Here is a 576716-nt window from a genome sequence, read left to right as displayed (position 1 = left end):
GTCTCCATCATTTGCTCAAAGAGCTCCAAGTGTTCCCACACAGAATATTTGGCGTTCTTGTGATAAGGCGTGATGACACTCCTTATTGCCTTAATTTGTTTTAAGGGGTCCTTAAGCAAGGCCCTTTTTGCCTTATTGGCCTTCTTGGTTCGGGTAACCCTGGTCCATTCATCCTCTGACTCAGAAGCACTGCTCCCAGAGGTGCCCGTCTGATCTTCCAGGTTTTCCCGAATTCTGCGAGCCTGGAATGGCCGGCAGAATCTGGGGACCTAGTCTCTTGTGTCCTGGGACACGCGGAGGAGTCTTCAGATTCCTCCTTGCTGCCCGGATTTGATGGGTTTCCCCCCCACTGACATAACTTGGCAGAGGTTTTCACAATGCCCTTAGAGGGCCTACTCTCCTGGGGTTCCCCACTAAATTGCACTTTACTTGGGTGCACATACCTGGATGCCTGCCCATCCATTCCTGGGAGGTACTGGCCTATGAGCCCCATACCTTTGGCCGGATAGTAATCTGCCGTCCCTGTGGCCCTGGGCTCATGTGCACCATGGGACATGGGGGTGGCATAGTCCAAGAACTGGGAGAGATGAAGGCCTCTGGTACTAGGGCTCCTGAGGTTATGCTCACGTGTTTCCCTTTCCCAGCGAATCTCATCTCTGTCAGCCCCTGCTCCCTGTTGCCATGCCAGAGACTGTGCTTTCAGTTCCTCAATCAAGGCCTTACTAGACTCTATCAGTCTCTCCTGCATGGCTACCTGTTGCTGGAGCCTATCATTGTGCTGACAGAGAGCCTCATTTTCCTTCTGTGCTTCCTGGTTTGTCTTGGAGTACTGGCCCAGTCTTTGCTGCAGGAGGATTACCCCGTGAGTCCCATCCCTACTGGCCTGCTCCTTTCTTGCCAGAGCATCTTCTACCCTCCTGGTGTGCTCTAAAAAGTTCTGATGCTCTTTTTGGAGGTCACCCAGTCCCCAGTGATTTTCTTCCATTTTCCTTTTTATGTGGCAGACTTCCTGGCCTAAGGTATCCCTTTCCTGAGTAAGAGCCTGCATATGTGCCGCCAGGTCGTCCCCCTTTGAAGGGCACCAGCTTTCTGGCGCTCTTCATCATACTCTGCCTGGGTATCCAGGTCTTTCGAAATCAATGTATTGCTCTCATCTTTTTCTCTATCCAATTGGCTTTGCAGGGTGGCTACCTGCTTTGTGCATGCCCTGTTGAAATGTATCTGTTGCTCCAGCTTTTTCTGGCTCTGCAGTAGGGAGTCCAAACCTTCTTGATGCTCCTTCTGCAAGGCCAGAATTCTGGTATCCTGGTCTGCCTTTTCCTGTTGCAGGATATCCATATCCTCTTTTATTTTAATGATATACTGTCTACTATCATTTTCTGACTCCTGGCTCCTGTTCAGCCTCTGCTCAGAAGAGTCCAGGTCAGATTGGGCCTTCTCTAAATCCATCAGTTGCCTCCTTGCCAGATCTTGGCCTTCAGCACATTTGTCCTGTATGGCTCCCATATATAAATATAAATATGCCGCTATCCTAACAATCTTGTTGTGCTCATCCTTCGCTTTAGGGGTCATGTATAGTTCACTCAGGGCCACATGTAAGGGGCCCTGATCTCTCCATCTATCTGACCCTGTTGCAGTGATCTGGGGTGTGATTGCCTGCGACCACACCGTCTAATCCTGTTCTGTCCATTCACCTCTCACAAATAGCTTATGTAAGAAGTGCTCTCTGGCTATTTTGATGTCTACCAGTGTCGTCATTCTGGAAATTGATTTCCTTCCTGATTTACGGAAGTTAGTATTTTATTTTGCAAAACAGACCGTTTTCTTAGAGCATTCCTTTTAGGAGTGCTTTTACAGCGTAACACAGCATGGTGATCCAACAGGATTTTTGTATCCTGTCAGTTAGCACACTGTATTAAGCTGCACAAGTGGAAAAATTAAACAATATATATATCACTGTTCATACTCATAATTTATTCATAAAAGTGTGATATATTTTTGTGATTATGTGATTTAATTTTTCCAATAAACCTTTTAATTTGCAAAACAAACCTACTTCTTGGCTCAGTGAGGTCAGGGGGATTCAAAGAGAGGGGCGTTATATAAGGGTTTATCAACCAGATTTAAGAACTTGACATACAAATATATAAATAAGGGCTTCCATTGGGCATCCCAGACTAGGCATTGACTTAGTTGGATTGCTGAATTGAAGTCACTTGCACATCTGTCCAAACAACCCCACAGGTTTCACAAATGCCTATCCCTTACAGCAATGAGCTCTCCTGTGTACCAGAGATCATATCTTCCCTTTGCCCTCCAGCACTTGAACCATCTGCAAACTGACCTCAACCAGCCCGTTCACCAGTTTTTGAAACCTGTTCCTTGGCTGTTGACGGGCCTTTGCCATGATTGCAAAAATACTCTTCTAATTAATCCACAATACGGAGACCCATGATACATAGAGCAACCACACCTCATATATTTAATATCTTTTACTAAATTTGAAAAATACTTCCCATACATGTATACCATTATGTGTGCATTTTATACCTAGTATGATCTCCTCTCAGGACCACCATTCATACAGCTAAACTCCACGTGCACATATTGATCGCCTGCTTCACCTCAGTGTGGAGGGGCCATCTGTGTGACAATGTTTCATCGTTATGTTTCTGCACGCATGCAAATGTACAAATGTATTGCTATACACAAAATAACACAAAGTAACCTAAATGTGACACTTATCCCATTTAACATAAATATTGTAATATTTGTAGCAATTTGCGAAAGTGACAGAAATGACCATTATGATGTGTCCACCACCTTAGTCAGTGCCATGGCGCGCAAAGTTCAAACTTTTCCAATTTACCAAGAGTAGAGGTAAGTGAGGGTACAGAGAATGGGGGTAGGGTAGGTGGGTGGGGGTAGAGATGGTGGAGATAGTGTGGGCAGTAGGGTTAGACAGGTTGGATTTAGTGTGGGTGGGGCTAGAGTGGGTGGGGGTAGGGTGGATGTATGGGGTAGAGGTATTGGGACTACAGTGGGTGGGTGGGGGAAGAGAGAGTGTGGATAGGGTGGGTGGGTGAGGTTAGAGAAAGTGGGGGTAGGGGTTGCAGGGGTAGAAAGAGTAGGAGTAGGGTAGGTGGAAGGGTGGGAGTAGAAAGGGTTGGGTTAAGTGGGTCGCTTGGGGTAGAGAGAGAAGAGGATAGGTTCAGTGGGGATGTAGAGAGTGGATTAGGGTGGGTGGGTAGAGAGAGTGGGTGTAGGGTGGTTGGGGCTAGACTAGAGAAAGTGGGGTAGGCTGGGTAGGAGGGTGGGGGTAGAGAGGGTGGGTTTTGGGTTGGTCGGTAGGGGTAGAGAGTGTTGGGGTAGGGTGAGGGTGGGTGAGGGTAGAGAGGGTGAGGATTAGGTGTGTAAGGGTAGAGAGGGTGAGGGTAGGGTGATAGGGTCGGGTAGGGTGAGAAGTTGGGGTTAGGGTGGGGTGAGTGGGTGGCGGGTAGAGCGCATGGAGGTGGCATGTTTTGGTTATGCTAATTGGTTGCAGCGAAAATCAGGAAGAACAAAGCAGCCTCAGGAGGATGCATCAAAAGTAGCCCAAAATAGCCCAAACAAAACCCCAACCAACACGAAGGGGTGGGTGGTTAGGGGTAGAGAGAGTTTTGTGGGCGGGTGGCTGGGTGAATGTGTGTAAAGAGTGGGGATAGGGTGTGTTAAGACTGATTTCCTTTACCCTGGCCTGGTGGACAGATGTATAGAAGGCCAACCTATATTGTGACAGGGACAACTCTGGGAAGCTGTAGCCAAACCAGTTTAAGGTAGCAGTGACAGGCAGTCTAAGCTAAGTTCTTCAGCGGGGTGAGAGTGTAAAGGGTCCACAATGAGGTCACACAATGGGAGTCACAAATTACACTTAGACAGGATGTATAAAAATACAGTTATGTAATTATGGACAAACACACTATAAGAAAAATGACTACAAGCAGATAGACTTAGCAACCAATACCATCACTTTGGTATAAAGCGCTATATAAGAATAAATACAATACAATACAATCAAACTAAAATACATATATACAGTCACAGGTTCAAGTGCATAAAACAAATCACAATACTCCTGTAAGGGAATGAATAGGTGAGTATCACACACAAAAAGGTCCACAGAGAAGATCCCTTACTAATATTGTCCATCCCTAAGTTGCCTGGGGCCTTGTGCCCTATTGTTCAGCATACAAAGACACAGAACTCAGGAGGCAGGGGAAAATGTAGGTAGGGTCTCTGGGGTCCAGTGATGGATTCTTCGAGCCAGGGTTCAATATAGACAAGTGTCCAAAATTATCCCCAACAGTCAGACGTCTTGCCAAGGCAAGTACTGGCAAAGCCAATAGGTTTAGGATAAAGGATATTATATGTCCATTGACTTATAATGGGAGTGTAGGGGTATGTTAATAGCTCAGTAACTTACCCCCTCACTCCAAATCTTCCCAAGTCTTTCCAGAACAAAGGAAGGGTGTCCTGGCTTGCTTTTCCGACCGAATTCTGCGGTCCTCGATTTTCACGGCTTGCAGGTTCGAGTGATTCTTTTGCTGGTGCAAGGACTCTTGATGAAGAAATGCAGAAACAAACAATTCAGCACCCTTCTCGGGACTGCAGGTGGGCCAGAAAAGTAGGTTTCGGACCGTGCATGCCACGCACAGCGATGCAGCAGGACTCAGTAGCCGCAGTCAGACTTTCTAGTCTTTCTCGGGTCCCCTTGGTACTAGGACACCGAAATTCTGCTGAAGGTGTCGATGCAGTGGCAGCTGAGAGTGTGCCAAGTTTCAGGCAGAATTTCAGAACGGCAACGAAGATAACCCGGTAGCCCAGAAACAAAGCTGGTGAGCCACAGGACGATTCCCGGGTGCTTCCGAAGGCGGTTTTTGTGCTGGGCACCGAGTAGGCTTTGGGAATGGATGGTCCCTCCACTCCTGGTGTTGTAGCACCTTCTCAGGCCTACTGAAGATCATGAGACAGACAGGGATCCACCAGGACTGCAGTAGAAGTTGGTTGGCAGGCCTCCTTCAGATTGGTTACAGGTTTCTTTGCGGGTCTTCTCAGCTTGACAGATTCTTGGCTCCTTCAGGTTCTTCCAGGATCTCTGAAAAATGCATGCAGGGGCCCTCTTCTTATCTTAAAAGCCAGGTAGGTGTCAAAACTCCCACTAGCCAATGGCAGACCTAGCCCACACACACCCCCCACAGTGGTCCAATCAGAACCACTTGCGGGAACACTCATGCATACCACTCAGACACACAGAAACCAGGATGTGTATTAGGGTCAGACTGGCCCAGCCCACATCCTGCTTGCAAACACACAAAGCCCTCCAGTAGCCTGCCAAAATCTGCTGCTTTACCAGGCACTGGAAGTCCTTATAAGGATCTTTCTGGCCTCTGAGGCGAGGAAGAAGGCTAAACAGCAAGATGCAAAAATAATGGACGAAAAACCTTGTGGCACACCCATGTTTGACCAGTAGCCACAGTAAGTAGCCAAACGCGGTAAACACGGTTAAGCTAAAACGAAATTCCCCAAAAAGTGGGGAAAAGTCACTTCTGCCACCAGCCCATCTTTTAAGCACCTCTAGAGTAACCAAAAAATCCTTTGAGTGTTAGTCTAGAGTGTTAGTCTAGGGCAAAACAAAAATGAACCCCATTGCACTGCAGTGTAAGCTGCTGTGTGCAATGATAAAAAGTTACCACATGTGATACAAAGGTAACCACAAGTAGCAACATAGTCACACGACTAAAGGAAACACTGTTTCCCAGTACTGATAGCCTTAAGGACATATCAGTTTGCCCATAACATGTGAGCAAAAGCCAGTACTGCAAAAAGTACAGGTCAGATTTAAAAATAAAAGCAAAACGTTTGGGGGTTCCATAAAGATGAAAGGAAAGGTACAGTAAAGAGAATCTTTCCTAATACACGCCCCCCCCCAGACTAAGGGACAGGGGGAACCAATCCACCCCTGGATGGATCCTCTGTTCCAATCAGTTAACCCTGTTGGACAGCCAATCAACATTGCTATATTTGGAATCTGGCCTATGCCCAATAGTGAAGTTCAAGGCCTGAAGTCTCATGAACCACTTGAGCCACTTTGGATTCTCTCCCTTAACATCTATCAACCACTTCACGGTTTGAGGGGAGCACACACTGTGAAGTGGGTCCCATAGAGGTAGGACCTCAACTTCCTAAGGCACCATACAATGGAAAAACAACTCCTTTCCACCTGAGGCCAACTGAGTTCTCCACTCCTAAACTGGTAGCTGACTAGTCAAATAGGGTGTCCTCACCTTTGTCATTTAGCTGTGAAAGTCTTCCAATTATCCCAGTGTCATAGGCATCTGTCTGCACTAAGAAAGGTCTCTTCCAATCAGGTGCCCTTAGACCAGGGGCCTGACTTAGGGATGCTTTCAGGCCTTCTCACACTCAGGAGTCCATAAGAACTTTTTAGGTCCCATATGAGTAGTGAGGGCAGTCAGAGGGACAGCTATATTTCTATAGTCTGCCACTTTACTCCTGTATTTCCCAGTAAGGCCCAGGAAAGTCCTCACTTGGGCTTGGGTAGTGGGGTTGCCCAGTTTTGTACATGAAGTACTTGACTGACAAGAGGTTGCATCTTGTCCCCACATACACCAACTTCATGCATGAGGTAGTCCAATGGCTCCTGTTCAATTTGACACTTGCTGTCTTTCTGAACAAGTTGGCCTGATGAAGGTCCTGACACCCAGTCTCTTGAGTCAGACCCAGTTCCTTCCAAGTGGGGGTTGAATCTGCCATGTCATCCAGACATGTATTGCTGAGATCCATTTTCCCATTCAGAACAGGGGCTAAGCACAGTTGACAGGTGTCAGTTGCAGCCACCAATCTAGAATACCTTACACTGAATTAGGGCTCTGAAAAGGCCTAAACTGCTGTCTGTTCCTCAGCACAGACAGACAGGGATGTGTTGCCATACCCTGCAGAGAGACCATAACAGCCTCTGTACTTTTCAATACAGAGCTGACCCACTAAGGTGTTACCCTGTAGTGAAGAGTGTGCTTCTGTCTTGGGGACAGAACCCAGAGCTCTAGTGTCCATACATAATCCAAAACTGGCTTTGCATGTATATCCCTCCAGTTCCTCAGAGCTGAACTCTTGACAGCTAGAATGCTCAGACACTCTTTGTTCCAACACAGGGTGGATCTCACACCAACTGTCAGAACTTTTTCTTGGTTCTTGGTTCCAATCTTGGTGGGTTCACTTATTCCCAGTATACAGTCTGGTTCCCACCATCCTGTTATAAAGGTTGTCAGTGACAACAAGAAGGGAGATTGCCTCAACAAACTCTCCAGCTCACCTTGCTGATGTGGGGTCAGGTGAGAAGACACTAGGCCATCCTCACTGAAGCCATTTGAAAGACTACTTTGACACATGGTTGTAAGTGACTTCAATCCAGCATTCCAACTAAGTCAATGCCTAGTATGGGATGCCCAAAGGAAACCCTTATTTATATATTTTTATGTCAAAATTTCTTTACATCTGGATGATGAACCCTTATATAACGCCCCTCTCTTTGAATCTCCCCAACCTCACTGAGCCAAGAAGTAGGTTTGTTTTGCAAATTAAAAGGTTTATTTGAAGAATTGAATAATATATATATCACACTTTTATGAATAGAATAATATCTGAACAGCACACTTATGAATATGAACGGTAATCAGCAATTGGTAATATTACAATATCAATAATCTCTTTAATCACTTAGGAGTAGGAATAGGAAGGATAAGGTAGCAGAGAATACTTTGTATGGGTTCAAGGAAATGCAAGACAGGAAAATTGCAACACAGAAATAAACTTGATATGATTTCCACAAAAGACAATATAATCACTCTTTCCCCTGTGACTACTCACTCCCCCCAATATGCAATATGAAGAGATGGAAATGAGGGCACGCAGTTTTTAGGAATATTAATCAACAATGCAGTTCAATCCCAGTTCCCCCAGCAAGCTTAGAGAGAATAGGTATGATTTTAAACAGGTCAATTACTTTTAATGTGGTTGGCAATGAATGGGAAAAATGCTAAAAATGATTTTAATTCACTAAATGGGATTCAGAATTAGTGAGAGTTACTTTGGATTGGTTCAGGTCAATACTAGCAATGATTTATGAATGATTATCAGATTGAAAACGAAATTCAGCAGTTGAAAACAAGAAACATCTATTTTGACATGTGGTGAAATGGAGCTAAATTGCAATTCGCAGCAATTTGTCTGCGTGCGTGAAACGCGATTACAGCAAAACTATAAGGAATGTCATTTTAGGTTCGTTAGAAATCTTAGGATCTTAGCTTTAAAATTTCAGTTCTAGGACGTGCGGTTGAAAAGTTACAGAGGTTTTTGTGAAGGTAGATTTTTCAACAACAGAATCAAGATTTCAAAATGAAAGATTGTGCTTTAAAGACTAGGAATCAATATGGACTTATACTAAGGGGCTATGAAGAAGCAAGACACTTAACGGGCAGCCACCAGAACAGGGCTGCTTCCGCTCTGACTTCTGTCCATCAAAACACTTGTCCCTCTTCAGAAAATATCAGCACAAAGATGATTATTGCTACAATTATCACAGACAATATAATGAGAAGAATTCAGGATGGACAAAAGATTCTATAAGGCAGTTCTGGATAGGTTGAAATGGTTGGATTGGGTTACTTAATACTAAGAGGTTGGTTATGGAAAGTTCTACACTAAGTACTTACAACTATGGCTTTGAAATGGAATGGGCCCGTCACAGATCAGGTCAAGGGTTTGGCTGGGATTCGCTTGCCACCGGACAGGTCTCAGGCACTGGGTTCTGCTCTCAGCATGGCACTCTGGTCTGCGCGGCCTCTTGGACTGGATCTGACGGGTTCTGGATACAGCTCTGCTCTCTGGGTCTGGATCTGGGTTCTAGCACAGGGTTCTTAGCTAGAATAGCAAAACAGCTCAGCCAGGCTGTTGAATGGTTTGGTTAGGTGCTCCTTGGAGGTTTAGGGGTTAGAATCAGGTTGCAAAAGATTCTGAAGGCCTGCTGAGAAGGGTTCAGCTTTTGGGTTAGGCCTCTCTGCTTCAAGGTTCTAGAGTTTGGTTCTAGAGCTTGGTTCTGGAGTGTGGTTTCTGGATCTGTGTCAGGATCTTCCTGGAGCCCAGATCTTCCTGCAGGGTGCTTCGCCAAGAAATCAGTTGAGGAGTGGAAGTGTGTGTGTCCTGCCTGTCCTCAGCAGTCCCTATTTATGTATTTCCAAAGTCGGTGGGGAGGCTGATTCTCTATGCCCAACCCTCTAAGGATCTGATAGGTCATAGGATTCCCTGTCCCCTGATTGGAGAAAGGAGCAGCGTGTCATCCTGTGTCATCATGTGTCATGTTTATGGCTTAGGAGAAAGACCCTCCCTTTGTCTCTGTACAGTATATCTTATTTTTCATAAAAAAACATATTTACAATATACACAACGTGTTAATACTACGTAAATTACATGACAGATTGCCTAAGGCACATTCTGTTTCTGACAACTTCTTCGCACTTTTGGTGGGTTTCTCAATATTAGGTCTGCACCAATTTTTATACATGCATGCATATCCAATCTGAACACATTTCTGTAATTTTTCATGTTCCTAGCATAAACACAGTAGCTACAATATGAATAAATTCTGGATCTCAGTCTCAGAACATCGCACGGATTCCAGCTTAGTCTTAAACTGTGAGCGAATTCTTCATTTTAACAATCTCAAAGTTTCACATTTTTGTCAGTTCAGTGCAATTTGTTATAATCATTTTTCAAAAAACATACATTTACTCCAATGTCAAATCCACATTTTCAGTCTGGTCCGCCTCCAGAGCTGGGCTGACTCAGAGAGTCACATGTCATTCTTCCTGCAAGCAGTTTGTGTCAGTTACACCCAAATTAGCATTCCTATTCAGCCCAAGGACTCCTTTGTCTTTACTCAGGGCAACAGGCCAGGGTGCCCCTCCTAGTTCCTTTTCACAACCACCTGTCAATTTCTTAGTCAAGGGCAGGGGACAGTTTCCTTTGTTCAGGGAGAAGGTGTGAAATTTGTTTGAAGCACGGTGTGGGAAACTTTAATTCTTAAACCCAATGTCTAAAAATTGTCTTGTTTTATAATATAACTCTCATTTTTAACACATACATTAACCAATTTCTTACTTCAAGCCTTTTCAGAATATAGTTTTGAATTGTATCCCCCTCTTAGGCTTCTGATAGCAAGTCTTTCTTTGGCATAGTTTGAGTTCAATGTCAACTTTACACATGATGGTTTTAAATCGCCGGCTTCTGATAGAGTTGAGTAACGGTATTACACCCATTTTAAACAGATTTCTTCCAGAAAGCAATCCTCAAAAGTGGACTTTGTTCAGATAACACATACTTCTGTGGACCTTATATTTATGTAGATTCTTGCAGTAGAATGATGTTGACCACCCAACAAGGAGGTTGGATCTTTTTGGGTGGTTTGTGTGCCATGATTTTTGCAAATTTGACACCAAATAAAAATGGATTTTGAAAAAGCTCTGTATCACAAGACAGACAGGGCTCCACTAGGACTGCAGCAGACGTTGGTTGCCAGGCCTCCTTCGGACAAGTTATTGGTTTCATTGCGAGTCTTCTCAGCTGGATGGATTCTTGGCTCCTTCAGGTTCTTCCAGGATCTCTGAGAAATGCATGCAGGGGCCCTCTTCTGATCGTAAAAGCCAGGTAGGAGTCGAAACTCCCACTAGCCAATGGCAGAACTACCCCACACACACACCCCACAGTGGTTCCACCAGGACCACTGGTGGGAACACTCATGCATACCACTCAGACACACAGAAACCAGGATGTCTATTAAGGTCAGACTGGCCCAGCCCACATCCTGCCTGCAAACACACAAAGCCCTCCAGTAGCCCGCCAAAAGCTGTTGCTTTCCCACGCACTGGAAGTCCTTATAAGGATTTTTCTGGCCTCCGAGGCCAGGAAGAAGGCTAAACAACAAGATGCAAAAAGAATGGACGAAAAACCTTGTGGCATGGCCATGTTAGACCATTAGCCACAGTAAGTAGCCAGACGCGGTAAACGCGGTTAAGCTAAAACGAAATTGCCCAAAAAGTGGGGAAAAGTCACTGCTGCCACCAGCCCATCTTTTAAGCACCTCTAGAGTAACCAAAAAATCCTTTGGGTGTTAGTCTACGGCAAAACAAAAATGAACCCCATTGCACTGCAGTGCAATCTGCTGTGTGCAATGAAATGAAAGGTAACCATAAGTAGCAACATAGTCACCAGACTAAGGGAAACACTGTTTCCTAGTACTGATAGCCTTAAGGCCATATGAGCAAAAGCCAGTATAGTGAAGCTTAAGGCTTTACTGCACTGCAAAAAGTACAGGTCAGATTTAAAAATAAAAGCAAAAAGTTTGGAGGTTCCATAAAGATGGAAGGAAAGGTGCAGTAAAGAGAATCTTCCCTAACAGGGTAGGTGGGGTGGAGAGGGTGGGGGTGGAGAGAGTCGGAGTAGTGTGGTCGGATGTGTAGAGAGGATGGGAGTAGGGTGGGTTGGAGAAGAGAGGCTAGTGGTAGGGTGGTGGATGGGGTAGATAGACTGGGGGTAGGGTGAGTGGGAGTAGAGAGAGTGGGTGTAGAGTGGATTGGTGGGTATTGAGAGAATGGGGGTAGGGTAGGGTGGGTGTTTTGAGATAGAGAGAGTGGGGGAGAAGTGGGTGGGTGTAGAGAGAGTGGGGATAGGGTCAGTGGGGGTAGAGTGGATTATGGGTAAGGTGGGTCAGATGAGGTTACAGGGGGTTTTCTCCTTAGATAGGTTGGGGGTAGAGTGGGTGAGGCTAAAGAGAGGGTTAGTGTTCATCAGGTGGGTAGGGGTAGAGTGAGTGGGAGTATTGTGAGTAGTTTGCTCCCCCTCAGTCTCCATCGTTCCCATTGTTCCCCACTCATTTCACTTCACCCCTTTAGTCTCCATCCCCTCTCAGTGTCCATTATTTCTCTCATTCTGTCACTCCATCAGCCTCAAGAGCCTGCACTCTCAACAACTGCTTAGTCCCTTTATTGCACACCTTTCTCCACAATACGCCTCTATCACCCCTACCTCTATTTCCACCTCGGATGCATCGCCCCTCTCTACTTCATTAGCATCTCTCCATTAAAGACACTCTCACTTTGTCTTTCACTGTCATCACCACCTCTCTAACTCTCTATCTACCTTTCTCCCTCTCACCGCCCCTATCTCTAACCACCTCTCTCACCACCCCCTATATCAGCACCCCTCTCTCTCAGGCCCTCTCTCGAACCCTCTCTCCCCACCCCACTCTCTACACTCTCTCCCTCAACACCCTCCTCTGTCTTACCACCCCACTTTCAATCACCACCCCCTCTCTCACCATTCCCTCTATCTCAGTACTCACTATATTTCATCCCACCCTCTATGTCAGTACCCCCGCTATCTCACCAGTGGTCTCCCTCACCACCACCTCCCTCTTTCCACCCCTCTCTCACTCTCCCCACCCTTCTCGATCGCTCTTTTAACAACCCTCTCTCCCTCGATCTCTCTCTGTCCCCGCTCCTTTCTCTCACTATGCCTCTCTCACACCACCACTCTCCCTTGCACTACCCCCATGTCTCTCTCTTTTGCTCTCTCACTTACACTCACCCTACCTCTCAAATCGCCCTTATTTTCAGGGTGTCACCTGCAGTGGATTTATTTTCACCCTCCCAGAAATTCATATGCATGCTCACTCTCTTCTTCTCCAACTCTTGTTTTCTCCCTCCCTCACACACTTATACCCAGTCTGCCTTGCTGCTTCACAAACACCATTTTCCTTGCAGGCTGGTTCTCTCTCACTCTCATCCCATAACTCCCACTCTGGCCCCACAGCTCTCCCTCTCACCACATAGTCATTGCTCTCACCCTGGCACCATAACTCTCCCTCTCACCACACAGTCATTGCTCTCACCCTGGCACCATAGCTCTCCCTTTCACCACATAGTCATTGCTCTCACTCTGGCCCCATAGTCATTGCTCTCACCCTGGCACCATAGCTCTCCCTCTCACCACATAGTCATTGCTCTCACTCTGGCCCCATAGATCTCCCTCTCACCACATAGTCATTGCTCTCACTCTGGCACCATAGCTCTCCCTCTCACCACATAGTCATTGCTCTCACTCTGGCCCCATAGTTCTCGCTCTCACCACATAGTCATTGCTCTCACTCTGGCCCCATAGATCTCCCTCTCACCACATAGTCATTGCTCTCACTCTGGCACCATAGATCTCCCTCTCACCACATAGTCATTGCTCTCACTCTGGCACCATAGCTCTCCCTCTCACCACATAGTCATTGCTCTCACTCTGGCCCCATAGATCTCCCTCTCACCACATAGTCATTGCTCTCACTCTGGCCCCATAGATCTCCCTCTCGCCACATAGTCATTGCTCTCACTCTGGCCCCATAGATCTCCCTCTCGCCACATAGTCATTGCTCTCACTCTGGCCCCATAGATCTCCCTCTCACCACATAGTCATTGCTCTCACTCTGGCACCATAGATCTCCCTCTCACCACATAGTCATTGCTCTCACTCTGGCACCATAGATCTCCCTCTCACCACATAGTCATTGCTCTCACTCTGGCCCCATAGTTCTCGCTCTCACCACATAGTCATTGCTCTCACTCTGGCCCCATAGTTCTCGCTCTCACCACATAGTCATTGCTCTCACTCTGGCCCCATAGATCTCCCTCTCACCACATAGTCATTGCTCTCACTCTGGCACCATAACTCTCCCTCTCACCACATAGTCATTGCTCTCACCCTGGCACCATAGCTCTCCCTCTCACCACATAGTCATTGCTCTCACTCTGGCCCCATAGATCTCGCTCTCACCACATAGTCATTGCTCTCACTCTGGCCCCATAGTCATTGCTCTCACCCTGGCACCATACCTCTCCCTCTCACCACATAGTCATTGCTCTCACTCTGGCCCGATAGATCTCCCTCTCACCACATAGTCATTGCTCTCACTCTGGCACCATAGCTCTCCCTCTCACCACATAGTCATTGCTCTCACTCTGGCCCCATAGACCGCGCTCTCACCACATAGTCATTGCTCTCACTCTGGCCCCATAGTCATTGCTCTCACCCTGGCACCATACCTCTCCCTCTCACCACATAGTCATTGCTCTCACTCTGGCCCCATAGATCTCCCTCTCACCACATAGTCATTGCTCTCACTCTGGCCCCATAGATCTCCCTCTCACCACATAGTCATTGCTCTCACTCTGGCCCGATAGATCTCCCTCTCACCACATAGTCATTGCTCTCACTCTGGCACCATAGCTCTCCCTCTCACCACATAGTCATTGCTCTCACTCTGGCCCCATAGATCTCGCTCTCACCACATAGTCATTGCTCTCACTCTGGCCCCATAGATCTCCCTCTCACCACATAGTCATTGCTCTCACTCTGGCACCATAGCTCTCCCTCTCACCACATAGTCATTGCTCTCACTCTGGCCCCATAGATCTCCCTCTCACCACATAGTCATTGCTCTCACTCTGGCCCGATAGATCTCCCTCTCACCACATAGTCATTGCTCTCACTCTGGCACCATAGCTCTCACTCTCACCACATAGTCATTGCTCTCACTCTGGCCCCATAGATCTCGCTCTCACCACATAGTCATTGCTCTCACTCTGGCCCCATAGCTCTCCCTCTCACCACATAGTCATTGCTCTCACTCTGGCCCCATAGATCTCGCTCTCACCACATAGTCATTGCTCTCACTCTGGCCCCATAGATCTCCCTCTCACCACATAGTCATTGCTCTCACTCTGGCACCATAGCTCTCCCTCTCACCACATAGTCATTGCTCTCACTCTGGCCCCATAGATCTCGCTCTCACCACATAGTCATTGCTCTCACTCTGGCCCCATAGATCTCCCTCTCACCACATAGTCATTGCTCTCACTCTGGCACCATAGATCTCCACTCTTTCCCGCATCCAATCTCGCACGCCTTTGTTTTCAGACGTGCTCCATTGTTACCTCTCACAAACACTCGCGCTCTTTCACACCAATTCTCCTGCACCCTCACAGAGACACCCTTTCTCTCTTGCACCCAAGCTCTCTATCTTGCACTTTGAGGCTCTTTATTGCACACTGGCTCTCTTGTATCCTTGACTAGTTAAAATTGTGGCACAGAAACGCTGCAAAATATGCAATTTTCTTCTGCAAAATGTTGTGTATTGTGCCATAGAATTTCCAGGAGAGGCTGTTTAAATGCATTTTATCAATTATTAGTATAAGCTTTAATGCACTTTCTCAAAATGAGGGCACCCCACATCCTGTTCGGTCATCTCACGCAAAGTTAGATCATGTGCAGAAAGAGGCAATTCACACCAGGCACTTAAACTCAGTGGTAGAAGTGCACAGAAACAATTAGTGGAACTGTGGTCTCGGCAAGGGAGAGGGAAGGCAGAAACCCAGTGCAACATATGGTAACTAAAGTTCCTATTCCAACTTTACACTTGCACAGGGACATGAATGGACTAATCCTCTATATAGAATGGTGAATATGGTCGTACAAAGTAGAGGAAGGTTAAACAGAAAAAAAGAGAATTAGTGGAACACTGCTCCCGACCGTTCCCACTCACTTCGATCACTGCAAACTAGGAGATGAAACCAACATACATAAAAGGCTTCTTAAAGCGGACAAACTCATTGTTGTCATGAGTGAACTGCCACAGAATGTATTTCTGGGATGTTGTCGCATCTGTAATTACAGAGGTTTCTGTATTTTGCGAGGACGGTGTGCTTACAGCCCGCAATTTCATGTTCAAGACACATCTAATGATTACTACCCTGCAATGAAACAACACACACTAATTAGGGAGGAGGATTTGCGTTGTAATTTGCTCCCAGTCACACGCTGCTTTCGTTCCCACCACACAGCGAAGCTCCCGGCACCCCGATGTATCGCTAGCCGTCTTCAACTTCTAAACAGTTTGCCGCAAAATGATAGGCTTGGTGACAGAAAAGGTGATAACGTGATATGTGGGGGATACATTTAATTGCTTCACTGTTGTTTCAGTGTGACAGCGTGGCATCTCAAATCAAGCCCCCTGACAGTGCGCAAAGGGCACCGTGACTAAGAGCTGCTGAGAAGTGCAAACAGCTTCATTTTACAATGCATCGTGTAATCTCAAGTATGTATTCTCCAGATTTGTGATCTCTGCATTTCAGAAAAATGGAAAGAAATTATGCCTTTGTGGATACAGTTAGGGTTCAATTCATGTCAGCACTTTCAACGCCATCACAGTTGATATATCGAAAACATAGCACTGCCATCATGCCGCATGTGTGGTGTGGTGGGGGAGGCATACCGAGCCTGTGAACTCCCCTTTCGTTCCCTTAGCTCTGATTCCTGGCATCATGACCGGATACCGCCCCACTTTGCTTCACGGTCACTTTTCCTTTCCCACAATATGTCTGTAGGTCCTACCCCATTTTCTGTGGCTGTTGCCCACCAGTCATCAGTGTGCCGTGGCTGTGTTCTTCCCATCCCTCTTTCCGTGGAGTATCCCTTACGGCTATACACCTACATGTTTCCTCTTCAAACTCTCCACATTTCTCATTAGGTTTTTGCCACATCTCATATAGACACATTCCGCCTTATTCGGTTTGGGTCTATTTGACCTAAAACATTTCACCTAATCACATTTGATCCCCTGCAATCCCCCTCCGGGCTTCCCCTCAACATAATCTATACCCTTACCCACCCCCATATATAAATATTTAATAAAAATTTGACAGAAAAAAAGGTCAAAGAAATTTGATCAAATGTTTTAGGCCAAATGTTTTTAGGTCAATTATGCTAACACCCCTTATTAACACATTATTTCATGCGAGGACATTAGAAGATCCCTGTGACAATTTCTTATTTGCGTCTGCTGCTTTACACCGGAATTACAAAGCAAAAAACACAAGCAAATCTGGAGATGGCGGGAGCATCTTTGAGATCCTCGGATCCTCACCCGCAAAATGTGATTCAGAAAGATTTGCTCAAGAGCATTTAAGAGTTTATCCACTAAACCACCTGATTTCCCCAAGTGCAGATCTTTGCTAATCAGGCAATATGTGCACTTTAGAATTGAGCATGTCAGATCTGCGCTTCTGTCACAACTGTTTCAGAGTCTCCCAGTGTTCACTCCATTGGGCACAAGTCATTTGATCAGTCATTTGTGAGCAAATCCAGGCCTTCCAATGTTCTTTGGAACTGAAATATAGGTCTTGAGCATGCCTAATCACCCTGTCAATGGAGGACTCCTTCCTATTATTCAATTCTTTTACCTAATGATCAGTTATTTGATACTCCCCCATTGTAACCTAAACTTTTGAGTACGTAGTTCAAAATTTGGCATTAAGGTTTCTTCAGTAAGTTTCCCATTAATATTCTGCCTTTCCCTTTTTAGCTCCTTTATGACAAACTAGTTGATCTCACTGGGCCTCATTACAACCTTGGTGCTAAGTGCACCAACTTTACCACCATGGTGTAAACTCTGTTTACACCATGGTGGATGGCGGATTTACCGCCCCATTCCAAGGTGAGTGGGGCGGTAAATCCCCATTTCCCATTTTCCCTTCCCCATTCCCATTTTTGCCCCATAGGGCATAATGGGAGTGGGGAAGGCGCTAATTACGCCGCCGTAAATTACGGCGGCGTAATTAGCACCATGGCAGGTTAGCGCCATGGATTTTAACGCCTGCTAAAAGCAGGCGTTAAAATCAGAATCAGGCGTAAAGGGTTAACGGTGGCGTTAACCCTTAACGCCTGAGTTGTAATGAGGCCCACTGTCTCGAGATAGCCCTTTATTTACAACTTGTTGATAGATTGTAGGCTCTATTGTTTTGTTTACATTACTAATGTCTGTTATTTTTTATATTTCCACATCTAATTGGGCTTATATTTCACCTTATCCCAAGTCATTTATTTTTTATTTTATTGGCTTTTTATAACGCACTTAATACCCGAGCTTTTTTTCTAAGTGCAGATCCGGGATTCGAACCTCTGTAAGTAAGGCAAAACTCTTTTGCGTTCAGGCTAGTATTTCATGTGTGCCACTCACTACTATGTTTACATAACTTATACGTCCATCTCACGGTTCCCTCATGTTTGGAACATTGTTTTTGATCTGGCTCGTTGCCTCCTTCTGATACTGAGTATCTTTCTTTCGTTTTTAACGTTATCTGCAGTATATCTGAGACATATCATTTCAGATATGTTTACTGTAGTTGTCCCAGAGGAGAGCATAGTTGCTCACGGATTGCTGCCTGTACCAAACTCTTGCTTTATTTTGAAGTACTTTCTTCATGATTGTCAGACCATATTCACACTTATCCATCTCAAATACTCAAAGTTGTCCAAAAATACTCAAAGTTGCTCACCTTAACATTTAACACACCTATATATTTTCTTCTCCCAATGAAAACAACAATTATGTGGGCCAGTTCTTTAGTCTGAATCTTTTCTGCTTTTCATGATAATCCTGACCTTATCCATGCTGACAATGCCTGACTTTTAAAGGAGAATCGCATATGATCTGATCTGCAAACAACATGGTGATATGCACTTTTTTTCCCGCCCCTCTGACATCCACACAAAATGCTGTTGTGTGAGGTCAGTACTCTTTCCAAAACTGATTTCTCAGGATGGTGCTGCCAAAAGCTTGCCCTGTACAGTTTTTATGGGGTTGGATGAAGCCCTCGCCAGCACATCCAGCATTTACACATACAAAAGAAACACACAACATAAACTGGGTATTGAATATAGAAAGAAACAAATTGTATTAAGAACAGAGCGAACTAGAATATTAGCGTTTGAAAGTCTATCACAATATCAACAAACCCATGCACGTTTAACCTCTCTAAGCCAAGCAATATCAGATGTAAACGCTCACATAAGTTAACATGTACATACACTCATAATGAACTGAGATTTCAATGACTTCGAAAACTTGTAGGGAAAAAGTAGTTTTCAATTGATAACAATTAAATGTTGCCATTATATTTTATTTGCTCTTTCCTTTCCCCAACTACCCTTTTACTCTTAAACAAATCACGTGCCCCTCTTGTGTTTTGCTCTTTCTCCCCTTTTGCCCTCTTTTACCCTGTTACTGACATCAGTACCATTCTATAAGGTGTCCATCGCACTGGCGCACCTCATGATCCTCTCCCGTCGGTACTTATTTCCTCAGCATTTCCCCATCATCTTCCTTACTTTTTCTTTCTTTACCTCGTCATTGGCTCCTGGAATATCTACCCTATAGTTTAAGCATGATTTCGCCCTCACTATTTTTTTTTTTTACACCTTCTCATTTCCCATCTGTTCTCTCTTGTTGTTAGCCAGTCACTATCTTTCCCTTCGAAAATACTTGGGCAAGCTGCTTACATGTAACTTTCTTACTGTCTTGAGTCCATGCCATTAGTGCCACCTCTACAGTCCGCATAGCTCTCAACCATTTGTGTTGCAAAGGCGGGTGAAATCACCCGATTTTGTTTTTGGCGGGTGAGACACCCATTGGAATCAATGGGCGTGCAGGAGGCTTGGCGGGTGAGTCAGCCCTTTACAAGGCGGGTGACACCCTCCAGAAGCGTGTGAGTTGAGAGCTATGAGTCCGGTTCCATCCAGCCCACTCCGTTGATACGCCCTTTAAGAAGGCACTCATTTTATGAACTCTGCTCGACCAAAAAAAGTCCTCTCTTTTACTATTTGGATTTCTCTTCAGCGTTTGACACAGTTGATCACTCTAGATTATGCTCATCTCTCTCTTCTCTTGGCATGTCTGGTTCTACTTGTTCCTGGCTTTCTTCTTGCCTGTCTAATCGCTGCTGTTCAGTATATTGATTGAGGTATTCATCTCCCCCTTGAATAACTCTAGAGTCTCCCACAAGGCTCATTCCTTGGCTCATCTATTTAGACTCCATGCCAATCCTCTGTTGTCTATTATTCGTCTGATGATTTGAGTTGCAAATTGATGCTAATGATTCCCACATTTTCTTTCCTTTTACTCCTTTATGGATCACATTCACACCCCCATCAAGGATTGTATTTTGGTTGTTAAGCACTGGGTGCTCTCTGACTCCTTAGACCTCCTAACATACAAAATCAAAATCCATTTCATCCCAGCTCCTTTCCCTTGTTGTCCTCCCCTCAGTCTATCATCGTCTCACCTCCTTCGTGGTGGAGTAATTTTGCTGAAAATGTTGGGGGCAAGGAGGTCATGACATCTAAAAGAAACGGGCCCCTGCCAAATAAGGGGGACAAAATGGTGTGCCTCGAAAGTTAGGGGGGAAAAACACCCTTGTGCCCCCCTAAAATTACACCCATGCGCCTTCCTCTTCTGTTCACATTCCAGCTTCTATCTTTGATACCTGTCTTTCTTTCTTAACCCATGTTTCTTCTCTTGTCTACACATGCCCGTTACAATTCTAACCCGCCAGTAGCACTGGCAGGTCACCCGCAGACTCACCTTACCATTTCTGGCACCCGATATCCTGGTAATACTGGGATCTTATAGGCAGTGGAGGAACTGTAAGTTCCCATTCCCGCAGAGTCCCTTAGGACTCAATGGGAATCCGAACGCTGAAAAAATCAGGGACAAATCTTCCAGTAGCGGCCTGAACTACTGACTGGTTAGGCCTTCCAGCAGTTCACATCGTCTACCGGCAGACTTGTAGTTTACCTGTCCAGAAAAGGTGCTGGTAACCGTTTTTACTGACACTCTTTTACGCACCAGCAAACTTGTAACAATGGTAATTGTTCCAAAAAATTCATCCCTTTCTATCTTTTCAGGTGACTAAGGCCCTTATTCTCGCATTGATATATTCTGCTCTTGATTACTATTACTCTCTTTTACTTTGTCTACCTGCTTACGTGTCATGCCCTGGAATACCCTACTTCACACAAAGCAATCCCAGCAGTTCCTGGAAGCTGCCCTGGCATTTTTCCCAATGCCAGATTGGCCGTGGGTGTAATCGAACTACAGTTCCCAACAGGCCCAGCTCAATCCAGTCACGTGACGCACCCGCAACGTGCCCTCTGCGTCTTCCAGCATCGTAACTATTTACACTGTTCTCAGCCACGGTTCAGGTGCTCCTTAACCGTTGTGTTTAAAACTTCAGAAAAGTTGCATTTCTTTGTCTCCTGTATTCTTCCTGGTTACCTGACTTCGGATTGTTTCCACGGACCTTGCTTTTGTCTTGTCCTTTTTGGGTCCTGACGTACGGCTCCCTCTGATTGTATGCCCCAGTCTATTCGACCCTTGGCTATGTCCCGTGACATTTCTCCTGCCTTGTCCTTTATTACTGACGCATATCCCAGTGTTTGTCTCCCTGTCTGAGTTCTGCTCTCGTGACAACGTCACGCTCCGACACTTTCCGAAAAGCACGCAAGCTCTGCACTGACACATTGTTCAATTTTCTTACCTTTCTCTTATACTCACATCACCAGCTTTCTACAAGGATACTTTGCTGCACTTCCACACAGATTTGGCCACCGAAACTGGTTACGGCACCCTGCCCCGAGGCAGATGGAGAGCTCGGCGTTCACTTACCTAAGGTGAGGGCGTTAACCTTTGGGGTTCTACAGGAGAAGAGAAAGGGAAGAGAAGAGAGGCACCCAATAACCCCAGTTCATTAATCCCATATTTTCTATCTGCAGACATCTTACTCTTCGAGTCAGACATACAGTGCACAGAGGTACAGCCCAAAGAGCCAACCGTGTGTTACACATCACCTTTGAAGATACGGCATTCACCCAGTCAAGACCGGCGCCTCTGCAGGAATCAGGTGAGCGTTACAGAGGCACGTTGCTGTTCATTTGGTTTAAAGACGCTCTTGCTGCTTTTCACTTCTCCCTCTAGTGACTTGTCGGACGCTCTGCTGTAAACAAACACAGGTCACTAATGGGATTGTTTCTTGGGCTTTCTTTTGGGATCGTCTGCTGTGTTCTTCAGGACTTTCGAATTCCTTTAGCTTGCGCCCTCGTGCCGTTCGGGTCAGGCTTCACTTTAACAGACACTCTTCTGGGGACTTAGGTCTTCTGACATCATCATCAACTGCGGTGAACTACCTTGTGACACCAAGTACGTTTCCAACCTCTTCACATTACACAGCAGGTAAGGGTGGGGTTACTGATGGTGGTTGCAGCTGGGATTTCTTGTGTACTGTAGACACTCATTGAACCCATTTGTGTTGTTTCTTTCCTTAGCGCTGTTGCTGCTTCTGCCCTTTCACTCAAGCCCCTAGCCCGACAGGTGTTTTGCAATCCTGCAGGCCGAGCTCTTGGTGGGAAAGTCTTTTTGTCATCGGTTTTTGTGAACCGGGGTTCACAAAAACCGATGACAAAAGACTTTCCCACCAAGAGCTCGGCCTGCAGGATTGCAAAACACCTGTCGGGCTAGGGGCTTGAGTGAAAGGGCAGGAGCAGCAACAGCAACCCTGTCTCCTAGGGTGTGTGGGTTCCTCTGACTACCCTCGGAACGTGACAGATTAAGGAGCCTTCCTTACGCCTGTATAGTATGGATCCTTGGGCTGATCCGATGGCTGCACTCATGTAGGCGCTTGCTGCTTTGCGTACCGACATGGCAACCGCCCATGCGACCTTGCACCAGCGCATGGAAATATTACAGAGCTTTGTGCAGCCTTTACCTCATGACGAGGAATTTGGTGATGCTGCAGCTGTCGCACCACCTCCAGTTCCACACACTCAACCCCCTGCTCCGGCACCGGTTGTTCTACCAGGGCCTTTTCCTTTGGCCCCTCCTGAACACTTTACCGGGGAACCCAAGGCCTACCAGACTTTTGTTAACCAGTGCCGTTTGCACTTTCTTTGTCGCCCTTTGGAGTTTCTGGATGTCACCACTAAAGCGGCATTCATTTTGTCCCATTTAGGTGGGACTGCTGCAGCCTGGGCCAATCCACTACTGGAAGCCAAGGACCCGGCCCTATCTGATTTTTACACATTGATTCAGGCTATGAATGCCATATTCAATACATGGTACAAGGCTCAGGACTCTGACTTACAGTTCCTCGCCATAAGTCATGGAAAACAGGACTTCTTGACATATCTCGTTCGTTTTAGACAATTGGCGCAAGACTACGTGGCCTGAGCAGAAACAGGCAGCTGTCTTCTATAAAGGATTATTGGAGGAGCTAAAAGATGGGTTGTCTGTGGCGCCATCTCTTCCATCGGGATTTCCTGAGTTATTGTATTTGGTAATACAGGTGGATGCTCGGCTCCAGCAATGGCAAGGTGAATGTCGGGTTCCTGAAATCCATTCCTCTATGTCTGATTTGGTCTCTCGTCCCCGTCGGGAGATACTGAACCTATGCAAATAGGGGCAACGCAAAGCCCATTGACAACGGCTGAGCGGGATAGACGGATGGCTAACAATCTATGCCTCTATTATGGTCAGTTGGGCCACTTCATCCGAGTATGCCCTAAAAGACCTGTTAAGGCTGCGGGAAACGCCAGGACTTGTCCTTGAACTGAGCCGTCAGGATGAGTCAGCTGATGGATGGCTCGGGAGGACCTCCACTTTGCTTACACATTTACCTATCCATGTTTTTCGCAACCACTGGCTCTGTGGCCTTTTTCAGTCCGGTGATGATAGACTCTGGTGCCAGCGGTAATTACATGGATACCCAATTGGCTAAATACCATGGACTGCCTGTTGTCCCAAAACCCAGCCCTGAGGAAGTCCATGCCATTGACGATTCACATCTGGTGTCAGGGCAAGTAACAAACAGACCGGTCCTATCGAGATGTCAACTCCTGAAGGACATTCCGAATGAATCACTCATAACCCCGTCATTGATTGGGTCAAACAGATGGTTCTGTTTTCCTCCGTTTTCTGTACCACACAGTGTCTCCGAACCCAGGATGTGGCGGCCTTGTCTCCCTGCCTAGCCATGGTGGCTAACGTTCCTTTGATTAGCGCCACTCTGCAGACAGAGACCCCGGAGTTACCTCCGGGTTATGGTGATTACACTGATGTTTTTGATAAGGGTCTTTCCGAACAACTCCCTCTACACCGGAGTTATGACTGCCCTATTGATTTAGTGCCTGGGGCAGTCATTCCCCATGGTCGTATATACTCTCTTACCCAGAAAGAGGAGGACCATCTAAGAGAGTATGTGGACAAGGTGTTACGCCTGGGACACATCCGACCATCCCGGTCTCCTGCGGCCTCCCCAATATTCTTCATACCGAAGAAGGAGGGGATTTGCATCCATGTGTGAATGACAGAGCCTTAAACAGGGTCACAAGTAAAAATCAGTACCCACTACCTCTCAGTTCGGAGCTACTTGATAAATTGTCCTCATCAACCATCTTCACCAAGCTCAATTTGAGGAGAGCATATAATCTCGTACGGATGAGATGAGGGGACGAGTGGAAGACTGCCTTCAAAACGAAATTCGGGTTATATGACTACTGCGTCATACCCTTTGGGCTTTGCAATGCCCCGGTCACCATCCAGCATTTCATAAATGACGTCTTCCAGGACGTGTGAGACTGTTATGTGGTAATATATTTGGATGAAATCCTGATTTTTTTTCCAGTTCACTCCAATAGAACGTACAACATGTCCGCTTAGTGTTACAACGTCTTTGAGAACACTCCCTATTCGCTAAGCTAGAAAAGTGTGTATTCCATGCGCCTTCAGTTGAATTCTTAGGAATCCAAGTATCTGCAAAAGGCATACACATGTGTTCTTCCAAGGTTCAAGCAGTATTAAATTGGCACGCCCCGACATCTGTGAAAGCCCTGCAGTCTTTCTTAGGCTTTTCCAACTTTTACAGGCGCTTAATTGCTTCATTTTCAGAGATTGTGGCACCACTTACACGTCTTACCAGTCCTCCCGTTCCTTTCCTCAGGGACAACAAAGCACAGTCTGCATTCCGAGCCGTAAAGGAATCATTAACCTCTGCTCCTATTTTCAGCATCCGAATCCTTCTCACCCATTTATAGTGGAAGCGGACATCTCCGCTATTGCAGTAGGGCCATCCTCTCTCAAATCTGTCCCTCCACACAACGCCTGCATCCAGTGACCTATTATTCCCGCACGTTGCCACCAGCTGAACGGAATTATACTATCATGGAGGGAGAACTACTTGCTATAAGAGCCGCATTCAAGGAATTATGGCATCATCTCCTGGGGGCAAGGCATCCGGTCACAATCTACAATGATCACAGTAACCTTCAGGCCTTGTCTCATATCAAATGTACCAATGCTCGATAAATCCGTTGTCATTTATTCTTCACACTGTTTGATTTTACAGTCACTTACCATCCTGGCCCTTTGCATGGCAAAGCTGATGCCTTGTGTCGCCTTGGTACTGACCTCGACACTCCAAAACCTGTGACACCTGTTCTACCCTCTGGGTCGGTGATTTGTGTATGTTCAGTCTCCCCCTCTCTTCTAGACAGGCTGGGACAATGGGCTAAGGATCATGTCTCAGTTCTCGGTAGTCTGGGAGCCAGGCTTGTTTCTGGTCTCCTCTATGTGCAGGGGTTACTCTACCTTCAGCACAACTATTCCAGGAGGAAAGCCCTCGAATGGTCCAATGATTCTCATTTGGCCACGCATCCGGGTCATACAAAGATCTACCTTCTGTTCCACAGATGGTGCTGGTGGCCCGATATGAATAAGGACATCAGCCTGTACGTCTCCAAGTGTGCTACATGCGCCCAGTGCAAAAGACAACCAGGAAAACCTGTGGGTCTATTGCAGAACATGCCTTTGCCTCCGCACCCCTGGTACATGGTTACCCTTGACGTCATGGTGGAGAAACCACCCATCAAAGGCATGTCGGCTGTCCTTGTGGTGGTTGACGTGTTCACTAAAATGACGCGTTTTATCCCAAGCCCCGGCATACCATCAGCAACCTTTTTGGCAGTTTTGTTCTTTGAACTTGTGGTGCGGTTCTTTGACCTTCCCACGGTAATTATATCTGATTGTGGTTCACAGTTCACGTCGCACTTTTGGCGCACTCTGACCAGCTCTCTGAGCATTGATGCTCGGCTATCGTTCTCTTATGACCCCCAGACCGAGGGGCAGACTGAACGCACCAATACCAATATGGAGCAGAATCTCCATTGTTTGTCGGCAATACCAGTTGGATTGGTTATCAGTCTTGGGGGCGGCTGAGTTTGCATATAATAACTCCCGGCATTCCCCAGTGGGTTGTTCTCTGTTCTATGCCTTGTATGGGTAGCATCCTAGGGTCCTATTGCTGGTTCTGCCCTCCTTGGAACAGGTCAGTGCAGCCGAAACATTGCGCGATTTGATCATTGCTGTATGCATGACGGCGGCCCAAAATATGCATGCTGCTCAATGCCAAGCCAAGGCACAAGCAGATAAACACAGTTCTCCGGCACCCTCCTATAACCACAGTGATCGTGTCTGGCTCTCCACCAAACACCTATCCATCCGAGAGAAACGCAAACTGTTACCCTGTTACGTGGGTCCTTATAAAATCCTTCATTGTCTTAATCATGTTGCTTTCCGCTTGGACATTCTGGCACATTGGCGATACAGCCTGTATTCCATGTCTCCTTACCCTGTCATTTAGTATCCGGAACCCGGCTTCCTCCTGCTCCAGTTCCGGTTTCTGTACAAGGCGAGGATGAAGACGAGGTACGGGCTAACTTGGACACCCGGTTGCATCGTGGGGTGTGTTCTTATTTGATTGACTGGAAGGGCTATGGCCTGGAGGACAGGAACCTGGGAACCGGCTTCCAATCTTCAAGCACCCCTTCTTTTGCATGCCTTTTGGGTGGAACGACTGCATAACATCAGGGGAGGTAACCCTTTGCGGAGGGGTACTATCATGCCGCGGGTGACCATACCTCGACACCAGGGCAATCCCAGCAGTTCCTGGAAGCTGCCCTGGTGTCTTTTCCCAATGCCAGATTGGCCACGGGCGTGGTCGAACTACAGTTTCCAGCAGGCCCCGTTCAATCCAGTCACATGACATGCCCACAACGTGCCCTCCACGTCCTCCAGCATCGTAACTATTTACACTATTCTCAGGCGCGGTTCAGGTGTCTTAACCGTTGTGATTACAACTTTGGAAAATGTGCATTTCTTTGTCTCCTGTATTATTCCTGGTTACCTTTCTTCGGATTGTTTCCATGGACCTTGCTCTTGGCTTGTCCTTTTTGGCTCCCGACGTATGGCTCCCTCTGATTGTCTACCCCAGGAAATTCGACCCTTCGCTAAGTCATGCGACAATTCTCCTGCCTTGTCCTTTATTACTGACGCATATCCCAGTGCTTGTCTCCTTGTCAGAGTTGTGCTCTGGTGTCAACGCCGGGCTCTGACATTGGACACTTTCCAAAAAGCACGCCAACTCCGCACTGAAAAATTGTTCAGTTTTCTTACCTTTCTCTTATACCACATCACCGGCTTTCTACAAGGACGCTTTGCTGCACTTCCACACGGATTTCACCACGGGATCCACACGTTGCTCTTCACTGGTTTAAGGACGCTCTGCTGCTTTTCACTTCTCATTCTAGTGACTTGTCAGATGCTCTCCTGTAAAGACACACAGGTCACTAATTGGACTGTTTCTTGGGCTTTCTTTTGGGACGCTCTGCTGTGCTCCTCAGGACTTTTGGGTTCCTTTAGCTTGCACCCTCGTGCTGTTCGGGTCATACTTCACTTTAACAGACACACTTCTGGGGACTTGGGTCTTCTAACATCATCATCAACTGCAGTGAACTACCTTGTGACACCAAGTAGGTTTTCAACCTCTTCACATTACACAGCAGGTAAGAGGGGGGGTTACAGAGGGTGGTTGTGGCTGGGATTTCTTGTGTACTATGGACACTTATTGAACCCATTTGTGTTGTTTACTTCCTTAGCTCTGTTGCTGCTCCTCCCTTTTCACTCAAGCCCTAGCAGGACAGGTGTTTTGCAATCCTGCAGGTTGCACTCATGGGGGGAAAGTCTTTTTGTCATCGGTTTTTCTGGACCCCAGACTTCCTCTGAGTGACCTGTCTCCTAGGGTGTGCTGGTTCCTCTCACTACCCTCGGAACGCTACATTACATTAGTTGAGTCCATTTTAATTCTGCATTTCATTACTTTTCCTTCTTTTTCCAGCACCATGGCAATATAAGGTAAGCTAGAGTTGATTGGCAGTTGCCGAGGTCCACATTTGGGTTTCTAAGTAGAAGAGTTGTGATGGAATGCTTCAATGACTTGTCAATATCAACGGACCTAAGGGATACTTTAAAAAGAAATGTTGGTGAGGGAGGTGATGGGACAAGGAGACCCATGTTGATTACTTTTGAATTTCAGAGATCAGTAAATTACAGAGACTTTTTAAAGGAAGAGATGATTTTGCTAGTGTCAGCCTTCTCCAGAGGAATGGACCATGGGAAGGCAGCTCAAGACTCTAGAGTGGTCATTCATTTAAATGTTCTCATTCAGAGCATTTGTTCTATTAGTGAATAAAGCCATTAGACTATCAGCCTTTGTCGCATGATGTGCTGTACTGTGCATGAGCTCCCCAGTTTCTTCTAAATGCAGAAGATTTTCCATTGGAGCTCTATGTTTCGTAGGGGATCATGTGGCTAGGTGCATTTTGCGTTTGAAGCAGGCTGCCCTATAGCTGTAAAAATCGAATGTGACATTTAACATGCATGGCCCTCAGTACGAGGTTGGTGGAAACCCGCCGGTGCTACTGGCGGGTTGCCGCTGACCTCGTAACACCATTCTCGCCACCTGATAGCCCAATGCCACTGGGATATTACAAGTCCCTGTTTCCAGGGATGTCAGGCAGCGGGAACGGTAAGTCCCCATTCCTGTGGAGTCCTATAGGAGTCCACGGGAACGGGTACACAGAGGCACTGGCACTGTTGCTAATGGTGCTAGTTCTTCCGTGAAAACCATGCCTGCAGTGGCCGGTGATCCTGTCAGGTCAGTGTTGGCCAAGATTGTATGTAGTAACTCTGTGGGAGACTACACCAGCTTTGTCCTCTTGGCAATAGATAATCCATCCTTTGGAAGATGACTGTACTACACAAGTTGGTAGAGTGACTGAGCAGCCAGGCTTATCTCAAGAGCGGTCAATGTGAGCTGTAGGGTTGCAACATAGAGATTCGCAGTGGCATGTATTCAAATAACACTAATACTCAAGGTTCCTTGATTAAAATAATTATTTATTAATTTAAGAGTCAGTTTTAAAATAAGCCTTCTTTAAAAGGGAGCAATATGCAACACTTAAATACACTTCAAAAATACACTGCTCCAGTTCAGTTAAGTAAGTAGATACCCTTTTGGGATGGCACACAGATACTTCCTACACCCTGAGGTTACTTCAATAATTAGGACACTGTGGACATTAATATATCACTTTTCACACTTAAATTGTCATACTGAAGTTAAGGCAAAAAGGAAAAGGTTAGGGAAGGAAACAAAGGTCAACAAGTTTCTCAAACGGGTAAGCACTCGTCAATCCCCCCAATGAAATATAGGTTAACCCTTTCCCAGCTATACATGACTTTTCAGATGGATATTTAAATATAAAGTCACAGGGTAAGAAGAGTCTTCAGGGAGCCAGGACAGCCAATGTCATTTGAACAGCGTGTAGGGGAGCTGAGGCACTTCTTGTAGCTTGCACAAAGTTAAAGAAAGTTTTTGTAGTAGAAGAATCACTGAAGAGCCACAAGCTGGCAGGCTTCTTAAAGAGCAAGGATGCAAGCAACTCTGCAAGGGGCAGCCCATTCAAGTCTCCAATGAGAGCAAGCAAGCTACACACAACAAGAGGTATGTACCCCTAGTCACACAGTACCTTGAGTCTGAAGAAAAGGTTCCAGCTGGCTTTTGTTTCTGTTGTAGTCCTGCAGATCCAGTTGTTCCCAGCCCTCAGTCGTGGGGACAAGAGGGAGGACATCTGGGGACTCCTGCACTAGGGTTTGAGGAGCGGCAGCAGCAATGGGCACACTCCAGATCAGCGGCACTTTGCTTATCAGCTACTCGCAAATAGCAGCACTGCGGTTCTTGGACACCTTGTGGACTTTCCTTGCTTCTGGGGTCCAGCACTCTGTTGAGGTGACTCAGGCCTGGTTAGTCCTGCTTCGAGGGAGTCCAGAGAATCTTCCTGGTGCTTGGGTCTGGCTTAAAGAGGATTCACTCAATTATGGTGTTCCTGTCACCTGGCAGCAGCAAAGAAGTACAGCCAGTAGAGAGAGAGAGGGTTCTCAGTCGAGTTTGTCTTGGGGCTGATTGGTCCCACCAACCCTGGGGGAGAGGTTGTCCATTTGGGGCTTCTCTAGTCGATTGGAGCTTCAGCAATGCAGCAAGGCTTCACTGGGCAAACCAACGGTCCAGGAGGTTGCAGCAAGCTTCTCTTCCAGTTTCTTCTATGGTTCCTTTGTCCAGTGGTCGACTCCTTGCAAAAGACCTCACCTTTTATGCAAATTTCTCCCATTCATTCACAGCCTAGCTGTCAGTCACACAGAAGTGTGGCTGTCCTCCAAGGACAAAAAAAGACAAACGTTCCCTATTAGGAAACTCACGTCCCCTGCACACTGTCTATACATTTATAAGAAGTAGAGCAAGATGCCAGCATATAGGTATCTACTCCACTACCTCACATTTTAAACAGGAACTGAATACAATTTTATAAGTTTTCTTCTTGACAATCAGTGATTTGTTGAAAGTCTAAGGAGAGTAACCTCAGACTCTGCCAATTTACAACAAGAGTATGATGATATGAAATCAAGATTTACAGCGAGAAGTTCCCACGAGGACATACTCAATAAGGCTATTGTAAGAACGCAACCACTGAAACGGGAAGAACTGCTGAAAGGCAACACATGAAAGAAGAACAGAAGCTTAATACACTCACTCAAATACTCTAGACAGAGCTATCAGATTAAGCAGATTATCCATAAGAATTGGGACTTAATTAAGTCTGATCCCAACCTCAATCTTCTGTTCCCTGAAGCACCCATCCTGGCCTACAAAAGGGGCAAAAACTGTTGAGATATACTCATCAAAGCTGAAAAACCTAAGCAACAAGGGCAAAGCACCCTGAGCAAACCTAAATATGGCACTTTTGCTTGCCTTAATTGCCAGCATTGCTCAAGTATCCTTAAGGGTGTCTACATCCGTCACTGGCAAAAAAATCCCACTTAAAGATTATGCGGTTTGTGATACTAGAAATGTCATATAAGCGCTACGCTGCCCATGTGGCAAATACTGGGGGGAAAACAACACAGAGGGCCAAAGAGAGATCGTCACAGCATAAGTCAAGTATTAGAGCAGCTATCATTAAATCACCTGTGTTCAGACATTTCAATGAAAATCAGCACAATATATCACTGTTAAGATGTATCATCCTAGAAGTCATTAACCTACTACCTAGAGGTGAGGACTTATCAAAAAAACTTTCTCAACGAGAATTATTCTGGATTCACAGACTAGATGCCATGACACCATTAGGGATTAATGAGGAGTACTACCTGGCTCTCTTTCTTTGAGTAACTGATCTGAATCCAACTTCATTTTTTCAAGTTGATACAACCTATTAGAATGTAATTGGTTATATGTAACACATTGAGATTCCTCACAGAATGTGAACTCCTGATGAGTCAGAGAAGTGATTTTTTTACAACACCTCACACACATACTTCAGTGCCTTAGGTGTAAATTACTGTGTAAATTGCCATCTAATGGTTTTTCATCAAACATCTCGTGAACTGAACCAATGGGGCCCTATATGCTGCAAGGTCATTATAGACATTTTAGGACTATGCTCCACTTAGCCAGTTGGCAATTATGTGTAAACTTTTTTAATTCCACTTTGTAGTGGCAGAGAATATGAACTCCATATGGGGAAGAGGTTCCCCCACAGTACCACTGCCACATTATGGTTACAATCTGTATTATATTTCTATCATTAAATAGATGTTAAGCAGCAATGGTATAAGGCACATAACTCGTAGGTTTACCCATGTGGGTTCCTTGAAGTAGGTTTCCCTACACCTAAAATCCATCTATACTTTTTTTGGGATTACAGCCATGAGTTACAATATTAGTAAATTATTACCATCACACTACTATTCACAGAGATATTCTCTCCATAAATGGTCATCCTTGAGTCGGGAGACTTAATACACCCGTCCACAATCTCGCCAAATTTTGAAGCTCTAGACTAATTGGTTGCATAGATAGATTCTTCAAATGTACCCTTTACCTTGGTGAGAGTATAACACTATGTAGGATAGTGTTTTTAGTGTACCACTCACCCTCTATTCAACAAGCACAAGCTTGCATCATCAATTATTCAAGCTACTTTTTACAATTTAGATATGACAGCATACGATCTAGCCATTAGTCACGTATTATCATCTCACTACTATTCATAGAGTTATTCTCTTCATAAAAGCTATCCTTGACTATTTGTCAGGATATTTATTACCCTCATTTACAACCTCTCCGGATTGAATTCTGGAACCCCAGACTAATTGGTCGTAGAGATGGCTTCTTTAAATTTACCCATCACCTTAGTGAGAGGGAACTCTATCTAATCTAGTGGTCTTTAGACTACCACTCGCCCTCTATATAAAAAACATGAGTTTGTTTCATCTATTATTTGAGCGACTTGTTACAGTTTAAACATGGCAGCATAATATCTATCTGTCAGGCTCTGCCTTTAAATCCATTATCGGGTACATTGAACCTCAACTACATGAGTTATTCTCTGTATTTCTTCTTTTGCATTTATTTTTCACACTCGCTTTTAAGATTTGTGGTGTTACTCGACTAAGTATACTTAGTAGTTCAGGATACATACCAGATTAGATTTTTAATGACTCATTGTCTTCTTTAGGCATTTGGGCATACTAGCTTGGCCCAACATCCCCTTGGTAACCCTGATTTTATCTTTAAGAGTCTTTTTTCATTGAACCCGAGCGCTAGCATTTTTTTCAAATCACTGTTTGTTTACCCATGATGTCACACGTGTACGCACGTGATGATGTCCGTGGACACTGGTACAAATAGCGGCCATTTCTTTGCATGACAACAAGCAGCACGGTGTGATCCGGTTTGTTCCCTGTTGCCTTTCACCTCTGCTGGACCATACTGATAAGTAAGTCATTCTTGATCTTACAGAGCAAACCTTAAGTATACTTACCGTTGGATTTTTGCAGATACACTTGGTCCTTTTTTGGATACACATAAGACTGCCAACAGCTCTAAATCACCTGAACACATGTATATAAAAAGGATTCAGATGGTAAGAATTCCAGATTCTTTTTGGACAGTGTATCTAACATAGAATTGGTGTTATTTAAGATTTAGGTATTGAAGTCAAATATTTTTTTTCTAAACAGTGAGAGCTGATTCTGACACTGTGTGAAAGAACTTGAACACTGAACTGCAAATAGAACTATTCTCATGCTATGGCACTATGTGGACAACATTAAAGGTCAGCATATCATTTGTCTTATCGCACGTGTGTTATAAAACTGAGTGTTAGCACCCTAATAGGTTAAGTACCAATGAGAGAAGCTCAGTACTAACTACTTCATATTCACCAAACCTCGATTTAGTGTGATGGTGAATAACCTTGAGGTATTCATTAAGAATATTTACTTGCAACTAGGGTATACGAACTATAGAGGGCTGAGCATCTGAATGGGCTCACTAAGCATACTGTGAAGAATTTGTGATCTCAATGTGAATGCTTGTCAAAGTAATACGGTTTATATATATCAGCGATGAATGTTTTATTGTTACAAACATTAGACTCATTAAGTTTTGTTTTTACTTTTTTGTATATAAAATTGTGATTATTTCGCCCCTGATGAAGAGTTTACTCAAAACGCGTTGGGCCACATGTACAATAAATCTTTTGGAACTATTGAATGCTCATTTAAATTACTTGTTGGATTGTTGGCGCAGTTTTCAACAAATCATTGATTGTCAAGAAGCAGACTTATAGAATTGTGCTCTCTTTCAGCCAAAGACAGTGTGCAGGTGATGTGAGTTCCCTAACCTTTGTATTTTTTTGCTTTTTTCACAACCTAAATTCCAAGAGCTCAGAATGGTATTGGAAACATACTCAAACATGAAAGGTAAAAGGTTGAACACATGAAACGCTTAAATCAGTCGATCTTGATGTTCCGGGATGCCAACCACATCTTAGTCAGAATATTTTCATTAAAGATAGATGCAATATCACATAACAAGTTGGGCCAATTTGCCGAGTAGTATGGAAATGTCAATTTATCTAAGCTGTCCTTTTGCCCCAGAAATTCTAGAAAGCTGCTTTTTGTGCCCAAAAGCACAGTGCCTTAAAATGCAAATAGCTTTGTCCTGTTTTCCAAAACAGATATTGGAGGCAATGCATTCTCGCATGTCTTTTTTTACTTTGGGCTAATGGCAGAGCAGCTTTGTGGGCTCATGCTCCTTTTAAGGGCAGCATTTTAGTTCAGGAACAGGCTAACCAAGATTTTGGAAATGGAAGACACACGGAGGCTCATGAAGAAAGACATTGCAGAGCTCAGGAGCAAAATCAAGAGTCTGGGAAAAATAGCGGAGGATGTCGATGGCCGGGCGCACCTAAATAATATAGGCATCCTTAGCCTAACAGAAAAAAATCGAGCGTCCATTCTTTTAGCTAGCCCCTCAAGTAGAGCTCCGTCTACTTGGAGGACTAGTTAAAAGAATGGACGGGGCCCACTGGACTATCAAACATTTTTCTCAGTGGAGAGATCCCACAGGATCCTGAGCAGTGGGGCTACTCCAGGGGACCATCCAAGACCCTTAATCGCAAACTTGTTAAACTACTGAGACCGGGAAGTTATCTTGCAGGCGGCCCAGAAGAACGGTACCATTCAAGTGAACAGGTCGAAGGTGGCAATATATCCTGACTTCACCAGGGCAGTACAGGCCGCACGAGAGTCATTCGAAGCAGTGAAGAGAAGGCTCAGAACGGGGCCTATAAATACGCTTTGCTATTCCCGGCCATTCTCCACGTGATGGGACCCAGGGGAGTGAAGTTTTTTGTGGATCCTGCAGATGCCTGACACTGGTTAGATGGAAAACGCTCTGCGAAAGGAAAGAATAGGTGGGAAGGCAGAGAGATCCCAGGATGAGCATACTCCTCCCGCAAGGGAGTAAAACATGACATAAGTGACCCGAGAGGCAACGATCAGCAACTCAGTGATCAAGAATGATCTTGGAGATAGGAACTATTGCAGTTTGAATAGTTGGAGAGGAGCTAGCTCCCATTTCAATGCACACTCCCCGAATATCCATCAGTGGGTTTATGGAATGTTGATTGTTTGCAGAGGAACGTTGGGGCAACAGATGCTTCAGGTTGGCGGGAAGCATGGGGAGAGGAAGGTTTGAGTTGCGGTTGTTTAAGAGTTGGGTTTTTAGGGTACGTAGGAGGAATATTTTTGCCAGGATGGTTCAGGGGTCACTAGAGGCACCATGGGCACCGGCAGTAATGGGTTGCAATACGCACAGGGTTACCAGGGGGGTTGGATAGGGCAAGGAGAGAATCATTAAGCTGCATGCCGTGGAATGTGTTTGGGCTCTTAGACAAAGTCAAGCGGGTTCTGGTTTCCAACTTCCTTAATGATCACTGGACTGACATAGGGTTATTACAAGAAACGTACATACTTGGATCTGTCTATACTTTCTTGGGAAGGGAACATTCTCACTTTACCGTGGGGTCAAGGGAAGTGGCTATATTGGTCAGGAAATCCCACCCTCTGTCCTTCACTGTAGTGGAAACGCCCCCAGGTGGTAGATACATACTTCTCAAGGGAACGCTGTGGGAGGAAAAAATCAGTATAATTAATGTTTACTTCCCACTGACCCTCCAGTTTGATGAGCCCAAAGCGATACAGGCACTGCTGCCAAGCATGGGGAAGATTTTACGATTTGGGGGGGGGGGGGGATTTTGCTGACACAGCACTACCAGAAAAGGACAAATCGGCATATGCAGGGAGGCAAGACCATCCACACACAACACTATTTACATTTATTGAAGCAGCAGGGCTGAGAGATGCATGGTGAGATTTACACCCCTCGGAACAGGGCTTCTCATTGTATTCTAATTCCCAGAAATCCTTCTTCAGGAGAGAGTACTTTGCTGGTAGAGTGGTATCATCTCACTTTCTACTGAGAGGTATTTCTGACCATACACCCTTGATTATGAAAATTGAAGGGAGGGGCAGCAGACAGACCGGGGGCTGGAGGCTAAATGCATATTGCCGCAATTATTCCAAGATCCTTGAACAACTCACCACAGTTACAGAAGACTATTTCCACAATAACAAGGGGTATAAGGTGGTGTTGAGGGGGTGTGCAATCTCCACAATCAGAAGGCACAAGAGGGACAAATGTTCCCCGATGAAACACTTGGAAGCAGAGATGAGGGAGGCAGAGGCCAAGCACGTTGAACAGAAATTGGACAGGACTAGGAGGGAACTGGCCAGCAGCATAGCACGGTACAGAGCATTAGCAAGGGATTAGGTGAAGGTGGCATACTGGGAAAAAGTACAGGCTGTACGAGATGGGGATAAGTGTGGGAGGTTGCTCGCATGGTTTGAAAAGAGAGAGCAGGGAACCAGGTGGGTACGCAAATTAGAAATGTTGACAGTAAGGTGGTTACTATGGGAGAAGAGATTGCAGAAGCCTTCGCACAGTACTATCGAGTGCTCTACAGGAGAGAGGCGAAATGGAGACGGCCGAGATCAGAGAATATTTTGCAGATATAGATTTATCATGTATGGAGATGGAAGTCCGACAGTGGTTAGAGACAGACCCTATAGAGAAGTAAATCCAGGGGGGATAGCTCAATTGCAGGCAGGGAAAACACCAGGACCCAATAGGTTCACACTCGAGTTTTGGAAAAAGGCAGGTAAGAAGGTGGTGGCAGCAAAGGGCAAAATGTTCACTGATAGCTTCGAAAATGGTGAGATGCCTGAAGATCTGCGATAGGCCACCATCATGATCATTCATTAAAAAAGGGAAACCCCCAGAGAGATGTAACATTTACAGGCCCATTTTGTTGTTATACGGGGAGTCCAAAATCCTTGCAAAGGTCTTAGCGAGCAGAATGTTTCCCATGATAAGCACGTTAATCCATAATCAATGGGGCTTCCTGCAAAGTAAGGCCACTAGAATGAATCTTAGGAGAGTGAATAATGCCTTGGGTATGGGTGCTGGGTTAACCAACCTGCACGCACTTATTGCCCTAGACTCAGAGAAACCGTTAGTCTCTATTCAGTGGCTTACATATGGGCAGTCATGGCCAAACATGGATTTGCTCCTAGTTTTATGAAATGGATGAAATTGTTGTATACCGGCTCAGTGGCCAGGGTAAATGTCAATGGTCACATGACGGAAGGGCATCTGATACAAAGGGGAACCAGACAGGGAACCCTCTTTTACCCCTTCTAATCCTGCTTGCCATAGAACCACTGTGGAAGAAGATAAGGCCGGATTAAAGAATCACAGGATTTAGGTGGCCAGAGGGAAGCGACAAATGTATATCATTATACGTCTACAATATTCTGATATATTTGGGGGGTCCCAGAACTCTGGTCCAGTGGTGATGGAGGTGGTGGGGAAATTTGGGGAATCTCTATGAACTGGGACAAATATGAAATACTACTGGTGAAAAGGGGTGAGGAGGCTATACCAGAAAATTGCCCTCTCGCTGTAGCCAAGAGTATGATTAAATACCTGGGTATGCGGATTATGCAGGTGCGGGCTGACTTCATCAGAAACAATCTAGACACGATTCTATTGAGAGCACAAGAGGATGCCAGACATTGGGCAAACCTCTGGATCTAAATCCTTGGCAGGGCTAACTTGTTCAAAATGGAGATGCTTCCAAGATTACTCTATGTTCTCCAAAACACTGTGATCAAAATTCCCCAATGTACTGGAGAATAGAACACTTGGTTATAGACATAATATTGGGCAAAAAGACTCAGACAATAGCACTTAAAAGAATATCAAGAATTGGTGTGGGAAGGCATGGTGGGACTCCCTGATATTATGAAACATTCTTGGGTATCCCAGCCAATAGCAGCAAACGAGTGGGTATTCAATGATAGAGAGTCTGCCCACATTAGATTGGAATGGCCAGCAATGGTGGACCATCTCCCTGAGCAAGTGCAATATGGAGCACCACACGGGTTCCAGCTGTCACGACGGGGCCTCAGAACACTGCAATAATGGAAAGTACCACCCAGGGCAATTGGTTGGGGTGGGTTAGTGAAAATGAAAGTGCCAATTTGGGAGAATCAGGATCTCCCTGCGGTTGTGAAAATAAGATACCAAACCAGATGGTTCACATTTGGGATCAGGGAAATCAGACATAATTGAACAAAAGCAACTGGTCACCTTTCAGCACCTTTCAGACACTTATGGGATGACGGACTGGGACCTATTCACATTTATACGCCAGAAACACGCAATGACACACAAGGGTAGGATCAACTGGCATAGCCAGGACTGCTCTCCTTTTGAAGCAAACCTCATGGAAGGACACATCAAGGGAAAATCATAACAGTTCTCTACCATGTGTTAAACAACTTCACCTCACCGCCCCTGCATAGGTTAAAGGAAAAAGGGGAAGGGGACCTGGGCACATTGGAGGTGGAGGACTGTTGGGGCCTTGGGATCCCCCAGGGAGGCAAGCATATACAGCAGGCTGCAACTCAATCAATATAAAATATTTTACCGTGAGACAGGTTACATCATAAGGGGAGGGACACAGATCCGTTTTGCCTGAGATGTAAGACGATGGTAGGCACGTTCATGCACATGATATGGGAGTGTCCCAAAATAAAACTGGGGCTCAAACCAAGATGAGTTATCAAGAACGCTAGAGTCCTATGTGCCGGAGTACCTTAAACTGGGTCTATTGCATATGTGGGGAGACACAGATTTTAACTCAAGGGCAAAGGACTTGATCAGAATTGCCATGATAGTTGGGAAAAGGGATTTGGCAGCGGGATGGGACAGCCCTGTGGCTCAGAACATAAACAGATAGCGTAAAAGCATGAATCGCTGCTGGGAGCCAAAAGAAATAATATTTAGCGAAAGGGGTTGTGCCCAAAAACATCACATCTGGGGAAGCTCGCTCGCAATGACTTGATCAAGGGCTGGGATGAAGCTCAGAGAGTGGAGCAGTGGGGTTGGAATAGGTGTTTACGGGTTTGGGGTGCCGCTTGTACGGGGATGATAGAGTGGAGGGTAAGATGATGGATGGAATGGTAGTTAGTGGAAGAAGAACTATGAGGCACGGCTGGGTGGAAAACATACTGATTTGAAACGTACCGATAATTTGTTATTTTAATTTACCTGTTATTTTATTTCATGCTGTACAAAACCAATACAAATTGTTTCATAAAAACCAAAAATCTATGGCCTGTCATTAGATCAGGCAGTTTTGCCTATGTTACTGGCTACATTACTGGCCCCTTCTTGTCATCCACCTTTTGTTTAATATAATTGTGACAAATCAACTTCCCGGGTACCAGTTGTCCAGGGTTGAATATCAGTTTCTAAACCATCAATCAGCCCCTCACCTTTAATACACCAGGAGGGAATCCGAAAAGATTGGAATAACAAGCAAATTATAAACCGCCTTGTACAATTTTGGTAACGTTGATGGAATGGCAGGCTCATCTCTGAAAGGTCGTGGATCGTTGGTTAGTTGCAACACAGCAAAAATACAATTATTACCCAATGATAAAAGGAGTGTCAGTCAAGGTTGTATAAAAAAGATCTACTTTATTAATCACAACAAACAGTCTAACCACACTATGAAATACAACCTACCCATTTTAGGAATACAGAGGACAGTTTCAAATTAGGAAAAGAGATGCACTCTGGATACTGACAGGAGGGGAGCCTGTATAACCACAACAGTTTCTTAAGGTTTCTTGGCAGTTTCTTAAGGTTTCTTTCTTACAAAGGGAGCAATGGATCTTAAACTGTCGCTAGGGGCCTTCTGGGAAGGACCAGGGGGACAGAACCATAATGTACCTTGTGCTGTAGATGTTCTTGGTGCTCCATAGGGTCTAATCGGCATCAGGACGCTTTGCATGCTTCTGTGACAGAGTTTGAGATGAGTCACTGCAGGTATCAGGTGGGACGAAGGTTCAGCGAGCGGAACCAATCTTAAGGTCCCTACCAACAATATCCTGTATGCATGAGGTCATAACCAGAGTGCTTTGCAACAGGAAAGGGAAAGGGGTGAAAACAGGAACAAGGTGTGCCCAAGAACTATAATGGCAGAATCTTTCTTTCAGCAGTAAGAGCTCTTGGCTCACTCCTTTGTGACACTAAGACCCACCCATCTTCCTCTCTGTTGTTTTTAAAGAGTCTCTCTGCTTACTTGTTCTCCCTGTGAGGTCCCTGTTAAAGTGGCAGGTGCTTCTTGAAGCTGGGGTGAGACCAGACTGTTCGGCTCCTGCAAACCACATTCTCATACCTAATGAATGGGGTCCCCCCATTGGGATGGCCTTATGTAAACAGCAGTCCCACACATGACAGATCACTGTCATTGATACTGAGGGTGGGAACTGGCTTCAGGTTGAGAGAGTTACATATGAAAGGTTGTTGAATTTCCTGTCTACTTTGTTAACCTCTGCTGCCAGGCCTCATGTGGGCCCAACAAACGAGCAGGCCTGATCCATTGAGCCTTTGTTATTTAATCAGGCTGGCCATGGAAGAGTGAAGGTAGCAGCTCCCCCTTCCTGTAGTTGACATTGTGCACTCCTGGCTGTCACATTCCAACTAAATATGACAGGGCGGACTGTGCCTGTAGGCAGTGTCCACCCAGAGTACACAGGTCTATGCGTTTGTTGTGGTGTGAACATAGCAAAATGTGTGTGGATTAGCCCCACACAATTTCCTGAGGTTGGTCTACCTTCATTCCATTTAATTAAAAATGTCAAAAAGCCCAGGTGAACGCATACCCACCATGTCGATGGTTGAATTCCTCACAATAACGATGATTGTTTTCCAATGTGTTGCTTCTATTTCTTCTTCTTTGGCAGTGGCAATTGCCTTCCCACTCTCTCTCCACCGTATATACAGTTTTTCTTTTATTTGTCCACTTCCCTGTTCCCTGCTCTTAAAAGAAGGCAATTCATATTTTATTTGTATGCGCTCTTTCCACCTTTCTGTTTTTTGGTGCACAAAATGCTGCCTTTTCTCCACACTTTTATGTTTGTATCAGGTTTCTTGGATGTGATATGTTTATACATTAATTTCATGTTACTGTACATGGTCTTATTACAATAAAAGCTTGTAGTCAAAAAATAAAAGAAAAAAAAGCAAGTATATTCTTCCCTTGCTAGATCTGAGACAGGTTTTATTGACCAAATGTTAGCAGCATAATTCGTTCCTGCTACTGCCTTCCCTTTTAGACATGACGGTTTTCAGGTAGACTAAACCTGCAATTTGCCAGAAAAAGCCCATCATGCCCCCAGCATGCTTCCTAAGAATTCTTACACCCTTGACACAATGGCCCTCATTAGGACCCTGGCGTTAAGGGGTTAACGGCACCCTAAAAGGTGTTGGCGCCGTTAAACCCTTAACGCCTTACTACGAGGTCTCTTTGCGGGACCCGACCTTAACGGCTGGTCTAGACCATGAAATGAAGCCCATTCGAGGAATGCTGTATGATTAAGTGGAGCATACCGGGGAAAGTGAAAACTGCTTCTATGCTATCATTTTACGTAGAGAATGGCCTCATTATAAGGTTACCGGACCGGCAAACTATGAATTCTGCTCGCGGGTGCCTTACTGCAGGCCAGGTCTAACCTGCCGGTGGACCGGCGCCCGCGAGCAAACCATGTTGGATGCACCGGTACCATTCATAAATGGTGCCGGTGCATCCGGCCTCCCCAATCACATTGAGTCCAATGGGAATCAAATGGGAATGGGGAATAATATTTTCTAGTGCCTGGGAATGGGAAATTACTGAGTCCACCGGGGCTGTTATGCCTGGGTAATTGCCCATTCCCGGGAGCCGGAAAAAAAATTATTTTGCCTCCCTATTGTGGAAACCAGCATGTTCTCCAGGTGATTGCTGCATGATTTATTGGGTGATCTTCATTTTGGATGTCATCTATTTGTAGGTATCTGTGCCAACTAGTTCGATCTTCAAACGAGGATTGGAGGCAGAAATTAATTGTGCAGACGAAAGTCGCTCACAGTAGGCTTAATATTTAGATGTGTGCCCCGCTCACAGGAAAAGACCTTTTTTTCGGATTGAAAAGCAACTTGTCACGTGCCCCACAGGGTAATGTTTCAACAATGAAAAGGTAATAACATGATTAAATCATTGGTCAAAAATAAACACAACTTTAAATGTTCATGTTCATGACTACCACCAAGGAAGCAATCCGTATTGGTTCCTCATGCTACATCTGAAGAATGTCTTTAAGTTTAAAGTCATATCTTTTGGGATCTAGCCCTGGCTAGTACAAATCTCCTCCACTACAGTCTGGAAAGTAGGGTTTTCATCATGGTCCTCCATTTCTGACTGTGACAACCCCATCACATACCTTACTTTTATTCTGAGTTTTGCCCTCATTCCTTGTTCCAAGTACACCCCACAGTGGTTTATTGTCTTCTTTGCAGCTCCAACCCATTGTTTTTACCAGTTCCTTTTTCTTTTGCTTACGGCACCGAGACACTACTTCTCTGTTCGCTGGTCTCTCTTCCAAGTCCAATCAGAGCTTTTTACATTCCTAGCAAGTCTTTCCAATTAACTGGAACGTTTCAAGCTCTAAAATAACAGAAAGAGCTCCCCTTGCACTATCACTTTTCCCAGCTTCACCAGGACATATTTAAGCCCCCATTCCTTTACAATGATTGTGACAGTGGATTCTGCATCGCAGGAGTACCCGGGTGACCAGTGGGCAGGCTGTACTCCTAAGAGGGGTGTGAAGGTGAACCAGTAGTGACCCAAACACCACAGTATCACAGTCCAAAATAAAGGGAATGTCCAATCAAGGTTCTATAAAAATATAAACACTTTAATAAAACACACCATCTGTTATGTTATGTTGTCCTAAACCACGCACCTTTACCACCAATGGGGTGATCTCCAAGCACTCACGTGGGTCTGCAAAAAAGAGGTCAGGGTGGGTTATTGGCATCTGTGTCTGTTGGCTTGCAGATGGGTTGATTACGTGCACTGGCTTCCATCCGTAAATGTAAGGCCCAATGCCTTGGTGGTTTGTTGTATGCAAATGTTTGTTATGTTGGGTGTATGCAGTTTGGCTAGCCCATCGGGCGTGTATAGTACTCGCGAGGTGTGTTGGAGGCGAGCAGGAGAAGAGTGATTTGTCACATTGGGTACGCTCCAAATTCTTCCTAGTGTGTGTTCAGAGCTCATCTACTATCAACTCAATGGTACCATTCAATTCTCCAAGTGCAATATACTGGCCGCCGCCACCACCCCTCCAAGCTCAACACACAAGCCACTCACACAAATTCCTCTAAGTGCAATACCTTTGCTACTCCTGGGCCTGTAGTGCAGAAAGGGGGTCTCAAGCTCCATGCCCAGGGTTTTGTGTTTCTTTTTCTTCCTTACTGGGTATCCAAACATGCACCAGGAGGCATCTGCTGGTTGAACGAAAAGAGATTACTGTACAAGAACCCACACCAGGGAAAACACAGAGAAGATGCGGTTGTGAAGTGGTGATCAAGGGGGCATTGAGGTACGAGCAATGGGACAGCGGTTATGGGGCTAAGTGGGCCGAGCCATGTGGTAACCTGGTAGGATCGGTAAGTGACCCATTAGAGATTCTGTATGATTTCCGGCATTGAGCAGATGCTTCGGGCCTGGCAGTTGACAGGCCCTGCTAGGACACGATTCCGTGTCAGGCTGATGGAGATGCAGTGCAATTGTTCTGGCTGGTTGGAGGAACGCAGATAGCAGCACTGGCGCTTTCCGTCTCGTTCCGAATGTGGGGAACACAATGCAACCCTTTTGGTGCTGGTGAACAGGGGGCTTCGGCTGGTCTAGCCCTCTGGTTTGCTCTGAGGCCGTCACAAAGGGATTGAGGACATGATACTCCACTTCAGGGTTTTCTCTTCTGGCACAGAAGGCCCGTTGCAGATTGGTTGGTTCTGGTCTACAGCACTGTTCACTTCAGATAGTCCCTGGTATGGGTTAGGGGACAGATCTTAATTCTGTCTTGTACGACTCCTTTAACTCAGGTGGAGTGCTTTGAACAGCGCAACTGTCCCAAATGAAGTCCAGGTGAGAGTCCCCAGAACGTCTCTTCAGCCTTAAAGTATCCTCAAGGAAGTGAAGGTGTTCTGTTGAAGGGGTGTGAGACTCCTTCTTTTAATGTCATGAGTCCTCAGGTGATTGGTCTAAAGCTTGAGGGGACCAATTCCTGCACCTGGCCGGATTGGACTTTGCCCTCTTGATCATGAACCCAAAGCGATTTTCTCCAATGGAAGCAGATGAGACAGGAAAGTGAAAGAGAGACAGCGAGAAACAAGATGATGCAAGGCTTCTTCAATTGTCCAGAGCACTCCAGCCTATCTGACTCCTGACCCGTTAACTCCTACTGACAACAAAAGACCTTTAAACATGCAGCACTCTGGTGTGAGGCTACTCCTCCTGAATGGGTGTGCTTCTTTGATACCTGGACCCAGGGCCGCTGCCTGCTGTGCTTCGGTCTCTGGGGCATGGGTTTACCCGCCCACACAAAGAGAATCAAAGAGAGGCTGGGTCCTTTGGGTTTCTGTCCTGCAGGATGGAATTATTGGCCCGTCTGACCATAATACACATTCCCTTCCACAGCAGAGCTGACTTACAGGAGGCGACACATAGGAAATATCAATTGGTTTGTGGTGGCCCCGAGCATACGTATCACCATTCCCTATGCCTAAATTTAGGCATAGATTACTCTTAGAGATTACCCTTCCACCAGCATCAGGTACTCATTATCGTCATAGCTTGGGTACAGGCAGTATACGCTAAATGCTGCCCTTGTGCTGCAGTGACTTTGCTGTCACCGCAGCAGCCGAGTGGGCATCTTGCGACCTTAGTACCTGCTCTGCTCCACAAGCAGAACGGGTGCAGCGGATCAGGCTACTGATACAGCAGGGCACCAGTGCACTATGCTTTTGTCATGGAGTTGTGATAAAGGGAGATCTGGTTAATAGTTTACCCCTTTGGGAAGGAATCACCCGCATCGTTTTAGGTGCTAAAAAAAAAAAAAACAGGACTTTGCACCCTTGTCAGATCGCAATTCCTCTGAATTATAGAGCTTTGTGTTTCCGATTTTGTTTTTCTTTTTTTTAAACGAGATGTTGCAGGGATTACACCTTTGTTAGGCTAACTCATATTTCTAGCTACTTGCTTTCAAGCACAAATAGGGCCCTTCCACAGGGAGGTATATTAACACTGAAGCAGAATTCTCATTTATAGCAAAGTGCAGTCTGATTATATGCTAAAATGTGTGAAAAGTACTTATTCTATTCGGTAAACCTAGGAAGTGATGGAACATTCACCACCTTATGCATTTGCTCTGATTCCATTTGATGGGGTGCTAAGGGGAAATGCTTGTTTGGCAAAATTAGGAATGCTATTTGTTTCTTTCTATTTGATTCCTTCATTTAAACTATATTTTGCTGTGTGTGTGAGAAAACTTAAGTTTAGGCATAGACAGAATATGGGTTAAATTTGATTTACCCTGAGTTGTATTAAGTGATCTGTCAGATGCAAAAGGACCTATTCTGAAGATGCGGGCAAAATAATAAGCAAGTTCTTCCTGACTGAGAAGTGCATACTTCGACTATGTCATCTGAAAAAGCTCTAAAGAGCCGGATAAGTATTCACTGTGGAGCAGGGAGAAAAGCCCATTTCCATTGCTTTTATGTCTCCCTGTTTCTTTAGGTTGCATCCATTTCAGGATTGTCACACTCATGTCCTTAATGACATGTGCGGGTCCTAAAAATGTTCCCCTTTAGTACTGTATTTATTCCAGAGGCTAATTCTGCAGTGGTACATCTTCGCTTGTTGCCTGTCTGCCCTGATTCACCAGCATAGAATGTGTCAGTTGGACATTTTTTGCATGCATTCAGATAGATCAGAGTGATAATTATATATTTTCTCAAAGTTCCCATCCTTTCTGGTTTCCAGGCATTACGCTCATTTCCTTGCAACCTTTGGAGCCACACAGGGAACCAATGCAGACAAAGCACTTCAGGTGTTATTGACTTAGAATCAAATACAGGCATGCTCTCTGAAGTGCTCTGAAGTGTTAGCAGCAGTTAAGCAGTTTGGCAGCTCAGAGCCTCGAGAGTACTCTTCGCTACACATGAGAGCAAACTGCACAGTGATTACGTCACAGTTCGCCTGGCAAGAGAGAAAGACAAGGGGCCACATGTCTGTTGCCGAAATCGCATCCGGGTTCCCAGAATGAGGAATTACCCGGCCATTCCGAGTTCGGAGGGCCCGGTAATTCCTCCCTCCAAGAACCCAGACCCGGACCTTTCCTCATTCCCATTCCAGCCCCCATAGGGCTGAATGGGAATGGGAATGGGAGAGGGAGCAAACAACGGGCCGATTACGAGTGGCCCGTTGTTTGCTCCCTCTTCCCCTCACGGGACCCGGTAAGCACACCTGGTTTTACCAGGCGTGCTTACCGGGTCCCGCGAGGGGACCTCGTAATGTGGCGGAACGGGTTTAACGGGTCCGCATCCTTTTGCGGCACCCGTTAACCCGTTCCGCCAGGGTCGTAATGAGGCCCAAGGACTGTAAGTGTTGCAACTTTTTTTCTATTAAGCTACTATGTATTCAAAACTATTGCCGAACATATGTTTGAGAGGGCAACAGAGCTCCCTGCAAATCCCAGAGATGGTGGGAGCGAGCCTGAAATGTACGGCTCCCCTAAGGTAACAGAATTCATGAAAAGTTTAATGTCGGGAAGAATATGCCATCTTCTTTCTTGGTAATTAATTCCAGAGTGCACTTACCAGCAGAGGAACGAGAAGAACGAGCCGAGGGTTCTGTGAACGCACCTGTAAACAATCATGAGTCTGATGAGACATGGCGTGTATCCTGGACGTTCATAAAAGAAACATTACAAGCGACTATTGTATTCACTCTCACTCCTATTTTGAATTGGAAGGTGACAGTGATGGCACTAAAATAACAGTCACGTCATACGTCTCTACTCCTCGTCCTCAGCTGTATAATCGGCCTGCTACAACAATACAGTCCGGCAGCAAACAATATCCTAGATCATAAAGCTCTGATTGCTTTAAATGACGTGTTAATCACCATTGGTCTCACTCTATGAAGGTATCAAGTGAGAGGTTCAAATGCATATTCAAGAAAAGTTGACAAATGCCTCCGATGGAGCTGAGTTAAAGGCGTTTTTCAATCTAAACAGACACATTTGCATCCAGAATTGACTGATCTCTCGCAGGCTATTCTTATTCTTCAGAACTCAACTGGTATAACAAAGCTGAATGGTAGATCCATGTGGAGTACTCTCGATCGATCAAAAGCTCTGAATACTCCAACTGCAGTAGTCACTGCTCATTGCATAGACTCACTCGTACTTCTTCTTTACCCTTACAGAAATGTAAAGCTCAGAATAACAACAAGAAATCGCTAATTAAATTCCTAAAATCTCACTATGCAGGAATCACGAGCAAAGACGAAAAAGAGCTTACCGGCAGTTAAAGATAGATATGTCAATTCCCAAGGTGATTATTGATAGTTTTTCTGAAGATGAGGCTGAAGATGCCAACTTGGTTCTTTCGATTTGCCAAATGAATAATGAGGTGGAGCAGGAGTTCCCCCTCCCCAGCCCACCCCCCGCTAACAGTAACGAAAACTATGGCCATGCAATGTGAGCAATCTGTTAGTATTGTAATGAAACCCAGCACAGAGTCCAATATTTCTAAAAGCAGGGTCTGTGTTTCGGTACAAACTGACTCTACTGCTACTCAAACTACAAATGTGTGTAATATGACTTGTTTAGAGTCCCGTAATATGGGGAGGGCTCAAAACCCACCACTGAATCAGACAAAGTGCTACTTATGCCATGGACATCAATAAAGCTCAATTGCAGTCAGATATAGCCACTCGAAGGGGGTCATTACGACCCGGGCGCAAAGGGATACCGGCATCGTTAAGGGCACCACTGCCGGTAATACCTTTGCGCCCTATTCTGAGGTCCCTTTGAGGGTCCTTCCCTTAACGCCTGGTTTTAGCAGGCATTAAGGACGGGACCCGCAAAGGGATACCGGGGTCCATAACATTACCGTAATTTACGGTACCGTTATTGCCGCCTTCCCCCTTCCAATTGAGCCTTATGCGGGCACAAATGTCAATGACATTTTCAATGGGGATTTACCGGTCCCACAAAGGTCAGATTAGACCGGTAAGTCCCCATTGAAAAAGGGCGGAGACGGTATCGGTAATGGTGCTAGTCATGGTGCTAATAGCGCCATGACTAGCATCAACCTCGGAATGAGACCCTAAGAGTTCTAATGAAGTTCTAATGAAGTGGACGTGGCAGAGACTAATGTGTATATCGTTGTCCTCAACAGAGCTGACTTTACCCCTATAAACATTTATAAAGCAGACCATTTGCACGCTCAACTGCGAGCACTGTCCGCATCACAGAGTATTAGACCCAGAGTAGTTGGTTTGTGTGATAAGTCTAATGCGTTCAGTATACTAAGGGGTGCACGATGGCAAGGAGACAGGGTGGCAGGCCTCGTTAACTCACCTCTCTTCAGTGCTTTAAGTGGCATTACAAATCGAGCCGGGGCTCATCGAGGGGCGCGGCCTAACAACGGGGGTCTTCAGGGCCCGTTAGGCCACGCCCCCTTGACGAGCCCCAGCTCAATGGGCTACTGGCACCCCTGCCAGGCAGCCTTTTGTAGAGATTAGCACCCTCTCCCCAATGGAGGAGAGGGTGCTGATCTCTGCATTTATTTTGTATAGGCTTGCCTGGCAGGGGACAGCGCCTCGCCTATTCAGCCTTAATGGTGGCGCTGCCCCTCGCCAGCTGGGGAGGGGCAGCGTCACCATTATGGCTGAAAGGGTGAGGCCACTGGAAGCAGAGGCCTTTTTCCTAAAGACTGAAACTCCCGCGAATCCGCGGGAGCTTCAGTATTTAGAATGCAAGGCCTCTGCTTCCAGCGGCCTCACGTTTTCTCCATAATGGTGGTGCCGGCCCACGTGCATCACTTGATTAAAGGGATGCCTCGCAGGTGCGGCGCCACCATTATGGCTAAAAGGCATTTTTTCTGAAGCCTGAAGCTCTCGCTCACGAGCGAGAGCTTTAGGCTGTAGAAAAAAAATGCCTTTTTGTGTAGTGGCCGGGGCTGCCAGGGGAGATTAGTGGGCCCCGGCAGGGCCCCGCCTCAAAACGAAATTTCGGAGCCTGCCGGGGCCCAGCCCCGGCAGGCCCCGGCCCACTTAAAGCCCTGCCTCTCTTGATGGGCCAATTTGGTGGTAGGGGAGGCAAGTGGGGTGTGGATTTCGGCTCACTCGACGGTACACAGGTTCCTTGTCCAAAGTGTCATTAAGGAGGATAAATGCCTAGTCCTCAAAAGGTTGACTATTCTTACTTTATTTTTGGAGATCCCTAAATTGCATGCAATTTCAACTAATGATATTGTGAGCACAGAGTTCAACTGTCCATTTTGGACTCATTTTGTTATATTGTATATTGAATCTAACATCATAGCGGAGGTAATTAACAGAAAATCTCCTTCATGGAAACAGTTGGGTTTCAGTATTACTGAACTCACTTCCCCCTTACAAGAAGGGGTTGTGACTTCACCAATCTGCGGTGTAGAGAGAAGGAAAAGGAAATTATCATCACAGTTCCCAATAGGGAAACTGACAAAAGAGCAGTTCATTTCATGGAACCTTCTATTTCTGTGAACTTTGTGGGGCAAGATTGGTCATGATTAACAGGAGCCCTGACTGTAAAGAACAATGACCTTACTTGTACTAAGTTTCTCTAGCAGAAACCCCCTTTGGCCATCTCGTATTGGAATTCAAGAGGGCATACCTCCTTTTTTACTAATCCACAGTTGGTGACTATGCTGGGAAAGTATGACATTGTTTGTATACGGGAAGATTGGCTAACAAAACGTCCTAGTTTGGATGGGTACTAAAACTGCTTTCAGGCCGAATGAAAAGAAAACCGGGGGCACCCAATGGGCGGACTTTTGAGATTATTTAAATCAGGCTGTGGTATCTCAGATGTGAAAGAATTGAAATTACAGATGGGTGGACTAGCTGTTGAGTTTGCAATAATGATACAGCTAGGAAAACACTTAGGGCCTCATCTAAGGTTTCGTGGTATCCCAGTGGTAAAATTGCCAGGATACCGCCAACACAATTAATGGTTCTGCAACTCAGTACGGTGCTATTAGTGCCAGACCCCGAGTTGCGGTAAGGCTGTCAAGAGTCCATAGGACTCTATGGGGCATGTTGGGCGCTATTACCACCAAGCTTATAGCACCACAAATGGGCAGAAAGTGGCAAGATTTACCTCGAGCTCAAAGCTGAATTTAAATCTGCTGCTTTCTGCCCAAACTGGTGATTCAGCGGAGCGGTAATGCTGCATTAACGTTATTACTGTTGCAGTTTTACCGCTCCACTCACCCCATGATGAGGCCCATAGTATTGTTAGTCAATATATACTGGCATGAGGGGCTCAGAGAGATAGATCCATTCTTGGAGACATTCATATCTTATATTGAACATTGGTTGAGTATGTATAAACCTAGGCATGTAATGACCTTGGGGGGAGGCTGAATTGCTCTTACCCTGAATTTGATAAGGATTACATTGTACACACTTACGCTCACAGAATATGGCCCGTGATGGGGCTAAATGGCTGCTTTTATGCAAGCATGAGGCCGATTCATGGAACAAATGTGCGCCGAAAATCGTGGCGCAAGCTTGAAAAAGCAAGCGTATGTGCATGCGTGCGACACATGGAAGACCCTCTGTGTGTTTACCCCGGGATGTGCGCCAAATCCTTGCATGGCCCACACAGGCGCACACGTCATTGCAACATCCAGAAAGCTGTGCGTGACGCGCACAGCAAAAGCGCATAAAGTCAGCACACACACCAAAAAGAGGGCGGAACACGGGGCGGAACATGCGGAATGGGGAAGAATGCATGAAAAATAAGGCGTAACTGGGGAAGTACTGCAGGGAAATACACGGAACGCCCACACGCGAACTACACGTATTCATGAAATCGAATAGGGGAAACCCGCGCATGGCCAAAGACACGCAGAGGCATAAACACGTTCGCCACACGAAGGCAGGCGGTAGCGTCCATGCGCATTACAGAAGTGCACGCAAACAACAAACATTTATATACAGCTACGATGATTGTCCCATTCGGTGGTCCCCTAGGAGAAATGACGTGTCACGCAATGCTCAGGCATCCCCAAAAAAGCAAGAAAAAGAGATATGCGACCCGTGTAGCCCACATGCATGTAAAAAAACACATGCAGTACGCTGTGGCAACCAGGAACACAAAAAATGCGTACGTGATCAACATGCAGGCTAGCATGCCCGAAAAAAGGGGTACGCGACTAACAGGGACACCCGCAGTAGGAAAAATAGTGTGTGCGACTCACCGTCTACCTTGCGTATAGGAGAAGAATGCATAGCCAACATCCACGCCAAAAGAAGAAGTACGCACTGTAGCCGCTGTGAAGTAATCGCGTGTGAACGTCTGGAAAACACACGCACCGCTTTCCACGAAAAGCACATACAGTGCGATGGAAACCCACACGCACCACCCCCGGAATACACGTACCCCACTCGTGCCAGGCCTATTGCGTGTAAAACTTCACACACACCCTTGGAATACACGTACCCCACTCCCGCCAGGCCTTTCGTGTGCAAAACTTCACACGCACCCCCGGAATACGGACAGGTAGCCCATCAACCCAGTCCATAGCCCGCAGGCAGCCCATCCACCCTGGGCCTGCTCTGCAGGCAGCCCACTCCACAGGGGGGACTTTTTCCACATGTTTTCCCTAGCGCGAATGAGGTATGTGTATTCCGGGCGTGCGTGTGAAGTTTTATATGTGATAGGCCTGGCGCGAGCGGGGTACGTGTATTCTGGGGGGTGAGCAGGGAGTTTTACACGCGTTTTCGTGGTTGGAGGGCTGTATGCTGGTCCACTGGCCTTTGCGCCATGTACTGGATTTGTGCAATGTCTTTGGTGCGCGGGTTTGGGGGCGTAACTGGCGCTGCTGCAGGGTCGCTGCGCCACTCTGTGCCATGGCTGCTTATGGATGTATAAATCCAAGAATACGCTGTGCGCCTAAATGGGTTTTGGCGCACGCGGATGGCGCAGACTGCCGCACGTGCACTCTGTGCGCCAGTCGCGTGCGCCACTTGTGCGCCAAATTCTATGAATTACGTGTGTTCCAAACAAATGGGGCTGTGAAAGGGGACGTTCCAGGAAATCACACCTGGTTTAGAGGTGTACCAGGTCAACGCTTGACTATATTTTTATGGACGAGTTCTTATTTATTAGATGTTTAGAGCTGCATCTGGTACCCACTTCATGGAGCGATCACTGTATGCTGAGTTGATTAATAGATGTACAGACAAATGACCATAAGGAAACATATTTGCACAATCTCGGTGTGAACCCTGGGGTAAAAAGAATCTCATGGAATGAAAATGCCATAACCATATTCAAAGACAGGATTAATGTTGTATCGCATTCCACTAATTTTTAGTGTAAGCTTTGTATATTTACTATTGATAATATTGACCAAGTATTGTCAACCAATCTAAATCTTGTGTTGCGTAGTGACGTTCTTAAAAAAGAATTGAGATTAGAAGTAAGCAGTATTCTCATGTACAACTCCACTCTAGCTAGAAAGAAAAGGCAAATCAGAGCGATTGTCAGGCCATTTAAATAAAATCAAATTAGATGGTGAAATACAAAGGTTGCACATTTCTAAAATCACCCAAAGTTATAAACTGGGTCAAGAGGCAAAGAACACGTCTACTACAAATGGACGTAGAGCTTAAGTTCGCTAGTTTAAAAGCTAAAAATGTGGCTAATTTCTGGAGATTGGTAAACTCTAGGAAGAATGAACATATGGAAACACAAGTTAATGCAGTCTCAGAGACACCATGGGTCTCTCATTCCGAAACTGTATATGCAGATGATAAAATGGACTCTATTTCATTAACTACTTTTGAGGAATCCAATAACACCTCAGTGACAATAAATATAGATCCTGACCTAATCCTTGGCATTATTCTTGGGACCAGTCCATCGAGCGCCACTCGTTCCAATAATTTATCAAATACATTATTTAAGGGTAACCCTCACGGATCGACCATGATTATGTCATTTCTTTTTCATGATATAGAAAAAAAAGAGTGTTATCCAGCCTTCTGAAAAACGTCGTACATCATCCCCATTTATAAGACATGCCCCTGCTCGGATCCCAAGAATTACCATCCCACAATTGTCCTAGATGCAGACAGTAAGATTCACGCATCCATATTATTAAAACATCTAGAGACATGGGCCGTGAAAGTGGGTTGTTTGAGTAAATGTCAAACTGGGTTCCGCATACAACACAGGACAAGTCGTAATGGATTCGTATTGATGTGCTGCCAAGATGTGGTTATGTGCGATCACTATGATTCTATTCATGTAGCAACTTTAGATCTTTCGACTGCCTTTAACCTCAGGAGTATAAAACTCTTATGGCAGAAGCTCCTAAAATGGGGTATTCTGGATGGGCTTCTAAAATTAATTATTAGATTGCACGAGTCCAACTACGTGCAGGTGAGGCTAAATAAGTCTGGCACACTGCCACATAAGACCTGTACAAACAATGGTTTAAGACAGGGGTGCATTCTTTCCCCCTGTCTTTTTAACCTATGTGTATCAGATGTTAGGGAAGAGATTGAGGGCCTCATCATGAGTTGGGTGCTATCCCGCCGCAAATTGTGCGCGGATATCTCCCAACGCAGTTAGCGTTACCGGCACTGGTTCCGGCAGAACTTGCGCCTGATCCTGAATTGTGGGGGCATTGTTAGTCCCTGGTTGTTATGAGTCCACAGGACGGTGGTAATAGCACCAAACATTTGCAGAAAGCTGGAGATTTACCTCCAGCTCAAAGCTGGAAGTAAATCTCCAACCTTCTGCCCAAACACGAGATTGGGAGGAGTGGTAATGCAGCAGTAATTTTGTTACTGCCACATTTTTGCTGCTCTGCCCAACCCCTGATGAGGCCATGATTCTGTTGCTTTTCTCGCCCCAAAATTAGGAAATTTAAAGTTTAGACAGTTAGCATATGCTGACGATTTCATACTGTTGTGCTGTATGGCAATGGACTACAACATTTGTTGGTAGCGTTCGAGGGTTATGCGACTGCCAATTGTCTAAAAATGTATGTTAACAAAGGTATTAACATTCATTTCTCACAGAAAGAACATTAGACACCATTTGGTATTGAGTGGGATTCCACTTGAGAGGGTTAGAGACCTGATGTATCTGAGTTTGTAAATCTCAAGTGCTCTGAACAATTTGAATATTACAAGTTACTTTAGACACCTAACTGAGACGCAGATGATATACATTAAGAACACATACTGCAAGTATTCCCTTATCTCGCTAATTAAATGCTTTGGGCTTGATCACGAGTTGAGCAGTATCCTGGCGGTAATACCACTGGGATACCGCCCAATGTTAATTGCGTTAATGCCACCTGGTCGGCGCTATTAGCTCCAGATCAAGGGTTGGGCGATGTTACGCTCACCTGGTGTCCACGGGGGCGTTGATCTGGACCGGCCTGATGTTACTTCTTCCAGTGATACACGGAGCGCCGAGATGACGGAGTGGACTGGGCCACCCAGCTTGGTCTGTGTGGTTTGTATGAATACTCTTCTGTAATGCAGAAAGGGGGAATTAACCACCTGTGAGGTTTAAGCTTAACCCCACCTTCTAACTGGGGCTTTTGGGCATGCTCCAAATGGCGTGATGCCTGCTTCCGGGGCTGCTGGGCCTGGTCTGGTTTCCCGGGGGCAGGCATCATGACAGCACTCCCCCTGAAGGCCCCTCCCAAAGTCGTTCCTCAACTTGGCCGTGGTTTGTCTGGAAATTCCCGGTGGAACCTCTTCACCAAACGAGGTGCATGCACGTGGTCACTAGGTTCCCAAGACCTTTCCTGCGGACCATAACCTTTCCAGTCAATTAGGTAAAAGAGTTTAGATCTCACTCTTTTTGAGTCCAAAATATTCTTGATTTCGTATTCGGGTTCTCCGAAATTATGAGGATAGGTTCAGGTGGGTCGGTTAGCCTAGTTCCCGGTTGCACTGGTTTCAAAAGAGACACGTGGAAGACGGGATGGATTCGCATATGAGCAGGTAGTTCCAACTCGACAGCCACCGGGTTAATAATGGCCTTGATGGAGTAAGGCCCCAAATACCTGGGATTAAAGGTCCGTTTTCCTTTGAGAGGAATGTGCTTAGTAGATAACCACACTTGGTCCCTTATCTGGTAGTGTGGTGCTTCTCTTCTAAGCTGATCAGCGTTTTTCTTGTATTTTTCCTTGGCTTTTCGTAAATGTTCTGTTGCTTCCTTAAAGGTTTGAGTAATGACTGTGTGAAGATGATCTACTGTGGGCATCTCTAAATGCTGGGGTGAATCCAAATCCGAGGTTCGAGGATGATGTCCGTATATGGTAAAAAAGGGACTGTGCCCAATTCCTGAATGTACTGAATTATTGTACGCATATTCAGCGATCCATAGGGTGTCCTTCCAATTGCCTTCAGACTGATGTAGCATACAGAGTAAATATTGTTCGAGAGTCTGATTAGTTCTCTCTGTTTGGCCGTCGGTCTGGGGGTGGTGGCTAGTGGAAAGCCTGACATCTATTTGTGCCAGTTGGCAGCATTTTTTCCAGAAATGCGAGATGAATTGACTTCCTCGGTCTGAAATTAACACAGATGGAAAACCGTGTAGACGAACAATGTTTTCAAGGAATTCCTTGGCCAGGGTTGAGGCTGAGGGTATCCCTTTTAAGGGAATAAAGTGGGCCATTTTAGAAAAAAGGTCCACTATTACTAGGATAGTATTGAAACCGTTACACAGGGGTAGATCCGTGATAAAGTCTAATGACAAGGTGTGCCAAGGAATAGGCTGTAATAGCCCAGCTGGTTTTCTTTTTTTACTTTTGCTTTGGGCGCAGATGCCACAAGATAGGACAAATGACTTAATATCTTTTCGCCAGGTGGGCCACCAGAATTGTTTCTTGATTTTAGCTACGGTCTTTGTAATACCGGGGTGTCCCTCTAGTAACGTATTGTGATAATGAGAGATGACTAGTTCTTGTAGTCCTTTTTGTGGCAGAAATAGATTTCCTCGGTAATATGGTAGTTCATTGGTGATGCAGAAATCTGGGCCTTTCTTGGCCCAATCTTGTAAGGCTTGAGGATCAAAGAGCTGCTGGACAATCCCTTGAATGTCTTCCAGTGTCTGTACTGAAGTTATACCAAGAATTCTCTGGTCAGGGATTATGGGTACAGGTTCCAGGGTCACTTCAGTCTCTCCCATTCCTATTCGGGATAAGGCGTCCGCTTTACTATTTTTACAACCGGGCCGATAAGTTATTACAAAATCAAATTCGGCAAAAAACAATGCCCAACGGAGTTGACGTGAAGACTGGGCTTTGGCTGTTTTTAGATATTGTAAATTTCGATGATCGGTGATAACCGTGATGGTGTGCCTGGCTCCGAGTAGATAGTGTCGCCAAGCTTTGAAGGCGGACTTGATAGCTAACAGCTCCTTATCAGTAATGGCATAGTTTAATTCAGGAGCCGAGAACTTTTTTGACCAAAAGGCCACTGGGTGAATCTGATTTGTTTCGGGATCTTTTTGAGAAAGGACGGCTCCCATTGCTAAACTGGATGCATCAGTCTCCACTATGTACGGGAGTTCAGGACGTGGGTGTCTTAGGATCGGTGCAGATGTGAATTTGGCCTTTAATTCTTGAAAGGCGCTTTCAGCTTCGTCTGTCCATATAAAGCGTTTGTTTTTTCTCAAGAGTGCTGTGATGGGATGAACAATCTGCGAAAAGTCTGGAATAAACCTGCGGTAGAAGTTGGCAAAACCAAGCATGCTCTGTACCCCTTTGACAGAGCTTGGCGAAGGCCATTTGAGAATTGCGTCCACTTTTCGTGTATCCATCCTGATTCCTCCCGGGGTTAAAATGAATCCTAGAAATTCCACTTCAGTGGTGTGGAAAAAGCATTTCTCCAATTTGGCATATAGTTTGTACTGGTGTAGCTTTTCTAACACTGCTCGGACGTGCTTGATATGATCAGATTCTGATGAGGAGTATACTAAGATGTCATCAATATAAACGACGACACAAACATCGATAAGTTCTCTGAGGACATCGTTCATGAAGAACTGGAAGGCTGCCGGCGCGTTGCATAATCCAAAAGGCATCACTTGGTACTCAAATAATCCATACTTCGTGCGAAAAGCAGTTTTCCACTCGTCGCCTTCTTTGACACGTACCAAATGATACGCCCCCCCGGAGGGCTAGTTTAGTATATATGCGGGCTTCTTTTACTTGGTCAAGTAATTCCGGAATTAAAGGCAACGGATACCATTGGAGGATTTCTCCTTGCCCTTATGTCCGGCGTGACTTTACACGGTTTCGCTGGAATCAGTACAAAACACAGGAGATCTTGTTCAGATATAAGGAAATAGGTCCTGACACTGATAATTGTATTTCTGCGGAGCCCAAGAAACATTGGAAACTCTTGAGCATCTGCTTTGACATTATGATTATTTGAAATCCAATCATACAGCATTTTTGGTACTCATTTTAAACAATAAGGGATTATGGATTATGAGTGGTGCCGCAGTTTTGCTTGCTTTAGCTGTTGGGTTGGAGGTGGTAAATACATGTTTTAAGAATGTTACCACTGTCACTAAATAGGCTGTTCATTTGTTTAATGATAACAGTGAAATATTTTATTGTGGAAAGAATTTTTTTATATATATAGATCGTATTTTTCCAATCTTGGTATCTATTTGTTATTTAATTCCTTTTTAATCTGGTATGTGAACGTTTGTCTTGTTTATGCACATTCCATGTTTTAACCATGTATACATTGGGCCTCATTACGAGGAAGGAGGTAACATGCCGCTTTTAGCGGCATGGCTACCCCATACCGGGTATCAGGTCCGGGTTCCTTGAATGGGGAAATACTGGGCCATTCCGACTTTAGAGGGCCCAGTAATTCCCCATTCAAGGAACCCGGACCTGTACATCCCCATTCCCATTTCAGCCCCCCTAGGGCTCAATGGGAATGGGGAGGATGCTAACAACGGGCCCGTTGTTAGCATCCTGGTCTGCTCGTGGGACCCGCTAAGGAAGCCTGGTTTTACCAGGTTTTACTAGGCGTCTTTAGGGGGTCCCGCGAGCAGACCTCATAATGAGGCGGTAGGGCATTAATGGCGCCGGCAGCTCTACTGGCGCTTTAACCCCCTACCGCCTGGGTCATAATGAGGCCCATTGTGTATATATTATGATTGTTAAGGTTGAACAACGTTTTCATATACAACCAGCCTCAATTTGATTTAGTGCACGTGACATTTCCTGCGTCTGCACTATTAAGAGTTCCATCATTTTGCGTGAACTCATAAGGAACTTCCAAACTAGAGTTTCATGTGGGCTTGTCAACTCTGGAAAATGCAGGGGAACCATTTCAATGATATGCGTATTCTGATGCCTGCCAGGAAGCTGGGTCTTGGCAGACTGGGTTTGCTTTTGTAGTGATGGACATCATTACTGTTCTCTGCTGTGCGTGCAGAGAAAGACATCCCACTTGTGCTTTTGCGCCATACCATAGGATACAAATCCATTTGCATGTTAGTCGGCTCCAGCTCACAACGCCATTTCAGCACAATAATGGCAGGCAATTCCCTTCCAGGCAAAAAGTAATCCCAGAGTATTTCTGTCCTTCTGGGTTGAAAAAAGGGGCGCATAAAGGGCAATTTATGGTATTGTGTCAATCATTTCGATGTGTAGTTTCAACAAATGATAATTGAAAGCATTCTCATTTCCAATTTATTTTCCGATTTGTTATCAGATTTTTTTGCCATGCATTTATGCCATTTATTTTAGTTAAATTCGTTATTTAAAAATAGGTACACATGTTTTACTTGATTTTTACAAATTAGATATTATGCATTCAGCATTTTGATTGAATGCATTTTTGCCCTGCCATCATTAGGTTGCCATATACATTCAGAGAACCTCTGCTTTTCATTGACTGGTGCTTAGTTTGTTTGAGCTCAGCCACTTATGAATGGCCCACATGCAGTTGCCTTAGGTGATCAAGGCCTGCATGCAGTGGACTTAGATGATCAAGGATATGTCCTGATGTTCAGGAAATTGACCAATACGTCCATACTGTTTGATCAGTTGTAAACTGACAGGACAGAGTAACTGATCAACAGTCCTGTCGATAGGTCAAACAATTATCCCTTTGATGATAGAAGCATGAGTTTTGTTGTATTATTAGACCACAACCCAAGGAAAATCTTTGGCTATAAGGCCATCTAATTGTTTCCCTGTAACAAAGTTGGCAGCCCTTTAAAAAAACAATGATGACTAGTTGTGAGTTAGGTATCTTAATTTTTGTAGATATTCATTGTTCAATCATTTGCTTGTGGTCATGCAATGTCTATTGCACAGTTTAGAAGTATAAAAGAATCCTAATAATAAATAATAATGTTTTTTTTTCAATACTTTTTATCAGAATATACAAATTCATTGATTTAGTTAAGGGAAGAAAAACAAAAGCATTAGCAATGACTTATTGGTGTTTATGAAATGCAAATACAGTGTCTTATATTACTGATTTTTATGTTATTGTTCATTATTAACTTAATACTGATACTATTCATCAAACACATTATTTCAGTCATTATAGAGAACACCACAAGTACAAAGAGCAGTACACTGTAGGGCAGCCTTACTACACTTTCACTGTAGTGTGCAGCCTTTCTTGCAGCCAGATCGTAAGAGTTCCATACAAGCTTGCGTAGCCTATGGCAGGGTTGCCCAGGTTATTTCCCATGCACCTTCATCCTTCTTCTTCCACCCCAATCACTTGGTGATGGAAGCTGTGGTGTTGCGACCGGGTTGTCCAGGTTATTTCCCATCCACCTTCATCCTTCTTCTTCCACCCCAATCACTTGGCAATGGAAGCTGTTGTGTTGCGACCCTCCTTTAGGCCCAGCAGTAACCAGCTGGTAAACAGCTCTTTTTTGATGCTGAGTGAGCGCATGTTGCCTGGGAGGTAAATTGTCAATTGCTCTACCTTTCTGAGTAAATAGGTGTTATCTTGCCTCCTTAACATGTTTGTCGCTGGTAGTACAGTCATATAGCTAAACTATACATATGTCCAATGGCTTCAGCATTTCTTCTACTGCCTGCTGACTAGGCCTGTAAGCCAATCCACAAAGATCTGAGGTGACATCTCTGTATGCATTCCAGGTGTCCCATGCAATCCTCTTGCTTCTTCCCCCAAAAAAGGACAAAGTAGGCCTCATTACAAGTGTGGCGGTCCGCAGATATGTGTGCCTGTCTGACCGTACTGGCACCCTTTCCGTACCGCCACACCACAACTCTGTGGGCAGGGGCAGTTGTTCCCAAAAGGTCTGACCTGCGGGAGTTATGACACTCATGGGACTCTATGGGTTTGGGGACTTACACTTTATACCACACTTGTAATGTCCCAGTGATATGGGATCTCAGGCGGCCGAAACAGTGTTACGAGTCTGGAAGCAACCAGCTGGCAGCACCGGCGGGTTATCACTGTACTTGTAATGATGCCCAATGTCCAGCCCGTTTATTGCAGGAAACATTATTAAAGCAGTACCACGTTAAGGACCCAAAGCTCTTGCTAACTCATAAGCAGCAAAGAACCAGAAGTTCTTTTGAACTTCAAAAGCAATCCATTGTTCCTCAATGTTCAGATGTTGTGCTGGTGTTATGGCGAGAACTATAACATTGGTGTCCACAGTTTGTATTTTGGCTTTGTCATATTCTTGCTGCACCACGTCGCATAAATGGAGTAGAATGCGAGTGTCTGCTTCTTCGTGTGAGCATGCAGCCATTCCCAAGATATCTTGATGATTTATAAAAAGAACATTGGTACTTTTTGTGGTAATTACCTGCTTGTTCATGTCAATAGCTGTTAAGGTTTTTGCCAAGAAAGGCAACAATTCAGTCTTATTTTCATCAACCCAGAGAAAATCCTGCTAGTTTTTAGGAAGTGCATTTCTTGTTTCCACACATTTCCAAACACCTTTTCCCCTTTTACTGCGTGTGTCACTCTTCAAGTTGTCAGGCCTGTACACATCCCAGATGATATTTAGCCTTGTAACATATTGAATCTGAGATTTGACATAGGGTATGAACACATTACTGGCATAATCATTGAATGTATTCACAAATCCTGGTCGGAGCATGTTGACAATTGCAGCACTGTCACGGAAGGTCATTTGCACTCTTGGTTTGGAAGAATTGTGTTTTCCGGGTGTGAGTTCTTCGAGACAAATCAATAAATCAGACTTTGTTCTGGTTCTTAGACTCCTTAACTTCGACCGTGCTAGAGTATAGATTTGCTTTTCATGTCAAAAGAAATCATCCAGATCTCCATTAGATATCTGTAATGCAATGTAGAGTCTAGAAAATAGTGAGCAGTCATTCCTCAGCGATGTCAGCTGCAACTGTTCACTTCACTTTTCACAAACTGGGGGATGGCTGAAGAGGTGTCGGAATAACACACACACACACACAGACACACACAGACACACACACACACACACACACACACACACTAGGCTTCAAAACACACACACACGAGTAGGCAAGATAAAGACATAGGGGGGTCATTATGACCTTGGTGGTAAGGGGTTAATGGCACCAGTAATTGTGCCGGAGCTGTCAACCCCTTACCGCCCCATTACGAGCCTGCTCGCAGGACCCACAAAGGGCGCCTGGTAAAACCAGGTGCCCTTAGCGGTTCCCTCTAGCAGACCAGGCAGCTAACAACGGGCCCGTTATTAACGGACCCGTTGTTAGCTCCCTCACCATTCCCATTTGGCCCTATGGGGGCTCGAATGGGGATGTACCGGGTCCGGGTTGCTTGAATGAGAAATTACTGGGTCCTCCAAGGTTGGAATGGCCCGGATATTCCTCATTCAAGGAACCCAGACCCGGTACCCAGGCAAATTGCGGCATGTTTACTTCGAAGGTCGTAATGACCCCTATAGTGCTTACCCCAAACAGCAGTAAGAGCTTTTATTGAAAGCACTGAAGGTAGTAATCATACATACATAATAAAGTGCTTCTGACATGTATTAGTTATTTAACATCTAGAACAGTCCTCAAGGCAAAAGAAAAACACAGCTTCATAAGCCATCAAGAATTATTAAGCCTCAGAAATGCATGGAGTATTCAACACAATAAAATATGCCCACTTCAGTTCATCTCAGAGAGACACACACACAAGGTCAGTGGTCTCGAACAGGGTGTAAAGTTGTCCTGCAATTGGTCAGAACAGAGAAGCACAGCTCATTCCCAGGCTTTTGAACAGAAAGCAGTGATTCAATTAGATGTTGAAACTTTGAGCAGACTCCCTTAGGGAAGCAGTAATAGCTGCACAGGGATTGGCTTGACGTAGGGTTTGCAGCAAGTTCCCTGTCATGAAACAGGTGAAACATGTAACAAAGATGTGCTCACCATGGCTTTGGAAATTTAAAACGACGAAGGCTCCAGCCGGATGTGAATGAAATAATGAGGAGAAGGATACACAAGACAGAGTTGATCAGGGAAAAACACTGTCCTGTGTAGGACATCTACTTAGACGTGAGATGATGAACACTGAGAAACATGAGCAATCCCACCAAGTAAATGAAGAGATAGGTATTCATGATTATAGAAGCAAATAATTCATTAAATATTACAGGAATATAGTGAAGAAGACAAGAGACAATCTGACACTGATTAACTCATATGTGTTCACAAGTACTAGGACCACTCACGCCCACCCACACATAATACACAATTTAGATGTGCACATGGGCTCAAAGCAGAAGGCCAGAAGCACACCCCTTGAGGTCATGCAGACACGCCATGGGGAAGGCTGAGAAGGGCAACATGTTTCCAAGTTGCAAAATAAACTGTCAATTGAACAGTCACAAGGGTGAGCACAGTAAGTTGATGCCAACCTTTGGGTCCCATGAGAAAGGATGTGAAGTGTTCTTTTTGTTGCCACACTGTTCACACCTCACAAAGGGATTGGTCTATTGTGGTGGAAGCTACCAACCCATGAACACTTGAGACAGGGCAGCCATTTGTGAGCTGAGTTATATGTTGCAAATATTTAACCTGTCTACTGTCTGATTAAAACTTTGAGAAATTAGATGACTCCCTCATTAGCTCATCATCAAGAGGAAGTCATTAGCATGTTTACGAGGGATATTATAGGCCACTAGAGCTAGGTATTGGATAGATTCACCTATATCACAGCCAAGATAGTCCAATCAGCGAATGTGAATTTACATGCATCTTGTAAAATTGTGTGAAAATCAACTCCACCTCTCACTATATAAACCACCATTTATTGATGTAATGTTGAATGATTTATGAATTGTTCCCGGCCGGGGTTGCATGCAGCACACTTTTTGTTTTTCTTGCTTCTGCTGCACTTTATTGACTCACTGGATTATTTTTGGGGTTTTGGGCCTTGCATATATTTTGTGAGCACAAGACGTGATTCCAGGCCATCCCGGGCTAGGAGCTTCTCTACCACATTCTCCTGGCTAAGTGGCACCTGCCTGTAGGGAGCAGAAACTGCGCAAACCACAAGGAGGCCAGTAAGCACCATGATTGTCCAGAGGTTTGCCTGATCACTGAAGGCTGTGGCACCGCCCCCAAGTTTGCAGGCCTTTTTGGTGAGGAGAGACAGCATTGTTGGTCCTTGGAAGAATGTAGACAACAACACATGGGAGAGTGACTACTAGGATGAGGGTGAAGTGTGTGAAGGAGTAACCCACGTGGTGTACTTTCTTTAACTTTTAGTACTTAGTCGAAATCCAGTAGTAATAGTATTTTTTGTTATGTTATTTTATTTGTAAGGTGCCAAAGCCTGAGGCATCCAGACATTGAAGGGAAAACTTCCCTCGCTAGATGAGGGAGGACAGCACTGTTTTAATAAGAGTGGGAACTCCTGCACTAGCGCAGACTGTATCCGCCCGTTCTATAGTAAGGGAGCAATAGGAGGAAAAATAAACCATTGTTTACATACATGTTGACTTTTTGGTATTTTTGTACAAAGTATAGATAGAGAGGTGTTGGTTGTACTCACACCACACTACTGTCGTCTCTAATCAGAGAGTGTAAAAGAGTTCGGAGTGGACAACGTAGTGTGGGAGGGAAAGAATTTTGTTGCACTGTTGTCGTGCAGAGACCCCCAGTGATCTGTGTTTCCCTTGTTGTTTTTGTGGTAACCAGTGGGTGCCCGTAGGGGGCAAATTTTGGACAGTCTAATGATATTGGTATTTTGTCTTATTGTGATAATCAGTAACTAGTATTGTCTAAAAATGTGTACACCGATTGAACATACGTGCAAGTATCTCCCGACGTATAGGGTGGAGATTATTAAATATAATGACGAGTGGGCGGCAGGGACAGTAGAAGGCACACACAATAAGGGGATAATCGAACATATGTAGACGCACCTGTTGTCAACATATACAGGTAAAACACTAAGAAAATGCAGAGCATATTAGAACTATGCAAGTTGTATGATGAGGTAGAAGGTAAGTCAGATGGGAAGGTGGGCAAGAAGAAATAAAACTGGTGTAGCCAAAGCCCCACATTCACCCAGAGACAGCACAAGCCTGACACAGCCTGCAAAGCCTGCACAGTCATTGATCCCACCAAAGAAGACACCAATTTGGCACAGGCTCCAGCGCTTGCACAGCCGACAGACCCACCCACACATGGAACATATCCTGTAAGATCCACCACAGGATATGCAAATCCATGGTAGAAACCCAGAGCAGAGCCAACAGTACCATGGGACGCTGCAGCGACTAGTAAAAGTAGAGACCAAATTATAATAATAAACAAGAAAAACACACATGTAGAAATCTAGAAGCAGCTCTCCAGAAGACAGAGGAGGAGTTTCAAAGGGTAACGAAGAGAAGAGAGAGAGAAAAGCCATTTCCAATAATAAATGCTAATATTTGGCCTCAGGAAAGACCCTACTGAAAATGAATAGCACAGTGATTAAGGATGTGAAATTACAAACAGAAGAAGGGATACACGCAGGAGGAAGATATAAAGAGGGCATGCCACAAAGGGATCAAAATCAGAAGAACTTCGACTACGAGAAAGAAGCACCGGAAAGTGAAAGAGAAGAGGAGGAAGGTGAGGAGAACTGGATAATACAGGATGGATAGAGAAAAAGAACTCCATGGGTGAGAGGCTCAGACCATGCCCACAATCAATGGCAGTAGTGAGAGGAAAGAAAAGGACACACATACTTAACAAGGAGAAGAGAGGGGTCAATGTCCATTAATACTGAAAGGAATTGGGAAGTCACAGTATGTGTCTTGGACACACATGGACAAGAACAACTTGATAAAGGCACCGCCCACACTTATTGCAGGAGCGGGAAAGTGGATATATCATGGCACACACAAAGCGATCAGACGAAGACCCAGCATTATACTTTCATTTGATTCAGAAAATGTGATGAGAAGAGACAGGGGTAGCGTGGGATTAAAGCATATCAATATTTTACCACGTGTTACACAGAGGTCCCCCAACAGAGGTACAGGAAGACCTAGACAAGATAGTGGGCAATGAAGCAAAAGGATGCGGTGAGATACAAGTGCATATAGTGAATTACTGTAAGCAAAAGCACGAGAAAGAAAGAAAAAAGAGCAAGCGCAGTGAGTAGAAGCAAAGCAGTTACAGAAAAAGTTAGCAAAGGTAAGCATGGAAGGTGCAGTGGTGACAAATGTTGCAGATGGGCGACAGGAACAGGAACCACCACATGGGTGGACAGGTAATGGGTAACGGAAGGCACATGAGGTAATTCCCAGAGAGGATGAAGGGGGGGGGGAGTTTGGAGGACTAAGACCAAGATTCAGAGGGTCATGTTGGTCATGTGGGAAAGTAGGACACATAGCACGAGATTGTCAAAGTAGGCCTCCTATGCAATACCATCCAGGTGCGCCCCCAAACCAGTAACCTGCTTACGAGTCTTCATACAGGGCACCAGAAAATGTGGCATATGCGCCAGGGTCCGCACAACCACACCATCTAGGTCCAACGTAGGTAGCATCCTCCACTCAGTGATGGCCCATAAAGTATCCAACCACATATGCCATGCAGAATGGCACACAACAAGCACCTTCCCAAGGTACCACACTGCTGCATTCCAACAAGGGACATTAACAGACTACGCAGGAGCAAGTGTCCTGGCAGGCAACATATTCCCGCTCCCTGGGACAAATATGTATTCACAATAGGTCAGCCCACAGCGAGCCCTGACATGCCCAGTCCTATCAGTCACACCGGACCCAGAAAAGGAACCTAAGGTGGGAGTGAAGATAAGATACAGGAGGTTCACCTTCATGGTGAATCCGGGGGCCACCGTGTCCTTTCACAGAACATGTACCCATTACCATAGGGACACAAGAAATGTTAGCAACATTATTGTAAAGCACCAAAAAATGCAAACCTATTGGGAAGAGATAGCTTGAGGAAACTGAGCATGACAATTTCATTCACAGACAAAGGGTCAACACCAGGCATGCACTGCACCAGAGTAGCCACAGTAGTACACTGACTATGCAGACCAGTGCAATTGGAGCACTACCAGTGCACAAACATATGTTCATGGAGGCAGTGACAGTCCTAATAGAATGCCTCCCAGGGGTGCAGAACATGATATTTTGCTTGCAAGCATGATTCCCATTCAGACCAGCAGTTCCACAAGAGAAAGCACCTGGAGAAAAGTGTTCCCTAGATATAGAAGCAGTGATTACTAGAAAATATATCATAATTCTAACAGGAACGGATGAGGAAGGAATAGAATGGCGCATAGTACTATGTATACACCCAACTTTGGGATTGAGAGAAATAACCGATGAACATTTATTTGCAGGCATAGAATCAGAGCAGGAAATACTGTTTGAGATGTGCATTCCCTGTTACATGGTAGTGCAACACAGATAAATACCACAGACAATACTAATAGCCTCAGCATCACAGTCATGATTATACGAGGACTTGACAACAGTGGCCAGTTGCCTATGAACAGGAAATCCCCATGATGTTGTATTATTGAACAGCATAGGAGCAGTGAAAATAAAACTCAAACCAGGTGCAGTACTGCCTAGAGCAAAGCAATACCCCCTACCTAGAGATAAAGGAACATATAATTATAATACAATGAATTTGTATTGTTCTTTGGCACCATTAGAGCATTAATAGAACAAGGCATCATAGTACGATCCACCTCACCATTCAACGTGGCCATATACCCTGTGAAAATAGCAAAAGGTTAATCATGGAGATTCATACTGGATCTCCAGCATCTGAATAACATAGGAGAAGCTGAGTATCCCTTAGTGTCCAAACCAGCTTCGATAATATCATAATCCCTGCCGATGCAGCCTATTTTACAGTTATTGATCTAAAAAATGCCTCCTTTTCAGTGCCATTGGAATCAAGACTCCCAATATCTCTGTGCCTTCCTATCACGAAAAGAGATACCAACATAGTTGTTTACTACAAGTGTACTGTAAGTCTCACAGTGTCTTCAACAGGGTCCTTCAGATGGACCTTGGAAACATACAGATGACAAGGGCAGTACTACAGTATGTAGATGACCTGTTAGTATGCAGCAAAACAGAAGTACAGTACAGAGAAGACACAATCAAGCTCCTAAAACTCCTTGCAAACCAAGGATGCAAGGTGGAAAAAGAGAAGTTACAGTATTACCAAAAGGAAGTAGTGTACTTAGGGCAAATAGTATCCTCAGCAGGGAGAAAGGTAACACCAGTCAAAGCTACAGCAGTGAGGAACACCCCCCAACCCAGTACAGTGAAAGAGATGCAACCGTTTCTAGGATTGTGCAATCACTGGACAACATGGATATTCAATTAATCCACATATATCAGGCCCTTGCTACAAGCACTCAAAGATGCCCAAATGAGCCATTGAATGAACAGACGAGATGACAGAATATTTTTATGATATTAAAGTGGCAATCAGCAATGCCCCAGTGCTAGCAACACCAGACTATAAGAAACAGTTTTATTTGTCCTTACACTCAAATGGATAGGTGGTGACAGCAGTCCTTACACAGTGGTCATCACAGAAACATAAGCCCTCAGCATATTATAGTGGGCTTTTAGACCAGGTAATGCAGGATCATTTCCCAAGTGAGCAGGTTCTAGCAGCTGCCACATTCGCAATTCAGAAATCTTCCATAATCATGATGGGATGTCTGAAAACATTATATGTAGAGCATGCTGTTTTCACCATTCTGGGGAGAAGCAAATCTACCCTCACTACTCAGAGAGCTTCTGGTTACAAAATAATATTATCCAACCCAACCACTACCATAGTCAGGTGCCACATCGTAAACCCAGGGACATTTGCAGTCAAACCAGTTGAATCAAAAGATCAGGTACATGTGTGCAGTATATGAAAGGAACTCTAGAGGAGAGCAGCAAGGTGAGTAAGGATGCTCTCGATACAAGAGAAGTACTTTACGTTGATGGGTTGTCAGCGATAAATCATTAGAATGGACAGATGTACACAGCAGCAGGAGTGGTAAGATATGTGATGTGTCAAGAGGAAGAACATCAGACAGTAATGTAAAAAAGACTACCCTCACATTGTTTGTTTGTTTGTTTTATTTATATAGCACTTCTCACCCGGAGGTATCTGGGCGCTGCCAGAGTATGCAGGAAATATATATACAGTACAAGGAGATTGAAGGCAGAAAATATATACAGTACAAGGAGGTTACAGGTAAGGTAATATTATTTATAATACAGGCAAGTAGCAGATACAGGAGCAGCACAATAATAGTACAGTGTGGGCTCGCAGGATAATATGATTACATTCAGATGTCGTTTGAGACCAGCCAGGTTTTGGTGTTTTTCCTAAAGTTTATGAAGGTCAGGAATTTGGGGACTGTGATACAGCAGGATTGGGCAGCCCTAGTGGGACGGGAAGATGTTTTTATGATGATTTTTTCTTGGAGGTATTGTGGGGCAGCATTGTTTAAACATTTGTGAGTGATGAGACTAGTTTGATGTGAATTCTATCTTTGATCGCTAGCCATTTGTTCTCTCTTCTGGCTTCGGATATATGTTCTTCATCGGGAATGCTTAGGGCAGTTCTCAACGCATTATTATGTAAGGTTTGAAGTTTGTTCGTAGTCTGTTTTCTGGCTCCTGCATAGAGGGCATTGCAGTAGTCTAGCGTATACAATATTAATGCTCTTGCTAAAGTAATGCGGCTCTTGGTGGATAAGTAAGGTTTGCACGCATAAATCAGCTTGCATGTGTAAGCTGTTGCAGAGGTGTTGTGGAGGAAGTGACCTTAACCTGCTTACCCACATTCAGAGTAACAGCCAAGTAAAAGCCTAATGTTTTGGTTTCTTTGGCCACTTTAATGGCAATGTCATCAATGGTGAAGGAAGTGTATTGTGCATTGAGTTTGTTCAGATGGGCTGGGGCTCCTAGAATTAGGATTTCGGTCTTGTCGTCATTCAGGCACAGGCCATGGGCCACCATCCATGCCTGAATTACTCTATAGATTTTGTTAAGGAGGGCTAGATCCAAGTCATAGTCTCGAGATAGGGTTAGGAGTATCTGGGTATCATCTGCATAGTTCGTGTGGATGACACCCAGATGGTCCAGTTTGTCAAATAGCGGCTTAGTGAATATACTGTACATGGTGAGGGACACGCAGGAGTCCTGGGGTAGTCCACGTGTAATCGGAGAGGGGTCCGCAGCTGCTGACTGGGAGAAGACCCTCATTGACCTGTTGTTAAGAAAGGATTGAATCCAGTCGGAGGCTTCTTGTGAGACGTTATCTGTAGAGGACAGGTGCTTGCAGAGGATTGTGTGGTCCACCAGGTCAAAGGCGGCTGACAGGTCTAATTGGAGGAGCAAGGTACATTGTCTTTTGTCCTTGAGTGCATCAATTTGCATTTTCAAGTCGATTAGTGCCATCTTGGTACCATGGAGTGGTCTGAAGCCCGATTGTGTTAGACCTAGAAGATTATTAGTCTCAAGGTAAAGCTGGATCTGGAAATATGCTGCCCTGTGCAAGATTTTAAGGAGGAATGGGACCGTGGTGATCGGTCTGTAGTTGGTTGGAATGGTTGGATCAAGTGAGGCTTTTTTTTACTAAGGGTAGGACCCAAGCGTCCTTTAGGTTCGTTGGGACACTGCTCATGCGTACATTGCTCAGCTTAAGCTGCAACACTCATAGCACTGATAGAAGCACTTGAAGCGTCATCGGATGATTATGTTACCATATACACAGATTAACATTATGTCCACAGTATATTCAGGTGTATCAAGATGGAAAAGGAGGGGGTACAGACGGTCAGATGGGTCACCAGTTCAGCACACGGTACTATTATCCATGTTAATAGAAGCACTAAAACGCCATTAGCATGTAGCAGTTGTGAAGTGTGCAGCACATACTAAAAGACCAGACAAAATTTCATGTGGAAAGCTGCCAAAAAGACAGCCTAGATACCCTCTACAATGGAAAGTAAAACGCCTCTCATAGCAGTACAACAGGAAAAGTTACTTGTACTATACAACTCTGTGTCCATGGTGCACATTGTAGAGTTGCAGGAACGGGCATCAACTGAATAAAAGGCGCTATGAGCAAAGCAAGGATGTACACTATTGCCCACTGACAAGGTCTTAGGACAAGATAGCACAGGTAAAGTAGTGATGCCTTTGGAGCTACTAAACATCGCCCTGGATCAGCTCCATCATCTGACTAAGACACCCAAGAAACACATTGCTGCTGATATCAGTGAAGACTGCTTCGTACCGAACCTGGTAGAGCATGTGGATTAGTTTGTGGCCAACTGTAGAACATGCCACATGTTTCACCCTGGCCACACACTTAAAACACTAAGGGCCTCATTATGGGGTCGGCGGTAACCCCGAAACACCAAATTTGCCACCTGACTTCCTGGTGCTTCCGGGACATTATAAGTCCCGGAGGTGCGGGAAGTCAGGTAGGGTATTCGGTAAGTCCCTATACCCGTGGAGCCCACGGGAATGTGAACTTGGAAGCACCGGCACCATTAGCCAATGGTGCCAGCGCTTCCATGACAACTCTGCCTACCAGGGCTGCTGTACCCAGCATAGTCATAACTGCAGGGCGCAGCGGCACCAGCAGGCAGACTTGTAGTGTGGCAGTCTGGAAACAAGGTTGCCGATAAGGTTACCGGCACCCTTGTTTCCAGGCTCCCCGCACTTGTAATGAGACCCTAAGAGTGACATTGCCCTGCGATTCTGGGCCCTTCAAGAAACTCCAGGTCGATTTCATTGACATGGTGAACAGGTGCAGTACTTATCGTTACATGATTGCAATTGTATGCTCATTTTCCCAATGGAATGAGACTGGTCCATGTGTGCACACTGATGCAAAGTCTGTAGCTAAATATTTGATCAGAGAACTATTTTCAAGATGGGAGATATGCGACGTCCTGAGGTCCGCCAACAGTCCTCCATTTGCAAATGAATTTGTCAGTGGGATAACTGAATTGTTAGGGATCAAACACAAGCTCTTCACAGAGTACCACCCACAAGTCAACGGCGACATGGAAAGATTGAACTGTTTGTTGAGAAATAAGTAGGCCAAAATATGTGCAATGCTAAACAGAAGATGGCACTATTGCCTGTCTTTAGCACTGTTCAGTTTGTGCAACCAGCCAAGCAAGGACCACCACTTGTCACCTCATGAGGTGGTGACGGGTAGGAGGATGCACATGACAGTTGCCCCAATTGTGAACAAAGACAGTTGCTCACAGGAGTGCAGATATCCTTGGGGAAGAGTTCATTTTTTTTTAATTGGTGGTTTGTTTAATATAAACCTTTGACCCAACATGTATAAAAACAAAACGTAAATTCATCATTACAGTTACCCAATCGATCTTATATAGTTTATTCTTAGCTGAAATTGGGTTAGACAATATCATTTCCTCAGTGGTGTGTAAATCAGCTATTATATTGTGACATGCCCTTCTCCATTTTCCGGTAGGACTTGTTCGCCAGAAGTATGCAGCAATTTTTTCACCAACCCAAATCCTCTCACCAATGGCTTAGCTATGCATTTTTGGTAGATAGACACTGGGCCTCATTACGAGTGACCCGATACGGAAATAAAGGTGCTGGTAACAACATAACCAGCACCTTTACCGGACGGGGTCACTCCGAGTCTGCCGGTAGGGGCACTGAACACCTGGCAGGCCTGACCTGTTGGTAGTTCAGGCCCCTACCAGCAGGTTTTTCAACTGAAGCACAAGCATCATTAACAACAGTGCTGGTGCTTCAGTGTCCCCATTTCCATGGAGTACAGAGGGATTCCATGGGAATGGGAACTTACCATACTGTTAAGTATTTGAATCAGGTGATACACCCTGGTCTCCGCCTAGTATGCAGCGCACAACCGAAATGCTTATTTTGTTATATATGTAGGTTCAATATTTGAGAGATGCACCACTCATATCACACCCCTTTTTAAATACCCCGGGTCACAATGGACCAGGAATTAGGCTGGTTGGTAAAGGTAATATTTATTTATTTATTTATTTATTTATTTAAAATTCAAATCAATTATATACTTTTTAATATATGGGGCAGCAATCACCAATGTGGTGACAATAACAAATAAGAAGGTATGTAATGCACTTAAATTCACTCTTTAGTGACACAAAATAGAAAACACAGAGAAATAGGAACACTTAGAATTTTTGGAAAGATAGCACTCAAGTTAGAATTTCCCCCTGCAATATTCCTCAACCCACAAATAATCAATTCTAAAGAGATATAAGGAAGCAGCATGTAATCAGGAATGAGGAACAATAAACACAATTTGAATCCAACCTTCCCTCCTCAAACAAGAGAGAAAAAACAGATTTGAAACCTTACAATGATAAACTGACACTCGAAAATGGCTGAATAAAACACTGAAAGTTTGCAAAAATCCCTAAATCAGTGCAAATTTCTATAGGAGCAACATTGGAAAGATACTAGCAGTCATAAGCAATAGTTTGAGCAAAAATAAAGAATTCCAATTTGAATGGAAGTTTGAAAATAATTTAGAATAAAAATGTTGATTCCCGCCTAAAATTAACCAAACGGTTTTCAATATAAATGGGTGAAATGCACTGATTCTGAGTGCGGTCCTTTGGGTTGGAGTGTAGCTATAGGTCTTAGGTATAATCAAGAATTGAAATTAGGTCTCTAGCTGTTAAACTGAGGGAGATATGCAATGTAGAATGAGAGGCGTTTTTAGAAAATCGGGTAGTGAAAACAGAAAAGAAATTCAATTGGGACAATAACAGTTTTACTCTATGTTTTACTCTATACTAGAGCATTCTGGCTAGAATACCAAAGAGGGACACAGTAAGCTCTAGAGCTGATTCATGACTTCAACCCCAGATCCACAGCGCCCACCCTGGTGAAACCAGTCACATCACTCGAAAGAGGAATGATAGTTTAGGATACATACAAGATAAAAATGACTAAAGAAATGGTGCATTTAGCAAGATAAATCAAGGACAAGATTGCAATAAGTATTCTGACAATGTTAGAAGTTATTAAGGTAAGGATAGGATGGTTTAGAGATTGGGATAGGACAAGGCAAGTAAGGTATTCTATGGTTTTCTATGATCCTATTAATACTCACAGTCTACTTTAATTTAGGATTTTGGACCATCAAGGGTTCTGGTCACCACACGGATCTGGTCTAACACAGGACAGCTGGGCATATCTGGCGGGACAGGATCAGCTGGGCCGTTCTGGTCACCGTACTGCACTGGACTGACACTTGTGGTTACTGGATACTAAGTTTGCAGCAGGCATGCATCTAGTAGCAGAAAACCAGGCTGGATAAAGATGCTTCCCTTGGGTTTTTGGGATTTTTTAAGAATTTGAGGCCTGGCTGAAAATGGGGTCAGCAATGCATAGGCCTTGGCTTTGTAATGAAAATCTGGAATCAGGATGAAACAGGATGAAGAAATCAGGAACCCGGACACCACGCAGGAATTCAGGAAAAAAGTCATGAATCAGTGTGGGTAGTGCTGTCAAGGGCCCTTATGTATCATGCCAGATGACTTAACTAAAGTATATGACCAGGGCAGGCTTATTACGAGTGCCTCTAACAACAGGATTGGGCAAGGTAGAAGTCTCCTCCTAGCTCTTCACTGATTTGATCACAGCAAAAGGATGTCATGTTTATGGGGTGATTTGTATGTCTAGAACCCTCCCCTAGCTATTGGAACCAAAATATAATTTTGACAGAAACACATATTTATACAGTTGCAACCTCTGAGAAAATCAGATACCAGGTTACATATATTGTGCATCATATTTCAATCCAAACCTCTGGGACCTGTTTGTGGGACCTGGTTTTTCCTTGCTGACACATTTTGTTAATTTTAAAAATGAAAGATTTGGCCTAAAATTCAGATGCGCTTTTACCCCAGGGATGTATGTACAAAATGTTATGTTCGCAACATCAATACTTTCCCTGTAATCTGTCATTTTTTGTAACTTATGTTCCTTATGCAGTAATGCTTTCTACCAAGTTTTCAAAGAATGGCATAAAATTACATTTAGAACTACACACTTTTCATATTTTTCCTAATTCTTGCTGCAAAGTTAAACGTCTTTAAAGTTCAGTTACAAAATAGCCTTTAAAACCAAGGAAATCCATTGTCACTTGATTAGGTTTTTTTTCTTTCCTTCAACTGCTGTCAATTGTAAGTTTCTTTGAAGAGGATGAGGGGCTTCTCACTTGATTGAGGGTTTCATTGCCCCTCACATTTGACAGGTGAGAGTCTCAGCCTGCTATTGTCCCAGCCTGGAGCAAAGACAAGTGTCCGATGAGCTTGTGAAGTTTCTTTCTCCTGGTGCATTCAAAGTCTTTCAAGCTGGCAATTGGTGCTTTCCTCTGCCAGAAGTTTATGATGTGTAACCCTTTCTCGAGGCTAGCCACTGGCAGAGCAAGTTGTTTTTTTTTTAGCTTACCAACTTAGCCTATGAGTTTTACATCTTGACTTAAACCTGTGGAATACAAACAGTTTGTATGTGTACTTTTACCAGCAACAAATCCTTTTACATTGCTAAGTAAACAGGCCATCCCACAACAATTTACTTTTACATAGGCGATTTTCTCTCTTCAGTCAGAAAAAGAACATTTTACTATTTCTTTAAATTCGATTTTCCTCTCCAGCCAATACACACTTTATGCAGTTATAGTTCTTTTCTCGAGTGCTGGAGTTGTTTTGAAGCATGATACATTCAAGCAGGCATCTATTTAGAGTCATTCTCTGAACAGCTGATTTAGATACTTTTGCAAAGAAAATAGATGTGTTTCCCGTGTAAAATGAAAAAAAGCACCTGGTTGATTTTTCAAAGATACTTTTGACAGGAGTTGTCATTCAAATGAGACCTGGTTCCTCTGAGACACAATGGATGATCCTGGGCATTGCAGGGCCTTTTTAATCAGAGTGGTTCATAAGGACTGGATAGGTTTAGTGCCAAGCAGCACTTTTAAAGGTTGAAAGAGGCGTCTTTTTAAAGAGGCATTTTGGGTTTTCAGCAAAGTAATGCTGTCTCTTTCACTTCACTCCATGTTAAATGTTGCAGAGCACACTGGCACATTCCTGCAGTGAGTACTCTGTTCCACACCTCCTGAAATGTATGTGGAAGGGTGGTGCCGCCATTTTCTGGTTGTTACAAAAACTCAGCTTAGAGATCCTGGTGCGCACAGGAGTCAGCGCGGTCATTTTGCTGTTTCTTGCACCACTGCAGCAAAGTGATGTAGTAACACACAGCTAAGTGGGTTAATTTATCCCACAATACTGTCACAGCCTGTGATATTCCGGTAACATCAATATGTCAGGTGGCGGTAACGGTAAGGTGAGGTTGCCAGCAACCCACCGGTAACACCGGCAGGGTTACCGGCAACCTCATAATAAGGCCCAGAGTCTTCCACTGGACTATCGCATAAAGTGAGATGAGGCTTAGCTCATGTATCATAGCATGCATTGGGGTCAACACTGGCCTCCAGAAAAGAACCTCAAGTACAGGCCAATTTATATCCAATGGAATGAATTACCTGCCAGATCTCTCTTAAATTCTTGTTTTTGATTTGTCTCACCATATTTTCTGCATCTTCCTGGGCTAGGCTGCCCCTGTGGGCTTATTTGACATCGCTGTTTCAAATTGCCAGGCGTCTCCGGTCCTAAAGGCAATAGATAATCTTTTCAGATTAGCTCTAAACTCCATTCTAGCTGTGACCAAGGCAGCATTGTAAAAATGTTTGTCACCAAATTCTTTCCAACTGCCCATGCCCATGGAGACTTTTAAATCCACCAGGAATGGTGCATATTCAATAGAGGCTGATGAGTCAGGACTTCTGTCTCTACAAATCCTGAGCAACATGTTGTGGACTATTACTGTTCAGTGATATCATGGGCTACTCAGCTCTGGACTGCTATGGCATAGTTGAGTGAAAAGGTTCCAGAGTAGTCAGTTGGTGAGAAGGATGACAAGAGTTAAGTGCTGCCTACACACATAATACAGTAACATGCCACCTGGAATAAAAAATGACTTACCAACTATGACAACCTGTCTTTATAGTGTGATTGCGAGCATGCCTCAACCTTAACACAACACTTTCTGATGCACTCTAGTTATGATCTGGGCAGTCATCCTTTAAGGATTATGCCCCTGAGACTCTTCAATACTTAAAGGGTACACCTCTCTAGCTCTCATTTTTTCCAGTGGCCAACTAATTTTCAAGATGTTGTGGTCACTAGCGCTTGAATATACCACTTCAAACTTTAATATCGCTGGCCAGAAATTCTCACTCACAAATATATAATCAAGAACTACACCCTGATTGCCCCGTTTCCAAGTTGAGTGCCCCAGAATGTGACCCATGATAGCCCTATTTGTCATGTGTAAATTTCTAGCACTCATTTCTCTTAGCCACACAGCTCTCCTTTTAGCACCATGACTTAGGTTAATCTCATTGCCCCCCTTTATATAATTTCTACCTGGTATACACGCAATATTTAAATATTTAGATATGTCTCGGGAGGATAGCTCAGGGGAAACGTGCTCGCCTCGGAAACAAGACGACATGGATCAACACAGGTTTTATTCCCGGGTCCACGCATAGAAATCTCTGGGTATTAAACGCGTTATAAATAATCTATCATATCATATCTCCATATAACACAATATTTGCGGCATATAAATATTTGGTAAACTTATCCAGGGTATCCATAAGATTTCCCATAAAATATGTATCATTAATGCAACTCAGGTTTCAATATAAATTAATAATCACATGCCATACGTCCTTATTGGATGTGCTGCCTTTTCTCCTGATCACCAATACTTGTATAAACTGATTAGTCTTATGGATCGAAACTACCTCTAACTCAAGACCAGTTTTAACAACCATCAATAGACCCGAACACGGTCTCCCCCTAGCCCCTTCGTAGCAGGGTTCAAGAAAACTGCATAACTTTTAAGGAGCAGTAAAGAACTAAACCAAGTCTCCTGGAAGCACAAAATTGTGAACTGCTCAAATCGAAATCCACCCCATGTAAACAGGTGCTTAAAGCCTCTTATGTTCCAGGAGACCAGGCAAACTTGTTCAATCACAGCTAAAACTCTGTTTATTTGTATTCCTTGTTGATAACGAAGCCAGGGGCAGCCAAAACTATGAGTCTTTACAATGTAGTTCTCTACGATCATCGATTTTACGTTCCACAATTCTATGTGCACCTTCAGGCCCTCCCACTGTTATGGTAAAGGGGGATATCTGGTTCAGAACAACATCAATGGTTGTATTCGTATACCCCTGTTTTTCGAATATTCTTGTGTTATTGGTCTCTTCTTCAACTTCTTTTACCTCACATCTTCTAGATGGGTTCCTCTGATCTTTATGATCAAGCCCCTTTCTATCTAATAGTGAGAGTAACTCCTGATTACTCTACATTATACCCAATGGGAGTGATCTCTCTGCCTCAACCAAGAGCATCTTTTTTACCAAGTTTGATGATAGATGCAGCAGTACCCTATCCAGATGGTTGTCATAGGGGAATTCCACCCACTCAATATCTCTTCTTCCTATGGACCTTAATTGGGGCAAGTGATGCAAAAGCTTCAGGACGTTACCACGGTTTAGCACAAGGGCGTATTTTATGTTTAACAATCGTCCTAGCCTAACGCTATGACATTGGTGATCTAGATCCTTGTAATACACCAATGTCTTCGATAGTGGAACGTGGCTTATATCCCACTCATGTAATCCTCGGTGTCTAATATTTGAGATGCATCCTTTACTGTTAATTCATTATCCACTCCGGATGCCTTCATTGCAGCCATGCATCTTTGTTCTAATGTTTGGAATCTCACATTAGAAGCAGTTTTCAATCATCCTGCTTTGTTTGCATTAGTCGCGTTAGTCAAGGATCCCATAATCGTCTTTGTTCTATTGTTCTTAAAGTGACTTTAGATGTTAATAACTCTGTCTCCTCTGATCCATATGTGAGTTGGTGTCCTCCTCCAGTGTCACACACAGCCTTGTTCCTCGCTCTAGCAGTGCCAGTTGTTGGTCTGGCTCAGTTTGGTTGATCTCAATAACCTCTTCCATTGAATAAGTGTGGAGGTTCATGCCCTTTGTCAAAGTGGTAGGTGAATTGGTCTTCCAAGTGTCATTCTCCCAATTAAATTCAGGGACTTCTTTCACTGCCCTAGCAGATCACCCAACCTCCCCAAACTGTTTTGCCAACTTATCTTTACTTGTCCACACTTCTTCCAGGCTTGGAGGGATTTTTAAATTCTTTACACATTTTCTCAAGTCGTTTGATTTAAACGTTTTACTCTGCTCCAAATTATGTGTTTTCTTTATTTGTTGTTGCAGATGTTTAGACCCCTGTTTCTTTTTATTTTTACGTATAAATATTGGATAATCTCTCGTTATAGACGAATTGTAAAGGGAGTCAATCGTAATTGTTAAGCCCATATCCTCCATTGATATTTCACTAAATGGCTATTCTTGAAGCGTATCAGCCATTGCAGATTGTATCCCAACTAACAGGATAACTTAATCTGGTGTCACTTCTGTTGGAATTTGATTCACGCTACAACCTTTTAGAGAGTTATGTCTAGGGGTCTGAGAGTTCATTAAGCTCCCACCACTAGACCCAGGCTTTGGCAATATAGATTCTACCCTTTTCAGTTCTTCTGAGCGCATTCTCTATTGTTTTCGGTCATTGTGCTCCTGAATTATAGGGTCCAAAAGACTCTGAAACATCTGCATCTGCGAGTTTCTATCTATATACCCTGAACCGCAGTCACAAAGCCTTTGATGAAGTACAGCTTAGTCTGAAGCATAGCTAGCATAGTTGACTGATCCTTTAAATGTTCCTTTAGAACTTCATATAGTTCAAGAAATGGAGCCAATGTAACGCTTAAAGCCAACATACTAGCTATTTCGATAGCCATCTTCCTCCAGTCCAATGACCTAAAACCATCGACCTGTGTGATGGATTTGGTCTTAACACTCTTCTAGTTTGAGCTGAAGCTTCCTCAACTGAAGATTCATAGGAGGAGGAACTGTCAATTGATCTCCTTACTCTAAATGAACTGTTTTGACAATTTGTGTTCTGTATTTCACTCATCTTGTCAATCCTTATTAAGGACCACTTAGATTGTTCTCTCATCTCCCGCGCTGAAAGTAGGGGAGTTGCAAGATTGTCAAAGAGTTCTGTTCTCATCTCTTAGTGGTCTGACGGCATATCCCTTAAGTGTGTGTCTGGATTTTCTTCTTCATTAATTAACTGATAGTTCAGACCCCGAACACTGCCAGAACTGGACTCCATGGCTTCCATGATCCTCGCAATCTCCTCTATGATGGATTCAGCCAAGCCATGGTTATCCTTTTTCTGTAGGGTTTGGGTCATACATGCACCTTCAAACACCTCCATTCTTAGATTTCTAGTTTCGGGGTCTACTTGTTCAAAATGTCCAGGTCAGCAAGAGTATCACTGCTATATCAGCCCAAAGATAAGGACACTAGCCTATTTTTTTTGTCTAGTTACTGAGTTATTTCTAACATTACTATAGGGTCTCATTACAAAGTCAGCAGTAACCCACCGGCGCTACCGGCGGGTTGCCAACGACCACTGGGATATTACAAGTCCCGATGGCTCGGGAGGTGAGACGGTGGAAACTGTAAGTCCCCATTCCCCTGGAGTCCCAAAGGACTCCCTGGGAATGGAGACACGGAAGTACTTGTAACCGTTACTAATGGTGGCCGTGCTTCTGTGAAAAACCATGCCTGAAGGTTCCACTGCTCCTGGCAGGTCATACCTGCCGGGTGCACAGGCCCCTGTAGGCATTCCCTTTGTCTCCTGGAAAAGGTGCTGGTACGTTGCTACCGGCACCCTTATTTCCAAACTGCCAGACTTGTAATGAGGCCCTACGTCAGTGATTTCAGCCACTTGATCCAATTTTGAGATTGTCATCCTTAGTGGACCTGGTCCAACAGATGGAAACATATGTGTTCCTTACAAATGTTTGCTTTTATGAAAAAAACGTTGCTTTGAGAATTATTCCATCGGTTCTTTTGATGAATTAATTGGAGCTGGGGTCAGGGGTGGGTCAAGGGTTGAATGAGGTTTCATGGTTGACAAACTACTATGCGCTTTATGAGTTGGTCCAGCAACTTCCTTGTGTATTTCTGCCACAATTTCAACTTCACGGCTGGCTTTCATGCCATTCTTCCCTTCATAAAGTGGTATAGGGGCTGTTAATGCACAATCAAAAGAAACTGGATTATTAATGGCAGTCATAGGGTTACCCTTTTCTTGATTACTTTTTTGTGATGTGGCAATTTTAGCTGTATGTCCATTTTTCATTGCAAATCTCACATCAATAGCGCTATGTGTTGGTGCCTGTAGTGCGTTGTTTTAATCTCATCAACTCAACCCGTAGCCTCGAAACAGCAGGTCGATTTAAAATATCTCCTGCCATGCTCCCTTTATCAATGACGCTAATCATAGAAATTATGGTGTGGGTGGAGGTGGGGTCTCACAATCCGCTACCAATGCTAAACACACCCTCCGACATGTCCGCCATCTCCGCTAAGTCACTCAGAATAATATGGGGAACTTGTTTATGCACAAACTGGGCTTCTTCTAGCTGCGCTAAGGATTTGGTGCTACAGGTGGTCCGACGGCTGCTAGAATCATATCCTTTATTAAATTTCAATGTTTTTACTAACGTAATCTCACTTTGCAAACTATACGTACCCCTCGTACATGGAGCCTCAGCCATGCCCATAGATATTTGTTGTTCCTTCCGTGGGAAGGACAAGCTCCCAAACTCCCAAAGCACTGTTCTCCAGACCCCAGCGGACCACAGCGAACCCAATCTGCTTATGCATTCCATGCTGAAGATGCAATAATGAAGACACTGCGTGTTGTTACTCTGCCTTTCTCAATAGACACTGAGAAAATGCTGTTCCTTTTGCGTTACCTCCTGTCGTGCTCCACAGAATCCGCCTAGGATTTTGGTGAGGACTCCCACGTATTGCCACTGAAGAGATTAGACTTTTTTCCTGAGAGCACCACCTGCAGGGTAATAAAACCTGTCAAGTTGAGGGCTCAGGCAAAAAGGCGGAACAAAAACAGCTGAGCTAGAAGGGAGAAGAAACAAGGCAATGGTTAAACACTTTTGTCTGGTGGAAATCCCTTCTCCCACCCCCGCAACTTCCCCAGTCTTACCTGTATATGTCCCTGGATGAACTTTGTACCTACTTGTGTACAACACAAGCTGTGCTTCATGGGGTGTCCGAGGAAAGTTCCAGAAGAAATGCCAAAGATGCTCCGGCAGAATCAGGACCCCGCTGGAGGTAAGTTTGTAATGAACACAGAGGGATACGCAGAGCGTCCTTACAATTGGTAATGTTCCACAAAGAGGACCCTAACCCAGACGGAACGAGGGCATGGCTAAGGGATTTCACAGGGGGCTCTGATGAAACAGCAGAGCGTCCTTTTACCTTTCGCAGTGTAGTGTTCCAAATAGTCTTTGAAAGATGATAACCCGCACTTCAATATATATATATATGCAAAGCGTTCAGTTATTGAAGAGTGGGCAACAGATTGTTCCAGGGTAGTCGTAGGCGAGGACAGAACACAATTCACAGCTGACAAAATCTAGCCGGGATATGAAGGCACAGAAGAATACTTAAACTAATAACTGTGTCAGCAACAGGAAACACAGAATCACAGCAATCACCACCTTTTCAGGATAAAGGGAGGGGGATGAATATGGAGTGGGACCAGGTAAAATGACATGGAAGTCGGCGTGCAATGCAGAAACAGTAGCAGCCCGTGGTCGATCACCGGGAAGGCAAAATGTCGAGGCACAGAGACGTAATCCACCTGGAATTCCAAAATGAAAGAGAGATAGCAGGACACGAAAGCAGGACAAGAAAACAAACACTACTACCGAAATACGGTTTAGTAGCAGCGAGTTAAGAGGGGGCGTGGCCTAAGTAGGAAGCTGATTCACATCGAGGCTTGAGACGCTCGTAGGCGGTGCTTGATGCCTGAATTGAGCGCAAGGCCAGTTGGGTCCTGTAGTTTTCTGGCGACATGTGTGCTAATGGGCCAGGCGCCAAGGTAACTGCCAGGTCTGATTACCAGTGCGCTGACGTTTCCACCTCCAGATCGTGACAGCTCCACAGCGAACTACAGACTACACTATACTTCTGTACTGCAAAGAGTTCAATGTATATCTAAAGAATCTGTCAACATGTGCAAACGTTTAGCCTCATTAGATGAAATCAAGAGTGCACCAACAGGCCACAGTGAGTTCAAGAAACACAGATCACCCAGAAAATGCAGCTGCTCCCAGGAGATTGAGTATACACAAGAGAGGCATGCCTGGGTCCACTTGACAGTTGTCCGGAGAGACACCAGCACAACAGCAGAGTCTCAGCAAAAGCAAACACCGGAGAAAACACCATCAACCAAAGTTGAGTAGCTTAAAGACTATGAAAGCATGTATAGAAACAGTACAACCATTTGGGCGTGCATAAACTGAAAGATCAACAAAACATCTAGAGGCCCAAGCAGGAAACAGCAAATGAACGAAGCAGCTATGCATAGGGATATGCTGTTGTATTTCTCTCTTTTATTGTCTTATTCTATAATAAAAATGGTAGCCCTAGGGAGTAGGAGTAGGAAAATGAATTTAATGAAAACAAAGAATGTAACAGCACTTAGAGGTAACTTTGTGACCAGATATAGAAGAAAAATACAAAAAGAAGGAAGCATAAGTGCCAATATCATAGATGAGCATCATTCAGAAGGAAATCATATTTGGTAAAACACAATGAAAGAAATAGGCAGGGCCCAGAATAATGATGCATGTTATGTTTGTGGGCTTATTCGGTTGGCAACTCCAGAATATTCGTACCTATGGAAGTGTTGACATTAGAGGCACTGTCCTTGGCACATTCAGTACTCTGCAAGCTACAAGGGCAGTTCCAGGGAGACACAGTACAGATCAGACTCGAAGAAATAATTGAAAAAGAGTGTATAGGAAAAAAAAGGGCACACATACAATAAGCTGTAAGACCACAGATGTATATAGAAGGAGCAACATACTTGAACAAGAAGTGGGTGAAGGGGTGAGCTGTGTTCCAAGAAGAGGGACTGGTGGGATATGCAGAAGATGCCAAAAAGAATGTTGATGAAAAATGTATGGGCATCGCATGTTAGTAGATTGATGAGCCTGCAAAAGCATGAGCAACCAGTAAAAGCACAGAAACTCACTCGATCTTCATTTTTTTTCAGGGGCAAAGGAAGCCCAACTGTGGGTTAGAATATCAGATACAATAAGACTCCCAGCCTGCCGGCATTACATGGTGGAACAGCAACAGTGATGGACATGTTCTGGCAATGCGTAATAAAAGCCTACTTTCATCTACCACCCTCATGGAGTGGGCTATGTTTCCTGGTGACTGTTCATGCTCCAATACTTCTTATCCCAGGAAACCACCTTTCACTCTCAAACAAAATGCCCCAGTCCCCTACAGTGCCCCCAGCGGAGCAAGGACAAAACAACCCACAGACATTATCATGCAGGAAGAGGTCAAACTACTTCAACAAGGAAGCAAATGGTGTACTTGGTAACATACCCACTCAGTTTCTGCTCTTCACAAAGACTGAATTGTTCTTTGCATCTTATCTGGCCCCTGAAATACAAACAACCACAAATGCCAAGTGGCTACACATAGTGAGGTGGGATGAGGTCCAGCTTGCTAATGCCACCGAGCATGCTCTCAACGCTGTGCAAGAAGAGTTGAGGACCTTGCGAATAATGACATTAGACAATCGTAAGGTACTTGACCTCATCAGAGCCATGGAGGGAGGGGTCTGGTTCAACATGTTGCACATTTGTGCCTCCAAATGACAATGGGTCTCGCAGCATAGCAGTTAAAGATCTACACCATGTAAAGATAGGCTGCCTGTTGCCTCCCCACATAAAAAAATAAAAATAAATGGCACCACCCAGGGAAGGACTTTGGGTGGCCGGAACAGCAGGTGGAAAATGTATATACTTGCACGGTATTCCAGACACCTGATAGCTAATGGCCATTACCCGGGTGTGAATATGGTACATGGCATCTTGTGCAATAAGATCGCCTGCACTCAGTTTCACAAGCTGGGGTTTTCCTTCTAGTTTAAGGGCACAGCGACACACATGAGTATCAAGACCGAACGTAGATGCTGTACAAAATGATCTTCCAACTGGAGCAAGCTTGTCACAATAAAGAATATTGGCTTTGGAACTTTGTGGAACTCTTTTTTTGAACACTCTGACGGGTGAATATTGTAGAACTATTGGCATTTTCTGTTGTTGTTATTTTCCTTTTCTCTTCTCGTTGCAGTTTTGTTTTATTGAACAGCAATCTACATGATTTGTGAAACCGAGCTTTACGCCGTACCAATTTTTTCTGGATACTTCCACCTTCATACAGGCGTGACAGATTAATTGTCCTTGGTAAACACCCAAAACTGCTAAACTCCACAAGCAGAATGGATATTGTCTTATAACCAGATCCCTTTGTATCATGTTCAGTCTCTGCTGAGACATAAAATAACATCTGAATTGTCTCCTTGGCAGATGAAACACGTTACACTCTGTTTTTGTGATTTGTCTAAAAGTACCAGGCATGAACGGATTCATCAGCTTATGTACTTTCTCCATATTTTTATCTTCTTTTACTTCTTCTTAAAGTGTCCTACAAACTCTTTCATCTGTAAACCAAAAATCATAATAAAATTACTCTACTTTTTTTTTGGATTATGCAGTGGATTCGAAATTTATAATCCGTGCGCTAGTAATCACTTATAGAATTTAGTTGAGATAAGCTGAAAAATATATGAAAGAGTGTAAGCAGCAATCCCACTAATCCCACCAACCAATCCACCTTGGTTGGTACTGATAAAGAGTACTTGTATGGGCTGGGAAGGTAATGCGCTATACACCATTACATTAATAAATCACATGAGTATGTAAAGGTTTTAATAAGGTCATGAACAGCCAATGCGTGTTTCGACACACAGGTCGTCTTCAAGGCGTGCAAGGTAGCAGTCAAATTAAGTAATGGTTGATCCAATGAAAAAGCCGTGACTGCTGCACAGCAATAAAGATCAATAAGTGTCATCCAAATAGCAAGCACCGGGAATACAGGCCTCAAATGGCAGTAGCAGCTATATCGCTCGTGAAATCGAGCCAAGGATGTTGAAATGGACTCCTGTTTTGTGTATGCAGTTTTATGAACTATTGGACCATTTGCACACATATCTACACCATAGGTTCACAGAAATTCATATTTAATATGGAAGTAACAGCATCAAATAACAAACGAAAGAGCAAATTGTCGATTTTCCAAGGCCACCATTCCTGTTAGGGGAACAATCTGGGATGGCCCCCTAGCCAAAATACAACCTTTCCATATGTAGTATATGTGCCCCAAGCTTTATGCTTCTATCATCAATAGCACAATTCTTCCAAATATTTCACCTTATCTGCTGTACATTCATGGATGTGTTGTTATAACTGGAAAGTCTTTCTCAAGGGGGTCCACCACTTAAACAGAATTACACAATTTTCCAAAAATGTTTATATAGTATGAAGAACACTACATGCAATGTCAAAGAGAAAAGGCTAGGATATTCACAAATATACAAAAAGGCATCCACATGGAGAAAAAAACGGTGTCCCAAAATAAACGGAGAACCACTGCCATGGGCATCCTATCTAAAGAAAAGACTAGATATATGAACAGTCACGCACAAAGTATACTGAAAGTCGAATTTTGGAATTATTTAAGAATTATTTAATACTGAGATTAATATTGATACATTCTCCTAACAGTGAAATGCAAGAATATTTAAAAAACTGGGATTTATATTCTACTGAAACGATTACCAACAGATAACACCATTAGCATGAAAGAGTCAATAGGCCTCAATATAGGTTTGGTGGTAGCTACCGCCATACTCGCTACCGGCCCCGGCACCCACAAATGGGCCGTTACCAGCCCATTACGAGATGAATGTGCCAGTAATTGCCCATTCGCGGGTACCGGCATGGCCGTCCTCCCGATCCCCATTCTGTCCCACAGGGCAGAATGGGGGTCGGGAGCATGGTTGCACTGGCACCGTTAATAACGGTACCGGTGCAATCGCGAGTTCTGCTTGCGGGTGCTGGTCTGTACGCGTGGTCAGACCACACGTGCAGTCCGGCACCGGCGAGCAGAACTCGTAATGTGGCGGATAGGTAACAACGGTGCCGGTAGCTCTACCAGCGCCGTTGTTGCCTTTCGGCCACATTCATAATGAGGCCCAATGATTCACAGATGTATACAACCCAGTAATATGACCATCTTCGAAAAGGCCATCATTGATTTCGCAAGAAAGCTGGGAATGGAAATAGAAACGCAATTTGGGTGAAGGCTCTGAAATACATATGTAAAATAAATGCTAATCTGCAGCACAGGCTGATGGGAATAATGACCTGTCTGCAAATGCACTGGAAAGGTATGTGCATGTAGAAACCCAAACTCAAGACAAGGCATGGAGATGTTCTGAGGAGATGGGAACTTAGAGCCACGTGCTTAAGACCTTCCCAAAACTCTATGATCTGTGAAACCAGATCTAGATCTGAATCCCATTGTTGAAAGAGCAATATTGCACGATGCATCTATTAAAAAGTGGCCTTTAGTAAGGCTCCTCTTTTTGCCACCCCACCACACCGCGCCCCTGTTCCTGCTCTGTGGCCCTCTCCCATCCTACCTCCTCCACCCACTATCATAACCCATCTGCCTCACCACACGTACCTTACCCTCCGCACCACTTGGTTGCATGCCACTGACTTCCACCTGGGGAAACGTGGCACACTGTTGTGAATTCGTATTTTTCTGGCTCTCTTCTGTGTGCCGTGCTATGTATCTGTCTGGTGATAAAAACACTTGAAGTGGGAAAAATAATTCAAAGATGCTGGAAACTGATAAGTAAAGTTACTGTGGTAGAATGGCTGGAAGAAATTACCAAGTTGGCAAAGGTGGAAAGGGTGACTTTCAAAAAAAGGGCAATAGAGGAAGACTTTAATGCAATCTAAAACTAACTATATTGAACTGCCTATTACAAAGTGCTGGAACCATTATGAGAAACAGTTCTATCTTAATAGCCCCTATCTTTGTGTGAATATGATCATTTGAGTTGGAGCCATGAGTCTTTACGGAATACCAACTAGCCACAATATGTTTATGTGTATTGTCCTTTTGAAAATCCAATAAATATGTCAAAAAGAGTCCAAATGTGGAGTCCTTTTGGGGACTTCACAAGTTTGAGGAGTGACCTCTGATTTGAATGGAGCATATACCAATACTGGTGATCAGGCAGAAAGAACAGGCCTGCAACAGGTGAGAGATATGCTCTGTGTGCCAAAAGTTGCAAGTTGTTTGACGAAGATTGCACTGTCGACTATATCAAAAGGCAGATGCTGAATCTGAAAGGACACGTGATGGTCTTGCTTTTGACAGCTGACCTCAAGTTCTCTAAGAGGAAAAGAGTAACATATTTTGAGCCCTATCCTGCCATAAAATGTGTCTGGTAATAAGTATTCAAGAATACATTTTGCTTAACGAAATGATGGAGTTGATTTATTTTCCGTTTCCTTGAACATTTGTAAATAATAAGGGAGTTAGGTCAGAAGGATCCATCAAAGGCATTAACAGAAGTTGTGGGACCATCACATTTAGGAGATTCTGAGTCACAATCCCACTGCTGAAGCAGGAAGGAATAGGTCAGTAATGGCCTGGTAATCTGCGAGCTGGTTGCATGCCAATGAGTGATGAGAGTAGCTAATTAACTGCTTAGTTCCTGCTTCAGCTACGGCTAACTCAGCACTTGAAGCTTAATGGAAACATCTTTTTATGGTTGTTGGTATTTTCTTCCAAAGTAGAAGTGTTGAAGACTCTTTACTGCTATCCTTAAGTAAACCAAAGGATTTGAGCAGAAACATCCAGGATTATCTGAACCCACCACCTTCATAAAAAGCCCACATGCTTAGACAGTGTGACATGCAAAAGTCATACATGTAGTAAATCAGTGATGTTACTTTTTTTTAGGGTGCAGAAGACCCTTTGTTCTCTCTGGACTTGGGGTTTGGCTTCTTCAAGAAGCACATTTTAGACTAGTAAGCTGGGGTTAATGACAGCTACTGGGACAACACAGAATTTAGTTTGAACGTAAAGACTGCTCCTTAAGGCAACTAGTAGAAACTCCCCCTTCATAAAGAGCCCACATGCTCAGAAACTACACTAGTAGAAACATTAAAAACATCCAACAATCTAAGGGCATTTGGTATGACAGAGTACATGACAATGGCAGTAGTGTTTTATCAGTGTTGAGAAGTTTCATAAGTCAATCATGCACTATTCTCGTTTAAACAGGCAAGTGCTTTGGGGCAGGGCAGCCTAGTGAGAGCCTTAAGCCCAAATGTCATACACATTTGGAGGCACTCTTAATGCAAACTGATTTTTCAGGATGCTATAAAAAAATCATTAAAATAAAATGGCAATATTTTAATATACTTTCAATACCTAGCTAAGGAGAATATGGGCCAGTCTAATAATGAAATTAGGAGACCGTGCAATATCAAACACATGAAAATACTTTTTAAAATTATTTATTTATTGTGTGTTTCAGTTAAAATGTAACTATATATACATTATGCAAAATAGTACATGCAATTCCAAAATAAACTATTTAAAAACATTGTATAATTTACATGGTATACATTTGTTATATTTACATACTATATAGCCTTAGTGAAATTCAACAAAACAAATACAGTAACATTCTTCAATGTGTACAATAAATTGTAATGTAATGTATCTTGTCACTTATCAACATCCACCACTTAGTTATTGCAATGATAAGTGAGAGTTGATTACCCACTAAGCATTGTTTCCAAAAATCATATGTAGTTTTAGCATCTAATCAATGTACAAATCTCAAAAGATCTAATTCTCTTGCATGAACAAATTTGCTGCAATGCAAAAGAAAGTGACTAGTGGTTTCAAGTTGACCTGGGATCCCACAGAATCTACAGATACACTTTTACCTAACCAGTCCAAAGCGTGTACGAGTTGTCATGATGCATGGTAATTGATGTAATCTTGGCACAAAAAAAACCCATTCTAAGTGTGGGGGATGGGAACTTTAAAGTATAAGGTCAAGGTTTAATCGATGAGTGCATGAGACCAATTCCTGAACAGCACATTCAGGGTTATGGATGAAATCCCATGTGCATGCTTTCCTTGTAAAATAATGTTTTAATATTTGTAATATCATCATTCCAATATATCTTCATCTCGATCTTAAACATAAAGTCGATGTTTGCTTTACAGAAATTGTTACATGCCCTATACTAGGCCATTGCTATGGCTTCAAGTATGAGTCTCTATAGTGGGTTCTTCTAACTCGACCTTGAAAGTGGAAAATTAACCAATCATAGTGTAGGAAAGCCCCCTAGGAGCTCACAACAGAAAAAATACAACCCATTAGGGAAAGAGGCCAAATTTCAAGGATAACACAGTTTTATTTCCATTGAAAAGGAACAAGTGGCAACAAAGAATTCTGTTGCCGTGGAACGTTCTGTCAAAACCTGTATGAGTAGTACATTATGAAGGTACACAGCTCCATCAATGACATTATTACATACACTAGGAACCTGTGTGGCTGGTTGGTGCAAACCTACAGATAGGTTACCTGCTCCGTAGGGGATGCTGGGCCAATGGTCACAGTCGCGTCCGTTCATCTTCTTCCACGTGGGTGATGCGGCAGTCATCATCAGTCAGAAGGCGGCCAAGTGACTGTCTCTTTCGTAGACGCTGGCATTGAAATGCTAACTACACCATGATCGAACTGGCTATGCAAGGTTGTAAAACATCTTATCTGCAAAACTGAAGTGGGCTTTATTGAGGACAGATTTGTATCGGGGGAATTCTAGTAGACCCCTTTAGGCTGACAGAGGGAAAACACTCACACATCCCTTATGACTTAACATGGTGAGAGAATATTTCACCTGGTATAATGGAATTTGTTTTTTCTAGTCTTCAACTAAATTAATTTGAGTGTCTTTTGTGTAATACCCTTGCTACCCTTCACAGTGCCTGGATGCCATATCCAGGACTAATTGAAGAGGCACCAAGCAGGGCTGTCCATCTCCCTACTTGTTTTTGACATGGCACTTCAGACTGCACATATTTCAATTTGAGCTGATTTAGGAATACGTAGGGCTGACCTGTCGAATGTCCAACCGAAACAAATGGTGTTTTCATATGACAAGCTTACTTTCTCCAGTCAAAACCCCTCCATTCCAATTCTTCTTAATGTGATCAATTATTTTAGCACATTTGCAAGATGCAAAATTAATTTGACTAATTCTAACTTGTTCCTCAATAATTTTCTTAAAAGCAACTTCTCATCCTTTGAGTTTAAATGGTGCACTTCACATTTGAAATACTATGGTGTTATCTTCAATTGTAAATGGTGCTCACTCCCCCATAAACTTTTTAAGGATAATTGTGAAACTCAAACATGATGTTACATGTGGGTCAAAAATGAATCTTTCATTCAAAGCAGGGTTAATCCTCATCCTTCCCAGGCTCTGTCCTATGAAACCTAACACTCTGGGGTCAGGGGTTATATGTACATAAAAAGGGGATTAGAATGCTCAACATCTTGACACAATATGATACTAGGAATTTCTTGGAATTAATACATGGTATTAACAAACCCCAGGGTTGCCAACAGAGCAACCCATTATCTGAAGGTGAGTGGGTTGCCCACTTTCAACATTTATAAAGGAAGCCCCTTCAAGATGTTGAAATGGAGAAAGCTCCTTGGGTTGATCAGAAGGTCATCAAGCTCTAGGGTGGCTGGACGAAATACTCTATCAAACACAGTCTTAAAGTCTTGCCTGGAAATGTGGTCATCGATTCTGATGAATCTATTTGGCTTTGTGTTGGGAGCCTGTGAAATCCAGTCTCCTGCAACAGAGTGCTGGTATTACCCATCTACAAGAGCGTAGATAGAGCTAGTCTGAATAACTACTGGCCTATCTCCCTTCTGGACATTGAAAGCAAGATCTTTGCAGGCTTGGTACTGGGAGGACTGGTGGAGTGGGCCACAGCATCATGTTGCCTACAGAAATACCAAACAGCCTTCCGCAAGGGGATGGGTACGGAACCGAAGGGTATTGTAGTAGCCCGGTTGAAAGAGGAGTATGTGAAGCTTGGGAGTATTCCGCTGTTTACGGCAGCTGTGGACTAAACACAGGCTTTTGATTGTATAAACAGAAATATGTTGTGGTGTAAGCTTAGAGATTGGCATTTACTATTGATATTGGTTAACTTACACAACCACACTTTATTACAGGTGAGATTGAATGTGCAGGGAGCACTGACGGAGAGCATTTGGGAGGAGAGGGGGCTTTGTCAGGAATGTGTCTTAGCTCCTTGCCTGTTTAATTTTCACCTGTCAGATTTGGGAGAATTTCTGGCAAGGTCAACTTTTGCACCTCTTAGGCTTTCATCTTTGATAGTCCCGTACCATACGTACGCGGACCGGTCCTCCTTCCTGATAGAACCCATGTTGCCCTACAACAGAAACTTGATTCTATGTTGGAATACTCATTACTGAATGAAATTAATGAGAAGATGACCAACATTATCAGGTTCATTAGGACCCCCAAAAAGAACATGGGTTATTATAGGCAGATGGGTGACCAAGTGTTAGTACCCACTCAAATGGTTACATACCTGGGCTTTAAGCTGGATGCAGAAGAGAATACAAAACTGTTTACCACTCAAATTATGGATAAAGCCAATCAGGCTGCTGCACAGATGAAAAAAAATCAAATCCAGGTTATGCAGGTTCTGGATCTCTCCTCTTATAACTTTCTATAAAGTGAAAGTGACTGCAAAGCTGCTCTATGGAACAGAGATTGCTGCAGGCAGGTGAGCTCTAGCATATGAAAGAGTCAAATCCCATGTCTAGAAGCATGAATTGAGTCCTCCTGACTGTGTACCAATGACAGATTTGAAATTTGAACTAGGTCTAGCATCGCTGGTTTGCATACTAGATTGGAGGATCTTCACCTTGTACAGAAGGATGTTGATACCTACGGTGGGTTCATTATATGAAGATCTGGCAGGTATAATGAAGTATGCTACTGTTGAATCTGTGGCCAAGTTTAGAGAAAGAGCTGACCTAGTGTTAAGAAGAATTGAGATATCCATAGGAAACCTCATGGACCAACCAAATGAGGTTAAGAAAATCTTGTTTAGGGATAATTGGATAAGAACAATGTCAAAGACGAGGGAATATAGGCTATACAAGAGTCTCTCACCTTTGGAAAGGTCCATAGAGGTAATCCTCATCCTTCCCAGGTTCCTTTCTGTCCTGCAAAACCTATCACTCTTTTTCAAGTCAAGATTGATGCTGACTTTGAAAGATGGACTAAGGTTTTCTTGTGAAATACAGAGAAAATAAGCACTTTAAGCTCCAAAATCTACTGGTCACACACAAGAGCTTAGCAGAGATTCTCATGAAATATTTTTACAATGGGCAAAGGTATGTTTGCAAAGCCCTTTTCTTTGGTCCATGGATTAATATAGAGCAAACCCAATCAATGTATTAACCACCATGAAAGGGCCCTCCTATGGCACAGGCAGAACCCAAGTATTTTAAGTATGTTATTAAGTTATTTTGCTCTAATTCAGCATACTCAAATGATGTTGGTTACATAACTTATGCCCTAATTCAATATGTACAGGATAAATAAGAACGCGTCTGTATGTTTATGCTACAAAGATCTGGCAGATTAACTATGAAATATTCTTGGGTAAATGCTACATTTTTATGAAATACTAGTATAGATTACTAATCTCTTCAGCTGGAAGATTTGATAGTATAAAAATAGTAATATTACCAAAAATGTGTATGCTTTTTTTCATTCTATCCCATTGCACATCTTTATTCAAGACTTTAGACGCTTTCATTAGCAAATTTAGGTGGGGCATCAAGAAAGCCCCTGACATACACTTAATTGATTGAGGGCATAGAGGATGGAGGGGTCAGGTCTTTAGTGGAGTCTGCACTTCAATTCTGGTCTATGGGGGCATAGTGAGTAGGTTTCTAAAACATTTATTGTTGAGACTTAAATTAATCACTGACATTTTTCTGATACAAATCAGCTATTGAAACTCTAATTGCACATCCTATCAATGATGAACATGTGAACCATTTTTTTTAATTTGAATATTTTTAAGTATTTTTAAAGTAAATGGTAAGACAAATATTATATTAAACATGTCACTTTGATACAATCTGAAACTCATATAAACAAATGTCAGTGTTTCCTTAAATTATGACTGGCCATGTAATGGCAATGCCTTTTTGCATACTCCAGCCTACATGTATTTCCCTGTGAAATTTGTTTTGTCACGGCCATGTTGTGCCAATGTAGACTTTCATAGCTAATTTTATCAACCAATTTGAAGTCTCAAATAGATCAAGTTTAAAGTTACCAAAGATCTGTCTTGATCTCTTGCAGATGTTAACAAAGCAACTTGTTAAGTTAGCAATAACAATTAAATAGAACATAATATTAGAAAAATATTATAAATCATTATTGGGGATAGAATGCAATAACACTAGGTATTAAAATAAATATAAAATTAATTCATGCATGTATATTAATGACATGTACATGATGTTGAACAAAGGGTTAAGATTGAAAGAAAAATAACAAAATATTTAATATATAAAAACATACTTTGGTTAATAGAGAGAAATGAAAGTTGATGTTAATGGCAAATTGATATTGACATTGATATTGACAGCCTATACGTATGTGTTTCAAAGTTCTTCAAGACAGGAGAGGGAGCAAGGGAAAATACAATAACATTCTTACAAAGTATTGAGACAATAAGAATGGGAAATTAACTATCGTACTAGGCCTGACAACATACCAGGTAGTGCAAGACCATTGAAAAAGATGAAAGGAGGGGAGGGATGGAGGAAGGGGGAGGAAGGATATGAGACAGACAAGCGACTATCGTACTAGGCCTGACGACATTTCTGGTACTGCAGGGGATGGACAATCGGGGAGGGGAGGGAGGGAGGGAGGAGGAAGGAGAGGGACATAACAAGCGACTATCGTACTAGGCCTGACAACATTTCTGGTAGTGCTAGGGATTGAAAATAGGTGAGGGAAGGGTGGGGGAGAGAACATAAGCATTGACTAATGTAATAGGCCTGATAACATTTCTGGAAGTGCTAGGGATTGACAACAGGTGAGGGAACGGGGTGGGGGGGAGAGAACATAACAAGCGACTAATGTACTAGGCCTGACAACATTTCTGGTAGTGCTGGGGATTGAAAATAGGTGAGGGAAAGGGGGGGGAATAATAAACAGATTGAAAACAATGTATAGTAAAACAATATGGTACCTCTGTAGTCTAACATACTAAGACATTGCATTGTTATCTTTATATATTGTTAGGTCATCGAACCTCACCCTTAAATTTGATTGGAACATTGTGTTAGTTAGCATTAAGCTGATCTATCAGTTTGCTCCATAAATCAATTATTAAAAAAGGCAAGTTATACCATCATGAAGGAATAAAGTGTCAGGATGTGTAGGTTTGAGGACAGGGATCATCTGCAATTTCTGGTGAGTGGCGTTCCTAGCTATTATCTCGTTTGGAGTCTTCTTTTGTGTACGGGTCGCGTGACGGGAGGGGCGAGCCTCCCTAGACACCACCCTGCCAGATTGGTAAACAATCCAGCAAGGGAACTCTGGGGAGACAGCCCAATAGGCAGGAAACCCTAAGCAAGGGAAACAAACCTTTACAAGTAGCCCGTGGGAAGTCCTGAGAATGGTGGAGGAAACAGCAAAGAAGTTCCAGGTGCTTGGAGAGGCCGATGGCAACAGAGGATGCAACGGGAAGAGGAAAGGCCAGGAAGAGCCGAGAGGAATGACCAAGCGAGGAAGGGAATGCAATGCAGAGGAGGGGGGAAGAGCTAATGAGGTGCGTCCTGAGCAAGGCAAAAGGTTAGCCAAGCGTTGAGACGTGAAGCAACCCGGCAGCGTTAGCGTTCATATGCAGGCGCACCTGATGGACTGCAAGGACTAAACCATGTATGGAATTGCCAGGGAGAATAAGTGGCAGCCATCTTGTGAGGAAAAATAGTCCGTGTGAAACGTGAATGGTGTCTCCAATTGGACCAGAGAGTCTTGGGATGAAAAAGCATGATATAAAGTTAAATCCAATACATTTATAAGTGTGTAAGACACTCTACTATATAAACTTATTGTTGTTATTGTTCTTCAATGTTGAGATCTGGTCAAAATATCTAATGCACAGGCAAGTAGAAAAGTCAAATTGAAATTCAAAATAATAAAATGTCACTGAATTTTTGATGGCGCTATATGAAAGTATGGGAAGCATTTTATTTTATACAGATGTTTTGATATTTCATACCTCAGTGAAAATCAAGGTGTAAGCCCTCAGGCTTTGAAGCTGTTATATTTCTGTCAGGATGTATCTGCAATAGTATGGAATTTAAGATTTTTACCCATGGATACTTTTGAAACCACAAAACAACTACCTTTCTGAATATGAACTTACTTAAAAATAAAACGGTTGGCTCCTATCCTTGGTTCCAATCAGCGTGTGTGCCTTACGGAAACCCTTTTGTCGAATATCACCCACGAGTGCCATGCTGTAGTGGAGATTCACTATGTTTACACAACGTTGTACTGGAATTTTAGCACAGCATGGCACACATAGTGCGTGACAGTTCATGATAGATAAGGTAATTCCCTCCCTTGAATAGTAGTGCTTAGGTATATCCTTGGCCTTATCCTTGGCCTCAAGCCCAGGGACCACATCTCTCCTGCCCTGCAAAGTCTTCACTGCCTCCCGTCGCAGCATGGATTAAATTCAAATCCCTCTGCATCATCCACAAGGCTGTCTGGGGCCAGGATCTACTCTATCTGCAACTCTTTCTGACTAAATATTCCCCCTCTAGACACCTGCGTTCCTCTGAACCAACTCCTTGTGTGTAAAGCCGTTTGCTAAATAGAGGGCAGGTGATCAATCACTTTTCTCAACGGGTCCCCTTCTTTGGAACAGCCTCCCCCTCCATCTTCGTCTTGAGCAGGATCTCCTTAAGTTCCGGAAAAAGCCTGAAGACTTTCCTCTTTACCTCTTCCTTCCCTCCCTCTCTCCCCTGCTAATCGCACAGTAGCTTGATTGGTGTGCACGGACCTTATCCACCCTCGGGGTCCGGACCTCCCACATCTTATCATCCCAGCTGCTGTCTATCCTCTGCACTTGCCTCTGCTCACCCTCCACCACTGGAGGTTACACTTACCTTTCTTCACAGCACTTCACCTGCTGTTCTCCATGAGCCTCACAGTACCTATCCCATGACCCTCACCCCTCTGCACTTGCACGTTCTTGAACACTCACAAGTCATAGTAGGTTGGTCTTCCCATCCCCATTGTCTCCTCTTATATTGCTGTATTTAATTATTTAACATTGTTGTAATTACATTGTCTATCATCCCCTGTCCCCTCCCTGTTGCCCTGTGGGCACTTACTTTCAAACAGTATTTGCTTCCTGTATAAGTACCTAACAAGTGAACAATAAATAAATATCAAATCTGGCAGTAGTGACAAATCTGGAACTATAATGAAATATGTGGGTCGACATGTTCAAACTTTTTATATTTGAAAAAAATAAGCATCTGATTGATGTTGATGTTGAGAGAATAGAAGGAAAATGAGAATTAATCATAACCTAATATTGATTAATTTTCACCAGAAATTCTTTTTATAGGACTACATTCATTGGTAATGTGAAAAGGAGAGTTGTGATGTGATTGTTTCTCCCAAGAACACATTAAGTTCATGATGTACATTAAATTCATTCATGATTTTTTTATGTTTAAAAAAAATAATTTCAATTCCTCTTGTCTTAGTTGTAGTCCTGGATATTCTTTTTGTCAGTGTGCTTAAAGTAGATATCTGTTGTCTTAGTTTCTGTTTGTAGCTGTTCTCCAATCCTTGTTCTCAATTCCCTGTTGGTAGTACCTTTCTTTGCAACAAACACAGTGAACAACATAAATGACATAGCAGAGCCTGCCATTGATAAACAGATTCATGTTGAAACTGTATTTCACATTTCGTTCTTGTACTTTGTCTCTTGCAAAGTTGTATATTTTACACTTACCACACTAAACCGATCCTTGACTATCTTGTTTAACCAGGTCCTATCTTTCTCTGTAGGGACATGTAAGTATCTAGGAGTCGCATTGTTCTTCATTGATGGAATTTTTGTATACAACATTGTAAGATACTTATTTATGTATCGTGCAATTATGGCATCTGCCATAAATAAGTGCCAGAGTTTTTCCAAAATCTTTCTAATTAATTGATTATCTGAGGAGCATTGTGTTGTAAATCTGACCTTCTCAGGTATTTTAGAAGTTATTATAGATTCTGGATTGATTAATTTATCTTGATCTTTACTCTTTTTTTCCATCTTAAGCATTGACTTGTTGCTGACAACTTTGTATTTTATTACTTTGGATTGGTGTACAACTTCTGTTCATTTCACATTATTTTCAACTGGATCACTGAAGATATGTTTTACTCTAATAAATTCTCATGTTGGGATGTTCTTAATAACATTATTGGCATGACAACTTTTGGCTTGAAGTTCAGTTGTTTTTCTGTATACCTTAGTAGTCATGATCTGTGCACCCTGCATGGAGATCTACATGTCCAGAAATCTCATTGGAAAAGGGGGTTGACCACTACAGTCAGGTCAAGGAACAACATCAGCAGTGTCCTCCAGGGTTTCAACTCACTGGTAATGCACACTACTCGCCAACAGCAGGATGCATAGCATAGTACCCTTCTTAGGTGTCACCTGGCCCTTGCATGCATGTCGGATCCATCCCAGTAGTGCGCTCCATGGTTATCAACAGATCTATAGGCATTGCTACTTGGAAAATTGATTTTAAACACTTGAAAATAATGATTTTGCTTCAAAAATCCCCACAGGCAAATGTAAAAACAAGTGGTTCTCGATTTTGGTATGATGAAGTGTTAACCACACAATAAAGTGACAGCCCTCAAAAAACATCACGTAAGGATCAACACATTTCAAGGATCAAAAAACAATTAACATGGCATGATGATGATGATGGTGATGATGAAGAGTGGAAAGAAGGTACAGGTGTATATGAACTTTGTCTTTTTCCCTTCTCTCTATCTGTCTGTCTCTATTTTGCACCCGTTCTCACTGATCACTCAATCACTTGCTCCAGAGTGGATCCATTACATTCATTGTAAACATTCTCTTCTAAGCACCATGGACTTTACTTTTGAGAGAAAGGGCTCTATGTGATACAAAAACCACAGAACTCTGTTTTTCCTGTCTGTGTGTGAAGAAGAGCAGAGAACATGCTCATGCATCATGCTACCTGTTTTCTTTTGGAATGGTCGCACCAAATCCTCTTGTAGTGACTAGGGCACCACCTTATAAATAGTGAAGATTTGTATATATGCAGCAGTGGTGTAACACAGAAGCTTGACTCCCTAGATGCTCTCAGGAAGCCAAGATCATGCCACAGTCTTCTGGGCCAGCCTTGGCCACCACGGATGTGCAAGCCATATGATGACCACACTCACACAGGTGTGTGTCATGCATTGCTCTAGGCAATAGATGATAGAGCATTCTGTAATCAAACATTCCATTTTCACTAAGCCTTGAAACAAATGGAGCAGTGCCTGGCCCATGATGCCCCAAACCTACCAGCCGCCACTGTGCGGAGCCTGTAACATTGTTATGCACTTGCTAATGGGGAGGCATCTTTTGGTGCTGGGAGAGCAGGAAGGACCCAGGGGAAGCACTGGCACTGTAAACAGTTCAAAGTCAGGCGCTGAACATTTCTGTCGCCAACTATAGGCAGGAGCATTTTCCAACATTTTCATGATGACTGGGTCCACATATATGCCAACATTGCAGTTCAAAGTCATTTCCATGCAACTGTGCCCACAATATATGTCCACATTGCCACTGTAAATGAAGCTGTGGTCTTAATATATGCAAGCTGTCCAAGTCTAAATCACGTTCCTAAAGCTGCATCCTGGTGTCCACAATCTATGCCAGTATAGTCACTGTACATGAGTTGAATGCTGGTAATGATCACTGTAATTTAGTTTCATGAAGATGAGATGACAAACTACATAATGGTCATTGTAAATCACTTTCATGAAGCCCCAGCCACAATCAATGCCAGTAATGGTCACTGAAAATCAATAAACTTTCAGACCCACTTACCCGCCACCAAACATATACATGCCACTCATCTCTCTTGCACATGGCACACTCTTTACCCATACAATCTCTCTCTCAAGCACATACAGACAGACACCCACGTACACACACAACTGCACACACATTTAAAATCTTGCAAACACACATGCGCAAACACACACAAGCACACACTGCAATACAAACATAAATCCATAAAACACTTTTTTTTAGATTGCCTTGACTTTGGCAAACAAACTGCTGCTTCAGTTGTGTGATATTTTTTCCCTAATCCAGGTCCAGGCAAGGCATTGAATTGAGAGTGACACACTGCACCCGAACAAGTTGTGCCAGGCTTGCAGGTGATCTCTTGGTTGTTTAGCAATCAGTGCCACATAGGGCCTGGGAACCACACGTAACTGATTTATTTGTGTTACTTTTTTAAGGCATTGTGCTCAATGGAAGCCCTTACCCACAGTGCACCGATCTTTTTTTCTTTTAAGGGCAGAGATTTTTGTTTGTACTTGAAGACGCAGTGTGCTCACCCGGCACATCCAGGACACAGGGCCTCCCAAATTGCAAGGTCTGCGGGGGACCCACTATGCCAGTCATTGAAGTAGCTACTTAAGGAGAATTTTTGCGAAACGTGTCCATCACTGGATCCAAAAAGCATGGGTCTAGGTGAGGGATGTCCAGTTTACCATATTTGTAGGGCACAAGGTCAAAGACATAGGGCCTCATTCCGAGTATGGCGGTAGGGGGTTAACGGCACCGGTAAGGATGCTGGTTCTGTTAACCCCCTACCGCCACATTCTGAGGTCCCTTAGCGGGTCCCACCAGGAATGGCTGGTCTGACCAGGCGTTCTTAGCGGGACCCGTTAAGGGACCTTGGACTAATAACGGGCCCGCAATTTGCGGGCCCGTTATTAGCTCCTTCCCCATTCTCATTGAGCCCTATGGGGGCTCAAATGGGAATGGGGAATGGTTTTCTGAATGGGGACTTACCGGGTCCTCCAAGGTTGAAATGACTCAGTAAGTCCCCATTCAGACACACCGGACCCGGGTTTGGAGGCAGCCATGGTGCTAAAAGCACCATGGCTACCTCCAAACTCAGAATGAGCCCCACAGTAATTAAACCTTTTCAGACACTGACTTATTTGATCTCAATATGGACCTAATGCTACAAGAGATCAACTTATCACTTTGCAATTCCAAATCTGCTTACTTAAAAAAAAAATGGAATTTCTTATATCTCTCCTCTAAGTAAAATATGATAAAGGCGATAAAGTAAGTATACACAGGGCCATATGCGGCCTGAAAACTGCAGCAGGGGATTTTCGGAACCTGTCCGTGTGGAAACAGTGATTATATTATTGACTAGAGCTCGCTGATATAATCATGTTGGCATATCTGAAGCAAAGTACAACTAGCAATGAGGTTTACTTTATGCCAGTAATACTCCATAAAAAAGCACTGTCAACATGTTCCAGACCAGTCTGGAACACTATGGATAGGGTGCACTAGAAGTGTAAAGTTATAGTCCTATGATTGCTGGTAAGAAGGGCAACTCACAGTGTGCGAAGATGAGTAGGATTCCAAAGCTACACCTCGTTAGATCAAAGATGTATGGGTCCAAACATTCATTAAAAAAATGTCTAAGTGAGCAAGAGAGGCCTTGGAATATCGCCTGGGACACCTTATGATTAAGCCATTAAACCACAGTATGCAGACAGGTGTTGCACCTCCTTATGTCCCTTTGGACGAAGAGGGGTTTATCTTGAAATGGACGCGGATATGCATGGATTGACATTTTCTCAGAGGCTGCTTTTGCCTATTCCAGAAACTCAGCGCTGGAAATCTGCATGCATCCCAACCCACATTGAATTTTCATACGTGTAGACAGAGTCGGACTGGGACAAGAAATAGGCCCAGACACCCCAAACAAAATGGGCCACCCCATGCCTCAAAAAAGTGGCCCACCCCAACCCCCCAAAAAGTGGCCCTCAATTCCCTCAAAACATCATCCATGATTCGTGAATTGCGTCAATTCACGAATTTACAGAAAATGCTACTTATGGTGGGTTCATGTGTGTTACATTACAACTTTGCATACATTTCTGTGACAGGGTCCACTGCTCGGAGGCGCAGGGGTGGCATGAACACGACCGTTCACGCCTTGACAAAACAGGAAGTGGCATCAAATAGCATTTTTCCTAATTACACTACGAAAAAAATTGTTTATGATTTCACTAATGTGATATACATTTCATACAAGAATGGATCACCATATGTATCATTAGTATCTGTGTGTATAGATCCATATTGTCAAATTACTGTTAATGCAAGCAGACGTCCAAGGCCAAATGATAATATGTTATTATATAGCACTTACTCTTAAGCTCTTTTTTATAGAACAAATATGCATACAGTATCACCCAACCTGTGTTGGTACTCATTTCTCGACCTCAGAAGGATAAAAGGCTGAGATGGTTCGAACCTGCAACCTGCAGATCACACACTCATTGCAGCAGTGATCGCTCAACCCACTGAGCTATCACATTGGCTATAGTAAAATTAGCAATTATTCTGTAGTGTACCCTGCACTGAAGTCCTGTTAGAATCATTGGCAAAGCCTACACTTTTGCCTTGTGAATATTAGTAGATAGGTATATGCCAGGCACCGCTATCATATGCCTCCATTTTAGAACCAGTTAGCAGCAGAATGGCAATGCCTGGCAAATGGCTATCACATGCCTACAGAAAGGTCCAAACTGTTGACTTTGCCAAAGCTTTTTTCTTTTGTAAGAGGCCACAGCGTTTGTATGTGGGGAATTTTTAAAGCATAAACTTAGCAGGGAATCATCCGAACGCTGTAACTCGGGGACACAGCCATAGGTTTACAGGTAGGGTTCTAGGCAAACAGGGAATTGGAATGAATAGGGAGAGCAAGGTGTTCTAGCATGTATGGGATAGAAATGTGAAGAGCATGGCCATAATAAAGGCAATTTTCACAACAGTTCGACCTGCAAGTTTCTTTCTCAATGTACTCTTATTGCTCAACATATTTCTATGACGATGTATAGAGTGTAAAGTTAGTTTATTATGAAAGGCTACTTTATGTAATGTAATGTAATCTCCAAGGCATTGCTATAAAGTATTATTTAAGCAAACGAAAATGCAAAGCAAAACCTAAATAAATATCTATATCAAATAAACCTGGGAAGATGTGTTCAGTTGCTTAAATTGTCCACATCCTGGTTTCACCATTAAACTAAAGTGTGTGATCCTGGACAAATCATTTAATCGCAATGTGTCTTATCTGCAGCTCTGTAAACATAACAAAATTAACAAACCCGGCCATGGGCAGCCGAAAAGCTAAACCTCAGCCCGCAGCAGTGTAACACCCAACCAGTCAAGGCTGCCAAATGTGGCCCAGCGATGGCTCACACACTCAATGAGGGTTGGCTGGACCATGGCTCCTGAAAGACAAAGCTCTAAAACAACCGCGAATGAGGGAAGCAAATAGCTCCCACCCGTCTCGCCCTTGGGTGAGATGCTCTGTTAGTGCTGTAAAAACAATCAGGACTTACTCCGACTTCTAGTTAAACAATGTGTAGCATTTCTAGCATGCTTTTTTCCCGCTTCTTTATTCTAATGTATTCGCTCCAGAAATGTAAATTTAGCCGAGGCGGCGTGGCACTTTTAATCGCAAAATGTAAAAAAGGTTTTACAGTCCATTTTGCATCATCCAAAACAGTTTAAACATTTCACACAAACGAATGTTTAGCTACATTCAAACCGTATGACGAACACTCAGATACATGCGACCTTGGCCTCAGCCATATGTTCTGATAGGCCCGGACACATGTGGCGCATTCGCAAGTAAACGCTTGTGTGCATGCACAATACACGAACACATGGAAATACGAACTATGTTACCCTATGTATATTGATATGAAACACACGTGTGCAGATGCAGCCTTCCACCTGCGTAAAAACGCAGAAATGCAGTAGGAAGCACAGAAAGTATGCTATATATTCGGGTACATATAGAAAACAAAGGAAAAATCCAGAAATTATGAAAAATACAACCCACTTCACCTCAAAAAAAAAAAAAAAGAGAGGGAACAATTAACTTTAAGAGGGAATTACGGTTTTACTTATAAAAGGTACAGGTTATAAACGTTGGCAATGTCAACATTACAGTTACTAAAAACATTCAGTTAAAACAACATCCGTGGCAGTATAAATCTAACCTTACCTCACTCAAGCGACACTTCTACACACAAAAAGTTGCTTTACATGACAGGCAGCTGACAGTGTCATGGCAGTAAAAGGGAGTCTTGTGAAATTGTGTGGAATCGTACCTCCCTCGAGTTTAGAAATGTTGCACCAATGTTTGCCACACTTTAAAGTTGCTTCAAAATTCACTTTTTACAAACAGACTCGCGCTCCCAGTGATGTACATAAAGACAAACGTTCTGCAAATACCACTTAACAGAACTTTTCAATCACCTTGTTTTAAAAGTCAGACTGACCTCTGGCATTTACACTCAAAGGAGGGCCAGGCAAACCACGCTAACAGCAGGTCTCATTATAAGCCCCACGGGTCGCCCCAGCAGGAGACGCGTGTGTTGCAAGAAGCAGAAGTGAAGGCGTGGGTAATGCTTGACTGTGATTAAAGATGCATGAAGTGTCATGGGAGTTTAGTAACAATTTTGCCTATAATGGATAGGCCAAAGGACGCCTTCGAATGTGTATTGTATATTAAGTTCCTAGCTGAATGCACAGGGCAAGGCTTACCTTAAAAGGGGCTGCTGCTTTGGCATGAATCCGAGGCAAATCACTGGCAATGTTGGAGCTGGAGGGTGGAGAGCAGAGTCTGTTACTGTAACAAAACACTGGGAGGGAGCAGGCCTGGCTGAGGCAGCCCCACTCGACCCTGCCACTTCGGTGTTACCTTTTTCTGCAGCGGGCTGGCGAGGCTGTAATTGCAAAGGGTCTGTAACAGATTCTTTGCAACTTGCATCCAGGGCCGCTGCGCCGCCGCCGGCCTGGCGCGGCCGGCCCTCTCATATGCATGATGCATCATGCACCATGATTATAATGCATGCATCATGCATTGCAAATCATCAAAGCAAGGTAACAATGTGTGTGTTACCTTGCTTTGATGAATATGCTCGCTTCACCCTCCAGGTCAGGAGGACCAGCAGCTCAAGGCAGAGCTGCTGAGGCTCCCCCTGGCTGAGTGGGCTGGCGGCCTACCCCTGCCCTGAGAGTGAGAGCGTGCGTGACTAACAGCGTGTCAGTTTCCTTTGTTTCCTTTTCGGGCCCGGCGCCCGAGGCGAGCTGGCTACTCGGGCCACACACTGTGATCTAAAAATAAAAAAAGCCCATCTAAGCTTGGGCCGCGCGGCGCCGACCTGTATGAACACAATAATAAAAAAAATAAAAAAACAGCCCAACTCAGGAAAAAACTGGCCCCAGGTCCCAAAGGTCATCGGTCAGTGGCCGATCGACCGATACGGCCAGTCCAACGCTGCGTGTAGTTATGCAGGCATCCTATGTATTCCACCCGTTGTTCCACCTGCAAAAACTCAGGCAGAATGTGTACGGATTCATGTTAATCAATCCGTCATACAAGTGCATTGCAAGCAACATTAATGATTGTTTCTTAGAAGGGCTGTAAACCAGCATAGAAACATGAGAGTGCCCGTATTTCCATGTCTGTTTTACGACCCTTGAAAAAAACAATCAATCAAAATAGTACAGAAAGGACATGTGTTAGCCGTCCTCTCCATGCTATTTCCATCTTTTATTAATGAACTCCAAATTATGTTAAGGATATGGCAGTGCTCATGAAAAACAATATGGTGTCCTTGGAGTGCACCAGAAATGCACCTCACGTCCTTTGTCTAGATACTGAAGTGACAAAGCATAACGGCCGGCTAGAAGTCAGCAAGCACCTTCATAAACTTGCTCCACATCTGGGCAATCAACACAGAAGACGAAGTACCCTTTGTTGAGGCATGCAATCCAAGGACTACACCTTTAGCCTTGAGTGGAGGAGTGACCAGATGCAAGAATGTTAAAGTATATCAATGTGTCCGTAAATCATTGTTATTAGTTCAACATGAAAATGCAATTTCTCCACTTATAAAAAACAGAAGGTAGTGTAAGAACATTTAATTGGGTAACTTCTTATGTGATGTGCAATAAAGTATTGCATGCTATTATTACAATGCAAAATATCAAACGCCACAAACTGAGTTCCCAGATATGTATCATTAACCAATAAGATAGTACCACCACCAAGTGTTTAAGATACATGTTAGTGAAAAATCCTCTGATATCTGGAAAGGTCGGCATGTGTTCATGCTTTTGAAGGCATGTAGGGGCTCCCACTGTCAGATCACTTTCGGGATTTCGTCTTTGCAGCATGAGTAGGTGAAGGCGATAGCAACATTTGGCTCGAATTTACTGGATGCAAGAGTCATTATCCTTTTAACACTCAGCGCTGGTCTCTGCAGCCGAAAAGGTTTCCTCGTTGTCGGTATAGGGCGAGGAGAACCAGAAGGCAGTGATGAACACGTTGACGGATGTAATGACCAAGATTAACCCAGTCACTATGTTATTCAGCAGGTGAACTCTACAAGAAGAAAAGAAAATAACATGTCAATCAAGACATTCCGTCTGGGAATGTATTTATTTTATTTATTGGACTTTTGTATGGCGCCTATACAAGTGTTTCCAGGCGCCACAAGACAAGATTGGGAGGGGGGAGATGGGAATAATAAAGTAGAGCAACAAAAAAACAGTTATATTGTCCTTGTGACAATCCTACTGTGCAGGTGCATGAACAAGGAGGTAGGTGCAGGCGCCAGGGGATAAAGAGGATCAAGGTTGAAGTGCAAGAATGGGGTGCCTCCAAGGGTGGGGTTGGGCAAGTGCTGGGGGGGGCAAGGTGGCAAGTGCCTGGGGCAAGAGGGGGGAGTGAGGATGAGTGCAGTGGACAGGGAGAAGGGCTGGTTTGGGAAAGGGTGCCCAAGGGCAAGTGCTGGTAAGGGATCCTGGGGGGACTGGTAGGGGTGGTTTGGCCCCTGTATGACTCTGAAGGGACGAGGCCCCAGTCCCAGCAGCAGAGGGAAAGTTAGCAATGGAGGTGGAGAGGGAAAGAAGAGGTGAAATGGAAAGTCTTGAGAAGTTTCGGGAACATAAGAAGATCCAGCTCAAGTCTGAGGGGTGGAGGGAGGCAATTCCAGAGGGGGGAGCCAGCCAAGGAGAGGGATATACATCCCACTCTCTGGAGAAACGTTTGACCTACAGAGAGTTGGAGCCTGAGGCCGGTAGGCATTTAAGGAGGGAAAGTTGGATGCAGAGTGGTCCTAGGCCCCAGACAGCTTTGTGGATGATGCAAAGGGTTTTTAATTTGATCCTTGCGGACACCGCGAGCCAGTGGAGAGATTTTTGGGCAGGAGAGATATGGTCCCTGAGCTTGAGGCAAAGGATAATACTTGCAGCCCTATTCTGGATTAGTTGAAGGGGGCGAAAGGAGGAAAGAGGTAGATTTAGGAAGATGCTTCAGCCTAGGGAGAACTAGGGCTCTGGAGATGTTGAACTTCTTGGGGAAGGTGAGGAAAGGTAGAATACCCCTGAGGAGGTGCAACTGAAAGTTGGACTTCTTGGCAAGGTCTGCGATGTGTGGAGAGAAGGTAAGAGAGAAGTCACAATGATCCCAAGGTTGTTTGCCTCACAAGGGGGTGAGGGGAATGGACCCAAGAGGCTGGCTGGAGAGTGGTGGGGAAAAAAGGAGCAGGCGTCCCAATGAGAAGGATCTCTGTCTTAGAGGCATTAAGGCAGAGATCATTGGCACAGCACCATCCTGAATAGTATTCAGGCAGGCAGCCAGGTATGAAGGAGGAGGAAGAGGATGGCAGCTTCAAAGAGAGCTGTGTGGCATCTGCATAACACTGGAAGTGGGGAGAGAAGGTGGAGATCAGATGGGCCAAAGGGGCCAGGTAGATGTTGAAGAGCCATGGCGGTAGGATAGAGCCCTGAGGGACTCCACAGGTAGAGAGTGAGGTGGAGGAATGAAAAGGACCCAATTGCAGTTGGGATGGTCTATCTTAAAGGAAGGAGGTAAGCCACAGCAGTGCCCTGTCATGATGCCTAGGGTATCATGGAGACCGTTTATGAGGATGGAGTGGTTGACTGTGTCAAAGGCATAAGAAAGATTGAGGAGGATCAGAACAGTAGGAAAGATAGAGTCCAGATTAGAATGTAAGTCTTCACATGTGTTCAGGAGAACTGTTGTTTCTGTGCCTCTGGCTGCCCTGAAAATGGGCTGGTGGTTGTGGAGGCAGCCAGCCATTTCTGTGTGGAGGGTAAGTTGCAGGATGATCAGATTTTCCATGAGTTTGCCCAAAGTGTGATACAGATGGAGCGATAGTTAGCTGGGCAAGAAGGGTCAGCAGGCGGCTTTTTTAGGAGCGGGTGCACAAGAGCGTGCTTAAGGGTTGAGGGAAGGAGCCAGTGGCAAATAAGTGGTTGCAGAGGTTGTCAAAAGTGAAATTATATTGTGCCTCCTATTGCAATAAATATATTAATATTGGCCTAGGCCAAGCTGCTCGAAAGTCGCTTGCAAAAGAATCCGTGTTGCAAGGTCCTGACCTTAAATCAATGTAAGCCGCCATTTTAGGGAGATCCGCCATTTTAGGATTCGCTTTGTAAAAGTCACCCTGTGAGTTAAAATGGTGGACAATGTCATTCCAGAATACAACATGGCCGTCTTGACCTCTGTACATAGCTAATATGTAACTTGCCTGCAGGCCACTTGTTGAGGTTGTGAACTGAGACCGTGTCCTTTGTTGACCTGTGTGTAGAAGGATTACTCGTGCAATGAAAGTAATCCATGAGCATATGTTGAAACAATGAATTCAAATACTGAACGTAGAACATCTGTTTAACTACATTGTATTAATGTTTGAGAAGGCCTGCATGGAAAATCTTAGAATACACAGTTATTGAATAGGCTTGTTGATACATGTATTAAAGGCAAACCAGTTATATGCGGTTGTTCGAGACTTGGCACGAACCTTAGATTGGTGATGTATTAAGTGGAATATTAACCCGAAGTGGGGCTGGGCATCGTGCCCACCAAGTGTATAAAAAGCGAATGCATTCTAATGTACAATGTCTCTCACTGAACACACTGAACCACGCTGGAGTTCGTTGTGTTGTACTGAGGGCCGATAGCTATCTGATTTTGCTCTTTTTTTGTAACTGGATTCAGTATAAAATAAAGTACTTTGTATGTTCCTTTGTAACCCGTGTTCGGTGTATTTCCTTTTGGGGTACTCAGCCTCGATATTTTGATTTTGTTTTCACAGTTGGCGCCCGCATAAGGACCCTCAAGATTGATGCCGGATTGTTGAAGGTTGACGCACGCTATCGGACCGGGATCGGACGGTGTGACTGTGACATAATGGGCCCCACTGAACGAGACGGGACACCTCAGCAGCGCTGCACGACCTGATCCTTGGACGATAAGCGTGTGGTCGGAGACGGCATCTTGACGAGGGTCCACTTATCGAGGCGGGCAGATTTGCCGAAATCACTATACATGAGGTAAGATTAGTTAGGTAAGTTCTTGGAAATCCGATCGGACCTCCTTAGGTTTGATCAGGTGAGTCGTGACCCGATTCTTAATTTATCCTGACAATTTGAATTTTGGCGCATTGTATCTGGAGACACAATTATTGACCAGGTAACAACAAGAATTTGAGATATGCCTGGGAAATTGTCTACCTGCTTTAGGGCATTATTCCGCAGTGATAGACAATCTTTGGAATTTAACCGTCCAGCACCACAGGAGGGGTCGCCGGCATGTACTATGTACTGTAAGTATAACATTGGAAGTATTGTATTTAATGACATTTGGCACAGACAAACAAGACATGCCTCCAAACTTCAGTGGCCAATCAATTGTAGTTTTGAAATCCCTCGTATTGAGTATTTAGAGTGAATTCTATTAAAGAAAAAGGCTAGACCTGCAGCATTTGATGTTTTGCAGAATTGGAAAAAAGAAGCGTTGCAACAACTTAAAAGTAGAGAGTATTATGCGTGCCGTCACAAGACAAACGCCGAAAAAGAACTATTGTATGACCAAGATAAACATTCTGAATCGACTAGAAATATGGATAGGGCTTTCTCACTCGGTATTCAGAAAATCTATCCTTCTAAAGATCTTCATGTTTCTGATGAGTTTATAGACAAATTATTAAATGAACGAAGGCCTGGTGCTTCTGCGCCACCTCCGTATGTTCCTCTTCCTGCTGCTTTGCCTCTTCCTCCTGTTATTCCTGCTCCACCTGTTGTTGTTCCTGTTGTTCTTGCTCTGCCTAATGTTCCCTTTCCTCCTGCTCCCCCACCTCTTTTTATCCCACCAGTTACAGTACCTCCATCAAATTTGCCTGCTCCCTCTCTTCCAAGTGGTCCTGAGCTGCTTGTAATCGATCGAGGTGCAGGGTCAAAGGTTGTCACTCGCAATACTGTACCACCGGAGAAGAAACATGAGTTAATTGCATGGGCTAAGCATTGTATTGAGAAGGATGATCAAGCTAGCATTTATGCCACACTTTATAATATGGATAATTTTCCTGAGAAAAACTTTTTTATTGAAGGTTTAGGGATTCAGTTATGTATAATGTGGGGAAGATTAAATTATGCGGATCTCCCGCAAGGGTTAATGGATCTAAATACTCTAGCGTTTTCTAGAGACACTATGGAGAAGGTAAATGAGCATGTCGAGAGGTTATTTGGGTATAGAAAGGAGTTCGAAATGTTACAGAATGAGGATGATGAGGAGGAAAATATGTATGTACAGAAACGGTCCCTTCCTTGTCGTAATTCGATATCTGAGGAAGCACAAATTTGTACGAGAGATGCACCTAGATGGATTTCGGATATGTCGATAACTCTTGTTGAAGTATATGACACGTATAGTCAATATACGCTAGAAATACAGAGGTAAGTGATACAGGTAATGGTAGAATACCTGCAGGATGAGTTTGTAAAAAGGAAGATTAGTTGTCCCACAGAGTTATTGAGTATTTACAAGAGAGCTTTTTCACTTGACACTTCTTCGACTGCTTTAGCGCTCGACTTAGCTCTGTTGCTTAATAAGCATTCGGAGTTGCCTATATCTCAGTTGCCTATGAGAGAGGTACCTCCGAAATTTGTCCCAAAGGTTGAGATTCCTGCTAATGTTGCAGCAGGTACACCTGCTGTGGACATTCCCGCACATTATGTATCGCAGTTTGTCCACGTCCCGTTTTCACGACAGGAAGTGAACACTATTAGACAATCCATTCCCGACATTAGGAACATTCCGACAGGGTTCTATAAAGAGATAGAGTCTGTTTTGCAGTCCTCAGTGTTCACCCTAGGCGACATTGATTTGTTGTTTCCTGTACTCCTGCCCGTAGATTTATGGAAACAAGTTAGAACTATTGACGACGTACCTGGGTTGGGAGATACATGGGTGAAAATAACTAGACTCGATGAAGAAAGGCCAGCTGGTGAAAGACCGCCTCAGGTAATACTAACTTTGCCTGATAGAATTGTTGCAAAATTAAAAACTATAATTCCAGAAAAAAGAATTATATGGGACAAACTTATGGCCTGTGTCCAAGGAAAGTCTGAGGGTGCTACTGAGTTCTTCAATCGGTTCGAAAGGTATTCTCGGATTTCAGTGGACAAGACTTAGGCACAGAGTCTGGGAAAAGATTATTTGTGGACAAATTTGTACTTGGATTTCTGCTTGACATCCAGTCACAAATTATGTCCTCTGAAAGCGCTTGGCAGACGAAATCACAATCAGAAGTACTGCACATGGCTCAGTACTACGAGAACTGTGTCAATAATGAAAAAGATAGGGTTGAAAAATGAAAAGGCGATTTGAAAACTAAAGTGCTATTGCAGCAAATTGTTAGAGGCCCCAGAGGGGGTAGTTCTCAGGTTAGAGGTCAGTATGTCCCACAGGGGAATATGCCCTTGGGTCCTGTGAACATTAACCAGTGCACTTATTGTCGTTGAGAGGGTCATTAGCGAGCACAATGCCCCGTCCTTCAACAATGGTCAAATAATACATTTGAAAATATGGGTGGGCGATCCAGAGGTCGCCCGGGTGAGGGGGCCCTAGTAGAGGTCATTTTACACAGGACCCTCAGCAACCTTTCTCGCAGGACAATCAGACCCCGAGTGTGGACACCAGGAACATATTTGATCATCCTTCCGCTGCATATTTATCTGAAGAGCTTCCTTTTGATGATATTCTGTTTCGTTTGGATTGCCCGAAGCAGGGTTTGGGACCTACACCTATTCCCGTCAATCAGAAAACTCCCTTCGTTGAAATGGTGGTGGTAAATAGGAAACATCAGTTTTTGATATACACTGGAGCGCAGAAGTGTTCCATTGATCATTCACGGGTTCCAAACATTCCACTGTCAGGGCAAACCAATGTTTCTGTATGGTTTCCCGGTACACCAGTTGTTTGTCCGGTTTCTTTGCCGGTACCTATTTCTTGGGGTCCCTTTACAGACCATTAACCATTTCTGTTGACTTCGGGTTGCGGAGAGAACTTGCTGGGGTTGAATTTGTTGAAAGAATGAAATGCAGTGATTTATTGTTCTTCTGATGGAGTACGCTTGACGATTGCACCACAGCAATTTTCTGTCTCGCAATTCTTGACTAGACCTTTGTTCAAGAATTCATTAATGTACCAGAGAGCTTGTTGGCTGTCGACAACAATGATGTCGGTGTTTTACAGATTGAACCTGTCAAGATAGTTTTGAAACATGGAATAGAGCTGCCACGCATTCCCCAGTATAAGATTTCAGTTGAGGGCGAGCGAGCTTTGAAATGCATTGTTTCCGATTTTGTGCATCGCGGGTTGATTGAAGACATTTCAGGAAGTTTGTGAAACGGTCCGATTTTACCCGTGTACAAGAAAGACGATAATGCAATTCCATTCCGTTTCATAATTGATTTACGTGCCATAAATAAAGTCGTGGCACCACAATTTCCAATTGTGCCTGATGTAACAACAATCCTAACCATGATTCCAGCTACAGCTACTTACTTTAGTATTGTGGACCTCAAGAATGCTTTCTTTAGTATTCCTTTACATAAGGATAGTAGATATTTGTTCGCGTTCACCTTAGGGGGACGCTCGTTCACATTTACTCGTGCACCCCAAGGGTACACAGAGAGTCCTAAAATGTATAGTAGGGCTTTCAAATAACAACTTGATACCCTTGAATTGCCCTCTACCTGTACTTTGCTTCAGTACGTTGATGATTTGCTTCTAGCTGCTGACTCTGAGGGCACTGTGTTATTGCTTATCCATCTAGCTAAGCATGGTCACAAAGCTTCCCTTAAAACATTTCAATATTGTTGTCAGGAGGTTGCCTATTTAGGCTATCTCCTGTCAAAGAAGGGAAGAAGATTGACACCTGAAATAATAAAACACATTTCTGGCATGTCTGTCCCAAATGCACAGAAGGAAGTTAGAGTCTTGATAGGTATGGCTTCTTACTGTAGGTTGTGGATCCCAAATTTTTCACTAGTGATCAAACCGATGTTGGCTTTGACATAGAAGGGCATTTCTTCACCATTGCCATGGAACGCGGCACACCAGCAATCATTTGACTTGCTTAAGACTGCATTATGCTCTGCACCAGTTTTGGGCACACCAAACTAAGAAAAGGCCTTTGTGTTGTTTGGCATTGAATGTGATGGATGTGCTTTGGCTGTATTAACGCAGGAACATGGAGGGAAGAATAGGCTGTGTGGTTACTTTTCTTCTACCCTTGATCCTGTAGCATGCGCTTTGCCAAGATGTTTGCGAGCTGTCACTGCTGCTGCTGCGTCTGTAAAACAGAGTGAGGGAATGGTCCTAAGCCAACCGGGAAAATGGACAAAATGCCTGGGCCCCGAAAATGTATTGCTGTATTTTTATAATGATATTTGGTTTTTTAATAGTCGTTGCCTTAGGATTGTGGTACCTCGAGGAAACTCATTCTTTAGAACTTTTGTTGCCTACTGAAAGTGTACCTATTGTTCCTACTCCCTTTATACATTTGCATACTCTATCCACTAGGGATTCTCAGCACAGACAAAGGTACCACAATAATACTCTACTGCTTATCATGAATGCTACGCATGCCATTTTTAATACATCTAACTGTTGGGTCTGCTCACATTTACCGCAACACGGGGATAAGGGGCTAGGTTGGTATATTCATCCGTTACCTTTGACAACTGCTTGCTATGCCTCTCTTAGAGCACTGTTCTTTGGCCGGGGGAATGATAGCATCTCAGGGAACTTTTATGGCACCAATTTGAATAGTTTTGAGAAACGTGTTTTGACTCCCCTGGGATGCTCACTTTTCGCAAACAGGAGTAAACCGAATGTTGCTTCTATTAGGCCTTCTGATAAACTGTCGCGTCCTTTCCAATCTTTCATTTCCTTTAAAATGGCTCCAATAGGCAATAAGGATGTCATGCCTCCTTCTTACACTGTTAACCATAGCCCCAATTCAGTTTCTTTTTGCATACAGAGGAATGGAACTCAGTCGATGGGAAATGTTCTAGGTTGTGCCAACGTTGCAAATTTGACTGGGGAAAACAGACCTTTGTATGTAGGTCAACCTGTCTACTTTGTCTGCAGTAATGTAGCATTCCCATGGTTGCCCAGGGATTGGTAGGGAATCTGTTATTTAGGGATCCTGTTACCTGGAGTATTTATAGCTAGTACAAGAGAAGTTTAGAAGGCTCGTCCACGGTGGGACGAGAATGGTGACACCCCAGCACAAATCTTGGTAGGTATAGTTAAATCAGTTGTGCCATTTTGGGGGCAGATAGCGAATTCAGAAGATATCAGAAAACTAGCGAGAGTACTGGAGAGAACCATCAACCAGACCACGGACATACTCTATAATATGACGTTAGAACAAAAGGCGATAAGATTAGTAGCACTTCAAAACCGAATGGCATTAGATGTCATTCTGGCTGAGCGTGGTGGAGTGTGTAAATTAGTGGAGTCCGCTTGCTGTGTTTTCGCACCAGATTCCTCCCCAACTATCTTCAAGGCAATACAGAATCTGCACATCTTTAGTTCCGAAGTGCATGTTCCTGAGGAAAACTGGGATCTAAGCGCTTGGTTCTGGGACTTCTTGCGATCTTGGGGTTGGAAGGTACTTTCGGTCTTGCTAATTATTTTGGGAATCCTGTTGTTTCTTTGTTGCTGTTTTCAGTGTCTACCTGGTATGTGTTCGATGCTAGGGGGATGTTGCGCACAAGCGATAGGTTCGATAGGACATAAAATGTATGCCCCGGATAAAACTTCCAAAGAATATGTGTTGAAAGATATTTTAGCAAATGACCTGATGGCAATAGATATTTCCGATACTGATTCAGGGTGCATGGATGATGATGCATGGAGCTATTTGCAAGGAGATCCAAAGTAGTTTTAGCACTTGGCATAGGCCAAAAGGAGGGTTTGTCAAAAGTGAAATTATATTGTGCCTCCTATTGCAATAAATATATTAATATTAGCCTACGCCAAGCTGCTCGAAAGTCGCTTGCAAAAGAATCCGTGCTGCAAGGTCCTGACCTTAAATTAATGTAAGCCGCCATTTTAGGTCAATCCGCCATTTTAGGATTCGCTTTGTAAAAGTCACCCTGTGAGTTAAAATGGTGGACAATGTCATTCCAGAATACAACATGGCCGTCTTGACCTCTGTACATAGCTAATATGTAACTTGCCTGCAGGCCACTTGTTGAGGTCATGAACTGAGACCTTGTCCTTCGTTGACCTGTGTGTAGAACGATTACTCGTGCAATGAAACTAATCCACAAGCATATGTTGAAACAATGTATTCAAATACTGAACGTAGAACATCTGTTTAACTACATTGTATTAATGTTTGATAAGGCCTGCATGGAAAATCTTAGAATACACAGTTATTGAATAGGCTTGTTGATACATGTATTAAAGGCAAACCAATTATATGCGGTTGTTCGAGATTTGGCACGAACCCTAGATCGGTGATGTATTAAGTGGAATAGTAACCCGAAGTGGGGCTGGGCATCGTGCCCACCAAGTGTATAAAAAGCGAATGCATTCTAATGTACAACGTCTCTCACTGAACACACTGAACCACGCTGGAGTTCGTTGTGTTGTACTGAGGGCCGATAGCTGTCTGATTTTGCTCTGTTTTTGTAACTGGATTCAGTATAAAATAAAGTACTTTGTATGTTCCTTTGTAACCAGTGTTCGGTGTATTTCCTTTTGGGGTACTCAGCCTCGATATTTTGATTTTGTTTTCACAAGGTCAGCCAAGGCTAGGGCGAGAGAAGCTAAAGATGTCCTTAATGGTTGTGGAGGAGCAGGGGAGCAGCTGTTTAGAGGAGACTTTCATAGAGTGAACAACTCTAGAGATCTCATTTGTTGAAATGGGAGAGGAGGAGAGAAAGGGGGAGTAGAGGGGCCCAAAGGAGGTGAGAGAAGGGGTTCGGGGAGGAACAGATGACAGAGAGGACAGGATGTCCAGAAGTCTGGAGGGGAAATGGGCAGCCAATGCAGAACAGAGGGCCTGGGAGGAAGGAGGAGAGGAGGAGACTGTAAAAGGATTGGCCAGTACCTTGCAGATTTTAAATAGTTCTTCCGTGTTATTGGTGCAGATGGCGAGACGATATTGCCTTTGGAGAAGGGGGCAGGCCAGTTTGTCAGAGGATGGCCTCGATGTCTGTCATTTCCGTTCTGCAGATTTGCACTTGCATTTCAAAGATGCCAAGTCGGAATCATACCAATAGTTTTATTTCGAGGCAGGCTTCATGTGGATCCTCAGGATGGGGGCAAGGATGTCCATGGTGTTAGAGATAGAGAGATGAAGGTTTTCTAGAACAGAATCAGAAAGAGAGCCTAATGAAGCAGGGGGAGGCGGGATGAAGGAAGAGCTAAATGTGTTGACTCACACACACTTCATTGGCCAAATGACAGAGAAGGAGGCTGGCAGTGTGGGTAGGGGCATCATCAGGGTACAAGGGAGGTGAAGTGGGAAGAGAGGAGAGAGTGGTCAAACCAGGAGAGAGGGGTGGTAAGAGTGTTGGAGAGAGTGATATCAGTTGAGATGAGCACATCAAACGTAGGTCTGGCAGAGTGGGTAGGGCCAGAGTGAAGGCTAGTGAGGGAAAGAATGTTGCAGAGGTTGCAAAAGAGAACCACAGCCACATCAGGTGAGTTGAGATGGATGTTAAAGCGGGAATCAGCTGGTTTTTCTGATCAAAATGATGAGTATTTTGCATTGTTGAGTGGCCTTGCGTCAGCTCAAATGCACTTATAAACCATAAAGCATTGAGCGTCCTGTACTATATTATCTTTGTATTTGAATATTGCATGAGTGACAAATCAACTTCCGGGGCACCAGTGGTCCAGGGATGAATATCGGTTTCTAAACCATCAATCAGCCCCACACAAGAAGAGATTCAAACAGATTGGAACACAAGTAAATCATAAACCTCCTATGTCCAATTTTGGTAACATGAATGGAACGGCAGGCTTATCTCCTCAAGGTTGTGGATCATTGGTTAGTTGCAACACAGCGAAAACACAATTATTACCCAATGATAAAAGGGACTGTCCTGTTAAGGTTGTATAAAAATATCTACTATTGTTATTACAACAGACAGTTCTAGCCCACTACAAAATACAACCCACCCAGTAAAGGAACTCAGAGGACAGGCAGTTTCATGAAGGAAAGGGATGAACTCTGGATACTGACAGGAAGGGAGTCGGTAAAGCAATCAGTCTTTACTGTTCACAGTTATTTGGTTTCAGCACCTAGTGAGCAAGGAGTCGTAAATGTCACCAGGAGCCTTCGGAGAAGGACCAAGGAGACAGAACCACAATGTACATGGTGCTTGAAATTATCTTGATGCTCGACAGTGTCATGTCGGTTCCAGGACACTTTAAAGCTCCTGTGACAGAGTTCAAGACGGGAGACAGCTGTGGGTATCAGGTGGCAGGCAGTTCGGCAAGTGAGGCTGGACGGACAGCTGCAGGCTGGCCTACATGGTGGTTTGGGGTCAAGAATCGTTGTCTCTGTGCTGGTTGGTGGATCTGGAACGTTGTACGCGGCGTCTAAGATGGCTTTACTGACTGCAGCAAGAAAACAGTCAGTGGTGTAGCTGGTGGCAGTTCGAGGGATCGACTGCCTCGAAAATGTCCATAAAGGATGGATGCTGGTTGATGCTTGTATGGCGCTCCTCCTAGCTTCCTCGCAGGGCTTTTGTTGTCCTTTAAGGCAGATGGCCCAAAGCTCAGGTGACTGTTTGCAGGCAATGGCCTTGTCCTTTGTTCAGAGACTCTGGCACTTCCCACCTAGGAAGCTTGCTGGAAGAACATAGCAGGGCACACTGTGTGGTGGCTGGGTACCGGTTCTGGAGCTGCTGGACGGGTCCTCTGAGTCCTCTGAGTCCGATATCGCCCTCTGTTCCCTGGGAGATGTTTAGGGCAGGGATCATGCTTCCCTCTTGGAAATCCCAGCCTTCTTTCACTGGCAGAATATGTAAGGCAGACTGCACCTTCAGCCAGGGTCCAAATGAGTCCTTCTTACTCTTTTCGAAGTTGTCAGATGATTTGCTAAGTGAGGAGCTCAGCCCTCTTTTAAAACCAAATGGGCCCCAGTAATTGATGCAGGTTCAGCCTATCTCTATCAACCAATCCTGGGTCTTTACCAACAATCTTGTGTTATGCGTGAGGTCAGGACCAGAGTGTGTTGCAACAGGAAAGGTAAGAGGTGACAGCATGTACTCCCAAGTCCCACCCATCTTCACATCTTTTGTAGATCGAAGTGTCTCTCTGGTTAACTGAGCCCTCTGGGGCTCTTCATCAAAGTGAAGGGCTCCCTTGATGTTTGTGGTGAGAACAGACTTCTGTCTCTCTCAAATCACATACTTCATGCCTTTGAAAGTTGTTTGCTCTTCAGGGGTTGCCTTCAGTAAATAGAGGAGCCAGACATGCCATTCACTGTCCTTCGTACAGAGGGGTGGGAACTAGCTTTAAGTTGACACATTGCACATTGCATATCGAAAAGCTGTTAGTCCTGACTTCCTCTTGTCCATTCGGCGATCAAGCCTGACGCTGGCCTGTTACAATTAACAAATTTTAGTATGCATTGCCACCAGCAGTTTAGACAATAGGTGGAGCCTTTGATATTTTAATTAGGCTTCACATGACCGGAGGACGGTGTCGCCTTTCCCCTTCTTGAAATACTTTAATGCGCCTCTAGTTGTCACACTCCAGCTGTACATGACAGGGAGGACGGCGCCTGTAGGCTGTGTCCTCCCAGAGTACACGTTACTATGCATGCAGTGAGCAGGGAAAATGTGTGAGGAATGGCCTCACACATTTTCAGAGGTTATTTCTTTCTTTATTTTTTCAGTTTTGTAGAGCGTGCATCAGCCCGTGGCGCTTGTTAAGGACAAATCTTAGTTACAGGGTTGATCTCCCATCATTCATTTTCATTTCCAAAAAGTCAAAAAACACAGGCGAGCGCACATTCCCTGTGCGGATGGTCGAATTCCTCACAGCATGCTTTAATGTGTTCTTGCTAGTTCCATCTTGGATACATTTTTGTATAGTAGGTGGTGAATTTCGCATCGCTCCTCGCAGCCCTTTGAAAATGTACCTGCTGACTAAGCCTCTTCATTAGTTCTAAAGCTAAATGAAGGCCTCGTGAAGTGAATGCTTCTTTTAATATGTGTTAATGTGTGTTCTCATCACAATGTAGGAGTATGTCGATTATGACAGTGATTAAGTCTAGGGATCGACACGCTGTAGCACTTCATCTGCATGAGTTCTGTTAACGTGCCGCGACATACAATTTCATGATGCCATATCAGAGCTTGGTTCTTTGTCATGTTGCTGCTTAATTACAGTCACATGACCATGATGCGACATCCCAACACGCTTATCCACCACTTCACTTTCAGAATCTTTCTATTCCCGCCTGCTCCCTTTCTTTCTCACTCTTCCTGCCTCTTTCCATTTTAGGGGGCATCCTAAATCCTCCGTTGACGACCGCATTACATTTCTGGGGGATCTGCAACATGAGCACTTGCTGCCTTAACCCCTGTCGAGATGCCCAATTACCCCTTCCAGACCTCCCACCCCATTGCTCTACCCCAAAACAGTTTCCTCATTGCCTTGACTTATCAAATTCTTCTGTAGGCTGTCTGCCTTGCCCTGAATGACCTGCCTCTTCACCACGCGCACCAGATTCTGCTCTGCTGGATGCCTCTTCGACGTGCTGCATTTGCCAAATGCTGCTTTTTCTGTCCTGCCTTTTTCCGGGACCGCTTCCGGAAACGTGATTTACAGACCCCATCAGAAATACTCTGCCCTACGAACTTCAGTTATTAGGTTCAGCAATCAATTAAGAATCTTTACGTACAAACAGGGGTTTTACTAGCAGACCTCCTAGAGGGGACAGGCTGTGCAACCCTAATAAGGAATGACAATGGCCTCAAAACACCCCTGATTATCTAATTATTGGGAAAATATTTAACTTTTGGACTGGGGGGACTTCTGTCATGGGCTCTCCTCCACGGGCCATCATCTGTTCACTGCTAAAACCCACAATCTCCCTCCATAGATGAACTCAATTCAAGCATGTTGAGTGTTTGTCAGAGCAGAACTACAATGTGCTGTCTGGAAAACTTATCACAGACAAAACCAATAGTTATGGCTTATGCAGAGCCATTGTTCAGGCACTGGCATTCTTTGCCCAGGTAATCCAAGCAATTGCTAGCTAACATAAGACCAGGGAGTACCATCATTTATCAGATCGTATTTATCATGATGAGATATCAGAGAATGTATGGGGTAAGTAATATATAATAATAACAAGTAATATAATAGAGATACTTGCATCATGTCCATTCAATGCCAAATTTCTCAAACCATTGTCAAGGGAATAGTCACTTAGCATAGCAGTGCAACGTCCCATAATGACCAATAGGCATAGCAGTGCCATTATCCATTTTGCCCACTTGGGACACCAGTACCAGGTTCTACGATTCCCTCTTTGGCCCCACTAAAATGTTTTGGAGTGGTTCTTTGTGAACAAAGCGAATGTGCCATTGGAGTGTCTTTCCAGGAAAACGTTTTTGTTCAGTTAAGGGTGGGGGGGGGGGGGCTTTTATGCATTCCAAGATGGCCACAAGCTTTTTGGCAGCAAATTGTGGAATGATGCATGTATTATATTCCATGCAAAATTAAGTGTAATATCAGTTATGATGGCCTTTCATAATCTGAATACAAAGGAGTAATTTTAGTATGGGCTGGAGAGTAAAATGAAAGAGTAAAAGCAAGGTATAATGCTTTGACACCTTCATGTTGTGCCCCAGCCCATTTTCCTAATGACACAAGGCGGTGGAGGGGAAAAGAGTGGAATTAACCTGCCTGCCGTGCTCTCCACCTCCGTCTTATTTTGCTTCATGCCTGCGTGAGATTATCACGCAGGTGCAAACGAATTGATTCCTGTGGAATCCACCTCACATTAGCACCTACAAATGAGCAGATACTGTAGGAATTGATTATTAACGACAGCTGCAAAGCGTAATTTGCAGGCAGCATTTACTCTGCTCAAAGTGGAGAGTAAAAATAATGGGTACAGGCGACTTTGCCTCGTTTTAGCTTTTCTTGTGGACCCTGCATTGAAAAAGTAAAGAATTGTATGCAGGGGACTCAACACCCCGTAGGTATAAGCAATGGTTTGCCCTGCATGTACTTTGCATTTCATGCAAAATGAGGGTGAAAGTATTTATTTGCCAAGATGGCCAAACGCTTTTTGGCAGCAAAGTGTGGAATTCATGCGCACATATAGAATATTGTGATCTTCCCCAGTGCCCCTCCTTTCCAGTTTAGCCATGTTGGCATGGGAGCACAACGTTCGGAAACAGTGCACCATAAACGTGTTTTAATTGTGAAGGTGTGGTACTGGAATTTGTATATTTGAATTGCATTAACAGCACCGAGTCTCCAAAGAAAACATGTAGAGAAACCATAGGAGTTTCATAGTTATTTTGAATTGTTTATAGTGTAAATATCCAAGTGACTTGCATTATGCTAACATTGTAAAGTGCTCTGTTACTCAAAAGTTATAAATTCCCTCAACAAAACCAACACTCAAAGTGTGAGCACACGGAATATTTTTCAAACACTCAAACACCACAATACATACATGTCATCTAATATTATATCATATAGATAAACAAGTAATGCTATAGTCTTCTTACAAATTGAATGCATACAGTGCCTTAAACCAAAAGCTGCAACGTTGACCTGTAAAAGTATAGGATAATGGGAAACGTTGATGAGTTTCCATGTTAAGTTCTGTTTATTGTGAACTAGATGAATGAGTGTGTTTTAAAATAGTAGCTCAAAATAGTGAAGCAGATCCTGTGCTTTTATGTTGTTGTGAAGGACCATGTACTCGTTGCAGATCCGGAAATAGAGCCACATACTTTGCAACACATTCAGACACTCACGCAGCTTTCTATTCCCACACAATCAGCAGTTACATAGGGCCTTATCACGACCTTGGTGGTATGCTGGCGGTAAGTCTGGCGCGATAACGCCAACACAAATAGTGTTAAAACAACTCGGTCAGGCGCTATTACTGCCGGATCCTGAGTTGTGGTAAGGCTGTACACCCCATTTTCTGAAGAGCCCATGGGACTCTATGGGGCAGTAACAGTGCTATTACAACCATCGGTATTAACGCCATGGTAATAGCAATGCAAAAGGGCGTAGAGTGGAGAGTTTTACTTCTAGCAAAAAGTTGAGGGTAACCTCCAAATTTCCGCCAAAGCTTGCAATTGGGCAGAGCGGTAATGCAGCAGTAATAGTGTTACCGTTGCATTTTTGCTGCTCCGCCCAACCCCTGTTGAGGGGGCTGTGAAGGACACTCCCTACCGTGTAAGGAGCTGTTGCTCTTGAATCTTCCAACATAGCCCAGAAAAGAGACAGTCTTACCATCGCCACCCTTCTAGGCCACCAATTTAGAACAATGTGAGCCATGCCAAAGTTTTTACCAGCTTTTCTTCCTTTCTATGTTCTGCTTTACCCTATTTAAAAAGGCGTCGACAGCTCCATCTAGTTTGAATGAACGCATGGCAGCAAGGAAAGAGGAGACTACAATGATGTATGCTTACACTAATACAGAAAGCACTCGAACAACATTATTTTGCAACCTCTGAGTTAATGATAAACTACAAAGAAAAATATTAATAACTTTAATCTTATTTTGTACTGTTATGTATACTTAGTAACAATGACAAATCAGGAGATGCATTACTTGACAAACATCATAAGCGAGTATTGATTTATTTATTTATTGTGCATTTGTAAGGCGCTTATCAGGTAAATTGTATTTCAAAGCGGCAACAGGGAGGGAACAGGGGAGGAAAATTAGATATAACACTGCAAGATAGAGTCGGACCTACTAGGCCTTGTGAGCATTCAGAAAGTGTAAGTGCAGAGAGAGAGAGACGGGGTGAGGGAGTAGGGGGTAAATGCTAGGTATCAAGTGGGAACTGGTAGGGAGTGAGCAGCTGTACGTGCCTGGGTGGAGTGGTCAACCACCAATAAATAGTTAAGTGCAAGCCTGTGGTGGCAGAGACCATTGGGTGCCAAGACCAAGTGCTGGGAGAGGCAGAGGCTGAAGGCGATTGGGTGTGGAAGGCCAGGACCCAGGGCACACATAAGGGCCCTGGTCACCAATCTCAGCGGCTGTGGGGTTTAACAGAAGAGGGAGGAAGGGAAGGAGAAGGGGAAAAGGAAAGTCTTGAGGAGCTTCTGTAATTTTAGGAGATCTGACTTAAGACGAAGAGGAAGGGGAGGCTGTTTCATAGGAGGGAGCCTGCTAAGGAAAGAGATTGGCCACTGCTCGCTGTTCCGTGAAGCGTTTAACACAGAAGGCCTCATTCCAAGTTTGCCGGTCCGGTAGTGATGGTGCCGGTACGCTACCGGGGACATTGTTGCTACTGGACTGGCAAACTACAAGTTGTGCTCGCGGGTGCCTTTCTGCCCGCAAGGTCTGACCTGACGGGCATACCGGCACCCGCGAGCACAGCAGGTCAGATGCACCGGCACCATTCTGAATGGTGCCGGTGCATCTGACCTCCCCATTCCCATTGAGTCCTATGGGGATCAAATGTGAATGCGGAGAATTTTTTTCTGGTGCTCGCGAATGGGCAATTACCGGGTCCGGCGGTGCCATAATGACTTGGTAATTGACGATTCGCGTGTGCCCGAAAAAATCACAAGTTTGGCGGCAGCCTGCAGGTTTTACCAGCAAGGCTACCGCCAAACCTTTTATGAGGCCCAGAGTGTTGGTGCCAGAGGAACGTAAAGATCTGGAGGAAGAGTATTTAGTGAGAGCAAGTTGCCGATAGCGTGGTCCCCGGCCCCAGATCGCCATGTGGATGATGCAGATGGATTTGAATTTGATCCTTGCAGCAAACAGGAGACAGTGGAGAGTTTTTAGCACTGGAGAGATGCGGTCCCTAGGCTTAAGGCCAAGGATAAGTCTTGCAGCCCTATTCTGGATTAGCTGGAGGGGTCATGGCGAGGAGGAGGGTAGATTAGGGAAAAGTCTATTGCAGTTGTCTAGCCGAGAAAGAACTAGACCTCTAGTGACATTCAGAGGGAGTAGGAGTCCCAATAGGAAGGATATAGGTCTTGCTGGTATTGATGCAGAGATCATTGGGAGTACACCTAGACTGGATGACAGATAGACAGTCAGGCATGATAGATGAAGTGAGAAGAGGACAGAGGGAAGTTTGAAGAAGAGTTGTGTGTCATCTGCATAACACTGGAAGTTTGGGGAGAAGGTGGAAATGGGGTGTGCAAGCGGGCAAGATAGTTGTTAAAAAGAGAAGGAGAGAGGTTCCAGCCCTCGGGGATGCCGCAGGTGGAGATAAAGGTGGGGAGGAGAAAGAGCCCAGAATGACCTGGGAAGGACAGTCACTTATGAAGGAGGCCAGCCAGTTCACTGCCCACTCCAAAATATGTAAGGTATCATGGAGTCGTTTTATGAGGATGCAGTAGTTGACCATATCAAATGCAGAGGCGAGATTGAGTAGAATGAGAACAGCTGGAGAGTTGGAATCAAGCGATTCAAGCACTTCCTCACGGGTGTTCAGAAGAGCAGTTTCCATGCCTCTCAATGGTCGGAATCCAGATTGATGGTTGTGTAGGCAACCAACAAGTTCAGTGTGCTGGGTCAGTTGGGGAAAGACCAGCTTCTCCAAGAGTTTCCCAAGGAAGGGGATGATAGACATGAGGTGGTAGTCGGCTTGATAAGACAGGTCTGAAGAAGGTTTTATCAGGATGGGGCACACAAGGGACTGTTTGAGCGAGGAGGGGAAAGATCCAGCAGCAAAACAGTGGTTGCAGAGATCAGCAAGTGCAGGGACAGGAGAGCCAATCTTGTCCTTAATGGTTCTGGAGGAGCAGGGAGAAACCTGCTTGGAGGAGGCGTTCATGGAGTGGACAACTCTAGTGATCATAAGGTGTGATAGGAGAGAAGGAGGAGAGAATGGTAGAGGATGGAAGGGGGCTGTAGGCAGCATGGGGTGTGAGAAGGCGAGGAGCAGAGGGAAGCAATGTCCTCAGGATGTTCTTAGTTTTTGTAGTCAAGTGACCGGCCAGTGCGTTGCAGAGGGTCTGGGAGGGCAGAGGTGCAGAGGATACTGCGGAAGGGTTGGTTAGTTCCCTGCAGATTTTATAGAGTTCAGCTATGTTGTTGGATGCACCAGAGACGCAAGCCTGGATGTGGGCACTTTTCTTGGTGTGGATGGAAAGTCTGTATTGCCTTTGGAGAAGGCGATAGACCAGTTTGCCAGAGGGTGAGCCTGAGTTCTGCCACTTCCGTTCCGCAGCACTGAACTTGCGTTTTAAGGCTGCAAGTTCAGAGTCGTAGCAGGTATTATGCTTGGATGCATGTTTCAGGCGGATCCTCATGACTGGGGCAAGAGTGTTGAGGGAATTAATGGCAAGGTAGAGTCAGAGGTTGAGTCAATAGTGGTGGGAGAGGGGAGATGAAAGTAGATGTGAAGGCAGCAGCTGACACTCGTTCCATCGGACGGATGTTCATGAATGGGGTTGGAAGGGCCGGTGGAGGAGCGGTCAGAGGGTCGAAAGGACCCAGGTGAGAGGAGAGGAGAGAGTGGTCTGACCAGGAGCGTGAGGTGGTCAGTGGGGAGGAGAGTGAACAATATGTATGGATGAGGGAATCAAGAGGGTGTCCAGCCGAGTGAGTAGGACCAGAAGGAAGGATGGAGACGGAGAGCGAGGTACAAAGGTTACGGAAGAGAGTGGATGCCGTGATTGAGGAGTGAAGGTGGATGTTGAAATCACCCACAAGAAGGAGTTTACAAGTGGTTGCAAGGAGAGAGGAGGAGAAATCAGCCCATTCAGAGTGTAATAGGGTGGTAGAGCCACTAGGCCTGTAAATAGTGGCAAAGGTCAGAGAGGAGGAAGGAGAGATGACCAGCTTGCAGACCAGGCTCTCAAAGGAAGAGAAGGGCTGGGTGGGTATGAGGGAAGAAGGGACCCACTCAAGGAAGATCAGAGCAACTCCACCACCAGCACAGATAGGGCGAGGCTTGGAGGTGATCTTCTAGCCATCAGGGAGAAGGGAGACAAAAGCAATGACTGAGCTGGCATTGAACCATCTCTCTGTAAGACCAAGGATATAGAGGTCAATGTCTTCAAGGAGGAGGCAGATGTTGGCAGAGTGTTTGATGTTTGAATGAGCATTAAATGCGGCAAGATGTCTCTGCCTTCGAATGTTTTCCGAGGAGGGGTGCAGGGGCTTGGTACACAACTTTCAGAGGAGGACAGTGAGAGTGGAGAAAGGAGCAGCAAGTGTGGGGTGAAAGTTGGTGAGGGACGTGTGGGATGTTTTTACCCATGCATCCGAGCCCTACCACAAAAACTGTGCCGTACTGGTATTGAAAACATCATGATGGCCAGAGCTTCCCAGAAAATGCCCAGGGAAATGCATGAAGAATAGGCTGCCACCCATTTTTGCCGATGTTATGGGCACCGAAGGGCACTGCCTAAAACCACCATTGGACTACCCACACAGTAGCCTGAAACCATTGGGAATGGCAATGCTGATTGCCAAAAGCAACCTAGAATTGTGGGGAATTCATTTTCTTAAATCCCAAAAATGGGTGCATTACCAGTACTCACCACTATCAGAAAGCCGGCGTTTTAAAACCACCAGACTTTTTTTTGTGTAAAACTGAATAAATGAACCCAAAGCAGGCCAAAGAAAGACTTACTGAGAGGTGGATACAATCTAAAGTTATATTCTGAAGTGACTTGAATGTTCATAACAAGACTGGCTGAGCTCTGCAGGTCTGCAGCAGCCTAACTGAAACTGGATTTAAAACTACCAAAAATCTAAATGTTTAAAAGAAATGAGTGACCTACTTTTGAGGGTCACATAGGTTGCAATTGTTTAAATGTCATAGTTTTAAACTTAGAATCAGCATTCTAGCTGCATATGTAAAAATTGTTAGTTTTATTTGAATGCAGAAAACTGGGTAACTAAAAGTGACATTAACTGGGGCCTGGCTTAAAGAACTGGATTCTGCTTGACAACTTCCCCCCAATTGGAGTGAAACTGGATCCACAGCAGTTCTCAGGCCTGGCTGCATTCTGAGGGAAGGTTACCCCTCTCTGATTGAATTACAAAGGGACTGCTAGAGACTAAACAAAGGACCCAGGCAGAGGGTTTATTGGGGGAGGCCATAAATGGATTCCTCTTGAACAATGGGCCTTCCAGGGCCCAGGCAGATGGTTTATTGGGGGACCGTGAAACAGCTTCCTCTTGGCAGGAGCTGGGAGGGGCAGGGTCTCTGAGCTTGGCAGAACTGGAAAAACCAGAAATTCAACCTTGTGCTGGGGGGAAACCACACCCCTTTGGGGCCAGAACATAAATCTAAAAAGATGGATCATTCATATAGCGGACTTGTGAACATTGTATAAGTGGTATCATTATTCTTGTGATTTTTCTGTGCACATTTGAAGACGTGTTAGGACCCGGTGGTATGTTCAGGGGGGTTTTTAGCAGAAAAGAGGATATTACTCTAAATGTATGTATGTTAAAAATCTGACACTCCACCACCTAATGCCCACATGCTTTGCGAACATTTGTGTAAATGCGGGGACAAATCCAATATTGGTAACCCGACCAAAAAGTGAAATGTGTTGCCATTTTTGAATGCAAGCCCCCAGGAAGAGCAGAGTTGGAACAGGGGATACCTCATGTGATATGTGATGGGTGCATGTAATTTTAAACAAATGTGTACCTGTGCAAATATGCATTTGGATCAGATATAGAGTGTGTGTAAAGTTGACAGGGGTGGGTTCTCTGTATCATAAACAGACCTCATCATGATGACACTTCATTTCATTCCCCCAATCAAGGGGAAGAGGCGGAAGTGGCCAATGACAAGTGGAGAGGGGTAGGGACTAGAAAGCTAGCCTCTCCACCCACTTTCAAAACACATAAAAGCAGACAGTCAGGACAGATAGGGACATTCAAATCCATTTGCTGCGGAGCATGCTGCCGGACCATACAACATCCAGAGATCCAGACTTCAAATCCATCAATCTCCAGAACCTGTAGCAGTACCTAGAAATCAGAGCAGTATCCAGAATCCAGAGAGGCTAGACCAGCAGAGCAGAGCTGACCCAGATCACTGTGAAGTGCCGAGACCAAAACCGGAGTCCTGTCCAAAACCCGAGCAGATCCGTGGCGTGGCCTATTTCTAAATGTATTGTGACTACCTAGCAGAACTGTGCAGAACCCAATCTCTTGGTTAAAATAATATAATTCAAACAATTTTAATCTAACCAGAACTGCCTCCTAACTGTCACCTGTCATTTGCAAAGCTGTCACCTGTCATTTTCTGGCTGCAAGCTGTAACCTGTCGCTTTGAACTTTTAAAATTTCAAATCCGAAAAACTACCTTTATTTAATCGTCCGTATCTCTGGAACCGTTTGTGCTAGGAACTTGGTTCAACTTCCCTCTGAAAGCTTAGAATCGTACCTTTCCAACAAGCCTAGAACCGACTTCCTACTCCTTATACTTTCTCCGTAATCACGATTCTCGCACTCGCGAATTTTACCGCGATTTGTAATTTGGTTAAAAATTCAGCCACGTGTGAAAACAGCAGTTTCCTTGCTTTCCTTTGCCAAAAATTCGTTTAACCTGCTAGTTGCACCTAGATCCTTGCTAAAGTGAGCCTGAACTCATCCCAGGTATATTTCACTCACCCTGAACCTCCTAAAGGGAATTAAAACCATTTTCAGCGTATTCCTCACTTCATTGCCAGCACATATCAAAGCACTTTTGCCTGTGTTTCAAACTTCTGTAGTCTAAGCTTGCTGGGGTGAACTGAATTACATTTGATTGCATTTCTGAGAACTGTGTGCTTTCCTTCCATTTCCTTGCATTGCATAAAGGGGGGGAGTGGATTGCCAGAGAAAAGTGATTACATTGTTTTGTTGAAGTCATATTGAGTATTTTCTGTATTGCATTTTCATTCAACATTGCATCCATCTGAACTTATATAAAGCATTCTCTACCACCTTATTCTTCTGTTCCTATTCACAAGTGTGCTAGTGCCAGACTATCCATTATTGATTACTGCTCAGATTAAGTGTGATATCCTGATATCCAATTATTAATTTATCATAAAGTGTGATATATATATATATATATATATATATATATATATATATATATATATATATATATATATATATATATATATTGTTTAAATTCTCAAATAAACCTTTTAACTTGCAAAACAGAACTACTTCTTGGCTCAGTAGGGTCAGGGGGATTCCAAGAGAGGGGTGTTATATAGGGGTAGTCATCCAGAACGCATGAACTGGACATAAAGATATATCAATAAGGGTTTCCATTCAGTATCCCAGACTAGGCATTGACTTAGCTGTAGTGTTGAATTGAATCCTCTTACAGACGGCAGACAACAGTCAAAGAGAAGGACGTTGGGTTGAGGACCCTGAACCAAGATAGTGCCAGTGTGATAGACATAAATGATACACCAGGATGATGCGTAGCCCGTCAAAAGGACTTCCCATTTGGTGCCACCATTAATGCGAGAGCATGTGTAAGGCGAGTGTGTAGAGATGAGATGAGGAGTCCAGAGATCTGGGGAGGGGACAGATAAGAGGATATCAGTAATGACCTGTCTGGAGGTTGCGCTGACATAGGTGTCTGCGATGGGTACGACAGGGTGAGTGGTCAGGATGTATTGTTCATGCTTTTTTCTTCCAGACTTTGTGATTGTGGGAGGATAGGTGATAGTGTTGCAGTTTGAGAGGATTGGGAGATGGTGGGTGCCATAGGGGCAGAAGAGGATAGTTGAAAGAAAGAGGAGTGGCTGCACAGCACAGTTCTAGCACAAACTCACCAGGTGGCCTAGTAGTTGCAAAAGGACACAAAGTGCAATGCAAATTACGGGGTGCAAAGATGTTAAAAAAATACACACCAAAATTCGAATTTAAAAAAGGGACGCAAAAAGCAATGTAAAATGGGGTGCAAAGATATTCAAAAACACCCACCTAAATTAGAATTTTAAAAAGGGGCATAAAATGCAATGCAAAATGTTTAATCTCCCCTCTCTTCCCCATCCCCTCCACTGCTTGGTCACTTCTTTAGCTTAGCTGATTAGGGACTATAGCGGAATTTACTGTGACCACGATGGTTTAGTGTTCAGTGTAATTTGCATACTTTTCTGTGAATATTTCTATTGTATTGCAGGTTAGGCTACCAGGATTATGTAGGTTATGTTGACCTTAATGTTTGCCACTATTTCTACAGTGCAAGGCTTCATTGACTAGCAGCGTGTATTGAGCAGTTCAGATGTGTGCTGTTCATGTGAAGTCACTGCAATAGATCTCTGTGTGCTACACCAATCAGAAACGTAACACCCACTGATCAGGCTCTAAAACGGGGGACGGGGGGTGGGATTGACTGAGCACTTGCATTATATTGACTCATCTCCCAAGCAAAGAAAACACTCAGATTACAACTTAGTTATATGTGTTTCTCCATTGCCTCCTGTCATTTGATCAGTGAAAAGAGATAAGCTAGTGAAGATATAGAGGTGCTTTTTGAAAATATTGAAGGATCATGCTATTCCAGACATCCATACCCAGGTAGCTTGCCAAAGCTTGTCATTGCTGATGTAATGGGTATTTTGCAGGCCTAATAGAGAACTGTGGATGCCTGTGACTCAATTTCCTAATTGCACTTAGCCACTTGACTTTTATTATGTCTTAGTTTTTGTTTTGTTTGGTGTCCTTGGTATGGCTTACCTTTATTTTAACTTTCAGCTGGCTATATCCAGTAAGCTTAATCTTTTGATCAATTATTACTTTGGCCCCTTTAACCACTGCTGTTTGATTGTCTTACATGTCTCAGTCCATTGCCCATCACTTTAGGATATTTAGAGCCACGAGTTTTCTATGAGTGCTGTAGTGCCATCCTCCCTTCCATCCACCTTCGCGACAACTACGCTCGATGATTCAGTCAATGTATCAGCAGGTGTCTCTGAAAAATCCTGAATACCTATGGGATACTTGTATTACATGAATTACATTTTACTTGGTTGGGTTGGAGTTCAACAGCTATGCCACCACCTTACTGAGCAGTCAGACCATGTCCCACATAATATGCATTACTAGTGGGCCAAGAGTCTGCCAAAATGGCAGAAGTTGAGTTATTAACGCCCACTCAAAATTACATTACATATATTAATCCAATGTGCATTGCTTATATATGCATTTAGAAATTCAATTACCAAGGAATGGGGATTCATTCCTTGGCAACTGCCCCATCTCAATCTGTAGGTGCTTTTCCAGTCCTTTGTTTCATTTCTTTGCATTCTGGGACTTGTAGTATCACTTTTCCCATTATTAAACTTGGACAACAAGTCCCAGAATGCAAAGAAACAAACAACACTGGATAAGCACCTACAGATTGGAACGGGTCATGTTGGCAAGCATGTATCAGATTTACAAAGTTACAATGATAAGCTAAAGGCATACATGTAGAGGTAGGCAAATTGGTTTATCATTTACGATTGGGGTAAAGTAGTGACCCTGAGACACGCGTGAATCTAAGATGCTCTTAATTATCACCCTCACTCATGTTAAATGATTAACTAGTATGCCCCCTGCAACCTCCCACTTTTCCTTTAGAAAAAATAATCTCCCACATAACTGGAGATGTGAGGTGTTCACTATACTGAGAGTTAGGGAGACACAGCCCTGGCACAAAGCTACATTTCTGGTCTGCGGGCATTGGATGATGCTGGGTATGGGCAGACAATGAGGAATAACCTTACAGACATAACACACTTCTCTTATGGCTCTGGGGTAAGGCATTTACTGACGAATATATTATCAACACAAAGCTCCATTATTCTGAATCAAGGGGTGCGAGGAGGCTGGGCAAAGGCCATCAATGAAAAATAGCTTAGCAGGCACACAACCTCTTTCTCGTGCTTCTGGCTGAGTCAGCCAACGAGGAATACCATCACAGCATACAGCTGCTTTCTTATGAATCGGGCCATGCAGTTAGGCTCAGGAGGATCAGACAATGAGGACTACTTTTAGAAAAAACACAACACTTTTCTCGGAGCTCTCGGGCTATGAAAAATAATTTGCAAGACATAACTCCTTTCTTCCAGCTCATAGATGAGTGAGAGAAAGAGGTATGGATGTTGGGGACTTTGCCCATGAAGAGGGTGGGCTTAGGGTACCTCATTCAATTGTGAAGAAATTAATGCAGACCAGAAATGAATTAGCAAAACAAATGTTGATATCCTATCTTAAATGCAGAAACCTTTCAGCTAGGAGAGCTTTACTATTTGATCCCAGCTGCTGCTTGCAAAGCAGTATAAAATCCAAAATCGTCGCGTTCAGCGGAAAGTCAAGAAAAAGTCTTAGCAGTTCGGCCGGTGAGGCACCGGGCGTGTGGGCACTCCTGTGAGATGTCTGGTAAACTGTGTGAGTGCCATCTTCATCTGTTTTCACTCTTTTTGGGTGCTAGAATCTTCTACGTCATCCTATAACTACTGTGGGTAGTTAATCCTTGAAATCAATTCATCATGGAAAAGTGACTGTTAAAACCAAATCTTACAATTTGAACAAAAAAACCAACCCTATGGCAGCACAGCCAAGGTTTCACATTCAAAATCAAAAGTAAATGTTGTCCATCAGCCGGCCTTGAACTTTTCCCATATTGTTTTAGATGAGTGGCAATATTAATGATTTAATAATATGAGGTGGGGACCTCAATGCTGGATGTTTAGACAGAAGTAGGGTTGCAGTGCACCCTCACGTGCTCAATAAAAGTGAATTTGCGCCATAAAGCCTCGAATAATCAGGGCTGTCACTGCATGGCCTGGGAGCTCACTATGTTGAATGGCCGAACCTCAGGGGACATCTCCAGGAGGGGATGGGGTAGGAGGGTTTGATTGCAGTAATGGAAAAGCCAGTACCATTCTGGACTATTTATTTGAACCTGAAAATATGTTGAGCGAGGTATTGAACCTAGATGTAGGAGACATTGAATGGAGAGACCATGTCAGGGTCTCTCTTGATCTTAAATGTCCTAGTGATAGTATAATAACCACAAAGATTGGAGAGGTAGATATAAATCATGTGGGAAACTGCGTGTTCTGGTCGGAAGCATACCTGAACAAGTTTTCCCAGTTTTGGTCTGAAGAACTTGTGCACTTGCAGAAGTTGAGAAATTACCCAGTTTACCAAATGGAAAATTGGCCTAAAATTGTAACAGCTGATTTTGGCTCAATCCCTGTTTATCATATTGTACATCAAACAAACCCAACAGGTAGGAGCTTTGAAAAAAATATCAGGGACACCAAAAGATGAAGGTGCAGGGAAATCAGACAGGCTACACGGAATGAGGTAAATAAGATCTATATGGCCACAATTATTGTCAATATAAAATGCAAGTACAGAAATTGGGTGAAACGGTGGAGCCGTTCCGTAATAATTGTACAATGGCAGCACATGTTTAAGGCTCCGAAGAGTGGCTCCGCCAGAACCATGTGGCAGGTGCTAGGAGATGCCAAAGGCCAGAAAGACTCCCTGGTAACTAACCCAATCAGTGAGGAATGTCAGTCTAAATACATCTGAGCCAAACTATTTACCATGGAAACGTTTACTTATGAGGGGGACATGTCCAACATTAAGTGGAACTTGGACTGGGACCAGATACCATCATTGGGCAGTTAAAATCCTCGAGAGCCCAGGGCCCAAATGGGATGGCCAATATGGTATTAAAAAAGACCCTGAAGGATGGGCACAAATCTTGATGGTTTTGTTAGCTATGGTTTGTGAGCCTCATTCTATCCTTGAATCCTGCAGACATGCATTTCTGATCCCGGTCTTTAAGAAGGGCCCACGTACCTTACCATCTAACCTTCGATTATTATCCATGTTGGAAGTAATGGGGAAGATTTCTACCTCTCTAGTGCTCCATAGTCTCCAGCAGTGGGTAACAGCATCAAACATTCTGGATGATTTCCAAACTGGTTTTAGACCTGGCTCTTCCATTATGCATAATTTGGGCCTAATCGACAGCTTGATAGGCAGAGCTAATATTGGAGGCAGCCCAGGTCTATATGTCACCTTTGTGGACTTTCGGGCTGCCTTCAATATGTTATGTTATGCTATTGGTAGGTTGAACGCCCTCGGGGACCGTGGTCCAGGTCAGTTCAGAGAGTAGGGTGTCGAAGGGTGCTTGGGTGCACCAGTTAAGTGTGCAGCTAATGTAATTGCCTGATGGTAGCTACATCCTAGCATTAGGTGTGGTGGTATTGATATCAGTTCTATGTGTGCAGTCAAGCGGGTGGACACCAAGATTGAGTTCTGCCTGTGTTAAGCCTGTGAGACGCTCATGTGTGCAGTTAGGCTGGTTTGTCGGGATATAGCTGCGTTTTATTTGAATGTTGAGGTGTTCGTCAGATAGTGTTCGCATGTGAACAGCTAGGTCGAATTGATCAAGGGGTATAGTTGCACTCTAATTGTGTGATGGTGTAGAGTAGAGAGTAAGCATAGTGATATGATATGGTAGTCCATCCACACAGCGCCCACACACAATGCGCTTCAATGCGCCTGGTGACATGGAGGCACAAGGGAGGGAACAAGGGAAACACAAAAACATGCCCACAGGCCATGCATAGCAACAATGCCAGGATCAGCCATCGCTCTCAGCCTAGCGACACCCCGTACAGTGCAAGTGCCAAGACACAGACAGGAGGGAAACAGGATTAGACAGGCGACCACTGCACTAGGCCTGACGACATCTAATGAGAATCACACAAGGTGGGGGAGAGGGGAGGAGAAAGGAGGGAGAGGAAAAAACAAGCGACCACCACCACACCAGCCCCCACGACACACCATGGGTATGCAGTGATAAAATTGTGGCAAAAATGTCACCTGTGCCAAAAATGCTGTAATTTGACCCGGTAAAGGTGTACCCTATTATACCATTTAAGAGGAGCGGGGGTTGTGGGGGTGTCCCCCGTTCCCCATAAATGGTATAATGGGTCCGGGGATTGCAGGGGTGTCCCCTGCATCCTTTACATGGATTGCAGCGGCAAAACCACTGCCTTTTTGCCATGATATTTTGTGTCCACTGCCATTTTTACCGCAATTTTAACATATGGAATCATGCCATGCAGTGCCGGAGGGGGGGTAACAACCGAGGGGGGGAGGAGACAATTGAACCATCACACTAGGTCAAGGGACAACTCAGGGAGAGCAAGCGCAGAAAAAGGCAAGGGAGGGGGGAGAGATAGAAAACGGAGATGTAGGGGGGAGGAGAGGAGAACAGAGAATAAAACAGCAGAAAGAGCAAAGAAGCAGAGGGGAGAGCAAATGCAGTTACAGACGTCAGTAGAACACATAGGGCCTCATTACGACCCAGACGGTAAGTTACCGCCTGGGCCATGACTTTACCACCATGGCGTAAACTACGTTTACGCCATGGTGGTTGGCGGACTTACCGCCCCATTCCGACCTTGGCGGGGCGGTAAGTCCCCAATCCCCATTTACCCTTCCCCATTCCCATTTTTGCCCCATAGGGCATAATGGGAGTGGGGAAGGCGTTAATTACGCCACCATAAATTACGGTGGCGTAATTAACTCCATGGTCCCTTACCGCCATGGTTTTTAACACCTGCTAAAAGCAGGTGTTAAAACCTCCATGGCGCTAAGGGACCTCGTACTCAGGCGGTAAGGGTCGGCGCTGTTTACGCCAGCGTAAAACCCTTACCGCCTGAGTCGTAATGAGGCCCATAATGTTGTAAGGGAGCAGAAAATGTAGGCGAGGATTCACGGTGACGATGGGCAGAGCATGATTCAGGGCCGACCTGAGTGTGGGATCCAGGGGAGGTACAGCATGAGAGTAGAGGGGGTGAAGCACCACGAGTCAATAGGCCTCATTACAACTCAGGCGTTAAGGGTTAACGCCGTCGTTAACCCTTAATGCCTGATTCCGATTTTAACGGCTGCTTTTAGCAGCCGTTAAAATCCATAAACCGCCTTGGTGCTAATTACGCCACCGTAATTTACGGTGGCGTAATTAGCGCCTTCCCCACTCCCATTATGCCCTATGGGGCAAAAATGGGAATGGGGAAGGGTAAAATGGGAAATGGGGATTTACCGCCCCACTCACCTTGGAATGGGGCGGTAAATCCGCCATCCACCATGGTGTAAACATAGTTTACACCATGGTGGTAAAGTTGGCGTACTTACCGCCTGGGTCGTAATGACCCCAATGTGTCCAGAAGTCAAATCCAAGCGTTGGCAAAAGGCTATTGATGGTGAACCCTTTGTGACTCAAGACGAATACGGAAATTAATGGGATGGGGAATGGAAGAAAAGGATATGGGGGAGGAGGAGGGAAGCCATAAGGGGCAAGAAGGGGGGCCCACAGCAACATTACAGGGACTAGAGGGGCTGGGGCATACAGCAACAATGCAGGAAACCAGAGAGGGCTGGGGCACAAAGCGATAAGATGGGGGCCAGATGGGCTTGGGGGTACCCAGTGACATCAAGGGGGCCAGAGGGGACTGGGGAACGCCGCAACATCACGGGGGACCTGAGGGGCTGTGGCACACAGTGGCATTACGGAACAAGAGTGGCTGGGGCATGCAGCAACAGCATGGGTGACCAGAGAGCTGGAGTTTACACAGCGACAACACGGGAACCAGTGTGGCCGGGGGACACACCCCAACATCATGGGGACCAGAGGGGTCTGAGAGCATGCAGCCACAACATGGGGCCAGACGGGCTTGGGGGCACACATCGACATCATGGGGAGCAGAGGTGGCAGTGGGCATATGACGACATCACAGGAGACCAGATGAGACTTGGCACACAGCGACAACATGGGGACAACAGGGCAGGGGGCACACGTCATCATCATGGGGACCAAGGGGGCTGGGGGCACACAGTGACATCATGGGGGTCTGCGGCACATAGTGAGTTCATTTGGGATGAGAGGGGCTAGAGGCAACAGCAACAACACGGGGACCAGAGGGGCTTGGGGCATATAGCAACATCACGGGGGAAACCATAGGGGTCTGAGGGCACACAGTGAGAACAAGGGGACCAGGGGGCACACAGTGACATCACGGGGAAACCAGAGGGATTGAGGCACACAGTGACAACAAGGGTGCTAAGATGGGCGTGGAGCTGGGGCCACACATCAACAGCAAGGGGACAAGAGGGGCTGAGGCACACAGAGACAACATGGGTGTCAAGATGGGCAGGGGGCTGGGTCACACAGCAACAGCAAGGGGGACCAGAGGGGCTGGGGCACACAACGACATTGCAGGGGGCCAGAGGGGCTGAGGGCACACAGTGACAATACAGATGCTCAGAGGGGCGAGGGGCACATAGCAACATCATGGGAAACCAGAGGGGTGGGGCACACAGCGACAACACAGGGACCAGGAGGGCTGGGGACACAGAGCTACATCACGGGGAACCAGGGTGCCTGGGGGTACACAGCAATATCACAAGGAACCAAAGGGCTGGAGGGGAACACAGCAATATCACAGGGGACTAGAGGGTCCAGGGGGCACAGAGCGGCACCGCAGGGACCAGGGGAGGGGCTGGTGGGCACATAGGGACATCACGGGACGAGGGGGGCAGGGGACAAAAAGCAATATCATGGGGACCAGGGGGCTGGGGGCATACAGCTACCACACAGGGACAGAGGTTCTGGGGCATGCAATGAAATCACTGGGACCAGAGGGGGATGGGGCACTCAGCGACAACACAGTGGACCAGAGGGTTTGGGGCATACAGTGAAATCACGGGGACCAGAGGGTGCTGGGGACACACATCGACAACATGGCAATCAGAGGGGTTAGGGGGCACACAGCGACATCATGGGTACCGGGGGGGCTGGGGCATAAAGCGATAAGACAGGGAATTGGAGGGGCAGGGGCACACAGCGACATCACGTGGCACCAGCAGGTTAGCAGGAACACAGCAACATCACGGGGACTGGGGGGTAGGGGCACAAAGCGAGATCATATGACCAGATGGGGCCGGGACAGATAGGGACTTTGAGACATCACAGGGGAACAGAGGGGCTGGGGCACACAGGAACAAGGGGGATGAGAGGGAAACGCAAGGACATCACGGGAGTCCAGGGGGAGTTTGGGTGAATGCAGCGACATTATGCTGAACCTGGAGGCTGGGCCACACAGCATCATCACAGGGATGAGAGGGGGCGGGGGATACACAGAGGCATCACAGGGGACCAGAGAGGTTGGGGCATTTAGCAACAACACAGGGGTCGAGCAGAGCACAGGGGAACATGGCGACATCACAGGGGACAAAAGGGGCAGAGGGCACACAGAGACATCACGGGGGACCAGAGGGACTGTGGGCATACAGCAACAACACGGGGGTCGAGCGGAGCACAGGCACGTAGCCACATCACAGGGGACCAGAGGGACAGTGGTGTACACAGTGACAACATGGGGACTGGGGGGCTGGCAGTACACAGCAATAACACGGGGAGCCAGAGGGGCAGGGGGTAAACAGCAACATCACAGGGAACTAGAAGAGCTGGGGGCACTCAGAGACAACACGGGGGACCAGAAGAGCTTGGGGGGCACAGCAATATTGCTGGACTAGAGTGGGCTGGGGGCATGCAGCGATGTACAGGCATGTACACAATGACAACACGGGAGCCATAGGGGAAGGGGGCTTACAGCAACATCACGGGGATCAGAGGGGGCAGGGGGCACACAGCGATGACACTGGGGACCAGAGGGGCTGCGGGGTACATAGCGAACATCACGGTGGGCGGGAAGCGTACCTCAGGCGGAACGGGAGCAGACAGAGGCCTTTGTTGTGGGCCTTGTTTGGTGAAAGGTGGCAAGTGTATTGGCAAGGTTATGTGAATATCAGAGAGGAGAGAATTTGCATGGAGTTATGATCTAAGGAGATCACTATTCTGCATTTCAGGCATGTGGTTGCTTAATAACAAATAAATGACAGTATTCAGTGATGACATTGTTGGGGATCTCATTGAGCATTAGTCATCAGGTTGCTAGGGTTCAGTCACTTTAGAAGGTGTGGTTGGTATTAGGGAAAGAACCACGTTTTTAGAGCTTTGCGGAATGTCTTATAGTCTTGGGTGTGTCGAATATGAGGGGGAAGCGAGTTCCACAGACATGGGGCCAAGGTGACAGTATTCAGTGATGACATTGTTGGGGATCTCATTGAGCATTAGTCATCAGGTTGCTAGGGTTCAGTCACTTTAGAAGGTGTGGTTGGTATTAGGGAAAGAACCACGTTTTTAGAGCTTTGCGGAATGTCTTATAGTCTTGGGTGTGTCGAATATGAGGGGGAAGCGAGTTCCACAGACATGGGGCCAAGGTTGAGAAAGTGAATCCTCCGATCCTGACAGAGTTACAGGCTAGAATCACTAGAAAGAGGGCAGTGCTTGATCTCAGGGTGCGGGATGGGATGTATGGTTTTATCTTTTCTTGTAGGGATAATGGGCAGGTCTTGTGCACTGCACAGTGAGTGATGCACAGAGTCTTGAAGGTGGCCCTTCGTCCAACTAGGGGCCAGTGGAGGGTTCTGAGTGCTGGAGAGATGTGGTCTCTTTGACCCAGGGCAAGGAGCAGTTTTTCAGCAGCGTTTTGGGATCTTTGGAGTTTGTTAAATTGGTATGCTGGGGCTCCTAGGTATAGGGAGTTGGCATAGTCAAGTCTCAACATCACAATAGATATAACGGCGGCAAGTCTGTTCGGGTAGGAGAGGTAGGGAAAAATGCATCTAAGAAGTTGGTGGTGGTCGTGACAGCATTTTGACACGTTGTTGATCTGACGGGAGAGGGTCAGGTCTGAGTACATCATGCAGCCTAGGTTTTTTACTGTATCGATGGTGGGAGGAGGGCCAAGGGATGAGGGTCATGAGAGTGGATGTGGTAGCAGGGTAGCATTCCCGACACCATGATTTCAGTTTTAGCAGGGTTCAAAAGGAGGGAGGGTCCTGCAGAGTCCTTCCTGTCCTGCTGGCTGCTACGTCTCTTTTCATTCCTGCTCTGTTTTGGGCAAGAAGGGGTTAACCCTGCCTGGTGAGCCTGGAGGTGGAGTCTACTGGTTCAAAGAGACCCAGAAATGTGGAGTGGAGCATGCAGAGTCCCGCAGAGTCCTTCCTATCCTTCGTGCTCTGTTGTGGATATTGTGAACTGCCTCCTGTAATTAAGTTGCTGGCCACTGCTGCCTCCTACCTACTGCTGGAGAGCATCCGCTTTCACCAGCAGCACACAGTGAGAAATAGTGCCATTGAGTGCAGTGGGTCTGGGGAAGAGAGACGGACTCTGGCTGCTCCTCGAGCTGTTGGGCGTTCCCCGCCTCCCACCTCTACTGCGCTGTTAAAACTAACCTAGCATTTAACATTTAACCCGAGCAGCGCTGTTCGTGCCTTTATTTACTATTCCCTGAACTCGGCCGGACCTTTGTGACCGTTTCCTGCCTGGCGTGTGTTATTGCGAACCTAAAGCTTGCTGGAACTTCTGCTCGAGGCGGTGAGATCGCCTTGTTTTCTTCGAGTTTCCCCACTCCCACATGCTGAATGCTCTGTTGAGGGAGCACTCCCCTAGTAGTGCGACTGGGGGCTGTTTGCATAGTTTGCCCAGCGTTTCATGGTGGGACACGGTGGAAATTTGTGGACATTTGTGGACAATTGTATTAGCGGTCTATTGACCTTTTTAACCACTAATTGGTCATAACCACAATGAATTCCATTAACTTGGTTTTACATCTGTTCTTATTCATGTTTTATTAAAACTCCGGTTGGGGTTGCGAGTTCCTTATCCCCCCACCGGCGTTGCAAAGAGGGCTGTGAGGGTTGTGAGGGTTTCGCTCCTCTACCCCTCGGGAATAACTATCCTAGTTCTAGTTTTTTATTTGATTTTAATTCATTTCTATTCAACATCTGATTGTGTAATATCCTTCATTAGTTCATCTTGTGACCAAGGGTATTTCTTATACCATTGATACGGCTAACTACTCTGGAAGGGGCTGCAAGGTCGTTTTTCTTTTTCCTCTCCCCTCACAAGGGTTACTCATTCCCTCTTTTCCTTTCACAGTTGGGCATAGCCCACAGACGACTGTTTGGTATAACGCTAAGCTACTTTTTTCTTACAGTGGTTTTATATTTGGGGACCCATATATTGCCTTTGCCTGTTCCGTAGGAGAAATTGTTTACTGTCCCTTATAACATTACCCATCTTAAGTTGAAATTGTGTTGTATTCTAATAGTTAGTGTTTCTGCACTCTGTATTTGCTCTTTGCACTTTGGTCATCTGGTTGCTCTGCCATCGGGTTATCAGCTATAGGGTTGTGGTTTTTCTGGGCATGCTGTGACCCCATTCTTCTCCTTCCTCTCTTTAATCCCCTGATAAACATTATTTTGATCTTCGTGTAGGATAAGCCACCCTCCTCACAAGATGGTTAAATGCAAACTAGTAGAGGTGGAGGCTATGGTCATTAGTGCCAAAAACATAAACACAACAGAACACCAAAGACTACCATTAAGCAAGTAGTGTTTTTTTAAAAAATCGAAACCAAAAAACAAAATCTACTATCCCGGGATTCCTGTCTCAAGACTATGGGTGGGAAATTGGCTGAGAGAATCCAATTGACTGAGAAAGCGATTTAGGATGCTGCCTCCTCAATTGGGGTTACCGGCGGGGAGTTGGAAGTAAGCTCACATGCCCCCAATAGCACCCATATTGAAAGTTCTGTTGGGTATATGAGGGGAGGGGTCTTCTGTTGCGCTCCAATTAGATGAGGATATTGAACTTTTTATTACCCCAAGTGCAAGAGCCACACCAGTGAATGTTCCCGTGTCAGTTGCTGAGCTCCTAGCACCCAGGAGCCTTCAATGTCTTCTAGGGACGATTCTTCAGCATTCTAAAACCTGGACAGAGGCACTATTAGATCGTAAACTAAAAGCCCTCTTTACTGGTGGAAAAGGATGGCTATCCGATAGGGCTTGCCCCCTCGGATTCCCACGAACAAATTAAACTGGATGCCACCTTTGCGTTATTAGAACATTTCAAAAAGGGGGTTACCCTGTCAATAATGGATGACTCAATTAGAGATTTAAAAATAACATTTTCATCCAAAATAGCCCTGGGGTTGGTCCGTGCCCAGAGCACACCACAATCAGACCCTCTGATCAGACAGGGCAAAGGGTAAGGTAACATTGTCAGTCACACTGACCCGCAGCCTCATCCTATGGTGGCACCTACAAATTATATTAGCCCAGGGACATCAATGGTCAGGTGAAGTGAAGCTAAGTTTTATGTGGTTCTTAATCTCCCTCCGCAGGCGGCTCCCCTGGTAGGTGTGAGTATGGGAGTCCGGAGCTGACCAGTGGGTGTACTAGAAACTCTGTCATCCTTGATGAATAAAGCTAGTCACTAAATAAACTCAAATATAATGGACCCTAGCATAAATCCAAAATCTGTATTGATGGCCAGAAGAGTGGGATGAGCAGGCCCCACTAATCAATCTATTATGAGTGATTGCATAGTGGGTTCATTCTCTAACTCCATTTTAGTGAATCACTTGCTTAGCTCCAATCTGACAAGAGGCTTGAGGTCAAATGGCTCTAAACTTGAGAACAGATTGGTGGGCCTGGATTACTTTTATCCTCAAGGGAGGGTGTTGGTAGCAGCACCGGATGGGCGAGGCCAAGGACCTCCAACAGGGTTTTATCACATGGCAATGCTGTTCCTTTGAGTGATCCTAGCAGGGCGCATGTCTCTTCCTGGACCACAGTTGGAAGGCGAGCCACTAATCACCTAGGGCGGGCTGCTGTAGTTCGGAATTGTGCAGTTGCTAATCGTTTTGCGCATGTTGTGGCAATGTATGACCAGGATTGACAGAAGGTAAATCGTGGTTCATCTTTGGCGTTGGAGGCAGGGATTAACGTTAGACCCACTTTAGAGGAAGTATGTTGTATTACTCAGGCGGGAGTACTATCTAACACCCCCGGCCCGGAATCTTGTGCGGTGGAGAAGTACTTTAAACTAGTTTCTTGGAACATAGCAGGCTCAAGGAACAAGTTGCAGTTGGAGGAGAACTTGGAGTTTATGAAACTTCACAAGATCATTCTACTGCAAGAATCTTGGGACTTGGTACTGCCCCGTTTGGATGGTTATGCCTCGTATGGCATTCCTGCCAAAAAGAACAGGAGAGGGCGGAACTCAGGGAGTTTGGTAGTGCTGGTCAAAGCATCCTTCCCTGGTAGGGTTGAGATGGTAGAGACCGGGCTGTCATTTCTACAATATTTGATGTTTATGTTCCTAGGCATTGAGGGGTTTGATCTCCTAAAACTGTACAATAGTCCAAATGGGGCAGTCAGGGAGGTATGGTGCAAAATCAAGGAATTTGTGGACCAGTATTTTGAGGACCCTATGAATTCTAAGAAAAGGCTCATTTGGGGAGGGATTCTAACCATACAAATGGGGTGTCGCCTCCCTAGGGATCTATATGAACCTGCGGAAGAACACATTTTTAGGGTCCTCGAAACAGAAATGGCTGATAAGAGGGTCTGCTCTAGGGGTCTCCAGATGAGCACTTAGCTCATTGAGTGGGGTTTGCGCTCAGTTAATAGGCAATTTAACCCAGACATCCCCGGAAAACATACCTTCAACAACCATGTGGGGTCCTCCACGATAGACTACTTCTGCCTTACGTTGAATTTATGGATATACATTGAACGTTTTGACATGGCCCTGGTGGGGAACAGTGACCACTGCCCATTGGTCCTAGCTTTGAAAGGTTTAATATCCGTGGATCCCAGCACCTCTAGCTTCTCATGTCAAGTAGAGGCAGGTGTGGTGTCCTGAAAAATAATTAAGTGGGGGGAGATTTTGGACTATGGCCTGCATCGTAAAATATTAGCTAGTCAACGACCTCACTGTTGGGGATCTTAGATGAAACTAATAATCATTGGGCAGTGGCAGACCTTTTTATGGGAATATTGGAGGCCCTCATGGGGCTTTTTTCAATGGTCCCGAGACCTACAGGTACCCCTACAGGTGCAGCGGGGATGGTTTGATGAAAAATGTAGGCTTGCAAAGCTAGCACTTTTGGCTGCTCTTAGGCGTCCTGCGGTGGACAGACGTTGCATCGCACGGGCACTGACTGCTTAACGCAGGACGCTTGAGCAAAGGAAATGGAAGCTGGACACCATAGAAGAATTCTTAGAGGCTATAAGGGTTAAGGATGCAAAGGGATTTTGGGAATTTGTATCAAGGGGGTCTCGCGATAGCCCATTGGGGACACATGTGGGGGCTTCAGACTGGGCTTCTGATTTTGGCACCCTGTACGACGATGGCAGAGCCAGAGATGAGACTCAGAGTGGGGGAGTGGTATTATGTTTCTCTCTGGAGGAAGTTACCAAGGCAATTGGGGCACAATCTTGTAGTCGAGCTCCTGACCCTGATGCCCTACCTGCGGACCTCTTTATGAGCCAGCTTGACCTTGGACCCCATTGTTGACGAGTGCCTTTAATGCCTGACTGAGTTTGGGCCATTATCCCCCATCATGGAAGACATCAAAAATATTCCCCATCTTTTAAAAAGGGGACATCACAAAACCCTCCTCTTACCGTCCCATTTCTCTGTTGGACACCATATTAACATTTTTTGGATGGGTCTTGCAGGGGCATTTGGAGTGTTGGCTCTCGGAGAGCAAAGTCCTTATGGACATTCAATTTGGTTTTCGCCCAGGTTTGGGGACCATGGAGCAGGCCCTCAACTTGTATGAACTGATATGTAATGTTGTTTTTTGCAAGGGTGAAATGGTTTACCTTGAATTTATGGACTCAAGCACGACATTTGACAAGGTTGATCGCTCCAAGTTGTGGCCCGTGCTTGTGTCCATGGGTTGTCCGACTGACATTGTGACAGTTTTGCAGGAGATCCATTTGAATACCAAAACCAATGTTCGGTTTGTTCCAGGGGGGAGGTGCACCGAGTGGTTCAATGTGATATTAGGAGTATGCTAAGGGTGTGTACTGGCCCATTACTCTTTATTTTATACATCAGTGGGTTGCTGCAGGTGCTAATAAATACTGCTGTGGACTTTTTGCGAGTGGGGGGTAATCCATTCCCCGTTTTGGCGTACACTGATGACACGGTGCTCATGGCCAGAACACCTAGGGTATTACAGACCTTGGTGGATGCGCACACCTCTTTCATGACCAGCTTAGGTTTAAAAATAAATTCAGTAAAATCAGCGGTCATGCAGTTTCTGCTCCGATGGAGCGTTAAGTTATTCACTGCTGCGGCCAGTCCGCTCTCATCAAATGCGTCCCTGGAGTCTGTCACTTCTGTGAAGCTCTACACTCCACCCTTGCAAGGGAGGGGGCTTGATGGGGCCTTTGCTGCCAACTAGGCCCTGCCCGTGCAAGGGAGGGGGCCTGTGCGTTCTTCTCCGGAAGGGAAACGGGGCCCTGTCAGTGTCGGAAATGCGACACAGGTCCTGTTTCCCATCCCCTTGCCGTTAATCTTACTATTTAGTTCTTGTTATCGACCGCGCACTGACTGCTAATGAATGCGCTGCATTCCCTGGTGGTGAACCTTTAAAAAAGTTCAGCATTACGATCTGAACTCATCTCTGTTCCTAATCTTGTTATAGCCTCTATAACTATCACTTAGTATGTCAAACAGACAAATCAACTTAATCTGAATGAATACATTCCACAAATAAACTGTAAACTAATCAAATTTGCTCTGTAGCAAAAAAGTGTACTCATCTTGCTGAAGAGCAAGAAAAGAACAGGAGGAGTTGATGGACAGGAAGTGACATATAGACAGAGTATGCACTGCCAGGGACTACAGAGGAGCAGCGAACAGAGGGAAATGTTGTTCGAAAAAAAGGAAAATGAAAAGTTCAGTCATTTCCAACGTTTTTTTCTGTTATTGTAGTTGTAACTGCTGAAGAGTGGTATTAAAGAAGTTGAAGCATAATGCTCACCTTCTGTCTTGAGATAGGAACTTATCTTTTTCCCAAACACGTAATAATAAGCAAGGGCAAAGCCAATATTTTCTGACTGTCCTATGTCAGGCATTGCCTTAAATGCCCAAATCACTGTTATGCATTGACTAACGGACAGCAAAAAAGTTCATACTAAGTGACAACAGGCGCAGACTTCAAGTAGTAGATGCAGAGCAAAACAAACATTGTATTTATCGAGCCTCGGTTATTTGAGGCTCTTTCAATGGAATTGACAGCAGAAGCAAACAAGCGCTGCTATGCATAGAGAGAAGAACCTTGTTTTGGAATGGCACAATTGCTTGGAGTTGTGCCAAATCTGTCATGGTGTCCAACTTCATTTTTTTTAGGTATCACAAGAATGGCAGTACTTGCCCAAAAATGACATTCATACTCTTCAAAATGCCGGTTCTGCATCACCCTGCAATAGCTTGGCAAACATGATGGTGAGTCATGGCAACTGGCACTTTGATGTCACTCATAAAATCAATCTAGTTTTGCACTCCATTTTGAGTGCTCAGCATACCATATTTCCAGGTGATTTTGTATTGCAGCAGTGCACCACCATAGAGGTGGTGGCCTGCGGCTTTAGAAACACATATCACATGTGCCAGTTAGAAGATGAGTCTGTTTCCTTTTTCGTGCTGGCAAAAATCTGCCTCCCAGAGCGTGTTCCTTTCAAACATTTCGTGTCTTTCCCATGCTCTCTTCCTATAGCCCATCTCCTAGAGGGCAGGGGTGAAACCTGGGCAATAGAATAGTGCCAGGATTGGAGTTGTCTGGTGTAAAAAAAAAGCTGAGGTGAAATGTGCACAAATCAAATTATTAACCAACCTGTCAAATTTAAATCGTAGTAACATATTGACCAAAGAGAGTATAATTGTAGCTTTCCCCCCCATCCCAAATGGTATCTGACAAAAAGTGAATCTGCTTTAGAGGTCATATTGCTAACCCTCCTTTAGTGAAGGTTATGAACAGCTCCACACACTCATAGATCAGAAGGGGAACCTGGCTGACAGTCAAGCCCAAATTAGGCAGCATTGCACATTTAGAGCCCGATTCATGGAAAAGTGTGCATAGATAAAGCAAAGTCTGCATGCCAAGAACGAACCTGAGTGGCCCATCATGCATAAGAAAATCTGTGTGTCATGCGTATTCACGGAAGTGTCTACCCAAAGTAGCCCCATTCGCAAGTTGCGGTTGGAATGCCCATGACACGCCCACACGCAGAGCCATTCCATCCATGGAAACAGACCTTTGTTCACTCCTCGCTTGTGCAGCAATACACCCTGGAAAAACAGCCTGTGTACCCCCCAACCATGACAGCACCCCAACAGGGGTATGTGGGTTCCGTGTAACTATTTGCAGCACCCCTTTAACATGCATATCACATATCATAAAAATCATAATTTTCCACTTCACAATCGAGCAACCCCCCATAAATGGTTCCTGCACCCCGCTACACTGCTTAAGAGTGCCCCCAAGTGCGATCGGAACCCCAACTGCATGTATTTACCCCTAAATCTGATGCCTGATACGACCTCAGCGTGGAGATTCCTCTGTGTAGGTGTCTGTATGCCTGCCGTCGGGTGGCGGATAGTTGGAGTGCATTGCGTGGCCATTTGCCTGCCGAGAGGTTGCATGGTCGGATCCATGAATAAGTATTGTGCCATGCAATAGTGGGACGTCCTTCGTAACGCCCTTTTTCGCATTGTTAAACAGGATATTATATCGTGCCTCCTTTATTGTACATATTGCCCTAAGCCCTGTCGCTCTGCGAAGAAATCCGTGTTGCAAAGTTCTGATCTTAGTTCGATTTAGCCACCATTTTAGGTTTATCCCCCATTTTGATTCTCACTCCAAGTCACCCTGTGTTTTAAAATGGTGGACAGTGTTCTTCTATTTGTAACTTGCCCGTCCTGACCTCTATATGTACGTTAATGTCTAAACTGCCCGCAGGCCAAATGTTAGTGTCGTGTAATGAGACCTTGTCCTTCATTAACCTGTAGATCAAGGATTACCTGTGACAGCGAAATTGATCCGCAAGCATATATTAAGCACAATATTGTTTAAATACTCAATGTGAACACTTGTTCAACTACATTGTATAAAACATGTACAAAGGCTTAATGTTAAATCCAAAGATACACTGTTGCCATTGTGACTTATTTGTGTATAAACTAGGAATAATCCATATGCATATAGGTGAATAAATTAGAAGTGAACTCGGCACGAACCCCTAGCCCAAGGAATAATTAACCTGTAGATGGGTTGGACATCATGTTAGAAATTGTATAAAAAGAGTGAGTCTTCTGACGTACAGCCCCACTCACTTCTCACACCGAAAGGGCTGGTATTCGCTGTGATGTACTGAGGGCCAGATAGCTATCTGATACTTTGTTCCTTTGCAAACTGTTCAGTTGTAGAATAAAGATCTGTGTATCTTTGTAAGCCTGTGTTTGGTGCATTTCCTTTTGGAGTACTCAGCCTCGATATTCTCTTTTTGCTTTTACAGATGGCGCCCGAATAGGGACCCTCAAGATTGATGCCAGCTCATTGAAGGTTGACACGGCTATCGGACCGGGATTGGACGGTGTAAAGGGGGCCCCTTTCTTGGATGAGTCGCGACACCTCAGCAGCACTGCACGACCCGATCCCTGGAGGGTGAGCACGCGGTCCGAGTCGGATCCTTGGTGAGGGTCCATATATCGAGGCGGGCAGATTTATCGAAATCACCAACCACGAGGAAATCTTTGTTAGAAAACTTTGTAATCTGATCGGACCTCCTTAGGATTTGATCAGGTGAGTCGTGACCCGTTTCTTAAGAATCCTGATAATTTGTTTTGGCGCATTGCACTCGCGAGTTCAATTATTGACCAGGTAACACCAGTATTCTGATATGCCTAGGAAATTGTCTGCCTGCTTCAGGGAATTATTCCACAAGGACAGACAATCTTTGGAATTTGGCCCACCGGCACCAATGGAGGGGTCGCCGGCTTGTACTGTAAGCACGGCATTTGGTAGTATAGTATTTAACGATATTTGGCACAGACAAACTAGACATGCTTCCGAACTTCAGTGGCCAATCATTGGTAGTTTTGAAATCCCTCGAATTGAATACTTAGAATCTATATTATTGAAGAAAAAGGCTAGACCTGCAGCATTTGATGTATTACAGAATTGGAAGAAAGAAGCTTTGCAGCAGCTCAAGAGTAGAGAAAAGCATGCACGCCGTCATATGACGAACGCCGAAAAAGCGTTGTTGTATGACCAAAATAAACAGTCTGAGTCAGTTAGGAATATGGATAGGGCTTTTTCACTTGGGATTCCTGAAAATGTATCCTTCTAAAGACTTTCATGTTTCTGATGAACTTATCGATAAACTATTAAACGAAACGAACGAAGGCCTGGTGCCACTGCGCCACCTCTGTATGTTCCTCTTCCTGCTGCTTTGCCTCTCCCTGTTGTTATTCCTCCTTCCACAGTTCCTCCTGTTCCTCCTATTGTTCCCCCTGCTGTTCCTCTTCCTCCAGTCGCTGTTCCTCCTCTTGTCGTTGCTCCTCCACCCGTTCCTCCACCTTTGCCTGCTGTACCAGTAATAGCACCTCTGTTCCCTGATGTTCAAAACTTGCCACCTCTCCCTCTTCCAAGTGGTTCTACACCGCTTGTAATAGATTGGGGAGTGGGATCGAGGGTTGTAACTCGTAATACTGTGTCTTCAGAGAAAAAACGTGAGTTAACTGCATGGGCTAAGCGTTGGATGGAGAAGGGTGAACAAGCTGATGTTTTTGCCACACTTTTTAATATAGACATTCTTCCTGAGAAAAATGTTTTTATTGAAGGATTAGGAATTCATTTATGTGTAATGTGGAACAGGTTAAATGATATAGATCTCCCACAAGGATTGAGGGATCTGAATACTTTAGCGTTCTCTAGAGATACTGCGGAGAAGGTGCTAGAGCATGTTGAGAGGATTCTTGAGTATAGAAGGGAACTGGAAAGGTTACGGAATGAAGATGAAGATGGTGATAGCTTGGACGTTATGTTCGTACAGAAATGGTTCCTTCTTTGTCGGAAATCGATAACTGAGGAAACACGAATTTGTACGAAAGATGCGATTAGATGGATCTCAGACATGTCGATAACTCCTGTAGAAGTATATGACACCTATAGTCAGTATACGCCAGAAATCCAGAGGAAAGTGATACAGGTAATGGTAGAGTACCTACAGGATGAGTGTGTAAAGAAGAAGATTTGTTGTCCCGCAGAGTTAGTGAGTATTCATAAGAGGGCTTTTTTGTTTGACACTTTTTCAGCTGCTTTAGCGCTCGATTTGACTCTGTTGCTTTGTAAGCGTACGGAGTTGCCTACTTCGCAGTTGCCTTGAGAGAGGTCCCTTCGAAATTTGTCCCAAAAGTCGAGGTTCCAGTGGATGCCAGAATGGGTGTGCAGGCCTATGATATTCCTGCACATTATGTGTGACAGTTCGTTCACGTCCCGTTCTCGAGATAGGAAGTGAACACCATTAAACAATCTATTCCCGACATTAGGAAAATTCCGACAAGGTTCTACAAAGAAATAGAGTCTGTCTTGCAATCATCGGTATGATATCGATTTGTTATTAACCGTACTCCTGCCTGTCGATTTATGGAAACAGATTAGAACTGTAGATGATGTACCAGGGCTAGGAGATACATGGACTAACATGGTTAGATTCGATGGAGAAAGGCCAGCTGGCGAAAGACCGCCTCAGGTAATACTAACTTTGCCTGACAGAATAGTTATGAAAATGAAAACGACCCAGGCGGTAAGTTACCGCCTGGGTCGTACCCTTATCACCATGGTGTAAACTATGTTTACGCCATGGTGGTTGGCGGATTTACCGCCCCATTCCAAGGTGAGTGGGGCGGTAAATCCCCATTTCCCATTTTACCCTTCCCCATTCCCATTTTTGCCCCATAGGGCATAATGGGAGTGGGGAAGGTGCTAATTACGCCACTGTAAATTACGGTGGCATAATTAGCACCATGGTCCCTTAGCGCCATGGATTTTAACGCCTGCAAAAAGCAGGCGTTAAAATCACCATGGCGCTAAGGGACCTTGTAATCAGGCGTTACGGGTTGGCGCCGTTTCCGGCGCCGTTAACCCCTTAACGCCTGACTCATAATGAGGCCCTATAATTCCTGAAAAGAGAATTATTTGGGACAAGCTTACTGCCTGTGTCCAAGGGAAGTCTGAGGGTGCTACTGAGTTCTTTAATCGGTTCGAGCAGGTATTTTCAGATTTCAGTGGACAAGACTTAAGCACAGAGTTTGGGAAAAGATTATGCGTGGACAAATTTGTGCGTGGATTGCTGCCTGACATCCAGTCGCAAATTATGTCCTCAGAGAGCGCTTGGCAAGCAAAGTCTCAGTCTGAAGTATTGCACATGGCTCAGTACTACGAGAATCGTGTCAATAAGGAAAAAGAAAGAGTTGAAAAGAGAAAAGGAGACTTAAAAACAAAAGTTCTATTGCAGCAAATTGTTAGAGGCCGTAGAGGGGGTAATTCGCAATTTAGAGGTCAGTACGTTCTGCAGGGAAATGCGCCTTGGGTCCTATAAACATTAACCAGTGTGCTTATTGTCGATAAGAGGGTCAGTGGCATGCACAATGCCCGATCCTCCAACAAAGGTCAAATAAAATATTTGGAAATATGGGTAGATGATCCAGAGGTCACCCAGGTGTAGGCGGTCCTGGTAAAGGTCAGTTTTCACAGGAGTCACAGCAACCTTTTTCGCAGGACAATCAGGCATCGAGTGTGGATAATAGAAACATTTTTGATCATCCTTCTGCTGCTTACCTCTCTGAAGAACTTCCTTTTGACAACATTCTGTTTCACTAAGATTGCCCGAAACAGGGTTTGGAACCAATGCCTATTCGCGTTAATCAGAAAGGCCCCTACATTGAGATTGTAGTGGGAAATAGGAAACATCTATTTTTGATAGATACAGGGGCACAGAAGTGTTCCATTGACCATTCACGGGTTCCAAACATTCCACTCTCAGGGCAAACCAATGTTTCTGTAGGGTTTTCTGGCACACCAGTTGTCTGTCCGGTTTCTTCGCCAGTACCGATTACCTTGGGTCCATTTTTGGACCATTGTCCATTCCTTTTGACTACGAATTGTAGAGAGAATTTGTTGGGGTTGAATCTGTTGAAGGAATTAAATGCGGTAATTCATTGTTCTACTGATGGAGTGCATTTGACGATTTCATCACAGCAACCTTCTGTCTCTCAATTCTTGACCAGACCTTTGCCGCGCAATTTAGTGATGTTCCGGAGTGTTTGTGGGCTATTGATGATAATGACGTTGTGTCTTACAAATTGAACCCGTTAAGATTGTTTTGAAACATTGAGTGAAGTTGTCACGTATTCCCCAGTATAAGATCGCGGTCAATGGTGAGCAAGCTTTGAAATGCATTGTCTCCGATTTTGTGCATCGAGGGGTGATTGAGGAAATTGCAGGTAGTTTGTGTAATAGTCCCATTTTACCAGTGTACACAAAAGGCGATAATGCAATTCCTTTTAGTTTCATAATTGATCTATGTGCCATCAATAAGATCCTTGCTCCACAATTTCCAATTGTGCCTGATGTCAAGACAATATTAACCATGATTCCGGCTTCAGGTACTCATTTTAGTGTCGTGGATCTAAAGAACGCTTTCTTTAGTATTCCTATACACAAAGACAGTAGATACCTGTTTGCGTTCACCTTAGGGGGATGTTTGTTTACCTTTACCCGTGCACCGCAAGGTTACACGGAAAGTCCTAGTATCTATAGTAGGGCTTTGAAAGAGCAGCTTGATACCCCTGAGTTGACCTCTACTTGTACACTGCTTCAATATGTTGATGACTTGCTTTTAGCTGCTGACTCAGAGAGCGCTTGTAAGGAGGGCACTGTGTTGTTGCTTATTCATTTGGCTAAACATGGACATAAATCTTTGCTTAAAAAATGTCAATACTGTTGTCAGGAGGTCGCCTGTTTAGGCTATCTCCTGTCAAAGGAGGGAAGAAGGTTGACGCCTGAACGGATAAAACTCATTTCTAGCATGTCTGTCCCAAATACGCAGAAAGAGGTTAGAGCCTTGATAGGTATGGCTTCTTACTGTAGGCATCTGAACCCCAATTTCTCACTAGTGATTAAACCAATGTTAGCTTTGACGAAGAAGGGCATTTCTTCGCCATTGCCATGGAACTTAACACCAGCAAGCATTTGATCTGCTCATGAATGCCTTGTGGTCTGCACACCAAACTATGAAAAGGCCTTTGTGTTGTATGTGCAAGAATGTGATTGATGTGCTTTGGCTGTATTAACGCAGGAACATGGAGGGAAGAATAGGCTGTGCGGCTACTTTTCTTCCGCCCTTGATCCTGTAGCATGCACTTTGCCAAGATGTTTGCGAGCTATCGCTGCTGCTGCAAGCGTCCATAAAACAGAGCGAGGGAATGGTCCTAGGCCATGCTTTAACCCTGATGGTACCTCACTCTGTAGATGTTCTATTAAATAGAACACAAACGCAACACCTCACCTCCGCTCGATTAACGAGATATGAATTGATCTTATTTGCACCACACATACAAATTAAGAGGTGTTGTGTTCTTAATCTGGCTGAACTTATGCCTTTCCCGCAAGGTACTGCTTGCAGTGACGAAGAGTCACATGACTGCCTTTACACTACCGAACAAGAGACAAAGGGTAGAATCGAAATGAAAGATACTCCTTTGAACAATCCACAAGGGGAGCTGTTTTGCGATGGCTCCTGCTTCAAACTTCCGGATGGTACATCCACAGCTGCTTATGCAATCACTACATTGAGCACGGTTGTGGAAACCAAGAGAATCATGCATAACTCCGCGCAGGCCACAGAGATTATAGCATTGACCCGAGCTTGTGAACTTTCCAAAGGGCTTACAGTAAACATATATACTGACAGTCAGTACGCCTCTGGGGTGGTACACAACTTCGGAAGACTTTGGGCAGAAAGAGGTTTCTTGACTTCACATGGTACAAAAATTCAACATGGATCCTTGATAGTACGGTTACTCTCAGCGCTTGCACTCCCTAGTCAGCTAACTATCATAAAATGTGCAGCGCATCAGAAGATTGTAGATCATGTAGGAAAAGGGAACACTTTTGCTGACCAGATAGCCAAACAGACTGCCACTGATCTCTCTTCAGAAATGTATACTTGAAGGGAATCCACAAATTCATGTACTTTTAATGAGGGTATTGATTCCGTAAGGGATATCCAAGCCGATGCCACATTAGAAGAAGCTAAGAAGTTGCCTGAGGGTTTGGGAAAACTGGATGATGATGGGTGTTGTGTAGACAAAGTTGAAGGGAAGTGGTTACTGCCTGACACATTTATTATGATGATGGTTGTTATGGCTCATGGTCCCACCAATATATGTGCTCCTAAAATCAATATATGTGCTCGTAAAATCACTAAAATGTTGCAAAATGTGTGGGTAAATGACAAAATCCCTAAGGTAGCTGAACGCTTCGTTCAGGGGTGCATGATTTGTTTGCAGCATAATGTGGGAAAGGGCACATCAACTCCTTGGGGTAGTTTTGGTCCAACTTCTGTCCCCTTCGAGGTTATTCATTTTGATTTTATTGAGATGGAGCGTTGCAACAATTTCAAGTATGTATTAGTCGTCATCTGTTGAAGCCTATCTTGTCAAAGATGCCAGAGCTATGACCACGGCAAAGACTATGTTAAAGGAATATTTTTCAAGATTTGGGTTGCCGAGAGTCATCTGGTCGGACAATGGTCCACACTTTATCGCTGCTGTAATTCTGGGGATATGCGCGGGGTTACAGATCGATAAGCAGTTCCATTCGGCTAGACACGCTCAGAGTGCTGGACTAATAGAAAGACACAACGGCATCATCAAAAACAAGCTCGCTAAGATGTGTGCCGGCACCAAACTAAAATGGCCGGACGACTTACCTATCGTGTTGTTATCTATGAAGACAACCCCTCAAACTAAGACTGGGCTCTCTCCCTTTGAGGTGGTCATGGGTAGGCCAGCTAATATTTGGAATGTTCCGAAGTCTCATTCTTTATGAGATGTCGAAAATGTACTCCTCTCTGACTATTGTGAACAGTTAACTAAAAATCTGTATTTGATTTATCATCAGGTGCGAGAGGCTTTACCTGTACGGTACGAGGGCCCCGGTCACAGCATACGACTGGGAGATTGGATCCTCACGAAATCGTTTGAGCGGTCTACTTGCCTCGCACCTCGCTGCCGGGGCCCCTTCCAAGTTTTGCTGGTCACACAGACTGCGGTGTGGGTTGCAGGCCGGAAACATTGGATACACGCATCGCACACCAAGAGGATTCCACACCCAGTGCCACACGATACAGAAGATACAGAACCCCTCACCAATGCTGTAACGAACGATCACGAAACAGCAACCAGCATCGAGAGTGCATCGGAGACTCTGCCTGAGCCCGTGAGAGTTTTGTTTCCGGAAGTTGTTCCGAATCTTGTTTCTGATCTTGTTTCCGTTCATTCGCCACTTCCAGTGGGAAGTGACGACACGTTGTTCACAGATCACTCAGTACCAGGGATCACAAGGTACGATCTGCGTCCGAGAAAATAGACTTACTGCACGGTTCGGCTGTGCCATCAAGGAAAATCATCGAAGGGCTTGTCTTTTTGGCCCGATAACTTGTACAAAAGGGGATTCTGTTGACTAGGGTTTGTGAAAGGACTAAGAAAATGCTCGGCCTGGAGGTTGCCAGCAAATAACATTGGTGCTTTCGTTTGAAGAATACAATGCCTGCAACCGCTCCCGCATGCACAGAACAGATAAGAAAATGTGTGACCACCTGCGAAAATGGACAATCCTAGGTGTGGGGCCCCAAAAACATATTGCTGTCTTGTGATAATGTTAATTGGTTTCACAATAGTCATTGTCTTAGGTTTCTGGTATCTAGAATAAGTACATCCGTTTGAGAATGTGTTACCTACTGAAAATGTACCTACTGTTTCTACTCCTTTCGTGCATCTGCATACTCTATCGCCTAGAGACTCTCAGCACAGACAGAGTTATCACAACAACACACTATTACTCATCATGAATGCTACACATGCCATTTTTAACAAATCCACGGGGATAAGGTTCTAGGTTGGTATATTCATCCTTTACCTTTGACAACTGAATGCTATGCTTCTCTTAGAGCACTATTCTTTGGCCGATGGAATGATAGCATCTCGGGGAACTTCGATGGGACTAACTTGAACGAGTTTGAAAGACGTGTTCTGACCCCCCTGGGATGCTCAGTTTTTGCAAATAGGAGCAAGCCAAATGTTGCTTCTACTAGGCCTTCTGATAGACTGTCCCGTCCTTTTCAATATTTGATCTCTTTCAAGATGGCTCCTATAGGCAATAGGGATGCCACGCCACCTTCTTATACTGTTAACCATAGCCATGATTCAGTTTCTTTCTGCATACAAAGGAATGGTACTCAGTTAATGGGTGATTTTAAAGGTTGCGCCAACGTTGCAAATTAGACTAGTAAGAACAGACATGTGTATGTAGGCGAACCTGTCTACTTTTTTTGCGGTAATATAGCATTTCCATGGTTACCCAGGGATTGGCAGGGAACTTGTTATTTAGGGATTCTGTTACCCGGGGTATTCATTGCAAGTACTGTAGAGATTTCAAAGGCTCGTCCATGGTGAGATGAGAATGGTGACACTTCAGCACAAGTTCTAGGAGATGTAGCTAAATCCTTTGTGCCATTTTGGGGGCAAATAATGAACTCTGAAGATATCAGGAGACTAGCGAGAGTAATGGAGAGGACCATCAACCGGACCACTGACATACTCTATAATATGACTCTAGAACAGAAAGCAATACGGTTAGTAGCACTTCAGAACCGGATGGCATTAGATGTCATCCTGGCTGAGCGTGGTGGGGTATGTAAATTGGTGGGGTCCGTTTGCTGTGTTTTCGTACCAAATTCCTCCCCAACTATCTTTAAGGCAATACATAATCTGCATGTCCTATGTTCAGAAGTGCATGTTCCCGAGGAAAACTGGGATCTTAGCACTTGGTTCTAGGACTTCTTGCAATCTTGGGGATGGAAACTACTTTAGGTCTTGCTGATGATTGTAGGTATTTTGTTGTTTCTTTGTTGTTGTATACAATGTCTTCCTGGTATGTGTTCGATGTTAGGAGGATGTTGCGTACAAGCGATGGGTACATTAGGACATAAAGTATACGCCCCAGAGAAAATCTCCAATGAATAAGTGCTGAAAGAAATCTTAGTATCTGATCTTATGGCAATTGATATCTCTGATAGTGATTCAGGATGTATGGACATTGAGACGTGGAGTTACTCGTAAAGTGACTAGAAGTAGTTTAGCGCTTGGCTTAGGCCAAAAGGAGGGTTTGTTAAACGGGATATTATATTGTGCCTCCTTTATTGTATATATTGGCCTAAGCCCAGTCGCTCTGTGAAGAAATCCGTGTTGCAAAGTTCCGATCTTAGATCGATTTAGCTGCCATTTTAGGTTCATCCACCATTTTGATTCTCACTCCAAAGTCACACTGTGTTCTAAAATGGTGGACAGTGTTCTTCTGTTTGTAACTTGGCCGTCCTGACCTCTACATGTAAGTTAATGTCTAAACTGCCTGCATGCCAAATGTTAGGGTCATGTAATGAGACCTTGTCCTTCGTTGACCTGTAGATCAAGGATTACCTGTGCCAACAAAACTGATCCGCGAGCATATATTAAACAAAATGTTGTTTAAATACTGAATATGAACACTTGTTGCACTACAGTGTATAAAACATGTACGAAGGCTTAATGTTAAATCCAAAGATACACTGTTGCTATTGTGACTTATTTGTGTATAAACTAAGAATAATCCATATGCATATAAGTGAATAAATTGGAAGTGAACTAGGCATGAACCCCTAGCCCGAGGAATAATTAACCTGTAGATGGGCTGGACATCATGTTAGAAATTGTATAAAAAGAGTGAGTGTTCTGATGTACAACCCCACTCACTTCTCACACCGAAAGGGCTGGTATTCGCTGTGATGTACTGAGGGGCTGATAGCTATCTGATACTTTGTTCCTTTGAAAACTGTTCAGTTGTAGAATAGAGATCTGTGTATCTTTGTAAGCCCGTGTTTGGTGTATTTCCTTTTGGGGTACTCAGCCTCGATATTCTCTTTTTGCTTTTACAGCATGTTTTCCCCATTTTCGGTGTTTCATCCCCTTCTCCGACCTCTGCGCAAGCCACGCCCACGCGGTGTGTGGTGTCTCATGCATGGCACTCTGACACTCACAGTGGCGTGCCAGGCTGCCGCGAAATCCACACAAGTCCATGGGAAATCCCACTCATTCGATTTGATGAATCGACGAACAGGATTACGCATGCAGTTTGGGACACAAATTCCCTAATTTCCATGCAAATAATTCCATTAATCGGGCCCTAATGAGGTGGAGCTCATGGCCACCACCTATAGACGGGTAAGAAAGAGAAGCCCTGTTGACAGACGAATACGTCTAACCTCACCCTCACTTAAGTTAGGAAATTAAGCACAGCTCCCCTTGCATCAGGAGCCATGAGGAATAGTGTCTGTTTTCTAACAATTTCATGATTGCTTGAGCTGCCACATGCGCACGCCCAGCCACAACCCACAAATGGCGAGCTGCAGGGGGAGGCACATGCAGTCTTCATTGAATCATACTCATGGATCGGGCAAAACACCCTGCTGCACCCACTTTAAAATGAACTCCGGAAGTTTCACCTTTCAGCAAATCAAAAAAGCTTGCTGCTAGAAACAAATAAAAGAAATAAATAATGACGGATAATGATAGACGCTACCATAACTGGCTTAAACTATCATGGCATGATGAGGTTTATAGATCTAAACCGACAATGCACACCCAGGTCGAAGTAACTAACAACGGCTGCCGCTTAAAAATGAACGGTCAAGCAGTAACACAACTTTTAGGTCCCTATCAGATAAGATGAATGTGAGAACCATACCTGGAGCATGGATTCCCGTGGATTGCACTTCTATCCTGATGAGGTACCGTGTTAAAAATAAACAGCAAGATAAAGGAAAACGACATCTCCACTGCTATGACTGCGTTGGTCAAGAAAAGAATAGAGCTGAGAAATCTCTTGCGACAACAAAAATATATATATATATATCTGTCACCAGGGAAACAGTAATCAGATGGCTTAAGTCCAACTATAAATCCTGGTATATCAGCCATAGACGCATCTTGTACCAGAAAGACGCAGAACTGATGTTACGTTCCCTGACTAACAAATGCTTGGCAGAAACCTGGAACCCTCATGAGGGCATTGAAAAGGACTCAAAATCAATGCAGATGAATTGTGTATCGGAAGCACTGCGGTCTGTGTTTTTTGATTCATTGTATGCATCTTTGGCCGTAAAAGCTATGCAAATGGCAAAAACATCTTTTCCTTGGACCTACCTTATGATCATGATGATTTGGTTGCTCTAATTAAAGGTCTGAGTTCTTCGCGAGCGCCTGGTCCTGGCGGCCTATCTAACAGTATATTAGGAGAAAATCCTGACCAATGGGCTACTATATTGGACCTGATGCTTAAAAATGTCCTCCTGACCAAATCTATTCCACTATCATGGAAGGCAGCGCATATTATACCTATATTTAAAAATGGCAGCCACTCCGACCCAAACGACTATAGGCCCATGGTGCTATTAGACGTTTTGGGGAAAATATATGCAACCTTGCTCCTGCTAGGGAGTCATGGCAACTGGCACTTTGAGGTCACTCATTAAAATCTAGTTTTGCACCCCATTTTGAGTGCTCAGCATACTATATTTCCAGGTGATTTTGTTATGCAGCAGTGCACCACCATACAGGTGGTGGCCTACTGCTTTAGAGTCTGCTTCCTTTTTCGTGCTGGCAACAATCTGCCTCCCAGAGCTTGTTCCTTTCAACCATTTCGTGTCTTTCCATGCTCTCTGCCTATAGCCCATATCTTAGAGGGCAGGGATGAAGCCTGGGCAATATAATAGAGCCAGGATTGGAGTTGTCTGGTGTAAAAAAAAAAGGCTGAGGTGAAATGTGCACAAATCACATTGTTAACCAACCTGTTGAATTTAAATCGTAGTAACATATTGACCAAAAAGAGTATAATTGTAGCTTTTGCCCCCATCCTAAAGGGCATTTGCCAAAAAGTGAATCAGCTTTAGAGGTCATATTGCTAACCCTCCTTTAGTGAAGGTTATGAACAGCTCCACACACTCATAGACCCGAAGCGGAACCTGGCTGACAGTCAAGCCAGAACCAGGCCGCATTGCACATTTAGGGCCCGATTCATGGAAAAGTGTCCATACATCCTGCAAAGCCTGCGTGCCGAGAACAAACCTGCTTGGCCTATCACGCATAAGAAAATCTGCGCGTCATGCATCACGCGTATTCATGGAAGTGTCCACCTAAAGTAACAAGTCACAGTCGGAATGCCCACGACAAGCCCACACGCAGAGCCAACCCATTCATGGAAACAGACCTTTGCGCACTCTTTGCATGTGTAGCAATACACCCTGGAAAAACAGCCTGTGTACCCCCTAAACAGGACAGCAACCCGGCAGGGGTATGTGGGTTCCCTGTAACTATTCACAGCACCCCTTTAACATGCATATCACGCATCTTAAAAATAGTAATTTTCCACTACACATGTAGTGAACCCCCATAACCGGTTCCTGCACCCCGTTGCACTGCTTACAAGCGCCCCTAAGTGCAATCGGAACCCCAACTGCATGCCTGCACCCCTAAATCTGATGCCCGATCTTACCTCTGCATGGAGATTCCTATGCGCAAGTGTCTGTACGCTTGCCTTTGGGTGGTGGATAGTTCATGTGCATTGCCTGTCGAAAGGTTGCGCATTCAGATACATGAATAAATATTGTTCAATGCAATAGTGGGCCGTCCCTCGTAATGCCCTTTTTTTCTGCATGTTCTTCCTCATTTACCGTGTTTCGCCCCTTCCCCGACGTCTGCGCAAGCCACGCCCACATGCTGCGTGGTGTCTCGCGCAAGGCACTTGGCCACTCGCAGTGGCATGCTGGGTTGCTGCAAAATCCACGCATGTCCAAGGAAAATCCGGCTCATTCTTTTCCATGGATCGACAAACGGGATTACACATGCAGTTTGGCACACAAATTCCCTATTTTCTATGCAAATAATTCCATGAATCGAGCTCATGGCCACCACTTATAGACTGGTAAGAAAGAGAATCCCAGTTGACAGACGAATATTTCTGACCTCACCCTCGCTTAAGTTAGAAAATTAAGAACACCTTCCCTTGCATCAGGAGCCATGAGGAATAGTGTCCCTTTACTAATAATTTCATGGTTGCTTGAGCTGCCATATGCGCACGCCCAGCCACTACCCACAAAGGGGCGCTGCAGCAGGAGACACATGCAGACTTCATTTAATCAACCTCATGTGTGAGGCAAAACACCCTGCTGCACCCACTTTAAAATGAGCCCCGGAAGTTTCACCTTTCAGCAACTCAAAAAAGCTTGCTGCTAGAAACATGCACAAGAAATAAATAATGACAGATAATGATAGAAGCAACCATAACTGGCTTAAACTATAATGGCATGGTGAGGTTTATAACCGATAATGCACACCCATGTCGAAGTAACTAACAACGGCTACCTCTTGCAAATGAACGGTCAAGCAGTAACGCAAACTTTAAGTCCCTATCAGATAAGGTGAATGTGAGGACCATATCTGGAGCATGGAGCCCAGTAGATTGCGCTTCTATCCTGATGAAGTACCGTGTAAAAAATAAAAGGCAAGATAAAGAAAATACTACATCTCCACAGCTATGATGCTGCGTTGGTCAAGAAAAGAAAAGAGCTGAGAAATCTCTTGCCACAAACAAATATGTATATCTATTTGTCACCAATGAACCGCAAATCAGACGGCATAAGTCCAACTATAAATCCTGGTATATCAGCCATAGAGGCATCTTGTATAAGAAAGACCCAAACACCCACATTTGGAGACATGAGATTAATCCACCTTCTATACGCTGATGATTTAGTACTGATAGACCATACTGCAGTAGGGCTCCAAAGACAATTAAATCGGCCACAAGAGTATGCGGAGGGAAACAACCTGGCTATAAATATCAGCAAAACTAAGATCATCACGTTGAAAATAAGGCTGCATGGCGACGAAAAAAACGGTAAGATGGTTTTTGAACCATCTAGAAATTGACCAGGTAAGTGCTTTAAATATCTGGGGATCTGGATCACAAGAAGTCAAAAGGATTCTGATTCCTTCTAATATCAAATTTAGAAAGCTGATATGCTGATATGCGCGCTTCTCAGGCGAGCATATTGAAAAAATACTGGAAATTCACACTTAAGCCTATTATAGACTTCTAGGTTGCGAAAGTTGTGCCGGTGCTAACCTATGGTGCTGAGGCCTTTGCTGATCTACCTGCTAATCTGTGTGTCCAGATGGAAGGGTCCTTTTGGAAGAATGTGCTTGGCCTCCCCGATCAATCCCCATCCAGGTGGTGAGGAAAGAACTGGGATTGCACTCACTGAAATCCTCAGCTGATTGGAAGCTAATAAGCTTGCTCCGAAAATACAATTTTTCGAATCCGCCATATATGATAAAAAGGGATCAGTAAGGAGCTCTGGAAGGACTCTAATCCATATCTAAGTTCATGAGCGAACAAATGCACCGATCTTCTTAAAAAATTAGCTGCTTGATGGAAGACCTTCTCATCAAACCGGGTATGGTGAAAAAAAACCTATTTGAATACAATTGGATCCATACCATGGATGAAGTTGCAAAACGTAAACTCCAAACGCAACCAGCCACAGACACAAGGAAACAAGGTGAGATCCAACATTACCTTCTGAAATGCCCAAACCTAAAACTTTGGACAGCCTTCATGAGGATCTGATTTAATTTATGCAGATCTAATGAAATCCTTGCAGTCCGATCCCATGGAGCGATAAGTAATTCGGATGTAGGTTCTGTAAAAGATCTGAAACTCAAAGAAACCCTTACAATCTTTTTACTATCTCTCCGTCTTTCACCTTGAAACGCACAGAATACTTTGGCTGTTTCATAGAGAAGTTTAGAACTCTATCATCAGAACTAATAGGAGGAACTCAAATGCCTCTACCAATTGCGACGGTCCAATACTATTGGGATGTATTGGAGCCACTGTTGTAAAGGATGCAGATGTTTTAAAGGAAGTATTAATGCAGGACTAAAATAGCCAAAGATATGAATTGTATCGAGGAAAGAATTGGCTATTGACGATTAAAGGTATGAAGTTTGTTTTGCTAAAATGTTTCATGTGAACATAAATATGCAAATAAACAAATAAAAAAAAATAATGACAGATAGGATATTTATTGCTACACATTTTCCCTGAGATGCCTACCACAGTCAATTGTTTTTCTCTTCTAGGTCTCAAATTGTAATGGCAATTCAGTGCTATATTTCGGATGATCATTGTGGTAAAGACACTTATGCAATATTGATCAATTTTAGGCTCACGCTTTTCCCAGCAACGGGCCATGGAATATCATGATGACTGTGGGCCCATTGTCTCTGCCCAAATGCTGTGCAGCACCGGTATTTTGTACAGGTGCTGCATGAAAAATATGCCGGAGGAAGCCCTGAAGGAGCACTGCAGACTGCAACCTGGAAAACCTGCATAGGGGGCAGAGCTTAGGTAATTGACATATGATACATATGGAACAAACACATATTTAGCACAATCGCAGCACAATCCATGGGTTGACAGAGTTGTCTTTTGATTGTGTTAAGTAACTGTTTTCCTCCGTTGTAAAGTGTGCTGTCTGACAACAAAATGAGCTTTGCCCTTAGCTCTGCTTCTGAGAGCTCGAAACCTGGTAGAACAGCCATATTTATTTTTCTTAGCTGAAAAAACTGCTACTTTTGGGCATTATTTTGGTGGCGCCTTTAGGCCCCACCTTCCTTGTAAAATTCAATAGAAACACGCTTGCTCTAGGGATCACGATTGATCACTAGCCCAAAAGTGTCTTTAGGAAGAGGTGGCACAATTTCTGTTGAGCTTTTCTATTGCGTTTCATAGCAAAATAGTGACGTTGTTGGGGCACAATTTTTGTAATGAACCGGGACAAGGGTACTGTTTAAAAGGCCAGAAAAGTAGCAAATGTAAAAAAGATCTGAAGGCACCATACACCTGTTCATTATATTCTGGCAGTTACCTCCCATGGATTTGTGATTTTCATTGGATCTACTTTCTCCTATTAAGAGCTGTAGCCGTGAAAAACTGTCTCCTTAGAAACCATCAGTACTCCTTTGAACAGGGGAGTAACTTTCCTGAAAATGTTGTGGGGGACATGACATCTAAATTAAAGTGGCCCTGCCAAATGAGTGGGACAAAATGGTGTGCCACAAAAGTTGGTCGGGAAAAACACCCTGGTCCCTCCCTAAAATTATGCCATGCCTTTGAATCCTGCCACCTGCTTATTTTTTGTTTTTATTACTTTACACATATGAACATTTTCCGCTCTTCCCCTAAGCCCTGTCCGGCAGTGCAATGGGAATGATGGTGGCTCATCCATACGGGTCAAGGGGGCACCAATCCGCCAGTACCCTCGTCCATTATGGCAGAGTCTCAGCTTAAACTGTCAAAGGGAAAATGAGTTTCCCTTTGACAGTTTCTGTTCCCCGACTTGCATGTTCAATGGGCCATGCAAGGCTGGGGCGTTTTGCCTCCACATTTTTGCATGGCCCATTAGGGGTACAGGCTGGGGAACGGAATAACACATCTGAATGTGCATAGGGCTGCTCCCACATCTCCTCGCACATTCAGACAGTCTGGGGAGGTGCATCAGCATGTGCAGGAAACAATAAGCACTCTTTACTTCCTGATTCCTGTTCATGCTGTGGGAGCCAAAGCACTTGCAGTGAGATTCCAGCGGAGAGGAACATCCGGGCTGGGATAGAAGGTTATAATAACTTTAAAGGTTATGTATGTATGAATGTAGGCTTCTGCAATAAGTGGATGTATGATGATGAGTGAATGGTGCATAGGTGCACATGTGAATGATCAAGTGAATGTTGTGTGAGTCAGTGTGTGTGTGTGTGTGTGTGTGTGTGTGTGTGTGTGTGTGCTTGTTTGCTGGGTTGGGGAACTGATTTTGGTTGGCATAGAGAGTGGAGGGAGAGGGAGAATGCATCACATTTGTACTGGCCATCTAAGATAAATCCATCATGACCAGTGTTATGACGTGGCAAGACTGGCATTTTGGTGCAGTCAGTCTAGCCATTTCTTTCTATCGCATGACATTTCTTACCGGTCATCTTTGATAAAGCAATCATAATAAGTGTTTGCACATGACTAGACTTGCATTTTGGTGCAGCCAGTCTAGCTCTTTCTTTGGCAAGGCAATTTCTACTGGCACTCCACAATAAAGCATGATATGTGTTATTACATTGCTAGATTAGAATTATGGTGCATCCAGTCTAGCTATTTCTTTGGCATATTATTCTTTTATAAGGAATCTACAATAAAGCATGCATGATAAGTGTTATTGTGTGGCTAGACTGGCAAATTGGTGCAGCAAGTATAGCTATGTTACTGTGACATGTTATTTTTAAAGGGCAAATATGATAAAGCAATCCTGACTTGTTATTACATGGCTAGACTGGGATTTTGCTGCAGTCAGTTTGGACGTGTTTTCATATTGTGGCATAGCATTTTTAATGGCAAAGCCAAGAGGAGTATGTTCTTATGCGGTGATAAGGCCCAATATTGGCAGAACCACCCTGCACATGTTTTCTTATAGTATCAATACTGGTGTTATGCACAAAGCAAACATGAGTATTCTCTTACATTGGAATACTGGCCTATACTGGTGCAGCCAGCATGGAAACATATGGGCACAGCCCTAGTGAAATTGTTTTATACTGCCATATGTTATGGGCAAAAGCATGAAAATACATTTGGAGATGCTCCTGTGCCCATTGGTGACTTGCATCTCATATATTGAATGTTTTCATGATTTACACTCAAAACGCATTTGCAAACTGTCTGTTTTCTTACCCAATGTTATCCAATACGTAATGTATGTTTTAAAATACACTAGTTTAATCCATTATTCAAGAGTTTCTTGGAGGGAGAAGCCCCCTCGCTACACTTGGTTGCTCTGGCATATTTGTGGGAAATATTTACCCCCCTCTAAGTCAAAGATTTACCAGCTGCCACTGAGGCGCAGTTAGCCCTTATGCCTCTTCCTGAATCTGTTCTCAGAAGGCTGGAAAATCAGGTACAAAACCTTCCATTGCAAATCCCTCAGAGCTCATATGCAGTACTTCTATATGCCCCTCTGCCTCGACCCCCTTGTGCAAGGGCCTGATCAAAATTCGTGCCTTTGTGGTCCACCGTACCTGCACTATTATCGTGAACATGCTGGCAGTTCTGGGGGCATAATGGGCGCCCTGGCAAAATAATGCCAGAACTCTCCAATATTCCCCATCCAGCCCCCTTCATTCTTGGGCCTGCAATGAGAGAATACAAATCAGCCATGGTAGAACCCCCCAGTCCACAGACGGCATGCAGATTTCACCCACTGTCATGCAAACAACATGGAGTCATTAACATTGGTTGAAATTATCAGCTGCACAATGCACTAGATAGTTATTTTGCCTGCCTTTGACCAGAAACCTGTCCTACACGTAACTGTTGGGACAGCACTCGTGTTAATACGCTACTGGACAGACCAAATCAGAGTATTGCCTCGGTTACAGGTGGTAATCCTCATTACACCGAGCACTACTCTTCCTCATCACTTTCTTTGTTTCTTTATTAATGAAGTAGGACTGCATCCTTACAGATAGGCTTTTACTTTTTTTTTAAATTGTTTTTGGCGTGGACTTCTGGTCCCCTCCCTTCTGCCCTCCCCTTTCCCTGTGTTCTCATAAGTATCGCTCATGAGCCCTGCTGCAGCCTGACTGTACCCCAACAATGCAACACTGCAGCACATCGACCTGATTCCCGGGGAGGAGTGGGTAGGAGGTTAAAGTGGCGAGTAATGATGATTGCCACCTCTAATCACGGCATTACCCCCTCGGCCCACTCTCTCATCACCAGCATCCCCAAGGGACAAACCAGAAATAAAAAGAAAATAATGTACACCTGAAATACTCAAGAACCCTGCAAATCAGCACTGTAAACATAACTGTTTGTTTAAGGAGGATGAGTAAAGCTCCGCCAATAGAACCCCCTCTCCAAATGTAGGGGTACACTCTCCCACCCTCCTTAAGCAGTAATGGGACACAAATGGGTGCTAAAGGCCCATGTGGCCGCCCGGCACACATCTGGACATGAGATGCCCCTCACCTCAGCCAAGCATGCCCCCATACCTCTAGTAGACCTCCCCTGCACCAACAAAGGAAGGAGCACCATCGCAATTCTGTATGCCTCCATAGTGGCCTCTGTGACCTATTTGCTCAAGGTGGCAGAAGAAGGGCATACACTCCTACCTGACATACGAAACGTGACCAGAGGAGAGTCACACCCCAAGGGGGAGAAATGAGGACCACCTTACCAACGTCTTTGGTATGCAAATGGGGCTGCCCCTCTGGGTCAGGTAACAATGCAGGTAAAACATAAGAAATGCTGGTGGAACTTTAGGATGAACGGAAGGCCATGTGTGCAGATTCAGCCTATCAAGGAGGACCTGAAAATACGTCTGAGAAGCCAAAAGGGACAGCATTTCACCCAAGCATCCAGCAGATGTCATTACAATCACGAATGTGACCTTCCAATAAAGGAACTTTACGGCAACCTCCTCCAATGGCTCCAGCTGAAGCACTTCGAGCACAAGAGATAGATCTCATGGAGCAACATCATCTTGAGGTGTTCAAAAGTAGGAGGCAACTTTGAGGCAGGTCTCCCCAAATGCCTGAATGACTGCCCACTGAACCCCAAGGTTGGGAATCAATAGCCTATTCAAGAAACATCCATGTTGGAAGGCCAGAAGCTGAATAGACATATGTTTTTCTGCTGACACTAAACTGAAATCAAAGGATTGCCAAAGCCTCAAATATGTCTGGAAAGTGGAGGGGCGCCTGAAATATTGGATCACAATGGCCAGGTCTTGAGACAATCCTTACTGCTTTAGCCCCTACTTTCAACCTCCAGTCCGAGAGGCGCATCCTCAAGAGTGACACTTGGTCTAGGTGAAGAAATTCCAGTGGAGACGGGCCCGAGTGAAGATCCAGGATGATTCCTGGGACATCGTTTTCATTAAAGGGAACCAGGACATCCTTTCCAAAATGGCAATACCATGATCACATGACCCCTTCCTTCTAGACCCACATCAGAACTGCCCCGATCAGGGGAACTGGGGGAAATTGCATACAGAAGGCATGGGAGCCACCCTACTGACATGATATGATGATATGATATGTTTTTTCTATTTATAAAGCACCTGTACACAAGTGTTTCTAGGCGCCAAAAGACAAGGGAGGGAAGACAAGACAACAATGTTACTAGACCTTGTGACATTCAGAATGTTCAAGTGCGACAACACAAGGTGCAGAGGAAGGTGAATGGGGGAAGTGCAAGGGAGAGGGTAGTGGGAAGTGCGGTCAGGGCCAGTAAGACTCTGGGTAAGTGCGACCAGGGCAGCAAGGCTCTGGGTAAGTGCAAGTCAGCACAGGGGGGCTATAGAGATTACAGATTAGAGCCCTTAAGTGTGCAGTAGGCCAGGCAGCAGAGGGCTATTCATAGAGGATCCTGTTACCCAGTGAGACTCTGAGGGTACCAAGCAACCAGTTGGTGCATAAGACAGGAAGTTTAGCAGGGGATCGAGAGAGAGAGAGAGAGAGAGCGGGCAGAGAGGAAAAAGAGGGTCTTGAGCTGCTTCCAGAACTTCAGCTGGCCCAGCTCAAGTCTGAGAGGGGCAGGGAGGCTGTTCCATAGGGAGGCACCTGCAGAGTAGAGAGATCTACCCCCCGACTTTCTGTCTGGAGAAGCGTCAGACCCTTAGAGTGTTGGAGGTTGCTGAGCAAAGGGCTCTAGAAGGAAGGTACTTAGGCAGATAGAGTTGGATGTAGTGCGTGCCCCTACCCCAGAAAGCCTTGTCGACAATGCAGATCGTCTTGAACTTGATCCTTGCAGCCACCAGGTGCAGTGGAGGGATTTCACGGCTGGAGAGATATGATCCCTGGGCTTGAAGCCAAGGATAATTCTTGCAGTCCTGTTCTGGATTAGTTGCAGAGGGAGCAGAGCAAAGGTAGGCAAAGTGAGAAAGAGGCGGTTGCAGTTGTCCAACCTGAAGAGAACCAGAGCTCTGGAGACAATGAGTTTCTGGGGGAAACTGAGAAAATGTATAATACCTCTGAGGAGGGGCAGCTGGAAGTGGGCATTCTTGGCAAGGTCTGTGATTTGAGGAAAGACGGAAAGAGTGGAGACAAAGATGACGCCAAGGTTTTTTGTCTCACAGGAAGGAGAGGGAAAAGGGCCCAAGGAGGGCAGCAAGAGTGAGAGGGGGAAAGCAGGAGCAGGGGTCTCAATGAGAAGGATTTCCTTCTTACTGGTAATAAGTCAGAGATCGTTGGAGGAGCACCAATCCTGAATCACGGATAGACAGTCAGGCGTGAGCAAGGCAGGAGAGGCGGCTGAGGGAAGCCTGAAGGAGAGCTGAGTGTCATCGCATAACACTGAACGTAGGGAGAGAAGGTGGAGATTAGGTGGGCCTAAGGGGCCAGATTGACATTCAAGAGCCAGGGGGAGAGTATAGAGCCCTGGGGGACACCAGATGGAGAGAGAGTGGTGGTGGAGAGGAAGGACTCAAGTGGGACCTGCAAGGGTTGTTCCAAGAGAAAGGAGGTCAGCCACGCCAGTGCCTGATTGATGATGCCCAGGTTCTCACAAAGTTGGTTGATCAGGATGGAATGATTGACTGTGTCAAAAGCAGAAGAAAGTACATGGAGGATGAAGACAGAAAGCAAGCTAGAGTCACGATTACAGAGCAGATCTTCACAGCTGTTCAGGAGAGCAGTCTCCATGCCTCTGGCTACTCTGAAGCTAGACAGGTGGTGGTGGAGGCAACTTACTGATTCAATGTGGAGAGTAAGTTGGGAGATTGTCAACTTTTCCAAGAGCTTGCCCAGGAAAGAAGTGATAGAAATCAGGTGATAGTTTGCTGGACAGGTAGGATCGGCAGAATGCCTTTTTTAGGAGGGATGCACAAGGGTGTGCTAGTGGAGAGATGGGAAAGATCCATTGGGGAAAGAGTGATTGCAGACATTGGCCAAGTCTGGAGCGAGGGTTTCAATGTGGTCCTTGATGGTTCTGGAAGAGCAGGGGAGCACCTGTTCAGATGAAACATTCATCGATCAGACTTGTCTCGAAACATCATCAGGTGTTGAGAGAGAGAAGGAGGAAAAAGGAGGAGGAGAGGGAGAGGCGGTCAGGGGGATCCTGAGAGAGGAAGAGGGTGAGAAAGAGGAATGTGAGGACAGGATGTCCTGAGTTTTAATGGTGAAATGAGAGGCCATTGCTGTGCAGAAGGCCTGGGAGGGGACAGGAGAGGTGGAGACTGCAGAAGGATTGGCCAGCTCCTTGCAGATTTTAAAGAGTTAGGTCGGAGATTTAGAGGACGCATTGACGCAGGCTTGGATGTGGACTCTATTCTTGGAGAAGACAGAGAGTCTGTATTGCCTTTGGAGCAAGCGGCAGGCCTGTTTGTCGGAGAATTCACCCAAAGCCCTCCACTTGCTCTCAGCCTTCCTGCACTTGCGTTTCATTGTGGCCAGGTTTAAGTCATACCAAGAGTTGCACTTGGAGGTAAGCTTCAGACAGATTCTCATGACAGGGGCAGTGATGTCCAGAGGTTGGAGATAGAGAGATGCAGGTTAGAGAGGGCTGCGTCAGAGAGTGAGTCAGCCCCTGGAGTAGGAGTAGCAGAGAAAGTAGAAGCAAAGGTGTCCACTGACACTCGCTTCATGGGCCAAATGACAGAAGGAATGTGGCAGTGCTAGGGTAGGCTATGCATGTGGGGGACACAGTGTCCAGCTGGGAGGAGAGCAGAAAATGGTCAGTCCACTAGAGAGACGTGGTGAGAGGGATCGAGAGTGGGATGTCTGAGCAGATGAGAGCATCCAAGGTGTGGCCGGCAGAGTGTGTCGGAAGAGAGGGAAGAATGGAAAGAGAGAGAGAGTCCCAAAGGTTGCATAAGAGCCCAGAGGAGGGATTAGAAGGATCCAGGTGTATGTCGAAGTCTCAGAGGAGGTGATGCTGAGAGGAAGAGGCAAGGAGAGAAGAGGAGAGGTCAGCCCATCTAGAGAGGGAGAGGGCTGCCTGATCAGGTGGCCTGTAGATGGTGGCAACAGTCAGAGAGAGGCCAGGAGAGATAGAGAGCCTGCAGACCAGTCCTTCTAAGGAGGAGTAGGCCTGCGTAGGAATGACAGAAGCAGGGACCCACTCCAGAGAGATCAGGGCCACTTCATCACCAGGTCGGTAGGTTCTGGGTTCGGAAGGGATCTTGTAGCCCTCTGAGTGGAGAGTGTCAAAACACATGACAGAACTGGCCATGAACCATCTCTTGGTCAGAAAGAGGACATTTAGGTCAAGATCTTCAAGGAGGCGCCATGTGTCAGAGGAGTGTTTGATAGCAGAGCAAGAGTTGAGAGTAACGACGTGGAGCAGGTTGCCACATTTGAAGGAGTTCTGCGATGGGGTACAGGAGGGAGGTACACACAGCAAAGGTTTTAGCGGGGCCCTAGGGTGGGCAGAGGCAATAGATGGAGCTGGTGGCATGGGGTTCAGAGATGTGAACGAGGAAGGGGGTGGCAAAGAAGCCAGAGAGGTGTTGGAAGGAGAAGCAGGAGAAGAGAGAAAGTTTATAAGACGCTGGAAGGTACCTGGACCAGGATGGTCCCATCCAGATAGACATTAATGATGGTTTTGGAGGAGTGGAAGGAGGCCAAGAGGGCTGCTTATCGGTTGCAACCATTAATGGGACAGGAGGAGTTAGGAGAGAGAACAGAGACCATATAAGGGGAGGATAGTCAAGAGATTAGCATTTAGAGAAGATGTGAGAAATAGAGAGCATCATAGGGGGTGCGAGGATTAAAAGTCGGGAGGGGGTGTGTGAGAGAGAGAGAGAGAGAGAGAGAGCACAGCCCAGCACCGTGCACCACAGGCTTGGCAGGAGGAGGGTGGGTGGGGATCACACGGGGAGCACAACAGTAGGGAAACAACAAGAAGCAAGGAAGGGCACACAACAAGGGGGGCAAAGGCACAGTAACAGCAGTAACCACAGTGGAATGGGGACCTAGAGAGTAAGAAAGAGCCTTTTGGGACAGCAGAGACACACCAAACAGCAGTAACCACAGTTAAATGGGGACCTAGAGAGTGGGAGAGACCCTAGTTGGACAGCAGAGACATAGTAAACATCAGTAACCACAGTGGAATGGGGACCTATGGAGTGGGAGAGAGCCCGCTGGAACAGCAGAGACACAGTAACAACAGTGGGATGGGGACCTCGAGAGTGGCAGAGAGCCTGGTGGATACAGTAATATAGTAGAAGCAATGCAATAGAAGTAGGAACCTTGGGGGGAGGGGCAGACCTAGAACACAACATTTAACAATAGCAGACTAGGGACACAGCAAGGAGTCAGAAACACAAAGTACGGCTAACAGCAAGGGAGGGGAAGCATAAGGTTACGCAGAGTATGGTAACTCAAGAGTATAGGCAGAAGTAAGCAAAAAGACTGGGCAGTCCAGTGGGGAGCAGTAGTGGCTGTTCTCACTGCCCACACCTTACTTACATTACCATCACTGCTGGTCAATGGCTGTTCAGTGTACTCACATTCTGAGCCGCTACCCATTCCTCGCCAAACACTCACAGCGCACAACACTGTGGCCTTGATGTATGCAGGCTTTGCTGATCCGACCCTCAGTTTTTAAAGGATATGCTGCGTAGACGTAGTGCAACATGTGACGTATCAAATATCCAGAGTCTCCTGCGTCCTGCAGCGCATAACACTGCAGCCTTCTCCTGCATTGGCTTTGCTGCAGAGGGTCCGATCCTCGTTTTTTAAAGGATAAGCTGTGTGGTCATAGAGCAAAGTGTGACATCAAAAGGCCAATGTCTCCTGCGGTCTTGCGACACACAACACTGTGGCGTTGTCTTGCATGGGCTTTGCTGCAGAGGGTCTGATGCTTGGTTTTTAAAGGATACGCCCAGTGAGCCTAGCGAAGCGTGCAACAAATTAAACGGCCAGTGTCTCCTACAGTCCTGCGGCGCACAACACCACAGTCATGTCCTGCGCAGACTTTGCCACAGAGGGTCGCATCCTCGGTTTTTAAAGGATACGCTGTGTGGACGTAGTGCAATGTGCAACGTATCAACTGGCCACCGTCTCCTGCAGTTCTGTGGTGCAAAACACTGCAGCCTTGTCCTTCACAGGCTTTCCAGGGGCCATGCTTGGGGATCCAAAAACCTTGAGCTGTACCAGGGTCTCTTCGTGTTGTGGGAGGAGGCAAAACATTTTCCAAACATGGAACATATCCTCTAGAAAATCTGCAAGGCTAGGGACAGAGACTCCAAAAAGGGGAAAATTCAACACCAGCTATCTGCCACCTGGTTGTCTACCCCTCGGATGTGACTTGCTGATAACATTGATACATGAGCCTCTGCCCACATGATGATCCCAATGGCCAACTTGTTCAGTGACCCTGAGCTCATTACCCCCAGATTTACAGAGGCCATGGAGAACCTGCTGTCCATCTGGACCTTTACACATTGACCCTGCAGGTAGTATTGGAAGTACCGTTTTGCTCTGGAAAATCCTGCAAGCCCCTTCCAATTCGAGGTTCGTGCCCACTCCCACTGGTGCCACCTGCCTTGAGTCCTCTTGTTCCCCGGTGTAGCCGGGCACCCACTTGTATTGGCACTCGTCACCACTTTGCACATAGTCAACTGAACCGCTTTCCTTAGATTGCTCACATCCAACCACCATGCCACATCCAGTCTGGTAGCTGGGGATAAGGAATGAGGGAATCCAGATATTCCTCTGAGGGGGTCCATTGATGCAGAATGTGTTTAACTACAGTGTGAGGTGCCAGCGAGCCGAAGGAATCACAAAGACGGCAGTTGCCCTACCGAGCTGAGTACACAAGCACAGCCTCGCTGGGGTTTGACGGAGGACTATCGGCTCACTAAGATGCAGATTAACCCCTTCTATGTCAGAAACCTGGCACTGTTGAACTTGAGGTCCTGGGATAGTATTACAGAGGTCTTTCCCCAGATCAGCAGTATCCTGAATAGATAAAGTGTGGCGATCACAACATGGATATTTGCTGATGCTTCCCCGTGGCTTGGGGCATGTATCGTCCAGATATCCAAGTACGGGTGACAAAGTATGCCCTATGAATTCATTTGTACCACTACCAAGGCGAGAGTTTTTGTGAACACCAGGGCAACAGATTCCAACATGAAGGGAAGCGCACACATCTAAAAAGCTGCGACCCTCACTGCAAATCTTTGAAATGGACAATGTGCAGGTGGATGTGTAGATGTGGAGATATGCATCCTGCATATCTACAGCAGGCAGATAATCATCCCGACTCACCATGGCATTGATTTGCTGTAAGTTAGCCATTTTGAAGCGAATGGTCCTGATGAACTTGTTCCAGTCCTTCAGATCCAAGACCGGACGCCATTCTCATGTTGTTTTTCGGACCAGGAAAATATTTAAAAAGAAGCCATCCTTCCTGGTTCCCTGAGGCACTTTCTTTATGGCCCACTTCTGTAGTAGCGCACTTATGCCCTTCAAAAGTGGTTCCCTCTTTTATGGGAGTCTGGGCAGGGGCGTCTCTAGAAACCTTGAAGGTAACCCTCTATGAATGACAACTGAAACTGCCCAGGTGTCCATGACCTTGGTCACCCACGTTCTTGCAAAGTAGGCCAGACACCCCACAACCGGGATAGTCTGGAGCGTGAAGTGAAAGGAACCGACCGCTGCCATGGAAGGAGTAGTCATAGGGGTCCTTCCCTTGGCATGTTCTGCTGATATCGAGACTTGCTTGTTTGCTGGAAAGGCCGCCTGAGGCTGTACTTGGAGGACTGAATCTTGGATGCCACGTCAATGTGTTCTCCCAGTCTTTACCAAAGAACGGGAGCTTGATCAGGCTGCTGTATGGTGAGCGTTCTCCCTTCCAGTCTCTAGTCCACGGGTTCCCCTGCCTAGAATCTATGCATCAGAGGCTAGAGCTATCACGATGATGTCAAATGCCAGAACTGCGGTCCATTCCACTTGGTTCTGCATCATTTCACGCGGCCGACTGAAGTGCCAGGCTTGAACATCCAAAAGTCTTTTTAAGGCGGTCTCTACTCTGCAATTGATTGCATCTGACTGGGACACTTCCTCAGCAGACACCACTGTTTGTCCAATCAAATCCAACAGGGCTATCTCAACTTGCACTGACATGACGAGGACTAATCCTCATCCGCCAGGTCATACGTCTTCGTTAGGAACTTTTGAATAGAGGCCTTTTCCCCTTCTGCCCATTCCTGCAAAATAAAATCCAGTATGTCATTGTCCAGAGACAACACTGCAGGGCTTCCTTCTCCTATAATGATGCCTAAAATGGGATGATAAAGGGGGAGTGTGTGTGTGGGGGGGGCATCAATATGTTCTCTGAGGTGCACTATGGTGTCCATCACAGTCTCCTTGGGCACACAGCCTCCTCTAACATCAATGTCCCTGGATTCCTCCCCCGAGAAGAAGGAGGAAGAAGTGGATGGGGGCATAAGAAGAGTTGCTAAATCTTTTGTGGTTCCTCCTTTTTGGTTTCCCTCCCTTTGCCAGAATGTCCATAATCATATGCAGCTGTTTCTGGAACACTTCCTGACCATGGGGTGCATGTGACTTGTGCCTCGTTTTCCTGTCCCTTTTACCCTCCATCATAATACAGTGTGGAACAACATCTCCACCATTCCTCACTGCCACTAACCTTCTCCCTTGTGAGATTTTGCACTCCTGACAGAGAAGGCCCCTGCCCCGCTTTCTCCTTCCTGCAGAACTCGGTCTCTGGCCAGTTTTGCTCTTTGAGGCATGCCCTAGCCACCACAAGGCACCACACTGAATATGAAAGGGCCACTTCCTGAGACAGCCGTGTTCAGGGCTCGTGGCGCAGCCCAGCTCCATATGGAGCAGCATCTTGTCCTATCAGAACAGCCTTCATTCATTACAGGCCCTGTTGGTAACAGTATGTACCAAGAGCTCTGCCCACAGTGTGTCTGCATAATGAGACAAAAAACAGGCTGTAGCCAGGGCTTTAAGTGGGCCAGAGCTAGCCTGGGCCAAGCCCCGGCAGGCTCGAAAATCTCGGGGCTGTGGCAGGGCTCACTAATCTCCCTGGCAGCCCAGACCGCTATAAGGGGAGAGGGTGCTGATCTCTACAAAAGGCTGCCTGGCAAGGTTGCCTGTAGCCCACTAGCCTGGGCTCGTCAAGGGGGTGTGGCCTAACTTGCTGGCAGGCGACCCACCCACCATTATTCCACACCCCCTTGATGAGCACTGGCTCATTTTCCAGTGCCACTTAAGGTACTGGTTGTAGCTACTTCCGAGCACGCTGGGAAAGGGGAGGTGAGAGGGGAGGGACTGGAGGTCCCTTCCAAAAAAATAAAGAGGAAATGCTGGTCTGTAAGGATGCGGGCATCCTTCATAAATAAAGAAATAAAAAGATGACGAGGAAGAGCGATTAAGAGGTAATGCGCTATTAAGAGTCTTTAGCTTTGTAGATAGCAAGTACATTTTTCTATAAGTGCAATAATTATTCACAGAAGCTAAATCGGCATCTATGAGCCAAAACATGAAAGCGGATGCATCTATGCAAATAGGCACATCACTCTGAAAATGGCTTCTCGTAAGAAATGAAGCTTTCCCAGTTCATAATGACCAAAAGCTGTCAGCTGAATGCTAAGCGTTTCTTTACACTGTTAATGTTTTAAGGATGGCAGGGCATCATCCTAAATAAATAGGCGCACGTGCAAGTCCAACTGTGCATGGCTATATCGGAACGTACAGGGTGCGTCTAATTATAGCCAGGCGTTCTCAGAAACATCAGCTAGCATATGGTCTGTCGCTCTCCTCTGGAAGGTGTTGCCATTGCCAATGTGGCAAAATACAATTGCATATGCTAGCGAATAAATAAGCAGCAACTTCTGATATGATTGTGTCGTGTATCTTTCATCATTTCAAGCTGAGCGGCTTCGCGAGTGGCCCGTCTTCCAGAGCAAGATGCGGTATCGACTGCACACGCATTGCACTCACTGACTGACAGCGATGCCACGTGAGCGCCCGAGGGCAATGCCACGTTCCCTTCCACCGCGATAAGTCACCGGGAGGAGGACAGCGCGTGCTCTCCCCCGAGCTCGTCTGCCGTGTAATTGTGTGGGTTCAGCAACTCTAGGCAGAGACCCGTGTCGTGTTTCCGTAAATGAGTAATTATTGCAAAGTATACGCTGTCCGTGTGTCGAGCTCACCACTCCATGTGCTATCTAAGCTGTACATTAGCGTGTAATTTAGAACTGTTCCTTTGATGCCTGCAATGATACCTTTTTGAAGGGTCAATGGTTTGGTCCGTGGGTAATTGAGCTGGGATTGCGGCTTTCAGTCAGAAGTATGCATTGATTAGGATGCTGTGTGTTTTACTGGGATGTGAGCAGCCGGGTACACTACTGTCTTTATTCCATCCAGAAGTCAATAATGTACCCAAATGGCGGCACCTAGTCCCACTGATGCGGACCTTCGTCGAAATCCTGCCTGCTGGGAACTTTATGCAGGATAGATATCATTTACAATATATTCTCTATGGCGCCCGAGAGAGAAAAGGCTCTTCACCACAATGTGGACAGCAAAGCAACAGCTGAGAGAAAAGCAGCTGATTATTTTTTTTTTTGTTTACCGAGGATATTGGCCTCACTATCTTCTATTGCTTCCACAACCAGTTTTCGCTGCTGTCAAAGTTATTAATAATTACTATTATGGAAACATGTACTTGGTGAGTATCTGCCACACAACAGTTAAATACTTTGGTTTGGACTAGGCCATAGTCAAGAGATTTGAGTGGCTTGGAAAATCGAGTTGCGGCTCACTAAGGGGTGCTTGGCCTTAAAGGGGTGTGGGCTAATAGGTGGTAGGCGACCCACGCCAGGCAGCCCTTTGCAGTGATCATCACCTACTCACCTGGGGTGCAAGGGTGATAATTCCTGCATCTCTTAGCTAAAGAGATGCCGGGTGGGGGTCTGCATCACAATTGTTCACCCTTGTTTGTGGTGCTGTCCCCCACAAGGCGTCCCTTTAACTCAGAGATGCAGGGATCATGACCCTCACACCCTGGGAGAGATGGTGCTGATCCCTGCATTTCTTAGTTAAAGGGATGCCTGGCACGGGTCAGCACCACCCCTTCTCTTCCTTAATGGTGGAGGGGGGGAGCTGCAGGGGGAGTTAAAGGGATGCCTGGTAGAGTCTAGTGCCATCATTATAGAAGAAAAGGAAAAGCTGCTAAAAGCTAAGTCCTTTTTTTCTGAAGTCTGAAGCTATCGCACATGGGCGAGATCTTCAAGCTTTAGAAAAAAAAAACCCTTGGCTTTTAGCAGCCTAACCTTTTCTTCTATAAGTGTGCCGCTAGCCCCACTAGCCACCGTACTTTGTGCCACAACTATCGAAGGAAAAGCATTTTTTTGTAAGGTCTGAAGCTCTCGCGCACGAGTGAAAGCTTCACGTCTCAGAAAAAAAAGTGCCTTGTTCTCTAGCGGGCTGATCGACGGTGGCTACTGGGGACTTTAATGAGCCGCGGCAGCGTCCCATCTCAGAGAGATTTTCCGGAGACTGCCAGGGCTCGTCCCCGACTAGCATTGGCTCACTTAAAACCCTGCGCATAGAACATTAACCCAAGTGTTGTCCCACTAGTTCAGTGTGGGACGATCTTGTAGGCAAAAATAGTCACGATAATGATGCCGGCCATTGAACACCTGGTAAATGGGCTTTAAACCTACCAGTTCACACAACTTTTCACCCAGAATTACATGCCCAGGCATTATGGGGAGATGTGTGAACATTCTACTTGCGCTGAGGACGATTCTATCCCAGAGCACGGGGGCTCTTATGCGCTTCTCTTTTCTTTATTTTACAATAGCAGAAAGATAAAATATAGATTTGACAAAGAAAGATAAAACTACAGCACCCATAGTCCCTGCAGCTGTAACTTCTCACACCAAAGGTAAACTGTCTCTTTTTTTTCATGAAACAGTTTATTGTTTTTCTGGAACAATACATAACAGACAAACACGTGACAGTGCATGATAGAACGTCTTCCATCTTACACCCACAGAATTACAGTACATCGGTAGAGGCGACACACATTGGTGGCAAAACATCTGACTACAAGGCCCCAGGGTGACGGTGAAAACAATACCAACCTCAGATCTCATCCCCCCCCCCCCCTTGCCCCATCCCACACCTTTTTTAAATGTTGGCGGGCAACCCTGAGCTTTGTATACGCGCTTCTCAAGGGACATACATCAATCAATTTCAGCAGACCAGTGACAGAGCCGTGGGCGGTCCATTGCACCCCACATTGCAGCAGTAGACCTCTATGCCAATCCCCAATGTAACAGAGAAAAACACCTTTTCATGTTTGGTGAACCCTGCTTCCCACCAAATTCCAAGTATTGCCAGTTTGGGATTGCAGTGGGCTCGAGACACAAGCAATGCGGTTAACCTGAGGAAACACTTCCCCCAGAATATTTGGATTTGTGTGCACTCCCATAATATATGGAAAAAAGAGACCCTGCTATCCCACAGCGCAGACAGTTGTGTTGGTCTGTTGCGCCCCAGCAGACCAGTGTAGTTCACGAGTAATATACACAATACAGTATTTTATTCTGGATAAGGCGGAATCTGGCAGCAATTGCAACCTGCCCTGGTAACATGAGTGCCTCCACCCATTATTCCGGGTAAAGTGGCCTGACATCCCTCTCCCATTTGTCCTTAAGTTGGGACAGCTCCTGGGCCGCACATGCCGTTAATACCTGGTACAGTGTTGAAGTGCCCTTGACAGCGATTCCGATAGGGAAAATGTTGGCTTCTATGGGTGAACATTTAGGAACCTCTTCAGGGTGGGGAATTGGGATCTGATGGCGTAAGCCAGTTGCATGTGTGGTAATGTTTGCTCTCAGGCAACCCAAATGTGTCCTTCAATGACTCGAACGGGATGAGCCACCCCTCCCCCACCACATCGGGCAGGACCTTTACCCCCTGTTCCTTCCAGTTCCTGAAGTGACCAATTTTTCATATTTTAGGGAGGTGTCTGATGTCCCAGAGGGGTTGGCCCAGCGTTGGTTTCCTCCCCCACCCAATGTACTGATGTGCATCGGCCCATAATAAACTCCCCTGAGTTCTGCCCGCATATAGCACTTGTTTGGGTGACCGCTCTCTCATCCATCCCCTTTCAATCGCCACAAGTGGAAACCTTGTGTCCCCATGTGACCAGTCGTTCACTACCCGCAGTTGCGTGGTCCAGTAATATTTACGAAGACAGGGCAACCCCAAACTTCCCTCTCATATGGAACACAGCAGCGTTCTGAGAGCAATGCACGGTTGCTTCCTCCCCCCCCACAACAGGCCCTGTAGGGTGTTCTCAATCATAACAAACACTGATTTAGGAATCGGAAATTAGGGCATTTTGTAGCACGTAGAGAAATTTAGGGAGTGCTAGCATTTTAAAAAGAGCTGCCCTGCCCGGCAGAGACAGCAGGAGAGCTTGCCAATGGACTGTGTCTGAGACAAATCTGTCCATCACTGGTTTAAGGCTAAATCGAAGGAAATCTGCTGAGCTTGGGCTCAAGTGAATACCAAGATACTTAAATCCTGAGACCGAGACTGGGTAAGGGCAGCCAGGGGGGACCACCCCCACACCCATGAAGCAGAAAGAGCACCAACCTCAGCCAATTTACCTAGACCAACCCCCCGGTATTCCGCTCATATTCTGGTCACGATGAGACAGGAGACTTCAGGTTTGCTCATGTAGATTAGAATGTCATCCGCATAGAGCAAGTCAGGTCTCTCCTCTCACCCAGGGCCATTTGAGTCCTGACCAGTCCAGAGCTGACTGCAGTTTAATCGTGAGAAGCTCTTTATCCAGGGTGAACAGTGGAGGGGAGAGGAGGCAACCCTGCCTCGTCCCTCGCCCCAGGGTGAAACCCTTGGATGATACCCCATTGACCTGAACTACTGCTTATGGGGAGGTGTACAGCAGTCAAACCCATTTGAGAAAGCTCTCCCTGAATCCCATGCGGCCCATGATCTCCCAGAAGAGAGACGCCCAGCTGACTGAGTTGAACGCCTTCGCGAAATCTTCACCCAGGAGTGTCACCAACTCTAGTATTACTGAGGCTTGGCTGATGACGAATTTGACCCTACAGAGGTTCATTTGTGTGGATCTGGAGGGCATGAACTTGAATGGTCCGGGTATATTAACGAGTTTATTACCCCAAGTAGGGTTTTAGCCAGGACTCTCGCTTGGACTTTGGCCTACCCATTAATAGATTATATCGGCCTATAAGAGGCACAGTGTTCTGGTGGTTTCCCAGGTTTCCGCAGGACCTCTATACAGGCTTCGCGCAGGTCCGGGGGGAGATACCCATCTAACATTGCATAAAGAGGCGGTGCATGGGAGCAATAACCAGGCCTCCGAGTCGCTTCCAGATCTCTAGAGGGAAGCCATTTGGCCCTGGGGTTAGGATTGCAATTATGTTGGCGCTGCAGCCACCACCTCTTCCATAATGCCTGTCTCCAATCCTGATGTCTGTTGTGCTGTAAGGCGGGTGAGTACCGACCCCTTGTTCATGGTGAAATATTATGTCGTTTTACGGGACAATCCTTCCATGATGTATGGGATTCCTAGGAAATACGCGTTAAGGCGCCACATTGCACTGGTCCTTGCATGCCCCACTCTTAAGCTCCTGGCCAGGATTTTCAGATAGGAGCCTATGTGTGATGTCCTGGGGGATGAAGAAGTAGTGAATATGTGACATGGAGCCATGCATGTTAGAGAAGAATGAGTACCCCACCTCAGACTTCTGTAGCATTCTCCATGAGTCAACCAGCCTCACTGCAGTGGCAAAGGACTGCAGCTTGGTGCTGAGGATTGGGTTACTACTACCAATATGTCTTTGGACCGCCCCTGATCCATGACCTCATTCAAATCTCCCCAATTACCCACACATCAGCTTGGTATTCGAGCACAGCGCTTGGAGCTTGTTCAGTAGTTCGCGCTTGAGAGGGTGAGTAGCGTAGACAGCCATGATGCCCCAGATGACTCCCCCACAGTTCCCCCAGCACTAGAACATATCTGCCCCAAGGGTCTGCCCGGATCACTTTAAGCTGAAGGGGAATCCTCTTGTGTCTCAGTATCAGTGTACCTCCCGCCCCCCCTTGAGAATCCCTCATGAAAAGCCATGGTAAACTGTCTCTTGACATAAAACTTAAGAACCCCTGCCGCAAGTCCTCTTTTATTGCTGCTTCTGTTTGTACTTAATATTCGAGCTAGCTCTCCCTCAGAGAGTGTGTATCATTGGAGTTCTGGTTCCTCTGTTTGTGGTATTCTCTAAGCTGAGCATCATACGCTTTGCCGAGATTGGCCATTAGGCCAAGTAGGCACTGGCCTATGGGCCCCACTCCTTTTAGGGGCACTGCAGCAATATATTAAAATAGAGCGATGCAGAAAATTAAAAACATATTACTAGATAATTTGCGAGGGGGGGCCTGACATTTTTTGACTGCCTAGGGTCCTCTCCAGGGTTTAATCCGGCATTGGATAGGCGTACTAACTTCATTCCCTTTTTTTTACGGAAAAGGAGTACCTTTTCAGAACACTCACCAGGTTCTGGATCCTATTCGACTTGGATGGAGCTTCACGAAGTGAACGCCTTGATCGTCAGGGGACGTCAGGAAGTTTCTGTTTGTTCCAATAAGTAAGTAGATTGCAACTCGCATTCCCCATCGCTATCGAGAACAGAGGCTCTAGAGAAACAAGAATACCACAGCAGGGCGAGGTATCCTCTGGCCCTAGCAAAGGGGAGGCCTGGAGGTCAGATGTTACCACCTCCATGACGTAGGGCATTTCAAAGGCAGGGGCATGGCATCTACGCTCCCTGGTGCAAATGGCCAACCAACAGTATATCTCTAGCTGTGCTTTCAGTGATTGGGGGAGGTGGAGGCCACAGCAGTCAGCAAGGGACTTTCACAAAGAGACCAGCATCAGGGTCCTCTTCTTGATAATAACTTTGTTGATGTGGGGTAGTGATCTCATTATAAAAAGCCAACTCACAAGAGTTTGCATGTGGCAGACCACCATGAAGGCATGTATTGGGACTTTGATCAGTCTGGTTGCATCAGGACAGCACTTTATCCTCTTATGTTTTTGGCAGGTGACTTAGTTTCACCACATGGAGCCCCTGATGGAGGGGATGCGCAATATTGACCATGGCCACATCCTGCTCTACTCTCATCCTCATATGGCGCTACAGCTTTCGATAGCGCCGCCTGACAAATGTTGCTCCATTTTCATTTCAGTTGAATCATACATGCCCTTTGATTTCACTTGCTACCCACGTGACCTTGGATGAAAGTTTCCTACACAAAGCTGTTTCTGAGAAAAAAAATGGACAGCTTTCTCTGTTTCAATGATGCGTATGATGTACTCTCACTCTGTATTATCATAATAGATCCAACATTAACTTTCCTTCTTTAGCACCTGGTCGCTGTTTGATGTGTGCTTGTTGTGCAATGTAGGTAATTAATTCCAGATTTGAGTCCTCGTTTGCCTTTGTCTCATTTACACATTCTTGCATGTATCGAAAACAACATAGGGCCTCATTACGGCTTTGGCGGTAGCCATGCTGCTATTGGCGTCATGGCTGCCACTAAAACTGAGTCCGGGTTCCCTGATTGGGGAATTACCAGGCCATTCTGAGTTCGGAGGGCCCAGTAATTCCTCCTTCCAGGTACCCGGAACCATCCGGACCTTCCCCATTCCCATTTGAGCTCAATGGGATTGGGGGAGGGAGCTAACAACGGGCCGATTACGACCGGCCCGTTGTTAGCTCCCTCTTCCCCTCGCGGACCCGGTAAGGACGCCTGGTTTTACCAGGCGTCCTTACCGGGCTCCGGGAAGGCACCTCGTAATCAGGCAGAATGGTGTTAATGGGCCTGCCACCATTAGCGGAGCCCGTTAACCCATTCCGCCTGACTTGTAACGAGGCCGATAGTCTACTAAGCAGCATCTTGGCTATTTGGGTGGATAGGCTCATTGAGTTAAGCAATGGCTTCTGACACATGGCCAAGATGCACTTCACAATCCTGGCAGGGCAGCCTTTGCGCTTCATGATTCTGCAGCCAATACATTGATGACCCTTAAGTGGGTTAAAAAACAAAGCTATGATTAGAGATCTTAGAAGGCAGAGGAATCCAGTGTGAAGTGCTACACAAGGTAAAAATAAGAACCAGAAAAGAGTGACATAACAACAAAAGAAACTCAGTTTACTGTACTTTGAGGTTCAGGTCCAATTCAAACACTTCCATTTGCAGTTAAGTGCAAAAGGTCACCTGCGTGCAATTTAAAACCTTTCAAGCATGTAGTAGAAAGGTGAACAGTACAACAAAGGCAAAATCACATTTACCCTTCATTTTTCAAGTAGGTTTGTGGAAACGTGTAAATGCCTCCTGCAATTAACGATTATGAGAGGCATTTACAATGTATTCCAATGGAATCCGCCTGCTTTCAACAGGAGGCGATTTCAGGCAGATTTCCTAGGAATCCCTAGAAAAGGCACGCCGGCAGTGCATTTGTCAGGCAGAGAAGCAGCAACGTGTGGAAGTGGTTTGCCCATCCCTTTGCCCAACACTGCCAGCAAATGTAAGAAGAAATTCAGCGGATTGGATGCAATGGGCCCGAAAATGACTGCATGTAACTTAGGAACTGAAGTGTTATAAAACACCAGCATTAACTATACTGAATTTAGAAACATCCAAGAGGACAAGGGGCATCTCCTCATACAAGCGCTATAGGATCTCTTTCCACTGGCTCTGGGCACCCACTCTCAAGGGCAGTCTTTAAAATGTAACTTTGCAAGGAGGGGACCATTTATGTTTGCGCTACTGTGCAATTTAAAATTTTAAATAGCGTAGGGGGAAAAGTAAGATATGCTCCATGCAGGAGCTTCTATCAATAATGAAGGGTATCTGAGAAACGCTAAAAAGTCAACACACAATTTTCAAAACAACGTTTTTTTTAGAGAAACAACAACAATTACATAATACACATTATAAACCATACTTTGAGCACTCTGTGCTACCAACCTCAGTATTTATTACACAAACATTGACAGAAATGCGCATATCCCAGGACACACTACATTATATCTGAATGACGACCCTGGCAGCGACTAGTAAGGGACAGCCTACTGTATTCTGCCAATTTAGTATGCTTGGCTACAATTGTCGTTATGTTAATGATAATTTGCAAATAATACATGTACGCCAAATTGGGAGCATTCTGCAATATCTTAGTCCATGACAATTACTGTGCAACAAATTAGCACCACAGGCTAACTGACCAGTCCCATTTCTGTTGCCACTCGTGTCAACAACGCACTCCAAGCCCACTGATACGCACCATCACACTTCTATCAGAAACTGGAGTTGCCTATAGGCAGGGACGTCATTTGGGAGTCTCCAGGGGTCGCAACTGCGACCCCTGAGGTTTCCCTTGCTACTCCTGTGGTCATCCTTGCTACCCCTAAAAACATTTTTTTGAAAGTTTTTTTTCTTTTTACATTGAAGCTCCTGGGCTGTGGCCAGTGCAATGTGGCTCTTTGTTTTTGGAGTGACTTGAATTTATGTTGAGGCCTCAACATACAGGGGGTTCCACAAGTGTAACACTTTGAGCAGTGACCCTATATAAGAAAGAATAGGAATAATAAATAATTTCTCTTTCTGGAATTCTATACAATAATTGCTAGACTCATTAAAGGGCTGAAATGTCATGTTCTATTTTTTCCCATAATGTCACTTCGGGGTAGGGTCAAATGACATCACTTCCTGTGATGTCACAAGAGGTCAAGGGTCATGTGATGTCACTTCCGCTACTTCTGGCATTTTGGTGAAATGACGTTCTTGCCTATAGGCAAGGTTGAGTTAACCCTAAGGATTCAGACAGCGAGAGAGCCACAATGGTGAAATGAATGAACAGGGAGGCATGGAGATGTAATCAGTAAAACGTAGGATAGCAAATGCGCATCCGAGACCCTTACCCCAGTGTTGGTCAGAGCAGTAGCTATCAATAACATCTTGATTTTCTGGTTTTCTCGCTCTACTCTCCTATTTCGCAGCATCAGCAAGTAATATTTATCAAGTATGTAGCATACACCCACAAACTGCATTTTATCTTGGTGCTTGCTAATAAGTATTGTGATCCACCTCAAAGGTATTCAATTAATTCATGCAGGAATAAGAAAAGAATTAGTAGACTAAACTGGGAATCTAATCTGTGACTGAAGGTTTCACTGCATCAGTCCATCACTGCGCCAACGAAAATGCTGAGCACGAAAATATTGAATTGCAAAATGCACATTTCCACGCAACTATATGTGGGGTTGGGGAGGTATAGAGTAATACAAAATATAAGGGTGGTATAGAGGGGCTGCAGGGGTTCTCCCATGCATATAATTGCTGTAAATGTGTGGAGAAAAAAAATGAGTATTTTCATATTAAACATTTAAATTTCGAAATGATTACACAGATCCAGGTTTCACACCATTGTCAGAGGTAAGCAATTAACTTGCTATGCTATCAGACCACCATGAACCTGTATTCCTATAATTTTGTTTTCTTCCTAACCCCTCTATATGACTGTTGCTTCTTGTATACAGCACCTTGGTTGCTGCCACATGTGCATTCGGCTTGAAGGTGGCCTCAAATATATTTCTCCTAGATTAGGGCCTAATGTGTGTCGCTCCTTGATTGACTTATGTCTCTTAGATGCTGCTCCTAAGATGTTGCTTCATTTATGTGCTTCCTTTATTGTTACCTTATGTATTTTGTTCTTCGGTAGACTGCTGCCCTAAATACGGTGCCCCTTTTTTGCCTGTTCCTTCTTATATATAGGTGCTTGATTGTGACCTTCACTAGCCTGCACGCCACTCCCCTTTCCATCTAACACGACACACATCATCTAGCCAATCGTGTAGTGCAGGTGAGCAATTGCCGGTACCCTCCTCCCCTGCTTACACGGACACCACTTAATTCAGTGGCTCTCCTACCACCTTGTCACACATGGTGCTCCATCAACTCATAACCCATCGTCACTACCAGGATAGGGCCCACAACTAGCAAACCGAGCAGCTGGTTCTACCTTCTGGAAACACATAACCCAAGTGCTCTCACCAAAAATCTTTCAGAAAGATACAAGCTCATCTAGAATGTGTCCTTCCTATAGACCATCATCACCATTTCAGGTTTCATGCCTTGCCTCCTTGATTCCCATTAATTTACCCAACCCCCCTCTCCTGTTAGCTCACAACAAGAGGTCAGCAAAATGACAGCTGCTGTGCTATAGAGGACTACTTAACATAGGCGTTAAGACAGATCAGAAAGTTAGACACTTACTGCTGAGATCTGGGTGCGATCTATAAGTAACACGTTTGCATTCCAACAAGGCTGACTCAACTTTAGAAATTGATAAAAAAGAGACCAATAACCAAGTTATAAGCCTGAGAAAAGTTGTGACAGCGTGCAACCTGTCGATTCATACAAAAGCATCCTTACCTAACATGGCCGCAATGTGAATGGAGCGGGTGGTAAGATGGCTGGCGGGTACCTCTGCTGCTCTGGTTACTAATGGACCGGGCTTGAATCACTAGATTAAGACCGGTTTTGAACAACCTAATTGATGCACTAGCTGAGGGTACTGCATATTTATACATACATACTAGATGTACACTAAGATGCAGCAAGGAGATCTTAAGCAGAATTAGGACTTTGAGTGAAGCCCTGTTAGGCTGTAAGTGAAATAAATCCAAAAACATAGTTCATAATTTAATTCTGAGAAAATGGCACGGTAGGAATATGTTTTTTGTGCACCATGCTAATTTTAATGTATTGATTTGTTCATAATTTTGACATTTGCTTCCTTTTAATTAATTTTGATTTATACAATTTTTATGTATTAGCTTTAATGGAATGAGGTAAATGTTTTGTGGATTTAAACACATGTATTAGTTGCTTTTATGGACCTCATCCAGAAAGAAATATATTTCGGATTCTGATTCTGACAATGCAGGGGTTCATTCACTATAATGAGACATTACTTGCTGCAGGTCAAAGTAGTCACAGACATTTAAAATGCATGCTCAATAGAAACATTATCACAGATCTGACAAACATAAGTGGCAATAACACTGAGGCATGTCCTACAATTCCTATATGGCAGCCATGAAAATACTGGTATAGTTATGAAACAATGGCCGAATTAAAGACACACTGATATGATCGTTATGGATTGAGAACCTTGTTATAATATTCTTTACCCAAACAGTAATACAGCGCAAAAGTGAAAATACATCATTGTATCAAACAGCATGCAAACAAAAGAAGTTCTTAAAAGCAACACTCACTAACTCTTCCTATAACATACAAAGTTGTATTAGCTTCAATGCAATGCTGACAATATAACGTATCTTTCACCTTAATGCGTTCTTTCTGCATCACAAATCAGCTGATTGACACCCGGCTTCCCATCAAGCAAGATACAGTCACAGATATGAGTGTCTACCTCCCTGTTACTTTTTGTATGTGGTGGGCCATGTTATTTGAATGTCTGTAACCAGTATGACAAGCTAGGTAAGTTCACCTACTCCAAAGCTAGATCTATGGTTAACAAAGCCATTTATTTTTTACTCCAGTGGAATCAGTTGTTAAATATCAGGAAACGTATCATGACCCCTTTATTATCTCTTTCTTAATTGGTGTATGTAATACCTACATGGCCAGATATGTGAGTAAACCATCGACCTACAGACATGCACTAAAAAAGGCAAGTATTTATTGTGCTAAAATTATTAAGACATTGTAATTCATCTCAGATATAGAGAATGCAATGTGCTCCAATCTTGTGATTGCTTCTGACAGAGATTAAAAGCACTTGAAGATATTTTAGAAAATACCAATTCTTTATTTACAGCCCTGGGTTTAGAGAATTTCTTTTTAATCAAAAGAAGGATGCACCATTGTACTCTGAAATGAAGATTACATAAAGAGTTCCAGATTTTGTGGAAATCCAGGTGCTTAAATGTGATAAATGTGATTAAAGTACACTAATTGGCAATCAGTAAGGATAAGATAAGGTGATTGGGCACTGTTGTGTGGCAACTAAGATAGCTGCCTCCAGCTAAAGCTCTGGCACTGCTACATGGCACTATCCTTTGTAACCGATACACCCAATCAGACCGCTTGAATGTGAGTGGTGAGATAACTGCGGAGGACACCTGCAGCGGAAGGTTGTTCCCCAAGGCCTAGTGGCAGTGGCACCAGAGACTCTTCGTGATGGCCTGGGCCGCATGGTGAATCAGGCCACGCTGTGCTGGCTGACCGCATCCTCTTGCGTGGCTGCATCAGCTGCGATTTCAGGGGTTGGTGAGCCACAGCAGTGATAAGGCTCCCTGTGCAGAGGAAATCCCTACTGTTATTTGAATGTGTATTGTACGTACTTGTTACATGGTTTAATTATATTGTGGTGCTTGTGGCCATGCCACCAAGAATCTGGCCACTGGCATCAGAGACTATATTAATATGTGTATAGTAATTATAGGTCCTGCACAGGGAGTATACCATATTTGTAATATGGTGGAATGATATAATAGAAGTGTATATGGTATTTATGATTGTAGTGCACTTGAGGATAGTGCTTATGGAATATGTTTTTGTGTATACTTGATATGGTTACTTATTTGCATACAGTTATGAAGCTGGAATCTGGTTCTTTTTCTGTGAAAAAAACAGTATAATTTGTTAAGCAGGATAGCTTGAAAGCTTTAAATGCAAACCGTTTTACATACACATTAACTTGTTTTGAGCCTCATAAACAGAACATTATATGTGCTTTGTTTGGTACATCATTAGTGTGTGCTACACTGTTGTTGTATTGACATGAAATAATCAATAGGTCATTGGGAAAAAAAATCCATAGACTTTTATAATTATGTGAGTGTAAGTGTGATTGTATGTTTGTTTGAAGTGTGTTGTAATTAAGGTAACGTTTAAAATAGTTAGATACCTGTTGGCCTATTCTAAATACATTAGTCTTTACAAGAAGTGTGATGGCGTTTTTGAAGTGTATTGCAATGAATGGCATTTTTGAAGTAGTTAGATACCTGTTGGCGTGTTCTAACTATCTTGACCATTAAAAGTACTATTGTAGTATTAGGGATGTATTTAGCTACCTGTTGGCATATTCTAATTGTTTATTGTGCTACAGATTGGTGAGTAAATTCGGGTTGAAGGAATATTAAGTAGGCGTTTGTTAAATTTGCTTGTTACCTATGTTTTGGAGTAACAATGTGTTGTTACATTGAACCACCACTTCTTTTTTGACATATGCAGTATAGTTCCCTGAAGTGGTTGTGGCACCAATGTGGTATATTATGTCTTCTGCTGTGAAAGCGTTCTTACCAAGAGATACTTGGCCATGTGTAAAGCTACTGAGATTACAGTTATTTTTGGTATCATCTGCATTGACCCTTAGAAGCATTAGTATGACATATTGGCAATGTGAGTTTATTTGTATGCTGGAACGATTGTCTGAATTGCAAAAAGGGCATAACAAGCCTTGATTTGCATTCTGCAGAAGCTGTGAAATTAAAAGGATAAACATTTTGGTATGGATACATAGACACATTGTTCATTAGGGATGTGCTCTTGTGTAACATGGTTGCAGAGAGTGCATGTATGTTTCCATGAATATGAAATCTGGAAGATTTAATTGATAGGGATGTTTTTGGTTTCCAGTACCAGTAATGAGTACATTAGAAATTCGTATGGATCTTCCTGTGTGTTTATGGTTAAAGTTACCATTTCAGCCGCATTAGTCCAATTCTTGCCTTATACCTGGTACACTTTAAGTGCTGTCAGGATTATTTGTAGCATTTCTATGAAGGATGAGCCTTTGCAAGCACTACTGTACCAATTGCTCCATTGGCCAAACCTTGTTCTACGTCAAGGTTACATTTTAGAATTATTCTGCAGTTTAGACATAACAATAATATTTTCTCCAATCCAGCTCTGTTGACGATATATTTGACTTTGCTATTTATGAATGCTGTTACTTGTTGACACTTGTTGACACACAGGGAGTGTCATGCCGTGCACTGTTAGTGTGTATGTGATGCTGATATACAGTATGGGTTATATTTATGTTTTAACATTGTCTCATTGAATTGACTACTGGTTGCAAGAGTTGGCACTAAGGACATGAATTTTATATTTTGTCGAGTAAATTGTTCCATGACATCAGGAGCAGATATGTTTAGCCCATATAGCTCATGGCTTAGTCAACTATTTAAGATGGATTTTGCATCTTTAGTAAGCAGACCAGTTCTAATGCTTTTTAAAATGTTAGCATAGGTCATGTCTGCGGAATGACACATGTTTTGAGTTCTCTGGTGAAAATGTTGCCAGAGATTTACATTTCTGATGCTGCCAAGTGTCTTACGGCATTGTTTGTGCCCTAATGTTTTGAAAAATAGGTTGACCTTTTATTGGTGTTAACTGTACGAAGTCTCCGAAAACAAAAACGTTCTTCCTCCTAAATTCTGAGGTGAATTCAAGCCAACATGAAGTTGGAAACCATGCTTAGTTGATCTATTAGGAGAATTTTCATTTGTTTCAGAATTCTGCATACTTCAGTAGCAGCTTCTGCTTATAATGTGTAGTATTCTAATTTGTTTTGGTGTTCTACTGGAAGGAGCAGTAGTTGGTGTAAAGTTACACCTCCTATGTTATATGCAGCTAAACCTGTGGGGGCTGTTACAGCATCCAAAGGGCTGTTATTTGTTACGTTTTGAAGAAAAGGGCTGATTATTTGAATTAAAGTACGTTTTACCAGAACCAGCTTCACCACTTACATACAGAAGCAGAGGGTTATAATGTTTACAGCTACAAGTTTTAGTTTCATGTTTAAAACCATGTTCAATTTCTTCAGTGACTTCTAGATAAATGGTGAGTTCTTCATCATTTAGCTGTGATTTCAGCACTGACATGTCTTTTGCAGATTGTTTCGATTGATACATGGTATTTTTGAACTCAGTAATGGCTATTCCGGCCTCATTTAAAATGAGTGGTTTTCCAAGTGGCTCTTGGCTTCCTGTGAGGGAAGGTTGACTGCCCTCAGGAGTGTCTTTATTTAGTTGAGCTTCAATGTCTTCCTATTGTCGGCGTTCATTATCCAACATTTGTTAGTATTGTTTGAAATTGACATTTGTTATACCGCTTTCATTTGCTTTGAATGCAGCTTGAAATGAGTCTAGGTGATCTAATAAATCTTGTTCTTTTGTCCAAGATTTTAAAAGTTGCAGTAGGGTCATGTAATAAAATTAATACATTAATGCATTTATATGATTAATTAGGCTGCATTTGGTCGGTTTCACTAGGCTTTTTTCGCAAGTTGATACAGAAAAGTTGCCACTTGTCTCATATGGTTTGACATTTCTTTTGTAGGAGCAGTTGTGAACTAGGTCATACAGGCACATGTTTTCCAAATCAGTACTTCTGTTTGGGTAATATGTGTCAATTAAAACATGTTTTAAAATGTCCTGACTGTTGGGATCATTTGTGGCTATTGTTTCTATCTCTTGGTAGGATTTTAGTACTATTTTCTGGGATGAAGCTGGACCAAGGTTTAGCCAGACAATGTGTTCAGATTTGCCATATAAACTGTACCTGTTAAACGGTCTGCAGCCTCATAGTACCCACATGCTCTATGCGAGAGAATTTTTATACTGAAGCTGTAAAATTTGTCTGACAGTGTTTTGTCAGATTATGTGTCATCCTAGAGGTCTTTTAGATCTGTTTTCTCAGTTTTGGTGAGATAGGCGGTAACATATCTTGCAACTGCAGTGGAATTGTCTGCAAAGTATTGTATGTCTTTGTTTGCATTCCACAAGAGGGCAATCATTGCATTGTAATCATTGATGTAATTGGATGGTTCTTCCCATTTTATGTTCTATGTATTTTTAGGGGAGTTGCCTTTTACACTGTGGGCCTCATTACACGGTAGGCGGTGAGCCATGGCGCTATTAGCGCCATGGCTCATGCCGGTAAAATACCGGCACCGCCTTGGCAGAAAGGGGATTTACCGCCCCATTCCAAGGTTGGAGGGGCGGTAAATCCCCCTTCCGCCATTGCCCTTCCCCATTACCATTTCTGCCCCATAGGGCTCTATGGGAATGGGGAAGGCGCTAATTACGGCACCGCAATTTTGTGGTGCCGTAATTAGCTCCGAGGTCCCTTAGCGGGTTGGATTTTAACGCCTGCAAAAAGCAGGCGTTAAATCCCCCAACCCGCAAAGGGACCTCGGAGTAAGGCGGTAGGGATTTACCGGTACCGGTATTTTACCGGTACCGGTAAATCCCTAACGCCATCCGTGTAATGAGGCCCTGTGTCTAACAGAATACTTCAAGCTATTTCATTGTCCTTTTTTGAAAACTGGTCTAGGGAAGCCAAAGCGAAATTTGGTATAGTATTTAACTTTGTTTGTATATCCACTTTGGCAGTATTTGCCACACTTATGTTTTTGGAAGCATAAGATTTATTTATGTAGGTCACTATCTGTGGTTTCTGAAGGGATGTTGCAGCAAATGCATTTTTCAATAAACTGTAAAACAGTGGCATCGGTGTCATGGGCAAATTTGTGAGCATCTTTTATTTACAAAAGCATGTGGATGTGTGGTGCTCCTCTGGATTGAAATTATTTTCTCCAAAAGACGTGTTGCACTTCTCCGAGCGGAGCAGTCATTTTATTGCAGATGAAGTGAAGCATGGCAATAAAGCGATGAGGAAAGTACCTTGATACATTGACAAGGCCAAGAGAACAGAGTTCTACTGATGTTTTTATATCTATTCAGTCTTTATTTTGATTGCAGTGCGTAAGAAGTCATGCAAGCCATAACATGCGTACTTTGCACAACTTAAAGTAACAAACAACCTGGTGGTTTCTAGGTTCCTTATCATGCATCATACATCAGCGTGACATCAGAACCCGTATTATTTTGTACCATGCATGTTTGGCAAGAGATTTGTAATACTTCACTGCAAAATTTCATCTTTGTCTTTTATTTTTTTAATCAGTTTGGTAGCGGACATGTTTACAAAATGAGAGCCTGTCTTTAATGTGTGTGCAACTCCATAACATAGAGTTGCTGGTTCACTTTCAAACAGGAGTTGGAAAATGTATTCTACATTTTGTCTAAATCTGAGGTCTTCAGAATACATTTGTAAAGAGCGATATTCTGATGTACTCATTTGTGTGGACCTTTCATCGTATCGTCCTCCTTTTCCTGTAGGAAAGAGTAGAGGAAAAGAATGTGCTTCTACACGTTTTTCCGATATGCTCACTGGTGATCCTTTAGCTTTATGTATTTGATATGTTTTGAATGCATCTTCAATGGTGTCTTGGAGTGTATTGGGTGAATTGTATACTTGTCGTAAATGTTGGCTGCAGTAACAGTATCTACATCTTCAAATTGACCGGTTGCTGGTGAAGTTTGAATTATTTGGGTGGTTTCTTTTAAGTTTTCCTCTATGTTTATATTTTGGTAGTATTCATTGTTTTCTTTCAGATATTGTAGGGCTTGTCTAACTTTGTTTAAGTCAACTAGTTTTTGCCAATTTTTGTTGTTGTTTGTTGTTACACCATTAACTAGCACAATCAAAGATTGATCTATTGCCCATTGTACTCATATAGATTCTATATTTTCTTTAAGATCTAGTGGCAAATATACTACTTTACTGTGGAAGCCGTTTAGTAACTCAGATGGAGCCAATTTGGCTGTTTTCAGTTGAAGGCTTACTATAGCTTGAAATGGGTGTGCTGTTTGAATTATTATGTTCTCATACAAATTGAGTTGCTGGAGAGCTTCTGGAAGTGGGCATATTTCTAAGTTATTAGTGAGAGCATGTGATGGCATTTGGCTATTGTCAAGCTTTGTGTTGGAGTATATGTAAACTATTGAGGGGTCAGATATTTTTTATTTATTTTCTGCTGTTAGATATAAAGCTAATTGGAAACATTGGGATTCCTCATTGTCCTTTTGTTCTTTTTATAAAAAGTTCTGCAACAACAAACACAACCTCTGTATGGTATTTCAGCAGATGTGCTGTGAAACTTAGCTATTTCTTTTTGTTAGGAGGTTGGTGTTTGTGAGGTGTTTGCTAATGTTGTCTGAAGTTACTTGAATTCCCAAGTATTTACTTTGGATGTGCTCTATTTCTTGAAGGAGTTCTTTGGCTGTTCCATGTAGGAGAACATTATTTAAATTGTGCAGTTCTAGAGCAGGACTTTTTGCATAGTACAGTCTAACATTTTTAATGTGGTGGACCATGCTTTTGCAAGCAGTTCCTAAATGCAGGCTAATTAATGTCCTCAAAGTCCAGTGTGGCTACACACTGGACAAGAGTCTATGGTTTGTAAAGTTTTCATTTTACTTTTGTTTTTTAGTTTCACATAGTGATTGAGGAATTGTGGTAAAGATTTAAAGGATTGTTGGTGTACGTTACACATGCCACCAAACCTTTGAACTTGTAACTGGCATCCAGCACTCCTTGTGAGATTCCAGGTCTTTCGAACCCTTTGAATGTATTTGCCTCTTGTTGCCATACTGCGGCACATAACCGTTCCATGCCCAAACCTGCATAGCGCAATTCACCACTTGTTTGGTCCGTAGGTCCTTCTCTATATTGTCCTGCAAGTTGCTAAGTATATAATGTAGTATATACTGTACATATTGCTGCTATTTGAAATGTCACTATTCTGCGCCCTCGATCTGTAAAGTGTACCTAGCCTCCATAAGCCTTATTTTATCACTCGCAAGTAGATACTGTGGCGTCTTCGGTCTCTGGGCACTAATGAAGTACCTAGTCTTATAAATTGATATAACTAACGTTACGACTGCCCTATTTAGCTGAGTATACCTTGCCTTTACTGCATTACAACATATCATGATCAATGTGGCTGGTCTATTCCAAGTCGAACTCACCTGTTAAAACGTGATTGTGTCTAATATGTTGACATGCCCACTAGCCTGTTAAATGTTTTACTCATCTGATTGTGAACATATATTTGAGGGTCATTAGCACCCCATTGCACCAACAGAATTCTAGCTGATACTACCTGGCCGTGCCTATTGTTATCCGAACCTCTCACACCCTTGTTCCAACAAGTTGGTAGTTGCTGTGACTTGAAAGAGCCCAACCTGTCGTGACGTGCACGTGTCTTTTAATGCTCTATGTGACTGTAACATTCGACAGCAATTTACTGCTTCGGGGCTGCTAGTACGGTACTGCACCATTAGAGCCAAATACATTTGTTGTTGGCTACTGTTCTCACCACCAGCAACCTTAGCTGCGCTTCCTGAAATGTGCCCATTGTATTCAACATGCCTAGGCTTTTACTTGACTGCAATTTAGTTAGCCGCACCCATCTCTTAGGTACCCGTACTGCTAACGGTTTTGGCAACTAACAGTCCATTCTATTAATATTCTGCTGCCCCATATCACATCCTAACCATGAGTGTTTTTGGCCTCGTGCTATGAAACAGAATCTAGATGTTAGCACATAGCACCTCCTAGGTACAATACAAAAGCATACTCTGCCCTCCTTCTGAAATAATATTTAGATGCTAGTACAATAGTATGCTCGTGGCTTAACCTGAAGATGCCCCTTGCCTACTTTACTAAATCAACTCAGACCCTACTATTCACCCTTGCCATCCTCACCATCATGGCTGTTGTCACTAAAACAAACCCTCCCAAGGATAGAAACTTGAGACTCAGGTCCAGACTGCCCTGTATCTACGAACCTAAAAGAAACCACCTTATCAACTCCAACAGACATACTACCACCCAACCTAAGAACTCTCTGTCCATATCAATGAAGACTACCAATTCTTGCGCTCAAAACTCTACCAAGAATCATACGATCCAGAATACCCTCTCACCCAAACCTTCTCTAATAGCCAAATCCAAAAGTACTCTAACGCTAACAAGGTCCCTCATCAATGCTAGATCAGTGGTAGCCCATGCTACTGAAATTGCTGACATCCTGAACAATGATAACTTGGACCTATTGACCATAACTGAGACTTGGTTACATGAGGCTGCAGGACCGACTCTCATGTTAGCGGTACCTGACAATTACCAGATGATCAGAGTAGACCGGCCCAATGCCAGAGGTGGTGGCCTAGCCAGCATTTTAAAAACGACCCTTCCTATTAGACTTGCCACATCAACACCCTACTCATCCTGTGAAATACTCACAGCCAAACTGCCTCTCTCCAATAACCGTACACCAACAATCCACTTGATATATAGGCCCCCCGGGCCACTAGGCACCTTTGAAGATGACCTAACCAGTCTTATTGCCAATAATACAAAATGGGAGACTTTAATCATGGCTATAATGATACAAATAACAAACATGCCGAATCCATAGCAGCCCTGCAAAATGATCATGGTCTCACCCAAAAAGTCCTCTCTCCCAGTCACATTAAAGGAAGGACCCTTGACTGGGTATCCAAACTAAACTGCAATATTGATATTACCGATATTGTTACGCAACCATGGACATATCATCACCTAATAACCTTGTCAGCCAAACTAGATCTTCTCAGCCCTAAGACTAACAACATGGTACCCCCTCTCCCTACCAGAAGCAAGAGGGATATTACTGCTGAAAAACGTATACCGCTCCTCCTTCCAGACATTTCTGGACTGGAAAGCAACACCAACCCAGACATACTAGTAAATACCTTCAATAATGCTATGACCAAGACACTGGACATGATCGCCCCTGTCAAACAGCGCAAAGCCAGACAGGAAGCACACTTGAATGCCTGGTTTACTCCCCAACTTAAAGCTCTAAGACTACAAAAAAGAAAGCTCCAATCCATTTGGCGTCACTGCCCTACTGAAAACAATAAAAATAATCTAACTGAACTGGTCAAACTGTACAAAAAAGAAATAACCAAAACTAAAAAGAATACTTTCAACGATAGAATTGCGAAAGCTAACTCCCATACCAAATAACTCTTCCCCATCCTCCATGAATTGGAATCCCCTATCTGACCGGTAGACAATGCCCCCAATGACAAGGTACTAACATGAAAAATGCTCTATCGAACAAAATCTCTTCCCTCCAATGCAAAATTGCCAATAAAAAGGCCTCACTTCTGCCACCCGATCTACAATCCACGCAACTCCCAGAGACCAGGATAACTACACCCTTTAGTTTCAAGACCATCTCCATAATTGACACAGAGAAAATAATACTCTCCCTCAAACCTTCAAACTGAAAGGGCGATACCTGCCCAGCGCAAATAATAAAGGACGCAGCTAGAGACCTAGCCCCTTTTATTTGTAAACTCATAAATTCTTCCTTTAAATCAAACACGGTACCCGCCAATCTCAAAGAATCCTGGGTCCTCCCTTCACTTGAAAAAACAAACCCTGGACCCCACCGTCCCCACCAACTACAGACCTATCACGACTGTGCCATTCTTACTTAAGATCCTGGATAGAGCTGCCTACATACAAATCCAGGACTACCTGGAAGTTAACCACCTACTAGTCTTACGGCAATCCGGCTTCCGTCCACTTCATGGCCCGGAAACAGCCCTGCTGGACCTTAAGACACACATTGAAGAACTAAAGGACAATGGAAAAACAGCCCTTCTATTTCTACTGGATTTGTCGGCAGCCTTCGACTTGGTGGATCATGCAGTTCTATGCAACCACCTTAGATCAGCCGCCAACTTCACTGGACAGGCTATAGCCTGGGTCCAATCCTTTTTAGCCAACCGTACTATGAAGGTCTTCTCCACTTCAGCCTCCACCGACCCTATCAAAATAACCTGCGGTGTCACACAGGGCTCCTGTTTCTCCCCCACCATGTATAACATCTTCACCAAGCCTCTGTTTGACAAGTTGGACAGACTGGGTATCACCTACACTAACTATGCAGATGACACCCACATCCTCATACCCCTTTTGGGCAACTTTGTGGCCGACTCAGCCTTGGTGAACAAGACCTACACCATCATTCAGGCATTGATGGCATCACACACCGCTGCCTAAATGACGATAAAATGGAGATACTAATCCTAGGTTCTGAAGCTCACATCAAAAAACTAAGCCCAAACTACACATCCTTCAAAATTGATAACAACCCTATCAAGGTGATGTCTGTGGTTAAAACATTAGGATTCTATTTGGACTCCTCTCTCACTCTCAAAAAGCAAGTCAGCTCCCTTGCCTCTTCTACAACCTATACTTGCAAACTAATCCGAGCATCTAGACTGTACCTCTCTAGTGCCAGCCATATCACCCTAGCCAATGCTCTTATTATGTCGAGATTAGATTACTGTAATGCCCTGTACTCAGGAGCTAACAAATATATCACAGATAAAATTCAAAGATTGCAGAATAACGCACTGAGAGGAGCGTTGGACGTCTCCTATAGAGAGCACATTACCAAATTCAGAAAAGAGGTCAACTGGCTGAAAATAATGGATAGAATCCTCCTCAAAACATCTTCTGTTACTTCCAAATGCCTGAACCACCTAGCACCCCCATATTTAGTGGAAAAAATCAGTAGGAAAACAACTACCCGCCCTACGAGATCTGCTAATACATTCATGCTGGAGATTCCAAGGTTTAAACAATCAACTGCGGGAGGAACCAGCTTCCCTGTTAAAGCTGTGCAATGCTGGAATAAGCTACCACTTGACCTCAGACTAGAACAACCTTACCCTAAATTTAGACACAAGGTACTTAAATGGTTGCGCACTAATGACACTTAACCTGATTCACCCTACTCCTACTACTACCGGCTCTCACCTGACCCCTGCACCTGCTGAGCCATAATGTACTATAGGCGAGTATGTATGTACTATTATATATGTCTGTCTCCTTGACCCTCCAAGGTTACGCTCTGTATTATATGTACTTATGCACCTGTTGTACTTACCTGTATGCACCTGTTATGCACTGTAACCAAGCTATAAGACTTCTTGTACTACTGCGCCCGGCTACCAAAGGTTTTGGCGCGCATTACCAAATAAATAAACAAACAAACAAACATTGAGTTTCATGTCCATTTGTACAATGGATGGTTTGTTTGGGTGAAAGCTACATTTGGTTCAAAATATGTTGGGGACGTTTTTTCTATAAGGGTTTCATTTGCCATAATGGTGTCGCCTACAATTTCATACCGTCAGCTATTACTGTCTGTTGCAATTGATTTATTTGGTTCTTTTTTATAAGCCTCTTCATTGAAATAGGGTTATGTGCTGCTTGTGTGAATCCATTCATCTTCACAGTAGTTTGAAAAGGTTTCTATGATGACATTGCACATGTTTAGAAGTACTTTTTGTAATATGTTTATTCATTTAGTTAGTGGTTTCATTCTGTTTAAAATAATATAAACAATTTTCTCTTTAGTAGAAATGTGCTGTGAATTAGAGCTTCGTGGTTTAGTCTCCTGCAGTAGTTTTTACAAGCGGATTGTGACTTTTCAGTTGCCTTTAGAAGATTCTGAAAAACTCTACGGTGGAACTTTTTTTGTAAAATTATTTTTTTATTGCTTTACAATGGCTATGTTAACATTGGTAGATATAGTGTTAGGTTCATTAGTAGGTCTGCTTTTTTTTGTACATCTTTATTTAATTTTAGTTTTTCAAGAGGGGCTTTACCTTTTTGAGTGGTTGCTGGTTTTGATTTGTTGTGTGAAGTTACTAGCTCTTTTGTTTCAATGTTTTTATAAAATGTTTTAGAGGTGGATCACTAAATGGCTTGCTGTTCTTATTATCTGCTCTATTGTATCTTTCTTTTCTACAGAGTTGCTTTTTAGTAGGCATTTCGATATGTCTGTTGGGAAAAAATACAGTTTGGATTTGAAATTTGTGGAATGTATATGCCTGGATTGTGGATGGTGTGTGGGTGTGATTGCAGAGATGAAGAGAGTGCTTTGTGATTGTGTAGTGGGATGATAGGTGTAGTTGGGAATGTTGTAAGGGTAAGAGTCGGTACAGGTGTGATGGGCTTGTGTTAGTGAGTAAGGGAGTGGTGGTGTGATTGAATAAGTAGGGACATTATGATGTTTTGAGGAAAACAGTGGGTTTTGTAATGATGGTGTTTAGATGGGAATAGAAAAAGTGAATGTTGCAATATAATGAGTAAGAGTGAAATGGATGTTATTGATTCGAAAGAAATGCTATAGACTAATATATAGTGAAAATACATGGTTACATTTCAAAAGGTATACATGCTATATTAATGTTCTTACTTTGTAGGATGTGAAGAGTCTTCTTTTTCGGTAGCTGCCTTTGTCAATCTTCTTCTTTCCTGTAATTGTAAAATCAGTGGGTATTTGTGGTAATGGTGAAGCACTTTTAGTAATTGAGGTTGTTATTTATTAAGGTAGGAGGAGCTGTTGGGAAAAAGCTAATGAAGTTGTGCTATGGGTGGTGTACTAAAGTGTGTTAGATATCTTGTTAGAATAATTACAGTATTTTTACTGCTGTTTGGCACATTAGAAGTAACAGGGCAAACATCCGTGTGAGAAAACGGTGCATATCCAGGTTATTTTTGTGCTGCTAATTTTAATACACGAGGTGCTGTTTGTGGTGTAATGTATTTGTAATGTGTTACATTGTTTATAAAGAATAGGAAAACTGTGGCCCAGTGGTAATGCAATGGTGTATTGTTATTGTAGCAGTGTTTGGTGTCTTATAGTAGAGGTTGGGAAACAAGAGTACTTTATATGTAAGATGAAGGGTTATAAATAGATACTTTGGTGGTATACAAATATGTGTGAGCAGGTGGAGAATGGTGGCAGTTTAAGGGATGCAATGAGCCAGGTTGGAAAGTGTAACATTTATATGGAATGGAAAATGGAAAATATGGACCATTTAAAACATTTTCTTTTTAGGAGCATTTTGCTGAAAGCAAAACATTGAAATATGCATTTATAGCAGCACTGTGTGTACCTTTTCTTCAAAAGAAAATAAAAGCAGATGGAGAAGATGTGTAGCACATCTTTAAGTGGCAGTTGGTGAGTGGAAGTTTAATTTGCTGGCAGTTCATGCACACTTGCCAACCTGACCGATTTAAATATGTAGGTGCTTATAACAATGGTCTTTTTCTTTGCATTTTGGGAGTTGTACTTGCACTTTTTCCATTAGAAAACCTGGAGTGCAAGCCCCAGAATGCATAGAAGAAACTAGGAGTGGGTATGCACCTACAGATTGGAATGGGTGTTGGTAGCAAGTATGCATGTACTGTGAAGATAATGAACATCCACAAATTAAGTGGCACTTACAATTGTTGGAGAAATGTTTTGAATCTGCATTGTTTTGTTTTAAAAAGATGTTGCACACAGTGCTGATGTAAATGTATATGTGCATTTTGTAGCATTAGTGAACATTTTTCATTTTATTTAAATGTGATACTTTTTAATCTTGCAATCTAGGCCTGTTTAGAATTTTTTGCATTCTGGGACTTGTAGTCCGAGTTGTGTAACGGGAGAATTGGTATTAGAAGTCAGAGAATGCAAAGAAAGAAAACAAGACTTGATAAGCAGCTATAGTTTGGAATGTGTCATGTTGGCAATTATGCATGTACTGCCAACATATGAAACCTGCATGCAAGTGCCACTTAAAAAAGGTTGTACACATCTTTTTTATCTGCTTTCCTTTCCTTTTAGAAAAAAAGTTACACACAGTGCTGCTACAATTGCACACATGGTGTGGAGTTTGTGAATGAAGTGCGCGGAATTCCTCCCGTTTGTGAGAATATGATTAACTTGAAGCATCTAGACATCATTGTAGTGCACTGCGGAGGCAACAGTTTGGGCTATGGTATCGGAATTTCATTACAATTTGCAATGAAGGATACATTTGGAAAGGTGATGGAACTGTTTCCACATTCAAAATAATTTTGACACTGATAGGTCAGAGACAAATGTGGATGCGTTAGAATTTATTTTGTTCACAAATTGAAAAAGCAAGGTGCAATATGAATAAAGTTGTATGTGCTTTTTTGTGGTATTTTGTTGTGACATCTTTCCATAATGAAAATATTTAATTTGATATTAACATTTTTTGAAGAGATGGAGTGCATCTCACTGATGTGGGAAACCCGATTTTCTTGAAAACATTAAAAAATGCATTGAAGCAGTTTTTGTGCACATATAGAAAATGGATTCAAGTATTCTTTAATATTTGAATCAAAGAAAAGAAGTTAGAAAAAATAATTAAGTTCAGTAGAATAATTGTTAGTTGAGTACATAAAACCAAAGAATTAAAAAAAATATAAAACCTAAAAAGAGCAAAAAAGGTTATTTTAAGAGCCACCATTTTTGCACGAAAAACAATTTAAATTATTTTAACTCTCCCACCCCATGCCTGGAATTTTCCAGATGTCAGCTGACTATTTTGCTGTCTGCGTACTACGCAGAGTTACAAAGGGGACTGTGAGGAGTTTTTTTCAATTCTATCTTTTAACTGTGAATGGTGGCTCCTAAAGGAACCATTTTTGTGTTTTTGTATTTTTTGGGCTGCTTTTTGTTATTTACAGGAGAGGCAAGGTAAAATGGGGCAAGGGGGGGTAAGGGGCACCAACCACAGAGATGGAAGGGCAGGTGGAAAGAGAAAGTTGTTAGGCAGGCCTTACATTTAAGGTGGGGCAGTGTTTTTCATGCTCCTCGAAAGCACTACTAAACTGCTTCCTCCTGCAGATTGGTTTGACACAGTAGATACATAGTACTTTGACCCTCGGACGGTAAGGGTCAACAGCATTCTGTATGGCCTGCAAGGCGGCCTCTGGGATCCTCTGTCCCACAGGAGTAGTCTGTCTGGTGACAGGAGCATTCAATGAAGATGGGGTAGAGGCAGTCAACCTGCTTCTCCCTGAAAAAGGCGCTGCCTTTTTCACAGCACCTGAGTGGTTGGATCTGGTATGGCATCGCAGGGAGGTGGTCCCTTAGGAGTACAGCCCAGGTATACGCTTGGTGTATTCCATTACATTGTGTTATAAATAAATAATAATGTGTACATTTTGAAGTAATCATTTGTACAAAAAGGTATATTTGTATGCCGTAAATATAAGTAATGCTGTTTATGACTATCTGTTTGCTGGCTGATGGGTAGAACAGTTTCTGATGTCCCTTGGGCTTCTGGGATTTGTGAATGCTACCTTCTGTCCGCACGCTATCGCACCGTCCACGGAGTCTCCAAATGCTACATTGGGGTTGAGTATAATATAAGGAACTTGTAGCAAATTAAGGTTGCACTGGTAAAAACCTATGAAATTAAGTGCACAAACATTGTTATAGGGATATTATGGTTAAGCTGCCTTAATAAAAACCTATGAAATCAGTGAAACAACTTTGTTAAAGGGATGTTATGTTTAAAAGAAAAACGAAAAAGCTCAAAAATTCACCAGTTATGGTAAGCTAAGCAACCATAACTTGTTCCACCACTGTGCATTGCTAAGAATAACACCCAGGACATCAAAAATGACATCACAAATGTGGTTCATATGCATCCATTCATGAAGTTATGCAGACATTTCAGTTTATTGCAGACTAGCTGTCCCCGGCCATGCGTTGCTGTGGCTCAGTCTGGTTAAATGGAAAAGAAAGAAAAGAGAAAGTGCACGTTTGTAATATGTTTAATTTCACAATGCTTGTGGGTAGTTTGTAATGGCTCTGGCGGTTCTCCAAGTTGAGGCAGTTTAATTTTCCTGGTGGCACAACACATTCCTTTTGTTCCTCCATCAAATTTCATAGCCTTCCAATAAGGACACACTTCAGTCATGGTGCCGATGAGAACATGCCGGCTCAAACTATAATCAGCAGCTGGTTTGATCAGGAATGCCAGGCGATTGTAATCGTGTGATTTCGGAGCACGGAGTCATGTTTGACGCTGATCTGCTCAGCCACTCTCAGCCTGTCACGTTCGAAGCAGATCTGAAGCTGCAGAATGTGATTGCCGTGCTTGCAATTGTGCATCCTAAAGTCTGGTTGCAGGTCACTCTGCTGCTTCCTCGGCACGTATTTGAGCCAGTGTGTGTTGCTTTTACATCCAACAGATGGTGCTGTTTTTCAGAAAAAGCATGTTTTTTACCTGTCACAGGTGTGACATCAATGTATAGTAGGTATATGAAAACACACGCCTATTCGAATGCAACGTTGTGTCAAAATTTCAAAGCAATCGGTGAAGAACATTTGGTCTTTTAAGGTTCTGAACAAACAAACATTTACATTTTTATTTATATAGATAGACACAAAGGATATGCTTCTGACTCACATAGCTATAGATGACTGACACACACACATATACCCTTTTGCTGAGCACGAACACACATAAGAATACATATGAACAGTTTGCTGACACTTAACGCAACTAACATGGGCAGCTTTGCAAATCAAGATGGAAGCGACAGGTAAATTAGACACAGAGAAAGCCGGCAGGGTGATCCGGTTACGGCTGGCAGTACAGGTGTCAAGTGCTATCTCAGTGGACAGACAGCCAAGGACACAGAGAGAAGGAACGTATCCCAAAAAGTAGAGGGATTGAGCACCTGCAAGAAACCCAAGCTAAAATCCTCATAATTACAGGCAGAGAGGGTCCATTTCGTGGTGCCTACACAAGAGTCTCACACCTGCCAGACAGTGCCTATTCATTCGGGCTAGATAGGGATGCCTGTTCCAATACAGCTGAAGACAGTGGGATACAAATGTAACACAGGTTCAAAGGCGAATGTCCTGTCTCACGGCCTGTAAGATTTAAGAAGGTAACTTATTGGGAACACACAGCACATTCGGAGTCGTTCCCATTACCTTGAGTTGTTGCACTTGTCCCAGTGTCTGTCCAAGGCCAAAAAGCTGAAAAGAGGTTTTTTGTCCAATCTCTGTTCACCATTCACTCTAAGCTTACACTATGCTGCATTGGCCAACCACCTTTCACTAACCTATAACTCTATATTTAGTACTTTTGGAGGTGGTCTCAGATGAGACCAGCAGATATTATTTATCCAATAAGTATACTAATCCAGTATAGAACCTATATGTAGTGCATCTCATTAACCAATCACTTCCCCTGCCAAAATGTAATTAATCTGGGAACAATTGTTTCTTGCAGCATTGACACAATACTACCGTAGAAGACGGTAACTAGCATAACACAGCAATGATGATGTATGTTAAAGACTGTTGCAAATGGTTTCATGGGCTCTATGAACAATACAAAAGATCTGGAGCAGCACAGAACGCTGAAACTACTACAAGGTTCATGTGTTGATATTTTTTGCCTTCTGCTGTCTCTACCTCTTTACCCACATCTGATGCATACGCTTTGATGCATGCTACCATAACCCGTATCCCTGCCATCACGGAAACCATATCTGGTCAAAAGAGTAGCGCTGCCAGAGAAGTAAAAAGACTCAGTTGAAGTGCAGATACAGATTTTGAACATGTAAACACTTACATTGCAGATTCAGCCCATGTGCCTACCAATGTGTGGTACAAACACATGATCAAGCTGGGGAGGGAGGCAATGAAGGAGAGCTGCTATGTCTATGAGTGCCTCCAGAACATTCGTTGCCTCAGAAATTACAGCAGCTATAACACAATGCCTCATGCACTTGGCTCTCTGCACCTCAAGGGGTCGATTTTAGGGGAGATGGGCCACATTAAGATGGATGTCACAGAAGACGTTCCTGTACACAGATAATAACATCAACACTCAAGAAATGATACACAACTACTGGAGCACCGACAACACCACAGAATACATTCCGACGGACCAAACAAGGGGGAAGCTAGAATAGTGACACACAAGGAATTACAATGCCCATATACAGGAAAAAGGGAGATAGGAGGGATGGCCAGATGCTGGAAGAGACCTCAGTATATGGACAGATATTCACAGGAGAAGGATGGAAAGAGGGGATGTTAGGGAGTAAAACACATGCACTCTTGACCATTCCAGTTGAAGTGGCACAGAAGGAAAATGATGATTGTCTCAAGGAATGGGCAGCAAGTGCAAAATTGCTCCCCTTGGTGGAGAATGAAGCAGGCCCTTTGCCAATCATAGCACTCCAGAGTGCTTCCTTATTCTAACAGAACGATGGTCCAGTGACAGTTGGAGACAACAAAGGATGCAAGCGCATATCGAAGATACCAGGCATTAAGGTTGGAACAGCAGTACTGATGGACCACTATTGGGCCTGTTGATCCAAAGCATAGATGAAATTGCCACCCAAATGGGGAGGGATATGTTCTATAGTGCAATTGAACACACAAGCATTAGTTGTGCCTCAGAAAGACATACAAATAGATGGATTTGCCAAAATAAATACAAACCAGAGGAAGAGGAGGTCTGCAGATCTAGTGAGAGCAAAATAAGGACACTGTGTCATCAAAAATGGAAGACAAACTGGATACAATACCACAATAGCACAGACTGTTCAGTAGAACCAAAAGGTTATTTGCATCAGTAGTTCCAGGAGTCTAGGCCAATGTCAAAGCCAAGTGGCTGCAGATGACCAGATACAAACTGTTACAGATGATGAACTCGACAATCAAAAGGTTTTCCGCCATCAAGAAAGAGCTGAGAGTCGTCAGATTGATGACCTTACAGAACAGATTTGTTCTGGAGCTACTCACAGCTATGGGGTTTGTGTCAGGATCAGGCCTTCCTGTTGCATGTACGTGCCTGCTCACGATGGAGAGAACAGGACACTTATTGAGGAAATCACACAATTATCAGACCTACATGCTAAGATGGAAGCAGAGACAACCCTGATAGGGGAAGATGGATATTGGCTGTCGTACATCTTTTCGTGGATACGATTGTGGACGGTAGCGGACTGAAAGTGCCGATAGCAGCTATTGTACTAGTTTTATTTGACTTCTGTATTATCAGAGAAGCAATAGCACAATGCAAAAAAAACACTAAAAAGATAATAGAGATGAAAATCTTACTGGATGTAGAGGCAAAGGCCGACAGAAAAACACAGACTCTTGTATTACAATCATACTTGAAGCAGTGTCTTCTGTTCCCGCCAGGTGCAAGGTTCTCCTTTCCCCCAATGAACACAACTATTCAGAAAAATGGGTGTGGTGTAAGCCCGATGGAGATTGCAGTTATATGACCTGAAGCTTAGATGAACAAGTAAGTCATGCCGGACACCTAGGAGGGGTTGTAAAGGTATTGATGCCAAAGCCGTACAAGACCAGAAATTACGATTTGGGGAGTGTAGTCGACCAGTCTATGAGCTGGAGGATTGAGAGGGACCTAAGAAAAAATGAGGCAACCCAGCTGGAGTCCTCTGGAGAGAAGTTGGCTGACAATGTCAACTGATGGCAGAGAATTGTATGATCCACTAAGTGAAATGCTGCTGAGAGGTCCAGTAGGAGGGCTGATTTCCCATAGCCCTTAATTTCCTCTAACTGACTTTTTAAAATCAAGCAGGGCAGTTTTTGGCCCATGTCCTGGGTGGAACCCTGATTGTCGGGTTCCTAGTTTGTGATTGGACTCCATATACTGCTGAATTTGGATACAGGCTGCTCTATCCAATATCTATAGCAGTAAGGCAACCGTTGTGGTGGGATGATAGTTAGCTGGGCTAGTGGGGTCCAGAAATTGTTTTTGTAGCAACAGGAGTACACAAGCTACTTTCAGGCTGGTGGGACTTGGCAGGTGGTGAAGGAGGAGTTGATAAAGGTGGTAATGAAGGGGACACATGTTTTTGCACAGCCGTTGATAACTGCAGCTGAACAAATATCTCCTTTACATCTGGTGGGCTTAAGACTTTCAAGCAAGGAGGTGACTTGGTCCTCCGAGATGGTGTTAAGGCAGAAGGGGGCTGGGTCTTGTAGGGCAACATTGATAGGAGGGGTCTGAAGTTGGAGATTATTAGGGTTAGCATAGGCATGCTTCTGTAGTATTTTATCATGTAGTGTGGCGATTGTGTACAGGAGGGCATTTTGGACCTTAGTGCAACAAGTATCATCTTTGACGAAATCAAGTGGTGGTGGGGAGGGCGTTTCCAATTCTCTAAGAATGGTGAAGATGTCTTTGTTGTTGGATTCAGCATTGGTGATTCTTGTGTTGTAGGTGGACGATTTTCTCGCTAGCATGGCTGGTTTGTAAGTTTAAGCTGCTAAGTAGAAAGCAGTTTTTAGTAGGTCAGAGGGGGCCTTTCTACATTTGTTCTCTGCTTCTCATTTGTTGGCACATAGTGAGAGGAGGTGAGGTGTGAACAATAAGTTGAGGTGAGTAGTAGGTTTAACTTTACAACAAGCAATGGGTGAAATGGTGTCGACTGCATGCTGCAGAGTGTTGGCCTATGGGTCAGCGAGCTTGTCAGGGTCGGGTGGGCTGAGTGAGCTGGTTGTAAGATAGTGAGCAGGGGAAGGCTATAGTAATTGGTGAGTTTCTGTAAATTACATTTCAGGGTCAGAGAAAATGGGCTGGTGAACAGGAGGCTGTGCTGTTCAGGGCAGAGATGAAGGAGTTGATGTAGTGGTCAGTCCAAGGGCACGGGTGGTTGGACTTGACAGATTTAACAGTAAAGAATGGAAATCCAGATCAGGATGCAACCTTTTTGGTGGGTAGGTGCTGAGATACATTGCTTAAAGCCTAGTTAATTGAGGGTGTTCGCTACAGGGTTCATGTTCAAGTTATTGCGGTCATTAAGATCTAGGTTGAGGTCGCACAGTAGAATAGTTTTAGAGGTCAGTTTGATATTGGTGCTCAGTAGGTCGAGTAGATTCTTCTTGAAGGAATTCAAGGATCCTCGGGGATGGTAGATAATATGAATAGTGATAGTCTCCATGTAAGATAGAGGTATTTTGAGGGAGAGTACGTTACAGTGTTCCATCTGTATCAGGGTGAGTTCTCTAATAGAGAGGGCATCTTTTGCTATTAGTGTGAAGCCCCCGCTGCCCCACCTCTAGAGTCGGGTCTGTCACAGCAAAAGATGGTGTAGTTAGGGGGAATTACAATAGTGAGACAAGGGCTAAAGATGTCATGGAGCCTAGATTCCGAAATTTCAAGCACATCAAGGTTATTATTGGTGATGAGGTCAAGAATATCAAGAGGGTGGGCTTGAATGGACCTAGCATTAACTAGTGCACAGTTTAGTATGGTGAAATCCTTTCGGGAATGGATGTTCTTGTGGATCTGTATGGTCTTGTGGTGTCCATTGACAAGCAAGGGTGCAGGGACAGGAGGCATCATTCATTGTGTGGTGATGTGGTATTGGAGGCAGGTGAGGATGAAGTGGTGTTGGGGTTGGTGCCTCAGCCTCTATTATCAAAGGCTGGGCTAGGCGGTGCCGGATGGGCTTGATACTCAGTGCTGAGTGCAAAGGCTATCTTGGGATAAGGTGAGACGGTGGACGGAGCACTATGTAGAATATCCTGGAGGAGCGAGTTATTTAGGTGTTGTCTCATAAGGGGGGTGTGTCCTGTTTTATTTTGGCAAGGTGGTGCAAGGTTTGAGAGTATGTTGATGTAATTCCCAGGTGGACTGGAGAGACACCCATCAGCCACAGTGCATGGCAGAGTCATTGTGGAGTGAGCTGTGATCAATGTGGAGCTCGGATGAGGAGTGCTAGGGTTCCTACGGGTAGACCTCGTCGTAGGAATGCTGGAGAGCATCTAATAATCTTAGGGGCAGTTCTGGATGGCCTTGATGGCACTGTATGGAGTGATGCAAACTCGCTAGAATTGTTGGGCATGAGCGGTTTCTGCAAAGAGTTGCAGAAGTGAGATGGCATAATATTAGTACCGAGTCGGGCATTCCTAGTATGCAATGGCATTTCAGAGGCAAGCGGTAGGAGCATAATCCAAATTCTGAGACAGCAACATTGATTGGCCACAGTAGGCCATGATATAGCCATTCCTGGGCTGCTATTTCCTTCCACAGCACGATGGGTATGTCGGGGGCCGGGGGGACAGAGCTGATCTTTGAGGTGGATTTGCATACATAGGGCAGGGAGAAAAGGAGTGGGTTTGATTTCACATGGGCGCGGTGTGAGCAAGGGCAGGAATCGGGCCGCAATGTAATGCAGGCAGTATGGTAGCATATACCTTAGATTTCCCTCAGGGCGAGGGCTGTTTTGGCATGGACAGGGCCAGACAGGATGTGTGGGCCTCAGGTTGGGGCATTTGGAGGGGGCCGGCTTCGCCTGCTGGCTCCTTTGGTTTGACCCTATTGTATCATGCTATGGCCAATCCACAGAACGCAGGGGCATGTTTGATATCAGACATATTCGGGCTGCACCAGGATGCAAAATGGCAGAGGCCATTTTTGACTGGAGCCGCTGCTCCAATTTCCAGCTGCGTTTGAATCCATGCATCTGGAGAATGGCAATACCTGTCCTCACAGTGCAGATGGACATATTGGTAGGTGCCAAAATTCAATATAGTACATGCCATTGTGTAGCATGAAGTCATTGTTGTCCAGGGATTTCAAGCAATGGCACAGCATACAACACAAACATAACTTCACAATGTTTTTATCAAGATTCACAATATAAAGTCATGGATTGGTTTGACATCTATAGATACTCCGGACATTTTCTAAAAACAAAACAGAACATGTTAATAAACTAGTGTTTAGGATGGGATAACTCGAAGTGGTGCTCTGATGGTGCTCCTTATACCTAAGAGAGAACCCAGTACTTGAATCTGTGTTTCAACCAAAAGGTGTCTTATTCACATTGAATAACTTTTATAGAGGTGGAAGAAACGACCCAGTCCATAGCATGTTTGTGTATCAGTTTAACAAACAAGTTGTACAAGGAGGCTAAAAGAGAAATTGCTGTTTGAGAGCGTGAAATGCGCCTCTCCTCCTACATACCAACAGTATTTTCCCCAGTTGGATTATATTTAGGTTAACAAGTAAAGAAGACCCCTAGAACAATTAATTGACTTTAAATAATTATTTTGTGCAGACAAGAAATCCTGGGCATTGATTGCTTGTTCAGCTACAATGTCCATCAATATGCCCAGAAAGACAAATTGGACTTCAGGGCTCCATAGCTGTTTTCCATCTGTTCAGCACTATTATTATTCAAACAGCACTTTAACTGTTCCTAGTTGGCCACATTATTAAGAGCAGAAAGGTATTCACCCATCTTTTACTATGGATTTTGGTGTTCAGGCCCACTACATCTCTTGTGTCCCTTGGATTCCTACTTACAAGTCTAATTATCTTGTGATATTATGAGAGAGAGCCACCCCATTCAATCTATCCCGCTCTCTAGTGCGGAGCTCCTGTTTCCTTTATTTTATATTATATTGAACTCTTCAGAAAAAAACTCTAGAAAAAAACAATGGTTTTGGAAAACGTTATGTGTTTCATGGTACTATCTAGTTGTGTCAACAACATTTTATCAAACAAGTCTATGTATTAAGAACTGCTCTCAGTTTTGTGATGTGGTTGAAATGTTAGAGAATTCTTATTATATTTCCATTGGAAATACTCACACCCTAAAGTAACACTCTCGGAGCTCATGTTCAATTGAGCCGTAACATGCATAAAAGCATTGAATAAGGCTTTAAGACTTGCCTTCATGCCAGACGGCTAATGTTCCAGGATTTGTACAGAGGGGATGGGTGTAACGCAACTTGCAATTCTGTCACTCCCTTCCTTTCTGCCATACGAATTCTCCAGCATCTGGGCTGACATGGATTTTAATGCTGGCGCAAATGTTGGAGATCCCTATGGGGTTAGCCTGTTTCATGTACCAGGAAAAAGATAGCAGACCCTATAGGGATCCAGTTTGCACATGTCAATTGGAAACACTGCTTACTGTGCATATATGGTAAGTAGTGTTTCCAATTAAAATTAAATGCTCCCTGACATGCTCGGATGTCAGGGTGAGTTTCATTTTATTTGTGAGCACTGCTTGCAATGAGAGCATGTGCTCACAGTGGAAAGTAAACGCTGCCTGGCAGTGTTTACTCACTTTGCACTACAGAGGGCAAATCGAAAGTGCTACATGCGGCGTACACCCTTGTACGCCACCTTTTTCGGTTCACATTTGTACCATGTGGCGGCGGGGACCTGCTTACATTACAGTGTAAACATGACGGGTCCCTGCCACCAAATTACGTGCAGGAGCAACATGAGCTCAATCTGGAGAAGAGTAACAAAAATACCTACAATTCATGCATACAACCTTTGTAAAAGCAAAAGGAAATATCGAGGCTGAGTACCACAAAAGGAAATACACCAAACGCGGATTTACAAAGATACACAGATCTTTACTCAAAGTAACTGAACAGTTTTCAAAGAAACAAAGTATCAGATAGATATCTAGCCCTCAGTACACCACAACGAATACCAGCCCGTTCGATGTGAGAAGTGAGTGGGGCTGTACATCAGAATATTCGCTCTTTTATACAGTTTTGTAACATGATGTTCAGCCCCTCTGTACGTTAATAATTCCCAATCTAGGGTTCGTGCCGAGTTCACCTCTGACTCGCCCAGCTATATGCATATGGATCACCTTCAGTTTACATGTTCAACAAATCACAATAGCAACAGTATATTCTCGGATCTAACATAAGCCTTAGTAGAAATTTTAATACAATGCAGTTCAACAAGAGTTCTTGTTTAGTATTTACACAACATTGCGCTTAATATATGTCAGGGGATTAGTTACGTTGGCACAGGTAATCCTCGATCTATAAGTCAACGAAGGACAAGGGGCCTCATTACGAGGTTGGAGGCAGCCATGGCGCTTTTAGCGCCATGGCTGCCTCCAAAATCCTTCCGACTCCGGCCTGGTGAATGGAGTAATTACCAGTCCATTCCGAGGTCAGAGGGACCGGTAATTCCCCATTCACCGGGGCCATTCCCCATTCCCATTTGAGCCCCCATAGGGCTCAATGGGAAGGGGGAAGGCGGCAATTTGCTGTACCGTTATTGACCCCAGTGTCCCTTTGCAGGTCCCGTCCTTAACACCTGCAAAAACCAGGAATTAAGGAAGGACCCGCAAAGGGAACTCATAGTAGGGCAGTACGGGATTACCAGCACCGGTGCCCTTACCTGTGCCGGTAATCCCTTACCGTCCACCTCGTAATGAGGCCCAAGGTCTTATTACATGACGCTAACATTTGGCCTACGGGCAGTTTAGGCATGAACTTGCATACAGAGGTCAAGACGGCCATGTTAGTAACAGAAGAACATTGTCCACCATTTTAGAACACAGGGTGACTTTGGAGCGAGAATTAAAATGGCAGATGAACCTAAAATGGCGGCTTAATCTATCTAAGGTCAGAACCTTGCAACGCAGATTTCTTCGCAGAGCAACTGGGCTTAGGCCAATATATACAGTAAAGGAGGCACAATATGATTTTCCATTCAACAAACTCTCCTTTTGGCCTAAGCCAAGCGCTATACTACTTCTAGTTACTTCGCGAGTGACTCCACGTCTCAACGTCCATACATCCTGAATCACTATCGGAGATGTCAATTGCCATACGATCAGATACTAAGATTTCTTTCAGCACATATTCGTTAGAGTTTTTCTCTATGGCGTATACTTTGTGTCCTAATGAACCCATTGCCTGTGCACAACATCCTCCTAGCATTGAACATATACCAGAAAGACATTGTATACAGCAACAAAGAAACAATAAAATACCCAAAATGATCAGCAAGACCGAAAGTAATTTCCATCCCCAAGATCGCAAGAAGTCCCAGAACCAAGCGCTAAGATCCCAATTTCCCTCAGGAACATGCACTTCTGAACTTAGGACATGCAGATTCTGTATTGCCTTGGGGAGGAATCTGGCATGAAAACACAGCAAGCGGACCCCACTAATTTACATACCCCACAACGTTCAGACAGGATGACATCTAATGCCATCCGGTTCTGAAGTGCTATTAACCTTATTGCTTTCTGTTCTAGAGTCATATTATAGAGTATGTCAGTGGTCCGGTTGATGGTCCTCTCCAGTACTCTCGCTAGTCTCCTGATATCTTCAGAGTTCATTATTTGTCCCCAAAATGGCACAAAGGATTTAGCTACATCTCCCAGAACTTGTGCTGAAGTGTCACCATTCTCGTCTCGCTGTGGACGAGCCTTCGAAATCTCTACAGTACTCGCAATGACTACCACGGGCAACAGGATCCCTAAATAACAGTTCTCTGCCAATCCCTGTGTAACCATGGAAATGCTACATTACCGCAAACAAAGTAGACAGGTTCGCCTACATACAAAGGTCTGCCCTCACCAGTCAAATTCGCAATGTTGGCGCAACCTTTAAAATCCCCCATTAACTGAGTACCATTCCATTGTATTGCAAAAAGCAAGCATCCCAGGGGCGTCAGAACACGTTTTTCGAACTCGTTCAAGTTAGTCCCATCGAAGTTCCCCGAGATGCTATTGTTCCATCGGCCAAAGAATAGTGCTCTAAGAGAAGCAAAACATGCAGTAGTCAAAGGTAAAGGATGAATATGCCACCCTAGTCCCTTATCTCCGTGTTGCGGTAAATGTGAGCAGACCCAGCAATTAGATTTGTTAAATATGGCATGTGTAGCATTCATGATGAGTAAAAGTGTGTTGTTGTGATAATTCTGTCTGTGCTGAGAGTCTCTAGGAGATAGAATATGCAGATGCACGAAAGGAGTAGAAACAGTAGGTACATTTTCAGAAGGCAACACATTCTCAAACGGATGTACTTCTTCTAAATACCAGAAACCTAAAACAATGGCTATTGTGAAACCAATTAACATTATCACAAGACAGCAATATGTTTTTGGGGCCCGCACAGTGGATTGTCCATTCTCGCAGCTGGTCACACGTTCTCTTAACAGTCCTGTATGAGCAGAAGCGGCAGCAGGCATTGTAGTCTTCAAACGAAAGCTCCAGTGTTATTTTGCTGGTGACCTCCAGGCCGAGCGTTTTCTTAGTCCTTCCACAAACCCTAGCCAAAAGAATCCCCTTTCTATGCAAATGATCGGGCCTAAAAGGACAAGCCCTTTGATGATTTCCTTCGATAGCACAGCTGAACCGTGCAGTAAATCTATTTCCTCGGACGCAGATCGTACCTTGTGCTTCCTGGTACTGAGTGGTCTGTGAACAACGTGTCTTCACTTCCCGTTGGAAGCGACAAATCCAAAGCAAGATCAGATGCAAGATTTGGAACAAATTCAAAAGACGAAACTGTTGGAGAATGTGGAGACAAATGGCTGTTTCCCCAGGCCTCACAGGCTCAGGGAGAGTCTCCGATACACTCTCGATGCTATTTACTGCTTCGAAATCTTTGGTTGCAGTTCTGGTAAGGATTTCTGTGTCTTCTGTAGCGTGTGGCACTGGGTGTGAAATCCTCTTGGTGTGCGTCGCGTGGATCCAGTGTTTCCGGCCTGCTACCCGCACCGCAGTCTGTGTGACCAGCAGGACTTAGAAGGGGCCCCGCCATCGTGGTGCGAGGCAAGAAGATCGCTCAAATGATTTCACGAGGACCCACTCCCCTGGTCGAATGCTGTGACCGGGACCGTCATACCGTACAGGTAAAGCCTCTAGCACCTGGTGATCAATCCGAATCAAATTTCAGAACATTCCAAATATTAGCAGGCCTCCCCATAACCACCTCAAAGGGAGAGAGCCCAGTCTTAGTTTGAGGGTTTTTTCGCATAGATAATAACACGATCGGTAAGGCGTCTGGCCATTTTAGTTTGGTGCCGGCACACGTTTTAGCAAGCTTGTCCTTGATGATGCCGTTGTGTCTTTCTACTAGTCCAGCACTCTGAGCGTGTCTAGCGAAATGGAACCGTTTATTAATCTGTAATCCAGCGCATATCTGCAGAATTACAGCAGCGATAAAATGTGGACCATTGTCCGACCAGATGACGCTCGGTAACCCAAACCTTGGAAAATATTCCTTTAACATAGTCTTTGCCGTGGTCATGTTGGAATCGAAATGATATTTTGCCTCCTATCGCAGTATTTGAATGTGTGTTGGCCTACGCCAAGTTGTCTAAAATATCATGTAAATAGACTCCGCGGCAAGGTCTTGACCTTAACAAAAAATTGTGTAAGTCGCCATCTTGGATTTAGCCACCATTTTAGGTTCTCTTGTAAAGTGGAAGTCACCCTGAACATCAAAATGGAGGCCGAATGACACTCTGAGTGAGATTCTGGCCGTTGTGACCTCCGCATACATGAATAAGTAATATGCCTGCAGGCCACTTGTCAGGGTCGCGAACTGAGGCCTTGTCCTATCCCTGACCTATGTGTAAATGAACAACTGTATCAGCGGAACTGATCAAAAATACATACATTATGGGATTGACCTGGCAAGGAACCCTAGGCCTGGTCTTAAGAATGGTTAACCCGCGAGGGAGTTGGCCAGAGCTGGATAAAGAGTATAAAAGCATAAGTATTCCAATGTACTGTCTCTCTACTAATGCATTGAACCTTCGTTGAAGTTTGTTACGTTACTCTGAGAGCCGAATAGCTATCCGTTTGTCAATTGACTTTTTGGTAACTGTTGTAGCTTTTAAATAAAGCACTATTTATGTCCTTTGTAACCTGTGTTGGTGTGTTTCCTTTGGGCTTCCCAGCCTCATATCAATTTCTTTGTTTTCACAGTTGGCACCCGAACAGGGACCCTCAAGATTGATGCCGGATCATTGAAGGTTGACGCAGTCTATCGAACCGGGATCAGACGGTGTGATTCTGCGGGCCCGACCGATCGAGACGTGATACCTCGGCAGCGCTGCATGATCCAATCCTTGGACGATAGTCGTGTGGACTGACACGGCATCTTGACGAGGGTCCATTTTGAGGCGGGCAGATTTGTCGAAACCACCAAACACAAGGTAAAATTCGTTAGGTAAGTTCTTTGATAAACCGTACGTCCTCCTTAGGTTTGGTCAGGTGCAGTCGTGACCCGGCTCTTAATTTAACCCTGACAATTTGAATTTGGCGTATTGTATCTGCAGGCACAATTATTGACCAGGTAACACCAATTTTTTGTGAAATGCCTGGGAAATTGTCTTGCTGCTTTAGGGCTCTGTTCCACAGCGATCGACAATCCTTGGAATTTAGCCGCCCGGCACCACAGGAGGGGTCGCCGGCATGTACTATGTACTGTAAGTATGGCATTGGTAGTATAGTATTTAATGATATTTGGCACATACAGACCAGACATGCCTCCGAATTTCAGTGGCCAATCAACAGTAGTTTTGAGATCCCCCGTATTTAAAACTTAGAATCAATCTTGCTAAAAAAGAAGGCTAGACCTGCAGCCTTTGATGTTTTACAGAATTGGAAAAAAGAAGCGTTACAGCAGCTTAAAAGTAGGGACAAACATGCACGCCGTCATAAGACAAACGCCGAAAAGGCGTTGTTATATGATAAAGAAAAACATTCAGAATCAGTTAAAAATATGGATAGGGCCTTTTCACTTGGAATCCAGAAAAATTACCCCTCTAGAGATTTCCATGTTTCTGAAGAATTTATTGAGAAATTGTTAAACGAACGCAGGCCTGATGCCTAAGCGCCACCTCCGTATGTTCCTATTTTGGGCACTGTGCCCATTCCTGCTGTCGTTCCTGCCGTTATCCCTGTTCCCCCTGTACAACCTATTGTTCCTAGTCCCATAGTTGTTGTTCCTCCACCTATCGCACCGCTCCTTCCTTCTGCACCGATAGTTGCACCTTTATTAAATTTACCTACACCTCCGCTCCCGAGTGGCCCCGTATTGACTGAAGTTGATCCAGGTGCAGGATCGAAGATCGTCACTCGTAATACTGTTTCTGCAGATAAGAAACAGGAATTGTTTGCATGGGCTCAGCATTGTATGGAGAAAGGTGATCAAGTTAATGTTTTTTCCACATTATCTAATTTGAATAGTTTTCCCGAGAAAAATGTTTTTATTGAAGGTTTGGGGACTCATTTATGTGTGATGTGGAGTAGATTGCAAAATTCGGATCTTCCACAAGGAGTGAGAGATCTGAATGCTTTGGCACTTTCGAGGGACACAGAGCAGAAAGTATACGGGCATGTTGAAAAATTGTTTGAGTTTAGGAAAGACTTTGAAAAGTCACGAGATGAGGACGACGAAGACGATAGAATATATGTACAGAAACGGTTCCTTCCGTGCCGTAGATCGGCACCTGAGGAAATACGAATTTGTACTAAAGATGCAGTTCGATGGATCTCGGATTCATCGATTCCGCCAGATGAAGTATATGACACGTATAGTCAGTATACAGTAGAAATGCAAAGAAAGGTAATTCAGGTAATGGAACAGTACCTGCAAGAAGAATGTGTAAGAAAGAAGGTTAGTTGCCCCATAGAATTATTGGGGATTTGTAAAAGGGCTTTTTCGCCCGATACTTCTTCAGCTGCCTTAGCGCTCGACCTGGCTCTGTTGCTTAGTAAGCGGCTGGAGGTACCTATATCTCAGTTGCCTATGAGAGAGGTTCCTCCGACCTTTGTCCCAAAAGTTGAGATCCCCGCCAACGCTGGGACTGGTGCCCCCGCTGTGGATATCCCTGCACATTATGTATCACAATTCGTTCAGGTCCCGTTTTCACGACAGGAAGTGAACACTATTAGACAATCAGTTCCCGATATCAGGAAAAACCCGACAGGGTTTTACAAAGAAATAGAGTCCGTCTTGCAGTCTTCTGTGTTCACCTTGAGTGATATTAACTTGCTATTTCCTGTACTCCTACCCGTAGATGTATGGAAACAGGTTTGGACAGTAGACGATGTGCCAGGGTTGGGAGATACGTGGGCTAATATGATTAGGATTGATGGGGAAAGACCAGCTGGTGAGAAACCACCACAGGTAATACTTACTTTGCCTGATAGAATTGTCGAAAAATTAAAAACTATAATTCCAGAGAAAAGAATTATTTGGGACAAGCTTGCGGCCTGTGTTCAAGGGAAAACTGAAGGCGCCATCGAATTCTTTAATAGATTCGAGCAGGTATTTTCTGACTTCAGTGGACAGGATTTAGGTACAGAGTCTGGGAAAAGGTTGTTCGTGGACAAATTTGTACGTGGACTGTTGCCTGACACCCAGTCACAGATTATGTCCTCTGAGAGCGCTTGGCAGGCAAAATCTCAATCTGAGGTTTTGCACATGGCTCAGTATTATGAGAACCGTGTTAACAATGAGAAGGACAAAATTGAAAAGAGGAAAGGAGATTTGAAAACCAAAGTATTATTTCAGCAAATTGTTAGAAACCCCAGAGGAGGCACGACACAGACCAGAGGTCAGTATGTCCCAAAAGAAAATGCTCCTTTGGGTCCTGTGAGTATTAATCAATGCGCTTATTGCCGCCAGGAAGGTCATTGGCGAGCACAGTGCCCCGTCCTTCGCCAAAGGTCAAATAGTGCGTTTGGGAGTATGGGTAGACGACCTAGGGGCCGCCCTGGAGCAGGGGGCCCTGATAGAGGTCAGTTTTTACAAGATCCTCAGCAACCTTTTTCACGGGAAAATCAGACCTTGAGTGTGGACTCGAGGAACATATTTGATCACCCTTCTGCTGCCTACCTTTCTGAAGAGCTTCCTTCAGCCGAGGCTCTATTTCATTAGGATTGCCCGAAGCAGGGTTTGGAACCTTCACCTATTCCCGTTCATCAGAAAGGCCCCTACGTTGAATTATTAGTAGGGAATAGGAAACACCAGTTTTTGATAGACACTGGAGCGCAGAAGTGCTCCATTGATCATTCTCGGGTTCCAAACATTCCACTGGCAGGGCAAACAAATGTTTCTGTAGGGTTTCCTGGTATACAAACTGTCTGTCCGGTTTCTGCACCGGTGTCTGTTTCTTTGGGTCCCTTTACGGACCATTGCCCTTTTCTTCTCACTTCAAACTGTGGAGAGAATTTGCTGGGGTTGAATTTGTTAAAGAAATTGAACGCAGTAATTCATTGTTCTTCTGATGGAGTACTGCTGACGGTTTCACTACAGCAACTTCCTAATTCTCAGTTCTTGATTCGACCTTTACCTCCTGAGTTTAGCATTGTCCCGGAATGTTTATGGGCGGTAGATGACAATGATGTCAGGGTATTACAGATTGAGCCCGTTAAAATAGTTTTGAAACATGGAGTGAAACTACCACGCATTCCGCAGTATAAAATATCAGTTGAGGGCGAGCGTGCTTTGAAATGCATTGTCTCCGATTTTGTGCATCTTGGGGTGATCGAGGAGATTACGGGTAGTTTGTGTAATAGTCCGATCTTGCCTGTATATAAGAAAGGCGACAATGCAATTCCATACCGGTTCATAATTGATCTTCGTGCTATTAACAGAGTGGTCGCCCCACAATTTCCAATTGTGCCCGATGTGACGACGATATTGACAATGATCCCTGCTGCGGCTACGCACTTCAGCGTTGTGGATTTAAAAAACGCTTTCTTTAGCATTCCTATACATGAGGAAAGTAGATATCTGTTTGCGTTCACCTTGGGGGGATGCTCATTTACATTTACCAGGGCACCTCAAGGGTATACTGAAAGTCCTAGCATTTATAGTAGAGCTTTGAAAGAGCAACTCGACACCCTTGAATTGCCACCTACTTGTACGCTGCTTCAATATGTTGATGATTTGCTTTTGGCTGCAGACTCTGAGAGTGCTTGTAAAGAAGGCACTGTACTGTTGCTTGTTCATTTAGCCAAAAATGGTCATAAAGCTTCACTTAAAAAATTTCAATATTGTTGTCAGGAGGTTGCCTATTTAGGCTACCTCCTGTCAAAGGAGGGGAGAAGATTGACACCTGAAAGAATAAAACACATTTCTGGTATGTCTGTTCCAAATACACAGAAGGAAGTCAGAGCCTTAATAGGTATGGCTTCTTACTGTAGGTTGTGGATCCCGAACTTTTCGCTAGTGATAAAACCGATGTTGGCTTTGACGAAGAAGGGCATTTCTCTGCCACTGCCATGGAAATCGGAACATCAACGATCATTTGAGCTTCTCAAAACCACGTTATGCTCTGCACCGGTTCTGGGTACTCCAAATTATGACAAGGCCTTTGCGTTGTTTGTGCATGAATGTGATGGATGTGCTTTGGCTGTGTTAACACAGGAACACGGAGGGAAGAATAGGCCGTGCGGCTACTACTCCTCCGCCCTTGATCCTGTCGCATGCGCTTTGCCAAGATGTTTGCGAGCTGTCGCTGCTGCTGCCGCATCTGTAAAACAGAGTGAGGGAAAGGTTCTAGGCCATGATTTGATTTTGATGGTACCTCACTCTGTAGATATCCTATTGAACAAAACCCAAACACAACACCTCACCTCTGCGCGGTTAACAAGGTATGAATTAATTATGTTTGCCCCTCACATCCAAATTAAGAGGTGTTGTGTTCTTAATCCGGCTGAACTCTTACCTTTCCCGCAAAACACTGTTTGCGGTGACGAAGAATTACATGACTGCCTGTATACCACTGAACAAGAAACGAAGGGCAGGATAGATCTCATAGATACTCCTTTGGATAATGCAGAAGGGGAGCTGTTTTGCGATGGCTCCTGCTTCAAACTTTCGGATGGTACATCTACAGCTGCTTATGCAGTTACTACATTGAGCAAAGTTGTTGAAACTAAGAGAATTTCGCATAACTCCGCGCAGGCCGCAGAGATTATAGCGATGACCCGAGCTTGTGAACTCTCCCAAGGGCGTATAGTAAATATATATACTGATAGCCAGTACGCATTTGGGGTGGCGCACAACTTTGGAAGGCTCTGGTCGGAAAGAGGGTTCCTGACCTCACATGGGACCAAGATCCAGCATGGCCCCTTGATAGTGCAATTAATCTCGGCACTCTCACTCCCTAAACAGTTAGCGATCATGAAATGTGCAGCACATCGTAAGGTCATAGTTGATGTGGGCAAAGGGAACGCTTTTGCGGACCTGATAGCCAGACAAACGGCCACAGACCTTAGCACGGACATGTATGCCTTGAGGGAAATGAGAGATGCTTAGATAATGGATGAAGGTATTGGGTCTGTGCGAGATATTCAAACTGATGCCACAATAGAACAATCTAAAAAAAAAAAGGTGGGCTGAAGGAATGGGGAAATTGGATGATGAAGGGTGTTGGGTGGATACATCCAAAGGAAAATGGTTGCTCCCTGATTCATACGTATTGGCAATGGTTACGATGGCACACAGTCCTACACATGTGTGTGCCCAGCAGATCACGAAAATGTTAGAACAAGTTTGGGTGAATAACAAGATTCTGGAGACTGCGAAGAGGCATGTCCAGAACTGTATGATCTGCTTACAGCACAATGTGGGTAAGGGGACAGTAACTCCAAGGGGAAGCTTTGGGCCCCCTTCTGTTCCCTTCGAGGACATTCACTTTGATTTTATTGAGATGGAACGATGTAATAATCTGAAATATGTTCTTGTAATTATTTGTGCCTTCAGTAAATGGGTCGAGGCTTTCCCCGTTAAAGATGCTACCGCCATGACCACTGCAAAGATTATGGTAAAAGAATTCTTTCCTCGATTTGGGCTCCCGAGGGTAATTTGGTCAGATAATGGTCCCCACTTTATTGCAGCAGTAATTTTGCAGATATGCACAGCTTTATGTATTGAAAAATGATTTCACTCAGCCAGACATCCTCAAAGTGCTGGGTTGGTGGAAAGACACAAGGGTATCTTAAAGAATAAGCTTGCGAAAACATGTGCTGATACCAAACTGAAATGGCCAGATGCCTTTCTTACCTATTGTATTATTAGCTATGCGTACCACACCTCAGACTAAGACTGGGCTTTCTCCATTTGAGGTAGTGATGGGGAGACCTGCTAACATTTGGGGTCTCCCAAAACCTAAAGCCCTGAGAGAGGTGGAAAATGTATTGCTTGTAGACTACTGTAACCAGTTAACTAAAAACCTGTATTTAATTTTCACCAGGTGCACTCAGCTTTACCTGTACGGTTCACGGGCCCAGGACACGATATACAGCCTGGATGTTGGGTCCTAGTGAAGGCCTACGAGAGGTCTTCCTGTCTCGCGCCTCGCTGGCGGGAACCCTACCAGGTGTTACTGGTCACCAGGACAGCAGTGCGGGTGGCTGGAAAGAAGCACTGGATCCACGCGACGCATGTCAAGAAACTTCCTCACCCGACGCCACACGTTACAGAAGAAGCAGAACCCCTCGCTGATGCTACAGTCTCTGATCTTGGAGTAGCAAACAGCGCTGTGAGTGCGTCGGAGAATTTCTCTGAGCCCGAGGAGCTTGGGGAACAGTCCATTTCGTCTCCGCACTCTCTTGAAAAATCACTTCCGGAAAATACTGTTTCAAGCTCTGCGACTTCCGTCGCCTCCGATACGTCGCTTCCCTCAGGAAGTGACGACACCTTATTTCCGGATCAGACAATTTTGGGTACCACCAGGTACAACCTTCGACGAAGGAAATAGAACTACGGCACAGGTTTTTCCGTGCATCTGGGAAAAGGAAGTGATTGGAAGTTTTCCTTTTTATAAGAAAGTTCTGTTGAACAAAAGGGATTCTGCTGGCTAGGGTTGGGAAGGACTAAGAAATCGTGCGACCGTAGCGTCGCCAGCAACGAACATTGGGGTCGTCGATTGAGGAACTACGATGCCTGCCACCTCCACTGCTGCTCCCCGCACTGGACTTGTGAATAAGGGGGTGACCAACTTGGACAATGAACAATGTGCCTGGGCCCCGAAAACGTACTGCTGTGTTTTGATAATGATAATTGTTATTTTTGCAACTGCTGCTGTAGGACTTTGGTATTTTGAAGAAATCTATCCTCTGAAACCTTTACTACCGACCGAGATTGTACCAACTGTTTTGACTCCCTCTGTACACCTTCACACTCTGTACCCTAGAGACTCCCAACATAGACAAAAGTATCATAATAACACTCTAATGATAGTAATGAATGCAACTCATGCCATTTTTAATAAGAGTAATTGCTGGATTTGTACTCATTTACCGCAACATGGGAACAAGGGACTGGGATGGTATATACATCCTTTACCCTTAACGACTGCTTGCTATGCCTCTCTTAGAGCACTATTCTTTGGCCGATGGAATGATAGCATCTCAGGGAACTTTGATGGAACTAATCTGAATGATTTCGAGAAACGTGAATTAACTCCCCTGGGATGCTCGCTTTTTGCAAATAGAAGTAAACCTAATGTCGCTTCTATTAGGTCATCTGATAAACTGTCTCTTCCTTTTCAAACTTTAATTTCCTTTAAAATGGCTCCGATAGGCAATAAGGATGCTGTGCCTCCTTCTTACTCTATAAATCATAGCCCTGACTCAGTCCCCTTTTTGTGTACAAAGAAATGGCACTCGGCCAATGGGAGATTTTGAAGGTTGTAAGAACATTGTAAATTTGACTGGAGAAAACAGGCCTCTGTATGTAGGGGGGCCTGTTTATTTTGTTTGTGGTAGTTTAGCATTTCCCTGGTTACCCAAGGATTGGCAGGGAACTTGTTATTTAGGAATATTGTTACCCGGGGTATTTGTAGCAGTTCATTGGAGGTTTCTAAGGCTCGCCCACGGCGAGACAAGAACGGAGATACCCCATGGCAAGTATTGGGAGATATAGCGAAATCAGTTGTGCCCTTTTGAGGACAAATAACAAACTCTGAGAACATTAGGGGATTAGCAAGGGTACTGGAGAGAACGATCAACCGGACCACGGACATACTCTCCAATATGACCTTAGAGCAAAAAAGCAATAAGATTGGTAGCAGTCCAAAATCGGATGGCATTAGATGTCATTTTGGCAGAACGAGGTGGAGTATGCAAATTAGTGGGGTCCGCTTGCTGTGTTTTCATACCAGATTCCTCGCCGACAATTTTTAAAGCAATACAGAACTTGCATACTCTTAGTTCTGAAGTACATATCCCTGTAGGAGATTGGAATCTTAGCACCTGGTTCTGGGATTCTTTACGATCTTGGGGTTGGAAGGTGCTTTCTGTCATTCTAGTTATTTTGGGGATCCTGCTATTCCTTTGTTGCTGTTTTCAATGTCTTCCGAGTATATGTGGAATGCTAGGGGGATGTTGTGCCCAAGCAGTGAGCACAATAGGGCATACAATATATATGCCCCAGATACAGCATCTAAAGAATTCGTATTACAAGAGGTTCTGATGAACGACCTAATGGCTATAGATATTACAGACAATGATTTGGGATGTATGGATGACAACACATGGAGTTATTTGCAAAAGTATTAGAAATGATGTTAGCACTTGGCATAGGCCAAAAGGAGGGTCTGTTGGAATCGAAATTATATTTTGCCTCCTATCGCAGTATTTGAATGTGTGTTGGCCTACACCAAGTTGTCTAAAATATCATGTAAATAGACTCCGCGGCAAGGTCTTGACCTTAACGAAAAATTGTGTAAGTCGCCATCTTGGATTTAGCCGCCATTTTAGGTTCTCTTGTAAAGTGGAAGTCTCCCTGAACATCAAAATGGAGGCCGAATGACATTCTGAGTGAGATTCTGGCCGTTGCGACCTCCGCATACATGAATAAGTAATATGCCTGCAGGCCACTTGTCGGGGTCGCGAACTGAGACCTTGTCCTATCCCTGACCTATGTGTAAATGAACAACTGTATCAGCGGAACTGATCAAAAATACATACATTATGGGATTGACCTGGCAAGGAACCCTAGGCCTGGTCTTAAGAATGGTTAACCCGCGAGGGGGTTGGCCAGAGCTGGATAAAGAGTATAAAAGCACAAGTATTCCAATGTACGGTCTCTCTACTAATGCATCGAACCTTCGTTGAAGTTTGTTACGTTACTCTGAGAGCCAAATTGCTATCCGTTTGTCAATTGACATTTTGGTAACTGTTGTAGCTTTTAAATAAAGCACTTTGTATGTCCTTTGTAACCTGTGTTGGTGTGTTTCCTTTGGGCTTCCAAGCCTCATATCAATTTCTTTGTTTTCACAGTCATAGCTGTGGCGTCTTTGACTGGAAAAGCCTAAACCATTTGCTAAATGCACAGATTACTACTAGTACATATTTAAAACAATTACAACGCTCCATCTCAATAAAATTGAAATGAATGACCTCAAAGGGAACATAAGGTGAACCAAAACTACCCGTAGGGGTTCATGTGCCCTTTCCCACATTATGCTGAAAATAATCATGCATCCCTGAACAAAGCGTTCAGCTATTTTAGGGATTTTGTCATTTACCCATACTTTTTGCAACATTTCAGTAATCTTACAAGCACATGTGTGTGTGGGACCATGAGCCATAACAACCATCATCATAATGTATGCATCAGGCAGTAACCATTTCCCTTCAACCTTGTCCACCCAATACCCATCATCAGCCAGCTTCCCCAAGCCCTCAGCACATTTATTAGACTCTTCTAATGTGGCATCAGCTTGGATATCGCTTACAGAATCAATACCTTCATCCAAAGTGCAAGCATTTGTGGCTTCCCTTGAAGTATACCTTTCTGAAGAGAGATCAGTGGCAGTCTGTTTGGCTATCTGGTCAGCAAAACAGTTCCCTTTTCCTACATGAACTACAATTTTCAGATGCGCTAACCATTTTATGATAGATAGCTGAGTAGGGAGTGCAAGTGCTGAGAGTAGCCGTACTATCAAGGAGCCATGTTGGATTTTAGTGCCATGTGAGGTCAAGAAACCTCTTTCTGCCCAAAGTCTACCAAAGTTGTGAACCACCCCAAAGGCGTACTGACTGTCAGTATATATGTTTACTGTAAACTCTTTGGAAAGTTCACAAGCTCGGGTCAATGCTATAATCTCTGCGGCCTGCGCAGATTTATGCGTAATTCTCTTGGTTTCCACAATCGTGCTCAATGTAGTGATTGCATAAGGAGCTGGGGATGTACTATCCGGGAGTTTGAAGCAGGAGCCATCACAAAACAGCTCCCCTTGTGGATTGTTCAAAGGAGTATCTTTCAGATCCATTCTACCCTTTGGGCCTCAATACGAGTCCAGCGGTAACCTGCTGGTATTTCCGGCTCGGTTACCGCCGGACTCGTTTTACCATTCTGCCTCTGTGATTCCCGGAATTACCGGGGAATTACGACCCCGGTGTCCCGGGAATTCTGGAGGCAGAATTCGGTAAATCCCCATTCCCATTGAGTCCAATAGGACTCAATGGGAATGGGGAAGTGGAAACACCGGCACCATCTTGTGATGGTGCTAGTGTTTCCACGTCCGCCTTCAGGTGGGCGGTGTTAAACCCGCCAGGTGAGACCTGGCGGGAATGCCACCTCCCACCTGCAGGACTCGAGATCGGGCGGTCCGGAATTAACAGTGGCAGCGGGTTTACCGCCACTGTTATTTCCGGACCGCCCAACCCATAATGAGGCCCTTTGTTTCTTGTTCGGTAGTGTAAAGGCAGTCATGTGACTCTTCGTTACTGCAAACAGTACCTTGCGGGAAAGGTAAAAGTTCAGCCGGATTAAGAACACAACACCTCTTAATTTGTATTTGTGGTGCAAACAAGATCAATTCATATCTCGTTAATCGTGCGGAGGTGAGGTGTTGCGTTTGAGTTCTGTTCAGTAGAACATCTACAGAGTGAGGTACCATCAGGGTTAAAGCCTGGTCTAAGACCATTACCTCGCTCTGTTTTACAGACGCAGCAGCAGCAGCGACAGCTCGCAAACATTTTGGCAAAGCGCATGCTACAGGATCAAGGGCGGAAGAAAAGTAGCTGCACGGCCTATTCTTCCCTCCATGTTCCTGCGTTAATACAGCCAAAGCACATCCATCACATTCATGCACATACAACACAAAGGCCTTTTCATAGTTTGGTGTGCCCAAAACTGGTGCCGAGCACAATGCAGTCTTCAGCAAATCAAATGCATGCTGGTGTACCAAGTTCCACGGTAATGGTGAAGAAATGCCCTTCTTCGTCAAGGCCAACATTGGTTTAATCACTAGTAAGAAGTTGGGGATCCACTGCCTACAGTAAGAAGCCATTCCTATCAAGGCTCTAAATTCCTTATGCGTATTTGGGACAGACATGCTAGAAATAAGTTTTATCCATTCAGGTGTCAAGCTTCTCCCCTCCTTTGACAGGAGATAGCCTAAATAGGCGACCTCCTGACAACAGTATTGACATGTTTTAAGCAAAGCTTTATGTCCATGTTTAGCCAAGTGAATAAACAACAACACAGTGCCCTCCTTACAAGTGCTCTCTGAGTCAGCAGCTAAAAGCAAGTAATCAACATACTGAAGTAGCCTACAAGTAGAGGGCAACTCAAGGGTATCGAGCTGCTCTTTCAAAGCCCTACTATAAATGCTCAGACTTTCCGTGTAACCTTGCGGTGCACGAGTGAAGGTAAACGAACGTGCCCCTAAGGTGAACGCGAACAGGTATCTACTGTCTTTGTGTATTGGAATACTAAAAAAAGTATTCTTTAGATCCACGACACTAAAATGAGTAGCTGAAGCCGGGATCATAGTTAATATTGTCGTCACATCAGGTACTATTGGAAATTGTGGAGCAACGATCTTGTTGATAGCACGTAAATCAATTATGAAACGAAAAGGAATGCATTATCGCATTTCTTGTACACGGGTAAAATCGGACTATTGCACAAACTACCTGCAATTTCCTCAATCACCCATCAATGCACAAAATCGGAGATGATGCATTTCAAAGCTTGCTCACCATCGACCAAAATCTTATACTGTGGAATACGTGGCAGCTTTACTCCATGTTTCAAGACAATTTTAACAGATTCGATTTGCAAAACACCGACATCATTGTCGTCTATTGCCCATAAACACTCCGGAACATCACTGAATTCCGGCGGCAAAGGTCTGGTCAAGAATTGAGAGACAGAAAGTTGTTGTGGTGTAATCTTCAAACGCACTCCATCAGAAGAACAATAAATTACTGCATTTAATTCCTTCAACAGATTCAACCCCAACGAATTCTCCGCACGATTCGTAGTCAAAAGGAATGGACAGTGGTCCGTAAATGGACCCAAAGTAATAGGTACCGGCGAAGAAACCGGACAGACAACTGGTGTGCCAGAAAACCCTCCAGAAACATTGGTTTGCCCTGACAGAGGAATATTTGGAACCCGTGAATGATCAATGGAACACTTCTGTGCCCCTGTATCTATCAAGAATAGATGTTTCCTATTTCCCACTGACATCTCCACGTAGGGACCTTTCTGATTAACAGGAATAGACATTGGTTCCAAACCCTGCTTCGGGCAATCCTAATGAAACAGAATGTCGTTAAAAGGAAGTTCTTCAGAGAGATAAGCAGCAGAAGGATGATCAAAAATGTTTCTTTTATCCACACTCGATGCCTGATTGTCCTGCGAAAAAGGTTGCTGTGAATCCTGTGAAAACTGACCTCTACCAGGACCCTCTACACCTGGGCGACCTCTGGATCATCTACCCATATTTCGAAACGTGTTATTTGACCTCTGCTGCAGGATCGGGCATTGTGCACGCCAATGACCCTTTTGTCTACAATAAGCACACTGATTAATGTTTACAGGACCCAAGGGCGCATTTCCTTGTGGAACGTACTGACCTCTAAATTGCGAATTACCCCCTCTAGGGCCTCTAACAATTTGCTGTAAAAATACTTTCGTCTTTAAGTCTCCATTTCTCTTCTCGACTCTTTCTTTTTCATTATTGACACGATTCTCGTAGCACTGAGCCATGTGCAATACTTCTGACTGAGACTTCGCTTGCCAAGCACTCTCGGAGGACATAATTTGCGACTGGATGTCAGGCAGCAATCGACGCACAAATGTATCCACGAAAAATAATTTCTCAGACTCTGTGCCTAAATCATGTCCACTGAAATCTGAAAATACCTGTTCGAACAGATTGAAAAACTCGGTAGCACCAACAGACTTCCCTTGAACACAGGCAGTAAGCTTGTCCCAAATAATTCTCTTCTCGGGAATTATAGTATTCAATTTCATAACTATCCTATCAGGCAAAGTTTATATTACCTGAGGCGGTCTTTCGCCAGCTGGCCTTTCTCCATCGAGTCTAATCATGTTAGTCCATGTATCTCCTCACCCTGGTACATCATTTACAGTTCTAATCTGTTTCCACAAGTCGACAGGCAGGAGTACAGGAAATAACAAATCGATATCACTTAAGGTGAATACCGATGATTGCAAGACAGACTCTATTTCTTTGTAGAACCCTGTCGGATTCTTCCTAATGTCGGGAATATATTGTTTAAGGGTGTTCATGTCCTGTCTTGAGAACGGGATGTGAACAAACTGTGACATATAATGGGCAGGAATTTCTCGAGCAACTGTACCTGCTACAGCATCAGCGGGAATCTCCACTTTTGGGACAAATGTCGGAGGAACCTCTCTCATAGGCAACTGAGAAGTAGGCAACCCTGAACGCTTACTAAGCAACAGAGCCAAATCGAGCACTAAAGCAGCTGAAGAGGTGTCAAACAAAAAAGCTCTCTTATAAATACTCAATAACTCTGCAGGACAACAAACCTTTCTTTTTACACACTAATCCTGTAGGTACTCTACCATTACCTGTATCACTTCCCTCTGCATTTCTGGCGTATAAGGACAATACGTGTCATATACTTCGACGAGAGTTATCGACGTATCTGAGATCCATCTAATCGCATCTTTCACGCAAATTTGCGTTTCCTCAGTTATCGATTTACGACAAGGAAGGAACCGTTTCTGCACGAACATAACGTCTAAACTATCACCATCTTCATCATCATACCGTAACCTTTCCAGCTCTCTTCTATACTCAAGAATCCTCTCAACATTCTCTTGCACCTTCTCCGCAGTATCTCTAGAAAACGCTAAAATATTCAGATCCCTCAACCCTTGTGGGAGATCTGTATTATTTAGCCTGTTCCACATTACACATAAATGAATTCCTAATCCTTCAATAAAAATGTTTTTCTCACTAAAATTATCTATATTAGAAAGTGTGGCAAAAACAGTAGTTTGTTCACCCTTCTCCATGCAATGCTTAGCCCACGCAGTCAATGCACAATTCTTCTCTGGAGAGACAGTATTACGAGTAACAACCCTCGATCCCGCTCCCCGATCTACTACAAGCGGTGTCAAAACACTTGGAAGAGGGAGAGTAGGCAAATGTTGAACATCGAGGAAAGGAGGTACTATTACTGGCACAGTGTCATGATGCCTACCCCCGGGGACCCAGACCTGGTCCAGCAACCCCGGAAGCAGGCATCAAGTCATTTTGAGCAAGCCCAAAAACCCCTGCTAAGGGCTGTTTGGGTGTGGTCCTGGCGCCTATGGCGCCAGGCTCATATGGAGAGTCAGTCCTGGCGCCATAGGCACCAGGCTCATAACGTAGAACTTACCTGATGCAGACCATGCTGCAAGAGCTGCAAGCCAAATGAGGCTTGGAAGGGACTATTTTACCTAGGGACTATTTTTTTACTCGGGTGGGGCTGGGTAGGAATACTTACCTGGGACTACTTTGGGGGCTATTTAAACCACGCCCGAAGAATTCTGCATCCAGCAGCGTAACGCTTACCGTGTCTGCAAGCCTGCATCCAGTCTTCTGCCACGCCCGCCTCGAGTCTGCAGATCCTAGAAAAAGGGAGGAACAGAAGGAGACAAGGTCAGAACAAGAGCAATATCTTCGATCCTTACCTGAATTCCGGATCCATCGCGCCTTCGAACTGGAAGAAAGAAGTATTTTACACGCGCCGCCTCGCCTGCTGCAGCGCCGCGCTGAACTCACCGGCCTTCACAGCATCCTCACAATCCACTGCATCCTTCTGCACGTCCCCGCCGCACTCCGGCACCTAAGGGGAACACAAGAACAGCAAAGGTGAGCCAAGGGAATAAACAGAGGCAATAGTAACTACCCCCATAGACTTACCTGATTTACCACCATGGGTACTATTGCTCTTCACGGGTCGGCGCAGTCTCCATTGCATCCTCGCCGTACCCCGGCCCCTAAGGGGAACAAAAGGACAACAAGGTGAGCCAAAGGGACAAACAAGGGGAATTCTTCTCACCACAATAGACTTACCTAATTTTACCGCCGGAGGCATTATTCCCCGAACTTCATATTTTCTCTCTGCACCTGAATAAGGGAGCAAGCAACAGGTTACATTCTGGCCTTATTTTATTGAACTGTGTTGGATAAGACAAATCCTTACCTGAACTTCGTCAGCTACCACGAGGAACTCTTCGCTGGGGTCAAGCTGCAAACTGCAAGGAATCGGACAGAGTGAAAGTCAGACATTTTAACTCTTACAAACTACAATGTTCTGAAACTCGCCAATTCCTTCTAACCAGTGAAGCAACTGGTTATCTACGCGCCCCTGCGCTCGATGCAGGATGGAGATCTCCTCCTTCCAAACCATCAGGTGAGACTTTAAGAAGGGACATTAGAGGCGATCAGTGGGGAGAACAGCAGGTGAAGGTGGGGGTTAACTCTCAACTCCATGGGTGGTTAATTCCCTTTCTCCATTTACAGAAGTATACTCGTACAGGCCAAACAAACCAAGCTGGGAGGGCCAGTCCAGTCTGTCATCTCGGCACTACACGTCACATTGGTGGAGACCGCAGCTGTCCAGTTCGGATCAACGCCCCTGTGGGAGACATGTGAGCGTAACAGAACGCGAAGCCTACCCACAAATTCCCACCCGGCCGTTATGGAAAACTCAGAAACTGACCAATTGGCCCAACTACTAGTGGAACTGAGGGCAGAAGTGCATTCCGCCCGTCAAGAGACCAATGCTCTTAGGAGAGAGCTGATTTTGTCAAAGGAGTGAACTGATGATCTTGCTGGGCAATTAGTGCAAAGCCAGGCTTGACAAACACCCCTACCAGGACTCAGGGGGAATCCGGCTCCTATTTCATCAGTTAACCCTGTGCAAATAAACCTACCAGGAACTATTCCATTAGCTCCGCCCGAACGCTTTGCTGGGGACCCTAAAAGGTTCGCCGTGTTCATGAATCAATGCCGCTTGCACTTTTTATGCAGACCTGGAGCCTTCCCAAACGATCAAGCCAAGGTAGCCTTTGTATTGTCATATCTCAGTGGCAGTGCATCTGATTAGTCAATTCCACTAGTTACTCAGGATGACCCAATTCTTCGAGATTTTCAGGGCTTTCAAATGAGCATGGAAAGACTATTTGCCCAGCACTCCCAAGGACAGGCCCTGGATAACAAACTTTTGTCCCTACGACAGGGTAACCAGGACCTTCTATCCTACATAGTGGAAACTGGATGGCCTGGAGTAAAACTAATCACGTTATTTCATCGAGGGCTTCGAGGAGAACTCAAGGATGTCTTGGCTCAAGTCGTGAACCAACCTCAAGACTGCGCTGAATATGTAGACTTAGTGGTCCAGTTAGATCACAGACTTCAGAATAGAAAGGCTGATCGAGCCAAGTTTGAGAATCGGGTGTTGGTTAAAACCCATGCTAACCCCAAAGGAGCAGATTCTTCAGAACCCATGCAAATCGGAGGGGTGAAAGGACCCTTAACCCAGAAGGAAAGAGAAAGGAGACGGCAAATGCAATTGTGTCTTTATTGTGGAACTTCTGGGCATTTTCTACGGGATTGCCCTGTGAAACCACCCAAGAAGGTGGTAGGAGCTGCTGATAAAAGCCATATGGAGTCAGACTCGGGAAACGACCACGCCCGACAAGCGTAGAGGTCAGCTTGCCGAGCTTGAAGAAGGATACTCAGACCTCGCATTTCATTATGCCAATGGTCCTCGTAGATCCAGAGCAGCCATCGCGTATGCACGCAGTAAGGGCATACATTGATAGCGGGGCCATAGGAAACTATGTGGACTACGAATTGGCTTCCAGGATGAATCTACCTCTCTGCCGGAAAACCACCTCTGATGTCATCACCACAGTCGATGGAACTGAAATAGCCCCTGGGCCTGTGACTCATTCCACCGCAGAGATGACACTACTGGGTCAGGATGGCATCGGGAGACTATTGTGTTTGATCTAATCAAAGCCCCACAGTTCCAAATAATACTGGGGATACCTTGGTTTGAAACACATAATCCTTGTATTGATTGGCGAGAGAAGAGAATAACCTTCCTGGATTGTGCACAAACCTGTTACCCAAAGAAAAATCTGAACGCAGGCCTGGCCACAGTAACCACAGCAGTCATGCAACTACCTGCAGAATACCAAGAATTCCAGGATGTCTTCCATGAAGAACAGTCAAACACCGTACCACCTCACAGATCGTACGATTGTCAAATCGATCTCATACCGGGTCCACAACCGCCTTGTAGCAGGATCTATGCCCTTACGGAACCTGAGAACCTTCACTTATGACAATACTTAGACCAGTACCTTGCCAATGGCTTTATCCGCCCATCCAAATCCCCTGCATCTTCAGCTTTGTTCTTTGTGCCCAAAAAGGAAGGTGACCTTAGAACATGCATAGACTACCGCGCATTGAACCAGATAACTGTTAAGAACCGATACCCATTGCCTCTGGTCCCTGAACTACTGGACCAAGTGAAGGGTGCATGCATATACACTAAATTAGATCTCCGGGGGGCATATGATCTGGTACGTGTAAAAGAGGGCGACGAATGGAAGACTGCTTTCTGCACTAAGTATGGGTTATTCGAATACCAGGTGATGCCTTTCGGGTTGTGCAATGCACCAGCAGCCTCCCAATACTTAATGAACGATGTCCTTCGTGAACTCATTGACGTTTGTGTTGTCGTATATATCGATGATATTCTAGTATACTCCTCTTCAGAATCTGACCATGTGAAGCACGTCCGAGCAGTCCTTGAGAAATTGCACCAGCACAAGCTATTTGCAAAACTAGAAAAAAGCGTTTTTCATGCCACAGAAGTTGAATTCTTTGGGTTTATCCTTACCTCAAAGGGAGTCCGAATGGACTCACGAAAGGGGGACGCAATCCTTAAGTGGCCATCACGAAGTTCAGTTAAAGGAGTACAAAGCATGGTCGGCTTTGCCAATTTCTACCGCAGATTCATCCCAGATTGTTCACATGTTGTACAGCCCATCACAGCACTCTTGCGAAAAAATAAACGCTTTATGTGGACTGAAGAAGCTGAAAACGCCTTCCAAGAGCTGAAAGCGAAATTCACGTCTGCACCTGTATTAAAGCACCCGCGCTCTGACCTTCCATACATAGTGGAAACTGATGCATCCAGTCTAGCCATGGGAGCTGTCCTGTCTCAAAAGGACCCTGAAATTGGCCAGCTTCACCCAGTAGCATTTTGGTCCAGAAAGTTTTCGGCACCCAAGTATTGGGTGCCGACTAGGAGTTATTAGCCATTAAAACCGCCTTCAAGGCTTGGCGGCTCTATCTTCTCGGTGCCAAGCATACCATTACTGTGATCATCATCGGAACTTACAGTACTTAAAAACAGCCAAGGCCCAATCGTCACATCAACTCCGATGGGCATTGTTCTTTGCCGAGTTCGATTTCGTGATAACCTATCGACCAGGTTGTAAGAATGGTAAAGCAGACGCCTTATCCTGAATAGGGACGGGAGAGGCAGAAGTGAACCCAGAACCTGTACCTATAATTTCCGAACAAAGGATTCTTGGCATGACTACTCTACAGACACTAGAGGACATTCAGGTAAAGATCCAGCAATTCTTTGATCCTACAGCCCTGCAGGACTGGGTAAAGAAAGGCCCGGACTACTCTGTCACCAATGATCTGCCTTATTACCAAGGACGGCTATTTCTGCCACACAAGGAACTACAAGAGCTAGTCATTTCCCGTTATCATGAAACCCTAATGGAGGGGCACCCAGGTATTGCAAAGACTGAAGCTAAAATTAAAAGACAATTCTGGTGGCCCACCTGGCGAAAGGATATTAAATCATTTGTGATGTCTTGTGGCATATGTGCCCAAAACAAAAGTCAAAAGAAAAAACCAGCTGGACTCTTACAACCTTTAGACATTCTGCCTACACCATGGCACACCTTATCGTTAGACTTTATCACTGATCTACCTCCTTGTAATGGATTTAAGACCATTTTAGTTATTGTGGATCTTTTTTCCAAGATGGCCCATTTTATTCCTTTAAAAGGATTACCTTCCGCCTCAATCCTGGCCAAAGAATTCCTGAAAACATTGTTCGTATGCATGGATTTCCGTCCGTATTGGTCTCTGACCGGGGCAGTCAATTCATTTCCCATTTTTGGAAGAAATGTTGTCAATTGGTGCAAATCGACGTGAGATTATGGACCAGTCACCACCCCAAGACCGATGGTCAAACGGAGAGGACCAACCAGACTCTTGAACAATACCTGCGTTGTGTGTTACATCAGACTGAGAGTAATTGGAAGGAAATTCTTTGGATCGCCGAATATGTATACAATAATTCAGTACATTCTGGAACCGGAGAAAGCCCCTTTTATACCCTATATGGGCACCATCCTCGAACCTCAGACCTTAACTCACCCCAACACTTAGAAATGCCGGCAGTGGACCATCTACACGCTACGATTACACAGGCCTTTAAGGAGGCAACTGCACATTTAAAAAAGGCAAAGGAGAAATATAAGAAAGATGCTGATCAGCATAGAAGTGATACTCTGCAGTACCAGATAGGGGATCAAGTATGGTTGGCCACAAAACACATACCTCTCAAGGGAACACGGACCTTTAACCCTAGGTATTTGGGACCTTACTCCATTAAGGCCATAATCAACCCTGTGGCCGTCAAGTTGGACTTACCTGCTAATATGCAAATTCACCCCGTCTTTCATGTGTCACTTTTGAAGCCAGTGCAACCACGGACAAGACTAACCAAGCCAACAGACCCCATGCACCTCTATTGGTGAAAAGATTCCACCGAAATTACCCAGACAAACCAAAACCACGGGAAAGAGCGACTTTAGGAGGGGCCTTGGGGGGGAGTGCTGTCATGATGCCTACCCCCGGGGACCCAGACCTGGTGCAGCAACCCCGGAAGCAGGCATCAAGTCATTTTGAGCAAGCCCAAAAACCCCTGCTAGGGGCTGTTTGGGTGCGGTCCTGGCGCCTATGGCACCAGGCTCTTATGGAGAGTCAGTCCTGGCGCCATAGGCGCCAGGCTCATAAAGTAGAACTTACCTGATGTAGACCATGCTGCAAACTTACCTGATGCAGACCATGCTGCAAGAACTCCAAGCCAAATGAGGCTTGGAAGGGACTATTCTACCTAGGGACTATTTTTTTACTCGGGTGGGGCTGGGGAGGAATACTTACCTGGGACTACTTTGGAGGCTATTTAAACCACGCCCGAAGAGCAGCACACGCTTTGCGTTATTCTGCATCCAGCAGCGTAACGCTCACCATGTCTGCAAGCCTGCATCCAGTCTTCTGCCATGCCCGCCTCGAGTCTGCAGATCCTAGAAAAAGGGAGGAACGGAAGGAGACAAGGTCAGAACAAGAGCAATATCTTCAATCCTTACCTGAATTCCGGATCCATCGCGCCTTCGAGCTGGAAGAAAGAAGTATTTTACACGTGCCGCCTCGCCTGCTGCAGCGCCGCGCTGAACTCACCGGCCTTCGCAGCATCCTCACAATCCACTGCATCCTTCTGCACGTCCCCGCCGCACTCCGGCACCTAAGGGGAACACAAGAACAGCAAAGGTGAGCCAAGGGAATAAACAGAGGCAATAGTAACTACCCCCATAGACTTACCTGATTTACCACCATGGGTACTATTCCTCTTCACTGGTCGGCGCAGTCTCCATTGCATCCTTGCCGTACCCTGGCCCCTAAGGGGAACAAAAGGACACCAAGGTGAGCCAAAGGGACAAACAAGGGGAATTCTTCTCACCAAAATAGACTTACCTAATTTTACCGCCGGAGGCATTATTCCCTGAACTTCATATTTTCTCTCCGCACCTGAATAAGGGAACAAGCAACAGGTTACATTCTGGCCTTATTTTATTGAACTATGTTGGATAAGACAAATCCTTACCTGAACTTCGTCAGCTACCACAAGGAACTCTTCGCTGGGGTCAAGCTGCAAACTGCAAGGAATCGGACAGAGTGAAAGTCAGACATTTGAACTCTTACGAACTACAATGCTCTGAAACTCACCAATTCCTTCTAACCAGTGAAGCAACTGGTTATCTACGCGCCCCTGCGCTCGATGCAGGATGGAGAGCTCATCCTTCCAAACCATCAGGTGAGACTTTGAGAAGGGGCATTAGAGGCGATCAGTGGGGAGAACAGCAGGTGAAGGTGGGGGTTAACTCTCAACTCTACGGGTGGTTAATTCCCTTTCTCCATTTACAGAAGTATACTCGTACGGGCCAAGCAAACCAAGCTGGGAGGGCCAGTCCAGTCTGTCATCTCAGCACTACACCTCACATTGGTGGAGACCGCAGCTGTCCAGTTGGGATCGACGCCCCTGTGGGAGCCAGGTGAGCGTAACACACAGCAGGAAAAGGTGGAGAAGCAGATGGAGGAGCAACCACAAGAGGAGGAATAACAACTGGAGGAAGAGGAACAGCAGGAGGAACAATAGGAGGAATAACAGCAGGGAGAGGCAAAGCAGCAGGGAGAGGAACATACAGAGGTGGCGCAGTGGCACCAGGCCTTTGTTCATTTAACAATCTATCGATAAGTTCATCAGAAACATGAAAATCTTTAGAAGGATAGATTTTTTGGATACCAAGTGAAAAAGCCCTATCCATATTCCTAACTGACTCAGACTGTTTATTTTGGTCATACAACAACGCTTTTTCGGCGTTTGTCAAATGACGGCGCGCATGCCTTTCTCTACTTTTAAGCTGCTGCAAAGCTTCTTTCTTCCAATTCTGTAATACGTCAAATGCTGCAGGTCTAGCCTTTTTCTTCAATAATATAGATTCTATGTATTCAAAACGAGGGATTTCAAATCTACCATTGATTGGCCACTGAAGTTCGGAAGCATGTCTAGTTTGTCTGTGCCAATGTGCCAAATATCATTATATACTATACTACCAATGCCGTGCTTACAGTACATAGTACACGCCGGCGACCCCTCCATTGGTGCCGGTCGGCCAAATTCCAAAGATTGTCTGTCCTTGTGGAATAATGCCCTGAAGCAGGCAGACAATTTCCCAGGCATATCAGAATACTGGTGTTACCTGGTCAATAATTGAACTCGCGAGTGCAATGCGCCAAAACAAATTATCAGGATACTTAAGAATCGGGTCACGACTCACCTGATCAAATCCTAAGGAGGTCCGATCAGATTACAAAGTTTTCTAACAAAGATTTCCTCGTGGTTGGTGATTTCGACAAATCTGCCCGCCTTGATGTATGCACCCTCACCAAGGAACCAACACAGACTGCGTGCTCACCGTCCAGGGATCGGGTTGTGCAGTGCTGCTGAGGTGTCGCATCTCATCCAAAAAAGGGGCACCCTTTACACCATCCTATCCCAGTCCGATAGCTGTGTCAACCTTCAACGAGCTGGCATCAATCCTGAGAGTCCCTATTCGGGCGCCATCTGTAAAAGCAAAAGGAAATATCAAGGCTGAGTACCACAAAAGGAAATACACCAAATGCGGGTTTACAAAGATACACATATCTTTATTCAAAGTAACTGAACAGTTTTCAAAGAAACAAAGTATCATATAGCTATCTGGCCCTCAGTACACCACAACGAATACCAGCCCGTTCGATGTGAGAAGTGAGTGGGGCTGTACATCAGAATATTCGCTCTTTTATACAGTTTTGTAACATGATGTTCAGCCCCTATGTACGTTAATAATTCCCAATCTAGGGTTTGTGCCGAGTACACCTCTGACTCGCCCAGCTAAATGCATATGGATCACCTTCAGTTTACATGTTCAACAAATCACAATAGCAACAGTATATTCTTGGATCTAACATAAGCCTTAGCACATATTTTAATACAATGCAGTTCAACAAGTGTTCTTGTTTAGTATTTACACAACATTGTGCTTAATATATCCTCGATCTATAGGTCAACGAAGGACAAGGTCTTATTACATGACCCTAACATTTGGCCTACGGGCAGTTTAGGCATTAACTTGCATACAGAGATCAAGACGGCCATGTTACTAACAGAAGAACATTGTCCACCATTTTAGAACACAGGGTGACTTTGGAGCGAGAATCAAAATGGCGGATGAACCTAAAATGGCGGCTTAATCTATCTAAGGTCAGAACCTTGCAACGCGGATTTCTTTGCAGAGCGACTGGGCTTAGGCCAATATATACAGTAAAGGAGGCACGATATGATTTTCCGTTCAACACCTTCACATATGATTTATACCCTGCTCCACATTTTCATTCATTTATATGGAGCTGAGGGGCCATGGAATGGAATTACCATTTCTGTCATCCCCCTCCTCTATGCAATTCAAATGGACAAGCATTTACACGAGCATGGCATTTTCATGCCTCAGCAAATGCAAAGCGTTTCTAAGTAATCCACCTGCTTTTTACACCCGCAAACAGCAGTCTGATTCCAATTCTATGTCAAGATACAGAGGCTCGCTTTCTCATAACTTTACTGTTCGAGCAGCATCATTAGAATGCAATAACTCAGAAAGGAACAAAACATCAGTTTATCGTTTTTTTGTAGTTCATCTGTTAGTGGACTTTTAAAACATGTGCCATTAAACACCAATAACCATAGTCCATAATGCATCTCTATAAATCCAGTCCACCATGTTGAGTCCGCCTCTTTCATTGCTGCTCTGGCAGCCAGTTAAGTACCTATTGTTCTTTACTTGATTATTAATATGTATATGGATTGATGTCAACTGCAGGCAGTCAGGTATAAAGAAAGCTATTGCGCGCTGCATATAGAATTTGTGGCGGAACATATCCACAGAGTGCAATGTTGTTATAACAGTTTATTACACGTGGTTGCGATGGGATAAACAGTTTTGATGACGACAGTGACTTGCTAAGGTTCTGGTGCTCCTCATTGACACTTCCGTGACTTTACAATAGCCCAGAGTGAGTCAAGCTTATGTTGGCTTAAAAGGAATCACTATCCGATCCTCTCAACGATCGGATCACACTGAAGAAATCAGCTGTCGCAGAATACACGAAGCGCGGACAGTGAGAGGTTTCCCTGGTAACAAGACATGAAGCGTATGAGGGACAAAACTGCGTTATTACACACAGATCAATAGAACAGTGCCAGCTAGGATATTCTGCCCTCATAAAAAATATAAAGACGGGTACAGGCCCAAGATACCTGTGGGATTATTCAACAGTGGCACATCTGTCCCCAATAACATAAAATAATTTCCTGCTCAAGCGAAGAGGGAAGAGCTCAAGTGAGCCAGAAAAGAATCCAACCCAGCATGGGGCACAGCTTACAACAGCAAGCAATCCTGCAAGACTAGATAAAGTTCTCCAAAGGGATGGAAGAACTTAGAGGGACAGCTGGTCTAAGAATGGGGAAAGGGGGAAGAAAGGGGAAGAAAGGAAGCCTGCTAGGCCAAGAAGGCCAAGATCTCCCCAACCCCCAGGCTCACCACTGAATGAAAAGGACAAGAGAAAGGCGGTAAGCCAAAAAAGATAAAGAGCGCAAATGGCGTGATGCAGCTTTTGACAGTTCAGAGGTATATGATGAGGATGATTGGGGAAGTCAATCATCAGAGGAAGAAGTCGAGATTATATTCTCCGAAGAAGAGGAAAGTAAGAGAGCTTCCAAGAAAAAACAAATGGAAGACAGGGAGGAGGACACCGGGGATGAGTTTGACCCAGACGCCTTGATACACCCACATTCTTTTGAATGGGAACCGCCAACGAGGATAGAGGCATACATAGAAAAAAGACTTAGAACCCCGCAGGCAAAAGAAGACAGAAATAATTTGAGGGCAGAGTGCCCGAGACCACACTTGCCAGAAGCCATTGCAGAGACCCCATATATTGATGACTGCATGGTCACATTCATGGGGAGATACATAAAAGATATTAAAAAAGATCTGGACAAAACCTGGCGTTCATTCCAGAATAAAATGCTAGACATGATTGGTCCCCTTACGAAAATCATGGAGATGCCAGGCACGGCGAAAGAAAAGAATGAGGCTATAGATCCAGCTATACTGTCTGGTGAGCCCAGAGAGCAATATGTTTGCTGGGCAATGCCAATAGTGCGATTGTAGCGGAAAGATTGATCCCAAGCTGAGCGAGGTGGCCACATCAGAGGCGGCAGCCTCTGCAAAAAGGGAAACTCTTTGGAGATGCATTTATAAAAGAATTAACAAAATGTGCTAACTCATATGCAGCGATTCATTAAGCCCAGGCTTCTATAAAGAGACTATTTGGCAGACAGGATTTTGGCAGGCTGGAAGAGACAGGCGCAGTTCCGCCAGCTGCTTCGCAAACAACAGGTTCCAAGCCGACAGACACCATTAGAAGCAAGAGGAAAGGAAACCCAACTCATTCTTCCCTTCGAGAGGAAGAGGGCGAGGATGGAAACATGCAGGTAACCGACATCAACCTAACACAGGTGAGAATGAATGTGAAAGTGCAGATAACACAAACTCAAACTCTTACAGTAGCGGTAGAATAGCAAAGTTTGTAGAGAAATGGACATCGATTTCTACAGATGCTTGGGTGTTAGACACCATACAAGGTTTTCACATAATTTGGCTAAGTTTGCCACAGCAAGAGAAATGGCCAAAGAAACTTGAGCTCAGCACAGCAAGCAAAGAGTTATGTGACACAGAAATAGGAGGACTAGCATGGCAAGATGCTATAAGGCAGGTAACAGATATGAGAGACAGCTTTATAAGCAACATGTTCATAGTGAGAGGCAAATACAAAACAAGAATGATAAAAAATCTAAGAGAACTAAACACATTCATAATATATAGACATTTCAAGATGGATGGTATACACCTCCTGAGAGACATATTACAACAAGGGGATTGGTTAGCAAGGATATATCTCAAAGATGCTTACCTGACCATTCCTATGGCAGCAGCACAATGGACATTTCTGAGATTTCGGTGGCAGGGGCAAAGTTGGGAGTTCACTTGCCTACCATTCAGGCTAGCATCGGCCCCATGGTGTTTCACGAATGTGCTGAAACCAGTAGTGACATTCCTCAGAGAAAGAGGGGTTCGACTGACCAGTTTCCTGGATGACAATTGCATAATATGCCAGGATAAAATACTGATCAAGGAGCAAGCAGAAGTTACTTTAGACCTCGTTTAACTAGTGTTTTGTTTATAAATTTGGAGAAATTAAGCCTAGAGGTGGATCAGAACATGGCATTTCTGGGCTTCAGATTAGACACTGTGCAGGGAATGTTAAACCTCCCTCTGAACAAAGAGAACAATATCAAGAATGAGATAGAGAGCAGATTAACATCAGAGACGATGGGCCTCATTACGACCCAGGCGTTATGGCGCTATTAGCACCATGTTTTACGCCGGATTCCGCCATGGTGAATGGGGGAATTACCACCCCATTTCAAGGTTGGCGGGGCGGTATTTCCCCATTCACCATTGGCCCTTCCCCATTCCCATTCTTGCCCCCATAGGGCTCAATGGGAATGGGGAAGGCGGTAATTACGGCACCGCAAATTGCAGTACCGTAATGACCTCCAAGGTCCCTTTGCGGGTCCCTCCCTTAACGGCTGGTAAAACCAGCCATTATGGTAGGGACCCGCAAAGGGACCTCGTAATTGGGCGGTAAGGGATTATCGGCACCATTGCCCTTACCGGTACCGGTAATCCCTTACCGCCCAGGTCGTAATGAGGCCCGATATCTCTGAGAGAGCAAGCAAGGCTAGTGGGACGCCTGGCTTCATCAATTCCGGTGATATTCACAGGCCCACTACATTACAGAGTCCTTCAGTGACTAAAAATCCACCACCTCAGGAGGGGCACATCCTATGAGCAAAGGATACCCCTCTCTATAGAAGCGAAGGGAGAACTGGAATGGTGGTTACAACCAGAGGCGTAGCCAGGATTGTCTAGCAAATGGGGCCTGATGCTAATGTAGTTGGGCCCACTGCACTGACAAAAATATCTGTAAATACCCACAAAGCACTGCTCAGTGGGCATTTACAGATTGTGGGTAGGCCTTGCCCCTCAGATCCTACCCTGCCTACACCTCTGGTTACAACACATGGATGCCTGGAATGGAAGGGCAACATTTGGCTCATTGCCGGACTTAGTGATAGAATCCAACACCAGCAGGTGAGGATGGGGAGCCAGATGCAGAGATCTGTCAATAGGGGGCAGATGGTCAGAAGAAGAATTGAAACTTCACATAAATTGCCTAGAGCTCATAGCAGAATCCTTTGCTGTGAAATGTTGGACATAAGAGAGCGCACGATGCTGTGTGCTCCTCAAGAAGGACAATGTGTCGGCAGTCTGTTATATAAACAGTCTAGGCGGCATGAAGTCAAGAATGTTAGGGATAGTAGTTAAAGAATTTTGGCACCTTTTACTGCAGAGAGGGATATCAGCAATGGCAGAATTTTTACCAGGCCAAGAAAGCAGACTCAAACTCTAGATTCCTCAGCAACGCCAGCGTTTGGAAGCTGGACAAAGAGTTTTTCCAGACACTGATGGAGAGATGGGGTCCATGCAAGATAGCTCTCTTTACATTTAGGTTGAACAGGCAAATTGCTTGATTCTTAAGTTGGAGACCAGACCCGGAGGAGGAAGCGATAGATGCATTCTTGCAACAGAGGTGGCTGAGCAAAGAATATGCCTTTCATCCATTTGGGATGATCGCAAAGACAGTGAGTATCCATGATACTAATCATGCCAGATTGGAGGGGTCAAGCATGGGTCTCAGACCTGCTAGAGATGACATACGACAACCCAATAGCATTACCAAGGTTAGATCTAATAGTGAGGGACCCCACAGGGGGGTCATCCTCTGTTGAGAAAAGGCAGCCTCAATTAAATCTGGTGTGCAATTTCAGGGGATCCTGGGCTAGGCCAGGATTATAGGAAGAGGCTGAACAGATTATCGATGAAGCCTGGGCGCCTGGTACCAGGAAATCAAACGGAATGGCCTGGTCAGGCTGACACAATTGGTGTGTGGAAAGGAACGTACATCCCACTGGAACAGATGTAGTTCACGTAGCCAATTTTCTGGCACAGCTAGCAGCTCAGGGCAAAGCATACAGCATGATCAACACAGCCCGCTCAGTTATTCCTGTGGGACATCCGAGAATAGAAGGGATAACAGCGGGAGAACATCCTTGAATTTGCAGACTTTAGACACCCAAGACAAAAATATGATCAGGCATGAGACGCAGATAAAGTACTCGTGCCTTCCTGCTAGTTTGTCCAATATACAGTAGGCCACAACATTATTAAAGGCGATACAGTCACACACCCCAGAACTGGAGAAAAAATAAAAATTAAGGACTACTCTACTTGCATGTCAGAAGGAGTTATATACTGTATCAAATGCCCTTGTGGCCTACTGTATATTGGACAAACTAGCAGGAAGGAACGAGTAAGATGGAATGAACATAAATCAAATATTAGAACCAATAACCAACACTCACCAATTGCTAGACATTTTAATCAAGGAAAGCATCAGATAGCACAAATGCGATTCCAAATTCTCGAAGTAGTGCAAATGAAGAACATTAACATAAGCGCTACCAAAAGACTCGAGCAACGTGAAGCATATTGGATCGAAAGACTTAAACGGTATCGCCCCGAGGGCTTAATGAAGAACTGAATCTACACTGTTTTATATGAAAGAGTCACCATCCAGTTGGTTTTGCCTTTTCTTAACTTTCTCTCTTTCTTTTACAGCAAATGCGTTTAGTAACTAATGAGACTGGCTGTTGTCAAGCCAGACATAAGACCCTAAATCATGCCATAAGGGGTTTACAGCTAAGAGAATGACATTGATGAGAGTGGCACAACATTGTAAGTAACTACAAGGAATGATTGGTTCAGTTTCTAGTACTTGTGCACTCTGTCTCTTCTTGGATAGGTATATTTGTATGACATATGCACATAACCCAACAGGACTCATATGTTGAACATCAGTATTAGTCAAAGACTTTGCTTCTGAACCTCTCTATTGCGCTTTGCATTAATAGATTTGGTACTTGCGGTCTTTAGATGTTTAGAATATGCCATGAAATGTTCATTACTAAATCTGTATTCTTTTGTAATCCTTTTTACTTACAGCCCATTATATCCGACATGACAATTTCTTTTGGTTTAATGTCAAGTTTAGATGACTCCATCAGACTTATTTACTCTTTTCCGTTACCTTGTTGCCTTTATTTTTATTTGTTTAGATATACTGCAAAAAGATGTGACTGCCTATGTAAACCGTTTGTTCACCTGCGCATATTTTTGTCAGCATTGTAGTTACTCAAATAATTATTAGCCGCAATCTACTCCCTGTAGTTTTGCTGTCATTTCATACATTAACAAAAGCGCATTGTATTGCTATTACATAAGTATTCCATACACAAGCATTTCTTAGATACGCTCGCGCTCTCCAGTACACTACCGTTATTTTTCTCTACTTGTAACTCCTCGCCGTTGCTGTCCTTGTCAGTAGCCTATTGTTTTTGGCTTTCAATAACCGCTGATGCATACATAACCTAACCCGTTGTCACGTCTCTATAGCATCAGACGGTATTGGCTTGTTTCCATGACTCCAATCAACATCAGCGTAACATTACGCAACCACGTCACGCGTCTAACAAAAGAGTATCCATGACAACGCTCGCATTTATTCACTAACAGATTGCGGCCAGAGTAAGACCACGTCTGACTGTGTCTCCGCTTTCATTTCAACACTACGGGGTAGGTGACCTATTAAAGTGTATTTATGCCCATGCATTTGTGCATGGCCAGCTAGTGAATGCCATTTTGACACTCAGATTGCCTTTGTTTGTCAGGTGGGATTATTCGCGCTCTGGTAGTTTTTGAACAGAGTGTAAGATTACACGCACCTAGCTTACAGCAACGCCGCTGACATCCTCAATGGCTTCCATTACATTCCTGCAATAGAATGAAGAAAGCCTTATCTTTCTATGAGGTAAGCTTTCTCAGTGTTATACCAGTTTACTTTAAGCAATATGAGGCACTTTTAAATATTTTACCACGGCATCTTTCCAACCTATTTTTGCAGATGGAATTGTTATAAGTGGAATTTCATTGGAATAAAGGCTTTTAACAAGCAGTACGGGCAGCAAAACTAGTAATGAGTGTGCCATAATAGTTTCTAATACAACAATATACACAAGCAGGTATGTGTTCCTTTACCGTCATAATGTAGGATGCAAAATTGCAATTTTAAACGGGATGACTATTGTTTGTATGTTGATTTTAGGATTTGGGTCGCATTTAAAAGGATTACACTTGAATGTTTCATAAATACACAGCTGGGCATTTTTCAGACTACTAGAGATTGTATACAGAAATTAGTAGGATATTTCCGGTACTTTTTGAATCCTGAAAAATAATGGCGTAACTTATGGCTTGATGGAATGGAAACATGACGAGGTCATTAGTAGCATTATTATGATGCAATAGTGACAGGGTCAGGCATAAATGCAGGTCTTTGCTCTACTTGGGTTGGTTACTTGTGGTAAGCAGCTTAATGGATTTATGCAAGTACTCGATATGACTGTTTTCTTGTTTTCTCTGTTTGTGTTCTTTTCCTTGTAATACAGAAATTCACCCTGATGAAGGACCAAGCATAGGTCCGAAATGCATTGGCATATTATTTCTGCTGCTTCTTCTTAATAAATGAAGTAAAGAAGTTATTTACTAAAAGTTCCGTTCCGGACATATTTCTTTCAGAAATGTTTTGGTGCCTTATGAGGCGCAATAATCCACAATTTATTCATCTACTACATATGAATGAACCTAAAATCCTTCAGTATTTTTTACTACAATTGGCGACCCAAGGTCTGATGATAATTTTTTCTCATCAGACATTTATGCGACTTTCCTGTATACCCAGTATAGTGTATACTGGTTTACTGGGTGACGCCATTAATCGCCTGCTCTAACTAACTAAGAGTTACATGAATGTAAGACAAACTCAGCGGTGCCCGCCCTAACCACTTTCTCTTTACAGTTTACAAGAGACCAGTCAAAGAAAGAGGAGGAATCAACATGGTGGACTGGATTTATAGGGATGGATTATGGACTATGGTGATTGGTGTTTAATGTCACATGTTTTAAAAGTCCAATAACTGAACTACAAAAAGACTATAAACTGATGAGACTTGGAATTTATTCGCTTTAGAGTTATTGTTATTGCGTTTTAATGATGCTGCTCGAACAGTAGAGTTGTGAGAAAGCATAACCTTTTGTCTCTGTGTCTTTAATAGAATTATGAATTTCTGTAACGTATGTATGGAAAATCTGAATTGCGCATGGCAGGCAGCATTTACTCAATTTGCAACAACAAGGCTTTAAGGCGATTTGTCCACTTTTTACTTCTATATTCTTCACTTAGTAGTGCAAATGATTAAAATTGGAAGGAGGGGACCTCTTTTTACCTAAGTCCAAATATCACAGGACCTCTCTGGAATGTGCTCTTTGGAGGCATGTTACCTACGGTATTGTGCTAGTTTTATTCAGATCCGTACCTTATAAGTGAGTGAGGCACACGTTAGTTAACAGGCTCTATACCAGTCTTATTCTTGAACTATGTTCCTCAAGTACATTAAGAAACACCCCTCGTTCAGGTTTCACTATATATGACAGCTTCAATGCTGTGATAGCTTGTATAGAAAATAACATAGATATGCACGGAGCAAGAAAGCGATTAGAAAATGAGAGGTAGTGTGCTAATTTGTTCTCTTATAAAATGCTCTAGAGCTTTGTTACAAATTAAAGTGCCCAAGGGTGAGTTATTTTTTATCGTTACCTGTGTTTGTGCAGATTGCCTTTCCCAGGTGGTCATTATTATGTGCAGCTTACTCAGCATGCATAATTTTTAAAGACCCTCTCTCCTGCAATAGCGCTTAGAGTGTGCTGCGTGATGACAGCATCAGCTGCGCAAAAGTATGGTGAGATATTAGTCGGAGGAACAGAAAATTGGCAGCAATCGTTTAATGTAGTGATTATGCATGAACTCCATATTTTCTAGTGTTAATCAAAGTACATCATTGTTATTTTTATTATTATTAAACAACATCCTTTCTTCAGGATACTTGTATTCAATGTTGAAACCATAGTTTATTTATTTATTTTTCCATTTGTATAGCGCATTAAGCCCTCAGTCATCAAGGCACTCTTCAATTACCAGTTACTTGCAGAAAACATATAATGAAAGTGAATAGAAACACAAAAGGACATCAGCAGAGAGGGGCGTTGGGCAGGATGTGGGTAAACAAAATAGGAGTGTTTTTAGCGACTTCCGGAAGGTCCGGTAGGAAAGTTCTGCTCACAAGGAAGGCGGGAGTGCATTCCACTGTTTAGCTCTGATGGTTGGCAAGCTTGTACCTCCTGCTTCAGCTCGTTTCAATTTGGGCATGATGAGGCTATGAGCATAGGCAGATCTGATGGGGCTAGATGAGGATGCTTTAGTGATTTTCTGTGAGGTAAGGGGGCCGGCAGGTAGAGGCATCTGTGAGTGATTGATAATGTCTTGAAGTGAATCCTCTCGCAGATGGAGAGCCAATGTACCTTTCTTCTCGCTGACGTGACGTGTTCAGGTTTCGAAATGTTCAGTGCTGCTCTGAGTTCATTGTTCTGAATGATGTGCAACTTCCTAATGTTATTTACTTAGGTACCTGAAAAGAGCACATTGCAATAGTTAAGTCTTGACCCTATAGTGGCTCAGGCAATTGTGAGGCAGTTTTTGGTGGATAGGAATGGTCTAGCTGCATTGATCAGCTTAGTAGTGTAGGCAGCAGAGGAGGCAAAGGAGTCCACATTATGCGTGAGGGAGAGAGTAGCATCCAGGTAGACTTCAAGCTTCTTTACTGACTGAGGGACTTAGATCGGGATGCCCTCAATGATAAAGGCAGAGTACTGGGGGTCAAGCTTCTTAAGCATTGCACAGATGGCAAATAGCGCCATGACTACCACCAATCTCGGAATGAGGCCCTATGTGATGCCAGCACACGAGCAATGGAAAACATACAGTACCTATGAGTGAGATTTGTAAACTCACTTACAGGTACAAACACTCCACAAAGCTCAACACTTAAATGGCACTAAAGTATCTAGAATTCAAGATGCCATTTTATCAATGGGTAGCTCCTTGCCATTTAACTGTGGTGGGGGCACCCACAACTTCATGTGCTGTCCATGGTCCCATGTGCTCTGCGAGTGGGAGGAGAGTGCAATATAGGTGACCTTTCAAGCACACAAGTATTTTTATATGTCTGTTGCTGCCTGTAGCACCACTGCTTGTAGGGTTGAACCTGGTGCACCCCTGGTAGATTAGGATCTACTCCTCAAACCTGCTTTTAAATTTATGAACTGAGTGAACCCTAAATATAACCCACCAGTTTTACTTTCAATTAATTCAGTACGTTCTGCATTTCACACTTGTGGCATTGATTTAGCATTTATTGTTTTCGTTTTGATTTCTGCCATGTGTTTTTATACACATGGAGTGATTTTTGGATACTGGATATAAGCACCATGAATAAGCACTTGTGAATGTGTACAGTGATTATTTGTACTTGTTCTGTACATATTCTCTTGTATTTTGAAAGCATGAGGCACATTTGCTTGGAATTCATACAGAACAAATAGAAACAACCTACCGTATGGTGAACTCCATAAAGAACACCGAGTCCACCAACTTGCTCGAAAGAGCTCTCACCTCGAGCTGTCCTCCCCTTGACCCTCTCCACCTCCCCAGCTGTTCTCACATCACAGTATGTAGAGAACTACATTTTTGATTGAATCTGTTCTACACTACTTGGTCCAATGGCAAAGCAACTGGGCCCAATTTCAAAAGGGGTAAGGTGCGAACCCCTTGCAACGAAGCCAGTGCTGGTATGAAGCACTCTACAGGTGATTATAATCTCCATATGAGTGGTTTTCCCTCACCCCACAGCCACCAAAACCCCACATTCAAACAAACTGTAAGAAAGGTAACACATGAAAAAAAGCTTTTGCAATGTGTAGCACACCCTTCCTTATAAAGATAATAATAGAATATGTAAACGTTGAATATGCTAAGCATGTTGTGGGGGGTGTTGCCATGAGCCAAAATACGTCCCAAAATTAAAAGTACGTAAATGAAAAAACGGCAGCGCATCTGTCAGATAGGAAATAGAACAAAGCAACAGGGATGCTTGTAAAGGAGGTCCGAAACTGTACTATCTGCTCCCTGGACGAACAATCTGAACCGCCTGGGTCAATTGTAAATGCAGATGCATACCCATAGCTCACAGTGCACCCAGCCACAACATGACAATCACATTTCAGGGCACTTCATTACACAAGGCTCATTGCTCTCAGCGCATTTCAGCTTCTATTTTAATTTTTACGGCCACAACCGTAACAAAAAATCCTTGGCTCGGACAAAATCTTGTGCATGGGGAGCACCGTTTCCACTGGCATGTGCATACCAGAACCTAAAATCCGAGGTCAGTCACTGAGTCAAATGGTCTTGTCCCGGGACATAGGGTGCATTTTATGCTGGCAAATATTTCAAATATTGTTCACAAAAATTGCATTCTTACTGTTGTACTTGTACCATAGATAGTAATAACATCAACTGTTTTCCAGCGATCTGTATTAGGTCACACAACCACCACCCCCTGCCAGCAACACATTTACCACTGTTCTGGGGAGTTATTAAAGTACTTGTTTACAGAACTTCTGTGGGGGCATCACACTCTTTTTGTCTCTTATCACGTCATCCCAGCCTTTTTCGCATGCCCCCCACACTTGAAGGTTCTCCCTTTGGCTACTCTTACAACTGGCAAAGCGATGCATTCACATCTGAATTCATTCCAACCTCTTTTAGGGATGGGCCTTTATTAGTCCCTTACTTGCAGCCAATTGTGGACCTGAAACCATTTACTTGGCCCCCACCCACTCTTGCGCCATCTACTATCAGACCAGTACCTTCACATTGGTGTTCAAGGAAATCAATTGGTACCATTGCTACCATTTTTCTGCCCCTGCCCCCAAAGACATCACAGTCACTGTGGTATCCAGTTTTTGCCAAAGGTGTCTAGAAAACTTGCCAATAGCACTTTGGAACTGCTCTCAGACAGCCTCTGTCGTCATGGATAACGCATGGTTAGAGTTGTAGGTGGGTTGCCATAGCAGTTGGCAGTTTTGGTCGTAAAAACAGTAAGTATGAACAGTTCATCTGTTATTGAGTACAACAGTTTGCAGAGCAGGTGCTCCCACAATACTGTATTTCCAATCACAGATAATGCAACATTAAACATTGACCAGTTATAGATTACATTAGCTTCTCTGAGTGGGTGCCCCTATAGTACTATATTTCCATATAAATACAATAGTGCAGTAGAAACTGGCAGCTACTGAATTACTGTTTGTACTAGTTATTGTAAGCTGTACTCTTGGGCACACAGTGGCTGTTCGTTTGAAAGATAAGATGAGCACAGTGTCTCCGATTGGTTGACATATGGATGCCACGTAGCCAAAGATGCTTCTGCTTGGTGTTATCAAGCAGCAACACTGTCATTCTGGGACAGCATACGTGAAACTATCAAATAACCTACCATCGGGGTCCTTCTTGTTGCCTTTTATGTGATTCACCATTGGGCACACATTGATACACTCAGGGGTCTGCAAACCTAGGCTGTTCAGAGGTTCAGTCTACAAATGCCATAATCCCAGAATTGTCAATTTGGGGGCACATGGGAGATGTAGTCCAAAACATCATGGCAGTCGCAGATTTCAGACCACTGCACAACCTCTTAAGACTATGGTGTGTGATTACTGTGAGTGCTTCAGGCAGAAGGATTGCATTCCTGCTCTCGGTGTTAGGGGTGTATTTTGAGCTTCATGAGCTAAGATCTGGAAAGTACATGTGCCCTTATTATGAGTTAGTAGTAAATGTGACGGTACAGTTAATCCCACTTGTATCATATCATATCATACTGATGAAATACAGCTCATCAAAAATTTCTGCTAATTCCGCTGATAGCATTACAGTCAACGGAAATTCGACCAAAATGTGGCAGAATTAGCCCCAGGAGAATTAAATTATCACCAGAAACACACATTTCGAAATCCACCATATTATTAGTGTAAATACCACCAAAATACCACCAAACATATGCAGCGCAGTTACCTCCAGCTGAAAGTTGGAGGTAAAAGCATCCAGGTGATGTGAATATGGCAGAGTTGCCAATAATAGCCCCCAAAAGTATATTTAAGGCAGACACCCTCCACAAATACACTTCCAAGCAACATGCAGCCACAAATGTGAACTACAGCATCCACAACATACTGCTGTTCATTGAGCTCCAGTAGCCTGCAATGTCACTCAATGGAAGAATACAGGCAGTGCAAAGACAGAGGTGATGTGTGTTGTGGAGGCCGACCATACCACATGACTGTTTGTCCCGCTGGGCACTGACTGATGGACAATTGGTCTCGCTGTATCTCTTGGAATGGAACACACTAGCAGACCTGCTGACCCCGATAGAGGAAGATTGTCAGAGCAACATACACATCAAAACTGCAATCACACACCTGCTGATGTTGGTGTCTGCCATTCACGTCTATGCCACATGCGCATTCCAGCAGACTGTGGGGATGCTGCATGGCATGTCTCAGCCAACATTCTCAAAAGTGCTGGAGCAAGTGTTGGATGCACTCATGAGACATGCAATTGACACATACCACTGCCCAACAACCTTACCCAGGCACATGCAGCGAAGGCACAATTCTATGCCATCACCCATTTCCACAATGTCATTGCAGCACTTGACAGCACACATGTGGCATTGGTGCCCCCAGGCAGTAGAGCCTGTATACTGGAATAATAAGCAGCACCATTCCATGATCATCCAGATAACCTGTGATGTGGATCTGACCATCAGTCACTGCAGTGCACAATTCCCAGGTTCTCCACATGATTCCATGGTCTTAAGGAAAAACGCCCTGCCTACATATATGCACACACACAGAGAACAGCGTACCTGGCTCTTGCAGAAGTATGACATCTGATGAAGATGATGCAGAATAAAGGCACACATAGAGACAGGCATGAGATCATATGTGAGGAAACTACAAGTTCCATAAACCATAACTGAACAAGTGTTGTCCACTACATTCCCTCCTTCCTTAAATTGGAGAATGCCAAGAACCTGGGTACCATTGTTAATATAGTAGCAGTATACGACAGATGGCAGAAGGATATGGATACCTCACTAACCACTACCCCAGCTAACACGATAAAAACTAAGCTTACACAGAAATTCAGTCTTTTTGCATGAGAGTTGTATTGTTCGACTGGCCTCTAATCGTAACGGCAGCACTTTTATTGGTTATGTAATGGAGCAGATCAATAGATCATTTACCTCATGGCATATCCTAAAAGTGCAATGCTTTGCCAGTATTTACTGCTAAAATTTGTCATCTGTGACACAAAAGAGGCCAAGGGTAGCAGAATGGGCATCTCAAGGGATAATCACAACTGCTGCCTATGTGGTGATGGTACAGAGGAAAGCCTGAAACATGTTGTGTTGATATACGAAGGCTTACATCCACTTAGAGCCAAGTACATGAAAATGTATAATAATCAAATTGAATACTCAGACTTGTACTTATGGTCAGTATTTATGGAGGCGAATGATTTGAACCTCATTTATTATCTTGTCATAATTTACTGTAAACATATTGAGATTTTACCGATTTTATTATCTTAAACTGTGATGTTAAGTCACTTATTTATGTTAACCAATCATATTCTGTCCATTTTAAGTTGGAGATGTATACCAATTGAAGGAAGGAAGAGTTGAACTTTTATGTGATTTTATGTATTATGTCTTAACTATCGTGCTTAAATGTATTAACTGTTCATATTATTTTTAACTTGCTCTGTTTTGAACTGTAAAACGTTTTCTGTTGTATATACAAGGCTTCGTTGCCACATGTTTATTAACCTAATAAATACATTAATAAACCATATACCATGTGGCACTAAATAGCCATGGCCCATAATCCAATAGCCACAGAGACACCCGAGAATATACTGCATACTCCTGCCTGTGCCCACTCACAGCCACTACAACCCCTCCAACCCCGAGCAGTACAGGGATTCAGTCCTATACACATATGAGCTCACAAAGGCCTCCAGAACAATAGTGAAAGAAATAAGCATTCAGTAGCAAAACAGTAATATTGAACACTCTCCTTCTGACCTGTTGAAGATGACTTCGGCCATCTGCTGCTACCATGGCTTTTGACACCGCTGTTGAATCATGGTACACCGCAGGAGACAGCCTACAATGATGCACACAAGAGGACCAAGACATGCATAGAACACACATTTGGACTACTTAAAGGAAGGTTGAGGTACCTTCACCAGACAGCTGGGGCCCTAATTTACTCACCAGCAGAAGTCGGTAAGATTGCGGGTAAAATTGCTCACTTGCACTATGCTGCACAACATGTGTTTATGCCGGAATATACCTAGGCCTCCAGATGAGAACATTGCACACTCTGAATCTGATGATGAAAAATATGCAGGTGAAGACAGGGCACTTCACAATAGATGTGAAGAATTTGGAAGAAGGACGTATTGTCTGGCAGGACATTATGGACAACTGTTTCTGAAAGCACATATTAACATCAGTCATTGTACATTTAACTGCTACTGTATTCACATGTATCACTATAATAAAATGAGCACTGGATTCACCTGCTGTAGAACAAAGTGATTTATTTTACAACTGTGCACCTAATATCCAACACATTGATCCTCCCCCACACCCTCATCCCCAACACCATGACACTCCCCACAACCTCATCCTCAACACCATAACCCTCCACACACCCACACACCTTTACATTTAAGAATTACTGTTCATAGGCCTAGTGAATTGTTGAATGAAATTATGAGCATGAAACATATGTCAGTCATACTTATAATGACTGGTGTAAAAATATACTTAGGTTGCAAATATGCTATGTTATGTTAGGTTATATGGCACTTGTATAGCTCCCACTGCCATTGGTATTCTTTATGAATCGGATTTATAAGACAATATTTCCATTTGCCCTGAAGAGGGCCTTGTAAATTTGAAAAGCATGTTGGCTGTAGCGAGGAATAAAATGAGGATTTTTTCAAATGACATAATCAAAAGAGACTGGACCATTTATTGATCTATTGAAGGCCAGCAGTCCTTTATTTGTGCATTGATTTTGATAAAAGTGTAGCAGGTGGAGCGCAACTGATCTAAACCATGCTTGTGTTCAACTGTCCTGTGAAATTGGACTAAAGTCACACACCTGACCAGATCATTGCAGCTAGCCTTCCCCTAACTAAATGTTACCTTATTAGCAAACAAATTAGCTCGACCTAGGATTAGCCTTTCTGAGGTAGACTGTGATTTGTGATTGAATAGGGGATCCGGAAACAGTGCCAACTAGAGCAGTTATAATGGACGGTGTCCCCATATGGGCTAAGAAATGATATAAGGACCCACTGGTTCCCTTTTAGTCAGTAAAAGACCTGGATAGGCGTATGCGATGAAGTGTGTGGTCCCAGTTAATAGTAGGGGAGCAGATGGGTCACTGAGGGATGAAAATCTTATAATTGAACGCCATCCCTTCGGGGAGCAAGCGTGTCATTTGGTTAAGCATACTGTGATTTCAGAGGCTGTTGCTGATGTTGAAATCACAGTCAAAGACTTGTGTGACAATGCAAATATTATTGAAAAGACTGTGGTTAGTATGTTAGTATGTTCCTTTAAGTAATACATTCTCAGTAATAGCAGACAAGGATTTGATGGAGAAAAGATTAACTCAATGCTCCAGGAGGTCACGTAATATGAAACACACTATAAGGGAAGCCAGTGGTTAAATGAAAAGGTCAACAAGCAACTGTTGATCCTCCATATTCCCCTGACACTGAGATTAGGGACAGCTTACTATCACTATCATTTGAAGCCTAGTCAGGTAACAGGGGCCCTTCAAAGGATTGCCACAATCGTGAACTAGTGAATAGCCAGCAAGCTCTGATGTTTAATTCGAGCAAGCCCAAAATTACATGATAAAACGAGTAACCCCTGGCTCCAGACATGCAAGCCTATTTGGTAATCATGAAGGGCACTCAAACAAAAATATTTTTCTTGCTAAAACTCCAAGTGATAGATTAATGGAATCACCTTTCGTCACTATGGTCAACGCACCAAAAACGTCCACAGAATGCCTTTGAGGTTGAAGAGTCCTTGAAAATTAACTGCATTTATTAGATCTGGAATGTTAAGGGTTGCCTATGCATCATAAGTTTGGATATTGTTAGATGCACTTGATTCTCGAGGCCAGATTCCAGCAGTGAATGTATACAGGTTTTCTTTCAGTCATGGCATCTGGTCGACAGAATCATGGCCATAGACTTCAGGGCCCTCCCACCAAAGGGTACTCAAATTTCAATTGGACTTTATGCTACAATCCATTGTATATAGGAAAGAGCTCCATCCTCACTTTTTCACCCGACAGTTCAACCCTCTGTCCAGGGTTTTAGTTTATCTGAAATCAGGTACGATCGGGAGACTACTGATAAACGAAAATGTAGTAAAGAACCTGATGAAGTAGACTGATTAGTTCAGGAAACTATAAACCAGCCTCCAGACATGGGTTACTCTGTCCTCTCATGGAATTTTGCGGTAATTGCTAAAAACCTTGAGGACACCTGTTGTAAGGGGATTCCAGGTGATCCTCTTGCAAGAAACCTGGCTCTTGCAACAAGTGGCTTTCCAGGGATATCAATTTTTCCAGATTCCTGCAATTAAGGGTCTTAAGGGCAGGCCAAAGTGAGGTTTACTCATATTATTGAATCTACATTTAACTGGGAAGTTATTGACATTCCGACAGGTATAGACAATCTCCAATATATCTGTGCCCGTATTGGGAGCAAGGATTGGATTTTAGTATTTAACTTCTACATCAGGCCACTAGGAGCCGGAGGATTAGTGGTTGTGGAAAAGATCCAAGAAATTATGAATTTTTGGGCAAGATCTAACCCACCGAATCCTTGTTTTATAAAGGTTGGGGACCTTAATTTGCAGCTTGAACCCATAAGGGAATTGGATGGATTATGGGAAGAAAAAGAAATTGCCTGGGACATCCCTACTCTGAAAGCAGTGCACCCTAAGAGTATTCACAAGCATCCTATTGATACGGCCTGTGTATTCCACAATTTGGAATTGAGGGTTTGTAATGGTCGTTATACTGATGATCAACCAGCAAAACCAAGTTTTATGGGGTATAATGGTACTAGATTAATAGAATACATAATGATCACACAAAGGATTAGCATAGAGTGAACACATTTATGATCCTATAAAGAGGTGAAAGTGATCACAAGCCCTATGTGCTGTTGTTCAGATTAACACATCTTTGACTCCCCTAATTCAGGCTGTAAAAGGGGTTGAAGGTATTACTCTAGTCGGTCACTTGCGCAAGTCAGTAAGGTGGTCCAGGGTTATTGAACAGGATTGAAAGCAAACTGTACATAAAGCAATCCTGGACAATCTCCAAATCATCTGTGCAGATAATGTTCAGAATACTACATTATTAAATGAATTTAAAATGTACTTTATGTAACATGCATCTCACTAGAAGTCAAAAAGCATGCTACTACTAACTCTTATTGGTATGATAAAGACTGGAGGGCTGTGAAACGCAACATTGTGGAGTGTTTCAATATATCAGGGGCAGTAGATACATTTAAACTTTGGCTGTTTAGATTTGACTACAAGGTACTGTTGCAAAGGGAAAAAAAAGAGTTTGCCTCACTGAGATGGGAGGCTCTGCTGCGGGACATGAAAAAGGTGATCATGTTTTTATTGGAAATTGATAGTAGGTGACGAGGTCAACTGAAAATTAAATTGCCACTGCTGTATTACAAGAGAAGCATGGAGACATAATTTTCAAAAATTATATGTACCCCTATGGATGATGTCAACTGCACAGTGACACTGGCCATCCCTTAAGATTATCCATTTTAATATAGAGGAGGTATGGAGGGCAATTGCTAGCCAAGAGAATGGTAAAGCTTCAGGGACAGATAGAATCCCTGGTGATGTGTATAAAGATGAAATTAGGACCTGGAGCCCGTTACTGTGCAGAATTTGCAATGTGTTTATGGATATGGGCACTGTACCTCCCTTTTGGTGAGATGCTGTTATTGTCCCAATTTACAAAAAAAGGGGATGTTCTAGATGAAGCTTTGTGCAGTATTTGTGGATTTATGGACCGCATTCGATAGTCTCAAGGGACATTCTTTGGCAAATTACGAGGAAAAGGGGAGTACTCCCCAAACTGCTCTTTGCAATCCAACTTTTGTACTCTGAAAATAGGGCAACTGTGCATTTTCGATTGGCGGGGCAGTTATCAGCCCATTTGAAGTTCAAAGGGGGGGTCAGACAAGGATGTGTCCTTGCCCCCTTCTATTTAATATTATATTGAGGAAATTATTAAGGCATTGGTTCAAGGTTCTTTAGATTGCCATAACATGGGTCACAACATCTATCTGGCATTATTTAATGCAGATGATGCTGTGATCCTATTTACCTCCACGCATGGTTTGAGAGCGAATTTGAAATTATTCCTCAATCAATGTAAGAAACTGGAGTTACAGCTAAATACTGATAAAACGAAAACTATGGTCTTTAAACCCAGTTTGCAAAACACAGTATTTTGAATATTTATGTTAATAACTGTAAATTAGAACAGATGTGGTTTTATGATTATGTAGGTATTAGGTTTCAAAAATTGTGGGTGAATCCCGCACCTGGACAAAGCTTGCACTAACCTTGGAAAATTTTCTGAGGCTACAAAATCTTTTTTAGAAGACATGGCAGCGGGCGATTTTGCCTGCCCTTCAACTTTATAGTAGGCAGGCTATCGCAGCTTCGAACTTAAAAGAATTGAAGATAGCTTTTTAAAAAAACTTACTTTCAATGCCATTAAGTACCCCATCTGCTTTATTACATCTAGAATTAGACGTAAACCCGATTGATGAGCTACTTGCTTGAAAACCTGTATATTACTGTCTCAGACTATGGTACACTGAGGGTCTGGGCAGGTATCGCAAATCCACTGAAGCACCTTATCAGTCTGGGTGGGGGAAGTCTATTCCGTGGGTTGCTCATGTCAAGAAAAAAATAATCAAACTAAATTTAGCTGAGCTATGGGAATCCCCTGACAAGATTGAAGGAAATGTATTAGCTAAAATCAAATATGCTGCATAATTAAGGCGAAAATAATTAATGATACAAGCTGCAATTAAACTCTTTTTGGGCCTGGATTACTTGAGGGTGCAATGAACTCCCAGTTCTTTACTAAATCATGAAACCAAGGGAGTACAGGGATTTGCACCCATTTGCAGAATGGGGATGGAAACTGTTAACCACTTTCTGTTCATCTGCCCAAAACAAAGGGATTTAAGGTGCTGTTATCTAAGAACTTTTTTTTAAAGCTGCCAGAATACGGTTGACTTCTGAAGCACTAAAGTTCTGCAAACATTTTTCCAAGCAACATATTGTATTTGCCGTTGCCCGTTATATTCATAGGGCCTGGTTGCTTAGAACAAAATTATTAGAGAGAAATGAGAGAACTGCCATTAGAACTGTTACTTTAAAGTAAGGCGGCCTTAAATCATGGAAGCTGTAAAACAACAGAGGCAGTAAACATGCTCTACTCTTATGCTGAAGGTTATCTTCTTATTTATTTTGATTTTATGAATGAGTTCACAGCCCAGCATATTATAACCGTCAATAAGATTTTATGTATCTCTGATGAAGTTTTTATGTAATTGACTTATACCGCATTTTGCCATATTGTATTTTTTGTATTTCTTTTATGGCTCTGAGCCAAAATAAATATGAAGTGAATTAAATGTAATTGAATGGGTTATGATTCTAATAGCTCCCTTATTGTTTTGAGAGGAACAATTGTACCATGCATACCCACAGATCATGTCCATTCTAGTGATGAAGTATTTTAAGACCATGCATATTATCCTTTGCACATGACATATGTTTCTGTACAAAAGGTGGCACATGTTGCTCTATGTATTGAGTCACAGCTACCATGGGGATGCCAAAACCATGCATATGGGTCTTTATAGAGGAACCAGACATGCTATACATTTTCCCTATCTTGGAATATTTGTCATTTCCCTCATCAACTGAGATTACGTTATTTTTCTGTGACATTTCCAATATGTGAAATAGGTCACTTTGATTATATATACATGCTCTACCAAAATATTCTTGTAGAAGGTGGTGTCAATTAAGTGTTTTGAATATATGTTCTATTCAATCCATTAGAACAATGTTACCCCTTGTCCTTGAGTTAGAGTTTTCTCAAATAGTTGAATTATATTGATGAACACAAACATGAATTATACATTTATCAATAGACCAGTTAGAAGTTCTCCTAGTATGCTCCCATCAACACAGATCATGTTGGACTTCTTATATTCATTCCAAGGTCATGGCTCTTAAAATATGCTGATATTCCTTTAAAAAAGTGCTACTGGTGTTGTATCGAGGGATATGACATTAACGTCATAAGCAAATTAGGGTAATTTGGACCCGCAGAATTTAAGCAGACACCTGGAAACGGTCTCACAAGCACTTGAAATATCTGCTATGTATTGACTGTACACCATATGTGCCGAAATGCAACAATGTTTTAGGCCTATATTTGTATCTATGTACCTCGCAACAACTCTGCCCTGTGTGACCAACCTGACTTTTTCGTCAGTGTGTTCATGGAGAGATATATTCATCATTAAAAGGCCTTTGTTTATGCCACATTTTTGCAGTTAACACAGTGTATACATATTCAGTCGGGCAAATGCTCAAGTCCAGTCTTGGATAGCAATGTATAACAGGCACTGTGTTGGTCTCAATGCTCTCGTAACCACTAAATACAGAGCAAAGATGTTAATTCAGGTTAGAAGTCTTTGCCCGAAACCTGTTTGACAACATGCTAATAATTGTTTTGGGTCAACCCAGGCAGTTCTGTGAGGCAATAATTTGCAGGATCTGATCGTCAACCTCTGTGTACAGGGGCACATATATCTTTTTGCAGGTAGATGGGACTGCATCTTTCCCTTTAAAGGAAGTAAAAATATATGATAAAGGATCTGTGTCCATCGCCATGGATGACTTTTTCTTAAGAAGGCCTTACATACCCCACACATGCCGGAAAATCTAGTATTTTCAAGTAAGTAACAGATTTCTTCATTTCTGCTATCATTAAGGTTTTTCTCTATCAATTTGCTCTCTGCTCATGCTTAATCCATCCTGAACTGTGTTATTTTGATATATATTGGTTATATATTGATGCCAGTCATCCTATTCTACAGTATTGGTTTCAACTATACAAAAGTGAATATCTGTGTTGTTAATGATCTCCCATAACCTATTGACATCCTGGTTATATAAAACCTCTAGCTTGTGTTTTATGATGAAACTTACACCACTTGCAATGTGTTTGTTTGGGTTTTCCTATGCCTTCCAGTCTCTATGATATTGGCATCTTGTATTTTATATGCTTTTGTGTGTATGCTTTCATGGTAGTCTTGGCCCTCGCAATGATATTATCATACCTAGTTGTTTCAAAGTTTTTTACTTTGATCACTTTGGTCTTATTAGTAGTCAATTTCTGTGCGAGCATCTTGTAGTCGCTCAAAGTTCTCACAACAACTTCCGCTTATTCCTTCAGCTCTATCCTTTCTGTTGTAGACTGAGATTTCCATTGGTTCATATAATCCTTGTTCCATCTTTATTTACCAATTTGTCGCCATACACCATGGGTGCATGCACAACAGATGCTCAAGGTTTCCATTATAACACTCTGGCAAATGGGCCATTGAGCACTCTCGATTCTGGGTTGAACCTTTAAAGACTTTGGGCCTGATTCACAGAGCGTTTTCCTATAGGATTGTGCCATTATAAAACATTTCTTTGAATCCGGCCCTTTATCTTTACATAATCTTTACCCAGAGTGAACACATAGTACAGTCTTCTGGCAGTCTTATCCATCATTTATGCATATTCAGCTGGATTGTGGCCTTTTAGTCTTCATTTTCACATTCTAAAGTCAGATTTATCTATTATTAGTAAATTGCTTTGTGGCTCCATATTGTGTGTCTCTATACACCCTGGGTCACCCATAACACAAGGTTCAGTGTCAGTGTCAATGCATTTTGGGCATTTGAAATTTAGTTCTGTAGGATAGTTTTAGACCACATTTGAGTCGTTTGACACACTTCAGTATTCCATTTGTAATTGTAATGCCTGATAGATCATATATGAGACATGATTCATTTTAATATTACAATCAGTTGCTTTATGGGTTTTCCCTATTGATGTTGCACTCTGTATTCTCTTTGTTGGCTCAACTACCACGTGCAAACATATTAATAGCTTCCCCCATCACCATACACATACTCTGACTCTAAGAGGACTAAGAGTCAGCTAGTCTGCCACTCATTGTCCTACAAGCTGAACATCCTCACCATCAATGACCATATAACTGCACTGTTTATTCACTACATGCCTGAGGGAAAACCTTTGGTCTGACATGGCCTGAACATTCCATTTTTTGTGTGCTGTCCGCGTTATTAGATATTAACTTATCTCTATTGTTCTTCTTCTTATTTGTTTTATTTACCAGCCTTATCATGTAATATATGGTCAGAGCAGGATTTGTACATTTTAATTAGACTAATTGATCATATTCATTATGGAATTTTGTTGCAACTGGTCTCACTAATTATATTTTTGGTCCCCACTGGTTTTATTGTATAGCCTTTGTTCATACTATTTGGTTTATTTTTAATACCAGGATTGCCAGAATCTTTTATCTTAACTGCTCTGATTATTTTATTTAATTTTTTGGTTAATGGCATTATCTTGTAAATTAAAAATTGGATTCCTGCTTCTTTGTTTAGTACCTACCCAAATGTGTACCTTTGTAAAGGATGTACCCTAATGCCTAGGACCTTTCTTGTCTGCTTACCCAACTCTGGCTACCTACCCACCAGTCTACTTGTCGTTCGCCTACAATTAATATGATATAGTTCATCAAGTTTCACTTTTATTTTGGGAATAGACCATGAAACACAACAATCAACAAAAATAAAATATAACTATGTTACACAATTCATCTCATATCAACACTGCCTTAACTCTAAGGTAGGTGCAACACATTACAATCATCTCAGTAAAAACATCATAACTGGCTAAAACAAATGCAATAGTTGAAAGGGGAGAGTTAGACCACAGTTTTGCCCAATACAACACTGGTTTTATGGCTGCAAGACTATCAATGGTAATCCATGCCAGCTCACAGTAAACTAAATATGAGGGCACAGAGCTCTGGAGCCCCAAAAGCTGTTTCAGAAATGTGTTTTCACTTATAACCAGATGTTTTGCATCAGTGTAGCCCCTGGGTTTTGCTTCATAAAGTGTGGCCTGTTGTGCTTGCATTTTATAATTCTTCACTGGGTCCCAGTACCGGCTTGCTTCAATGAGCAATAACCAGTTCGTTCCGACTTTGGAAGACCCAGTAATTCCTCCTTGAAGGAACCCATTCCCATTCCCATTTGAGCCCCCATAAGGCTCAATTGGAATGGGCAGGGAGCAAATAACGGCACGTTAATAACGGTGCGTTATTAGCTTCCTGTTCTCCTCGCGGGACCCGCTAAGGACGCCTGGTTTTACCAGGCGTCCGTACCTGGTCTCGCAAAGGGAACCTCGTAATTGCGCATCTAGTAATGAACGGTGCTGGCACCCTCCATTACGGGAGCGCAAGCCTCGTAATGAGGCCCCATGTCTTCTTGCAAATCTGCAAAGCCTCACCATATTTAGGTTCAAATTCCTCTTTGCTATTTTCATAGTCCACTTCACCATACACATGAAACGTAAGCCCACATGTCATAACAGTGCACTGCATTTAGAGGGTGGCCATCAATATGTGTAGATAATTTCCTTAAACCTCTTCTGTTCCCAATCCACATCATCACATTTCTTTTATTCTGTAGTGGGAGTTATGCTGCTTTCATAAGTGCTTTGTGTGTGCAGCTTGCGTGTCTGCATTTAGGTTGCCGTGAATAAGTTACTGTAAATAGATCATTGTAAGTTATTGTAAATATGAACACATTATTTAAGAAAAAAGACAAGGGGTCACCCGCGGGCGAGACTGCCATAGTGCTATGATTCCAAGGATGAGCTTCTGGTTCAGGATTAAGTGAACCAGGGGGTGAGATCCTAGGTGATGGGGAAGCCACAGAGGTTTCAGTATTGAAGGTAAAAGAATTAGCTGCACTGGAAAGGTGGGGTGGATTCTCTTGCATGCATACACAAAATGTACCAGAGGACTGTTGAGTTGAAGTAAAATATTTTACGATTGGAAAAAAAAGTTAGCTGCTGAAAAGCACGTTGTGTTAATGCAGCAGTTTACAGATGAAGCTTTGGCATGATAAGGCAGACAAATATCAAGCTGTGTCTCAGCAGGAAACCATAACAGTAGCACGATATAAGTACAAAAAATGCTGAGGTAACATAAATAAGAGGAAATTGGCAGAAAATGCCATATCATATCATAGCTTTGATTGCAACAGCAGGGTTGGACTGGGACCCAGATCGATGGGACAGTGATATATGTGATATATGGAACTCCACCGACTCAGAGTGTAATTCCAGGTTGGACACAGAATCAGAATCCTAACATGGCGAAAAGACAGTAAATGCTAAACCGGTAACGAGGCGTAGGGCTGGCCCCCATTCCCATAACCCGGAAAGGAGAGTTGTGGATCTGAATACACTAGAGGATTATGAACAACAGGAGGTTGGTGAGATTATCACTCAGTTAAGGAAGAAAACAGGGGAACCTTTGCTCACCTGGATGGTGCAAATGTTTGATGGGGGTGATGCTGGCTTGTTGGTGGACCCCACAGATTCACAGCATTCTCTGTCCCTGTCAAATGACACCAATGTAAAAGAAGTATTGTGATCAGGGCCTCCTCCAGGTGGGGATGGCCAGGCACAGATGTCATTGTTGGACTGAGTGCCCAAGGGTGTAAGCGTAACTGTAAGGATATTTGGCGTGTTACAGCACAGAGTACAGCACTACTGCACAGGTAGCAATTTTTTTTTTAATGCAGCGCCACCACATGGGTGCGGTGCATTGCTATATGTGTTACCAGATTAACATGACATATAAGTAAAGCCAGGCTATTCAGTCAAAAACGATTTTAACATATAAGATGCAAATCTATTTTTACAGTTAAAAGCACACGTGCACATTCAAAAATGCACACTATTTTTCACCTGAAATGCCCATGGTGCAAGAGACACATTTGAAAATTAATAACTAACATTATTAATAACTAACCTGACTAATAAAACTGCATTTAACATAACCCACTAATAAAAATGTGTCTCCACTGCAGAAATAGGCCTACTCTGAAAGTGAACTTTTAAACGCACATTCATTTTTTTTCTTTTTCTCTGCTGCTTTGTCCACATAACTCAGGAAGCCAAGGGCTCGAGGATACAGGAAATCAGTTGGTTACAAATGGTTACTGTAAAAAGGAGCCATTGTGTAGAGAGGGAGGAGATGGCATGATTAATTTCTGATTGGAGCAGCGTCATAGCAAGTATCATGCTAGAGGCAGTGATGAGAGTTTTTGCTGGGGGGAGTTTGAAGAGAGGGGGAGGACAGTCGGGATTTGGAGAGCTGGGAGAAGGACCTGTTTTCCTGGTTGGAGCATTTTCTGATGAAAAAGCTGAGAGTTCCAGGCAATAACCCCGGTTTGAGAACGAAAGACGCTTGTTTTCACCGGGGTTAATCTTCAAGGGAGCCACATTCAGAAAGAGAACAGCTGAAGAAAACTCAGGCTGAACAGATAAGGTAATTACAGAAGTGTGGGGGCTGAGTGTGTACGAGAATATTCAGTCAGTGTAGGAAAGGAGATTCCTGTGCTTTAATCACATGTTAATGTTGCAAATTGAGTTCTCGTCTCCGCCACTCTCTTTTCAGTGTATCACAGACAATGCTGTTACTGTGCTATTTTATTTATTTCTGTAAAGAGTGAGATCGTGTTTAAATGCAACTTTTATAATACACAAAAATATTTGAAAGCAGACGGGTGGTGTGTTTTATATTTACCAAAGCAGTGCTGATGATGTGGGGAGATGTTTAGACAGTGCAATTGTCATTTTCAAGGTAGCTAAACATCAAATTTGGTTGCAGCCGTGTGCACAATGTAATTTAGTATGAGCAGTTATAACTAACTGTGTGTGTTGTAGTTTGTCGGAGGTCTATGAGTCGACAAAAAGGGAGGCCCGGGACATAGTTCACTACCGTATATAAGATAGTGAAAATACCACATGATAGCTCGCTGCCGTAGATAAAACAGAGAGAAATTGCCCATGGTGGCACACTAAAAATGAAAATGTGGTGTTCCAGAAATGCAAGCCTGAGGTCTCTCTAGTGATTACACGAAAAATCTAAGCAAAAATAAGGGATTCTGGATATTGGGGCCACAAATAAAACAAGGGAATTATGCTCACCAAAATACCACCAACCACGCATACCAACTACGCATACCAAATATGCATGTCTGGGTGCTGAAATAATGCATGTCCACTGTATTATTGTTGTACATGGCCCAATCTGAATACAAGGAGTGATTGTTGCTAAGTTATTTTTCGGCGGTAAGAAAATACCGTCAGGCCCCAAATCTCCACAAAATACCCTAATATTTATGGTGCATTGGCTGGGAAAGTGATCATAGAGTACCTACTGGGCGTGGCAAGCGTGTCTCACACTGCCATTTGCACATTAAAGGGAACCCATTTTATAATAGCAGTGTGCCACTAAAAACGAATTTCAGAATGTCACAAAGGCAAACCACATTCTCAGATCTAGTGCAATATTTAGAGGCAAAGTTGTTTGCACATGGAAATTGGTCGTCGAATAGCACGTTAGAATGGCGTGAACGCATTCAGGGTGAGGTGCAGAAAGAAAAACTAGACAATATTTTTGCAGAAGGCAGCATAATTCAGGACTGCCTTACAAGTTTATTGAATGCAGCCGATAAAAGTGCAGAGAAAGACTGTTTAATACGGCTTTGCGGCAAAATATGGTTTATTTTAAACAAGTCCCTGCGAATGCAAGAGAATGATACTCAGCTAATTAACAGGTTAAAGACTGAATTAGATGGGGCAAGTAAAAATCAGGAAATGTTGAGAGCAGAATTGGATGAATGCCAAAAAGACATGCAATTAAAATGCAGAGACTTTGATACTCAGTTATCCAAAAGCAAGAAACAATTTGAGGATAGTGAGCAAGAATTGGTACACTTAAAAGCCTTAGTGGATCACATTAGACAGGATAAAGATGAGGTTGTTTCAGAAATGCAGATTTTACAAAAAGAACATTGTGAAAAAGAATGTGATCTCCAGAGCGCAGAACAAGAAATGATTAAAATGATTCAAGAAAGAGACAAGAGAAATAAAGAGTTCAATGAATGCCAAATGCAAATGTGCGACATGCAGGAGGTGATTAATAAGATGAGTGATGAAAACAACTATTTGCAAGATGAAGCCAACAGACTCCTTAAAAAGTGTAAGGACTTAGAACAGCAAATGTGCATTCCAAGGTCCCAGGAGAGGCGGCAGGGTACCACATTCAATGGAGTGAAGGTGAATTCTAGCTCTGCCCAAAGAGCTAGTGCTCCAGTGACTGGGCCGGTGACTGAACTTGGTTGCAGCGCCCTTGGGGGATTTGATACTCCCATTGGGGGCAGCCACCAATATCATACACCTGAAAACAGGATTGAATCACAAAATAGTGCAATTCCATGCATTGCAACAAATAGCCCCATAAAAATAATGAAATCCATTAAAGCCCTGATCAAACCCTTTAAAAAGGGAGGTGAATGCTGCATTGAGGATCATTTAGAAGCGGTGCAGGACATTTTTAAAGCACTCCAGATACCTAAGGAACAGTACAGACAATATTTTCATTTAACTTTAGATGCCCCGACGGCCAGCATCATAAGGGTATTAAATGAACAGCAGAATATGACATGGTTGGAGTTTGAAAAAGAAATTAGGCGTCATTTTTCTCCTTTTCAGTCATTGCAGGAGGCAAAGAAAGTCGCTTACACAATTACTGCTGGACCTAATACATCCCCTCGCCAATTTTTACAAGACTTAAAAAGAGCATTTTCTCGCTTTGATGTATCTTTTGACTCAAATTCCAATGAGTTTAAAACTGCATACTTCTATGGGCTACAGAAAGACATCATATCCCAATTGGTCCGTGAATTTGACCGTGACAAGTCCCTTGAATGGATTGTACATCAAAGCACAAAACTATATGAGGTACTTTATTGTCAGGGTAGAGAAAGTGATAAAATGAAAGATACTAGACCTAAATCTAAAGAACCCTCAGCCACAGTAATGGAAATCAGGTCAGCCAAAATGTCCCTTGAGTCTGCTCAAAGCCAAGGTAAAAATAATGTGACACCTGAACAATGGGGTAATCAACAAAGATCGCCATTTCCTGTACCAATGTTCCAATCACATGATCCTAGTAATAGAGAGAGCTACATCAGCCCTAGGTATTTAGGGGACAGACCCCGGGTAGGATATCGGCCTGATATGGCAGGTATGAACAATAACCAGAGACAAAATCAAGATCAAAGAAATGATGGTCCCTACCAGTCATTGGGGACCTAGAGCAGATTTGATCCCAGCACCATGATATATGGTAATCAGGATAGGCCCCGATATGTGGATCGATTTACTGATAATGGAAATCAACCTAGGGGCCAGTACCCACAATCTGAGAGACAGGACATGAGGCAAAACGTGAACTACAATCCACGCCAGTACAATGATTCCCCACCAGGGGATTATAATCAAAGGATGGGTGCAACCCGCTCCCCTCCACAAATGAATCAAGAGTTCAGAAACCATCCCAACCGACATCATTCACCTGAGAGGTATCAGAATAGATCCAATCAGGGGGAAAACAACCAATATCGACCTAGACCGCAGAAAGAGGATCCTAGAGAGATGGAAAGGTTCCAGTGCCTTGAGGCCCAAGTGAAAATGTTAGCTGAGCAAATAGGAAAGCTCTGTACAGCGCAAAAACAACCTTCCAAAGAGGGGGCTGATGGCCATAGCAATGACCGGGGGGCTTCCGAAAAGTGACTAAGTACTCATGATAACTGCAGTGCCAAAATGACAGATTGCTCTGATATAATTTTGCATAACGACTCTGAGATGCCTAATGGATTAAATGTGAAAGTGCCAGTAAATGAACTTGTGACAGAAAGTGCAAATACTTCTAAAAAAGAGGTACGGTTTAACCTAGAGCTAAATAAAACAGTAAAGATTTGTACAAATGAAAAAGAAACATTAGGAATTCCAAAAGAAAAAGGGGACAGACTTAAGAAAAATGACTCATGCATGGGGAATACCAGTGGACAGGGAGTAAGTGGGGATGCTATAGCTCCTTCCCTGGGCAAGCAAAACAATGACCAAACATAGACAGAAAAAGCAAATACTCACAAGGAGGGTACAAGTCAATCACCTGAAGAATTCTTTGAGCCAGATATTTTTGAAGAGGCTGAAAGGGCTGGTATCACACTAAATGATCACAAATGCACAGAATTAAAAAATGACAAATTGATGAATGATGTTGTTACACATGTTCAGTTGGAAGGTTGTAATGTGGTCTCTGATGTTACCCAGATGGATGGGCGAACAGTGGCCACACTCCAAAAAACCTCTGATCATGGAGAAATGAATAAAGTCTCTCGCGCAGAAATGGGTAAAAAGGAGGGAAAAATGTCTTTCCATTTAGCAATGTGTTTAGCCAAAAGTGAAAAAGACCTGAGAAAGGTGAGCCCTGAAATCAGTAAAAATTCACATTTCTTATGTGTATTAGAGGAAGTTGAGGACAGATATTATGCACCCATCACTGTAGAAGAGAAATGCCACACCTTTGCTATGATTGACACTGGCGCACAGGCCACAATTATGTCCAAGGAGCTGGTAAAGAGTATCAATGAAGGGAGACCCCCACGGAGTCAGATCACAGTGAAGGAAAATCAAGGCCCAGTGCATAACTTTAATGGGGAGGAGGTGCCCATCATAGGTGTAACTGAGGTTGACATAAAAATAGGAAAGCACAGAATGAAACAAGAGGTATTGATCATATCTATTTGTGAAATTCCATTTCTGATGGGGACAGATTGTCTGAAAAGATTGTCTCCTCTAATAGATGGGGTGAATGGAGTGCTGTGGTCCTTAACCAAAAAACCATTGAGGCCTAAGAAACTAAAATCACAAAACAGCAATATAAATGAATGTCACACCGTTGCCAAAACAAATGATGCTGTGGAGGTATATCTCCAGAATAGCTGCATACCTAGTGTCACTGTTATATTAATGTGTCAAGACAAAATGCAGAGCGACAATGAAAAACTACCTGTACAAATATACTTGGACCCAAGGAAAAATTGGCAGACTGCCATAGATGAGCACACATTACGTTTTTATTTAAAAGAGAAAACATGCAAACAGAATATTACTCCTAAAACAGATTCAGAAAAACACATTACCACTCTGGCAGAAATACACATGGAAGATGAGCAACCATGGGTTCATGTTGGTATAAATGACTATTTTAAAACAATAAAAGCCACTTTAGCGCTTGAACATGAAAGGAGTTTCATTAATGAGAAATTGTTGCAAAAAATAATGGAGAGGGAAGAAATCCCGAGATTTAGGATTAAAAACCAATATGTTTCTGGCTTGGACAGTCCAGACTTTGAAAACCGAATTGCAGGCAGATGCATGGTTAAAATTAGCATTGGGCAGAAAACAATTTACCATAATGTATGGATAGTGAGTGGAGCACAAAATGAATTTTACATAGGCAATGACATCATGCACAGAATGTGTATGGTGTTAGATTTCCTTAATCAAAAAATATGGTCACGCCTAGGTGGTCCGGCACCTGAATTTGAAGACAAAAGAAGGGCTTATCATTGTGCACAACTGGTTCCTTATGCAATCGAATTACAAATGAGGAAAGATACTATTATTCCTGCATTTACAAAACAGTTTGCAATAACACTGAAATGCAAAAATGGACAGCAGATGAAAGGCTCTGATGCATTTGTATGCCTGAATGAATCCATAAAACAGCAAGGCCTGGATTATGAATACATTCCATTGGTAGATATTGGTGAAGGATCTGTAAACATTATGGTAAATAATAAAGGTTGTCAGGATATTCATTTAGAGGAAAACTCCCCATTAGGAATGGCCATACAAAAATCACATTATACGGCAGATTTAAATAACATGGTGATTGGAAATATTCCTGAAAAGTATGTAGATGCCAAGGGTGAGTTGCCAGAACACCTGGACTCTCAGCCCAAAGGAATATTTAAAATTCATTCTGTGTATCCTTATGATTCAAATGAGACAGTGTGCTGCCATCAAGAGGATTGCATAATATTTAATTTAAATGAAAATGAAACAGAAAATCAGCCCATTGAAGTGGAAGCTGATATGCCAAAATATTTAAAAGTGGCAGCTTTACAAAAAGACACAGCCACACAGTTAGAGGAAAGCGCCGAGATTTCCCTTACCAGAAGATTTTCCAGAATTTTCCAAAATGGTAGAAGAACAGATCTCCTTAGCGAATGCGTGTGAAAGCAATGAAGAGAGGGACAATCTGAGGGAGATATTTATGGAGTTTAAGGATGTATTTGCAAAAGATGCTTATGATTGTGGTTTAACTGATTTACATGTGGCCACACTACCAGAAGGGTGTAGCAGAAATCCAGTGTTTGTACGCCAGTATAGACTACCGCTGGCATGTTTAGAATCATTGGCAGAGATTATTAAAAATTTGGAATCGCGGGGAATCATCAGGCCCATTCATAGCACATCCAATACACCTATTTTAGGTGTGTTAAAGCCAAATGGTCAATGGCGGCTGTGTGCAGACTTGAGAGAGTTAAATAAAAGAGTACCAGTATCTAGATGGCCACTGCCATTCATTGATTAGGGCCTAGCTCAGGTACATGGTTCAAATGTATTTACCACATTAGATCTCACCTCTGGATATTGGTGCGTGCCATTGGCAGAGGAGATACAACATTTATTTTCCTTTACATTTGACAGGACTCAATATGCCTGGCTTAGAGCTCCGTTCGGGTACATCAATAGTGGGAGTGAATTTGGCATATTTTTGAGAAAGGCCATGCCGGATGCAGCGGAAAGAGGAACAATAGTTTATGTGGACGATGTCCTGATAAAAAATAAAAGCCTGAAAAGCCATTTTGATGAAATAAGACATGTACTTGGCCAATTGCAGAAAGCAGGCGCCAAAGTATCTTTGCAAAAAGCACAATGGTGCAAGAAAAAAGTGAACTTTCTAGGGCATGAAGTGACTGAACATGGGCTAAATCCACAAAAGAAGACCATACAAAGATTAAAAGATCCTAAAAATGTGAAAGGAGTAAAAAGTTTATTAGGGATGACAGGCTATAACAGAAAGTTCATTGAAAATTATGCAGAAATCACTCAACCATTGACTAAACTGCTTAAACTGAATACTCCCTGGAAATGGGAAAAAGAGCAGTCTGATGCAGTGGCTAAATTAAAGGAATGTCTTGTAAAGGCACCATGTTTAGCATACCCCATAAAGGACAGGGATTTCTTTATAGAAATAGGTTTTTCTGAACATTGTCAGCAGTGTTATCACAAAAACACGATTTGAATCACAAAACCATTGCATATGCAAGTAAGGCATTTTCCCAAGTTGAAATGAAATTTAATGAATGTGAAAAGGCCCTATTAACCACTGTGTGGGCGCTACAACATTTCCGCCCCATTGTTCAGGGAGAAAAGGTGATTATTGAAACAAATCACCAACCTTTGCAATTTTTAGAGAGTAAAAGAATTAGATCAGGTAATCTAGCGCAATCCAGAATCACTTCATGGACGCTGGCATTACAAGGTTTTCCCGTAGAAGTGAGATATGGACAAAATAAAAAGAACCCAATTGCTCAAGGGTTAGCTGACTTACATGACTGTGCAGCTGAACAAATACCAAATTAAATGGAAGTGGAAACTAGTTTGCAGGAATTTGAACAATCACCACACAAAGCTTTTGATGAAAAAACATGCAAGGATTTGCCAACTGTATATGTGGATGGTTGTGCTTTTCACATTGAAAATGACAGTAATAAACAGTTAGTGGCAGGAATAGGAAATGTCTGGTTGAAATGTGAAGGTGTCCCCAGTATAGGGATGAGGATTGGAGATAGGAGCAGTCAGGTGGCGGAATTGGCAGCCATTTATAAAGCAATTGCTACTGCAGTTGATAAAAAGTTCAGTGAAATTGTCCTGGTGACTGATTCTGACTATGCACGGAATAGCTTTGTGGAGTATTTGCCTGGTTGGAAAGCAAGAGGCATGGTTACATACAACAAAAAGCCACTTAAGCATGGAAAAATGATACAAGCCATAGACAAATTGGTGTCAGAGAATAAGTTAACAATATACTGGAGAAAAATTCGTGGGCATTTAAAAACACCAGGAGAGGATAAGGAGGGAAATGATAAGGCAGACCACCTGGCTAAGATTGGGGCTGTGATGGGAGAATTGCTACCTATTGATTATTTAATGGGTGAAATACAAATTGATGCAGTCACACGTTCTAAAGCACCAAAGGAGGTAGATCAACCGGTGGTGCAGTGGAGTCATGACACGCCAGACCAAGATTTGATTGAGGCACAAAAGAATGATCACATTTTGGGAATCTATTATAATCATTTGATAGATCCCGAACAAAATTCTTTGACAGAAAATGATTGTATGGGAAAAGAAGAGTTGAGGGTGTTATTAAAGAACAAAACACGAATTAGATTACAGGATGGACTCATGATTAGAGAGTCCATAACAGGACAAATACAGTGGGTAGTACCCCTTTCATTCAGAGGACTAATGCTACACCATGCACATGATGCCATAACTGCAGGCCATAGAGGTTCACAAAAAACATTAGAAATACTAAAAGATTATGCTTACTGGCCACATATGTCCCAAGATGTGGAATTATATACTAGAGGATGTCTAGTATGCGCCCAATTTAAACCTGCTTCACCAATGCATAGAGCACCATTGATGAAAAGAGGCCTAACTCTCCCATGGTCAGATTTGCAAATAGACTATGTAGGTCCTTTAAAAAGGTCGAGCAGGGGACACCGTTATATTTTGAGTGTGGTATGTTTGATGTCGAAGTGGATTGAATGCATTCCTGCACCAGATTGTACTGCGCAAACAGCAGCCACATTGCTGGTGAACCATGTGTTCTCAAGGTTTGGGTTGCCACAAAGAATTGAGTCAGACAGAGGAAGTCATTTCACAAGTACTCTAATGAGTAAGGTATGGCAAATACTAGGTGTGAAAAGGAAACTACATATCGCATATCGGGCGGCGTCTTCAGGTACAGTTGAAAGAAGCAATAGGTCTGTTGTGGATATTTTAAAGAAATTTGTGGCAGAAGCAGGTTCCAGCTGGGATTTACGTTTACCGTTGGTTTTGATGGCAATCAGATCAACTCCTGCCAAGGCAACAGGTGTTAGCCCCCATGAGGTCTTGACAGGTAGGAAAATGGTGTTACCACAACACCTACTATACAGAACACATGAGCAGACACTTGTGAGTGCATCCACAGTTCATGAATATATTGATGAACTGAGGAGCCATTTGCAACATGCATTTGCTTTTGTGCAGAGAAATCTGGAAAGAGCTGCTGACAGTGCAAAGTCTTATTATGACAAAAAGACATCAGTAAAGGAATACAGTGTAGGGGATCAGGTGTACAAGTTTCATTTTGGAAAAAGTAAACAGAAAAATTCTAAATTTCTAGCAGCCTGGCAGGGGCCATTTCGAATTATAGATAAGGTCTCTCCTGTAGTTTATAAAATTTTGAAAAATGAAGGTGAAACGGCAATAGAGCAGTTTGTCCATGTAAATCAAATCAAACCATGCCATCCCAGACATGAGATCAGGCAGCTTGAGCATGTAGAAACAGATAAAGTCCCTTGAACACAAAAAGAGAAAATAAATGGGTACAATCAGGAGGCAGTGACAAAGAAGTTAAAAAGTTGATTGTTATAATGGCACATAAACACTGTAATATATGTAAAAATATATAATATACAATAAATAAATAAATAAATAAAAATATATAATGGAAGCTCATGGTTGGTGTGCAGAGACAAAATGTATTAAATATTGAAGGCTATTTTATATGTGTTTGTTTTCTTTTAACTTGTGTTTAATTTCAGAAAAAAAATAAAAAAAAAAAATAAAACGAAATATTTTTACCAAGCATGTTTTATTTTTGGCAAAAGGGTGAAGTTAGTATTGTGCTATGTACTTAATTTGTTTATTTTCTATTTGATTTAGAAAATTAACATTATTTGGTCGGAGGTTCCGGGATCAGAGCCCACGGGAGACGATGGAGTCCTGGAGCCCACGTGGACGGATTCCGGGAAAGCCCCAAAGAGGGGTGAAGACCAAGGCTGCAAAGCGATCAGCACTGAAGATGATACCGATGATATGGTTAATGATGATGATATTTGGAGGGATCTTCAAGAATTCAGAAGCACAGGTTGTCATTGAACCTGGACCAGCATCTGGTATCGCGGTGGAAGAGGCACCAGGATTCATCATGAGTGATAGAAGGATGATTTTCCAAAATATATACATACCATTGAATCCTGAGATTTTGATTGAAAAACACTTGAACAATACCGGAATTAAGATTGAACAGACTAAAGAGTGGCTGGAAATAAGAAACGAGGACACTAAGCAGTCAATAAGAGATATATTAATGCAATTGGAAAAAACATTCGTGAATTCAGCAGACATTAAGAAGAAGAGAGGAAAGAGAGGTGCGGTGATGCTCGCGATATCATTGGTAATGTCTATAGTTGGAGCCATAATAGGTACCACAATATCAACAGCCAATTCTATTTCGGTAGGAACACTGAGTACTAAAGCGCAACAACTGAGTATTGACCTGGAAATAATACAAAAAACATTAGATGGAATTAGAGGGGGACTGGATGAACAAGTAAGATTCATAAATGAAACTGCAATCATTCTAAATGAACAAGCGGATGTAATGCAACGGGCGATTAAAATAATACTTAAGCATGACAGAACTTTAAATGAAATATTGAACATAATGAGTCCTGTTGATAGACTATTAACGAATTATATGAGAGAAGTTCAAACTGCAGTTTCACAATTGATTCAAGGACATATCCCCTTGTATTTTGTTTCGCAGGATATTATTCGTCAAATGATAGAAAGATTGACCAGGAGGGAAATTGATATAATACAGGTAAAAATTGCATTCGAAATGGGTAATGCAATGCCGTTATATGTGGACTTGGAAAGACTAGAGATCGGATTTTTGCTATGCATCCCATATGTAGCCCCTGAACTTATTTATCAAACGAAGTGGGTACACAACGTGAGATTTTGGCAAAAGGACAAATTTATTAAGATTAAGACTCCAGATGGCATTTCAGTCATGGGAACCTGAAGTTTATTTAATACCAAACCTGGAAACATGTGTAAAATTTAAAGAACAAAATTATATGTGTCCAGGTAAACCGTTTGTTCCTGATGCCACAGATGCTATTTGTGGTTTGAAATCTGACCCAAGCATATCAGAGGGATGTGAAGTGATTATTAGCAATATGGGGAGTGAAGAAATGGCACAGGCTAAGATGGTCAGAGGTAAATGGTTGATCAGCACCTGTTTAAAGAACATGACGGTAGTACATTTAAACCATGGAACATACGTGGTTAAACAGGTGAAATATAATGTTTTTTATTTACAGGTTCCAAAGGATACAATTGTGTCAATTGGGGGGTTAACATTGTTTCATGTAACAAATGATGTTTGGGAAAGCCAAGTGGAAAATATCGATTTTTTTCAAAGGGATACTTTTCCAATAGATCCGGATGTGGAATATTTATTGAATCACAAAGAAAGACATGTTATAAAAATGAATTTGAGAAAAAAAGAACAAGTTGTTTTTAGGAATTGGCTTGGATTGTAACCAAGTTCTAAAAACAAAAGGAGGGTATGTAAGGATATTTGGCGTGTTACAGCACAGAGTACAGCACTACTGCACAGGTAGCAATTTTTTTTTTTAATGCAGCGCCACCACATGGGTGCAGTGCATTGCTATATGTGTTACCAGATTAACATGACATATAAGTAAAGCCAGGCTATTCAGTCAAAAACGATTTTAACATATAAGATGCAAATCTATTTTTACAGTTAAAAGCACACATGCACATTCAAAAATGCACACTATTTTTCACCTGAAATGCCTATGGTGCAAGAGACACATTTGAAAATTAATAACTAACATTATTAATAACTAACCTGACTAATAAAACTGCATTTAACAAAACCCACTAATAAAAATGTGTCTCCACTGCAGAAATAGGCCTACTCTGAAAGTGAACTTTTAAACGCACATTCATTTTTTTTCTTTTTCTCTGCTGCTCTGTCCACATAACTCAGGAAGCCAAGGGCTCGAAGATACAGGAAATCAGTTGGTTACAAATGGTTACTGTAAAAACGAGCCATTGTGTAGAGAGGGAGGAGATGGCATGATTAAATTCTGATTGGAGCAGCGTCATAGCAAGTATCATGCTAGAGGCAGTGATGAGAGTTTTTGCTGGGGGGAGTTTGAAGAGAGGGGGAGGACAGTCGGGATTTGGAGAGCTGGGAGAAGGACCTGTTTTCCTGGTTGGAGCATTTTCTGATGAAAAAGCTGAGAGTTCCAGGCAATAACCCCGGTTTGAGAACGAAAGACGCTTGTTTTCACCGGGGTTAATCTTCAAGGGAGCCACATTCAGAAAGAGAACAGCTGAAGAAAACTCAGGCTGAACAGATAAGGTAATTACAGAAGTGTGGGGGCTGAGTGTGTACGAGAATATTCAGTCAGTGTAGGAAAGGAGATTCCTGTGCTTTAATCACATGTTAATGTTGCAAATTGAGTTCTCGTCTCCGCCACTCTCTTTTCAGTGTATCACAGACAATGCTGTTACTGTGCTATTTTATTTATTTCTGTAAAGAGTGAGATCGTGTTTAAATGCAACTTTTATAATACACAAAAATATTTGAAAGCAGACGGGTGGTGTGTTTTATATTTACCAAAGCAGTGCTGATGATGTGGGGAGATGTTTAGACAGTGCAATTATCATTTTCAAGGTAGCTAAACATCAAATTTGGTTGCAGCCGTGTGCACAATGTAATTTAGTATGAGCAGTTATAACTAACTGTGTGTGTTGTAGTTTGTCGGAGGTCTATGAGTCGACAAAAAGGGAGGCCCGGGACATAGTTCACTACCGTATATAAGATAGTGAAAATACCACATGATAGCTCGCTGCCGTAGATAAGACAGAGAGAAATTGCCCATGGTGGCACACTAAAAATGAAAATGTGGTGTTCCAGAAATGCAAGCCTGAGGTCTCTCTAGTGATTACACGAAAAATCTAAGCAAAAATAAGGGATTCCGGATATTGGGGCCACAAATAAAACAAGGGAATTATGCTCACCAAAATACCACCAACCACGCATACCAACTACGCATACCAAATATGCATGTCTGGGTGCTGAAATAATGCATGTCCACTGTATTATTGTTGTACATGGCCCAATCTGAATACAAGGAGTGATTGTTGCTAAGTTATTTTTCGGCGGTAAGAAAATACCGTCAGGCCCCAAATCTCCACAAAATACCCTACATAACTATCTCATCCCTACTGACTGGCCCAGTGAGGAAAAGCAGTGGTATACATTAAAAGAGGCAGTTCCAAAAAATCAGGGAAAATGCCCTGAAAGCGGCAATTCATATAGTGGATCTGGCACATATGAGGGTGGTGTCACTGTCTGTGGCAACAAGAAATATGATTATAAAAACGACCCCACCCACATATACAAGTGTCATCATGACGTTGTTAGTCGGTATGACTGGGAAACTGACTGATGAGGTGGTTGATGCAATTCGGCAACTGGAAGAGCTGGATGAATGGAACAAAGGTGAGGATAAACCAAGATAGAGAGGGGCACAGTGAGAGAAGAACAGAGGGCAGGAGACAATATAGCAGAGACTCCCGGGTGCAAGAAAGGACATGTTTTTGGCATTGTTGAAAGATGGTGTATCGTGGGAGGAGATTGACGGTATTGAAACCAGGGACATGTATGAGTTATGAAAGAAGGGAGGACTTGCAGGGAAAGAGTGCTATAAACAAGTTGAGAGGCAGGTGGTGACCAAGCCGCAAAGGAACACTTCACCCTCAGCTCCTCCTGAAGAGGAGCCAGGAGAAGGGTGTATGGGAGTCCCTTACCAGCCAAGGTATGCAGATTTGAGAAAAGCAGTGAGTGCAATGTTAGAGTCTGAATCTGCATACACTCACTCTAAATTTGACTAGAATGATGCCAAAGCCCCTGCAGCTTCAGCTATATAAAAGTTGAGAGATGACCTCATATTAATGTTAAGATATTTTGGAAGCATGGAAACACACGAGAGGTCCGAGCTTTAGTAGATACCGGGTGAAGGACTCATTGATTCATGGAAATCCTTCTAGGTTCAAAGGTTGACACATTACCATTACGGGACTGGGGGAAAAGGAGACATCAGCAGTACAGACAGGAGTGGAAATGAAGATTGGTAACTTGTCAAAGCAGGAATATCAAGTGTTGATTGTCCTGATAACTGAGTATATCATTGGTTTTGACATTCTGGAGGGGTTGACCTTAGGACTGGGAGGTAAAACCTATTAGTCTGGAATGAACGCATGAATCTGTTTACCAGTTAATTTAGGCAAATTGAAAATGCCCTGGGTACACATGCCTTTGTCCACAATACGGCATTACTGGGTACCATAAGGACATTTCAGACACCATAAAGGAATATGTAGAAGCAGGCGTATTACATCCAGTTATTACTGCTTGGAATAACCTGGTTTGGCCTGTGAAAAAGGAAGCTGGAAGTTGGAAAATGGGTTTTTATAGAGAATTGAACAAATACACTCCCCCTTTAGTCCCCACAGTCCCAGATACCATCACCTTGATTGATAACATACAAACGTTTGAGGGAACCTGGTGTCCTGTGTTAGATTTAGGGAATTATTTTTTCTCTGTGCCAATTGCTGAGAAGTACCAGGAACACTTTTAATTGTCTTGGAATGGGCAGCAACATACCTTTCACGAGGTTGCCTGTGGGCTACTTGTATAGCCCAACAATTTGTCATCGGCTGGTGGCAGATCATTTGGAAGAAATACCATGTAAACCTGATATACAAATCTTGAATTACATTAATGACATTTTGATTCAGGGTAAAGATGAGCGAAGTGTGCAAAATCAGTTGGAAGCAATCATTGAGGGGCTGAAAAAGGAAGGGTGTGAGATTAACCCTCAAAATATTCAATGGCCAGCTGACACAGCAGTATTTCTGGGAATTCATTGGCATAAGAGGCATTGAGAGTTGGTGCCGAAAGCTCAGCAAAAGATACTTGAGTTTACTACTCCTGTGAACAAGAAACAAACTCAGCAGTTCATAGGGCTGTTTTTGTTTTGGAGACTGCATATACCACATTTAGGGCAAATATTGGCTCCACTCTACAAAGTGACGCGAAAGAAGTATGAGTTTGAGTGGGCAGAGGAACAACAGAGAGCGTTTGATTTGACAAAAGACACTGTGCAGCATGTGCTTGATTTGTGGCCTTTGAAGTTAGGGGAAGTGAAATTGAATGTGTCTGTACAAGAAATGTACGCTAACTGGAGCTTGTGACAAAAACAAGCCCCCTCTTTTTGTCCCCCCTCCTTAGCTTGGTCACAGTTGTACCACTTCATGTACTTGCACTAGGAGAAATGCCGTCAGGCCTAGTATGCTAGTTTTTTCTGTGAGATCATTCGGAAACGTCAAAGCCTAAGAATGATTACTGTACTCCCCTGTTCCCTTCCCGCCTTGAAGTGCTTTGAAGCACTCCATGTATGTAAAAGCGCTGTATAAATAAACAATTACAATTACAAAGCGGGTTTCCTTGGGATTTTGGAGTCGCAAATTACCCGATGCTAGCGACAGGTACATTCCGTTTGAGAAGCAATTGCTAGAATGTTATTGGGCTCTTATTGATACTGAACAAATGACAGTGGGTCATGATGTACTGATCAGGCCCAAAATCCCAACTATGCAATGTGTTTTAAGTTCTCCTAAAATACACAGTATAGGACCCACCTAAGAGGCCAGTATAACCAAGTAGAAATGGTATATCTAGGATAGAGCAAAATCAGGAAAGGGTGGGGTTGCAAAACTACATGAGCAAGTGGCTAGTGTACCATCTGTAGAGTATATAGCACAGGAAGTGACAGAAGTGCATGAGTCTCCAGTAAAATTGGGAGTACTGTATGTCGATATGGCTCTGCTCACCATATAGGAATTTAGTGCTACTGGAAAGCTGTGTCATATAATTACAAGACAAAAAAACATCCTAACAACATCAGGTAAAAGGAAAAGCAGCCAATTTGCTGAACGTTATGCAGTGTATCACACTTTAAAACAAGAAATACCTACTCAATGTCACCTATACACGGATTCATGGTCAGTGGCTAATGGGCTAGCTATGTGGCTGCTGACATGGCAAAAGAATGGGTGTAAAATTCATTCAAAAGAATTGTGGGGAAAGGAACTGTGACAAAATATCTAGGAAATGCTATTACAAAGTGTGGTAACAGTGTATCAAGTGGATGCGCATGGTACTACTGACTCATTGGAACGCTGGTTCAATTCTGTTCCACACAAACACATCAAGATTTCCTGTGTGGACAAAGAGGCTCAGGAGTGCGACTGTGAGCAAAGTGGGCACAGCAGAAAAGTGGACACCTGTGAGAGAAGGCTACCTGCTGGAGGGTTGGGGATGTTTTCTTATTTGTTAACAAAATTAGAAGTCAAATCCACCCGAGCCAAGAAAGTCCATAATAACATGGAATAGGCTCTTAGGTGTCATATTTATGGTTCGTACTAACAAGGGATTAGATGTGGTATAATGATGTTTTATATTTGAGGTTTTACTGAGGATACATTGTTTTATCATCGTATGGATTGTGATTGATTTTCTGAATGATTAGTGTATGTATGTGGTATGGTTGCAGTGTGGTTGGATGTGATTTATGGATGAGAATGGTGTATCAGATCAGTCCATTAATGAATTGTAGGGACTGTTCTACATGAAATATTGCTGATACTAATGTTGTTGTATGTTTTTTATTAAAATATGACTTTTTCTAGTGATTTATTTAATAAATGTTAATAAATAACAAACACTTAATTGATTGAGCGTCCATTGGGTTGAATTTAATTGTTTCACCTCATAGAATCGTTATATGATAGACGCATGTACTTTACGATTGTTGTATGTACTCAGAATTTAGTCTGAGTTTGTAGGTTTTGTGACTACACCAACAGTGGCCACCGGAACACTTTACTACTCTGACCTCTTATGTTAATTTTGTGCTTGTTCTTTCCAGGCCAGGTCACAGTAATTGGATATTCCTGGTATCCCCTGTTACTCTAGTTTTTGGTACCTGCTGGTGGAAACAAACTCGAGGAGTAGTATCCCTTTAGAAGTAGTGAAAATGGTAATTTTGCAGTGTCCGATGTGTCAGCATCAGCAGAAAAGACCCATCCCTCACATTGTTCAGAGCCCTTTACAAATAGGTAAGTTTCTGGGTCAAATCTGGCAGATCCATTATATTGGGCCTCTGCCAATCAGTAAAGGTTGTCAGTATGCATGTACGATTGTCGACATATATTCTGGATATTTGAAGGTACTGTCATGCAAGAGGGCCACACAAATGAACACTATTCAACGGTTGGATTAGCGTACATTGTAATACAGTGTACCCTTTCAAATTCAGAGTGATATAATGGCTGAAACTAGATAAGGTAAATTAATTCGGGAATATTGTCAAGAAATGTACACAGAGTGGCTTTATCATGCATCATGTCATCCCCAAACGACAGGTTTGATGGAACGCATGAATGGTTTGTTGAAAGAACAATAGTGCAAAACGGCCAATGGCAGTCTGGTTGGCTGGTGTGATCGTGTGTTTGACACTGGGCACATTTTGAATAATAGACCATTGGCTGACAGTAAAACACCATTGATGCGCATACTGACACCTGCATTGCAAATGCAACTCAATTCAGTTGCAGAGACTTTATTGTACTGGGAGATAACGCCAGGTGATTTAGCTCCATACAGCGCAAACCCCAGAATCTGCAGGGGTAGACCTGCATTCTCATAAAGAAATCAGGTTAGAACTCAGAGGTATGATAGTGATCGAAACTGGGAATGGAGTACAGATTCCACCGGAACACATGAGATTGATTGCCCGCAGATCTGGATTAGCATTAAAAGGCATCCAAGTACTGAGAGGAGTAATAGATGCTGATTACCAAGGAGAAAACAAGGTTATTTTGATGAACAGCAGATACCAAGCACTGCATATTCATGAGTGAGACAGGATAGCACAATTGATTGTTATACCTGTTAAATTGTTAGAAAGGGTGAGCCCCCTACGGTATTAACTACTTATGTGTACCGTGGTTTTGGCTCATCAGACAAAATAGTGCTGAGTATGAAGGTGTTCGTACCTGCAGATGTCATAGCATCCAACAAGGACAAAGTAGTTTTGGTAATAGAGCCTGGAAAAGAAAAATGGGACTATGTGCCCGCAGACAAATTCTACTTAAGAGAGTCATATCAACACTGATATGTTTTTTTCTGGGTTTGCCTTGTAGAACCTGTGCCTTTCTGGTGTAATTGTGATACTAAGTGGACCCCATTGGGGAGAGTCAAGCAGCGCGAGGTGTTGTATCTGTGCAGACGATCAATGTGAGTCTGACAATGCTGAGGAATGATGTCCAGAGGCCGCCCAATGCCGACACCGAAACACCAGCCACCACAGGCTCAGAGAATAGGATTTGCAAAGCATTGAGAATGTGCCAGGTGCAAGCTCAAGAAACAATGACTCCGGCTATAAGAGAGATGTCTTTAGCATGGCAGAAATATTTGGCGGTGATTGACTAAACAGAGAACATGTTTTGAACATTTCACATTTCTGTTTGACAGACATGCATAATGCAGTAGACTTGCTGACCACATGTCTGTTAGCAATGCCAACGCCTGCATCAATTTTGAGCCAGATTTTTGTAGTTATGCATAATGATTTTTTGGTGGTCGATTCCAATGTGCAGCAGTCATTTTCTGTCTGCAAGTATTGACAGTTTTGCTAGGAAAGGGACCAAAAATTGAGAAACCGTAATCAGATAGTGACTTACAATGTCACCCTAGGCAATGTTCGCTATTGTATGACCTGTGAACCAAAAGAGGTTGGGAAATGTCAACAGATGAACGCAACCAAGAGAAAAACCAAACTGTGATTGAGAAGCAGTTGTGTTCACGCGCTCCAAGCACATGAACCAATGTAAATAATACATTGGGCTTCATTACGAGGCTGGCGGCAGACGTGCCTGTGGTACAGGCATGGCTGCCACCAGTATTAATTTTTTTCTGGCACCCAGAAAAGGACAATTACCAGGTTATTACGACATTGCCGGACCCCGTAATTGCCCTTTTCTGGGCGCCAGAAAACATTATTCCCCTTTCCCATTTGAGCCCCATAGGGCTCAATGGGAATGGGGAGGGTGGTAGCAACGGTACTGTTAATAACGGTACCGGTGCTACCATCACCAGGTGCTCGCGGTTGCCGGTATGGCCACCAGGTCAAACCTGGTGGCTGCAAGGGCACTCGCGAGCAGAACTCATAGTATGGCAGTACGGTAGCCACGGTGACGGTAGCACTACCGGCACGATTGTTGCCTTACCACCATATTTATGATGAGGCCCATTGTAGTGTAATCACACAGTCGTGGCTGGTAGTCATTTAAACAATGTGAAATTTCCAACATGGTGTCTTTTTTGTGTGGCAATACTACATATTCTTATATTCTGGCTAATGTTTCCAGAGGACCAAGTGCTCTAGCCTGGCTTGAAATAATTATGTATTCTTTGTAACCAATATTACATTGAATGAGAAGAACAACTTTTGAATCTGAAGGGTTATCCCCAGACTGTGATTTGAATGCGCACTTGTTATCAGAATTAGAGGTTTTGGCTCTTGCATTTTCATTGGTGGGAATTTGGGGATTAGTTGCTGGGGGCTATACATCTTTAATTCAGTTAGCATGTTTGATAGTGAAAGGACTCAATTATACTTCCCAAGCTTTAGAGGAGCTGCTTCTAGATAGCCAAACAACAAAAAGCACAATTGAGCTGCCATTGATTACTTGCTGTTAAAACATAACCTGAGTTATAACGCAGTTGAAGGCATTCAGTATTTTAATTTGAATGACCATTCTCAGTCTAGTGAAAATCATATCCAAAATGTGGATAACTTAATGAAACAGTTAATGAAATACCACACCGGGAATTGGTCGGACTGGTTGTTTTCTTGGATTCCAGAAGTTGGAGGAACTCTGCATTACGCCTTTGCTTGTATATGTGTAATTGCTGTGATTATACCTTTTTACTGTTGTTGTATTCAGTCCACCCCTAATGTAGCTATGATATTTTGTCAGTTTCAAAACCTGACTTTGATGTCACTGAGTTATGGAAGTCAAATGTCTGAGGGTGGATTGGAATGCTTTGGACTAAAACATGGTGCTTTTGCGCAGTGCATTCTGGTGCACGCAAAACCATAGTGGAAATTTGCTCCAGACCTCAGTGGAATCTGAACTGGATGTGAACTATTCAGTGGGAAGAGTTCTACTCCTTAAATGTAACCATGGGTCACTACGGTCAGGGGCCCATAAGAGCTGTAAATGGGTAGAAACTTTGGGAAGAAGAAGGATCTAGAAGGTGCCAACCCGCGATTGTACAGGGCTTAAAATGAGGGGCGCCGGGGCAGTCAAGTAGAAACCTTCACTTGGAGGATGAACGCATCGCTCCAGGGCCGTTGATGCTGAGATCTCTCTCATTTACTGTTCAGGGCTTTTCAGTGACTCCTGGTGAGTAGAGGATGTTTTTAGCTGCTCTGTCAACGGTGATGTATTTTATTTATACTTATTTTATTCTTTGCGTGTATAGCATTAATTTACCAATTTTGTACGTTCTGCTGCATCTACCCATAAATGTATTGTTTTTGTTGATGCTATGAATAAAGAGACCATAAAGAGCTATTTAGCAGTGCAATTGGGTGTCTGTGTGAATAATTGCTCCCCAGCGTCCAAGGTTTTAATTCAGTGCACTGGGGGAGAAAACAGCTAAGAGTTCTGTATAATGTAATGAACCGAATTATAAAAACTGGTGTGATTCCATGTACATTTTTAAGAAGGGGGATTAGGTGCTTCACATATCATACTAGCCAAACTCCCTTTCCCAAGACTGCAATTTTGTTGCCCCAGTCAATGACTTTTTGATCACATTTTATGCTGCAAATAACCGATAAGGTGGCTCATTTTTGGCCCGTCTTAGCATAAGCTAAATGTGTGAAAGGCGTCGGTAAAGGTTTTTACTCATTTTGCTTATGCTACGATCGATTATGAAACGCAATTTGTGTTTCTGCTGTCTCCCTTTCTCTCTATCATACAAATGCCCAACGATTGTTGGGGATCTCTATAGATCAGTTGTAAATGCTGTCTACTAAGCCCGCAATGCAGGCAGCATATGCAATTGGAATTAAATGCTGCCTACCATGCACACATGGTATGTAGCATCTACAATTACAATTAAACGCGTAAGCGCTCACTACCATTCAGGCATGGTAGGCAGCATTTACTCATTTGCATGGCGGAGTGCAAATATGCAGGTCAGAAGTCGGCATAAACACTTTTACACTGCCTTTTGCCCTGCACCTTTGCACTCTGTTGTGCCAATGATGTAAATTCAGCAGTGGAGACATATGCATCCCGAAGTGCATACGTACAGCTCCCCACCACTGAATTACGTGGGGACTCTAAAATGAGCTCCAATGAGCTCCAATGTATTTAACATGAACCCATTAATACAAAGCAGTCATAAGTTAACTTTGTATTCATCTTAATGTTCCTCGATGTGGAAGCAGGAAGAAAAGGATATATGGCAGGAAGAAATCAATGAGGATATAGCCCAAGATATTTGGGATTTGGACATGGACTGAAACAGGAAGCGGTCAGTAGCAAAGGGACTGTAGTAGCATTAGTTCTCTTTTCTGCAAAAGAAAATGTTGTTTATTGCTGCTTAAAAAAAAAAAAAGTGTGTAACAGTCGCCAGCCTGCCATAAATAGAATCATGACTGTCCGTCATAATTGCCAGGGCCAATTGGTGTTTGTTTTCATTAACACATTTTAAAAAACTAAAAACTAAAAAAATTAAGTTGTGGCGGAAAGATTTATGGGGATGTGAAAGTGCACAGTGGGTTTGATGGGGTACTCCAGAATGCATGTGATAAAAAAACAATGCAGTATGAAGGAAAGAAGGTTCATACTGGAGGAGTAACAACTTTCTTAGAGAAGTGTTTTTTTTAGTTCAGATTGTGTCTGATTAAATATGAGAAATTGTAATCATTATTTCAATTGTGTACACTCACCGGTCGCTGAGTCTGCGCTCCGGATCATCATTCTCTATGTTCTTTGATCCTTTGTAGATCAGTAGGGCTGCCACGACGAGCTGGAGAGAGATGGAAATGCCCTGCAACGTGAAAACCATAGTATTTTAGACTGTGGAAGGAGCTGGAATTATACAATGCTTTGGCGAAAGTAGGTCTATGTTTGCTATGTCCTTTGCTGTCAATAATGAGGTAATTTCCAACCCTGTATATGTGTTGAAGAAAGTCAAACATCCTTGAAAAGAGATATTGTGGAAGACATTGTTTGAACTATTAAGAAGTTGTGGTAAAAAGGACATTTGTTATTTCTACTGCCTTAATGCCGGTAAGACAGATATCCTTCTCATTATGATGTCTGTTCCTTGTCCTCTCTGGCCAGACTCCTTGGGTCCTGTCCCCTCATCCACTTGTGAGGCAAAAAAAGACTTGGGATAATCTTTGACTCCTCTCTCTCTTGCTTTCCACACATCACACACCTTGCCAAGAAGTCCAACTATCAGCTCCACCATCTCAGGGGCATTCTACCTTTCCTCACCTTCCCCCAGAAGCTCAATGGCTCCAGAGCCCTGGTTCATTCTACACTGGACTACTGCAACAGTCTATTCCTCAATCTGCCTATTTCCTCCCTTCGCCCCTTCAACTAATCCAGAATAGTAGTGCAAGACTTATCCTTGGCCTCAAGCCGAGGGGCTGCATCTCTCCAGCCCTAAAATCTCTCCATTGACTCCCGATGAATGCAAGGATCAAATTCAAGACCCTTGGCATCATCGGCAAGGCTGTCTGGCACCTGGGACCCCTTTGCATCCAGCTTGGCCTCCCTAAATACCTCATGGCCAGAGTCCTTCGGTCCTCTGGCTCCAACTCTCTGCGGGTCAAACATTTCTCCAAGCATAGAATGGGAGGCAGATCCCTTTCCTCGTCTGGCTCCTCACTTTGCAACAGCCTCCCTCCCCTATCAGACTTGATCAGCTCTTCTTAAGTTCCGGAAACTACTCTAGACTTTCCTTTTCTCCTCTTCCTTCCCTCTTCCCCTCACGTGCTAACTCTCCCTCTGCCACTGCGACTAGGGCCTGCTCCCTTCAGAGTCTTAAAGGGGCCATACAACACCCTATCAGTCCCCCCGGCATCATTATCCTGCACTTGCCCTTGGGCTCCCTTTCCTGGACTAGCCCAACTTGGTCCTCACTGTCCACTACCCTCATCCTACCTTTCCCCTGGCACTTAGCACTTTGGCCCGCCCAGCACTTGCCCAACCCCCTTCCCTTGGGGCACCCCACTCCTGCACTTCTCCCTCTAACCTCTTCCCTTGCACTTCCACCTTTTCAAGCACTTGCTGGTAGGATTGTCACAAGGCCAATATAACCATTTTATGTTGCTCTACTTTGTCATTCCCATGTCCTCCTCCCCACCCCCATCTTGTCTTGTGGCACTTGCAAACACTTGTGTATAAGTGCCATACAAATGTCCAATACAAATAAAATAAAGTCTAGATGAGGCAGCAAAAAATATTTCCAATTTTTGCAAAATGGTATTGTCATTTCAGGTACGAACCATCTTTTTATTCATGCTGGAGCTAAGTATTTTGACGTGGAGATGCAAACTGCTTCCGCCTTTAATGAAATGTGTAAAAGAAGCGTAATAACAATGGCATATTTCTGTGTAGTGCTTCATGCCTGATTCATCCTGATTCTCAGCACTAAGCTAATAGAAATCAGTATGACTCAATGTAATGCTACTCAGCATATCAATATCAGACTGATGAAGTGAGGAGCCAACCCTGCTGGGATTCAGACCTGCAAGTGGTCAGGTGACTGTGCCAGCAAAACACTGCTAAACAAAAACAACATACATGGATACAACTGTGATGTTTAGATAGACTACTTCCGAATAACCACGTGAATTCTCCTAGTTATAGCTTCCCACATAGGCTCTTATGGTGCCATGGCAAAGAGTTCCGAGCTTTCACTGCACGCAGACAATGACACCAACATTCTACTCAGCTCAGATTGGAAAGGTTTTCTCATCATTTTATGTCCGAGGAGTGACTTCTCTGTAGCGTTTCCTCAAATGCTTCCTCCCTTCCACAGAGCCTGAATTAAGCTCCACCTGACAACCAATGGCTTAAGCAGCACAAAGTAGCCTTCCCTCGGACTTCCTTCTGCACTCTAACAGGGCGACAATATATAGAAATCTAAACTGCGGGTATGTTAAGAGATACATCAAGTGCAATTTCGCGAGATTGCTTTTCAGAAAAAAGGGAATAGAAGTACCGCTGCCTCTCAAACACTGCAATGGGGCTCATGTTCAATGGGGAGCGTGATATTAATGGAAGGCTTGTTGAGTTTCCATTAACGTTTACCCCATTTTCAATTATTTGTATGGTGGAGAGGAGGGCAGAACGCAACTTGTGCTTTTGACACCTCTTTCCTCTCCACCATACAAATACTCCAGCATTTACGCTGGCATGGATTTTCATGGCAGGAGACGCGTACAATTGCAAATGAATGCTGTCCGGGATTTTCATTGTGAACACTGCTTAGCATGCACACATGTTAAGCAGTGTTCACAAAAGAAAATGAAAAAATCAGTGTCTAATTGTAATTGTAAGTGCTGCTTGCTGTGCAAGCATGGCAAGAGGCGCTCACAAGCAAAAGTAAATGCTGCCTGGCATGCAAGCATGCCAGGCAGCGTTTACTCACTTTGCACTGCATAGTGCAAAGGTAAAGGGAAAAAGGCAGCATACATCTATGTATACGGCCTTTTGCCTTTTACATTTGCACCCTGCAGTGCAAAGGGCCAGAATTTGGCAGCAGGACCTGCTTACGTGAATGTGTAAATGTAACAGGTGCCCGCCGCCAAATTACAAATTTTTTTCAAAAGAGCTCCAATGTGTCTCATTCTTCTGTTTGCAGATTCACCCACAGTATAGTTCTCAATGCAAAGTGGAGACCTTTCACTGTTTTAGAGAGCAGTACCCTATTCGGTGGGAGACTGATCTGTGCCCATGTGCCTCAGAAGGCTGGAACCATGCCTTTTTTGTTTGTGGCTACTCTTACTACTGGATTAAATATTTCATAGTTTGCAGAAGTGTGAAAGTGTTAATGAGCCTACAGATAATGGTGTAAAAGAAAAAATGTGAATTTGAGAGGAATTTCGATTGTTGCCTTTAAAAAGTATTTTGAGACTTTTGCAGACTAGAGGAATTTGCATATTCTGAAATATCTGCTGCATATCTTGCTCTGCCATAAGACCTGCAAGTACATACCCTCAACATATGGTCAATGGGTTAACAGCCCAGCCTGTAAAACAAACATGCAATGCTCCCATTTAACTGTGAAATGTTAGTAGCCTATTTTATTAAATGGTCATTCCAGTTATTTTTACACAAAAAGCATAGGCCGAGATAATCACAGTGTTCTGGGTGTGATTTCGTCTCCATGCACCATTATGGAGCAATTGTTTGCAGTTTATTATCATTCCTGTAGTTTACATAAATGAGATAGAAGTATAAATAAGGTCTTGTAAAGGGCTTTTTGTTTTAGCTATCAATAGTATTTAATCAGCATACAACAAAATGGGGATCCACCTACCTCCCATGAGGGGTATGTCTTGGGCCACGCCCTACTGGTGCTTTGCACATACATTCCTATATGCATTAAAGTGCAGAAAAGACAAGATGCACTCCTGTCTGATATCTCTCCTAACCATGATCACCTCCATCATATCTCCGTGAGTAGTGTACAGTCCCTTGGCTTGTGTGTCCAGATAGAGTTTTATTAAGATGAGTTTGGTAACCCCATACCAGCCATGATATTCCAGAGGGAGGATGAATTCACTGAATCCAATGCTGTTGTCAGGAGCTTTAAAGCTAGAAGGACCCAACCCTAGGCACCCATCACACAATTAGCAAATTAAGGTTTAGTCACTGTAAATTGGTTCCGAGGCTCTCTTGAAACCATACTGTTCATTAGTCAAGACTGCCAAATCAGTTCACCACTCAACCAAAATCGAATGGATGACCTTCCCAAACATTTTAGATGAGGCACCCAAAAGTGAAGTTGGTACACATAAGTGGACATCTATCTATCCCCTTTTTTAACATATATAAACACTTGAACTATTATGCCAACTGAGTGGAATTCCACCCAAGTTCAGAATAATATTAAATAATTGAGCCAAAATAGGGTTCCAAAGGTCCAGACATATCTTGAACAAATCATTTAAGTGACTGTTTAGACCCAGAGATGTATAAGAGGATTACACCTATTTAACAATAATTGGTGGCAACATCCAAATAACTATATATCCTTTGATACCTTCAATGAAACTGTGCTATCTACCCTAGCTGTTAACCATGTGAGTGGTTTAAAGTGGGAGACTAAATCTGCTGGCAAAACGTGTGCAGATGGTGGGTCTTAGTCTGATCTCTCTGATGTACATGATGCAATGATCCTGCAACATGTTTTTGAATCATTAATAATGCTAGCAGAAGGGTCTCCCATATTCCTTCCAAATGCGCTTTTATGTTTTAGTACTGTTGTTTTCTTATACATAGCTCTCATCTCCTGTAGTCGCTCACGGTCAGTTGGACATACCATTATTGCCTTGGATAGTTCATCCTTGATAAACCAGGCTTCTTTTTCCTTATATTGCTCCTGGTGAATGAATCGTCTTAGTTAGCATCATCATTGTACCCACGAATAAATGTATCATAGGCTAAACATCTATCTTCATCACTCGCCCTGCACGCTAGGGAAATGAAAACACCCCAATACATTTTTGGAACTAATATTGTTGTGTAAAGACTGGTTTATTCCTACCCGTCAAGCTGATCTTCCTGTTATCGTTCCTGTTGGTACTCTCTGCAATATAGAGAATATCACTTCTAATTTCCATCTCAACATGCAGCTAGTCATTGTCAATCTCATTATTCTGTATCATCAAACAGTTACCAATGAAGCATGCGGACTCCAGAGTCAATGGTACTTCTCGATCTCCGATTACTTAATATTAAACTGCCTTATTTGTCAGCAGCAAGTCTGCTTTTAACCTGGTGCGGACCTATTTCCCGACTATACCCCCACTAAAGAGTTTACAATGTTTAAATACTGTGAAGATAGAATATAGAAGACTAATATCTTGTCATCCGCAAATGATTCCATAACATCAATCACATTATCCAGTCTTAAGAAACAAACACCAGCTACCAAATACTAGTTATTGTAGTTGTAGATAAAAAGTCTTATAATTGTTGGTAGGCAAGGGGAGATTACATAAACTGTTCAAAACTGAGCCTGTTGTTTTTAATGGACATCAAAATACTTGTAGCAAACACAAATTCACATTAGGCAGGAGGGTTATGTAGTGTCTCTAATAGATTGCATCATATTTTCATCACCATTTTATACAAGAGATGTGTGAAAAGGTAATGCATGTCTTGGTAGAAGATCATATTGAGTGGCTGAAACTGATAGTGCTGTTGTTTATTGGCTATATCAAATACTTGTTGTAGAGAAAAAGTCTTATCATTCAGTCAGGAGAAGATTGTATTCAGTGTCTGTAACCGTGTCTTCTTTTACTGACGATACCAAATACTAGTTGCAGAAAAAAGAAATCTTATATTTCTTGTTAGGCAAAAAGAGGTTATAGTCCATGGCTCTTAATGACTGTGTTGTTTTTATAGTGCCCTTCTCAAATGCAAGTTAGCACTTGCAGATAAAATGTTCTGCACATTTCGATGAGCTGTATGAGGTTATGCTCAGTGGTCACAAGTGACAGCCTTCCTCTGGTGTCCAGGCCAGTACTAGGTATTAGTTGCAAACAAAACCTCTTAAAGTTGGTGGGCAGGAGGTGATTTGTAGCAAGGCTGGTCAAAGAGCATTGAGAAGCCTCTGCTCCTCATTGTAGTTCTCCAGGCAAGGATAAGTAGACACCAATATGCACTGGTGCAAATAAACTCTCTGTATGGCCCATGGGCCACTTAAGACCCTTAAGGCCACTTGATGAGGCCCTTCTTGTCCTCACTTTTGCTCTCATTCTGCTACAAGGCCAGGCACAGCAGTGATGATTCTAAGGGGCCTGCTCAATCGTGTTAGCGCATATCTGCTAAACCTTCAAATTTGTATGTATTTACCTTCAACTTTGACTTCAGGATTAAGGCAGAACGTCGGTCTGCCGCAGTAACAGGTGTTAAGTGTGAGAATTTAACATGAATTAAAAATATAAATATCACATGAAAGAAGAATATACATAATGCAAAATTATCGACCAGGTAATTTAATTTGGCTTATGAATTTAATGTATTTGGTATTGGAACCTATGAAGCACGTTTAATTTTAAAGGTGCAGCATTATATGTGTCAGTAGTACCATCATATAACAGCACAGCCTCAAATGCATTCCATGCAATGCTACGTAAATATCTCCCTGATATTTTTTAGTCACCAAATGTAATGCACAGCCTCGCATGTATAGTTGTTATCATCATATGACATGCCCACCTTCGGATGCCACAGGATTACTAGTTAATGGGGTTCACTCTCTGAGTTTAGCAGTATTTCTGCCATTCTTTGGCAATAATACAGCCAGGTGCTGTTACCAACCCTCAATCTGGAATCTAATGGGAATTTATGATGGGGTAATTCACCAGGGTGTAAACCCACCACTTTGTGGCATTGAAGAGTTGTGTATGCCACAAGCACCTTGCTAGAGATAAATCATTCACTTCAACGTCAAACTGTGATTTTGAGGGTGTAGTAAATCTCGTGGTAGGTCTATTACTTGAAAAACATTATTTTTTTACATTTTTTGGTTTGTTACAAACCTTTAAAATACACATTTCACATATTACAGTGTAGGAAATATAAAGCAGAAGAGAGACATCAAAAATAAAACAGTATTTTTCTATCTACGCAAATCAGCCAATCCAAAATCCTCAATTTTATGCTTTGAGTTCTGCTTCTGCAAAAAACCTTGGGGTCATCTTCGACTCCACACTCACTTTCTCTCCTCACATATCTGACGTCTCTAAGAAGTCATACTACCAGCTACACCTCCTCAGAGGTATCCTTCCTTTCCTCTCCTTTCCCCAGAAGCTCACTGTCTCTAGAGCCCTGGTTCTCTCGAAGCTGGACTACTGTAACAGCCTCTATCTAAATCTGCCTGCCTATACTCTCCGCCCTCTGCAACTCATCCAGAACAGGACTGCGAGACTTGTCCTTGGCCTCAAGCCCAGGGACCGTATCTCTCCAGGACTGAAATCGCTACACTGGCTCCCAGTGGCTGCGAGGATTAAGTTCAAAACCCTCTGCATTGTCCACAAGGCCTTCTGGGGCCTTGGGCCAAAATACCTTCAGCTCTCTCTTCCTAAATATCTTCCTTCTCGAGCTCTTCGCTCATCCGCCTCCAACTCCCTCAGGGTCAGCCGCTTCTCCAAGCAACGAGTTGGGGGTAGTCTCCGCAGCAGGGGCCTCCCTCTGGAACAGCCTTCCTGCCTCCCTGAAACTTGAGGAGAACCATCTACGGCTCCGGAAGCACCTCAAAACCTTCCTCTTTGCTTCCGCTTTCTCTCCCCCTCTCTCCTGCTAAAATAACTGAAACTTCACTGAATCTGCAACTGGGCCACTCACCAATCTCAGTCCTTGGCCCAGCCACTCTCCCCTGCACTGCCTCCCTGGCAACCCCTGCACTGCGGGACTGTCTCTGTATCCCTACAGCCCCCCTTCCCAGCACTTGTCTGCACCTACCTTGCACTTGCCACCAGCTGGCCCTATTATTTATCTTGTATTCTACTAATCCTGTACTGCACTTTCCCCTCTCCCTTTCCACCTTGCACTTTTCCCTTCCCCTCTCTGATCTGAATGACACCTGGACTATTAGGATCGTTATCTGTCTCCCCTTTGTCCCCACCCTGCCTCGTCGCGCCTTGAAACACTTGTGTATAGGCACGTTACAAATGCCATATCATATCATATCATATCATATCAGATCAGTTTTTTCACCACTTTCTCTAAAAAGAATGTGAATTTGATTGTTATCTTTCGATCAGAGCCATTGAAAAGTTCTCTCCACCAGTCATCAGCATCTAGCGAGGGTCTTGCGACCAAGAAGCTACCCAAGTGACTTGTTCCTTCCTGTCTCAAGTTTGGACATAACAAAGTTAAGTGCTTCAATGTCTCAGGATGTTTTCCACACAGGAACACGTCAATAATGCGGTTCCATCCTTTATCCAGAAACTTTGAGTTTCTCTTGTTTGAATCTGGTTCAGCCGGAACTTCATGAAAATCGATCTTCAAGCTCTTCCCGGAAAGTTTTCCAAGTATGTCTGAATCGTGTTGTACTTTCTTACTTGATTTGGGACCAGGCTCATGGCTCTATGTTCAAAGTGTGCATTCCCAGTGTCTATCCAATCTTGTACCCACAGCATGGATTTGACTTTATCATGGTTGGTTTGCAGGATGCAACTATTGGTGCCTATATCAGCCAGTACATTTTCACAGTGTTTAGCCCACAAAGTAAGTATGCTCTCACTGTTTCCACTTGCTGGGTCTTTAAGAATCATTAATTCGAGATCCACCTGCTCTGTGATCATTTGGCGATACATGTTGAGGGTGTTCCGTGTTATCGTTGCATTAATAGACACCAGACTGAGCTCATACCTTATGCATTGTAAGAATAATTGGGCATTATGAAATATCTAAATGCAGCCATTTCAAAATAGGTGCACAATAGGTGCAAAGCAGTTTTCAGTAACAGCAAGCAGGCAATTTTTCAGAGCATTTAGTAAAACGTTTTAGCAAAGTGTGCTGTCATTTTAAAATGCAGAGGTGCACATTTTTTTTTACAAAGTGGATGTTTTCATGTGTGCGAACTGCATTAGAAATACATAATTAATTAACATTATACTAATTGTCATACTTATATATTAACTGCCTCTCTAACATGTTAATGCAATTTGACATACTCAGTTTAAAAGCCACTTTATTTTTTCCATGAAGAAATGCACACTCTGAAATTCATACCATGTTAGTGTTTTCTGTGAAAGCAGAAATATGCCACTGGCAGGAAGGCAAACGGAAACAGTTGCTTTGTAGGGCTGTAATGTTCATTGTCTTGAAAAACAAGGGCTGGTACAGGGCACATTCTTTTATTCTGATTGGTAGGATTGGAGGTGGATGGGCCACGTCAATAGACCTAAGGGTGATAGACAGGAGGAGTTTTCCTGATGAATAAGGCAGTGGGAAGAGTTCAGTTCGAGCTGAGATGGAGGTACAGACGGTGCTTCCAAGGAAATTCTGCCGGACTCCATGTGGGTGTGAGCGCTGGCTACAAACTTAAACAGCTGGCAGCTCTCCACACCAGGAGGTCGAGTTGCTGGCTTTGATGCGAAGGAGTCCTTAGTACTGGGTCTGCGAAGCGACTAGGTTGTGCAGATAAGGTCCTGACAACAAGAGTTTCAAACTTTGCTTGTCTGGGGTGAGTTAGGTGCCAAGTGAGGAATGAGAATGAATGGGAGATGATGTAATTTGTTGACAGTGCAGGGAGTTAGAAAAAATAATACTGCATGTTCATGTTGCTCTCTCCATGTTTAAAAGTGCTGAACACCAAATTCGTTTTTTTTGCAATGTGCCTGTTGTTTTCTGTTCTCTTTTATATTTGGTAGGCCTGATGCTGTGATATCATGTGGTAAGATGTAACTATTTTTATAATGGTTGTGTAATACATACTCTACAAAAAACAAAGGCTGAGATTTTGGTGTCATTTTGTGCGTCTGTAAATCACAAGGGTTTGATGTTTATACCAGAACGGTAGAGCATTTTCTATTTTACCACTGTAGCTAAAGTAGCAAGCAAGGAAGAGTGAATAAATACCTGAAAGTTAGGAAGGTGTGTGTATGTGTTTTGAATGGGCTTTTCTCTGCATGCATTAGAGAGAGTGTGGTGTCATCAGGACACATAGATTACTGGATGTAAATAAGCGAGTAATACAAGGCACATACAATAGATGACATTTTGAATAAACTCACTGGGTTCTCTAAAAGTGTGATAGGTCTGGGGGGTTCTCTACAGGCGACCAAGAGACATTCTTATAGAGAGGAAAGGTTTGTTTTATGATGGGGCTGTAGTATGAAAAGATATGCTCACCACTATACCACAAAAATAAGGTAATTCTGAAAATACCACAAGGTAAGATACCACTAAAATTACCACCAACACAAGCTAACACTATATTATCACCAAAATAGGGTAATACTGAACTATCTCTAATGGTAAGGCCAGTTTACCGCCAGTTTACCACCAAAATATCACAGTAAGAAAATACTGCCAAATCCTGAATTTGCTCCAATAATACAAAACCTCCTACAAAATGGTGCATTGGGCATGTGGGAACAGACTGTAGAGCAACTACAGGGCATGGCAAGTTTGTTCCACACCGCCATAGGTGCATTAAAGAGAACTCATTTTTTGAAAGCAGTGTGACACTGAAAGTGAATTTTAGAATGTCTCAAATTGATGCCACATTCCCAGAATTATATGCACATGGAACATGGTCATCAAATAATGCCACAGAATGGCATGACGTATCTATGGAAAGTTCAGAAAGAACCACTGGGCAGCATTTTTCAAGAAGGTAGCATAATTCAGGTGGGTCTTCTGAGATTATTTAATGCTGCTGACAAACATTCAGAGAAAGACAGTTTGATACGGCCAAAACATGGTTGATTTTAAATAGGTCTCTGTGAATGCAAGAACATGATGCCAAGCTAAAAAGCAGACTAAAAGTCGAATTAGATGTAACTAGTGAACAGGAGAAAAAGTTAAGATCGGAACTGGAGGTATATCAAAAAGACATGCAATCAAAGTGCAAAGAATTCGACACTCAATTGTCTCAAAGGAGAAAACAGTTTGAGGACAGTGAACAAGAATTAAAACATCTGTAAGGGTTGGTAGTTCACATTAGACAAGATAAAGAGGAGGCTATTTTAGAAATACAAGTTTTACAAAGTTTGAATCTAGAGAAAGAAGGTGAACTCCAGACTGTTGAACAAGAGATAGCTAAAATGTTTCAAGAAAGGGACAAGCGGGAATGTCAAATGCAGATGAGCGATATGCAAGATGTGATTAATAAAATGGGTGATGAAAACACTTACCTGCGTAGACCGACTCCTTAAAAAGTGTAAAGATTTGGAACAGCAGATATGCGATTTCAGGTCTCAGGACAAGTGACAGGGCACCACATTCAATGGGATTGAGGTGAATTCTATTTCTACACAGAAAAATAGCATCCTGGTGGCTGTGCCGGTGTCTGGACTTGGTTGCAGCGCTTTTGGGGGGTTTTACTCACCCATTGGTGGTTACCACCAATTCCATACACCTGAGACAAGGGTTGAACCACAAAGTAATGCAATTCCAAATATAGCGCCAAGTAGCCCCATCAAGATAATGAAGTCAATCAAGGCCCTGATCAAACTGTTCAAAAAAGGATGGGAGCGCTGTGTAGAGGACCACTTAGAACCGGTGCACCATATATTTAAAGCCCTAAACATCCCAACGAACAATAAAGACAATACTTTCACTTAACTCTGGATGCTCGCACAGCAAGTATCATCAGAGGATTGAATGAACAGGAGAACATGTCATGGGCAGAATTTGGAACAGAGGTTAGGCGTAATTTTTCTCCATTTCAATCATTACAAGAGGCGAAGAAAGTTGCATATACAATCATAGCTGGGCCAAATACATCACCTCGCCAATTTCTTAAAGACTTAAAAGACTTAAAAAGAGCCTTTTCTCGTTTTGATGTATCTTTTAATCCCAATTTTAATGAGTTTAAAACTGCATATTTTTATGGTTTGCAGAAAGACATTATATCACAGTTAGTCCGCGGGTTTGATCGTGAGAAGTCCCTTGAATGGATTGTGCACCAAAGTACCAAACTGTATGAAGTGCTCTACTGTCCGGGTAGAGAGGGTGATAAAATGAAAGAAACAAGATAAAAAACTAAAGAATCCTCGGCAACAGTAATGGAGATCAGGTCAGCTAAAATGTCATTTGAGTCCGCTTAAAGGTGAGGCAAAAATAATATGACACCCGAACAGAGGGGTACTCGACAGAGGTTGCTGACCTAGGCACCGATGTTTCAGTCACATGATCCTAGTAATAGAGAGAGTTACATTAGCCCTAGGTACCTAGGAGACAGACCCCGGTAGGATACAGACCCGATATGTCAGGCATGAATAACAATCAGAGACAAAATCAAGATCAAAGAGGTAACAGTCCCTATCAGACATTGGGAACACAGAGCAGATCTGACCCCAACACCATGATATATGGTAACCAGGACAGACCACGGTATGTGTATCGATTTATTGAAAATGGGAATCAGCATAGGGGACAGTACCCACAAAATGAGAGACAGAACACGAGGCAGAATGTGAACAATGCTCCACGTCAATACAATCAATCACCGCCACCAGGGGATTACAACCAAAGTATAGGTATACAACGCTCCCTGCCTCACATGAATCAAGAGTTTAGAAACAATTTGAATAGGAATCATTCTCCTGAGAGATATCAGACTAGATTTAACCAGGGGGAGAACAACCAATACCGGCCTAGGCCGCAAAGAGAAGGTTCCAAAGAAATGGAAAGGTTCCAGTGTCTTGAGGCCCAAGTAAAAATGTTGGCTGAACAAACAGGAAAACTCTGTACAGTTCAAAAACAGTCATCAAATGAAGGGGTAGAAGGTCATAGAAGTGACCAGGTGGCTTCTGATAATAAGTGACTAAGTATTGATGACACCTGCTATGATAAAAAGACAGATTCCCATGAGCCGGTTTTGCATAATGGTCCTGAGCTGCTTGATTATTTAAACATGAAAATACCTGCAAATGAACATGAGACAAAAGTTGCGAACACATCTAAAAAAAGAGGTTTGGTTTAACCTAGCGTTGAATCAAACGTTGGAAGTCTGTACAAATGAAAAAGGAAAAGGGGAAAAACATAAAGTTCCAAAGGAACAAAGAGACAGATTTAAGAAAGACAACTTATGCACTGATAAAATCATTTGTGAGGGAATAGATGTGAATGTTAGAACACCCCTTCTAGACAATCAAGATGCTAATAAAATGCGGGCGGTAAAAGTAAGTACCAAAAATGAGGGTACAGATCAGTCACCTGGAGAGTTATTTAAGCCACATATTTTTGGAGAAATTAAAAAGACTGATATCATGCCAAATACCAACAAATGTCCAGAATTTGAAAATGACAACCTATCAGGTGAAGTTTATATGCATATTCAGTTGGAGAATTGCAGTGTGAACTCTGTTGATCCCCAGATGGAAGGGCAAACAGTGGTCAAACTCCAAATAACCTATGAACATGGGCAAGGTTTCTCAAATGGAAATGGACAGAAAGGAGGGAAAAATGTCCTTTTATTTACCGATGTGCTTAGCCAAGAGTGAGAAGGGTCTGAGAAAAGTGAATCCTGAAATCAGTAAAAATTTGCAATTTTTGTGTGTATTAGCGGAAGTTGAGGACAGATATTATGCTCCTTTTACTATGGAAGAGAAGTGCAATACATTTGCAATGATTGACACAGGTGCACAGGCCACAATTATGTCCAAAGAATTGGTAAAAAGTATCAATGAAGGGAGATCTCCACAGAATCAGATCAAAGTGAGACAAAGTGAAGGTCCAGTACATAACTTTAGTGGTGAGGAGGTGCCTATTGAAGGTGTCACGGAAGTTGTCATAAAGATAGGAAAATACAGAATGAAACAGAAAGTATTGATAACATCTATTTGTGAAATTCCATTCTTGATGGGAACAGATTGCCTGAAAAGATTGCCTCCTCTCATTGATGGGGTAAATGGGGTTCTCTGGTCTTTAACCAAAAAAACATTTAGGCCTACGAAAATTAAGTCACAAAACAGCAGTGTAAATGAATGCCATATTGTTGCCAAATCAAATGATGCAGTGGAAGTGTATCTCCTGAATAGCTGTGTGCCTAGTGTCACTGTTATTTTAATGTGTCCGGACAAAATGCCAAGTGAAAAAGAAAAACAATCTTTGCAGATTTATTTGGATCCTAGGAAGAAATGGCAAATTGAAATAGATGAACACACGTTGCGCTTCTATTTAAAATAAAAGAAGTGCAAACAGAACACCCTCCCTAAAGCCAACACAGAAAAACACATCACCAATCTTGCTGAAATACATATGGAAGATGAGCAGCCATGGATTCATATTGGTATAAATGGCCATTCTGAAGTGGTAAAAGCCACTTTGGCACTTGAACAGGAAAGGAGTTTTGTTAATGAGAAATTACTTCAAAGGATAATGGAAAGGGAGGAGATCCCAAAGTTTAGAATTAAAAACCAATACATTTCTGGATTGGACAATCCAGATTTTGAAAATCGAATTGCAGGAAGGTGCATGCTAAAGATTACTGTTGGACAAAAAACCATCTACCACAATGTGTGAATAGTGAGTGGAGACAAAAGGACGTTTACCTGGGCAATGGTGTTAGATTTTCTTAGCCAAAAAGTATGGTCCCGAAGTTTGAAGACAAAATAAAGGCTTATCATTGAGCACAATTGGTGCCATATGCAATTGAGCTACAGTTGAAAAAGGATACTACCATTCCTGCATTCACCTGGCAGGTTTCTATAACACTAAAACGCAAAAATTGACAGCAAATGAAGGATTCTGATGCATTTGTGTGCTTGAATGAGTCCATGAAACAGCAAGGGCTGGACTATGAATATACCCCATTGGTATATATTGGGGAGGGGTTCGTCAAAATCATGGTGGATAATAAAGGATGTCAATATGTTAATTTAGAAGAGAATTCCATGCTAGGAATAGCAATACAAAAATCACATTATACTGCAGATTTCAACAATATGGTGATTGGAAATATCCCTGAGAGATATGTAGATGCACAGGGTATGTTTCCATAGTCCCTGGATTCTCAAACCAAAGGGATGTTCAAAATTCAATCTGTGTACCCTTAGGATTCCAATGGGACAGTGTGCTGTCATCAGGAGAATTGTATATTATTTGATTTAAATTAAAACTAAACAGGAAATCAGCACATTGAAATGGAGGCTGATATGCCAAAATATTTACAGGCTAATTCATGGAATAAATGTGCGCTGAAAAGGGGAGCGCAAGCGTGAAAATTGCAGTGCATGCATGCTAAAGCCGCGCACACAGCCGTTCATCGAATCATGGAATGTGCTGCACGTGTAAACCCTGGGATGTGCGCCAAATCCGTGAGTGGCACACACGGGCACACACATCACTAATCGCCGTGCGCGACACGCACAGTGAAAGCACACAATGTGTAGCGCACACAAGAATAGGGAGCAGAACACGGGACGTAACATGCAGAATGTGGAAAAACGTGTGAAAATGTGGGCGTCACGGCGGAAGTACCGTAGGTAAATGCTCGCAACGCCCACACGCGCACTAACAACACGTATTCATGGAATCGAACAGGGGAAACCTGTGCGCCAAAAAAGACGCCCTAAACCGTAAACACATACGCCAGCAGAAAGCAGGCGTAAGTGGCCCTGCACAGCATAAAAGCATAAAAGTGCACGCAAACAAGCTCATACGCTACAATGAATATACCGTTCCTCGCAGCAGTGGTTGTGGGACACCGCAGGAGGAGGAGGATAGCCAGGCCCCGCATTTTTTTTACCCAGGACCAGCCTTTTTGGGATGCCTGATGACCAGGTCTATGAGAGGTACAGGTTTCCACCACTAATAATCCTAGAAATGGTCAGGGAGTGGGAGGATGACCTCACATCACCCACCCTGTGCTCCCAAGCACTGAGTCCCTTGGAAAAGGTGCTCAATGTCCAGGACTTTTATAGGATGACACACTTCACCAAAGTGCTAGGTGCCATTGATTGCACCCATGTGGCTCTACGTCCTCCCAGGGCCACTGCGCACATCTATTGAAACCGCAAGCACTGGCATTCCATCAACATGCAGGTTGTATGTGATGTCAAGGGAATCATCACCTCAGTATATGCCAACTGGGTCCAGCCATGATAGTTTCATATTCTGAATGTCACCCCTAAACCGGGACCTGGAAGCTGGGAGGCATGGCAACACATGGCTCATTGGTGAGTACAAATGCCTCTGCACATGCATGCATGGGAAAACCCAACTAATGACAACCATTATCACCTCCCCAGGGGACAGTGCCTACCCTCTGAGCACCTACATGATGACGCCAATATGGAACCCCACCACACCACCCGAGGTAAGATACAACACAGCCCATATTGCATCCTGGAGTATAGTGGAGCGCACATTCGGAGTGCTCAAGTCACTCTTTCGCCCCCTTTGACCGCTCTGGTGGCCAGCTGCTATATGCGCCCCCAGTAGTGTGCAGGATCATAGTGGCAGCATGTGTCCTGCACAACATTGCAAACCGGCGGGGTGTGCCGGTGGACATGGTGGTGCCCCCACATCCCCAACCACATGCACGCCCCCTGCGCATGGGAGGTGAAAGGGCAGGTGGTGAGGCAGCCCATACCCAGCTTGTGGCAAATTTCTTCACCAAAAATCCCACCCCTGCAGAGTGCACACAGGCCTGGCACATACCAGCTGACAATTTATGATGATGACAAAAGGGCCAGTTAACTGTCACAACCATACCACACTGAGATTGTTTACCTGGAAGTGCTACTTTGGGCCTCATTACACGGAAGGCGGTAATCCAGGGTGCTATTAGCACCCTGGACCATGCCGGTAAATTACCGGCACCGCCTTGGCGGAAAGGGGATTTACCGCCCCATTCCAAGGTTGGAGGGGCGGTAAATCCCCCTTCCGCCATTGCCCTTCCCCATTCCCATTTCTGCCCCATAGGGCTCTATGGGAATGGGGAAGGCGCTAATTACGGCACCGCAATTTTGCGGTGCCGTAATTAGCTCCGAGGTCCCTTAGCGGGTTGGTACTTAACGCCTGCAAGAAGCAGGCGTTAATTCCTCCAACCCGCAAAGGGACCTCGTAGTACGGCGGTAAGGGTTAACGGTCACCGTTGCCATTAACGGTGACCGTTAACCCTTACCGCCGTCCGTGTAATGAGGCCCATTGTGTGCATACCTAGCTATTTAAACACACCCAATGCTATGTCAGTAAAAGGCGCACATTCATGCAGCATGAAGGACTACACCCTTGCAAAATACTACAACCAAATAGTGGCATGTCACCCAACCCCTCCCTAACCCCATCTCAGCTACCCAACACACCATGGCATGGCATGCTATGTGAAAGCAACCAAATGAATGCACAACACTTGACACAAGTGTCACAAAGTGCATTGTCCCAAATGGAAACAGGCCAGAGGCAATTTCCTCTCACTAATGAAAATAAAACAGCACACATGAACAAATACTTACCAGCAAGACAAAACATTAGTACAGGATCCAACAGTGGCAACGTATGACAGTAAAAAAAGTAGTGCAAGGGTCACAACCTGACAAAGGCAGCACATCAACCCCTTGCAACTGCAGTGTGTTGCTGGTAGGCAAATGTGGCAGTGTACTGCATACAACATGAACTGCATCTGCAATGGAGACGGGCTCATTAAGACATGAAGAAGCTACTTGTATATATGCAAAAAGTCCTATATGTAATACTATATACAAATCCACCATGCAGTGGAGAAATCAACACCAATCCCCACTAGAGATGCATACACAGTTTGGACTACAGACTGCCCACACAACTTATGGGAGCCCAATGCCTCTGTGTAAGTTACTGTCACTTGGTCACACCCTTTGTGAGCCCCTGTTTCTAACCCAAAGACAGGACAAACCTGCATGTGCCCAGCAGGAATACACAGTGGATGTCTACGGAAGCCACACAAAGCAACACACTGTAACATGAATTTACAATCTGAAAGAAAATGGTTATGAACAAAAAAGTAAATGCAAATGAAACAAAAAAAAAGAAAAAGTAAATGGAAAGTAAACCAAATAAATAAAATAATAAAGGAAAAATCAGAATACATTTTAAATAAAAAATTAAATGAAAATAAAAAATCTAATTAAAAATGAAACGAAAATGAAAATAATAAATAGAAAAAATAATAAGAAAAAAGATTATAAATACATTCAATTCTAATTCTAATTTGCAATTCGGAATGAAATATGAAAAAAACAAAAACAAAAAAAAAGAAAAATCAAAAATGGCCATGTGTTGACCGGGGGGGGGCACCCAGGAGGGAGGAGGCACAGGGTGCACCCCAACACCCACATGCGTGGATATTGAGAAAGAAAAAAAACCTCCATGGGCTCATGGCCTACATGGCTACCCTACAGTGGGAAAACCGCTGTCATCACCCTCTGGTGGTACATTAGAAGGTGTGCGCGATATGGGAGGCAGACCATGCAAAGCCCTGGCATGCTCCTCCATGGCAGCAAGCATGCAGGTCTGAAAGGTTTGGTTCTGCAAGGTTCTGTAGGATGATGGTATGGAGATCCCCATGCAGCACCTCACGAGTAGCACGCATTTCTGCCTGCAAGGCCTCGTGTGATGCCTGGGAAGTCCTCACGGGTTGCCTGGAGCTCAGCTGAGAGTGTGCGTGTTAGCTGCTCCAGCTGCTGTTCTGACCTTGTACTCTGGGACACCTCAAGTGCACCCAGAGTATCTGTGAGGGATATGTCCTCCCTGTGTGAGCGGCACATGGACTCTGTTGCCTGCATCTGGAGCTCCACCTGCCTTTCAGGGGGGAGAATGGAAGTGGCCACCCTATCCACGGCCTGAGCCATCATATCACACGATGCCTCCTGTTGTGCTGCATAGTATACATGGAGTTCTCCCACACAGTATTGCCTGGTGGCGCACGGCCACCGCGTTGGCGGGCATCACACCTGTTTGGGGCAAGGTGATGTGCAACTTGCTGTGCTGGCACTGCCTGAGGCTGCAGGAGTGCATTCCTCCTTTGATCTGCTGGCCCAGGAACAGGAGCATATATAGTGGATTGTGACCCTGCATCTGTAACCGCCACAGGTGGACTTTCCAACACTGAATGCCCCATAGAGGGGTCTACCCCCAGTGCAGGTGGGTTGGACAGAACAGCATCCCTGCCAGAAACACTCACCTGCAACGGGACATTTGTCTCAATGTCAGATTAAGCACCTGAGCCATAGAGGTCTTTGGAGGTGTACCCAGAGACACCCGTGGACAGGATGGCCTGTAGGAGTAATTGATTTTCACCCACCACCACCCCACGTCCTCCACTGGTGCCTGGTTGTGGCTGTGAGTACTCCTGCCTCTGCGCCATCTCCTCCTCCTCAACAGCATCTATTGCCTCATCACCTGCAAAAACATAAAATAAAAGTAATGAAGACAGGCATGAGCAGCATAGCCCACACACATAGGCATCACGAGGTACACATTGAATACATAAATGACACATGTCACACATGACAATAACTCTGGCATGCATGCACTGGCAATGAAGTGGAAGGGGAGGCAAAAAGCAGACACTGAGGACTCCAAGATGGAAAAACAACACATGTGCTGCATGCTGCATAGCACCTGCATCACACATTAGCCTGTGAGTGGCATGGACAATCCACATACATGACACATGCCAGCACACAGATGTCACGTAGCATAGCCATGGCAGATTTGACAAGGACGCCCCGATGGTAGCAAATCAGTACTGTCACCCATCCATGTGAGATGGAAATCATGAAATAGAACATGCAAACGAGTGTGACAAAACACGCATGTGCCACACGCTGCAACAAAGCCAGTGTTCACTAATACAGTGATGGCAGGCACATGGATACATCAATGGTTGGTCACTTGGACATGACAGAAGACAATGGTCATGTTGAACATTCAAACAGGGCCCCAAAGTGATTGTGTGCAGGGCATGTGTAGGTGCACAATACTCAATCAGCCTGATTGATGAAATCATTCCCATAATAAGTAAACAATTGTGGGGCATTATGGGGTGAAATCTATGTCTGAAGTATGTTGAATTTGGTGCAGAACGGCACAAAAATGTGTGTTAATCATGCAAAGGATTCCATCAATCAGGCAGAATGAACAGGAAAACAGTATGAACAATGTTGTAGCATGATGGCATTTGCAGTAATCAGGTACAAATTGTTAACTGCGGTCAGAAGGGATACTGTAAAACCCAAACCAAAGGCTGGGGGGTGGTTTGGAGCCACCACATGGGTGACCCTTAGCTGTCATGACTACACCACCTCACCTGGCACTCAATCAGAACACATCACCCAAGCAACATACACATGGTTTGCACACACATGCATGCCCACTCACCGGACATTGCCTCAAGATCTGGTAGGTCTCCCACACCTTGGATCTGATCCTCTGTGATGAAGCCTCCAGCAATTGACTCATGTTCTGTCAGTATTTCCTCCTCTGGTGGAGACCCAATGCCGGTCACCAGAGTAGAGGCATGATTGGAAGCCAGCTTGTTTTTTGCTCTGCGTTTGAGGTCATTCCACCGCTTAGAGCAATCATCAACTGTGCGCCTCACGAATCCAAGGGAACTAATCTGGTCCGCAATGCACTGCCATTGGGCCCTACGTTGAGCAGTGATAGTCTTGCACCCTGCAGTCATCAGCATTTCACAGCCATGGGCCGACACGTAGCCCACAAGTGTGTCTAGTTCCACATCATTAAAACTCTGCTTCCTTGACGTGCCGGAGGGGGGAGCCGTGTCTGGGATCCCAGCCTGTACCGCAAGAACACCCTTCTTCCTCTTGAGAGGTGGTGCGGAACCTGAGTGGCTTACATCGCTCTGGTCAGTAGGGACTGAAGTGCAGGTGGACTGGGCACTGGAAGTAGCCAAAGGCAGGATGACCAAAGGTCTCACTGTAGGCAATGGCTGCTGGGTGATGTTGGCAGGACCAACCTTGGTGTGATGGTCTTGGACCAACACTGTCCCGGCTGGGTGACTCGGAGCTGGGGTGGATTGAGCTGCAGCTGCCCCTGCAGCCTCCTCACCCTGGCTACTTGGGGCAGCAGATGACATTGCTGCCCCAGATCAACGTGGCCTGGTGACAGCAACTTTCACCGCCACAGGTGGCTTTGACTTGGTGACACGGAAGTCGGCCTGTGAGTCATCCTGTGCCAGTTCGGTCAACAACATGGGCTGGGTTATGAAGGCCTGAGCTGGGATGGTGTCAGCTGCATCTCCCTGACCCACTGGGGGAGGCATAGGTGTCCCTGATTGGTCCTCCACACACTGGCCTCTTGGGCCACCCTGCACATCCTGGACACATCCCCTACCGCGGACACCTCTTGAAGGTCGGCCACCTTTGCCTCCCTTACCACTTGGTCGTCTCCCAACCATGGCACTGATGTTCTTGTGCAAATGGGAGGTGCAGTAAACAATTGTGCTGGGCAATTGGGGTGAAGGGGGCAGGGTACTAGATGGAATACATACTCTAGTGTTCTAGCAAGGCTGTCTGTGACCCCTAGGGGAAGATGACGAGTCACGCAATGCTCAGGCACCCCGAAAACAAAATTTAACATGCATGCGACCCCTGGTAGCCCACGTGCGTGGAATAAAGAACCCGTACTACACTATGGCACCCAGAAACACAAAAAGTAAGCGTACACATGGTACACGCAGGCTGCAATGACCTCTGAATGGGTATGCAACCAACTGGGGCAACCACAGTTGAAAAATACGTGCGCAACTCACCGTCTGCCTGGAAAAAGAATGTTAAAAAGAGGTGCATGTGCGCATTGGCAACACCCCCGCCAAAAGAAGAATTGAACGCTGTCTGAGTATACAAGGATTACGAACTGGAACCGTTGTGAAGTAATCGCGTGTGAACCAACAAGAAGTACAAGAATCACCCGCTCGCTCTCCACAAAAAGCACGTACAAGAAAATGGAGTCCTATGCATACCTTTTAACCCAGCCCACACATGAGACGTCACTTACGTGCGTACACGCTAAGGGCCTTTCCTCCAATTACACGCAGTGACACCCAGACGTGCAGTTTTTGCACATGTAGAATCACTATGCACCCATGTGGAGGGAAACGCCTGTGTGCATTACGTCACAGACGCTCTTACGCGCTATGGGACTTTCCTCGAATTACACGCTGATGTGCAGTTTTTTTCATGTGCCAAATCACTCCGTATCAAGCTGGCCACGCGACAACACACGGAAGACCAAGCTCCTGCCCAGAAGGCCATTTTCCTGCCCCCCAGAGCCCCGAGTCTGCTCCCACCTGCCATCTGCTGCTGTCTGCCTGCCTGCTGGCCAGGTGCCCTGCTATTTGGTGCCTGCACGTCAGCCATCTGCAGGGGTCCAGTTGCTGTGACCATCCCTGCTGGAACAGAAGACTCCGGACTGAAGTTCCATCGCTCCACAACCCAGCACCAGGACCCAGTTGCCCACCCACACCTGCCTCAGGGGTTGCCATGTTGGGGGATACACCATCGGAGACCACTGGCAACCCCCAGCCAGAGAGGCAGAGGGCTACCAGCTTCAGTGCAGCAGAAGTTGGTATCCTGGTGGAGCAAGTCCTGGTGCATTATGATACCCTCTTCGGAAGACAACGCACTGACAATGAAGGACGGAAGAGGATCTGGAAGGACATTGTGGCTGCCATCAACATGGAGGGGGTGGCAGCCCGCAACATGGCACATGTCCGGAAGTGCTGGGTGGACAACAGGTCCAGGACCCTCAGCAAGGCTCGGCGCCTCTTGGAGGCAGCGCATGCAGAGGGGTGCCTGGTCCGCCTTACCAACTTCCAGATGAACATATACGCCCAGCGCTCCACCTCCAGGTCCTTGAGAGGCAGACCCGTCTGAAGTCGAGCTGTAAGTGTCCATGCGTACTGATTGGACGCAGTGCATGTTGAGGTGTGCCAGGAGTGTGCAGGTTGGACATGTTATAGGGTCAAAAACAAAAGGATCGAATGCCTTTTGATCGAAAAAAAGGGTCGAATTGTTTTTTTTTTTGGGGGGTATTCCCCCCTCAGCCCCCTGTTTTTTTTACCAACCCAAACTAAAAAAAAATATGAATAAATAAAACAAAATCGACCCTTTTTTTCCGATCCTTTGACTGTCGATCAAAAGGTCATTCGATCCTTTATTTTTGATCCTTTGACTGGACACCGTTGGACATATGTCTTGAAAGGCCCATGTATCGATGTGTATGTACAGGGACATGAGCCTGCCGCATGTGAGTCCAGTCATGTTTGAGGCACATCAATGGTGTATGTGTTGAAATGCATGATGCACGAATGCATGTGGGGATGATATGTGTGTTTGGGAGTGTGATGCCATCTGTGAAGTTTGACACTGTCACTCATGTAGAACGGTCATGTGTGTATCAGAGCATTGTACAGTGCCCTGATACCTGTGTTCTGTCTCTCCCTGTCTGCAGCGTCAACTGATGAAGAGGGCGGAGACGGTGCTGTGGAGAACCGTGGCAGGGATCCCACCGGCAGCCGGAGACGCAAGGCTTAGCTCCCCTCCCGGGTTGTCATCTCTTCGGGGAGTGAGGAGTCTGGTGCCGCGCCCGCGGCCACAGCTGCCGAGGGTAGGTCCAAGAGGCAGAGGTCGGAGGTGGACTCCTCGGCAGCAGAAGGGCCAGCTGAGACCCCACAGGGGCCTATAGATGAAGATGGCACAGAGTCATCCAGGTTGTTGGGGGGTTTAGTTGAGGAGGAGGCCGTGGAAGGCCCACACACAGGGCCTGGACGGGGGCATTCCACTGCTGCTGGTGGTGCAGTCCCGGGGCAGGGACAGGATGCAGCACAGGCCGCCGCGGAGGTGCCTGTGTGTAATCCTGTCCCCGATCCTGTGACTACCTCATCTCACACCAGCAGGGATGCCTTCGTCCAGACCCGTTTTCAGGGAGGGGATGAGCGACCAACTGGCCTACCTCTCCCTGAGGACGTGGCTATCCGGGACCGGGTTGAGCCTGTCCTGGCTAGGGTGGCATTCAGGATGACGTGCAGGGTTCTCGTGTGGACAATGCACGTCATTTTGAATGCTTCATTGACCGCATCAAACTACTAGGATGGGTCAGCAGTTCTGGGTTCCTACGTGTGCTGGAACTTCTATCGACCACCTCCTCAACTGAACCCCCTATGCGCCAGTCGTCACCCGTGCAATCTTCCTGCCAACGTAATAACCTGGGCACCCTGTGGAGCTGGCCCTGACCCAGCGGCCAGGCTGGTGGAGGACACATCCCTGTCACAGTCGGGAGTCGGGGTCCAGCAGGGGTGGCCACCCCAACAACTGGACCTCAGCAGGAGGAGGACGTGCAGGCATCGAGAGGCAGGGCACATGCACGGCAGCAGCAGCAGCAGCAGGCTCAAGGTGGGAGCAATGACGGCTCTGGGTCATCAACATCACAGGGGCAGGCATCGGCCGGAGGGCAGGAGGACCCTGGATTGGGTGTGTCTTCCGTGTGGCAGCGGTTGGGCCGGCAAATAGATGCAGAGCTGCGGCGGGCGGAAGAGGCACAGCTCACTATGGTCAGGGCGGAGAACTTCATGTGCAGGGTGGTGAGGCAGGCTGAGCGCCTCGAGGCAACTCGCAGGGAGTTGGAGGAGGCCATGGCTGCATCCCTGCGAGACCTCGGGGCCAGGGAAGAGGCTCGCCTCCAGGACGTTGAAGAGGAGTTTGATGATGCCCTGGCCCGGGACATCAACAAGTGAGCCGTTGGACTTGCCCGCCGCCTTTGTACTTAGTTCTTTAGGGTTAGGTTTCATTTGTTTTTTCTTTATTTTGGAGTTCATGGACTTTGCTCCACTTTATGTACATAGTTAGTTTTTTAGGATTTTTGGTAGGTTTCCTTTTGTTTGGGCATCATGGACCCTTTGGACTTTCACTGTATATAGTTCCACACTTGTACACACTGTAGTTATTTTGTCATCCCATGGATCAATGGTTTTTTAAAATGTTTTCATGTACTTTATTTGCAAATTTGAAATGGACAGCTTCAGTTTTTTCCTCTTGTGGATTTTTGGTTTAAATTGGATTTGTTTTTATTTTGGATTTCATCATTTCTTCATTTACAATTTTGTTGTTTCATGATGTTTTTTCTTTACATATTTTAATACAGATATTTCTTTATTATTGGTGTTGTGTACACTCATTGGTTTTGTGCATGTCTCTATGAGCATTGCCTCAGTCATGTGTTGCCACTGTGTGGATCTGTTGTACTATTATGCATGGCCATGAGGCTCTCATGGATTGGGTACTTTGGGAGTGGGTGCAGTGGATTGTTGAGTGCTTGTACTAGGGGGCCGGGTGATTTGTGTGGGCATTAGGCTCATGGGTCTCTTTTGTTACAACATGGTGTTTGGTGGGGCACGTATCGGTGCCTCCTGGCAGGTGCCCGCCAATGGTGGGTGGGTGGGGGACATGCGTCGGGGCCTGCTGGCAGGAGCCCGTCAATGGGGGACATAAGTCGGCGCTTGCTGGCAGGTGCCCATCAACGGTGGATGGGTGGGTGGGGGACATGAGTCGGGGCTTGCTTGTAGGTGTCCGTCAATGGTGGGTCAGTGGGTGGGAGACATGAGTCGGGGCTTGCTGGCAGGTGCCCGTCAATGGTGGGTGGGTGGGGGACATGAGTTGGGGCTTGCTGGCAGGTGCCCGTCAATGGTGGGTGGGTGTATGGGGGACATGAGTCAGGGCTTGCTGGCAGGTGCCCATCAATGGTGGGTGGGTGTTTGGGGGACATGAGTCGGGGCTCACAAGTGCATGGTGCCATGTGGGCTGCCTGCATGGTCAGGGGTGTACGGTAGTCCCCTGTGGTGTGGGCTGCCTGCAGGTCATGAGGAGGGGGGAAAGGGCACACCCAGGAGGGGCCACAATGCCAAATTATGTGTGAAAATCCCCGAACACCCCCGAAATACACGTACCCCACTCGCCCAAGGCCTATCGCGTGTGAAAATCCCTGCGCACCCCCGAAATACACATACCCCGCTCGCCCAAGGCCTACCGCGTGTCAAAATCCCTGCGCACCCCCAAAATACACATACCTTGCTCGCCCAAGGCCTATCGTGTGTGATAGGCCTCTTTTGGGAGGTACTCTATGCCGGCACCTCCCAAAAGAACCTGTCAAAACTTGAAGTTGCTCAGAACAATGCATTGAGGGCCGCAACTGGTACAGATTGCAGGGAGCACATCTCTGGGGTGAGAAGGCAGGTCCACTGGCTGCCCGTCCAAGAAAGGATCCTCTTCAAAACACTGGCCATTGCACACAAATGCATCCATTGATTGGCACCTACCTACTTAGCTCAGAGGATCACCAAAAAAACACCCTCCAGACTGGCCAGGTCTGCGTATGCCAATCGCCTCTTGGTTCCTCCTACTCGAAGAGTTGGGGCCGGTGGCTCTAGTTTCCCTACCTTGGCTGCAACTCACTGGAACACCCTCCCTGCCCAACTCAGGATGATCGAATCACACACAACCTTCCGTAAAGCCTTGAAGACTGAGCTTTTTGCCTGACTTGCCTCCCCATCGCCTCAGTTTATGACTGTCTCTGCTTATTGCACCCAACATGTAACCTTCTGTAATCGATGTAACTGGGCCGCTATCTTGTAACCCTTAAGAAAGCCTGCATACATATTCTTCTCAGCGCCTCTATGCCCATCGGTTGCAGCGCGCTATACAAATACTAAAATAAATAAAATAAAATAAAAAATCCCAGTGCACCCCTGAAATACACGGTACGCGTAGTATTTTCACACGATTACAGTGTAGCGGCCCTGTAAACTGGTCCAGGGTTAGCGGGGCCCTTTGCACCACATTGGGGATTTCAATGGCTTTTCCTTGTGCAAGGGGCGTTCTTGGGGGCGTAGCTGGCGCTGCGGGATGTTCGCTGCGCCAGCGCTCAAAATGGCTTGGAATTTCCATGACTACGCGGTGCGCCAGAATGCTGTTTAGTGCGCATGGCTGGCCCACGCTGGCGCATGCTCCCTTTCTGCGCTGCTCACGTGCGCTGCCTCTGTGCTGAAATCTGTGAATTACCCCCTTAAAAGTGGCAAATCTGCAGAGAGATACAGCCACACAGTTGGAAGAAAGCACAGAGGTTCTTCCATTGGAGGATTTCCCAGAATTTTCAAAAATGGTAGAGGAGCAGATTCTGTTAGCAGATGCCTGTGATAGCAAAGAGGATAAAATTAATTGAAAAAATATTTATGGAGTTTAAGGAGGTTTTTGCCAAAGATGCAAATGATTGCGGCTTAACTGATTTACATGTTGCCACATTACCAGAGGGGTGTGGTAGAAATCCAATATTTGTGCGACAATATCGATTACCACTGGTATGCTTAGAGTCATTGGCAGATATAATTAAAAACTTGGAGTCCGGGGGAATAATCAGACCAATTCATAGTACCTCCAACACTCCCATTTTGGATGTATTAAAGCCAAATGGTCAATGGCATCTGTGTGCAGACCTGAGGGAATTAAATAAAAGAGTGACAGTGTCTAGATGGCCGCTACCATTCATTGATCAAGGTCTTGCACAGGTGCATGGGTCAAAGGTATTTACATTAGATCTTACATCTGGGTACTGGTGTGTGCCATTGGCAGAAGACATTCAGAATTAATTTGCATTTTCATTTGATAAAACGCAATACGCTTGGTCCAGAACACCATTTGGGTATGTCAATAGTGGGAGCGAATTTGGCATATTTTTGAGAAAAGCTATGTCAGATGCAGCATAAAGAGGGACCATAGTTTATGTAGATGATGTCCTAATAAAAATTGAAAGCTTAAAAAGTCATTTTCATGAAATTAGACATGTACTTGACCAATTGCAGTTGCTAAATTGAAGGAATGTCTCATAAAGGCACCATGCTTGGCCTATACCATAAAGAATAAATATGTATTTATAGAAATAGGATTCCCTGATCAGTGTATGTCAGCAGTGTTATCTCAAAAACATGATTTGAACCATAAAACTATTACTTATGCAAGTAAGGCATTTTCTCAGGTTGAAATTAAATTCAGTGAATGTGAAAAGGCCCTTCTGACCACTGTATGTACATTGCAACGTTTTTGTCCCATTGTTCAAGGGGAGAAGGTGATCATTGAGACAAATCATCAACCATTGCAGTTTTTACAGAGTAAAAGGATTAGATAAGGCAATCTAGCACACTCCAGAATTACTTCATGTATTTTGGCATTGCAGGGCCTTCCTGTAAAAGTTAGATATGGGCAGAATAAAAAGAGCCCAATTTCTCAAGTGTTGGCAGATCTACATGACTGTGCAGATGAGTGTTTATCAGATAAGGTAGAGGTGGAGTCCAGTTTGTAGGAGTTTGAACAATCAGCATACAAAGCTTTTGATGAAAATACATGCAAGGAATTGCCAATTGTGTATGTTGATGCATGTGCTTTTCACATTGAAAATGACATTAATAAACAGTTGGTGTCAGGGATAGGAAACGTCTGGTTGAGATGTGAGGACATTCCTAGTATTTTAATGAGAATTGGGGCTAGGAGTAGCCAGATAGCAGAGTTGGCAGCAATTTATAAAGCAATTACTACTGCAGTTGATAACAAATTCAGTGAAATTGTCCTGGTGACTGATTCTGATTATGCACAAAATAGCTTTGTAGAATATTTGCCTGGCTGGAAAGCAAGGGGCATGCTCACATATAACAAAAAGCCCCTCAAACATGGGAAAATGATTCAAGCTATAGACAAATCGGTGTCAGAGACTGATTTAACAATATATTGGAGAAAAATGTGTGGACATTTGAAAACACCGGGAGAGGATATGGAGGGAAATGATAGAGCAGATCAATTAGCCAAGATTGGGGCTGTTATGGGAGAATTGTTGCCCATTGAACACTTAATTGGTGAAATACAAATAGATGAAGTTACACGCTCTAAATGTCCAAAAGAAGTTGAAGAACCTATAGTGCAATGGATTTATGATACACCAGATCAGGATCTGATTAAGGCACAAAAAGAAGATCCAGTATTGGCGGTCTATTATAATCATTTGTTGGACCCCGAACAAAATACTTTAAATGAAAATGCTTGTACAGGAAAAGAAGAATTGAGAATGTTGTTAAAGAACAAAAAATGAATTAAACTACAGGATGGTCTGATGATTAGGGAATCCATAACAAGGCAGATACAGTGGGTGGTACCCCTTTCATTTAGAGGGCTAATGTTACACCAGGCACATGATGCGATACCTGCATGACACAGAGGTTCACAAAAAACGTTAGAGATACTGAAAGATTATGCTTACTTGCCATACATGTCCCGAGATGTGGAATTATATACCAGAAGGTGTCTGGTATGTGCACAATTTAAACCTGCATCACCAATTCATAGAGCTCCATTAATGAAAAGAGGTTTATCCCTTCCATGGCCGGATTTGCAAATCGACTATGTAGGGCCTGTAAAGAGATTGAGTAAGGGAAACCGATATCTTTTGACGGTGGTGTGTTTAATGTCGAAATGGGTAGAATGTATTCCTTCACCCGATTGTAGTGCACAAACAGCAGCTACATTGCTGGTAAATCATATATTTTCAAGATTTAGATTACCACAAAGGACAGAGTCAGACAGAGGAAGTCATTTCACGAGCGCCTTAATGAGCAAGGTGTGGCAGATATTGAGGGTAAAAAGGAAATTGCACATCGCATATCGGCCCACCTCTTCTGGGAATGATGAACGTTGCAATAGATCTGTTGTGGAGATATTAAAGAAGTTTGTAGCGAAAGGAGGTTCTAGTTGGGATTTGCGATTACCTTTAGTGTTGATGGCCATTAGGTCGACTCCTGCTAAAGCGACAGGTATCAGTCCTCATGAGGTGTTGACAGGAAGGAGAATTGTACTGCCACAACATTTATTATACAGGACGCTGAACAAACACTTGTGAGTACATCTACAGTTCATGAGTATGTGGAAGAATTGAGAAAGCATTTACAACATGCATTTGCATTTGCGCAGCAACATTTGGAGAGAGCTGTTGATAGTGCAAAGTCCTACTGTGATAAAAAGACATATGGGAGAGAATATAAAATAGGTGATCGGGTATATAAGTTTCATTTCGGGAAAGGCAAACATAAAAAATCAAAATTTCTTGCGGCATGGCAAGGTCCCTTGGAAATAATAGGTAAAGTGTCCCCGGTAGTGTACAAAATCTTGAAGACAGAGGGTGGAATAGCAACAGAGATATTTGTTCACGTCAATCAAACTAAGCCCTGTCATCCACAGCATGAAATAAAGAAGCTTGAGCAGGTGGAGATGGGTTAGAAAGCATGGGAAAGAAAGCTAGCAGTAAGATAACTGATGAAAACACAGTGGGCCTCATTATAACCTTGGGGGAATGGGTTAACGGGTGCCGCTAATGGAGGCAGACCCGTTAAACCCATTCTGCCTCATTACGAGGATCCCTCGCGGGATCCAGTAAGGACGCCTGGTAAATCCAGGCATCCTTACCGGGTCCCGCAAAGGGACCAGGGAGCTAACAACTGGCTGGTCGTAATCGGCCTGTTGTTAGCTCCCTGCACCCATTCCCATTGAGCCATATGGGGGTTCAAATGGGAATGGGGAAGGTCCGGGCCCAGGTTCCCTGAAGGAGGAATTACCGGGCCCTCCAAACTTGGAATGGCCCAGTAATTCCCCATTCAGGGAACCCGGACCCGGTTTTGGTGGCAGCCATGCCCTTATTAAGGGCATGGCTAACGCCAAAGTCGTAATGGGGCCCAGTAAGTTTGTATGTTAATGAATGGGTGAAGAACTGTTGACCATGATGCATGCATAATGAAAATGACAAGGTGGTGTTTTATTCCATGAGAAACCAAAAATATAGTAGCATAGTAGTATAGTAGTAAAAAAAAACAATGTTAAAAAAAGAGTGGGACATTATGCGTTTATGAAAAGTGCTGTGTCAAATCAATCTATTCTAGCACAATATGATAAAGTTATTATACATGCAGATCTTTGGAAATGTGTAATAAGGTGGGATATTTATGTTACTTGTTTCTCTATAACATGTCCTTATTTGCTGGCATTCGAAAATAAGGGATCATAATGTTTTGGGCCACATTTTTGTTTTTGGCGAGGTAGTAAAAACGGTAAAATTGGTATTGTGCTATGCACTTTAGCTGTTCCTTTTCTATTTTATTTAGAGATGATTAAATATTGTCGTGGTAGTGGTCGGAATTCGCAGGACCGGATGACGCGAGAGATGATGGATTCCTGGAGTCCACGGGAGGAAGTCCCAGGAAAGCCCCGGATGGGGACAAAGACAAAGTCTACAAGAAGGAGGACAATGACAATAGCGTCAGCAATATGGATGATTATCACGCTGATCGTGGTGTGTCTTAAAGCCACAGGAGCACAAGTCATCATTGAGCCCGGACCAGCATCTGGTATTGCAGTGGAGGAAGCACCTGGGTTTATTATGGGTAACAGGCATTTAATATATCAAAATGCATATTTCCCCATAAACCCTGACAATTTTATTGAGAGATTTATCAACAAAACTATGTTTACGGCTGATCAGACCAGAGATTGGCTAGAATTGAGAAAAGAGGACGCTAAGCAGGCAATAAGAGACATTGTAATGCAACTAGAAAAAAACCTTTTTGAATTCAGCGGATATAAAGAAAAGGAGGGGAAAGAGAGGGGCAGTATTGCTTGTGGTCTCTCTGGTGATGACTATTATTGGGGATGTAATAGGCACTTCAATGTCTACAGCTAATGCAATTTCAGTAGGGACGTTGAGTGCCAAAGCACCAGAGTTGACTCATGATCTGGACATGATACAAAAGGCTTTGGATGGAATTAGAGGTGGATTGGATGAGCAAGTAAAAATTGTCAATGAGACTGCTGTTCTGTTAAATGAGCCAGCTGAAATTCTGCAGCACAGTACAAATGTTATGATTAAACATGACAGGGTGTTAAGTGATATTATGAATACAGTAAATCCTCTTGATAGGTTGTTGACAAAATATATGGGAGAGGTTCAAACTGCAATTTCCCAAATAATTCGAGGACATATACCGTTATACTTTGTTTCGCAGGAAATTGTTCATCAGATGATGGTGTGAAAAACTCAAAGAGAAATACAACCGTGCAAGTTAAAATTGCATTTGAAATGGGCAGTGCAATACCCCTATAGGTGAATTTAGAAAGAATGGAAATTGGAGTCTTGCTATTTGTCCCATATATAGCTCCTGAACTTATTTACCAAACTAAATGGGTGCGTAATGTGGGATTTTGGCAAGATGGGAAATACATAAAAAATAAAACTCCAGAGGTGGTGGCATTTCAGTCATGGGAACATGAGGTTTACTTGATCCCAAATCTGGACACATGTATAAGTTTTTAAGAACAAAATTACACGTGTCCAGGTAAACCATTTGTTCCCGATGCTGCAGATGCTGTCTGTGGTTTGAAACCTGACCCAGGTGTATCAGGGGGCTGTGAAGTGGTTATTAGCACTTCGGGTAGTGATGAATTATCGCAAGCTAAACTGGTTAAAAATAGGTGGTTGGTCAGCACCTCTTTGAAGAATTATACGATTACCCCTTTGAATCATGGGACATTCGTTGTGAAGCAGTTGAAATATAATGTATTTTACCTATATGTTCTGAAAGATACGATTGTCTCGGTTGGGGGTTTAACCTTGTTCCACGTTGCGAATGATATCTGGGAAAGCCAAGTGGAAAACATTGAGTTTTTTCAAAGGGACTCGTTCCCGATTGACCCAGATGTAGAATTTTTGTTGAGTCATGAGGAAAAGCACACCATTGAGATGAATCTGAGGAAAAATAACATCACTGTTAGTAGTCTGGGTGTAATGGAGGTAGATATGTTTAGCTGGGGAACCTGGGTGGAACGCACTATGGTGTGTTTGGCAGTGTTGGTGATGAGTGGATGGCTGATTGTTTTGTCTATAAAGATGAGGTTGTCGATTATACTAGTAGCAACAATGGGGAATGAGAGATATCCCAATGTGCATGCATTTTAAAATGTGGTGTGTGTTTCTTCCAATTATAGAAGGTTATAATTGTCAGAAAAAGGAGGGTATGCAAGAATAATTGGGCAGTATGCAATAGCTAAATGCAGCCATTTCAAAATAGGTGCACAATAGGTTCAAAGCAGTTTTCAGTAACAGCCAGCAGGCAATTTTTCAGAGCATTTAGTAAAACGTTTTAGGACAGTGTGCTGTCATTTTAAAATGCAGAGGTGCACATTTTTTACAAAGTCGATGTTTTCATGTGTGCAAACTGCATTAGAAATACATAATTAATTAACATTATACTAATTGTCATACTGATATATTAACTGCCCCTCTAACATGTTAATGCAATTTTACATGCACGGTTTAAAATCCACTTTATATTTCCATGAAGAGATGCACACTCTGACATTCATACCATGTTAAAATTTTCCGTGGAAAGCAGAAATATGCCACTGGCAGAAAGGCAAACGGAAACAGTTGCTTTGCAGGGCTGAAATCTTCATTGTCTTGAAAAACAAGGGCTGGTACAGGGCATATTCTTTTATTCTGATCGGTAGGGATTGGAGGTGGATGGGCCATGTCAATAGAGGGCTTACCTAAAGGTGATAGAGATGAGGAGTTTTCTTGATGAATAATGCAGTGGGAAGAGTTCAGTACAAGCTAAAACGGAGGTATAGGCGGTGCTTCCAAGGAAATGCTGCCGGACCCCATGTGGGTGTGAGTGCTGGCTACAAACTTAAACAGCTGGCAGCTCCCAAACCAGGAGGTCGAGTTGCTGGCTTTGATGCGAAGGAGTCCTTAGCACTGGGTCTGCAAAGCAGCAAGGTCGTGCAGATAAGGTCCTGACAACAAAAGTTTCAAACTTCGCTTGTCCGGGGTGAGTTAGGTGCCGAGGGAGGAATGAGAATTAATGGGAGATGACGTAATTTGCTGACAGTGCAGGGAGTTAAAAAATAATACTGCATGTTCATGTCTCTCTCGCCACGTTTAAAAGTGTTGAACACCAATTTGTTTTTTTTGCAATGTTCCTGCTATTTCCTGTTCTCTTTTATATTTTGTAGGCCTGATGCTGTGATATCATGTGGTAAGATGTAACTATTTTAATAATGGTTGTGTAATACATAGTCTACAAAAAACAAAGGCTGGGATTTTGGTGTCATTTCATGCGTCTGTGAATCACAAGGGTTTGATGTTTATACCAGAGCGGTAGAGCATTTTCTATTTTACCACTGTAGCTAAAGTAGCAAGCAAGGAAGAGTGAATATGCAAGGTAGGAAGGTGTGTGTATGTGTTTTGAATGCGCATTTCTCTGCATGCATTAGAGAGAGAGCGGTGTCATCAGGACACATAGATTACTGGATGTAAATAAGCCAGTAATACAAGCCACATACGATAAATGGCATTTTGAATAAAATCACTGGGTTCTCTAAAAGTGTGATAGGTCTGGGGGGTTCTCTACAGGCGACCAAGAGACATTTGAATAGAGAGGAAAGGTTTGTTTTATGATGGGGCTGTAGTATAAAAATATATGCTCACCACTATATCTCCCTGTCAATGCTGTCAAACGCTTGAGATAAGTCCACAAATGCAAGATAGATCTTTGTATTCATTTTGATTGCTTCCATTTTTAGCAAATTGACGATCATCAGGTTCAGCCCGCAACCCACACCCTTCACAAAGCCAGTCTGCCTACAATCAAGATGGCCACTTGATGTTATCCAGCTCAGCAGTTGTTTTTGGAGCTGTGTGGCGTATAGTTTGCCAAGGACATCCAAAAGTGCGATCGGTCTGTGATCTTTTGGCATAGCTCTATTGCCCTTTTTAAAAATCGGCACCACCATTGCGCTTTTCCAACTTGCTGGCGTTACCCCTTCACTGGCCACATTCGCAAACAAGTTTGCACAAAAAATGTCCCACTCTTCCGGTTTTTGTTTTATGATGTATTTTGTTAGGCCATCCGGCCCTGGCGCCCGTGAAGAGCTACTCCTTTTAATGCTTTGCAGAAAATTCCCCACATCGAACAGGAGATCCCATTTTGTCAACTCCATTAGCATTTTTGCTCAATTTTATGCAGTTTAGGTTTAGATCTCCACAGGGTATTATGTTCGGTGCCTCCTGAGCACCATTGATGTCATCAATCCGGTTTGTATTCTCAGTTAATGGTCTTTTTGATTCTACCACAGTGTGTTGTAGAAAGGAAGTGTGGTTCATTGAGCTAGCAATTTTCAGGCCAGAATTCTTTCTAACAAGAGTCGGCGTCCCGCAGAGGGTCGGCTCTTTTACCTCGTTATAGCTGGATTTATTGCGAGCTCATAATCATCTGAGATAGGGCAGTTGACCATCCAGGTTTCCTGTAAGCATATAATGTCAAGGCCCTCTGGCCAATTTAGGGATTCCTTACACAAATGGCTAAAGCCTCTTGTATTCCATGTTACTATGTTAAGACTTGGGCTTGCATGCCCTTTATGGCATTAGCTGTTTTGACCTATTAGGGCTCCAGCCAGCCAATTCCAATTGTTTGATTTGGGTTTTTCATTTGCACTGTCCATCGAAGCATTATCGCCTCCCACGGGGTTGGGATTGCAGTGGAATGTGATTTTAATGTTTTCTCCCAACAGTACTTCATCTCGGCTATCTACATTTATGTGAGCATTAGAAGAGTCTCTGCAAGCCTCATTTTTTGTAACATTACTATGCAAGTTCTCTAGCATTATTGGATTTTCAATTGATTTGGAGCTAATCCTCCGGTCAGTTTGGTTCACATTGCTCCCTTCCCTTCTGCACGGCGCTGGCTCACTCTGGCTCGTTAATAAGGCAGGTTTGGTAGGTCCTCCTTCAACACCACGCCATAACTGCAATAGGGTAAGGGGCTGGTAATGCTTCCAACCCAGTTACTTGTCTCGTGCCATTGTGTAGGGACATGTGCCACACAAGCCTCGAAAGCTTCCAGAGACTCACGAGACTCTGAACTGACTGCACACCGCTCCGTGGGCTGCAAGGGTATTTATGCTACTCACTCCTCCCAGTAGCAATGAAGATAGAAAGTGGACTAACTGCAGCACAGTCCAATTGCACATCAAGACAGTAGAAAAGGGTGCTTCAGAGACTCACAAGACTCTGCACTGACTCTGCACCGCTGCGCAGGCTTCAAGGGTATTTTTGCTACTCACTCCTCCCAGTAGCAATGAAGATAGAAAGTGGACTAACTGCAGCACAGTCCAATTGCACAGCAAGACAGTAGAACAGGGTGCTTCAGAGACTCGCGAGACTCTGCATCAACTCCACTGTCTATTACTGCCACAAAAGTGTTGGTATTGAAATTGCCACCAAAGATTTACCACACCAAAACACTCATAATGAGACCCATTGAAGGGGAAGATTGCATGAATGTTTATGATGTTCACCCTGTCAGGTGTAGTGGTGGAAATGAGGAACTGATTTAACATGTACTTGAGGCTAAGAGCCAGCGGTGAAGGGGTGGGGATATCAGGGGGGAAAATAACAGAGAGCAGGAATAGTGAGGTGCCAAAAACCTTTAAGGAGATAACCTCCGTTTTGTACAAGTTAAGAGTCAGGCAGTTCAGCACCATCAAGTCCCATAAAGTAGGCGGGCAGTCTCTGATGGGGAAGGATATATGTGTGTCATCAGCAAAGAGATGTTTAAAGAACCCAAAGGATGTGATGAACTTGCCAAAAGAACAAGAGTAGAGAGTGACTAGGACGGAGCCAAGGACAGACCCTTGACGCAGCCTGACAGGCAAAAGGATGGTAAAGGATCCAAGCAGGTGCCTGGAAACCAAGGTGAGAGTTTATCAGGAAGGGGAATAAGAAGTGAAAAGTATCAGATGCAAGATCAAGGAAGAGTAGGGTTGAGGATAGTTGAGTGGGATGTGAAGGGGTGAGGAAGTTGGAGGCATGGTTCTAATTTGCTTGCGTAATTTGTTGACTGCATCACCTAGAAGGGTTCATGTGTTCCCAGGGTGGTGCTGGTGAATAGCACACCCTCTAGGATGTTAGAATAGTGAGTTGGAAGTGAATCAGGGTGGTAGTGCGAACGTGTGTGTGGGACCCACCGTAGGCTGTTCAAAGAGGTTGGCAGTGGCCAATGTGTAGCATGCAGGGAAGATCCCAGGCAGCATGGAGCGGTTTAGAGAGGTGAGAGGTGACTGCAGGTAAGCTGTGCCAGTTCCTTATAGATTTTTGTTGTACTTGGGTGGCTGGAGGAACAGAGGGTTTGGCAGGCCAGTGGATTGGTGCCAGTTCAAACAGAGTGGTGCATGAGTGGAAAAGAGAAGTAGGGAGGTGTAGAAGGAAAAGTCAGTAGGAAGATAGTGTGCATTTACTGGGAAGGATGCAGGGATGAGAGAAGAGAGACGAGACAAGGTTGGTATAGGAGGTATATAGTAAGAGGACCTTGAAAATGTAGAGGAAAGCGCGTGGAGATTTTCCCTGTAGGAAGCAAGGTGAGAGAAGGGATGGGATACGTGGCAGAAGAATAAATGGATGCAGCTATATATTCTCAGCTGGTTGTACTCAGAGAAGCTGAAAAAGGGACATGTTTCCAGCTCTTGCATAGCAGGGAGAACCTGAAAAATGTACATGCTTGCACTTTTAGTGCAGCTGTGATAAGCCGATACAATCTCATGTCATGAAACACTTGTGTATAGGCGCGTTAAAAATGTTTTTTTATGTTATGTTATATGAATTTCTAAAGCACACGCCCACCCGAGGGTATCATGGCGCTAGAGGATAAAGCTACAGGAAGAGCAGCAATCAGAGCCAAATCGCAGCTCCAATTAGAACAGGAAGGTCTGTAGGTCTTTGCCAAAGGCCAAATGACCATATATTCTCTTTATAGCCAGTGGGAGCTCATTCCATAGCACCGCTGCTGCAATGGAAATAGCTTGGCCTCTGAGCCGGAAGCGTTGATATAGAGGCACCACAAGCAGATCAGCAGCTGCGGAGCGCAATGTCATATCATATCATATGTATGGCTCCTGTGTTGCAGGGAGGACCTAATAAAATGCATTTTTGCAGCTCCTGTAGTGTAGGAAGATTCCCCAAAAAAACTCCTGCTTGTGCCTTTCGTTTAGCAGAGAGAACCTGAAAGTTTATCATGCTTGCAGTTTTTTTGTTTGATAGCTAGAAAAAGATTCTGAGCAGTGCCCTCTGTCTTCTAATTATAAACAGCAAGACTCAAGAGAACAAATATAAATGGTGTCTCATCAGTACAGTCATCACCAATCAGTCACTACAGCTAGCTCTTTCACAACCACAATCACCACCAAACAATTTTGCTTTCTCTTGAAGATAATAATAATAATAACGATTATTATCATTATTATTATTATTATTATTATTATTATTATTATTATTATTATTGTTATTATTATATTTATTGCCATTGCTGTTGTTTTGACTATGGATAAGGGTCATGCCATAGTGACCCAAAACGCAATGTATGCCATGTCTTCACCAGGAGACACTAAGAGGCTTCTCCTATGGTAAGATACAATAGTCAATGCATCATGGAAGTCTTTCATAGACTGTTTACTGGCAGGGGAGAAGCTTATGAGTCAATAGATACTCTCATAAATACTGCTAGCCAAAAGGACTGCTTGCTATATCTGTACTGTAATGGATCATTAGCATTGCCAGTACAAGATGGATCAATTAGATGCACATCTAGCATTTAAACATCTTAAGGTCCATTGTACGTCCTTGAAGACCCTTTCCCCTTGAGGATTACAGAATCATTAAGAAGTGTCTCCCACCCCAATTGACACTCCAGATGCGCCAGCCTATAAACAGTAATCACTGAAGATGCCTCCTGCTGTTTTGGCAAAAAGAGGTAGGAGCAGCCTGATAAAGTACAAGCCTTCATTTTCACTGGTCACTGGGATTCTGTCCACCACAGTAGTTTTGAAAAGGCTACATGTGTGTTGCACACTCAGTTACAGCCAAAGTTTGCCAAACCGGGATAATTGCTGTTAAATTGCAGGCATCTTTCTGGGGGGCCCCTCTATTTGGCTATTAAGACATGTATGGGGTTTGAAAACTATCTAGATTACATGGTTAGGCCCCAGTTTTCCAGTAATCTGTAAATAAGATACAGAGGGCCTCATCACTAGTTGGGCAGTAGCCCTTAAATGCGGTGGTAACATGATTACTGCCACATTTAAGGGTCTGCCTAAATATGGCAGTTGCAGCAAGCAGCAAAATGCTGATTTTTGGTGCAATTATCCCGTGGTAATGCCGCCGGCGGTAATTGCACCAAAAATTCCCCATTGGGTCCAATGGACCCAACGTGGAATGGGAAATACCCATTACCGCCCAACCTCTTGATCCGGCGCTAATAGCACCGGACGGCTGGGCGTTAACACAAATACAGTTGGGCAGTATCCCACTCGTGATGATGCCCAGAGTGTCTAACTTGAATCTGGCAGGTGTTACAAAGAATTGGGTCCCAAATGGGAATAGTCTTTGCCATGTGTGCCTGTCAGTGTAGGAGTCGTTGCTCCATTTCCTTTTTTTCTGTGATGGTTACCAGGCCATTAGACGTAGGCTCTTAATTCTGTTACTGACTAGAAATGGCATCCACAACGTAAACGTAGCACTCCACTTTTTTAAAGAAATTTGATGAAATCAAAGTGGTGTACTGTGTGACCACTTATTTATCTCAAGACTGGAATGAGAGAGTGAACAAGTTAAAGGAACGAACTGTAGAGCCATGTCTACTGAATTGACAAACAGGATTGAACAAAGTGGTGTATTTGATTGATGTATATGGCACTGGTGGTAATCTTTCTATATATTGAATGAATTTGAGCTATATTGTCTTAATGAATTCGTGATTTAATTTAAAGATTGTTGTATTTTTTGTCATTTCTTATGGTAATTTTGTGCATTTGCACATGTAACTGTTGCTAGATGACATTGCGTCGAATAAAAGTCTTTTGAACGGAATTCCGTGACCGGCAATTTTCCTGGACCAGCAAACTACAGGTTTGCAGGTGGGGGTTAACTGATTTACCTCCAGCCAAAAGCTGGAGGTAAAGCAGGCCCCACCGACAAAAGACAGCCAGTATTTCTAGCACCGCTATTAGCAGCAGTCACTTCCATGGAGTCCTATAAGACTCCATAGAATGGGGATTTACTGCCCTTTCAGCTAACTGTAATATCCCGTTAATTCCCGGATATCAGGCGGTGGACATGGAAAGTCAGTTTGCCGGTATCCCATCGGGATGACCGGCTGGATACCGGCAAACTTGTAATGACCCCCAATTAATGGTATTGCTACAGCTACCACTGGGGGTTTCCACTCCTCAGTAATTACTGACAATATTACAAGCGTGTACATTTTGTATTGTGTTCACTAGGATTCCCTCCTTCATAATAGTCACAAAAATATGGCTGATGGTTTACATAGTCAGTTACAGCTACCAAATGTAATCTCTTCCCTTCAATCAACTTTATTATTTTCTTCACCCTACTACTCATTGACTACACATGTCACATGTGTGAATGTCATGTGAGAAGGTGTATGAGTGAGAGTCAGAGTTGTCAGTTTTTATTAGACACTCAGTAACAGCCACTTAATATAATCTCCTTCCTCCAACTAGCGCTGGGAGTTTCTCCTCCCTAGAAATCATTCACAACAAACGTAAATGAGTGTGCATCATGCAAGGTGATCACTGCAATTTCCTTCCCCTAGTTGACACAAAAATATGATACGCACAGTCACATTAATTAAATGGTCATCTCCTGCTTCAACCAACTCTGAATTTCTAAAACAATGATCAACATTTCCCAATTCAAATTGAACTCTTTCATCAAGTATCCTAATGTAACCAACATTAAAAGTCCTTCCCTATCTACGTACAATTACCAAGCTGCCAGGCAAGGTACTGGATTTACGAGATGGGCCTAGGTTTTCTATTTTTGGCTTCAAATGTATTGGATCCATGTCAAAGAAATCTAAGCCAAAAAACACAATTATTGAAACTCTCATTCAAATATCTACAAATTCAGGAAAGTCTTGAATAAAACACAACCCTAAAGACACACAGGCACACGCACGCATCAGCAAAAGAAAAGCTGGCACGATTCTAAGGTTCACTTGACATGGTGCTTAAAACAATGTACAATTGCACCAGGATAATTATATTTCATTAAGAAAATGTGTGTGCACAATTGCACTGCCATGATACATGGTGTATATGACAGGGACCAGTCTGAGTATTATTCTCAAGGAAAACCCCTAATAGCAATTGTGCTATTTTCGTCCAAAGAATATAAATATTTGTGGAGGAAACATGACAAGTAGGAACGGCGCAGATATTATATAGGCTCCTCTATCTTCAATCCCTGTACTTCTTGATAAGCATCCATCGTACAACGAGGAACCATGGGCTCTATGGATCATATGGCATCAATGTCCTCTCCCTCGTTAAAGAGCAGGGGAGAGAAGCTGGGAACCACTCAGCACGGACTCTGGTCTGGGATTATGCAATGCTCCGTTCCCACCTGCATCAGCTCCAACAAGCTCTGTCTCTCTGCATGTTCTATATCCAGCCGCCCTTATATGCAATCTCAAAGGGGGGTCTGGGAATCTCTTTACCAGCATGAACAGAGCCCAATGACCTGTTCTTGGGTGAATAACCCCTGGGAGAGACTCTACCAAGTCTTTAGCTCACTGTCCCTTTCACAGAGAAGACATGTCCCTGCATATCAGTCTTTGTACTGCCCAGGGGCAGTCCAGCACCGAAATGCTAGGCAATTCTCCTTTGAACAAGAGCACCAACAGCAACCCCATACACGTGTTTCAGCCTTGTTAGGCATCATCAGTGAGGTGAAGCTGTGCCTCTCTAAGCACAGTGAGCAAGGGGTCCACGTCTGGATTGCCCTGGTAACTTAGGGTGAGACCCAAAATTAATTTATGCAAAACACAGGGGGTTCTGGGAATCTCTCTACCAGCACGAACAGCCCAATGACCTGTTCTTGGGTGAATAACCCCTGAGAGAGACTCTACCATTGCAATCTGGCTGTCAGTGATGTGATGTCAACAGTGACAGCAAAACCTCTAAGCATCCGACAAGATACCCCCTACCTGCCGTAGTCCCCGGAGGCACATCACACTCATTGGGCCACTTCCAGGAAATGCCTGGCACCATGACCCTAATTGCTTGCAAAGAAGCAGTCCTCTCACAATGACCACCCTCGTTCTGAGTCTAATGAAACACTTACCAATGTATGCACATATAGGCTACACACTAGCAAGTCACACATTCTCAAAAAGAACTGAGTATTGTAGGTTGGACGAATGATGAGTGTTAGAACTGTGTGGTAGGGATTTGGAAGAAGGAGTGTGTCAGGCTCCAAATAATACAAACAGCGCGGTCAGGATCACTCTTGGCCTCAAAAAAAGAGACCATTGGTCTGAGGCTAGAAGAGGCCTACACTGGCTCCCCATGGAGGCAAGACATTAATATCGGCTTATGATGATTACCTATAAATGTGTGACATTGAATAAACTGTTATATCTATCAGAAGTACTAAAGAGCAATGTACCCAGCCTGAACCTTTTGAAAGTGTCTAGATGTAAACTAACACTGGTGGAAAAAGGGGCCTTTTTTGCAATTTTTTAAGATAGTGTTTATTCCTGCCTGGCTTAAGCTACTTGCCTGATCTGTTCTGTGTACACACCCTCTTGTAATTTTTTTTGTTCCTGGCATCTTTTAGTTTGTTGGTCTGTTGATGCGCCGTATTGCCTCCGGGCCAATTGGTGCGCTATACAAGTATATTAAAGTAAAGCAAAGGAGCAGCCGTGCATGTATATCTAAGTAGTGTGCACTAAATACATTGTTTTACACTGCATACGAGTGCCCAGATAGGTGGAGGGACTTCAGCAGGCCTGATTTCCCCATGTATGACTTTTCTGTCAAACTGTGAATTGACCAAATTCTTGATAAGTTGAAGTTTGCCAGGCAGGCGACATGCGATGGATATAGAATAAATACTATGTCTAACATGGTCTAGAGACAGTTTAAAAAAAGAAATTGGTCCTTCTGATCGTGGGCCTAATGCTGGTCCATTGGAAGAAGATGGGATCTCAATGGTTTCACAAATCGCACATCCAGTTTGTGATGGTTGTAAGATTTTTGGTTGCACATATTCTCGGAGAAGCTACCTGTGAATATTCATGGGTCAATTCTTGGCGAGTGTTTCCCAGGATTACATGAGGACTGCTTCCCCAAATATGACCCTGTAAGAGACTGTACTCTGAAATGATGGATTTCCATTTCCACTCATGAGAAAAGGGGATACATGAAAACACGGACAGCAACGCTCATGACAAATTTTTACTAGGCTTTTGCAGTGGAGAAATAGAGAAAGTGATTGGCAACCCGCGTCTTCTTTGTGTTTTACCCCCTATAAGGCACTGGTAAAGACTGAGCTATAGGTTGTGTGCACATGAGGTGCACATGAGCCGGCGAGAGCCGGCCTTGGTATCACAAATGCCTGGTTCACTAAGGCTCAGCGCCTGTCTTTGCTGTGCCCATTTGCCCACCTGCAGCATCGGAGAAAGGGCAGGAGCACCTTTCTCCCCGTCACGCCAATGAAAAGCACCGACGAGGAACTCCCGCCATCACTGGCTCCAGGAGGAGTGCGGCCTGTGTGGGATTTCACCCAGCCACAGGGTAAGAGCCCCTTGCGCTCCTGCTATCAACAACCCTGCATTTTCATTTCATTTTTGCCGCATTTCCCCTGCTGTCTGGGACCTCGACGCCAACAAAATGGCGACCGCACCATTGCATCACTCGGTTGCCTAGCAACCTTCCTAATCTTATTGGCTGATGCCACCTTTATGCCTGGATACTCAATACCGAAAGGCGAGAGCCGGCCTCGATATCACAAGGCCCGGTTCACTAAGGCTCAGCGCCTGTCCTTGCTGTGCCCATTTGCCCACCTGCAGCATCGGAGGAATGGCAGGAGCCCTTTTCTCCCCGCCACCCCCAGCCCCAGGAGAAGCACTGACAAGGAACTACCACCATCAGGGACGTCATTTAGGGGTCGCCAGAGGTCGCAACTGCAACCTCTGAGGTCTCCCTTGCGACCTCTGTGGTCTCCCTTGTGACCTCTAAAAAAATAAAAAAATAAAATATATATCTTTTTTTTTTTGTAATGCAAGCTCCTGGCCTGTGGCTCTTTACTTCTGGGGTGGCTGGCTTTCTTGTTCAGGCCCCTTAAAAAATAAGAAAAATAAGAACAGGAGTGCCACAAGTCTAACACTTTCAGCACTGACCCTAAATAAGAAAGACTAGGAATACTAAATAATGTGTCTTTCTGGAATTCTATACATTAAATGTTTATTTCAGGCACACTTCATGGGGTGAGTCACTGATTTAGTGTGCTCTTAAACGCCTCACTCAGCCTTTCATCATTCTGAGGTTGATAAATGAGTACCAACACAGGTTGGGTAATATTGGGTGTATATTTGTTCTATATAAAGCGCTTAAGCATAAGTGCTATATAATAACACATCATTGTCATTTGGTCATGGACATCTGCTTGCATACACAGTAATTTGGTAATATGGGCCTACACACACTGATCTCAATGATACATATGGCGACCCATTCTTGTATGAAATGTACATCACATAGTGATATCTTAACTATATTTTTCGTGGTGTACAATGCTATGTGATGCCACTTCCTGTTTTGTCAATGGGTGAAATGTTGTGTTCCATCGCTCCCTGCGATATCACCTTGGGGCAGGGTCAAATGACATCACTTCCTGTGATGTCATCAGGGGTCAAGTGTCGTGTGATGTCACTTCCGCTATCCCTGGCATTTTGTTGAAATGACGTCCCTGCATCACCAGCTCCAGGAGGAGCGCGGCCTGTGCTGGGATTTCACCCAGCCACAGGGTAAGAGCCCCTTGCGCTCCAGCTATCAACAACCCCGCATTTTCATTTCATTTTCGTGGCATTTCCCCTGCTGTCTGGGACCTCGATGCCAAGAAAATGGCAACCGCACCATTGCGTCCCTCAGTTGCCTAGCAACCTTCCCAAATCTTATTGGCTGATGCCACATTTACGCCCGGATACTCAATACCGGAAGGCGAGAGCCGGCCTCGCTATCACAAAGGCCCGGTTCACTAAGGATCAGCGCCTGTCCTTGCTATGCCCATTTGCCCACCTGCAGCATCGGAGGAAGGGCAGGAGCCCTTTTCTACCCGCCACCCCTGGCCCCAAGAGAAGCACAGATGAGGAACTGCCGCCATCACCGGCTCCAGGAGGAGCGTGGCCTGTACTGGGATTTCACCCAGCCACGGGATAAGAGCCCCTTGCGCCCCTGCTATCAACAACCCTGCATTTTCATTTCATTTTTGCCGCATTTCCCATGCTCTCTGGGACCTCAACGCCAACAAAATGGCGACTGCACCATTGCGTCCCTCGGTTGCCTAGCAACCTTCCCGAATCTTATTGGCTGACGACACCTTTATGCCCCGATACTCAATACCGGAAGGCGAGAGCCGGCCTCAGTATCACGAAGGCCTTGTTCACTAAGGCTCAGCACCTGTCCTTGCCTGTCACAGTCTGTTGGGGCTGGGACCAGGAACGCTGTCTGTTTTTCACTCCAGCATTGCGTCAGGACGCACACCCAGTAGTGTACTGCACTTCAAGTAAAACACGAGCAACAATTTATACTCAGCACCCACCTACGCAGTGATTGCCATTATGCAAGCAAGTAGTAAACCACATTAGACCCACTCACTCACCTGTACCTAGTGCTACAACTATATCACTATAACTACTCCGTTTCATACTACTGTGCTCACTTAACTGTACGACCTGTTAATGTGTCAATGATCTTTTTCGTTTGTACTTGCCTCTTTAACTGTGAGTTAGCTGTTAAAGCTCACCCCAACCGCCGGAGTGTCACAGTACCTAACCGTACACCCTGATTGCTTATTAACCGCAAAATGTTTATATAGCGTTATCTTGATTCAACTATATGTTGAACTAGCCCATTCTAAATTTCATCCCCCCATACCCATGTTGAATTAGCCTATTTTAAGTGCATTCACCCATGCCTATGATGCCTATGCTGAACTAGCCAGTTCTAAATTGTATGCACCCATGCCTATGTTGAATTAGCCTATTTTAAATTACATTCACCCATGCCTATGTTTAATTAGCCTACTTTAAGTGCATGCACTGATGTCTATGATGACTATGTTGAATTATCCTATTCTAAATTGCATGCACCCATCTCTATGTTGAACTTGCCCATGCTAACTGCTTGTGCAATTGATTATGCCCATGCCTATGAGGAACTAGCTTACCCTATGCCTATGCCTACGCTAGACTAGCCTACTCTTACGCCATTTGCCCTCAGCCACGCTGGACTAGCTTAGCCTAATCTGCGCCTTTACAGAACTATGTTCCCTACAAAGACTTTGTTGTCCTCGCTACTGATCACCCTCCCGTAAATATATACAACCATGCCCCAAACCAGATATTCATCCTGTCCCCCCCTGACAGAAACAATAGACTCTGAGCCAGATTACTGTGTCTATATGAGCCCATAACCAGCAGCATTAGGAATATAAACTCCTGCACCAGATACAACTCTACTAACCTAGGCCCGAGTCGACATCCAAACCACTAACACCAAACAACAAAACAAACCAACCTAAACTGTCTAATATTGGACTTCAGAAGCCATTAAACTGGACCACTATATCTGGAGCCCTTATCAGCGCCAGAGATCTAGTGGCTCATGCCACAGAAATAGCAGACCTCCTATCCTCTGATGATCTCGACATCCTAGCTGTCACGGTATTTTGGCTGCATGATGCAGCTGGTCCTGCCCTCACACTAGCAATACCAGATAGCTATCAAATAATCAGAATGGACAGACCCAGAGGCGGCAGACTAGCCATTATTGCTGAAGCTAACCTCGCGATAAGACTCACGACCCCACCCACACTTAAATCTTGTGAATTACTCATATCCAAAGTGCCCATCTCCAACTGTCGCAATTTAACTATATACTTGATATACAGACCCCTAGGACCTACCGGCACCTTTGAGGAGGACTTACCTAGTCTTCTGGCCAACAACACCAAAGACTCCTCGCAAATACTAATACTGGGTGATTTCAACCTGGGATTTAATGAGGACAAACAAGCCCAAGTAATAGCGGCCACGCTTGCAGAACATGGACTAACCCAAAAAGTCGTCACCCCAATGCATATCAAAGGAAGAACCCTAGATTGGGTAGCTGACTTGAACTGCACTACTACTATAACCAAATAACCCCACAACTGTGGACTGATCACCACTTAATTGACTTCTCCATAGAAATAGACAAGCAAGTTTCAAAAGCCAAAATTATGGCACTGCCTCTGCCTACCAGATCCCAAATAAATATCACACCGGACAAACTTCTACCACACCTCCCCTTTCATTAACTCTCTCCCAAGCAACTCTGACCCCAACATCCTCGTTGAGGTATATAACAACACCATGACGAAGGCCCTGGATATTATTGCGCCTCTCAAACTACGCAATAGCAAACAGCAGGCACACCTCAATGCCTGGTTTACCCCCCAGCTCAAATAATTAAGACTCCAAAAAAGAAAATTAGAATCCCTGTGGCGACATTCCCCCTCAGAGGAAAACAAATCAAAACAAACCCATTTTGCAAATAGTTACAAAAAAGAAATAATTCGTACCAAAAAAGAGCTCTTTAATGATAGAATTTCCAATGCCAGTGCTAACACTAAGGAACTATTTGTGAACCTTCGCGAGCTAGAATCTCCCATACCCACACCGGATAATGTACCGAAAAACATACAATGGTGCACTAGCATTCATAATGCCCTATCCAATAAAATAACAACACTTCAAAATAAAATTGCCATAAAGAAGCCTCCTTGTCTCACACAGAGATACTCCTCACCAGTCCCATTAAAGACACTAGCACTCTACCCCTGTTCAGATTTACCAAAGTATCCACTCAGGAAACTGAAAAAATCATCACATCTCTGAAGCCATCCAACTGCAAGGGTGACAGCTGTCCGCCCAACTTAAAAAAGATGCCGCAAGAGACCTAGCACCCTTCATTACAAAGCTAATGAATGCCTCTTTCATGTCCAACCTTAAAGAGTCCTGGGTTCTACCTCTACTTAAGAAACGGACCCTTGGCCCATCCATCCCCACTAACTATGGGCCCATCACCACAGTACCCTTTCTCCTTAAACTAATAGACAGAGTAGCCTACCTACAAATTCAGAACCACCTGGAAGTTAACCACCTCCTAGGTTCTCGCCAATCCGGATTCAGGCCACAACATGGCACGGAAACGGCATTAATCGACCTTAAAACTCAAATTGGCGAGCTCAAGGACAAAGGAAAAACTGCCATTCTGCTCCTCCTTGACCTGTCGGCTGCCTTTGACCTGGTGGACCATGCAGTTCTGTGCAAACACCTAGCGTCGGCAGCCCACTTTTCAAGCAACGCTATAGCCTAGGTCCAGTCCTTCCTAGATAATAGAACAATGAGATTTTTCTCCACACTGACATCAGCGCACCCGATCCAGACCACATGTGGCATTCTGCAAGGTTCTTGTGTCTCACCAACATGTATAACATATTTACAAGCCCCTATTTGACAAGTTGGACAGAACGGGTGTCACCTACACGAATTATGCGCATAACACCCAGATACTCATTCCCCTTTCGGGCAACCTTGATTCTGATAAGGCCTTGGTAAATGAGATATACCTCCTCATTCAGGCATGGATGGCATCCCATGGCCTCAGCCTGAATGATGATAAAACAGAGATCCTGATTCTTGGATCCGTGGCCAACCTATAAAAACTTAACTCCAACTACTCTGCATTTAACATAGATGGGAACATAATTAAAGTAGTTAAAGAGGTGAAAATGTTAGGATTTTACCTTGATTCTACCTTAAACCTAAGGAAACAGGTAAGCTCCATGGCATCATCTACCACTTACACCTGTAAGTTCATCAGGGCATGCAGACCATTTCTAACAAAAGTGAGCTGCATCATCCTTGCCAACACCTTAATTCTGCCAAAGCTGGATTACTGCAACGCACTCTACCTAGGAGCCAACAAACATATAACGGACAAAATTAAAACGCTTCAAAATAATGCCCTGAGAACACGTATCCAATATGAGAAGAGAACACCACTGGCTAAAGATAAGTGACAGGATCCTACTAAAAACAGCCTCACTGACATACAAATGCCTCAATAATGCAGCTCCTCCTTATATAACCGAGAGAATGGTCAGGAGAACCTCAAGCCGCCCCCTCCAGAATGGCCAACTCCCACTGCCTAGAGATACCCAGATTCAAGCGTGCAAAATCCAGCGGAAGCAACTTCCCGGTGAAAGCAGGCAAAGCTTGGAATGCACTACCACCCAATCTCAGAGCTGACCAGTCCTACCTCAGCTTTAGGCGCAACACTATCAACTGGCTGCGCTCTAGCGATGTATGACTTACCCTGCTACACTAACCCTAGTCTCAACCTATGTAACCTTGTACTTCCACTCCGCACTTGTTTGTATCCTCTTTGTACTTTGCCTCTGTATTTGCTTGCGCTCTCTGTACCGGATCCTCTGCCTCACTCTTTCATTCTCTCTATATAACTAAGCTTTCAGTATACTATTCCTTGTTGCGCCCAGTTACTTAAGGGTGTGGTGCGCCATACGAAATCAATAAACAAACAAACATGCACGCAACATTTCTTTGTGAATTAGGGAGGTAGTTACAAGTGGGTTGACACGCCCTGGCATCGTGTAATCAAGTCAATTTGTACCCACACAAAGCACAATTTGCAGGTGGAAAATCTCTTTGAAAATCAGGGCATTTAAAATTTGCATGCATTTTACCAACTTTTTGAGAGTGTTATATGCGCCTATTGAGGAATACCTTTGTGGTTCAGGCTTTAGTTCTTGGCAAACAGCACCTCATGTTCCTGCTGGTACTACATTTACATCAGCTTCTACCCGCGTTTTTTTTTGTTCATGCTTCTGAGAATTTTGACTGTGCAGCGACTATTGTCAAAATATCACGGTGGGTCTAACTGTGAATCGTCCATCCGTCAATGTTCATGCGCTCTGATTGGATTTCTTAATAATCACTTTGTTTTATTTTGAAAAATCTAGAAAAATGGCAGAACCTTGGAGACACTCTTTGCTTATGCATGATGAATGTAGTCGGCACACAATGTTCTGAAAAGGAATCTGTCTTGCTCATCTTTTAATAAAAAACAACTCCCTCCCTATTTAGGACACATTCGTTAATCATAAAAAATATGATGCAATCTGTATCCCCAGCTTTTTCTCTTTTCTTGTGCATTACTTTGTTTTCCTCTCGCAGATATCTCTGTAATTTGATGGGAGTGTGCGATAGGAACGTAGTACTTTATTCATCTGAAGCCTAACAGCCAGTGTTGTAGCAATTTGAATGCATTTTTGTAAAAAGGATGCACAGCACAAGACAGAGTTGCAGACGTATGTAAATTGTCATTCATGGGACAAGGCTGCACAATCCCAGAATTGTGACTGGCAACTTGATTTGTAAAGCACAGGATGTGGAAACTTGGAGCTTAGCTGAGCTAATGGCTGCAGCTCAAAGGGTTGCATTGGAACCACCCAATGAATATTTATCAGTCAGGTGCCCATGTGGGACCTTTGCACGTGGCTGTAATAGGGGTAGGAGCCGAATATGGCATGTGTCACGTGCCACTGCATGTCACCACTACATGTGACACGTGCCACTGGCAGGTGTCACATGCCATGCCCCAAACAAAGGTTTCACATGCCATGGTAAAACAAATATCAGATGTGGCGTCTGTCTCTTCAAATTATAATCCTCCTTTTTAAAAATAAAAATGGGAAGCGCCAATTATAAACCTTTTTTTGTAAAAATAAAATTGAAAGGGTCCACGCCATTCAAACTCAAGACTTCGTGATATCGGGCCTAGCTCGGTAACCACTACACCACTACATCTCAACTTATAAACTGCTTAAATTCTACCTCTAATGTGAACTATCACATGGTTCAATGATGGTCACTTTTTTATTTTAAGTTACATCTTAAAACAAACTGCATGTGCGTTTCTGAAAGTTTGCACAATAGAAACAATTTACTGTAAGCATTTGCATCTTGTGCTTTTCTTGCATAATACTAAATTTAAAAAACAGTTCAATCCAAAATCTGTTACTGTGTAAGGCTTTAAATGTCAAACATGTATTGTGTACATGTTTTCCAAAACAGTATGGTCACAATATTAAAGTGTGTGTGTTTGTACATTAATTAATGCGTTTCACACTGGACTGGACGAACTGTGATAAATACAGTACAACCATAACCTACTGATAATATTTATAATTTATATATCAGAGTATATGCAAGATCATGAAAAGATCATTTACAAATGTTGCTAAATCTTCGGATTTAGGGCCCAATTAATAGAATCCAGCACAGAAGCAACGCAAGTGCCGCACGACGAGAAGGAGCGTGCGCCACTCGTGTGCCAGCTGTGGCGCAAACCAGCAATTGTACAGCATGCATATTCATGGATTTTCCGAGGCATCAGTTGCCGTGGCGCAATGAACACCAAGCAGAGGCAGTAACGCCCCCAACATGCTCCAATACACAGGAAAAAGCCAGTGAAATGCCCAATACAGCGCAAGGCCCCGCGCCATCTGTGGCCCAGCACACAGCCCCCACATCATAGTCGTGTGAAAAATCAGAGCATACCATGTTCGCACCAGCCACATCGCGTTGGGAAGGCCCACGCGTACCCCGTCCGCACCCCAGCAAAATCGCGTACCCTGCTCGCACCAGCCAAATCACGTGGGAAAGCCCACGCGTACCCTGTCCGCACCCCAGGGAAAATGCATACCCCGCTCGCAACAGCCAAATCACGTGGGAAGGCCGTCGTATACACCGCGATACATGCACAACTCCACTGGAAGCAGACGCCTCCTCACGGGACAGCCAGACCCCAGCAGTGGACCATACCTGCAGGCAGCCCACACCACATGGGACCCCCACCATCACCCGTGAACATACCCCGCAGGCAGCCCACACCACATGGCCACCCCATCACCCGTGACCACACCCCACAGGCAGCCCACGCCACATGGGACCCCCACCATCCCCTGTGAACATACCCCACAGGCGGCCCAAACCCCATGGCATACCATCACCCGTGACCATACCCCACAGGCAGGCCCCGCCTCATGTCCCCACCTGTGATGACAACCTGCAGGCAGGCCCCGCTTCATGTCCCCACACCCCACCAGTGATGGCAACCTGCAGGCAGGCCCACCACATGTCCCCACCTGTGACGGCAACCTGCAGGCAGACCCCGCCTCATGTCCCCACCCCCCACCAGTGACGGCAACCTGCAGGCAGGCCATGCCTCATGTCCCTGCCTCATGTCCCCACACCCCACCAGTGATGTCAACCTGCAGGCAGGCCCACCACTTGTCACCACCTGTGACGGCAACCTAAATCCTAACATCACACACACATGAACAACATTGGTGAACAGCAGGGACATGCAAATGAGTCATGGAGGAGTGAAATTGCACTAAACCGTTGAGACCAGACACCACTTCGATTTCAATGTTAAAAAATGATATTAAAAAATATGTATCTAAGTCACACACAGTTATAATATCAAATTAAACATGCATGAACCAAATCAAAAACCAAAAGAAAGTGAAAACCAAAATCAATGTGATGTAAAAAATTAAAGAGTCAAAAACGTGGTCCTTGTCCATTAACGTCTGTGCAAATGAAATCACATATCATGTGAAAACCATTCCTTCATGGTTAAAAAAATGTTCAAATTAAAATCCAATTATTTACAAAGATCCAGGGTCCATGGTCCCAAAACATGTAGAAAAATCCTAAAAATACAATACAAAAATAACTATATACAAGATGCAGTGCAAAGTTCAGGAGCTCCAAATAAAAAGAAAAAACAATGAAACCTACTCCTAAAGAACTGTATACAAAGGCAGTGGGCTAGTCCATCTCCTCACCATGCTCTCTCATAGTCTCGGCTAGGGCATCATCGAACACTGTGTCCACTTCCAGTAGGCGTGCCTCGGCTTCCCCCTCGAGGGCTTGCAGGGACTCCTCCATGTTCCTCTCAAACTCCCTTCTAGTCTCCTCGAGGACCTCCGCCCGCCTCTCTGCCCGACGCAATGAATTCTCTGCCCTGGCCATGGTGAGGTGTGCCTCCTGTGCCTGCTGCCGCTCTGTCCCGATTTGCTGGCCCAAACGCTCCAACACAGAAGACATCCTTGTCGTAAGGTCCATGTTTGCCTCCTGCCCAATGGCCCATACCTGCCCCTCTGATGCCAAACGCCTGAGGCCTGTTGCATCCTACCCTGAGCCTGCTGCTGCTAAAATGCCTGGTGCCGGGATGATGACACCACCCGGGGCCGTTGTGCACGTGCCCTGCTGCTTGGTGCCTGCACTTCCTCCATTACCATAGCTCCTGTCGCTGCGGTGGCAACCTCTGCTGATCCTCCTCCGACTCCCGACTGTGGCAGGGATGTGATCTCCACCAGACGGGCTGCCGGGGTTGGGACAGGAATACAGGTGGCCCTGGTGTTATCTGGGCCGGAAGACGGCAGGGAGGACGACTGACGCACAGAGGAGGAAAAGGAGGAGGGGGGTCACAGCAGTGGCCAGCACACGTACCAGATTCTTGATCAGGAACTGATCTAGCCAGTTAGTGAGGCGACAGACCTCATCTTGATGATGTGCAAGCCCCGATTGATGGCTGTACGCCTCGCAATACCAGCTAGCAACAGTTCCACCCTATCTGCTTCATCTGCAGGTAGTGGAATTGCTTCATCTGCAGGTAGTGGAATTGCTTCATCCGCAGGTAGTGGAATTGCTTCATTTGCATGAATACATCCACCACATGCGGATGGGTCCAGCCTGAGGCATGCTCACAGGTGCATACAGGTGCAGTCGCAGTTCCAGGGACAAGATCAGTCACAGGGCCCTCCATGGTGAACTGCACTGCCTCCGGCCCCTGATCCTGGACTGCACCAGTCACACCTACCTCATCACACCTGCCGGGCCCCATGTGCTCGGCTGATGTGGGCTCCTCCACCACCACCAACCTGGATGACTCCCCACTGTCTTCCGCATCAGATTGCCTCTGTGTTGGCTCACCTGTCCCTCCCACTGCCGAGGTGCCCACAACCAACTTCGCCCTCTTGGGCCTTCCCTCAGCAGCTGCGGCTGTTGTCGTGGACGCGGCACCAGTCTCCTTGCTCCCAGAAGATAACAGTACCTGGGAGGAGGACTGGGCCCAGCGTCTGTGCCTGGTGGAGGCATCCCTGCTGCGGTGCTCCACAGCGCCTTCTCCGCCCTCTTCTTCCATCGTTGCTGTGGATAGGGAAACATGGAATATGAACATCAGGCTACTGAACATATGCGGGTATGTGTGTTTGTCACAATGCAAATGTACATCAGTGGCACTATCAAAGGTCACAACCATCATCACCCTCCAATACACACAGAGAAGTGCCATTCACACACATTCACAAACATGTCTGTCATTCACAAAAGACATTCACATCCATGGACAAGGCACTGACACAAGATCATAATTGTGTATTCAGATCACACACATCATGGGACATACACATCTCATTCACACACATCACCTGACAGTCATGAGGCAGGCGATGGAGCTATCACGTCACAGTGCACTCGAGGGCAAATTGGCAGCGGGAGGCAATCTCAAGAACTCAAGTAACATACGTGCGGAGTGTTGGGCAGTCACACACTCACTACTCAAACACACGCACATGTACATCATGCATGTCCATGATGGTGACATAAGTACCCATGTGTCACACCTCTCTCATGCCCCAGACCAGAAACAGGTATGCAAACATGTGTGCGTCGTTACATGTCGGTGCGCTTCACGCATTGCAACACAGACACCATCGATGTGGGACACGCTTGAATGGACTCACATGCTGCACTGTCAGTGACATGCACACAGACATCTGTACAGGAGGCATGCCAGACATAAGGCCAAGGTGCACACTCCAGTCGCACGTCAACATTCACATGCACTATGATGGACATGAACAAATGAACACTTACCAGTCGACTACAGACGGAGCACCAACTCCAAGACCTGGGGGTACAGCGCTGGGTAGAAGCGCTCCAGGAGCCTCATCTCATCAGTGGTCAACAGGCCCCGGCACCTCGCTAGATCATCACCAGCCTTGATGAGGAAGTGGGCCTTGTTGTGGGTGCTGGACTTGAAGTCTTCCCAGAGCTTGTGGACATGATGGTAGTCGCGGGGTGCCACCCCCTCCGCATTGATGGCACCCACGATGTCCCCCTAGATCTCGACTTGCGATGGTTCATGGAAGAGGGCATCATGATGCCTTAGGACTTGCTCCACCAGGATGCCAACTTCCCTGGGTGAGAAGCTGACAGCCCTCTGCCTCTCTGCCGGGCGGTTGCCACTTGCCTCAGATGGTGTGGTGTCAGACATGGCAACACCCGAGGCAGGTGTGGGTGGGCAAAGTGGTCCTGGGGCTGGGCTGTGGAGCGGTGGTATGGCAGTCGGGAGTCTTCAGGATCAGCAGAGGTGGTCATAACAACAGGATCACTGGCAATGGCTGATAACCAAGCATCAAACTGCAGGGCATGTGAGCAGCAGGCACACAGAGTGGACTGGCAGCAGCAGATGGCTCGTAGGAGGCAGCTCGGGAAGTTGGAGGCAGGTAAATGGTCTTGTAGGCAGGAGCGTGGGTTTTCCGTGTTCTTTTGCGTGGCCAGCTGGAAACAGAGTGACTCCACATGTGCGGAAACAGCACGTTAGTGTGCAATCAGAGGAAAAGTCCTAAGCGCATAAGTTACGTGACACTCGCTGGACGTTGGGCATTGCCGTTCAGTATCGGGTTAAAGGTCTGCATAGGACAACAGTGCACTGTATGTGCTTTTCGTGGGGATGGATGCGTGAGCGTCATATATTTGGGGGTTCACATGCGAATATTTCACTACTATGGCATTGCGTACTTCTTGTTTTGGGAGGGGAGTTGCTAATGTGCACACGCACATGTTTTTATTCTACGAGACAGATGATGAGTCGTGCATGCATTTTACCCACTGTGATTACCCCTTTGTGTCACGTACCCCATTTTCGAGGTCATAGTAGTTGGGCGACAAAGCATACTGCAGGATGTTTTTTACACACGTGGGCTACCGAGGGGTCGTGTACATGTTGATTTTTGTTTTTGGGGTGCCTGAGCGTTGCGCGACCTGTTATTTTTTCACCCGGGGTCACATAGAGCCTTTCTGGAGCACAGTGGTACGTTTTCCATCACGTACCCTGTCCCTTCACTCCAATTGCCCAGGATAATTGTTGGCTGCACCTCCCATTGCTCTAGTCCATCAATGCCATGAATGGGAGGGCAACAGGTGGGAAGGGAGGCAAAGGTGGGCAACCTGCCAGAGGTGGCCAAGGTGGGCAACGTGGCCAGGGTGGCCAAGGTGGGCGACATGGCCAGGGTGGACAAAGTGGCCAAGGTGGGTGACGTGGCCAGGATGGCCAAGGTGGCCAAGGTGGTCCACGTGGGCAAGGTGTCCAGGCCCATGCAGGGAGAACTATGCCCCACACCCAACCAGGGCAGGGAGACGCAGCAGCTGATGACATACCCAGCACCCGTGGTCCTGGACAAGCAGTGCCATCTACTGTCCAGAGCAGCCAGGGTGTGGAAGCTGCAGGGGCAGCTGTGGCTACCACTACCCAGGCTCAGGGTCAGCCAGCCCGGACTGTAGTGGTCCCGGCACAGGGACATGGTGACTCAATGGCCGATTTCCATGTCCCAAAGGTCAAGACACGTGCAGTGCAAGTTCAAGGCACTGACACCCAGGGATCTGGAGCAGCAGTGTCATCTTCTGTTCACACGGCCAGGGTCTGGAAGCTGCAGGGGCAGCTGTAGAAACCAGCACTCTGGCTAAGGGTCACGCAGCCAGGACTGGATTGGTCCCGGCCCAGTGTGACTCAGGGACCAAGTCCCTTGTCACTAAGGCCAAGACACGTGTGGCGCAGAGACCTGGCAACAGCACCCAGCTACTGATACCTGCAAGATGACCTTCTGTAGTTACATTGGCGGCTGAATCCAAAGGCCAGTCCACCTATACTCCAGCCCCTACTGACCACACCTCACAAGAAGCAGAAGCATGCTCCAGCGGTACAGGCTAAGACCCCAGACACGGCACAGGCATCCCACACGTCGAGAAAGAGGAGTTTCTGTGATGAGGAACTGGACATGCTCGTGGACTACATGTTGGAACACGGCCGTGACATGCTGGTGCAGGCAGGGAGCACACATACACCTGCTCAGCGTTTGACCCGTTGGCAGTGCCTCGCGGACCATTTTAGCACCTTGCGGTATGAGAGGCGCACAGCTGGTGATGTTGTGAAATGTTGGAATAACCTCCGACACCGAGCAAAAGACAAGCTGGCTGCAAAGTTCGCCTCTACTCTGGTGACTGGCAGTAGGTCACCACCAGAGGACGATTAACTCACTGGAAATGAGGAGATCGCTAGTGATTTCACTGCAGTGGAGCAGATCCAAGGCGTGGGGGACCTGCCAATGTATGAGGTAATGTCCGGTGAGTGGTGATGTGTGTGCGTGTTCAGGCCATGTGTATGTTTCTTGGGTGATGTGTTATGGTTGTCTGCCAGTTCAGGCTACATTGTCATATCTGCCATGTATGACCCATGTGATGTTGGACTGATACGTGCTTGTTGTCATGCAGACTGCATACAAACCATGTGCTGCACACAGAGGCAATCCTCATCACCACATCTGCTCCCTCCTTCCATGACACTCCCTGTCCAGCCTCTCTTGACCCTATTCTTGCTCCAACCTGTGGTCGCGGATAGCCTGTGATGATCTTCCACTCAACAGTCGCCTTCTATTGTCACATGATTGACGTTTCTGTGAGGTCACCCTGCAAGTTGCTCCTCCTCAGAGGCATTCTTCCTTTCCTTTCCATCCCCCAGCAGCCGACTTTCTCCAGAGGACTGGTAATTCCTATGGTGGACTACTGCAACGGGCTTTACCAGGATTTCTGTGATTTTACACTCTTCCCTCTGCAACTCTGCCAGTCCTGGACTGTGTGAAAAGTCCTTTAGGCTTGGTGCAAGGTATCTCCCTAGGACTGTGATGATGGCACAGGCTCACAGTGGCTATGAGTGTTCATTCCTGAACCCTGTGCATTCTTAGCAAGTCTCTAAGGGTCCTGGCCCAGCAATTCCTTCAACTCCACCTCCAGTATTTACTTCATTATCATGGTCATTTATCATCCCAATCTTACTCCCTCAGGGTCAGTTGCTCATCATGGAAATTAGTTTGTGGTTCATGTCTGTGTTGAGTTGGGGCCTACCTCGGGTACAGCCTCCCTGCCTCTATGTAACTGGAGGTGTAGCTTCTCCAGGTCTGCAGGCACTTCTGATGCTTCCTCATGTGTTGTGATTTCTGTCCTCCTCTCCCCTGCTGTAGTCCCAGATGACTGAGAGAATGCACTTGCCACCTGCCCACACTGTCTGCTACGACACGGTCCTCTGAGCAACCATTTTAACCCATGCTCTTCCTCCCAGCCACCTACTGTATCCCACAACCCACTACCAACACTTTACATATGATGACGGCACTTACCCTTACACTGCCATTAGGCCACGACATTGACATTACTGGATCTGTGTTTTTATTCATAGTTGAGGCCGTACCCATGTACTGCACTGCACCCACACATTTCTAAACCCTGTTATCCCCTTCAATATGCCTATTTACTTGTGTGAAGTCAATGTGACCTAGCATTATTGAATCCATATGTCTGCCCTCACTGTATTACAACACCATAGCGTTGTTGCACCCTGTGACATATGTGTGTTTTCTAATAGTGAATTCCATTAAATGTCATCTGACATGCATTGTACATGACTCATGGTCAGAAGTATTCAACTTCCATCTGAGGCTGGTTGACAGTTCTGGCATGGCTATGCTACGTGCCATCTGTGTAGTGGCATCAGTCATGCTTGTGGAAGGACTATGCCAGTCACATGCTTGTGTGTGATGCAGGTGCTATGCAGTATATGTGTATTTTTGCCCTTTGACACACATCCATGTCTGCTTTCAGGCTCCCCTTCCGTTTCATTGACACTACGTGCGTGCCTGACTTTGTGTCATGTGTGACAAGGCAGGTTCATGTGTTGGCTGACAACATTGTAATACCTATGTTTGTGGCCTATGCTATTAACATTTGTTTCATGCTTATTTTTTTATTTGTGCAGGGGATGAGGCACTGGATGCAGTGGAGGAGGACGTGGTGTGGTAGCCCATGAGAATCCATTGGTGCTACAGACCATCCTGGCCAGGGGTGTCTCTGAGTACACCTCTGAGGAACCTAAGCCTCTGGGGTTGAAACGGACATGAAACCCTCATTGCTGTCGCAGGTGAGTGATTCTACTGTGGATGCTGTTCAGAGGTCGTTTGGAGCACACCACGACTGAATTGCGGCCAGTCAGGTATTAGTGAGGAAGAGGAAGAGGCCGAGGGTAGCCTGAAGGAGAGCTGCGTGTCATCCATGTAACACTGAACGTTGGAGTGAAGGTGGCTATCATACGAGGCAGAAGGGCCATGTAGCCATTGAAAATCCAGGGAGGTAGGTCAGATCCCTGGGGGAAAACACAAGTAGAGGGAGTGATAGGGCAGAGGAAAGACCCCAGTTCCACCTGGGATGGGCTTTCGGAGTGAAAGGAGGTTAGCCATGCCAGGGCCTGATCAGTGATGACCAGGATATCACAGAGACATCCGATGAGTGTGTTGTGGTTCCCCGTATCGAAGGCAAATGAGAGGTCAAGTAGAATGAGGACAGAGGGAGAGTTAGAACCAAGATTTGAGAGCATATCTTCACGGATGTTCAGAAGAGCAGTTTCCATGCCTCTTGATGGTCTAAAACCAGACTGGTGGTCGTGGAAGGAGCCAACAGATTCAGTGCGGAGGGTAAGCTGGGCAATAGCAAACTTCTGGAGTTTTCCCAGGAAACGAGTGATAGAGATTGGGTGATAGTTTTCCAGGAGAGGGTGCAAAGGGAGTGCTTAGGAGCAGTGGTGGGAAAAACTCCAGTGGAGAGGGAGAGGTTGCAGTGGTCGGTCAAGGGACAGGGACTCACCTGTCTGGAGGAGGCTTTCATAGACCAGACTTGTCTAGTAACCTCCTCAGGTATGACAGGGGAGACAGAAGGGAGAAGAAGGGGAGGGGTGGAGGTGGCCAAGGGTGGTACAAGAGATGTTGCTGCATCAGGTGGTGAGGAAGAGAGGGAGGATAGGATAGCCACTGTTTTTGAGGTGAGTGTGCAGCCAGTGCCGAGCAAATTGCCTGGGTGGGTGAAATGGTGGAGGAGGCTGCGGTAGGGTTGGCTAATTCCTTACAGACTTTGAAAAGTGTGTCTGTGTTATTGGATACCGCAGAAATGCAGGCTTGTATAAAGATTCTTTTCTGGGAGCAGAAGCGGAGTCTGTACTGCCTTTGGAGGAGGCGGCAGGCCAGTTTGTCAGAGGGTGTGCCAGAGGAATCCCATTTCCATTTGGCTGCCCTGCACTTGTGTTTAACGGAAGCTGATTTGGAGTCATTCCAAGAGTTGTACTTTTTGGTAGGCTTCAATTGTACCCTCATGACAGAGGCAAGAATATAATGAGTATTGGAAACAGAGAGGTTAAATTTTGAGAGGGCTGTGGCAGGGTGGGAGTCAGTCGCAGGAGTGGAAGGAGCATAAAAGGTGGAGGCAAAGGCAGCTACTGAGACTCTTTTCATGTGTCGGATGACCTTGTAGATGGGAGGCAGTGCCAGGCTTACCTATGCAAGGGGAGAAGAGAGCTTCAAGTGAGAAGAGAGGAGAACATGATCAGTCCAGGAGAGAGAAGTAGTGAGAGGGATAGATAGCAGAATGTCAGTTGAGAAGAGAGCATCCAAGGTGTGGCCAGCGATGTGCGTTGGGCCAGATGGTAAGATGGAAAGAAAGGGAGAGTCGCAAAGGTTGCATAAAGGTCTTAAGGAATCAGGTGAGTCGAGATGGATGTTGGGATCACCCAGTAGGAGGAGATGAGAAGAGGAGTAAAGGAGAGAGGAGGCCAGGTTAGCCCATTACGAAAAGAAGAGAGAGTGCTGACCAGGTGGCCGATAGAAGGTGGACAGCAGCAGCAAAGAGCTTGGAGAGTGGGACAGCCTGCAGATTAGGTACTCAAAGGATGAGTAGGCCTGAGTGGGAATGACAGACACAGGGATACACTCAGGGAAGATCAATGCTACTCCCCCACCTGGTCTGTTTGGTCTAGGAAGAGAGAGTATTGTGTAGCCTTCTGGGAGAAGTGTGTCAAAACTTGTGACAGAGCAATCCTTGAACCAGGTTTCAGTGATGGCAAGAACATCACAATCCAGGAGTTCAAGGAGGTTGCAGATGTCAGAGGAGTGTTTGACAGCTGAGCGAGTGCTTACCATGGCAATGTGGAGCAGATTGCAATCAGTGAAAGACTTACGGGGGAGGAGGGGGCAGTGGGCCCCCCTAATTGACAATAGTGCCTGAGGGACATAGGTAGGAGGGGGCAGAGGATCCAAGGCTGGTAAGGGAGCCGGGACCATAATGGGTGAAAAGGGAGCCAGTGGGGGAGGCACCACAGGGGGCAAGGGAGCCCCAAATACAGTGTTAGTGGGTGACTGGTTCACCCAAGAGGAGAAGGCAGACGGGGTTGTCAATGTGTGGGGTGGTGGCAAGAAAGCCATGGCGAGGGTAGAAGGGTGGTTAGGAGGTGGCAAGGGAGCCAAGGTGTGCACAGCTGGCATGGGAGCCAGGGCAGCTGAAGGAGCTGGTGCAGAAGGCGAAGGGAGATTGATAAGGTGTGGAGGAGCTTATCTTAGAGTAGAAGGTTGGGTTGAGGACCCTGGACCATGATGGTACCATTGCAGTAGACATTGATGATGACCCTGGAGGTGGAGAGGGTAAGAAAGACCTCCCAGCGGGTGCCACCATTGATGGGCGAAGATGAGAAAGGAGAGAGAAGAGCAATCCTATGGAGAGTCCATAGGACAGGTGAGGGAATGACATAGAGTATGTCTGTGAGAGTCTCTCTGGCAGAGGCAATGACATCAGTGCCTGAAATTGGAAGGCCTGGGTTACAACTCAGTATGTCCTTCTTGAGGTTCTTCCTGACAGACTTAGAGTGAAGGATAAGAGATAGAGAAGCAGTTTGAGAAGATAGGAGAGATAGATAGCACCATAGCAAACTGCAGAGAGTAAGGTAGACTTAACCAGGCTGAGGCCACAGAGGCACAGTGAGAGCAGTAGGTAGAGGGGAGGAGACAAGGAACAAGACTGGGAGAAAAACAATGGGAGCTGGGGGAGGTAATATTCACAGAAAAACAGTGAACACGCAGAGGAAGGGGCGGTAGCGGGTATAGGGCTGAGGGGAATAACAGCACAGAGGGACAATGGGACTGAGGAAGTATGAGGGAACCGGTAGCAGACTAGACAGAGTACAGAGGGGTGGACTTGTTAACACATTCTCATGAAAAGCAGGTTATGCACACAGGTAAAAACAAATGTAAACAGGAGCAGGACAATCAAGATGGGCACAAAGCTGAAAACGAATTTGAAAAGGAGCAGGTCAATCAAGATGTGCACACGGCTGAACATGAATTTAAACACCACCAGGACAATCACAATGTGCACACAGCTGAAAATGAATTTAAATAGCAGCAGGACAATCAAAGTGACATACATTTGAGAGGAGTCATCGATCTGACCATGCTAACCAGAGCTTTCACTTCAACTTCTTCTGCCTCCGATGTCGATGCCCGAAGACCTGGATAACCCAGCGAGTAGTCCATGGGGTTGCCAGCCATTGAATCGAAATGGACAGTGACCATGTAACCTGACAATTGCAATCAAGTGCTCTAATGGGAGTGATGTGCGAAGAAATGACCCTTGGAAAATTGGCGGTTGGTGCTTTGGGTCCATCACGATCATGATAGGATGATGTAAAATGTAAAGGTGGACATGACAACACCACAACAGACCAAGGAACACCTCACACTCCATTTGTGAATGTCACATTTATGTTGGTATCAATGCTTTGGGAGCCCCCACTCTCTGCACCCCCTATTCCAGGGTAAAGGGCATTCCTTCTTTCCTTATGTAACTCCTGAAATGCCTGGCCTGTTTAATATACCAGGGGACCCCAGGCTCCATCTAGCCCATGTGTCTCTGGAAATATTGTTTTTAAATAAACCCTGTCATGCTTTTCTTCTATTCTTAGACCCACTGCTGAGATCCCACACAGTAACATGTCAAATGTCACTCGGAAGCAATGGGTCTCACAAAATGAATGACTTATCAAAATTCAATACCTCACACACATCTATGACTCCAAGAAATCAACAGCCTACAGAAGGACAAACATATGATACATAGATTTTAAGATAAAGCTATATTTCACATGGGCCTGCAGTATAAGAATAGTGTTACTCTCTTGCCAACATGGACTAGGGGAAAATCCATGTAATTGCTGCCACTTCTTCCATAAAGTTGTGGCTCTGCGGGCAGTTGTCCATTTCTTGCATGCCTTTGAAGGACAATAGAGGTCGGGCAGAGTGTGAGACATATGAGCCACAGCGACATTCAGAGGGACGAGTCTGTTGGGAAGTGTCTGGATTTTCCTTGGGCTGAGGCTTCAGGAAAGTAGACATTAAGGTGAAGTAATCCCTCCGTGAAGCCTATCCCTTGACGTTGACCAGGTTCCACAGCACCGACCTGGTAGTGATGAACTTGCACAGGAAATCAATAAGAGAATTGCAAGGTCCTCTCCTTTCCTGATGTAACATTAAACAACAAAAGGTCTGTCTTAGAAACCCTAAACTGTGCTTCATATGAGACTGCAGGATGTGGTATCTAATCAAATTTAGAAGCAAAGCAAGAATATGTCCTGTCAGACACTACAGTCATGTTTGTCTGCCAGAATATGCATGCAGACCATCACATGGGCTGTGTAGCCTCTCGCACACCACCTGTGCTGAAATTACACACATGATCATCTTATCTATCCCATTTATCCCTCTTTATCCAAAGTTCCCACTGAGATCAGCTGGAAATTCAGCAGTCGTGGTTTACAGGACACAGCTTAGCCCCAGTCAGACCAGCATGTGCTGTTGAGTGCTGTGTTCAGCAGTGTGTTACTTCAACCCACTGTTGCCACAAACAAATGGACTGTCTGAGGCACAGCAGAAGATCTTTGCAGATGTAGAAAGAAATTCCTGCTCAAATACGAGAGTGCAGGTGTCTGTCTCCTTTTGTTAGAGACTCCCACGATTTTAGGGAGACGTGGCTACTCTGTTGACAGAGAAATGTAGGGGGCACTCCATGACACGATATGGAATACATTGCCAGAAAAAAGGGACTAGCCATAAATGCTGTCTGATGGTAAACTCCATTGAGGCAGTTAGTACTGTGGTAGAGCCCAGATTTTCCATACTTACTTTCAGGAAAATCATGATTCTATTAAAGACACAGAGGCTTGTATTATGCGTACTTTTCTTTATTAAAACTCAAGCAGCAATCGTAAATAAGAAAAAAAACATTCAACAAAAATCAAAGAAAAAAAACATTTGCTGTGACAATGTAGTCATTGCAGTTTGAAACTCTATTGCCCTCAGGCATGACACTTGTCCTAGTCCATGAATCACGACGTTATGGTCCTATCACCTCACAATTCCTCATCCCCATTTCCTCTTTCTTTCACTGTCTCGCTGTAGCTTCCTAATGAATGACTCGATCTCGAGCAGGGTATAGCGAAGAACAAAACCTGTAATGAACCGCCTCCAAATCCAGCAGGGATCCGCCCTGTGTTGTCTGCCTGTTTAGTGTCCGCACCTGCTGTCAGGTTCGCGTGGAAGTTCAGCAGATTCCTTCTTAGATAAGTGACTGTAAAATTACTGACAAATGTAACTTGTTATGACATATGATTGATGGAAAACTGATCAGTTATTTAAAATAACAGAAGAGGTGATTGAGCAAACATAAGACTGTCAAGTAAAGTTAAGTCTTTAATGGAAAGTCAATACTGTGATGTTTCAAAGGGTTGTTCATTTTCTACAGGGACGGAGACAGTGCCCCAGCTTTGAGTCTGTAATAAACTGCAGGAACTCCATTCTCTGCTCTGGCCTGGTCTCAGATTTCTCCCAATTGATGAGAAACCCCAGATTCTCTAGCAGTCCCGTCATTTGTACCATTTGCTCTGGCAGCCGCATCGGATCCTGCGCCATGTGACAAATATCCTCGATGTATAAAATCAGTCTCACTCCTGAGTGGCTTTGTGAAGCACCACAGTGCTGAAGTTAGTTCGAAAAGGGAGACACATAAACTCCCACCTTTGCCATCACCAGAGGAATTCTAATAATTGCTTGTGCATCTCAGGAATAGGTATTGCTAGATAGGCATCCTTCAAATCTATACAGGTTAGCCAGTGTCCTTTCTGCAAAATGTCCCTGAAGAGATGGATTTCCTCCATCTTGCAGTGTCGGTACATGAGAAAGGCGTTAATTTGTCTGAGATTATCACCGGCCTGACCTTTTGCTTCTGTTTCACCAGTAAGACATTTCTTAGGAAGCCTTGCGCCACCTGATGCGCTGGCCTTATCGCCATTCTCTTTAGAAACTCTCCTACTTCATTGTCCATGAGGCTTTGTTCCTCCTGTGTTAGGGAGAATTCTCAAAATGTGCTAATTTCCCTTACCTTTTGAGACCCCCAGCAACTTTGCTGGATTTATAGGATTTGATTTTTCTACCTGGAAAGAGTGTGAGCCTTTTTTCCCACTCTTCTATGTATTTTGATGTATGTTTTACTTTTGTGTTGTTTGGTTATGGTGTTTTAAAACACCTCCATAGGCATCATATTTTTCTTTGTGTCACACAGCACCTTCAGTGCAGTGGCACTGGGGTGTCTTTCAGACTGCCCAAGGTTTAAACACTTTCTCTGGGACTGACTACCATCTCCCAGAGCATGTAAAGTTAAATTGACATTACTTTTGTATATTTTTTATTTATTTGCATATGGTTTCAAAGAAACCTTTACAAAATTCATACAAAAATTCCGAACATTTCATAAGCATTATATTATTGTACTTTTACAAAAGGACAGTAAAAAGCAAAATAACAAAGCAAGCATTAAAATACAAAATCCCTAAGTTCTTTCCATTAAAATCACCCTAGAAACCTTATCACAAAGTGCATACGTATGTTCAATCCAGGTAACATTTAAAATATAATTTTCAGGACAAATCCATGTTTATCACTAAGTCAGATCAATATAGATTCAGATTTCAGAAATCGGACCACCGCTAATTGCAGAGGAATTTTGTTGTCAAAAAGCATACGTTTCCTCAACAGGTCCGAATCTACATTTGAAGGGTCTGACACAAACCGATTAAAACTACAATATCTCCCCTGCAACAAGGCAGGACAATCAATTAAAAGATGTCTTAAAGTCTCGATAGCATGGCTGCTCTTACAATGTCTGCACACAATTGTTGATTCAGGAAGCTCTGCTCTAGCTGAAATAATCTCTCCAGTAAGTAAAACATTGAAGCGAAATCTCATGAATGAGTTCCTCCACCCTTTCTGCGGAAATGAGTTAAAATACGGTTCTGGAGTACCCAAACACTTATAATAAGATACCATATGGCCATACAACTTGTATTGTGTTAGTTTCTGCATTGTGCTAGCCCAATAATAGTTCTATAACAATAACTTTACTCTTTTTGGATTGAGTAAAAGAGTGCTAACCAGGGCCCCCACACTGTTCAGTAAGTTTTTACATATTTCAACCAGTTTTTTCATAAATACTGAATTAGAGGTGCCCTGGATGAGCAAGGTAGATAAATCATTGTACAAATTATTTCCATTGTTACTTACAATGTTCCGCAGAAGAAACAAACTGTTCCATTCAATAATGCTTTTTAGTGATTGCAAACCCAATTCATATCGCATGGCCACTAAAGGAATACAGTTAGGTAAACAGTAAAACATTTTCCGCAGAATATGCGATTCCAATTTAATTATGTAAATTTTACCATGAATGAAGGGAAATTCCATGCCATATGTAATTTTGGTAATGATCTTTAATTAATATTATGTCAGGAGCGGAAGACAAGAAAAAGCCCCAAATTTACGATCGACTATTCTCATTTGGATAATGCATGTTTTCATTTTCATCCTGTAGCGGTTAGTGGTTAATGTACAGATTTGGAGTATTGTTAACAAACAGACTGAGTAAAATCATACTGTGTCTAATTTGCAGCTTCGTCTTATCTATAAACCAGTTTTTCTTATATTGCTTTTTCTTCAAAGTGAGGCAAAGAACATTTGACTTGAGAGCATTAAACGCTAAACCATTTTCTGTCATGTAAACAAAGAAGGCATTTAACAAGCGCTGGAGCCCCAAAGGTGTTCTATCAAAAAGAAGATAATTGTCGGCAGAGGAGCACCAACTCATTTTTTTGCCTTCTGGAGATGGCTGAACAAAAGCAGCTTTCTGCAAGCATGGCCCAATGTCTACCGCATACAGATTGTACAGGGTTGGAGCGAAAATACATCCCTGTCTTAAACCGTTAAAAGTTTTGATTGGAGTAGAAAGAAGACCAGCATTATTTAGTCGAATCTGGACACTCGAGCCTTTGCGATGGTGTATAAGAACCTCCAAAATTTCTGATGGCATGCCCATTCTAGCCAATTTGGCCCATAGGTTCTCACAAATCACTAAATCGAATGCTAGAGAAAGGTCCATGCTTGCTAGATAGACCGGCATCATACCCTTTTTCCAACCCATCTCTTGGAAAAGTGTTATCAGCAGACCTCCCGCCATTGTACCTATCTTTTTCCTAAAACCAAACTGCGCTGAGGACAAGATGGAGTTTTCAGATGACCATTTTTCGATTTGGAGGAGGATAAGGCTAGCAAACATTTTTTAGTCTGAATCTAAAAGCACAATGGGCCTATAATTTGAAGGTAAAGATCTATCACCCTTCTTATATATGGGCACAATAAAACACATATTCCAAGTCCCATGTATCCGGATCCCCTTTCATTAGAATATTTGATAAACCATTAGGTCCAGCCACCCTCGATGGACTAGATAGTACAATTCTCTCCCTTATTTCTGCAAAAGAGAAATCACATTTCCATTGAACATTACCTAAGGGTTTTAATGTGAACGGACCTAATACACTTTTAGAATAGATATTCGAGATGTGTTTTGCCCAGACCTGTTCATTGATTGCATTGAGGGTACACTCGAGGCTGGCGACCGGCGTTCTAATGACCAAGCGCCAAAATTGGCATGGTGAATTATGGGTCAACGCAGAAAGCATGTCTTCATTGTCAGCCTGATACATCCTACCTTTATGACCCCTCAACCAATTTTTATACAGTTGTTTCAAATACCTCGCACCATCACTCTTAGCCGCTACAGAAATTTGTAGAGATTTTAAAGTTCTTAACAATCTGCGAAGGATATTCATAACTTGCCTCACATTAAAGTCATAGTTATGGGTATGCACTTTAGAGACTTTTGTCTTGAGTGGCATTTTCAAAGAATTATCGATTAGCTTTTTTAAATACAGGCCTACATTTACTTGAGAAAATCTCACCTGTTTATCTTCATATGATGTCAAAATATATTCATTTCAGAAAAGCGAATTACATGCATCGACCGTATTCGCATGCCAGATGATCCTGTTCCTGCCCTGATTAGGAGCAAGATCAGTCGGCAAATAGACAGGAGTCCTGATTTCTCTAACAGTCAGCAAGTCCAACTCCAACATTCCGTGATCACTCATCAAGGTTCTACAAATTTCAAATGTTTCCACTAAATGGAATAACACTTCCGAAACAAAAACGTAATCAATGGCAGAGGTCCTGTCACCAGAAAACCAAGTTATATAATCAATCTCATCCCTTAACTGCTGGTGCAATGATCTCAACCCCCAAGATTTGAAAAACAGATTCCACAATTTTGAATCAAATTTCTTGTCCGGTAAGTGGAAATAAGAATCATTTCTGCAAGGCCTATCCAGAACACTGGTTCCTGAGGTAAGGTAAGGTAAGGTAGGGTAGTCTCCCTTTTTTCTACATCGGCTGCGGACTTCCGCAGCACCGATGTTGAATCAAACACAAGGTTCTTTCCCACCAGCAGCAATTCTACACCCTTTTGTATTTGTTGCACAACCTCTGTCTCTCCTCCCCCCATTTCAAGATCAATTACTTCTATAGATGTTATAGGATTAAAATTGGTTAGATTTAGTCTGGGCTTAGAAAAAAGTCTGTATGTTTCTTTCTGGGCCAAACAAGTAGGAGACTTTTCCATTGGCTTCGTCCTATCTCCCCCCTTGGGACCTACAGAGTTCTTTGAAATAGAGGCACAACCTTTATTACTCGAACTTCGATTATGGGTCATTTCATCTGACAAGAGATTATTTGGAGTGGAGTAGGCAGCATTGTGATTACTTAGCAGCTCATTTTCTTCCATCGTTACTAATTGTACTTGTTCTGCTTCATCCCTGATAACATTTCTCCAGGTATGCTTTGCAAATTTGTTGTAATTAATTTTTGCGTGGGGAGGGAAGTTTTTTTGATTTTTCTTAGTTTTTGGAAGGGTTTCCTTTTTTTGGGCAATTGAATAATTCTTTCCGCCCGTAAACATCTTTGTTTGGTGTGGGGTATCAGTCTCTGACACTTTAGACGACAGAGAAGGGGAAGTAAGTGGGGGAGCCACACTGTAGGCTTCCTGGGCACTCAGTTCTAATTTGTTGTCAAGGTTGTTAGCTGTTGGCGTTTACGATGCCAGCAAATGCGAAGTTAGTTTTATGGAGAGTGATTCCATGATTTCTGAGATTTTTTTTACTGAGTTAGATGACGCTCAGACAAAATCCTCAATTCTGTAAAGCCCAATGAATGGATTTTTAATTTGTCTAATATTTGCCTCAAAAGACCGCGGACAGCCTGATTACGAACCATGTTCTCTCCCCCAATTTCCAATTCCTGTAAGGTTGAGTTTTCCTGAATATGTTGGGAGAGATTCTGCAAGTCAGTTTCCGCCGAAAAGAAATCAGGCGGAGTATCTAGAAAGGAAGATAAAGATACAATATTTGCATTTTTCTCCTGGATGTTACCAAACAAGCATGAGCTTGAAGCTACATCTTGCTTGCATGCAGCATAACCACTGGTAGAAAGCATGGAAGAGTGTGCCATTGCCACCCCCTCTAACAGCATGGAATCACTTGGTTCAGGAGGAGAGGGCGGCAGGGGCATACTCATTGCCATGCGTAATGTATTTTTAACAGGTGTAAAAATTAAAGGAGCTGACAATATGTCATCGTACATTCTCAACACCTGACCTTTAGAGCTCCTCATTATGGGGGCGGGTAGGTCGGATGGTTATAAATGTATTCAAAACTATTATGCCTTCTAGACATTGTAATACGTGATTTGATGTACAAAATTGAACTTGAGCGTCCCGCACCACACAGCCGACGTGTACCTATAACACACAGATCACAAACTAGATACGTCTGCAAGCACAATAAAGACTTTCTCTCACAATAGCTGGCAGATTACTGTACCTCCCACGTATCTCCCACCTAAGCTCAGAAAGCACCTCACAGACTAAGGCGTTTCGAGACGGAGAGCGCCGCCGCCCACCAACCCGCCAGCCCAACAGGCGTAGCAGGCAGGCACTTCTGACGGGCACTTCCGCTCGGGCGCGTGCGCCAGTGATTTATCTCGATTGACCTCGAAATGGGGGCGTGGCACTACAAAGTAAACTAAGTAAATGTTAGCAGGGAAGTGGGATGCAAGTGGCCGCGGCGTGGCCAAACAAAACACATAGCTGTACTAAAAGGGCTCAAGCGCTGCTTTCGCCACAAAACCCACCACAGTAACAACAACACCTGCAAAGTCCACAAGGTCTGTGCAAAGTCGGGTCCAGGCGTAACAGGCAGGCACTTCTGGCGGGCACTTCCGCTCACTTTACTAGTCTCTTTATATTTACTGACCCAGCACACAATATCTTCCTATAGAGTGCTGGAGGGGTTGCCTAGCATCCCCTGAGCCAAAACACTCATGTAACAGTCAAATGTTACCCTTTCATACTTTAAATGACCGGTGGCAGTGGTTTAGATTAAACTACCATGATTTTACCCGACCGCGAACAACGGTAGCAAAAAATCGGGTCAGCCATGTTTTTCAAGATGGCGCCCAAGACCTATCTGTAAAAACAGACTCCGGTTGACTTTTTTTGCTGTTTCTTTTAGGAAAGGTCCTTCTTGTGTTTAACTCTGGTTAACTCTGCGCAGCAAACCAGGTTTGGTCCCTTTGTTCGTTGGCCTTTGGCAGGTTTCAGTGCTGAAGCCCCCCATGGCACCTGAGTGTCTGGGGTGGACAGGATGTGAGGGAGGTGCCCGAAACTCCCTGTGCTTAGTCTCCTAGGAGACCTGAATGCACTCTGGCTTGATTGACTGGCTTGCTGTCCAGAAGGCACAGCCACCCTGCTGTGTGAGTGACAGCCAGGCTGGAATGAATGGGGGAAAACTGTTTAAAAGCAGGTCTCTGGGACTTGGAAAGCTGAGTCGACCACTGGAACGAAAGAACCGAAGATGAGCTGAAGGAAGAGGACTGCTGCAACTCCTGGACGACTGGTGAAGTCCTGCTGCATGTCCGAATTGCCTGAAACTCCATCGCCAGAGAAGCCCTTCAAGGTTAACTTCTTCCCTTGAGTTTGGTGAGACCAACCAACTCACAAGCCGCCTGAAAACCGTCCCCTCCTGGTCAAATTTTCAACATAGTGCTGTGGAAAACCAGATAGCCAGTGGGAAGGATACCAGTTTGTGGTCTTTAAGGCACTCACACCTTAAACCGATGTTTATCAAAGCATGTGGCCTCTTCCGTGGGCAGTGCAGGAACCTCCCGACGCCCTCCTTCTTGTCCCCATGACTGAAGCACAGGAACAGCGAGGTCGGCTCGAACTGCCAGGAACAACTGCCTCAGCTACAGTTCTTCTACACTAGAAAGGTACTGTGCAAACGCGGTCCGGAAATCTTTTCGACCACGGAGAAAGTTTGTGAAACTTTCCCCTCTTTGAAGGCTGGTCCTTCCCTAAACATTCGTGTAACATTTCTCCTAGGCAAATTCTTCTAAAAACCGTGGCAAAGACTTAACCGTTATCTACAAGAACTGTGCAATCCTACACAAAGACTCTGAACCATTGACTTTGGCCCAGGCCTATCGAATTGAATTGCTGGTTGTAGTTAACTGAAACCGTTTACCCTAGCTATGAATGTATTTGGGCTGCATTTCTTATAACCTTGTCTTTTTATCCCTTTTTAAAGTAACTGAAGTGCCATTTTGCTCCCACTTCAGGGGAGCTGAACTTGTTCAGTAATTTATTGGTTGTGTATTGTGATGTATTAGTGTCCGATATTAAGCTGCTTTTGCTAGTGTAATATTTTCTAATTGACTGTGTAAATAAGTGTATATTCTTTTACCAAGAAACCTTGAGTAAGTGTTTGTTTGAACCACTGTATTATTTGGTCCTTTGTGTAACTTTTTCTACTGCTGACTTAAACTCGTGAGATAAGTCTGGCTGCTCAGCCAATGCTACCACATAACTGTGTAGTACATGCTTGTACCAAAGGTGAAATTGTACTGACACTTGTAGTCTTCATTGCATGTATTGTTCCCAAAGGGTACTGCATGTGATTCTGCCTAACACTCTGAAATTGCGAAAGGTTGCTGCAGTTTCGTTTGTCTGTGCTCTTTAAAAATTACAGACAACACCCCTGCACAGTCTATGCGACCCAAGAGTCCACGGTAAGCTCCTCCCAAGCGCTTAGGTGCATCGTTAGCCAACCACCTATTGCGGGAATTGCATTGCTTGCTGATGCGCTGTGTGCATAGGACTGTACTCTCACCTGCTGCTGCAGTGCCAGCCCCGAGACCTGCCTCTTCCACGGCAGGGGAAGGAAGGATTCAGCCTTCTGTCTTTCTGCTGTCACCAGTTGTTTCCTCTATAGGGCCTCTGGCCTCCTCAGCGGCTGGTGAAGACTCTTTGACAAAAGCTTCTCCAAACAAAAGCCATTTAGCTGCTGCAGCGGCCTCAGAGGATGCCAACTTCCTGAGTTGCAGGTCGATCTTTACTAAAATCGATCGTCTGCACTCCGCTCCTATCGTACAATTGGTATTACTTATTACAGAAACTGCTCTTTGTGCTCAATTAGCCAGAATATGCACATCCATAGGCAGGGCCTCTTTGGTCTCTTCCACCATTTTAATGATCTTAATGATCTTGGCCAATGGACCTATGGAATCAGGGAGCGTGTCCTGGCATGCTATCCATGAGCGGTCAATGCCCTTTTCAGGTCCTTGGTGTGCTTCACCATGAATGAGTCCACCTCCAGTGTCCGCTACTTTATTCGGCAGAGAAGGTCTGGGATATTGTGCCTTCAATTAGCCTCTCACCTCCTTATTTAGAGGCGTGCAAAGTCGTTTGCTCAAGTACCTTTTTTTCCTTAAGTGGGGGCTTCCCCTCCAAGGATCTCGGGTGGAGTAGCAGGTCTGGATGAAAGGGGTCGACCAGGGAACTATCTCTGCATTTCTAAACGCTCTTCTTTTGCCTTTTGCACAGTTCTCCGTCTTGAGGAGTGGCCAAGCTCACCGAAAGGTGAGAACTCTCAGTGCTGCTGGAATCCCATTCAGTGCCCTCTTGGTCTTCCTGTGGGTTAAGGGGTATGTCACCTTGTCCCTTCCATCACGCCTTTCCCTTAGCATGCCTCTATTTTGTGTGTCCTTTGCATGATTCGGACAGTGGCTTGCCACTGGCCTTATGTTCCTCCTGCCATTGTCTCTTTCAGGCTCTAGGCCTCACAGCTGTCGGCTTTTGCGAAAAAGCAACCCAGCCCAGGAGAAAGTCCACCTTACAAAGGAAGTACCGAAGAGTATACCAAACAATACATTATGTATAAAATTATGCACGGGTGTCCGATGCAATGGGCCATGTGCAAATCAGCAAGGAAATAAAGTGGTTCTTGCTTGGTCATCCAATTTTGCCACTTTCACAGTTCACAATGATAAAAGCTGTTAAACAAAAGTTAAAGTTGTAATCACATCATATGACTAAAGATCTCAAGAATAATAATCTATGTGCAAATGAGCAATAAAGTTCAATGTATGCAAATTTCAGCGTAGTGCTAGATATGTGGCATGTATGCAATTTTATCAGCATTGCAAAGTGCCAGGTGCTTGAAATAAGATGTCTAATGCAGAGATTATAATTTAAAATGCTTGACCCAAACATGAACATGAAACAGAAGTGTGGCAAACATGCAAGATATAAATTATTCTGGGCATATAGGATGCATGTTAAAAATGCAATATAGGAAAGTGCTATATGCATACATAAAATATTTCACATGGACCCACATAAACCTGTAATCGGGTTACTAATAGACACGTAATGCAAAAATGGTAAAGGTACTAACAGAAAATAAGTAATGTTGAAACCAAGACTAAAAGGTCTCACAAGAGGCTGTGAGCCAGTGCAACCAATACAGTACAACATGTAATCATGTGTGAGATATGTGCGTAAATATCCCTCTAGGAGAACAGACCTAAAATAAAAAGTACACAGCCGACACAGGGAGACTGAAGGAAAACATCTGCAGGAGGGATTTAACCCAGGAACTTATGCAAACAACAACCCATGATTTGAAAATATACAACGACGATGTAATGAATGAGGTCAATTTGTTGTTTGCCCAGATTTGAAAAAGGCGCATAGGGTGCCGAAACACGAGTCATCAGAAGGGCATTCCTACGGGAGAACACTTTAAGAATAAAATACTAGCACATTTATGTACGGATTCTGTGGCACTGGTATTTTTGTGAGAGACTGTATTTACTATAGATATAGGAGGTGGGGAACTGGTCCTCCATTTCTCTCACGCAAGTGACACCAAAAACACGACACCATATTGAAACTGGTCGCCAGGTTTCAAAAGTTGATATCATTACAACCCCACTCGAGTTAAACACAATATAAAATGAAGAAAAACAAAGTAAGTTCCAGAGTGTAAAGACAAATAAAGATAAAAAGAGAAGTCAAAACAATGTTCTCTAAATATTCAATGAGTATGCAATCTACCACAATCCAGTCCATCCAACAATTGCCATTGTATAGCAGTGTGCAAAACGTTATAGTGCTAAAATAGCTATGTAATATAACAGAAACCAAAACAAGAACAAATAAACCCAAAGAGAGAATATTGAAGAGCGAGCAAGGAAGGCCAAACAGACCAAAAGGACACAAAAGAGACAAAAAAGACAAAAGAACTGAGTGTCAGATAGACTAGACAGATTCAAATATATTGAATGGCATACTTAAGTCATTGACAAATTTGATACTTAAATAATAGAAATATAAATACAGAAGAAAAGCAATATGTGGTATTTCTTTAAGTGCCCAGGAAGTATTAAGTTCCTCAACCAGGTTATGTCCCCTGGGTCTCTTTGTCTCCAGATCTAAAATACATTTGGTCTCCAGTTGTCTCAATAGAGGTTCTCGATTACCTCCTCTAGGTAATTCTGAGAGCGAATGTATGCCAACATATGCGAAACCATCCAGTTTACTAGCATGAACTGTTTTAAAATGCCCTGCCGTGGGGTATGTTGGATCTACATTCTTGATTGTTCATATATGTTGGAGCACTCTGAGTTTCAGTTTACCAATGCTGCTTCCAACGTACCATTTGTTGCACGGAGAGGTAAATAGCGTAGACCACATAAACAGTGTTTCAGGTAATCCTGGAAGTTATCTTGGTGTTAGTGGCTAAAACAGGATGTCACTAGCTTGTAGTATTGATAGCCTGGAATTCTTTTATTTAACTAACATTCAGCCTGAGTAATGACAATAAGGAAAATATAGCTTGACACAACATTGTCTTGTAATGATGTGAATTTTCAAAAAGTGATATTAATCTTGTCACCCAAAATGTTACTAATTTGTTCATCATGCCAGTGTTTGTTGATTATTCAACAGATGTTATTAGACCCATTTCCATAGGTTAAAATCAGGCGTGTGTCTTTATCTTCTTGGTCAGATTTCAAAGCTAGATTAGATGTAAAAAGAGAGATACGATCTTTCCCTCTGGCTTTGATGTAGGCCCTTTAAAGATTTCTTTTGGGGTAACCACGATTTAGGAACTTGTTAGCCATTGGTGGACATTCTGTGTCAAAGCTTTGGTTTTGGAACAGTTCCTGCATATTTGTATGAACTCACCATACTGTATGCTCCACTTCAGAACCGTGGGGTGGTTACTTGTGGCATATAAAGGTTTGTTGGAACTTGTGAGTTTTTGGTAGAGTTCTGTAGTGAGTTCACCTTCTGCCACCGTAACAAGAATATCCAGGAAAATGATAGCAGTCTTTTTATGGCTTTCAGTGAATATTACATTTATCTGGTTCACATTCTATAATGCTACCATCCCAGATGATGAATTAATCATCAATATAACACTGCTATAGAGCTATTCTGTCTGTGTATTTGCTGTTATCTGGGTGCCATACCACATATTTTCCCCACCAACCCATGGTCAAGTTCGAATAAGGGGGTGAATGTGGTAGCCATGGTCGTTCCCTAGAGTTGGATATAAAACTCCTTGTTGAACAGAAAGGTATTGTTGGTAAGACAAAGATTAATCATTTCCAAGATCATTTTGCCATGTTTCAAATAATTCATGGATTTTGTGTGTAAAGAATACTTGCAAGCTTGTAAGCCGTCAACATTTTTGATGGACGTATAAAGGGACATCACACCCAATGTGGCCAGTAAAAAAGTAGATTCCCATGGTATCCCATCGATTTTGTTTAAGAAGTCTTTAGTATTCCTCAAATATGAGGGTAATGAAGTCACAAAAGAAACCAAGGTTTCATCCACCAATTTCAAAAATATTTTCAAGTATGGCTCCACAGAGTGTAACAATATGTTTACACAGCGGTTTTCTCATGCTCTACTGTAGTTTGGGCAAGAAATAGATGGTAGGCATTATGAGGAATTTGGGTTGAAGACATTTACACATTTCATCATTAAGAATTCCTTTGGCTTTCCATGTTGTTAGATAATTGAAGAGTTTGTTATTCATATCTTTAGAGGGATCCCCTTCCAATTTGGCATAACATTGTCTGTAAGTTGTCTTTCAGCCTCTATAATATAGCCATGCCGATTTATGATGACTATATTTGTCCCCTTATCTGAGGGTTTAATGATACAGACGGTGTATATAGTTTATAGTTTTGTCAATATACTTGGTTCATGAAAGCTCAAATTGTATTTATCGTAAAAAAATGTCTTTCTGATTTTTTTAAAATCATTGCTGACCAAATATATATTCACTGAAAAAACATTGTTAAAGGGACGTTATGGTTAAGTTACACTAACAAAAACCTATGAAATTCAGTAAAGAAACTTTGCTAAAGGGACCCTATGGTTACAAGTAGAACTGAAAACTCCCAGAAATTCACCTGTTTTGTTACGCTAAGCAACCATAACCTGCCCACCAACGTGCACTGCTAAGACGAATACACAGGACATCAGAAATGTCATTGATGACATCACATATGGAATACATTTTCATGAAAAGTTCTTACAAGGGGTTGCATTTACAATGTTGGTAACAAGATGTCAGGTGTGATGAGAAGACCTATCATAAAGTACTTATTGTATTAAAGAAGGGACTCATCTAAACAAAATATTATATTTGAGTGTTGTTAATACAGGAACCTAATCATACATGTACATAAGCAATGACTGCAGGATGCATCATTGAGTTGACATATTTTTAATGTGGTAATTTTGGCTAGTAAATTAATAATTGATACCTTATCATTTGAGTAATGTTAAACATGGAATAAATACCTAATACTTGAAGACTTACTACAAACAATGCCAATGAAAACCCACAATGCATACACATTAGAGGCACATACAGGAAAACTGAAGTAAGGAAAAAAGAAACAACATCACCAGAAAATGTCAGTAACATTAAAGTTCATCATCATGTTTAGAAATTAATTGTGTGTTTGAGGCTTGCTTATTGCCCCATATGCATGCAGCATGCACCGAGACCAAACCGTAAGGAAAGTACTTTAAAAACATACAAGAAGGGTAATGTCTAGTGAATAGCACCTTTTCAAGTTTAATATTTTGACTGTCAGTGAACCAAACCGATTGGCTTACATATGTCAATGAACAAATACAAGTGGCCCAGATATGTGATGTCATCAGTGATGTCATGAATGACATTTGTGATGTCATCTTTGATTTCCTGAGTGTTAGTCATAGCAGTGCACAGTGGTGGCATAAGTTATGGTTGCTTAGCTTACCAAAACGGGTAAATTTCTGGGGTTTTTCGGTTTTACTTGTAACCAAAACATCCCTTTAACAAACTTTGTTCGCTGAATTTCATAGGTTTTTATTAGTGCACCCTTAATTTACCACAAGCTCCTCATATTGTACTCACCCCCAATGTAGCAGCTGTAGAGTCCGCGGACAACACGATAGTTCATGGACAGCAGATAGCATTCACAAAGCCCAGAAGCACCGGTGAGAAAAGACAATGTTACCATCAGCCCATCAACCAACAAACACATATATATATATAAAAGTACAATACTCATATTTACTGGACCCAAATATACCGTTTTGTATAAATGATTACTTGAAAATGTGCACATTATTTTTATTTATAACACACAATATAATAGAATGCACCAAGCATAAACATAACTGTATACCTCAAATTATCACTTCAATACAACTGTTCCTTGATTCTGACATACACCAAGCACGTATTCTAAAACAATCTCTCACCAAACAGTAAGTATACTGTATTTCTTTCTTTATTATTAGCATACATTATGTAAACATGTATTATAAGGAAAAAACACTATTTTTTCATTTTCACAGAAATGGCAAACACGCTGGAGTGGTTAGAGGAGAACTTCCCAAAAGAAGAAATTAGTGATGACAACATCTCTAATAGTATACAATACATCTTTTAATATAAACAAAGAATGTTATTTGTAGAGACCTCACTGAAATATTTTTTTTTTTCTTACAGTACATAGTTTTCATAAAGAAACCACACCTAAATGAAATTATACACAATTCCAAGAATCACAAAGCGAAGTCCCCAACTGTACATAATCAAATCATGAACTTTTCAGAAAAATTGGATCAACTAAGTAATGATTTTAAGGAACTTTTACAATATGTTAAAAATCATGTCATAAAAAATGTTGCCAATCACCTTTCTTCTTACACCTGTCCCCATTGTCCCTTGCAATCATCCCAATCAAATTCCCAAAGTTTTTATCAAACACGCTTTGATGAAACCTCACTCCTTCCCTCCCTCCCTCCTTCCCTCCCTCCATCCTCTGATCCTTATTGTACAGGAATTCCTAATCCATCCATTTATGTTTCACATTCCGTTACCCCATCCCTTTCATAAATCAATGTATTTTCTATACTATAAATGTGTTGTATATTGCGTTCGATGAGACGTGATCTATTCCGCCCCCTCAACATTCCCGCACTAGGTAAGATCCTGTGTATGCTACACCCCGTCAATTATTCGCACTAACAGCAGTAAACTAATGAATGACCAAGCCTGTATATGCCTAGAGACTCCATTTTGTGACACACCTGATGCCATCTTTTACTAGGCCCAAAAAGTATCTCTAAATATTGTCTCTCCCCTGCCCAGTGCTTTGTACAGAGGGCACAGGCCACCTCCGCCTCCTGCCAGCTCCGCACAAGCCCTGTTCTCACAGAAGTCCAGCCATTCATTGTTGCAACATTTAGTATCATCCCAGAACAGATGAGCTCACTGCACTGTGTGTGACCGGAGCAGGTACCGGCTACTATGCCCATACTTCTCTACAAACCTGCATGTGCACTCCCGACCCCCACCCTACCAGGTCACAGTCCAAAAGGTCCATGCCCCTCTGGTCTTTGATACAGATACACATCTGACCTCTTGCGGTGACCAGATGGGGACACCCACCATAGTCCTAATCATAGTCCTAGTCCTAATCCTGGGCGCCAATATATCCTTCTTAGACCTAAAACATGTCCATCCATATTATGAGGCATCAGATAGATCAGGTAGATCAAAACCCACGGGACAGGCACTCAGGTCTGGGGCACTGTGTCTTATGAACCTCTGGGTACAGGGGTTGGAATGATGATATATCTGCAATAGGTACTGAAAGTACCCCCATTCATGCTAGAATGCTATTCTAGTCATTTGTCTCATGCCATTAGTTCCTGTTGTGCTAGCTTACACAGATAGATATATAGCACTCCTCTGAACCGACCAGTTCTCTGCTTGCATAAATTTGTTTTACTTTCAATTATTCTCTTGGTCTCATTCCCTAGCGGGGTGTGTCCATTTATATGGTCTGAGGTGTACTTGCATTGTTGGGTGTAAGCCTTCATTTGTTGTGTGATATTTATTTTTTTTAAAGCCCATTTATGAGTCTGCGTATTATACGACTGCTCAGGGGCCCCTCCATTTTGAAAACAGATACACCAAACTGTCCGGTGAGTCTGTCTCAAAATGGAGGTGCCCCTGGACAGGGCGTGGTGTCCGCATGTGTCCGGTTCCACATGATCACTTTTAATTAGTCTGTGGGCAGTGTGCCTGTACTACAGACACGCACCTGCATGTGCCCTGAGTCTCCCACCCAGTGGGTATTGGTAGATGTCTGTAATGATGGCAGAAGTACCCGGACGTCATCATGTGACCACATTCATGTGATGTGACTGCCTGTCTGCGTACAGTGTCTGCAGGTGTTGACAGTTTCAAACTGCATTTTCTGCTAATCTGGGGTATTCTCAAGTTTTAACTGTACCCTTCCAGAGCTCCTAGACCAATTCTTGGTTGATCTGGCAACATTTTACAACATTCCAAAGTATATTTGTGACTTGTTATTCAGTGGACAGTCTCCCAATCCACGGACAGCTCATCTGAAAGGACCCACAAATTACTTTTCCTGATTCTCAATCTGGCTATCAAGGAGAGAACATCTGGAGCAGACCACTTGTATTTGCACCAATGGCTTCACTCATTGCCAGCCCTCAATCCCAGGGGCCACCACAACAACCTGGAGGGCCGGGAGAAGGGAACAGCCATGGTGATACAGATCAGGAGGAAGATGAAGATGAGGTGGAAAAAGTCCCTATTTCCAGCACCCGAGCGAGTCCTGGTTGTGGCAAATGTTCACCACTGTTGGGGATGTCCCAAAGGGTCTTGCATGCTAGGTCAGGTGCAGTGAGTGCAAAGTTGTACTCAGGCATGGAAAACATGGGTTGTATTCCTATGGGACAAAACTCCATGAGGCACAACACCAAATCTAACCACCAGGGTGTTCTGAGGAAGGGGGTATCTTTTTCAGGGAAAAGTAGATTGACAACCTCTACCCCATCATCTTCAACTGCTCCTATTACCACAAGTATACTTGTTTGGGGCAGCGGATCCCAGCAGCCCCCTTGCAGGCCATACAGAACACTGCTGACCGTTACTTTTTGAGGGTCACAGGACTATGTATGTACTGCAATGCACTGATCTGTAAGGGGAGCAGTTTCAGAGTGCTTTTCGAAGCCGTGGTCAAGGAGCATGAGAAACACCACCTCTTATCTTATATTTAAGGCACATCCAACATCTTCCTCTGTCCACCTGCCTCTCTGTATCTGTGGTTGGTGTCCCTTCCCTTCCTTCCCTCCCTTCGCATCTCCTGGAAAAAAAACACAAAAAGCCACAAGAAAATACAAAACCAAAAAAACACAAATAAATGTTTCCTTTAGGAGCCGCCTTTAACAGTTATATAAAAAATGGAAGAAAAAAGTCACACTTCCCTTTGCAGCCTGCATCGTCCGCAGACAGCGCGGTAGTCCGCGGACATCAGAAAAATTCCAGGCGTATGGTGGGGGCATGAAAATCATTTTCATTGCTTTCCCACAAAAATGGTGGATCTTAAAAGAACCTTTTTTTCTTTTAATTTTCATATATGTTTTGATTATTTAGTTTTATATACTAAACCAACAAAGATTCTACACAATGTTATTATTTGTTTTTATTTTATTGAGTATTATTCATTTTTATTTAATGCAACTTCAAAATAATACTTGAATTCATACTTTATGTCTTCACAAAAACTGGTTAAATTAATTTAGAATATTTTCCAGGAAAAACTGATTCCCCACATCAATTAGATGGATTCCATCTCTCTGAAAAATGTTGACAATATCAAATTTTATGTTCTCATTATGAAAAGATGTCATGCCAACATCTCGTAGAACAACACACAGAGCTATGTTCACGTTGAGCCTTGCTTTTTCCATTTGTAGACAAAATACATTTGAGTGCCTCCACATTTGTCTCTGAGCAATGCGAGAAAACATAATTTTGAATTTGGAAACAGTACCATCAACTTTAGAAATGTATCCTTCATTGCAAACTGCAATTAAATTCCAGTAAGGTACCACAAACGGTTCCCTCCACTTTGAACAACAATGATGTGCTTATATTTTAAGTGAACCATATTCTTACAAAATGGGAGTAGGTCAGCCCACTTCATTCCGCGCACTCCATACCATGACACTTAAACTTCATGGAGTCCAAGATATTCAGCCAATCCACAGTATTCAGAATAATTCTTCAGCCAATGGATCCAAGAGTCCCTCACAATCCATGCGCTCTTCCCCCTCAAAGACATAGCTATTGCCCTCTTCACTGCTCACATCAAACAAAACTCCTGCCACCCTCTCTTACTGTACACCACACCCAGGAAACCTGATTGGCTGATCCCCGAATGTCTGTGGACATCCACAACTGTCCGCGGTCTTCAGAATACCCTTTCCATGCCAGGCACCCTAAAAAAACCCAGATGTGACACTTGCCATCAGCGGACTACCGCTGTGTTCCTGGACAGAATGTCCGTCTAATTAAAAGGGTTGGGTAGGTTTACACTTAATTTAAACAAAGTATTGTACAATGGTGGCTCATAAAAGAGGCGTTTTTTAAATTTTTTTCAGTTTTAAATTATATTGTTGCTATTCTATTCGATTTTTATTTCCTAGAACTACTTACAAATGTTTTCATATTCACTGTACATCTTTTTCATATAAACCTTCTCAGTGGATTTTGAATATTTACAAGGAACATCTGATTCCCAATATCAGTAAAATTCACTCCATCGCTCAGAAAATTGTTTGCACCATCTAACTTGATGTTTTCATTTTCTAAAGATGCCATGCCTACACCATTCTAAAAAATACATACAGCTTTATTTACATGGTGCCTACCTGCTTATAGTTGTGCACAAAATACATGTGGACATCTCCATACTTCCCTTTAATGTATGCAAAACATTTCTACAACATTTTTAAGTGGCACTTGGTATGTGGAAGTATAATATGTTGGCAGTACATGCATTATTGCTAACATAACCCATTACAATATCTAGGGGCTTATCCAGTACTCTTATTTTCTGTGCAATATGGAACTTGTAGTCCAGGTTTTATAATGGGAAAAGAGGAACTGTACGTCCCAGAACACAAACTAAAAAGCTAGGACTACATAAGCACCTACAGATTGGAATAGATTATGTTGACAAGTATGCTGTACTGCCAACATATTAAACTTGCACACCCCAAGTGTTACAAGTCTTTCCCATCAGCTTTTGTTTTCTTTTACGATAAAGTTCCACACAGTTTTCCTATAAATGCACATATGCATTTTTTTTTTAACCTCCATTAAAGTGCTCCTAAAAACAAGCATTTGTAAATGATCAACATTTCTATTTTCCATTCCTTAAATATGTCACACTTTCCAACCTCACTCATTACATCCCTTATACTGTCAACATTGTCCTCCTACTCAGACATATGTGTATACTGACCAAAGTATCTATATACAATACTTCACCTTACATATAAAGTACTAATCTTTTCCAACTTCTACTATAAGACATTAAACACTGCTGCAATAACAATCCACCATTGAATTACCACCAGGCCACACTTTACCTATTCTTAAAAAGCACTGCAACACATTACAAATACATTGTCCCACAAACGCAGCACTGCTTTCATTAAAATCAGCAGCAGTACCCTACAAATGCACATTTTTCTTACACCCATTTCTGCCCTGTTCTTTCTAATCGCAAAAACACCACTACCCGCACTCCAATTGTTCTAACAACATACCTAACATACTTTAATAGACCATTCAAAACACAACTTTATTAACTCTTTTTCCCAACAACTCTTCATACCTACCTAATAAAGAACACTCTTCACATCCTACAAAATAAGTACATTAATAGAGTATTGATCTATATATTATTGTAACAATGTAGTGTCACTATATATTAGCCCAGAGTATTCTTTTCAAATCAACATGTATTTTGCTCTTACTCATCATATTGTAACATGTACACTCTTTTTATTCCCATCTCAACACTACCTGTATAACACCCACTGCTTTCCTCAAAACATCACAACGTCGCTACTTATTCATTTGCACCACCACTCTCTTACTCATTAACCCAAACCCATCACACCTGTACACACTCTTACCAGTTTCTCAAGCACAACTATCATCCCATTACACAATCACAGCACGCCATTCATCTCTTCAATCCCACCCACACACCCATGCAAAATACATCCATACTTATTCCACAATGCTCAAACCCAAACTTTCTTTTTTTCCAACAGACACAACATAATGCCTACTAAAAAGCAACACTGTTGAAAATGAAGAAAAAATAAAGCAGCGAAAAATAAAAGCAAGCCATATACTCATCTGTTGGGGAGAATTATCATGTCTGTGCTAATTGACTTGAACCTTAGAGACCCCCAGCTCTTTTGCTGGACTTAGGAATTTGTCATTTTTACCGTGGAGTGAGTGAGACCTTTTTCTCCCTCTCACTGGTCAGAGTAAAGTGGTCTACCTTGGGCATGAGGTACGAGGAGGTGAAATGAGTCCGTAACTACTACTGTCAACCTCCTGAGTGAATAACCCGCACTCCTCCTCACATGTCTCCTCTATGGATTTATCCAGGACTTCTGAGGTCTTCCTTCTATGTGTCCTTCTATGTGTCCTTCTATATGTCTTCTTTTGTTCTGAAGGTTTTTTCTCCTTCTTCTGATGAAGATAAGGACGTGCTCCTTCGGAGGCCACCTTGACTGTAGATTGAAACCAGCCCAGGTGGACACCAGGGAACAGGACCCAAATGTCTCAGGGAAAAAGCCTCCTGGCTGACAAAACACTGGTAGATGGAGTACAGAAGTAGAATCCAAGTCTTGACTTCAGGAGAAGATTTTGAACATGAAGGGAATCCGAGTCCTGGTATGGAGAAATGAATTATGGGACTTGTGGTTTCACCGGAATAATGAATCTGAAGAGGGTCGGCTGACTGTCCTCTCTGCAGGAGGATGGACGACTTGCACATTGAACAGGTAAGCTCTCAGCAGAATACAAGGTAAGTAGGAAGTAAGGAGTAAAAATGACGAGAGTATGGCTGAGCAGAAAAAGTTAAATGTCAGAAATGCGATGTAGAAAATAGAAGAACAACCTAGCGGCTCCGAGCGTTGTCCTGAAAGAAAATGAAAGGTCGGAGCTGCGAAAAACAGAAAGACAAAGATGAGAGAAAGAAGCCGAACTCTGCTCGAACTCGAAGGCAGAGGCTGGAATTGGTGCCGCAAGAGTCAGAACCACAATACGAAGGAAAGAGAAAGAAACCGATCTCTCGCAGACGCTGCATACTGGAGACAGAGGCTGGAATTGGCACTGCGAGAGTCGGAACCACAATACGTGTCACCAGAGCCTGAGCAAGAGGTAAGAGAGTCGAGAGCAGGAGCAGAACAGATAAGCAGCTACCGCAAAAAGATCCTAAGGCAGCCTGAAGTGTAGACAGCCAGAAAGTGGAAGAGGAAGTGCTAGAAATGCTAAGCAAGAAAAGGAAAAGGGATACAAACCACTATACCTCACTGACTAATAGAGGAAATTACCTGAGTGCACAGAAGGTTAGCAAAATGAGGAATGAAATAGGAGGGATTAAAAACGGAGCGTCGGGATGCTGAAGCAGGTCTCAGGAAACAACACAGAACTCTGAGTGGAACCATAGACGATACAATGCAAAGATTGTTTCCCAGATCCTCGTTGATAAACAGGAAGCAGACATCTTGGAAAAAGGCTAGAACGGTACTGTGGAACTCTGTGCCTCCATGTTACATGTATCTCCATCTTTGCCAGCACTTACAGGGGCGATGTATGACAACTACTCAGACTCAAGTGAGAGCCTTCCTAGGTCTCACTGGATACTACAGAAACTTCATAGATAACTATGGGACCATAGCTTGTCCCTTAAATGTGATCTCCTCACCCAAATTCCCCAAGACAGTCAGGTGGAATGAGAAGTGCACAAATGCCTTTGAAGGACTGAAGAAAGCCCTTTGTCAAGCACCAGTCTTGAGAGCTCCTGATTATAAGTAATCCTCCATTTTACAAGCAGATGCTTCTAATACAGGGATAGGTGCAGTTTTGATCAACTGGATCAGAAAGGTTGGGAACACCCTATCTGCTTCATCAGCAGAAAGCTGAAGGACCATGAGATAAGGTGGGCAACCATAGAACATGAATGTTTTGCCATTGTTTGGTCTCTGAAGAAGTTTAGGCCATACTTGTATGGTTCTACTTTCATTATTTAGACAGACCACCAACCCTTAATGCAGATGAGGTGGGAGAATTCTAATTTCTGTGCTAATTCCCTTCAACCTTAGAGACCCCCAGCTCTTTTGCTGGACTTAGGATCTTTTAATTTTTATCCTGGATGAGTGAGACTTTTTTCTCCCTCTCTCATGTGTTTTTACCTGATTTGGATTGTTGAGTTTTCACTCTTTTTGGAGTCTGACACACTCCATATGCATCTGCTTTTTGTATGGTGACAGACAGAACCTTCACTGCAGTGTCACAGAGAAATACTTTTTTTTTTTTTTTTTTATTTGATTTAATTGTACAAACAATGTTTTCAAAAGTAAAATAATAAAAAAAAAAGGCCAATGGTTCCATAGATTCCAGAGTGGTCCCTTTCAGCCTTAAGTGATCCAAAAGAAGGCGCGAAAAGAAAGTCCCTTCCTTATCCTCCATTTTGACCCGTAATGTTTATTTCGCTGCCTGACCTGTTGGGTTATTTGCGTAGTTCTAGTTGTTCTCAAGGTCTCCAGCCAATTTCTGTTATCAAGCTTCCTTGCATTATTTATTTATATAATCCTTTAAGTCTCTTCGTGTACTCATACGTTTTCACACTTGAAGTCTTTTACTTCGATGGTATTCTTTTTCTTCCCCTGGAAATTCTTCCTATTACTTTTACTTAGTTGTTAGCCTAAGGTTTTCAAAGAAGGAGGCCACTGCAATCACATTTTTGTTATTTTCTCCTTCGTTAAAGGCCTGCCACCAGTCATCCTCTGTCAGTGTGGAAAACAATTGCATTATTTTTCCTATATAGGCTGCTCTCGATGTGTTGGTACCTTCGCATTTGAGTAGAAGATGTCGGCTAGTTTCTACTATCTCCTCTGATTTGCAGTATCTACATTTATTATCTGGTGACAATTTCCTTATAGATAGGATTTCGTTAGTATGTAGTTGGTTTAATCGAAATCTTAAATATGTTCTGGCCAGCCTTTTATCCGGGAACTTTTTCAGATAACCTCTTGTATCATATAGTTTTTTCGGGGTCGTTGGGAAATCTTTCGTCAGCTTATATGATCGCGCTATGTCCTCTGTCCTAATCCAATCTGCTTCAAATATTTTTTTTGATATCTTGACTGGGTTTGTTTCAAGTGTCTCATCTGCGACATCTAGATCTTTCAGTAGCTTCGTATTTCTCAACTTCCAATCTTTTAGTGCCCGGATCTTGTTCGTTGTCATCTCCTTATTCACCAACTCCAAAGGTTTTGATTTATTCTTCAGTTGGAGTTTTCGATATAGCATTAGCATGTTTCTCTCCTGAATCGCTTTTAGTGACACGAGACATAGCTCTCTCCTTAACAATGGCATAGGAGTAGATTGTGCCAGATTAAGCACTTTCTTCCAGAAATAGCTCTCTAGTTTAATCCACAGTGTGTCAGGTATTAGGAACATTGCATCCGCTCCATAGAGGATTGCAGGGACCACCTTCGCCTTATAGAAGTTGATGACTGCCAGTAATGAAAATTTCCCATATTTTTTGTCAATCATCCTTGCTTGTGTTGTTAACGTTTTTATCTTTGTCCATAGCAGATTTTGCATTGTTATTTCTGACTCGTTGATTGACATCATGACTCCGAGATATTTGAAGTCTTTTACTTTTTCCAGTTTTAGCCCGTCCGCGAACCAGTTCTGCTTGTTTTGGTTCTTCTTTTTCTTGCCTTCCCAGGCCATTATTTTGGTTTTTTCTGGATTTAGCTTGAGATTATTCTGCTTTAGATATATGATCAGATTCGTCAGCTGTCTTTGCAGACCTATCGGCGTGTTGTCTATCAGAATGATATCGTCTGCATATAACAAGCGCGATATTTTCTCACCCCCAATAACAGGAGGGAAGCATCTTATTGCCTTCTCGTGTTCAGCATAGTCAGCGATGTATGCGTTAAATAGAGCAGGGGCCAAGGGGCAGCCTTGTTTCACCCCCCTGGAAGTTGGAATTTCCCTCGACAACAGACCATCTTGCCCAAGCCTTACTTTGATAGATGTGTCCTGGTACAATGTTTGAATCGGGCCCATAATAGCTGGAGGGCATTTCATAGCGGCCAGCTTTTCCCATAGTTTGTCCCTGTTGACCTGGTCAAAAGCCTGTACCAGGTCCACGAATGCCATGTATACGGGTTGCCCGGTCTGCATTGCCTTGGCCTTGATTGTTGTTAGCATCAGTATATTGATCGATGTTCCTGCATTTTTTACAAATCCTGTCTGGAATGGGTCTCCCTCATTTTTGGCTTTGAGCCACATTTGAAATGCTTCCAAGGCGAGGCCGCCGTATATTTTCCCGATGACATCCAACAAGGATATAGGGCGGTAGTGGCATGGATCTTCTCGATTTCCACGTTTAAATATTGGAACCACTATCGCTTTTCTCCATGAAGCTGGTATATTTTGCTCCTGGTTGCAGGTTTTAAAGATGTTGCTGATCAAGGGAGCCCATATTTCTTGGTGTTGTTTTAGGTCACAATTTGTGATCCCATCCGGCCCCGGGGCCCTTGAGTTGTTAAGTTTTTTAATTTTTGCCAGGATGTCTTCTTCCTTTGTTGTGATCTCCCACGGCAAGTCAGTCCCCTTTTTCCTTTTTCGGAGGCAGGCACTCTCTATATCGGGCAGTGGTGCATATAGGTTGGAGAAGTGGGAGATCCAGCTCCCTTCTCCTACACAGTTTTGTAGGGCGGTAGTAGATGACGTCATAGTTCCCTTTATAAGGGTCCAAAAGTCTCTTGATTTTTTCCCACATAAAGTTTTTAACATTGACTCCGAATCTGCCTGGTAAAGGGAGTGCCTTTTTTGAATTATCCAGGATTTATAATTCCTGTTGGCGCTCTTCCAACTTTCATGCGCCTCTTGTGTGTCAGATCTGATCGCCATCCGCTTTAGTTTTCGTACAGTTCTTCTTCTTATTACTAGTTCCTGGTTATAGACATGAAGATGATTCATTGAGATCTTTTTGATTTTATTTGTCGTCTTCATGTATTTATTTAGCAGAAGTGTATAATCCATCGTCTTCGCTGACTTCTTTTTTATTGAATTAACTTCCCCATCCATTATCCTGGAGTATTTTTCAGAAATCTGCTTTATTGCGTTCTCCGTCAATTTTAACCTGGATTCCTTGATGTTCACATCTAATTCTTGGTTGAAGAGCTGTTGGGGTTTCTGTGGATTCGCCCACCTTATATGCTGTAAATTGTGATCACTATTTTGAGTCCTTACTATCGCGAAACTGACTATATCTCCCAGCAGCTCCTTGGACACGAATGTGTGGTCTAATGTCCCAGATTGTTCCATTCTTTGCCAAGACGGGATCATCAGGTTTTTATCTGATCGTATCCAATGCAGATTGTGCAGGTCTCTTGAACTCAATATTCTTTCGAGTTGTTCACCTCTTTTCAAGATTGGCGCAGATTTTGATAAATGTGGTCGTTGGTTTCCAATGTTCTTGCATATGGCATTGAAATCCCCTGTGATTATAGTGTGATTACACGTTTGGTTTTCCGTATTTTCATCTAGAATATTTGTAAGATTTTCCAGATACAGTTCGTCCTTGCTCAACTCTGGGTTCCAGTACGTGTTAATTAGTAGTATGCGCTCTTCCTTTTCTCTACTACTACTGTCTATATATTTCCAGGATATTATTAGAATTTGGGATTGATCGCAAGTATTTTTTTGTTCTATCACCTCCAATCCAATACCTGATCTTATTGCTGTAAGTAAACCAGCGGTGGGACGGCCTTTTAGGCCCTGTTTTGCAGGTATGGCAAATGTAGAATATCCATCCATTTCTGGTTTCTGTGTTAGCCATGTCTCCTGTAGACATAGTATGTCCCATTGCCCCAGATTCACGTCACTCTTTACAGTTAGGTGACTGAACCCACGTGTGTTCCAAGAGGCCATTTCTATGAAAAAGTTTCTCCGTGTCAATAAGGAACATTCTTTTACCAGATGATCAACCTGAGGAATCCCGATCCGGTTTTCTAGTTGCTAATTGTGTTTCTTTTTGTATGTGTCCGACACTTTCCATGACCAGTTTGGCGGTGATCTCCTCACAATATTTTCCGCTCCATGGCTACTCTTATGGGCCGAGTCTTTACTTCCTTTTAATCCATGTTGGTTTTCTTTTTCTTTTTTCTCCTTCACTGGGTGTTTTTGATTTCGTTCAACGTCATCCGTCCTTTCCCTTCCTTTTAGGTTTGCCCATCGAGTATTTCCGATGTTTTTATGAGGAGTGTCTTTTGTCTCGTCCTCTTGTCTTGACGTCTTAATCCATGATTTCCTTAGATCATAACCCAGGATATCAAAGTTTGCTGTTTCGTTCTCAAGCATCGTTTTGATAACTTCTGACTTAATATGTAGATATGAGCAATCTTTTCTCCCAGTTTCGCAAGGTTCTACCATCCATAAATCTCGATTTTCAATGCATCGTAATCTTGGAATCTGTTTGAATAGGTCGATAATTGTATTTCTGTTTAGAATTAGATTGTCTTTGGAGCTTTTTTTCCGTTCCAAACGAAATATACATGAGCTTTGTATTCTGGACGAGTGTGATTTGTCAGTTTGTTCTTTGTTCGGTGTGTTTTGCCTCAGCTCCTTACTCCACCTTGGTTTCTGATTTATCGGAGAGAAATTTCTACCCGTGATGTTCCTGGATTTGTTTCTAGGTGGAGTGACCCTTATTTCCTTCTTCTGGTCGGATTTCTTTCTTGGAGCTTCTTTCCGGCCTGCTGAACATTTTGGGGTCCGTTTGTTTTCTTCTAGGGTTAAATTTCCTTTCCCTATTGTAAACAGCCTCTTGTCTTGATTTTCTTTTTTATTATTTGCAACCTTCTCAGCTGCTCCCGATTTTTCATTCTCTCCTATGATACGAACCTTCTTCTTTGGTTCCATTTCCATGTTAGAGAGGTCTAGTATGACTGCTTTTCTTTTAAATCTTGGAGATGCGTTGTTTTCTGTTTCGTATTCATCCACTGTGTATACACTCCATTCACTTATATCAGTTCCTGAATCTATTGTCTCGTCAAGTGGTTGACTACAGTTAGTAATAATTTTATTTATTGTCTTAGTGGCTTTTTTTTCCGTGCATATATTCTTTCTTGTTTGTTTAGATTGGCTATTACTGTCCACTGTACTTGTCAATAATTGTGGATTACTCACAATAGATTTTTGATTTGTGAATATTCCAAATGTGAAATTTGTTTTATTTCCTGACTCTTTCTCTTTCCCCTTTTGGGTTATAACCGCTTTTTCTTTCTGTTGTTTTGTCTGCTTGTTCTTTATTTCCAACCCGTCTTGGGTCTCCTTTCCTGCTATTTTGGTGTTTCCGTTTGGTTCTTTTAAGGACACTTTTTTCCCACCTTCTATCACCTTCTTCTTCTCCAGATCTAAGTTCGTCGGTGAAGTTCCTCCATTATCTTTCTCTATCAACCCATCTTCATGTATTTTCCGTGGCCTGTCTTTTGCTGTTACATATCCTTCCAGATATGTTAATTTCGTGTTCATAAGGGCGATCAAAGAAGTCTGGTCCCTTGCTGTATCATTTAAAGCCTCGTATAGCTTTGTAAAGGGTGCTAGCGCTATGGTTAGAGTCGACATTATTGACATTAAGTCTGTTTTTTGTATTGCGTCGCTATTTGAAGGTGAGGGTTTTTCACTACCACTTCTGCTAGTGAATGATATTTCGTTTTCTGCCGACGTTTTTGATTGTGGCGATCTTGTGTTTCTGTTTGGGTTTCTAGCTGTTCCGCCCATTTCGTCATTTTTGCTAAGATTAAATTCAGTTTGTATCCCAGCTTTCTCTATATTCCCAGAATTTGCGTCTTGCGTTAAAGCTGTTGTCTGTGTTGCAACTGACACTTTTTTTATTGCCATTGGTTCTGTTAAAAATAGAGTGGTCTGAGTGCTGATAGCTGATGTTTCAGAGCTAAGGGTCTCGATCACCTTCATTTGTGATGAAGGCGTAGCGGATAGGATCGCTTTTTCACTGAGTAGACTGTGTTTAACGGCCGGCTTCTTAAAATGCCATCTAACCTGCGCATTATTAACTTCCTTCGCTTCTTGCCCTCTTATATCCTCTCTCTCTTTGACTGGCGTGGTGTCACAGTCTTCCGTCTGTAGCACACTATTTAGTAGATCTGCATCAGATATTTCTTCTTCTATGTCCTTTTCCTTGAGTTCTTTGAGGCCAAAGTAGCTTTTTATACGGTCTTCCTTTGTTAAATTCAGCAAGATCGATTTATAGGCCGACTTTTTTTTTTTGCCTTTGAATTTCGGTGGGTTAGTCAGTAATTTGCAATACTGTTGTTTCTGGGATTTCTTTCCTTGCTTCCTTTTACCACCTTTTCCACTTTCCATTAGTGTGGACTTTGTTTTTATTTGATCTTCCGATTCATATCTTTTGGAATTATCCTTCTTATCTGATCCTGTCTGTATTTCTTGCGTCGTTTCGACTCCTCCACTTACGTTTTTCTCTTCAGACATTTTGTCAGTTATTATATCTGTGTCTAAAGATTCATCAATCTTGCTTTTAAGAAGTTGATGTAGACGGTCATATAAGGCCGCGTTTGGAGTTGCAGCGATATCATCGTTATTAAAAGCGTCGTGTATCGATGTTATTTCTTCTAATGACTCATCCATGATTGCTGTTGTTTTTGTTGGAATTTGTATCTTGCCAATTGAGATTTGTCTAGGAGTTGAGTGCATTTCCACTATGATTTCCATTTTTTGATTTGGTATCTGGGTTTGCTCAGGAGGATTATCATCAGTTGCAGTCGAGGTCAAGGTGTTATCTTTTTCTAAAGTTTCTTCAACTGCTTTTTGCAAATAAACTGCGTTTTCGGTATATTGAACAGCCACCTTGTTCACTCCCTCCTCCTCCCCCAACTGTATTTTTTGCCTTATATCCTTCAGGCCTTTGCAATTTGTCTCCGAATCCTGTTCCCTCGGCGGCTCTTCAGTCATCTCAGCTCTGGCTTCCGATGTTATTTCCTCTATTGGAGGGCTTGGTTCCGCCTCCTTTGCTAAATTAGTAATTAGGGTGGCTCCTGCCTTTTCAACATCTCTCACCATGGATGGTATTGTTCCTTCATTGACCAGATAATCCACCTCTTTTACCCCTATATGGGTGTCAAAAGAATGGACTCCCCCTTCGCGTACTCCCTCCTTCTCCATGTAATTTGTAGGTCCGATTCCCGTAGTGCCCTTCAGGGCACTTCTGAGTAAGGGCCCCTGATTTCCCACTTTCCCCCCTTCTTTTTCCAACTGCCCCAAAATTGATTCAGCTTTCCTCACGACCCACGAGGTCTCATCTCTCTTAGCGGTTGGCCATTTTATTTTGGACTGCGTTGGGTCTCTCATCAGGGCCTTCGAGTGTCTCCTCACCCTTTTCGATTTCCCCTCCGGCATGCCTCCTTTTCTCCCACTTGGACTGTGCCCAGTCGCCTGTGGCAAAGACATGTCCGCGGGCAAATGTGTGGAAACCGCCTCATGAGTGTTGGAAGGTGGAGGGTATAGAGGCGGCGTGGAGGCCCTACCTTCCTCCATATTCTCGTTGGGGTTTAGGTCAGAGGGAATCGTAGTCCCTACATCTTCCTTTTCGGGGACCCCTTCTTCGGCCCCTCCCGAACCCTTCTTTTCATTTAATTTCTTACCTTCCAGACAGTTGGACCTGTCCATTTTCGAGTGCACACCCACCTCGCACTCCACTCCTAATTCACATCTTGGGATGTGTAGTGGATTCACCTTCTCCTTTGGTGAGGCGGGACTCATCCTAGCCTCCTGTTGCCTCCAGCCACGAGCAGTCCCACAGCTCCAAACAGACTCCCAACAGACTTTGCCTCCGCCCTTTTCGCGACTCCGGGCTTATCGCCGCCAGGGTGACGCGGCCGGCCTTTAATCCAGCTGGCCAGGTCACGTGATCAGTCACGTGATTGCCTCTTCACAACAAGAAGCTGAGATGCGGTGGTTTAAAGGGCCAGAGCCCTAGTCCAATGCACTCCACTCCGTGATGTATAGGTGTAGCTCGCTTCACTCCCAGTCTCTCAGCCTGCTCCACGGGCACACGCAGGTTAAGCACAGGAATGGCACAGGGGTCACAGCTCCACAGACTCCCAACAGACTTTGCCTCCACCCTTTTCGCGACTCCGGGCTTATCCAATACTTTTAGATTTCTCACAAGGTTTAAATACCTTTTCTTGTGTTAACTACAGCTCCCAAGAATAGTAAAGTGAAATTGACTTTACTTACCTATTTCTCTTTGTATGTCCAGTACACGCCATCTTATGTGGAGTGCTGGGGATTACCTAGTAGCCCCTTATCCTACATTCTCATATACAATTTTTGTGTTGCCTTCACTACTTTAAATGGCTGGTGGCAGTGGTTTACCTTTTCCTACAAGTGTGCTTTCCTACTGCAAGCTGAACTCTGAGCTGCAGTTCCGCACCCGTGGGTGACTATTTTTTCAAAATCGCACTTGTCTTCTGTTTTTGCCATTTTCTGTTTGTGAGGTCTTTCTTGGGTTTTACTCTCTGCGTCGAGACAGATTTGACCCATTTGTATGTCTTGCCTTTGGCGGGCTCCAGCCCTGAAGCCGCCTCTGTATCCAGTGTGTCTGGAAGGGCAGGATGTGAGGTGGTGTCCTGAAATTCCCTGTTCTTTGTCTCTAGGAATGCCTCAATGCAACTAGTCCTGATTGACTGGCTGGCTGTCCTTTCAGGACAACCACCCTGCGTGTGATTGACATCCTAGGCTGTGCATGAATGGTAGAAACCTACTTAAAAGGCGAGGGTTTTAGGACTACAGGCAGAGTCGACCACTGGGAAAAACACCCAACAAAGACACTGTGAACAAAGCTGGCTGCAACCTCCTGGACCTTTTAATTGCCTGGTGAAACCCTGCTGCTGTGCTGAACTCCTTTTTCACCTCGACAGAGAACCTTATCTGGAACAACTTCACCCCTTGGGTTAGTGGGACCAACTAACCCTGAGACGAACTCCACTGGACCACCATCCCTGACTGGCTTTGCTTCGTTGTTGCCATGAGAACCCAATGCCAGGGGCTGAGTGTCTGTAGTCGAGTGCAACGTCTGCCGCAGATCAAATTCAGCTAGAAGCTCCATGAGTCTCCTAAGGACTGTCCAGTAGCAGGACCTCCAGATCCAGAGTCCCCTCACCAGAGTGCAGGTCCGAGGGAGCAACGAGAGTCCAACCGTTGACCAAGATCTGCAACAGTGCTGTTTGCTAAGCACTGAAACCGCAAAGTGCCATTGAACTGAAAAGAGCCCGTAGCTGCCAACGACCTCCCAAGTACTGCTGTGGGAGCCCTTCAGGTGTCCTCCCACTTGTCTCCACAACTGAGGCTTAGGAACAAGGGTCTAAACCGCTGTAGCAAGACAGAATCCAGCTGGACCACTCTTCTTCAAACCAGAGGTACTATTTAGGCTTGGTGTATTTACCTTATTGCCTGTTAGCCATGCTCTTCTCAGTTTGGAATTGCATTGGCTTACCTTTTAGAGTTAATTCTTCTCACAGGCTTAACAGCTTGTGACCCTATAAGTGATTTTTCTAAACAAACTAACTTTGTGCAAGACTTTGATCCAAGAAGTGCATCAGATCCTTAGATTTTGTCCCAAATGACTTTGGCTGTCCTTGCTCCATGAACCCTATTCTAGTCCATTGACTTGATACTCTTTGTCCCTTATAGGTGGTAGCTTGGTGCATACTGTTACTGCTGGAAAAGGATTATCTAGATTTCATTGGAAGATTTAGTTGTCCTTGCATATAGTGAGAAACTGTCTAACCTGTTTCCTTCCATACCCTTTCCTTTCTGCAACCTCATAATCTACAATGTGTGGTAGTGAGATATATAAATGCCATTATTTGTCCTTGTGATTGAAGTCACCTCATGGTGTAGGAATTGTGTAAGAAGCCTATCCAAAGAGTATCCACTAACTTGTTTTGATTCTGAAAATTGAAGTAAAGTATATTTACATGGTTACAACGAATTGTATTTTAAAAGAATGCTTATTTAAACATGTATGTTAATTAAATAAATAACTATGCATAACTGAAAACTTGAGTGCAAGTGTTACTTGGTTACTTGTATTTACGGATTTCATTTGTACAGCTCACATTTACCCCTCTTGAGATAGGCCTGACTGCTCAGTCAGACTACCAACTTGTGTAGACAGACCTATACCAAAAGGTGGGTTACCTAATACCAAGCAGATATGTGTTGTGTAGTCTCACACAGTGTGACTGTACCGATTCTTACCTAACATCATCCAACTCTAAAACAATGTATAGAAAACATTAAAATGAAAGAGCTAGTAACCTCACTCAAAAAAACGAAACCAGCCACGACTAAAGAAGTTGAATCCCCCCTTGCAAAAATTAAAATTACAACAATATATACAATGAAAAGCAGACCTACTAATGAACCTAACACTATATGGATCAGTGTTAACATTACAACTATAAAGCAATCCAAAAATGTACTTTTACAAAACAAATTCCACCGTAGAGTTCTTCACAATCTTTTCACAAACGCTCAAAAGTCACGATCTACCCTCAAAAACTACTGTAGGAGACTAATCCTTCAAGCTCTAATTGACAGCACATTTCTACTAAAGATAACATTGTTTATATTGATTTTAAACAGAATGAAATCACTAACTAAATGAATTAATGAATTACAAAATGTACTTCTAAACATGTGCAATATCAATATAGATACCTTTTCAATCTTCTGTGAAGGTGAATGGATTCAAACAGGCATCACAGAACCATATTTCAATGAAGAGGCTTATAAACAAGAACAGCAAAAACGAATTGCCATAGACAATGAATATCGAGGGTATGAAATGGTAAGATACACCATTATGGCAAAAGAACCCCTTATAGAGAAAACATCCCCAACAAACTTTCAACCAAATGTTCTTTTCACCCAAACAAACCATCCAGTGTACGAATGGACATGCAGCGCAATGTCTAATGTAAGGCAACAATCCTTCAAATGTTTTCAACAATTCCTCAGTCACTATGTCAAACTAAAAGACAAAAGTAGAATGAAAACTTTACAAACCATGGACTCCTGTCCAGTGTGCAGCCAAACTGGTCAGCAAGGACATTCATTAGCCTGCATTTCTGGACTTCTTGAAAAAGCACCTTCCACCAGATCAAAATGTTAGCAACACACCATTCCACAATACAGAATCTTGCGCATAAACTATGCTATGCAAAAAGTCCTGCTCTAGAACTCAAAATGTAAATAACATTCTCCTACATGGAACATCCAAAGAACTCCTTCCAAAAATAGAGCACATCCAAAGTAAGTACTTTGGAGCGGAAATTCACGTAGACAATTCAGTAACTTCAGAAAACATTTCCAAAAACCTAACACAAAACAACCTCCTAACAAACACATACAAAAAAGAAATACTTAAGTTTCAAAAAACATCTGCTGAAATACCAGACCAAGTATGTGTCTGTTGTCAGAGAACCTTTTATAAATAAGAGCATGAAAACTGTAGATATGGCCTACAAAATAGAGGACAATGAAGAATCTCAAGGGTTCCAATTAGCTTTATATCTAACAGAAGAACATAATACGAAATAACTGACCCCTCAATACTTTGCATATACTGCAACACAACGCTTGACAATAACCAAATGCTATCAGGTGCTGTCTCTTATAACTTAGAAATATTCCCACTTCCGAAAGCTCTCCAACAACATAACTTGTACTACAGCATTATAATACAAACAGTGCACCAATTTCAAGCTATAATACACGTTCAACTGAAATCAGCCAAATTGCTTCCATCCGAGTTACTAAAGGACATCCATGCCAAATGAATATATTTGCCATTAGACCTAAAAAGAAATGTACAGACTCTAGGTGTAAAATGGCCAATAAATCAATCTTTGATTATATTAGTTAATGGTGTACCATCAAAAGACAGAAAATGTGGCAACAACAAGTCAACTTAAACAAAGTTAGACAAGCCCTACAATATGTAAATGAAAACAATGAATACTGCAATGATATAAACATAGAAGAAAACTTAAGAGAAACCACCCAAATTATTAAAGACTCACCAGCATCTGGTCAATTTGAATGTGTTGATCCTGTTACAGCAGCTAACATTTTAGACCAGTATAGAATTCACCCACTGCACTCCAAAGGCACCCTTGATGATGCATTAGAAACATATCAAATTAATCAAGCCAAAGGGTCCCCAATGAGCATAGAGGAAAAGGAGGAAGATATGATGAAAGGTACATACAAATTAGTTAATCAGAATATGGCTCTTTAATAATGTATTCTGAAGACCCCAGATTCAGACAAAATGTCAAATATGTTTTCAAATACATTTTCCACCTCCTCTTCGAAATTGAACTAGCAACTCTATGTTATGGTGTTCCACGCACATTAAAAACAGCCTCTAACTTTTTAAACATATCCGCAACCAAACGTCTTAAAAAAATCAAAGACAAAGACGAGGTTTTGCAGTCCAGTATCACAAATCTCTAGCCAAACATGCGTGGTACAAAAGAATACTGGTTCTGATGTCATGCTGATGTGCTTTGTATGCTAAGAAATCTAGGACCACCCACAAGGTTTGTTACTTTAAGCTGTGCCAAGTATGCATGGGGTGACTTCCTACGCACTGCAAACCAAAATAAAGACGGAATAGAAATACAAACACCAGTAGAATTCTGTTCTCTTGACCATGTCAATGCACCAATGCTTTTGTAGATGAAAGATGCTCCTAAATGTGGCCATGATAGTGACACCACTTTTCTACAGTTTATTGAAAAATACATTACCTGCAACATCCCTTCTGAAACCAATATATGTGGACCTACTTACACAAGTCTTACGCTTCCAAAAAGTGTGGCAAATTTTGCTGACGTAGATATAAAAACAAAGGCAAATACTATACCAAATGTTGCTTTGGCTTCCCTATACCAGTTTGACAAAAATGACAAGTAAATAGCTTGGTGTCTTCTTTTAGACACAGCCTAAAAGACAAATCACCTAAAAATACATACAACATTAAAAGGGATGAAGCATCCAAGTGCAGTAATGATTACAATGCAATCATTGCCCTCATGTCGAACAGACAATTCCGCTGCATATTGCAAGATGTGTCACAGTCTATCTCACCAAAGCTCAGGAAACAGAGCAGAAAGACCTCTGGGATGACATATCATCTGACAAAACACTATCACAAAAATTGTACATCTTCAGTATAAAAATGCTTTCACATACAGAATGTGGGTGCTACAAAGCTGCAGACCATTTAACAGGTATAACCTTAAAAGGAAAATCTGAAAACATTGTCTGATTGAACCTTGGACCAACTTCATCCTGGAAAAGATCACAAAAATCCTACCAAGAGATAGAAAAACATGGCCACAAATGATCCCAACAGCCAGGACATTTTAAAAAACAATTTAATTGACATGTACTACCCAAACAGAAGTACTACTTTGGAAATCATGTGTCTGTATGACATTTCCCAAAACTACACCTACAAAAACAATGTCAAACCAAATGACTCAAATATTCAGTCTCAACTTAGCCTAGTGAAGTCACCAAACCCAGTCTAATTAATCATATTAAGTTATCATTTTAATCTCATATAGTGCTGTTTTACATGGCCCTACTCCAACTTTTTAACCCTTGGAGAAAATACAAATGTGAATCTGTATTCAAAGCAAATGAAAGCAGTATAAATAATGAACATGTCAAACAATACAAGCAAATGTTGCACAATGAATGCCGACAAGAGGAAGAGGAAGAAATTGAAGCTCAATTAGACAAAGACACTCCTGAGGGCAGTCAACCTACTGTTACCACTCATTCTAAATGAAGCAGAATAGCCATGAGTGAGGTAGAAAATATGATTAATCAATATAAACAATCTGAGAAAGACTTGTCAGTGGTCGAATCACAGCTAAATGATGAACAACTCACCATTTATTTAAAAGTCAGTCAAGAAATTGAACATTGTTTTAAACATGCAACTAAATAAAAATGTGTTGCTGTGAACATGATAAACCTCTGCTCCTGTATGTAAGTGGTGACGTTCGTTCTAGTCAAACATTCTTAATGAAAATAATCAGCACATTTCAACAAAATGTAACAAACAACAACCTTTCGGCTGTATTAAGAGACCTCACAGGTTTAGCTGCCTACAACATAGGAGGTGTAACTTTACACTGACTACTGTTCGTCCCCGTAGAAACACCAAAACAAATTAGAATACTACAAATAATCAGCAGAAGTTGCTACTGAAGCATGCAGAATTCTAAAACAAATGAAAGTGCATCTGATAGATGACGTAAATATGGTTTTCAAGCTCATGTTGCCTTTAGTTCATCTCAGAATGCAAGAAGTCCTAAAAACCAACTCCACAGAACTGTTTGGAGGAAAACATGTTATTGTTTTCAGAGACCTCCTACAGTTAACACCAGTGAAAGGTCTAACCTATTCTCAAAATATTACAGCACAAATAATACAGCAATAACCTGGGCAGCATTGAATAATGTAAATCTCTGGCAACATTTCCACTGCAGAGAACTAACTGAAAACATGCATCAGTCTGCAGAGCTCACCTAGGCTAAAATTTTAAAAAGCATTAGAACGGGTCTGCTCACTAAAGATGCAAAATCCATCTTAAATAGTAGACTAATCCATGAGCGATATGGACAAAACTCATCTGCTCCTGATGTCATGGAAGAATTAACTCAAAAAAATCTAAAATGTATGTCCTTAATGGCAACCCTTGCAAGCTGTCGTCATTTCAATGTGACAATATAGAAAAATGAAATGCAACCCATAATGCATATCAACTCCACAGACAAACTAGAAGTGCACAGCATGATACTTCCTATGTGTCAACAAACAACAGCACGAGTAAATAGATTAGAAATGTGGATCTCCAACACAACTGAATTTGAAAAAATATTCACTTTGTGTTTAAACTGCAGAGTAATCCTAAAACATAACCTTGACGTAGAACAAGGTTTAGTCAAGGGAGCAATTGTACAGTTGTTTGCTTCCAAACAACATTCAGTTTGTCAACATCGACTTTGACAAACTTGCAGTTAAAATAATTGGCCGGACAATAACACGTTTCCTTCTTTTCACAGACATTTACATATGCAGAAAGCAATTTTGTCTATCAGTTGCATATGTTGTCACTATTCCCAAATCACATGGTCTAACCCTAGATCAAGCACTGATTGACATTGGCAGCACAGTCTTTAAAGAAGGTATGAGATTTGCAGCACTTTCATGTCTGCGTACACTAAATGGTCTATTCCTAGTTATCTTCGATGTAAACAAAGCCAACACTGACATTCCTTGCATCAAGTAATACAACAGGCTACAGGCCCTATACACCCCCCATCTAGATATGTACCCTGTACCTCAAAAATAGACACATTTAAAAAGACAAGTAATGCAAACAGAAGCTATAGCAGATCTCCCAAAAATACAGCAAAAAAAACAATAATCAACTCCTTCTGCATCAAACAATACAAACACAAAATTGTCTAGTACAAAGTCAACTGCACATCAATCAGAAAAGGAAGGCACAATTGTATCTTCTCCAGAAAGATCTGTAGACCCATCAAAAGATCCACAAGAAGCCACCAATTGTTCATAACATTTACTTAAACATTTACTTAAACGGCTCAGACGAGTTGTGTTTGCAAATGCTGGTCCTTCATAGAAATTCCACAAATAATCCTGACAACACTTACAGTGTCACATGTATAAGGCAAGAATTGGACTACTGTCTAGGAAAGGAATGATAACATTTACATAAACACACAGGAACATAGGAATAGGAAAATCCACAAGAATTCCTAATGTAATGCAAGTACTGCAAACCGAAAACATCTTCCAGATTTCTTACATGTGGAAACATACATGCACTCTCTGCAACCATGTTTTACAAGACCACGTCACTAATGAACGATTTGTATATCTATACATATCAAATTCTGAATGTATTCCAATTTACCATCTTCTGTAGAATGCAAATCGTGGAATATTATGCCCTTTTTACAATTCATACAATCGTTCCACCATAACAATAAACTTGCATAGCCAATGTGTCATACTAATGCTTCTAGAGTACAATGCAGATGGTACAAAAAATAACTGTAAGCTTACAGGCTTCACATAGGGCCAAGCATCTTCTCAAAAGAAAACTATCATAGCAGTAAGTATAGTATACAGCACTGGTGCCACAACTACTTCAGGGCACTACACTCCATATTTCAAATAAACAAGTGCTAGGTTTGAATGTAACAATACCTCTCTTACTTAAAAACATAAGTTAAAAGCAAATGTAACAAATGCTTACTTAATACTCCTTCAACCCAAATTTTGTCACTAAACTATCGCACAATTAACAGTTAGAATACACCAGCAGGTATCTAACTACATCCATAATACTACAATAGTACTTTTAAAAGTCAATATAGTTAGAATACACCAAAAGATATATAACTGCTTGAAAAATACCCTTCATTTCAAAACATTTCAAATACGTCATCTCAATTCTCATACGAAAAAACATCTTCTAACCTCTAATTTAGTTAGAATATGCCAACAGGTATCTAACTACTTCAAGTATTCCCTTAATCACAATATACTTCAAACAAACATACTATCACCCTTACACTCACATAACTGTAATTGTGTTTTTTAAATCCAGTACAGATTTTTTTCCAATAATACAATGTTTTATTTAATGTCAAAACAATAGCAGTGTGTCATACACTAATGTTGTACCAAACATAGTACTTAGAATGTACAGTTTCTGAGGGTCTAAAAAAATGTACATGTACAATTGTATACAACTATAGCTTTTAAAGTATCCAGCTTAACAAATTGTACTGTTTTTCCACAGAAACTAAACCAGAGATTCCAGCTTCATAATGCTATAAAACTAAGTGACCAAAGCAATTATACTCGAATACACATTCTATGAGAACTATCCTGAATTGTACTACAATCATAAGTATCATATACAGTTCAATTACATCATTTCTCCATATTATGAACACTTGGTATTCCCACTATATTAACTATAATTACTGTACACATATTAATACAATGGTGATTTTGCCCATACTCTGACTACATTACCTATAAGTACTATATGCATATTACTACTCTGGTGGTTGTAGCCAGTGGACATATCCTTGGGGCCATGGCCTGCATTAATGACCCCCAGAATCTGACCACTGGCCTCAACCACCATAATACAATGAACTATGTAAGAAGTACGAACCATACACCATCAAGTAATAAAACTCAACCTGACCTCCTGCAATCAAAATTATGTCTGCAGACACCGAAATTGACTGCAAACTCTGCAGCATTTCCACACACTTTTTTCACATATAAATATGGCTGCACATTACCTTTATTCCACTTCCCTACCATTTCTATGCCCTCTTTCACCCATCAAATAACCACAAATGTCTTTCCTAAACTGTCCGCTCATGGCACTGTCCACAAACTACTGCAGTGTCCGTTGATAGCTACGACACCTGTCCAACCTTTTTCCACCTACACAGATAACCCCATATCATCTTTTTCCCACTCCCTCACCCTTTCCCCAGCCCGCTGTCCTCGGACACCAGCAACTGTCTGCAGATCTAACATGCGTTTCCAAAAATATGACGCTTTTTACCATCCAATCAGCAGGCACCACTGATGTCCGAGGACCTCATGTCAGCCCCTGGACGAATCGGAGGCCCATCCGCGGGCCATACATGGAAGTAAGTCCAAGGACCGAACCCAGGTATTAGTAATTATTTGTGGCCATACTTTTTGGTCTTTTTAATAATAAATTACTGGACGTATTTACACCAAATGTATGAAAGCATGCTTTCAGCACCAAGCCACCACTCCTGCCATAAATATATTCAAAATCCATCCAGCGGTTTGGGCTGTAGGCGTGAGCAACATTCTTTTCCATTGTGTCTAAGGGAAACCCACTAATATTAGGACACCCTATCATTTTGCGCCCCCTTAACGAAACCTCACCAGCCTTTGCATAATCAATCTGACAAAGACATATACTTTTTTGACAAAGTTTCATGAGTATTCGCCGAAGGGGGGCAAAGTTATAAGCCACCGAAAAAGTGTTCTTCCTATATAAATTCATATGGAAATTAAAACTAAAATCTTATTTAGCAGACACTGTTATGGACAACCCACAATCTCATTCAGACTTCCTCAAATTATGTCCAAAAAGCACCTTTGTACCCTCCAGTTCCTCCTCATGTTTCATGAATCAGTACTGAAAGACCTGCAAAGTTTTGTTTAAGTCTCCCAAATACAAGAATCTGAATAAAAACAGAATATCGTTAATCAGAAATCTGTATGAAGATGAAGACATCACGATTCGCTCAGCAGATAAAGGAGGAGCACTAGTAATTATGAAAATGTCTGCCTGTCAACAAGAATGAAATCGACAGCAGAGCGATACACGAACATACAATGCTCTACCGGGAGATCCGACACACGAGATAAAAAAAAACTATTGAAACAATGCTCACCATGGGGGAAGAAAATGAATGGATTTCAGATAAAACTAAGATTTCTGACTAATATCCGAAGGTTCCTCACTTGTATTTTTACCAAAAACACATAAAACACTACAGAAACCATCTCTAAGATGTATTGTGGTAGCAACCAATGGACTTCTACAGCTTTTGGGAAGATATATAGATAAGATTCTCCAACCGATCATCCAGAAATGCCCCTCCTATATAAAAAATACAACTGATTTCCTCAATAGACTGCATGGTATTGAAATCGAGCAAAGTGACATCTTGGTAGCTATTGATGTATGCAGTCTGTATACAGTGGATTTTGCTGAGAGTAGAAAACGTTGGGGCGTCTAAGGAGTTTATAAGGATCATGCTAGAACTGATCGCATGAAATTCCTACTTTAAATTTGGAAAGACATTTTATCTACAAACTAGCGGTGCTGCAATGAGGGCCACTATGGCCCCGCATATGCTAATGCATTATGTTAAAATTCAAAGAGGACCACATTTTATATCACCCACTATGGCATTAAAACATTAGACATTGGGGACACTATATTGATGACATCTTCCTCATATGGAATGACACAGCAGAAACCTTGGCTTCCTTTCCAATATATCTCAATCTGATCAATGAAAGAATCCAATTTACATCAGAGATTGGTAATCCTGGGTTACATTTCTTGGACGTACAGATTTCCCCTAAAGTACCTGGTTTTGAAACAAATATCTACCATAAACCTACCGATAGAAATAATCTTTTACACAGATTGAGTTTTCACCATCCATCAACACTCATAAACTGACCATTCAGCCAACTGCTCGGAGAGAAATGCATTGTCAACACCATCAGTACCTGGAAATTGAATCAGAAAAGATGTTTAGCAACATTCAGCAAGAGGATGCCATGAAACAGAACTAACAGAAGCAAGGACTAAGGTCAAACTGAAGGAGCAGAGTACTCTTCTAGCACTCACAAAACAGAATGCAGACACTGAAGCCCCATTGGTATATATGAGCAAATTCAGAATACAGTCAACTAAGATCAAAAGATCAATATTGAAACACTGGCCGTTACTTGCTTATGATAATAAATTACAGAACCAATTCAGCACAAAGTCAATCTTTGCTTTGAAGAGGTGCCACAATTTGTAGAACCTACTTGTGAAAACCGAATCTAAAAAAACAAGCAACCAACCCAGCAAGCATCCTGGAATTTACCAATGTCTTGCATGCAATAGTTGCAACAATGTACCCAAGGGAAATATTATCACCCACTCCAGAACGGGAGATAAAATAAAATTGAAAGACTACGCCACTTGTGAGACTCAAAATGTTATCTATTCCATCAAGTGCCCGTGTGGTTTAACGTGTGTAGGGCAAACCAGTCGGAAAGCTCAAATACGATGGAACGAGCACAAGTCAACATTTACAAGGACACAAAGATCAGCTTACACAAATTTGGGTCCAGATACTAGAAGTGATCAGGACTAGACACCTTCACACAAATTTGTCAAAGAAACTGGAACAAAGGGAGGCCTTCTAGATTGACAGATTAGACATCGTCTCTCCAGTGGGTCTTAACAAAGAACTCAACCTATACTGTTTTTGTGATGATCAGATATACACATAGTACATCATAAACATGAGTACCATCCATCACAGTGATGAGTAGGGGTTAACAACCATCATCCAAGCAGACTAATACGAGTGTACACGTGCCCCAGCTACATATCACTCTGTAACAATAACCGATCTACCATTTCCAAATTCAATTCCACCCATTTTTACAATAAATTCTGCAGTGAGAACTAGTACTTATGTAGACTATTGAACCCAGTTTTAGAACACCTTGCAATGTCAATAGGTGCATTAGAACCTACCTCACACTTGGTTACCTCCTGTGGTTTCCAGCACTTTACACCTCTACCCCCACCCTCTACTAGAGACCCCATCACTCATATAGAACTCATTGAGGATTTAAAAGAATGCCATTTCATGCATTCACATATGCCATATTGATCACCACAGATGCACTTATGAGATACAAAATAATGCAAACGTGATTGCATATGTTAGTTATTTAACAGTCCTTTATCGACTCTGGTAAATATCCGAGACACCAGCAAATAAAGAGTAACTCAGTATCAGCTGCTGCAGAGCAGAACATGCACATGGCGTATACTCCTGTCACGCACTCTGTCACACACACTCACACCACACAGAACGCCGCTAGTTTACCCACAGCATGACCTTCATTGTCACGCCTTAGTTACATGGTCCGAGACTCACGTGTGCAGATTGGCCCTCAGGACCGAGCGCGGCATGCCATGTATAACATGCAGACCCGGTTGCATTCGTTTCTGCATTGGCAGTTGCCTTGGCGCTCGCGTGCTAGAGTGATCAGGCCGACGCTTCCGCGTCGCGTGACCGCTCGTCCCCGCTCACGGGACTGCTTGCCTCACTCACGTGATGCCGATGCACGTCACGTGATCCGGAAGCGCTCGGTACTAAAAGCCTGATTCGCTGAGCATTCTTCGCTTCACAGCTGTTTTCTGGACACTGTTTGGTGCTTCGTACCTCCTGTTTACTTTGGATTTTCTTGACCTCGGATTTTGCTACTTGGACTCCCTTGGATTGCCCTATTGAATTGTTGCTTGGAACTGTTTCATTGTTGCTGAACTTGGACCGCTTCTCACACTGCTTTGGACCTCCCATTCTGGCACCTAGTTTCCTCCTTGAACTAAGTAACTCAAGCCTTCCTGAAACTACACTACGTGACCCAGGCTTAAGCACAGGTGGTCTTCTTGCCTGCATACGGTCGTAGAGCTGGTCCTTTTAAACATGGGACTACCGCTCACCTGAGTCTCGGAACCATTCCCCATTTTATAGGTTCCCCGTGTCCCAGTTGACATCAACAGGTAAGCCTGTCCAGAATCTTTGTGTATCAAGTTACTGTCATTGCCTGGTACTTAATATTATTTCCTTTTCAGCGGCTTCAGTGGTCTCCAGGGTTCCGTGGATCCAGGCATCGACATCTTCCACCTGTGGCCTCAAGGGTTGCACAGAGAGTGACTTTTGAGTTTTCTCTGTGCGGCACTTGGGGATGGAGGTATCTTCGGTCTACACGACACTCAAGTCACAACAGATTGTGAATCCCTTTTGTCATGTTGGACATGGAGGGATCCATGGACGACACAGCCATTCATCAAAGACTTGATTCTATACAGAGTGTCCAGTATCCTCTCCCGCAGGCCCTGAATTCGGGGATGCTGCACCACCAACCTCACAACCTTTAGTCCCCAACATCCAAAGTCCAGTTCCTGTGGTAATTCCTTCACCCTTTCCCTTAGCAGCCCCCGAACGGTATCATGGTGACCCTAGGAAGTTCAGAACCTTCATCAATCAATGTAAACTCCATTTTTTGTGTAGACCCCTGGCCTTCCCTGATTCAACCACCAAGGCAGCCTTTACTCTGTCCCACTTGGCTGGCACCACTGCTGCGTGGGCCAATCCACTATTAGAGAATGACAGCCCTACACTCTATGACTTCGACCTTCGTGTGACTGAGATGTCGCAAGTGTTTGATACCAGACACAAGGTCCAGTCTCGGGATTTGGAATTACTGGACTTGACCCAGAGTAGGGGTTCCCTAATAGAATACATCACATGGTTCAACCAATTGGCCGCAGAGACCTCTTGGCCGGAGAGCAAAAAGGCTGTAGTGTTTTACAGAGGTTTGAACAATACCATGAAAGACACCCTCTCAGTGGTTCCCTCCTTACCTACTCAGTTTCAGGATCTGGTAGATTTGACACTCCAGGTGGGCGCTCGTTGATCCGAGCGCAAGGCTGAGACAGGTTTTTCCCAAACAGCTTCTGTCTCTTCCTACACATCAACCACAGATGAACCCATGCAGGTCGGGTGTATACGAAGTCCCATCACCTCAATAGAAAGGGAACGTATGAGGACAGAGAATGGATGCTTCTATTGTGGGTTAACCGGGCATTACGTTAAGGAGTGTCCTCGCCGTCGAAAAAAGAATCAGGTTTTTCGGATTGCTTGATCAATCACAGAACCACGGGCTGGATCGAGCGCTCATTATCTCACCTTGGATGCACCACCCACTTTTGGTAGTATAAGACCTGTCTGTGTGCAGGCTATCCTTCAACCCACACCAGGTGTCTCATACTCGTCACCATTGTTATAGATTCCAGAGCCACGGGGAACTACATAGATATCACATTAGCCCATTCCTTGAACTTGCCTTTAGTGATTAAGAACCGACCTGAACCAGTACAAGCCGTTGACGGTACTGCCCTGGTATCCGGTCTTATTAAGCATCAAACAGCCCGGCTCTTGTTGACCATCCAGAACACTCATAAAGAAATAATAAGCTTTGATCTGATATCCATGCCACAGTTCGGTCTCATCCTTGGAATCCCTCTGGTTGCAAGAGCATAACCCGCTCATTGACTGGAAAACTGGTCTTGTGCATTTCGAATCAGAGATCTGTCAGAACTATTGTCTTCCCACGAATCAGGAGGTCGGGACACCATCACAGGCACTGGGGGCTGTTGCTGAACTCACGTTAGAAGATACTGGACCCTTGTCAACTGATGCACACACTATTGGGGTGGTTACCAATGGGGTTCCGCTGGAGTACAAAGATTACGAGAAGGTGTTTGACCTTGGTTCCTCAGAGGTTCTCCCACCACACCGGCCTTGCGACTGTCCCATAGAACTAGTTTTGGACTCCTCCATACCTACAGGTCATATCTATTCCCTATCTCCCTCAGAGAAACAGGCCCTAAAGGACTACATACAGAAATCCTTACGTTTAGGACACATACGTCCCTCTACTTCACCAGCTGCAAGCCCCATATTCTTTGTCCCCAAGAAAGAGGGCGACCTCCGTCCCTGTGTGGACTATCGTCACCTCAATGCTATCACCAAAAAGGACCGATACCTCTAATAACACCTTTACTAGATCGCCTATCTAACGCATCCATTTTCACCAAGCTGGATCTACGGGGCGCATACAATTTGGTACGCGTCCTTGAGGGGATGAGTGGAAAACCACTTTCTGTACCTGCTATGGCCTGAACGAATATTTAGTCATGCCATTCGGCCTGTGTAACGCCCCGGCCATGTTCCAGAGGTTCAACAATGACATCTTTAATGACATACTGAATGTGTTCGTGGTCATGTACCTGGACAACATTCTTATCTTTTCACGAACCCTGGATGAGGTACAGCATGTCCGTGAAGTGCTTTCCCATCTGAGCAAACATTCCCTTTTTGCAAAACCAGAAAAATGTCAATTCCACGTGAAGACCGTCAAATTTTTGGAATTCCATATCACGCCTGGTGGGTTGGCTATGAACCAGTCTAAGGTTTGGGCGGTATTGGAATGGCCAGTACCCCAGACACTCAAGGCCTTGCAATCTTTTTTGGGATTTGCCAACTTTTATAGGCATTTCACATCGGGTTTCTCTTCTATTGTAGCTCCCTTAATGGCCTTGACCAGTCCTCATGTACCCTATCACTGGCGGAAGGAACAAAAGGAAGCCTTCAAGGCCTTAAAAAATGCGTTCACCACAGCCCCGGTCCTTCAACACCCCGACCCGGAGCTCCCTTTTGTAGTCAAGGCAGATGCCTCCTCTTTTGCCTTAGGAGCGGTATTATCCCAAGCATGTCCTACCACAGGCAAGATGCATCCCGTGGCATTCCACTCTTGCAAATTCACCAACGCAGAGTCCCATTACACCGTAACAGAGAAGGAGCTCTTAGCGGTAATGGATGCCTTCCGTGTTTGGCGACACCATCTTCTCGGAGCCAAACATTGCATCAGTGTATATTCCAATCACCAGAAATTACAAGACCTGACCACTCTCAAATGTATCAACAGTAGACAAGTCAGATGGCACTTGTTTTTTGCAGCCTTAGATTTTGACATCAAGCATCGCCCGGGTGGCACGCATGGTAAGGCGGATGCCTTATCCCGCTCCCCGGGAGGGGTTTCCCTGCCAGTCTACCGGATACCCTTTTAGACAAGAGTCACGTTGTATGTCTTTGCACGCCACCTCCATCATTACTAGACTCTGTGCGTAACTGGGCGGCACGTCATCCCGAATAATTATCAGAGTGGGACCCGGTATATCGTGACGGGTTGCCCTTCGTGCACGATCGGTTGTTTCTCCCCACCTCTGACGCCCGCAATCTTGCTCTCGAATGATCTCATGACGCCGCCATCAACGGTCATCCCGGCCAGAGACGTACCATGGATCTCTTGAACCGTTGGTGTTGGTGGCCTTCCATGAAGCGAGACGTAGATTTCTACGTGAACACCTGCTCTATCTGTGCACAGTGCAAACATCATAGGGGATGTCCGGTAGGCCTGCTGCAACCTCTACCTATACCCCCGAAACCATGGCACACACTGACCATGGATTTTGTAACCGATCTACCCAGGGTTCGGGGATTCGATACGATATGGGTGGTGGTGGACTCATTTACAAAAATAGCTTGTTTTATTCCTTGTAAAGGGATCCCTTCCGCTCCAGTCCTGGCTGGTTTGTTTTTTTAATCTGTTTTTTGTCTGTTTGGGTTACCCTCCGTTCCTATCTCCAACAGGGGTTCTCAATTCATGTCCTGTTTCTGGCGTGCACTGACCTGATTGCTTGGTATTGACACGCGGTACTCTTCTGCCTATCATCCCGAGACGGACGGTCAGACTAAGAGAACCAGTCAGACCATGGAACAGTACCTACGCTGTCTAACGATGCAGCAGCCTGGCTTTGTGTGCTGCACCTCGCTGAGTTTGCATATAACAATGCTATCCACGGGCTTCTCCCCTTTCTATGCTCTATATTGTCAACATCCCAGGTTCTTACTCGTCCCTGATTTCTCTCTATCTGTGAATCCTGCTGCTGCTGTCTGTGTCAGGGACCTGTCCTCTGTCCATGCCCGGACCCTCTTGCATCTTCGTGAAGCCCAAGCCTCCATGAAGTCCCGTGCTGATGAGAAGCGAGTGGCGACTCCAGCATTTTCTGTGGGTTCCCAAGTATGGTTGTCTACACCGACATCTCCGTTTGGTGGGTTGTCGCAAACTCATGCCCCGCTTTGTTGGTCCGTACGTGGTCTCTCAGGTGGTTAACCGGTCGCTTATCGCCTGGTGCTCCCGAATTCTTGGCGTATACACCACGTTTTCCATGTTTCCCTGCTCAAGCATTGCCCTGGCTCTTCGCGTCTTCGTACTCCAGTTGCCGAAGTCTCCCTGTCTGCCCTTGACGTCTTTCAGGTATCTGACATTTTGGGGTCCCATATCAGTAGGGGTCGCTTGCAGTATCTGGTAGACTGGTTGGGCTACGGTACAGAGGAGTGCTCATGGGTTTCCGCTGTGGACGTTCATGCCCCCCGTCTTGTTGCCCATTTTCATCGGGAGAATCCGTCCTGCCCATGGGGTCGTGGGCCTTTGGGGGGGGCTCTGTCACGCACTCTGTCATGCAGACTCACACCACACAGAACACCGCTAGTTTACCCACAGCACAACCCTCATTGCCACGCCTTAGTTACACGGTCCGAGTCTCACGTTTGCAGGTTTGCCCTCAGGACCGAGCTCGGCATGCCATGTATAACATGCAGTCCCGGGTGCATCTGTTTCTGCATTGGCAGTTGCCTTGGCACTCGCGTGCTAGAGTGATCAGGCCAACGCTTCTGCATCGCATGACTGCTCGTCCCCGCTCACGTGACTGCTTGCCTCACTCACGTGATGCCGATGCACGTCACGTGATCCGGAAGCGCTCGGTACTAAAAGCCTGATTCGCTGAGCATTCTACGCTTCACAGCTGTTTTCCGGACACTGTTTGGCGCTTTGTACTGTTTACTTTGGATTTTCTTGACCTCGGATTTTGCTACTTGGCTCCCTTGGATTGCCCTATTAGATTGTTGCTTGGAATTGTTTAATTGTTGCCGAACTTGGACCGCTTGTCACACTGCTTTGGACCTCCCATTCTGGCACCTAGTTTCCTCCTTGAACTAAGTAACTCAAGCCTTCCTGAAACTACACAACATGACCCAGGCTTCAGCACAGGTGGTCTTCTTGCCTGCATACGCTCGTAGAGCTGGTCCTTGTAAACCTGGGACTACCGCTCACCTGAGTCTTGGAACCATTCCCCATCTTATAGGTTCCCCGTGTCCCAGTTAACATCAATAGGTAAGCCTCTCCAGAATCTTTGTGTATCAAGTTTCTGTCATTGCCTGGTACTTAATATTATTTCAGCGGCTTCGGGGTCTCCAGGGTACCGTGGATCCAGGCATCAACATCTTCCACCTGTGGTCTCAAGGGTTGCACAGAGAGTGACTTTTGAGTTTTCTCTGTGCGGCACTTGGGGACGGAGGTATCTTCGGTCTACACGACACTCAAGTCATAACAACTCCTTTGAGTTACGACAGGCACATTCCCAACTAGACACTCATGTGTTAAAACAGAAGGAGCCTTTTTATAGGCTCTGTCCTTGTACCATGTAGGTGACTGTCATCATGCAGTGATTGTGCCTACCTTTCACTACCTATTCATGTTGCAATTGACCCAGATTCATGAACTAGCACTATTGATTACGCACAGACAAATTTAATAGCGTCATGATAATGTATAATTCTTTGACCGCTAATTCCCATTTTTCTGTTCAGGTTCTCATAGCGCATTCTATACAATTTAGAGATTACATTTGCGAACACGCTCCGGTCTGCTCTGTGATGTTTTCCTTCACATCATTAAGGGGTTCACCAGGCCTCGATCATGTGGCGCAGCGTGTCGCTGCGCAGATAGATAAAACACGACCACTCGTTATAGAGCTCACACCCGGACTGACTTCATGATGTCAGTTCCGGTCTCTTTATTTTTCTTAACTTCCTAGTCCCCTGTGTCACGTGACCGGCCACGCTCCGGCACATGACACCACATGCTCTATCTCAGAAGTCTTATCATATGCTCTGACCGCTCGTGGTCAGAGTCTCTTTATTAGAATGGAGAAAAACCTAAAGCAATACATATATTGAATGCAAAATCTATACAATGGCATAGTCTCCCGTATCCACTTTAACGGCTCTTGTTCTTTAGAACACGTTCACACTACATTTCCCACCATCCTTTGCAGTAACGCCGGCAGAACATCGCGCATTGACGCGATGACGTAAGAATAGATAGGCCAGTGGAGGTTTGCAGTGTCCAGTTGTCATGCGCAACAGCTGTTGCTGCAGACGCGGAGACGCCACTCGATACAAGCAAAGAAGTTTGATTACAGTAAGTGAGAATAATTTCCTTTCATATAGCCGTACCACTACGGACATCTTTATAGGATTATAGCTAGTGCCACATGTTTTTTTTTGGATAGGGCGATGGAGTATTACCTCTGTTCAATCACATCACGGCTGCCACAAACTCACCTCTGAGTACAGATAAATGCTTACAGAAGGTAATCGACTTTGAATAGAAACACTGCAGTGCATTCCGCTACTTCACCAAGAGCAAGATTTGTGAATTTATGTTTAATGGTAAATACACTTTAGAACTTGGCATTTCTTACTTTCAGCAGGATTACTGGAGAGTTAAGGTGATTATTCCTTCAATTACACTTTCAACTTACCTGGTAAGACATGACCAAGCACTAGACATGATGTCTGGACAAAGATTAAGGTTTAAGACCCTCTTGATAAACTGGATGTTTGTTGGACCGATACCCTGCACATATGTTATGACTATAGAACTGCTATTCTGTTCTGTTTTCAGTTGCAGGCCGCTTGCAAGGATGTTTCATTAAGCAGCATTAAGAGTGGTTTAATGAAAGTGGATTATACCATACTCGCAGTCATGATGACTATCGGACAGGTATGTTCATTCTAAAAAAATGTTTGCTTTTTCTGTGAAACACAATATTGAGATCAAGAGAAGCAGGAGTTAATGTCTGGTAATATGTTTTAGAGCCCTCCGGAAGAAGGACGGAGAGTCCGAAATGCATCGGCTTGGGCCTCTGCTGATGAAGCGATGATAAAAATAAATTTGATCATTTGGAAGTTTGGATAAATGAGAAGATTATTTTCAAACTCATTAGGTTCACTGAAAGGTTTTAAAAAAACGATTTGATATTAAGGATTTAATTTCGAAGTAGTATTTACAACTCATCAGGAGTCTCCAAGTTCAGTGAGAGTTTCACTGAGCAACGCCTGCCTTCCTATGGGTTGAGCAACATAACCATAACTACAGGGCCGTTACAGAAGGCCCGTAAAATATATATACAGGGACATTAAGGTGGGAAGTTAATGCAACAAAACCCCTGAAATTCAGCTAAAGCAACCTTAACCTAGCACTCCCTGTTGCCCAGCCCATGACCACAATGATGACATCACAGATTACAGTGGCCCCTTATTGTGTTAAAATATACAGTGTGTGCGGCCAAACATTGATGCCACTGCCCATGGCTGGTTTGTGTTGTAATGTAATGATTGAGTCCATCAGTGATGTCATCTGTGATGTCATAGATGGTGTTATTAGTGATGACATTAGAGATGTCATCAGAGATGACATCAGGAATGTCAACTGTGATGTCATCATTGTGGTTCTATTGTGGTTACATCACTAATACCATCATGTAGGACTACACCGAAGACAACACTGATGGCATCACTGATGACAGCACTGGTGCCATCACTAATAACTTCATTTATGACAATGATTATTTAACTGATGGCATCAGCCATAAGATCACTTTAGCCACTTGCACATATTTAGACCACTGTTACATTTCTACATATGTATTTTGGCATTTTTTAATAATTCATAACAATGAGTACATTGTGAAAAATAGTCAACAGGTACACATACATCATATCACTACTTATGAAGGTTTCATTTGCAGTACTTTGGTAAAAGATGACATCTGAATTATAAATATGAAGGAGTGAGAGATAGAAGAGACCCACTGCCTCCAGGAGTTGTATCCCACCACCCAGGGTGAGCTTAATTGGAGTAGGAGAGATAAATGGCAATAGAGAATGAAGTAAGTGTGATGCTGGAAATGTATTGGAGGGACAGTGCCTCTCTGTCCTTGTCCTGTAGTCCTTTTCCATTTGTGTTCTGTATTGTTTTCTGCCCAGGAGTCCATGTGGGACTCCTGGCAGTGTAGCTCTTCCTGTTTTTGGTTTGGTGTACAGACCCATGGGATACCCTTATGGCACCCATGGGTGGCCGTGCAACCCTGTGCCCCTAGTGTATGTTTATGAGCACCTTTTGTGTGGGCCACAGAGCAGGGTATGGGCTGGTGGCAGCTCCATGCTGAATTTTACAGGTGCTCTGAGTATCCTCCATTTTTGGATACCCAGGCCCTGCCATTGGAATCAGTTCATTCCTGATAGGAAACAAGATGGCCCCTGTGGCCTCTTGCTTTCTATCGCCTCTTATCTTGTTTTCCCAAAGTCCTGGGAAGCCCTGGCTCTGTCCCTTCCCCCCTACTGGCTGTTGGGTGGAAGTTCCATATATGGTGTTGTTTTGAAGTCCAGGCCAGACTGGCTGGAGCCTTCCCAGTGACTGTATGTTGTGGGTACGCCCTGTGGGTGGGACTTGGGTGAATGGAGTGTGTGTTGAATATGCACTTCTTGTTGTGGACGTCTAGTTTCTGGTGTTTGTCACAATGACTGAGACAGCCCTGCCCGAAACTGGTATGAATGCAGCGAGGAGTGTTGAATGGCTGGGTACTTGTCCCAAAACACATAACTTGTTGTGAGTGTCTGGAGAGAAGTGAATGGCCTGAATGCACTATGCACCTGATTGGCTGCCTGCCTGCATGAATGCCCTCTGACCGATTGGTTGCTTGAGTGTGACCCAGCAGAATGAATGGGAGATCAACTGGTATATCTGAGGGCCTCTCACTGCTAGAATTCGTGTTCAGAAGCTGAAGTCCAAACTACGAAGAGTAAATGGAGTGAAACTGAAGCTTGATCTTGAAGCCCTGCTGGAAGAAAAGAATTGCTGTTGCCCTACTTCATCAATCTGAAAGCTGCTGTGTCTCCAAGGACTGACCCAGAGAGGACCTGGTAAGGCACCCTGTTCCCGAGCTACGAGGGACCATCGTGCACCAGCTGATCTTTGCCAAAGCTCCCTGTTAGACAGACCTACGACAGGCTGCCTACTGGAGACGGGGACTGCCGCGGAATCCCAAAGAGAAGCGCCCGGACTGTTGTCCACCACTGTCGACTACCGCTGTTGCCGACCGGAGCCGCCGTGCTCCCGTTGCCTAAGAACTTTTGATTCACGTACGTGCTCATCCACACCACCCTCCGCCTTATCCTGCCATAGAAGGCCAGGCCGTTGACGTGCTGAGGACCATCCGCCGGTGTTTCCCGCCACCCAAAGACCACAGAGACGCCGACGACTCGACGCCCTTGCTGGCCCACAGTTCTTCAAACTCTTTGCTGTCCTGAACTATCGAAACGGAGGTGCCCCACACACCTCCTCCTTACAGGACGTTTACGCTTCCCCGTCGACGAGCACCGATAGGAAAGAAGCTGCCAATTCACCATCGTAGTCACATATCTTTATTCTACAGGTTGCCCAGGTGGGGGGATATCCACACAGAACTGTGTCTAGGTATCGGGGCCAGTATTCTGCCAATTGTTCTAACCAACTGTTTTCCTCTTATATCTATTGTTGGTTTCTGTTACAAACTAATTTGTGCGCCATCTAACCGTACAGTCGATGCACTTTAAAGAGATCTAATAGTAATTGTGGTACCATGTAGAACTGTATATTTGCCATTATAGATAACCGAGTACAAAGTGAGTTATCATGATATTGTACATAACCTTGAACATTAATTATACAAAGACTGTGTTTTAAATAATACAGTGTGTGGACATTCCTTTGTGGGTGCTTGGGGACTACACTGTACTTAAGCCGGCATCACCTCCTGAGAAGCTACGCCTTGATTGCTTGACCACGTACCAATAATAGAGAATCTTGTCTGGGGTCCTCTATGCCTCTCCTCTGCCATCTAGAGAGCAGAAATACAGACACCCCCCTCGGTCTTTAAAGTGAGTCCTAAGGCAGGGGCAGAAGCAGGGAGCAACGGCGTCATGGAGAGAAGCATAGAGTCCAGCATAGAAACAGCAATCACTGTCCAAGGACAGGGTCTGCGATTGAAGGATCATCCATAACCTTGAAAAAAAGTGTATCTGTGTTGAGGAGTACTACTCTGGCTGCTGGTGAGTGCAGAGCTGATGTCCACAGTAATGTCATCAGTGATGTTATCTCTGATGTCATCTGTGATGTCATCGATGTGATCATAGGCTGTGCAAGAGGGAGTGCAAAGTTAAGATGGATTTAGCCGAGTTTCAGGGGGGTTTTTGCGTTCTCAACTTAATGTCCCTGCAACAAAAGTTTTTTTCCATGAACAGATAGAAAGATGTGCAATTCAAAATCAATTGCCTAATTTCTTTAATAGGTGCCTCATTGTTTCTGCTCGGTCACCATAACATCTGTGAAAGACAATGCAATATATTTCATAATTGAAATATAAAGAACATTACTGTTCTTCAAAATAGTACTCTAATACTGTATGTATTGCGAGTACTCAGCCAATTAAGGTTGTGATTATTAATCATTAAGAAGAGGAAACAAAGTTCTCATTGGAGAGAAAAATATCCCGTAATCTCGAAACTAATTTCTATGCATAAATGTTACTTTTACATCTTTAGTGTTTTATGTTCACAACATACTAATAATCCAAAACAATACTATTAAAAGTAAAGACTTAAGTGTATGATGTGTACTAAAAAACATTACTATGTACAGTAAGTTTTGCTAAAACATTTGATTCTATACATGATTGTAGCTTTCACCCATGCGGCAGAGGTCAGACATGGTTGGTAAGGGCAGTGTAAAACTTAGTTTTATTTTGAAACATATGAAATTTACAGAGCAGTATATACAACCTTAACCTGGAAACTGAAACATATAACCTAACTATGTCATCAGTCCTATAAAAAATACAATTATTTTGAGTGTAAATCTTTTTAAGGTCTAGTCGTACCATTATTTGAAAAAATAGGTAGACAAGGAAAGGTTCTCTGTATGTAAATACATGAATACTTACTACAATCTACACTAAGCATCTTAGAAATGTCATTTCAATACTTCTTGTAAAATCTGTGTGAGTCGTTGTTTTTGGCACCTACACACATAAGACGTTAATAATGACATTTCCTAATCTACACTTCGACTTTCAAACTTTTTCTTTAAAATTATTCTGTTCTTTAATACTTCTATTTGTGTTCAAACAAGCATTATTCGGCAATATTTACCCTAAAAGCATTACATCACTACATTATCACAATAACACAATTTATAAAATGGGAGAATAATAAAGAGAGGAGTACAAATTAATGTACAGCTACTACAATAAGAATGCACATCAGAGTGCAGCTGGTATTGGCAAATTTGACTGAATATTTGTTACCGTATGGCCCATTTGACTGAATTTAGGGTATACGAAATGAATGTACAACCAAAAATTATGTCAAATGGGCCATATGTTCCATTATAGAGAACAAGGGGTATGGGGGATGCAGGGGTATTCGCCAATCCCCTTGCTCACTATAATGGGAACAGGACATTAGAAGCGGGAGACTTTAAAAAAAAAACAGAGTAAGGGACCCGGCCGTGTCAGTTCTGACCCGCGTTACAGGGATGGAAATGACGCGGCAGGGTCATCAAGGAAGCGGACTGTGAAAGGTAAGTGGGGAGATGGGGATGTATTGGGGGAGGGAGGTGGGGAGATATTGGGGGAGCAAGGGGGATGGAATGTTATGATTTTGCCCACTGCAAAATTGGATGCACAGCAAAATTTACTACAGACACTTCCACCGCAAACAATTATGCCAAGGTCAACTCATACCAATCCATGTAGCTAAAACGCAAGAGAAACTCTAAAAGTATCCACACTATTTTTTTAAAAACTTCCATATTTGACTAGTTGCTTTTTCTTATAGTACCAACTTCCCTCTTCTCAACCAAGCCCTGTGAAGAAAAGTTGCGACAAAATAGTACTTTTACAGAGTGTCAAAGCTGCTATGACTAGTTTAACACCTTTTAACCTTGGTAATGGGACAAGATAACATTTCCTAAAAGCTCTGTGTACCCAGGACAAAAAAAACAAATAAATTGTGTGGTTTCCTCTGGCTTACCACAGATTTTACAATAAGAGTTTGAGGAACGTGCCCAACTGGCTGTAAAATATGCCACCTTAGCGTACTTGTACAGAGTTGAAAGAACAGGGCTCGTGCGTAGCCAGGTAACATGCAATCTAAATATGGCTCAAAGTCCTCAGTTTGTTTCAACATTAAGTAGGGTGCATTGGTCTTCAGCTCAGCACATGCCCTGACCATATTCCTAGTCATATCATCATTACATTTTGTTTTAACCACCATCTTTGATATGTGCCTCATTTCCATTAAGTTGGACCAAAAAGTTGGTAAATTGAGATCCTTAAACCCATTGCAAATAATTTTAAACCATGAGAGTGAGTGTGCTCGGGGCATTCTGCGGCTAACAATAGCTTCCTTATATTTAGCCAATTCCGATGTGCTCCACAATCTAGCCCAATATATGAAAGGTTTGCTTGTCACAAATTCAGACAGGGTCATAAGATCTCACTCCCACCGCAAGCTAGCCATCAGTGTACCCTTGGGTTGCATGAGTAACATCCTAAAAAGTGGTTATCTGCCACTTTTATCTGTGCACTGACATGAAAATCCCACAAATCGGACCCATAAAGAGTCGCAGTCCATCCTTGTGGGTTGTTTAGATTGAGGGCAGGAGAAATTACACCTCTCCCATGTGTACTGTAAAAACATTGTATACCACTGCAATATTTAGTAGGCAGTGCCATAGTGCAGTGTGTTGTACATGTTAAATCTTCTGTAAACCCAATCTTCAAATAGTCATATGAACATACATGCTCCAATAAATAGGCATCTACTGATATGCTCAAATTGTTTTTCGTACTATTTTTGCAGCTAAATACCATCACCTTAGTTTTCTCTATATTGAGCTCCATCGACAATTCTTCAAATGTTTTAACAAAATATTTCAGATTTTGCATTAGGCCCATAGTGGAGGTGGATAACAGCTACACATCATCAGCATAAAAAAGAGCTGGAAAAATGTTTGTTCCAGGTTTAGGGGGATCTAGACCACTAGACAACAGCTTTTCAATAATCAAATATATATATATAAACTAAATCGGAGGGGAGCCAACACGCACACTTGTCAAACCCCATTCTCTACTGCGAAAGTATCAGCGGTCTCCCCACCCAACCACCATCTTACGGAAGCTCCATTATTGGTGCAAAGTGATTGAATGCTGGACAGCAGTGCATCCGGCATCCCTTTACCTCTCAATACTGATCATAGCTTACTTCATGACACACTGTCAATTGCTGTTAGTAAGTCTACGAAAACAGCATATATCCTATTGTGTTGAAAGGTGATACACATAGCCAAAACAGCATACAGCTGAAAACATTGGTCCACAGTGCCTATACCTGGCTGAAATCCAGCCTGTTAATGAGTTATATGTTTGCCTCAGTAACCCAGACCAGTAAGCTTGTCAACAGTACTTTTGCATAGACCTTCGCCACTGCATCTAGCAGGGAGATCGGTCCATAATTCCCCAGGTTCTTATTTGCTCCTTCCTTATACAGGGGGATAATAACAGCTCCCCGCCAAGATTGGGGCACATCTTCCATTATTGTAACATAATCAAATACATGGGTTAACAAAGGGGCCCAGATGAGGGGCTCATCCTTTAGCAAATCTATGGGAATTCCACCTGGCCCTGGTGCCTTCCCATTCCCCAACCCCACAACGGCCTCCTCCACTTCGGCTAGTGAACATTTTAGTGGCGATTGTTAGTTTTTTTTACCAGAGTACTGGTACTGAAGATGAACACACAAATCACCCCGTCCCTTTTTGTAAAGATTACTAAAATGCCTAAATCATTCAGCCGTTCGAATATAACTACAAACAGGACCCACTGATTTCACTTCAGTGCCTCCAACCAACCTCCAAAAGTTAATCTGGTCACCCTTCTTACTATTTAATAACAGTTTGTCCCACTTAATTTTGGCATATTGCGCTTTCTTCCCTGACACTACTGCCTTATAATTTGCCTGCAGGCTCCTAAGATTACTCTTATCAATTGCACCTGCATTTTTTAGATAATTCATCAGATAATGCTTTACCAATAAACACTCTTCATCATACCAGCCCCAAATTATATTTTCTTACTTTACTTATTGGTTTGAGAAAATAGATCGACAGGTTCTTCACCATTTTACAATATAGTTCTTCAATATTTGGTGACATGGGGTCCGCCAGACAAATAGCCACAATATATTGGTCAATATTTGCATAAATACCTGGCTTTATCACACTTTGATCCAATGATGCCCATTTGACAACCTGTTTTGGGTTACCCGTAATGGTAATTGAACTGCCCCCCTTTTATCTCCAAATGGATGTCTCCCACTCCATTTCAAACTCAAAACACAGCTCAGAGTATAGTGGTCGCTTTCAGATCACTTTATTATTTCCATACTAGTGACCACATCCCAGTTAGTCGCATTAATCAGAATGTGATCTATCCGTGAGCTGCTCTGGGCCCTCCATGAGTTACTGCTACTGGTTTGACCACTGAATCCTCCCGTTACAGGAGCACAAACCCACTTCAGATATTAATCTTGCCACTCCAATAGCACTGGGAGGTTGAACTGACATTCAAATCTCCCATCGCCATAAATAGAGGGGAATATTTGTTGTTATTTTGAATATCCTCGATCATATGACACATACCCCAAATACTTTCCATGGGCACACTTCCCCCTGGTGTGTTATACATTTTGAAAATCAATATACATTTCCCTTTCGGTTTGATCCCCTCCAGTCACTGGAGTTCATCCAAGCCTGTTTTCAACTCCTTAACTGACAAATTAAGTCCTGAGCTAACCAGGGTTCCCAGTCCTCCCATTGGTCTGCCTCTGGGGCATTTTGTTGCAGCTAGATAATAAGAGCTGAACGCTTTCAGCTCAGTTTTCTCCATTGCCCACATTTCCTGAAGGCAGACAAGGTCATACTGATGAATGAATCGGATCTAGTGTGAGCCTGACATAAGTCTGACATAAGTTTACTTACCCCTGCAACATTCCACAATAGTACCTTCAGGCCGTTAGCAGTGCCTTGTTCTACCCCCTCTGGTAAATGCTGGGGTACCTGTTGCAAACACGGGGGTCTTATCATTTCCCATAGTCAGTAAGTCGACTTCATCCAATACCTCGCTTTGTCCAGCCATTGCTCTTGTCTGCATGCTCATCTTGTTAGGGGTATTTAATACAGAATGCTTACATTTTAGCATTCTAGGGTTGTAAGGGACATCATCTATACTCTATTGATAAAAGCCTATTAACCAAGTCTGTGTTAACCAGTGTAACTTGAATTAAGTCACAGTTTCCCAGGGGCATCCTGCCACTCGCACAATATACAATGTGTTCCCGGATTACAGAATTACATCCTCTAACACACCGCAGCCAATGTATGACTTTATTCACGAATGTTGACTGGTCTTCTGTGTCACTTGCCCTTAGTTGTGAGACATCATACATAAACACGTCCCTTTTTCTATACCGCAACGGGCCCATCCTAGCATCTGGTTTCATGCAAGAGAGTCAAGTGCCTATGGCCATTCCGTAAATTATTGGGGTACTATCCTTAGTTCTTGTTCCTATAAACATTGTCATTTGGAATTACCCATGATGGTTGAAGAACTCCACTGATTAAATCATTATCACAAATGCTCATAGCCCCTTTAATTGGAAAACCGGGGCCTCTGTTATGGCTTGCATAGCAGAACTCATTCTTTACTGTTGCAGTTTTTATTTGCACACCCTTAGGACTGGGCATCACTACACCACTCATAGCTGGGGGGCATTCTACCATGTTATCTATTGGAGTTTCAGTGCTCTCAGCAGAATCTCTATTTATTATCTGACCAACCCCCTGTAATATTGAGTAGGTTAGACATGTCCCTTTTTTGGATTGCCATTTATTTAGTAATATTACCAAGGACATTCATTATTTCACTCAGACCCCCTCTTCTATCTTTACAAACATCAGCTACACAATTTGATGGACTCAGGACCTGACTTTCAATAATACTCATTTGCACCCCTATTGTGCAAGTCAACTTTCTCCCTCCATTCTTCCCCTGTAACCCCATCTCCTTCTCTTGATCCTGTGTCACTTCGTTCAGTTTTTCAAAACTATTTGACAATGTAATAGTTCCTTCAAAATATTCTCTGTTATCCCTCATCCAGGGTTGCCCCATACCATTATCAGTGTTTACACCAGATGTACTCATTGAGCGTACATGACCAACTTGGTTTGGCAAAATTGTCAGTAGGGTATCTCCCCCAGCCAATAGTAGCAAAACCACCTCTGTTAGTGTGGCTGAGTGGGCAGTACCCTGATCTACCCACTTCTCTATACTCCGCTTTCCAATTGGCAATGGTCGGGGGGCTTTACCACCTTAAATGTTTCCAATAGGTCCAGTATGTTTTCCCCCTCACCGCATGTATCCCATGTATTGTGACATATGACCCCTAAGCTCAACTGGTTCTGGAGATATTGACATGAAATTAGGCTTGTGGGGTTAACATTACAGTTGGAGTTTAAAGCCTGTGCACCAGCCACCACACTGGTACCTTTCCCAGTGCCAGCTGTATCAATTGCTTCAATATCGCCTAGGAGATCCTTAATCTCAGTAAACAATATCTTTAAATTATCAATTTGTTTAAATAATCTTTTGTAACCCTCTACTGTGAAATGGATTTGGCTGGATTTTGTTGCCCATTTTCGGCACACACCCGACAGTCAGCATCAATAGGAAAAGGTGCAAAATAGGGCAATCTGTGAAATCTAAGCAATAAATGGGTTGTACAAATAACGCAATATACAAATATAAAAAGTGGCAAAGTAGCAGTTATGCTAGTTTTGTGCAAGTCCAGCAAATTATAACAGTTCAGAGTTGTAAGTTGATTAGTTCATAGTTAATTCATAGCTACAAGCATTTTATTTTTAAATTGCAACATTTAAAAGTAGCCAAAAAAGGTTATAAATTATCAATGGTAAAAGAGGAAAAACAAGTATTCTGGCCGCGACTCTCCTGCCGCTCTCCTGCAGTCCCAATCCAAACTATTGAGAAAGCATGCACCAAACAAATAACTTCTATTTGTACAGAGGCTTCATTATATCTAGAAAATACCATCCTCAAGTTGTGAACCAAATGGTAAATTACATTTTTGAAGTACTTCAGGAACACCGCAATCTGATGTTTAAACTATACTGTTTTCCACAAAAATGGGGTAGGTCAAAGGACCATCTAAAATGGACATCATAACTAGTAGTTAACTTGATTTTTCAGTTGAAAAAATACCTAAAAACAGAATTTAAATATGTGTTTCAACAACATTAATATCCCAAAATGCAGTATGGAATCCCTTTTTTAATTAAACAGAGGTTCTCTTTTATATATTCTAATTATCTCTAAGTTGTCATTAAAATAATTATTTTCAAATCTGTGCGCATCCTTTTTTTGCCTCCTGCACATATAAGCAGTTAATAACAATTTAGTTCAATCTATTCTTTAAAAATGAATTGATATTTCTTTAAAAATATAGGTTTTCATATTATATTTTCAAAACAAGTCCAGAGTGTAATCACAGAACACACTTCCAGACTTTTGTAGAAATGAACACTCTTGAAATAGAGAGCATCCACCAACTAGTACTTAAAGTAGGCTGATCTCCTTTTTAATTTAATTACAATACTTCTTGTAAAGCTTCTGTGCGCCCTTATTTTGGCCACCTACACACATAAGAAGTAAATGACATTATAATTGAATGTTCCCATTAAAATCTAATTAGTGATCAGAACTTATTTCTTTTTAAAACTCTGTACTTTACTTTTTTGTTCTACCTCCTATTGTTTACTTGTTTCAGATGTACACAGTTATTAACATATACACTCTCTAGCATGCAAAATAATGTGCATGGAACCACTTCTATAACCCAGTACTTATAGGGAACACTTGAAAATATTATAATGTACAGTATTTTACACAATGCAACAGAAGTAGAAAAATGTTTTTTTTTAATTTATATAATTTTGGCAATCAAATATCTACATGTTTTTCATAGTGATTTAATATTGCAACCTAGTTAATAGATCTCCTTTAGTTTACATAAAACATGGATTAATTATTCTCCCTTTTCAAACATCCATTTGGCATGTTTATATTAAAAAAGAATATACAACATGTTTTAAAACTTTGGTTCTAGCAACATTAGGTAATTGTTCTTTAAACCCTTTGACAATCTAGCTTGTGTGTGACTATATGTATTGCAGACAAGCCAATCTCTGTAAACACCCATGTTATGAAATGTCCACAGTGAATGGATGCTCCCTCATGAAAAATAATTGTGTGTGCCAATATACTAATCTTCCTAGCATCTATGCAGTATCTCTGAATCATTGTTAAAAGTTATTTATAAAAAATAGGTTTTGCAGTGTTGACTGTAAATTACAACTACAGTCACAGTTACTGCATTGCATATCATGAAAAGCGTTTATACCGAGATCAGAAAAAAATAGCACTTTTCTGCTCATGCACAGGAAAGTATAAAAACCTTCTCTAAAATCTCGAGCAATCTGCTCATTGCAACATTGTGGAAACTCATGCTTTCACTCGTAAAACATTTCTACATATCTATCTACACTGTTTCCTGCAAGCACCTCAAAATTAGTCATTACAAATTCTTGACTATCATCCTATGTATTATGAGAGAAATGTTCTTTTCCACTTGCAACAGCTACTACATTTTGTATTGACATTGCTGAATGTGTATTGTGCATTCTTTTATTTTCAGATACTTTAGACATTGAAAGTTACACACATAGCTGTTTTTCTAGTGTTGAAGCTATTTATTTCATCAGTGGTGTCATTTGAAACAACAAGCACATAGCTGCATTTGAATAGGGTTCAACTGCTAATTGATTACTAAATCTACAGTCGGAGTATATCATATTTGACTTTCCAACACTGCTAGATTCATTTGTTCTGCAGACTTAAGAGGAACCTCTTTATTTGAATGTAGCTTCACCATTTGCTTATTTTTTCTTGCTATAAGCTTAGCAGGAAGAGGTATATGGTGAAGGTGAGGAGCATACAGTACATGTAATCTATTATAATCTTCAATGCAGGAAATGTCAGATGTCACTTTGGATTCATCAACGTGTATTAAAAATAAACCTTCAATATTTCTTTAGACATGACAGGGCTACATATGGCATTCCTTCTTTGAGCACTGTATGACCAATGTCAATTAGTGCTGCTTCAAAAGTCAGCTCTTGTGATTTATGAATAGTAGTTACATATTCAGAGCACAATGGAAAAGGTGTTCTTTTCACAAAGGTATCGTTAAAAAGCATGAAGTTGGCAGAGGTCCGAGAAATCAAATGAGGTTCCTCTACACAAATAAACATTACAAGAATATGTTCAATATTTGTACTGTGAGGAAACGTGAGAAATACAACCACCCTTCCCATTGCTCCATTGACTAGTTTCTCTTCAACATTACTCGTGCATTGATGCAGTTTTAAAACCTATTCTAGACCTATTGTTTTAGAAATTGAACTTTCTAATTGAATTAATCGATCTTTTGAACTTTTACCCAATTTTAAGGACATAAAATGGCCATCTAAAAAAAATGTCAACATTTTATCTATAAAATATCTTGCTTCTTAGAAAGCAGCATTTTAGAGTTGAAATTGTCACAATGTCCAAGTGTACACATCAAAGCAACATGTTCTTTTCGTGAAGAGTCAACATGACATCAGGTGCATTTGAACCTGCATGAAACATGTTAGAAATCAGTCTCTCTTGTAAGACTGATTTTATATTCTCCTCAAGGATACCTATACACATCATATTAAGTATGTATGCATACTCTTTAGCATGCAGATTGCCTCATATTAATGGTAAATTACTGGAATTCAAAACAATTCCAAAGGTTAAAATGATCAATGGTACCTACAGTTTGTTGATTATCTTTGAATTACATCATATTGAAGACTGGTTGACCTTTCACAGAAGTTTTTTGTAACAAATCTCCAAAAACAAGGACATGTTTACCTCCAAACAAAACATCATAGTCAGTCGTCAAGACCTCTTTCATTTGCAAATGAATGAAAGTTAGCATGAAGTTAGACACCATGCTTACTTCATCCACAATCAAGGTATTTCATTTTCTTAGAACATTCCCTACTTCTTGTGCTGAACCTCATACAATGCTTCAATACTCAAGTTTATTGTCATGCTCCTCTGACAGTCGATGAAAAGTAACATCCCCTATGTTGAATGCTGTTATACCTGTTGGAACAGTTATAATACATGACAGAGAGCAATTGGTTACAATTTGTATCATTGCTTTCACTGCATTCATTAAAATGATGTTTATATTCCTGCTTGGCCACTAAAGTACATCAATAGAGGTCTGTATTGGAATATATTTTATAATGGGAAAACCCCATTGGAAAACCCTATTTGAATAAGGGCCTTTGACTTCTTCATGCCAAATCTTGACTGCCCTCATGACTCATGCCAAATCTTGACTGCCCTCATGAGTCCAAAATTTCTTCTGGACCTAATTCTTTTTCTAGTAAGTCTAAATACTGTTTACATTTTTGGATATCTAATTAAATATTTTTTTGCAAAAAATATTGTTCAAAAGTTTCAAAACTTCAAAGCAAATCACTCTCTGTCTGCCATGAAAAGAACTGCAAATGGCAACCATTCAATAATTCCCTTTTCCCTGTAGTTTGGCAACACAGTTTCATGTGGTTGATGATGCTTGGCTTTTCATGTCTCACTAGGCAACCAGTACATCCATGTACTTTAAACCGTCCTCTGTCGGCATTCACAGAAGAGGAAGCTGTACGGATATTGGGCTTAATAAAAAGTACAGGGAAACCAACGACAACTCAGGACAAACCTGATAGAATCATCAATAACCTAGAAAAACTTATTAGGAGAGAAATAGATGTTACCTTGAATTTTCCTTTGTTATCAATATTTGTTTTTTATACCTGCCTTTATATTCATTTTCATATTGTTGTATAAGTAATAATCAAGGTGAAATGATGCGGAATAATGGAAAGACAGCTTATTAAAATGCACATTGGTTAAACAAAACGAACAATTAATATGTGTTGAGATACCATTCAGTATAAAAGACTACAATTCCCAGAATTCCACACCATCAGATGGAACACCTCTATATACACTATTAGATATAGATACCGCTTGACAACAAATAAACTCATGCCCGCAAGTGCTTGTAGACATATCCACTCGTTGAACATTATTATTCCCAACAGCTATATGTTTTTAACCACACGAGTTTAATGTGGGACAAAGTGTGCGACAAAGTGAGAGATTGAAATGTCTTTGTAGGTCTATGGGCACTACAACTCCCAGAAGTCTAGGACATCACGTAACAGAGATCATATGTCACATGACAGTAAATCACACGTCACATGACTTCAAATAATCATAGTTAGCGAGTGAACCATGTTACCCACGAGAAAGCTATAGGACAAATCTTTTGAGGCGAGGAAATCATTGATATATCTTTTGAGGCGAGGAAATCACCGACATAGCTAAGAATGCGGATGGACCAGCATCTGAAAAATTAGTAATACGTAGTTGATCATTCAAAACACTTACACTCGTTATTCTTCGTGTAGATTTTTCGAGAACCAACAGGAATTGACTTCTGTGCTGGGATTGTTAACATCACTATTACCCGATACTGCAGCAACACACAGGTAACACACTGACTTTTGAATCTAAATTTGTAGAATTGGAAAGGCGTTTTTATAGCCTGACACATACTATTTGACCTTTTATACAATGTAAGCTGACTAGGCATTACGGTGGATAAACACGTCGACACACGGTGTATTACAGAATCTGGAAACACACAGGACTAGACAACAATACTCAGGTAGGAACAAGGATACTTATCCTTCTAACGTCATAGTGATGATTTGATCTAACCATTATCTAATACACATATCACTATTATTATTTTCAGAACATATGAGAACTGTTTCATAAGATGACGTTTCCATCATTCCACATCGAAATGGACAATTGAAGTCCTAAAGAAAAGAAAAACACTGTTGTTTTGTGTTTGGAAGAGAAATTATTTGTTGAAATTTATATTTATTTGGAGGATTGCTGAATTATCATTATTAGGAAATACTGTGTTTAATGAAATAGTTATGAAATAGTTATTGCTCCTGAAGAAGAGAGGCATACTCTCAAAACGTGTAGAGCTCCTTATCAAGAATGTTTTGTATTTTATGTAACCATGAGTGAACTGAACTCTGATGTTTGTTGAAAATAAGCACTAAAAATATCATGTGGATAAAATAATAATTTTTGTATAATACTGTGTCTATTGAAACTTGCTTTCTAATTAAGAATTACAAAACAAAATGATTTACAAATTTAGCTGTTCCAAAAATATAAACTAGTGAAAATGAAGACATTTATTTAAATTTTGGTTGGATCTTGTTTCCAATATCAAGAGGTGTGCAGGGGACGGGAGTTCCTATTATTAACAGGAATTCCATGTTTTTTCATAATCTGTCTAGAAGGCCTCCCTTTTTTCCAGTTTCTTTGACAAAATTTGTCTGCAGGTCTCTAGTCCTGATCACTTCTAGTATCTGGAACCAAATTTGTGCAAGCTGATGTTTGTGTTCTTGAAAATGTCGACTTGTGCTCGTTCCATCATATGTGAGCTTTCCGACTGGTTTGCCCTACATACGTTAAACCACACAGGCACATGATGGCATGGATAACCTTTTGAGTCTCACAAGTGGCGTAGTCTTTCAATTTTATTTTCTCTCCCGTTCTGGAGTGGGTGATAATATTTCCGTTGGTTACATTGTTGCAATTATTGCATGCAAGACATGGGTAAGTTCCAAAATGGTTGCTTGTTTTGATAGATTGGGTTTTCACAAGTAAGTCCTTCAAATTGTGGCTCCTCTTAAAGGCAAAGATTGGCTTTGTGCTGAATTGGTTCTGTAATTTATTATCACAAGCAAGTAACGTCCAGTGTTTCAATATTGATCTTTTGATCTTAGTTGACTGTATGCTGAATTTGCTCACAAATACCAATGGGGTTTCAGTGTCTGTATTCTGTCTTGTGGGTGCTTGAAGAGTACTCCGCTCCTTTAGGTTGACCTTAGTCACTCTGTGCGGACCTGTAAACATGCCAAATTTGCCTTCACACACTGCCGGATTAAAGCCTTTTGTGCCCTGAGTGCACACTTCTATGTAATAGTGGAATTGCATGGCAGAAAGGCGGTAGGGAAACTCTGCTTAGATATGTGGCATGCAGCTCTCCCAGGTTGTGCGGGATTTGAAGATGTTGCTCTGTTTAAAAAGTGCATGGCAATGGCAGCAGCAAAACATCAATAAGGGTTACAGGGGCATATTAGCAAGCACTATTGTCCTTTAAGAAATGTGAACTTGGAGTGATTTCAAGCTGCAGTGCAGCCTGTTGTCTTTCAAGTAAGACTGTAATTGTCAGAGTGAAGTGTACATTTTTCTTCTCGCACAGTAGTATGTCCACTACTAATGTACCTTCCTTGCTGGATGGGGGAGAAAGAATAACAGCATAGGCATGTAGCTGAAGAGATTTGTATAACCAATTATGTAGTGCAAGAGTAGGTCATTGTGAAGTGTTCCTTTTGTTGTAATGGGAAATGTTTGTTTACAAAGCATTTCTATAAAGAAAACGTCTCATAAATACGTAAGTGAAGTACACCTTCAACTGTATGTGGGTGGCTGTGTACATTGTCCATATTTTAAATGTTTGATGCTGAGGAATTCCTTTCATGTTGCAATATTGTACGGCACTTCCTAAACAAAGGATCTCATTAGGGGCACACCATAGCAAACACAAATGTTGGCATGTCGCTCCCTAATGTGGAACAAGTGCAAGAACCTACACCATATGGAAGTGTACCTATGTCAGCTCACTTCTGGTGCGCTACCAAGTCTAAAATGTCCTCCACAACCATTCTGTAAAGGTGACCACCCTCGGAGAGATGCAGAGTTAAAACTGTGTACGATGCAGCAACGTATGGTTATAACAACTTACCCTAAGGATTGAAGGGAAAATAAAATGACTCTGTAAACATATTTGTGGCATTCATATACCAGTATCACAGTGCTGACATGCATGACTGCATTATGTTGCGGTGGGTGTGGCCAAGGCCTAGACTCTTGGGTCCATGGCCTATGGCCTGCCGCCTTCGGTGTTGCATCCGAGAGCCTAGGCCTTGGCCACACTCACCGCAACGTAATGCACCCATGCATGCTAGCATGTGGCCAGGTACCACAACCCACAAATGTAACACAGCTCTCGGAACTCCTACCCAACCCCCGCACCACAATACAGCCATACATGCAAACATCTAACCAGTCAGCAGAATCCACAAACATAACACAGTCTCCGGCACCCCTACCCGCTTCCACTCACATAGTATTTTACTACTTCCAACCAAACCATAAAATCTTAAGAAGATTGCTTCAACTCCCAGCAAACTATTAACAACAAAGAACCAAAACATCATAATATAAGCCAGCCACCATTGCCTAAGGCCCACACGAGGCCCCTGCATTCTCTTCCTTGCCTCCTTCCTGCTGCTCCTGAAGAACTCTTCCACCTGCCACAGCATGCTGCCCTGCCTGGAACAAATCGGGTAAGCGGTGGTATTGATTTTTGAGTGCTCGCTGGTGCCTTTAACAACATTTCTGACTTTGATCTGAAAAATACATTTAAATATGCCCCACGGCTGCTGCCCAGTGCAAATCAATCACTTCGGGCCAAATCTTCTTCCTCCCTCCTTTGCTTCCCTTGTTTCTGGGCATCTTGCAGCCCTATCTGTGTTAAAATGCCATTTATAAAATGGCAGCATTATTTGTACATCTGATTCTGTTTGTGTGGTCTGGCCCTGCTCCACCCTCCCATTGGCTGCCCTTGGCCCTTAAGCCAATCAGGGCAACTGGGAGGTGGGAGCTGGCCACCACTACTTAAGGCCCTCATGAGGCCCTGTCTACCCCTGTCCACCACGGTACACGGCAAGCTGCCCCTTTGTCCTCCTTTGTGCTCCCATTTGCCCCTGTGTTCTATTGGGTGCACCCACTAGCCTCAGTGTTCAATTGTGTGCCCCCACTTGCCCCTGTGTGCCCCCACTGGCCCCTGTGTTCAATTGTGTGCCCCACATGCCCCTGTGTTCTATTGTGTGCCCCCACTTGCCCCATGTTCAATTGTGTGCCCCCACATGCTCTTGTGTGTCCCCACTGGCCCCTGTGTTCAATCGTGTGCCCTCACATGCCCCCTTGTGCCCCCACTTGCCCCCTTGTGCCCCCACTTTCCCAGGTGTTCTATTGTGTTCCCCCACTGGACCCTGTGTGCCCCCACTGACCCCTGTGTTCAATTGTGTTCCCCCACTTGCCCCCATGTGCCCCCACTGGCCCCCATGTTATATTGTGTGCCCCACTTGCCCCATGTTCAATTTTGTGCCCCCCACTTGCCCCTGTGTGCCCCCACTGGCCCCTGTGTTCTATTGTGTGCCCCCACTTGCCCCAGTGTGCCCCCACTGACCTCTGTGTTCAATTGTGTGCCCCCACTTGCCCCTGTGTTCTATTGTGTGCCCCCACTTGCCACTCTGTTCAATTGTGGGTCCCCACTGGCCCCTGTGTTCTACTGTGTGCCCCACTTGCCCCTGTGTGCCCCACTTACCCTCTTGTGCCCCCACTTGCCCGTGTTCTATTGTGTGCCCCACTTGCCCCTGCGTGCCCACACTGACCCCTGTGTGCAATTTTGTGCCCCCACTTTTCCCCCTGTGTGCCCCCACTGACCCCTGTGTTCAATGTTGTGCCCCGACTCACCCTCGTGGGCCCCCACAGGCTCACGTGTTCTATTGTGTGCCCGACTTGTCCCTGTGTGCCCCACTGGCCCCTGTGTTCTATTGTGTGCCCCTGTGTTCCCCCACTGGCCCCTGTGTTCTATGTATTGTGTGCCCCCACTTTCCCCTTGCACTCCGATGTTCAATTGTGTGCCTACACTTGCCCCCTTGTGTCCCCACTTGCCCTGTGAACAATTGTGTGCCCCCACTTGTCCCTGTGTGCCCCCACTGGCCCCTGTGTTCTATTGTGTACATCCACTTGCCCCTGTGTGCCCCCACTGGCCCCTGTGTTCTATTATGTACCCCGGTTGCTCCTGTGTGCCCCCACTGGCCCCGTGTTCTACTGTGTGCCCCCACTTGCCCACTTGTGCCCCCACTTGCCCTTGTGTTCAATTGTGTGCACCCACTGGCCCCCATGTTCAAATGTGTGCCCCCACTTGTCCCTGTGTGCCCCCACTTGCCCCTGTGTTCATTTGTGTGCCCCCATTTGCCCCTGTGTGTCCCCACTGTCCCCCATGTTCAATTGTGTGCCCCCACTTGCCTCTGTGTGCCCCCACTGACCACTGTGTTCAATTGTGTGCCACCACATACCCCCACCTTCCCCCATGTTCAATTGCGTGCCCCCACTTGCCCCTGTGTGCCCCCACTGACCCTGTGTTCAATTGTGTGCCCCCAATTGCCCGTGTGGGCCCTCACTGGCCCTGTGTTCAACTGTGTATCCGCAGTTGCCCCCTTGTATCCTCACTGGCCCCCGTGTTCTATTGTGTGCCCCCACTTGCCTCTGTGTGCCCACACTGGCCTCCATGCTCAATCGTGTGCCCCCACTAGTCCCCGTTTGCCCCCACTGGCCCCCTTGTTCAACTTTTGGGTTCCCACTGGCCCCCTTGTTCATCTTTGTGCCCCCACTTAGCCCCACTTCCTACCGTGTGCCCCAACTGGCCCTTGTGTCCACCTTTGTGCCCCTTTTGGCCCTGAGTCCTTCTGGCAGCCTTCTTGCCCTCCCCCCCTTTCACCTTCAATTATCTTAGCACTTACTCTTATCATTGTCCCCGACCTTTGATAATAGGTTGTCTGTCCCTCCCGCTTTCCCTCCTTGTCCTTCTCCTCCCTCTCCCTCCCAGCGTTATCTGATCAGCCTTCGACCCTTTAGACAGTCACTTCTTTTGTTCCTCTCCTCTTCCCTTCTCTCCCCTCCGCCTACCTCCCCTCACCCCCTCCTCTTGTCATTCTTGCACTGCAACAATTGTCGTCAGACATAGTAATGTTACTGCTAGTATTGTCTCCTTTTTTTCCTCCCCTTTTCCCCCTTATTGTTCCATGCACTTGTAATATCTGTTATGATATGATAGTTATTCTCACATTCTGATTTCTTTCAAGGATCCGTAAGAAAGTAACTGTATTTTTCCATGTTCCCTCCCTCCTTGAAGCGCTTTGAAACACATTGGGCCTCATTACGATTGTGGCGGTAAGGCAACAACGGCGCCGGTAGTGCTACCGGCGCCTTTATTACCATACTGCCACATTATGAGTTCTGCTTGCAGAGCGGCACCCGCAAGAAGAACTTGTGATTGCACCGGCACCGTTATAAACGGTGCTGCTGCAACCATGCTCCCCACCCCCATTCTGCCCTACAGGGCACAATGGGGATCGGGAGCTGACCATACCGGCACCCACGAATGGGCAATTACCGACCAATTCAACTCATAATGGGCCGCTAATGGCCCATTCGCGGGTGCTGGTGGCGGTAGCGAGTTTGTCGGTAGCCGTGCCCTTATTACGGGCACGGCTACCGCCAAACTCATAATGAGGCCCATTGTGTATAGGCGCTATACAAATAAACAATCAATTCAATTCAATCGGGTGGACGCACTGCAGGACTGTTGACTCCATCATCTCCATCTATGCAACCAAAACTGTAGGACTTGCTAACAATCACCACACCCATGCAACCAACAATGTGTACAATGCTGACAAACCAGACACACAAGGCAACAATGTGAAACCTACTTGCAACCAGTAGACATGCTTTTTGGTGCAAGGCCTCCAGCCATGCGGCCAAGGCGCTGAGGTCTTACCACACACAACACAGCATACTACACCCTATGTAAAAATGCTCAAGTCATGTGCAATCCACTCCCCATCTGTAATTGAGCCTGACAAATTTAGCAAATGAGGCCAAATTAGCCATGACAGAAGTAACCACCACCATGTTTCACTATGAGCAGTCTGCAGAAGAGTTGGCTGTACCGAAATCCCAACTGAACAATGAGCAGCGTATCATTTTCCTAGAAGTGCGTGAAAAAATTGAACATGGTATACAGCGAGAAAGTAAAAGTTGCACCTGTGACAACTACAAACATGAACTGCTGTATGTAAGTGGTGACGCTGGGTCAGGTAAAACATTCTTAATAAAAATGATCAGTAAATACCTCCAACAATTAACAAACATCAACCTTTCAGCTGCTGTAACCGCTCCGACAGGTTTGGCTGCCTACAATATATGTGGAATCACTCTACACCGATTGCTACTCCTTCCAGTAGAACACCAAAACAAATTAGAGTACTATAAACTTTCTGCAGAATCAGCTATGCAGCTGTGCAGTTTTGAAACAAATGAAATTGCTCCTAATAGAGGAGGTGAGCATGGTCTCCAACCTAATATTTGCATTGATTCAGCTTAGATTGGAACTGTTGCTCAAAACAGACTACGAAGAACTCTTTGGAGGAAAACATGTCATTGTTTTCCGAGATCTCCTTCAATTAACACCAGTGAAAGGTCAACCTATCTTCAAAACTTTAGGCCACAAAGTGTGCCGTAAAAGTCTTGGAAGCATCGGGAATTAAATCTCTGGCAACATTTCCAATACAGAAAACTAACTCAAAACGTGTGTCAGTCTGCAGACCTCACCTAGGCCAACATTTTAAAAAAAAAAAAACAGATTGGTGTACTATCAAAGGAGCCGTAGTCTACCGTCAATATTAGACACATCCATAAGCTGTACGGAGTAACACATGTGCTACTGATGTCATAGAACAATTAGCTCAGAAAAATGTCAGCTGTATGTCCTTATAGCCAACTCTAGCAAGTTGTGCACAATTTAATGCAACAATGCTGAAAAAAGAAAACCAAGCACTAGTGGAAATTCATGCCATATACAAACTGGAAATACACTGTATGACAATACCTATGTGTCAAAAAGGCATAGCACGACTAAAAACCTTAGAGAACTCTGTCTCCAACACAGCTAGTTTGGAGAAAATTCTAATAATATGTGTCAACTATAGAGTTATGCTAAAGCGGAACATTGACGTAGAGCAAGGTTTAGTTAATGGAGCACTTGGTACAGTTGTCGGCTTCCAGGCATACCCACGGGACAACAGCATTCAGTTTATGATCATCAAATTTGACAAACTTTCAGAGGTTAAAAATATAGGACACACAACGGCTCGATTCCTTCTTTTCAAACACATGTATGCAGAGAACAATTGACATTTTCAAATACAACAGGTGTTCATTTTTTTATTTTTTTTTCATTTTTTATTTTTTGTATTTGTATTGTCTGAAATAAATCACCCTTTCAAATAAATTCAATCATTAGAACAAATATGATAAATACATATTCCTTAAAACATTGAAATGAATTACTTTGTTTAAACTCCCAATTAGAGAAAAGAACACAAGATAAAATTCAAAACACATTCAAACTATACAAAAGCAAAGGAAGAAAAACAAAGGAAGAAAAACAAGTACAATATAGAAAATTAAGAAACAAAAAAAAATAAAGAAATAATCAACACATCCAATCAATAATTACAATTCCTTTTGATGTTTTTTAAACCTTAAAATCACTAGATCAAATTATACTTAATGCACTTGTTTGTCATTATACAGACAACAGTCGGAAATCAACATTTTAAATCTCTAGAAAACTCTTCCATGTCGCGTATCCCAGTATTTCTCTTGCATTTCGGGGTCTTCGACTCCCTTTTCCAAATTCAGATTAATAAGGTAATTGACATTGGCTATTTGAATGGGCGAAGTATTCAAACCTAATATTATGGACCAACATTCTTGTTGTGTAATGTTTCCCAGTCGTTTACAATGTCTACCAGAAAAGATTTCTCTTTTTTGCAGAAGCGCACAACACTCAGTAATTATGTGGGCTAAAGTTTCACGTGTGTCATCCTCTGCGCAAAAACGACAGATATTTTTTTTTCAGGGGGCAAGAGTTTCCGTTTTGCTTTAATGTCAAGTGTGATCCATAAATTGAATCATAATCGGAGTATACCACTTCGGAATTTAACTGACAGACAACGTGATAAATATTGTGGTAAGGTACTGATTTTTTTAGGTGGAAAGCGAAACACCTCTCCATCATGATAAGTCATACATAGTTCTCTTGTTTTTATCCAATCTAACTGATAGATCTTTAATTTGGCTTTATCAGGATTGCCTAGCAGTAGCTCGATCGATATCTCTGCTTCGGCTAAAATGTAATATACCTTTTCTATCCAATTTGTTACAAATGGAGGTTTTACCGCGAACATGTACTGAGAGACCACCTACAGCAAAACATTTAGCTCAGTTGACAATAAACATTTTTCTAAAAGAGAGCACACTCACCAATTATAGTGCGCCTGCAGCGAAACTAGCCCGAGCTCATACCTAATCCAAGCCGCTGAAATACATTGAGGGAGATGTAATACTGCTCTCCAAAATTTGGCTTCCCATTTTATAAATTGGAAAGATGAATCAAATGGGATGGTTTCCAATCCATACAATAAATATGGAATGGTTTTCATCCTCCAATAGTGCCAGGCTGGCTTGATTGAAAATATCCTGTATCCATACAGAATAATGTGAGTTTGGGAGACAGCTGTGGCTAGTTTGGCCCCCATACGCTCCAAATGACCTTGAGCCTTCCCTTTCCCTTCAAAAAACATCCCTAGATAAATATAATGTTGTACCACCTTGATGGGGGAGCTATTGATATTCCAGATATTCGCAAGTGGGTTATTGCGCCTCGGCAATATTGCACAGTTTCCGTCTTTGTAATATTGATTTTTAGTTCATTTAGCTGTATATAAGACAAAAAGGCGTCAAGTAACCGCTGAAGGCCCATCTGGGTTTTCGATATTAACACGAGGTCATCTGCATACAATAGTGTTTGTATTTGATGGGTATTAAATTTAGGCGAATCAGATGTTACTTCGGACAATGGAATTTTGACATCATATATGTAGTAATTAAAAATGGCAGAAGCCAAAGAACATCCTTGCTTCAGACCTCCAAACGTATCAATCGTCTTAGAAAGTAAACCATCAATGGTGATACGAACCCGAATAGTTGTATTCGAATGTAGCAAATGTAAGATGTCATATAGGGAGCTTGGGCAGTGATCTCTCTAACTTAGACATCAATATTAGGCGACTAACAGAATCAAATGCGGCATTAAGATCTATGAATGCAAAACAAGTGTTGTTTCTGAGCATGGCTTTGGGCTTTAATGGCATTTAAGGCTAGAAAGTTAATGTTTGTGCCCATCCCTGCCACAAAGCCAGTCTGGTTAGGGTCTTGGAGATCACATTTCCTTGTCCAAATATTAAACTCATTCAAAACCAATTTAGTGAAGATCTTGCCCGGTGCGTCCAACAACGCAATTGGGCAATAGTTTGATGGAACGCACCGGTTACCCTTTTTAAATATGGGGATGATAATAGATGATCTCCAAGATGGTGGATGAGTGTTGTTTAGTATTTCTCTGAAAATAGCTTCTAAGATAAGTGCCCATTCATGGGGATTCATTTTAAACATATGATTGGACAACCCGTCAGGTCCTCCGCTCTTGAGCTACTATTCTTTATTATCAAGGCAAGAATATTGTCGTATGAGGTCTCGAGCTGCCCAACCTCTTTAGATACTGGTTCAAAGTGAGGTTTTGCATATTTCAAATCGGCATACAAGGCAGAGAAATGTGCAATCCACTCATGTTCATGAACACCATTAATTTGGGCCTCTCCTTGTTGGTGATATGTATGATTATTCAAGAGATGCCACAATCCCGCTGAATTCTTGTTGCACATTGCATAGGACATCGCTTTGCTATCTTGTTGGAACAAGAGTGCTCTGCGCCCTTGCAGCCAGTTTTTATATTTACATTTGGCAGTGATTAAATCTTGCCAGCGAGTCAGTGAGGTAGAGCCTAGCAAAAGTCTTTTAGTTTTCCTGAACTCTGTCTTGATTCGATGGGTTTCTTGATCAAAAACATGAACATGACGAATTCTATTACGATGTGGAATCGTAATTGATTTTGTAAAACGGTTGTAATAAATCAGTGTACTGTTTTGGAAGCATGGATTACAAATTAGTATCAATTGCATTCTTGAACATGGTTAATTTATTTATTTATTTATTCACATTTGTAAAGTGCACAACAGCCCTTAGGCAACTTGGCACTTTTTACATGAAGGATTTACTTAGTTACATATCATTGTCATACATATTGCAGTTTGTTACATGCAAAGAGATTTTCATAGTTACATATCAGTGGTAGTTTTTTATGACGGTTTAGTTGACTGGTCTTCAGATTCTTTCGGAAGGCGAGTAGGGAGGTTTCAGCTCGGAGTGAGGTAGGGAGGGCATTCCATAGCTTTGGGGCTAAGTAAGGAAAGCCTAACCATCTGCCATTTGCATTTCCTATGTTGGTGTTTGCCGTGCAAACAAGTCTTAGTAGGATTTAGGGTCATGACCCGCAACTTAAATAGTTTTAGGTGGAGTTCACATTCCTGGACCCCTCTCAGCACTGCCCCCACATCAAGTCGTACCTTTCCTACTCCGCTCATTTTTGCCGGTGCTGTCTCTGCATCCAGTCACCCGGAAACCTTAGCCCCCCCCCCTCTTACAGTAAAGCCCTTTCCTCCACCAAGTGTTTCAATTTTAGAATTTCAGAATTTTACAGTTAATTGCGGATGATATTGTGTCCTTGTATTTGTTCGAGTATAGTTCTATTCTAACTGAAGAATCAGAAGACTGTGATCACTATTTACATGGTCTGTGATGGTTAATTTTTTAATGTATTGAAAGAGTTTTCGATCAACATGGATGTAATCTATAATGCTAGAACTCGGTCCCCAATGCCATGTGTAATGTGGCAGCAAATCACCCATAACTGCACCATTAACCATGATGTAGTTACGTTCATTGATAAAGGTGATCCATTTTTGCACTGTTTGGTTTTTGCATTTCTCCTTCCAGCAATCTACATTTAATTCACCAACAATTATCGTGTGTGTGATAGTGGAATCCAACAGAATTTTATGAAAGATGTTAATTAGACCATCATAAAATACCTCATCTGACATTGCTACAACATTACGATAGATGTTAATCAAGGCGAGAGTCATATTATGGTTCGGGATCTTTACAAGCTGAATATATGCGCCCAGAGAAGCCCAGGGCACGATCGTGAAGCCTGACTTAATGTGCACCGCTACAAGTAGACCAGGTGACGGCCTACCACCACTTGGGATAGCCTGTATCAGTTCAAGCTCATAGTTGTCCCAAATTGGGGTACTAACTAACCACGTTTCCTGAAGAGCTATAATATGATGCAATTCAGACATGTTTTTAAATGAGGAATATAAATGGGCATTACCTCGAGTGTTCCAACTTACAATTGTTAGATTTAAAAATTTTGGCTCGATTGATGGTTACTGGTGCGAGCTTGAAGGTCGTATTGATTCATGCCTTTCTCTATTAGAACCCTTGAAGATATTTGGTTTCATTTTAGGGACTTGCACTCTTGCTGTAATACTCTCTGGGTCCTCGGCTAGTAAGAAACCCATGTCAAAAAGTTGCATTTTACAACACCAGATGGATTGCCAAACCACCCCCGAAGGGATCCATACTCTCACTACTGATGATAAACTGTCTGAGATGAATTCAATTTTATCAATATCTAAGGTAGAGATATTCTGCAATTCTTCAACTTCACCAAAAATATTCAGGACACTCTGCCGATTCAAATCATATACTGGAAAGTTACCCTCTCTACATTTTAAGATAAATGTATAAAGGTTTTCCCGGAGTGGATGTACATGTTGTGGTGTAGATGGCAACTCGGACTTACGAGGAATCCATTTTGGTTGTGCCGTCATGTCACAAATCTTTGGAAAGTTCTGTTCATCAGACCGAGCTCTGCCTTCAGGTCTCAAGAACATGTCAGTTTGCTGGCATGAGCGTGTCTCCAAGGGTGCCCTGAGATATGACAACTGGAGCAACTTGCGGCACTGCTGAATTGAGGAATGCTTTTGCCAAATTGGTTGCTAGATATTCATCTACTTTCCTTTATATTTCTTCAATTGCAGCTTGTGTCATGCCTGATTCCACTGATTTCAACATACCAGTGGATTTACCAAGGATAACTCCCCGAACCCAGGCCTTAAATGCGTCCCATAGGGTGGCATAGGTGGTGACCGAACCCTCATTTATTTCCAAAAATTTCGCGATCTCAATATGTAGTGATTCACAGATGTTAGGGTCCCGTAGGATCGTCGGGGGCATTCTCCACCTTCTCGCAGGTGGGGAGACATCACTTAAATTAATGTCAAGTGTTACCGGTGCGTGGTCTGAAAGGGTACAGGGATGTATTTCACAACTAGAGACCGTCCCAGCCAGGGAGTGACTAACGAGCAATGGTCTATACGCAACTGGGAATCGTGTACTGACAAATAGAATGTAAATTTCTTCTCACGTGGGTGTAGTGTATGCCAAGTGTCTATCATGCCCATCTGTCCCATTAACTGTTTCACAGCCAGTGTGGCTTTGGAGGGGGTTCTGGGAGCGGTCGAGGAACGATCTAGGGATTGATCCAATATCATGTTAAAGTCAACGCCCCAGATTATTTGTGCCTCCCCCGACGTAGACAGCATATCAAGTATTGTGCAATAGAAGTGTGGGTCGTCTACATTAGGTCCATGTGTGTTGACCAGAATTATTGGGGATCCCGCCATTTCCCCCCACACCAGGGCATATCTACCATGCTGGTCTATTTTGCTAGAGTGATATTTGAAACAAATTTTGTGGTGTATGAGCGTCAACACTCCCATGGATTGTGTTGAATATTCTGTATAATATCTATGGGGGCCCCACCGTGGCAAGAATTTGGTGTTGACCTCCCCAAGCGCATGTGTCTCTTGTATAAACAGAATGTGAGGTTTATGGCGAGTGATATACGCTGCGATCTTCCTTGCCTTAACCGGGTTATTTAACCTCCTAATATTCCAAGAGAGCAGCCTAATATTTAGGCCCCTGTTAGCCTGTGTCGTATTCGAACCTTATAATAGTCCTCCGTCCATAACCTTGCCCGTGTTGCAAGAGGTACAGACGACTCGCTGCAAAATCGCTCTCTGGTTTTAACTTAACAACCACTTGGAACAATAACTCCCCAAACAGGCCTGGTATTTCGTCAGGCACAACCATAACCCACTCTCTCCCCCACCCCCACCTGCATCATTGACCCCAACCAGATGATGTAACCCTTGAGCCATAACATGGGAAAACTCCTTGGGGTGTGAGCTGCCCTCACACGGCCGCCATCCCTGGGAACCATCACGGCTCTACTTCAACAATTAACAACAATAAGGGCTGCCTCGCCCACTTTGGTGTAAAGTGATATATCAGCGCAGCCAGAACCAAAAATGGTCAACCAGCGGGGTCATCAGGCTCTCTCGCGCCCTGAGGCGGTAGATTCTGGTTTATAGCCCGATCCCGGGCCGGAAATGGGATAGAGGCTTCAACATATGACATGGCTTCAGTAGGATTGTCAAAAAAGTGAGTCCGACCCCGGTGTTGTATTCACATTTTCGCTGGGAAGACAAGCGAGTAGGGAACCTGACGGAGCCTCAGTTGTTTCTTAACAGGTTCATAGGATCTTCTCAGTGTCTGTACATATGTAGAAAAATCTGGATATATGTGTATCCTGTTATTCCCATGAAACAGGGTGCCCTTTTCCCTGGAAATCTGCAGGATAGCGTCCCTTTCCCTATAGTTGAGGTGGCGGGCTATTATCGTGCGAGGAGGTGCACCAGGTTTAGGTGGAGGTGCCAACGTGCGGTGAGCAGGCTCCACAAGGAAGTGGACCGAGAAGGAGTCTGGGCCAAGGAGGTCTTTCAGGAGGGCTTCCAATTGGCATTCCATGGACCCTCTACCAAATGTTTCAGCCACCCCGACCAGACGGATGTTGTTCCTCCTGGAAGGAGATTCGAGGTCCTCACACTTATCTATGGTTTTTCAGAGGTCACCATTTAGCTGAGCAATGTCGTGGCCATGCTGTATTATCGAATCTTCATTAATGCCAATCCTATTTTCGGCCTCAGTGATACGTGTGCTTTCTTTGTCCACCCTCGCCTTCAGGGAGCTACTTGTTCCCCAAATTTCGTCTAATTTGGTGTTTACGGCCAGGAAGCCATTTTGAACCATTGTCATAAGTTGGTCCACCCTCTCATCCATCGGGAGTTCCGATTGACTATCCGTTTAGCTTCGGCGGAGGCCTAGTAGATCCACTAGGCTGAGTACTGGCGTAGGAGTACATTGGGCCTGTTTTTTTTTTAGCACACTCCCTTCTGCTCGTGGCGGCCCATATGGCGAGTCGAGTGGCCTGTGTCCTCCCACATATCTCACCACACTGGTATCAATCTTTCGGATTCCTCTATGCAGGGCTTATAGTGTGGATGGACCCTACTTGCAAGTGACTATGTAGCACAGCACGAGGGTTTAGGGTATACTCAAGGAGCACTGGGAGGTGTCTGGTGTAGTCCAAGCGCGATGAGGGCGCAGGGGTTATGTCGATGTCAAATTTCAGCGAAATTTCAGTGGCCTCCGCAGTACAGGACGTTAGGCTCAGGGTGACCGGTGCCCTGCGTGATGCCGCCTCGTACGGATTTCAATTGCGTGTCGTGAGTGGCACCCCAGCCCAAGCCACAGAGTGCCCACATGGATCAGTGCAGCCATCAGGGGTCCCCCGCCGGCTGTATGAGGGATGCCCCAAACCTCGCACTCCAAGCACAAGCCGCCGAGTTCAGTCACTTGCAGGGTGCATCACTGATCACGCCGAGATGGCCGAGAGCCACGGAACTAGCCCGCTATGTTGTCTTTGCGGGGAGTCCGCCCACACCACAATGTGTCCCTGAAGGATTAGGTATGGGGCACCACCTCTGCACAGTGCACCCAGCCGCCACCTCCAACTGCTGCAGGTAGGTTACCCAACAGGGGCAACATATAATCAAAGATTCCCTTTCCGTGGCCTGATTTCCTTATATATGTCCCCCACCGCGTGTGCCGCCCTCAGTGCGCTTACTTGTACTCCTTCAGCAGTCAGTAGCAAGGACACACAGCAGGGCCAGCAGTCACGGTGTGCGTCGGACCGCCGCCCCCGCAGTCCAGAGGCCCGCCTCCACTCCACTCGGCCGCCTACGGGGCCGCCGAAGGTGCACCACACCTGCAAAGTGCTTCCACGGACGGGACGGGCTATCCGATGGTCTCACCGCTCACTCAGGTCTCCCGGCGCCCAAGCGTACCAGCAATCAGAAGGCAGGAGCGTCTAGCCCCCTCCGCAGGAATCAGCCAGATCGCGGCTCACAGCGTGTCACGGCCCCTCCCCCAGCGTCTCAGAGGGAGAATCTCCCGGAGCTCGTGGGCAGCTCGCGTCTCAGCCACGACCCGCAGGATCTTCTGGACGGGCCCACTCCGGTGTAGTCTGTCGCAGCGCAGCAGCCTGAAAATTGCACAGCCTGTGCCCGCAATCAAACGCCACTCAGCGCTGCACTTTCCTCACTCTGTGGGTGGCCCTGAAGGAAGATATGTGTAAAGAAGGATTCATGCGAGCCGGAGCACCAGGACTAGGCGGCCATCTTAGTCGTGCGCAACAGCGCCCCCTTAAACTCATATTTATTGAAAGGTTGCTGTTGGTCGAGTGAGGAGGCGGGACCTACACAAATAAACAACGTTGGCAGTTAGTTCCAAAGTTCAATACATTGCCAATACTTTGCACGTTGCCAGACCCAAAGCCTCCAATATGTGCTGGCCCCAACACAGAAATCATGGAGCTCAACCTTCAGGTCGAGTCAGGAGCAGGAAAAGCAGCACATCCAAGCGGCCAAGCGTACTTGAAACAAGTACTTGCTAACGAGTGCGAGCGCGCAGGTGCACATGCAAACTCGTATTTATTGAAAGGTTGCTGTTGATCGAGTGAGGAGGCGTGACTTAGTCCACAGTGTCCAAAACACAGAAATCATGGAGCTCAGCCTTCATCTCGAGCCAGGAGTAGGAAAAGCAGCACGTCCAAGCGGCCAAGTTTACTTGAAACAAGTACTTGCTAACAAGTGCGTTACAGGTGTTAATTGCTATGCAAATGCAACAATGAATGTTCTATTCCAAATGCCAGCAATTCTTGAAAACATTTATTTAGATGGTGCAGACCAGTTGTGTTTGCAAATGCTTGGCCTTCACCGAAATGCAGCAAGTAATCCTCACACCATTTACAGTGTCTCGGGAATAAGCCAAGAATTGGACTACAGGGCTGGAATGGTGAAATTCACTTTAAACCGGGATTTCTCAATTTTACCATTAAATCTGGTAGTCCATCTTCATTTTTGCCATTGAGTGAGAATGGAAGCGATAAAGATGGTGTGAGGAAATAGAACATTTAGTTTTCCCATGTCTTGTTTTATCATTAAAGTAAGGGATACCCCTCATACATTCCCAAATAAATGCACTCCCCCTCCCTTTACCCTTTCACTTCTCATTCTCATTCTTGCACAATCTGATTGACACAAGGCCTAGTAAGATCGTCTGTCATCCCTCCCTTGTCTTGTTACGCCTAGAAAGTGTACCACACGTTATAAATGACATATCAAATAATAACAATATTTATTATCTAATGGGACTATGCCCTTTTTCTTCTTGTTGTAGCACTGAGATTATCAAATGTATTCTTATAATGTTTAGCTGTTGGCTACTTTCAAAGGCAAGTGTGTTCCGTAAAATACTGCCTTGCTTTGATTTACCTTTCTTTAGCAGGTGTCATTTTTCTGGTCTCTTCTGTTTTCCAAGGTATTTCTGACATTGACGTGCTTTATCTCTGACCATTTTCATTATCAACATAATAGATGGACTAAAGTTATAAAGTACAATTAGGATTCATGATTGTTACACAAGTTGAAGTCTAGAAACAGGAACTCAGTAGTTTCTTTTTGTGGGATGGAAGAGGCTTCCCCCTTTCCCGGCACACTTGGAAATAACATATTCTGCCCTTTTCTCAAGACTTTGGGTTTTTCACTCATTAGCCACAAATCAATCCTGGAGTGCACATTGTGAACAGAGAAGTAAAATATGTATTCTCTATTGTTTTTGTGCAAGGTTCTCCAAACATCCAGGTACTCCCCCCTCTACCATGTCCTACAGTACAGTACATGCCACATTGTTCAGTGTCCTGTCTGCTCTACCGGTATGGTCTAGGGCTATATCTAAGATGGTGTTCATGTCACCTCCCCAAACTACAGTTGCTGTGGGTATCCTATTCAAAGATCAAATATCTCACAATAGAATTCAACATCATCAATGTTAGGACCATGAACATTCACTAATCACACTTCTACCTGGTCTAATCTGCTATGATGACATATTGGCCCTGCATGTATATCTTGGTGTCTAGATCCAGGAAATGTTATGTTCAATGGACTTGAGTTGTCACTCCACGGCCCAGGAAGAATAAGTCACAAAATATCTATGATCTCCCCAGGACCTGGCAAGAAGGCTAGGCTGCGCAGCAATGACATGTGTCTCCTGCAAAAATAGGACCTGTGGTTTTGAAGGGGCCACATAGGGGTCCGTCGCGATATGGAAATAAGGCAATAACCATACACGAAAAGATGCGCCAGACACGAGGTTCAAATTCCCAATGCTAGGGTTTATTGCAAGCAAAAATAGTCCCAATTGGCCAATTCTGGTCTCACGCCCCGTGACGTGAGTTTCCTAGACCTCGAGGGACGCAAGAGAGCGAATTACGTACATCAGTTACATATATACAAAATGCATATCATACAATCAGCTATGTCATGTTTAACACCCCCCTTTATTAAGTTTCTTTGAACTTGGGATGACGATGGACATTTCCACGAGCATGCCAATTATGATACTCTCAATGTCTATTCTAGTAAAAATGTGCAATTTAGAAAGTGCGGAGGCATCTTTTAGTTGTTGAACAGAACACAGTGGTTCTGTTCTTGGAAGCAAGCTGCACACGGGGGAAGAGCCACATTCCATGCTTTGCTATCTATGAGGTGCTATTCGTGTCCTGGGAGCCGTCACGCTCTACAGGGTTTTGCGAATGGGGGCCGTAGGAAGAGCATAATTCAAGCCTTAAACTGTTTTATTCTAACATATTCTACCATCATACGAGACTGGCTGGCAGCTGTGAAGTGATTAAATGCCCTTCAGCTCTCCCTCAAGGCTACAGAGAGGGAGCGTGGGCATTCCTTTCTGGGCTACTCATGAGGAGTTTCAACGAACTCCTCAGTCCGCAACCTTGCCCTTTCATATTCAGACAACAATGTTAACAGTTGAGCAGAGTAAGCAGAATCTGCAAGAATTGCAAGCTCCAAAGCAGTTTTAGACAGAAAGCAATGTGCAGTGGTTAACAAGCAAAATGGCGATTCTTGCTACGTTTAAAATGGCCACTTGTTGGTCAAGCATAGCAGTCTGTATTTTTATAATTCGGTGCATAAGACGGTTGGCCTACGGCCATCAAGTTACGTCTGTCATTCAAATGAAGGGTATTCACTTTTCCAGATTGACAAACCCTCGTTTTGGCCATATGCCAAACGTCTTATTCATTCATTGTATCCTCCTCCGATGAGGATAAGTCTGGGGTATCTATGCCTGAACCTTTCATGCTATCATGAGCAACATCTTCATCATTAATGTCTATAGCCATGAATTGTTTTACTATTTTTGTTTCATCAGTGTCTCTGTTATACCGGCCATGTTTTTGTTTTCCTCTCGACACCATGTGCATACATCCCTTAGTACATCCATCAGTTATTTCAGTGCAAACTATTGGTAAGCATTGTATGCAACAGCAACAGGTTATGAATATACTAAGTACCATCATTAGTATTGAAATTAACTTCCATCCCCATGATCGCAACAGTCCCCACAACCAGGATCCTATCCCCCATCCCCCTTCTTTAGTAGTGAGTGTGAAACTTAGGACATGTAATTTCCGGATTGCTTTAATATCGTAGGGGAGTAATCATCTATATACACACAGCATGCAGTTTTTACGAGTTTACAAACTCCCCCACAATCAACTAATATTATATCGAGAGCCATCCTGTTTTGTAGTGCCATTAGTCTTATTCCTTTCTCTTCTAACGTCATATTCAATAAAATATCCGTTGTTGAATCTATTGTATTTTTTAATATTCTAGAGAGTTTTCTTATATTGTAGGAATTTTCTATTTGGGACAAGAATGGTATAAACGATTTGGCTATATCTATTGCTATCATTCCATCCTCGCTACTCCTTTGAGTTCTACCTTTTGTTCGTCTGGTTACTTCTGCTGTTTCCAAGAGGAACACTCTTGGAAACAGTAGACCTAGGTAGCATGTACCTCCCCAGTTCCTAGGTAACCATAGATATGCTTTTTCCCACATATAAAGTAAACAGGGTTCCCTACGTACAAGGGTTCTATTTCGTGCTTTAAAACCACTGTGTTCAGGCAGTTGCTAAACGTTCCTACTTTATAGGAACCTTTTTTCTGTAAACATAGGGGAGCAGTTTCGGGGCTGTGATCCACTGTATAGGCAGGTGGCACAGCATCTTTATTCCACTCATCCCTCATTCGAAATGTCATTACTGATGTTTCTTCTGCTGGCGGGGTTGGTCTATTCTGCCTATGTAATCGATCTAGTCTTGTTGTCTTTCGTGTATTCTTCCTCATGGGATCTGGTGAAAACACGCAAGCTTTGTGGAATATGGAACAACCCACAGGTCTCATGATCACTTCCTCAAATTCATTCATGTTGGTCTCATCTAGCTGACCCGTATTACTCTTGTTCCATTTCCCAAAGAACATTGCACTCAACGATACTTCACATGAATAAACCAATGGTAACGGTTGTACATACCAGCCTATCCCTTTCCCACCGTGCTGTGGTAAATGGGCACAAACCCAGCAATCTTTTTTCTTTAAAACCGCATGGGTCATGTTCATGATGCGCAACAATGTATTATTGCCGTATCCTTATTTATGTCTTTCTTCCATTGGGGGCAAAGTACCAGTGATTACATGAACCGGGCTTTCAGTAGCTGCTTTTGGCAAAAGTGTTTCTAATGGGTGCACGGACTCCAGGAACCATAGTGTAATAGCTGTTATTGTTGGTACTACCATACTTAAGAAACACAGGACCAATGTCCAAATCAGTACCTTATTCCTTTTACCATGCTTTTTCCCTAAATTTACATTCTCTAAATCTATCATCTTTTGAGCAGGGGTACAGGAGGAGGCTGAAACCGGTCGTGACTTGTTCTTCATCGTCCTTCTTCTTGCTGGCAAAGTCCGTCGCAAATGTCTCTCGTTCTTGATGCCAGAAAAGTTCAACGAAAATGTCACAGTTCAATTCTGCCAGCCCTTTCACAGCCTAGCCCACAAGAGGCCCCTGCATTCTCTTCCTTGCCTCCTTCCTGCTGCTCCTGAAGAACTCTTCCACCTGCCACAGCATGCTGCCCTGCCTGGAACAAATCGGGTAAGCGGTGGTATTGATTTTTGAGTGCTCGCTGGTGCCTTTAACAACATTTCTGACTTTGAGCTTAAAAAGACATTTAAATATGCCCCACGGCTGCTGCACAGTGCAAATCAATCACTTCGGGCCAAATCTTCTTCCTCCCTCCTTTGCTTCCCTTGTTTCTGGGCATCTTGCAGCCCTATCTGTGTTAAAATGCCATTTATAAAATGGCAGCATTATTTGTACATCTGATTCTGTTTGTGTGGTCTGGCCCTGCTCCACCCTCTCATTGGCTGCCCTTGGCCCTTAAGCCAATCAGGGCAACTGGGAGGTGGGAGCTGGCCACCACTACTTAAGGCCCTCATGAGGCCCTGTCTACCCCTGTCCACCACAGTACACGGCAAGCTGCCCCTTTGTCCTCCTTTGTGCTCCCATTTGCCCCTGTGTTCTATTGGGTGCACCCACTAGCCTCAGTGTTCAATTCTGTGCCCCCACTTGCCCCTGTGTGCCCCCACTGGCCCCTGTGTTCAATTGTGTGCCCCACATGCCCCTATGTTCTATTGTGTGCCCCCACTTGCCCCATGTTCAATTGTGTGCCCCCACATGCTCTTGTGTGTCCCCACTGGCCCCTGTGTTCAATCGTGTGCCCTCACATGCCCCCTTGTGCCCCCACTTGCCCCCTTGTGCCCCCACTTGCCCAGGTGTTCTATTGTGTTCCCCCACTTGACCCTGTGTGCCCCCACTGACCCCTGTGTTCAATTGTGTTCCCCCACTTTCCCCCATGTGCCCCCACTGGCCCCCATGTTATATTGTGTGCCTCACTTGCCCCATGTTCAATTTTGTGCCCCCCACTTGCCCCTGTGTGCCCCCACTGGCCCCTGTGTTCTATTGTGTGCCCCCACTTGCTCCAGTGTGCCCCCACTGACCTCTGTGTTCAATTGTGTGCCCCCACTTGCCCCTGTGTTCTATTGTGTGCCCCCACTTGCCCCTCTGGTCAATTGTGGGTCCCCACTGGCCCCTGTGTTCTACTGTGTGCCCCACTTGCCCCTGTGTGCCCCACTTACCCTCTTGTGCCCCCACTTGCCCCAGTGTTCTATTGTGTGCCCCACTTGCCCCTGTGTGCCCACACTGACCCCTGTTTGCAATTTTGTGCCCCCACTTTTCCCCCTGTGTGCCCCCACTGACCCCTGTGTTCAATGTTGTGCCCCGACTCACCCTCGTGGGCCCCCACAGGCTCACGTGTTCTATTGTGTACCCCACTTGTCCCTGTGTGCCCCACTGGCCCCTGTGTTCTATTGTGTGCCCCTGTATTCCCCCACTGGCCCCTGTGTTCTATGTATTGTGTGCCCCCACTTTCCCCTTGCACTCCCATGTTCAATTGTGTGCCTACACTTGCCCCCTTGTGTCCCCACTTGCCCTGTGATCAATTGTGTGCCCCCACTTGTCCCTGTGTGCCCCCACTGGCCCCTGTGTTCTATTGTGTACATCCACTTGCCCCTGTGTGCCCCCACTGGCCCCTGTGTTCTATTATGTACCCCGGTTGCCCCTGTGTGCCCCCACTGGCCCCGTGTTCTACTGTGTGCCCCCACTTGCCCACTTGTGCCCCACTTGCCCTTGTGTTCAATTGTGTGCCCCCATTTGCCCCTGTGTGTCCCCACTGGCCCCCATGTTCAATTGTGTGCCCCCACTTGCCTCTGTGTGCCCCCACTGACCGCTGTGTTCAATTGTGTGCCACCACATACCCCCACCTTCCCCCATGTTCAATTGTGTGCCCCCACTTGCCCCTGTGTGCCCCCACTGACCCTGTGTTCAACTGTGTACCCCCAGTTGCCCCCTTGTATCCTCACTGGCCCCCGTGTTCTATTGTGTGCCCCCACTTGCCTCTGTGTGCCCACACTGGCCTCCATGCTCAATCGTGTGCCCCCACTAGTCCCCGTTTGCCCCCACTGGCCCCCTTGTTCAACTTTTGGGTTCCCACTGGCCCCCTTGTTCATCTTTCTGCCCCCACTTAGCCCCACTTCCTAACGTGTGCCCCAACTGGCCCTTGTGTCCACCTTTGTGCCCCTTTTGGCCCTGAGTCCTTCTGGCAGCCTTCTTGCCCCCCCCCCTTTCACCTTCAATTATCTTAGCACTTACTCTTATCATTGTCCCCGACCTTTGATAATAGGTTGTCGGTCCCTCCCGCTTTCCCTACTGGTCCTTCTCCTCCCTCTCCCTCCCAGCGTTATCTGATCAGCCTTCGACCCTTTAGACAGTCACTTCTTTTGTTCCTCTCCTCTTCCCTTCTCTCCCCTCCGCCCACCTCCCCTCCACCCCCTCCTCTTGTCATTCTTGCACTGCAACAATTGTCGTCAGACATAGTAATGTTACTGCTAGTATTGTCTCCTTTTTTTCCTCCCCTTTTCCCCCTTATTGTTCCATGCACTTGTAATATCTGTTATGATATGATAGTTATTCTCACATTCTGATTTCTTTCAAGGATCCGTAAGAAAGTAACTGTATTTTTCCATGTTCCCTCCCTCCTTGAAGCGCTTTGAAACACATTGGGCCTCATTACGATTTATAAACGGTGCTGCTGCAAACATGCTCCCCACCCCCATTCTGCCCTACAGGACACAATGGGGATCGGGAGCTGACCATACCGGCACCCACGAATGGGCAATTACCGACCAATTCAACTCATAATGGGCCGCTAATGGCCCATTCGCGGGTGCTGGTGGCGGTAGCGAGTTTGGCGGTAGCCGTGCCCTTATTACGGGCACGGCTACCGCCAAACTCATAATGAGGCCCATTGTGTATAGGCGCTATACAAATAAACAATCAATTCAATTCAATCGGGTGGACACACTGCAGGACTGTTGACTCCATCATCTCCATCTATGCAACCAAAACTGTAGGACTTGCTAACAATCACCACACCCATGCAACCAACAATGTGTACAATGCTGACAAACCAGACACACAAGGCAACAATGTGAAACCTACTTGCAACCAGTAGACATGCTTTTTGGTGCAAGGCCTCCAGCCATGCGGCCAAGGCGCTGAGGTCTTACCACACACAACACAGCATACTACACCCTATGTAAAAATGCTCAAGTCATGTGCAATCCACTCCCCATCTGTAATTGAGCCTGACAAATTTAGCAAATGAGGCCAAATTAGCCATGACAGAAGTAACCACCACCATGTTTCACTATGAGCAGTCTGCAGAAGAGTTGGCTGTACCGAAATCCCAACTGAACAATGAGCAGCGTATCATTTTCCTAGAAGTGCGTGAAAAAATTGAACATGGTATACAGCGAGAAAGTAAAAGTTGCACCTGTGACAACTACAAACATATACTGCTGTATGTAAGTGGTGACGCTGGGTCAGGTAAAACATTCTTAATAAAAATGATCAGTAAATACCTCCAACAATTAACAAACATCAACCTTTCAGCTGCTGTAACCGCTCCGACAGGTTTGGCTGCCTACAATATATGTGGAATCACTCTACAACGATTGCTACTCCTTCCAGTAGAACACCAAAACAAATTAGAGTACTATAAACTTTCTGCAGAATCAGCTATGCAGCTACGCAGAGTTTTGAAACAAATGAAAATGCTCCTAATAGAGGAGGTGAGCATGGTCTCTAACCTAATATTTGCTTTGATTCACCTTAGATTGGAGCTGTTGCTCAAAACAGACTACGAAGAACTCTTTGGAGGAAAACATGTCATTGTTTTCCGAGATCTCCTTCAATTAACACCAGTGAAAGGTCAACCTATCTTCAAAACTTTAGGCCACAAAGTGTGCCGTAAAAGTCTTGGAAGCATCGGGAATTAAATCTCTGGCAACATTTCCAATACAGAAAACTAACTCAAAACGTGTGTCAGTCTGCGGACCTCACCTAGGCCAACATTTAAAAAAAACATACAGATTGGTGTACTATCAAAGGAGCAGTAGTCTACCGTCAATATTAGACACATCCATAAGCTGTACGGAGTAACACATGTGCTACTGATGTCATAGAACAATTAGCTCAGAAAAATGTCAGCTGTATGTCCTTATAGCCAACTCTAGCAAGTTGTGCACAATTAATGCAACAATGCTGAAAAAAGAAAACCAAGCACTAGTGGAAATTCATGCCACATACAAACTGGAAATACACTGTATGGCAATACCTATGTGTCAAAAAGGCATAGCACGACTAAAAACCTTAGAGAACTCTGTCTCCAAAACAGCTAGTTTGGAGAAAATTCTAATAATATGTGTCAACTATAGAGTTATGCTAAAGCGGAACATTGACGTAGAGCAAGGTTTAGTTAATGGAGCACTTGGTACAGTTGTCGGCTTCCAGGCATACCCACGGGACAACAGCATTCAGTTTATGATCATCAAATTTGACAAACTTTCAGAGGTTAAAAATATAGGACACACAACGGCTCGATTCCTTCTTTTCAAACACATGTATGCAGAGAACAATTGACATTTTCAAATACAACAGGTGTTCATTTTTTTATTTTTTTTCATTTTTTATTTTTTGTATTTGTATTGTCTGAAATAAAGCAACCTTTCAAATATGATAAATACATATTCCTTAAAACATTGAAATGAATTACTTTGTTTAAACTCCCAATTAGAGAAAAGAACACAAGTTAAAATTCAAAACACATTCAAACTATACAAAAGCAAAGGAAGAAAAACAAAGGAAGAAAAACAAGTACAATATAGAAAATTAAGAAACAAAAAAAAATAAAGAAATAATCAACACATCCAATCAATAATTACAATTCCTTTTGATGTTTTTTTAACCTTAAAATCACTAGATCCAATTATACTTAATGCACTTGTTTGTCATTATACAGACAACAGTCAGAAATCAACATTTTAAATCTCTAGAAAACTCTTCCATGTCGCGTATTCCAGTATTTCTCTTACATTTCGGGGTCTTCGACTCCCTTTTCCAAATTCAGATTAATAAGGTAATTGACATTGGCTATTTGAATGGGCGAAGTATTCGAACCTAATATTATGGACCAACATTCTTGTTGTGTAATGTTTCCCAGTCGTTTACAATGTCTACCAGAAAAGATTTCTCTTTTTTGCAGAAGCGCACAACACTCAGTAATTATGTGGGCTAAAGTTTCACGTGTGTCATCCTCTGCGCAAAAACGACAGATATTTTTTTTTCAGGGGGCAAGAGTTTCCGTTTTGCTTTAATGTCAAGTGTGATCCATAAATTGAATCATAATCGGAGTATACCACTTCGGAATTTGACTGACAGACAACGTGATAAATATTGTGGTAAGGTACTGATTTTTTTAGGTGGAAAGCGAAACACCTCTCCATCATGATAAGTCATACATAGTTCTCTTGTTTTTATCCAATCTAACTGATAGATCTTTAATTTGGCTTTATCAGGATTGCCTAGCAGTAGCTCGATCGATATCCCTGCTTCGGCTAAAATGTAATATACCTTTTCTATCCAATTTGTTACAAATGGAGGTTTTACCGCGAACATGTACTGAGAGACCACCTACAGCAAAACATTTAGCTCAGTTGACAATAAACATTTTTCTAAAAGAGAGCACACTCACCAATTATACTGCGCCTGCAGCGAAACTAGCCCGAGCTCATACCTGATCCAAGCCGCTGAAATACATTGAGGGAGATGTAATACTGCTCTCCAAAATGTGGCTTCCCATTTTAGAAATTGGAAAGATGAATCACATGGGATGGTTTCCAATCCATACAATAAATATAGAATGGTTTTCATCCTCCAATAGTGCCAGGCTGGCTTGATTGAAAATATCCTGTATCCATACAGAATAATGTGAGTTTGGGAGACGGCTGTGGCTAGTTTGGCCCCCATACGCTCCAAATGACCTTGAGCCTTCCCTTTCCCTTCAAAAAACATCCCTAGATAAATATAATGTTGTACCACCTTGATGGGGGAGCTATTGATATTCCAGATATTCGCAAGTGGGTTATTGCGCCTCGGCAATATTGCACAGTTTCCGTCTTTGTAATATTGATTTTTAGTTCATTTAGCTGTATATAAGACAAAAAGGCGTCAAGTAACCGCTGAAGCCCCATCTGGGTTTTCGATATTAACACGAGGTCATCCGCATACAATAGTGTTTGTATTTGATGGGTATTAAATTTAGGCGAATCAGATGTTACTTCGGACAATGGAATTTTGACATCATATATGTAGTAATTAAAAATGGCAGAAGCCAAAGAACATCCTTGCTTCAGACCTCCAAACGTATCAATCGTCTTAGAAAGTAAACCATCAATGGTGATACGAACCCGAATAGTTGTATTCAAATGTAGCAAATGTAAGATGTCATATAGGGAGCTTGGGCAGTGATCTCTCTAACTTAGACATCAATATTAGGCGACTAACAGAATCAAATGCGGCAGTAAGATCTATGAATGCAAAACAAGTGTTGTTTCTGAGCATGGCATTGGGCTTTAATGGCATTTAAGGCTAGAAAGTTAATGTTTGTGCCCATCCCTGCCACGAAGCCAGTCTGGTTAGGGTCTTGGAGATCACATTTCCTTGTCCAAATATTAAACTCATTCAAAACCAATTTAGTGAAGATCTTGCCCGGTGCGTCCAACAACGCAATTGGGCAATAGTTTGATGGAACGCACCGGTTACCCTTTTTAAATATGGGGATGATAATAGATGATCTCCAAGATGGTGGATGAGTGTTTTGTTTAGTATTTCTCTGAAAATAGCTTCTAAGATAAGTGCCCATTCATGGGGATTCATTTTAAACATATGATTGGACAACCCGTCAGGTCCTCCGCTCTTGAGCTACTATTCTTTATTATCAAGGCAAGAATATTGTCGTATGAGGTCTCGAGCTGCCCAACCTCTTTAGATACTGGTTCAAAGTGAGGTTTTGCATATTTCAAATCGGCATACAAGGCAGAGAAATGTGCAATCCACTCATGTTCATGAACACCATTAATTTGGGCCTCTCCTTGTTGGTGATATGTATGATTATTCAAGAGATGCCACAATCCCGCTGAATTCTTGTTGCACATTGCATAGGACATCGCTTTGCTATCTTGTTGGAACAAGAGTGCTCTGCGCCCTCGCAGCCAGTTTTTATATTTACATTTGGCAGTGATTAAATCTTGCCAGCGAGTCAGTGAGGTAGAGCCTAGCAAAAGTCTTTTAGTTTTCCTGAACTCTGTCTTGATTCGATGGGTTTCTTGATCAAAAACATGAACATGACGAATTCTATTACGATGTGGAATCGTAATTGATTTTGTAAACGGTTGTAATAAATCAGTGTACTATTTTGGATGCATGGATTACAAATGAGTATGAATTGCATTCTTGAACATGGTTAATTTATTTATTTATTTATTCACATTTGTAAAGTGCACAACAGCCCTTAGGCAACTTGGCACTTTTTACATGAAGGATTTACTTAGTTACATATCATTGTCATACATATTGCAGTTTGTTACATGCAAAGAGATTTGCATAGTTACATATCAGTGGTAGTTTTTTATGACGGTTTAGTTGACTGGTCTTCAGATTCTTTCGGAAGGCGAGTAGGGAGGTTTCAGCTCGGAGTGAGGTAGGGAGGGCATTCCATAGCTTTGGGGCTAAGTAAGGAAAGCCTAACCCTCCAGCTATGGTCTTGGTAGATCAGTAACATCTGCCATTTGCATTTCCTATGTTGGTGTTTGCCGTGCAAACAAGTCTTAGTAGGATTTAGGGTCATGACCTGCAACTTAAATAGTTTTAGGCAGAGTTTACATTCCTGGACCCCTCTCAGCACTGCCCCCACATCAAGTCGTACCTTTCCTACGCCGCTCATTTTTGCCGGTGCTGTCTCTGCATCCAGTCACCCGGAAACCTTAGCCACCCCCCCTCTTACAGTAAAGCCCTTTCCTCCACCAAGTGTTTCAATTTTAGAATTTCAGAATTTTACAGTTAATTGCGGATGATATTGTGTCCTTGTATTTGTTCGAGTATAGTTCTATTCTAACTGAAGAATCAGAAGACTGTGATCACTATTTACATGGTCTGTGATGGTTAATTTTTTAATGTATTGAAAGAGTTTTCGATCAACATGGATGTAATCTATAATGCTAGAACTCGGTCCCCAATGCCATGTGTAATGTGGCAGCAAATCACCCATAACTGCACCATTAACCATGATGTAGTTACGTTCATTGATAAAGGTGATCCATTTTTGCACTGTTTGGTTTTTGCATTTCTCCTTCCAGCAATCTAAATTTAATTCACCAACAATTATTGTGTGTGTGATAGTGGAATCCAACAGAATTTTATGAAAGATGTTAATTAGACCATCATAAAATACCTCATCTGACATTGCTACAACATTACGATAGATGTTAATCAAGGCGAGAGTCATATTATGGTTCGGGATCTTTACAAGCTGAATATATGCGCCCAGAGAAGCCCAGGGCACGATCGTGAAGCCTGACTTAATGTGCACCGCTACAAGTAGACCAGGTGACGGCCTACCACCACTTGGGATAGCCTGTATCAGTTCAAGCTCATAGTTGTCCCAAATTGGGGTACTAACTAACCACGTTTCCTGAAGAGCTATAATATGATACAATTCAGACATGTTTTTAAATGAGGAATATAAATGGGCATTACCTCAAGTGTTCCAATTTACAATTGTTAGATTTAAAAATGTTGACTCGATTGATGGTTACTGGTGCGAGCTTGAAGGTCGTATTGATTCATGCCTTTCTCTATTAGAACCCTTGAAGATATTTGGTTTCATTTTAGGGACTTGCACTCTTGCTGTAATACTCTCTGGGTCCTCGGCTAGTAAGAAACCCATGTCAAAAAGTTGCATTTTACAACATCAGATGGATTGCCAAACCACCCCCGAAGGGATCCATACTCTCACTACTGATGATAAACTGTCTGAGATGAATTCAATTTCATCAATATCTAAGGTAGAGATATTCTGCAATTCTTCAACTTCACCAAAAATGTTCAGGACACTCTGCCGATTCAAATCATATACTGGAAAGTTACCCTCTCTACATTTTAAGATAAATGTATAAAGGTTTTCCCGGAGTGGATGTACATGTTGTGGTGTAGATGGCAACTCGGACTTACGAGGAATCCATTTTGGTTGTGCCGTCATGTCACAAATCTTTGGAAAGTTCTGTTCATCAGACCGAGCTCTGCCTTCAGGTCTCAAGAACATGTCAGTTTGCTGGCATGAGCGTGTCTCCAAGGGTGCCCTGAGATATGACAACTGGAGCAACTTGCGGCACTGCTGAATTGAGGAATGCTTTTGCCAAATTGGTTGCTAGATATTCATCTACTTTCCTTTTTATTTCTTCAATTGCAGCTTGTGTCTTGCCTGATTCCACTGATTTCAACATACCAGTGGATTTGCCAAGGATAACTCCCCGAACCCAGGCCTTAAATGTGTCCCATAGGGTGGCATAGGTGGTGACCGAACCCTCATTTATTTCCAAAAATTCCGCGATCTCAATATGTAGTGATTCACAGATGTTAGGGTCCCGTAGGATTGTCGGGGGCATTCTCCACCTTCTCGCTGGTGGGGAGACATCACTTAAATTAATGTCAAGTGTTACCGGTGCGTGGTCTGAAAGGGTACAGGGATGTATTTCACAACTAGAGACCGTCCCAGCCAGGGAGTGACTAACGAGCCAATGGTCTATACGCAAGTGGGAATCGTGTACTGACAAATAGAATGTAAATTTCTTCTCACATGGGTGTAGTGTATGCCAAGTGTCTATCATGCCCATCTGTCCCATTAACTGTTTCACAGCCAGTGTGGCTTTGGAGGGGGTTCTGGGAGCGGTCGAGGAACGATCTAGGGATTGATCCAATATCATGTTAAAGTCACCGCCCCAGAATATTTGTGCCTCCCCCGACGTAGACAGCATATCAAGTATTGTGCAATAGAAGTGTGGGTCGTCTACATTAGGTCCATGTGTGTTGACCAGAATTATTGGGGATCCCGCCATTTCCCCCCACACCAGGGCATATCTACCATGCTGGTCTATTTTGCTAGAGTGATATTTGAAACAAATTTTGTGGTGTATGAGCGTCAACACTCCCCTGGATTGTGTTGAATATTCTGTATAATATCTATGGGGGCCCCACCGTGGCAGGAATTTGGTGTTGACCTCCCCAAGCGCATGTGTCTCTTGTATAAACAGAATGTGAGGTTTATGGCGAGTGATATACGCTGCGATCTTCCTTGCCCTAACCGGGTTATTTAACCTCCTAATATTCCAAGAGAGCAGCCTAATATTTAGGCCCCTATTAGCCTGTGTCGTATTCGAACCTTATAATAGTCCTCCGTCCATAACCTTGCCCGTGTTGCAAGAGGTACAGACGACTCGCTGCAAAACCGCTCTCTGGTTTTAACTTAACAACCACTTGGAACAATAACTCCCCAAACAGGCCTGGTATTTCGTCAGGCACAACCATAACCCACTCTCTCCCCCACCCCCACCTGCATCATTGACCCCAACCAGATGATGTTACCCTTGAGCCATAACATGGGAAAACTCCTTGGGGTGTGAGCTGCCCTCACATGGCCGCCATCCCTGGGAACCATCACGGCTCTACTTCAACAATTAACAACAATAAGGGCTGCCTCGCCCACTCTGGTGTAAAGTGATATATCAGCGCAGCCAGAACCAAAAATGGTCAACCAGCGGGGTCATCAGGCTCTCTCGCGCCCTGAGGCGGTAGATTCTGGTTTATAGCCCGATCCCGGGCCGGAAATGGGATAGAGGCTTCAACATATGACATGGCTTCAGTAGGATTGTCAAAAAAGTGAGTCCGACCCCGGTGTTGTATTCACATTTTCGCTGGGAAGACAAGCGAGTAGGGAACCTGACGGAGCCTCAGTTGTTTCTTAACAGGTTCATAGGATCTTCTCAGTGTCTGTACATATGTAGAAAAATCTGGATATATGTGTATCCTGTTATTCTTATGAAACAGGGTGCCCTTTTCCCTGGAAATCTGCAGGATAGCGTCCCTTTCCCTATAGTTGAGGAGGCGGGCTATTATCGTGCGAGGAGGTGCACCAGGTTTAGGTGGAGGTGCCAACGTGCGGTGAGCAGGCTCCACAAGGAAGTGGACCGAGAAGGAGTCTGGGCCAAGGAGGTCTTTCAGGAGGGCTTCCAATTGGCATTCCATGGACCCTCTACCAAATGTTTCAGCCACCCCGACCAGACGGATGTTGTTCCTCCTGGAAGGAGATTCGAGGTCCTCACACTTATCTATGGTTTTTCAGAGGTCACCATTTAGCTGAGCAATGTTATGGCCATGCTGTATTATCGAATCTTCATTAATGCCAATCCTATTTTCGGCCTCAGTGATACGTGTGCTTTCTTTGTCCACCCTCGCCTTCAGGGAGCTACTTGTTGCCCCAAATTTCGTCTAATTTGGTGTTTACCGCCAGGAAGCCATTTTGAACCATCGTCATAAGTTGGTCCACCCTCTCATCCATCGGGAGTTCCGATTGACTATCCGTTTAGCTTCGGCGGAGGCGTAGTAGATCCACTAGGCTGAGTACTGGCGTAGGAGTCCATTGGGCCTGTTTTTTTTTAGCACACTCCCTTCTGCTCGTGGCGGCCCATATGGCGAGTCGAGTGGCCTGTGTCCTCCCACATATCTCACCACACTGGTATCAATCTTTCGGATTCCTCTATGCAGGGCTTATAGTGTGGATGGACCGTACTTGCAAGTGACTATGTAGCACAGCACGAGGGTTTAGGGTATACTCAAGGAGCACTGGGAGGTGTCTGGTGTAGTCCAAGCGCGATGAGGGCGCAGGGGTTATGTCGATGTCAAATTTCAGCGATATTTCAGTGGCCTCCGCAGTACAGGACGTTAGGCTCAGGGTGACCGGTGCCCTGCCTGATGCCGCCTCATACGGATTTCAATTGCGTGTCGTGAGTGGCACCCCAGCCCAAGCCACAGAGCGCCCACATGGATCAGTGCAGCCATCAGGGGTCCCCCGCCGGCTGTATGAGGGATGCCCCAAACCTCGTGCTCCAAGCACACGCCGCCGAGTGCAGTCACTTGCAGGGTGCGTCACTGATCACGCCGAGATGGCCGAGAGCCACGGAACTAGCCCGCTATGTTGTCTGTGCGGGGAGTCCGCCCACACCACAATGTGTCCCTGAAGGATTAGGTATGGGGCACCACCTCTGCACAGTGCACCCAGCCGCCACCTCCAACTGCCGCAGGTAGGTTACCCAACAGGGGTAACATATAATCAAAGACTCCCTTTCCGTGGCCTGATTTCCTTATATATGTCCCCCACCGCGTGTGCCGCCCTCAGTGCGCTTACTTGTACTCCTTCAGCAGTCAGTAGCAAGGACACACAGCAGGGCCAGCAGTCACAGTGTGCGTCGGACCGCTGCCCCCGCAGTCCAGAGGCCCGCCTCCACTCCACTCGGCCGCCGACGGGGCCGCCGAAGGTGCACCACACCTGCAAAGTGCTTCCACGGACGGGACGGGCTATCCGATGGTCTCACCGCTCACTCCCGGCGCCCAAGCGTACCAGAAATCAGAAGGCAGGAGCGTCTAGCCCCCTCCGCAGGAATCAGCCAGATCGCGGCTCACAGCGTGTCACGGCCCCTCCCCCAGCGTCTCAGAGGGAGAATCTCCCGGAGCTCGTGGGCAGCTCGCGTCTCAGCCACGACCCGCAGGATCTTCTGGACGGGCCCACTCTGGTGTAGTCTGTCGCAGCGCAGCAGCCTGAAAATTGCACAGCCTGTGCCCGCAATCAAACGCCACTCAGCGCTGCACTTTCCTCACTCTGTGGGCGGCCCTGAAGGAAGATATGTGTAAAGAAGGATTCATGCGAGCCGGAGCACCAGGACTAGGCGGCCATCTTAGTCGTGCGCAACAGCGCCCCCTTAAACTCATATTTATTGAAAGGTTGCTGTTGGTCGAGTGAGGAGGCGGGACCTACACAAACAAACAACGTTGGCAGTTAGTTCCAAAGTTCAATACGTTGCCAATACTTTGCACGTTGCCAGACCCAAAGCCTCCAATATGTGCTGGCCCCAACACAGAAATCATGGAGCTCAACCTTCAGGTCGAGTCAGGAGCAGGAAAAGCAGCACATCCAAGCGGCCAAGCGTACTTGAAACAAGTACTTGCTAACGAGTGCGAGCGCGCAGGTGCACATGCAAACTCGTATTTATTGAAAGGTTGCTGTTGATCGAGTGAGGAGGCGTGACTTAGTCCACAGTGTCCAAAACACAGAAATCATGGAGCTCAGCCTTCATCTCGAGCCAGGAGTAGGAAAAGCAGCACGTCCAAGCGGCCAAGCGTACTTGAAACAAGTACTTGCAAACAAGTGCGTTACAGGTGTTAATTGCTATGCAAATGCAACAATGAATGTTCTATTCCAAATGCCAGCAATTCTTGAAAACATTTATTTAGATGGTGCAGACCAGTTGTGTTTGCAAATGCTTGGCCTTCACCGAAATGCAGCAAGTAATCCTCACACCATTTACAGTGTCTCGGGAATAAGCCAAGAATTGGACTACAGGGCTGGAATGGTGAAATTCACTTTAAACCGGGATTTCTCAATTTTACCATTAAATCTGGTAGTCCATCTTCATTTTTGCCATTGAGTGAGAATGGAAGCGATAAAGATGGTGTGAGGAAATAGAACATTTAGTTTTCCCATGTCTTGTTTTATCATTAAAGTAAGGGATACCCCTCATACATTCCCAAATAAATGCACTCCCCCTCCCTTTACCCTTTCACTTCTCATTCTCACTCTTGCACAATCTGATTGACACAAGGCCTAGTAAGATCGTCTGTCATCCCTCCCTTGTCTTGTTACGCCTAGAAAGTGTACCACACGTTATAAATGACATATCAAATAATAACAATATTTATTATCTAATGGGACTATGCCCTTTTTCTTCTTGTTGTAGCACTGAGATTATCAAATGTATTCTTATAATGTTTAGCTGTTGGCTACTTTCAAAGGCAAGTGTGTTCCGTAAAATACTGCCTTGTTTTGATTTACCTTTCTTTAGCAGGTGTCATTTTTCTGGTCTCTCCTGTTTTCCAAGGTATTTCTGACATTGACGTGCTTTATCCCTGACCATTTTCATTATCAATATAATAGATGGACTAAAGTTATAAAGTACAATTAGGATTCATGATTGTTACACAAGTTGAAGTCTAGAAACAGGAACTCAGTAGTTTCTTTTTGTGGGATGGAAGAGGCTCCCCCCTTTCCCGGCACACTTGGAAATAACATATTCTGCCCTTTTCTCAAGACTTTGGGTTTTTCACTCATTAGCCACAAATCAATCCTGGAGTGCACATTGTGAACAGAGAAGTAAAATATGTATTCTCTATTGTTTTTGTGCAAGGTTCTCCAAACATCCAGGTACTCCCCCCTCTACCATGTCCTACAGTACAGTACATGCCACATTGTTCAGTGTCCTTTCTGCTCTACCGGTATGGTCTAGGGCTATATCTAAAATGGTGTTCATGTCACCTCCCCAAACTACAGTTGCTGTGGGTATCCTATTCAAAGATCAAATATCTCACAATAGAATTCAACATCATCAATGTTAGGACCATAAACATTCACTAATCACACTTCTACCTGGTCTAATCTGCTATGATGACATATTGGCCTTGCATGTATATCTTGGTGTCTAGATCCAGGAAATGTTATGTTCAATGGACTTGAGTTGTCACTCCACGGCCCAGGAAGAATAAGTCACAAAATATCTATGATCTCCCCAGGACCTGGCAAGAAAGCTAGGCTGCTCAGCAATGACATGTGTCTCCTGCAAAAATAGGACCTGTGGTTTTGAAGGGGCCCCGTAGGGGTCCCTCGCGATATGGAAACAAGGCAATAACCATACACGAAAAGATGCGCCAGACACGAGGTTCAAATTCCCAATGCTAGGGTTTATTGCAAGCAAAAATAGTCCCAATTGGCCAATTCTGGTCTCACGCCCCGTGACGTGAGTTTCCTAGATCTCGAGGGACGCAAGAGAGCGAATTATGTACATCAGTTACATATATACAAAATGCATATCATACAATCAGCTATGTCATGTTTAACACCCCCCTTTATTAAGTTTCTTTGAACTTGGGATGACGATGGACATTTCCACGAGCATGCCAATTATGACACTTTTAATGTCTATTCTAGTAACAATGTGCAATTTAGAAAGTGCGGAGGCATCTTTTAGTTGTTGAACAGAACACAGTGGTTCTGTTCTTGGAAGCAAGCTGCACACGGGGGAAGAGCCACATTCCATGCTTTGCTATCTATGAGGTGCTATTCGTGTCCTGGGAGCCGACACGCTCTACAGGGTTTTGCGAATGGGGGCCGAAGGAAGAGCATAATTCAAGCCTTAAGCTGTTTTATTCTAACATATTCTACCATCATACAAGACTGGCTGGCAGCTGTGAAGTGATTAAATGCCCTTCAGCTCTCCCTCGAGGCTACAGAGAGGGAGCGTGGGCATTCCTTTCTGTGCTACTCATGAGGAGTTTCAACAAACTCCTCAGTCTGCGACTTTGCCCTTTCATATTCAGACAACAATGTTAACAGTTGAGCAGAGTAAGCAGAATCTGCAAGAATTGCAAGCTCCAAAGCAGTTTTAGACAGAAAGCAATGAGCAGTGGTTAACAAGCAAAATGGCGATTCTTGCTACGTTTAAAATGGCCACTTGTTGGTCAAGCATAGCAGTCTGTATTTCTATAATTCGGTGCATAAGACGGTTGGCCTACGGCCATCAAGTTACGTCTGTCATTCAAATGAAGGCTATTCACTTTTCCAGATTGACAAACCCTCCTTTTGGCCATATGCCAAACGTCTTATTCATTCATTGTATCCTCCTCCGATGAGGATAAGTCTGGGGTATCTATGCCTGAACCTTTCATGCTATCATGAGCAACATCTTCATCATTAATGTCTATAGCCATGAATTGTTTTACTATTTTTGTTTCATCAGTGTCTCTGTTATACCGGCCATGTGTTTGTTTTCATCTCGACACCATGTGCATACATCCCTTAGTACATCCATCAGTTATTTCAGTGCAAACTATTGGTAAGCATTGTATGCAACAGCAACAGGTTATGAATATACCAAGTACCATCATTAGTGTTGAAATTAACTTCCATCCCCATGATCGCAACAGTCCCCACAACCAGGATCCTATCCCCCAACCCCCTTCTTTAGTAGTGAGTGTGAAACTTAGGACATGTAATTTCCGGATTGCTTTAAATATCGTAGGGCAGTAATCATCTATATACACACAGCATGCAGTTTTTACGAGTTTACAAACTCCCCCACAATCAACTAATATTATATCGAGAGCCATCCTGTTTTGTAGTGCCATTAGTCTTATTCCTTTCTCTTCTAACGTCATATTCAATAAAATATCCGTTGTTGATTCTATTGTATTTTTTAATATTCTAGAGAGTTTTCTTATATTGTAGGAATTTTCTATTTGGGACAAGAATGGTATAAACGATTTGGCTATATCTATTGCTATCATTCCATCCTCGCTACTCCTTTGAGTTCTACCTTTTGTTCGTCTGGCTACTTCTGCTGTTTCCAAGAGGAACACTCTTGGAAACAGTAGACCTAGGTAGCATGTACCTCCCCAGTTCCTAGGTAACCATGGATATGCTTTTTCCCACATATAAAGTAAACAGTGTTCCCTACGTACAAGGGTTCTATTTTGTGCTTTAAAACCACTGTGTTCAGGCAGTTGCTAAACGTTCCTACTTTATAGGAACCTTTTTTCTGTAAAAATAGGGGAGCAGTTTCGGGGCTGTGATCCACTGTATAGGCAGGGGGCACAGCATCTTTTTTCCACTCATCCCTCATTCGAAATGTCATTACTGATGTTTCTTCTGCTGGCGGGGTTGGTCTATTCTGCCTATGTAATCGATCTAGTCTTGTTGTCTTTCGTGTATTCTTCCTCATGGGATCTGGTGAAAACACGCGAGCTTTGTGGAATATGGAACAACCCACAGGTCTCATGATCACTTCCTCAAATTCATTCATATTGGTCTCATCTAGCTGACCCGTATTACTCTTGTTCCATTTCCCAAAGAACATTGCACTCAACTATACTTCACATGAATAAACCAATGGTAACGGTTGTACATACCAGCCTATCCCTTTCCCACCGTGCTGTGGTAAATGGGCACAAACCCAGCAATCTTTTTTCTTTAAAACCGCATGGGTCATGTTCATGATGCGCAACAATGTATTGTTGCCGTATCCTTCTTTATGTCTTTCTTCCATTGGGGGCAAAGTACCAGTGATTACATGAACCGGGCTTTCAGTAGCTGCTTTTGGCAAAAGTGTTTCTAATGGGTGCACGGACTCCAGGAACCATAGTGTAATAGCTGTTATTGTTGGTACTACCATACTTAAGAAACACAGGACCAATGTCCAAATCAGTACCTTATTCCTTTTACCATGCTTTTTCCCTAAATTTACAGTCTCTAAATCTATCATCTTTTGAGCAGGGGTACAGGAGGAGGCTGAAACCGGTCGTGACTTGTTCTTCATCGTCCTTCTTCTTGCTGGCAAAGTCCGTCGCAAATGTCTCTCGTTCTTGATGCCAGAAAAGTTCAACGAAAATGTCACAGTTCAATTCTGCCAGCCCTTTCACAGCCTAGATCACTTATCGACTCCGAGCGAGATTAGTTGTTCTTTCTCCCACTGCTCAGACGATTTCTGAACAGTTCTTTATTGATAGAGTACTATGTGCATCCAGCTTGTCCCGCTCTGGCTTAGGACACATGTACTCTATCAGCCTTAGTACTTATGTGCGTCCAGCTTGCCCTGCTCTGGCTCCTGACACATGTACTTTTATAAGCGCACCGAGGAGCCGTGAGTCTTGAATTGTCTGACTTGCACAACTCTCACACTTCTCTCCTCTACGCTCCTGGCTCCTACTCCGTCCGTGAGTGGAACCAAAGGCAAAAGAAAAGCACCAAAGATCTGCGGATTACTTTGCCTGTCGAGGCCGCAAATTATACCGTTTCACTCCTGGTATTGCATGATCAGTGAATAGTGCCGTTGCACTTTCAGTATCAGGCTCAGTGTCAGCCTGCGGCACAATGATGGGTAGCGATGAGCGCCGTGGCAATGATGTAGTTTCTTTCTTTGGCTTTGGTGCGTTTGCAGAGACTGGTGGGCACCAAAGGGGTACACGTGTTGTTTCCGCTTGTGTTTGCAATGCAGGGTTTGTGTCGCTCGGCAGTGATGTCGTTTCTGCTGAGCAACGTTGGGGCACTTTTCGCCCTTTCCCCTTACTGGCAGCCCCCTCAGGCTCTGTTTCGAGTTTCACTTCTCGCATGGGGTTTATTTCAACTTTCACTTCTCGCTCAGGCTGATGCTGTGGCAGTGGACTGGCAACAGTTTCTTTCATTTCCGAGATCGTTCCCTTTCTCTGGTCGTCGGAAGTTGTCAGCAGTCGTGGGAATCTTTTGGCATGTGTTGCATGGATCCATGTCTTCCGCCCGTCCACTCGAATGGCCATTTGTGTCGCCAAAAGTACTTGGTAGGGGTCGCGCCACCTGGGTGCTAATGCTGTCTTCCGCTCAAAGTTCTTTATCAGGACCCAGCTTCCAGGCTCCAGCGAGTGCCCCGGTCCGGTGTATCGCACTGGTAATGCCTCCTGCACCTGCTGATGAATTAAACTCAACTTCTGCATTAAAAGGCCACAGTACGTGCTTAACATAGGATGCTCGATCTCACGTAATCTTTTGGGCTGTGGTGCGTACCATACATTTGCCGGTCTCCCCATTATAATTTCAAAGGAGGAGAGCCCAGTTTTAGCCTGCACAGACGTGCGCATGCACAATAGCGCTAGGGGTAATGCATCCACCCAACTCAACTTGCTCCGAGCACAGATTTTAGCCATCTTTGACTTTAAGATACCGTTATGTTTCTCAACAAGCCCGGCAGAACTGGGATGCCTGGAACTGTGGAATCATTTCTCTATCTGCAGACTGCACAGATCTGTAGTACTACTGCACCCACAAAGTGTGGGCCGTTGTCTGACCACAGGACACGGGGCAACCGAAACCGGGAGAAATACTCTTTCAACATTACTTTTGCCGTTGACATGGCAGTGCAGTCTTTTAAAGGATATGCCTCCTCCCACTTGCTAAATGCACAAATCACCACTAACACATATTTGTAGTTCTGGCATCTTTCCATTTCTATGAAATCAAAATGGATCACCTCAAATGGCATAGAGGGTGCGCCAAAACTACCTACTGGAGTCACGGTTCCCTTCCCTACATTGTGTTGCAGGCACGTAATACAATTCTGCACTAGCCTTTCTGCATTCTTTTTTATGTGCTCATTTTTCCATATTGTGGATAAATGCTGTACCATCTTCTTCGTGAAAATGTGGGTAGGGCTATGCACCATTGTAACCATTGAGGTCACGTAACAATTTGGCAAAATCCAGTTCTTTGTTTCTTTGTCCACCCAACATCCTTCCAAATCTAACTCAGCAGAGCCCTCAGCCCACCCCTGAATCTCTTCGGTCGTGGCCTCAGCCTGCATTTCTTTGACTGTGGCAACTCCATTCTCTATCATATAAGGTACTTCCTCAGTCTGTACTGTCATCATTTTATTTCCCAAATCTGTGGCTGTTTGCTTCGCAATCCTGTCTGCAAATGCGTTTCCCTCTCCCACTTTACATGTTACTTTTTTATGCGCCTCGCATTTCAATATAGCTAAGCGCTTTGGAAACGTGAGTGCTGACAACAATCGCACAAACAAAGGCCCATGCTGAATCCTGGCCCCATGTGATGTCAAGAAACCCCTCTCAGCCCAGAGTCGGCCAAAGTTATGAACCACGCCAAAGGCATACTGGCTGTCAGTATAAATGTTCACGTTCAGATTCTCAGAGAGTTCACAGGCTCGGGTCAGTGCTATTATTTCTGCGGCTTGTGCCTAATTGTAGGGGATTCTTCTGCTTTCTACAACACTCTCTAGGGTAGTAATTGCATATGCGGCCGTTGATGTGCCATCAGGTAATTTAAAACAAGATCCGTCACAAAATAACTCCCCATCTGGCTCTTTCTGTGGGATGTCGCTCAAGTCAACTCTTCCCTTCGTTATTCTTCAGTGACCATTAAACAATCATGGGGTGGTGATTCGTTGTCACCAATTTCTGCTATGGGCAGTGGCATTAATTCTGCAGGATTCAATGCGCTACACCTCATAATTTGGATGTGGGGAGCAAACAAGATGAGCTCATATCTTGTTAGTCTAGCAGAGATGAGGTGTTGCGTCTATGTTCTATTTAATAGAACGTCTATAGCATTTGGCACCATCAGAATTAAAGTGTGCCCCAATACCATTCCTTCCGTTTGTTTCACTGACGCAGCAGCCGCTGCGACGGATCGCAAACATCGTGGTAGTGCGCGCGCTACAGGGTCCAGCGCAGAAGAATAATAGCCGCACGGCCTATTTCTTCCACCTTGTTCCTGTGTCAAAAACGCCAATGCACATCCTTCACTCTCGCGCACAAATAGTCTAAAGATCTTTTTATGGTTAGGAGTGCCTTAAACTGGCGCAGCACACAATGCAGCTTTCAATTGCTCAAATGCTTTCTGACATTCCTCATCCCACTGTAAAGGCATCACTGCATCCTTTTTAGTTAACTTTATCATCGGCTTCACAATCAACGCAAAATTACTGATCCATTGCCGACAATAAGAGGTCATGCCTATTACAGCTCTCACTCCTTTTTTAGTTTTTGGAATAGGCATACTAGAAATACTTTCTATGCATTCTGGTGTTAATCTTCTCCCTTCTTTCGAAAGTAGATAACCCAAATAAGACACCTCTTTTTGATTATACTGGAATTTCTTCAAACTTGCCTTATGACCATGGGTCGCTAGGTGTGTCAATAGCAGTATAGTACTCTCTTTGCAGATCTCTTTTGTGTCAGCAGCTAGTAATAAGTCATCTATGTACTGCAAGAGTACGCAACCTTCGGGTAATTCTAGCATGTCTAGCTGCTCTTTTACCCCTATCTGTAAATGCTCGGGCTTTCTGTGTATCCTTGTGGAATGCGTGTGAGTGTGAATGATCGACCTCCTAGAGTGAACGCGAACAGATATCTACTGCTTTTATCCACTGGAATGCTAAAGAACACGTTCTTCAGATTAACTACACTAAAGTATTGTGCAGTGGCCGGTATCATTGTCAGTATTGTTGTGATGTCTGGGACCAAAGGGAATTGTGGGTCTAACACTTTGCTCAATGCGCGCAGATCAATTATGAAACGATAGGGTACTTCATTGCCTCCTTTCTTGTAAACTGGAAGAATCGGGCTGTTGCACGTGCTACCTGCAATTTCTTCAACCACCCCCAATCTCACCAAGTCAGTAACAATACTTTTTAATCCCTTCTCACCTTCAACAGAAATTTTATACTGGGGAATTTGTGGTAATGTAACACCTTCTTTCAAAGTTATTTTTGCTGGATCTATTTTCAAGCATCCTACATCGTTATCATGCATTGCCCACAGACAGGTTGGTACTCTACTCAGCTCTTCTGGTAACGCTTTTGACATAAATTCCGTCACCGGTGCATCGTGAGGAACACCCCATCTGCCGTACAATGTATAACTGCCCCCAATTTTCTCAACAAATGTAATCCTAGCAAGTTCTCCCCACAATTTTCTGTCAGAAGAAATGGACATTGTTCCGTAAATGGTCCTATTGTAATTGGGACAGCTTCGGACATGGGGTTAATTACTGGTGTATCTGCGAACCCTACAGAAACATTCTTTTGCCCCGACAGTGGGATCTCCGGAACCAGGTGGTGGCCTATCGAACACTTCTGTGCCCCTGTATCTACAAGGAAACGGTGCTCCTTATTCCCGACTCTCATTTCTACGTAGGGTCCTCTCTTATTCACGGGAATAGACACTGGTTCCAACCCCTGTCGTGGGCTGTCCTATCGCGAAAATAACACATCATCTGATGTGTAGTCACCGCTGCTGCTATAATACGTGTTCGGCTCTGTATCAAAAATATTCCCATTTCCCCCTCGGTGTCCTCCACTCTGATAATTTCTCTGTTGGCCCTGCCCGCCCTGATTTTGGTTCAAAACACTTTGGTTCAATGCCTGGTTATGTTGAGCTTGGTTTTGACCATAGGATTGGTTTTGAGTACCTCCATATATATTTCTGCTTGGGCCATTTGACCCCTGATGTCCTCTATTTGGAGGACTAGGAGAGTATAATTTGTTAGTACAGACATTGTAGAAATGTTTTAGGATATCTCCCAGGTTGAAGTAAAGTGTCTTATAGAAAGGGGTGATTAGGTCAGAGATGTGTAGGTACATTTAAAACTGAGGAGGGTGGACATGGGTGTAGTGATATGTATTGAGTAAATGAATAAATACAATTGATGGGGGAGTGTACAGGAAATAGTTATACCCCCCTCTCAACCTGAATGAAGTGGAATAGACCCCTCTACCTCAAATTGAATGTTGATAACTTATTGGGTTGTTCAATGACTTTAAATATTGTAGACATAAGAATTATAGTGCTTTGTAGAAAAGCGCTTTGGATGACAATCTATTTTATGGGGTCAGAACGTCTAGAAATGTACTGCGCGATAAAAAGTGGGTTAAGTAGTACTTGCTTATCATAAATTACTGGAAAACTAGATTCAAATCAGAGCAGGTTTCACATTTTGACCAGAAATAGGGTAATCCACCATTTTGTGACAAGTCAGGCATGGTCAGGCAATTTCTAAGATGGTGGCGTTTCTGCTAAGTCATTATGACATCAATAGAGAACTTATTTTTATAAAAGTGAGGAATAGGACAGATAAAACCTGTTTAGAGTGGGTCTGAGAGGCAGATAGGCCGACCAATTACAAGCAGGAAGAGGGGTTGTACATTGATCGTGCCATTATAGGCTAATGAATCACAGGCAGGAAAGAGGTTGTACTTCTGATCAGGCCATCATCTCACCTCTCTAGAGTGTATATAAAACAGGGAGAGCACAGAGATTTTAGGAGAGTTCCAGAGATATCTTTGCTGTATGATGTGTCTTGCCTGCAGGAAGAAAATAAAAACTTGATGTCTTTGAAAATCCTGCTTCAGTTTCTTGATGTGCTTCAGAGTCCCTTTCCTCATGCTGGGGTGTCAGGGCCCACAGAAGGTGTTGGGACCTTCTGTACAGTATGTTTCATTAAAGTGTTTATATTTTTATAGAAACTTGATTGGACATTCGCTTTATTTTGGACGGTGATATTGTTACACTGTGTTGTTTGAGTCACTACTGCTTCACTCCTTCACACCCCTCTTTCTTCGGCCTGCATTACCACAAATGTCATAGGAAGTATATCTCTCTAATGTCTGTTTTCCTTTATGATTGCATTTTGGTTTGGTTTGCAGAAGTGTGAGGGCTAAGTGGGCCATTTGACCCATACTCATCCTTGTATTCCTGAGAAGGGGAATCCAATTAATCACACTCACAAGCTAACATCCTCCCAAGCATGCTACAAGGTGGGCCCTGTCTGGGTTTGTGATATGGATGACCCCTAGACGAGCTGAAACTTCAAAATAAATGCATTTGCTTGTATTGCCATCTTTAAGAGCAGGCACAGGTGCAGAGGCCTCAATCTCATCTTCTTTTTAGACATCTGGTGGGGGGCCACTTCTGTCTCCTCTACTTGTTTCTCTCCTGTCTCCTTCCAAGCCCTGACATACACCCACTTCTCAGCTGTCTCAGGCCATCTGAACAGCTCTGTTGCACCCTATCCCTTTGTTGCCACTTTCGCCTCTGCAAGTTGGTTGAAGCATTGCCTAGAAACAACTCTAGAGTGCCCCTAACTGCAACACCCTTCGCTTGGATTAAGTCCTCTATTTCTGTCCAGTCCTCCTCAGTCATTTTCAACACTTCTGGCATAAGGACTTGCACCAACACTGCTTTCGCTGCCTCCTCCATCTATTCCTTTGGCAGTGGCAAACCCTTTTTTGTTACCTCTACATCCTATACATTCCCTTCCTTATGTGGCAGCTCTGCCTCCTCCCCTTACTCATTTCCATGTGTCATTGGAAAGCCTTCCACTGTCAATCTGACTTCCTCATCTCTTCATGCACTGTCCCACAATGTCTCTTCCACCTCCAGCATTACCTGCTCTAGCTGTGCTTCTCCTGCATTAATAGGGCCCTGCAGCAAAGTGCTCTGTCATACTCTTGAGGTTGGGGGTGGGATGGAAAACTGTGTGGGTGCCACCACCCACTACATGAAGGGACTGGGGGCCACTGTGGGTAGCATCCCCTGGTCTACCTCACCCATATCTGTGAACTTGGCATTCACTTGTCACCAGGCATAATAGTCAACATGGCCCCTTTTAGATTGTCTATGTCACTGGTGGAATGCCACAGATATGGGATGAATATCTGTGGAGACACCCTTCCTTATGGACAATGTTTCTCATGGATGCAATCCCCTAGTGGTAGGTGTAAGATCTTGCAAACCAAAAAGCTTTATTCACTCATACATTACCACACCTCTTCAGGATGTTGATGACAAGAAAATACAGGTCCCTGTTGACTGACTACACTCCCACTAGGTACACATGGAATCTGAATATCCAAGATGAAAGACTGCTAGGAAGATGCATAGGTCCGTGGAGGGCAAGGGGGAAAGGCACGAGACACAAACAGACAGGAAATTGCACTGGATGAAAGTTGACCAATCACAGGTCCTGGGCCCGGACTCCACACACATTTACCCCAATGTCTTTATGCCAAGTCTGAGGGAATAGTTGGGAGCTTAAAAGGCGTACATAGAAAAAACAGGTAGTGTGGGAGTTTGGAGCAAAAAGAGACCAGCAGAAGGCATATGCTTTTAGGAGAAGTAGAGAGTTATTTGGCGGTGGCATGAAGAGAGGAGCGGAGAGGAGTGCTGGAGATTTGGAGGAGAATGGGGATGCTAGCTTGTGAACAGGAAGGAGGGCATAAAGAACATCATAGGAAAGAGGAGGAGATAATACCCCAGAAGGTGGTAAGAGAGACACCCCAATTGTTGGGGAGAAGGATACTTTAGAGGTGGAGGAGGGAGATACCCCAGAGGTTGGGTAGAGAAATACCACATATGTTGGGAAGAAAAAAGCCCCATAATACAGAAAGAAAGAGAATGAGAGAGTGAGAAGCAGAGAGACAGAGAGAGAGAGAGAGAGAGAGAGAGACAGAGAGAGAGAGAGACCTTATAAGTGAAAAGAAGAGGAGCCCCAAAAGCAAGGGCTGGAAATAAAGTGGGAGAGCCCCAGGAGAAGAGGGAGAGGAAAGATAAGAAGGAGGTGTATAGCATGATCTAGTAAGAAGGGACAGGAAATTATCCCACAATAGGATGGAGCTGGTAAAGCCACAAAAACTAACTAATATAGCAGGAAGATACCCCAGGAAGGTGATCATGAGCAAGCAGGATGAGGAGGGAGGGGAATCCATCCCCAAAGTGAAAGACAAAGAAGAGTTTAAAGAAGGAGAAGTTCTCTGGGATAAACCCAGACAGGCAGAGACAAAGAGAAGTTGCCAAATGCCTTACATCTGTTGAACAAGTGGGAGTGGAAGGAGATATATGTATCCCAAGGAGCTTGAAGGAAGTTCCACGGGCTAAGCTCAAGGAAGGAGATATTAGCAAGAGGAACGAAGAACAAGCCCAGGATGTGAGATGGGCAGGGGGACCAGAGGGGAGAAGCCGGAAGGGAAGGTTAGGTAGTGGACAGCAAGCCCTAGAATCAGAGGCAACCATCCCTCCCTCCAACACCCAGCCACTCTATTAAATACAGGATAGAAACAGGCGAGACGGCTTGTGGCCATCATAGCCCTCCCATCGGTGGTCACCCCGATCTGAAGAGTAGTTGGTAGCTGGCATTGACCCTCTCTCAGCTAGGGTCAGTGTGGAAGAAGACAACTTCAATAGGACCTCTTAAAAGGAGTGACAAAACCACCTGAGACTTTGAAAAGGCATGAACCCCGGTGGATAACCTGATCAAGGAACCTAGAAACTAAGACAATGTGTTTGAGTGACTTATTACCTACTTGTTGAAACCTAAACAAAACCCATCCAAACATTTGTTTACCAGTTTTTCAACTTAAGGAGATGTCCTTTTGATTGCATATGTTGAACCCTTTGTTTTTTTTAGTTATAAGTATGGGTTCTCAGAGGCACCAATGAAGGTGATTTAAACAAGAATGGTGCTCTTGTTCACACACAAAAAGAAAGATATTGTTAGGTTTTACATACAAACGCGAATACGCTTTTGCATTTTTTGTATGTAATTCCAAATGTTTCAGAAGGAAAGGACAAACTGTTTCTAGATCTTGATGATTTTGTTTTTTATCTGTATATGTTTTATTCAAACCTTGACAAAATTCATCAAATGTAAAATCTTTTTTTTTTAAAAGAACAACATATTCGAAACAATACACTAAAAAGAACGTACAAATGGTCACTTAATATCACAGTTCTACATATTATGGCAAAAGCTGCACATATCATCCTAAATGTACATCAACTATAATTTTAACTCAGGCAACTAATTTTCTTAAAACACTCCCCACAATCCACCTCTAGTTACTCAGAAAAAATTGAAGTGCAAATAATTATAAAATGTCTCATTGCTAAGCTAAAAAAACATGTTAAAAATTCTTTAGTTGAAAAATCTACTAACACGTCCTCAGTAAAAGCAAAGTGCAGTGAGGTTAGTCCAGGGGTGTCTCAGTATTTCCATGTACATCACATTTATAAATACATACATTTTAATATCAACAATACCAAGAGAGCTAGGTCCTCAAACCTACATCATGTTCCTACTTTTCCTGTTTATCTAATGCAAGACAGTTCAAGAAACCTGAAAGTGTTATGCCTACTGAGGTCAGGTAGGCCCTTAAACATTGACTCAATTTCTTAATATGAAACTTTCTCAGAGTTAAAAGAGCAGTGCAATCAATTAAGAGATGTCTCAGTATTTCCACTGAAGTCTTATAACCACAGAAGAGGCAGAACACATCCTTAACTTCAATTTTCCTGTGCTTCAGTAGTACTTTTTTACTATACAGCTACTTCCATCTGAAGCGCATAATAATATCTCTATAATATTGATTTGAAAATAAATTCAGAAAATATGCAATGCATCCTCTCGTTTTAGTTGTGGCAAGTATTCACAATATTTGGCCACTTCCACTGCCACAATACAGTTTTTACTTTTAACAGATTATGTTCAAAGTCTATCAAATTGCTTCCGAATCCTCCAATGTTTCACTACAATGGTCACACATTTTCTTGAGATAATTGGCCTTGCAAATTCCTCTGTATCTCACTATATAACCACGCCTCATGGGGAAAAATAATTTTTCATATACAGACCCAGCAATTGCCACTTCACCTTTGCTTGAAGCTGTGCAATTCCTAATTCATAATGGATTGATGCTAGAGGGACACAATTTGGAACTCCAAAAATCTTTCTCCAAACAGTTCCCTCAATTCTGTCCAAATGTTTGCACAGCCAAGATCCCCACAATTCCATTCCATATGTCATTTTCGGGCATGCTTTCCCCGCGTAAAAATGTAAAACAAGCCTAATCGAAAAGCGTCCACATTTACTATTTATTTTAATCATCTGATAGGCTAACAACCTGGCTTTACGTTTCAGCCAGGCTATGATTACATTTTCCTGTGGTTTACTCAAAATCATAAAACCCAGGTATATAACACTCTTCTGCCTATTTCACGGTGTCTTGTTCAGAAACCACATATACATGCTTTGCTTTTTACCTTTTGAGAGTTCTGGTATTTTTGTTTTAATAGGATTGATGGTTAGACCTTTGTCCTCAGCAAAACATTCAAATGCCCTCAACGAGACGCAGGAGACCTATACGCGTCCTGTCAAAAAGAAGGATGTCATCTGTGTATGCAATACACGGTATATACTCAAGATTCCAATTTGGGGGAAATAAAAGCAGTGATTTCAATTTTAACGTAATAGCAATGTATGCATATGTCTATTTTATGTTAATTGTGTCTTGTTTTGTTTAGGTTGTGAAAGGTTTTACATTGAAACTAATTCCCAATACAAAAAATTGCATTTTCTTCAATTTAGTAGTTCTATTTGTTGAATTTGAAATGTTATTAGATAGTGTATGAAGGCAAAGCATGGATTTTTGAATTTCTTTTTGCATTTTCCAGTTATTCCTTATAGTGGTCCACCATTTACTTGGAATTTGAAATTAGGATTTTAATGTTACATGCTTTTATGGGAAATTGAATTTCTGAAATAAAGCTTGTTCATTCATTCTATATTGTTATATTTTTGGGGATTAAATCCAATATAAGCAAAACAAATGGAAGAAGCAACACAAAGCCTAGTTGGACAGCAAACAAGTCATAGGAATACAAAAGAGAAAAGGACTTTTATTTTCTCTTTTTTAACTTTTTGAGATGACACAAAGGGGAAAAGCAACACAAGAAAGGAAAAGTAATAATTTTGGAGTGTTTTTATGAGGAAATGTAAAATGAAAAGATGACAAAGGGTCCTACTAAACACACACACACAGACTAAAGGAGGCAAATCGGAATCAAAAAGAACTCAGACAGAATTAACAAGTAAAAAAGATCACCAACCACCCCCAAAATCCACCAAAATGACTCTAAAACACAGGTAGTGATTGTTCCCTGTATATTACTGCCCATATAACCGATTTTGATAGTAGAATTGATCTGGGCCTTTTACGTGCCTCCAACACTTCCCAGAGCACACCGGATCATATTGACCCACCAAACAGAATTTCCTGTGAATTAATCTGTGGGACAGGCTGCCAGCAGATACTGTAGTTTAAGCTGTCATCTAGGGTGGCGGTTGGATTGCCCAGACTTAAATATGACCTTACAGATGTCTGTGGCCTTTCCCCCTTACATGATCATAAAACACATTTATTGTTAACAATTTCTTTATAACACATAGTTTGTGGGATACTTGATCCCTTATATAAGAGCCACCTCTCTCTCTGTCTCTCACTCCCTCTCTTTCGCTCTGTTTCTCTCTCTCTCTCTCTCCCCTTTCCCCATCTCCATAGTCATGTCTTGCTTTTTCAGATCAGTGACTCTTAGCAGAGGCGCCTTCCACTCTCTGCTCTTCCATGTCACTTTTATGTCGCTGTTCTGCCTTTGTCTGTTTGTCAGGGTTCAAGCACTCTGGATACTGAGCCCACCTACAATTATGCAAAATTAACTCGTCAAATGAAATAACACGAAAAACTGCTGTTCTAAATATCCAGTGAGAGATAACGTTTACATACCAACAAGACAAACAGAAAGTAGTAGAACTGGGTCCCAGGTCCCTGTTGAAGCAGCTGTTTCATTTGCGAGGCATTGGCCGTGAAGAGGGCCATATCCAGGAATCCCTGGGCAAGGGTCTTGATTCTGGCGTAGGTGTTAATGTTCCGGATCACCTGCAGCAGATCACACAAAATGGCCGCAGCACTGTTTAGACATCCAGAAAACAAAGCCAGGCAGTAAATTCATGACGCGCAAACAATGCTGCCTTTCCTCAAAGTTGCATCCCACAACGAGCAATGGTATTTTCAGGTTGTTCCTCGTATTCGGTGTATTTGTTTGGTTTGCCAGAGTTGCCGCTAGGGAGAAACGTATTTGAGCCCTAGCTCCCGACTGATTTAACAGGGCGAAGCACTGCTCATTTCAGTTAATGAAGTCAATTTGCAATTGATATCGCTACTTCAGAGGTGCCCACACAGGTTAAGCCTTCTGAATAACCAATGCATATGGAAATGCAATCTGCCTACTTGTAAATTAACCATAAATGGAAATCATTGTATGCAAATGTGATGCCGTGTGTGCATCTGGATGTTCTGCAAACCCGGCAGTTTGGGCCTCCTGAGTGCTGGAAATTGGTACCCCTGGTGTGCATAAGTATATTCTGACGCGCGCCTGTTATTGTTCTGTGCGGCACATCTTGCAATCCCACAATCACAAGTGCTTAATAAGGGTAAATAGTCATAAAATGAAACAACGGTGGAGCACATTCCAGGCCGATCCGGTTGCAAAACATGCACTATCAAAACGTCTCTTTTACTTTATAATGTGAATTCATTATCTTAGATCGGCTTTATTTCTTACATTTCTGCGCTATTTTTCGAATTACGGGAAGGGTGCTTTCATAATTGATTTGGCAAATCATTGTTGATGCAGTTTTTCCTTTTTTTTTTTTTTTACTTTGCGATTAAAACACGCACTTTGGATAACTGTCTGAATCGTTCGGTACCTGCCTGCAAGAGACATTATTCATCGTGTGCTGTCAGTCTGTCACAAAAAGAAAAGCAAGGCCCACTGACGTGGCATTTCGCTCAATACCGCAAGCATTTTAGTGACTCGCAGAGGCTCAGAGATGTATGTTCAATTAGACGAAACCAAACACAAGAAAAGGAAATGAGCTCACTATACGCAGTTTACAGGATCTCTGCAGCTTGCAGTATTCATCAAAATGAGCTTCAATTTGGAGGATGCAGTTATTGTTTTGAAGTGATATTTATGGGTGGGGAGCACTTTCTAGACTCCTGTAACCGAACAGTCCTGATCCTAGCAAAGAAGTACAATAATTATTTTGGTGTGTCCACTTTCGCACTGTATTATGTTTTTAGCTGACTGTCTTATGTTCTTATACCTTCATAATTCAATGTCTACAGTTTAACCCATTTTATTATACTCTAATTGTGTGTGACCTCTGTACACAGGGCTGGCCTTAGGGACAGCAGTGCCCTGGGCGAATTGGTGCCCCCTTGTCCCCCACGCGGCCCTGGTCAACAGGGGGCGGGGCCAGGGAGTGGCACTTTTTTTTTTAAACCTCCTCACTCCTGAGAGGATGATATGAATAGGGTGCATCAGCAACCTGTTGTTGTTGAATGCGCTCTTCCGCCACGGGTGCCTTTAGTAACAGTGAGGCGCCTGCCACGCCTTCTGCCACTATGCCAGCTCGGGGGAGCCCTTGAAAGACACCCTCGAGCTGGCATGGTGGGAGGCTAATGGCGCCCTAGGGGCGTGGCGCCCCAGGCGGTCGCCTGGCTCACCACCCCCCCCAAGGCCGGGCCTGTTTGTACAAATCACACATTGTTGCAGGGCCGGCCTAAAGCATGACTGACCGGGTGGACACCCGGGTGGCAAAATCTTGCCATTTACAAAGGGCGCCATAACTGCTGCCAAAGGACCGTGGTGCCCTTTGTAAAATGAAGGCTCTCCCATGTTGGTGTGGCAAAGCACGCAAGAGCATTTCACTTACGTAGCCTGCCGCTGCCGCGCCAGCATGGTGGAGCCTTTGAAAAGCTTCACGGTAGTGGTGCCGGCAGCACCCTATTTGAGTTTAAAGCTCCTGCACCTAGAGCCCAGCACAGAGGGAGGAGCATTTCTCTTACACAGGGCGCAGTCACCACAGGGATGACTTGCCCGAGCTGGCATGATGGCAGCCCCCTATTGAGTGAACAGCTCCCTGATCTCGTGCACCAGCACAGGGGGAGAAGAATTTTCTGTTAAACGGGGCGCTGCCGTTATGCCAGCTCTGGTGTTTGGGTAGTGCCGTATTTCAGTGAAAAGCTCCTTGCACCAACATGGGAGTGGGGAGCTTTACACTTTAATAGGGCACTGCCCCCACCATGCTAGCAAGTTGGCATAGTGGCAGCGCCCTATTTGATTGATGGGGAGTTTTCACTTGGACAGGGTGCAGCCACTGCTCCAGCTTGGGAAGCTTTTCAAAGGCTTCCCCGTGAGGATGCTTCTGCAGTCTTGCATTCAAGATGGGGAAAATAAATCTGTACTCGCTTGTTTTGCTTGAAATGTTTCTATAATTATATATAGTGAGTTTCATTTCTTATGAAATATATTTTTTTAATTTTCAAGGAATTACTATAAAATTAATTATCATGTCATCTTTTAAATATCAGACTCCAAAAAATACTTATGAGAATTATAGCTTTGAACGTATAGGGTCAAATACATACACCGCAGGCTGGTTTCACAATTTAAGCCATGTGTGTGAATCTGGGCAAATCATTTAATCCCACCGTGCCTGAGCTCCCAAAATTGGGAGTCCCTATTTAGTATTTTAGTGTGCATCTTTTTTTATTATAATATCCTCTCTCGTGCGTTATTAAACTTTGGAGTTGTTACATATCATCAACAGTAAGCATTCACATACAGCGCACAGTGCATACAACAAATGTGTTTGTCTCTTGACATGGAAACGTCTATTAATATCACTAACAATGAAGCTCTAGAATATCAAAGATGGACACCGGTCGGGTAATGCCCCGTGGGACATAGAAGCCTGAGCAAAGTGTTTCTCAACTCGAGAAAAAAAAGCAAAAAAATGCCCACCAAGTATCGGAGAGAAGGTACTACACGTAGTCCCTTCTCTCTTTCCATGGCAGCCATTAAAATCAATGTGAAAAAAAGTAAACAAAAATATGGCCACTATGGAAAGGGTTAAGGGACTACACGTAGTCCCTTGGTGAAGGACTACACGCAGTCCTTTCTTCCTTTCCATGACTTCCAGTTGCAGAAAGAACTCTGGATGCCGCAGAGGTTGGAGCCTTCTTGGGCAGGTAAGGTCCGGGGGAGGGCCAATGAACTTGCGTTTTACAAGCTTGTTGACCCTTGCCAAAAATTAATTTCCATTAGGTTATTTTTGGTGATGGTAATACAGAACCAAATTAGTGGGTCTGCATGACAGATCCTGAAGAGAAATCTAACTGGACAGTCCCTTTATGCATAAGAGTCCTACAATCTTAATTTTTTGTGCTGTGCTTTTGTTAAAAGGCTTTTTACAAATAAAGTTGCCATAAAAGTGAACGGGGCAGAGGAAAAGGGGGGAAGGTGTGTGAATGATGTCTGGAACTGCGTGCACAGTGCACAGCAAGCTGTTTATGATGCACCACTGCATCTAAAGTGTCGTGTGAAACCATTTTGTTAAGTTGGCCACCCTATGCCTTTTTGAGTGAAAAGATCCCTGCTGACATGTCAGGCACCAGCACTGGAGAATGGAGATTCTCTTACATTGGGCCGGTCCTGCCTACATTTATAAATCAAAAACCTATATTTGTACCAAAAAAGCTTAGATGGGGTGGTCAAGTATTTAAATTGCAGAGTGTGTTAGTAATCTTGCTTCACTGTTTAGACAAACTGTATGACCAAATGCAAATAATGACTTAACCGAACAAATAGCCCACAATTGGGCCACTCGCACAGGCTCCGTTCTTTTTCTTAAAATTCGGGGGGAGAGGTTGGAGAGCCACATTTAGTTTCACCCCTAGTGCTGTCAGAGATAAGTCCAGCCATGCTTTGCAGTACAAAGTAGCCATCTCATTGACGCATGTTGCCAATGGTTTGGCCAGAGATTATCTCTGATACAGCCCTGATAAATGCCGCCCTCTATCGTTTCATCACTAGGTGGCCCAGTGTCATTCAGCAGAGAGCAACCACATATGAAAGTCCTGTCCACAACGCACATTGTTGCAAAGACATTTTTAAACATGACTTTTTAGTTTATGATGTATCATGAAAAACGACACAACTTCTTCCCCCTTCACACAAATATCGTAGATGCAGCAATGCAAAAATAAGCAAAAATGGGTAAAAATGAAGTTACATTCCAAGATGACAAATCATTATACACCAAAGTGCGGGATTGCACACTATGACATTTGGAAATGCAAACAAACAAAAGGGGATAGGTCAATTAGTGTACGTGTGCCTAAACAAAAACAATCCCACCTGTGACCTTGTGGATTCAGCATTTTGAAATATTGTCAACCCATAAGAGCAACATGGTGACTTAGTCACATGGGTGTGCAATGGGCAGCTACCATTAAGCGGTAGGAATAGTGCATGACATATCTCATCTCAGCCTCTATCGGTTGTCCTAAAACAAGTTCTGCAGGCCTTCTTGCAACAGGCCCACAGGCTTATTTCCATCCCTGCCACTCCACTCAGGGACAGCTCAATGCTGCCAAAGAAAGATATGTACCATAGTTGGCTTCCCCAAAACTTTGGGTGACTTGGATTGTACCCACATCACTTTGATTCACTAGCAGGCAAGGAATCAGATACTATGGAAGCAGAAGCAGCAGATAGTCTGTGATGCCAGCCTCTACATCATCCACAGCTTGCTTGTTTCCCTGGATCGACTAACAACAGCGTGACCTGATATATTTAGTCAAACATAGCAACACATACTTGGGTACTAGGTATGTGACACACTCCCTTCATTCTCCTGTTCCATTTCCACTCCCCCTCACAACTTACATTCACTCCTCCACACTGCGACTTACAGCTCAGAAATTCCATCTGCACTTTCCTTCAGCCCTGCCCACTTTCACTCCACCTCTGCACTTCCACTTCCCACACACCTTTCCCGCACCTGTCCACTGGTGACAGAGGTGGAAAACATGTTCACAGGGATGAAGATAAAAAAACAATGAGGGTTACAATAAGGGCATGTATAATGTACCTGTAGTGCCTCACATGCATGTCCACCCCCTGACATCCATTTTCTGTTGACATTTTTCAGGACACTCTGGATGCCCTCTCATGCCATGGTTCCTCACCACTCACCTGGGACCCCAGAATGACATGAGATAATTACAAGCAGCAGAGATCAGGATTCATGGAACCATCGGGTAGGTATTTTGGCATGTGAAGGCCACATGCAGCTACAAGAGGTAGCTGCATGTGGCCATGGTTCCTCACCACTCACCTGGAACCCCAGAATGACATGAGATAATTAAAAGCAGCAGAGATCAGGATTCATAGATCCATTGGGTAGATATTTTGGCATGTGAAGGCCACATGCAGCTACAAGAGGTCTTTAAGACCATTATTCTGTGCTCTGAGTAGTACAACATGGCCACCAGGCCCTGTATCCCCTGCCAAACGTCGACACTGTTGATACCCACAGGCCATGGTGTCATGATTGTTCTTGTGATTGTTGTTTTCCCGTTGTCACCAACTATTGTTTTGAATGACCAAACACTACTTTATAGTTGTATCTAGTTACATAAAAAGCAAGCATAATATTATTATATTATCCATACTTTTTATTTTCTAAATGCCCATATCACCCTCCTACTTGTACACCAACACACCCACAAAAGAGGTGGATATTCTTCCCTCTTCATGTCTCTAACTCAGAATCCATCACCACCACCAAAGTAATTTCTATATTGATGTTTTCCATGCCTGCTTCGAGGGGAAAGGTGGAGTGCACAAGTGTACTCACCAAACTCCCCCCTGGGGTTGGTCATGACAGAGGACTCAAAGGGAGGCTATGGGGCAAGGCCTGGCAAATGATGGCGTTTCAAGTTCCTTGTTAATCCAAGAACAACCTGGGTAATTCCATGTTCCGGTTCCTCTTATGATTGGGCCATGATGGGGAATTCCTGGCTGGTCTTTGGTTGGCTTTCACATTCCACGTTTCTGGAAAGAATTTGTGGCAGCTACCCGATTGACTGCCCTGCACCTGTTTTCTTTTGCTGCCATCCTTCCTCTCCAGGTTGTGTGCATCTGAATACACATTGTTCATGACATGAGCAATATGGGTGATCCCAGTAAACACCCAAAATGTCTAGCAACAGCTTCCTTACAATTTCTTCCAATACCTGAACTCAACACACAACAGCCTGATAGACATCTATGGAGGTAAAGAGAGTGTGTAAGGATATACACCCACCCACCAGCCCCTGCCATGTCTACTGTTATTCCAGTTAGTTTTATCATGTGTTTGTAGTGCAAGATACCTGATATTTATCAACATTATCATCTCTATTGTAAGGTGAATATCAGCTGGATCATATCCCCACCATCATCATGCCACACCTGGCATATTATGGTGTCTTCTGACGTCTGACTCCCAGTGGTATGGTACTGGTACTAGCAGGAGTATGTTTCTTTTCTGAGCTCGGAAGAGAACGTACAGCTCAGACAGAGCTGTGCCAGGCTGCCTATAGGGCCGAATGATGCTTGGCTGCTTTTCAGTTCATCACTCACAGCCACCTTCATGGTGACATGTAATAGTGCTGACTGTGGGCTTGTACGAGCCTGAGTAGGCTACTGCAGCTGAAGTGATGGCTGTCGCTGCGGTGGTGGTGTCAATGGCAGAGGTACATAATGTGATATGGAAATGTGGTCATGAGCTGGGTGGTCTTAACATGAACCCAATGTTGTCCAGTTAACCATCCAAAGCCATTCCAAGTGGAATCCAAGGTGCTGAGGTTTGGGGGTATGTGAATGCTTTGGTATTACAAAAAAGGAAAACACTTTTTTGTGTAGATTTTGGGTACTCCTACATTGGGAGGCCAATTTAGGATATATTGTTGACACCATTAATCTAAATCCCATAAAACTGTGGATAAGGTTGTGGAAGAAAGACATATTTCTCCTAACACAGATGATAATATGAAACTTAATGGCCTCCTATGGGACTTCCTGCAGCCTGCGGCTGAAATAAATTAAAACAATAACTAACCTCCTGGGGTTCAATAATATAGGACTTACCTCAAATGAAAGATTCCTAAGTAGACTAAATTCAGAAAAAACAACTAAATTAACTAAGCAGCACCTTGCAATGGAGTTATAGGGCCTCATTCCGAGTTTGGAGGTAGCCATGGCGCTATTAGCGCCATGGCTGTCTCCAAACCCGGGTCCAGGTCCAGTTCCGGTCTGGTTGAATGGGGACATACCGGGACATTCAGACCTGTGGGGACCTGGTAAGTCCCCATTCAACCAACCATTCTCCATTCCCATTTGAGCCCCCATAAGGCTCAATGGGAATGGGTAAGGCACTAATTACGGACCTGCAAATAGCGGGCCCGTTATTAGCGCTCTGGTCCCTTAGCGGGACCGGCAGAGGACGTGTGGTCAGACCACACGTCCTTTGCTAGTCCCGCTAAGGGACCTCAGAATAGGGCGGTAAGGGTTTAACGGCACCGGTCTCCTTACCGTTGACCGTTAAGCCTTACCGCCCAACTCGGAATGAGGGCCACAGTCTGTATCGGAAAAACATATTCATTCATCTGAAAGCCCTGGAATAAGATGTATGTTGCTTAACCTCAGGGCAAACAGATGTCCTATAGTCTCTATAGGAACAAATTGGAGAGATAAGTATACCCCAACAAGGCAACACTATTGTTCCATTAGCATCAAAAGTGTTGGAGGACCGAGCACATCTTCTGTTCTTTTATCCCACCTATACTCTCCACGCACGTGGTTTCTCATCCCCATCCTCAAATATGAGAATGTTAATCAAATGAGAGAAGCACAAACATTCTTGTGCTCTATGCCGAATAAATCAATTGCCTGGCACTCTATGTTTATATGGAAAAATGCCTACAAATCAAGAACCTTTACGTGCAAGGTAATATTTTACCTGTACTTGCTTTGCATTCATAAAGCAGACACTTGTATCTATCTTATATTTGAGGAAAAAACTTGAGTTGCAGGGACGTTAAGGTAAGTCAATGCAACAAAACCCCTGAAATTCAGCTAAAGCCACCTTAACTTCGCACCCCCTTTTGCACCGCCTATGATCACAATGATGACGTCACAGATCACATCACTGATGACATCCCTAATTACATTACAACAGTAACTGGCATTAAGTATTGTCTTCACCTACTCAATGATAAGTCTGAACACTCACTCAATAACTATTTTAGAATTCACTAAGCAATTCAGGGAAAGCAAACCCCAATTACATTTTAATATTTACAATTATTACAGGAAATGACAGTAATGGCAGTTCCACAGTTCAACTGGTAGTGGCTCGCATTAGCAATTGTTACAGTTACAACAATAACTGATAAGTAAGTACCTTCATACTTGTTACAATTTCCAGACATAATCCTTATCATCAAAGTCTTTCCCTAGTCTATAGCATGAGTTTTCTAAGAGGTAGAAGAGGGACCCTAGTGGTCTAGGTGCCAGCTGTAGGCAAGTCAGGATAGGGTTCAGTTGCAGGAAAGTCGATATCTTCTTTAACTTCTTTAAGTAAGTATTAGCTTCAGAGTTAGTTAAAATTGTTCCGGTACTTCAGAGAAGCATCCTTATGTGCATTTCAGCATTAGGCCTGGGCAAGTGGTATACGCAAACTCCCAACCAACCCGAAGCACCCACTTGCTTCACAGGATGCACACCAGAACTAAGGTAAGTATTACCCAAGCCCACAGTACCTTAGGAGAAAAGAAGAGCTTCTGGGTGGATGGCTTTTGGATGCATCATCACAGGACCCGGTCCTTGGATTCTTGGTCTGGAGACAAAAGAACTGGACACTGGATGGGAACTTGCAGAGGCAGTAACCAGAGGAGGCTTCATGGATTCTCGTGGCTCTGTGGATTTGGCACCTTTTTACAGCAGCCAGATAAAGAATGATTATCTCTGGTCAGATTATGGCCCTGCACTCTGGTGAGGGGAATTCAAGGATTTGGATCATTACTCTGGAGATCCAGCAGGAGTCCACCAAAGTTTCAGCGAGATTCAGACTTCAGAAGACCATGCAGTACATTCAGGCTAGAGGTTCCAGGGTATTGTCAGTTTGCAGCCCAGCACGGCCGCAGCATGTCACAGAATGGCTAAAAGGGCAGGCTGTCTTGAGGCTAGTCTCTTGGTAGGAGTCATCATTTTTGGGACCCCCAGGTTGATTGAAAGGAAGGGCTCTGGTTACACAGAAGGCTCTGTGGTCGCTGGAAATCTCAACAAATGTATTTTCTTCATCATCCTCTTTGGATTTAGCTCCAGTGATCGACTTGTCAGCTGCTTCCAGGATCTGAGCCTTTATCAGGAACTACAGTGTAGTTTTGCAAACTCTCCCTGCAGTTTACAGAAAGAGGCGCCACTCCCCCACCCCCATTGGTACTTGGTTCCTTTCAGACGTGCTGAAAGACAAAGGGCTGCAGAATTCTGGACTCCTCCCTCGCTTCCCGCCTTCTCAGACACTCTGGAGCCTTGGCAGAGAAGACAAAGGATTCCCGCTGAAGACAAAACTTCCAATGAGGTTGTTCCCACCTAGAATGGCAGGGGAAGACCTCAGAAATAATAAACAAATGAGAAATATCGAAAAAAGAAGGAGCCCGTCATTCTTGCAGAATGCTGGACCTCTGTGCATTATGGATGCCAATTTAATAGCCTGCAAGTAATAAGATAAAAAGTTACAAAGGTAAAACTACTGCCAACAGCCATTCAAGTAAACTTGCAATAGTGACAAAAAAGTTATCAGGTATGTAATAAGGGGGAGCACTCCACATAAGGTGTGCTGGCTTACTATATAAGATGTAAAGGGGATGGAAATACCACTTTACGTCTCGGGAACAGTAGTTCACCCAAATAATAATAAGAGAATAAAAAAGGAAACCACTGCATTTAAAATACTGCGTGCTGCCATAGTACATTACAGTCAGTCCAAAGTTATAGGAAACTATAACTCAAATCATACACTATGAAGAGACATAAAAAGGTCATCATTAAAAAGAGTAAATGACCAAGTGAGAGGGTAAAAAGATTTCTCTTTGGATTCAGCTCCAGTGGTCGACTTGTCAGCAGCTTCCAGGATCTGAGTATTTATCAGGAACTACAGTACAACCTCTGCAAACTCTCCCTGCTTTTTACAGAAAGGGCGCTCTGGCTGTCAATTCATGGCAGCCAGCCCCTCCCCAAACCCCCATTGGGACTTGGTTCCTTTCAGGAAAGCTGAAAGACAAAGGGCTGCAGAGTTAAGGACTCCTCCATCGCTTCCTGCCTTCTCAGACACTCTACAGCCTTGGCAGAGAATACAAAGGATTCTGACCGATGATAAAGGTTCCACTGAGGTTGTTCCCACCTAGAATGTCAGGGGATGAGCTCAGAAATAATAAGCAAATGAGAAATGTCAAAAAAAGGAACCCATCATTCTTGCAGAATGGTGGCCCTTCTGTGCATTATCAAGGCCGATTTAACAGCCTGCGAGTAATAAGATAAAAAGTCACAAAGGTAAAACCACTGCCAAGAGCCATTCAAGTAAACTTGCAATTGTGACCAAAAAAGTTACCAGGTAAGTAAGAAAGGGAAACATTGGGCATCATTACAAGTATGCAAGTCCGGAAATAGCGGTGCTGGTATATCCGTACCAGCACCCTTTTCCGTACTGGTGTGGTCTGAGTTGCGATGCTGGTGGTAACACTGGCATTGGCAGCGACCCGTCACGCCAGGCAACACCATTGCCGGTATCTGCGGAGGCATGCGGCAGCCGTGCCAGTGATACCGGCATGGCGTACGTAAGGTTACATTCAGAAGTGCACCGACACACAGCCACCAGCATGGACATGCTAGTAATGACCAGAAAATAATGCCGTAAACATTGGTATCGCGGACCAGGCGTTAAGTGGAATCTGGTGTGTAAAAAAATGCCAAAGGTGCACTTAATTAGCGCATGTGGGCCCAATGGGTTGGGCAACAGCACACAAGGACCACTCCCACACCCCACACCCCTTCCAAAACCACAATGCTATCATTAGCACTAGCAGTACTGGAGCTGGAGGACATGCCTGCAGTGCTACTGATTGAAGAGGCAGTGATGTGGAGGATGCAGCAGAGGCGCATGAGGAGAAGGATGGCCATCATGGCCCAGCAAATACCATGTGCAACAGGCTGTACCCCGCAGGCAGCCAACAATCCTTGTCCTAAGGGCCACCCAATTCAATCTCACCCTTGCTCAGATCCACACCCTGTACCGCCTAGACAGGGACATCATCACCACTATAGTGGACCTGATAGATGATGACCTGGTGAGCCTCATAAATATCCGGACATCCACCCCCCCTTGCTGAAGGTAGTGTCTGTGCTACACTTCCATGCCACAGGCACATATCAGCACACAGTGGGGCAGCTGCATGGAATCTCCCAACCCTGTCTCTCCTGTGTGCTCTTCCAGGTGCTAGAGGCACTTCTGTCCATGTACACGACCACATCAGCTTACCACGGACTGCAGACACTAATGTAATTGGTGCGGTCGACTGCACACATGTGGAGCTGTTGGTCAGGCATGCTGTGGAGGTAGTGTACCGCAACGGAAGCTGCACCATTCCCTTAACGTACAGGTGGTGCGTGAGGCCAGCCAACTAATTACACATTGCTGTGCAAGATTCCCTGGCTCTACAAATGACTCCATGGTGCTGCACAACTCCACGCTGCCCCGCTACATGGCACGACACGCTGGACATCCTACCTGGCTGCTGGGTGAGTCTAAATACAAGGCCATGTGGGCTGTTGAATTGGGGGGGGGCAGTAATGAGCATCGGCAACCTGGCTGCTGGGTGAGTCTAACTACAAGGCCATGTGGACTGTTCAATTGAGGGGGCAGTAATGAGCATAGGCAACCTGGCTGCTGGGTGAGTGTAACTACAAGGCCATGTGGACTGTTGAATTGGGGGGCAGTAATGAGCATAGGCAACGTGGATGCTAGGTGAGTCTAACTACAAGGCCATTTGGGCTGTTGAATGGGGGGGGAGTAATGAGCATAGCCAACCTGGCTGCTGGGTGAGTCTAACTGCAAGGCCACATGGACTGTTGAAATATGGCCCAGCATCAGATATATAACCAGTGGATGTGCACACTGCACTTATTATTCTATCATGACTCCTACTGCTATATCCCGTAAAATTTATCAAACCCCTGTGAAAGTGCACAGAGGCTAGATAGGTCATCAAAAGGCAGAGGTAGATGAGGAATAAGACCAAGAAACCGTATTACCCACAATCTGCACATTAACAAACCTCACACATAGAACGTGACATGCTCATACACACTGTTGTGAGTGCATTACATTTGCAAATGTGTAGGTTTAACTGAAGGTGCAACACAGTAGTAGCATGCCAAAGTGCAGGGCCTTCAGAGCTGTATCTCCATGCATGTAAAACATACAGTGCATACATAACTACATGTATTTGGGCCAGCAGAAAACATAAACCACATGTACCAGAATGCACCACGCCATAATGACAATAAATGTCTAGCAAAAACACTGTCAAGGATACACACAAGTCATGATGCTAAGCCAGAGATTTCAGTAACTGCCACACTGAAATAATTTGTGACTGCACACAGATTTCACATGTACACTGCCTGTTAACACCCTTGTCATGGTCTCCTTAAGGGACACCTTTAAATTGAATGTGTTTAGACCAGATCTTTCAGAAAGAGGAAATCCTTGACTAACACTAAAACATGATTCTAAGTTGGCAAATTTACCCAATTCACCATTTTTCATCACTAAATACACTCCCCCAACCCTTATTGCTATCATCTAACCCTTTATCCCTCACATATATAACCCATCAATATGTGCTCATGTCATATGGGTTACGATATATAAGGATGTCCAGATGAAGGTTTGTAAATAGACTGCATACCGTTACTACCACCAAATCACACATGCCAATCATGTTAATGTGAAAAGTAGCATTGCACATGGACAGTCCACTCTCATTTGTAACACATTAATGAGACTTACATCCATTGGTGTCAGTTGTACGAAAATTCTCATAGGGCAGAGTTGCCTGTGAATGGTCCATGTGAAATCAACTGCACAACACGCACCCCACATGCATCCTGACTAAGTTCGCTTGGGGTAAATAAAAGCATATGCTATGTAAAGGAATGATTGCCTGTGCATGTCAGTCTTCTTAAATGAACACTATACAGCCTGTGCCAACATGAAATTACCAGGAAATTGACATTTGAATCCGGCACAACGTCCCCCTGCCACCCGACAAGGACATGCTTCCACCAGAGGATGAGGACTAGGATGAGGTTGATGATTATGAGGAGGATAATGCATCGTACCATGATGGAAATGATGGATATGCCATGCAGCGAGAACTAATTCACCACCACTTTTGAGCAACTATAACAGACACTGCACTGAACATCAAGCACATTGGGCACTGGACATGGATTACACTGGGCACTGGACATGGATTACACTGGGCACTGAACACTGTACCTGAATAAATGCACTCACACTGAAAGAGCAATGTCTAGTCAGGTTCTTTTTTTTGCAACACCAGATATATTGTGACAAGATCAACTATGTACAAATGTGATTCTCCTTACCTACCACTATGATCCTGTCCTACTATCCCCAAACCCCCTCCCCAACTATCCCCCATACCCTGCTCCCAACTATCCCCCCACAACTATCCCCCCACACCCCTCCCACAATGATCCCCCTACACTCCATCCCAAATATACCACCCACAACCCCTCGACAACTATCCCCCCACACCTCCTCAACTGTCGCTCCCCACACACACCCAATACTTATTTATGCCCCCTTTTGGTCAGAGGGGTGTGCCCCTCTGCTGGGTAAGTGAGCCACTGCGATCTACGCAGAGGGCTCCTTTGCCAGGAACTTGTGGGAGTCATACTGGAGGATGGTCCCAGTGGCGTGGTTATGTTATTTGGCAATCGCCTGAACCAACACGGCAATCGACTCCACCAAGGACGAAATAGATCCATTGCCCTCCCTCACACGCTGTGCAAGATGGTGCACTCCCTCTGTGGCTCTGCTCAACATGGGTGCAGTGTTCCTGGTGTTGTCCTGCATTGTCTGCTGCATGAGCTGGGCCCAGCAAGGTATTGATCCACCATTGCATGCATCGCTTGCTGACGTTCCACCATTCTTGAGAGGCGCACCTCAATGTTATGTGCATTGTGTAGTGGTGCTTGTTGTATGGGTTGTAGGCTCGAAGGGCCGTCGTACTGAATCCAGAAGCATCCCCATAGCTGTGGTTGCTCGGTATGTTCTCCACTCCACCACCTCCTGCTGGCGGGGGGGCTGGGCCGTAGGTGCCTCCTGCTGGTGGGGTGACTCGGCTGCTGGTGACTCCTACTGGCGGGAGGGGCTGGGTCGCATGTGCCTCCTGCTGGCGGGGGGCTGGGCTGCAGGTGCCTCCTGCTGGTGGGTGGGCTGGGGCACAGGTGCCTCCTGCTGGTGGGGGGGCTGGGCCGCAGGTGCCTCCTGCTAGTGGGAGGGCTGGCCAATAGGTGTCTACTGCTAGTGGGGGGGCTGGGACACAGGTGCCTCGTGCTGGCTGTGGGGCTCGGCCACAGGTGTTGTTGCCTGCCCCTGTCTGCTGGTGGATTTGCTAGTACCCTGGCTGGAGATGGTGGTTGTCCTGTGGCAGGGCTGCGCCCTGGTGGGCCTAGATGAGGTTGGATGTTCCCCGTCATTACCTGATGATGCGCCTGTATGGGACTGTAAGGCAGTTCGAGTTACATTTATTCTGTTTATTGCTTCTCTTCTGAGTTATAACTCCATTGTTAAAAAAATATTTTTCTGGATCTTGCCTTCAAAGTTGCACACAATTTAGGGTTTATTTTCAACGTTGTGTTCCAAATAAACAATAACTTTTTTAATTGCGTCTTCTGGATTTTACAACTAATTGAAATTGTAGAATGTTAGACCTAGGCTAAAGACAGTCAAAGCTGGCTAATAGACAGAGGTTACTCTGAGCTCCATTCCCCTATCCATAAAAAATCCCTTATTTGGTGTTGGGATCGAAAAAAGAGGGGGGGGTGGTTTTCTGATGTAGGGATCTTCCTGATCCGTATTGGTCTACTCAGATCACACAACAAGCAGACCGGTTTCAGTGGTATAGTGATAAGTGTAACCACTTTCTTCAGGGCTGGAGACTCGCACTGAATATGTGCGGTCAGATTACTTCTGTTTTTTTGCTGAAACTGAAGTTTTCAAAAATAGGAGGACACCCCAATAGAGCTGAAACAACTCCCATCTATCAGGGTAAAAGGGTCGAGCTGGTATTTGCCGGTGCTAACGTTTCCGGCATGCTTCGGTGCGTGTGCGCGCTGGCTCTGAATCGTCCATTGATTCCGGCAGCAGTGCTACATGGATACGGTAGCACCGGCATGCCGGTATTTTTCAATTTCTAGGGGAAAACTCATAATGCAGCCCAATTGTATCCCCTCAGCGCTTCACATACTAGTTACACTGTGGAAGTGTCATGCTGTGTACTGCCTTAGTACATTACATTCAGTCCAAAGTTATAGGAAACTATAACTCTAATCATACACTATGAAGAAACATAAAAAGGTTACCCACAAAAAGAGCAAACGACCAAGTGAGAGAGCAAAAAGATTCCCACTCACCTAGGGACAAGGTAAAATAATTAGCAAGTTCAAGCCAAACATTCTGGGGTTGACACAGGTCAGGAAGATTTATCATAAAGTTGAAAATCATATCTAACAAGAAGAAAGCAAGAGAAGAAACTGGAGATGAAGGGTGCTTGAAAAAGACCTCTCAAAAGCTACACAAAAATCACTCTGAAGCAAATCAAGACTGTCTGACTAAGGACAAAGGTCTGGTCAATCACACGCCCTGCAAAGGCTCCTCTAAAAGACCCTCCAACCTAAACCGAAAAGGCAGATGGAGGACAGATTCCTCTGATACCAGGAAGAGAGACAGAGGGTGATAGAGAGCAAACAAGGGGGAGAGAGAGAGATCCACTTAGGGACTGATTTATGGGATGTTTACCACAGTGCAACATTAATTTGCATGGCTGCAAAGTGTCTTTGCACTGCCAGCAAAAAAAACCTGATTTATGGAGCACTGCAATGTGTATTTTGTGATAGAGCACTCCGGTACACGAAGTACTGGTGCCTGGCCATAGAGCACAAATTAAAATGGTGGCAACACACAGGAATCCGATAGGCCCCCCATGATAGATATTTGGCAGTGTCTATCTGCGTATCAGGGAAGATCCTGGCCATTACAAAGTAACACAAAAACATATACATTAAACAATATCAATTCACTAGGCAGGGTAAACGAAAGGAGCTCTTACAAGCAGCCTTCTAGAACTCATTGTTGACATCACAAAACACTTTTGTTAGTGTTTATGCATGCATCCCTGAGCTACCTCCTCTTTTTGCACAAAATAAGTAGACTTAATATGAATGCAGCATATAGCTGGAATCACTATCAATGACCCGCAAAAACATGTTATAAATAAAGAAGCACACATTCATAGTCCTATGTTTCACACAGGCAAAAGTGACTCAAGTGAAGCTTGGGCGAGGTTACATTATTTGTGCTAGACTGCACAGTGCCAAATATTATTCATCTGTTGTACTTATCTATACAAGCAGCAGGGACACAAGCATTTGTATAAAAGCATCATTCAACAAATCTCCCCCCAATGTAGACAGTTCCATGCTCAGCATAAACGTGAAATAAAATATATGTAATGTAATGTAATTGTCATGTGTGTAGTGCCTTTTCCCATTTGTATGGTCTAAAAACACAAAGATATGAAGAAGATCCCTTTTAAAACAAGATTCAGCAATTCTTGCACTGGCTTTTAATAACTCCACTGGCTGTTTAAAAATGCCCACTGCTTTAAAAGAGGTTTGATCAAAGTAAACTGGTTAAGCTTTGCAGAGCAGATGACTGACACCAGTGAACCTCTTTGACAAAATGACTACTGCTCTGCAGAAGTTTTGGAAAAAGTAGTTTCTAAACTACCTACTCAGCGCCATACTACTAATAAACCAACAATGAGCCCAATCATAAAGATGAGACATGCACCGCCCAACAGGTATACTTCCTTCCTCTCATTTGGCACTGCATGCCAATGGCAGGCTATATCTTCAGGAGGGGTATGAGATGAAAATTGTGCAACACAGACATCAAGAGTACGGTGGTACCAAAATAAAAGAATGTCCAAGCAAGTGCTATAAAATTAGGAACTTAAAGAACAACGCATAAAATGACTTAAAAACACTAATGACTCACCCTAGTAAAGGAAACAAAGAAACTGCAGCTTCTGGGGATAAATGAGCACTCTAGGTTGATAGGCAGGGGTGCTCAGGTGAAACGTTTCAGCATCAATGCCAATGTTCCAGGATATGTTGTTTAAAAAGGCAAGGAAGAGGAGCTTAAAAGTCACTAAGTTCCTTTACAGTGGGCCAGGCGATCAGAAGCTCTTCAAATACCATGTGACTCTTTTATTTGAAGCTGGGCAGCATTTAGCCAGGCTTGTAGACATTTTACTGCAGTTGGGCCAGTACAGAGACAGTCAATACTGCTTTCCCGAATGGGGAGGTGTGTCAAATCTGTTTGAGGCATGGGCTCCCAGTGGATTGGGTTAGCATTTGAAATAGTTGAGTAAATGTTTTCCAGCGGTTGAGTCGGCAGTCACTTCTGCAGTGAGACAATACTTCTGCTAGTACAAGTCAGTGTACCAGATGGACGAGTTGAAGGTTTTCAGCAGATGGAATTGTCATTTGAGTCACTTATTTCCAAGGAGTCAAGCCAGTGATCAGGTCAAGTAAGGTAGTCTGCTTCGATGGGTAGAGTCAGTGTCTGGCTGCTCAAAGAGGTGGCATACGGTTTGACGATTGTAGAGTTCTAAAAGCACCACTACAGTTCTTGTTGTGGCACAAAGTGGGTCAAGTGTGTTTGAGCCAGTTTGGAGATGTCTCGAGGCAGTAAACAGGGTCTGAAACTGCTACTGGACTTATGATTTACTGGGAAGCCGAGTCCAGGGTCTCCTGGGACAAGGAAAGTCCTTTTGTCTACACTTTCACTCCAGTAAGATTGTTGACCAACTCAGGGGCTCCACCATCTGTGAGCAGGATATGGGATACCACACACAGGTAGTAGAGATGCCTTGATCCACAGCTGTGTTTTCTCCCAATGTTTCCTAGGGATGGTAAGGAGTCAGTGTTTTACCCTACCTTGGAGTTCTCTGTCTTCACCTGTAGGGCAGAGGACTTTGGAATATATTGAATACATAATAGATGTGCAGTGAAACCTTCTTGTCTTGAGATGAATCAGCTAGGGGCAGGGTTTCTATCCTTGTAAAAACCAAATGATACAGAGTATTGGTGTCAGGGGTCCTATCCAGGCTGTTGTAACAATGTAACAAGAGTTATTATTTTTCATACAAAGAGAGATTTGTCTGCAGGAAGTGGAGGCGACAGGACGTATAGGGAGCCCTAGCAAAAACCAAGATAGTGGCACTCTCTCCTGCCATGCCCTCTCCTCTGGGATACTCTAGTTCTATCCCCTCCCCATGACTACTGAATTACAAAGAAATCCAGTGAAAAGCACCCTGGTGTGAGAGTGGCTTTGTTATGTCAGGACTTGCTTTAAAGTATAGTTTTCCAGGGGACCTCTTAGGGAGGATTTTTGTGCCATGGGAACAAGGTGTTGCTCTTCTTCATAGGATCAACGAAGCGGCTTCCTGGGCATTGCCCCACATAGCTATAGTAGATACATCCTGACCAGAAGGCTAGTAGACATCAGCCTTGTCATGGATAAAGCATTGCTCCCCAAGCTAACACAACATATCAGAATACTGTGGCTGTATAATTATGTGATGTAAATATCCACCATGTCATAACTAGAAATGGATTATAATTGTAGTTTAAAGTGCCCCCAGGCTTAATAAGTTCAGAATTATTATGTTTTGAATCAGAGGTGCAGTTAATTTAAAAGCCACCTCTGTCTGTTGGAAGGTTTTGTTCCAGCAGCTGTTATGAATGCACATGAAACCTTTGAACCTGCCATGCTGCGACTGCAGGGCAGTAGCTGGAAACGTAAGTAGACTGGCCATAGAAAAGACATATGAGTGCACTATGTTTTTAGCACCTAGCATGTAGCATTATAAAAGTCGGGTCTGATTAGCAGGCCTCACTTTTAGAAACAGAATATTGTATTAATACAAATCAAAAGAGCCTAAGGCTTTTACACCCTTGCAGATGGTATTCCATCACACCCTCTCTTGTATGTATCTTCATTAGCCCCTTTCTATCAGTGAGCAACGTTTCCTCTAGCAAGACAGTATTTTAAAGACTTTTCTCATAGAGGGTGTGTTAAGCACAGTATCACAGATTAGTGATCATTTGGTTTAAAGAAAAACTCCAATACTTTTTTTTAGGTAGCATTTTAAGACATGGCTTATTTGTAGTGTATTTTTAACTAACACATCTGTGCACTGAAATGTGTATTTGAAGGCCTTGTTATGCCTCTGTAAAGAGCAATGACTCTGCACTACGAGTCTCACATATGTTTTATTAATGTATGATATGAGAAAGTGCTCAGCAGTTATCAAGGGGGCACTTTGAAATTCTGTCAAACATACAATTTAAAAAAGGTGATACATGAATGACAGCCTTCATGTTGTTGGGAAGGAGATGGTCCTATCCCCCCCACCCTAGCCACCACCAATGAGAATAAACATCATCAAAGCCAAGGGGGTAGAAACCCCCTCCTCCACTGAAAGGGTAAGGGCCCTTTGTCATAGCAAAGTAAGCGAATAACATCACTCACGCCTCGGCATTAGGACTTCATTTTCCACCAATCCTAGACACTATATTTTACTAGGCCTGAAAACCACCTCTCTGTGAGGTTGCGGCACTCGCACCCACAGCCTCTCTTGCAGAGGGACGAAGCTATCCACACATCAGGCCAGCTCTGCACAAGCCTTGTTCCAACAGAAGTCCATCCATCCACTGTCCTTTCAATGTTGCAAATATCCAATATTGTTTTCTCAAAGAATGCACTCTGCAGAGAGTGTGAGACAGAAACAGGCCCCAGAACAAAATGCCCATCCATCTACACTAAACTGCTCATGTCCCTTCGATCCCCATCCTACCAGGCCAGAGCCCACCTGGTCTCTTCATCCCGATTCCCCAATTCCTTTCATGCTGATAAACATCTAACCCCCTCACCTTGCCCATTCCAGAACACCCACCAGAGACCTGATACTGGGCAGCAATATGTTCTCTCAATAGCAAAAGATGTCTGTTCATATCATGAGGCACCAGGGAAGGTAGGGGTAGATCAAGCCCCCGGGAGAGAAAATTGGGTGCAGTAATTGTGGTATCAATGAATCATTGAATGTGGAGGTTGGCATGCAAATATATTATCCCCTCTTCTCAAAGGACCCCCTTGTATGTAAAGTTTGGGTATTTGTCATTCTTTATAAATTACCAAATCCTGTTGTTTAGCTTAGATTAGTTAGAAATGTTTTGTTCGCCTGAACTGACCTTCACCGTGGAGATGAGCCCAGCTGATCCACGTGCACCAAGATTGACTGGAAAATAGCAGCCAATTAAGGCCTGACATTCCATATAGAGCAGGCCAATCTATAGGTCCCCCACCAACCAGCAACATGACATCTGTCTTAGTGTAAATCATCATAGATGCTGCGTTTGTCTTTTATAATGTGCTGCCCATGCAATTTTTGGCAGAGCGCTCTCGGGCAGCAGAGTTCTTTGCTGGCATTTTTCTATATTATATAAACATTGTTATCCTTGCAAACTATCTCTTGGTCTCATTCCCTGATGGGGTGTATTACTTTATTATTAATATTATTATTGGGACACGTGTATAAGTTGGGTGCCTTCAATGTCCTAAATATCAATCTGGCATACATATTCATGTTTCTGGTGGCAGCAAAGTGTGAAACAAAATTTACAGTAGCTATAAGACATAAAACTTGGACCTATAAGTTATCCTTCTGATTACTTATGAAGTATGAAATCTCCATGGAAATGATATGCAATTTAAGGATTCATGTCAGGGTGGGGTTTTGGTAAGAGCTGCGGTGTGGGATGGACTGCCGATTTAGGAAATACTAGCCCCAGTCCCTATAAAACTAGATCTCCTTCAGTATCCTCAGGTTTCAAGGTAAGAAACAAATCTTTCTACCCATTGATGCAGCTATGTTTTCCTCAAAGGGATATTTTCATACATTATCTGGAGATCAAACGCATATGTGGCTGCCTCAATACATTATAGGTTGTGTATAGAATCCCAGACTTCAGGAAGGGATGCATTAGGAAAGGAAAACCTGGAGCCGTGTGGGCAATTAACCATTTCAGAAATAGAGTGGCAGCCTACCCAGGTGTGATAATCTCACTTGCACATATTGGCCCCTACTGGCTAATGGTGTAATGGTGTAAGAAGGACCTTTTAATTGTTGAGAAAAAACAAGGACATGTTACCAAAATACATGTTTCCTACCAATGTATAAGGAACATTTATTCTCCAACTTTCCCCGCTGAATTCTTTGCCTGAGTTGACTGCCAAGACTGAGATTCCAACCAATAGAGTTTGCTACCCTGAAAACTGATACTCTTCTGAGACACCAGGTTTCGTGACACCCAGCCTACAAATGTAATTATATCAATGAGTCCGCGAGAATAACAGCATCTACTGACCCCCAGCTGCCAAGGCAGCCAGACCTTTGAAAGCTCAATAATGCATCCTAAATACCATACCAAGCACTGCTGCCTGACAGACAGGAGGAAGAAGTACATGCTCAAAATTTCCTTTTAATACTTGCAAATCTGTGAGTCTATAGCAGCCCTATTTACAAACAAGAAGAGTATTCTAACCTACTCTGTAACTACCGTGACTTTTATCCTCACATCCAAGAACTACAGAGGAAGGAGTCACTGGCCAAGTTAAATCTAACAGCCTTCCAGCATCCACAGCTACACGAACAGATGGAGATTTCAATATCTGCCCTTGTCCAAGGTCCTGTAGGAAGAGAGGGCTTCGAAGTTTCAAAAAGATGAAGACTGATCCCAGTTGTCAACAGGGGTATGAGGCCCAGGCCTGAGTTTCTGGGCTTTATCTACCTTATGCACAAATCACATATAAGCTAACACAGGGTTTTGAATGTGCATGGCTGATGCTATCATTTTGCACCACACCAAAGTCATGGACTGAGTCGCTATGAAGCATAAAGACTAATGATTATCAACCCCTAACCATTGACATATCCCTGTACTAATATTCAAAGCCGATCATTCCATGACTTTTGGGTGTAAACTTTTGGTGCACATTTGATAAACTGAATGTGAAGACAAACACAGGTTCTGCAAGCTTAATTGGAATTGCAAGAAAATAAACATACATGACAAGTTGAAGATGTGGAATGTGGAGAGCTACGTAGTTCAAAGTAGCCCCATTGTTCATTTTCAGAACAGGAAAACAGAGCAGATTAATGCAACACTTTTCATCCATTTGCTTTCTTTCTAAATGGCAGGCTGATCACGTGTTTTATAGACTACACTAGTGAGTTTCCTTGCAAAAAGGGAGGTGGTCCCGATGGACACATGGCATCACTTTTAGAGGCAGTATTTTATTACATTTTATGTAGGCAAACATACATTCATGGGAGGTGACTGACAGAGGGTTTAAAAAGAGCTGTAAGGCGGCAGTGTGGGTCTCCCTCTCTTGTCTCAAGCACTCTCTGGCCCTGGGGAGAAGTGTGCTGCATTCGCTCGCAGGCAGGCAGGATGGCGCGGAAGACATGGCTGATAGCCTTCCTTGACGAGTGGGAAGAAAACCAGATACTGAATGTCCCCTGACTGGGCTGCTGGGTGGGAGTACCATTTTGCAGTCTGAGTGCACAGAATCAAGCATTATTGTTGGGGAGTTCTAGTAAAATTGTGGTGCGTGTTGATTTATATTAGGAGTGCATTCTGTAGACAGTTGCAGCCAGGAAAGTTATGGTCATGTTTATAAATGTCTGTATTCCATGTAAAAAGTGTCAAATATAGCTGAAGGTGTTAGACTGTAAAAAACAGATATCATGTTCCAAGGTCTTTTGATAACAATGTTTTGAATTGCAATGCTAAAATAGGGATATTTGGAGCCTGTTATGTGAAAAGGCTCTGCCGTGAGAGAAGTTCCTAATGAAATGTATGTGTGGTTTTGTTTATTTTGTTTTGAATTACAGGAGGCGTTCTGCAAGATAGCTTATTGCATTGCATATGTTGTACATCTTTACAAATTCTAATTTCTTATAAATGTGAGAAACAAAAAGGTGTCTCATCCGCTAGTGCTCAGGAACTTGTCATCCAGGTGGCCAGGACATGGCCATTGCTTTTGGATCCAGTGTTCTTGGGGAGGGACCAGTGCGGGAGGATCACCTGGGTGAGGGATCTTAGGGGAGTAGGGGTGAGGCAACCAATGGTGAGACGTGGTATTCCCCCCTTTCCCATACCCATGCCCCCTCCAAGATATAAAAGACAGATACCATGTTCCAAGGTCTTTTGATAACAATGTTTTGAATTGCAATTCTAAAACAGGGATATATGGAGCCTTTTATGTGAAAAGGCTCTTGAACGTGGGTGAAGTTCCTAATGAAATGTATGTGTGGTTTTGTTTATTGTGTTTTGAATTACAAGAGACATTCTTCAAAATAGCTTAGTGCATTGCATATGTTGTACATCTTTACAAATTCTAATTTCTTATAAAGCATAGAAAGAAAGAAACAAGTTAGCCTCAGTCTAATTATTATGTGAGCCAGTTGCTTGTGTTAGTAAAACAAGTGTTAAGCTCATTTTACCGCAGATGGTATCCTCATATTTAAAGACCAAAGAAATATTGAGGCTTAGTACCATCAAAGATGAAATACGCCAGTCACTGGTTCAGAAGTACATGTACAGTTTTATTGATCAGATAGCTACATGGCTCTCATCGCCTTGCAGTGTGTACTAGCAGACACCATGAGGGGGGAGAGAGCTGAACATTACAAAGACACAGGTATTTACACAGTTGGCCACAATCTCAGTTACATCGTCCAGCCCTTCTCCACATTAATTATTAATTAAGTATTCATAGCCAGCTCACATTGCTAATACAGAATCAAATAACTGTACATTGTACTATGTTTTCCTTAAACACTAGACATGTTTTTCTGCACACATACCACAATGGTAACATTTATTTTCAAGTTTAAAGTAATTCCAGTTTCAAGAAACAAACACAAAGGATTTCTGCAAAGGCACACGGTTTCAGCTGTTCAGTATTCTGTTCCACTGTTTGAACAAGGATGACACTATTGGTATAGACAACATCTACATTACTGCTCAGTTCAACTCTAGTTTAGCGCCAAGGTTTCTTAGTTCAGGACAAACAATCCACTCTTAGCAGCCACAACATGTTTATCTGCGTTGAAACAGTTCATTTTTCCCTGCTGCAGCTGAAAACACAAAGTTTAACATGAGGCAAAAACAGGAGTTAAACAAAATGGTGGAATATTCTAAAATGGCAGTGTAGTCAGCCTTATTCAGGTTCATTTAAATGTGATTTTCAGTGAGATGCGAATGCGCTTAGGCCAATGTACGTTGTCAAGCGGTATTATGTGAAATATACTTTAACAATATTACCATTTGCGGTAAAATGCATAACAAGGTTGGTTACTGTGACCTGGGTCTATCTCAGGAGCTGTTTATAAGAACAACTGCATTCAGGTATCCTGGTGAGTATTTGCTGGTTTACCGCCAAAGTCGTATTGTAGATAAAATACCACAGCATGTTGAAATTATGATTTAGAGCCTACCAAGTCTGGTTTTGGCTTACAGTTTCTCGTCTCACTATAAGAACAAAATCAGGCAGTTCTGTGTATGTAGGGCTCACTACTATATCACAAAATACCCCAACAAGTTCACCAGAAATACCACAAAATACTCCTAATAGTCCCACAAGATTTGTGGCTCCTTAGGGAGCCACTTATGAGCTTTGAATATCAAAACCATTTAACAAAGACTTTGGCTGTCCGTTTCCCTGCACAATGCTTTAGAATAAAGGTCACTGCAATTTAACCCTGTGGTGATCTGACTTGCAACCCTCCTCATCAACCTGACTTTTCATTCATCAACAGCTGAATCCATTTCTGCTTTATATTTAGTCCAATTTCTAACATAGGAATTGGCGCTTGATGGTATCGCTCTGGCCATGCCACCAAAAGTAAATGCTTTTTTCTTTATTGTTGTTGTAAAGGAAACCAATTGTAAATTACATCACTCTGTAGCACACCAAGTGGAAAAAAGCTAAACGATGGTGAACAGTAGAAAGTGGGTGCTCTGCGCCTTGAAAGACTTTGGACATTTGGCAACAGTTAAGTGTCATATATAAACTGCATAAATATACCTGTGATTCGAAGAATTCTCAATCCAAGGCAAGGATATATGACAAGAATCTGCATGACTTTGGAAGGATTTGGGAAAACATGCAGATTAGGTGCATATTCACAGATGTGAAATTAGAGCTTTTGACCCTAACAGACTTTTTTTTCAACACGGGTAAAAATATACAAACCAATACATGTATACTCATATGAATTGGGTGCTAAGAGCTTGTCTTAACCTGAAGTTGCTTATGCAAATATATGGTGGAATACATTTTAGTTAATGTGAAGTGATACTGAATGGTGAGAAGATTTTTGGAGACAAGTTTAAGAGGTCGAACAATCGTATTTCAATGGGCAGTGGAGCACAGGTACTGTTCATTTATATCATAGACAATCAGTAAGAGACTGAGATGGGTAGCACTGGACCTAAGTTTTTATGATGGAAAACAATCAAGCCTAGTTTTCTAGGCCGAGCACCTGCAACTAACAATATAAAAATGGTTTTAATTCAATGGAAACTAATAGGAAAATCAGTGTAACTCATTAAAACACTACACCCACTTGTTAGGATTGGATTGATTAACAAGAAAGCATGGGTAGACCAAATGATACTGACGGGGAGGTGTTATACTTTATAAATTAGCTGTACAAGACAGCAAGATGCTACTTCATAGAGGCAACATCACTCCAGTTCTAGGTGCAGGTAAATTGTGGAGGACCCAGCTAGTACCACAAGACTGCTAATGTATCAAAGAGATCTTCACTGTAGTTCTATATTATGGGCCTAAAAATGACACTTACTAAAAATTGTGGAAAAACTAAATTACAGAGCTGACATTCTTTGAAAAGAAGAATCAAACAGATTGTAGGTGCCTTCATCCTGATACAGTAAACTGCTTATGGTTCTAAAGTTTGCAGCTTTGGCAGTTTTTACCAAATTCTAACTTTTGTGACTATCCCATTATCTTGGGGGATGAAATAAGCCATTTGACCAAATGTTTGCAAAATGTATTTTTCTTTTCTGTGGTTATGCCATTAAGGGACATCATGATGTATTTGTGTCAGCTAAGCCTTTCAACGACCTCTGTGCTGGTGACACACCGAGTTTAGAGTAGTACGAGTTTTGGCACAATGCACAACAGCAACCTGTGTGGGTTTGGCCAGGGTAAGTGGATCCATGAAAGCACAGACAAAGGACAAACCCAAATAATTCCTAAGCTTGGCTATGTGGAACTGTTTACTTTGGAGCCCGCCACTCCGTCTACGCAGACAGTGCCGAACAACAGTCAGCCGTCAGTGATTCTGGCAAGAAGCACTCGTACAAGGTAGCATCTTTTAGATGAAAATATTGAACAATCTGTTGATGGGCACAGATCCATACTGGCCTCTCCAACACTATGTGCTGATCTGAATAAGGAAGTAACCATCTACCAGAAGGACTTTGTGAGTTTGTTAAGTGAAGTCTCTGCCGAAAAGCAAATTGGAAATCTCTCTCTGTTGTCCTCTGCTGTGTCCAAAGCCTTACAATTTCCTTTGAAAAGTATGGAGAACATTATTGTAGATGCCCTTTCACAGTTTCATCAATCAAGTAATAAGTCGTATGATGACACTAGCCACTCTGGCAGTTGGCAACATATCAAGGAAAGAATAATATTTGTCCTCAATCAATGTTCAAATAACATGGACTTCTGCCTATGGGTGGCATCCCTGGAATCCCTTGACAAAGTTATGATACAGGTACCCCATGTAAGATCTGACAAGCAGTTTCAAATCGGGTGGGTATAGCTTATAAAACTGGCTTGCCAGTAACCACTGTTGATTGGTCGCAAAATTAGACTGACTTGAGTCCCCAAATTGTTGATACAGTAGATGTTTCGATGCCATTACATTCTTTGTGTGCTGTCCGTTAATTCTCTAGAAAAACCTTGAACACTGCAAAGGTTTCTACTTATAGACCTGCGGCTAAACTTTGGAGAAGGATGCGCACATAGGGAAATCTAGTATGCCTAAGATTAATAACTTTAATTTCAGATCATGGGCCACAGACATTTTATTTTAACCAATGTGTATAAACCTGAGAGACTGGAATCTAAAGAGTCTTTAAGAAATAAGTCTTGTGCTGGTTACACACAACAGTTAGAACAAGATGCAACGGTTAGATGCAAGACCTTAGATTCTTGCAACGAATGTGAGTTAAGTACTGGCACACAGGGAATAACACTGATTGTATCATTGTAGGCTGTGGTCAGACTAATCTCCCTTTGTTTTTGAGCCAGTGCTGGGCCCTGAACAATTGTGCATCTGCCTTGAATGTGATCATTGTATTAGATGATTTGTATGAGTTCCTCTGAAGGACTTACTGTTTACTGGATTCTTTGGGTGTTTTTTTGCTGTTTATATTTGTTGTGTTTGTGTTATGTAGTTTGAGGTTTTTCTGTCTGTGCTCTGAGGCCAATGGGTATGTGTAGCACTACAAAAATTACAGTAAAGTATCCATATTATATTTCACAGAAGCAGGACAACCCTCTTAAATCAAGGGAAAGGGGGAAGGAAGCACAATCAAGCCTATCCAATATTGAAGAGGATGATTATATTAATCATGGCACCAACTGTGACAGAGAAATCTCCTGTGAAAGAGACAGGTTTAGCCCTAAACACATGCTGAATTGAATCAAGGGATCAGGGGATGAAAATAAAGGTGCTGTCAAAATTATATATAATCTCAGTCTCTCTCCTTCTGACTTTGCTAACTTTTTCTCTTCCAAAATTCTCACTCTGCGGCAAAACATTATTTGCTCTCCTTCTTACTCCCCTCCTCCCCCTTCTCTTACCACTCCTACATCCTACATACATGTCTAATTTCTCCCCTGTTACTCCTTCCGATGTTACCTTCCTCCTGTCCAAAAATCACCTACTGCTGCCCCCTCTGACCCACTCCCCACCCCTCGTATATCCAAAAACTACCCTCTTCTTATTCCTTATCTCAAATCCTTCACCATTTGTCTCTCATCTGCCTCCTTCCCTTCCACCTTCAAACACGCTACTATCATCCCTATCCTGAAAAGATCCTCTGCTAACCCCCTCCTTGCCTCCCAACCTGTGTCGAATCTCTCTTCTTGCATTCCTTTCTAAGCTAATGCTTAGTCTACTCTCAACTCTCAGCTTTTGTTTCCAATCGCTCTCTTCTCCCCCTTCTCAATCTGGATTCCGCCCTTAGCACTCCACTGAAACTGCCCTCACCTTTGTACTCAACTCCCTCCTTACCGCTCGATACTTTAAGCAATCCTCTGTCCTCGTCCTCCTTGACCTCTCTGCTGCCTTTGATACTGTTGATAACCTCTTGCTCCTCAACACTGTTTTTAACTAGTTCTCTTCCTACCTCTCCAACTGTTCTTTCGCTGTCTCTTGGGGTGGTCATACCTCCTCTACTCTCCCTTTGGACTTCGTGTGTACCCCAAGGCCCTGTACTGGGCCCTGTCCTTTTTTTCTCTTTACACTGCCATTCTCGTCTCATCATCTCTTCTTTCAGTATCTCTCGCCCTTTCTATGCTGATGACACCAGGATCTTTCTTTCTCTTCTTTCACACCTGACATCCACCACAATCTTTCTTCCTGTCTCACCGCTAAAAAAAACTGGATGTCATCCCACTTCCTCTCCCTCAACACTGATAATACGGAAGTCTTATGCTTTGCCTCCACCTCACCTACCCCTCCTTCTCCCCCTCCTTTCATTCTCTTCCCCCCTCTAATCTCTCCATCTCTGACCATGCTCGAAATCTTGGCCACCACTGTGACTCCTCCCTTTCCTTCTCTCACCATATTTCTCTTACCTCCCGTGCCTGTCACTACCATCTCTTCAGTATTCGCAAAATCCGTTCCTCTCTCACCTTCCATGACACCAAACTCTTAATCTCTTCCCTCATCTTCTCTCATCTCTTCTACTGCTTCATTCTCCTCTTTGGCCTCCCTGCCTCCCATCTTTCTCCTCTCAAATCCCTCTATCACTCTGCCATCCATACCCTTTGCCTTCTCTCTCCACATGACTCAATTTCTTCTTCGCTTTCTCATCTTGGTTGGCTTCCTTTCCACTCTCAACTTAAATTCAACTTCCTTTGTCTCGTCTTTAAATCTCTTCATGAACTCGCCCCTCCCTACCTTTCCTCTCTCCTCTCATTCCACTCTCCCTCTTGCCCCCTCCGATCTGCTGATCTCTTCCTTCTTACTGTTCCCACCCCCTTGCGCCCTTCCCGCTTCCGATTCTTCCAGCTCCTTGCCCCCTACATTGGAACACTCTCCCTCTCTCAATCCGCTCCATTTCCTCATACCCCTCCTTCCGCTCCTCCTTGAAATCTCACCTTCCCCTTTCCCCGTCCTGTTAACATCTTCTCTTCTCTCTTACTCTCATCTGTTCTGTTTCTCTTTTACTGTCCTAGGCAAATTGTTCTGTATATTGTTTTGATGGTTTGTCTCATGTTTTGCATTTAAGCTTCCACTTATTCCATGTATCCAGTTGTTGTAATGTAAAGCGCTTTGGAGTAAAGGGCTCTATAAATTTAATAAATACAAATACAAATACAATTCAGAGAACCCACAGGTACATAGCTGAGGATTATACTTTTTCTCACCCATTCAGGTCCTCAATGTGGGTAACTGCCCTAGGCCCATTGAGCTGATATATACTAAGCTTCTGGCTGGGGTCTTCTCACAGTTCTTCCAAAAGTGTATGTTTAATGAAGCATGTGACAATGTCTGTCTGATTATTTCATGTTCCATTATTGATAATGCTATATTTCATTGAAAAACATATAGAATAAATACACTTCTTGGCATGGCATCTGGAAAGAGCCGAATTTAGTCCATTACCCCATCACCAGAAATTAGGATCTTGTCAGAATAGATGAGCCTAAATGTAAAGAAGAAATAACCAGGAAAGAAGAAGTCTCGCCCTTTGACCTCAGAATGTATAACCTCATGCCCAACACCATAAAATCGCACCCACCATCATCCAATTCACAAAAAGGTTCCTTCTCTTGAAACATCACCTTCTTCATACTCCAAACCCTTGAAGTCTAGCATTTCTCTGCCAATCATCCTGTATTGCCCAACTGTCTGCTATATTGCTATATTTATTCTCCAGTAACTACATTTTTTTACAATTCTCTCCAACCGTAATTTGCATGCTGTTAGTAAATGCTATGATGTACTTTTCATCCTCTATTATCATATACTGTGTGCCTGTAAACCCTACTGATGTACAGTGCACCATGTCTTCCTGGCTATATGATCACCCTCAATAAATACCCTAAATAAAAGAAACATAAATTAATTCATAAGGGCTTGTGATTTGAAACAGTGGGAATATTAAAAAGAAAGCTAGTTGCAGCATTTTGAAGATGTTGTTAATTCTGCACTTGCTAGTTTGACAGGTCAATACATGAATGTATGATGTAATGGCAAAATCAATTCTACAATGTATAGTGAATTTAACAGAAAATTGATAATGTTGATGTGGAACAGATGTTAGTGTTTGTTTTACATATGGCAAAATCTGAAAAGGACTCTATTTTCCAGGTACCTCAATTTCATCATTTTGACAACACAACCTACTTGTCACTTGACGTGTTCTAAATCAAATAATCCACATTAAAAAGTAATCCCCCCTTTAGCAATATTCAGCCCGCAAAGCTGGCCGTTCTCTCTCACTGTATACTTTGACGAAGCCTGTTCTTGAACTCAGACATCGTGCCTCATCTACTGCAGAATTTGGTCTGCCAATGTTTCACGTGCACAGGTGTAGCCTGCAATATGTTATATTTAAGCACTGAGAAATTCTAACAGGAAAACTGATTCTCCTATCTTGGGTTTCTTGATACAAAGTTAGCACAGTTCAATGTTATGCAGATCTAATGTGTATTATTGATTTACTATGTTGAATTATAAGTGACAATGTCATTGATCTTGTTGTGATCAATTGCCATCTGGCAATAGTGCAAATGTCCTTGCTTTTTTATTATACATTTAGTATCCTGATTTGCAGCACCTGCTCTACCACAGTGCCACAGAGCAGGTTCAGAAATCACAGGTGCCCTCTTGACAGCTACAGTGACATCCAACACAGTTGCAACATTTAAAATATGCACCTCTGTTCCAAAAATTGCATTTCTTGAAGATCCTGTCCTGGTGGCACACTAACTGTAAATATAAGCCATACCTGAGGTGTGGTATGGTGGCCAGCATCTCTCAGAGTTATCCCAGCCACATTATATTGATTGGACACATGTGTCAGCCCTGTGGGCCCAGTTCAGCCGTGGAAGGATAATGTGTATTCCTCCCAGACATGGCCTACCGCAGTCCACTGACAAAACTGTAGCCTTGGAGGAGTGCCTCTCTTTATTCCTTTGTAAGGGCAGGTAACACCCTTACCCCCGGGACAGTGACTGCACAGGACACTGGCCAGGGAACAGTAAACGAGAGGCCATTGTTCATAGAGAGAAGGGAGGGGGCAGTGTAAGAGAAGTCAGGGGAATTCTGTTCAAGGTATGGAGACATCCACCATTTTTAATCTCTCTGCCACTCTTTCTCTTTCCTGTCCTGTCCACTTCCTCTGGAGCAAAGCACTTTGGGTGCAACATCAGAAGTCGAGCGTCCACCTAGTTCAGGGGGAGAAATCGGACTACTGAATCAGGCTAATTTTAGTCCAATCACCTTGAGACATTTGCCCATAAAAGAAGGGGTCTTCCCCCATATCTTTGAATCATCTTATAGCATCTTTGGATCACCACTTAAGAAGATTCTGTTGAACCCTGCTGAGAGAGCAGTCCTTTCTAAAGTGTTCCAGTTGTGAGGTGAAGGCAGGTGTTCCAATGGCAGAGGCATACTCTGTCCCATAACCATCCCCAGGGACCATTTGGGGTGAACACTGCTGCTGGACCATACACCTGCCACTCTGCCAGCCATCCTGTTGCCTAGGACCTCAACATATTGTAGGTCCCTTGAAGGTGTGTGACAGCCTTCCACATGTTAGGGAGCCTGAGAAACGGACTGACATAGGCCCTTCAGACCATGGAGCGGCACTTGCAGCACCTGGAAGCCAGAACAGCCAAGGTCCATATTGTCGATGATGACCCGCTCCAACCTGTGATTCATTCATGCTCGATGCTGAGCCATCTAGCATGTCCCTTCAACACTCCCCTTTGATGCCCATCGTTCTTTCAACTGCTGTCTACTGTTCGACTCAATTATTCCCTGCAACACCCCAGCAAAAGCACATCATTGCCTTGGCTTTAACCAAAAAGTACCACTGCCTTGCCCTGCTCGAGTCACCATCTGAAAGACAAGCTTCTCCATTGACACACCTATAAGTCGATCGGCCTGACCCTGGTGCTCTCCATACAGCGACTTCTGAGCCCCTGCATAGGATCCACTCTCCTGCACATCCTGGTAGCAGCTCACCGCCATCGAACTGCAACCGCTGACTGAACCTCGGAATTGCCTGATCTGCAGAGCACAAGTACACAATTTGAGACTGCAGTCACCTTTCATTCGATTCAGGCTTGACGCCAGCTTGTCGCTTGGATATCACAACTGCTGCATTATTGATCTGAGCCGACAGCACGATTGATGCCGAGAAGCCTGGTTTGACGCTGTTCTGCCACCAAGATATTTGCCAAGGTACTTGTAGAAGAGGTCCTAGACACCCCCACCCCCTCTAACTGAATACAGGTAACATGCCAGGTTGATCAATGGTTCCAGTATTGCAAACATCCGAATAATAGTTCTTTTTGAAGGTGAAGTGTGCTTATAAGGCAACATATATTTTTTGTTGTCAGAATGCCACAGGAAGTAAAGGGTGTCATGCACATCATGAATATCTAAAAATATAATCTGAAAACTGGATAGAAAATGAGTTATGTACAAAAGTAGATTGGTTAACCGTTTGGTAGCATGGCCAAGTATTCAGGCTAAACAGGATGCCAAAATACAAAATGGTGTCTTAGGTGCAGGTGTCAAAAGCCCTTATTCATGCAGAATAATGAATATTTCTTTGGCAGCAGTTCACTGTAGATAAGCATGGCTGGGATTGGTATACTGAGAATTTTTTGGCAGACAAAGCAGACAATGATTGATATTAAATCAGATAGGTGTATGGGAAAGTTACCAATTAGACTAAGCAGCTGCTTACTTGGTAACAGATAAGATTAGCACATGGAGGCATTCACGGCATTTATCTGTAAAGTAGATTTTGGCAGGCCCTGAGGATCAGAAAAGGGCTGCTTCTTGCCAGGCATTTAAGGATTTATAATGAGGTCTAGCTGGATGTCAAGCAAGCATATCACATTATGTGTCAGTTAAATAATACTTGCCAAGATGAAGTCATGTGGGCTTTGTGAGTGGCAGTTAAGCCAACCAATCACAGACAAGAAGGTGTTTGGTTTTTGCTAAAGGGACCAATTAAAAATGTATTCTGAAATTGTATGAAATGTTGCATCATTCTGAAAAAAGTATTTAAAAGAAAGAAGATTGTAGGAGCTCAGGGCTGCTGCTTCTGGTGTCTATTGAATCTGTATTAAATATGACTTTGAACCAAGTGTCTAAGCGTCCGTTTCCTGCTCTATCCTTGTCTAGTCTCCAATACCTGAGTTTACAGATGTCAAAGTTCATGGAGGGCAGAGGATCCTACTGTTCATTTGCCGACCAGCAAAGGCACCCTGAAGATCTTCCAGGGACAATAATCGCGAGGCTTATGCAGACAGATTTGGGGAGATGCCTGGGGGGATTGGCAGGGTAAGTAAATGAATCTGCAGTGTGCCACTATCTTGCCAGAGGAGGTCTCCCCATGACTGTCAGCATGAATGATGGATGGCACACTTTGACATCTGTGGATTGTGGTATGTATTATGGGATACAGGGATAAAGGAGGAACAATTAAAACATGTATTATGTATATGATTAATGGGTTTGTGGTAAAATACACAAGTAACACGGGCTATTTAGAATACATATAGAAGTGGTGTTTAAAGATATATGATGAGGAGCGTCTGTAAAGCCCAGTTCCTTACCTCAAAGCAGGTCTAGAAGGAGTAACTTCAAAATCCCAAGGGGATTGTCAGGCAGTACATAAATAGGATTTATGATAGGGAATGATTCAAACTCCTATCAGAGTATTTTAGGGGCAACAGATAGAGCGAAGAGCGCTGTTGAGATTTATGTAAATTCGACTGGTTTGTCTGTCTGGTTATGTGTCTGTTCTGAAATTAAAGGTGTCAAAGAGTGACAAGTGAGGTGTTAAAAGTTGAGATAAGTTAAGAAAATACATGTATTTAAGGGAGGTGATTTGCATCAACCTAGAGGGACCACAAAAAAAGATATGGGCGAGCAAGCCATTGATGAGGGTGCTCATATTTGCTATTTTGAAATCCTATGGAGGAAGAACCAGGTAAAATAGTCAATTGCAATCAAAATTATGACTGACTTTGCACCATTAAGGCGAGTTGAGGTAGCTACACGGTTAATGTTTATATACATCCACAGAGAAGAGACTTAGCTGGCCAAATTGCTTTGTACGGTAAAACTCTGCAAAACTCTTCATTTAAACAAAGAACAGATAAGGTAGAATGTGTGAGAGAAATTAATCTTGCTTCAAACAGGGCACTACGCAGTTACAAAGAAACAAATGTAGGGGTTTTAAATCAAAGTGATACTAAATCTGACATTAGGTTCTTCCCCCAGCAACAAGAGAAGAGAATAAGATATATTACATATTTTGAAAGTGACATTTCATAGAGAAATGACCATTTTTTTATGTGATGGCTGTAGTTGGCGGAAAGCCAGCTCCGACACACACAGTAAAATATGTTCAAATCTCCACTGCTGTTCAAGGTTGAAGAGATAACAGTTGGCAGAGTCAAGGGAATAATTGATGTTTGTAGGAATTCAAAGCTATGCAGAGATTGGAAGAAAGATAGCTTTTTTAAGTCAAAACAGCTGTGAGCAAAGTTTCAGACACAAAAAAGAGAAATCTGTTGTTTGTATTAGCAAGGAATGGAAGAATTATATGTATTTGTATTTATATTGTAACAAGAGAACATATAAAGAATCATGTGAATATGATTGAAGCAAGTAACAATCAGTATGGATAATGCTAATATGTGTAATACGTGTGCAAAGTAACAGGTTTAGAGATTTATTTGTGTAGTTTTGAGAACATTTGTTTTTTTAGTGCCAGGTTAAAACTGGGCCAGGGCTTGCCCAGACTCATATGGAAATTTAGATTTGAACCAGAACCCATTAAGTTAACTTTTGTTTTTTGGGGGTTTTAAGGTATAAATGTATAGTGTTTATGTTCCTTAGTGGGGACGCTCAGTTAGCGGTCACAAAGACTGATACCTGCTGAGTAAAATGACAAATAAGTATGTTTTCAGAAACAGTATTTTTTCATAGCATTAGTGTATAACTATTGAAGCCAGGTGTTGAGAGAAGCACTGGATTGAATTGACATGTTGTAAAGTAATTTAACCCCTGGTTGTTTAGTCAAGCAAGATGTATATTTTGAAGAACTGGTTGTTTCTGTCAGAAGAGCTATACATGTGGTTGGACCTTGTTTTGAATATATTGCCTTTGTATTAGAGGCTACCCCTGGTTATTGAGTACATGAGAGATTGCGGGCCCCATTCAGTCAGTGTTTAGTGTTGCATAAATCAATTTTCATTTTTAAGGGGTTGTTTGGTCATTTAATTGGGTGGTGATGGATGCTTCTTTGTTGAGCACACCCTAAGAGCGTCCCTGATTTGTTGATTTTATGTTGGGCAATTAACCGTCCCTGTTGACGAGGAATGGGACATTTGGAAAGGACATGGACATGGGTACCGGGGAAGGAATGGACCAATTGTATAGATGAAAAGGAAAGAGGAAACATTTTTCATTAAGCGGTTTTCAATGCGCTATGAGGACAAAAGACAGATTGCCAAATGAAAGCACAAAAGAGTGCTGTAGATAATCAGAATGGTGAAAATATTGGTAGTTGGGGACAGAAAAAAGGCATGGGATATGCACTACACTTACAATGAAGAATCATAAGGGTGTTATACATGCAGGTTCAGGCATGTGAACCAAGGCCAGAATAGCGTGGAGAGTGTTTTCCTCACTATAACAGTACAACCATGCAAATATAGAGGCATTTGAAGAAAAAACAAATGATGAATGTGTCCAAGTTCACACACATTGTGAAGCATGGCACTGAGAGTAAAAAGGCAATTATGAGTGCAAATTACAGTAAAAAAGTAGCTTTATGTATTAGTGAATGACATTGAACTAAGCACAGTGAATATTTATAGGGACCAGCAAGAATAAATGAGATAAAAACACCTTTTTGGCAAAAATATTGGAAGTGCATGTATTGATGCAAAATTTGTATTTAGAATGAGGAAGCAGTAGGCAATGAGCGGAAGTGCTCCCATAGTGCACTGGGGCTAATGTAGCACACACACATACACATATACACACATGCATACATGTACACACATGTGTGCAGGCATACAAACACGTGTACACATAATCTTATGGAAGTACAAGTAATCAATGAATTATAGGTAATGCATTTAAAAACACACATAGGCAGTCAGAAGAAGGACTTCAATATTGCAATGAGAACATACACACATAGGATGCTTTGTTCTACATTTAGAATACTAGATGGGAACATTATGTTTTGTTTTAAGCAAAATATTGGAGTAGCTGGTCTTCTGAGGAAAATAAATAAAAGACAAGGAAGATCCGATTGTTTATATTCAGGAGCACTGAATACTTGAAGCATGCAAGCGGGGGTGAAAACAGTGGCAGTATTTTACCACATTTTATGTCAGGTATTGTTTAAGCAGGTAGAGAGGAATTTGGGAAGCAAGTGACAATGAAAGTGAAACCATAACCTTAGGTACAGTCGACTATGGTGCGTCACTGTCAGTGGTTGCAGGAGAAAAACAAAGGAAGAAAGGTGATGTTAGAAAACTTGAGGGAGCCAAGTTAGTTCAAAAGAAATTGTCAAAGAATGCCATAGAAGGGGCAATACTGACAAGTGGAGAAGGAATGGGAATACAGCAAACAGTGGGTATATCGCAGGCGAATAATCCACACCAATCAGATCAAGGAGGGAATGGGTTCAGACCACAAGGCAAAGGAATGGGTTTCAGAGGGAGAGGTGGTTTCCAGATTAATCAGGGTGGTTTTTAAAATAACCAAGGCGGGTCTCAGAATATGCAGAATGATGACCAAAATGTGCAAGGAGGTTTTAATCAAGAGGGGGCTAGCCAGAAGAGTCCCTCCTATGTGTTGGATGTGCGGCAGGACAGGGCACATTGTGCAAACATGTGGGAACCAAGGGTGTGTACAGAATGGGCAATTCTCAAGAGTGGAGACAGCTTATGCTCCAGTATATAGCTCACAAACTAGGGAAGGGCTTGCCCAGGATCAGACATTATATCAGACATGAGTGCTGAGAGTGCAAAAGGTACAGCAGTTAGAGCAAGTGCAACATGAATTCACTAAATGGGCAATTATAGCGAGCCTCCACACAGATTTAGCGATATGAGAATACATGACAGGTATTGACACCCAGAATAGGAGGTGCCACTGTGGTAGGAGGAATTCCTTTCACAGGAATAGGGGTAGGACAGCTCACAGGATGACTTTATGTGTTCAGAATTATCGGTGATACTGGGCCCTAAGGGGAGCCAAGGGTTAATATGATGGTAGGAGGTGAAAACTTTGCTTTGTTAGTAGATATTGGGGCTACATGTTTATGTACAGGGGTGGAAAAGGTGGTACATTGTGGGAATTGCTGTGGGTGATCAGAGGTTCTTTGGAGTTATATGTTGAGTTCCTTTTTTATTAATGAATTATCAGTTTCTGTAGGAGAGTGTGGCATAATTGATCTTTGCTATATTTGTGACAAACACCAGTTACATATTTTGGGAAGGGATTGCATGACAAACCTAAACATGAAGATTTTATTTACTGACCAAGGGATAGCGTGTTCCACTCGGAATAGACTATTGGAATGCGTATTAATTTACATTGGCATTAAACAGGGCAAATGGCTCTGCAAGTTGTTGTGGTGGAGTCAGAAGGTTTTTCTTTGCATGGTGTGAGCATTCTATTAACATGGCTGTTTGGCCTAGTGGAGGGAATGGTGAGAATATTTGATGAATATTTGTTTAGACACAGGTACCAATGGACAAAGAGGGGGGACAGATAATCCCTCTAGAATAAGAAGCAGCTATAGTGCGAAAGAAAATGGCAACTTTTCAAAGGAATAGACAAAGAGAGTGGACCATGGAGGTTATTTACTGACCAAGGGATAGCGTGTTCCACTCGGAATAGACTATTGGAATGCGTATTAATTTACATTGGCATTAAACAGGGCAAATGGCTCTGCAAGTTGTTGTGGTGGAGTCAGAAGGTTTTTCTTATCATGGTGTGAGCATTCTATTAACATGGCTGTTTGGCCTAGTGGAGGGAATGGTGAGAATATTTTATGAATATTTGTTTAGACACAGGTACCAATGGACAAAGAGGGGGGACAGATAATCCCTCTAGAATAAGAAGCAGCTATAGTGCGAAAGAAAATGGCAAATGTTCAAAGGAATGGACAAAGAGAGTGGACCATGGAGGACAGTGATAGCTCTTGAAGAAAGGTCTAGGTTGATTGACATAAGTGAATACAATATATTTAGAGAAGACTAAACACATGATGAAGTGGTGTTCTTTAGGAGCATCACACACTGAAAAAGGAAAGGGAAAATCTTATAGCATGTGGCAATGTTGTAGCAGTGCTCAGCATAATTTAAGAAGACTTGGAGAGAGAGTTCCAAGAGTCGTGTTGACCATAGGCCCTTATGACATGGGTCTATTAAAACAAATAGGGGAACAAAAGAAAAATAAGCACAGGTAAGGGATTATAATATGAAACATATGAGGGTTTGCATTGTAATTCGAATAATTAATGTAGGCTCATAAATAGATAGTGGTAATAGCACAGGAGTAAGAAGTTCAAACCAAAAGATTGTCGTCAATTTAGTGAAATAAATACTAAATACATAAATAAATAATGAATAAATTGATATTAAAAGCAACAACAAGCACAATGGATGGTTCTGGCATAATTGAATAGTGTAGTGTATTTTAATAAAAGGGACAATGTGATTAATGAAGGGCCAAAAGGTATGAATGGCCAAGATTGATCTGATAATATGATAGATGTTTTATAGAACTAGACCAAAGAAGTTATGAGAGTAAGTAACAAAAACATTGTTTGAATGAATATGATGATATTGATTTATGTTTAACAGATGAAAATTATTATTATTGTTGAGCATGAGAGGAATATCTATATGGCCTTTGCAGAGTATAGCAAATATAATAGGAAGAAACATTATATTATGACAAAAGTAAGTATTTAGTGAACAGGTAAGTATCAGTTTACACAGCAAGTCTTTGAACACAGTATTGATCATTATTCGGAGTAAGAGGACCCAGGGGAGAAAAAAGGCAATAAGTGATACAGTCTTTTAAATAGGCAGCATTTTCCCAAGAAGGGCACAAACAGGTGTGAGCACAGAATAGCATGTATATGCAAGTATGGCCATATCTAACGACAAGGCAAAGAAGACTTTGGATAGAAGGTGGAGTAACCTTTTTGAAATTCTGGTAAATGGCGAGATGCCAAATGGATGCATTTGGCAAAATATATGAAATATTTAGGATAGGCAAAACAATGTATTTCTTATACGTCACACTCGTATGTATTTCGTAGAATGAATGCTGGAGTCCAAATAACAGAGGTAGGCAAGATTAGTGTAGGTGAAGCGGCAAGTGGCGAGGGGCGAAATATGTCAATAATGTCTCAACAGAATAAAAGCACAGCCTATATTTGAGTGGGCTGAAAGGGTCAAGAAATGACTGCAGTAAACCTTTTTTTGATTGACAGGAAGGAGCAAGGGTCTATGCTAGGGAAAAAAACCTGACCACTTTGCCAGTCCCAATATGACTTTGCCTCTATTTCGGTTTTCTACAGAGAGCAAGAACCCATACCAGCGTTGTCTTCTTCAGCTACAGATGCACCAAGAAGACAGAAGGGAAGCGATTGAAGAAAACACATCCTCTTTTGAGCGTGTTGGAATATGTTATGTTGTCTGTTTGGGAGGGAGACTACATGACTCTTTTGGTTTGACAATGTTGACTATAGAGGAAATGTTTCCTTTCATATATTATGCAGTTTTTTAAACAAAAAAGCACATGAGCAAGTCGGGCAATGGTAGATAAAGGCAGATATAAATATTGTATAAACTCAGATCATAGCCAAGACCCTGTAACAGCGAGTATATGTTTAGTATCAAGTAAAACCAAGATGTGTGAAAAGAGAAAAAGAAGAAGCCATTCTGTTATATTAGAAAAAGAGAAAATGCAGTAGAGATTGTTTAGGAAGCAGGAGTGTTTTGAAAACATGTAGGTATTTTAAGGGATGTGTTTAAGGATATAGTATTGACGATAGAGACATACTTATTTTTCAAAGGAGGCTCATTGAGTTTTATATTACAAATGTCACAGGTTTCCCCCTTTCTCACCTGTTTTCGTTGTCTGATGACTTCTTTAGGAGGAGTCGTCTTTCGAATGGTTCGGGTCTTAAACAAGCCCGCTCAGCCGTCCTCGGCTTCCGGTGTTCGTCAGCCTCGATGTCCGGGATCAAGGGAAAACTCTAGGAAATTCAGAAAAAGGATATGGAGCACGCGGAGGTGGTGCAGGGGTTCCGGGAAGGGCTGGAAAAGAAGGAGGGAAGGTAGATTGGAAGAATGGGGTCCAGGAACCAGAAAACAACAGAATAATACAAGGGAGAGTACGGAGCACATGTCCAGTCACAGCTAACAGCAGCGTTGAGATGCGCGGGCCGCGGGGGTGTGGCCTCTTTATAGAGTACGCTGCATAGAACGTGAAGACTGGTGAGCAGCGTTCTGAGCTTGCAGCCATGTTGGTAGTATTATGGAGTGTAATCCCCGACGTGTCAGGGACCAGGAGGCCCAGAAAGGGCGAGTTTGATGGTTCATGACAGCATGCCTCCTCCGAAAACCCATCCCGCCGGGTTTGCCCAGGTGTACGAGATGGAACCTTCTGAATAACCTGGGGGTATTTAAGTTTGAGATAGGTTCCCAAGTGCGTTCACTGGGAGGATATCCTTTCCATTCTACCAGGTACTGGAGTTGGCCACGTCTATATCTGGAATCACAAATTCTAGAGACCTCATACTCCAGTTGGTCTTTGACGAGCACTGGGTTAGGCCGGACGTTATTTCGAGAGGTCTGAATGTATGGCTTTATTAAGGATGTATGAACGACTGGGTGGATTTTCTTCCAGGAGTCTGGTCGAAAGGCCACTGGGTTGATGATTTCCTTTATAGGGAAAGGCCCATAATACCGGGGAGCCAATTTATTTGGTCATAGATGCCGTGGCAGTAGCTTCGAGGATAGCCATACTTTATCCCCTATTGTGTAGGAAGGGCTCGGCCTTCTTTTAGAGTCTGCATACAGCTTGGTCTGGGTCCTGGCCTTCTCTAATTGTTCTTTGGCCTCTCTTTGTACATTAATGAGTGTTTCAATCCCGGAGTCAACTGTGGGAACTGGTGTAGGATGTGGAAGGACAGAAGGTAGAACCGAAGGGTGGAATCCTTGGCTACAGAAAAAAGGGCTGGTCTTAACGGCCGAGTGATCCGAATTTTTATAAGCAAATTCAGCCACTGGTATTAAAAGGGACCAATCGTCCTGGACCTTGGTAGTGAAGCAACAGAGATATTGTTCCAAGGTTTGGTTAACACGCTCTGTAGCTCTGTTGGTCGGGGATGATAACCTGAGGAAAGGGCACGTTGAATTCCTAGTATCCGGCAAACGTGTTTCCAGAACTAAGAAATGTATTGAGGCCCTCTGTCCGATATGATCTTGGAAGGGAGTACATGTAGTCGGAATATGTGTTCCAGGAAAATTCCAGCAAGTTCTGACGAGGATGGCAGTTTATACAGGGGTGTAAATTGAGCCATATGAGTGAACATGTCAATGGTGACCATGATGTTTGTGTATCCCCTGGAAGGTGGTAACTCCACAATGAAGTCTGTAGCTATGAATTCCCAAGGCCTTGTTGGTGGTGGAGGTTGATGTAGTAGACCCGCCGATCTTTTGTTGTCGTGTTTGTTTTGAATACAGACAGAGCATGCCTGAACGTATAGTTGTACATCAGCTTTCAGTCCGGGCCACCAAAATTGCCTTTGTATTAGTCGAAGGGTATAGGTAATACCACGATGTCTGGAGTAAAAGGTATCGTGAGAGAGGTTTATTATCCTTTGTTGTAGTTTTTGTGTTGGAATGACCAAGGCGTTATCTTTGAACAAGTATCCATGTTCAGTCTTCAAATTCCACTGGTTCTTGCTCGAGATATCTTTCCAGAGCTCAGAGGATTGAGTTTGCATGCAAACTTCATCTAGGAGACTGATTGCCTGAGCTACAAATATTGTATGGGGAAACATCTTAGGAAATGTTCGGTCTTCAGGGGGTTCATAGTCAGGATGCCGAGACAGGGCGTCAGCGATTATATTTTGTGTTCAAGGAACATGGTGAATCTGGAACTGGTATTGGGCAAAGAAGAAAGCCCAACGGGCCTGACGGCTGTTCCTGCATTCCAGGACCTGTAATTCTTGGAGATTTCGATGGTCCGTGAGAACCTGGACAGGATGTTTAGCTCCTAGAAGTAAATGACGCCACTCGGTGAAGGCTTGGCGGATGGCTATCAGTTCCTTTTCTAAAACCGAGTAATGGGTTTCACTGGGGGTCAATGTCCGTGAAAGATAGGAAATAGGATGTTCCAGTCAGTCATAGAGTTCCTGTTTCAAAACTGCTCCGATGGCATAGTTAGAGGCGTCTGTTTCCACTAGGAAGGGTCGATTTATATCAGGTTGAGCGAGGATGGGGGCTTGTGTAAACTCTGTTTTCAAGCTTTGGAAGGCCTTCTCCTGGACTGATGTCCAATGAAAGGGAGTATCTTTCTTCAACAAGGCAATAATCGGTTGAACAATCTCAGAAAGGATGGTATGAACTTCTGATAGAAATTAGCTAGGCCCAGGAAAGACTGGATCTGTTTTACGGTGGTCGGAGTTGGCCAGGATAGTATGGTCTTAACCTTGGATTAATCCATTTCAATGCCGTCTGGGCAAAGGACAAATCCTAGATAGTGAACAGTGGAAACATGAAAAAGGCACTTCTCGGGTTTTGCTAGGAGCTTATGTTCACAAAGCCATTGTAATACTGCCTTAACATGTCCTTCATGCTTGAGAGGATCCTTAGAGAATATAAAAATATCGTCCAGGTAGACGATGACAAAAAGAAACAGCATATCCGAAAACACACGCTCTATAAAGCATTGGAAGATCGCCGGAGCATTAGCAAGTCCAAAGGGCATGACCAAGTATTCATAATGACCAAAGGGAGTTCTGAAGGCTGTCTTCCATTCGTCTCCTTCCCTAATACGGATCAGATGGTAGGCACCCCTGAGATCCAATTTGGTGAATATTACGGCTTCTCTTATGGCTTCCAGGATATCTGAGATCAAAGGTAATGGATAACGATCTTTAAGGGTGCACTGATTTAGACCTCGATAATCAAGACAAGGTCTGAGCTCTTTGGTGTCTTTCCTAGGAACAAAAAATAGTCAAGCTCCGGCTGGAGACTTGGATGGGCGTATGGTGCCGTTTTCTAGGTTAGTATCTAGGTATTCACGAAGGGCCTTTTTCGCAGGTTCAGACAGAATAAATATCCTTCCAAAGGGAATCACATCTGAAGGTTCGGTTTCAATAGCACAGTCTTCCGGCCTATGGGGTGGTAAGGCTTGGACAATAGCAGAAGAGAACACATCGACGTATTCCTGGTGGGCTTTAGGATCCTGGACGATGTTGGACACCGTATGAGGACCTTGTTGGGTTGTTGAACGTTCTTCCGATGGTGTCGGAGAAAGATCCAGGAGTAGACAATGAGACATGCAAAATTCAGAACCTAGGAACAGGGAAACTGCTGTCCAATTGATGTATCGATTGTGTTTTTGTAGCCAGGGCATTCCCAATGCCATTGGGTAATGGGCAGATTTTACGATGTCAAACTTTATCTTCTCTCAATGATGGTTTATTGCAAGCTCGATTTCCTTGGTCTGAAGGGTTATAGGTCCAGAAGAGAGGGGTCTCCCATCAATTGCTTCTATGGGTTGCAAGGTGTTCCGGGATTCGTAGGGAATATGATGTTTAAGGACCCATTCTTGATCTATGAATATTCCCATGGCCCCACAGTCCACTAATGCCAGAATGGGGTAGGTCTCCTTCTTGGATGGCGAAAGAAAGGCCTGTAAAATTACCAGAGAGTTTTGTCGAGGAGAGTTCAAGGATGGTATAGATGTGGAGGCTACATTTCTCTCCCAAAACTGAGCTCCATCTAGGATTGGGAGCTGGCGTTTCCCGAACGCCGCGGAGGGGCTATTGGACATTCTCTAACTAAATGCTTGTCCGAGGCACAGTACATGCATAAGCCAGTATGGATCCTTCGCAACCTTTCTTGAGGTGATATGGGTCCACGGAAGGCCCCTAGTTGCATGGGTTCAGGTTTGTTTGTAGGAACAGAAGTATCTTCAGATTTCGAGGAGGTCTCTAAGGCGTTCTTCTGGAGGGGTGACTTGGTCTTCCTTTTCTCTGCCTTCCTTTCCTGGAAGGGAAAATCAATCTGTAGAGCAAGATCCATAAGGGCCTGGTAAGAACTTGGACGTGCCACCCTGGCTAATTCATCCTTGATATCTTCATTTAGCCCTCTTCAAAAGAGAGTGAAACAAGCTTCAGGAAGCCAACCCGCTTCTTTAGCCAGTTGCTTGAGTCGGGTCACATAAGTGAGCATGTCCTGAGAGCTTTGCTGGAAATCAAGTAAACGTTCTTGAGCACTAAAGACCTGTTCTGGGTGGTCAAACATGGTTTTAGGTGCTTGAATGAATCCGTCATAATCATCCAAGAGGGCATCTCCGGAATAAACTAATGGTGTGGCCCAGGCTAATGCATTCCCCGGAAAGGTGTGAAATAATAAAGCCCACCAGTTGAATGGGTTCAGGTGTGTTTGTAGGAACAGAAGTATCTTCAGATTTCGAGGAGGTCTCTAAGGCGTTCTTCTGGAGGGGTGACTTGGTCTTCCTTTTCTCTGCCTTCCTTTCCTGGAAGCGAAAATCAATCTGTAGAGCAAGATCCAAAAGTGCCTGGTAAGAACTTGGACGTGCCACCCTGGCTAATTCATCCTTGATATCTTCATTTAGCCCTCTTCAAAAGAGAGTGAAGCAAGCTTCAGGAGGCCAACCCGCTTCTTTAGCCAGTTGCTTGAATCGGGTCACATAAGTGAGCATGTCCTGAGAGCCTTGCTGGAAATCAAGTAAACGTTCTTGAGCACTAAAGACCTGTTCTGGGTGGTCAAACATGGTTTTAAGTGCTTGAATGAATCTGTCATATTCATCCAAGAGGGCATCTCCGGAATTAACTAATGGTGTGGCCCAGACTAATGCATTCCCGGAAAGGTGTTAAATAATAAAGCCCACTTTAGCCCTGGGGGTGGAGAAATAATAAGGTTTAAAGGTTAAGTGGACCAAACAAGAATCCAGGAATCCATGGAGGGTTTTTGCAGAGCCAACATACTTCTCAACAATGCCGCCCAATAGCACACTGTCTTTTGTGGCAGAGTCGCAGGGTAGCACCAATTGCTTTAACGTGGCGTTCTCAGCTTTCAGGTTCTGCACTTCGGTTGTTAGTTCCTGCATGCTGCGCATAAGATCCTGGATGGCCGCCCCAATGTCTGTATCGATTTCGCTCAGGTGGCGTCTCAATCTGTCACAGGTTTCCCCCTTTCTCACCTGTTTTCGTTGTCTGATGACTTCTTTAGGAGGAGTCTTCTTTCGTATGGTTCGGGTCTTATACAAACCTGCTCGGCCGCCCTCGGCTTCCAGTGTTCGTTCAGCTTCGATGTCCGGGATCAAGGGAAAATTCCAGGAAATTCAGAAAAAGGAAATGGAGCATGCAGAGGTGGTGCAGGGGTTCCGGGAAGGGCTCGATAAGAAGGAGGGAAGGTAGATTGGAAGAATGGGGTCCAGGAACCAGGAAACAACGGAATAATACAAGGGAGAGTACGGAACACACGTCCGGTCACAGCTAACAGCAGCGTTGAGACGCGCGGGGCTGTGGGGGTGTGGCCTCTTTATAGAGTACGCTGCGTAGAACGTGAAGACTGGTGAGCAGCGTTCTGAGCTTGCAGCCATGTTGGTAGTATTATGGAGTGTAATCCCCGACGTGTCAGGGACCAGGAGACCCAGAAAGGGCGAGTTCGATGGTTCATGACAACAGATGGACGGGAGATACCTACACACCAGGAGATTGGCGGCAACTGATCCTGCAAGCAGAGAGAAAAGATTGAGGGACCCAGACATGCCCAGTTACAGTTGTTTTATGCCCAGTTACAGTTGTTTTATGTTTAAAGGTTTTACTACGAGACTCCCCCATCCTTGTGTTCCACAGAAACTATTGAATGCCCCTATTGACTATCTGACTTCAAATAAACAAACGAATAGTCTGATTACTATGTGACAAAATGAATGATAAACATTGAAAGGACTGGCCTATGTACAAAGGGCCTATGAACTTGCTGCAAAGCAGCCTAAAGGATGAATAAAAAAATGACCAGATCATGGAAAAGGTCTGTGGATGTAGAAGAAGTTAAACCAAGATGAATCGGGTGGAAGATATGTCGATAGGAGACAAATGGAAAAAAAGAAGACAAACATTAAACATTTGCATGGGGAAGGAGAGTGGGAAACAAGGAAGTGTTGTGGGGTGGGAAGAAAGAAACAGTGTGCAGTAAAAGCCAATCATTGACAAATTAAGAAATGGGCTGGTGGGTTCCCTCAAAGAATGATTTCATCGCGATTCTTGTGGTGTCCAAAATCGCCTGTTGTATATGATTAGTTTATATTTAATTGAGTAATAAAGGTGGGATCCAGATAGAAGCAACCAAAGGTATTCTTTAAGGATACACATATATTTTAGACTATGAGAATGCAATACGATTGAAGTTATTGTTGATTCTGTAGAAATGTTTTTATGATACCTCCCATGTTGAGACAAATCACCACACTGAGGGGGGTGACTAGGACAGGGATGCATCGGTATGCTGAATATGGGGAGGGTGGACATTGGGTGTAGTGGTCATGTATTGAATAGGTGTCTAAATACAGACCAGATTGTTGAGTGTAGAGGAGGTCCTAGACCCCTCCCCCCTCAAACTGAATATAGTTAACATGCCAGGTTGATCAATGGTTCCAGTATTGCAAAAATCAGAATTATAATACTAGAAGACTAAGGGCCTCATTAGGAGTATGGAGGTAGCCATGGTGCTATTAGCACCATGGCTACCCCCATACCGCATACCAGGTCCCCATTCCCATACATAGGGCTCAATGGGAATGGGGAGTTAGCTCCCTGGTCCTTTAGTGGCTCCGGCTAAGGGTGGCTGGTTTTACCAGCCGGCTTTAGAGGGACCCGCAAAGGGACCTTGTAATGTGGTGGTAAGGGGTTAACAGCACCAGCATCCTTACCGGCGCTGTTAACCCCTTACCGCCAACCTTGTAATGAGGCCCATGGAGTGCATACAAGGCGACATGTATTTCTGGGGTCAGAATGACCCAGGAAGTAAAGGGTTTCTCAGGTATTATACGCACATCATGAATATCTAAAAATATAATCTGAAAACTGGATAGAAAATGAGGTATGTACAAAGTAGATTGGTTCACAGTTTGGTAGCATGGCCAAGTATTCAGGCTAAACAGGCTGGGATAGATTCTAGATGGATGCCAAAATACAAAATAGTGTCTTAGGTGCAGTTGTCAAAAGTCCTTATTCATGCAGAACAATGAATATTTCTTTGGCAGCAGTTCACTGTAGATACACATGGCTGCGATTAGTATATTTAGACAAAGCAGACAATGATTAATAGTAAATCGAATAAGTTTATGGAGCATTACCAATTAGACCAAGCAGCTGCTTACTTGGCAACAAATACGATTAGCTCATGGAGGCCTTCACAGCATTTAGTTGCCAAGTAGATTTTGGCAGGCCTCAAGGATCAGATAAGGGCTGCTTCTTGGCAGGCATTTAAGGATTTATAATGAGGTCTGGCTGGATCTCAGCAAGCACATTAGATTATGTGTCAGTCAAATAATGCTTGCCAAGATGAAGTAATGTGGGCTTTGTGAGTGACAGTTAAGCCAACCAATCACAGACAGGTAGGGGTTTGCTTTTGCCTAAAGGGACCAATTAGAGATGTATTCTGAAATTGTATGAAATTTTGCATCATTCTCAAAAGCATATAAAAGCAAGATGATAGAAAGGAGCTCAGTGCTGCTGATTCTGGTGTCTTTTGAATCTGTATTAAAGATGACTTTGAACCAAGTGCCTGATGTCTGTTTCCTGCTCTATCCTTGTCCAGTCTCCAGTACCTGAGACTACAGATGTCAAAGTTCACGGGGGGCGGAGGGTCCTCCTATTCATAGTCCTGACCGATATCAGCCCCCCCAGTCCATCTTTGGGCCCTAGAGATTGGATAGGTAATTTTAATCCCGTTTTGCAACTTGCAAAAATATCCTTTTTAACATTGTAGTCTCATGTTTGCCCTTCTCCCCTTGTTTCATAACCCACAGTGCTGCATCTATTCTATATGTGCATATTCTGTGCTTCTTCTACATGGGTGGGTTTTTACAGTGTTTTCTGGTTAGTTAGTATTGGACATAGTGTGTCTGATTAAGGTATATATTTTTATAGAATTTTGATTGGACATTGCTTTATTTTGGACTGGTATACTTTGCTTTTTGAGTTGCTGCTGAGCAACATTCACACCCTCTTAAGAGTATAGCATTCCATTGGCCCACATAACCACAAAAGTCGAAGGAGATACATTTATTTATTGTACCGGTTTTACCTTTATGATTGTGTTGGTTCTTGGTTTGTAAAAGAGCTGAGTGGGCATTTTCGTATCTACACATCCTTGTACTGCCGCAGGGCAGAACTCATTTTGCCACAATTATTACATTGTGAAAAATGTTCTGTGAAGATTAAATATGCAATCAAATAATTGGAGGACACACATCTTACATTTGGAACAGATGTTTGAAGTCAGGTTTAGAGTGCAGAACGAGAATATTTCAGTCCGGTAATGCATATCCTAAAGGTTGAAAATTATTGAATTCAGATCGGGACCTCATTCCAAGTTCAGAGCTGCTGGAAAAAAGTGGTGGTAATTCCATTACGCCACTTTTTTGGTGCTAATGGAATAACCGCATTTTTTCTGTACCATACCCATTCCCGCTCTGCCAGCCACCCTGTTGCATGTAAACTGGAGGATTTACATTAAGCAAAAGGATGCAGGTGAATTTGTCCGTTTACCTCCGAAAATTGTCAATTTACCACGTATCAATTTCACCAATGGTAAATTCTCCAAAATTCACATGCAGTCCAAAAATAGGGAATTACACCGCCCTCAAACACTTGTAACCTCAAGGAAAACCCACAGGACCAAGTGGCATTAATAGTAAAGGATTTCTTAAGTAAATTTAAAAAATTACCTTCGAATTAATACCAAACTTGTAATGAGGCACAGTGTTTTTAAATATAGCACTTTACATATGCTTTTAATCCTGTGTCGGTTTGGGGAGACTACCTTTATCAACCTTCAAATGAAGAAAGTAAGACATCACCTAGTGGGAATGCTACCTTTGCACACTAAATAAAATACAGATCCCTGCAGTATGTGTATTATTCAGATAAACTATGTTATCATCAGCACTGTTACATTCTTTTTTAATACTTTAAAACATATTAGTCATTGAGTTGTGGTGGGAAAATGCAATTATATCAGGATATTTGATTACCGAAACTTAATAACTTTATTGTGTACACCTTGTTTGGTAATTGATTGTACAAGTCTACATTGCATGCTAAATTAGCTAAGTTGTTTAATTGATGTGCACAATGCAGTAAGATTGCAGGTCTTGAATTAATTTCTGACTTTTTATCTGCAATCATTCAAAATGCCTAGTATTGTTTAGAGAGGCAAGTTCATTCAATGTTTAGCAAGCCCCCCTGCTCTCCTCCTATGACATTTTATCGGTTGTGTCTTCCACACAGCCACCCTAAACCTGTGCTAAAATGAGAAGTACATCAACAGAGCTAGAGCATTTTTTTGTCTAAATTGTTCCCCGTTAATAGTGTTCCTTTTTCTCTGTAATAAAGTGTAAACCTTTGTTGGAGCATGCCAAAATATAAGATAATAGCACAGGAACAATGCACTGGTTTTGGAAGCAAGACCACGCACAGCAACAAAGGTTTGAAACCCAAATCCACACTTAGAAACCAAAATCAGGAATGGTATTTGGCACGTTATAAAAACCAAATAAAAATATTACATTTAATTTTGTGTGCCAAGTTCTTGCCTACCCCATATCCATAATATCTCTATTCGGTCTCTAGAGATTAGATCTCTATTCGATTCTGAAATGTTGTTCAATTGAACTGTAAATAACTCCTGTTACTTGTTGGCTCTGGTTAATCCACTTCAGTCTTAATTTGGTCCTTAAATCCTCATCTATTTGCTAAATGCTCATGTTGTGGAGTTTGCAAGGTGCAACCCGATTCTGGACACTTGGGCCATCTAAAGTATGTTCCATTCTATATTTCCTCATAAATTGTTTAAGGAGCTGTCGATATGATATGATATGATGAGTCATTTATAACTCGCCTGTACACAAGTGTTTCTAGATGCGACATGTGATCCAACATTTGTTCTGGGCACACATGTTCATTGATTAGGCGAATCAGCTTAATTGTGGGTGTTGTTTGTTTTGGTATAATTGTCAGAAAATATGAATTTGTTCTGATCATTATTCGGTAATATGTATGCCATTGCATCATGACAGCTTTTTCAGCTGGTTCCCTTAATGTCATATATCCAGGATGATTGATTCCTTTTCCTTCTAAGTACTAGACAGTGCATTCAAGGCTACCACTAGAATGGAAACAATGACAAACTGGACAAGCATACCCCTCTACTTATCAGGCGTAATCTCCATTACCCAAAAAAAGGTATTCGAATTTAAAGAGCCTGCTTCATAGAGTTCCAATGCAGCAAATACAGACTTCCGTGTGAGTAGCTTTGATTTGCCCCTGCTAACTTATACCTGATTCCAATTTTGGCTGTTGAATTTTTTAATTGAAAGGGCGTAAATAAAGCATGTTTGACAGAAATATGTGGGGTCAGCGAGCTTAATAAGCCCTAAAGTTTGCAGTCAGTTTTATATGGTAGTCAAGACCAAATTTAATAGATGTAAGTCACCAATATTGCACATGAGCATTTTCCAACACATTTTCATGATGTCCTCGCCTACAATATATGCCATTACAAAAAATATTTTCATGCTGCCTGTGCCCATGCATGCTCATGCAGGCTGCACCAGAATATGCCAATATTGCCATAAAAAATTATGTCTTTTGGTTTTGTGAGTCAGTATGAAATGCCATTCAAAAGTAAGTAAGTATATGCAGACTGATGCCACCAGTGTAGGCCAGTCTGATCACGAAATAAACCATATCATGTTTGCTTAACCCTTGGTGCCCAGTAAAAAATGCCATGCCACAGTTCGAAAGTATATGCAGACTGGCACCACCAAAGTAAGCATGTCTGGCCATCTAATAACACGTATCATGTTTGTGTTAACCTTGATGGCCAGTGAACAAAGCTATGCCACAGTAAGAAAGTGTATGCAGACTTTTGCCACCTAAGTAGGCCAGTATAGCCATATGAAAACACAAATCATGTTTGAGTTGCACTTGATGTTGATGTTGCATTTCGCGCCTTGAAACACCTGTGTATAGGCGCGTTACAAATACCATATCATATCATATCATATCAGTAAAAGAATGCTATGCCACAGCAAGAAAGTATATACAGATTGGCACAACCAAAGTAGGCCAATCACTAGACTCTATCACTTTCTATTAACACTTATCATGTTTGCTTTACACTTTATGCATAATAAAGAATTCTATGCCAACAAACATGCTTTAATGTTATGATATCATATGACATGATATGGCATTTTAAACTTTCCTATACACAAGTGTTTCAAGGCTCGATGAGGCAAGGGAGGGGAAACAGAGGGAGGACAAAGACAAACAATCTTACTAGGCCTAGTGACACCTAGATCGCACAAGTGCAGGGGAGAGGGGATGGGAAAAGTGCAAGGAGGAGGGGAGGAGGGCGAATGCTGGACATAGGATCAAAACAACAAGTAGTGCGGCCAGCAACTGGCAAGTGCGAGTGTAAAAAGTGGAGACAACAGGTGCCTAATAAGTTAGTAAGTGCAGGTAAGGGCACTGTAAGGTAACAGATACAGACCACAAGTGCAGGGATTCTCAGGAGGCAGTGTGGGTGTGCAGCTGGGCGGGCAGGGAGCTGGGCCCGAGTTCAGAGGGTAACCAGGTGACCAGTGCAGTATCAGACAGGAGATCAGCAGGGGTGAGGAAGAGAGAAGACAGAAGCAAAGAAGAAGGTTTTAGAGAGGCATGGAGGCTGTTCCAGAGGGAGGCACCAGCTGAAGAAAGTGATGTGCCCCCAACTCGTTGCTTGAAGAAGCGACTGACCCTCAAGGAGTTGGAGGTGGAGGAGAGAAGGGCTCGAGTAGGAAGATATTTCTGAAGAGAGAGTTGGAGGTAATTTGGACCTAGGCGCCAGAAGGCCTTATGGACAATGCAGAGGGTATTGATCTTGATCCTTGCAACCACTGGGAGACAATGGAGAGATTTTAGGGCTGGAGAGATACGATCCGTGGGCTTGAGGCCAAGGCCAAGTTTCACAGTCCTGTTCTGGATTGTTGCAGAGGATGGAGAGTATAGGCAGGAAGATTTAGAAAGAGGCTCTAGCAGTAGTCCAGCCTAGAGAGAACCAGAGCTCTGGAGACAGTGAGCTTCTGGGGAAAGGTGGAGAAAAGAAGAATACCTCTGAGGAGGTGCAGCTGGTAGCTTGACTTCTTAGAGACATCATAGATGTGAGGAGAGAAGGAGAGTGTGGAGTCGAAGATGACCCTGAGGTTCTTAGCCCCAAGAGTGGCCGTCCACCGACTGACAGGAAAGGAAGGTGTGTCGATCAGGAAGATCTCCATCTTATTGGCATTAAGGCAGAGATCCTTGGGGGCACACCACTCCTGGATTGCAGACAGACACTCCAGGATTAGAGAGGAAGAAGAGGTGGCAGAAGGGAGCCTGAAAGTGAGCTGAGTGTTATCCGCATAGCACTGAAAGTTGCAGCAGAGAGCGGCAATGTGTGGGCGAGAGATGCCAGGTATTGGTTGAACAGCCAGGGAGAGATTGGTTAGACCCCTGGGGAACACCACAGGTAGAGGGTGAGACAGAGGAGTGGAAGGACCCAAGTTGGACCTGGGAGGGTCGGTCCAAGAGGAAAGAGCTCAGCCAGGCCAGGGCCTGATCAGTGATACCCAGATTATCACAGAGCCGGTTGAGCAGGATGGTGTGGTTGACCATGTTGAAAGCAGAAGAGAGATAGAGTAAGATGAGGATAGAGAGGTGATTGGCATCAAGGTTAGAGACCAGGTCTTTACAGGTGTTAAGCAGAGCAGTTTCCATGCTTTTGGCAGTTTTGAAGCCAGACTGATTGTCATGGAGACAAGCAACAGATTCAGTGTAAGGATTAAGCTGGGAGATGGCCAGCTTTTCCAAGAGTTTGTCCAGGAAAGGAGTAATGGATATCAGGCTATAGTTAACTGGACAGGAGGGGTCAGCTGATGGTTTTTAGAGAAGGGGGTACAAAAGAGAGTGCATCAGGGGGGAAGGGAAGGTTCCAGTGGTGAAAGAATGATTACAGAAGTCGGTCAGGCTGCAGCGAGGGTGTCAGTATGGTCCTTGATGGTTTTGGAAGAAGAGGAAAGAACCTGTTTTGATGAGAATTTCATAGATCGGACTTGTCTGGAAACCTCATTCATCAAGGGTAAAGCAAACCATCCTGCCAGGAGTCTCTCCAATCCCCTAAACTAAGAGGATCACTCTTCATTCACACACATATGCACACAAATTCTCATTCATGTGCATTCATTCAAAATACACTCTATCATTCACTTGTGCAATCATACAGCATTCAGACAACAACTCCTTGCTTTCAGGGCACAAATAACACAAGCACACAAACATGTACAGGCACATACATTCCAACAGATTACACATATAAATCATACTTCACTTAACAGTTTTCACCCACTGCAGTATGCAGACCAAAGCTTCCACCATACAGGACTGGATAGCCTGCCACTCTTCTCTGCAGCGTGAGCACTCTGACTGACAGAAGAGGTCTCATCTCATGTCAATTAGTGCAATAATCAGAGGTGGAGGGGCCATACCTCCTGCACTATGCCAGCCTCTCATTAATTAGGCATACATACTTTGCAAAGCCTAGCGGCTCTACATTATAAACAAAGAAAACATATGTAGCTTGGGTGCAACCCTTATCAGAGGCAGCCAACACAGCCCCCTGCAAATAATGTATAGTGTTGCTGGCCACACAAGTGAGGGGGGTGCCTCCCTCCCATACAAAGCAGCCACCACTGCCCTATTCTCAAAGCCTGAAATGTGAGCAAATCTAGAGTTAGTTGGAGCATGTTTGAGATGTTTCCATACAGCCGCGATTCACAAAGATTTGAGATACTTAGCCCAAGACAGGAGGAAGGGATGAAACCCTGATTTGAAGATGTCATGCCCAGGGTAGAAGGTGGAACAAACACATGCTGTACAACAGAGTAAGAGCAGAATCAGAGCCATCTTAAGCCTGCCTATGGAAACTAGACACAGCAAACCAAGTTGGCTCTGTCTCAACTTTGAAGAGGACGTCTATTTGTGCCTACAGCTCATGTCACAGACCAAGCAACATCTAAAGGAACTAAAAGGCACTTTAAAGGTGGTTGTTTCATATCCATAACAACAGGCAAACAGGAAGAAGTCTAGAGAGAGTCCCTTGAGACTATGAGTGACAGAGAAGTACCCCTAACTTTGTGATCTTTATATGAAAACCCTGACCTTCTTTGCACTCTTGAAAAGAGACTTGCCTGAACCTTTCGATTTTTTTTTAGGGGAGATCCTTTCTTGGTTAAATATAATCGGATTTAACCTCTGAATTGTGGACCCCACCTGGCTTTATGACAGTGCATACCACACAGAAGAGCAGCATTGTTCCTTGTGTTCTTATCTTTATTCTGCAGCAGCTGGTGACAGCATTGCTCTACCACAACCCTTTTCATCCACAAACCATTAATGGAAATTCATTTTGAAGGCATTGGAAATGTCTGAATTGGCATGTGGAATTTAGCAAATAAAGGATGTTCCATAAGCTCACTACCAAATGAAGCATGTTCCATAAGCTTACCGCTTTAAACCATGATTTTGCAGAGCCCATCCGATGTCTACATATGGTGGCAATAATTAGCATAAAGGTAAATCATTGTTTCAATGCTGTCAAACCTATATTGACACCCATGAAAAGAACTGCATGGAGGAAATAGGCACAATATGGCAATCATTTTGATTTTGCGTTTGTTTGTGTAGAAAAGGCTTGTTAACTGTTTGATTTAAATGTATCCATCGGGTATGAGGAGGGGGTATATGACAGAGAAAATGAACAAGGTGCCATTGCCAACACATGCTCCCATGTACACTACCAATGCCTGGTGTGCTTGTGATAGTAACTGCCCTCAAATGTACAGTATAAAATATTGTGGTTGCTTCAGTGCAGAAATCCTTTGGGAAAGAATGTGGTGATGATGCCTTTGGGACTGCTACTTGGGGCCAGCGCAGAGAACACGACAAAGCCAGAGCAGAACACCGGGGCAAAGCCAGAGCAGAACACCGGGGCAAAGCCAGAGCAGAACACCGGGGCAAAGCCAGAGCAGAACACTTGGGCAAAGCCAGAGCAGAATACCGGGGCAAAGCCAGAGCAGAACACTGGGGCAAAGCCAGAGCAGAACACCGGGGCAAAGCCAGAGCAGAACACCGGGGCAAAGCCAGAACACCGGGACAAAGCCAGAGCAGAACACTGGGGCAAAGCCAGAGCAGAACACTGGGGCAAAGCCAGAGCAGAACACCGGGGCAAAGCCAGAGCAGAAGACCGGGGCAAAGCCAGAGCAGAAGACCGGGGCAAAGCCAGAGCAGAACACCGGGGGCCAGATTACATGAACCTTGCACCGCTGCAAGAGCAAAGTTGCCCAGTATTAGCACAAGGGCAACGTTTGCCCCATTTCTAAAAACACTGGGACATATTAGACAACCATTGCACCACGACAAGGACAGTTTGGCAAGGTTTAAACACTAGAGCAAAAATGTCCCCAGTGCAAAAGAGATATATAGTCGATGCATTTTTGTACAAGAGCAAACTTTGTACCTGGTACACTGGTGCAAAGTGTATATGATTGGGCCCCAGGAGTTGTTAGTGGAGTGTACATTGTGGACTCATTCTGCAAAGTACTTCAGAGCTGCCAGAAGCACGGAAACCGCTCTCCTGAACATCCGTGAGGACCTGCTCTCGAACCTCGATTCCAACACTCCGTGTGTTCTCATTCTACTCGATCTCTCCTCTGCCTTTGACACTGTCAGCCATGCCATCCTGCTCAACCGTCTCCGTGATAACCTGGGTATCACTGGTCAGGCTCTGGCGTGGCTGACCTCTTTCCTTTCCAATCGACCCTCCCAGGTCCAACTGGGGTCCTTCCTCTCTGACATCTTTTTCTCCTCCTGTGGTGTTCCCCAGGGATCTAACCTCTCTTCCTGGCTTTTCAACCAGTATCTGGCACTCCTTGCCCTCCGCATCGCTGCTCTCTGCCCCAACTTCCAGTGCTATGCGGACGATACCCAGCTCACTTTCAGGCTACCCTCGGCCTCCTCCTCTCCTTCCCTCATCTCTGACTGTCTGTCTGCTATCCAGGAATGGTGTGCCGCCAATGACCTTTGCCTTAATGCCAGTAAGACTGAGATTCTACTTATCGGCACACCCACTCCCTCCTTCCCTGCAGCTCTCTGGCCGGCCTCCCTTGGCCCCCTTCCTGCTCCTACCTGCAAGGCAAAAAACCTCGGGGTCATCTTCGACTCCACACTCTCCTTCTCTCTTCATATATCAGACGTCTCTAAGAAGTCACACTACCAGCTGCACCTCCTCAGAGGTACTCTTCCATTCCTCTCCTTCCCCCAGAAGCTCACTGTCTCCCGAGCCCTGGTTCTCTCAAAGCTGGATTACTGTAACAGCCTTTATCTTAATCTGCCTGCCTCCACTCTCCGCCCTCTGCAACTCATCCAGAACAGAACTGCGAGACTTGTCCTTGGCCTCAAGCCCAGGGACCGTATCTCTCCAGGACTGAAATCTCTACACTGGCTCCCAGTGGCTGCGAGGATTAAGTTCAAAACCCTCTGCATTGTCCACAAGGCCTTCTGGGGCCTGGGGCCCAAATACCTTCAACTCTCTCTTCCTAAATATCTTCCTTCCCGAGCCCTTTGCTCATCCGTCTCCAACTCCCTCAGGGTCAGCCGCTTCTCGAAGCAACGAGCTGGGGGTAGATCTCTCTCTGCAGCAGGGGCCTCCCTCTGGAACTGCCTTCCTGCCTCCCTGAAACTTGAGGAGAACCACCTCCGGTTCCGGAAGCACCTCAAAACCTTCCTCTTTGCTTCTGCTTTCTCTCTCCCTCTCCCCTGCTGAACAGCTTTAATTCTTCACTGAATCTGCTCTGAATCTGCAACTGGTCCACTCTCAGTGACCTCGGTCCAGGGCCCAGCCACTCTCCACTTGCACTGCCTCCCTGGCACCCCCCTGCACTGCGGGACTGTCACTGTATCCTTACAGCCCCCCCTTCCCAGCACTTGTTCTGCATCTACCTTGCACTTGCCACCAGCTGGCCTTATTTATTATTTTTTACGCTACTTATCTTGTACTGCACTCCCCCCCCTCCCCTTCCCCTTGCACTTTTCCCTTCCCCCCACCCCTGCACTTGCGCGATCTGAATGACACCTGGCCTAGTAGGATCGTTGTCTGTCTTCCGCTTGTTCCCCCCCCCCGCCTTGTCGCGCCTTGAAACACTTGTGTATAGGCGCGTTACAAATGCCATATCATATCCATATCATGTCAAGGAGGCAGCCGCCGGATCACGGGCACATAATGTGGCTGCTGTGCGACTGGCCGCCTCCAGTACTCACCAGGAGCATTGTGTGCATTGTTAGGTCACCAGAAAGGAGATGAGCCCTGTGTAGGCTGGTGTGTGATTGAGACAGGGAGAACTCCAGAGGGCTGTAGCTGTCTGGGGCACACAGGAGTGGCATCAGGTGGGAGCGTCCCACTTCCCAGACACTCTTGCCATTTCTTCATTTGAAAGGAAGCTATTTGGAATGAAGAGGTCACGTTCTGTGCAGTTCTTGACTGCGATTTCACGAAGCTGATTGTCTGCTGGCGCTACAAAGCTCCACCAGGATGTGTGTCAGAGGCGTAGACAGGGTAGGGCATGAGCAGGCAAGGCCCACCCACAATCTGTAAATGCCCAATCAGCAGCGCTGTGTGGGCATTTACAGATGTTAATGTCACATTGGTGGGCCCAACTACATTAGCTGCAGGCCCCACTTGTTAGACAATCCTGGCTACAACTCTGATGTGTGTATGCGCACCACTGCTTTTCAGTGAAACACACCGACCGAACGTTAGAACAGAAAAACTCCAGTGGAGTTTCCCACCATCTGACACGACAGCAGTGATGTTCTGCTTGCAAATAATCTTTATATCTGAAACATATCATACGAAAGTCCTGTGGATTGGCCACGAGAAATGTGTGTTGTGGATGTACTTTTGTGCAAGATTAGCACAGTCAGTCAGACACCACGGGATCTGTGGGTTGCAGAGAAAGCTCCTCTGCCCCCACTGTCCCGCTCTCATTGGGATCTCCCCAGAGGCAGGAGCTGGTGTGGGCGCTAAACAGCATTGAGCACCTATTATAATGTTAAAATTGAAGTCTAAAAAGGGAGGAGGGGGTCAAATAGTTCAGAGGCCCGTTCCATCAATTCAAATTAACCTGCCTCTCTGCGGATTCACTTTGCTGAGCTTGTGATGCAGGCGGTTGTTCAGCGGGTCCCTCAAGGTGACTGCGTTCCACCTGCACAGCCTCAATGCAGTAATTCACACCACTCACCCATGTAGCGGACTAAGGGAAAAACGCAAACAAAATGTTTTGATTTTAAGGTTACGTTCCTCCTCTTGAGTTTGCAATTGTCATTGAGTCTCCTACGCAAAAGTACAAACCCCCAACAATGTGAAGAAAGGCATTGTATAATCCTTAGATTTTTGGACAAATGGTGTTACCATCCTTAGATTATGCATGGACAATTTTCAGCATTTTAGTTTCCCAAAATGTTTAACAATTTTTATTACCGCACACCGAAGACTTGAGTAACACAATTCAAGTGACTTTAATAAAAATGTTTTGACGAATGCTGCGGTAGAATAGGCAAACTATCACCCGAGTAAGGAGGACTTGAATGCACTTTACTCTCATTACCACTTAACTTTCTCTGCCAGTGAAGATGGGCAAGCCCTGCGGGTGCCACTTACGTTCACTCTTTGCCTCTCGTCGTTGTCGTTAGCACCGGGAAGGAGAAGGGGATCTTCATCCGAGGACTGGTCGCTGTCTACTGGAAGCGTGGCCCTGTTCATAGCTCTTCGGAAGATTGAAGTCATCTCAGTCAAGACCAGCGGCAAAATACAGTCGCGTGAACTAAGAGAGCCGGGAATCTGGGGCGTTCGCCGTAAAACGAACGCAGAAATGAAGTGGCATGCGCCAGACGTATGTTCCTGTTAGCAGCATTACGCATCCATCTGTTTTAGGCACATGGGACAATGCCCGCGCAGCTCTCGATGTCATTGTACACACCATTATCCTGGCCTGTCACGTGAGCGTTCCCGTCAGAGGAATGTGACGTTGCAAACTCCTAGCTTCCAGTGCCATCTACATTACTGACGCGCAGTGTTGCGGGGTCCTCTCTCTATTCATGGCCCTCTTGGTTGCAGTTGCTGACACACCAAAGGCATTTCAATGAATTCAGCTGCGTCACACTTCTCTTTCTCTGTTATGAAGCTTCCCTCAGCCATGGTCGGGTCTACGGAAACACGGGGAACCTGCTCATCTTTCACCCAACCATTCGGGTTATTGGAATTACATAGGACATAGGAAATGTATCACATACGAAAGGTATCACTTTAAAAAAAATGTTTTACTTTTCACCATCATTTCCCTTTCATTGCCTTTGTGTCATTTTCACCATTTTGCTTAGGCTTCCAAACGTATGTTCACAGGTGGGAGCATTTAAAGTTCCATGACATCCACTTGAAACTATGAACACGGGATATACTGTAAACACCTCACAGTTCCCACATACAGACACGTATTTATAATCCTCCACCGAGCATATGTTGTGTGTTTAGACATGTATAGCTTGTCTGTGTTTTACATTCAGACACTTCGCATTACACATGTCACAAGCCTTATTAGTAGCCTTGGATGTCCATTCATGCCTGATAGAAGCTTGCGTAGCCCACAGATTCCCTGCTATGTCATGTCCCTTTCCTATGCGGAAGCTCTGTTCAGTTTGGTCCGCTGGCTCTGGCTCTTCTCTCGGTTCACTCCAACTTGTCTGTCGTTCGGGTACTCGATTGCCATCTGTCAACTAGCCTACCAAAAGCATCAGCAGCCTTTGGTCTTGTCACCATCTGGAAACAGGGACATAATTTGGGGTTTGCCAGGGTTCGCACTTACGACCATTGAGGTCTCCCTTGCGACCCCAATAAATACGCGTTTTTTTACAAATTGAAGCTCCTGGGTTGTGGTCAATGCCATGCGCCTCTTTGTTTTTAGAGTGCCTCACTTTCTTGTCTAGGCTTCTTAAATAAAATTGGGGTTCCACCAGTGTAACACGTTGAGTAGTGACACTAAATAAGAAAGAATAGGAATGACAAATAATCTGTCTTTATGGAATTCTAAACAATAATTGCTAGACTCATTAAAGGTTTATTTCATGCACACTTCAGGGGGTGAGTCACTGATTTAGTTTGTTCTTAAACACCTCAAATTCACAATGCAGACAAAATCCTCCAAAAAGCATTTAGAGTATAATAAGCATCCATTTCAGACTATGTATTTTGCTTTTCGCCAGTTGCAGTTATAGCATGTTTTTTTTCTGCCGATACATATGGTGATCCATTCTTGTACGAAATGTATATCACGTTACAGTGATATTGTCACCATATTTTTCATAGTGTACTTAGAAACCATGCTATGGGATGCCATTTTCTGTTTTGTGGAGGTGTAAATTGTCATGTTCCATCCCTTCCCATGATGTCACTTCGGGGTGGGCTCAAATGACATCACTTCCTGTGATGTCGTCAGAGGTCAAGGGTCATGTGATGCCACTTCCGGTACCCCTGGCCTTTTGATCAAATGACATCCCTGTCTGGAAACTGCCTGTCACACACGTCACTGTCTCTCCTCATCATGCCCGCTAGTTTCCAGAATTATAAAACAGTACCCCAGAGATTCTGCAGCACAAAACGGCCTCACCCATGGGCATGAATTGTATAGCACCCCCCCCACCACCGTGTAATATCCCTTGTCTGATTTTAACGCCGAAACAAAAGAGTAAGTGTAGCCCGTGGGGGAGGACTATGAAGCTCAATTAGAACTTTGTAATGGTGTCTGTTCTACTGCACAAAGGGAAATGGCAGACTGCAATAGTGGCTGGAATATAAGCCTTCTCTCCCAAAATTCCAATGTGTCTCCTTTGTCTTTCCATGTCTTAAACACAATACCTGAGCTGCAAAGGGTGTGTTGGTTTAATATTGATAACGCCCGACTCTACTGGCTATTGCTTGGTGGCATTGTCCCTAGACCCTCTTTAAAGGCCCTTGCATACTCTGGTCTATCACCCTGGGCCGTGTTCCTTTATCAGTGAGTAATGATCCTCACATTGATGTCGTATTGCTTAATTCTATGTCAAGACAGCAGGCTTCATATTATGCATTACAATATTTACTTCTGAACTGCAGCAAAGAAAAAACTTTTACAAACAAAAAAGTTTGAATAACAGAACTAAATAGAGTTCACAGTCAATGTAGGGGGGGCCTCCCCAATCCAACATGGATGACAGGTTATGCCCTGCAGATGACCAATGAGCAGGAACCCTCCTCTATATATGTCTTTTACTCTAATCTCAACTCCTCTTTCTTTGCTGCTGACACCACAGCTAAGTTACTCTTTCTAGTTGTGCCTTTCATGCTAGTCAGTAGTTGGCATAATACATTGTATATTATATATCATAGTGGGTAGAGTGTAGTGTTTACTTTATAGTAACACTTTAATGCTTTCACTTTAGAAACTTTTTTCCTTAGTTTTCTTGTTAAGGTTTATTATTGTATTGGAGTTTTAGTGAGGTTGCGTGCTACCGCCGCTTCATTATTAGTGTTTTTTCCTTTTATTAAGGCTCTGCTTCCACAGAGTTTTTTCCTCTGTTCTACTAACCAAACGCACGCGGGCCTGTCGGAAGCTTTAGCTTCACACCTAACGTGTATAGGCTTTGTGCGCTTAGCAGCGCCGGTTGGGCCGCCCACTCCAGGCCCTACATGCCTGGGTCTGTCAGAAGCTTTTGCTTCAGACCCGAAGCGTGTGGGCCTTTTACTATATTAAATAAGCCATTACCGTTGCAATTATTGGCGCTGTCGGCCCGCCCACTCAATGCCCAACGCGCGCTGATATGTCAGAAGCTTTTGCTTTAGACCCGACGCACGTGGGTTTTTTAAATATATTTTAATATATTTTAAGATTCTCTTTGGCTGAACAGTGTACCGCCCACCCCTGCCCCACGAGCAAGCCTTTCAGAAACCTTGCTTCAGGTTTTGCTCACGGGTGTTGGGGGACAATATGGTATTTTCACAAGGAAATTTTGGTACAGCTATTTTGCCTTGCTATTTTGCCTTGCTATAGGCGTACCACGGCCTGCTTGGCTTCAGGCTTTGCCTGAATTATGGTGCGAGGTTACCCCCTCATGTGCTGCTGAGTGCCACACCCTGCTAGGGTGAGCAGCTTGGATTGACGCTTGCGCAGTATGTTTCCTTTTTCCAGGAATCAACCACTTCATGGTATCCTTTTGGTCCCAAACAAAGGGACAGACCCCAAAAAAGGGGGTAGATAAGTCCTTGAGGAGTTGTCAGGGCAAGTTATTGGATGTGTTGGATCCGGTCACCCAGACTTTAGAACTGGCTGATTGCCTGTTGATGTGCAAGTCCTGCAGGGCTGGATTTTGGGAATGGTTTGCCTGCTTGGCATCACTAATGCCTACATTTCTGCAAAATGGTGTTAGTCCCTTCTCATGTCACTTCATCCCAAATTGTCATTAGGCAAGGTTACTATTATTAATATCTTTGCCCCTCAGGGCAATAGATCCCGCTCCTCTGGCTGTTTCTCCCAGGGCTCTACCCATCCCCGGCAAGGCGCATTAAGAGGTGCGCACAATTACTGCTCTGTTGGAGGTGCACAAACCCAGTTTTACCCTTGAAGGAGTTTTTGGCACCATTGGCGAGGTCATGCCAGCAGGGGTCCTGCTAGACCTAGGGTTCCTCCAGTAATGCCTCATGTGCTCGAGGTTTTCTCTTCCACAAATGTTTAGGGGACAGGCTGGCCAGGTTCTTCCTTGAGAGGCATTCACCTCAGATCCCCGGGGGGTTGCAGTCAGTAAAAGGGGTTCATTTTGAGTATTTCCCTTCTTTTGTCCATTTTTTCCTTGCATCTTCCCCTAGTGTCCAATAAAGCCCAGCAGGATTTGATAGTTGTGGAGGTCCGTGACCTCATTTTTGAAGGGATGGTGGTACCAGCGTCCTTCACAGTTTCTCAATTTCTGAGCATGATAGCCCTGGTCCCGTTAGCTGAGGGGGGTGTTTTCACCCAGTCATTATCTTACAAGTCCTAACATCTATTTGTAGTGTATCATCACTTCAAAATGGAAGGGATTAATCTACTTATTGACTCCCTTCTCCGGGCGGATTGTATGATCAAGTTAGACCTCAAGGATGAGTACCGGGTGGTTCCGTTTTTCCTCCTCATCACAAGTTTTTTTCTTCAGTTCCACTGCGGGGCTTGCACTGCCAATGTCCCTCCTTTCGTTTTGACCTTTTCACCAGCCCCCTGGTGCTTCACCAAGTTAATTAAGCTGGTGTTGGCTCACCTCAAGTCCAAGGGGTTTAGGATCATTTCTTTGACGTTATCCTTGTTTTAGCTTGCAATTCTCAGTCTCTTTATAATCATGTGCATTTAGTGGTGTCCCTTCTACAATCATGGGTTTGTTTTGGTTATAAATACAAGGGATTCAAGCTCTGCATCTTTATCCTTCCGGACAGCAGGCTCTCCTACATAAGGAAGTAATCCATCTTCTCCCCTTGAAAGGGAGGGTTCCCCTCAGACAGCTAGCCTGGGTTGTGGGGATGTGGTCAGTTCCATCCAAGTTATCTTTCCCCTCTCCTTTACAGGGCGTTATAACGCCTGAAGACCAAATATCTTCACAAGAATCTGTCTTCCTCGCAGTTAGGGTTCTGTTCCCCAAGGTCAGGTTGGAGCTCCTTTTGTGGCTCAGGCTCCTGTATGCCAAGAATGGCAGGGCACATTTTCCACTCCCGCTCCGGATGTCTTTCCGGAGTCAGATGCCAGCAGACTGGGCTGGGGGTGCCATGTTAGGACATGTTTCCACATGCAAAATTGGTCCACTTCAGTGAAGCAACTGCATGTCAGCCGTCTGGAGCTGTTAGCGAGCTCTCTTGCTGGCAAGAGCCTTCTCTAGGATCAATGAAATTTTGTGTCTTTTCCGGATGGGCAATGTTTTGGCAGTGCGATAAATCAATCATCTGAAGGGGACCAGGTCCAAGGCTCTAGCAGATCTGACAAGGGAAATTGGTTTTCTGTCTGGTTTGGGACATTGTGTTGCAAGCAGAGTATTTTCCAGGAGTCAGCAAATCTGTTACAGTCAGGTTTTTTCCAAACATCTCCAGGACGGGAAAAACTGGATGTTAGATAGGGCTCTCTCTTTGCCAAGATCTTGTACTTTTGGGGTCCGATTAATTGGTTCTCTTTGCCTCGTGACTTATATGCTACGTTCCCTGGCTCTACAGTTAGAGTCCAGATCCCAGTGCACTGCCTTCTGACACTTTCCTCCAGGATTGGTCAGGTCCCTTTTTTCATATGTTTGTTATCCTTTGCCATGATAGCAAGAGTCCTGGTTCAGTTGTGCAGGCAGGTGGCAACGCTATGGTTGGCCTTCCTGGAGTTGGTTCCCAGTCGTACTGGAAGTGGCAGTGATATTCCTCATCTCGACCCTCTCCACCCATGGTCTCTCTCCGTCCCGACAGGTTTCCCTTTTGAGCTGGTCCTTCAAGGACTCCTCTCCCTTTTTAATTAGAACATTTCATCTCTTCCTGGTGCTTCCAAGGGCTTTCGCAGGACTCTATCTGTTTCCTCAAGGACTTTGGGGCAGCCTCTAATAAACCAGGTTACTCTTCAGCTTGCAACCACTGGGTTTGTTGGTGTATGACTCAACTTTTCGGTTCAGTTTCTTCCTTCACAGTAGAGATAGTTAACTTCTTGTGGAGTTGTTTAAAAAGGGAAACATTTACAAGTCAATGAATGCATTTAACTGCCACTATCTCAGCGGGAAATGTTGTTGTTAAGGGTGAGACATTGGATAGGCACTCCTTGATGTGCAAGGCCTTCAAGTCCATTTGCATTAAGGTCCACCTAAAGCTAGGTATTTTTTCTTCTATGGGATGTTTATATCGTATTGGATTCATCTGTTTTTTGTCCTTTTTTAACAAAGATTTGTCTTTGCTACAACTTTTTTTCCAAGTTATACTTGTTGGGTTTTCTTTCTGTTAAGACTTTTTTCTGGTATCAGAGCATTGGATATGGGCAATAAATGTTCACTCCCCAGGGGGTCACTTTATTTATTCCCAGAAGGTGTAAGTGTTTGGTTTCCTCCATTTCTTATCCAGGTTTTCCAGAAGATTTAAAGTTATGTATCATTGAGTGTTTCAAATGTTTTGAGTTGAAGATGAGAGGCTCATAGCCTTTTATTACCTCTCTGCTGATATTCCTATGGGAACCTCATTTGGGATTCCCTGCCCCTTTAGCCAGACAGATTAAGTAATTTATGTGGAAGGCAGAAGTTGATATATCCTCATTTGGTTTCAGTTAAAGTGCTATGCATTTAGGACTTTCTCCCGTGGGCTGTCTGGGGCAAACATTCTCAAAGCAGCTGATTGGTCAAGAGAATAATCATTCAAAACATTTTATTTGATCACAAGCTTATTGATCATGTTGGTGTTAATGTGACGCAAGGGCTTTAAACTTGCATAATATGAAGCCTCCTGTATTGACATTGAATGGCTAATCCCCCTCACTAACGTGAGAAGGGGTTTAGATTCTATTAACGACAAGGAGGTGAGTATTATCCCACCCTCCCGCCCTTTTGTTTCTTGTTCTTACACCCTCGCAGTGAGATGTTCTGTTCAGGAGCGTTTCGTCACAGTTACAGGATGCAGAGAGTGCATGATCCCTGAGCTTCGTTGGATCCTGTCTCTGCAATATATCCTCTGGTGTTTGCAGTGGGCGCCTGATGCAAGACAGCTGCAGAAAGAGGAGTTGAGATTAGAGTAAAGCACATATATAGAGAAGTTGCCCTGTTCACTGGTCATCTGCAGGACATGACCTGTCCTCCATGTTGGATTGGGGAGTCCCCCCGCTACATTGACTGTGAACTCTATTTAGTTCTGTTATTCAAACTGTTTGGTTTGTAAACGTTTTTTCTTTGCTGCTGTGGTTCAGAAGTAAAGATTGTAATGCAAAATACTCACCCCCTTGTCTTTAATAGAATCTAAACCCCCTTCTCATGCTAGTGAGGGGGACTAGCCATTATGTGCATGTGTTGTCATAAGCATCTAACTGGTTTTCCATGTAAACAGCACCATGTCACTCCTGACCTGGAATATAGTAGGTTGGAAATCCTGGTGAGTGAGAGATAGAGTTGTACCCTCGGAAGCCAGGTACAATGGGTAATTGTCCATAAAAACTGAAAACAACAGAGAGGGGGACAACTATGCAAATACCAGCCTGGAGAGATGGGGTCAGTTCATCCAGAGAATATGGAATTCATTATCTGCTGGGAGAGGCTGAGCTATCAGTCCATGAAGTGGAATCAAGACAAAGCTCTACAAATACAAGAGACTGGAATGGCATGGAACACTTGAACAATTTTTCCTCTGCTTGCATATGTGAATGTGGCCAAAACCGAAATCACAGGCAAACACTCACCACATGAAGAGCATGTGACTACTGGCTCAAAATAGGAACCAGGTGACACAGATCAAAACAGAAAGCAAAATAGGTTAGACTCGGGCAATGATATCACCTTGGTGAATTAGAAACTGACTGATACATTCTCCAACCCATAAACATCTAGGACATTCAATTTCCTTTGAGGAAAAGTAAGCTTTCCTGAATAAAAAATCTAAAATGGTGTAACTGTAGCTCATACTTGAGTAAATACTGTACCCGAAACATCAGCAATGTCTTAGCATATTAACAGAAAATAAACATTCCATTGAAAATAAACAGCATACTGTGACAGAATGACACTAAACATAGAGGTAGAATAACACGTATGCAGCCTATGATGCTGTTTAAATAATTAAATTAGCAAAATTGAACGTTATTATAAATAAGTAAAAAAATCAGATTAAATTAAGTGCATGCAATTTCTCAATAGACGAAATCCATTATACATATATCAAAAATAGAAAACATAACACAACAAATATATAGTGCACAGAAGATATGCTAGTTGCAGAATAGTGACTATAAGCCTATCTAAATTGGAATACTCTTCTAGACAGAGGGCCTCATTATAAGTCAGCCGGTAAGGGGTTAATGGCGCTGGTAAAGGTGCCGGCGCCATCAACCCCGTACCACCTGATTACGAGGTCCCCTCGCGGGACCCGCTCTGCACGTCTGGTTTTATCAGACGTGCAGAGCGGGTCCCGCGAGGGGAAGAGGGAGCAATCAACGGGCCGCTCGTAATCGGCCCGTTGTTTGCTCCCTCTCCCAATCCCATTCAGCCCTATGGGGGCTGAAATGGGAATGGGGAAGGTCTATGCCCGGGTTCCTGAAGGGAGGAATTACCGGGCCCTCTGAACTCGGAATGGCCCAGTAATTCGCCATTCTGGGAACCCGGACCCGATTTTTGCGGCAGCCATGCCGCCAATATCGGCATGGCTACCGCCAAAGTCGTAATGACGGCCAGATTCTTTTAAAATTGGGAAGGAGTTCATTGCTTGCAGTCTCCTAGAAATACCAATCACTTTTCCTGGTAAGAGCTTAAACACAAATAGCCTCCGTTTTTGGGCGTTGGCTTTCTCTCAACATGTTTCTTTTCCTTTTTCCTGTTAGTGGTGAACATTCATCAGTAGTATAGTGGTCACTAATATTGCTGGGGCTCTGAGGTTGAGAGTCCCTCCAGTCTCAATTAAGTCAGCTTTCCAATTGTCAATCCGTGGAAACACATCAATACCATAACATCATAGGCTGTCGATAAAAACAAAACAATATAGTTATTAGTGCTAAATTCAAAATGTGGGATGAAGATATAATCCCTCTTACCAACTAAAAGGGTTATAATGACCTTCGATGATGAGTGGTGATAGCCAGGTCTTGCAGTGAAGGTCTTATAATTAGACACATAGGCCCTCATTACGACCCTGGCGTTAAGGGATTACGGGTACCGGCAAGGGTACCGGTACCGGTAATCCGTTAACGTCTGATTACGAGGTCCCTTTGCGGCTCCTGACCTTAATGGCTGGTCTGTACCAGCCATTAAGGTGGGGATCCGCAAAGGGACCTTGAAGCGGTACCGTAATTACCGCCTTCCCCATTCCCATTGACCCCTATGGGGCAAACATGGGAATGGGGAAGGGCCAATGGTAAATGGGGAATTATCGTCCCGCCAACCTTGGAATGGGGCGGTAATTCCCCATTTCACCATGGCCGATCCGGTAAATTACCGGCGTTAACCATGGCGCTAATGGCGCCATTGGTTAACGCCAGAGATGTAATGAGGGCCATAATCTGTGTGTGTTCTGTAACAAACGCATATCAGTGCTTAGATGCTTCCTTTAACCATGACTCGCTCCTCCCTTTCGTCTTAACCCTCTCTGTTCCAAAATGTCCTAAATAAGAGGAATAGGGATATTACTGACCTATAAGGGTATCTCCTCAGGCAAGGCTGTCGACTGAGTTCCCAGTCCTTCTTTTATAGTCAAGAAAAAACTGTAACCACACCAAAGAAACCTGTGAGCCTAAAATTGCTCATTGCTTTCTACAGTTAAACTCACCCTGTAAAGGTTCTTTTCTTTGCACAGAGGTATTGTAATCCCAAATTAATATCAGTCTCTTGTTTATTCGTTGGAGGCTTCCAGGTAGCATCTTAAAGTATAGGATAAAGTCAACAGAGTACTCAGTAATAGCTCCTTGGTGTAAATACACTCATAAATTTCGGTGTTGGCACTACATAGTAAACTGAATGCGTGAGGTAGCTGGTATAGCTCTAAGTTTTCTGGGTGCTCAGCAACACGTACAGTATACAACTAGCCTTATAAGATTTTAGAATAATTTGAGTCACCCGTGATCTATAGTTATTATGCTTCTAAATAGTAAATAATGTTGTGGACCGGGTGATCTATAACTTAACGTGGGCGCCGGTTTGTTTGTTGGAGCACCAAGCTGTTGTGTCTGTTGTGTGTATCAGATGGTTGCCTTGGTGACTGTGAAGGTTGTAGACTCACTTTGTGGCCCAATTATAGAGCGGCCATCTTTGTGTGTAGTAAAGTAATGCAACACTCTGGCTATAGGTTAATGCCATGTTTCACTGTATTAAAGTATATTATTGCGGGGTACTTTCATTTGAGGTCTAGTGTTCGCTTGTTAAATTGATCACTCTCACAATCTTGTGGACAGTATTTAGTGTCCCTCTAATTATTTTTGTGGATTGACGCCATACAACGCTGTAATTTAATGCATACCTAAGGGATATTGAATGAATAGGTAAGGTTAAAATATGTCAAGGTTAATATAGCACTATTTTAAGAGGCTTAAATGGTTGATCTAATAATACAAGGGGTGACCTTATGACACTGGGGAGGACAATGGGGTCCTCTAGAGGAAAACTGTGTCTCTTTAACTGGTTAACACAAGAATTGCTATAGTATGGTACGATTTCCTGAATGGACATACAGAGTGTAATGAAACACTCTCCTGAATAATACATTAAATGTTGGTCTTGTGCAATCTCCTGACACCTGTTGTAATGTTGGTGACCAGGTTACACTCCAGTTAGTAGGGGAGCTAAGGAGTCTCAATCCTGTATCAATCTCACTCACTATTATCTAATATGAAGTGCCAGGGAGCCCTAGATATGATGTCAATGTTGCATTATCCTCAGATTTTATGCCATTCTACTGCTTCATTTAGGCTTCTCGTATCAATTTTAGTCAGAAAGATAAGTTCTTGTTCTCGTTTGAACAATTTTTCTTCTCTAGTCTGTTGGTTCTGTCCTTTCAACACTTGTTAAACTGTTCATTCGAGCTCCTCCCAACCGTGGTGGTAACTGTTTGACCATTGGAGCTTGTTCGATCTTGTTCTTAAGGCAGCTCCTGTGTTTTATTATCAGTGTTTTGATTTTTCTATTGGTTTTTCCAATGCAATTAAGACCGCAGGCACATTTAATTAAATGCATTACATGGTCTGTATTGCAGTTAGAGAAGCAGTTTTGTTTCTATGGTTTGTTTGTTAAAATGTCTAACTCTTTAGATTGTTTAGTGAGCTTGCATACAGCGCATCCCTCACAGGGATGATGTCCCACAATTATATCTAGTCCCCACATGGATATAATACTCGTGGTGGTGGCAATTTTGGTCCCTGGTTGGCTTTTACTAACGCAGTTTCCTATGGAGGTGCTCTTTTTGTAAGCAAAGATGGGTTGTTCTAGATTAGGTTCAGCTGAAGCAAACACCTTCCAGTGTCTGTTGATGATATTGCAGATAGCCGAAGTGTGGTGAGTAAATGTGGAGACACAGACTATGCGATCATCCTTGGGTTTAGGTATTTTTTCCTCTGGAAGTGCTTCTCTGTTGTTATTAAATGCCCTTTTTGCAGCTTTTTTAATTAGTTTCTTAGGGTATCCCCATTTTTGCAGTTTATCCGAGAGTGGATAGGCCTCTCGTTCAAATGATTGTGACAGAATATCACCTGATGAGGGTGGAACAGCCTGAGCTTTTTTGTTTTTTAAATTAAATATAGATGTAGGTAATTCTGTTTCTGAAAGTGGGATCTGCTAATCACTTTTATAATGCTTCATTCCAAAAAGCATAATGCACACATGTACCATGCCGTGCCCATCTCCTGACATGCCCAACACATTTTTAGCAGTGGTAGCATGGAAGGTTCAAAGGTCACACATGCATCGCTGAACACAACAGGCATAGGTGGTTTTCAACCATCTGCATCTCTGGTTCAAAAGGTAATAATAGTTTAACCCAGACAGCTTGGTAGCCTGGCACTAGTTATCCAATCTAAATATAAGCCATGGCCAGTTATGACATTGTTGCTACTGACAGACATAATCATTCAGCCACAAGCATTGGATGTCATATTATTGCACGTTTGGTGAGTAGTGACTCATTCTTGACAGGACTGGTATGTTTATTAGCTATATGAGCTGGGTGTACACAGAACAACCATTTGGCACTCAGCCCAGGGAGACTTTAAGGATCCCCCTAGGATGGTCCACACTTTCCTCCAGGGAATAGAAGCCCTCCTCGGGAGGTCAGCTGAGAACCAGTGCTTCAAAGACATTCCTAACATGGCAATAGTCCTCTCACACTTGGGTGCTGATTACTGGAGTCCTTTTGAAGTAAGATGACAGAAGACAAAGCAGCTACAGCAGCCTAGAGAAGTGGTTCAGACCACAGACTGATCTCACTGTTTTGGATTTGTTGCGACGTTGCAAACTTCCTGTCCCTGCTCACCACTTCCTGCAGACAAGGCACTCTGCGTATGACATCAGCAGGCACAAATATGCGACTCACAGCAACCAAAGAATCAGGGAAGCAACACGTAGATGTCCTGAATTTCAAAATGCCCCAGACACCAGTTTAGGTACCTTCAAAACCATCCAATCTGCTGCAGGGGAACTTGAGAGTCATCTTCAAAGTCAAGGCTTGACTGCCTCTGAATCTCTGAGTTCCGCTCTATATGAAGAACCACCATTTCCACATCTCAAACCTGGCAAGTCTTGCATCTCCTATTCAATACCATCTGCCTGGTTACCAGCTGCTTTGAGCTCCAAACCATTGCTACTGCATTAATGCAACAATGTGCTGTGCCAGTCATTCCCACTCATTGCTTAGGGCCAGTCTACACTTCTCTGCACCCAAGACTGCAGAGTCTTCTAGCACCGCTGACCCAACAAAACCTGCCTCTGCCAGGGTCTTTGACCCACAAGCCATCATCACTGCTGAACAACACTGGATTGTTGGAACCCATCTCCATCACTCCACAATTTAGCCCCATTCCGACACTAAAAGCACCCAGACACTAAGTTTGATGCCAAACGCCTGGCTCGACAGTGTTGAGCTGTAAAGACAAGAAATCAAAGGTATTTGAAGAAGCCCTGTTCTCCTAGTTTGCCTTAAAGGACCCTAGTGACATTTAGGCTCCCTTCTCTACCTTTTAAAAGACATATCCAATAACTATCACATTTTGTTGCTGATGTGTTTCCCTGAACACCACTAACAACAAACTGAGAGTGTCACTTTAAGTCTGCTTTCTCTGTTGTTTCCCTACAGAGGTGAGCCAGTGAAATATGTTTGTGTGGTGTGTTTTTTTTTGGTTTGGTTATTGAAAGGTCCTTTCTGGCTGAAGAGTCTGAAGAGTGTTGCCTAGCCTTGGCCCACATTATCAAAAGATGTGAAGGAGGTATATCTGTCGGGCTATGCACGTTCCAACTTTAATATTGAGCCTTGAAGAAGCAAGACAACGGAAAGCAATACAGATTCGGATACTGGTACCACACTAAGAGACTGATCTCCAATTAGAAGTATGTTATAAAAGATTAATTAATTAATTAATTGGGATCTCTGCTGGTAGAGTGGCAGTGTGGTGTTGAGTAGGCACTTGATCCAATACTCATCCCTGTACACATGCCGTGCCTTAGTCGTTTTCCTCAAATAGTACTTTTATGCACAATATAGCATGTACCGACTTTGGCACTGGCTAAAAGGCTTGTCATGCCAATAAAGTAGTTTGTATCATATTATTGTATAGAGATGGATGTGCAAGCCCCACATTATAGAGAAGAGGTTGTCAATTTTGACTGCACTGTCGTAAAATGCAGTGTGAGCTAAAACATGGCAGTGCCTTCAGTGTGAGAGAAAGGACCTATCCTTCCATAGTGATTTGAGAGAGGAAGGATGCCAACCACTGCAACAGAAGAAGAAAAAAAGGGTTATTAGAATGGGAAGAGTATTAGAGATGCGTCAGCAGCTGCACAAGGTGAAACTGGTTGGACAGATCCTTTCATGTAGAGAATGTGAGTAGGCTCCCACGGTGAGAAAATGGGTGACAGTGCCTGAAATGCAAAATAATGATGTATTGGCCTATCTAGTGAAAAATTAAGACATTAGCCCAGTTAGGGGAAGAAACAAAGAGTTTGTCAGTGTAGCAGGAGAGAGGAAAGTTGTGCACACCTGAACGTTAGAACAAGAAAGGTGTCATCTCTTCCATTGGTGTAGAATAGGAATGGCAAACCCTTTATGGGGAAGATAAGAGGGGCATATGCCCGATGGATCAGGGGAAGTAGGTCTGTGTCTCTAACAGGAGTGAAACAATAGGTAAATAGGCCGGGGTGGTGCAACAATTTCTGGGGTCTTAGATAAAGATAAATGTTGCCCTCCACCATAAATTTAAATCTTCAACCCTGAGACTTCAGGGATAGCTGCAACTGGAATCCCCCCCTAAACATTAAGCATAAAAGTGTGATGAAATCTAAATTGTAAATAAAATGAGATTCCAAGCAATGCATCAATTTGCCATGAGTAGGATGAATATATACAATCTTAAAGGCCCCCCTTCATCAATAAGCCATTTACCATTCCAACCCCAGCCCATACTATTACCCAATAAAACATTGCTGGTTTTCCAACATTGTTCCAGACGAAGAGCCCCAGATCGGCTTCACGCAATTATATTACCCCTACATGCTAGGTCAGTGTGATGGACGAATCTGAGCACGGATTGTAATTGTAATTGGTTATTTATAACACGCTTAATACCCAGAGGTTTCTAAACGCGACCCGGGGATCAAAGCTATGTTGCTCAGCTTTGCCTTTCTTCCAAGAGGAGGGCGTTGCCACTTAGCTAACCCCTCGAGGTCAATATCACAGTTGGTATGACAGAACACACTTGCTCACTGCCAACATGACAGTAATGCTGTCTACCTATCTCTTCCAATTTTTTTCTGTCTTAAACCCTGGTTTATTACAGTTCATGAGTAAATTTGACCAGTGCTGGGAAGTTCACGGTTAATGTTACTTTTTCATGGAAGGCTATGCAAGAGTTGTACGTTGAGGTAATTTATGCCATGGGGCAGGCACTGGATCAGTCCAACAGTCTGAGGGCCAGAAAGTCCACTTCACTCTGGACATGTGACCAGTGGACAGACCATTGAGTAGGTGGCTGTGACCGCATGCTGGGTGACCTTCTCTTCCCCTGCTAGCAGGAAGGGATCTGGAGGAGAGCAAGTATTGCACCAGGCCACTTTGTGTGTCCAAGGATTCGAATACAGAGGCTGCATGGGATTTGCCATCAGGATGAAGGTGGGAAAAGTGGTGGCGTAGGAGTTAAGAACACAACATCTAAAGCTGGTCATTGTTGCTGCTGACAATGGGTCAAACATCTTTGCTTACCTACAAAACGATAAGATCTGGCATGGTCCTTGCAATGTGCATATCTTTCAACGTCTTGTGGCACGTTTCATGATCAATTGCCAGATCATGGGGGCAAGACTGCAGTGGCCCAGTAGATTATTTTGCAATTCATACGGTCCACCAGTTATGGGAAATTGCTGCACCAATTGCAGGTGCTGCCCAAATTGACAGAGCACCGCTTGGAGACCACATTTATCACCCACAGGAATTGTGCTTTGCACATGCTGGATTGCCAAGTGAAAAATGCTTTGGCATCACTGATTAGTAAAATAATCGCACGTGGGTTAGCTGGAACTGTGTATCACTTAGTGATAACATAACATAGTTTTCAACAAAAGTAAACACTGAATATATACGGCTTTGTTTCTTGGCATATGTTTCTTTTGAGTCACCTGAGAACCTTCCAGAAGGAGACACAATTAAGCTGTGCAAAGATGCACTGATAATGTGGGTGGAAATGCAACTGGATGAAGACGGGTTCATTAGGAAAATGCAATAAACTCTGTGCTCATCCCTCCACGTCCAGAGATGTCAGGAACAGTGTTTCATTCATAATGGGTAGTCCATTGTTCTTGTACTGCCACCTAACCCATATTCTGTAAACGCCTCTGACTGCAGTGTTAGTTTTGAGGCAGATGTCCAGATTCCGAAGAGTAAAACAAGTGGACCAATCTGAGATGCACCACAAAAGCTACAGAAATAGACATGCCTCAGTCACAGAAGTGTGCATCTCAGAGATCCGCCACTTAAGAAGATGAGCACAACATGTCAGTAAAAGATGTGCAAAGTGGGTGGAGAGCATGCGAATACACCAAATTAAGCGTGCCAAGGGGGAATGACCACTGAAAGTGAGCAAAGATGCACCAACATCTTCATTCAGAAAACCTGACCACCGGATTTGCTCCAAAAAGTCCCCTTCAACATTTGCTCCTTTCTCAATGCGGAGCAAGCGGCACAGAAAACAGTGCATCTGATTGTTCCAAACAAAGAAGCACACCACGCACCACACTCACAACCAACAACACAGAATACAAGCCCAGCACAGAGAGACAGGTACACTGTCCCAAACTGTCCAATCCAGTAGAAATAATGCTGCTGCACCAGCTGAAGAGGGGAGAAATGATATATGGGTGTGTAGGGTAAGGCTGAAATATCAGCATTGAAAAATAATCCAATGAGTCAATAAAGTGCCTGGAAGCAATAAAAACAAATGTTTATGACATGCAACTGCATTTGCGAACAATTCACAAATCCTTCAACATTACATCAGTAAATGGAGTTTTATACAGTGAGAAGTGGAGTCAATTCTTACACAATCTTTCGAGATGCATGCACATTCACATTTACAGATTGGACGGTCCTGATTGTGCTATAAGTAATTATATACAATACCAAGCCCTATCGGCCTATCCTATCCTTGGTGACCATTCTAATGATTATCTTGTGGTATGATCTCATGGTGGGGTCATCTTCACACAGTTTTGATTGGACAGTTGACGGGCTAAAATGTTTCACATACAACTTGGTTGCCCATTGGCTATGTCTCTTCAAAGGTTCTGGGATGGACTGCTTCCATTGTAATTAGCCAGTCATATTGTGAGGTGTGCACAGTGTGGCAACAAAAACGTATACTCCACATCCTTTCTCATGGCACCCAGAGGTTGGTACTGACCTACCGTTCTCAACTTTGGAACTGTTCAATTGACAGCTAGTGTTGCGACTTCTCTTTGGAAAGATGTTACCTTTCTCCTTGCTTTCTCATGATGTGCCTACATGACTTCATGGGGCGTGCTTCTTGGCCTCTTGCTCTGGGAACATGTGCACATCTAAATAGTGTACTTGTGTATGTGTGAAGGTGATTGGCCCTATTGCGTATGCATATCTGTAATTCAGGGGTTGTCGGGAATCAATATGTAATCTTTAATCAATATGTAATATTTATTACATGGCCTGCAGTATCTCAAGTTGCTAAACCCATGGGAAGAGCAGTTTTTGTGCAGCTTATTGTTTTAAATTTTTTTTTATTACTTGATTTAATTGCATAAAACCATTTTTTACAAGATAGATTTCCTAAGTAGTAGAAGTGCAACAAAAAAAAAACAGAAAACAGGAGGTGTCTGAGAAATAAAGTAAAGTTCAGTTTTTTCGATTCCCCACTTTTAGTCTCTTCAACTTTTTGTCTTTCAAAGTGTCTCCTTCCAGATTTAACGGAAAATAAGTATGAGTTTTAGGGGCTTTCCCCCTTATAACTTCGCTCCCCCTGGACGAATCCTCAACAAACTTTGCAAAAAAAGTATATGGCCCACTCTGAATTTTTTTGCAAAGTTTGGTGAGGTTTGGTCCAGGGGGGCAAAGTTATAGGGGGGGTCCCAAAATGTATTTTTTTCCCGTAGACTGAATAGAGAAAAGATTCTGTCGCGCCTACAGCCCAAACCGCTGGATGGATTTTCACCAGATTTGTGGCTGGAGCAGCGGTTTGGTCCCGAAAGCATGCTTTTGTAAATTTGGTAAAAATCCATCCAGTAGTTTTTTTTTTAAACAACCAAAAAGTAGGTCTAAAAAGATTTGTGATATCTATGTCCGCTCCGCAGACACACTTCCCTGTCCACTTTGCTGACAGGACACTGATTGGCTAATCGGCTTGCGTCATGTCCGCAGACACGTGACATGTTCGCTGATTGGTTGGAGTGAAGTGTGAGGTGCGTCAGATTTTTGGAAACGCCCGCCATCTTGGATTCACGGACAGCGGCCGGTGTCCGCGGTCAGCATGGTAAAAACATAGAAAAAAACACAACATTGCACTTGTCAAATTTATCAAATAATCTCTGGGGAGGTGAGGGGTGATGAGGATGGGATGGAATATGGCTGCAAGAAGCAAAAAAAATGGATTTTTTTGCCGCAAAATTCTGGAAACAGTTTGGATGTTCATGACCAGTCCTGTGAAGTTCACGGTCACCTCTGCATTAGAGGGTTGGTGAAAAGCAGTTCTTGGATGGCTTATGACTTTGGAGCCACTTAATGGAACTGCATGAAATTTCTGCACTTATATTCCTGACCTGATCCCGAATGTGTTTGCAAAGTTTGGTGGGATTTTGTCAAGAGGGGGCAAAATTAGAGGGGGGGTCCCAAAATAATGTAAAGGCTTATAAATGAGTTGCCATTTGACGAATCTAAACTTAATTTGGCAGATCTAAATATAAATGTTTTTGCGAAGTTTGGTGGGATTTTATCAAGAGGGGGCAGAATTAGAGGGGGGGTCCCAAAATATTGTAAAAGCTTATAAATGTGGTGCCATTTGACAAATCTACACAAAGGTTTGCAAAAAGATTATAGATCTAGATATAAATGTTTTCGTAAAGTCTGAAGGGATTTTGTCAAGTGGGGGCTAGGTTATATGACGATTGCATGTGCATACATTTGACACTTTCGAAAAAATAAAACATGGGTGGATTTCCAGCAAACTTGTGTAAGGAGCATTGAGAAGGAACTGAAAGCATGGTTTTGCAAATGTGCCCGTGTTTTATTTCTTGACAAGTGTCATAATGTAGGTACAAAAAATTGTGATATACCTTTGGTGACTGAGGTGTAGCCTGTTGCCATGGGCAGTGGCCAGATTGTGTGGGTCATGGAATAAGGTTATGATCCGGACAATCGTGCTACTGGTCATGACCATGAGGGACAAAACATGGAGTTAAAGTGGCCATGTCCACACAGGACTGGCTTTGTGGTAAAGTTCTTCGAAATTGGGATATATTTGAAAAGGAAGAAAAATGTGCTTGTGGTAGTATGGTCATAGAGTTCTCTTTTTGCCTTCTGCAGGCTGCCAAGGAAAGCGGAGAGGGGCCCTGTATGGAACCCCACCTTCCCTTTCCATGGTGGCCATCTTGGAAAAGTATTTTCCTTCCTATACCGGGATGCCGCAGGCGCCCCGGTGTAGGAAATAAAATCCTTTTTTTAGCACCCCAGATACCCGCTTTGGGAACCTAGGGTGCTAAAGGCCTTCATCCCCCATTACAGGGGCTGGAACGGGGGGATAATGGTCCAGAGACCTCGTTTTCCACCCTCACTTCGCTTGGGCTGATAACTTGGGCTGCCGGGCTGGTATCCACCATTCCAGTCCCAGAACGGAGGATGAACGCCACAATATTCCCATTAGCATAACACAAAATGAAATGGAAATGTTAGAAAATCTTATTGAGTCTATGTACTTTATTGAGAAATATAAAGTAGATGGAGTCTATACATGTTTTTTTAGTTCTATTTTTTAACTGTGAAAAGTAGTTCCTAAAGGAATATTTCTTTTGTTATTTTTGGATGTATTTTTGGTTTTGTTTTTGGCAGGAGAGCTAAGAACGAAAGGTGGGGAGGGAAATGAGGGAAGAGGCACAAAACACTAATATGGAGGAGTAGGTGGACAGGAGAAAATGTTGCACGTGTGTTAGTTTTCAGTTAGGGGGCAGTGTTTCTCATGCTCCTTGATTACAGAAGTGGTAGTGGATCTTGGGGAGGAGGGATGGCATTACCTGATGCCATTCTAAGATAAAAAGCACTTTTGCTAAAAGTATGTACTGTGTACTAGATTGTTAATGGATAATGAGTAGGAATAGGTGTTCGAGCTGTGCAATGGAAATTTTGAAGTTGAAAGTTCCTAGATCAGTATAAAATGCAGTTCCGAACTGCCCGCGAAGCACAGATCTTATTGTGAAGTGCAGATGGGTTCTCGGACACGTCATCATGCCGCACGCCAGAGTATGGTTATGTGGTACTGTCCGGAAGGTTTGCAATGAAGTCAGATGTTCGTAGACGTCTACGGATGCAAAACTAGTTGAAATAGTTGCAAAAAATTGTATACAAGTGTTAAAAATGATTCTAGAAGGTGGGAAATGGCAAAGTTTTAAGGTGACACTTTGTAAATTGGACACAAATATTGCTATATTGGGTAAGTTGTAGGAAAATAGCATGCACTGGTAAAAACCCATGAAATTCACTGAAAAAACTTTGTTAAAGGGACGTTATGGTTAAGTTGCATTAATAACCTATCAAATTCAATGAAAGAACTTTGTTAAATGGGCGTTATGGTTAAGTTGCACTAATAAAAACCTTTGAAATTCACTGAAAAAGCTTTGTTAAAGGGATGTTATGGTTACAAGTAAACCCGAAAACCCCCAGAAATTTGCCAGTTATGGTAAGCTAAGCAACAATAACTCGTGCCACCACTGTGCACTGCTAGGACTAACATCCAGGACATCAAAGATGACATCACAAATGTCATTGATGACATCACATATCTGGGCCACTTGTTTTTGGCCCAGGTGGTATTGGCCAGGTGGTTTTGTTCACTGACAGTCAGAATATTAATATTGAAAAAGGTGATATATATCTGGACGTTAACCGTGTCTTATGTTCTTTAAGTACTTTCCTTAGGGTTTGGCCTCAGCTCATGGTGCACATACATGGGGAAATGAGCAGGCCTAAAACACACAGTTTATTTGTATACATGAAGAAAAACTTTCATTGAATTTCATAGGTTTTTATTTGTGCAACTTAACCATAACATCCCTTTAACAAAATCTTACAACACAGTTAATTCAACTTCAAACATAAGATACATGCACCTTTAATAGAAATGGAAACAACATTACCTTTCTTCACAATCACAAATGGCACATAGGTTATGCACTCCCCCTGCAACACTTCCCCAAAACACCAACTGAATAAATTCTGTGTGGATGGAAAGCAGTGGCAAGGAGTCAGAAAGAAACAGGAAATATTGATTTTTAAATTCAACTCACGACCCCAGAATGGGAGGCCAAAAACAAAAAATGAAAACTCTCAAAGTGAGCAAAATGGCATGCTCGGATTTTACTGGTTACCTATAGATCAGTTTACACTTGAGGTAGGATAGCTAGGACAGAAATGTGTGTGGTAGCACTAAAGAAACAAGCAAGCTTACAAGCTACTGAAGCAACACGAACACAGGTGAGAAAATCGATTTTGCGAAGGAAAACAATGCAGCAGAAATCACGTGCAGCAGAATTGCAATTTCTTATTTTACATGGGTTTAAAAAGGCAAACAGCTAAGAAAATGGGCGTAGCAGTCAAAATTGTAAATCGGTTTTTGGGATGGGAAACAAAGGCACGGCACAGATAGGATACTGAGGGGAAGGTATGAGCCTTTATAGGATAATAGTGTAGGTTTATTCTAGGAGAAATGCAAGTTGGATTTTAGAGAAAAGCTAAATACACTGGCAAATTCGGTTTTGGTTGCACAATAACACGTTCTACTGATGCTATCTTTTAATGACTATATTCTTAAGGAAAGACACTGTGCACAAGGGGGTTCATTTACAATTTTAACCAACTTGCACTACATACTGCCTTATAGGGGAATTAATTAATTTATCTCAAAATGGTACTAAGGACTTACACAGATAAGTGAAATAATTATAAAAGGAATATGCTAACAGATATGGGATATGAGTGGGATTTTAAATTGGATTGTTATAGGATATAAGGGTCAAAAGAGCTCGATATGCAGTTTTTGGTACTGGGTGGTAGCATAGGTACAAGACAAGCTTGAGTTTGGTAATGTGGGCAGCCAGCAGGGTCTCTGGACAGCTGGGCTCTCCTGGATGGGAACAGCTGGGCAAGGTCTGGTCACTGTGAACAGCAGGATGGGTCAGCTGGGCAAAGGGTCTGGTCACTGGATTCTCCTAAAGGATCTCAGCTGCATCTACTCTTTTCTCCCTGGATTAGTGGGTATGCCTGGGTCTATATGGGTGGTTCTGCCTGGATCTGGATGAATGGTTCTGCCTGGATGGACTCAGCTGCCTCTGGATCTGGTTTTGGAATCTTGAAATCTTGAATGTTGAATGTTGAATATATCCCTTGTGCCCCTCTGTCTCCTGCTTATATTGCCAGAGTGACATCATAGAATGTTACAATATAGGGGACGTACTCTGGACTTACCCCTTGAATGGGATTGGCCAGGCTATTGTTATCCCTCCTCCCTCTGGACTGATTGGTTCAGGGGAAGTGACCTAATTTTGTGTGTGTGCATTTTATGACTCCTTTTGTCCCATAAGCCTAATCTTTAAACAAATTAGTTATGGAACACAACTTCAAATTTACACTAGTCACCATCATAAAAAGTAGATATGCAGATCCCATATTTCACAAGGAATTGGTCAGTTTGAATGCCAATTCTGGGTGATTATGCATCACCCTTTGGCACAATTTTATCATTTTCAGGAGAAACATAATATCTAAAATTCAAATGGCTACACATATGCATACTAGTGTTTGACCTATATTCCCCTAATGTCTGTGCCATTTATGCTTCACCCAAAAATGATTTTTTCCTGCCATTCCAGTTCACCACTTGCCAGAAATATGCAAATGGTCTCATTGCACTTGTCCAAAAATCCCTCCAAATACTAGCATAATATTGAATTTGTGCTTTTTTAGGGTGATTGGCAAGATGTCTTGATGTACAACAGTTTTTAAAATCAATGGCCAGATTAGTCCCTTGTATGGGTGGTCCTTCCACTCCCCCAGCCAACTTGTCTCCCCATGGTTCAGCCTGACCAAAGGGTTTCCATGACTCCCCTTTGCCATCCAGTGGGTGCTGGGAATGAATGGAGAGGAAATCACACCTCTGGTTCAACACACAGCGCTTCCCCCATCCTTTGCCCTTGGGAGCAGTTCTGCCTGGCAGTCTGGTAGAACCTGTAATTATCACACTATCAGTCCCATACGATCAGTTCACTGGTAGGTGCGAAATTAGCCTTTTTACCAAGTTGGTTTGACAGGAATGCCTGAGCCTCAGCCAGGCTGATAGGTCTTTTGGAGTGAAAGAGCATAATATACATAGCTTTGCAGCCCCTCTACCCACATACCCACATACTATTGTGTTTCTGTGTGAGCCACAGTATTATTTCACATTTAGTTTTAAAAATGTAATTTTCCTGCTTTGCAAAAGCAGATTTACACGTGTTCATTTTTTTCTCATGTTAATTTCACAAAATGCAGTTTCTGCCGCACACATTTTGCTTTGCATTAACTTTCTGAAAAGCCTTTAAAGATATGGTCAGTTTCTGGACAAAGAGATATGCTGCAAATAGTTTCTTGGTAATTGACACGAGGCACGAGAGAGCCATGATATAGCTTTCCTTTGAAGTAATTTGCGCATGCTGGCTCATTTCAAAAGTAAATCCTAGCTGTGCGGACCGAAACATAATTCTTTGATCTTCATGGACTTTCCCAATTAAATCAATGCTGTTCTGGGAGGGATGACCTTATTTTATGGCAATCAAATGAAATACACATGCAGGGCTGTGTTTTAATGAAGCAAAACTTGGGCATTGCTTTCTTTTTTGAAGAGAGGGATGTATTTTAGAAAGGGGCTGATGCGGCTCCAGGGAGATGGAGGTTTTTTAATACCTTGGTGGAATGCAGTTTGAAATGGTGCTATTGTATTAAATATTGAGGCAACTGAGTAGTTGGAACCGTGATTTTGTATTATTTTAATGCTGTTTCACTGCAGTTGTTTTACTAATGTATGACATGGTTTTTGTATATGATCTTAAGGAAGATATTTTATGAATTTTGTTATCTAATGGATGTATGTAATAATGTTTTTGTGTTTTATAGATTTTAGTATCCAAAATAAACTTTTGACTGACTGAATGAAGCAAAACTGTGTGATGTTTAAAATGAATGAGGTACAAGTGCGATGCCGTCTTGAATGCAGGTCATTTTCTTGCGCAGCCTTGAGTCTTGAAATGACAGAACAGCAATGTAGAGCCATTCTGAATTTTAGTTATTTTCTCTAGATTCACGTGAAGGAAAACAAAATGCAGCATCTTGGGGTGGCTGCATTCAAATCTCTTTCAAATCTCACCACAAATATGCTAAGCAGACAAATGCATAGCCATTTTTGGGTGAATGCTGAAATGCGGTTTTGTGATGAAGGGAATTTCTGTTGGGGCTGGTAAATATACCCCACCGAAACATGCAAATAATTCCATAAATGGGGTCCTAAGTGTATCTGTGTGTCTTGCTGGCTACTGTCTATCTTACATCAAGAGGTGTCTCAGAAATGGGTCAATTCTCTTGTCGCCTTCACCTAAGGCCTGTGTATTTTCTCTATATTTGTGATGGTGGACGTTCATCCCAACGGGTGGATCACCATAGTGATGATCATCCAGATGTAGTGCTACATGCTCCATATCATACTGGAGATGGTGAGTCAGTGAGAGGCAGCCCTTACTATACCCACAATGTGAGCCCATGACATACCACCACTGCTCAAAGTACTGTCAGCCTTGTATTTCTTTTCAAAGGTGCTTTCCAGATCACCATTGGAGTCGTGGTGGTGATATCATATCCCACAGTCACGGGCCCTACATTAGTTCTACAACATGATCCTTACATCTGCCATGGTATAAATAGGTGAACCTCATTATACATGTAGCAGGGCAGGATTAATGAGGGCTTTTAATGACATAGTTGTGTACTGTGCGTTTGTGATGACATTGATTGCACCCATGTGGCCGTCATACCCCTGTGGCCATAGAACACCTGAACAGGAATAGGAGGACATTAGGAAATAGAACACTTTCCAAGTGGCTGTCTAGCAAGCACACTGCTGGTTTTTACACAATTGTATTAATTAAATGTATAATCCTACTCTACATCAACACAATCATAGACATCTCTCTACGGCATTCCTGAATGACATGGCAACATTACCAACTGATAGTCAATAAGAAAGGAAACTACAGTAACTATTCCTGTCTGGTCCTAGCTCAAGACCAAAAAGGGAACCAAAAGCTTCCCAAACCCTGTGCTGAATAAGACCATCCCTCGGGCATGCCACTTCATTCCAGTTCACAGATGACAAAAATGAGTTTCAATAGATGGTTTGTGAGCAGCTGCAGTGAGTAACGGGTGTGCCTAACTACATCTTGTGCATTATTGAACTAGGTTGCTTGATGCTTTGACTTTCTTTGTCCAATTAGCCCGTACTGATAGTGTTACAATTTTTGCCTGATAACTGTTGTTCAGCAATTTAAATTGCCCGCATTGAATGATTTAACTTCTTTTCCCGAATCAATTGGTACCGGAGTTGAAATTAGCCAGCAATGAAGTTTAATTGTGTTTCCTCGTGTGCTCACCACATTGCGGCTTATGAGCCCAGGGTTCTTCCCCCGTTTCCCGATTTTGTCCCACCCCGCCCCTGCTGCCTGATTGGTGCTGCTGCCACCTTCAAAGCTTGGGCTGAGGGTTTACCCCTCGCTGAGGATTGATCCCATTGTTTGTGAGCAGCTGCAGTGAGTAACAGGCGTGCCTGACTATGTCTTGTGCATTATTGAACTAGGTCGCTGGATGCTTTAACTTTGTTCATCTAACCCCTTGTAGTTTGATTTAGCCTGCACTGAATGTGCTAACCTCTTGTCTGATAACATCTTGCTTCGTCCAGTTAGCAAAACTGATAGTGTTAACTTTTTTGCCTGAACACGCTTGTGCAGTAATTTAAATTTCCTGCATTGAATTATTTAACTCACTTTCCTGATTTATTTAGTGCCGGACTTCAAATTAGCAAGCATTGAAGTTAATTTGATTTTCTCGTGTGGTCGCTGCATCGCTGATTGTGAGTCTGTTTCCCGCCCTCTTTCCACCCCCCGCTGAATGATTGGTGCTGCTGCCCCCTTCAAGGATTGGACTGAGGGTGTACCCCTCACTGATGCTCGTTCCTATTGTTTGTGAGCAGCTGTGGTGAGTAACAGGCATGCTGACTACATCTTGTGCATTATTGAACTAAGCTGCTGGATTCTTTAACTTTGTGCCTGTAACACCTTGCAGTTCAATTTAGCCTGCAATTAATGTATTAACTTCTCGCCTGATAACATCTTGCTTTGTCCAAATTAGCTTGTACTGATAGTGTTAACTTTTTTGACTGCTAACTCTTGAGCAGTAATTTGAATTGCCTGCATTGAATGATTTAACGTCCTTTCGTGATTCATTTAGTGCCGGAGTTGAAATAAGCATGCATTGAAGATCATTTTTTATTTTCCTGTGCTCGCCGCATCATGGCTTGCAAGCCCAGGGTTCTTCCCCCCTTGTTACCCTCCCTAAACTTGCACCACCCACTCCGCCTGATGGGTGCTGCTGCCCTGCTTAAGTGGATCCTCCAAAGCAGCCCCACCGCCTGGGCAGCTGCCTCCAGCAAAGGGACCCCGAGGCAAAGGGCGGCTCCCACAGTAGAAGCTCCAGAGTGTGCTTGCTGGTATTTGCCCCGGCAGCACAGCCATCAACCAACAGCGGCTGTTAAGATAAGAAATGTGTGGATTAGGGGAACAGCCATCACACTCGCCCTATGTAACTGTCCCTCCTTTCTTATTACTTGTATTAACAAATTCTGAAATCTGGTGCACACCACAGTTGTATTTTGCTGTTCTAATTGTTCTTAATTAGCCATTTCTTTTTCCCCCTCTTTCTAGGTAAGTCGAATCTGCGTGGTTTTTCATTTGCTATTGTGCTTACAAATTTGGCTTTTCCCTCTATCCCTCGATCTAGGATTCTCCCTCTGTCCAGAAAACTCGTTTCTAAGGGCCTCATTACACGGTATGCGGTAACCATGGCGCTATTAGCGCCATGGTTGCCGCTGGTATTTTACTGTGTCCACCTTGGTGGATGCGGAATTACCGGCCTACTCCAAGGTGAGCGGGGCCGGTAATTCCCCATTCACCAAGGCACTTCCCCATTCCCACCTTTGCCCCCATAGGGCTCAACGGGAATGGGGAAGGAAGTAATTACGGTACCCCAAATTGCGGTACCGTAATTAGCACCAAGGTCCCTTTGCAGGCCCGTTCCTTAACGGCTGGTAAAACCAGCCGTTGAGGTCGGGTCCGGCAAAGGGACCTCGTAGTACGGCGGTAAGGGTTTACTTGTACCCTTACCCCGGTAAACCCTTACCGCATACCGTGTAATGAGGCCCTAGGTGTCTTGTTTATCTGCTGCATGATTTAACCAAGGCTTTTTTTTATCTTTCCTGCACATTTGGTCCTAGATTGTTGCATTGCTGTGTGATGTAGTATGGTGCTGCACACTCCAGTGTCTCCCTTTACCCCACTATCCCCCCTTCTGTCCAACCTCTTCCTCAATGGTGCTCTCAATCACCCCTATCTTCTCGAACTGCTATTCTATCAGCCATACTATCCCTCTATCAAAGTCTGGAAAGAAAAAGTTCAAGAAGGATCTCCTGGTCTCCAACCCAGGCCTGCCCCTCGCTGACACCAATGTCAATGCTTCTTCCAGGCAGACTTTCACTGACATCCTCTTTGTTGTTCCCTCTCTGGACCTTTGGATTCCCCATGTGGTCTCAGTGCTCTCCCCTTTCTCATCCTCTCCCATTAATGGTGGCACCCTTTGGGAAGTATTCTTGGCATCCTTCCTGTCCTCTAGGGCCATCGTTAATGTCTACCTAAATGGCACTGTCATGGTCCAGGGCTCTCAGCCCAACCTCTTCCTTCTTGATAGGCGTCTTCCATCCATCATCAATTTCCTTCCTTCTCCTGCCACTCCACCTTCTGCCACCCCTCTGCCATCTCCAACAAGTGTACCACACTCCTGTACCTCTCCTCGGAACACCTTCAAAAGTTTCAATCTGCCCCATTTAGCTACACTCAACTCGGGCTCTGCCATGAAACACTCCTCTGACATTTGTCACCTCCTCGAAGACCTTGACCTTGACGTCTTAGCTCACACCGATACGTAGTTCTCTGCCAGTGCTGTCACAGGTTTTGACACTCTCCTCCCTGAGGGTTACAATATCCTCTCTAAGCCCAGGCCTAGCTGGTCAGGGGCAGAGTGGCCCAGATTTTCCCTGAGTGGGTGCCTGCTACTATCATACCTACTCAGTCCTACTCATCTTTCAAATACCTCATCTGCATGCTTAGTGTCTCTCCTGTCTTCTTTCTGACTCTGGCCACCATCTACAGGCCCCAGGGCATGTCTCCCTCTGACTCTCAGAGTGGACTGACCTCCTCTCTTCTCTCCTGGCCTCACCCCTCAAGCTTCTCCTCCTCAGAGACATCAGTATTCACCTTGACTCCCCTGATGCACCCTTTGGACCCTTCCGCAACTACAACCCTCTCATTACTCCTCTCTCCTGGTCTGATCATGGTCTCCTAACCTCTCACCTGGACCTCTTGGATCCCCCCTTAAGCCCCCGCCCACACTGCCAATCTCCTTCTCTCTCATTAAAGCTATGAAACGAGTGTCAGTTGCTTCTTTTGCTGCCACCTTCAATCCCCCTCCTATTCCTGCCACTGACTGTCACTCTAACACAGCCCTTACTAAATGTCAACTATTAATCTCCAACACTCTGGACATCCTTGCCCCTGTCATGAGGATCTTCATGAAACCTGCCTCAAACCACAACTCCTGGTATGACTCTGATCTGGGCTCTCTGAAAAGCAAGTGCAGAGCAGCTGAGCAGAAGTTGCAGGCTTCGAGCAAATCCTCTGACAAACTGGCCTGCTGCATGCTCCAAAGCCAATACTGACTTTTCATCTGCTCGAAGGAGAGGGCCTATATCCAAGTCCCCATCACTGGGGCCACTAAAAACACAGCTGAACCAATCCTACTGCAGTCTCCTTTTCTCCTCTGTTAGGGATCTCTGCCGTAATGCCAGTAAGACTGAGATCCCTCCTACACGTTGGATGCACTACATGGGCCCCCTCCCTTCACCCTCCTGTAAGCAAAACACCTTGGAATCATCTTTGACTCATCTCTCTCCTTCTCTCCTCACATCATGGACCTTGCCAAGAAGACCCAAGTTCAGATGCTCCTTCTCCTTCTCAGAGGCATTCTCCCTTTCTCCTTTCCTTACCTTCCCCAGAAACTCAATGTCTCCAGAGTTCTGGTCCTGTCCAGGCTGGACTACTGCAACAGCCTCTTCCTCAACCTATCTAGCTCCTCCCTTCGCCCCTTCAACTAATCCGGAATAGGACTGCAAGACATCCTTGGCCTCACGCCCATCGACCACAGCTCTCTGGCCCTAGAATCTCTCCACTGGTTTCCGTTGCTGCAAGGATCAAGTTCCAAACCCTATGCATCATCTATAAGGCTTTCTGGGGTCTAGGACCCAGCTACATCCAACTCTCTCTCCCTAAATATCTCCCTGCTAGAGCCCTTCGGTCTTGTAGCTACAACTCTCGGCAGATCAGATGCTTCTTCAAGCAACGAGTGGGGGTTGATCTCTCTTCTCTGCATTTGCCTCCTTTTGGAATGGCCTCCCTGTCCTTCTCAGACTTGAGCTGGATCTCCTTAAGTTTCGGCAGCTTCACAAGACCCTCTTTTTCTCTCCCTCCTTCTCTCTCTCCCTTCCCTGCTAATGTTCCTCCTCTACTTCTTGATTGGCTGCCTGGTTCCTTCAGATTCTTACTGGGTACCTGGCCCTCTGCATCCAGTCTTCACCTGTACTTATCTCCTGTGACCTCCCCCCACATGCCCTTGGCCTTCATGCTCCGTCCCACCTGTACTAGCTTTGCAGGGCCTGCTCCCCCTAAGCCCTTCCAGACCCATTTCCTCACACTTAGCACATGGACTTTCTGCCACTGCACTCTCTTTTCCCTAGGTACAGTCCACCTGGCCTCTCCTGGCACTCCCTTAACCCTCCGGCACTCCCCCCCTCCACTGCATTTTTTTTACTGCACTTGATTGATTCGAATATCACAAGACCTAGTAGGACCGTTTTTTTGTTTTGAAATCCCTGCCCCTCTTCTCTTAATGTGCCTTAAAACACATTGTGTTTAGGCGCATTATAAATACACAATAAATAATTAAATACATAGATGGATCACTTGATGTAGGCCAACGTGAGTTTCGGCTTGGAGATCACTATATTTTCACTGAAACTATGCCTTCATCAAGGTAATGAACACAGCTTCCTGTAGGGGGGTGGAGTTAGGGCCAAAAACTATCTAACTTACACACACAACATTGTGGGCTTGCTCAATCAGGTAGAGACAACCGATGTCAAGACCGATTTTGGAGAAAGAGAGTTCCTGATGCCCTTTCTTATCAAGGTCTACATACATATGTTAGTCTAGAATCCCATTGTTAAACTGCGCTGGCAGCATTGGGTGTGGGAACGAAATCGCTTTCTTGCCTGGATTGCGTTTCAGAGTTTGCTGGTCACGGTGGACCACTGGAGCTCAACGCTCCTTCTGCATCAGCTCTCTGTCTCAACATGCAGTTGTTGCGAGGTGTTTGTAGATCAAATGAGCAACCATGTGGGTGATAATCACGCAAGGTTGGAGGGGGCGTTTTTGACCCAAACTCCCCCCTGCAAGAACCTGTATTACATGGCCCTAATTATACCATACTATGCTGGTGCTGGATATCAAGGCATCTTAAAGTGTCCCACAAAATATGGCAGCTAGCATTATCAACCCCAACCCTGAGGTTTACGGTGATCAAATACAGAGTCATTTTCTTCAGTACTACATATTATCCATATTTAGCAAAAGTTGGATGCTTGTTCAACTGTGCGCACTAATTTGCAAAAACCTGCCTTTTTTTGCAATAATATATGCCTCTCTGCAACCTAATGGCTAAGTTTAACTTCCACAACCTTCCTGCAGGCTTTGCCCAAGATAGCTATCAGGGAATTTGGTCAGCAATTGGCAGGGTCAATTTGGTCCCCTTTTCAATACAACAATTTGAAGTCTGCTCATTCTTCATTCTTGGCACTACTGTACAGGGTTCATCCTTCATGCATTAAACAGCATCAATATGCCACTGTTGTGAATGTTTGCACATTACAAAACCATAAACAGAGATACAAGAATAAGCGTACACGTATGCAATACAAGGTATTTCAGTCTGCACAAACCTCTACAAGGCAATTAACATTTAGAGCGTAATTTTAGTGTTTATATAATAGTACTGCAGATAGGTGAAACAACTCTACCTTTGATAATAGAAGCATGCCTTTTTGCACATTTTTAGACCACACTCTAATGAACATTTTCGGCTATGAGGCCATATCAGATTTTCCCATCTCTTTGTTTCTGTAGAATTACATTCTTCCAGTAAGTGGGCCATTTCAGGACCAGAGTCCATCCAACGATGCAGAGCTTTTGGGTTTTCTGTCAGGCTTGCAGCCCCTCCATTATCTTTGACTGATGCGTTATGTTTTTCATGGGCCTGATCAATGGCAATAGCAGAGAACGCATGCTTTGACTTTTTTGTGACAAACACTCCTTTCATGGATTCTGCATAGGTGTTAGGGTGATGCTTTTAAGTGAAACCATATCACGTAAGTGGACAGGAATACATTGTGCATAGTGAGTATTGGCCAGGGAAAGGAACCGAGGAACAATCTTGGATAGTGCCTCTAAATAGAGCTGGAAATCTCCTTATCGTATCACTCTTACAAAAGTCATCAAATGGAGTTCTAGTTTTATAATGATGTACCAGAATCTAAATTGGGTACAAACAGCACTTCATTCTTTACATCAATCAACAAGTGACTAAACTTGACTGGTTTCCTGTGTGTCTTTTCTGTAGTCATTGTAGGCCTGCTGCAGAAGTAAATAGAGACTAGTGGCTGTGATACTATGAGCCCTACATGTACAAGTCACATGGGAACCTTTTATAAACGAATCTGCTTTTCCTGACATGGTAATACCAGCCCAACAAGTGTCGCGGTCCACCCACTTTCATCCAAGAGATTTCCAAGAAACTTGAGAACTGCCACCTCAATATGCAGCCCACCAAATATTACAATGGATTGATATTTGCCATGAGTAGCTGGCCAGTTCCACTGGATTCGTTTTACCAATGTGTGGAGTAGCTGGTCAAACGTAATGATTGGAATCTGTCTAGGAGTAAGTCCTTTAACTGCTGTCTTCACAATATCCTTTGAATGGTGAATCATTACCACTGACACAGGAACATGGGGCACACTGGTGTAGCACCCAGGAAGATGTTTAGTCAATTTCTCGGTACAAGGATTTTTAGTCATAGTTCGTTCAGTCCCCGTAAAACTATCATCTGGATGTTGAAATATTGATACTCCTGCAGCATGGAAAGAGTCATAAGCTGAGGTAGAGCTTGGATTGTGGTATACATTTTCGACAGCACTAGTCATGAAGAGCCCTCCTTTTAACTGAAGAGGATTGATAGCCTTTTCTGTCTAATAGTGATGGCATATGTCATTGCTAAGTTCTGATGAGATGTGCAGCACACAGTGAAATGATCTGCTTAACCCAAGCTCGTGCAGGGTTTCAACAAGTTCACGCTTGTGGGTTCTTATATGGATTCAAATACCTAAGTAGATAGGCAAAGGGGTTTCACATTCTTGGTGTGCCTGAAGGCTCTTTCAGACTCAGACGCCACACCAAACTGTTGTACATCAGTAACTGTGCAAACGTGAGGATTGGTTGCGGCATTGTTGAGAATTTGACTGTGCTTTAATGTTTGGGCTATTCATAACCATAGCAACGAGTGGTAACAGAGATTCTGCACAGAGTATTCCTGCTGCTTGTTTCCAAAAGATCAGTTGAAGTGATTTTTCATTTGAAAGACTTCTAACTTTATTTGCTGCTTTAGCAAGATGAACAGCACCACTATCTGCATCATATTCACATACTTTGCTCAGTGCAGATCCAATAACATTATTAACTATAAGCATCACATTTTGGCCTTGCTAATGTGATTCCATGTCAGGAAAGTAAGCAAGTATTTTGTTTTTCAGTTTCATGGAATGTATACATCCTTACAGATCAATGCCAAGTTGTTTCATCCTCATGATGTAGAGATTGTACTTATCAACAAGTTTAGATATGGGTGCAATTTCATTGTCCGTTCAGGCATCTTTGATGTATGATATAAGTTCTGCAAATAATACATGATATGATATAATATGATAAGTCATTTATAATGCGCCTGTACACAAGTGTTACTAGGCACGACAAGACAAGGGATGGAAGACAGAGGGAGGCCAAGACAAACAATTACCCGGCCTCATGTCATTCAGATCTTGCGAGTGCGAGAATGAGAAGTGCAAGGCGACAGGGAGGGGTGGAAGTGCAGGGGAGAGAGGAAGGGAAAACAGGGCAGCAATGGTCTAAGTAAGTGCAGCCAGGGCAGCCTAGTGGTAGGCCCAGAGGCAGTGCAAGTTTAACTGATCAAGAAAGAGCCTGGTACCCTGTGAGACTCTGACGGTAGGCAAGCAACCAGTCAGTACAGCAGACAGGTAGGTCAGCAGGGGAGGGAGAGAGAAAAAGCAGAGGAGAAGAGAAATGTTTTGTGCTGCTTCCGGAAATTCAGGTAATCCAGATCAAGTTTGAGAGGGGCAGGGATGCTATTCCAGAGGGAGGCACTTGCAGAGGAGAGAGATCTATCCCCCACTCTATGCCTGTAGAAGCGTCTAACCCTTAGATAGTTGGAGGTAGCTGAGCAAAGGGCTCGAGGAGGAAGGTGTTTCGGAAGAGAGCATTGGATGTAGTGCAGGTTCCGGCCCAGAAAGCCTTGTGGACAATGCAAAGGGTCTTGAACAGGATTCTTGCAGCCACTGAGTGCCAGTGGAGAGATTTCAGGGCTGGAGAGGTACGGTTCCCAGGCTTGAGGCCAAGGATACGTCTTTCATCCTGTTCTGGATTAGTTGCAGAAGGCAGAGAGTGGAGAAAGGCAGCTTGAAAAAGACACTGTTGCAGTAGACATGCCTAGAGAGAACCAGAGCTCTGGTAACATTGAGCCTCTGGGGAAAGGGAGAAAATTGAGAATTTCTTTCAGAAGGAAGAGTTAAAGTTTGGACTTCTTTGCAATGTCCTGGATATGAGGGAGGAAGGATAGAGAGGAGTCAAAGATGACTCCAAAGTTTCTGGCCTCTGTTGAAGAGGAAGGGGGAGAGCCCATAGAGGATGGCCAGAGTGAGGGGATGAATGAGGGAGCAGGGGTCCCAATAGGAAGGATCTTAGCCTTGCTGACATTGAGGCACAGATCATTGGAAATGCACCAGGACTGGATGGCAGATAGGCAGTCCAGCATTATGGAAGAAGCAAGGTAGTCAGCAGGAAGTTGGAAGAAGAGTTGTGTGTCATCTGTGAAGCACTGGAAAGTGGGGGAGAAGGAGGAAATGATGCATGCCAGCAGAGCAGAGGAGCAAAGGAGGAAGGCGTTACAGAGCCAGGGGGAAAGGTTGGATCCCTGGGGGACACCATAGGTGGAGACAGAGGTAGGTGAGGAGAAGGTGCCCAGAATAAACTGGGACGGACGATCAGTTAGGAAAGAGGTCAGCAAGTCCAATGCCCACTCAGAGATGCCCATGATATCATGCATCCGTTTCATGAGGATGGAGGGGGTGACTGTGACAAAGGCAGAGAAGAGATCAGATAGAATGAGGACAGCTGGAGAGTTGGAATCAAGGGATACAAGTAGTTCTTCACGGGTGTTCAGAAGAGCATTATCAGTTACTCTGGAAGCCTGAATCCAGATTGATGGTCGTGGAGACTGCCTACACGTTCAGTGTGTGGGATAAGTTGGGGGAAGGCCATCTTCTCCAGGAGTTTCAAAGAAAGGGGATGATAGAAATAAGGCTATAGCTAGCTGGACAGGTAGGATCTGCTGAAAGGTTTTTCAGGAGTGGGCGCACAAGGGAGTGCTTGAGGGAGGATGGGAAGGATACAGTGGCAAAGGAATGGTCGCAGAAATCAGCAAGAGCAGCGGCAAGAGAGCCACACACTTTGCATAATTTCTACTCCCAGAAAAAGGATGCAAACACACATCCCATATACCCCTCATTTGTTAAACTTCACAGTGCCACTCTATTATTGAGGGGAGAGGGGAAGGACAATTATGCCTGTTTAGTAAAACTAGCAAACTATTCTCCCAGATTGACTGGATGATTTGAAATAGTCTGTGCATTCTAAATTGAAAACAGTGCTTCCCTAACCAAAACCTGCAAAAACTAACATGTAATGCATAATAACCCACATTCATTTACATGGATAAGCTATAAACCCTTAACTTCATACTTAAACTAGGGTGAATTAACAGATGCAAGGTGTTTCAAATACATGTATATAAATGTCATGTGCCTTGCAACAGTTCTCCAATTCCATAAAGTGCTGGTGTTACTGGGGAAAGCAAAGGTATGTGACTCATTTGTGAATGCAACTTTATGTATAATTTGGAGATGGCCAACAAGCAGCAGGATTAAGTTTAGAATGCCTATTACTATTTAGTATAAAATGTGTAGAGATTTGATTATGTAAATGTATGTTTGTGTGTGACAAATAGTGAGATTCAAGCAGGCAGATTATTTTCATTTTTTTTGTGCACAAGTTACCTGTGATTTTGTAATGTTTTGGTCACTTCTCCTAAGTGAAGCTTGGGAACCATTTTTAATGCATTTATTTAAATACATTCAAGTTTTGATCAAACCGTCTGTTTATTGCTCAGAATTGTGGAGTGGAACTATATACTAGTGGTCATTAGAGCAGGATCACTCACTTAATGAAGGCACCATATATTAATCTGATATAAAAGGGGGATCATCTGGGATATTAGGTTAATCACATCACTGATGTCAACACACTAATACATTGATTAACATAAATTGTGCCCAAGATGACAGATGTTTGTGAAATGTTATTAGTGTGTGGATTTAGAGTGGCCATTTCGTATAGTCTCATAATTGTATACATGTTGCAATAGCAAATTAGTGTTTGTGGAATTGTAGCTTGATAAATCCTGGATTTGGAAATGAGAGAAATATAAAATTCTGGTACATTATTTATTTGATTATGAGATCATTGATTGTCACATGAATTGAGCTACTCTTGTGATCAAATATAAAATGTGGCCATGACATCAGAGGATGTCAGGGCTGATATGAAGGTGACATATGATCATGCACTGATCAGACACTTCATGAATGGGAAATAGACAATGCAGAATCTGTAGTGATGGAAAGATGAAAAGAAAAATGTTGGTCGAGGCAGGTTAGCTGAAAATATACATGATTTGCACCACTTCAAAGAACACCATTGCATACTTGCTACTCATGCAACAAGCTAGTGATCTGCACAAGGAGGAGATAAAACAATTGAATGAGTCTCTGGGTGACAAGCAAGTGTTACCAGAGAAACAACACAGTTTAGTGGGGGCAATACAAATGTAATTTAAAGTGTGTAGATAAGCCAAACTGTGCCTAAAGAGAGAACATTTAAACACTAATGCCATCAATAGTCAGTGCCTACCGACACATGGCAGATTAAAGATCAAAATAACTTATCAAACCACCTATACCAATGCATTACTAAATTACATTATGTTTATCAAAAAATGCGATTAAAAGAGAGTAAAGAGGTTGCTGCATACATTGGTGTGAATGAGGTTGATACACAGGCTGAATTCGATCAGCTACATAAACATATACAAATAATAAAGAAGTGAAGAGATACTGTAATTCTTTTTTTACAGCACAAGCTCTGGGTAATGAAAGTAAGGTGACTACACAATAGTTACTGCAAATAATAGAAGAAAACATAATATTGAGAGAGAAGTCAGAAAGAGTAAGGAACCCTCCTGATGGTGCAATCTCAGAGAGTGAACTGGAGAGGAAATAAGAGCACTCCCAAAAAGAGAATTTGTGAATCAAGATATGTAAAATGTGCTAAGGGAACAAGAATTAGAGCGTATGAACACACAGCTAGACAATTTAGCCCATTTGGCTAACACTGAGAGATAGAAAATGCAACCTAAAAAGGTCATTTCAAAGACCCCTATCTATTCCAAGGATTATGAGGATCCCCCAGGTAGCTAGTGAAATACTGATTCCGAATGACAATATGATGACACAGTACTATCCAGACCCTCAGAAAAGATTTGAGTTGCAAATCCCAGAAGACCAATTGGAAAGAGAGAAAAGAGAGGAGTCATTATTATGGGGGTGAGGGGGGATATGCAAGCAGATAAGGAGATTCCAGTAGTGATTCTGACTCTGATGTGGGTAGTTGGACTCAAGTGAGGAGACATTGAAAATGAAAACCACAATCACAGTTTTTGATAGACCCATTCAAACTGATTAAGGCCATCAGACTTTCTATGATCCCTTATCAATAAAATGCAAAATATTCTGATTAGGAACATCTAGAACTGTACAAACAGATGATGGCATAATTTGGAGTGAAGACTCACACAAACAACACAGAACTCATGAAATTGACATGTTCACATTGCTTTGCTGGAATCTTACAGGGCAGCCATTTTGAAATGATTTCCAACTCACAGAAATCCCCAAGAATCCTTCAAGGCTGACAATAACTTAATATGAGCTGAGGATCAATCTCCAGGGGAGTTTGCTCGAGAACTCAACAGACATTTTCCCAGAGTTCTTGATGTGTATCGATACAGAAAGTCGTGATATTACAATTATATATGTACATGCCTTGCAAATTATGTAGTGACTCATTTTGTGATTATAATGACTCAAGAGATCTTGAGTGGATCATCACATAAGCTGCAAGGATCCATGAAGTACATAACTCAACAACTCCTAAAAACAAAGAAAAACCCAAACCAATGCTTAACCACCCTTAAACTAGTCTAGGTGAACAGTATTCCTCAGTTGGATTTAGAGACAAGGGGGTCCAAGGGACTATTGCTCTGCCGTTATGATCCTATCAGACGCAGAAGATATTCTGTTCAAAGCCACGTGACTAGTCCTCCATCTGTCATGCAAAATACTGATCCCACAAAATTGGAAACTTATAATAGCCCTCAGTATTGAGGTTCTAGACCTATTTTGGGATACACATATGTTCCCCTCTCCAAGATTAAAAGTCAAAACCCAAGAGTAGGTTCCATGGGAAGACCAAACAGAAATTGACCCAAGGGAAATAAGCCAATCACCACCTCCTTGAACCAATTACCAAGAAAATTACCCTCCTCCTCCTACGTTCCTGGATATCAGATACCATTACCAGTGTGAATGGAGACCAACCAATACATATAGCAACAGTTATTAGAATTATCAACACTATTCTCCAAGGACAGATAGTGATCCTTACTGGGAGAACAGAGACATTTCCAAAGGCCACTTCACGTTCCAGAGGGTGGAGAAAAATGTTCATGAACTGAACGACAATTTAAACATTTGACAGAGATCAGTAGTCAAATCATGAGATCCCACCAGGGTAATCCTGATTGAAATGTTAGACAATGGCAAGAGTAAATTGTTCCAATTCAACATACTAAAGAGAAGCTGCAAAGGGGGTGGTGATTGAAAAGATATTGCAAGCCTTAGAGGAAGCAGCCTTTACCTCTCTTAAAATACCCTTGAACTTGCAGAAAAACTGCCAAAGGCCAATGGTGAACCCTTTTTATTTCTTGAAAACAAATCAGAGAAATCTAAATCTAAATGAAGTTTAGTGAGGAGAACATTGTGAAAATAGATTTAAAAAAGGGAAGTCTATCGAAAAAGATACTAGAACCTTTCCCGGGTTTTCTCGTTATTCCAATCCAAGTGGTAGCAGTGACCTGAAACCTGCGGGATGGAGGGAAGTCCCAGTGTGAATGTTGATTTCCAAGTGTATTTTGATTGACCAACCCACGACAACTTGACCCTGAGGAGAATGTCCCTGAGGGGGCTGAACAAGGTCAAACTCATAAAATTCAAAACATCAACCAAATGCAAACATAATAATCCACTGTGTCACACTTCCTTTGCACGTTGGAGGTGAAAGATGATAGGTTTTTCGTGCCTGTCCAAGTTCCAGGATAGTGTCACTTATTGTCTCTCATAGATGCAGAGTCTTAGATCTAAAGTCTAAATGGCCACATGCACAAGGTGTGTGAACCTGATGCCTTTAGAGATACACGTTTACATAGTTTACATTTATTGTATTGTTGTTTCTGTGTTTTGTATTGTGTTTTTTAACATAAAATAAAAATACGTATCAACTCAAGAATACATTTTCCTTACCTAGGATTTCCTCAGATTTTCTCAGAACCTGCTGCTTCTGAGATAAACATGGAAACTTTGGCATAGACTTCTATCTGCAGAAATAGTGAAATACAAGGAAATTTAGATTACGGAAAGCACTCAATCAAACTTTATCACCAGTTTAGCATGGGGTCGTCTCCAGACGACTGTCTGGGATGGATGGTTACACTGTGAAAATGGGCTATTTTGTTCAGTTTGAGGATGGGCCTCCTCCTTCCATTGGCTAGTGTGTTCAGTAATAAAATGTGTTACTTTGAAACATCCTTAAAGGTTTCTGTGAAGGTATATCCTCAGAGTATGTTATACACTTCCTATTCTTTTGTCCAGGTTTGTAGAAGGAAATACATGATACCCATTTTAAGAGGCTTACATTAAGTGCCCTTCTGCTGCTTTACATTATCTTTTGTCTTTTCTTTATAGACGCACTGAGCATGCCCTTTATTGTTATATTGAAAGTTCACTAAACATTAGAAATTAATGGGATGAGACTCAGCACTTTTTAATGATGGGATTGCAACTATTATATTTTGTGTGCTAGGTTTGCTAATCTTTTTTATGATAGGTGAAGTCATTCTTTTTTGCTGTTTTAACTTTTGGTATTTTCTTTTATGAAGGCTGCATTTATCTATTGATACAAAGATGCTTTTGATTTGTACATATAACAATTGCCTCTAGGGGGTACTATAAATGTTTAATTATGAAATAAAAAAGTTGTAGCTGTTACCTGGGAGCAAAACAACCACACACACGTAAAGATGAAAGTTGAAAAGAGTAGTCAGTCAAAACAAATATCTATAAATAAATAAAAGTTAAAAATATGGAACAAACATAAGCAAGGGGACAATGAAAAGCTGCCACTGTGGAAAGCCCAGCCCAAACTGTTGTCAGACTGGCAGGGCATGACCTCTAAATGACCTAGTTTAGTCTGCCTTGATGAAAGTTTCCATTGATTGTTCTCATATGCTCCTTTATGAGTGTTGGTCAACCCCTGAAGGCTTCTATGATGTTGCTGTGTTGTTATTGATATGTCAGGTGGGGTACCATGTGTGCTTCTCACCGTTCACATTAATACATTAATGGGGATTGTAGGGTGTTGTCTGCTTGGGTAGGGTGCCTACGTCCATGAGAACTGTCACTTTAAGTTCCCCAGAGCCACCTGAAGATCCCAGCCTCAATTCCGTCTGTGGACCCTGATGCTGTCCATCAGTGAAAAGGAACAACACATATTGCTAATGTAGCATTAATAGTATATTAAATATATTTGTATTGATAATATAGTCAGTGCGACTTTTTTATCATTGTGTAGAAAAACAATAGATAAAAACAATACAATGTCATTAAACACATATACATACAATAGCAGGAATGTCCAGTGATTTCAGTCAACCCATGTCACGATCTGTCTCCGCCTTCCCCAACTCCTCCTCACCTGTGTTCTCCTGTACTTCTTTCGTCCTAATTACAGCCTTCTTTTTCTTGACCTTTTCTCCTTCGGCTGGCTTCTTCTCCTTTTTTTGTCGGAGGTAAGGACCCGCTCCCTCGGTAGCCTCCGTGATCTGGCTGATAACAGATCTAGGGAATACCCGAGGAGCACGCCCTAAAGAAAGGGGAAAAAAAGCCTCCTGGCAAAAAAAAAACCCTATCACTATTCAGGTATCGTGGAATACTGATGTCCGGCAGTTATATGGAGATTCCTGCAGCCGCTGAGCTCCGGACACTTAGGAGGAACGTCCACACCTTGCTCAACTCGTTCCCTGAGAAAGGCGGTGAGACCCGGAGACTGCCTCCAGTGTTGTACGGTCTCGATGTCGTCTGGGCTGAGTTGCAATTGAAGGGAGGTCTTGGTCCGTCGGAACACCAAAGAGGCGTTACGAACGGAACAACAGAAGAAAGGAAGGTGGAAGGAAAAGAGGTAAGGAAACGGACAGAAAAGTATGAACAGCCGAAAACGCTCACAGCGAAATGTTAATGCTGAAGCACCGACTGCGTGAAGAAGACGGGAAAAATACTTACAAGGAAAACGCTTGGTAATACGCGTCGTGTAAGAAAGAACAAAAGATAAGACCCTAATCACCTTACCTGAAAACCTGAAAACACCACTAGTGCAGGGAAAGTAGGTAGGTAAGCAAAGGACCTGAACGAAAAGGCAATGATGGAAAGCTAGACGCTGAGAGCGACTGGCTGGGCACGTAACGAAAATGATACAACGCGCCGAGCGTTGTTATGGCCTGCTGGTTATAGATTACGTTGGAATAAACTAGACCGATAGAATGTAACAGGCCGCCATCTTAGTAGTATCTCCAATGGCTAGCAAATCTCCAGGGCTGATGCATGACAGTATGCCCCCTTCGATACCTGCCTACTCCAGGTTTCCCTGGATACAGTCTATGGAATCGCTGTACAAGTCTGGGAGCGTGCATATGGGATCTTGGTTCCCAAGTTCTTTCATCAATGGGGAATCCCTTCCAATGGACCAAATATTGCAGAGTTCCTCTCCTGTAGCGGGAATCTACAATTCTGGCCACTTCATATTCCTCAGGTTCTTCGAGCGGAGTGATCACCGTTCTTCTCAGAGGTCTCTTGTACAGATCTTCTTGATAAGTCTTGAGTAATGAGGAGTGAAAGACAGGGTGTACCCTCCGCAGAGAGTGAGGTAATCTTAGTTTGAAGGCTACAGGATTGATCTGGGACAGGATTGGGTAGGGGCCTATGTACCGTGCTGCGAACTTCCCCTTATGAGTCCAGCGAGGTAGATATTGCGTGGACAACCAAACCAAATCTCCTGTCTTCCAAAGAGGAACAGGATTGTGTTTGGTATCCGCATAGGTCTTATACTTCTTGCGGCTTTCCTCTAAGGTTTGTAGGGCTTCCTTTTGTGTACGCTTGAGATCCATCAGCATCCTCTCCAAGGCGGGAGTTGTGGTCTGGCTACTGAAAGATAAGGCTCCTAGATGATGCGGGTTATAACCATAGGTGCACCTGAAAGGACTCATCTTGATAGCCGTATGATAAGTGTTGTTGTTAGCGTGTGAAAACCAAGAAATTGATATGAGGCTGGGAAGCCCAAAGGAAACACACCAACACAGGTTACAAAGGACATACAAAGTGCTTTATTTAAAAGCTACAGCAGTTACCAAAAAGTCAATTGACAAACGGATAGCTATTTGGCTCTCAGAGTAACGTAACGAACTTCAACGAAGGTTCAATGCATTAGTAGAGAGACCGTACATTGGAATACTTGTGCTTTTATACTCTTTATCCAGCTCTGGCCAACCCCCTCGCGGGTTAACCATTCTTAAGACCAGGCCTAGGGTTCCTTGCCAGGTCAATCCCATAATGTATTGTCGGGGGGAAATTCTCCCGGGGGTCGGCTGGGCCGTCCGCGGACCTCCGGGCAGGGAGGCCCCAACTCCTCCCGCGTATCCCAAAAATGAGTATGAGACACACACAAGAAGCAAGGTGGTTCTGCTGTTTATTGAACAACGGCAGGGATGGGTCTAGGATCGTACGCGTCCGACCTGACTCTCGAAATTCGTGGGGCTCGCAGGCCCTTTTTTCCTCAGTATGACGCGCTACTTGCGTCACCTGGGAAAGTTAGCAAAAAACCTATCGCCACTCTGGATTGGTTCCTCGAGTGGTAGGGTTAGTATAGCACACGTATAGAGGAGATTGTTAGTGGTTAAGGGTCAGTCAGGTGGTATACTTGGGTTGTCCCATCTATTAGATACATGAAAATTGTTACACAAAGACCCCTGATGATTGGTTAATGTTAGTGGCGTCAGTGATGAGTGCCCCATGTTCTGATTGGTCCACTCGACCATCGTTGTTCCCAGCTCGTGGTGTACCTGTCATTTGCAACAATATGTAACTATGTGTTTATGCAGACAATGCGTGGATTAGCTCATATGCTTGAGAGCAGACTATTCCCACCGCTGTAGGTGTCCATTGGGTCATTTCATTGTTGCAGCCTGTGTCCCAGGCGTGGGACCCAGGCGACTTCTCCTTCGTGGGGCTGGCACCCTCTCAGGTTCGGCTTGGTCACGTGAGGAGAGACCGTGGTTGAGGCAGAATTCTGCACATTTAATGTTGTATTTTCCACTGTGTCTCTGGCTTAGTTTGCAGGTGTGGCCTTGGCTTCGGCTTGTGGCATGCGAGTTGCAACATTGCCCCCTTGGCTGTCAGTTCTCGTTGGGCTCATTCTGCA

General features: G+C 43.7%; 1 protein-coding gene across 1 annotated transcript; it reads right to left on the bottom strand.

The window, feature by feature from the left end:
- Nucleotides 1-106682: 106682 nt before the first annotated feature.
- Nucleotides 106683-533426, bottom strand: LOC138579237 (ninjurin-1-like). The gene is made up of 4 exons (XM_069649765.1): nt 532975-533426; nt 472511-472663; nt 291599-291699; nt 106683-107154 (listed from the first exon to the last, which is right to left on the bottom strand). Exons 1-4 carry the CDS (start codon nt 533098-533100, stop codon nt 107010-107012), a joined length of 525 nt encoding a protein of 174 aa, XP_069505866.1. The 5' UTR covers nt 533101-533426; the 3' UTR covers nt 106683-107009.
- Nucleotides 533427-576716: the final 43290 nt, after the last annotated feature.

The sequence above is a fragment of the Ambystoma mexicanum genome, chromosome 1p, assembly GCF_040938575.1.
Source record: "Ambystoma mexicanum isolate Mex_15411 chromosome 1p, UKY_AmexF1_1, whole genome shotgun sequence".
Classification (NCBI taxonomy): Eukaryota; Metazoa; Chordata; class Amphibia; order Caudata; family Ambystomatidae; genus Ambystoma; species Ambystoma mexicanum.
This window is presented reverse-complemented; position numbering and strand designations above follow the sequence as displayed.

Excerpts from the sequence above, each read along its gene's own strand:
- LOC138579237 (XM_069649765.1), bottom strand. The coding sequence starts at position 533,100 with ATGACTTCAATCTTCCGAAGAGCTATGAACAGGGCCACGCTTCCAGTA. Across the intron at positions 472,664-532,974 it reads ACGAGAGGCAAAGAGTGAAC|GTGATCCGGAACATTAACAC; the intron begins GTAAGTGGCACC and ends GATCTGCTGCAG. Across the intron at positions 107,155-291,598 it reads GAGCGCAGACTCAGCGACCG|AGTTCACCTGCTGAATAACA; the intron begins GTGAGTGTACAC and ends TTCTTCTTGTAG.